General features: G+C 34.1%; 48 protein-coding genes across 71 annotated transcripts; 25 read left to right on the top strand and 23 right to left on the bottom strand.

Moving 5' to 3' along the window:
- Positions 1–15,261: 15,261 nt before the first annotated feature.
- On the bottom strand, positions 15,262–20,846 carry LOC130657338 (NACHT, LRR and PYD domains-containing protein 3-like). Of its 2 annotated transcripts, XM_057460319.1 has the most exons (4): positions 19,682–20,846; positions 17,252–18,636; positions 16,403–17,179; positions 15,262–15,893 (listed from the first exon to the last, which is right to left on the bottom strand). In XM_057460319.1, exons 1-4 carry the CDS (start codon positions 20,667–20,669, stop codon positions 15,687–15,689), a joined length of 3,357 nt encoding a protein of 1,118 aa, XP_057316302.1. In that variant the 5' UTR covers positions 20,670–20,846; the 3' UTR covers positions 15,262–15,686. The 2 variants fall into 2 exon arrangements, with proteins under 2 accessions (XP_057316302.1, XP_057316301.1); XM_057460318.1 differs by having other exon boundaries at positions 16,403–18,636.
- Positions 20,847–21,354: 508 nt separating this feature from the next.
- LOC130656817 (octopamine receptor beta-2R-like) lies at positions 21,355–24,163 on the bottom strand. Its single transcript, XM_057459751.1, has one exon. The coding sequence runs from the start codon at positions 24,079–24,081 to the stop codon at positions 22,987–22,989; it is 1,095 nt and encodes a 364-aa protein (XP_057315734.1). The 5' UTR covers positions 24,082–24,163; the 3' UTR covers positions 21,355–22,986.
- A 1,193-nt stretch (positions 24,164–25,356) lies between these two features.
- Positions 25,357–27,813, bottom strand: LOC130657850 (vomeronasal type-2 receptor 1-like). Its single transcript, XM_057460844.1, has one exon. The coding sequence runs from the start codon at positions 27,811–27,813 to the stop codon at positions 25,357–25,359; it is 2,457 nt and encodes an 818-aa protein (XP_057316827.1).
- A 1,727-nt stretch (positions 27,814–29,540) lies between these two features.
- Positions 29,541–33,901, bottom strand: LOC130656118 (maleylacetoacetate isomerase-like). The gene is made up of 8 exons (XM_057458936.1): positions 33,748–33,901; positions 33,561–33,612; positions 31,930–31,991; positions 31,201–31,410; positions 31,044–31,122; positions 30,709–30,761; positions 30,398–30,447; positions 29,541–29,893 (listed from the first exon to the last, which is right to left on the bottom strand). Exons 1-8 carry the CDS (start codon positions 33,754–33,756, stop codon positions 29,770–29,772), a joined length of 639 nt encoding a protein of 212 aa, XP_057314919.1. The 5' UTR covers positions 33,757–33,901; the 3' UTR covers positions 29,541–29,769.
- A 4,752-nt stretch (positions 33,902–38,653) lies between these two features.
- Positions 38,654–55,644, top strand: LOC130656116 (kinesin-like protein KIF6). The gene is made up of 26 exons (XM_057458935.1): positions 38,654–38,792; positions 38,930–39,039; positions 41,933–42,007; positions 43,371–43,413; positions 43,539–43,643; positions 45,142–45,251; positions 45,518–45,600; positions 46,250–46,296; positions 47,680–47,798; positions 47,960–48,047; positions 48,794–48,873; positions 49,473–49,536; positions 50,296–50,382; positions 50,487–50,590; positions 50,938–51,043; positions 51,120–51,181; positions 51,669–51,778; positions 52,369–52,502; positions 52,961–53,015; positions 53,422–53,521; positions 53,781–53,836; positions 53,967–54,017; positions 54,094–54,181; positions 54,273–54,423; positions 54,662–54,983; positions 55,462–55,644. Exons 1-26 carry the CDS (start codon positions 38,733–38,735, stop codon positions 55,470–55,472), a joined length of 2,421 nt encoding a protein of 806 aa, XP_057314918.1. The 5' UTR covers positions 38,654–38,732; the 3' UTR covers positions 55,473–55,644.
- A 1,259-nt stretch (positions 55,645–56,903) lies between these two features.
- Positions 56,904–59,911, top strand: LOC130657849 (ankyrin repeat, PH and SEC7 domain containing protein secG-like). Its single transcript, XM_057460843.1, has 2 exons — positions 56,904–59,647; positions 59,806–59,911. Exons 1-2 carry the CDS (start codon positions 56,904–56,906, stop codon positions 59,909–59,911), a joined length of 2,850 nt encoding a protein of 949 aa, XP_057316826.1.
- Positions 59,912–62,288: 2,377 nt separating this feature from the next.
- On the top strand, positions 62,289–72,078 carry LOC130656904 (protein asteroid homolog 1-like). The gene is made up of 4 exons (XM_057459846.1): positions 62,289–62,578; positions 68,146–68,570; positions 68,941–70,154; positions 71,335–72,078. The coding sequence occupies exons 2-4, from the start codon at positions 68,158–68,160 to the stop codon at positions 71,568–71,570; spliced, it is 1,863 nt and encodes a 620-aa protein (XP_057315829.1). The 5' UTR covers positions 62,289–62,578; positions 68,146–68,157; the 3' UTR covers positions 71,571–72,078.
- Positions 72,079–73,493: 1,415 nt separating this feature from the next.
- Positions 73,494–74,951, top strand: LOC130656236 (uncharacterized). Its single transcript, XM_057459069.1, has 2 exons — positions 73,494–74,181; positions 74,378–74,951. The coding sequence occupies exons 1-2, from the start codon at positions 73,665–73,667 to the stop codon at positions 74,851–74,853; spliced, it is 993 nt and encodes a 330-aa protein (XP_057315052.1). The 5' UTR covers positions 73,494–73,664; the 3' UTR covers positions 74,854–74,951.
- Positions 74,906–76,171, bottom strand: LOC130657848 (uncharacterized). Its single transcript, XM_057460842.1, has one exon. The coding sequence runs from the start codon at positions 76,169–76,171 to the stop codon at positions 74,906–74,908; it is 1,266 nt and encodes a 421-aa protein (XP_057316825.1).
- Positions 76,172–76,354: 183 nt separating this feature from the next.
- On the top strand, positions 76,355–81,610 carry LOC130656235 (N-acetyl-D-glucosamine kinase-like). Of its 2 annotated transcripts, none has more exons than XM_057459067.1 (4): positions 76,355–76,518; positions 78,577–78,719; positions 79,997–80,326; positions 80,684–81,610. In XM_057459067.1, the coding sequence occupies exons 2-4, from the start codon at positions 78,593–78,595 to the stop codon at positions 81,283–81,285; spliced, it is 1,059 nt and encodes a 352-aa protein (XP_057315050.1). In that variant the 5' UTR covers positions 76,355–76,518; positions 78,577–78,592; the 3' UTR covers positions 81,286–81,610. The 2 variants fall into 2 exon arrangements, with proteins under 2 accessions (XP_057315050.1, XP_057315051.1); XM_057459068.1 differs by having other exon boundaries at positions 76,355–76,556.
- Positions 81,611–84,805: 3,195 nt separating this feature from the next.
- Positions 84,806–93,382, bottom strand: LOC130656234 (uncharacterized). Of its 3 annotated transcripts, none has more exons than XM_057459066.1 (2): positions 93,298–93,382; positions 84,806–87,137 (listed from the first exon to the last, which is right to left on the bottom strand). In XM_057459066.1, exon 2 carries the CDS (start codon positions 87,130–87,132, stop codon positions 84,964–84,966), a length of 2,169 nt encoding a protein of 722 aa, XP_057315049.1. In that variant the 5' UTR covers positions 87,133–87,137; positions 93,298–93,382; the 3' UTR covers positions 84,806–84,963. The 3 variants fall into 3 exon arrangements, with proteins under 3 accessions (XP_057315049.1, XP_057315047.1, XP_057315048.1); XM_057459064.1 differs by lacking the exon at positions 93,298–93,382 and adding an exon at positions 90,333–90,438; XM_057459065.1 differs by lacking the exon at positions 93,298–93,382 and adding an exon at positions 89,229–89,435.
- A 538-nt stretch (positions 93,383–93,920) lies between these two features.
- LOC130656237 (ER membrane protein complex subunit 10-like) lies at positions 93,921–96,484 on the bottom strand. The gene is made up of 2 exons (XM_057459070.1): positions 95,934–96,484; positions 93,921–94,326 (listed from the first exon to the last, which is right to left on the bottom strand). The coding sequence occupies exons 1-2, from the start codon at positions 96,444–96,446 to the stop codon at positions 94,135–94,137; spliced, it is 705 nt and encodes a 234-aa protein (XP_057315053.1). The 5' UTR covers positions 96,447–96,484; the 3' UTR covers positions 93,921–94,134.
- An 18,415-nt stretch (positions 96,485–114,899) lies between these two features.
- LOC130657009 (tubulin alpha-1 chain-like) lies at positions 114,900–118,903 on the bottom strand. 2 transcript variants are annotated; one of them, XM_057459959.1, is made up of 3 exons: positions 118,826–118,903; positions 116,410–116,632; positions 114,900–116,092 (listed from the first exon to the last, which is right to left on the bottom strand). In XM_057459959.1, the coding sequence occupies exons 1-3, from the start codon at positions 118,865–118,867 to the stop codon at positions 114,966–114,968; spliced, it is 1,392 nt and encodes a 463-aa protein (XP_057315942.1). In that variant the 5' UTR covers positions 118,868–118,903; the 3' UTR covers positions 114,900–114,965. The 2 variants fall into 2 exon arrangements, with proteins under 2 accessions (XP_057315942.1, XP_057315943.1); XM_057459960.1 differs by lacking the exon at positions 118,826–118,903 and adding an exon at positions 118,445–118,573.
- A 784-nt stretch (positions 118,904–119,687) lies between these two features.
- LOC130657939 (uncharacterized) lies at positions 119,688–140,631 on the bottom strand. Of its 2 annotated transcripts, XM_057460936.1 has the most exons (9): positions 140,551–140,631; positions 140,263–140,290; positions 135,287–136,224; positions 134,844–135,196; positions 132,687–133,580; positions 130,906–132,087; positions 130,290–130,314; positions 127,393–129,594; positions 119,688–126,130 (listed from the first exon to the last, which is right to left on the bottom strand). In XM_057460936.1, exons 3-9 carry the CDS (start codon positions 136,203–136,205, stop codon positions 120,984–120,986), a joined length of 10,722 nt encoding a protein of 3,573 aa, XP_057316919.1. In that variant the 5' UTR covers positions 136,206–136,224; positions 140,263–140,290; positions 140,551–140,631; the 3' UTR covers positions 119,688–120,983. The 2 variants fall into 2 exon arrangements, with proteins under 2 accessions (XP_057316919.1, XP_057316920.1); XM_057460937.1 differs by lacking the exons at positions 140,263–140,290; positions 140,551–140,631 and having other exon boundaries at positions 134,877–135,196; positions 135,287–136,509.
- Positions 140,632–144,791: 4,160 nt separating this feature from the next.
- LOC130656325 (uncharacterized) lies at positions 144,792–155,313 on the top strand. The gene is made up of 11 exons (XM_057459155.1): positions 144,792–145,300; positions 147,125–147,312; positions 147,432–147,507; positions 147,654–150,171; positions 151,065–151,168; positions 151,686–151,753; positions 152,247–152,393; positions 152,906–152,993; positions 153,525–153,673; positions 153,752–153,893; positions 154,363–155,313. Exons 1-11 carry the CDS (start codon positions 144,942–144,944, stop codon positions 154,523–154,525), a joined length of 4,002 nt encoding a protein of 1,333 aa, XP_057315138.1. The 5' UTR covers positions 144,792–144,941; the 3' UTR covers positions 154,526–155,313.
- An 8,765-nt stretch (positions 155,314–164,078) lies between these two features.
- On the bottom strand, positions 164,079–167,088 carry LOC130656975 (uncharacterized). Its single transcript, XM_057459924.1, has 2 exons — positions 165,890–167,088; positions 164,079–164,982 (listed from the first exon to the last, which is right to left on the bottom strand). The coding sequence occupies exons 1-2, from the start codon at positions 166,944–166,946 to the stop codon at positions 164,696–164,698; spliced, it is 1,344 nt and encodes a 447-aa protein (XP_057315907.1). The 5' UTR covers positions 166,947–167,088; the 3' UTR covers positions 164,079–164,695.
- Positions 167,089–173,156: 6,068 nt separating this feature from the next.
- LOC130657141 (sodium- and chloride-dependent transporter XTRP3-like) lies at positions 173,157–181,018 on the bottom strand. The gene is made up of 9 exons (XM_057460107.1): positions 180,558–181,018; positions 177,909–178,384; positions 177,509–177,619; positions 177,210–177,419; positions 176,744–176,842; positions 176,185–176,383; positions 175,597–175,756; positions 174,959–175,121; positions 173,157–174,535 (listed from the first exon to the last, which is right to left on the bottom strand). Exons 1-9 carry the CDS (start codon positions 180,814–180,816, stop codon positions 174,323–174,325), a joined length of 1,890 nt encoding a protein of 629 aa, XP_057316090.1. The 5' UTR covers positions 180,817–181,018; the 3' UTR covers positions 173,157–174,322.
- A 1,367-nt stretch (positions 181,019–182,385) lies between these two features.
- Positions 182,386–205,015, bottom strand: LOC130656350 (uncharacterized). Of its 3 annotated transcripts, none has more exons than XM_057459185.1 (37): positions 204,762–205,015; positions 204,196–204,669; positions 203,213–203,386; positions 202,486–202,547; positions 202,088–202,194; positions 201,483–201,598; positions 200,971–201,074; positions 200,671–200,790; positions 200,450–200,591; positions 199,939–200,067; positions 199,811–199,861; positions 199,666–199,740; positions 199,309–199,379; positions 199,153–199,234; positions 198,897–199,051; positions 198,456–198,719; positions 197,338–197,454; positions 197,006–197,078; positions 196,416–196,631; positions 195,978–196,198; positions 195,589–195,713; positions 194,936–195,109; positions 194,018–194,165; positions 193,104–193,164; positions 192,450–192,836; positions 191,552–191,695; positions 191,344–191,366; positions 191,113–191,154; positions 190,629–190,682; positions 190,483–190,518; positions 190,261–190,357; positions 189,855–189,944; positions 189,014–189,097; positions 188,525–188,581; positions 188,320–188,391; positions 183,996–184,025; positions 182,386–183,497 (listed from the first exon to the last, which is right to left on the bottom strand). In XM_057459185.1, the coding sequence occupies exons 2-37, from the start codon at positions 204,652–204,654 to the stop codon at positions 183,417–183,419; spliced, it is 4,443 nt and encodes a 1,480-aa protein (XP_057315168.1). In that variant the 5' UTR covers positions 204,655–204,669; positions 204,762–205,015; the 3' UTR covers positions 182,386–183,416. The 3 variants fall into 3 exon arrangements, with proteins under 3 accessions (XP_057315168.1, XP_057315169.1, XP_057315170.1); XM_057459186.1 differs by having other exon boundaries at positions 190,647–190,682; positions 204,762–204,949; XM_057459187.1 differs by lacking the exon at positions 190,483–190,518 and having other exon boundaries at positions 190,647–190,682; positions 204,762–204,950.
- LOC130656355 (28S ribosomal protein S10, mitochondrial-like) lies at positions 182,704–238,216 on the top strand. Its single transcript, XM_057459192.1, has 7 exons — positions 182,704–182,713; positions 234,230–234,373; positions 235,253–235,344; positions 236,227–236,366; positions 236,435–236,540; positions 237,203–237,292; positions 238,003–238,216. The coding sequence occupies exons 2-7, from the start codon at positions 234,247–234,249 to the stop codon at positions 238,060–238,062; spliced, it is 615 nt and encodes a 204-aa protein (XP_057315175.1). The 5' UTR covers positions 182,704–182,713; positions 234,230–234,246; the 3' UTR covers positions 238,063–238,216.
- On the top strand, positions 208,140–212,305 carry LOC130656356 (uncharacterized). Its single transcript, XM_057459193.1, has 2 exons — positions 208,140–210,339; positions 212,166–212,305. The coding sequence occupies exon 1, from the start codon at positions 209,118–209,120 to the stop codon at positions 209,502–209,504; it is 387 nt and encodes a 128-aa protein (XP_057315176.1). The 5' UTR covers positions 208,140–209,117; the 3' UTR covers positions 209,505–210,339; positions 212,166–212,305.
- LOC130657847 (uncharacterized) lies at positions 209,540–213,316 on the top strand. Its single transcript, XM_057460841.1, has 3 exons — positions 209,540–210,231; positions 210,327–212,433; positions 213,155–213,316. The coding sequence occupies exons 1-2, from the start codon at positions 209,540–209,542 to the stop codon at positions 212,395–212,397; spliced, it is 2,763 nt and encodes a 920-aa protein (XP_057316824.1). The 3' UTR covers positions 212,398–212,433; positions 213,155–213,316.
- LOC130656353 (BTB/POZ domain-containing protein 9-like) lies at positions 215,466–233,588 on the top strand. The gene is made up of 8 exons (XM_057459190.1): positions 215,466–216,492; positions 227,990–228,904; positions 229,494–229,833; positions 229,912–230,021; positions 230,383–230,572; positions 231,535–231,642; positions 231,723–231,801; positions 232,025–233,588. The coding sequence occupies exons 2-8, from the start codon at positions 228,004–228,006 to the stop codon at positions 232,112–232,114; spliced, it is 1,818 nt and encodes a 605-aa protein (XP_057315173.1). The 5' UTR covers positions 215,466–216,492; positions 227,990–228,003; the 3' UTR covers positions 232,115–233,588.
- Positions 238,217–238,804: 588 nt separating the features above from the next.
- On the top strand, positions 238,805–239,184 carry LOC130656357 (cytochrome c oxidase assembly factor 6 homolog). Its single transcript, XM_057459194.1, has one exon. It carries the CDS (start codon positions 238,903–238,905, stop codon positions 239,137–239,139), a length of 237 nt encoding a protein of 78 aa, XP_057315177.1. The 5' UTR covers positions 238,805–238,902; the 3' UTR covers positions 239,140–239,184.
- Positions 239,185–239,322: 138 nt separating this feature from the next.
- LOC130656351 (uncharacterized) lies at positions 239,323–258,792 on the top strand. 2 transcript variants are annotated; one of them, XM_057459188.1, is made up of 13 exons: positions 239,323–240,724; positions 242,386–242,418; positions 242,742–242,815; positions 242,910–242,955; positions 243,100–243,126; positions 243,465–243,527; positions 245,776–246,114; positions 247,138–247,194; positions 248,489–248,597; positions 250,534–250,799; positions 251,543–252,047; positions 255,057–255,310; positions 256,541–258,790. In XM_057459188.1, exons 1-13 carry the CDS (start codon positions 240,623–240,625, stop codon positions 256,931–256,933), a joined length of 2,268 nt encoding a protein of 755 aa, XP_057315171.1. In that variant the 5' UTR covers positions 239,323–240,622; the 3' UTR covers positions 256,934–258,790. The 2 variants fall into 2 exon arrangements, with proteins under 2 accessions (XP_057315171.1, XP_057315172.1); XM_057459189.1 differs by lacking the exon at positions 242,742–242,815 and having other exon boundaries at positions 240,619–240,724; positions 256,541–258,792.
- A 5,221-nt stretch (positions 258,793–264,013) lies between these two features.
- LOC130656354 (uncharacterized) lies at positions 264,014–267,848 on the bottom strand. The gene is made up of 3 exons (XM_057459191.1): positions 267,673–267,848; positions 265,551–266,393; positions 264,014–265,079 (listed from the first exon to the last, which is right to left on the bottom strand). The coding sequence occupies exons 1-3, from the start codon at positions 267,755–267,757 to the stop codon at positions 264,319–264,321; spliced, it is 1,689 nt and encodes a 562-aa protein (XP_057315174.1). The 5' UTR covers positions 267,758–267,848; the 3' UTR covers positions 264,014–264,318.
- A 2,361-nt stretch (positions 267,849–270,209) lies between these two features.
- Positions 270,210–277,377, bottom strand: LOC130656346 (mRNA decay activator protein ZFP36L2-B-like). 2 transcript variants are annotated; one of them, XM_057459180.1, is made up of 3 exons: positions 277,269–277,377; positions 273,945–274,006; positions 270,210–273,495 (listed from the first exon to the last, which is right to left on the bottom strand). In XM_057459180.1, exons 1-3 carry the CDS (start codon positions 277,321–277,323, stop codon positions 272,521–272,523), a joined length of 1,092 nt encoding a protein of 363 aa, XP_057315163.1. In that variant the 5' UTR covers positions 277,324–277,377; the 3' UTR covers positions 270,210–272,520. The 2 variants fall into 2 exon arrangements, with proteins under 2 accessions (XP_057315163.1, XP_057315164.1); XM_057459181.1 differs by lacking the exon at positions 277,269–277,377 and adding an exon at positions 275,297–275,386.
- A 132-nt stretch (positions 277,378–277,509) lies between these two features.
- On the bottom strand, positions 277,510–310,795 carry LOC130656348 (DNA repair protein RAD51 homolog 2-like). 2 transcript variants are annotated; one of them, XM_057459183.1, is made up of 10 exons: positions 310,752–310,795; positions 300,311–300,421; positions 300,019–300,117; positions 298,034–298,155; positions 297,492–297,608; positions 297,167–297,316; positions 296,813–296,840; positions 291,687–291,833; positions 289,632–289,722; positions 277,510–277,897 (listed from the first exon to the last, which is right to left on the bottom strand). In XM_057459183.1, exons 1-9 carry the CDS (start codon positions 310,764–310,766, stop codon positions 289,633–289,635), a joined length of 879 nt encoding a protein of 292 aa, XP_057315166.1. In that variant the 5' UTR covers positions 310,767–310,795; the 3' UTR covers positions 277,510–277,897; position 289,632. The 2 variants fall into 2 exon arrangements, with proteins under 2 accessions (XP_057315166.1, XP_057315165.1); XM_057459182.1 differs by lacking the exon at positions 310,752–310,795 and adding an exon at positions 309,005–309,234.
- LOC130656349 (thymidine kinase 2, mitochondrial-like) lies at positions 293,237–294,842 on the bottom strand. The gene has a single exon (XM_057459184.1). It carries the CDS (start codon positions 294,742–294,744, stop codon positions 294,097–294,099), a length of 648 nt encoding a protein of 215 aa, XP_057315167.1. The 5' UTR covers positions 294,745–294,842; the 3' UTR covers positions 293,237–294,096.
- Positions 310,796–313,981: 3,186 nt separating the features above from the next.
- Positions 313,982–320,636, top strand: LOC130656374 (activator of 90 kDa heat shock protein ATPase homolog 1-like). The gene is made up of 12 exons (XM_057459213.1): positions 313,982–314,141; positions 315,254–315,333; positions 316,175–316,226; positions 316,700–316,758; positions 317,051–317,136; positions 317,621–317,741; positions 318,041–318,123; positions 318,211–318,250; positions 318,609–318,706; positions 318,781–318,882; positions 319,911–319,962; positions 320,353–320,636. The coding sequence occupies exons 1-12, from the start codon at positions 314,062–314,064 to the stop codon at positions 320,523–320,525; spliced, it is 1,026 nt and encodes a 341-aa protein (XP_057315196.1). The 5' UTR covers positions 313,982–314,061; the 3' UTR covers positions 320,526–320,636.
- On the bottom strand, positions 318,325–322,568 carry LOC130656373 (zinc phosphodiesterase ELAC protein 1-like). Its single transcript, XM_057459212.1, has 3 exons — positions 322,066–322,568; positions 321,220–321,738; positions 318,325–320,996 (listed from the first exon to the last, which is right to left on the bottom strand). The coding sequence occupies exons 1-3, from the start codon at positions 322,547–322,549 to the stop codon at positions 320,788–320,790; spliced, it is 1,212 nt and encodes a 403-aa protein (XP_057315195.1). The 5' UTR covers positions 322,550–322,568; the 3' UTR covers positions 318,325–320,787.
- A 10,502-nt stretch (positions 322,569–333,070) lies between these two features.
- LOC130657495 (39S ribosomal protein L11, mitochondrial-like) lies at positions 333,071–335,844 on the top strand. The gene is made up of 4 exons (XM_057460489.1): positions 333,071–333,286; positions 333,411–333,506; positions 333,695–333,785; positions 335,475–335,844. The coding sequence occupies exons 1-4, from the start codon at positions 333,194–333,196 to the stop codon at positions 335,681–335,683; spliced, it is 489 nt and encodes a 162-aa protein (XP_057316472.1). The 5' UTR covers positions 333,071–333,193; the 3' UTR covers positions 335,684–335,844.
- A 1,333-nt stretch (positions 335,845–337,177) lies between these two features.
- LOC130657493 (caspase-3-like) lies at positions 337,178–338,523 on the top strand. The gene has a single exon (XM_057460487.1). It carries the CDS (start codon positions 337,259–337,261, stop codon positions 338,267–338,269), a length of 1,011 nt encoding a protein of 336 aa, XP_057316470.1. The 5' UTR covers positions 337,178–337,258; the 3' UTR covers positions 338,270–338,523.
- A 1,418-nt stretch (positions 338,524–339,941) lies between these two features.
- LOC130657490 (RNA-editing ligase 1, mitochondrial-like) lies at positions 339,942–346,804 on the top strand. 6 transcript variants are annotated; one of them, XM_057460481.1, is made up of 6 exons: positions 339,942–340,919; positions 343,978–344,314; positions 344,875–345,012; positions 345,182–345,340; positions 345,732–345,878; positions 346,112–346,804. In XM_057460481.1, the coding sequence occupies exons 2-6, from the start codon at positions 343,984–343,986 to the stop codon at positions 346,384–346,386; spliced, it is 1,050 nt and encodes a 349-aa protein (XP_057316464.1). In that variant the 5' UTR covers positions 339,942–340,919; positions 343,978–343,983; the 3' UTR covers positions 346,387–346,804. The 6 variants fall into 6 exon arrangements, with proteins under 6 accessions (XP_057316464.1, XP_057316463.1, XP_057316462.1 ...); XM_057460480.1 differs by having other exon boundaries at positions 339,944–340,740; XM_057460479.1 differs by lacking the exon at positions 339,942–340,919 and adding an exon at positions 341,134–341,157.
- An 800-nt stretch (positions 346,805–347,604) lies between these two features.
- On the top strand, positions 347,605–351,382 carry LOC130657492 (RNA-editing ligase 1, mitochondrial-like). Of its 2 annotated transcripts, none has more exons than XM_057460485.1 (6): positions 347,605–347,712; positions 348,682–349,034; positions 349,771–349,908; positions 350,031–350,189; positions 350,585–350,731; positions 350,908–351,382. In XM_057460485.1, the coding sequence occupies exons 2-6, from the start codon at positions 348,743–348,745 to the stop codon at positions 351,180–351,182; spliced, it is 1,011 nt and encodes a 336-aa protein (XP_057316468.1). In that variant the 5' UTR covers positions 347,605–347,712; positions 348,682–348,742; the 3' UTR covers positions 351,183–351,382. The 2 variants fall into 2 exon arrangements, with proteins under 2 accessions (XP_057316468.1, XP_057316469.1); XM_057460486.1 differs by having other exon boundaries at positions 347,665–347,687.
- Positions 351,383–351,925: 543 nt separating this feature from the next.
- On the bottom strand, positions 351,926–359,234 carry LOC130657494 (uncharacterized). The gene is made up of 6 exons (XM_057460488.1): positions 358,836–359,234; positions 356,925–357,048; positions 354,988–356,182; positions 354,329–354,381; positions 353,743–353,866; positions 351,926–352,098 (listed from the first exon to the last, which is right to left on the bottom strand). The coding sequence occupies exons 3-6, from the start codon at positions 355,253–355,255 to the stop codon at positions 351,998–352,000; spliced, it is 546 nt and encodes a 181-aa protein (XP_057316471.1). The 5' UTR covers positions 355,256–356,182; positions 356,925–357,048; positions 358,836–359,234; the 3' UTR covers positions 351,926–351,997.
- LOC130657489 (protein phosphatase 1 regulatory subunit 37-like) lies at positions 359,147–371,979 on the top strand. The gene is made up of 11 exons (XM_057460478.1): positions 359,147–359,910; positions 363,344–363,441; positions 363,663–363,708; positions 364,477–364,577; positions 364,820–365,090; positions 365,197–365,342; positions 365,566–365,697; positions 365,787–365,928; positions 366,472–366,638; positions 367,642–368,854; positions 370,472–371,979. Exons 1-11 carry the CDS (start codon positions 359,319–359,321, stop codon positions 370,573–370,575), a joined length of 3,012 nt encoding a protein of 1,003 aa, XP_057316461.1. The 5' UTR covers positions 359,147–359,318; the 3' UTR covers positions 370,576–371,979.
- A 2,386-nt stretch (positions 371,980–374,365) lies between these two features.
- Positions 374,366–379,310, top strand: LOC130657699 (uncharacterized). Its single transcript, XM_057460707.1, has 4 exons — positions 374,366–374,843; positions 375,125–375,330; positions 375,804–376,066; positions 376,156–379,310. Exons 1-4 carry the CDS (start codon positions 374,730–374,732, stop codon positions 379,008–379,010), a joined length of 3,438 nt encoding a protein of 1,145 aa, XP_057316690.1. The 5' UTR covers positions 374,366–374,729; the 3' UTR covers positions 379,011–379,310.
- Positions 379,311–380,183: 873 nt separating this feature from the next.
- Positions 380,184–390,494, bottom strand: LOC130657700 (ribonuclease Oy-like). Of its 2 annotated transcripts, XM_057460709.1 has the most exons (9): positions 390,355–390,494; positions 390,143–390,250; positions 384,595–384,700; positions 384,038–384,172; positions 383,028–383,095; positions 382,417–382,530; positions 381,833–381,878; positions 381,635–381,706; positions 380,184–381,078 (listed from the first exon to the last, which is right to left on the bottom strand). In XM_057460709.1, exons 2-9 carry the CDS (start codon positions 390,232–390,234, stop codon positions 380,947–380,949), a joined length of 765 nt encoding a protein of 254 aa, XP_057316692.1. In that variant the 5' UTR covers positions 390,235–390,250; positions 390,355–390,494; the 3' UTR covers positions 380,184–380,946. The 2 variants fall into 2 exon arrangements, with proteins under 2 accessions (XP_057316692.1, XP_057316691.1); XM_057460708.1 differs by lacking the exon at positions 390,355–390,494 and having other exon boundaries at positions 390,143–390,348.
- On the top strand, positions 382,543–419,727 carry LOC130657698 (son of sevenless homolog 1-like). The gene is made up of 30 exons (XM_057460706.1): positions 382,543–382,561; positions 400,529–400,667; positions 402,093–402,350; positions 402,440–402,523; positions 402,762–402,842; positions 403,616–403,675; positions 403,828–403,926; positions 404,490–404,537; positions 405,098–405,244; positions 405,497–405,631; positions 405,967–406,059; positions 406,141–406,191; positions 406,266–406,342; positions 406,433–406,526; positions 406,644–406,775; positions 407,187–407,289; positions 407,724–407,841; positions 409,248–409,331; positions 409,469–409,520; positions 410,048–410,126; positions 410,648–410,840; positions 411,367–411,526; positions 412,235–412,339; positions 413,604–413,659; positions 414,400–414,589; positions 414,891–414,983; positions 415,436–415,556; positions 416,547–416,637; positions 417,068–417,266; positions 417,745–419,727. Exons 2-30 carry the CDS (start codon positions 400,581–400,583, stop codon positions 418,393–418,395), a joined length of 3,741 nt encoding a protein of 1,246 aa, XP_057316689.1. The 5' UTR covers positions 382,543–382,561; positions 400,529–400,580; the 3' UTR covers positions 418,396–419,727.
- A 1,950-nt stretch (positions 419,728–421,677) lies between these two features.
- LOC130656518 (uncharacterized) lies at positions 421,678–436,003 on the top strand. Of its 5 annotated transcripts, none has more exons than XM_057459389.1 (3): positions 421,678–421,821; positions 433,674–434,193; positions 434,801–436,003. In XM_057459389.1, the coding sequence occupies exons 2-3, from the start codon at positions 433,682–433,684 to the stop codon at positions 435,855–435,857; spliced, it is 1,569 nt and encodes a 522-aa protein (XP_057315372.1). In that variant the 5' UTR covers positions 421,678–421,821; positions 433,674–433,681; the 3' UTR covers positions 435,858–436,003. The 5 variants fall into 5 exon arrangements, with proteins under 5 accessions (XP_057315372.1, XP_057315371.1, XP_057315374.1 ...); XM_057459388.1 differs by lacking the exon at positions 421,678–421,821 and adding an exon at positions 424,552–424,675; XM_057459391.1 differs by lacking the exon at positions 421,678–421,821 and adding an exon at positions 424,684–424,820.
- Positions 436,004–444,369: 8,366 nt separating this feature from the next.
- Positions 444,370–448,180, top strand: LOC130657234 (uncharacterized). The gene is made up of 3 exons (XM_057460208.1): positions 444,370–444,714; positions 445,939–445,975; positions 447,110–448,180. Exons 1-3 carry the CDS (start codon positions 444,415–444,417, stop codon positions 447,547–447,549), a joined length of 777 nt encoding a protein of 258 aa, XP_057316191.1. The 5' UTR covers positions 444,370–444,414; the 3' UTR covers positions 447,550–448,180.
- A 14,273-nt stretch (positions 448,181–462,453) lies between these two features.
- On the top strand, positions 462,454–464,881 carry LOC130657845 (uncharacterized). Its single transcript, XM_057460840.1, has 5 exons — positions 462,454–463,575; positions 463,651–463,957; positions 464,034–464,186; positions 464,268–464,360; positions 464,529–464,881. Exons 1-5 carry the CDS (start codon positions 463,471–463,473, stop codon positions 464,879–464,881), a joined length of 1,011 nt encoding a protein of 336 aa, XP_057316823.1. The 5' UTR covers positions 462,454–463,470.
- A 1,337-nt stretch (positions 464,882–466,218) lies between these two features.
- LOC130657233 (uncharacterized) lies at positions 466,219–468,020 on the bottom strand. The gene is made up of 3 exons (XM_057460207.1): positions 466,956–468,020; positions 466,624–466,828; positions 466,219–466,545 (listed from the first exon to the last, which is right to left on the bottom strand). Exons 1-3 carry the CDS (start codon positions 467,034–467,036, stop codon positions 466,229–466,231), a joined length of 603 nt encoding a protein of 200 aa, XP_057316190.1. The 5' UTR covers positions 467,037–468,020; the 3' UTR covers positions 466,219–466,228.
- A 2,804-nt stretch (positions 468,021–470,824) lies between these two features.
- On the top strand, positions 470,825–472,807 carry LOC130657348 (uncharacterized). The gene is made up of 2 exons (XM_057460327.1): positions 470,825–471,110; positions 471,348–472,807. The coding sequence occupies exons 1-2, from the start codon at positions 471,074–471,076 to the stop codon at positions 471,797–471,799; spliced, it is 489 nt and encodes a 162-aa protein (XP_057316310.1). The 5' UTR covers positions 470,825–471,073; the 3' UTR covers positions 471,800–472,807.
- A 9,922-nt stretch (positions 472,808–482,729) lies between these two features.
- Positions 482,730–487,983, bottom strand: LOC130657578 (uncharacterized). The gene is made up of 3 exons (XM_057460566.1): positions 487,066–487,983; positions 485,354–485,438; positions 482,730–483,434 (listed from the first exon to the last, which is right to left on the bottom strand). Exons 1-3 carry the CDS (start codon positions 487,408–487,410, stop codon positions 482,980–482,982), a joined length of 885 nt encoding a protein of 294 aa, XP_057316549.1. The 5' UTR covers positions 487,411–487,983; the 3' UTR covers positions 482,730–482,979.
- A 2,383-nt stretch (positions 487,984–490,366) lies between these two features.
- LOC130656369 (alpha-soluble NSF attachment protein-like) lies at positions 490,367–499,111 on the bottom strand. The gene is made up of 10 exons (XM_057459206.1): positions 498,956–499,111; positions 497,578–497,657; positions 497,025–497,144; positions 495,528–495,574; positions 494,676–494,753; positions 494,515–494,570; positions 493,829–493,913; positions 492,402–492,575; positions 491,436–491,486; positions 490,367–491,049 (listed from the first exon to the last, which is right to left on the bottom strand). Exons 1-10 carry the CDS (start codon positions 499,042–499,044, stop codon positions 490,948–490,950), a joined length of 882 nt encoding a protein of 293 aa, XP_057315189.1. The 5' UTR covers positions 499,045–499,111; the 3' UTR covers positions 490,367–490,947.
- Positions 499,112–507,778: 8,667 nt separating this feature from the next.
- On the top strand, positions 507,779–517,042 carry LOC130656370 (N-alpha-acetyltransferase 40-like). Its single transcript, XM_057459207.1, has 12 exons — positions 507,779–507,829; positions 510,459–510,500; positions 510,987–511,031; positions 511,675–511,725; positions 512,190–512,242; positions 512,568–512,663; positions 512,894–512,962; positions 513,523–513,612; positions 515,147–515,230; positions 516,180–516,217; positions 516,312–516,348; positions 516,771–517,042. The coding sequence occupies exons 2-12, from the start codon at positions 510,495–510,497 to the stop codon at positions 516,865–516,867; spliced, it is 666 nt and encodes a 221-aa protein (XP_057315190.1). The 5' UTR covers positions 507,779–507,829; positions 510,459–510,494; the 3' UTR covers positions 516,868–517,042.
- A 2,128-nt stretch (positions 517,043–519,170) lies between these two features.
- Positions 519,171–527,032, bottom strand: LOC130657654 (oocyte zinc finger protein XlCOF6-like). Of its 2 annotated transcripts, none has more exons than XM_057460659.1 (9): positions 526,907–527,032; positions 524,919–525,168; positions 524,305–524,463; positions 523,662–523,773; positions 523,308–523,412; positions 522,536–522,616; positions 522,209–522,442; positions 521,501–521,682; positions 519,171–520,989 (listed from the first exon to the last, which is right to left on the bottom strand). In XM_057460659.1, exons 1-9 carry the CDS (start codon positions 526,988–526,990, stop codon positions 520,013–520,015), a joined length of 2,184 nt encoding a protein of 727 aa, XP_057316642.1. In that variant the 5' UTR covers positions 526,991–527,032; the 3' UTR covers positions 519,171–520,012. The 2 variants fall into 2 exon arrangements, with proteins under 2 accessions (XP_057316642.1, XP_057316643.1); XM_057460660.1 differs by having other exon boundaries at positions 523,308–523,394.
- Between the last annotated feature and the right edge of the window lie 458 nt (positions 527,033–527,490).

Below are 527,490 nucleotides of genomic sequence, written 5' to 3'. Positions count from 1 at the left end.
CAACTTGTCACTTTCCGTAACCGAATGCACGAATATAATATATGACACTTAATATTACAGGATCATCTTCCAGGGCAAAAAAATATTGTACATTCATTTAACTAAATAGCACTTTCTTATTGGTCCCGAATACCAAATAGAAATATAAGGTCTTTTCGCACAAATTTCCACCTGTTTGCAAATGTATGGCCTTAAAGACCTGCAAAGGAGGAGGTAATATTTACTTGCTTGAAAAATGATGTCATCAATTTCGAAGATTTTGCTTTAAAAGATTTATTGAGATCTTTTACATTTTACTTGTTTTCAGTTTCATTTTGAAAAAGTTCTTTCCTCCTGAAAACCTGGAATCTTGTAAAAATACTCTTATCATAGAAATTCCTTGGCAAATCCTGAAATTTGGACACAAAGTTAAATATTTTTCTGTGAATTGCTACATTTTTGGAGATTCGGTTATTTAATAAATCGTTTTACAAAACATTTACGCAAAAAAAAAATTTCTAAAAACGTAAAACGAAACTAAACTCTAACGGATCCAGGGTTAGTCAGATAAGTCGCGTGACTAAGTGTAAATTATACGAAAAATGCAAGCGAATGATGTTGACGTTCTGGGAATTACGATACGGGTGTTGCAAACGGAGCGCGTTAAAAAATCAGTTCAGATTCTAATTTTTTTGCGCCAAAAAGCCACTGTTCACATCCCTCTCCATTTCGCCTATGGCGATGTTGACGTCAAAGTTGTGACGTCGCTACCATATACATCGAGAGGGTTGCAAATTATAGCTTACAGATTTTGACTGATTCGTTTTAAATAATCAGTCACTTAGTCAGTCAAAAATCAAATAGCTATGGCCCGCAACCCTTATTATTATTATTATTATTATTATTATTATTATTATTATTATTATTATTATTAGGGTAACCTCTTCAGTTCCTAATAGAACTGTTATCAATGAGGGTCCTGCGAAAAGGGTCCTAGTGCATTTAAAAGTCCCATTTGAGCTACGAAAGGCGTGCGAGCACACCAGCTGCTAAACTAGACAATCGCCTGAGATATAAATCCTATTTTCATGTAAATCGTTATAAGCAGAAAAGATGGAATTACTTTTATAGTCTCTGGCATGACTTGACCGGCGATTAAACCCACGTCCTCTCGCCACCGTGGAGGCGACCGCTCTACCACAAGGCCACCAGCCACCAGATATTATCAAATGCCACTATTTATTTTAGTGCAAAATTTTCACACTTCGGAAGCACCTAATCATTTACGTGCTCCTGAAAGAGTTGAGGTAGTTCCCCTAGAAAAAAATATATCGCAGAGGATTGTCTTTTCGTTAAGACAATTTTCTGAATGCTTGTGGAACACCACGTTTAATATTCAGAACTGTCATATATTGTCTTAGGAGGCCCTTAAGTATCATCTACCTATTGCAAGGAATTAAACATTGACGGAGGGACAAGAAAACTGACTAAAAATGCAAAAATGGCTGCTATGGGCGTTGCCATGCACTTATATTTGCGGTTGGTTGGAAAAAGTGGCAGAATGCGCAATAAAAACCTAAATTTGTCATAAGCACTACTTGCCACGGTATTCTAAGATGAACTTGCTAAATGACAATTCTTGAAATTTAGAAGTTTTTTCTAGGGGAACCGATTAAAAAGACTTGTTTTGCAGGTATTTTTTTTTCTACTTAATTCTCATTTCTGTGATTGAATCACTTTTAATATTCATATACTACTTTATCCAAGTCAATTTACCTTTTTTTTCATTCTTTTCAAAAAATATTGTTAAGTTTTCTGACGTCAATACTAGCAGTTTGACTACGCCTCACACACGCCCCATGCACGCCTCACCCACAATAAGGCGTAAAAACAGTGTGGAAAATCACCAGGACAACGTCAAAGCAATACTTCATCTTGTCAACTCTTTACTAAATTTCTGGCATTGTAGAAGAGTTTTCAGCAGATACTGGGACCGTTCGGGACTTTCTGATTGATTTCTTGTTTTTGTTGCTTTGTTTCATAAGCAGCATAAAAGCGCGAAAAAAGCAACCTGCTTTAAAGTTTGAATATATTTTGCAACTTTTATGGCAACTTTGACCTAAATTTGCCCTTAGAAACTCAGTCTAAAATACAAAATGAAGTTACTTATTAAAAACATATTTGTTTTGAGTACAGTGAGGAGTATGAATCCTTTCCCGGTCTTGTGTTTACACTATCGCGTGTCTCAACAACTGGAAAAGATTGTGAAAGATTCTATGTTTAAATCATTACAACACTTCATTTACTTGAAAAGGTTTATTTTCTTTTTCTTAAATTGTTTATTTTCTCAGTATACATGCAAAAGTAAGTCGATGAAAAAATAACAAAGTTTGAAAGAATCAGCTGTGAAAACAATTTTTGCTTTTGTTTTCTTAAACCAATCAAAATGTTGTTAAAGTCTATTTCGACGAATCAGAAGCGTAGGTGAAAAGATAATAAACCACCCTATAGATGATAAGCAAATAGTACATCAGTAGAGTTGAGAAAATATATACTTCTTAGTACAACTTTCTCTTTGTGCTGCGACTTTAATCTCGGGTAGTTTCCAAAATACAAGTTTTATTTTTTGGTCGGAATAACTAAAGAAAGAGAAGATAGAAGATGAAGTCAATCATTTTTATTCTGTGTTTCGTTGCTATAGCATCTTCAACAAATATTACATCGACGCCGTCTCTTACAACCGGTATAAGAACTTCGTCGTTGTTGTCAACTGCAAGATCGACAACATCAGTGAAACCGACCCCGTCAATGTCGACGTCATCAACTACAGCATCATCGTCGGTATACCCGACAACACAAGCGACCGCAAGAACGACTCCTTCCAATGGTAGTAGCCGTAGTAGCTTCATTTCAAGTGTTTTATTTTTTTCGGTTTTACTTGTTGCCTTGACGAAACTTATTTATGTTTAAAGCGTGATATCTTATCAAAACAAAACAATTGGTGATCAGATCGCGTGAATGGAAGAGTAATGATTCCAGTACAGCAAAGGTTACAAGTTGATGTGCGCTATGATTACAATGACTATATAAAAAAAAATTGAGTAAAATAGTTTTATCACGAATTTTATTTTTCAATTATTTATTTTTTTCCTCTGTTTTCTTTCTTGATTTTTTGTGTGGAAAGGTCTTCCTTATCGAAACTTCAAACTGAGTCAATATTGAATAAGATTTCATAAAAAAATATGTTTACAAAGATCACTATGGGAGATATTACCACATATGATTTGGAATGTTGCCTCGATTATTTTGGCAATCTTTTTACATCTTGGTTAATTGAGACAAACTTTTTTATATCTGTAAAGAACTATTAATAGATTATTTCTCCGAAATTTTAAACACGTGATTTATCAAACCTTTGATTAGGCGACCCTTTGCCCATTAAACTTGTGCACCTTAATTACAAAATAGCGCGTTTATACGAAACTAAAAACGTATTCCAGTTTAACTAAAGTAAGTTGAAGATTGTTCTTTTTTAGCTGACAAATTTTTAAAATCGTAAAGGCTCGATTACCATTCTTTTCTACATTTCCACCTTAAAGCACTAAAAAAATTTAAAGGTTTTTATTAGCGCGTGCTTTAGACAAAATTTCTAATTTTGTGAAAAAATAAAAAATGCAGTCGAATGGAAACTGTCAAGTTATGAAAATCACCTTAAAAGCGTTGTAACACTGTTTTAATCTTTAAAAACTCGATATTGGTGATATTCTTCAGACTATAGTAAACTTTTGCTTATTCAAAACATCAATAAAAGTGAAAAGTCAAATACATGGAACGCAAAACAAAACATGTCTAGAATGAAAGTTTAAGTCTTATTCTTAAGATATTCATAATTTACAACCCCTAAAGCCTTCCTTCTTTTCATTTCTACTTTACAAAAGAAAAAGGAAAAAATTTAAATTTTTTTTAAAAAAGAGGCTAATTAGAAAAAGCTAATTGCGAGAATTTGTAGACTAAGTAATAACACAACTACCATATACAGTGATTACATGAATCAATATTTACTTTTCCTTAAAGAGTAATTCTTGACAAGTCGTGGGATTCTATCCTCTTCTTTTTTGCGTGTAATTTATTCTAATTTATGCTAATTTTTTAGCCACGTAGACAAAGTAACTCTGGACAAGTAAGCATGCACCATAAGCCTCGGTACTGGTTTGAATTAAAAAAAACATCAGAAAAATAAATTTTGTGTTTTGATGGTAGCAAGAACTCTGCTTAAGTCTCGGTTACATAACGACCTTTTTGTTTTCTCCTAAGTTTTACAGTACTCTTGATAGGAAGTTATCGCAACTGTCTTTTTATTATAAGTAACTAGCTTTTCATTGTGTATTTCTTACACAGTAAGAAGTTTGATATTCTTCTGGTTAACAAACTATAAACTTTACATCGTAACATCGAGACTGCTTTGAATTATGGTATTTTTTTCCCTCAGCTTCCTTCTTTTACCCAGAGCATGCGCAATTTTGGCAGTATTAAAGGTTTAGGCGATCGTCAGCCCAAGGGCTTGTCGTGGAGACTTCTTTTTCAATAGCCCAAAACTTTCGAAAATCTTCCGCATAAATACAGATTGAATATATAGACTGCCGACATACAAAAGCTCGGAGCTGTTGTCATATGAACCCTTTAAAGAGGCTACGAAACGATTCAATAAGCTTAATCCCCGCAATTTCTGAAGAATGGTGTGTATTAAACGGACCACTTAAAAAATCAAGGTGCAAGAAATTATCACACTTTAGAGAACCACATAGACGTCCAGACAATGAATAACCAATTTGAAATGATGAATTTGCTACTTTTTTTTTTTAAAAAAAAACTTTTCCTCTAGTATTTTTTTTTTTTTTTTTTTGGCGTTAAAATAAGCTACGGTCTTTAAAATATATTTAATAACAGTAAAATACTTTGACGAGGAACAGAGATAAGACGAGGAGCTGTATTTGTTAAAAAATGCTATGTAACTCGCTTTAAGAAGGTAATTAATACCTCTAAAAGACTTTTAAGTCATTGCTGGTGCTTCGACTGCTTTATGTACAATAAAGTTTTATGTTTCTATGCAAAATTTCGAAGGATATTCAAAAGGTTTGAGGTTTATTTAATTAGAAACTTATATCGAATAAATCATTGATATCCAATATATGTAGAGAAACTTTTCTGTCATTTCAAGTTATATTTGGATGCCCATGATATTTAAGATGATTTAAGTTGTTGTTGTCCTCAGTGATCATTAACTTTTCCACCGCTATTAGCTTGACTTTTGTGTAAGTCACTAAAGTCGAAAACCAACAGTCCTTTCGGATGCTTCAAACTATAGTAAAATAGGCATGGCAAAACCTAAAAAGTTAAAATATCAAAAAGGAATTTCATGGAAAATGATGACTGGCTACCAGCTGTGGTTTTAGAAGAAAGGTTTGTTGCAGTTTGATACGATATATTATTTTACATCTGACATCAACGCTTGACGTTCCAGAAGAAAACAAATTGCTTGACTTATTGCATTGTCTTTTTAAAAAACTGTTTATAACAAGTACACTTCACTGCACTTTCTTACCCTCCTACGCCACGGTCATTCAATGCAACTACGAAAGCAGACATTCAGACTGTGCATGCGTCAAAACCATGTAAAAAAATTCCATGATTTTTCTTCCCAAGCAATGAGAGTAGCGTATGCACAGACTGCAATAATTTGAGAGCTGGTATGTCTAGTAATATAAAATTTGTCAAAGACGTATGTCTTAGGCCGCCCAGTTAAATTTTTAAACTTTCAAAAACACCTTATCTGTTATCTGCGTACGCAGATATCAGTTTAAGAACCACTTTGCCATGACAGAAAGGATATAATGATGTTCTATGTTCTTTATTTGTTATAAAAGAGCTCTTTTTGCTGAATATCTGTCTTGAACCATCCGATAATACACGATCTCGTGTCAAATATCAGTTCTTGACTGACCGCAAGACCAGCTTTTATTGCACCTAACTTGAGTTATGACACCATTTAACACAAAAGCAATATTATATGCTCTGGATTTAGCATAAAATCGCTCGCAGAACTTTTATTCCTTAAGTAAAATAAAAAAAACAGAAAAATAAAGAAAGGCTTTGCAAAAGTTTGAATTAGGAACCCCTCTACTAATAAAAAACACTCAGAACAACTAAATATTCGTTCACAATAGGATAAAATTTCCAAAAAAATAGCAGCTGAAATTTAAAGAAGCTCCTACACTGTTCTTTACCTTATATATGTTGTTCAGAGATTCAACAATACATTCGGCAGGTGCCTTTTTCGCCAGTAACCACAGTGGTCAAGCATTGAGGGTCATGGGTCAACTTAGTTTTCGATTTAAACCTCTCCACCTTAGAAATCACTATCTTTTAATCACGGTGGTCTCAACCTCTTCTCCCAGGCTTCTTTTTCTTTCTGGTAATCTTAGGAGGCGGGATTTTCAGAAAGAGAAAAAAATTCTGATATGATGTTGCGATGGTCTACTAGGGCGGACTCACAAATTGAAAAGTGTAAGCTAGACACCAATCCGATGTTAGGGGAGAGGGGGTTAAATCCCTCGATTTTTAAATCTATATTATAGCTAATATCCGATGTCTGTGAGTAAGTCGATTTAAAAAACAATTGGTTTTGTAATCAAAAACGCCATTATTGTAATTGCACCTATAATCACAGTAGTAGCCCCGTCTAAGTAATTTCATTACTTTATGGTAACTGGCTGGGGGGTTAAAAGATGCGAACAGCTAGCACTATCAAAATTATTTCTGAAAAATAAGCTCCAGGTGGCTTAACCGAATATTATAGTATTTTGTACTATCAAGTCTCGAGATACAGCTGCTCAAACTGAGAAATTTTTACAGTTTAAAAAGAATGAGTAAATTCTTGCGGCTGTGAAAAATCCTGTTAACTTAGTCTGTTTTCACAATATCCGTCCTTCTTTCATTAAAACTTGCAGATGCACGTACATGTGCCCTGATTTTACAGGTTACTGGCAGTAATAATAAAAAACGCTGCATACTGAATGAGTTTCATTCGCGCTCTTATGGCACAAACTTCTGCAAGATGGATTTAAAAAGTATTTTTTAGTTTGTTTATATCAAACTAGCGCTAGAAACATATAAACTTCGAGGAAAGGAAACGCGATAAAGGAGACTACGCACACTGAGATCGGGACGGATTTGGGTAAAAACATCGTGGTAAAGAAATCAGCCAATTTTGTAATTAATAGTTTAAATTTTAAAAATTAGAAACATTACTTTGAACTTCTAAAATCTTCTATTTTGTTGTAAAAAATCTAACTTGGAAAACGAATTCGAGTTTCTTTCTAGTAACTAGATTCGTTAGCTGCCTGACAAGTTTTTCCTGCCGTAAAACGCCTTTGCTACAATTTGAATATCAAGCTACGGTCAAGCTTGTCATGACCATTTACTTTTATGTCGGAAATTTTGTCGATTTGCGAAAATTGACATTAAAGATTTTATTTTACTTGCGAAAATATAAAAAGCCTGACAAGGCCTGGGGACGAGGTTGGCTGATTAACGTAATGTTGTCATTATTTAAAATCGTTAAAGCATTAATTTCTTTTGTTTTGAACTTGAATTATTATACCTGATTGATGAAAAGCATTCAAGAATGACTAGAGGTGAAAACTTTATGAACATCTATGCATTTTTCATTTCTGAAATCGTGTACAGTTAACTTCAGGTAACTCGAACCCTTGGGACAGAAAAATATAGTCCAACTTAACGAATGTTGGAGTTAAACGAAGCCCCGTTAATTCGAATTTATTCAAAAACGAGATAATAGTTCGAGTTAAAGCGATTTTTCAAGAGCTGAAAAAAGGTGCAATTTTGGCGATGCAGAAAGCATGTAAGTTCCTTGTAAATTGAATTTTTCCAGAAATGCAATATTCGTATTTCTATGTCAAAAATTTAAAACCTGACATTTATCTAGAGGTTTTATTTCTTTTCTGTTTTTTTCGCGTAAAACGTTCGAGTTATCCAAAAAAATTCTCAGGGGGACTAGAAAATGGGTCCAATTAACCTACGTTTTTTATAGGAAAGTATTAGGGAAAGTTCAAAGGACCCAAGAAAATGGTTTGAGTTACCCGGTATTCGAGTTACCTGTTGTTTGAGTTATCCCGTGTTCGAGTTACTTGGTGTATTCGAGTTCCTGGTGTTCGAGTTACCCAATGTTCAAGTTACCCGGTGTTCGAGTAACCTGGTGTTCGAGTTACTCGATGTTCGACCTAACTGTAGATTAAATTCGAAAGAGCAACAAACTAAGATCAGCAAGGGAATATACTAAAACAGATATGTCATACCATTCTTGCTCAATATCACATTTATCCACTTTTAGTAAGACATCATTCTACTCAGCTGTGTTTTGTTAAATATTACATAATACACCACTCGAGGTAAGTACTAACCTCGAGTGGATAAATCTTGATGTTCATCAACAACTATTATGCAGATCTGCTTATTATTTTTATTCTAGCCAATGTGGTAGGGACAAAATGTATTGAACAAATTATCTATATTATAATACCCTTATACCATAGTCATAAGAAAAAGAGATCTCCTAATGCGACGATATAGGGTACTAGTATATGTAATCGCACGTTTACGAGTGCAATTAGGAAATAATCCAACGAGTATTTTTTTTGCTTTTAATTTTCCGAGTTCGTTGGGACGAGGATAAATTTAAAAAGCAAAAAAATTACGAGTTTGATTATTTCCAATTGCACGAGTAAACGTTCGATTACGAGCTAATCACACAATGAACTGTTTTTGTAAGAGTAGCACAGGATGTCAATTTCAATGTTTTGATTTTTTTATTACCCGATTTATAATTAGTTCGATTCATTGTAAAGATATCTTTTTTTGACTTATCATAAAACGCGAGAAAATAAATATTTATGGGTATGAATCCAAAAGCAACAGTAATTATTTTATTAAACGACAAGTAAACGCTTTAGAAAATATATTTTTTTCTATATCGAATGTTTTTATTTCTCTTGTTCAGATTTAATGAGCCTTATTGTTTTATGACCTTTTTATTACCTTATAGTTTTATGGGCTTTTTTATTATAGTTCGAATTTATAACATCATATATATTTTTTAAATTATCGGCGCTCCTTAATAGTAGAGTAGTTAAGGTATCAAATTGTTCATTTTGTGAATAAAGTGTCAAACTTTGCATGAACCTTCTTTGGTATGAAGAGAATCAATTTAGAAGTGGTGCCCAAAATTCTGACTCCATGATAACGTCATAGTGACGTCATTTGGTCCCAAAATAACCCATATTTTTTTTTGTCAAATCATGTCAATTTTGATCTCATTCGAAAGAGAATAAAATTTTAAGCATTTTTCATCATTAAGTCATGTGCTCAAAATAAAGTCATCTTGAGATATTGACCAAAATGTTATACAATGTCAGGGGGTAATTTTTTGAAATATTCTAAAATTTATTCTAATTATTCAAACACAAACACATTAAAAACATTTTAAACTCTTTTAAATCATTGATACTTTTAATAGACTGTTATAAAAACAATTAAAAAGAAAAAACTTTTGCTAATTAGGTTGTATTATATTTTGATATTGCAAAATTTTACCCCCTGAAATGTAGTTTTTGCCTAATTTTTACGTGTACCTTTGAGTTTACATGTAGGTAAGCAACAGTTATCTTCAAAAAAATGTTTTACAAATAAAGCAACTATAGAAAAGATATCTAAATACAAAAATATGAATAATATCAGTTGTTTGTACACTGTGCTGAGCACTGACAGAGTTCTGTGTAACATTTACATCTGCCTGTACAGCCTTGTTTGCAGCAACATTTGATTAACTCACGACACACCGTTGATGCCTCTGGTAGTGATGTCCATTTTGGAACGGTACTTTCGTTCGTACATCGCCACTCCCACTGACATGGATCACTAGCATCATGTATTGAAAGCAGACACTGTTGCCATTTACTCGATTGAAGAGCAGATCTTAAATTATGTTGAACCAGTGTTTGTTGTGTCGGCGGAATTTTTGCGATTGGTCGAATGTCTCGACTAAACAGAATTTTCCTTGCTTCGTTAACGCTTGAAGCGTTGCACGTCTTGGAATACAGGTAAACAACGTATTTCTCTATTGCCTCCATTTCAAGGTCGGTGATGTCATCTGTAAAGTCTATCAGTGACAGTCTTGTGAAGACTGGTGTAACGTCTTTATCCAATACATTCCATGTGTCAAAAAAAGCTTTCTTTCCTTTCCCAGACATAGAAGATGTGGTATCGCAGCCACTGAACGCATTCGAAGAACGGAAGGGCATACGCTTTATCTGGACCGAGGCTCCGTGCTACTTTGTGTATTGGAATGAATTTTAAAGACTTTCCGGCTCCAAACTCTATCCACAATTCTTCAACTTGAAGTTTAAAGAAAACAGCGATACCAATTATGACAACATCACTGTCCACTGTCTTGATAATGAAACGGTTGTACTCACCAGATGACAAAGCTTGTTTCAAATGCACAAATATACGTTCATCAGCTTCTTTGAAGTTACAGGGCATTAAAGTGCTTGCATCGATGACTTTGTTTGAAACGACACTTCTCAGACAATTGCTACCACCACCTTGTCTTGAATTTTGCTAACCAAAAGTTTTGATAAAAACGGGAACAATTCACTTTTATTTGAGCTGCAGCGGAGAAACGTCTGCCAGTTAGTCGGTAAGATACCATTTTCGTCGAACCCCAGCTCCACGTTTTTCTCTGGTACAAGACTTTAGACTGTTGTCAAAGTACCTGTCCTAAACCAGATGCAGGCGATTGGTATTACTGAAGAGATGGCGAATATAAGGGATGAGGGTTTGGATGACGTAATCTTTGAACGTTTTCCCCGAACTCGGACAAAGCATGTTGATAATGGCTGCGTGGCCTTGTGGTTATGGAGTTCGCTTCGTAATCACAAGGTCCGTGGTTCGGTCCACAGCGCGGGCATGTTTTGCAAGTGTCTTTACTACAGCTACGGGTCAACCCATACCATGTGCGGGAAATTGGGTAGGTAATGCCGGTGTATACTTAATGTATACATTCCAAACACAAGACCCACATTAATAACAGTGTTTCAAACACTGAAGTGGCTATATCCTGTATAAATATTCGGAATAATAATAATAATAATCGATAATTTTCGCGTCTACGTTGGGAGATTCAGAAATATCTTTGTCGCACTGTAAACAAGTAAGAATTTCTGACTTTTTCTTCGGAAGTTTTAATGAGCCATTTTCTGATAACGACGGTGGGGTTGCTTGGCTCTCGTGAGAGAAAAACGTTTCCAAGTCACCATCCCTCGTTTGGCATGCAATGAAAAGCCTTGAAAATAAATCAACGTTGTTTTTCGTCATCTTTAATTGCTTCTGCGCTTTACTTTTGTTTTGTATAAAGGTGAAATTTATTTTTTGTGATCGTGTCAGATATCGGTACTTTCTGATGAACAACTCGATTTTCCCAGTATGTTTTGAATTGATCTTGACCAGCTTCTTCGATCTTGAATAAGTTTTGGGTGTTGGTTTCATCCATAACAATGTTTGTACCAAGTGATACCAAGTCTTGGCTGTTATCCAGAAACGGGTTACCAAGTTCAGCAAAGGATGTCTCAAGTTTGGAAACATCTCCTCGAAACTTCACTTGTGCAGCGGCTGTTGCATCATGATGTTCTTCAATGGCATTTAAGACGCTGTCGTTTTCTTCTGAATATTCAAACTCCTCAAGCAAGCGAGCAATTTCTACACCCTTAATTTTGCTATTCAACTGCTCATGGTTATGATCCAGACCAATCTTTGAAAACTTTTTGTTTATCTTTTGTACAGCAAAAGTGTGCTTTCATCTTTCCATTAAGATTCATCATACATGTTACCATCATACAACGAGCGTAATTGTGCTGGTTAAGAGCAAACATCCAAGGTGCTATTAACTGGAGTGTTTCCACATATCTGTTGAAATCGGCAGACCTGATCGACTCCACAAACTGGAGGAGAATTGACTCGAGCTTCAAGGTCAAATTCCCATACTTGAACATCGGATATTTTTCGCTCTTTTCAATCCATTCTATTTCTGTTAGCTCTTCACCTGAGTTTTCTTTGTAATGATTGTAAGCGTTTTTCCTCAACAAATACAATGTACAAGCTGTAACTTGATGAAGGTAACGACAAAGCATGATGTTTGAAGATGCAGTCAACATTGCATTTGCTTTTCCTGCGTATTTCAAAGCAGCAGCAAGGTCATCTTTAAACGATATGAAAATCTCTTTGTGATGCGGAACAGCTTGAAGATTTTCGTTCTTCTTAAGTAGTTTTTCTTTCAAACGGGTGGCGTTGACACTTACAAATTCCGCATTTAGACTTTCTAGAACATCACAATAATAACGCCTAACTTCGGAAAGTTTCACGCACGATGCAACGAGTAGGCTTGTTTGAAGTATTTCTTCGATATACTGTACCGATTCTAATAATGCTATCTCCTCTAAATCTTTTTGTTTGTCTTTGTTTGTTTTGCATTTGGAATTTATGAACTTTCTGTACGCGTCAATAAATGTTGTCATGCATTTATGATGATAACACGAATCTCTCGATATCATATCTCCCTCTGATAATTTGATGATTACTTTTTCGTTCTTCATTTCCGTGGCACACTTTCTAATCATGGTGTCCCTTTTTACAGTTGTCACGCGATGCAAAGGGAGCAATCCTTGGGGTGGTTGTAAGCCATCTTCTTGGAAGTACCCCATCTCTTTACAGAAAAAGCAAATTCAGGATTTTAGCTGTGTTTCAGCGGGTAAGGATTTACGAGTTACTTTTCGAGGTGGACTCTTAGTTCTGGATTGTCTTCTTGTCTCAATGACCGCTGAATTGCTCTTTTTAACCTGGAAAAAGTTAAAAGTTCTTCAGAGGGGAAAACTTACTGTAGTGACTTCAACAAAAAAGACACAACATCGCTCTACCCGAGTTATATAATATTGATTATTCTTACTTTGAGTTCGACATTTGCAATGCACAGGTTTTATGCCATTTTCCTTTATGTACCTTAATCTTTGTTAATATTCCTTCACCAGAGTCAAGCGTGTCAAATGATTCAAGTAAGTTCTTTGGAAAGGAAATACCATTGTCTCGAAAAGCGTAGATGTTTTCCACCAGCTTTGCATGCCCGCAGACTTCATTGTTTTTATTATTTAATAGATCGACGAGAGACGAATCTTTTTCATCTTGTTGACATAAAATGCATTTACTCCAATCCATAAATTTTATTTAAAAATATTATCATTAAACTTTTCAGACACAGATTTGTAGAAGGCCGGATAAAACTTTTCAGCATCGCCTTTAAAACTACCAATCACATCTCTAACAAAACTATAGGAAAAGTTAATATCGTCGTTTGTAATAACATAATTGACAAATTCAATTCTGGTCTTCTCACTATAGCACTCATCTTTAGAAAGTTTACTTGCACTTAATTGGGTGTACTTCTTAAAGTATTACGGATGGAGCAGTAGTGAGGCCGTCGTCATTTGACTGGTTCTGTGGCTGACGATGTTTCGCATTTCGGTGTCTTGTGAGTCCCGTTGTGTTTTGCATGTTTTGGAGCAAATATCACAGGGAAAACAGCTTTTAGAAGGGTCGTCAACTATTTCTTCAACAATTTCGGAAAATTCTTCAGCTAAATCACGATTGCATCGAAATCATCTTCACCAAAGCAATCCTCCCCAAGGCAGCCATTATTGATAATTCCGTGCAGTCTTAAACCGGCCACTCCGATTTAAGAAATATATCTGCTTGTGAACAATAGGAACGCATTATGGACGGCCCAGAATTTACCCACTATCTCCTTTTCTTATGATTATGCTTATACGTCTGTCTATCTGTCAGTGAAAATGGTAACCGCTGTAGTGAGACACACTAAATGCGATAAATAAAGGTCGGCCGAACACGTGGATTTATCCACGGGCCTACAGCTAGTATATGGTAAAAGATAAAGATTCAGATCATCTATCTTGCTAGCATTTGCTATTGCATGTATGTTATTCGGGCAAACCTTATTTTTTAACTTTATCTTATATATTTTCTTTCAGATGAATGTAGGTTTACAGAATCTTTCTTTTATAAAAATCTTTCAAAAAACAATACAATTGATTGGAAATTGAGTTGTTTACCACATGTCATCACTTGTGTGGTCAATGGCGGTCTGTTGTTTATTTTTTTCATCCCTATGCACAGATATATTTGGTAGATAAGTCGCAATTCAAATACTCGGTAGGTAAATGAATATCTTCTGATTTAATTTCGTAATATTCCCCAGACTTCTGCGAGTGCAGTGAGAAGAAGCACGTCCTCCAAGTTAGTATAACTAACGAGAATGATGGGAACACGACAACTGCTGCACCCAACCTTGTTCCAAGGGCTTTTTGTCTCTTTTGACACTGGGCGACGAGACGAAAAATATTTGAAATGCCGTCCAAACGTTGAAAAGCAATATACCCTGGGAACGAGGTTGTCCTCCACCCAGAAAGGATGTGCTGGCTTGCGTTGTTACTTTCTTAATTTTCCTTAGCATATTTTAATTCGTGACCGCAAAAAGCTGTAACTCTTCACTTAATAGTGACTTGGTTAGTATGATTGCGCTAAATTTAAATCACTCTAAAAAGCATCCATCCTCTTACAGTTTCACTTGAGCTTTGAAGTGTGACGTCACAAATTAACAAAATATGTTCGATAACGGTGACCACCGTTAATCAATTTTCGTTTTGGGGGACAAAATTTGGACATAAAAAGATTAAAAAATAAATTATTACGAAAAAACTGAAGAAATTTCCGCGAATTTGGTAAATTTATTAATCATCGCGAAGCAAATCTGAAATTGCCCGATTCCCGAATTAGTTAAATAGGATAGGGATGGAAAAATGTTATAGGAAACTGTATGTAAGAAAACATCATCAATTACAATCACACTTTTGACACTGTTGACACTGTTGACACTGTGTTGACACTGTCACATTTTTAGTTTTACTACTAGTATTCGTATCACTCGTTGTCTTTCTTTTCTCACATTCGCGAAAATTAATTCCTGCGAAAATTTTTTGTAAAGATCTGATTCGCGAAATTTTTTCTTGCGTAATGAAGAAAAAAAATCTAAAAAAAATTCGCAAAATTATTTTCCCGCGAAGATTACTTTTCTTGAGGTAAAATACAGATTAATTTTGCGACTATAAAAGTTATTTTCGTTGTTATAAAAAATTATGTTATATTTTTAAATGATACATTTTTTAAAACGAGAATAAAAATAATAAAGAATTTACAAAACAGAGAAAAAAGTTTTCTTGATGTCGGTATACCCGAGATATGAAATCGCATATCCATATACCTATTCTGGAGCACATACATTTTTTTCTTCTCTTTGCTTTAAAAATTAGACATGACAACAATTTTTTTTCATTTTTAGTATTAAATTCGGAATTGAAATTGAATTCAAAAACCACAAAATAACAGCCCTAATGGCTGCAAAAGTTCGAAACATGAATCAAGAATTTTGGGCATAATTCTTCATAAAACAAAATTAAAGTTTGTCGTACATAAGTTCTACATAACCAACAAAACTGTTATGGACATTTCTACAGTAACCAACATCCTCCTCTTGGTCTTTTATCGTTCTCTTCTACTGAATCATTAAACACATCTTCTGTTCTTCTGCGCGACATAGAAGGTGTCAAATCTCTACTAGGGTATTCTGTGTGTGGCGTTGTTGTACCAATACTGCTATGAGCGCGACTGGAATGTCTTGTGGTGCTTCTAGTCTCGGAATTACTGTCGACAACACACTGAAAAGAATATTACTTTGTTTAATCCCCCTGCGATGTTGCAATATTAAATTTTACTTCTGCTAGTGGAAACCACACAAAGGTACTAGTTTATCTTCATATGAAAAGTACTTTTATGGCAACGCAAAAAATTGTATATTTCTTTTAAAATAACCGTATTTTGTCTGTCTCTGCGCGGAACCCCCGCTTAGTTAGAAAGACGTGCTACGGAAACACGAATATCAAATGCGATATATTTATATCCACTTTGTTGTGACGGGTAAATTTAAAGGACGGGCGAACCCGTGGATTTATCCACAGGTAACCGACTAGTCTATATCATAATACCCGTATATGTCTGTCACGCAAAATGGTACAAAATAGCCCACCTTCTCTAAATAAATCTAGGAACTAATTTTTCTGTTTCAAGCCGTGACTCCCGTTCGCTATGGAGACATTTTTAAGAGGGGTTGTTGAATTGATCATTGGCACGCGAAATACACAAAAAACTTGATTCAAGAAACACTTACGTTTTCGCAAGTAATTACATCCGCATTTCTGCGGTAGATGTGTTCTTCTGCTCTAAATATCAATGTGACACATGTTACCTCCATGTTCTGCATGCCATGTTTAATATCTTTGCATGTAACGCTGGGATATAGATTTTCTGTGTCATTGCAGTTTAGTTGAATCGTCACCATATTTATATCTTGTAGCAGCTCAATTAATCGAAGGAGATGGCGAAAATTTGTCCTGTCGGTATCCAGCACCTCAACCGTAATTTGGAACAAATTTCGCAGAGATAAATGATTTGCGCATATTTGATAACATAAAGATTCTAATCCATAACCCAATCTTATGTGAATGATACTTGGTAAGTTAAACCAGTTCCAATCAAAAAGTAAGTTATAATCTGTCAAGAAAATGCTTAAATACTTCAAGTTTAAATTCATTTTGTTGTATTCAGGAAGATGCGGCAAGGCAGACACCGTCAAATCATCGCTTTCAAATTCCTTCATGTTTAAGATGTGCGTCAGCAACTTTTCACTATCCTTCCCTGTGTTTTGTAATACCGCAGATGTATCTGTTATTGACAGCTTCAACTTGCGCAAATGTTTGATGTCACGATCAAGAAAAAACAGTAAGTGAATCATGTGATGTGGTAAAGTCAATTTACATGACAGGTAGTAATCAAGTTTTTCCTTTGCCGAGATCTGGCCTTGATACTCATGATAACTGTTTAAAAACAGTTCACATTCATCATTATAGTTTGCCCAGTTTGATGAATTTGCCGATTGATTGGCTATCTTAAAAAGAAAGTCAATCTCAATCATGCCGAAATTGATGCATAGAAAATTCCTAAATGTACTACAATTTACCCTAAGTGATTGCATCAGAGAAGCAGCCAAATCAACTTTGTTTTTTTTTCTGCGCTCAGCTCCAATTATCCCAAAGATTAACGGAAGGGTAGATTTAAGTCTGAAGTCTTGCTGAACCACGTAAACGTCCAACTTATTAAACACGATAAAAATCGCGGCTAAAAATTCTTGCATACTCAAATGGAAAAATTGATATTTGTTCTCAAGTGGGCCATGAACTTTCATGATCATTCCAGTAGCTTCTAAAGTTTGCAACGATGTGAATGTCTCAATAGCTTCTTCATTAAACACAACTACGTCGTTCTTTAACATGGTAAATGAAATTGAGGCTAAATCTATGATTGCTCTGCATATGTCAACATTCTGCACAAATTTTAATAATGATTTATTAACGATGTTCTCTCCGTTTCCTACTTGACAATGTTTTTTCATAAAAAGAGCTAGTTGCATGGTGTACAATTCTGATGTGGTTTTAGGAGGTTTAAAACTGTCGTCATTTTCGTACAAGGAACATATCACTTTCAAATAAACTGGGATACGTGTCATCAATTGAATGTTGATGCTGCTGTTAATGACTTTCCTAACCAATCTCGCTCGTTTGTAATCCTTGCTGAAGTAGAAGTCGATATAATTGTGAACACTGATTAAGCTAAAACCTAGAATATCCACACATTTGATTGCAAATCTGCTGAAACAGCTGGATATAATCGTGCAAGATTCTGGTCTTCCTGACACAATGATGTCGGATTTGTCCAGTATATTATCAGTTAAATTTAGCATGTGAAACACACATTTAGTGATAGGAAGTGATGAAATTGGTTGTCCACTGGACAATCCATCAAACTGACTAATACCAACAAACTCGTCAATTCCATCAATCACTACAACTATTTCCTTTCCAATTTCTAGAAGTTCTTGAAGGGAAATGTAGTAAAAAATATTTGGATAAAAACATCGAAGTAATTCTTCAAAAGATGATGCTGAGGAAGAATTCATCTCCCTGCATGTAAAGTTAAATACAAATTTTTTATCGTGCCACAAGTTATTCGTAGCCCATAGGTAAGCACAATGCTTTGTCAAAACGCTTTTCCCAATACCCGCGACGCCTCTTAATAACAAAAAACTGTATTTTTTACTAAGTAAATTCTCAATTCCAATTGATTTTTCGTGATTAAGTTGCATGTTGATATGATGTTCTCGATCACTTTTAGAACACATCTTTTGAAACTCCCGACTGTTCGAAATCATTAAATCGACATAAAACATTTTCATTAAATTTTCGTTGCGAAAAGGATGTTCAATACTTTCTCTCGAGTGTTTGGCAATAACATCGTTTTTGATAGACTCAACAGCACGGCTACATCGTTCGTTAAATGTTGCAGGATCTAAATACAAACCAATAAGTAACAAGAAGGATATATGGGTCTCCAACAGCTGCGCTCCTGAAGCTTTTTCAGCACATTGATAATTCACCATCAATGTATAATGGCACCAACAAAACTTGTAACTCGGTTTCTACGAATTTCTAATTCACATGTTAAAAATCCACCCAATAATAAAACGAAGGAGCCTAGTATCAGCAATTTCAGCGACGAAGGCAATAGTAAGAACAGATATCACTAAGTGATTTGATAAAGTCAAAGAGACTCTTGCTGAAAGCATTATGCGACCCTTTTAGGGAAAATTATAAGGGCATTGAAGTGCCTGTTGACTAAATTTGACTTTCAGTAATAGCCAATATCCTGTACCCTGAGAAGAATGGGACCGAAAAATTTGGGATTCAGGTGACTTATAAATAAATATTATAATTCAGAAACTATTATAACCATGCAACCGAGCAAAATAAGTTATTGAAAAAAACGAAGAGGAGGGGGGGGGGGGGGGGGGCGAAATGAGCTGTTGTTTATCAATCAAAAAACAGCAACAACAACAACAAATAAACAGAAAAAACCTTTACGAATGGAAGAAAAATCAGGCTCGAGATTGTTAAAATATAAGTAAGAGGGATTTAAATACAATAAATGGAGACAATTGTGAACATATCCCAATAGTTAAAAACTCCGGTAATCTGTTGGCTAACATGATTCTAATATCATTAGTAAGTTTCGTAACAACTTAGCTCAGGTCCTACATCCCTCTGATCAATTTTTCTTCAATCGGGAACCTTTCCAGTTAATCTGTGACACAATAATAATTAGAGGCAATACAAATCAACGCTTAGCGTGCTTCAAAGACGTTTGTGTGCTAACAAACACAAAATTAAGAGGAAAGGCAGGGTTCATAATACTAGTACTGTTGCTAAACAACCAGCTAAGTATCTTGTGAACCAAAAAGCCCCTCTAAGGCAACCTGATGCCCGATTACAAAAATGAGGTTACTCATCAGAAAAAACGTGTTTACAAAAAGTAAATAATCATAATGTTTACTTACCAAAAGTTGCATTTTTCCTTTCTTCTATGCTTTCTATTCTTTCACACAACATTACCATCTTAGTTTCAAATCTTTCTATCTTCTCCTCTACATTAACGTGAATCTCTTTCATAGCGGTTGTCATTTGCTCAAAATCTTGTTTCAACTCTTCATTTGAGATATCAATATTATTTTCAAGTTCATCAGTTTTCTTTAGCAATTCTGCAAAACCTTCATTTATAGTTATCAGATCAGAGTCAAAGCAGTCTTGTTTAGTAAGACAGTTTTGTACATCTGTTGTTATCAAGTTTATAGAACGGTTTAACACATCGATAGAGTTTGTAACAGCTGCAGAAGACAATTTCTGAGCTTTTATCTCATCAGTGATAGTGTTGACGTGCTTATTCAAACATTCTACACTTGCTGCCATTATGGCAGACTGATATAACTCTGAATCGTTTAAACTTTCATTTTTTAAACTCATTACCTCTGTGATATCATACCCCAAAATTCTTAATATATTGATTGTCTTATCCCAACGTTTAAGAAATTTTCGTCTAGTCAGCTTTCCAGCAAAATGCATCATTTTATTACGCATTCTCCTTAGCCTTACAATGCATGCACCGATAGACCAATCAGATTGGTTTGGTTTTCTTAGCCATCCTGTTGTCGGCGCCGGTACATTTGTGCAGTTTATAATAAGTACACACAATATAGTGATATCAAATTTAACTGAAAATGTTTGCTGAGATGACGGATACACAAGTTCAAATTCATCCTTCTTTAACAACTTCTTTAGCTTGTTTCTGTATGGTTTCAAATCCTGATATAATTGAAAAGGGTCGCGTGATTTTCCTCCGTGTGACGGATCATGAAATATATCTCGTAGTGCTGAAGTGCCTGCATGGCTAATTAAGGTAACAAGACGAATCCACTCGTTGCAATCGTCAAGAATATTGGAAGTTATGGCTTTCTTTCCACCACAGCAACAACAGCTAACACCACACATATCGAAAGTTATGAAAACATTTTAAATCGTTCCATTTTAACATGTATATTACTTTTCGCCGCCTTTAAATTCTCCCCCGTAGTTTTTTTTTGTCTAAATTTTTCACATTAGATACATTTTTATCACTTCTTTTTTTCAACTTGTTTTCAACTGTCTCGGACTTCTCGCTCACATGAAACTAAGCCTTCAAGTATTAATCCAAGAGAAATAAATCATTTCTTTATGAACGTAGGAATCAAATTACATCTCAAATTACAATTTTCACTAATCTCTTTGCTAATACCCGTCGTTTGCATGTTTGTCTACTAGTTTTAGTCTTTTATAACAATACTAGTTGTTAACCCATGAAAAAATTCGCGGGTTCCCCGTCCTTTGTATATCGCATTTAGTGTTTCCCTTACGTTTGTCTGTGTGACGCGCCTTACGCGGACACACAGACAAACGACGGCTATTATTAAAGAGACGAAGCTTTCGTCCGTTATTCTGTATGTGACTTTTGTAAAGACGATTATATTTTTCATAATTTTCTTTAAAAAAGTCTATAAAACATCAACTATAAAATTGTTGTGTAACTTACCAAACTTTGACGTTAAAACAATATTGACGTCAAAGAAAAGAATTAGGAACCCTATTCAGTCCGGGAGAGGGGGGTGCGAATTCTGCCCTCCCTCCCTGACGGTTTTTTAATAACACATTAATGCCATGTTGCATGGCTATGATACTTACTGCGTTTCAATACTTATCTATTAGACACTTGCATGGCAAATTTGAAAGTCCCATACCTTCCAGAGGCTTTGATATTGGCTGTTACTCGAAACTACCCCTAAAAATCTTTATGAAACCCTTATAATGGGGATAATAACTCTTGTTAGGAACTTGAAACCTACAACACAACTTTGTTTCATCAAGAGGAATCATTTTCCATGTTTTGGACACATGATTTAATCTGATGTCACAATTTTTTGGAGTTTACCCGAAAATCGGTAAAAACCAGATTTTCGGGCAATTTTTGAAAACCTTTCATGCGATCTATGTAAAAACCAGAAGATATATTAAATTAATTTTATTTAGCTTTAAGGAACATCACACAGAATGTCACTTTAGAGCTAGCGTAATTGAATTTAGGCAAATGGCGGCATTTTGACGAATTTCAACCTTTTGATGACCTCACAGAAAATGTGCTGACGCTAGCAAAAATTTATTGCCGCTATTTTGTTCCATTTGTGACGTACTATAAGTGTGGCAAGTTTGATTTAATTTGAACAAGCTAATGAAAAGCTATTGAGGGGAGGGGGCAATTTGTCATTATTAAAATTAATGCAGCCATTGCAATGCACTTTCATGTTTAAGGTTTAAGTTTAAACAGACGTCATCTTCTGCATGGGACCACTATGGACCACCGGAGACCAAAATGGGTAAGTTCCCTAAAGCTGGGTCATACCACGTGTTTCGGAACAGACGGGTTGATGACGCCATCAAGAAACCTTTAAACCTCAATATCTCTTCAATCGATTGTCAAAAGTACATGATCCTATACAGCATTTCAAGATCTAGACGATAAAGGCAACGGGTATACGAATGTCTAAAACAAATATTTTTGCACTTTAGCAGGTCCTTGCTCGCGTGAGCAAAATTTTTAAACCCTTATATCTCTTTAAGCGTTCGTCGAAAACATATGATCCTACACATTATTTTGATGAGCGTTTCAAGGCGTTTCAAGCTCTACACAATAGAGGCAATAAGTAAACAAATTTTAAATTCAAGTGGTATTATGGCGTGAAAATGCCACTAGCTGATTTTGCATCAGGTCTGTGTTTTCTATACCTGGCTGGCTGGCGTAAATAATAAGTACAACTTCTATCTCAGATCTCTTTATCTCTTTTATCGAAAAAAGAAAAGAAGCCCTAAGAGCTGAAATGAGCGTGAAACTCTGTGTTAAAATGAGTAGAAACACGCCTGTCGGGGAATTTTTTAAAAAAAAAACAGGCCCCTGTGGTCATGCCTCACTTTATATGAGCCATATCTAATGCATTTGGTGTAAATAACATGATCAACACGAAAAATGTTGGTAGTTTATAAACCGTGTTAGAGACTTTCTGCAAATACTATGCAGATTATTTTAACAGTGGTGTTAATAAAAAAATTTTTACGTTGGTTTAAAGGCCAGCATAAAACAAGTCTTGGTCAATAAAACCTCGTGTTCTACTGAGCGAGTTAAAGCATAGCATATTGGACAGCACTAAGATAAGTAACGATCTAATTAATAATTAAACAGATTCTATGTGATTACTTGTCTAGCAACTTCGTGCCCGGACTTTTACACACTTGTATCTTGTTCATTATTTTGCGTAACACTTGTTTTTTTCCTTTGTCTTGTGCGACTGATAAACGCCGTCACATAAAATGTACTCATGCTTACTTCTTGTTGCGTTCTTCTTGACTTCTTCATAAAATATAGAAGGCTTTTTCGAAATTCCGTGTTTCTCCAACAAAATACAATCGGTGTCAACAAAGCATGAAATAATACAAGCAGTTTTAAAAAGAAACGAAACCAAGTACGGTGCGGTTGTTCAATTTCACACGTGTCACAAAACCATTCTAAAAAGTAGTATATCATTGATGGAGCCCAACATGTTATATATGATCCAACAATGTACGCCACAGTTCGAGTAGCTTTCATTTCGATTGCTATTTTGATGTTATTTAGGACAGAAGCACGTCTTCTCTTTCTTATGTTGCATCGACGAATTTTCACAGTCTGTTTATATGCAATGTAAATCATAAAGCTGTAAGAGACTAAAATGAACACCAGAGGAAACACTTTGGTTAATATGTCCATCGCGAATCCCCACGTCTTTTTAATGACATAACGACATAATTCGTGATCGTGTTCACCGATCGGAAAAAACGGAATCATGTCAAAGAAGATAAAAAATATCCAACACAGAGAAAAAGTTACATTGATACGAAACTTAGTGAAGTATACGTTGTACATAAGTGAGAACTTTAGGTAACCAATCCTTTCTAATGTTATTAATATTAAGCTGATCATTGCAATGTGAATGCAGGTAAAATAGGTGTATCGCCATGCGTCACATATCTTCCACGCAATACTTGTGTCGGAAAACTCGTATTTTTTTAAACCATATATGGGCAACGGAAAGCAACCAATCAAAATATCTGCTACAAGCAACCAAATTAATCCAGTGCTGAACTGTCGATTTCTTCTTCCAGAAGATATATAAACAACTAGAGGTACTGTATTTAATAAAACAACAACAACACCTAGAAGTGGTAAACACACCAGAGCTGCTGTTTGGTGTATTATCGGATTTTTCGGTTCATCCGTTACGTTTAAATGCATGCTTTTAAGGGAAATGTAATCCAAATAACACAAGAAAAAAAAAATCATTTAAGATGTTTGTTCATATATGTTGTAGAAATGACTTGTTATGAAAATCTTGTCATAAAATTCTAAGATAAATTGAATAAAATATAAATTGTAAAGCAAAAAAAAAAAATATATATATATATATATATATAAGCAAAAAAGTATAACGTAAATAAAATTACTCGTGCTGTTGTTTTTTTCGTGTCGCTTTTTACATCACAATAGCAATTGACGCGAAAAATTTTATACAGTGGGTTGTAAAAGAGAGATTGGAACAATAAAACGAGTGAAAAAATAAATTAAATATATAAAGTAATTAGATGTAGATATATAATGTATACAATAAGAAAAAAGACGATATAAAGAAATCAAAAAAATAACCGAATAGTTTTTTAATACAAAAGATCACCGTGCAACTACGCTACGATAACTATAGTTTTGCACTGAAAGTTTTTTTCTACAATTTTTATTTTATACATGTGACGTTTGTTATTGTTTCATATGTATTGGTTATGTTGTTTGATTTTTTTATACATACTTCCCTCCACTGCTGTTTTTTATTATTATTTTTTTAGTTGTTTTTGTTTGTAATTTGTTCTTTGGCTTATATAAATATGATTTTTACCTACAGTAACGGCCTACTACACTACTATTCTAAGGTCACGAATAGCAAAGGGGTATCCCCCCCAAAAAAAAGTAGGAAGGTGGGGGGGGGGGGGGTATTCGGAACCTTTGATTATGGTGCCATCAATAACATCAACGTTTATCAACAATGCAACATTTACCTCGTTGTGCTACCTCCATTAACAATATTTCATGAATCCATGAACACATTTTTTAAACATGATCACACCCTTTTTTACGCTTTCTTTTAGTGGTTCATTATCGCCATCGAAGATGACAACAGTGATCCATCATGTATCATGTGAATACATTGTTGTTTTCTACCATAATTTCCTTTTTCAATTTTCTTGATATTTTTGTTAGTAAGCAATTAAAGGTACCTATAATCTCGGCCTTAAAGTGAGAACCATTGTTTTATAAAAAAGAAAACATGTGAATAAAAATTATTTTGAATAGAAAGAGTAAACATTGTTACTTTTTTAGAACCTTGATGATTTCATATCAACGTGACCATAACAATCACTATTGAATAGAAAAATGCGTTTGAACAGTGGCATAAAGAAAAAGAAAAAGCTTTTACATCATTCTGTTAATATGTTATTACCAGATATATAAATACATATGTAAGTCCATGCATTATATATATAGTTTATATTTATTTTTATTCATTCATTATAGTTTAGTGTTCGTATACCTTTGTGCACGAGAAACTTGCAAATTCACCTCTTCTTTTACACTTGCGTACAAAGCTTTTTGAAGTACGCGCACATCATTTTTTTCAGGTTCAAGAAGTATGATCCAAAGTTTTGGTCCAAATATGCAAGTGAAATTGCAAAGATTTAACAAGAACATCATCGTATGAAAAAGCAACGTTAACGAATCTGCATCGGTTAGACTATTGTAAAGCAACGCAGACATTGTGGATATAACAAAGCTACCAAATGCTGCATACAATATATACTTTGCTTCGTTAAAAAATGTTGGTAGTTTTCTTGCTCTGAAAGCTTGAACCATGCAAAGTAAAGTTATGAATAAAACGTAGATCATTTGCAGCAAAAGAAGATTACCGTTACCGCAGATAGTTTCAGTTGTTAAATTCTCTTGGTTTCGGAATGTTTTGATTCCATTCTGTGATTGCATTAACACTACAGCAACCATACAACAGTAGATGGCTTGTATTGTTGTCACAATAGAATATTGCAAACTTCTTGTTCGAATCGTGTTTTGTGGAGCCGATTTGCGTTGAAAGATCATCACAAGGAATACTGTTTTGGCAAATATTATTCCTTGTATAAAGCAGATAAGAAAGCCATGAAGAAATAAAGCTACCACGCATGTTGTGTTGTAGATTGTCCCTGTTGTTGATAAAGGACCCAAAAAGAGCAGTGCATGAGCCAATAGTTGAGCGAAGGATAATGGTACATTAGAAGCTCGAACGACAGGTGTTTGTCTGTATTTAAGAAAACTGACAAAGGTAAAGATGTTTAAAATAATGCCACTTGAAACTAAACCATACAATATATATGCTGTGTTGCTACGATATGAAGGATATACGCGCTGGTACGGCAAGCATTTAGTCCTATTTTTGTTAGACTCCGTATCAAGTGAACATCTTAAGCAATTTTTGTTACCAACGTCTGGCTTTATGAATCCAGTTTCACACTCCGAACAAATCCAGCAGCAATCCTTGTTGACATAAATTGGATAAAATCCTGCCTCACATTCGTCGTGACAAGAAGAAGATGATACATATGTTTTTTTTCCGACTTTTTCCACTAACACAAGGTTCCATAACTTGATGAAACCTCCTATCCGTTTTAAAGAGATACTATCGCCTTCCCTTTGTATCATATTTATATCACCGAAATCTCCAACTGATGTAAACGTTAGAAAAAAGTTGTGCTCCAATTTCTTTTTTCTGTACAAATGGAATATATAATCTTTATTTTTATTCAAATTATGCAGCATCACTTGGCTTAATTCAAAAATTAAAGCATTTACGGCATAAGACACAGATTGCAGAGCAGTGTAAGTTGCTGCAGTTACCTGCGACTTCATCTCACTTAAATCACTCTTAGTAAAGTTTTCACTAAAATGGATATTTCCCTTCCACCTATTGCTTACTTCATCTCTTGTGAGGTCCCAAAAATACGCCGTAAAATTGCTCTCCGTTGTTTCTCGAAACAGAATATTTTCCACAGTTATGAACAGCATCTGTCCAATTATTAGTGGACTAAATTGTTGCAGGTAAATTAAAGGCAGATTCGCAATTAATGGCCCACCAATCCATGTTCTATTGTGAATATTATGTTTCTTAGCAAGACTGAAAAACATTTCACTGTCACCAGGCGTCAGCCATAATATTGTCGCATCAAGATGCGTGCGGTGTTTTAATCTTAGCATAACGTCGTTAGCAGAAGCTAATTCTGACTGCAAATAAGCTGTAAAGGATACACAAAATGTTGTATTCTTAAAATGTTTCAATGCTGCCAGATGCCCAATCTCGCCATAAGTATTGTCCGACAACAAAAGACCAATATTTTTCCACTTATAAAACTCAATCGTAGCTTGATATACTAAGAAGGTGGTGACATCGTCATTTAACATGCGGAAATAATTTGGATAAACATCAAAATTAACCTGCGGACTGTCTTCTGATATAGAGATCAATTTTTCATCCCCTCCTACGAATGCATTAGCGATTAATGCCGTATAATATCGTGGAATACTGGAAATCACTCCAATAATGTAGGGCTGTGGCGTATTTTGGCAGAGGCAGAACCTGACACCATCAACAGTTAAAGTTTCGTTAGATGGGATGTAATTAATAGTCGTATCGATAATAACTTTTGCAGTTTCTGCTGTACTGTAGCAACTATCGTATATAACATACCCAACTTCAAGTTTAGTAATGTTCTTCGAATGCATTTGTTTGTTGAACTTACTTATTTCATACTCAACTGCTTCAATTAACATTAGTGAATTTATTGTTAACCCTTCCTTTAAACATAGCGGCAGGTAGACAGCTATATTGAAGTCTTTGTATCTCTTGATAGCTACGTTACTTCTTGTAGAGTACATCCAGGTTTGCCATAACATTAAAGCAGAAACAAGTTTCCAAGTTTTCATCGTTCAGCCTCTTGAGAACATGCAAACAATTGTTGAGGCAGATGCTTTTCATAAATATTAAATAATAATTAGATTATAAACGTGCCGGAATCTTATTTATTTCGGTTTAGAAAAAGGATGTTTGTTTTGTTTCAAAGTTTAGGAATAAAATATTCGCAAAATGAAAAAAAGAAATTAATGAAAATCTGTTTGATTCCACAAGTGTCTTTCTTAAGAAAAACAAATAACATATAGTTAGGGGAAGGGGTATAATTTGTTCTAACAAACGCGAAAGAAAGAGGGATATATAACTCTTTACGAAGTTTCTATTAGATGTATGTAGCTTTCTCAGCATTGGCTCACCCTCAGTCTCTACATACGCTTGTAAAAGAAAATAATTTTTCCTCTGTTTTTTTTGTCAAAAGAGCTTTTATTCAAGACGGCTCCTTTTATACAGAGACACTATTTTCAATACATGTTTTTTTTATAAGCATGACATTTATAATCATCAGTAGGCTTAAATTTGAACATTTTTAAGCATATGTTAAGCATTATGTGAAGCCTATGAAGAAAATGTTATAAAGTTGTTTTTTTTTTCTTCCGCAGTTTTTCTTTTTTATTCTTTATATCAGAATTAACCAGTATGTAATTACTGATGTTTAAAATTCAATTGTAATATATTTTTTCAAGTAAGCATATTTTGAGCCTGGTCATGTGTTTTTTATAAGCAGGAATATAAAGTTTTTTTTGGCTAGTAATAACTACAGGTCGACGCGCTTTTTTGGCATTTCCAAAAACGTAGTCGACTAGGTTTAAAAGTTGTATAGGAATGTGATCAATGAGTTTACCTTACGGTATGAATTATTTCCGTGCATTCGCGAAAAAAGTTCTCTATTGCACAAAATTAAGTATAGAATTGTTAAAATATAATTCTACAGTTTGCGCAAGAGAAACGCTACAGAATTTGAATTTTCATTTTTACGATTTGTGGAAAGGTTTAAACTTGCGCCGAAATTAATACACGCGAAGTACGTTCACATTCCTATTGCGTTAAATTAAAAAAAATTATTAAACGTAAAAATTATTACGAAGGAAGCACGCCTATTGTCTGCTTTTCCAAATCTGCAGTTTCTTCTCAGCCATTTCAACAAAAGCTTAAATTTCTCATTAAAGTTCTATACAGATCATTTCCGTGCGACCACGTGTAAATTCAATAACATGGCCCATCGTTTAAAGATCTACAGCGGTAGTTTCTGATGGTTTATCCTATCGTTCAGATATTTTTTTTTCCCCAACCTTTTTATTTTTATTTATAAGGATGTTAAAAACCTGTATAGCGTTCCAGCCAAAAAATGGCCTCGGTGCGCCCAATTGGTCGTTCACGGTAATCCGAGCTTTTTGTCGAACATCTTTCAGACTTTTTTGCCGATCCTTCAAAATTCAAAAAAAAAAGAAGAATTAAACAAAATTTTTAAAAAACCGTTTTTTCCTTAAAAATTAAAATAACAAGAACACTAGAAGCTTAACAATGAACAGTTTAAGCTAGTTAAAAGTCACGTGAAACGAGACAGGAAAGTTATTTTTTGCCATAGAACTCAAAATTTCGATAAGTTCCCATGTCACTAAAATCTGGCAGCTTCAGGGTCGAGTGGAGTAGAAAATTAACACACAACAAACGCATACTAAAATCAAAGGTAAATTTTTAAAATTTATGAAACCCAAGAAAAAATTAAAAACAGACGCAAGTGTCATGTGATTCGTAGCCATTATTTCTACAGAAAAATTGTAAGATACAGTTGTTTATAATAAAAATTCATTTTCTTTCATTTTACAGATTCATAATATTTTTACTACACTTCAATACAGTTTCGTATAGTAATGTCCGATATATCTTTTTCGACAGGTAACTAACTAGTTCTATTGATGACTATACTATCACAATGTGCAACAATAACAAGTTCAATTAAAGCTTCTTCATTACTTTAAATCCTCTGGGCAATCAGGCTGTTGCGAGAAATGAGCAGCTTTGAACGCATCTAGCTTAACTAATTCGTCATGTATTCTAGAAATGGTTGGATATTGATTCATGTCCACTTTGAACCTAAATAAAATACGGAACAAAAATCAAGATGTCATCGAAAAAGGATTAGTTAAATATGGATAAGAAGTAATCGGAAGGAGTCATTCAACCGTAACTTCGTTGTTATGTGAGTGTCCTGTGCATCAAAATTCATAACTTTAAAGTCTAAATTCAGTTTCTCGATCAATTGGGCTGTTAGTTTTTGATGCTTGATCGTGTTACTAGAATTGATCACGATACATTAAACTGAAAAAACAGAAAATGTGAGAAAGTACTAGGACACTAGCCTGCGAATATGAGTAAAACACTAGCCTGAGAGTATGAGCACTAAATTATTGAGACAAGCAAAAAAAATCACAAGTAAGAAGTAGATCAACACTCCAGAACACTGATGATTTCAATTTTTAAATACCTTTTCGCTAATTTAACAAAATTTCGTCTTTTCTGACTAAATAGACACCCAGCAAGTATTTCTTCTTTGTCTAACATCAACAGTTTAAAGTTGAGATATCAAAATTTACTAACCGGTTGGCATTGAAAACCTGTGGTACAAGACATATATCGACCATCGTCAACTGTAAAAAACAACAACGAAGTCTTATTACAAGAACTGATTATTATTATTGTTATTGTTATTGTTATTATTATTATTATGTATCTCTTAACATATTTAAATCAATAACGTTTGTTTGTGGTCAAACACCAACAAAACAACTTCGGTAGAGTTAAAAATATTGTAACACGCACAAAAAGGTGTCAGTGGACGAAATGGATGAATTTTTGGCTTTGTCTAGCGAAAAATTAAATCTATCAGAGGAATTAAGAGAGATACCTACCTCATCACCATAACAATACTTTCCAGCAGTTTCGACTAGACTTTTCTCTAACGCTGAAAGTTAGAAACAAAATTTAAAATTAGAAACACAGCCTAAATTTTAATTCTTTTAATACAAAATTATTTTATTGTATAGCTCAAAGTAGGTCTGCATTTTGTTTTGAAAAAACTGGACGTACACAGAACATTTTGTTAGTCTGTTTCTTGCACTAACAAAACAGTTAGTGCAAGAAACTGAATAACAAAAAGTGCACAAGAAAGCTAAATGGAATCACATGGATTCTCAACAACACTCATAGATATTACAAAAAAATATTAAATTCAATAATTTTTAACCTTGAAAACCAGTATCAATAACCCAATGTCCAAATTCCATCTTTCTTTCGTCACCAACAAATTTTAATACTTTCAGATTCTACAAAAACAGAAGCATGGTGATCAATAACTATTGATTGGATTCTGGGGTACTTGTTTTTTCCAATTTAATATCAACCTGAATTGGTTGAATATCTGCAGCAATCAACAGAGATAACCTTCGCACGTCTGCACGTTTTATCGGGTTGTTTTTTGGCAATAACGGAGGATCAGGATACACTTCATCTAAATACTCAATGATACTTATCGATTGTGACAAGCAATGATCATTGATGACTAATGCAGGAACACCTCCTTGTGGATTCACTTGTTTGTAAGCTTCGCCTTTCTAGATGAGATATGATAATAACAATATAAAGCACTCACAATTGAGCTATCACCAAAGTACTTCATGACTGATGTGAAAATTGTGTTTATTTACTGTTGTAATTATCGCATTTAATGTAAAAATAATTCCTGCTGAATTCTATGGCATCCATCACAAAAAATTGCTAATGGTGTTTTGTTCCGTTGCAAAAAAAGAATAATATGACATTCTGTACACCTTATTATTTTGCATTAACTGTTGCATTTGTTTGCACAAAGACTTGATAAATCTTCATTTAGTAATACTCTGACTTATTTTGATTATGTAAGAATAAATTACCACCTATTGGATGAAATTAATTAATAATTACAATGATTAATAAATACTAGTCGTTAGCCCGTGGAAAGATCCACGGGTTCACCCGTCCTTTTATACTGCATTGCATGCGTCTCACTACTTGCACAGCTAAGTTACCATTTTGCGTGACAAACAGACGTATATGGGTATTATAATATTACATAATAAGCGAAAAATACTTACTTGTTCACCCTTTAATAGGTTCACAGCTTTATATTCATATTCTATTCCCTTCAATGCAAGTGCTAAAGAATGTAAGCAGAATGATGATGCAGGGCCTACGTTATTTGGTTATGGGAAAAAATTGCGAAAATTTATGTTGTAGAATAGATCATTGAAAACTATGCTAAAACACAGAATAAAATAACAATAATGCACACATTTTTCTTGAAATTGGAAGAATGGAAAACAAATCTGAAATGTTTAAAGTGAATTTTATACGGAACTTATTGAGCCAAAAGTAAGGAAAATTAAATTAATTCTGCATTTCTTTCTTTCACACAGTAATTTACAGGTTCAGTGTAGGAAAAATCAAACTTAGCTACTAATCTTCTTGTAAATGATAAAAACATTATTAAGATACATATACAGCATTTGTTATGGAACCAGTGTTCAGCAAGTATCTTTGTTATAAAAAGGGTGTTTAAATGTTTTTTACACTTAAACAGCTATCCATTAAGAGTGTTGTATGATCTCTTACAATAATATGAAAGTTGTGTCGGTCTGTGACCGCCAACGTGGATGTGTTGATTTTCCTGTGATATCACCGAAAAATTTACGTCTCATTTGTTAAATTTTCAGACGTGACATTAATGCATTAAGACTGATGTCAATGCTTTTAATTAAGGTTGGAAAAGCAATTGCATTGCTGTTTTAACTTGGAGTACTTCAGTCATTTTTTACCGCATGGGTAACTAGGGACAACCTGGGACCAAATTTGGTAAGTTTCCCAAAAGTGGGTGTCCAAATCCATTTCGGAAGGACATATTGATGACATCATTAAAATGCCTTTGAACCCCAATATATCTCTTTAACCGTTCATCATTAAGTACATTATCCTATACATTTTCTTGGTCAGCTTTTCGAGATCTATACGATAAAGGCAACGGGTATACAAAGTTCTAAAAAATTTTTTTTGTACTTTCGGTGGTTGGGACTTTGCTCAAATCAGCAAAATTTTTAAACCTTTTATATGTCTTTTTAACTGTACATCAAAAGTACATGATACTAGTACAGATAAACAAAATTTGCCAATTTTTTTAGTTTATGCACTTTATGACCTAAAACAACCTATTTTCTCCATTATTTTTCTGACTACTTGAATTTTTTCAAACGGGTCTTATGGACAAGTTATGTTATAATAGGCAATTTTCCAAGTCACCTGAGATTTGGCATGTTTTGAAACTTCGTATCATTCTAGTACAAAACAAGACTGGAGAGCCTTGGAACATATTGTTTACACATAAAAAGCAAAAACATCTCTAGAACAGCTGCAAATCTCTCAAAAAAGCCTCTACATTCTGGGACTTTTTTGTGTAGGCTTCGCTACTGAAAACATGGGCTTAAAGTCTAATTTGACCCACCACAATAAAAAATTGAAGATGGTTTCCTAACTCAAAAACTCATGTATTTGCACTAATACGTAACTAATTACTTGACAGCTGAATTAAATGCAATAGCATTTCCGGACTTTTCCTTGACTTTTTTTTCCGTTTCACTTTCTCGGGTTGTCCAGGCTTTTAGATGCTGTCCTCCCCTGAGCTAGCTAATTGACCAGAAAGAAAGTAAAAAAAGAAAGAAAGAAAGGGACCTACCAATCCTTACTCTCCAAGAGCAACTGCTGCGAAAGTATGAATACAAAACTGGCTACAAAAATAACAGAAAAAATATATACATAGCTAGCTAAGCTAGCTAGCTGACAGTTCAAAGAGAAAATAGACAAAATTTGACATTTAAATAGCAAAATTTAAACAGCAAAAATAAAGAGATGTAAATAGAAACCTTAGACATCCTTGACTTGTTTTGTTACTTCGATTGCACTTCAATTGTGTGACTCAGTCAGTCAGCCGTGTCCTCCAAAACATCCCCCAGAAAAGAAAAACGACGACACGTGTTTGTGTTTACTAATTATAGCCTGATCAGCATTCTGTGGAAAAACGCCATGTAATTCATGTTTTAACGACGAAAAGTAAACACCAGATTATAGAAGCACTTTTTTAACGCAAAGTACAAGGTCTTTTATAAAATTTATACGAGCAGTTAAAAACTTTCAATGTAGTTTCCCCAATCACAACATTCCGTGTCTGTAAGTAAAAAAATATGAAGTATATGTTTATTATTTTAAAATAGTAAGGTTTCGCATACACAAATGTAGGAACACGGATGTCATTTTCGATCGATTTTGTGTCCTTTATTGAAACATGAAACGGGCTTCTCGTGCATACTCCTAACGACCGAACTATCTATCTGATCGCGAACAACTTCTTCTCTCCGCAAAGAATATTTCCACACCACCCGTCACCAGCGAACACCAGCGCGGGACGAACGTGCCGTGCTCGACGTGCATAAAAAGCGTTAAAAGGGTTAAGGCGATTTTCCACTAGGGGCGGTCTAAAACGCGCTGAGCGTAGGCGGCTATATAACAATAGCTGCTTATAAATCCGCTTCGAATGTTATTTTTTGTTTTCCACTTGTTAAAAGCAATAAAAAGAGCGTGTAAACTTTTAAACGACAAAAAATTGTAAAAACGAACGTTTCAACGTAGAAAATTATTGCTGTTTAAGAAAATAAATCTTCTCAAACTATTGTTGTTGCTGAATGAAAAACAAAACAAAACAAAGAAGTATGCAAAACGGTTTTAGATAAGACGGCTGTATCAAGAAGGAAAACTAAAAGGAGAATTCAATCTTCTCTTTCAAGATATGAAATTGTATGACAGTCAACCTTTTTTTCACTCACTAAACTTGAAACTCTTTTATCTTGGGTTGCTCCCTTAATTACGAAAAGCGAAACAAAGATGAGAGAGCCGATAAGGGCAAATGAAATATCTAGTCACAGGTGATGTTTTTGATGGCTCTCGCAAAAAGTTGTTTATATCACGTGGCCTTGGAGAAGTTTAATTGGATAGCGCTTTGAAAACGCGCGTAAAAGTCGAAGGAGAGTCGACTTTTGAAACCGCGCTGAGCGTACCGCTTTTAGCGCGTTTGGGACTGAAAAACAATAGCCGCCACGCTCAGCGCGTTCTGGAACGCCTGGTGGAAATTCGGCTTTAGGGTTTGAACTGTGTTCAATAATAACGTCTTTGCATACTTCATTTATTTAATTGATTATGGAAGCATTTTGTACTGAAAAAAGAAAAAACACTGATATTTTTTTATTTATGACGCGTGTGAAACAATAATAGCTCTCTTCTGTTTTTTTAGTTGCTAAGTTATTTGGAAGTGTTTCATGGGCTTACATAAAGTATGTGCTGCAGATCCGATTGAAAAACGGGATTAAAGGATCAGAATGTTTGTTTACATAGTCTGACTATATTATGCAGACAGACGACTGACAGTGCTGTGATTGCTCACCGACTTTTTCACTATTTTACTCTCTGTATATATACTCTACACGTGCTCTATTCCATACTCTTTCGTTTTTGAGCTTTAATATTTTTAACGGACCTCATCCATATTAGAGCTCCTGCTAGCTAGCGAGTGTCCAGTAGAAGGCAGGGATGTTAAGGAAAGTTAGATAGATATGTGCATATTTTACATAGCTAGCCTCACAAATATCGAGGGATATACCCTGTCTATCATTTCCAGGAGGGGCCATGGCTTAGATGGAGAGTCCTAGAGTATTTAATGCTCATTTTAAGCTACGCAGACCCAATTAGGGCCCGCGCTCTACTAGAAAACTCCCAGCAACATCCAACGGCCCACGCAGTGTGGCATCTTCCCAATTTCCCTCACATGGCTTGGGTTAACCCGGGGCTATGGTAACATTCACTCGCCCATGTTGAATCGTTGTCAAGAGGAATCGAACCTCGGTCTCCCACACAGAGTACGAGAAGCTATAACCACCAATCTACGGGACATATTGTTCCAGGAAAAAAATGTAAATTTACTCTACCAGTGAGGAAAGCTTTTAAGTAGGTTATTATTGTTAAAAAAGGTGCTTCTTAAGGTGTAGTAATAGGTGTTTCTCTCTGAGCCAAGATTGTGACAGCTCTAAACAGATGGCCTTTGTGTTACGACTATTGGTAATTTGTTCCTTTCCACCTGACTACTTAACTAGTTGCTAGGTAGCTAGCTGGGTACTTTTTGTAAGTCAGTTAAGTTGCAATTTGCTGGTCACTTTACCTGTATCCGGTCGGACATATTTTCAGAAATATATATCAACTTTTGTCTAAGAACCAAAGCAATATCTTGTTAAAAATAAAGAGGAAATGGGTAACTTCTGGCTTAGGACATCTGTGCTGTACCAGAACAAGGAAAAAAAATGCATGTACTGTTTAATATCTTTAATTTTGAAGAGGATTGAGAAAATATTGAAGCTTACCTCTTCACTTTTAAGCTATGATCTGATAATTCTGACCCATAATAGATTATTTTGTAAGAGCTTAATTAACATATCTTACAAGAACCGAAGAAAAAGCAATCTGATTTCAGTGTGTGCAACAAATAAGTCATGTGTTTATTCAGAATTTTATAGTTGTGTTGCAGTATTTTGTGTTTTTCACCTACTCAACTATGTCACATTTTTTATGGGTCTTCCCTTGTCACCTACTTTTAGTAGCGCTATCTTCTTTGTTAGGCGTGTGTTTTAAATTAACAGATAGCAATCTATATGCCTCTTATCGTAATCTCGGCATTTCCTTATTTCTCCCTTTTTCAGTTTTAAATTTAAAAAGCCTAATCACAAGTGTTTTGGCAAATCCACATTTTTCTTGTATATATAACCCTTGGAATCATGTGGACACTCGGCTGGACACTAGAGTGTTTCAATATTGAGTTTATTATAGTAATATAAGAATCTGAAAAACTGTTTTTGCTTCGAAGTATCTGTTTAATGGCTTGTCCAATCTTTTTCAGAAATATTTGAGTAAGTGTGCGATGATTCGCACGTGCAAATTAAGTATCACTTATTATGTAAAATGCACATGTAAAGAAAGTTACGTGTGCGATACTGGCTGTTGCACATTCATTTTGTGGTAGAAAAGTGGGGGACGTTTTGAATTGTGAACCCCAAACAGGATGATCAAGCGTCTACGTATAGCAACTCTCTCAATCTTAACTTCCTTTTCTACATGTCTGAAATAATATGCATGACTACACAGTCATTTTCATAAATTTATCATTTATTTTTCAGGTCATCACAAGCAAATAGGAAACAATATGCTTCGCTTGAGTTTCGTTTTTAAAATTGTTTGAATAAAAATAACAATAACACTTGCGGCATAAAGAAAGAACTTAATTAAATTCGGACCTGCTATGGTTTTTAATTGTTTTGTCAAATGAAGAAATTATCTACAATTAAATCCATGATAAAATGTCTGTTCTGCCTGTAAAGTGCAGTTTTGCAGACTTGCTTGATCAGAGCTCCGTCAGAGTTCACCTCTGCATTAGTCAAGAACCGCATGGCTGGATTTCTTGTGTAAGACCTGGTTACTAATGACGAAGGGGACAGGCAAAAGGGATTTATGTCTAAGTAGTTCTTTTAACTAAGTCAGGAGTCGGTGGATTAGCTAGCATGGTCAGGTTCACTATGAACAGACTTGCTCGTTGATTAAAAGGACCAGAATTATTCAATAATTCTGAGATTTAAAGGTGTCCGACCAAGACAGAAATTTATAGGACGTTTTGTCCGACTAAAGTTCGAAACGAGCTATGGACATGTCTGACCGAACTGGAAAGCCTGCTTGTCAGATCTCCTAATCAACATGCAAACTGCTCCAAGCAGTGTATAACCTGTCTTTAACCTGCTTTTTTTGCTTCTTAGTTTCCAATACCTTCCTTAAAGAGCTTCAAGAACTGGATGCTTGTTGCTCTTAAAACTAAAAGTAATGGTCCAAATATGAAAATTTGTCTACGCATTGTTGCAATTAATTTGAGCACTTGATTAGTTGTTCAAATATTTTTTTGCACATATTACTGTGCATCTGCAGCTTATAGTGCAACGGTATTTATTTTTCACAAAAGAATCAGGGGGCAAAATTTTGTTAATATTTTCTTATTCAGAAAAACTTTTATCTGCATGTATTATATATATATATAAATATTCAACGGGTTGCATAACCCATGATCACTACTATTTCTTGGCCATATTTCAGTTGTGCAAAAAAAGTTCCTAAAAATATCAACTTTGCCAGTAAAATTACTTTTTTTAATGCATATTGGACCAAATGTACCTCTTGTTATAGATGCACCAGGATGCTCTACTATAAACCACACTTCTATCCAACTGTTTCTTGTAAAGTAAATGTTTTTTAAAGAACTGTTTAACTCCGTAGCCAGGTTAAAATTTACACCTGGAAAGTATACAGCTGGAGAGATAACAGAACCATTAGCATGAATAAACTGTAAAGTGGTAATTACGTTTTGTTACTAATATACTTAAGGTCCGGAACTTTTTGTTAATGTTTATGTCAAGACACACTATCATTGATGGCGCTAATTTGAAGAGGAATATCAGACTTGCCACAGGCGTAAATTTGATCGAGTGAATAAATCCTGTATATATTTAGAACAAAACTCTTCAAACTTATCAAACCACGCGTACATGCTTTCTTAATTACACAGCCCTAGTTCCACTTATGACATTTTAATGTCTGATGTTGGTTTATTGCTACCTTCTGATGTCCTCTTTTTTAAAAACCTCTAAAATCCTGTATTGTAATACTTTCCTTAACATATTTTTTCTTGACATCATAAAAAAGTTTACCTTGTGTTTACCGCAACTGTGTTTTTTATATTATTTTGTATTATAAAAAAAGAAAGTAAAACATGGTAAAGCAGACGATTCGGATATTCTGTCGTGTGAAACCTACAAAGCAACATGTTGGAGTATGTGTTATAAATTTTTGTTAACATATTTAAGTATTATTTTTTTACTTCTTTATTCACAAAGAAAGTTTCATGTACTGGTTGGATTTTTTAAATAAAAAACAGTAATTTTAATTATTATTTAAATATTTTTTTAGATTTATGAAGTTGATGATAGTGATGGAAATCAATCTGTTATATCATACAATGTGCCAAAAGAATTATCAGATGGCATTATAAATAACAAGAAGGAAAATTATGAATTTCGGTTTGAACATATATAGCATAATATTTTTTTATTATATAAGCAACCAAGAATGGGACTAGGATTTGGGTGAAATTTGAAAAGGTTATTTTGCTAATAAATAATATCAATAAACTAGTCGTTTAAGCCGTTGAAAAATCCTTCATTTAGGTTTTGTTGACGTCAGCAATGATTAAAAAAAATTCAAGAAAATGTATGAGATCATGTTTTTTTAATGAAAGGTTACAGAGATATTGCGGTTGAAAGGTTTTTTGATGACAAGAAAAAGGTTTTTGAAACTCACCCAACTTCGTCCCAGGTTGTCTCTAGTCACCCACGCAGTCAAGTTATTACAAGTTATTTGGCCTCAAAGTTATTTTTGTCGCTTCATTAATTTAAAATAGGATATTGATGTAAATTGATGTTATTGCTATCATAAAATTTAATTTGTCGATTAACATTTGAGAAGTGTTTCAGCTCTACATCAAAAAAAATTCCCACTTTGTCAGGCACAGACGGGCGCAACTTTCGAATTATAATAATAGATTACCATTAATTGATGGCAAATGTCTACCTAAAACCTTGTACAATTTGAATATTACACTTTTTAGCCACTTTTTAGAAATGTGGTTTTAGAAAAAATTTGTTTTATGGGCCATGCAGAAGTTCATTCATTCTTCATTCTCGGCTTAACGCCCGTTTTTCATGCTAGCATGGGTTGGACGAGGTATATTAATGACCCTCTTCCAATCTGATCCAGACTGTGTTAGATCTAAACTCAACTTCCTCTGTATCAAATCTGTCCTTATAACCTCCTGCCAAGTCTTTCTCGGTCTGCCTCTGGGCTTTGCCCCAGGAACTATCAAGTCTCTACACTTTCCTACCCAATCATCCCCCTCAATCTTCTTATCTGGATAACATCTTTAATTCTACGGATACCTAGCCTGCTTCTTAGCCCATCTGAACTCTTTCTGTCTGACTGGCGTTACACATCCACCTAACCATTCTCATATCATTCCTTTCTAAATGGTCAAGATCTTCCTGCTTCACTGCCCATGTCTCACTACTGTATAACATAACACTTCTTACACAGACCTTATACAACCTACCTTTTAACTCGATTGACAAGACTCTGCTAGTCAACAAAGGAAGTAACTCTTTGAACTTTTTCCAACCAGAACCTATCCTGCAAGTAACACTTTTTCCAACACCCCTTCACTGCCCAACAGTGAAGTAACAGAAGTTCTCAACTATCTCTAACGAGCCACTGTTGTACATCATTGAAGCTGAAAATACTTCATTCTCTATAATCTCACCTTTGCAACGCTTGCATACAAACTAAATGTCAGCTCTTAACCTTCCACCAATACTACTGCACTTCTTATGTACCCAATGCTTGCAAGTCTGACAAAAAATTGAGTTACTACCAACCCCTTTCCTGCAAACTCCACAAGGCCACTTTCCAACTACAAGGTCACACTTGCCTGCAATGCTACTAATCATGACTTTAGACTTTGCTGTGTTCACCCCTAGCCCTTTCTTTTCTAGTCCTTTCTTCCACTTCTCAAACTAAGTACACAACCCTGATGTACACCAACATTTACACTAAATTCATCACTAAGTGAATCGTTAATCCTGACACGACTTCTAGCATTGCTGTACATAGACTGTACCATCGTAACTAGCCACTCATCCACACCTAATTTTCTCATAGCCCACCAAATAACTTTACGTGGCACTCTATCAAAAGCTTTCTCTAAATCTACAAAGGCAAAATAGAGATTCTTTCTCTTTCCTAAGTACTTTTCCTGAAGTTGTCTGAGTAAAAATATTGCATCTGTAGTGCCACACCCTGGAACAAAACCAAATTGCATCTTACCTATATCAATTCTTTCTCTAAGTAACTTATCAATCATTCTTTCAATAACTTTCATTACTTGATCAACCAACTTCAAACCTCTATAGTAACCCTTTCTCATGCATCACCTTTGCCCTTGAAACAATTCACTATTACACTTAACTGCCACTCACTTGGAATAGCACCATCCTTTATAATCTGATTAGCAAGACTTGTAATAAGCTCAACTCCAATATATCCATATGCTTTTACCATCTCTGCAACAATACCTGATACTCATGCAGCCTTGCCAATCTTCAATTCCCTAATAGCCTCCACTACCCATTCTATCTTGATCTGCATAGCTGGCCCTTCTACATCATCATCATCAGAAAAATTATCCTCATCCCAATCAAACTCAGTGTTAATAATCTTGAATACCTCATTGCGTTGGTCTTCCCTTCTTAATACATCTGCAAATCTGTTACTCTCTGCTTCTGATTTTGCCTTTTTACACACAAAGCCATCATTTTAGGTATAACCACCTGTTAATATCCAATACGGTAGCACATAGCTATAAATCAAAAAAGCTTGTAAAGAAAAACTTTTATTCATTATTGCATGACACACTCCCTTCCCTATTTACGTCTCCATGTATATTATGTGTTTTGTTTGTTTGTTTGTTTTGTTTTGCATAAAAAATCATTAACATCAAAACAAAGATAACACTGAGCATGAATATTTTAAAAAAAAATTGACTATGATTTAATTATGACTGATTATGACTAATTATGACTAGATCAGATTGGAAGAGGGTCATTAATATACCCCGTCCAATCCATGCTAGCATGGAAAACGGACGTTAGGCCGAGAATGATGATGAATGATGATGATTATTCTTCTAGAAAGTTCTACCTAAAACCTTTTGCTCTTTTTAATTCTTGGTAACATTTAAGATGAAAAACATGCTTAATGTAGGCTCCAAATTTTTGAATTCTTTAGTCAAAAAAAAGAGAATTACAATTTCTGTTTTTACTAAATACAAAATTTATATTAAATTAGTACTTTTTCCTTCTATAGATTTGATCAAGTGTTTGATCAAGAAACCAAACAAGACGAAATCTTTGCTCATGTGGCACAGCCTGTTATTGATAAGTATAATTCTTCCCTTTCTTGTCTTTTATAAAAAGATGTTTTGATGCTGTATCCACCTGCTTTAATGACGTGTATTCAAAATTTTTAAAGGCCAGTTGTTGTATTTAAGAAGGAAAAATCAAATTTGCTTAATTGAGATGCTCTACTATTTCTTATAAAACGAAGCTTAACAAGTAAAACTTATTTAACCTAAAAGATTTAAAATAACCCTAACTTCGAATGAAGAACAAGTTGATTTCATGTGAAGAAGCTCAGAATGTTACCCAGCCATCTCTTTGTGTTTGAAAGTTTTTATTGGTTTTTGCCATATTGAACTTGAAAGTTTTACTAATTATTGAAAATTATTCTGAGGGACAGTACTGTTTTAATGATAATTATAATTAAAAATTCATTTAAGTATGCTCCAAATATCCTACCGACAAGCTAAAGATATTATACTTGCTTCGGTAAAGCCATTAAATACAACATCCCATTGATCTACATTCATGTTCAGAATATTTCAGCATAAATTCTTAATTTTATAGATCATAGTCACAAACAATGATTTATGCACGGAAAAATGATTTATTGCGTTTTTATTTTATAGACCCATGCCCTTTAAACTTGTCAATGCTCACAATGGACTTAGGACTTCAGAATATTTCAGCATAAATTCTTAATTTTATAGATCATAGTCACAAACAATGATTTATGCACGGAAAAATGATTTATTGCGTTTTTATTTTATAGACCCATGCACTTTAAACTTGTCAATGCTCACAATGGACTTAGGACTTAGAATCTTAGATTATTTAATTAGATCCGTTACCTTAAACTGAGATAATTCTTGCTGACATCAAATAATAAAATAGGTTTAAAACTTGACAGAAAGATGCCAATGTGTGAGTGCTCATGCACAAGTGTTGCATTGCAATTACTGTGTAAATCGTGGAATATAAGCCCTAGACTTATACAAGTTTATAAGCATTTTATAGTGGGTTATACATAACATTCAAGAAACAAAGAGTACTACACAGAATAAAAAAGTTGCAGTCAAACATCAGGTTTTGATAGACATTAAACAAATAACAAGTATCAACATAAACCTATTTATTTACAACAATATTTTCTGATAAGCACTTCATCTCCATCATTTTTTTAACATGTCTGACAGGATTTTAAATTCAACTTGATGTTTTTTATCTTCTGCAATGGGCCTTTACAACAAGAGGCTTATATGTGGGAGATGTTAGCCCTAATAGGTTTATAAAAGAAGGGGGTGCACTTAGGTAAGGTTTAGAGGCATACAGTATACATTATAGGATTTTTCTATAATTTTGATACATATTGTCATACACTTTTAGTTTTTTATGCATTTTTTTAGCGTGTTGTCTGGTTTTAATGGAACTTTGTTTGCATATGGACAGGTCAGATTTTCCATTTCCTTATTTTTATGATGACAAATTGTGTGACATGGTATGTGACAAAACTAATGATGTATCAAAGAACTGATATGTTGACGCAATAATAACATACGGTTTCCCTATTTTAGACCGGCTCTGGTAAAACGTTTACAATAACTGGAGGAGCCGAACGATATATTGATCGTGGAATTATTCCAAGGACTTTATCATATATATTTAATCAAATGTTACAGGTTTCTATTATTTATAAAATGCGTAATACTTTTATACCGGAATTATCTTTTTTTTTTTTTTTGCGAAACATTTTGCATATTTTCCTTGAACTGTGACTTGAATTTCTCCGTTTGGGAAAAATGTGATTCAGGAATTTTTTTTAAAAAATTCAATCTGTTTTATGTTTGTTGATTTACGAAAATTGATTTTTAGGGGGGGGGGGGGGCGTTTAATCGACAGGGGTGTGTAATTGACAAGGGCGTTTATTACAAAAAACTGATAAAATGTGATAACATGTGCACTTTGTTGTTCGCACGATAATAAAATTTGATTGTCTTCTTCATCACTTTATCAAGATTGATGAAATTTATTTCCTCTGCTGTATCTTCTTCGTCAGAATCTGTAATGCTGGCAAATGGTTTGGGAATGTCTTCTTGTAACAAGACAGAAAGTTGCGATTTCAGTAACTCTCTTCCTGCTTTAAAGGGTTCCCTTTTTTTAAAGCAATGGATTCTTCCATCCTCTGACCCGTCAGATTTCACGTTCAAGCCACAACACTAAAAAGAATTAATAATACTCTCCTTTAAAAGGCTAGACCACGCTTCAAGATACCACTCAATAAGCTTTTTTCTTTCCGGCTTTAGTATATTGACGCACTCTATCACTCAACCATTGATCATAGAATTCTGTGACTTTAGCTTTAAAGGGTTTGTTCTAACATACGTCTGGCGCCTGCACATACCTAGTACATCCACTGGGTACTTGATGACTTGATTGACCTTTATTTCATTAAGCTCTTTCTTCACAGAATCTGTCATATAACATTCATACGAGTCCCATGCAAGAAGGCGATGATTAAACGAAAATGACCCAATAACTCTTTTTATTCACGGTGAAGTGAGTTCTTCATTTACCCAAGCATTTCCAGGTGTTCCAACTGCGCAATGACTTTTGAATTTTTCGTCAAGTGCTTTTGATTCTTGTTTAGCTGCACGGGAAACTATTAGGGGTTTGAGCTTCGTCCCATCCGCTTTTGCAGCTAAGCAGACACTCAACATTTCATGTCCTGTGATTTTTAAGGAAACCGATTTCGTTTCTGTAATATCGACTGTTGTGTTAGACACCATATCATTCCATACAGGAGTCTCGTCCATCGCTATGATACTAGATGCTTGGTAGTTAAATTTAGATGAAAATCGGCGAACATATAAAAAATAAGATATGATTTTGTCAGTTAACCATGCTGGATCTTGATGGGTTTTTCTCCGCAATGACAGTTCATTTCTTTGCATAAAGTTTTTCAACCAACCAGTACTCACAATAAATAATGCCTTCTCGTGTTCATCGCATAAAGATTTCGTTTATTCGATTATTTACGGTACTCTCAGTTAACCAGTATTAAAGTGCTTTTAATAATATTAGTTTTGAATTTTCTATCTGACAAATTTAATGATTATCTTTTTTCATCTACAAAAAATGCGCCTCTTATCATGTCTATAACTAATGTTTTATTTCTAGAATGCTGGCTTCGTCTTCGCTGCTCATATATCGTATTTAGAAATATATAACGACAATGGCTATGATTTGTTAGATCCGAAACACGAAGCTGCAAAGCTTGAGGACTTGCCGTAAGTTCAGCCTTGTTTTAGGTTTTACGAAAGAAAAAAATTTTTAATTTGTACCGTCGCTCTGCAAACCTATTCCAACAACAATCTTACAGGTGTAGTGTTAAACAACAGCAAAGTATGAAACTCATATAAATATAAAAAAATCTGATAGGCTAGCTAATGATTTTTATTTTTTAATGTTGTACTTGTACCATCATTGAATCATCATAAGCATGTTGTTACTGACTTAATAATGCAGGTTACTAAATTTTCTATTACCATTTCAGTAAGATATCATTGCTTGAGGATAGTGATGGAAATATCCATTTGAAAAACTTATCGATTCATCAAGCGAATAATGAAGAGGAAGGTTTGTATATTTAATCACATGAAATCACATCACATGAAAATCTTTTGTGATAAGAAACCCGCCTATAAGAAGTCAAGTACCTAAAATTTGAAAAAACTTTTTCTACCACAGTTTAAACATTTTCAGGCACTTTAGTGAGGTATTGTCCTAGCCTTTCTTTCTTCTTCACATTTTTGAAGAAAATGTTGAATTTCATTGTAAATTGTATATAATGAAATTTAACTAAAAAAGACAGTTGGAAACGCAATATCTAATATTTTATAAAATTACTCTGCTTTCCTAAAAAAACCACATAAGAAACTTTGGTACTAAAATCATGAAATAATTAAGAAGCCTGGACAACTAGACCTTTCTTTGGTTACTTATAGACGTGAAAGTTATGTTTCAGAGTCCTAATTCAAATGTAAGGAATGCTTCCACTTTTCTTGTACAAAAGAATTCAGTATATTTTTTTCAGACTCCCATAGCGTGGTTACACAAAACAATTTTTATATCAAACATCAAATATCGACATAATATTTATTGTATATATCACGATGTCACCTCGAATTCCATTTAAAGTTTTTTTTCTTTTTACAATACTATTTGGCATCTTTAATCTTTCACTTTCTTTTATTCAACTACATATTAAACTTTGTTTTTCTTATAGCATTGAATCTGCTTTTTCTGGGTGATACTAACAGAATGATTGCAGAGGTATGAACAGAAGTTATGTTTCACAGAAGTGTACAAACTAAAATAAATGTTTTTTTATTTAAGGACGTTTAAATTTAAGGCTGGATGTGTTTTTTACTCTTTTTCACCTTCGAATGTGTTCGAATTTGCGTTCTTTGATTAAAATACGGAAATATATGGTTTTAGGAATATTTTCAGTATTAAAAGAAATGATGTTGTTAAAGTTATTTTATTATAAAGAAGAAGTTCCAAAGTATTGTGAAATAACTTTCCCATCCTTGTTTTAAGTATAATTCTAACTGATATTATTTTGTTTTATCTTATAATAAAAAAATTCAGGCTAAGAACATTATTATGTTCTTAATTTCGGCAAAATCTCAGTCTCAACGTTCTTATAAACTATTTTCTTATAAAAACTATGTAGAACAACGAGAATTTACACAACATTTAACAACAGCGTTATGAATATTTATTGTGAACTCTTTATAAATACAAAAGGAATTACTTATTGTCTGAGTTAAATTTTTTAAATTTGTAAGGCTTTTCTGAACATTCATGTATATTGCCTCCTACAATTAAATCCCTGTCACTATAAATTTGCACTTTAAGTATCATATTTTTACAATGAAGAATAAGTTACCTATCAGGTTGTGACGAAATAAAAAGAGTGTGTACAAATATATTCTCTTTAAATGTAATAATGACCTCACATACCCTTCACATGAACACTTCATGATAATTAATCATTCTAAACTTGATCTTTGTGTGCGAGTATCGAGATTAGAAAATGTTTGTCCCAATACTATGGACAGCAATATTGCCTCAAAGGTGGTTTACACTATCTACGGTCGACTCTTTTAATAAGCGGACATTTTGGTGCTGTTGATTCTTATCGTCTATTTGGAGAGTCTAATTTCCTGTTTAATTTCACAAGGTAGGGTGTCTAGAAGTCTTATTGTTTAAGAACTACTCAACCCAGGGTCATTTCAGCTTAGTTTATGGAATTACAGATAGGGGACAAGGTATAGACTACAAATCCAATAAATATGAACAGCAGAGACCGTTAAAGTGAATGGGAAAAGAAGTGATGCTGGTGCAACAAATTACATGTAAAATTAGAGTATCCGGTAACCATATAGAGTGTCCGGTAACCATATAGAGTGTCCAGTAATTGCTGTCCGCTATGTAAAGAGATTTTGATAAGGATTTCCCCACTCACTTTTGTTCGTTGTCGATTTTTGGAGTGTCAGTTAATTGTTGATTGTTTTAATACCCATATTTTTGTGTGTTTGACCGTTATGGTAATGAGAGCGTGGTTGGAATGTCTACGTTACTATTTGGAGAACACCTTCCAATTTCTAAGTCGCCTCAAGTTATAGCTAGAACCTTTACTTTATTTTGCAGACACCAATGAATCAAGCATCCACTCGATCACACTGTATCTTCACCATCCATCTCAACATGCGAGAGCCAGACTCTGCTACTGTTAGACGTTCAAAGCTACATCTTGTTGATTTAGCAGGGTAAGTTGGCTGGGCAGAAATGTTGGGTAAGACTGGGTAAATTGGTTGGGCAAGTTACCCTTCCCTTCCTCCCATTTATTGGAATTATTACGGTACCAGGAAAATAGAGAGTAATACAAGATTGAGAATACTTTTAATTGAAGATTTATATTATCTTTTAGATCAGAAAGAGTAGGTAAAACTGGGATTGGAGGATCGCTGTTCAAAGAAGCAACTTACATTAACTTATCATTACATCATCTAGAACGGGTAAACATGTGATTTTACTTACTGTAGAAGCACTATTAGCATGGATAATTCATACCTAGTTATGCCTAAAATCGAACATAGTTAATATAGCGCGTTTAATTTTCGCGCACAAAAAATTACAGTTTTTGCGCTTATTTTTTAAAAATGATAAATACCTTGCTTGGCTCATGAATTTCGCTTCCGTGTGAAATTATTGTTTAAAAGCCATTCGGTGTTCGACAGGAAAGCCTGTTTTAATGTGACGTACAAATATAATTACGTCTTGTTTTGTTTTACAATCTATATTTTGGTAATTCAGCGAAACGAGTTTTTTTAACGTAAAGTTGCAGCAAAAATTGTCTTTAATAATTGACTAAGTAACTTATAATTGCTAACTTACAATGGTTGCATCTAAAATCTACAACGGTTCTAATTTGTGCTGACGTCAGCGCAATAGTATTTGCCAAATTTCTTTGCTTCCACATCGTTATGGTAATACAGGAATGTTGTAATGCTCAGCGGCTTCAAAGTTAACATGCGTTATGCATCTATCAAAATTTTTTAATTTCGAAAGTTCAATTTCCATCTGCGATCATTAGTAATTTAAATGTGACAAGCTAAAGTGTGACTGTCTCTTACTAAAAGAGCGTAGATAATGTACAATTTTTTGACGTTTGACGTTTTGTCCAAAATAATTTTGGATAAGAATTATAGTTGCATTCCTATTATTGCTTTTGTGAAAAATATCTTGTTTGTGCTCTGTTTAGGTGATTATTGCATTATCCGAAAAATCTAGAAGTCATATTCCCTATAGAAATTCCATGATGACTTCTGTACTTCGCGACAGGTAAATAGTGTTACTGAAATATACCACTTCCACCACATCTGTAATTTTCCCGGGACGACGCTTTTATCGAAAAGTAAACAAACATTATTTTTCTTTACACTTTGAGATCGAAGTCGCAAAAAAATAAGTGGACACGAACTTTAGAAAGAATACGATGATGAAACCAAGTCGTAGTGAAAGTATTTGACGTCGATTTTAGAAACCATGTTGCTAATTTTCGTTTAGTGTTGTTTATAATTTTGGACAGTATTTAATAAATTTTCATGTTTTTACCTGTGCTTTTTATTTGAGTGGTGACTAGGGTGGGGCGGTTATTTTTGCAAAAGTTTTTAGTTCTATTTTCACACTACCTTAACTTAATTAATATTCGCGAGGTCCAAAAAAATACACCTGCCATCATTTCGGAACTCCGAAAAACGAAAACTCCCAAGAAAACTAGAAACACTAATTTTTCATAAGTTTTGCACAGTTAAATTCCACAAAAAGACCATTGCTAGTAATTTCGCGAAGATTTATATAAACGAATTAACCTCTCATGGAATTTTTGCGCAGACTTATTTTCCTTGGCGTGATGATGTCTTTTGTTTGTTTTTGTTTAGTCTTGGTGGGAATTGTATGACAACTATGATTGCGACATGCTCTGTGGAAAAGAAAAATATAGACGTAACAACATTTGATTTTTATATCATCTTCTCACGTAATGTCGAACCTAGGTTTTCATTATGTTGAGCATGAAGTTAAATTACCATGATCGTAAAAACTCGATTAACCGCCCTTCTTTCAGTAACCTCCACCCCTTCCACCTGAACCTGAATATATATTTATAAAAGATAAGCCCACACAGAGTTCACCCTGTGTTGACTACACTACTTGACTTAAAAGGAAAAGAATTCTATGGTAAAGGTTTTACATATTCTTATGCCAGAAACAGTCCAAGCTACTGATTAACAATATACCCCCGCCTTTGTTCAAATATTTACGGTGTTGATGTTATTATTACGTGTCTCAAACATACACAACTACCTAAACCGCCCGTCTTTAATAACGAGATGCACCTATTAGTGGAGCAGAGAAGGATTGTATAGGAAAAATTCGCTATTCCCAGTAATTTACAGGTTTTTCTGAAATACAAGATCTTAAGGACACTGGACTTTTTGATTGACTAAATTGTTTCTCAAATACTTTTTTTTTGCTTTCCTAAAGAACAAGTTGCTCATTTCAGCGTATTGTTTTTGTTCTTTGATAACTGAAGTGTTTTATTTATATTTTCGGCGCCCTGATAGGCGCAACTTTCCATTTTCTTTACGCAAAAAAATACGTCACAACAGGACCCGTCTATTTGGTTGTGTGTCGAAAAAATTACGTCATGAATGTTGGGTATTCAAAAAGGTCATTGATCATCAACGTATTACTTTTTATTAGGAGTCCATATCAACTTGCAGGTTCGCACAGAGAGTTGCAATGATAAAGAACGATGCTGTCTTGAACGAAGAACTAGATCCTAAACTCGTAAGTCTTCCAATGTATACATGGTACTCACTTTGTATTCGGTACCTTCTCTTTTTGTCTGTCGCAGCAACCATTTCTAAACGTGTCGGGTTTTTTTTTTTCAGATGATAGCGAAATTGAAACGCGAAATCCAGCTTTTAAAAGATGAGTTGGCTTTGGCAAAAGGGGAACAGTACGAAAGCGAAATTACTGAAGATGAGCAAGAAAGGTTGGTTAATTTTCATTTGGTTTAGTTTTATAAGCGATCACTGCAGTTTAAGAAAACAATACACATGCTACCTAAGAGTGTTTTAGAATGATATGGGATAGTATAGTGGAGGCACTGCGTTTTGTGACTAGTATCGTGCACAAGCAAGATGCAAAAAAATAAAGCAGTAACAATCAACTGTAGCAGATTATCCTTAGATTTTCTCTCCCTCAGTAAGGTCTATTGACGTCACGTGTTACGTGTTTGAATTGAAAAGTATTGAATAGAGCTCAATTTTAGACGATGTAAAAGAGGAGGCATCTGTAGAAAGAACGAGATGTTGTTCCTAAAATTTTATATTTATTTAGGTTGCAAGCTCTTGTAAAAAGTTTTATTGAAGATAGAGATATGGAGGCTATGTTATCAGTGGGTGCCGACATGAGAAGAATTAACTATTGCTTTCAATTACTGAAGGTGAAAATCTAAGACCTAGTAATATGTAAACTAGAGCACGTTTAAGAGTAACTATGCATGTTTTCATGGTTTTTAGAAATATTGTATCGACAATGACAATCACAATGATGAGACTTCCAGATCACCTGAAAATGGAAGGTAAAACCTTTTTAGCGTATCCTAAACTTTTAAACGCGTGTATTAATGAAAGTACTAATTGAAAACATTATTAGCGTGAAATACTTTTTAAAGTGCATTGTTAGCAATCAGCTTTTGAAGCACCGTTGTAACATTTTAAGCGCGTCGTAACGTGTGTCGTAACATAAGCGCGTCGTATCATTTTGAGCGCATCGTAACATTTTACGCTTGTAACTTTTTAGGCGTGTCGTATCATTTTAAGATTGTCGTATCATTCTAAGCCCCTTATGCCATTTTAAGGCATTTCATTTTACGCGTCCTAACATCTTGAGCGTGTCGTAACCTTTTAAATTTATCTATGATTCATCGTAATCTTTTAAGCACACCTGAGACTTTCGAGCGCTCCGTAACATTTTAGATTCACTATAGCCGCATCACGTTCGTGTATTCCTGTACACTTTATGCTTTATAATGTACGATAGCGTGTTTACTTTATATTTTTTATTAGAATAAGCGAACAAACGACTAGATCAGAACCTGTCGATAACACCTACTTAGCAAACAAATCTGAAATGAGGAAGCTAAAAGACTTGATATTACAGAGGGACAATGAAATCAGTATCTTTTTCAACACGTTGTCGCATCTTCCTGATTGATTCATAAAAATTAATACGAAATAAAAAATTTTACATTAACGAAGATTACATTTGTGAAAGGATATTCTTATAAAAATCGCTTTTAGTCTCTATTGCAATATTCGACTTTAAGTTAAAAATGGTAGCTGCGAGTAGCGACGGGCGAATTCCACTGGATCTTCCCACGTGTTCTAGATAATTTTTATCTCCTGAACTGTGTCTCCACAAAAACAAAAAACACTAGCTTCCAACCTCAAATTAAACTAGATTTGCAACATCAAAGTTATAAAAAAAATTAATTCCTTTGTTAATCAACACATAAGTAATAAAAACATATCACATGTTGTGGTTGAGAAACTGGGAAAATCATTTTTTAACATGTCTGCACTTTAAACTTTCAAAATTCTAGCAAGTATTCTTGTTGAATATTTTAACTTATGGAAGCTTTGTACTTTTAGTCTGTTCTGTTTAGCCTTTTCTTACCTTAGCTATAAACTTTTTTATCAGTCTTAGGAAACAAAAGAGTCTGCCACACTGCAAAGGCTAGGTTGTGTTTTCTTAACTTTTTTAACGATATTCTTGTTAACATGTTGAAGAAGGAAAAATTGCGCGCAGATGCTTCCGAAAGAAACACACCAAAAGAGTCTTCCGGTCAGAATGTGACTGCATCGATCGAAAGGAGACATTCTGAAGTTGTTCCAGAAGAGGTCGATTTTTTGTTCATGTATACTTTAACAATCTCTTCCCTGACCAACATAGTGAGACTAGGTAACAAATTTCGAAGCTCGTCTCAACAAGTAATTATCTAGGCTACTTCTATACTAGATTCGCGCAATTTGAACTTAACAATATTTACAGTGGACTTAAGATCGTTATTTAGTAAATCCAACTCTCAAAATGTCCTAATTGCTGACGTCAGCATGACCATTTTTTCGACCTTGGGGACTCTGGCGTGGTTTTCTCGTACAGCGGACGCCTCAGAAAGATAAAATACTGTTTACTTAAGCACGCATCTGAAAAAGTAGCACTTTCGCGAGTTGGTCTTTTTACCAACTTTATAAAATGGCGTAGACAATGCCATTATGTCGATATTATGACAGACAGTGCCATTATGTCGGTGAGGGGTCGTAGCCTGTAGTTGATATCGATTTTTCTCTCCATTTAGGAACAACGCAGTGAAAGAAACATGCTTGCTGATAAGTTGTTACGAAAGAATAAAGGTAGCAGTGACTTTGTTGTTATTGTTATGTACGTTTGTTATTGATGATGATGTTGACAATATATATAAGACAATATCATATAGACTATGCACCGTATTATTAACGTAGCGTTCAATTTGTTATCATTACGAGTAAAAAATAGTGATATCTGAGTCCTAAAAAACAAGTTGAGAAGAAAGGCCCTACCCTTAGTGTCGACGATCCTAAAGACAATTAAAACGCAGCAAGAAACATTTCAACCATTAACGCACTGTAAAAAAATATTAGCTAGATTTCAAGCGGATGAGTCCACCAGTTTTCAGCTCCAAATCGGTATCTTTTTAAAACAAAAAACCTATTTTGTGCGCAATTTCAGACCAAAATATAGTTGAATGAACTTGGTTACATCGGAAGTTGTTTGTCTTAGTATCGATGTCATCAGTTCGACAAGAAGCTTTTGAAATATTCAAAAGAGATTACCATGAAAATCACATCATTGATGAAAACAAGCGAGGTCTGCGTAACAGGTTGGTAATTTTCCTCATTATCCATCTTTTAACAGTATCTCATGTGTCCTTGTACGGGGGTCGATACCTGATCGGTACAAAAATATTCGTTGTACGAAATCGGAAAGAACGGTAAAGGTAAATAAAAAGTCAGTACAAAATATTAACTACTAAGCCAAATTTGGACACTTTTTACCAAGAAGATATGTTGCAGGGACGTCAAAAACGGCTGTTGTTTTCAAAGCTGTGTTTGTTTTTTATTTTGTTTAATTTTTATTAGATATGCAGACGCTAAAAAACTGGGTCAGCAAGTCAATACAGCCAGAGAAGCTATAAGTAAGTTCAAGTTTTCTCGCTGGGTAAATTCTGTCTGTTATGTCATGAGGGACTGCGAGATTATTAAGAAGAATCGCTTTCCTTTTACAGCATGTGTCACTGATTCACCTAATGAGCGATCTCTCTTTAGACGCTATCAAAGCGAAACTGGAAAAACTGAAATTTAGGAAGTCTTTAAAAGGTAAATATCTCATGTTAAAAAACATGCAAGTTTTTTTGTGTGAAGCAGTTTATTGAGAGTATCTCGCTATGTTTAGCTGCCTCTGGAGGTGAATTAGCTGGGGCTAAGAGCAATGATCCGGAAGAACAAGTGTTACGAGAACAATTAGATGCAGAAAAAAGCAAGTAAGACTTATTTCTTTTATTAAGATGATTGATATATGCTTAACTTGATATGGAAGACATCAACTAATCTATTCGTTCGTTTTCTCTTTAGATATAAGGAAGCTTTCAGTCAGTTGAAATTGTTGAAGACAGAGATCGAACACATGCAGCATTTACTGGAAAAGGCGAAAGTGAAAATGCAAAAAGATTTCGAACTTTGGTGGGCTGAAGAGGCAGCGATGTTATCACAGCCCCAAACAGAGGTATGCAGTGCTAATAAGAATGATTGTTAACAAATACGATGATGAAGAACCGCCGCGAAAAAAAAACTACGAAACGTCGCAAACAATGTAGTTTTTTTTTCTTAAGAATGATTGTAATAAGATTTTTTCTATTCGTGACTTTATGTAAAATCCGCTACTTTTTTAAGGGTCAAATAATTCGCGTTATGTGGTTGGCCCCGCTTTAAGCATAATTTTGCTTGGTGTTTATATTTTTCAGGTACATTCAAATAGGAGAACCACTTCTTTAACTTCACAAGAATCAAAAAATGATAATAGACCGATAGAAAGGTTTCCACTAAAAGAATCTGTTGACATCAGAGCAAGTCAGAGCAGCGAATACGCACTGAATACTCCTTCTCAAAGTATTAATGATGGTTTCTCTCATGTATCAAGAAATTCCACGAGATCGTCCTTTCAAAGTTCGTCCGGCATGTCATCCGGCTCAAGACCTGGTTCAAATGTCCGATTAACCGGCGATCAGAAGACGGATGAAGATATTATGGCTTTTATGAAAGCTAGGGAGGAATTGTTAAGAAAAGGTAAAAAAGATGTCAATATCTTAGGATTTGTGCTTCAATTCGTGTTGCATTTTTACAACCTATTGAGGTGCAGATTTTATGATTTTTCATTTTATACCTAAGTTTGAATGCATTTTTTGTCGTAACAAAACATTATTTTTTACAATTAAATTTCAAACACTTCTCAACCTGGAATGTTTATTTTTCGGATTTTCTTTCATGTTGTTTTTTATACCACTTTATTTTCTTCACATTTTAGTCGGAAAAATTTTGCGAAAGCACAAAACTTTTTTTCCACCAAAATTTTTAGCATAAGTGCATTCAAGGTCATTCCAAATTATTTTTTCTGCACCTTGACAATTAATAATAGAGCTAGCCATGTTTCTACAGATTTTGTAATTACTTACGAGATCAAAACATTTTGAAGTTGTTTTTATTCTGCCAGATTTAATTCAATCACAAACTTTTTTTCTTATCTTATTTTGTGACTAAATTTTAGCTCGAAGATGACGAATCAACTGTCTAGTAGGTGAAACATACAGAGTTGCTGAAGTAAAAACGTATAAACAAACAAACCGCTGGTCGGATCAATAATGCTACTTATAACAGATGACGTCAAAATTTGTTATTTTTTATACTTGTAAATTATATTGAATGTTGAATAATTTAGAACTATTTATTATATGTTTTTCGTTATTTCGATATACTAATGGGGCTTGAAATAGTTGAAATAGTTGGTAGAAGGTTAGAAGTAAGGGGCATATGAGAAAATTATGTCCCTTATTAAGTTGTGTCTTGTTCCTTCTCAACTACACCCACAAAAATGTATCAACTTACTATAGTTGTGGAGGAAAATTTCAGTCAAATATTCCATCAGACAATATACAAAATTTAATCGTGTTTTCGAAAACCAAAAGGAGTTATTTCAACCCTACATTGAAAAAATAAACATTCTCTAATAAATTTAAAAACGTCCATTATCACTTCAATTATTCATGTTTTTGACAAAATAATTTTTGTGATGCTAGTTTTATTGTAGTTCCTGGTGATATAAAACCATTGTTAAGCCACAAGCATATTCGCATATTACGTGCAAGAAATAATTCCGTAAAACGAAGAAAAATACATATCAAAATGTGTTTTTTATTATCGTTTATATTCAAATAAAAAATAAAAAAAAATGATAATGAAAAAAAAAATCAGGGTCTCGGGTCTCGGTGTCAGGGTATCGGGTATAACATAGGGTACCGGGTCTTACTTTCCTCATATGCCAAAATAAGGAACAAAATGAGAAGATAAAAACTCTGCAAGGTTTCAAACACAATGAAGAAAAAAAATATGAAATTCACTTTTGACTTGATGAGTTGGTCGGTATAAAATTACGGAAATAAAAAACACCTTTATGATTTTACGGCGATTATAGGGGTCGTTTTTTAAAATGTTTTTTTCTAAATCAACTTCTTTGTACCGTGTTAATTTATATCAGATAAATAACAAAGGGCTTCTCGCAGTGGCCCTTCCATCCCTCCATGAATTTTTATTGGAATCACCTAATCGGGTATTTTAATCAGTATGGCCAGGGTCTTAAGTCTTGATTTTCTATTAGCCGTCATAATAAAAGCGTAAGCAAAAATCAATGATTAATGACCTGTTTTCCCTCGTAGAAAAATTATTAGTGTAAATAATTAAAAATTATTAAATTTATTATTAAATCGTAGCATAGAGGAAGGAGAGCTTCGTTGTGGAATTATGAGATGAAGGTTTTTTTTGTTTCAATAAAACGAAAGTTGCTAAACTTTGTTGGATCTAAATGTACTTTTAATAATTTGATGTTGTCTTTGTTGTAGTTCATTTATTTGTTGTTTGTTTGTTTGTTTTTGTTTGTTTGTTTTTGTTTGTTTGCTTTTATGTTACGTTTTACGTTTCCAGCAATATAAATAAATGGACAAGGAAATAAACGAATGGGACGAAACGTTGTTGGAAATACAAGAAGACATACTGGAACATGTAAAAAGTGGAGCCTCAAAAGAAGTTTTAATACCGCTTGTCAAATCCCTCCCACATGTCAATTATTTTGAAGTAGTAAATAAGCAAGAGGAATGGACACCACTTCATTGGGCCGTAGCAACCAACCAAAAACAATTATGCGAAATTTTAATTCAAAATGGTAACGCAGATGTTAATATAATGGCATCCAATGTCCCTTCAGGCGATATTAAAAATTTTGCGGAATCGCCTTTTATGATAGCCTGCACTCCAATCGTTAGCTTCGATTTGTTTAAGCTATTACTAAATAATGGCGCTGATGTCCAGGCTAGGGGACTAGTTTCAATGTTTTCCAGTCTTTTGCATGTAGTAAGAGAACCAATAGAACTGGATTTAGAAAATATTGTTAATTTAGACACACAATATAAGAAGTTGAAAATTTTGTTAGAAATGAACGTCGATGTCAAAGCTACTTCATCGGACGGCATGACGTGTTTACATTGGTTTTGCCCGATAATAAATGACGAAAACGATCGTGAAATAGCCGCTGAAATGTTTAAACACTTGATTCAAGGTGGGGCTGACGTCAATTGTCGTGACGTTTGGGGAGAAACACCGTTATCACACGCATGCTCCAACGTAAATCCGACAGTTATTCGACTTTTGTTGGAGAATGGCGGTGATATCAACGTTGTCGGTGGAATTGTCGGAGAAACCTTTCTTCATGCACTGAGAACGATGGAAATTAATTTTTGTAAGGACGATTTTAAAGAGTGCTTTCGTCTTCTTATTAACGCAGGCGTTGATATCAATTCACGCACATTCACTGGAGATGCTTACCTGCATAATTTATGCGAAAAAAGTCCTAACCTGTGTGCCGTTAAAATGGCAATCGAAAGTGGAGCTGAGGTTGATGTACGAAATTGTTTCGGGCATACACCGCTTTACAGTTGTCTGGTTTTTCGCGATGAGTATTCGTACTTTGACGAAAAAAACAAAACGTTTTGTCGGAACAATTTAGACGAGGAGAGAGAAAAAGTGATGGAATATTTAATATCACAAGGAGGAGATATAAGCGCAAGAGATATTAATGAAATGACCGCCCTTGTGAGAGCTGCTTCCAAGGGTTTACTTGACAGTGTCACTTTTTTACTCAATCGCGGTGCTAATATAAATTCAACTGACAAGTGCAATCGAACCGCTCTCCATCATTGTGTTTTTCAGCTGAATTGTTTTACTGATATAAAGATGGTAGACACGTTGATAAGTAGGGGCATTGATGTGAACATCAAAGATAACTTTGGTAAAACCGCCGCGTATTATGTAAATTTTCTCAACGAGCACAACCGGAAAAAGTTTGACTTGTTAAGAGATAAATGTGACACTAACCATGACGAATGTATGCAGAAATACAAAGAAAATCTCGCTAAGCAAGACGAACTTAAAAAGTGTTTGACTATTCCAAAAGATGGCGCAGCAGACGCTGCAGTGAAAGTTCGTGAAAACAAACAACTGATTTTTGAGCTGCTTCAAACCCCTGGTGTAGGATCAGTGGCACAGCTAAAAGACAACTTTTCAATAAAAAAACGCGTAGAAACCCTAATGAAACGACTTGAAAAGGAATTATCTCGAAGTGATTCATTTTTCACCTACGAGGCCCTAGTGTCGGGAGGGGTAAGTGAGGGAACGAAGGTCGGACTCCCAGACGAATTTGATTACCTTTTCATTGTTCATGGGTTGTTAGAAGATTTTGTTTGTGACGAAACGGAAACGGAACCTGGTTTTATTCGTCTAAAAAACAATCGAATTATTGACATCGGACAATCACAAGTGATGACTCGTGTACCCACAGCAGAAGACACGAGCAATCAAACCTCTTTGGATGGCATTGCAGATGCAGATGCTTGTTTCCGAACATCTGGGTATTTCGATACAGCTAAATTCATACGCTACTTCCATTCTCAGGTTTTTAAAATAATGCAAAAGCCTTGTTTTTGGGATGATCTTGATTTGTACTGGATGCCCTTGAGTTACAAACTTCAGGGTGACTTTGAGCGTGAAATAAACGTGGGCGCTAATTTGTACGTTGAATTGCAATGCCCGACAGAAGAAATAGGCGAACTAAATATTTCGATTGACGTTGTACCGGTGGTGAGATTCCCCGATACCTTCTGGCCGAAAGACTCAGTTGACAAATCTGTATCGCTTATTCGTTCTAACCAAGATAATTTTTGTGGCGTTTTAATGAAAGCAGCAGGATCCAAAACAAAAGAAGCGACCCAGATTCGATTATCGACCTCTCTAATTGAAAGAAATATTTTGCAGTCTTCTACTCCAAGTTTAAAAGAAGCATTTGTCTTGCTTAAAACTCTAAAGAACATATCTTCTTTGCAGCTTTCTAAAACTTCTAAATTTAAAGTTCGCACGATCTTTAACACGTATGATTTCAAAAACGCGGCAATACATTACGCTGCTCAGTACCACGAAATAAAAAATCGCGACGCAACGCGGACCGAAGTAAAACGAAGTGAAGTCTGCTTGAGAGACACTCAGACAGAAAGCAGTGAAGCTATTGCTAAGCATGTAAGAAATATTACCGCATTTGTTAATCGGGAATCTTTCTTTTTTCCGAATGCACAAATATCGAGACAAAAAGTTACGGTTCGCGACAAATCAGAAGATCAAGAAGTTATTTTGAGGTATATTCAGAACATTTTGTCTTAAAATAGCGTGAGTTTAAGGGGTTTGCAAAAGGAGCTGTTGATCTTTGTTCCTATTTTTCCAATAATTTAGCGTATAGTTTACTGTTTAAGAACCTTTAGAGTTGTTTAGTATAGCATTTCTAACAAATACACAGTCCCCGGTGTTGTCTTGCTTTCTTGTCAAACCAACCTTTCGATTTTGTTACAATGTATTATATTTTGCAGACTGTAACTTATTCTACCGCCAAAAAAGGATACTGAAATTTTTTGGATCCATTTTCAGAAAATGTTATTAAAAGAGTAATTATTCATTAACTGAAAAAAACTTAAAAAAAATAATAATTAAAAGATATTCCGTAAATGATTTTTTTTTGAACTTTCAGGGTGGGCGCTTATACGAACAGGGCGCTTAATTAAGTCCTGGGCGGTTAATAAAAAAAATCACTAGTGCAGTTTACCTTTTCACTGAGAGTTTTTTCTGTTTTGATATAAAGAAACACTAATCTAAGAAGTCTAATTCCTCTTCTTCATCATCTTCACCATCTTCATCTAAAAGCATAAAGTCCGGCGTCGCGAGGGCGATATCATATTATTCAATTTGGTTCCCTCGTAAACGAATTTTCATAGGGTTAACATAAAATGGAAAGTTGGTATTTTAACATTTTCTTACCAGCGCTACAAGGTTGTTTTAGCTTCAAGCAGTGAATTTCTTCATCCTTCACTGCCAAACAGATGGAACCTATTCGACAACGCATTTTCTAGGGGGGGGGAGGGGGGGGGGAGCTTTCAAATTACCAGCTACAGCTTCTCTTGGTAGCACCCTTCTTTCTCCAGCCATTCATACCAAAACTCTACACTTTTCGTGACCAGTCGTTTTCATAGTCACTGTTTTTACTCCTGAGACATCGATAGTTGTTTCTGACACCAAGTCGGACGAAACAGGTGTCTCATCCATAGCAATGGTGTCGGATAATCAATATTTGTATTTCATTTTTAAACAGCGTACTGAAATTATGAAGGATACTAACTTATCAATTAATCGATCTGGATCTTGTTGATGTCTTGCGTCGTAAAGAAAAGCCTGTACGTTGGAGGAATCCACGCAGCCATCCTATTCTAGCTTTTAAATCAATCCTAGGTTCTTGTTCACTGCACCTTTTCAATTCCTCGTAGACTATTGTCGCCTTTTTGATGATCAATTTTCTGGAAACTCGAAGCAATCTGCTCCTATGAAAAGATATAATTTTGCTTCCACCATTTCAAGAGGGAAAACGGAGAACGTCTTTTTCAAAAACGTTTTTCTTCCATGGCATCATACACACAGTGTCGCGAATTATCTCAACTTTCGAAAACTTGTCTCTTGTTATTAAAGTCGTTACCTGATTTAAAAAACTTTAACTTGACTTACAAAGTGATACCGCGAGATTTGTTAAATTTTAAAGACCGCTTTAATCGCCTTTCGTGGTGATGGATAGCTGATCTTTGCAGCAAGAGTTTCAAATTTCTTGAACAGGTTGTTACAAATTTTTCACAGGATTAATTTTCGCGAATGTGAGAAGAGAAAGACAACGAGTGATACAGATACTGGTAGTAAAACCAAAAATGCGACAGTGTCAACAGTGTGATTGTAATTAATGCTCTTTTCTTACATACAGTTTCCTATAACATTTTCCCATCCCATCACAATTCGGGAATCGGTCAATTTCAGATTGTTTCCGCGAGAAATAAACAATAGATTCTTATCACAATAAACAATAGTAACTTATCACATGGTATTTTCTCACCCGGGAAAAGTTTTCTCGCCCATGCCATATGAACAGAAAGTAAAAATTATGCCATGCTGAAATATTTCCCCGCTAACCAAGGAAATATTTCCCACATGAACAGCCCCTAGACAAAAAAAACCAAGGTTTCTAGATAACTTTTAAAGGTCTTTCAAAAACGAGCTTAAATTGTTTCTCGCGGGAGGTAAGGTTAATTATTATGAATCAAAGAGCAAATCAAATCCCGAAATCAAGGTATGTTGTGGGCGGGTTTATACAAGCTTGGAAAAGTTCCTTGATCTCCATGGTGATAATGATTATGTCGGTGATAGGTATGCAGATCAAACTCGTCCCCAGCGCCTCGCCGTTCAGTAAAAAAAGAGACAAAAGGCGCTGGGGACGAGTTTGGTATGCAGATCGTATTTTTCTTTCGATTCAGGTTTTCTTTCTTTTCTTTGTGTTGTTATTCCTGTATTTGCTGCTATTACAGGATCAGTCAGTGTACCAGCCGAAAACAAGTGGTTGTTCTGGTCTTACGACTGATTGTACCGGCCGAACGAGTGGTTGTACCGGCTCTTTTAAATAAGCGCGTTTGATCAAGTGCAAAATTTTAGAACCGCGTTATTTTGTTTTTTCAAAAGTTTTTAATATATCCATCCTCGTCCCCAGGAGTTCTAGTCTTTTTGACACTGCGAGGCCGTTACATCAAGTAAGCGCTAGCAGCTTTGACATTAGGCAACAAACCCTAGGGACGAGAATAAAATATATTCCAAGGGAAAAAAATTGGAAACGGGGACTCAAGTCCTGCTTTTTGAGGCATGGCTTTTTCTCAGAATCAATACCAGACCTAAAAAAGATAAGACCATGTTCACACGCTGTGGATAAATATTAATCCTGGCTTCTCCGGATATTTATTTTCCAGATTACGTATGTGTACATGGATATAGGAAAACTTTTTAACAGTATTTCTAATGGTTGCGTACTACATAAACTTAAGCGTTTGTTTTCCTTCTACTGTTGCCATTTCTGTTTCCACAATGCATACAATGCCGTTTCAGTATCCGTTTCGCATATCCGATAGTCTTGTGGTGTGGGCGTGGCCTAAAGCCTAAACCATTCCTGTCGTAGCAAGAGACATTTGGGGATGAATGGATTCTCGTTTCCAGTAAGTCATGCATCTTCCATATGTGTACTGTTATTATCCCACTAGCTGTAAGTTCTGTAAAAATAACTTTACAGAAAGCATTTTTAAAAACTGGTGATTGCATATTATGGTAGCCAGGTATGGGTAGCTATATCTCCCCCAATGGCTTTACCTAGTAGGAGGATGTCTCACCCACCTGATTAGGGAAGAGTCAAAAATCGATTTTTTCAAAAAAACATCATTTCGACGTTTAGGGGAAGGGGGTTTTGACCATGACATTTATTAAAATATCGATTTTCCTTTTCAAAAAGAAGTAACCAAATATCAATAAAACACTTGTTTCTTGGAACATATACAATAAGCATTATAAAATAGCTAGATATAGCTACATAAATAAACTGCTCACAACACAGCCTACCAGGTTGGCACTATGAAGAAAATAATATGAAGAATATACTTTGAAGCATGATAGACTCTGTGGTACTGTTCTGCCCGGATTGTGAAAACGGCCTGTTTACAACCGGCACAGCCGGATTATGTACGCATGGTCCCATTATGTTTATCTTGCACTGGTTATGTCGTGGTGACCGGATTATGAACGCTGATATAATGGCTGGCCAGGCAGACTGTCATTGGCATTTTCTTCGAATTTTTGTGAATTAAACATTCTTTGGAAAATAGAACACCCCTAAAAACTAGAAATGGTGAAATAAAAAAGTATCGATGTAATTCTTAGTATAAACTAATCTTGTAGTAAATACATTTCAACATAATATACTTTGAATTAACTAAATTTCACGGAACCTAAATTATTCTTTTTGCAGGAATTAAGTTTGGTGAAAAGTAATTAAACTTGTGAATCCCAAAATTTAGTGTTTGCCAAGAAATTTTGTTTCATTTGAGAACAACAACAACTTTGCTACCAGGGCTATTTGCTTGTCAGAAGTGATGACAAATGATATAAAAGTGATGGGCCCCAATTATATTTGTTCTATAAGTCTCGAAAAAATTTTGACTGTTATACATAAGCCGGCCTTCCCCGATTATTTGTGTTCTATAATAAGTGAGAAATAATATAAAAATGTTATACATAAGCCGGCCTGTCCCTATTGTGTTGCCCTGATTATGTATTAACTGGGGCAAGTTGCCTTACTTAATCAGGCCAATGTTCATTATCCAGGCAGAACAGTACTGCCGACTCCATATGATGTAAAAAACAAAGTGTGCCTGGGTTTGAGGTTGGTCAATAATCTTTATAAAAGCAATTCAGTTTTGCGAAGTGGCCAATAGATGCCATGATATGGTATCTCATTCGTTTTGTTTATTTTTACAGATAGTTAGTGCGGCCAGGTTGCATGGAGGCTTTACGCTTCGCACAGCGAAACATATGGACCACAAAAGATGCTGGAAAATGGTATATTTGCATTTGGGAAATATCGAAAATTAGTGTGACATTTCTGCTAGAAAGGGTGGGGGTTGTTGAAGATAGAACGTCATTTTGGCTAATTAAGGAATAACAAAGAGTTGATCAAGTGTGATTGACTCCGTATGTGAATGAGTTTTTGCTACTGTTTAACGGTAAATATATATAAACAAAATAGACCAGTTTCTGTTAAATACAGGCCATTTCTTGAATAAAAACATGCCAGAGCTACAAACAGCACCCGCTAAAAAAGTTACGAGTCCCATGTTGTGTGAAAAATTGCACTCGTAAGCAAAATTTACAAGTGCGATTTGTGAATACTAAGGGACCGTCTCCACGATCGTTTTGAAAATAATCGTTTCAATTCGCATATATAATATTTTATTTGAAACGATCTCTATACAATTTTGAATCAAATTTAAAAAATATCTCTTCCTTGAATTAAAAATCGTTTCCAAATAGTTTTGCATTCGCTTCGCAATCGTAAAATTAATTAAAATTAATTCGCTTCAACACTTTGTTAAATTGTTTAAGTTCAAATCGCATAACATAACATGTTTATCACTCATCTCTGATTTTTAAAAGAAATTAGCTATCAAACTATGTAAATGTCTGCATTCGTCATAAAAATAACAAATCGAGATCGTAGAAAGTGAAAAGTTCGCTGTGGATCGTTTAAAAACAATCAAAACGGGATTGTAAATAGCAAAAAGATCGCGGTAGATCGTTTAAAAATTAGAAAAACGGCATCGTAGAAAGTGAAAATATCAACTTAGATCGTTTAAAAATCATGAAAGCCTTTTTCATCGCTCTATAATATTTTAGAAAAAGAAAAAAATCACGGGTGCGATAAAAAGCACTCGTAAATTTGTTTACAAGTGTGTGGGCGAGTAGAGGGTGGGATCGCACTTGTCTCAAGTTATGGCCTGTTAATATGGCAGAAGTAACTACGAGGAACAATAAACAACATCTCGCACATCCAAAATTTTATGCTATAAATAAAACAAACACTTAACAAAAAAGCATACACAACAAACGTTTATGCTAAACATTAAAATGAAAAAATATTTTTGTATTCTGTTAAACACAGTCTTTGTACATAGAAATATAATATATAGTTCTTGAACCTTATAGGCTGTTGTTTTATTAGCTTTAATATGCCTTCACTTTTATTATCTGCTTATGAACCGTCATTGTACAACACTTAACTATTAATTACATTATCAACACCAGGCTCGTCATCACCTTGTAAATCCCCAATCAGCTCGGCTTCACCTGATACATCATTATTAGATTTGACATCACCTAGTGCCTTCTCATTAGGCATGCCAATTGAGCATGTTGTTATCAGTGTCTTCATTATCTTAAGAGGATTTATTTTTGTAGGGAACAGTGTCACTTCAAGATTCTTCTAAAAGCTGAGATATGGATCGCTGAGCGACAACCATGAATCAACACTAGACAGTATATATTTGTAATTCAAAAGTTGGAGATTGACCAGACCAGAATGGTTTACTATAAGAAACTCTTCTGATCTCTTTCCCATTAAACAGAAGACTGATGCTGATTCCCTTTATTTCATACTGACTGCAGTCTGACAATACCACTGAATAAATTTGTCATAAATCTTTGATACATTTCTGACAAGAACAGTCTGACCAACATTAAAGTTATGTGGTCTTGGATTTCTCTTGACATCATATGTTTCTTCATAGCCTCCTTTATTGTCTTTTCATGTTGGGTAACAGCTGTATTAAGTGAGTGATTTGGAGGTGGAAGTTTGTCTGTAACATCTCAGCAAAACATCAGTTTTGCTGGTGCTTCCTCAGTTATACAATGATGAGTGGTACGGTAATTTTATAAAGATACCTTCCAGTCCTTTTTATCTGTAATAGCTGCTTAAATGCATTTTTTACGTTTCAGTTAACAGCAAATATATATAATAGTCCACGCACACCAGAACATGATAGATACCACAGAGGAGGTCACAGTCAATCATTAACTAGGATTCTTATGGATTGAAGTATAGACATAATTGGTGTCTGTTTGAATTCTGCATCATTCACAACTTGACTTGCATGACATTGTTAGACATATTCAGCCTCTACGTTCATGCCAGGCCACCAAACCTGATGTAAAGATATTAGAATGACAATTCTGATACATTTTATTTCTGTAGCAGGTAGTATTATGCAAGTGTTTGGGCCATAATGTAGAAACGCTTTTAACAACCATCTGCAGCTCTTTGGCCTCACTTGTGGCTTTGACAATTTCAGCTATTGTCTTACTATTTGGCAGTAGTGATCAGTCACGTGCCTGATGTAATCCTCAGACATATGTTGACCTTTCACTTTAGTTACTAGGGGATTCAAGCAGGAGAGATAATCTGCAGAGTTATGTGATCCTGGTTGATAAAATACCTGGAAATCATAAGCCATTAAACAGGTTATCGCTCTGTATGTGAAGGTGCATTACTAGGTAGCATATATAGTTTGACGAAACGTTTATAATCCGTCATACAATAAAACGTTTACCATTTGAAACTGCTGTATACCAAACAAGATAGATTCTCATGTGCATGTTGGCTGTATCGACTACTTCTGTCACGTCTTTGTTGTTGCACATATATGGCACAAGGCCAACAGGTGATGCATCCGTAATGACTTCAGTATCCGCCGTAGCATTTAAATATCCTAAAGTACGAGATGACATCAATGCAAACTTCAATTTGCTGAAAGAATTTTGCTGTGCAGCTGTTCATTTCTAGTTGACATTAATCGTCGAAGGGGTTCAATCAGTCTAGCAAATTGCTCTTTCAGTGCTTGAATGGCCTCTACTTTGCAATTATCAGGACCATCTGCAGATAATTTGTGTCCCATGTATAAAAGTTTAAGTTGCATGAATTTGCATTTCTTTTAATTAGCTGGGAGATTTTTCTTCTGCAATCTCCTGCAAAATACACTTACTAGTCTCTCCAAGTATTTTATCATGTGCCATATCTTTTACACTATGTAGTCCTTTAATGTGTCACTGGTAGACTTCAGCAGCTGCACTAACTCAATAGTAAGTACTGAAAGATTCCACGATGAATGGCAAATGCTGCAGATCTTGACTTTTTTTATAGTTATAATTGATGACAGCCGTGGTTAAGATCCTAGGTAGTAAATTTTGTACACCCATTGAATACTAACAGGATTTCTTCCAGTGTTGGAATCTGAAAAGGATCTTGAATGATGGCACTGTTGGCAACACCCATATAAACAAATGCAAAGACTTTAGTCTTTCTTTGTTATAACAACCAAAAGATTTACCCATGTCCGAGTGACTTTATTCACTCCATCATCTAAAAGGGTATCTAGTTGTTTGTCTACTTCTGCATAAGCACTGGTAGTTGTCAAGCTTATTGTATTCTAGGCTTGACTGACTAAGACAATTGTTGCATTTCTTAATAAGTTTGTTGATAGCTGGATTTTCATCTTGTACTTGGTTGACTACTTCTAGGCTGACCAACAGAAGATTTAAGGCAGTGGCAGACGACCCACCCAAAATCAAAGTAGCCTGATTGGCAACTGGAGTTGAAGTCTGTAGAACAGGATCTGTAAAATTTACATAACTAGGATGTTTGAAGGTTTATGCATATTGTGGGCAAAGAGCCTTTTCTTGTATGATTGCAATGGCATACATTTTATTTGAAGATTTTTCTCACTAATGCATGAGGTGCATTGACTATGACAACATTCATATTTTTCTTTTATGACCAATTGAAATTCCAAAATGAGGCTTGAGGATGCTTATGAAAAGTACTTTTTGGGGCTCAAAATAAGCTAAGGTTATGCTAATGGCAAAAAGATTTTTCGGAATGTGCCTATGAAAAACACATGACTAGGCTCAAAATATGCTTATTTAAAAAAAAATATTACATCTAAATTTTGAGCATCTGTAATTTCAACTTAAATCTGGTTAATTGAGACATAAGAATAAAAACAACTGCTCACAAAACATGCATGCAATTGTTTTGCAATGTAGATATAATTTTAAAGAACCAATAAAGATTTCTTTAAAAAATAAATATTCATAGACAACTTTTCCAGCTCTTTTATATGAAATCAACTTGTTGTTTAAGTAGGAGGTGAAGTTTAAATATGTATTTTTTTTTACTTACCAGAAATAATCAACAATGGGAGTGACCCAGTTGACAACATACGTAGAAGAACATCATAACGTTTTATTCAAACAAAAAGTTGATGTCAAAGGAAAATGTCTGATGTTTGATGGTAATTGTTTGTATCATAAATTATCGAGGAAGGTTCCTGCACGATGTGGAGGAGACTATCACATGCTGTATACAGTATTTCAGAAATATTTTGAAACACTTCGACAGTGGCATGTGGCACCTTATGTTGTTTTAGATGGTGGTAGTAACATCCCCATTAAAAATAATACAATTTGCCAACGGCGTGAAAAAGAAATAAAGGTTATACAAAAGTTGGCACATAAAAGTGACCATAGCTTACCAAAACCTGTATTGACGATGGAAATATTTATTGAAGTTATGCAAGATATGAAAATAAACTTTGTTGTTGCAAAAAAGTAAGTGAAAATCTTCTTTTTCGTTTGTTTCAATCTGAAATTGTATTATAAGTTTTGATTTTCAAATTTTAATAGCGGTGCTTGCCTGTTACTAAATTTCCCCCAATTTTATCTTTTTTCACGTTACATAAATAAGCCCAATATATGTTTACTTGAAATTTCTTTAAGATATCTTGAAAATAATTATTTGCCTAAATATATAAGGGTTACTGAAATTGAAAGCATTAAAGGTTTTTGAAAATATTGTTTTGCTTATTTATTTGTTCCAGGTTCATTTAATTTGTTTTGAAGACCCTGTTACTTTGGATTTAACGCAAGATAGAGAAGAGTATGCATTTTTTCCAAAACATATTTTTGTTTTTCTTTTCAGGGAAGCAGACTTAGCAGTGGCTGCACTTGCCAACAAGATAAATTGTCCAGTTGTGAGTCTTGACAGTGATTTCTTTTTGACAAATGTCATTCAAGGTGTAATCAAATTAGATAGTGTTTTATATGCCTCAAAAGCACTTCTCTACAAAAGATCTTACCTGGCTGATCACTTACAGTTAAGTGAAACTATGCTACCAATGCTAGGTGTAATATTGGGAAACGATTACAGCACAGAACAATTGTTGAGACAAATACAACAGTCATGTGGTGCGTGCGTAAAAAGTATTAATTCTCGTGTAACTTTGATATGCAATTACCTTCGTAAATTTACATGCCCGGATAATGTAGTGGATGATATTTGTAGTCGCAATAAAGAGATTGAAGTGGCATTGCAAGAAGAAATTTCAACCATATTGAGGGAATTTGATGTTGATATTGATCAGGAGGACTGTAATGCCATGTATACGATCTTGTTGACACAGAAAACAAGTCTTAAACAGTTAGACTATGTTGACATTAAAAGTAGAGAGGAATATGTTTACAATATGTGTAGTTTCGGTTTGTTATCTCCGTTTGCTGTAGATATATGTACCAAGAAAACTCATTTTGTCAAAATACAATGTGAGAATTACGAAAGAAAAGCAAGCTGTGAACTATCAACAGAACTGCGGTGTTATATTTATGCTATTCTTTTGGCAACTTCACCTGAAGATCAAATTTGTGTAAAGGAGTTCAGACGAGCTGGTAACTACTATAAACAGTTTGATATTGAGCTTACGTTAACAGAGATGCAGAGAATACCTCTTGACATAATTCTTGGAAAGTACTCGAACAAAGATAAACAAAGATACCTATGTGACTTAGTACAGTTTCCATTTGAATCGTTAATTGGAATTCAAGGTCCATATGTTTTGTTTCTTCTCTCCCTAAAGTATTGGATCCAAGCTACTTTTAGAAATGGTATCAATTTACAAGTGGAACTTATACAAAGTCTACTTATAGCGTTTACATATTATTGTCACTCCTCTTCACCTTTAAAGTTTAAGCAAAGACGATTTGATGTGGATGTTGCCCACCACTTTTGTTCCTGGCAGTCAATTTTTTACTACTTGCGATTCTTGAACGACCTGATAGCACGCCCTTTTCAGTGTCCTCCATCAAAGAGCATATTTAATGGCGGAGACGCCCACTGTGTCTACCAAAGTCTTCGCACTGGTGAGTTTATTTAAAATGTCTGCCAATGAACTATAGTTAAAAAGACTGTAACGTTAAAGTTAAGATATAGCTCTGGTGGTTTTAACAACAAGATCAGTGATTTCGATAAAATAAAAAAAGTCATGCTGAAAATAATAATGACCTCAAAATATTGATTTTTTGTTACTTTATATTTGGTCGTGTCCAAATTAATTTAAAACGTGAAACTGCTTCGTTTTTTAATTTGTTACCATAAAATTGTTTTAGGGCGAAATTGGTTTAAAATTAAATCTGTTTTGTTTTATACAATTTCTGCATTATTAGCTCGACTTGCTGTGCGTACTAAAGTAAAAAATCAACACCCCGTTTTGAAGTCCCTTTAATTGGGCTTACACGGGTGGCCTTGTGTGTAAGTAAGATTATCCGCTAAATAAAAAAAAGATGATGAAAGTGTAAGTTTATATGCGTGCCAGGTTAATTACACAAACGGAAAGTTAAAATTTCAAATAACGTCAATGCTTTTCTAAAAAACGTTAGCAGTTCTCCAAAGTTGGTTGACATTTTATACAGTTACATTCTGTATGGGGACAAATTCACCAAATTGTGTATGAAATCACGTGATATAGTTAATTTCTGCCTACTAGTACATGCTTTTTTTAATAAGCAATTAAAATTCCAAAATGAGGCTTAAGGATGTAATTTTTCAGGCTTGCATTTGAATTTTAAACATCAGTAATTACACTTTAAATCGCACTACACACTGATTAATTCAGACATAAAGAATAAAAAGAAAAACTGCTCACGAAACAAAAAACATAAAAACTTCACAACATTCTCATATGGTTAAGAATGAGCAAATTTAAGCCTCCGGATGCCATGAACATATACATAAATAGTGATATGCACGCCAGACTAAAAACTATTTCGGATTCTTACTGCTAAATGCAATTTTGACAAAAAATACCGCCAAACTAAAATGGTTGCGAAGTTTTCATGTGGGATACAAAAAGAACTTTGATGAACAGTGTTTGGGAATCAAATTCACCTCTAGCTTTTTGATACATCAAAGTGAAGCTTATTCCATTTTAACTGTGCTAGCAAAGCACCTAATTTGCGATAAAACTCCCTATGACAAACTTTTACGAAGGTCTCATTTGTATTTCGCCGAATAACTTATTTTGTAAGTTATAATTTTGTTCAGGTGAAGCTGCTGAAAATCTGTTAACAAGTTCCCAACGTCAGTTATATGACGAGTTTTTTAAAATCGTTACCTCTGGTGTAATGGAATGCATTGTTGTAAAAGAGGCTAGGAAAGGCTCCAAAAAGAAGAGAAGTCAAGTAAAAGTAGTAAAAAAGAAGGAGTGCAAGCAAGAGAATAGATTCGCTGCTTTGATGGTTCCAGACGATGAAGAACCATCCAATGAGATAGATCAGTAAAATAAAATGGATTTGTTTTCTGGTTGCTAGCAAATTGTGAATTTATTAAGTTTTTGGAACTAGGTGTAGCAGCCTTTCTGTTATGATCGTTATGTGAACTGAATAGAAGTTACTTTTTATCTGCTGTTCAGTCCTCAAATCAAATTTTCCTCGTGCAAAAAATTACCCGAGATGCGTCGGTTACAAAACTTTTTCTTATGTTTTTTTTTTTTTGATTTTTTTGTTTGTTTGTGAGGGAGAGAGAGAGAATGATTTAACTGGTGATAAAATGTGATTTGTAAAAAAGAAGTTATTTTATACTTTAGATAGTTTTTTTCTGTTTTTGTTTTCTTTTTTTTCATCTTTCCATTCTTTCTGCTTGTTTGGTTTTTCTTTATCATTGTTTATTTATTTTTACTTTTTTTCCGGTGTTTGTGAGAGCTGTGATTTGTCTCCTTGAATTTTTTTATCAACCTTTTATATTGTTAATAACTTTTAATATTTTTTAAAAATACATACATTTTAATTATTACAGGACACATTAATAGCAGGGTTTTTACAATTAATTGTAACCAGTCGGTGGCCGTGCGTTAGTCCACCGGTTCGCCCGTCCTTTATTTACCGCAATGTCGTGTATCTCGCTACTGCAGTTACCATTTTGCGTGATAGACATATACAGACACAAATATTCCATATTATAATATGGAATATTTTTGAATCACAAATCCTGTGTAAACATTCTTTAAATAAAATAATAAATGAAATTTCTTCTTTGAGATTTAGAGGAAACGTTTTTTCTTTCTTTCATCATTTTCGAGATAAGATACCTTAAAATGCCGTAATCAAGCGCAGCGCTTGTCAGCGGTGATAGCAAGACTTTGATGCGCTTATCCACAGGTGCACTTTTGCAAAGGAATAACTGAATAATCTTTACAATGATGTGTATTGCTTATAAAAGTTTTCATTTAAATGTTTTTCAAATTGTTCTCTTACGTACATCTTAAATGGCTTGTTTATTGCCACATCCATTGATTGTTCTCGACTGGCTGTTTCAGGTGTCACATGATGAGAGTTTTGCAGTTTTTGGGTTAACAAAGGTGATTCCCCAATGCTCGCCTATCCAGTCTTCATAATAGGCTCATCACACAATGCCATTTGCTTAGAATTTTACACTTACTCTTCTGTCCCATTTACGTCTAGTGAGGTATCAGATTGGTGGCGTTTTATTGTTCCCCAATATAAAAGGTGAATAAGTCTGGTCCGTGTTACCGAGATCGGCAAAATGTTATTTATACGGATTGTGTTTACACTAGATTTTGAAAATTTATACTAATTCAACTAATTCGAACTGAAATAAACGCATTTATTTAAAAAAAACTATGGTGATCATTTAAAAAAAGTTGACAAGAATCTACCTGTTCTCATGAAAAACTTAACTTGAACCTCGGATAACTCGAACCTCGACCCATTTTTCTTCCCTTGTTTAACTCGAACATTTGTTGGGTCGCACTATTTTCCTCGTTCCCTTGGAAGCTTTTCTTTGCTCCCCGCGAAGCAGAGCTTTTTAGACTCAATTTAAAGCATGCACCGTATATGCATTTATAGAGGGTTTTTCCATCCTTAATCACGGCTATGACTCTGAAACGCATGGATCAATCTTTTAAAGAACTGCCCTGCAAACCAAGAAGTCGTCCTGATCGGCATGATTTAGTCCCCAGGGCTATAAAAAACCTGAGGTCGCATTGCCGAAATGGGACTACAAATTCGGGGAAAATACCGAAACTTTTGGAACACTCAAAATTGGATTCAACTTGTGACGGTTTTTGTGTAGCCGCTGGTTGGTTTCGTTTTCAATCTCTTAGCTAGTTAAGGCCCGTTTCCACTCAGGAAAATTTTCCTCGGAAAAGAAAAATTTCCGAATTGCACATGCGCAGTATATCAAAACAGAGGTGGTTCTTTTTTGCCGCTGGAAAAGTTGGAACAAAAATAAAAGTTGAAAATTTTCAACTTTTTTTTTCTTTACGGCGGAAAAAATATTTTCAACCAATCAAATCGACTTAAATTGGACAAAAATGGTAGCTGAAATTGCTGGATGTAGAGTAAACAAACAACAAAATGGCAAACAACACTAGTAGTGATGAAACTTCAAGGGAAGACGAAATGATTATAAGAAACAAGTTATTTTTTGAGCATGTGAAGCGACAACAGAGAATTTGTAGCATTGGACAACCAAGAACACCGCAGATACGTGTGCGATATCCTGTTCGTTCTGCTGTGGTGATCCCTTCAGCACCAGCAGCTAGTGCCACAGTTACATCTCCCCTTCCATCACCTGTATCTTGTTTTCAACAACGCTTTTCTGGCATTATAAGTCCTGGCATTGTTTCTGGCATTGCAAGTCCTTCAGTTCCAAGTGCCCAAGAGAATGCTGATGATTCAGAACAGCAGCAAGATCTTGCTGATAAATCTACTTGTGAAGAAGAACGTGAAGAACTCTCTGTGCATGAAAGGTTAGTAAACCTAATGCCAGAGTACTCGTGCATATGGAAAGTGTACTCAACAGAATACAAAGACAAAGACAGAAAAATAAGGTCCTGGGAGGAAATTTCAAAAAGATTGGGAGACATTGATGGTAAGCTAGCTTAGCTACTAGCTACCTTTTTTGCTTATTTTGTACAAAACTAAAAAATATTTTTCAGTTTTAGATGTCTAGCCATACATGTACTTTCAAATTTCCACGAATTAATGATATTTCTTAATTTTTTCGTGGGTTTTATTTTTGCAAATAGTAGCTATATATATATCTTAAGAAATTTATTTTATTTAAGTGGAATATCTGAAAAAGGAATGGGAGAAGTTGCGTGACAACTATCGGAAGTGCCTTCAACGAAGAGAGAAGATGACACGTTCAGGGGCAGGCAACAAAAAGCTGCCCACTTGCAATTTTTTTGCTGAGCTGGATTTCCTGAAAGACGTTTCACTGCTTCGAAAAACTACATCAAATGTACCCATACCTATTGAAAGTCAAACTGTTGACGATGATTTGCAGGAGAACGTTGAGCCATTAAGAAGGAAATCTGCCAAAAGAAAAGCAGATTTACAAATGAGTGTTGATGCTTTGTTAATAAAAGCATTAAGTGATGACAACAATAAGGAAGTTGCTCCTTCAAAAGCTGAAAATGATTCTGAAACTTCGTTTTTACTTAGTTTTGTACATACTTTGAAGGAGTTATCAAACCGAAAACAACAATATGCGAAAATGAAGATAAGTGAACTGTTTTATAACTTGACAGAGGAAGAATAAGTTACATCATATACAATATATATAGACTTATTATGTATATATTACAAAGTTATCACATATCTGCAGTTGTATTTACTATATCCCATTGCCAACTTAATGAACCAGCCGGAGAATTAAAGTATGTGCAAAATTGATCTCGTATCTGTGCTGCTGACCTACTAAAATTATTAGAACCTTGGTTAGCGATAGGTAATAAGCCATTACAATCTGTTGTTTCACTTCGCCATTCTCCAGGTGTTATACCATTTGTCGCCTCTACATCAGGGTAACCTGGGGGGCAATAACTAGCCGATTCGTGTTTCATTAAATAATTATGGAGAGCCACCACAGCTTTTGTTATTTTCACAACAGTCTCTATTTTTCTTATTATTGGTCGACGGAAGATTCGAAATCTTGAAGCGCATATTCCAAAACAATTCTCTATAACCCTCCGTGCTCGAGAAAAGCGGTAGTTACATATTCTTTTTTTGCTATTAAGATTGCTTCTAGCATATGGTTTCATCATAAATCGCTTGAGGGGAAATGCTTCATCGCCCACAAAAACATATGGTAAATTCTCTTGAGTTCCACGAAGTATTCTTGCATTAGGAATGCCCAACGTTTGATCGTTTATTGCCGTTCCAAGGTCACTATTTAAAAACACTCCTCCATCGCTATTCCGTCCTGACTGACCTACATCCACTAGCGTAAATTCGTAAGTGGCATTACATACAGCTAACAGAACTATGCTGTGATGCTTTTTATAATTAAAAAAAGTAGAGCCAGATGATGCAGGTGCTTGCATCATAACGTGTTTACCATCAATTGCACCTACGCAGTTTGGAAAGTTCCATAATTCTTCGAACTTTTGGGATATTTTTTTCCACTCTTCACTCGTTGTAGGACATTTCAAGTAGCCTTCTCTCAATAACATCGTCCAAAGAGCTTCGCACGTTTCTGCAACTATGCGAGTAATTGATGTCGGACTTACGCGATAACTACATGCAATGGATACTTGAGAATCACCAGTCACTAGATAGCGTAATGTTAAACAAAGTCTTTCTGACGGACTAATTGCCTCCCTGCGCAATGAACATTTCGTAATAATCGGAGCAATCAGTGACAACAAATGCTCAAACCGGGTTGGTGACATGCGAAATTGTTTAAAAAAGTACTCATGGTCAAACAATTTCATTTCTTGAATGAGCACATGATATTCACCTTTGAAAGTACGTTCGGAAAATATTTTACGAACCCAACATCCCTTGCTTTGCCTTGCTCTAGATAATCTTCTTCGCAGCAAAATTAGTAAAAGCAAGCGTCTATTTATTGCAGCCATTTTTATTTTCGATTTCGTTTTCTGATTTTCCCGCGTTGTGGAAATGCCGGTAGAAAAAATTCCGTGGAAATTTTACCTGTCCACGGAAAATTTCCCAGAGTGGAAACGGGCCTTTAGTTGCTATTATTACCAGGCGTAAACAGTGTTTTTTTTTCGATTGGGTGTCCCTACTCTCCTGTAGATGATTCGGAGTATCGTAAAGAAATCGTATCGTAGAGAAAGGATGTGTGGATAAAGGGACCAAGAAACAAAACAGCTTCACACAGGCCTTGTTTTTCCGCTAATACAGCTTTTGTGGGTGCGGGTAGTGAAATTGATCCGTGATTGAATCAAAGCTACCTGACCTGGTCAGTCATTATGAATAATCTGTTTATGACAAACACAGGTTATATATTTGAAATAGATTCTCTCTGCACATGTCACATGATGCTTTCTTGTCTAGCTAATACACCTTTACGATAATTCTGGAAAACTACACTCCATTGCAGCTTATTTTGCGATCAGAGGAGGTAAACATCACACTTTCACTTCAAACAAGAGTTTATTAAGGAGAAAACACGTTTTTCGTGATAACTTTTCTTGCCGCGTTTTGTTTTTTATAAAAAGTACACATAAGTTGTATCTTATTATTATTAACGTTTCCTGAAAATCTGAAAGAAATTGATACGACGGAAGTTAAAAAACTGGAGTAAACACGCTTTCGTCTCTAACAAACTCTCATAAAAACACAATTTTTACCTCCTTTTTTCCGATATTGTAAAACGATGGAGAGCCGTAGGAACGCAAGTACATTTGAATTATCATGAAGGTGTATTATGTTTAATTTATATATACTTAAAATTACTATTGTTCACAATTACTTTCACATCACTCCTTTTCTTGGGATTTGCAACTGCAATATTTTCACATTTTTTCGCTTGGTCTGTCTTGTTTTGTAGTGTTGTCTGTGTATAAGTTCTGTGTTTTGTATTGTCCACGGTGGCTTTCATACTTCGAGCTCTGCTAACTTTGGCAGTTTCTGGGGTTTACTAGGGCATAATTTTTAATTAATAATGTTTTTATCTCATAGTAAACTGAAATATATGTTTATTTCATTCTTTCATTCATTTCAAGCAAAACAGGTCTGTATCTTTCAGGGTAGCCATTATGATTTAAGGAAAACACGTTGTTTACATCTTCATAAATAGGGTTAATTGAAAACATGGGTTAGAGATACCAGCAGGACAAGAAATAACATGTGTGTCTCGTGATATAGTTAAATACAAAGAGGCTATATACACTTCACCCCGTGCCTTATATATGCAAATATATGTCAGTCTGTATATATGCAGTCTTCAAAACTACAATGGGGGTACCCCAATTTGGGTAGTGTTTGGGGTAGTAGTTTTATTTTATAGACCAGATAATTATGTGCTCTCCTTTGCCACTGACCAGTTTTGCAGATGAAAACTATCCTATTAGAAATTAGCGTCGGCAATCGGCAATTGCTGGCGCTGTTTTATTTTGCGATGTCAAACTGCCGAGGTTGTTCAGATCCACTTGCTTATAATGAGTCGTCTGACTTTCTAACTAAACAGCCTACTAATGTTAAATAAATAAGTTTTTTAGGTTGATGCTCTCAACTTTAAAGCACTGCCTTCTACAGTTTGCGAACATTAAAAACAATCGATTTAATACGAGAGTAGAAATCATCAAAGAAAAAAATTATTTTGTTCTGTTTATTTTTAGATATCGTTAAAAGTTTCTTTTTCTAACAATTCATCCAATTTATTTTTTTGTGTGAAAATAATTCACAAATTTCGATTAGTTACCAAGATTGAAATAAAAAAAAATTACGCTTGATACTGTTAATATTTAAATAATATTTTCAAAATTGCCGACGCCTCACTCTTTTGCGTTGGCAATTTATTGCTGACAAGTTTTTGGGCTAATTTCGTGGGCTGTAGATTTGGCCTGAATGTGCAATAATTTTGCATGTAAACAACTTAAAAGAAAAGCTTCACAATGCAAGGTTCTAACAGCAAATCTTGGTTATAATGTTCTCTTGTCAATGATTACAATAGCCTTGAAATGAAGTTAGCAATTATTTCGAATGTAAAAAACTTGAAAAGGAGGCTTTTTCCCAGCAAGATTCTTCTGCCAAATTTTCTTCTTATAAAGTTGTCTTTACAATGATCAAGTAACAGTTGTTTCCAGGCTATGGCTGTGTAAGATTGATTGATTGATTAATACACAACATTGTCCATATTGAATCACCACCAAGGGAAATCAAACCCTGCCTTTTAGCACAATGTGTGAGAGTTTAGGCAGCATCCACACTTACATTGCAACAAACATTCAACGAACCTTGTTTGGTAAGTAAAGACATTAACAATACATAAAAAAGTCCAGTTGTGTTGTTTTAGATTTCTGTTAATAAAAATGGCTGCAACAAGCTATTTTGGTGGTTGTGAGGGTGGAGCCAGTCATACAATCTTGGTTATTGTTGATAGTTCGGGAAATATACTGGGTAAAGCAGAAGGGGAAGGAACAAATCAATGGCTTATTGGTATGTGCTTTTGTTATTATTATCCGAAATAGATCCCAATTTCTTTAGCTGCCTTGCAGTTCCCTAAAATCTATACAACAATTTTTGTGCACAAATTTTTGTTTAAGTTCCTTATTGTTTATGTATATATAATATAAATTCTATTTTTCAACATCAAATTCTTATACATTTTTAGCAATTGTAGCATCAAAATCCTTTCTGAATTGATTGTTCACAGCTGTATGCTCCTATGCATTGTTACCTTTGGCGATAGCTAGCAAGCAAGTAGCTTAAAAATATGTTTACACTAATTCTAAATTTTAAATGAATTAGATAAAATAGTAAAAATAAAAATAAAAATAAACTATCAAAATAATTCTAAAGTCAAACTGAAACTGTGTTGTTAAAAATGGAACGGTCACACTCAATTAATAAACTCTTCACCAGAGTGAGTTTAAAATCATTAGACTTTTCCACAAGTACTGAAATTTGTGAGACGATGGTGGAGAGTGATTACTAAACATCACATGTTTGAGAACAGCAGTGGCCTGAGAACCAAGTTTAACACGTTTACCTGCAAGTGCAGAAATACCCAGACGCTTTGACATACTGACTTTAAAATGGCATTTAATTTTTCCACAATGACTGGTGATGCAACTACTATTCTTAAAACAGAAAAAGAGTCAGCAGCATAATAATTTGGGTATTCTGTCCTTAATTGCAAAGCAGCTACTTATAGCAGCTATTTACATGAGATTCAAAAAGTACATTTTAGGTGTCATGTTTTGTTAGCAGAGTCTGCATTATGTTAAAAATTAAAGTAATTTCTTCTAAAGTTATCTTTAGGTATCACGCACTAAGACTTTATTCTTAGTGTATGATGCCTATGTCTAAATTTATTTTCAGAATTTTTTACTCTTGTTTTTGTTATATACTTTATATGTTTTAAAGCATAGAGTTGTTTTTATTTTATAAAAGACGCTCTTGATCATTCACTCTGATGGTATACTCAACATATAGAAGTTACTTTTACTTAATGCTATAAATACACCAAAAACAATTTGCATCAGGTCAATAAGTGAGAAATTATAGTATAAATAAAATAAATACTTTTTGGCGAAATTTTTTCCTAACTAGCTAAACAATGTTCCGAGCGAAATGCAAAAAATCAATTGTTTATAAAGGTGTACTGCTTAATAGAGACAAACAACACCTGTAATGTTAAGGTAGCCTTTTTGAAATAGCCCTTGAAAAGCAATTCATCCCTAGACTTATATAGTGTTTGTTTCACGAATTAGGTTTAGATGAATGTTACAAAAGAATTGAAGAACTGACAAGGAAAGCAAAAATAGCAGCCGGTCTTCAACCAGATGCTCCTCTAAAATCTCTTGGACTATCCCTCAGTGGTGCTGATGACCTCGCTAAACAGAATGAGATTTCTTCTGCTCTGTTGGTGAAGTATCCCAACACAGCAGAGCACTGTCACACATGCAACGATACGCTGTCACCGCTCGTCACAGCATCAAGTGGTGGTGGTGTTGTCTTGATTGCAGGAACAGGCTCTAACTGTCTACTGTCAAATCCATCAGGAATGACTGTAAATTGTGGAGGATGGGGCCATATTTTGGGTAAGTTTACGAATGGTTACTGTTTCATGGAAATAGTTGTTTTTACTGGCGTAATATTTTGTTAAGATTTCATCTTTGGGAGTGTAAAATTAGTTTAACAGTCGTTATTGATCTGTTATATGCACTAAACTATCTACCTTACTGGGAAATTTTGTACAAGCCTTTGTTTGATGTTTCAGTATTCTTCATAGAAGTTTTTGACTTAACGAAAGTGAAAATTTGCAGAAATTAGCAACAACAAAAAAAGCAAACACTTGATTTTGTATTTTTGTATGTGCACGAATAACAAATGTTCCATATTGTCAAAAAATTGTTAAAAGAGTGTTTTACAAATTTTTTGAAAACTGTTTTTACCAGGTGATCAAGGTAGTGCCTACTGGATTGTGTTGGAAGCTTTACGTTGGGTCTATCAAGATGCAGACGGATTTGAACGTTCCCCTCACAAGACATGTTTTCTCAAAAAAGCCATGTTTGAATTTTTCGGCATGAACGATATGTTCGGTATACTGCCGCATCTTTACCCGTCGAACAGTAAAGAACTGGACAAACACTTTATCGCTAAATTTTGCTTGGAGGGTGTTGTTAAAGGTGCCAGGGAGGGTGACAAGCTATCTCTTCACATTTTATCAACGGCGGGAAATAATTTGGGAAAACATGTTAAGGCATTAATTCCAAAAATGGAGAATGAACTGCTTGTAGAAAATGGAGGTCTGAAAATTATATGCGTTGGTTCTGTATGGAAAAGTTGGGAGTATTTGAAAGAGGGATTTCTATCCGGTTTGTCGCCACAAACAGATGAAGAAAAACGTTTAAAAGAGATCTCTTTGTTGAAGTTAAAGAACAATGCCAGGCCTGCAGTGGGTGCAGCCGCTTGGGCGGCGAGAAAAGACCAGCTTGAGATTTCAATTGATTATTCGAAAATGTCCGAAGAATTTTTTCATTGCAAATTTTCGAATTAATGGTCGTATATTGTTTGGTAATTCATGAATTTGATTTCATGAATGTGTCGAATGCTTTGATGTTCACACTTAGTATTTTTTCGTTAATGTTTGGTAATTTTTATAATATATAAAATTGTGTAAATAGATTAGTGCGTCACCATTTTTAAAATGACCATTTACAAATAATGTGTCCGCAAAGCACTAACATGTTTGGAGGTTACCATTTCAAATGTTTACAGTTTTTTATATGCGCCATTGGAATTTGATTCTGCGGAGTATTTTTCTCGCTGTTTCAAGAGAACAATTCTTTCACAATTTTTTAATGGCCATGCAAAAAAAAATTTATAGAAAAAATACCATAAAATGTACATATAGTGAAGAAATCAGTGCGAAATTAATGTTTGCGAACTTCCTTGTCTTTAAAATGTTTTGTTTCGAATTCAAAATTTGCAGAATGGGTTTAAGCAAAACAATAGGTATTTGAGGTAATTAATTTGCAGTTTCGCAATTTACTTTATGATTTAGAGACTTCTTAATTATGCTTTGAAATAGGGTTTTCTATTTTATTTTAAACTGATATGTTTTCTGTTTAAGCGTACACTTTGCTATTCAAGCAATAAAATCATGCAAATAGTTACGGGTCCATTGGCTTTAAAAAAACTCTGCTTTGTTTTTCCCCTTATTTTCTGATGTTTTTATTTGTGTTCGTTTTGATCAATATAAAGGAGGTAAATTTGTCAGGAAGGTTCGAGCAGCCTTAATCATTAGAGCCCTTCACTGAAAAAGCATTGATGATTTTTATTTAGCTTTTGATGACCAACCGTAACAATTGTTTATATGACGCCATAATTTATTGTTTATTATTTTTATTTTTCATTTATTGTCATTAGTAATTTTTTACAATTATGGAATCTCCGTTCTTTTTTATGGATAGATTTTAATATGATGATTTTAAAAACAAATATAAAAATAAATTTATATAAAAAATTTTAAGTTCACTTTGCCAAGGGCAAAAAAAAAATAGAATGGACAATACGAATTTCTTCGTTTTAAATAAAGGAATGAAACAAAGCAATTTCAAGAGCCTCTCTGTTGAAATGGCCTTACACCTTTCTCAAATAGCGCCTCATAATAGCCTCAATCTAAATCACTGGTGAGAACAAGGCTTCGTTGCATTTAGTTTAGTTTAAACAGATATCTATATTATAATACCCATATACGTCTGTCCGTCTGTCACACAAAATGGTAGCTTAGCTGCGCAAGTATAAAAAGGACGAGCGAACCCGTGGATTTTTCCACGGGCTAACGACTAGTAGCATAAATTGAGTCCCTTTGGAAGAATATCCACAAAAGATTTACCAAATTCTGTCGCCCATTTATGACTAAGTGAAATTCTTGGTGACAAGAAATTTAGGCTGTTAAATAACTTAGGCCAATTTATATAGACGGTTCGGAACTCCTCGAAATTTCTCATTTCTGCTCAATTTTAAAAAGACTAAAGTCTTTTCAAAATTGACTCCTTAAATCTCTCCCTTAAGTTGATATTTAACAAAAAAAATAGAAAAATCTCATTCAAAGTCCTGAAGTTCCCTCGAATTTGATTCTATAACAAAAGGGACGACCCTGAAGTATTAAATTTATAGAGGCCCCACAAAATAAATTTTACGTACTAGCTTAAGGAAATTAATTTCCTAAAAATTTGTACTCTAAACATTAAACTGACTTCATTTTTTTGTATTTTGTACATCCACTTGCGCCCCAGGGCTTTTTTTCTGCTCCTCGCCATCCTAGAAAAAATCCTCAGGAACGAAATTGCTATCTGACTTATATATCGCACAAAATGATTATGCATGCAAATGTTATTCCGTATAACCTAGGTATATTCAGGGTAATATCTCTTTAGTACGTACGTGAATACGAGTTCTCAAGTTCTAGGCTACGTTTTCGGATTTTACAATATCTCCTTTAAGACAAAACCTTTGAAAAGCAATCCATAATTATTCTCCTTAGCACTGACGTTCTCATGCTATGTAATTATAGGAGTATTCTCAACCTCCCCAGGACTTGTTAGACTTTTTGGACTGCGTCTAAATATAAAAGATCCAACAAGTCCTAGGGTCGAGGGTATGGACTGTTTGTTTGCAGTACTCTTATATAACACTAGCTTACACTAGGAAACTACAAATTTTTTTAAGCATGAAACCAACTTTTTAAGTTTAATTACGTAAACTTTTTCCGCCTAGAGATAAGATGTCATTTATCGCGAAGCACATTACCGCACGAAGCTTAAAAAAGGCCAAAAATCCGTGCACGTTGGAAAAGTGTTACGTTTACGTCAGTAGTGATTTGCCCATAATAGAACTAAATGTTAGAATTTTTTTGAATTCGTTTCAGGGGCAGGGAAATGGTTCATACAGTTTGCGGAATTTTTCTAAACCTGACGGTTGGGAAAAACTGGGTAGAGATCCTCCAACAATGTCATCAACTCGTTGTTTCCCAAAAGACTGTACGTTGGTTGATCTAAGTTTGAGAAACTAGACTAGTTTTAGTTCGTGTGCCCCCGAGAGAAAATGATCGCTCTCGCATAAGGTATTGCGTCAGTCTATTTAATGACTTGAGTTCTTTTTCTTCAGAAATTGGTTAATTTCGTAATGCGATTGAAACAAAAAAAATTACAACTGTCAGACACAAGTATTGTTATATTTGACAAGTTTTGTAGCAGCCTAAACTGATGAAAATGCGGAATGAAACATTGTAAATGCGCATGTTTCTATTGATTGCAAAAATATAGATTGCTACCAACCTCAAGTCGCTGTTGTTTTGCTCGTGTACCTAAGTGAATTTCGTATTTAATTGACTAAAAACTTATTGGAAATCAGCCAAAATGCGAAGTAATTGTTTAAAAATTGCGGATTTCATATTTGCAAATACTATCCTAAGGGTATTGATACCTTCGTTAACAATCCGACCACACAGAAATGATATACAGGATTTATTTAATACTATTATTCACCAAGAATAGCATTTTCAGGTCCTAATGGAACTGTCATTAATGAGTGTCCTGCGAAGGGGATCCTAGTGCATTTAAAGCTCCCATTTGATCTACGAAAGTCGTGCAAGCATAACAACTGCTCAACTAGACAACCGCCAAAGATATCAATGCTATTCTTATGCTGAGTGCTAACAGAAAGGATCGACTCACACTTTTATAGACTCTGCCATGACCTAGCCTTGGCTTGTACCTACGACTTCCTGCACTGAAGACAAACGCTCTACCATAAAGCCACCAGTCGGTGACGACGTTATCAGCCTTTGAGACAGGTTATTGACTTCGGCTGGAGAGACTAGGCCAATATCCAGTTAGTTACCAAGACGAAGAAAATAGCAATTTTTTCTATGCGTTTTCAAGTTGTTGTTTGTAATTCACATTGGGTGCATTACAATAACTGTGGTAATCTTTTTAGCATTGACGTCAATCTTTTGTATCGATGTGACGTCAAAATAGTTAATTGGTTGTTTACAAAATAAAACCAAAACGTCGTATTTGTGTGACAGACAAAACACACTGGGGTATTGTATTGTATAGAAAAAAAGTAACTTATCATTAACAGACTAGAGTAGTTAACTATAGCTTCCCCAGTATAAATTTTATTGGATAATATTACTAAAAAATCATTTAAAAATTATTTTAAATTCTCACAGCAGAGTTATCTGCGGTCGTGGACAAACTTGCAGTAAACAATTTTTGTGATGATGAACCATCGCACAAAAGGGAAATAAGTTCGATTTCTCTAAGATTTCTCGATTAATACTGACAGTTTTGTCTTCGTTATCCATTTCCGACACGACACGAACCACTCCTTCGTCTGTGTTTAATAAGACGGCATACGTTAAAGAGAGTCGCGTAAACGACGAAGACCTTCTCACAGGCGTTTTAGGTTTGCCGTCATTTTTGCTTGAATTCGAATCTGAATTACCAACAGAAAAAAAACAGGAAAAATGCTCGTCAATATCAGGTATGCCGGTTCGTGTGCCCACTCCGATGGAGAGTGTAATACTTGCACACGCTGAGTTTACTCTTATTTTCCACGCGCAAAGACCTGTCACAACAGTGGCCGCATAAATATATGAAGGCATTTCGTTTGATGATTGCAGTAAAGTAGATTTATCACCCTTTTGAACCACCCACGGAGAATCCTGCCAATCAGCGTCTTCACTGCTTTCGCGTCGTATAAACGACCGCCGTCTTCGATCGTCGATGTTATTGAGAGGAATAAACCCACACAATGGCGCAATAACTTGTTCCTTCTTTTCTTGGGGTGTTTTTAAATCGAATGTCAGATTCATCTTAGGATAGATGGTATATCTTATCGGACTTGTTTCAATTTCAACATCGTTTAATGAAATTTCAATTTTGCAAACACCTGGTTTGTTTGCTACAAAAAATGGCGCGTAATATCGATGAGCAAGAGCGACATGTGATATTTGACTCGTATTGGTAATAATTCCTTTCTTGTTGTTTTTTGCCAATGTATTCAAAACAACGTTAATTTTTTCTCCGTCACAGTCGACGGCGTTAATTTGTAACTTGTCGCGATTATTAAACGTCACCTCCCCCTTAGTATTTCTTGTATGAACTTCGAAGTATACCTCGTCACCAGCCAATGCAAAACTTTTGCATAAACCTTTTGTAAAAGAGAACTGGGGAGAAGATAAATCATTTCCGATTACACCAATGTTGTTAAACATTTCTGACACTTCTTCGTTGAATGTGAAAGTTAAATTTCCTTCTTCTAAAACTTCCGAGAAGACACCTTCATTGTTAGCTATTGGCTCGGAGCTTACTTCTTTTTTTTCATTTATGTCTACCTCTGATGACAATTTCCATGGTTCTAGTATACCATTATGTTGTAATATATCGTCTTGATCGTCAACAGAACTTCGCCTTTTGCTGGACGACGTCCCGTTCTGATAACCGTTTGTTTTGACTTCATTCTCATCAATAGAACTTTGGTGAGAAATAGAACGTCTACTTCTCAGACACCTTTCTCGGGATTTCTTTAACGTTTGTTTCTTCTGGTCGTAAAGCGTTCGAGCCTTTTCTAGAAGTTCTTTCCTTCGATTGTCAAGAGCAGTGGCGAGTTGTAAAAACGTGATATTAATTTGCGATTCTACATCAACAATGTTGCTATCGCATTGCGCAGATAACGCTTCAATCATATTTAAAGCACTCTCCTTCGTCCATTCTTTTTCGCCATTTTTGATGTTACCCTTAACGTCAAAACTCCTACGGGTGAGTGTATCATCAGGTATCTCCGACGCTGGTACTTTACTCGCAGGTCTTGTTAGCGTAGGAGAACCACTGGGAGATACATGTGGAGAAGCGCAAGGCGATGTAAGCGGTGAAGCTAAAGGTGATATCCCTTCATCGCCATGTACGTATGATTGTTTTTTGTTACTGATGTTAGAGTTGCTTCGTGCTCTCCGCATGTGATGTTTTTTATGCTTTCGTACATCCGTATCACTGCTACTTCGAGGGCGTCCACCGATACTTTCAACAGATAAATATATTCCCTCGCTATCGTCCACTACCCGTTGCTGACGTCTTTTTAATATTGGCGACGACGGAGAACGATAATGACGTTGGTGATGATTGCCGTTTTCGCTTCGGCTTCCGTGATTCTTCCGATGTGTTTTCGGCGACGGTATTCTTGCCGGTGAGGGTACGCTTTGCTTCATTTTTTCTAAAAAACTGTCACTTCTTCCTCTCGAGTATATATCTTCAACGTCTTCTTCGTTTTCGATGGTCATTTGTGACGTTAACGAAATTGACGGCACCGAAGACGATGTGTGCAGTGGTTCCATATTCACTAAAAGCAAGTATTTGCATCTTATATTTAGATATATAGATTTTTTATGTTGCATTGTGGTCTCTATCTCTTTAATAATAGCCGTCTACGTGTCCCCGAAAGCCGCGTTCTGTTGCGGAAACACGAAATACGATATATAAAGGACAGGTGATCCCGTAAATTATAATAGCCGTATTCCGTCTGTCTGTCTCTGCGCGGACCCTCTGCTGAGTTAAAAAACGATGTTACGGAAACACGAATATCAATTGCGATATATTTTTATCCACTTTGTCGCGACAAGTAAATATAAAGGACAGGCGAACGCGTGGATTTTTCCACGGGCAACGACTAGTCTAAATTATAATACCCGTATTCCGTCTGTCTGTCTGTCCGCGAAAGACGCGTCCTGTTACGGAACCACGAAATGTTATATATAAAGGACGGGCGACCCCGTGGATTTTTCCACGGATTAACAACTTCTATATTATAATACCCGTATACGTCTGTCCGTCTGTCACGCTATGGGGTTTAAAAAGAACAGGCAAACCCGTCGATTTTTCACGGGCCACGGACTATCTGTATATATAGTCGTCAGCCCGTGGAAAATCCACGGGTTCGCCCGCCCTTTTTATACCACATTGCGTGCTTCTCGCTATTGCGCAGCTAAGCTACCATTTTGCGTGACAGACAGACAAACAGACGTATATGGGCATTATGATATAGATTAATTCAAACTGCATTTTGTCTGTGTGTTCAAAATGGCCGCCAAATGGCTACTTCGTGCTACAGATACACAAGATAATGGTGACCGAAATATGTAGGACAGGCTGACAACTAGGATTAGTGTAAAATAAAAAAAAATGAAAAAAAACTGTCTCCGGTTTCGAAACTTCTTTTTTTGGCTTTGTTATGTGGGTGGTAGTATTCAGTGTGTTATAAACAAACTTGTTTTCTAACCTTTTAGGAATCAACTGAGGGACATTGTGCTGTGAGGATAAGAAATAAATTATTTTATATATTTATTTTTGATTTTATGCTTTTTTCTTTGATTCCATTTAGAATCCAGAATAATACACCTTTCCCAAATAAGTTTCTTCGTACCGCTGCTATTTCTAAACTTTTTCAAACAAAATAAACGTGATTTCTGAAATCCTTACCTGAAATTTAATAGAATATAAAATCTTTAGATTCATACAACAAACAATTAATTTTGTCTTAATTTAACTCTGCTTGAAACCGAGGCTTATTAGTACAAGCAGAAAATTAAGATTTTGACCGTAACAAAATACCACCAAAACAGCATTTTCACACGTCGGATTAAGTTGAAAATTTATACACACACCAATTCAAAGATGTTGAATACGATCTTAAAGTCAAAATTCTAAAATTTTAAAAAACATGTAATTCGGAAATGTGTACTTTATGAGTTTTAGAATTTTAATTTTGCATTTAAAAATTATTCAATCAGTGACATAAATTATAACAAAATGATTTTTATAAAAGAAAAAATTAATGTTTATTTATTGTTACTGACTTTAAATGACAGAAAGATGTGGCATTTCCAACCTTTCCGCCTGTGTTGCGTTACGTCTGGGATAAGTCTTACTTGAGCTTAATACATATAATTTACATTATAATTCACACAGTTCTTACTTTGTTTTTATGTCTGACGAATATTTTTGAGTTATTAAAATGTGGCTACAATTTTGAAATTCAAACCTCGTTAATTGGTGCTTATGTTTTTCGATATTACACAAATCTTTTTCAAAGAAAAACATGCTAAAAGATTTATATTACTTTCAAAAAATTAGACAAAAAAGTTTATTTACGTTTTTTATTTGTTTCACTTTAAAAATAAATTGGAAAAAAATCATGGTGATGAGAAACGAGGAATTGTCCACTCTCCCAAACAATACATCGATTCGTGTGAAAGAACTGATGCTTTTCGTATAGCTACCAAGTAAACGAATTTCCCTTGAACGAAAACACATTAAGACTGACTTGTTTTAGTCTTGTTTATTATGTTCCTGGAATATTGAGTTAACTAAAGCGGATCTTCGAAGGTCACAAGAAAAAAACACAACAACAACACAACAAGACAAAAAAACTCACTTGTTTTTGCACGTGGTTCAGTTAATTGCTCTTCAAAGAAAAAAGACGGACTGCAAGTTAGCGCGATAAATTTATAAGTAGTCCACACAATCTGCTAAAACGTTTCAATAACATCACTCTCCCTCGCAGAGTTTTATTTAGAAGAAAACCTACAGTTCGTCGCAATCAAATAAACAAAGAGATTTAAAAGATTTGTCCAGCTTGAACAACAATTTGTGACAAGATGTTTATGGTTGCTCTTTACATACAAGCTAATACGTCATACCAACTTCGTACTTTGATCTTCAAAATTATTTTATTTACTTTTTATAAAAATTATGTGTGATTATAGGTTAAAATAAAAGGGCATGCACTAATAAACTTAAAACGGTTAACCAAATGACCCCCCTAAAACTGATTTGATTTTTTTAATAATTTTTGAATAACATTGCAAATTTCCGCATGCCTTAAATTTTTTTAGGTATATACGCTACGCTCATAAATGTACTATTTACGCCCATAAATATAACATGTCATTTCAGGCTTTTGCCATTATTATAAAACTTCCGCACTTTGAAGTTATTTAATTTTAGCCCTTAACGCCCATTGGTATCAATTATTTCTGAATATGTGCCTATCTACTGTAATCTTTTATACAGTGTTATCAACGAGGAAGAGCTCATTTTTATCAAAGTAAGATTATTAATGCAATTAAAGCGACCATCAAGCTATTATCTAAAAGTATTAAGCTACCGCAGCTTAGTTGCAAAAACAAAATATAAGTCCCAAGCAAACTCGTTCCCAGGGATTGTGGACTAACTCGTTATGACAAGGCGGCCAACGCTACTATTAAATTATTCAAAAAGGTAAAATCTCCTGGAAACGAGGTTGGAGTTAAAAGGTAAGTGTTAAAACTTAACGAATTTTGATATTTATTTTTTTAATGTGGGTGCGATACTGTACCTCCGCATGACGTCATTTAATAATATCGTCATTATTTTGTAAAAAACAAGAAAAAGTGGGAAAAGCAAAAAGATATTAAATAAATAAACAGTCAACGGAACACATAACAAAAATGACGTAATAAGGATAAACAAAAGAAAATAAACGAAACTGTGAATGTACATTTTATAAACATGAAAAGTCAGATCGATTTGCGTCATTTGTTTTTTCTGCTAATTTTCGCCTCCATATTTGTTTTGTTTTATTAAAAAACACTTGATACAAGACAGCTTTTTACCGCATTTAATTTTTTCTTTCTTAAAACTGTTTTCATACATAATCAGTGTAACCGCCCTCGTCCCCAGGGATTTTTGACTTTTAATATAAGAAATCATATCAAAAAGGCAAAAAACTCTGGGGACGAGGGTAAAGTATAACCGATGCGCCTGTGATCTTATATCGTGAATAAGGAAATTAACAGGCTTTAATTTTACATTAATTGTTAATCATTTTTGTAAATCGCCATTCTCACTAAAAAAAACTAGCTAGAGTACTTAAAAAAAAAATGAAACAAAAACAGTTTTGCTATTGATTTTCTCTTGTTTTCGCGCCGTTCACAAGTGAAAATACATCCACTGGATTGTTACTTTTGTAGCGATGTAATTGGTTAATATTTCGAAATTTTTTTTCAAGAACGCCATGAAAAGCATTCACAGTGGTAACATATGACGCATTCATTCAAACATTTCGCTGATAAAAAATGTAAAAACAAATCACTCTTTATTAATCTTTTATTCACATAATTAGAATAACTCTACAAGGATCTAATCCTTGCTAATTGCTCTCATTAGACGAAGAGATTACATTAAATGTAGAGGCGGCAGAAGGAAAAAACAACCCGTGTCACTTCGGATTCGTCGCAAAAGTCTTCCTTTAAACTCGGAGTTTTGGTCCCAACGATGTGAATTTTTTTCACAGATCAGCACTGTAATTACAACCACCCTGTCCAGATTTGGGCACCGTAGTTTTTTTTTTGTCTTATTGAGGGGAAATGAGGACTGGCAATATTTGCAATCCGTGGAGTTTTCCACGGGTTAACGACTAGTAATTTTATATTTTCCATATTTGATAAAATTTAGGCGACGACTTCGTATTTCTACTTACCGAGACCGACAATATAATTTTCAGCACGACCAACTACGCATAATGACGACACAAGAAATAACTTCAGTACAAGCAATTGTACGTATTGCTCGCCTTGGTAAATATAATTAAACGAGCGCCCCGGGCGCCTATACACTATTATTTATAAAAATATGAAAATTCTAAATGGATTTTAAGATCTGTAAACTATGAAACCAGGCGTTCAGAATAGTGAGAATCCATTGGTTACACAAACAACGAGAGAAAGGAGATAATTTCATTTGGTAGGAACTAGGATTTTATACGTGAAATTTAGCAAATGATGAAAAAAGATTTCAGTTTTCTTAAGGTTACTGTAAAGGAAACAAATTTTTTTTTAGGTTTTTTGCAAAAAATTCATGACATATAGAAAACAAAATTCTCTTTCGAATGACATTTTTATATTTCATGAAAATATTTGGAACATCCCTTTTTTCTGGAAAAAGCCTTTTCAGAGGTGTTATATCCTTCACACCTTTGAGAAAATATGTGCAAAATGAGTTGAGCATATTTTTTGTAAACATTATGCATGATATGAAAGTACCGTATAAATATATGCACAATAATATTTTTTTAGAAATAGTTTACCTTCATAAAAAATCATTAAAAAAATCAAAGTTAAGGAGTATGCATATGAGCTTGTAACCCTGACTTCTGTCTGTTAATAATTCTGAACGCGTGCACGCATATTCAGCATAAAGAAAAAGTTCACACTTCCATCAACTTTCTGCATACTCAGTTTACACATTTTCATAACACCTACGAAAATCTTTAAAAACAAATATCTCGTTAGTAAATTTTCGCATACATGCCTTTACGTTTGTGGTCTCTTTTTCCGAAAGCTTCCTATTGGCTCATTGAAATTTTCAGTAATGGAAAGCTGAATAAATTATGCACAAAAGGTTCCCGGATTTTTTTGTATAAATTACTGATTAGCGAATTATGACAACAGAAAGAAAAAAATATGCATTTTTTTGATAATTATATATAATTAGAAATAATTTCATAACGACGTTGTTAGAAAAAAAAACCGGGAACCTTTTTGAATTTAATTTATGCTGAACATAATGGTGCAAAAACGAGAAGTCTGCGACCACGCGTTCGGAAAAAGAAGCCATTTTAAAACGTACGGTGAAAAAAAAAAATGGTGTGTGTTTAATTCATTATATTTTCTATTTGGAAAATTAACATCTCACGAAAATAACACCATCAAAAATATCTTTCATTAAGCATTCAGAAACAAACAAAAAAATTAAAAAAATATAAAAGTATTGATAAATTATAAGGGTTTTTCTGAGACTACTCATTAAGTGAGTTTTTTCCTTTACAGTAACCTTAATATTATATTTATATCAGTGAAGCTTTAAAATGAAATACATATTGTGTTCATTCATTATCGAATATTTTTTGGAAAGCATAACTAAATTTTGTTGGTTACATACAGTGGTAACAGCTCTTTCGGCTCTGGCGTCTGCGTGGCAGGAAAAACCAAAGTAATTATTAGTCAATTTCTTTACATGAAGGCATTCCTAGGACTTAAGCCTTCAATCTACAGTCGATAATAGTTTAAAACCTCAAACGATGTTTCCGTGAGTAAAGGTAAAGACCTATCTTCACCAAATCCTATATTTTTTCCTGCTACGCAAATGCCAAAGTGAAAGAGCTTACCGATGAAAAGTAAATATATAACGTTACGCTGGAATTTATCTATAGCACTCAAAAGTCGTTTTGGACTTTTAACAGAAAATGGAGAATTTTTTTTTTTTCATTTGGCATTTTCATTTCAATATTATATTAATGTTTAAATATTGTTAGGCTTTGTTTTGACAATTATTCGCTAACCTCACAAACTTTCTCTGCGCTAAAATATTTTTTAAAGGTAAAAAATATGCCTTACAAGATTTTTTTCTGGAGTTTTTGTTTATGTAAAAATTTGGAAGAAAAAAACAACAACAACAAAACTTACGCAAAATCAAGATATGTTTGTAGTGCGCCAAAACCTTCTTTTAAAAAACCTTTCATGTTTACTTGGCATTGATTATACCGAACTGTCACCCTCCCCCGTTGTAGTTCTATTAACGCAGACAATTATTCCTGAACAGATTAAACACCTGAAGCATTAGCCGGCAACACGAAAACTAAAACGGAGAAGTGTAAACTTTCATGTACCGATTACCTGGTATTCATGCTTGGGACGTATTCGAGATGTTAATATTTTTTTAAAGAACACCGCAAAGAAGATTTCATACAGAAGAATCATCCGTTTGAACACCTTGCCACCTGTTTCTTCCTGCTGTAATGTTCAAAATATATCACACTCTGACAGTGAGGTTCTGCCATCTTGAATTTTAAGTGACAAATGCTGTCAGAATAATATTATATGCATTGAAAAGAATTGTCATCAACACGTTCGTCTTCGTCTACTTATAAACTTAATTGCTATACACTAAAACTAGAAATAATAAAAATCACTAAAGTATCCTGTTTACGAAAATGACCCACAAAACTCTTCCCTGTGAAAAACAGCTTAAAGATAGTTTATCCATTCAGTGGTTGGACCGGGCGAATATGAGAGAGTAAAGAAAGGTCTTATAAACAACAAATTTTGTTTCAAAATAGTAATACAAACTATTTTATACAAAAAAAATCCTTGTTGTTCAACGCTGTTTTCAACCATGAGGTACATCTTTTGAAAGGGCAAGTGTCCTGAAAATTTGCCTGATCCTTCTTCCAGCTGCACTTCCAAACTATAACCAAGATAACACTAATTCGGAATAGTAAAAAAATAAGTTCCGTGCTGCATTTATTCTCCACCCTCTTCTGCAGGTGGCTCCGCTTGAGAACCCAACATCAGAACAAGAAACACTGGTACGATATACATCCAATATTTTGCTATGAAAGACCTGTTGTCCTTTCCCTTTCCTGCAGCTTCATCTGACTTTTCCTGCTCGATCCTTTTAACAAATGTTTGGGTATCTGGAACAGCTCCTGCGACCTATTGAAAGATCAAGAAAACGTTATTTTTGTTAATTTCTAAGCTTCTCCTATAATTTCTTATCTGAACATCATGAATACTCAATGGATAGGTAAATAAGATTTCCAAACAAAAGTTACTGTTAAAATTATTGTAATTCCATCTGAAAACATTTAACTGAAGGCATAACGTAAGAAACATGGTATATACATCAGTTACACCCGCAAGTTATAACATGGTATGAGCAATCAACAGAAAAGGTTTCTGCTGGGCTAACATGGAGAAATAGTGTATTTTGAGCAACGTAAAATCCCAGGTTTGTGCGAAAAGATAAACTACTGAAAATTTTCCAATGGAAAAATTTAATTAATCTCATAAATATATAATTTAGAAGTTTCAAGGGGAGCAACAATAGAAGGAGATTTGATCAGGTTCAACGAGAAATAAGTTAGCTTTAAAATTAAAAAAAACTTGAAGACTTTTTAATAATTATTTTTTATGTTACTGAGTAAGTAACAAAATACTTTGTTTGTTTTTTAGTACGATTGCCCCTATGGCTCACTTCTCTTTCAATTTAAAAACACTTCTTTTTTATGTTCCAACCAGTTTTCTTCTGTATTCTCACACTTTTCTTCTGCATTTTGCATTTCTTTTCTGCAGTAAGACTTCTCTGCATGTGGCTCAAACTTTCTTTTCACAACTAAATTTAAAAATCTGGTCCACAATTTTACACCCATGGTCTGTGTATTTTTTTACTTTATTACTTTTTACTTATTGTAACATGTCTCAAAGCATGTGCATGAATAAAATAATATCACGAATCAATTTAGATCAGTAGCAGAGTAATTAATTTGATTTATCAATAGACACAATAAATGGGAAAATAAATGGCTGCCCAGAGTCCTCAAAATCATGGTAGAGTCAACTAAGCAAATCACATGCTTTTTCTTTATTATAATGAATGCACTTTATAAGAATATCAGACTAGGATGTTCGGCTAAAAACAATAATTCTTTTGTTTAGAACAAAATAAAATAAGAATACTGACCAGCCTGATTAGAATTTAGTCTTATATATAAACGGAATACCACAATATATTTTTATCTAAAGTATGTGTAGTGTTCCACCACACAAAATTTTCTCTGTCACCCATTATATTTTGAAAAGGCAAAGGGTACGAGAGTTGTCATTTATTTAAAAACTTGAGTTATCAAAACCCAGTCAATTAATATCGGGACCAGAATTGGGTCTAGGAATTTCTTGAGTTTATTAAAGAGAAGTGCTTCTCACTTTGAAAGAGTGTTTCTAACAGAGGAGGAGAAGATTTTGAAGGAAAGAAGAGAAATATTTTTATTAAGAAGAAAGGTGTTTTTATTAGGAAGACAAGTAAGCCATAGGGGCCATCGTGTATTTTAGGGTACTAAATTTTCAGATTTGAAGATAATACGCATTTCTTTTTTTTTCACATAATTTCAGGCACAAGTTTCTTGATTATTTATATATATATATATATATATATATATATATATATATATATATATATATATATATATATATATATATATATATATATATATATATATATATATATATATATATTAAAAAACAAATATATCAAATTTTCAAACCTGTTGCTGGACAAGCACTGTTGAATTGAACATGGCTCCTTCAAAGCCATCAAAGTCATCAATTTTGCACTCACTTCTGGGCGACACAATATTAAGTCCAATCACATTTCCAGAATAATCGACAGCAACAGTTATTGTTTCTTGCAAACCAGACCCATACAAATAACAAGCCCTAACAAACGTGGAGACATAACTCGTGTCGTTGTTTTCCAATGCACCACCAATTTTCGTTGGACTTCGAATAAAATACAAACCATCTTCCTTGACTAATTTTTCAAGCTTTTCTAAATCTGATCTGCTTAGTTCTATCTTGTCTTTGAATACAGCAGTACCCTTTGAAGATTTAAACACAACTTCCCCTCTTGATGAAAACTGGTCATTAGGTCCAAATGCATGCTGTAGAAGTAAATTCCCATGTGTTGAAAAAGTTATTTCATCATCTGAAAATTTCTTACAATGGGAGAATTGAGAAATGCTGCACACCACTAAGAGTGGCAAAAAATTTATATACATTCTAAAACAAGACAGTATGAGTAATATTCGCAGGTTGTAAGGGGAAAAAAATGACTTGTGATTTGTCACCAAAGAGCTGTTTGTACATAACAAAAATTAGAAATTTAGAAAAACTCAAGAACTCAATAATATGCAACATTTTGGGCAAGTCAGCTAATGGTAGAAAATTATCAACAAAACCTCCTAAACAAGCACAAAAATTCCTCATGTGGTGTCAAAAAGGAAGTCAACTGTGCATGTAAAAAAGATGTGGGTTATGTCATTCATTTTTCTCAAGAGCTTATAGTTTTTATTTTCCAAATTATTGTTACTAAGATCCATGAACAGCTTATGGCTAAAGTAATTTAGTTATGGTATTTTTATTAAATTTTTAATTGATTTTATCACTAAATTAAACTGTCTGCGATCTGTACATCTTACCTACATTTCAGTGTTCATAATTTCTTGAAAACCCTTATAAAAAATTCCATCCCTGATGTCAATCCCTTTCCTTATGGGCAGATTTATATACTTACTTACTACAAAGAAAGTTAGATACCTGTCAACATGCTTCTTTTCAGGGTGTTGTGACAATACTCATACTTTCATATGTTTTTATAAAACAGGTGGGTTAACATTTTAGTATGTGTTAGTAGATTTTAGTATCCACAATTACCAACAGAAATGTGTATAACCAAACAGTGAAATGAATGGAAACTGGATGGTTTCAAGTAAACTTTTTACAAGATTTTTTTTAATTTTTGCTGTAAAATGTTTAACAAACAGGAAAACATAATTCTTAACAAGGAGTAGCATGCAAGAATGGGAGTCAGCTGTTTAAAATGAGTGGGTTGAAACACTGAGCCTGGTTCCCAGAGGACTCACATCTCACAAAACTTTTATTCTGATATTGTTATGCTTGTCATACTGGCTCCGCATTTTTTGCATTGGGACCCAAAACGTTAAGCATAGTAATATTTTTTTTACAAATTGTTGAAGTTTTCTAGATACATGTATAGGTTTAACCTGCAAATCAGGGAAACCGTGATAATGTTATCTAGGCATTTTTCCTTTAACCATTAATCTGTAAATACCACAACCAAGGGATCTCAAACAACTATGGTAGTATACTGGTTTAAACTTGAAGTCATTGTGTTGTAAATGTGGTTAAGTTTTCTTATTCCTAATGTTGTTTATCGGAAATGAGTCGGACTAGTTTAGGGATAATTCAGGCAAGTTCAAAAGTTATCAGCTGAAAAACAGGAATACACGTTATTATGTTATGTATTAGTAAGGCCACCCTCAAAAATATAATTGATTAGCGTCACCCAACCAACTCACTTTGAAAGGTGAAAGTCGAGTCAGGGAGTCGGTTAATTTGTAAATAATAAACCAAACAATCCACAAATAATCTTCGACACGCAACAAAATCCACCATTTACCTTTTCAGCGGTCCTTCGAATTACGGTTGTTTTGTCAGAATGTTATTTCGATAGAGAACTGCGCTGCGCTACTCAGTGCTATATATATTTTCCTGCATTTTTTTCGCATTTATACGGCAAAACAAGTGAAAATCATGGAAACAACGATGACTGACAAAAATCGAACTTAAAACAGAGGCTAAAAATACAGCTGGCATACATTTAAAAGGAATAACAAAATATGGCTGCGAAATATAGTATTCTTGTAATTTTTCAGGAAAAATTTTTATCTGACCGACCAACCGACTTACTTTTTAATTAGAAATGACGCTAACTAAATATTTTCGACAGTGGCCTAATACCACGAAGCAGTGGTTTTGAGTTGAATAAAATAAGAATGTATTGTTTTTACTTAACTGTGAAAAGGTGTATTTCATCCAAGAAGTACCCTGAGCTCGCTCTCTTCTTGTTTATAAATACTAGTAGCTAGCTGGCTAGCTACATTTTTGGCAGTGACTGCCAAAAATAGACATTTGTAGAACCAGGAGTGCAGAAGATTTAACTTCTTAAAGCATAACATAAATAATAAACATGGACGAAAAAAGATATTTTTTAGAAACATTAGAATAAATAAGAACGGTCTTTTCTTTACGCTACTCACTCGCCATTATGGTAAATTTAATTAGAGGGACCAAATGCTACGGACAACCGAACCTATGCACATTTCTGAGTAGAAAAGAAACACTGCACTTCTCCCCCAAGCCTTTATTTTTGCTTTTGAATATACGTGCTGGCGTCAGCCATATACCAGAAGCCCTTAGGAGGAGCTTGGATAGAAGCATCATTCCCACTGCTAAGGTTCGGTTTCAATTGAATTCAGATTTGTCGTGCAACTGTTGTGTAGAGATACATTTTTTGTACAACATCTTTTGTGTCGCTTTGTTGAGCAAAATGTGTGCGACTGTTGCCAACCTCGATCCCAGCAAAAATCCACCGATCATCAACGCATGCGCTGTAAGATCTAGTTCGGCAGAATGAAATCTTCGGATGTTGTTGAAATATGTATATAAGAAAGGAGATAAGCTGGTTCAGGAATGCAATTAGCAAACTATATAGCACTGTGTCTGCACCAGTGGCAGCAACCTGCGACGCCCTTGCTGATCGACTACAGAGTGTGCGGGATATCGTTGCATTTTACTACAACAAGGCAAAGGAACAAATTTCAGGAGATGCAGCGCTTCACGAACGAGATTGAACAGGAGGCAAGGGAGGACTACGCGGAGGATATTCAAGGCCCTAAGGACGATATCCAGATGTTGGAGGATGGAAATAGGATCAACAAGCATCTAAACCAACCTCTAAAGGACGCCATTATCCAAAAAATTAACCACACATGGCCATGCGCGTTAAGGTTGTGTACAGTTGGCTGTCATATTTACAAGGGTGGGGGCGATGTGTCTAATTAGCACAAAACTAAGAACTCCGCTATACTCGTTGTCAAGTATAGCGGAAATCGAAGCGTTCGTAGAAGAATGCGAAATGAAGCGCCTCGATCTGGAGGATCACGACTTCTGGACCGAGGCTTATTTACCACCTGCTAGAACTACCGAGACCCCGGGAGCGTATGAGGGAAAAATTATCTTCGATCACGTACAGATTAAGGTGATAAGCACATGTGAACCCCTCCTGGGATGCGGCCCTCTCCCGGGCCGGCTGCGAAAAAAGAGGTGTATCTACGCCATGGACGCGGAAAAAGAACGAACAGAAAACCTATGTTTCTGGAGATGTTTAGGTGTGATGGAGAGGGCCAACGTAGCACGGGGAACGGTACGTCTAACGAAGACGGCTCTCATATTAGCTCGAAAGTAATACGAAAACCCTAAACTTAAGCGTAAGAACGTCAGGCTTACGAGGCTGGTGGTTCTGGAGGGCGTTGCCAAACAATTCAAAATCAACGTCAGAGTCTTTGAACCCAAGACAAACTCCGATAAAGCACCATGGCTATTCGTCTAAGGTTAAGGGAGTACAAAAAGGGTTTAGACACTATCAATCTTGGTATGCTGGACGGGCACTGTTTTTACATCAAGGATTTAGATGTGCTGACCCAACACTGGCAATGCGAGGTATGCAGTCAAGTCTTTAACGAGGTTTGGAATCTCACACGGCATAAAAGGAACGAATGCGGGGGTGTTAAGACGACGATTATCTGCAAAGGGGGGAAGGTCAAACGTATGCCGAACAGGGTGAGAAGGTCTTTTACGATGAGGAGTATAGTTATGATGCATCAAAATGGATGGAATACATGTCAAAGCAAACCGGAAGACATATCCATCATGCACTCTGTGGACATGGTGGTAAGCGTGTTATCCGTGATGGCAAAAAGGAGTGGAAAGTGGATGGCTATGAGCCTGTCACAAGGATCGTTTAAGAATACAACGGTTACAAATGGCACGGATGTCCCTGCCTGTCCGGGAGAACCGAAGCGGACAAGGCTCATTACGCCGCAACCCTGTCCAAGGAAAGGATGCTACGGGAAAAGGGCTATAACCTCGTCACGGCTTGGGAATGTGAAAAACCACCCAAAATCAGGAGGTACTTTCAGAAGGAGTTCAGGCCATATCCTCACTACCTGGTATTTGATTTCGAAGCTCTCCTATCACCTTTAAATTACCAGCAAACATCCGATCTAGATGCCTTTCGATGCATGTTCTGGTAAGTGTTGGTATTGCCGATAGTTTGAATAGCCACCCGACGTTCATTGAGCACAAAAATCCCAAGATCCTGGTCAAGAAGTTTGTGGAGGAGCTGGAAAAGAGGCATGCCCTCATTGTGAAAGAGGTCGATAGAATGTACCCGAAGCCTGACGACTTTGACATGCTCTCCAAAAAGATCCGGGAGTTGTAGGATGAGTGGGTAAATTAAGTAGCCGTACTAAGGTTTAATTCCGGCAAGTACGACATTAACTTGATCAAACGGTATTTTGTTGATGAGATCGCTCAGGGCGGTAAGATCAAGGTAGCGAAATAGATGTTCCTCACTACCTCGAGATTTAAATTTCTAGATATTAAAAATTTCCTTGCCCCCGGCCTAAGCTATGACGGTTGGTGCAAGTCGTCATGCTTCCATATGAATGGTTGACGAACCACGAGAAGTTGGACCGTGTTGGACCTGTCGCTCACGAGGACTTTTATAGCCGGCTAAGTGGGAAAAACACACTATCCGGCGAAGAGTACGAGACATTTCGCTCCGAGTTTTACGGGCGAGGCTGCGTCACCATGATGGAGTGGTTGCGTGAGTACAACTTAGCCGATGTGGAACCGTTCATTGAAGCCGTGAACAAGACGAGGTTGCAGTATTACGATGATGGAATCGATATATTGAAGGACGCGGTCAGTATTCCGGGCGTGTCAATGCGCTACGTATTGAACATGTCTCTACGGCTGAACCCCAAGCTAGAGCTATACGCTCCAGGAGAACTCTGCAGACATAGGTGTAAGGACTCTTGCTATAGCAAGACTTGTAAGGCCTGCAAGGAGGTACGGAAAACATATGAAAAATGTACGAGGAATGAGGCCTACGACCTTTTGCGGACGGGGATGGTGGGTGGTCCCACGATCGTATTCTGTAGATACCACGAACGAGACGTGACGGGTATCAGATCTCACGTGTACGGCGAACCCCACAAGTGCAAGACCATTCTCGGGTATGATGCAAACATGCTGTACCCAAGTGCCCTTTTGCAGGACTTTCCCTGTGGGAAGGAACAATTGATCAAGGTGGCCGTACCGACATCACCGCATAACTTAGAGCTATTGGCGCTGGGTGTGCAAGATGGACCGCTCTTTGGCTTTGCACAGGTCGATATTGAGGTACCCCAGTATCTGCGTGACAAATTCAGTGAAATGGCTCCCCTGTTTGTGGTGAAAGAAACACCTGATGATCAAATCCCCGAGTACATGCACGAATATTTAAAAACTACGGTCCGCAACCGTTTTCTGGGTACACGTAAGCTTTTCGGTTTGATGAAAGCTGAAAAAATCTTACTGTATACCCCTGTGCTAAAATGGTACCTTAGCCATGGGCTAAAGGTTACTTCCTTTTACCAATTCCTTAAGTACGCCGGAGGTAGGCCATTTGCCTGGCTCCCGGAGGAGATTGCTGATGCACGACGACGGGCTGATATGTATTGCGGGGATACGGCAAAGTTGAAAGGCAACTTGTTCTACGGCAAGATGATTAAAGATTTGACAAGGCATGCAAGTACTACATTTACAAGGGATGAAGAGGAGGTTGATGCAGCCCTGCGGAGCCCGTACCTGGAGGACCTTGAAGAGATTGGGAATGCGTATGAGGTAAGAAGGGGCAAGCACAAATGTACCATTGATAGAGCCTACCAGTGAGGTATCGCGGTATATCAACTGGCGAAGTTGTCCATGCTCGAATTTTACTACGATTTTCTGGACAAGTACGTGAATCATCAGGACTTTCAATATATTTACATGGACACCGACAGTGCGTATTTTGCCATTACTGGGAAGAGTTAAGGGATGTCGTTCGTTCCAAACTGCTTGACGAGTACGACAAAGACGTAAAAAACTGGCTCGTCACCGATAAGTACTCGAGCCGAACGGGAGGGTTATTTAAGGCAGAATTTATTGGGTTTCGGATAATTACCCTGACGGCCAAGTGCTACTTTGTTAAAGGTAAGGGGGTACTAAATTCTCCTGTAAGGTCAAAGAGACAAAATGCTGTGACCTGGGGTAGATACCTGAGTGCGCTGAAGCGTGGTTTAGATATAGCCAAAAAAGTAGGTTTTCGGGTACATGAGCAGAGTATGATCACGTACGAACAAAGAAAAAGGTCCATGCAGAGTACGTACAACGTGAATTACAAGAAAAAGGGGAGAAGACGGCAAAAGCACTGTCTAATCACATGGTTAGCCTACATGCCAATATGATTGGCAATTTTGTGGATAATGACACTATGGAGGAACTGCGAAAGGATATCGAGGAAGACCCTATAATCCGCGACTCCATGACAGATCTAGGTATCCTCGCATACTGTACTATTGGGAGGTGTTTAGCCCCGCTGCTTGTAGCAGGCCATACGGATCAACATATGAGAAAAAAGAAACAGGATGCGGAGAAGTAGGTGGAGGAGGCGGAGACCGTGCTATAAGAAACAAGAGGATAGGGTTATAACAAAACCACCGAAGAATAAGGTCGTGTTGCTGTAGGTAAGAGACTTGCGGAATGGAACCGGTAGAACAAGGCAGACTTAAAGAAGAACGTTGGCAAAGGTATCTCACAGGATAATAACGAACCTGCGATAGGTTCCAGCAAATCGATGGACGGTGTCTACATCTATGGGGTCGGAGCGATAGCCGTGCTTGCTGTAGGAGTAGGCGTCTGGTATATGTTTGGCAGGGGTAAAAACAAACCCAACAACCCCGCACTGGAGCCTCAGCAGGGGAAACAAAGCAAAAATCAACCCCAGATTGACATCTTCAAGAGGCATTGAATTTTTTCAAAAAAAATACACTAATAAAATGACAAGCAACGTAACACCGAAGGAAAAGGAAATTTTGGACATGCTCTATGAGACAGTCTTAGACCTTAGTTTCACCTTTGCCATAACAGGTATAACATTTTTTGACATAACGAAGCCCTCCACCAAGATGGACACTAACGATGTCATTAAGATGGTCGCCTATTTTTCAGCAGGGAGAGCAAGTTGTGAAATGGCGGTGAAAAAAGGATGGCTAACCGCAACCATCGTGCCGAAATCCAAATACAGTGGACAAGTTATGGAAGGAGTCAAGTGCTCAAGACGCAAAACAATAAAATGGATATTCAATGTTGTCGTGTTTGCAAAATTTTATTACCCCCGAACAAGTTTAAAATCAGGGGTAATAGTCGAACGAAAAGTTGCATAGACTGCCTGGCTAAAGCCAGGGAGAGACCGGCTGTAGCAAATAGAGATAACGAAGACGTTGAACACAAGTTGGATCCCATTGCTATCGATCGAGAAATTCGAGGTGTCCAAAAAAAAATGTTGGATGTAAAAGACTCCCGCATACGTCGATATTTACAGGCCCTACTTCGTGTGGGAAACACAACGCGTTTTGGACCTCCTTGAAAATGAGTATAGGGGACACTTCAACAATATCGTGATACTTTGCCCTACCCTACGGTGTAACAGTACCTATTTAGAGAGGGCATCGCTATGGTGCGACGACTACGTGTTTCTGATAGACCCTAGGAATGAGCTGTTTGAATGGATTCGGAAACTGTCGTTGTTGATGGCAGGCGAGGATACGTTGTTTGTGATTGATGACGTCATCGCTGATGAAAGCCTCAAAAACGTTGACAATCCCTGCTACACAGAAAGCATAGTTTATGGCTACTCACGCAGTCGTACACTGGCCTACCTAAAAATTTGAGGAGACAGAAAAAAGCCCTGTTTTTGTGGTACCCACATGAACGCAACGACATGAGGCTAATCGATGAAGAGACGAACATGATCTCCAATTGGGATGATATCAAGGCTGAATTGAAAAAATCATATCACGCATAAGGCTTGAACATCCCCGAACTTGGAAAATCCTTGATTGAAATTCTCTGGCCGGGCATCCGTATATAGAAAGATATCAACGCAAGTTATGTTCAACGCAGGAGCCATTTAGACACTATCAACAACCAAGATCAACCTATGTTTAAACGCGCCGACCTGGGACGATTTCTGGGTATTGAAAAAGTTACAAATATGACAATACCTTTGGCATTCATATCAATCAGGTCAGAAATAGTGTACAAAGGCACAATATTGCCAAAAAGAGGCTATGGTTCAGTGACAACTACCCGGGAACGGAGGAGATTGTTGTCATCAACAATCCCAACGGCATACACGCCTTTAATAACTTCGAGGAGGAGAAGCATGTGAAGCGTTATAGAATCCATATCAGGCTTATCGATCTTACTCGGGATGACCTATATGATCTGGGCGTTCCGTCATTGGAAGATTAGGCAGATGTAATTTTAATACCCCTTACGGTATTAAAATTACCATTTTTGACCCTTTCAGCTGTATGTTACAAGGTAGTGAAATATCAAAAAAGATGGAAGCCTATGTACAAAAAAGCAAGTAAGGGGTTATGATATTCGGGTACCTGTGCTACATAGTTGCATAAAAGCAAGGATCAGTAACTGGTTATTGCTCTACCTGGCTGGAAAATTTCAGGTATCGAAATGGAAAATACTACGAAGGTTTTGAATACCCCACGGATGATGATCTTTTACACAGGGTAGCATCAGGCGAAAAAGCATGGGCAACTTTTGCAAGAAGCGAGATCGATGGTGATTTCGAGGATGATATTGACCGCCTGGGGCTCTATATTGCTTCGGTTAGTAAGAACAAAGTATGGGGCACTCTGTTACGAGGTTATCAAAGATAAGCGTTGAAGTTGTCGGATTTGGCTGATATAGCAACAATATGCAAGTACTCAATTTTCCTATACCGGATAGGCAGTTGGTTGATATTAATTTGGATATAGCCTGATGTCATTAAAGGTATTGTTTATGGATACCCATTCTATACCCTACTTCCCTTGCTGTATATAAGGGATGCGAGTAAAGATTTGGACGTACTCCTGAAAATACTCCTTACCACTCCTTAACATGTTGTGGAGGCACTTCAACGTCTTCAGGTACCTGCATCAACTGGTCCGAGACAAAGCTTCTTTCAGGTCCATCTTTCAGATAGTATAAAAGGCGGCTACTTGCTACTATGGGGTCCAACCTGTAAGTATGTTTGCTCCAAAAGGCGTCAGTTGCACGTATCTTTTGATCAGTGTGTCCTCTCCTGGCTGTAGAAGATAGAGGTAGAGACCTTCCTCAGGTAAGGGTTTCTCTTCGGGATATTCCCCGCTTTTTGCGAGTGGTATCTCATCGAGTTTGATGGCCTTGTTAGGTTTCATGTTTATCATGGAAGTTTTGGTATTGTTAAGACCCTTCACAATGGTATACAGGTGCTTCACCCAGGTGGTACTAGTCTCATCGGACGCTAACTCCTGGGCATCCTGGGGTTTGAAGAGTCTCTCTGCAAGGACCTTGTTGTTACTTTCCACAAAGGCCGTAAACGTATGGTGGTATTTTGTGGTAGCTCGCCTAATTTCAACACCCTTATCCTCCAATAATTTCGTTACCTGGTATTTGAATTCAGAACCATTGTCACATTGGAAGATTTTGGGGTAGTGTAAAGGTCCTGCTTTTTAAATAACTTTGATCATATCCGCGACCTCGCTAACTTTTTTGGTTCTTAGGGGCCTCGCTACCTTATACCTTGAAGCCACGTCAATACATGTCAGGATATATTTATAGGTGTTCCCATATACCCTGTTGTGAGGCATGTACAGTAGATCGAATTGATGCATTTCGTTAGGTCTTGTAATGGTGAAATGTGGATAATCAATACGTTCTGGACCCCTGATGTGTCGTAACCACAAGCCTACTCAGCCAATGATTTACCTTCTTTTTTGAGAGACTGCTCTCTTTTGCGAGTAGTTTGACGGCTCTCCGTCCAACCCACAAATGTTCCGGAGTGTAGTAGACATTGCAAGCTATAAAGCCTAGTAGGGACAATGAGCCAACAACGAACGTTAACTCACTGTTTTGTTGCTGCTTCGAGTGTGTGTAGAAATCTTTCAATTGCGGCACTTTTTTGTCCGAGTTGATGAAGTATTGGTCCAATTCAAGGCTTCTGCCAGCTTTTATTTGCATCCCTTGTTCCTCGTTGAACCAGTCCAATTTAGTCTACATATTACGTATCCACTCCGCCTGGTCCATATTGAGCTTTTTAACGGCCTCGTTGTGCCTTTTACGTTCGACCTCACCGTGCCCCGAGAGCTTGGAAAACAGGAGGTTAGTGCTATCGTTGTCATGTCTCTTTATTTTGAGATGAAACGATTGCCCTTTGATATGTTTTCACTTGCCCACATGGGTTGAGTGTTGGTGTAGTGCAATCTCCTACCAACCTCGGCAAGTGAAGGAGCATCCCCGTTTTCCCGATACTTGAGTGGTTTTTTGTGATCTATATGCCACTCTCCATAATTGTCCCAGGTCATGGCCTCAGAAAACTGGGCTTCAATATGGGCCCGCAGGGTAGTGATATTGCAACCTAGATATTCCTGGAAGCTGAGTTCCTTGTTTTCCTTCAGGGCCTTGTAGGTTTGGCTGCGTACAACACCGGCCATATGTCCGTTGAAGTCGCAAATGGCACAATTTCGCCTTTGTTTTTCATGGTGGCAAAACTTACTACCCTTGCAGTCTTTGCAATAGGCCCTATGCCTACCATGCTTACAGATGCTTCCACCCTTGCAGTCTTTGCATTAGGATCTTATCCTACCATTCTTGCAAATCTGGCTTCCCTTACAGTCTTTACATTGGGATCTTATCCTACCATGCTTGCAAATCTGGCTTCCACCGCCACAGTCTTTGCATTTGGACCTTTCCTTTTATGAAGGCATATCTGACTGCCTTTGCATTCTTTACAAAAGGCTCTCTGCCTTTGATGGGGGGCACTTTGTACGATTACGCTGCTGTTTCTTTTTATCGAGGCATTTTATGCATGTCTTTGTATTTTGACCATTTTTTCAACACCTTAAACTTATCCAAAGATAAAGAAAATTTACATTTCGGGCATCTCTTGGTTCCATCTATATTAACTCGTTTTTGCACCCGAGGACAAACACGAGTTGTGGTCTATACCAACCATGCGCCCGCAACAGCTATTGTCGCCATTTATTTTTTACCCTTCTTACAGTCTTTGCATCGATACCTCCTCCTTTGATGGGGGCATATTTGACTTTTACCACACTCCTTACACCTGGATCTCTCCCTTTGATGGGGGCAAATGCTTCCACCGCCACACTTTTTGCACTTGGATCTCACTCTTTGATGGGGACAAATCTGACTATTGCCACAGTCTTTGCAAAAGGCCCTCTGCCTTAGATGCGGGCATATTTTACTACCACCACACTTCTTACATTGGGATCTCTGCCTTTGATGGGGACAAATCTGACTACCGCCACAGTCCTTACAATAGGACCTATCCCTTTGATGTGGGCATATTTGACTTCCCCCACATTCTTTACACTGGGATCTCTGTCTTTGATGGGGGCATATTTGACTTCCCCCACATTCTTTACGCTTGGATCTTAGCCTTTTATGGAGGCAAATGCTTCCACCGCCACACTCTTTACATACTGATTTTCGCCTTCGATGGGGGCAAATGCTTCCACCGCCGCACTACTTGCAGCGGAATCTTATCCTACCATGGCGGCACTTGTTTTTAATACGCTGCCGTTTGGCTTTATTAAGGCAGCATATGCACTGTTTGGTTCGTTGACCATTTTTCAAAACCTTAAATGCATCCAACACCAACACGTGCTTGCATTTTGAACAGCTCTTGCTTCCTTCCATATTGTTTGTTGTGTTTGCCTCTGGAGCAAACACAAATTGTGCTCATTTAATACTCCACAGAATAAAACCTACCGTCTAGGATATTTAATTGGGCATCCTGTAAGAGGTAGACGTAAGCCATGAAATCTCCGGCTCCGTCTGCTTTTTTGGTGATATGTAGGGTAATCCCATCACTTATACGTTGTAGAGGTTTTCCACTACCATGTAGGGTATGATCGGGAGACGCCCGAAAGTCTACAAACAGGCATATTGTTCGTTAAAAAATTGGCCAATCGTAAAGTTACTATCATGGATACTAAAGAGGTTCACAATTTGTTCAAGATGGTCCTTGGGTAACATGGCATGAGAGTACAATTCATTGGGTTCGCTCTCAACCGACACTAATATCTTCTCAATTCCGGGGATATAAAACGTTTCGTTAACGCCAGCGTAAGCCTTCACTTTTCCAGGGTCTATGAAGAGTAGCAAGACACCCTTAAGCGATTTGGAGGGGGGTCAATTTGGAGGTTATAACTTGTTTCGCCTTTTTTCATAGTAAGCACATTGCTACGGAGTATCCTTTCGTATGGCAGGGCCAATCTTGCATACCTCGACATCATGCCACTCGCGAGACCTTCATGACTGAGCTTGTCAAATTCTAACCTAATGTTGTTTATCCCGTACGCGGCATCGGCTACTTTCGCCGAAGGCCCGGACCCTGTACCTCCATCTTTGATGACGTCAGCCTGCAAAATGTATTACGAATTGCAATCTTTCGTACAGGCCCGCTGCATAAAAGGGTAAATCCCTTGTTAGTTCAAACATCTTACCTAGTGGTATGCAGAAAGTGTTTCCATATGCCGCTACGATGGCCTTCTCTTCATTCGTTCCTACATGACCAGTTGTCTTGACTTGCAGGACCCTGATAGTCCTGTCGTTAGGATTGATGCCCTCCAAAACAAGGTTGTTGTCCCTATCAAATTTTTTTCGGGAAAGATAAGGGGAATCAACTTATTGTAAAGGAAATAGTTAAGGGTAAAAAAACCTTTAAGGGAATAGTACTTACGAATCAAGATAATAGCCTAAAAATCGTGAGTCAGATACAAACGCTCCTGGGTAGTAATCGCCTGCAAGCCCTGGGGTTTGTAGACTATGTTACACCCAATAAGGGCGGTAAATTTAAAGCCCAGAACCTCCTGAAAAGGTATAATAAAATAGAGGAGGAGGCCGAACATATTGAGATGGAATCGTTGGAGGAGATAGATGGATTTGTAGATGCTACGGAGAATCTTATACAAGACACTTCGTTTGTCAGGCCTGATGAAGATGGAATGACCCCACATGAAAGAAGGGAACTTGACCTCGAGCTTCAGACGCTAAGGGGTAACTTAAAAGGCCTGAAAAATAAGATGATCCTATACGACGGCGAGTTTAACGGTAGGGTAAAAGAATTGGAGAAGCAGAAGGTTGGGGCAGATGAAGGACAGAAGGCTAACCTTGAGAAGGAGATAGAAAAGGCGAAGAAAGAGATTAAGGACCTGAATGATAGAAAGAAGGCCATAGGAGAAGCACATGGTATACTCTCCACTGACATATACCCCCAACTGAGACATATCAAAGACACGCTATTAAAAATCGCTGGAGATAACACAACTCTGCTTGAGAAGTGGAGGATACTCTTCAGGGAACAGGGGATAATCATAGCAAGAATCGTTTCTGCTATTGCGCTGTTGATAAGCACTATTGTACTCTCTGTTACAGGAGGGAGAGGTGCAGCAGCAGGTGGTGAAAAAGGCTTTGTGGAGAAGCAGCTGGAAAGGCTTGGAAACTTCCTTAAATACCTGGCAGGTAAGGCAGGTGCTGCCTTACCCGGAATCATTGGTACGGTAGTCTCCTTCTTTCTGAGGGTAGCGTCAACCATCGTGAAATATGCGGCAAAACATCTGTATATGGCCATTGCGGGAGCTGTTGGGCTTGTCGTGCTATACGTGAAATAAAGCCCTTATTTTTTTAGTAACCATATATAGGCCAAGATTATACCTACCCCTATGGTGATTATTGAGGCCTTGGTAACCTCATGTTGGTTTGGTTGTTTAGGTATATGGGGCGTGCCATGTACCTGTATATCGGGGGTATGTATGGGAGGTGTAATAGGTGTTGTATGCCTAGTGGGTGATTTAGCAGATGCCAAATGTCTGATGACATGCTTTGGAGGTGTAGGTGGTATGGTATGTATAGAAGGCGTGGTATGCTGCACAATAGGCTTATTATTCAGGTCAAGCCGTATACCGATCATTGCATTGGCGGCGTCAATTAAAATATTGTTGTTATACCCGACGATTTTGCCTATACGCAGGTTCATATCGGATGGTAGCATGTACACGTGATGCATTACGGCAAAGTTCACCGGGGTCCTATAAAACCTTCTGAAATTCGGTGATGTCGTGGCTTATATTCTCTTGCCTTTGGACCATAGCTTCAAATTTTTGTACCAGGATCTGCCTTGCTGTATAATTATCTGCATTGGAGCCAATTAGGGATGCTTCAGCCCCTGCTTGCGATCCCAGTAACAAGACCACGTAAACCCTGATATTCTCGCTTAGCTTGGTCAGGCCCTCCAATTTTAGACCTTCGCTTGTGGGCATGATGAATTTGGCCCAATCACCGTCAACTTGGGGCCACCATCTACCATCTGTCAAGGACGAAATGACAGCTTTACACTTGTACGAGGCATTGGGATCTGCACCGTACTCGCGGCATACCTGCGCATATCCAGAGCTCGAGTATGGGTTTTTGTACTGTGAGAACCCATCGTCATACGGCATCGGGACCTTCATCCTTGCCAGAATACAAGGCATATGATAGTAAACGTGGAATTTAAAAATGCTGCTGATGAGGGGTACAGAACCCGTCATGTACTTGGCACATATGCCCAGAGCTGTGGTTGCGCAATGGGTGGCGAAATTAACCTGGATATTCCAATAGTCCAACTCCTGCCATTTTCAATTCACATTAACAGGGTCATCAAGGTATGTTGTTGGAACCTTGATGGCGTACTTCGTGAACTCAGGGAATACCACGGAAATATGGAAGTCTGTACTCACGTACAGATCCTGGTGCTTCAAATTTGTAACACCGGGTGGCCATTCTCCCCTGTTACTTTTATACTTTGCCGAGTGATTGTATTGGTATATGTTCATTTTGTTTTAAAACAAAAGGAGATGAAAAAACTCTATATCACCGACATAGATACACCTACCATATTTGAAGACTACCTTGGACAGGACACATGCATTGCCCTGAAATCTATATCTATTAGACCTGAGTGATTGAATTTATACAGCGACAACGACATTACGAACAGGAAAGTGGGACCTGATCAGAGGGTGACTCGCAAATGATTTGTACAAACTCGAGGATATCGCGGCTATTGTCAACAGCCAGGCGGAGGACAAGATCAAGCTTTTCGTACTGAAAAATGGGTACTGCAGACTCCGTGTCACCGAGGGGTACTCGGTGGTGATTCATCGACCATTGCAGGAGCTCCAAGGCCTACCCTATGACCCTAGTAAAAAGTATTATATGAAGGGCGACTATGATGCCATATATAGGACCGATACATATCAGAAATTGAGACTTATTTGTACCCAATTGGATGACGACGACTGCCTATTGGATGGCAAAAAATCCAGGGTTCTGGCCTTGCTTCCCACCAAAGAATTGAACGCCTGGGGAGATATGTTGACCTGGACTTTTGATACCCCTGTATACCTTCCACTAAAAGGCTCCACGGACCGTTTGGAGTTTATGCTAACAGACGTCTATCATCATGAGAAGAATGTCACGTTTTTCAATATAACCACGTGCATTCTGATAGAATAAAAGAATGAGTGATATCAGCAAACTTTATCAGAGTTTGCGAGTGCACCCGCGCAGGGCTCTGATCAGGATGAGGGACAGGTTTAGGAGCCATGGTATAGGAGCCATGGCCTCAGTCATGGGATTACCCTTGGCTTGTGCCATGGGGGAACTCGCGTTTGAGGCTGGCGTAGGGCAAGCTGGTCTTCGGAACGCTTCAAAACGTGTACGTGTTAAATCTAAAAAACATGAGGGTATAAGGCTACTTGCGGAGACAAAACTAAACTCGATTGTAGATCTCATTAGCAAGGCAATGGAAAATGGTATAATCAGCGACCATGAATATAGTCTAATTAGCCGTGAAAAAGAAAGATACATGCTGTTGAAGGAACAAATGCGGCAGAGATTTAACAGAATCGTGAATGCTATAAACGAACAGGAGAGAACCCAGTTGGTTGCCAAGGGTAGGGAGGAAGGAAAGAACGAAATTTTAAAAAAACTTCAATCTGTGCAATATGCAAGCACTATGTAGAGTCTCCACCTGAATATAGGCCTTAATTTGTATTATATTTTATAGGTTTACACCTATAAAATAATATAATTTCATAATCCTCGCTTAGCAGCCATTCTTTTTTAAAGTCCTTGTATCGACATTCTGTGATATGTACCTGCGGGTAGTGGTTTTTACCTTGTACGTATACTGATGAAAAGGCTAGAATTGCGCTGGCTTGGCAGTGCTCATCGTAGGGTATCGGCATACCGTAGAATTTAGTTGTAATTGCATCCTTGTAATACTTAAGCTTAGCATTTACATAACGGTCCTTTCTCACAGGCTTTGTTATCAACTGCTCGGAATCAACTCTTCGACATTTGGCCATATTTGACGATATTTTGCAACAAAATCCGGATACTCCTCGAAATCAAGGCTCATTGCCGGTGCCGCATTTGCGTTATACTTAGTCACCCCCATTCGGGGACCAGATTTTTGATGTTTTCACCCTCAAGGCCACCACGAGATCCTGTGCATGATATCCCACCACATATCGTTTGTCCTTCCTTCCATTGGCAGGCATGGGATCTGCCACCGTCAGGTAGTCCACATTGATATCGTTGATGTCTGTGAAGGTAGTAGCAAATTAGTAGAATAATTTAGGTTTGACAAGATCATTTTCAAATTTCAGCATTATGTTTATTGTTTATTGCATAATTGTATATTATTTATACATGCACAGCCACGTCCGTTATATGTGATATATTTGTGATAGCAGTACCAGCATAGCATTTTACCACCTACCACGAACCTACGTCCGCAGGTACATTTGTCATACCCATCGAGTACCCCTTCACAGTCGTCACAATGCTCTTTTATTTATTAGGATGTCAAGACGAGCCTCCAAATCCTTAATTCTCCGTTCATTGGACCCCCCTTCTCCTCCTGTACACATGCCAGGGTTACAAGTGGTAGGGATAGACCGATGGCGGTAAGGAAGGTCATGAAAATCATACTTTTCAAACTATATTGACAGTTGATACACATTTTATTATAGGTTACACATATTTGAGTACCTCAGGATTCTTTTCAACGGCTTTGTTGCATATGTCCTGCGTCTTGAATTGATAGGGTATATATTCGAGCAAAAGGGGATTCTTTTCAACAACCCCATTTCACATTTTCTGCGTTTTAAACCTATCCGGTATATGTATGATTTGCCAGTGATCTTTTTCAACAATTTTGTTACACATGTCTCGCGTCTTAAGTCGGTCCGGTACATACTTCAGCAGCCATGGCTTCTTTTCAACAGCCCTATTGCACATGTCCTGTGTCTTGAAACTCATCTTTATTATAGTAGTATTCACTTGCAAGCCGACATGTCACTGCGCATGCGTTGACGATCGGTGGATTTTTGCTGATGATCAACGGCATTTTGTGTAATGGAGCGTGACAAAAAGTTGTGACGTCACAAGTAAAAATGTGTATGATCATTTTTATGAGAGTTTGACCGTGTTTTTTTGAAAATGTGGTTATATCCCCTCCCTGCACAAGCTGTATTTAGTGAGATAGCCTGCAGGTTCTCCGATTGAATAACATCAATTTTCATGCAGTGATAGAAAAACTTATTAGTAGAAAATAAAAAATTATTACTTAGCAAAAAAAGTGGCCCCTGGTTCGTCTTCTTTTATGTTGTTTTCATGATTCAACCATGTGCTAACTTTTATGGCATCTCTTATTCATGCTACTTTAGGGACAGAAAATTTGGCGGGCCGATAATTTGGCGAGAAAAAAAACAAGAAATTGGGGGTTAAACTTTCGCGAATGAAGGTTTGGTCCTAAAATTTTTCGATAAAACTTTCGCGGTCGCAAAAAAAAGTGCATATTAGCGTGAAAAAGCCTAGAATCTGAGCTGACCTTTTCAAAGTGTCTGTAAATGTAAGTATGAATGTAAGAAAGAATACGTTGGGTTTCACAGCTAACAGATACAGGAAGAAAAAAAGAAAAAGAAGAAAAAGAAGAAGAAAAAAAGAATAGAGAGATGGATTTATTCTACAGTTTTAACTTATACATTGTGCAGAAATCAAATATTATTCTAAAAATTAAATGGAAAAACTCTACCATTAACTTAATACTTAGGAGTTCGGACGTGGTATCTACTCTTTAAAATGCGCCTACTCGTCCACTCACATAGTACCTAACTATTAGGAGTTCAGGGGGTTGTGAAGTAGCAAAATAGAATGTGCAATTTTTATGTGCACGTGATGTGTTTCTAACAAGAAAAATAGTATTACGGATTTATATTATACAATTTTTAATATTCGTCTTCTTCCTCTCCTTCTTTATCCACACTGTCCGCCCCAACCTCTTCATAATCCTTCTCGAGTGCTGCCATATCTTCTCTAGCTTCACTAAATTCACCTTCTTCCATACCTTCACCAACATACCAATGAACAAAAGCACGTTTTGCATACATCAAATCAAACTTGCGATCAAGTCGTACCCATGCCTCGCCAATAGCTGTTGTGTTGCTCAACATGCACACAGCTCGCGAAACCTTAGCAAGATCTCCACCAGGAACTACGGCAGGGGGCTGGTAATTAATCCCAATTTTAAAACCAGTTGGGCACCAGTCTACAAACTGAATAGTACGCTTTGTTTTAATATTAGCGATAGCAACGTTGACGTCTTTCGGAACGACGTCGCCACGGTACAATAAACAACATGACATGTATTTGCCGTGTCGGGGGTCGCACTTCACAAGTTGGTTTTCTGGCTCGAAGCAGGCATTGGTAATCTCATTGACAGTTATTTGCTCGTGAAAGGCTTTTTCAGACGAAATGATTGGAGTATAAGTTGCCATAGGAAAATGGATTCGAGGATATGGTACTAAGTTGGTTTGGAACTCAGTCAGATCTACATTCAGTGAGCCGTCAAAACGAAGTGATGCGGTTATACTTGAAACAATTTGGCTGATTAGTCGATTCAAATTTGTATAAGAGGGGCGCTGGATATCAAGATTTTTGCGGCAAATATCATATATAGCTTCGTTGTCTACCATAAATGCGCAATCTGTATGTTCCAAAGTGGTGTGAGTGGTTAAAATAGAATTGTATGGTTCAACAACAGCAGTACTCACTTGCGGAGCAGGATAAATTGCGAACTCAAGCTTTGATTTCTTTCCATAATCAACAGATAGCCTTTCCATCAACAATGAAGAAAATCCTGAACCAGTACCCCCGCCAAAAGAATGAAAGATCAAAAAACCTTGCAGACCGGTGCATGCTTCGCTAAGCTTGCGAATGCGATCTAAAACATTGTCAATCATCGCCTTTCCGACTGTGTAATGACCGCGTGCGTAATTATTTGCTGCATCTTCTTTACCAGTGATCAGTTGTTCAGGATGAAACAACGATCGGTATGTACCTTGACGAACTTCATCTAAAGAAAATTAGCAAGTTAGTTAACAAGTTAGTTAACAAAGCTGTGTCTCGCCCCAAGATCTTCTTTCCTGCTTTCTGTGATATTGGTGCGCGCTGGCCGCATACCAGGAAGCGAAAAAAGAAGCCCTGCGAACGAGATAGTGCTAAAAGTTTTTACAATGCTGTTATATAAAAGAAAAGTAAAGAAAATGAACTAGAAACAAATTCTCAGTTCTCGGCCCACTGTTTTTTGTTTAAATTTCTTTTCGGATTTTTTTTTTTTTCGCATAAAAATAAAAATAAAGATATTAAACTAGAAATTATAGCTAAACATACCGATTACAGATGGCTCAAGATCAACAAAGACTGCCCTGGGTACATGTTTGCCACTGTCAGTTTCACTGAAGAAAGTATTAAACGAATCATCTCCACCACCAAGCGTGTTATCAGATGGCATTTGTCCGTCAGGTTGGATACCATGCTCCAAACAATATAACTCCCAGCATGCATTTCCAATTTGTACACCAGCTTGACCGACGTGAACAGAAATACACTCGCGCTAAAGGGAAATATTAAATAAATAAATTATACAAGTATTAAAGCATTAAAAACCTGAAAAAGTTAAAACGTCGAAAATTGAAGGACTGTTAAAATTTGCAAACGACCTATGGTTTATTACGAATTGAAACGACCTTCCAATGAGTTGAAACAACTTAAAAATGAATTTGGAAAAACACACTTTACAAAAAAAAATCTATTTTGCAATACTCAACTGTTGGGACCTAGGATGGTAGCTGCGTGTAGTAGCGTGTAAATTCCTAATTCTAGTTTTACATAAACCACTAAAGGGTTAATATTGATTCCTCATTGATAAAAACATTGCATAATTTTGATAAAATTCAATAGATTTAACTCATCCCGGTCTACAGGGATCTTTAATCAGTGACAAGCCGATAATAAGCCGTTATCAATTTTATCATGAGGCAAAATGCTCTGGGAACTAGGTTATTTACACAAAAAGTTTATATTATTATATTTTATATTTTTATATCTCTATAATAATAGCCGTATTCCGTCTGTCTGTCTGTGTGTCCGCGAAAGCTGTGTCCCGTAACGGAAACACAAAATTTTTTAAATGCGCATCAATACCAAATGTGACGTATTTCTGTCCACTTTGTTGCAACGGGTTAATTTAAAGGACGGGCGACCCCGTGGATTTTTCCACGGGCTAACGACTAGTCTATATTATAATACCCGTATACGTCTGTCTGTATGTCTGTCACGCAAAATGGTAGGTTAGCTGCGCAAGTAGCGAGAAGCACGCAATGCGGTATAAAAAGGACGGGCGAACCCGTGGATTTTTCTACGGGCTAACAACTAGTTATTATAATAACGTGAAACATTATGCACAGATTAATGAAAACAATAATGGGAGTAATTCTTTAGAGCTTGACACCAAGTTTGTTCCGAGAGAAAATGTCTTTGACGGAGAAAAAGCGTGGAGAAAAATCCGGGATGGAGATTAAATTTGAAGCAACTTTTTTTAGAAACTAGTCGTTAGCCCGCGAAAAAATCCACGAAAAAATCGCCCACCACTACTCAAACCCATCATCTGTGGCTCACAATATTATGATATAGACTAGTCGTCAATAAATCCACGTCCGTCCGTCGTCCGTAATTTATATATCGCAATTCGTGTTTCCGTAAAACAATTTTTTTCTTGTGCACAAACACACAGACAAAATACAGCTATTATTAAAGAGATCGGTAGCCGTCTTTATATATCGCATTTCATGTTTTCGTAACATGACTTTTTTCTCACGCACGAACAGACGGACAACAGGTATTCTTATAGAGAAGACATTTTTTTGCAGAAAAAAAATTTCGTATTAACTTGTGTTTGAATGAAGAAATTGCAAAAGCTTGTTTCTTCAAAATAGATTAAAAATCTTACTCGTGAAAATTTTGACTTCCCCTTTATATGGCATTAAGCACCTGACCGTTTATAGAATATTTTTTGAATTTTACGAATTTCGTTCCGGGCCACGAAAGTAAGACAATTCCAAAGTAATTTGGACATCAACAGCCATATTACTCTGAGAATAATAAGGCTTGTTAGCAAGAATGAAATTATGCTTCTGCAAAGCTCTCCCATTTTGATTTCAATTTTCTCAAAAACAGAGAAACTGAACAAGTGAAGAAATATTCAACGTAGTATTCAATAAGGAAATCTTTATTCCTTATACAGGTTCACGCACAAAAATTGCCAAGAATAGACGAAAATTTAATGCGTTATTATGGAATTGTAATTCCTTTTACAAATTTGTCGAAATTTTCAACGGTTTTAGCACAGATTAATAAAAAGACCTACCATTTTTATTTTTCGACTAATAACTAGATGTGACGAGTTAGTTCTAGTCCCAGCAACAAATGATACTGACAAAAACAAAAATTGAGATCAAGCCACAACGACTCCCAATGTTACACCTTGGTTCGCCCCAAGGTCATTATCAAGTTCATTCGCCTTTACAATTCGTTACTAAATTATATGACCATTTACCTCCCAAGGATAATTTTTAAATAGATAAAAAAATAATTATAATTCAGTAACTATAACAACAATTATTTTTTTTCCCAACACGTCTTGTATAAGAATATTGCGCCGTGTTAATGAGACGCGATAAAATTTCCACAGCAACAAAAAATGGTTACCAAAAATTTTAATAACATAATTTTAATTTTAGAACCTCACTTCTGTAGCTGTGCACGTCGAGAACCATAAAGTATTTTCCATGTCTTTTGTGTGTTTGTGGTCACCCTCAAAAGTCTGGTGGCGGAGGGTGTGTTTTTTGGTGTAACCACATGCATTGGCCGTTTTGTTTATGCGTCTTCCATCTTCGCTCCCAGGGTCTTTTATCCCCTGAACCTTTATAAGAGCCAAAAGCGCTTTGAAATTAATCGGAAGCCAAAATTCCCTGGGAACGAGGTTGTGCGCACTTAGCACTTCTATATTTTTTAACCAATCAATGCGCAGCTTTTGTTCAAACTTTATTTCTTCATGCTTGTTTTAACTTAGATTTCCAACCTCGTCCCCAAGGCATTCTGTATATTTTCTGATATCTTCTTTCATGTTCTTAAAAAGTGAGGAATTTATGTTTGCGAATACGAGTCAAATTCGCAAACATTAATCCCAAAATTCTTTTATTCTGTGTTCATTTTTTCACTTCTATTCATGTTTAAACAGACTTATCTGTTCTGAGTAAACAATTTTTATACCAAATCTATATCGATTCTTCTGCAGTTACTTATATAAAAACAGTTTTAAATAACTAATTTATTTCTCCAATTTCGTTTATCAAAAATATACTCTATATCAAAAGTTATATTACATTATGATACTGCGTACTGCCATTTTTTAAAATTCTAACGCTTAACTTAGATCACGTGGCTATTGTTTTATTAAGGAATTCTAGTTGATGACAGCAGCGTGCTCGAACGTTCATCGCTATATATCATCACATATTTTTTTTAATGTTCTGGTCATGCTGTCTCAAATGGTGTGTTTTTTTCTTTCAAATGGTTTAGTTTTAGGGAAAAAGGGGAAAAGTAAGACGAAAAAGCACGAAAAGCAACTTTTTGAAAATATATAAATACAACATACTTCAAGTGTAGAATTCGCCATTTCAAAACAAAAATAAAACAAAAAACAAATTAATTAAAAGTTTTTACAAAGCTTTTATACATTACATATCTCCGCGTAAATTACATCGTACATTAGGGTTGCGCTTCCAAGGCTTCTCAAATCTTTGCTTTTTAATTCTCGTAGAAGTGTAAAAAAAAATAAGTTGTGTAAAGAGAGTCTTTTACCATCCTCTGGGTTTGTTGCCTATGTCAAAGCCGCTAGCGCCTACTTAGCGGAGGCCTGCGGATATATAATCGGTGAGGCGGAAACAGATTTAACATGTCCCTCCCATTCCACCTTGTATAAAAAAAAGTAATTAAATTGTTTTCAACTTCTAGTAGCTACGTCGTGTTGCAATTTCTTTTCGACTTCTAATTTCTGTCTGAGTACAACTTCGTCCCCAGATCCATTAATTACTTTACCGTCATAGTTTTGCAGGAATCAGTGTTCGCTAATGACAAAAAAAAACAGTCATAAAGAATAGGTCATCGGTAATAGACAAACAAAACAAAAGACAGTAGGTTGTCAACGGGTAACAGTTTTGAAAAAAGACGGCAAAAATTTTTAGTCGGTAAAAAAAATTAGTTACTAGACCGAAGTTTGATCACATTTTAACGACTTTATTTTTACTAATAAGGTAGTCTGAAATCACTGCATCAGACGCGTGACTATGTTGTTACAAAATTAGGCACTACGAAGGAGAGTGTTAACGACTTTGACCTATTACTCAGCACGTATTTTTATTGGTTGAAAAAGCACAAACGGTTGTTGTAGACGGAAGAAAAAGAAACAGATTTCATCCTAATAAAATGAGTTTAATCGGCCAACACGGACAATAAGAATTGAATTTTTAATAAAACGACTTGTCACAAAAACCTTCAGAGATCTTTTAAAAATATTTACATGAATACATACATCACTCAATAAAATATCTAAAATTTAAAAAAAAATAAAAAAATAAAAGAAATAGGTAACATAAGAAAGAACAGACACCCGCTTTTCAATGCTTCGTCGAGTATTATATGCAAGTAAAAAAAATTCAAATACTATCGTATCCCAATGGCTTTTACTACACCGACCAATTTTATACGGCCTTAAATAGAGCTATTTTTAAATTTTCATGGTCACACTTTCATAGGCAAACATTCTCTACATGAAGTGAAAATAACCACAAAGAAACAGCCCAACCAAACAAGGTCAGTAAATATAAAACAACGTTACAATGTATTCAATGTCTGTACACTCCTTCAACATGCTTCTTTTTATGTTCTAAAAAAATTTCTGAACGCAGAAATGTTTCACCACAAACGTCGCATTTGTTTATAGACGGTAGCTGAAGTTCTGTTGCCGTTCCCGTAACATCAGAGAACACTTCATCGTCCCCGTACGACGCACGTGCTCCGCTTTGATGTACTTCATCCATGTGTTTTTGGATATGCGAGAGAGAAAAAAATGATTTATCACAAGACGTGCATTGATATGTCCTCTGCACGGAGTGTTTTCGATCGTCTTCGCGCGATGAATGAGCTGAAGACTTGTGGGCTTCGAAATCGCTTGAAACTTCAAAGCGTGCAAAGCAAACAGGACAGATAAACCTCCCGGTATCGTGGGTCTTCTTATGCGCATCAAACTGTTCCTTCGATTCGAAGTAAAAACAACACACAGTGCATTCATGCTCAGTAGCCATTTTGTGACTACGCACGTGCTCTTCGCATGCTTCGACGTGGTCAAACTCCAAGAGGCACAACCCACACTGAAACCTGTCATTCTTATGAAACTCTTCTTCGTGTTTATCAAGGTGAGTTTGGGTGTGAAAATACTTACTACATAGCGAGCAATATAAATCTTCTCTCTTTTTCATATGCACTATACTGTAATGAAAATGCAAGGTGGAAAGCGTTTGGAATTGTTTGTTGCATAAAAAGCACATCAACGTTTCTTCGTCAATAGTTTTTCCGTGAGTATCCCGAAAGTGAGATTCGCACCGTGGGCGGGTTAAAAAACGCAAGTCACACAGCCTGCATTCCACTTTTAACAACTCCGGGTGGCTCTTAGCTATGTGTTTTTCCATGTTTTTCTTACACGCGAAGTTGCATAAGGAACAATAAGTTTTCTTCTTCGATAACGTGACTTTTTTGTCGGCGCCGTGACGAACGTGCATGTGCCATTTTAATTCATGACGTACAAGTTGTTGTTCACACACTGTACAACATAAACAGTTTTTCTCCGCAACATCCTTGCTATTCTGGTGAGATTTTACGTGCTTTTTTAGTACTGCAGCAGAGACAAACAGCATATCACAGTGTTTGCACAGAAACTGCTTCACAACAGTTGTACTATGATCTGAGTCACTACTTTCGCTTTCGTTTTCGTTTTCGTTAGCCAACGCAATGTCGACCTCGCTTTCAGACGACACGTGTTTAAATTCCTCCTCACTTTCGCTGTCTTCTTTCACCGGCTGCTTCTCTATCAAAGATTCTTTTTTGATTAGTCGCTTGTGTTTTAATCCAGTCTTCTTTATTTGCGCCAATTTCGTTACAGGGCCATCCCTTTTCGGCGTCTTCTTTTTAGACTGAAGAACATTTAAAACATTGTCATTGACGGTTCGCTTGCGACCACTCGATCGTCGCACGTCGACAACATTTTCATTTAAATTTTTCGGACTTTTAACTGCCCTGGGTTTCTTCTTTATACCTTTGAGAACTTCGTTGAACTTGCTGCGGCTACGTTTCGGCAAGTCGATTGGTTTTATTACGACAGACGTGGAAGTGTCGTAATCCTGTTCTATACCAAGTGCTCGATTAACAAAACAGTCTCGATGCTCCAGTCCAAATGTATAAAGCAAGGCGTGTTTTCCTTCCAAATGTTTTCTGAGTGCATACTTCTTATAAAACCCTACACCGCAATATACACACACGTATGGGTAAGGAACGCTGAAGTGTTTCTCGGGGTTGATCTCGTGAATTGTCACGTGACTCGCGAGTTCTGTTTGGCATGGAAAAGCTAAACTGCACTGTGAGCAAATATACATGGCATCGGAGTGTAGTTGTGGAATGTTTTGTTTCGTGGTTTGTTCTTCTTCTGACGACGATATAATTTCTTCTTCTTCAGTTTCTTCTTCTATCTCGTCATCAGTATCACTTTGTGACATGCTCTTTATTGCCTCACCTGTTTGAACGCAAACCAACTCATTGTTTTTTGACCCAACTGCTTCATTCTGTATTATTATTTCAGTCTTTTTTTCTTCACAATTTCCATCATTTTCGTCAATTACTGGCTTAATTTCAGGTAAATTTTTGGAAGGCTTGTGCTTCGGCGGTCTTCCTCTTTTTTTAGGTGCAACTTCAACTTTTGTTTCCGGATCATTTTTCGAATATTGTGTTGCCGAACTTTCGGTATCATTATTGGTAATTTCGCCTGGTTGAAATTCGACAATCTCGGTTTCTAACTGCGGCTTCGCCGTGGGTTTATCTTCCATCTGAGAAACGTTGTGGTTCATCTTTCTTACTTCTGTTTCTTTCTTAAAGGCTTTTGGAGGACGACCCGGTCTTATTATTTTACGCTCACGTTTTGGTGATGCATTTGCCGTATTTTTTAAAAGAGATTGGACCGACTTATTTGTTTTTTCTTTTTCAATTTCAAGAGGTTCGTTGGGAACAACGATTTTACATTTCTTATGTGCATCATCTTCTTTTGGCAAGCTATTTAGTTTTCTTTTTCTTGCTTTCTCCTTTTCCAACTTCTGCTTCTCCTTGTTAAAAAGCCACGGGTGTGCTACTTTAAAATGAGCCAAGTACTGTCCGGAAGTGAAGTACCCTCTTCCGCACACCGCGCAAGTGAAGGGATAAGGCATTGCATTCGACGACGGTGCAAGTTCCAAACCAGCAGGCGTAACCTTAGTAGCAAGGGGGTTTACTTCATTCTTGGGATTCTTCTTCAGTTTTGTTTGCAATTGTTTTAAATGTTTTACTTCTTTCGAATGTTTCAACAGCAAGTGCGTTTTCATCGAAGTCTTCCTGATCAGTTGTTTACAAAGAACGCAAGCCACGTCTCGACTCTTCTCATCAAAGATTATGGAACCGTAGCTAAAATGTTGCTGTAAATGAATTTTCAGTTCTCCAAACATGTTAAATCGCCAGTCACACATTTTGCAAAAAGGCGACTCCAATCCACCCATCATGAAGCTGACAAGTTTGTCTCGCTCATCCAGTATTTCTGTCGACGTTTTTTCACTCTTTTTTTCCTCAGTAGCGCATCCTATGACGGCAGTTTTAACTGGTTGTGTCTTTATCACCTTTTTTATACTCCAAGTCTGCTGTTTGATTTTTTTAGCAGGCTTTTTAAGATCTATCTTTTCTTTTTCGGCTTTGGTGGCAGCCAGTTTCTGTGGTATATTGTTAGAATAGGATTTTTCCGACACAACAAAATCAACATTCGGTTCTTTATCGTCAAGGTTTTCCATTTTATAACTACCTCGTATCTTTTTACTTGTAATGATCTCCTTCTTCTTGCTCTCCTTTTTCTTGGTCTTCTTCTTTTGCTCTTCGTCGTTTATTGCTCCCTTGTCGTTTTTCTTACCCTTTCCTTTTTGTTCCTCATTTATCTCACTTCCCTTTTTCTTACTGTCACTCTTCAGGTTCAAAGTGTCGGATTTATCTTCCACAATTTGTACACTAATCTGCTCGGCGGTGCAGATATGGTTTAACACCCTCCTCTGTTGTTGTTCCTCTGCTAGTAAATCAAGCCTGCTCTTCCTTAACTGTGTATTAGCTTTCCTAACCAGCTGATTCTCATTTTGCCACTGAGAAGTCATGTGTAAAACGAGCGCATCTCTGCGAAGAAGATCGTTACAATAGGCACAGTAAATGAATGGAGACCCAATTGATAAATTCTGTTGGTGCTTCGCCATATGCACACTTATTCCTTCCTTTTTTCGCAACAGAACAAAACAATGTGGGCATATTACATCATCTAACATTAGCTTATCACTGTGGTTACTTTTCATATGATCAGGTAAAGCATCCACGTTCACTACCTCTGTACACAACAAGCAACGGACACCATGCTTTGTTAGCGACTGCAGGTGCTTTCGGATGTGGTACTTTTCGTAGTTAGCGGGAACACTTACCAAGCAATGCAAACATATGGCCGGATCTTGAGGCACTTTTGTTGCTACTTCTGGATGGGAAATGTTGTTTTTGACGTTGATTCCGGACAATATTTTTTTGAGGTCGTATTCTTTTGCTATCTTCCAATCAGAACCCCATTCATCTTCTTTGCTCTTCTCACCGCTGTTTTTTAAGGTACAATATTTTGTGACATATGCACCTATCCAGTCAGCCGCTAAAAAGAAACCGACACTGGTGTCTGTTTTGTTGTTTTTCTTGTGTTCAGTCAACTCTTTCGACGTTTCGAAAACTTGACAGCATAGAGAACATTTGTCGAGTTCTTCTTCATCGCTCAAAACTTCATCAGAATCGATTCGAACATTCATCTTCTCATGAACAAAGTGTTTTTTTATGTGCTCGCAAAGTTGTTCAGCGTTGGCGAATTTTCTTTTGCATAGCAGACAGAGCAGAAGTCGTGGCTCTGCGTGAGTCTTCATATGCACGATGAACGTCAGGTCCCCTTCAATGTTCTGTTTGCAAACGTAGCAATAAAACAGTCTGCTGTCGCCAAGGATTTCTTTCGGTATTTTGGACGTAATCACAAATTTCTTTGGTCCCGTTTCCTCTTCGGGGAACAGTGATTGGTGCTCTAAACTCGACAACTTATTCTGTTCAATCTCGATAACCATCTTACCGTTGTTATCACGAGGCACGTTAGCTTCGATCACGTGTAGCTGAGAATGTTCTGTGAACGCATCCAACGAGTGGAAAACCTTATAACACAATTCACAGTAGAAACCGGAATGAGCGAGGTAGGTATGAACTTTCAACTCGGTTGCCGTGCTAAATGATTGATCGCAAACGTAACACGTTTCTACGGCAACGCCGGCATGATGAAAACTGTGCCGCCACAAGGCAATCTCATTCGTATAATGGGCGTTACAGATGGAACACGTTTGCAGGTGTTGGTCGAACTTCGTCTTCTTGATGTATTTCGTTTGCAACTCCTTGACCTTGATGTTGTGAAATATCGCTACGTGAAGAAGACACGTTTCTTGGCAATCAAATAACCGGCAACAAATAGTGCATAAGATAAAAGACTTATCCACCAACACTCCACCGGAGGGTTTATTGACGGCAGGTGCTTTACAGACGTATATTTTGTACGGAGAGTCGGGTTTGCATACAGTCTGATGGTACGCGAGTGTTTCGTTGTAAAAGAAAACCAAATTGCAGGTAGCACATTTCAAGTTTTTCGACGTAGCATCTAAGAAAAAAAAAATTGAAGTGTGTCATATTTTAAGAAAAATTGAGTCCTCAGTGCTTACTCAGCCGCAAAGCTTACAATTTTAATGACAATTTACACTTGTCCTTTTTATCAATAACAGTAAATAAATAAAAAGGTTCTTAAAAAAAGAGTCGACAGTACATTTGAAGACACGTAAGCACACAATTTCGTCGTGGTTCCATAAACTGAAGTTAACAGTAAAAGGGTGAACCGTGGAGTGGGGCATGGGCTTGAAATCACGTTTCAGTATCATTTTCATGATAACAAAAGTTAAAAACTTACTGGCAACTCTTCTAAGAAAACAATTTAAAAAGTAGTTGCATCGTTTAATGCAGGTGTCCTCTGATTAGATGGAAAAATGTTTTACAAGTATCCATTTCGTGTATAAATTTTTTTTTGTTAATTGACACTTAGATTTTTAGAAAGTTTTCATGGGACTTTGACAGGAATTAGACCGGTGTAATGAAACCTATGCATTAATCAAGCGACCGCCTTTTGGAGTGTGCGTTAATCAGAGAGTATGCTGCGAAGAAAAAAAACATGTCCTAGAACTAAAATTATATTTGACTTTTATCCTAGTATAGATATAGATGAATATGACACGCTTGGGATATTCATTGTGATTCGTTTTCTGTCACGTGTTACTATATCTATACCTCTCCGAAAATTGCTTTCATCCTCTCCGTGAGCTATTACAAAACCCGTTTGATTCTACTGGGCTTAACCGGTAGCTAGAAGAAGGTACAATTTGAAAACTATTTTTAACATGTGGGAACCTTTTGTTAAAAAAATTGTCCAGTAGTACAAATTCATTTGCATTGTGGAGTTACAATATTTAGTTGAGAGATATTATCCGCTGATGATGGAAAAAGAAATTCGCGAATTTATGTTTTCCTGTTCCTTAAAATACACGCCTACAAATATTTTTAGAAAGGCAAACACTAATTGTTTTTATATTTGTTGACCTAGAACATGTCAGTATAGGCCACAAATTGCACCCTGACCTGAAGATGGACCGCTTAAGCTGCTCCTAAACCAAAACTCTCAAGCTACCTCCAAACATATAACGTATTGTAAACACAAAAAGCAATACTAGCGATACAGGTTAACATTTTCAGGCAATAGTCAACACCAAAAATTTGTCACCTTGTGTCCCTGTTATTTAAATAAATGGCTGAAGTCAAACTACAGTTGCTTAAAATGAAGTAACTTGAAACTCGTTTATTCAAACATTCACTTACCTCCAATAGGTTGACGCTCTTCTTGAGTGAGATAAACATTTTTCAGGATAGTAGCAAATTTCGCTTGAAACACACAATCCACCCAGCTTTCATCCGCAGGTAACCATGGCAACATGTGAGATTGCGAAAGATGTTTTTTTAATTGCTCTCTGCTGGAGAGCTTCGAGTTGCAACGATAGCATTCGTAAATCACATCCACGTGACCCTCCACGTGACTCTTTACGTGACGGATTTGCTTTTTGCAAATATAGCATGGCTTCGTAATGTTCACCACCTTTTTCTTCGACCGACACTCTTCCAACTGAGCGTGTCGGTTGAACTCCTCCGCAGTGCAGAAACATTTTTCACAAGGTCTGCAGAGGTAAATACTGGGAGGAGGGTGCGCATAGCGTTTGTGAACTCTCAGTTGGTGCAGACAAGGGAAGCTATGTGAACAGACGTCGCAAACGACGGCTTCCATCTTCTTTTTGCCACACTTCGAACATTTACATGTGGATTTAGGCGTTGACTCCTCCTCCATTGCAGGGAGTTCACTCGATGTACTCGCCTTCGGAATTACTTTAAGCGATAGATCTTTAGAGGGAAGCAATTTCTTTGATTCTATCTCCAATGATGCGATCGTTTTTGAACCACCCTCCATCGCACGTTTTATCACATTTTTGACGGAACCCGAACATGACTTTTTATGTTTATGATAAGAGTCAGAATCTTTGAACGCGATTCCACACGGCTTACAAATCGAAAGCTGGACAAATCTCCAATTGTGATAGCTTCTGAAATGAACCATCAAATGTTTGCGATTTCGGCATGGCGTATTACAATCAAAACACAACAACAACTTAACAGCATTAAAAAACGCGTTAGGTGGTGTGCCATCCACGTTCACCTCATAATGACCAAAGCCAGGAACTTCACAGAGAGCATGCTTCCCGTTTAGCGCACGTACATCTTCTAGTGGTAGCGATAGCATCTGTGTAGCACCATCTTCGTTCTGTATTTTTGCTGGTAATATAACACCTTCGTTGAATTCTCGTTTCACTTTTACTTCCTTCTTTAACCTATGCATCTCCATGTGGCCAACTAACGCTGATAAACTACCGAACGCTGCATAGTGGACTCTATTTTGATCGCATACAAAGCATTGGTAAAACGAAACCTTTGGACATTGTTTCAATCTCAAATGCTTTTTCAGCAAGGACTTACTCAAGCTTTTGAAACCGCATTTTAGACAACTATATTTAACAGTTCTTGGATGGAAAATTTTGTTGTGATTGCGAAACGCATGGTTCGATGGAAACAGAGTCTTACAATATGAACAATGGACGACCACCCGCTTCTTATCAGCATGACTTTGGCTTGCACTCCGTGGTTGTGGTCGGAGCAATGACGTCAGGCTGTCCTTAAAGCAAGTCATGACATGAGTTTTGAGGTTTTCTAACGATTGAAAAAATTGTTTACACAGCATGCATTGCCCACTGTCTTTCAAGTCAGGACAGTCCTTTAAATTGATATGTTCGTAAAAACTCTCGCGATCTTTAAAGCCTCGTATACACTGCACACAACTTCGTTTCGATTGCTTGCTTTGTTTAAGCGCGTTCCATCTTTTTCTTCTTATTTTTTTCTTTTTCAAATTTCTTATCGTGCTATCGTATTTAGAAATCAGTGTTACTTTTGGCACACCCAAGCAAAAGTGCGAAGCAGAATCCTCCTCCACGTCAAAACATTCTTTGCATTCTTGGCATTCCATGTAAGAGACCTGGTGAAGAGGTATGTGTTTCTCAACGTTTTGTTTTGATGAAAACAGTTTCTTGCAAACAAAACATTTTTCTGGCTTTGAATCGTTTATGTTATTTAGACATCTTCGAATTTGATGTTTTCTCAAATGCAGCTCCTTTCGAAAGGCCTTGTTACACTGAGCACACTTCCATAACTTCTTCTTTGCCAAACTCGAATCTTCAATCGCAGTATGAACGGTACTTTTATGTGATTGATAACTTTGGATGTCTTCAAAAGATTTGCAACAAAGAGGACATTGCTTCTTGTGTTTAGCGTGTTGCAAAATATGCTTGGTCAGCTTTTTTCTGTTGCATATTCGCATTTTGCATTGGGGACAGATAAGCTTCACATACACGCGGTCGTGTTTTAAAAGTTCCGACGACGTGAATCGTTGACGGCAGTAACGACACTTGTCCTTCTTCTGACCTAAAAATACAATGTGTTTCACATTAACATGTTTACTCGGTGAAATAACATTTTGACTGACAAAAATGCAATAAAATCAGGGGAAAAGTTCAATAATTTGTTCACCAAAAATTGTTGCGAGGGTCAATCTATTTACAGGGTGGCCACAGATTTAAAACTTCGCAATTTTAGAAAAAGGTGGGAAGTGATTTAGGTTAAATTTTAGGAGAAAATACATTTTAAGACATTTTGCTTAAACTTTAGGAGGGAATGAAGTTACTAATAAACAAGCCTCTCCTTTTCTTGTTCTTTTCGAATTGCAGTAATTATGGTAATATAATTCATCAGTCCTATTGCAAGATAAACATATGCTCAATTGTTTTTCATATAAAACCTAAAGTTACCATAAACAATTTTAGGAGATTTTAGGAGGAATCAATATTTTGAGACCAACTTTAAGGTTATTTAGGAAATTTCAGGTAGCGTGGCCGCTCTGAATTAAAATTAAACACTAGCAAATACAATTGTAATTCAATTACGATTGTTGAAAATCTAATAAAACTCAAATAATTTCCCAAGGAACATTTGAAAATTGACCATAAAAGTACCAACAAAAACACTGAGTTGCAGACAGTTCTCTCCATATAAATTCTAGCAATTTAGTTTCTCGTTAAAATAAATCATACAACTAACATCTTATCCATTGTCACACTTACCAGGTACTGTATGTTTTGTCACTTCCTATAAAACAAATATGAAGAATTACAATGATATACACAAACAACCCTATGGATTGAGTACACAGATACATGTACCTGCAATTTCAAAAAAAATAAAAAAACGAAGAATATTTAAGAAAAACTTTTAATTAATTTTCTTCTTGGCACATAAGTACATAATTAGTTACGGTAAAAATAGGGGGGAGGGTGTATTTCTTCCATTCCCATTAAAATAGGATTGACTGCACATCCTCAGTTACTAAGAACAAAAGTTTTACTTTCAGTCTCATAGTTGCTAAGAAGTTGTGAAGCATAAGGTTTAAACTTAGGTGATTTCAGCTCACACTTGTTATATTTCAGCTCTGATGTTATTTATTTACAAAGCAGTTCTTTGACTTTTTATTCTTTTAAAGAACTGTTTTTTAGGTTGCTTGTAAGTTGATCGAGGTTAAGGCCTTGATTGCATATTTCCAAATTTTCAGCGCAGCTTACCAGCTAAGATTTTTACCCAATCTAAGCTGGTTCATATAAAAAATGTGTTGTTATCACCACCTTACAACCTTGTCTTGTGGACCCCCATAGAATTTGAAACACAAACTAAAGAATTATATACCTTCTCCTTTGATAACATTCCAAAAAAATCGAATTCCTTGTATCCAACTTTTCTTTTTTCTTCCTTGTTGTCACCACATAGAATTGGTTTCACATGTACATATTCTGGAAAATGGTGCAGCTTACTCGAATCTAATTTTTCATCTGTTTTAAAAACATTTGATTGATTTATAATTTTGTGTTTGCATTTATCGACATCACCATAATCAATCTCAACAACTGAGTTCAAATTTTCTTTCACATCTTTCTTAGTAACTGAAGCTACGACCTCGTCTTCACATTTATTAGAAACACTAGAATTTGTCTCAATAGTAGAGTCTTCTTTTTGATCAATATCAGCTTGAGGTACAACTTCCTCTGCATTGACATGACTGCAACTTATCTTGGTAACCGGGTCTACACTTTGGTGAACATCATTTTCAACAATTGGAGATACAACTTTCTCTGAATTGATACAGCATTCCATTTCTGTTACTGAGTCCGTATCATGCTCAACATTTTTTTCAGTGGCTTCAGTTATAACTGCTTTTGCACATTTATAGCCATCACTTGAAACTATCTCCTTTAAAGAGTTTAAATTTGAATTTTCTGTACATTTATAACCAACACTAGAATCTATTTCAAAAAAGTCTCTGTTGGCTTGAATTACATTTTTTGCAGCACTTTCAACATTAAAAACCATTTTGGTGACTGGGTCTGTATTTGGTTCAACTTCTGTTTTATCAGACTGGCTTGCAGCTTTACATTTATCAACATCCTTTCGATTTAATTGAATAACTGCGTCAGCATTTTGTTTACTACTGCTTAAGTTTCCTCTTTTTACTTTAGTGGAATGTGGTACACCAAGTGTTTTACAATGTCTAGGTATTTGCAAATGTTTTGGAAATGGTTCGACCAACATGTAATCTTTAACAATAGACGAAATGCTCAACTTTGTGGGATCTTGTAGGACTTCTTCTACAAAAGGTTTTTGCATTGAGAGCTTCTCCTTTGTGGTTCTAACTGTCTGAAAATTGTTGTCTTTTGTAACAGATGCAGGTGTATGGTTATTAAGAGAAAATTTCTTCTGATATTCAATTTTACGAGACAACAGCAAATCTTTATATTTTCCATTTAAGACGTCACTTTCTTTTTCCCAGGTGTGTATGTTCCATGTTACTCTGCAATACGAGATGTTGTCTCTCTAAATATTAAACGGACATTTCACACTTGTATTCTGCATGTAAAGTTAGATGCAACTACTAATCGCAAATGCAGAAGTAATACTGCTAAGGCAGAAAAAAATCTTAGGAGTATTTATCTGTATTTTCCCCCTTGCCTAGAATAACTTTAAGTCAAGAAAAGATTATTGTGTATATATTTTGACATGTAAGCTTAGAAAAAATCAGCAGAAACAGGTTAACTTTTTGTGCCATTTTTTATAGAATTTTATCTACATGGTGACTACATAAAATCTTTTATTTTTCCTGGACAAAATTGTTTGAGATCCTAAGACAACTTCAGGACAAAACTGCTAACCATGCCAAATTTTTGGAGAAAATTTTTTTTTTAATTTTATTTCTGTAATATTTAAAAAGAGTCTTTTCATCATACATAAAATTTATTGATTAAATTTTGTTAGGTAACAGAAATTTAAGAGATTCAAAGAGTGATGACCAAAGATACGTAGAACATAACAAAGCCTAAAAAAATCCATGTAAACACAACAAAATTTCATTGTGGTCAGAAATCTCTTTTTTAGTAAATCCTATTGTGGGGCCATGTAAAGGCTTTCTAACTTACCATGACCGCAAAATCAGTGATATCTATGATTTCTAATTTACCAATGGCAGTGACCGGTTTTTGTTTACTTTCATTTCTTGTCTCCACGCTACTGTGTTGTGACTTTGAGTTAATTTTTTTTGAATTCGGAATGTTCACAAAGTTTCCTAACTTGATCATAGAGGTAGGGAGATTACTGTTTTTGTCAATCTTTAAGCTTACAGATGGCTTTTGTGTTCTTGCATTATCATTCACTTGCTGATTGGTTTGGCCATTTTTATCCGATTTTTTAGTAGTGGGTGGTGTAACAGTGTTGTTTGCGTTCTGGTTAGTATTAGAAGATACTTTGTTGTTGTCAATACTAGCTTTTGCATTATGGGTAATACCAGGAGAAGAATCTTTGATGTTGTCAATACTAGCTTTTGCATTATGGGTAATACTAGGAGAAGAATCTTTGATGTTGTCAATACTAGCTTTCGCAAGATGGTTAATACTAGGAGAAGAATTTTTGATGTTGTCAATACTAGCTTTTTTATTCTGGTTAATATAAGGAGAAGATACTTTGTTGTTGTCAAACGCAGCTTTTGGAATTTGATTTGTAACTATATACAATGGTATTGTACTTCGAACATTTTTTGCATTTAAAGCTTCACATAGTCTCACAAGAGGATGCATCACAGGCCTAGGATTTTTTTGATTTGCAACAAATTTATTGCTATTACTTTTGAAATCAGGGTGCGTGTATTCTTGCTGCAGAGGTGCTTTTACAACGTAGGGTCTGATATGGTTAACTTTTGTTTTTTGTACAGAATTAGTACCCTTAGATGCTCCAAGAGTAACTGTGTTGGAAGCATGTGTGTTGGACACTGAACAAGATGGAGCATTGGAAGCGTCTTTTGAAGTTTCTTGAAGGTTCTAAAACAAAATTATTATTAAACATACACCAAAGTGAGTTTGTAATAACCCCAAACTTTTTCATTACTGAGCCACCTAAACTTTAATTAAGTTTCGTTGGATTACTCTCATATATACTATATATATATATATATATATCACTGACTTCTTTGTTATATTCTTATACACTACACTTGTAAAGTTACGTTATTTATTATTTACAAAGTCAAGGAGTTCATCATTATACGAGAAAGCAAAGGATGAATCTTTCCAATGTTTTGAATTCAGTAAAAGACAAATGATAAATGGATACTTGGCACTACCTATTTGACCCTACCTATAACCACAACACAGATGTGATAATAAACCTCATGTAAACATAGCCCAAAAGAGGGAAAAAGTGTTGTTAAAAGACTAATTAAAATAAAGTAAATAAATTAAAAAACCTTAAGATAGTTCTGGTTATCAATGGTTTGGTTGCAAACAATATTACTTAAGTTTTTCTATCAACTTTTGATACCCAAACATTGTAATTAAAGGGGAACTCCAACGAGAGCAAGTTTTCTCTTTCATATAACTGAGATAAGCATAAAAACCCAAAAACATTTAAACTTTATTTGTTTTTCACATTGAAATTTTTATAAAGTAAAGTAACAGGAACTTTAACGTCCTTTGGGATTCCATTCCAACGGTTGACTATTCCTACCCTCCGACTGATGCACAAACTGGTTCATGGTCAGTAGATGGATATAAATGGGGCACGAGCGCTATATTAAAAGTGTACCACAGTGAACCCTAATGTAAACAATGACATCGCTTTTTAATTTTGGCTAGTAGCTATACATCCACTTGGATATAAAATTGAGAATGTGTGTACTTTTTTTAGTTCTATCTCAAAATTGGCAAATAGCATCACTTGACTAGTGCTCTGCATTTTGGCAGGCCACAAAAAAATTTACTTAGGCAGGGGTGCAGGCTGAATAACCAACATCAAATATGCGGTAGCTGCACTTTTCACAATGTCCGCATTATGGAACAATTCACTCCAAGACCTGGAAAATTCGAAATATTATTAAAATTTATTATTAAAATAACGATTTTTATACATTATGTTTTTTCACTGGAGTTCCCCTTTACCAATTTTTTTAACACCTTTTTTAGAGATGAAAAGTTAATTTATTTAATAACTCTAACTTCTGGAACTAAAACTGCAACAGAGGATAAAAAAACTTCTGAGACCTTAATCAATGTTTTAAAAAAAAGGCATTTTTAATGTAATCACACCTCTGCCAGTACTTCAGTTTTTGGTGTACCTACCACAGATTCTTTAGGTGTTATCATAAAATGTGATGGTGCCACTAAGTTTTTATCTGTCGGAATGGTACAAGAAGACACAACCGGCTTTGGCAATAGCTGAGAACCTTTGACAAAGGTTGTTGTTATTTCCTTATACTTCTCAACCAATGAGAAAATTTGGTTATTTGTTTTCTGTGAAGTGTTAAAGGTGTCTGCATTATCTTCATTTCCAATAGTTCCTTTTTGTTTAGTATTTGCAGGTTGTGTTGCAGGTTGTGTTGCAGGTATCGCTTGTATGGTCTTTTGGTGTGTGTTAGTTTTTTCTGCATGACTGTTTACCACTGAGAATAAAAAAAAAGCATAAAACAAAATTCAAGATAATAAATTTACTTTATAAATACAAACCGAAAAATCGTATTCTGTTAGGATACCTGCTTGTTGGCTTTGCATTTCTTTTAGTAAATCAGGAAGTAATTTCATCATTTCAGCCCTTAAAATAGAGGGGTCTATTCCAGATGTGGATGGATTTGTAGTTGTTGAAGTTAAAGGGGGCGTAGTGATAGACTTTTCAGTACTTCTGAGTATGTCATAAGAGTAACTAGTTGATGCTAAAGTCTTGGTGTTTAGTGTATCATCTGTTTGAAGTGTTGGTTGTGAATTTTGCAGTGATTCAAATTTTGGCTTTAAAATACTTTCCTGCAATGTTTTATTATTGTGCACATGAGACTCGTTGTCATCAGGGTCAGCAATATATAATGTATTCTCATCATCGTCATCATCAATGTCAAAATGTTTTTCCATACTGTCTTTGCAATTGTTCATATCACTAGAAAAACATCTATTTTCCTCAGAAATAGTGTCCTGGTGTATTTTTTTCCTTGAAATTAACTGAATTGTTTTCAGTTCAGGAGCAATTGCTTCACATATCTCTTCTACTGCAATAACACAACTCTTTGTGTGATTTTTATTTGTTTTCTGTGCTGCCTCTGCAATTTCCAAATGCTTTGCTTCTGTCATCGTATATCTACTTACGCTTTGTGATATTTTCTGACTGTCCAGTTTAGATACAAGAACTTCTGTTTTAAGTTTAGGATGGGAAGCCACATCATTCTTAACGTTAGTTTTATTTTCTTGCTCTAATTTTTGTGTCTTTTTATGATTACTTGTGTTATTCTCTTGTAAAACAAAATTTTCATTTCTATCATAATAGCACTTATTGGTTTGAGTTTTATTCTCTACTGTGCAAAGTTTACTTGGAGCTGTGTTGCTATCTAAATTATTTACAACGTTGGTTATGATAGTTTGTAGTGTTGACCAAACAACATTTTGTTCTTCAGTGCTGTCCATCATATTTGTATCTAAAACATGTCTATAATGAAAGTAATAATTTTATAAATATTAAAGATAAAAAAGTTTTCGATTTGGCTGTAGAATTAGCTAAGTTTAAATTTAAAGGCGTAAATAAAACGTCAGCTTTTAGGATTGTGATTATAGTTTATGAAAGACATGACAGTAATATACCTTAAATGGAATAAATCTTTCACAAGAATTCAATTTCACAAATCAATAACTTGAACTTTTTATATAATGCTAGAATTTAATTTCCAAATGAATAGTTTGAGTAAATATGTGCAAATGTCTTATAACTAGGGTTTGGAAAAAAAATATTATGTATGTTTTTATTGTAGCACAGTAGCATTTCATATCAAAACTAAAATCTTCAGTCTTGGTCATGAATGGTGTGCGATCGCACGCGCACGCGTCTGCACACGCCATGTGAAATTCAGGCGTGCTCTTTATCACACGCCTTTTTCTACTTCGTACACACGCCAAGCAGAACTGAGCTTATTTAAAGTAATCCCTTACCCATCCTTTACCCAATACATAATTGTTCTTCCGTGTTAAAATGCATCTCTAAAATGTATTTCTATTAAATACCCACTTTCATTAAAATTGCTGATGTGAGATATACATTTCAAATGTTTGCGTCTGTTTTCTACAATATTTTTTTGTTTTTCAGCTGGCAAAAAATTTCGTTATTAACCTTGTATTGCTCTCTTTAAGACGATGACAAATGGAAAAGAAGTACAAATCCTGTTGACCTACCTTCCCGATGGTGTACTTCTTAAGTTAATAGTTCTGTCCAAACTAGCTCTCTATGTTTAAGATAAACTTATTAGGAAGTAAGTTGTACACATGCTATTTACGAACTGAAGGTCAGGGCATCATAAGTTGAATATCACAGAAGTTGCCTGTGACATGCTTCGAAAATGCTTGTCACAGGCATAGTTCAATGCAAAGCAAAACTGTACAGGAGACTCAATTGTTAGAGTCTTCGCAGAACATCTCTTCTCACATAACTGAGGGCAGGGCTGACTTATTGCCTGCTGTGTCGTGTGGGAGACAGAACTTCTGGACTTCATTTTAATGCGATATACAACTTTTTCGATTATTATTACTAAATTTCACTTTCCCCTTTTAAAAAAATTTTTAAAACTTTATTGAACATGTTTCTTCTTTGGTATCATTACATTACGAGAACATTCCTCCGAAAGCTGTATTAAGGTACAGGACACCTAACCTATCCCATGTTCTGGTTATATTTAACTTGCATGGGTGTGCACTTTTCTCGCAGTATTTTCTGTGACGATGAAGGTCGGACTGACTTGTGGCATGGTTCCAAATAGTCTTCTGTCTTTCGTTCGAGTTTCATTGTAATGCACCAGATCAGCATAAGAGTGTCAGCATGAAGGAAAGGGGCCAACTTTATTGTTCTCTATATCTTACGCTCTTCATAATAACACCATTCATTTAAATTTCAAAACAAAATTACGTCGGCAATTTTTTTACCAACTACTATGCTTCAAAAACTTCGCACTGCCGCTCTCCTGAATATAATAATTGCACGCCAAAAGCATAAGCTAGGCGTGCGATACTGATCTCATGCCTGTATTAGTGTAGGCGTACGTACTACCGCACGCGGGTGCAAATATTCATGACCAAGACTAAATCTTTATCCCAATCATATGTATCCAAAGAATTGCCATCACTTTAATTCATGTAAGGATTCTCAGGACCTGGGTCAAAGAATGATGAATCTCAACAACTGGCATGAAGTCAGTGAAAGAAAAGATTTGAGTTATTAAGATATTATATTAACCAAGGTTGGGCAGAGTAAAACACAATTTACCATTATCCATAAATTTTGTTAAAAACAACATAAAAAAAATAAAACTTGCAAATCAGGAAATTGACAAAAATTCACAAAAACATATATATTCGTGAATGGTGACAGTGACAATTACAGAATTTTGTGAGAAGCCTAAAAAGAGTATTTTGTGAGGAGCCCAAAATGAGTAAAATCACAGAATTTAATTCTCAAAAAAAGAATCATGTTATTATTTCGTTTTTCGACTTTATCCACCAAAATTTACTGGCATCACAGCTACTGTAGTGTCAAATTCTAAGACAAAGATAGATTAATGGGCATACAGGAGGGATATACCCTGTCTACTGTTTTCAGAAGGGTCATGGGTTAGACAGGGAGTCTTGAGGTATGTAATTAACATTGAACGGCCCACAAAGTGTGTCATCTCCCTCACTTAGGGGTCATCTACGAAATTCGTAGCAATTCATATTAGCAAAATTTGTATATGCTATACAAATTTTCTTTTGTCATACAGTAATTAAATTTGTATGAAAGTTTTCTAAAATTGTAAAATTCCTATGAGTTTTAAATTAAAGGAAACCCGAGGTACAAAATGATGTTGGACTTATATTATAGAGCCTCAAAAGTTAGCTAACAAGTCTTTTTAAATTTTTTAAAAAGCTCTTATCGTTCTCAAGATTTTCATATTAAAAGAATTTCAGATTTAATTATGCTGCACAAATTATGATGTCATATTTCAGTAATAGCAAATTTGGACATTTCCTTTTATCAGTAAATTTAGACCTGGCAAGGGGTGTGCATTCAAACTTTATCAATGCATAGATATTATACAGGTTAATTAATTAACAATTTTTTTGCCAAAAGGACACTTGCTTGCTTGTCACAGGCCTCTTATTTTTTTTCAATAACTTAGGATCTGCAACTTGGTTTACAATCAAATTTTGTGGGTAAGCTTGTATAGGCCCTATATGTTTACTCACAAAATTTTATTGCAAACCGACATGCAAATCCCAAGTTTTGAGTTCGTCAGCAAAAAATTAAGAGGCCTGGGACGAGTAAATATGACATCATAATTCATGCAGCATAATTATATCTGAAATTCTTAAATGTGAATATCTTAGAACGAAAAGAGCTTTTTGTAAAAAATTTAAAAAGACTAGTTAGCTAACTTCTAAAGCTCTATAATTAAGTCCAACATTATTTTATATCTCGGGTTCCCTTTAAATCCGTACAAGTTTTTTAAAAAATTGTATGAGTTTTGAATTAAATTTGTATGGGTTTAAAAAAATTCATATGAGTTAAATTCGTATGAGTTTTAAATTAAAACAAAAATTTGCGTGTTTTTTTTAAAAAAATTCATTCGAGATTTTATTAAATTCGTATGAGATTTTTTAAACAAAATTTGTTTGAGTTTTTATAATTAAATGCATATGTTTTTTTTAAAAAAAAAATTGTAGAAGTTTTCTTATTAAATTCGCATGGGAAGAAAAACAAACTTATATAAATACAGCACAGTCCAGATGTAAGCGAACGCGTACACTTAAGTAGTTGTTTATCTTTTGTTCTTATTAATTATCTTGCAAGTCTTGTAAGTTAATAACTTGTGCGTAATAAACAAAAGATTATTGATTTATTTAAGAACAAAATATGGCGATAGAAATGTTTTTCTAAATCGGGTTTTAAAAATTTAAGAATGAAGAACGGCGATAGAAATGCTTCGTTAGATCGCGTTTTAAAAGGTTAAGAACGAAGAACGGCGATAAAAATGCTTTTTTGGATCATGTTTTAAAAGTTTAAGAACCGAAAAGCAGCAACAGATAATTATTTAATTTCACATTATAAGTTTCAATAATTTTGTTTATAAGTGCCAATCCTTTGAAATTCGCAAGAAAAGCATTTAAAGATGGTTGTTTGTAAGTTCTAATCATTTAAAGTGATAAAAATGGCGTTTAGAAATTGTTAATGTTTATTTCAATGCTAGATGCATAGCAAGAAGTTAGATTCCTATGAAGAAATTATATTGAAAATTAAATTCGTTTATAAATTCGTATCGCAATTCGTATGAAAATGCATATGAAAATTGTATAAGATTCATATAGGATTTTTTAAAAGTCGTATAACTAAAAACACTATACGAATTGTATACGATTTTTATACGAATTATAAGCAATTAAAATTGTAGATACTTTCTGCGCGTGTCTTGAGTTAACCTTTGGGGCTATGGTTACATTTACTCACCAACATTAAATCACCACCAGGTTTCGCCCTAGAAATAAATTTGGAGAGTTTAGCTATTACCACTAAGCTACACCACCACCCTTTCTATATTGATATAACAATTTGGTTGATAACATACAGATTAGTCAAGCATTAATTAGATATGATGCTGAAAATAGCTAGCTAGCTAAAATTAACAGGTTAAAAATATTGTCCAAACAAGACGTTGTTATGTGTGGAGCATAACAACAAAATAATAAAAGGAAATCCTCCTGCTGAGCGGCATTATGGAAGACATTAATACCATACCAGGAAAATACAGCGTAGCAAACAGTAAAAGTAAAAAAGTCCCACTTGGCTAGTTAGCCATCTAGCGATAATGCAAACGAAATAACAACAAACATCGCATAGACATAGATCATGCTTTCCTTCCCCCCTTGTTGAGTCTGTTTTCCAAAATGTCTTTACCTTCCAAACAATAATATTGCGAATCAAAACAAAAACGGCAGAACAAGCGAGTAGGATTAAGCACGTGATCACATCTAGCCTGCGTCCCCAGCCTCGCGTCTGGCTTAGCCTGAAATGTGTTTTTCTGGGATCAAATTTTTAACATGGCGGCGCGTAAAGTGCAACATCAACAAAAAATGTGAACTATGGAATTGTAAAATTCTAAAGAACTTGTTGTTGTAGGAGTTAATAGCAGCTAAATATCTTCTATTTTGTTTAGGAAAAATCTTTCTTTTTCATCGTTATCGTTATGAAAATAGCTAGCTGGTAATGTTGGCTCTATAGCTAAACCTCTTAGCTTTTTAAAGAGCACCCATGGCCACACGGCTATTTTCATAATGATAAGAAAGAGAAAAGCAAATAGCTGCTTGCTAACTAAATGCTACCAAACTGTCTGCTGAAATCATACTAAATATGCCTGCTCTGCACATTTTTAATCCTCTGAATCTGACAATTCTTTTTTTACCTGCTTAAAATAGTGTTGTCTTATTTGTTTTCATGGTCTTATCTTGTGGCAATAACGGTTACCAAATTTAACTTGAGTTTCTAAATTAAATTGGTGTCATTAAAATTTGTTAATATATCTTGTGTCTAAAGTTGCATGAAGTTTTTTCCACACTTTTTAATTGATTCAATCCTGCTCCAGAAGCACAAGGACAAAGGCTTTACACCAGTACGGCACTTTTCCCCCGATAGGTGAGTTTCCCCCAATCGGGCGAGACAACACGGAGCCTAACTTTTTATTACCCTGATCAAATGAGTGGCACTTTGGAGAGCTTTGAAGCTTGTAATCACTTAATCGAGTGACTCTCCCCCAATCAATGTTACGGCATATTTCACAAAAGTTTTGGCCTATCTTTCTACATTATAAATGGGCTCGCCTGCTCAGAATTTACAGTACTGTGAAAAGCTTTGTTAACATCATAGTTCGTGTTATTTCATGTTACGCACGAACCACGATAGCCCACGATGTGTTTTTTTTTAACAATCATGGACCTCACGATCATGTTTCGTGGACTACACGAACAAAAATTAAACCTTACACCGTCTATAGCCGCTTTTCGTTTATAAACTTTTAAAATGCAATCTTAAAGAACATTTTTATCGCCGCTTTTCGTTTTTAAACTTTTAAGATGTGATCTAAAAAAACATTTCTATCGCTGCAGACAAATTTAACTTTGTTAGACAAATTACACTTTCGATGTCAACAAACCTTTTCACAGCTGTATTTCATATATGTGAAGCCATTACACCAATAACTTGTTTTTTTTTGTCTTTAGCTAGCTAGCCATAGGGTATGGTTCATTATTTCTTTCACAAATATTTTATTCCATTAGTTTTTTGCTGTGGCTAGTCTAATTAATCTTATATGTTACCTAAGCTAGCTAGTAGCTACAATTTATGTTTCTAGATGGATTAGTAAATTGGCGCGAAATACGCATATGACTTCATATAAACAAGATTAGCCCGCACTTTTGTCCAGCGGCTTGCCTTTTTTTAAAACAATTTTTTTCACAAAAAGTACACACTCGTACACAAAAATTATTTTTTGATATATATATTGTTACTACTACCATAAGAAAACGAATTCAAGTAGTCTCATTGTTTCATATGACTCTGAGGTGGTATAAATACGAACTTTATCACCTAAAAATATGGATACAAATCCCAACCCCTAATCCCTGGACTGGGACGAACGTGGTTTATGACATTGTAAAGTGCAAAAAAGTGCAATTTTATGTAGCAGCTGGTTTGTTCGAGCTACAAATTTTTGTAATCAGTAATAATTTGGTTGTGGAAGGTGCTTGTAGACCTGATCATGGTAGAACAATATATGTTAAAAGAAAGGGATGTTTTCACAATCCACAGAATTAACTTTTACAAAACAACTCAGGAGTAGTTCATCTGTAGGGAGAAACTGTTTCTTGGTAGTCGAAGCTCTCTGTGCTCTGGCAATTTAATTAGCTTGCATGGGTGCGCATTTCCTCATAGTTGAGTTGGATTACGTGGACTGGTTTAGCATTGTGCTGGCCCCTCAGGGTGTCAGGCTTCCTATAGAAAGTAATAAATGGGGCCGCCAGTTCGATCGCAATCCAATAAAATACCGCAGAGCTTGGATTGTTAGCATGTAGCATTGATACTGACTCTGACGACATGTCTGTCAAATAAACCTTGTAGTATACATCCGATGTTAAACATGTTAAACTAGTGACATTGTTATAGGATCCTAAAGTCACTCGCAAGAATGTGATTATAGCTAAAAAATCGTCAAATTTTCTGCGGCTTACCTCCCCCTCCCGTTCTCCTACAGGGCTCTGCACTGTACCTGTTTGGGGGGCTTACAGCGCTCCCCACACCTCCAACTGATTCTCAAACTCTCGCGCTTTGCGCTCGCGGTGTGCCCAAACTAACCTCTGAATACGCCACTGCCTTTTGAGTCGTTTTCACTATCCACACTCCATTTTTTGACTGTATGATATTTTGAAACAAACTTTCTTCTGCCATTTATCAACAAAAATACAAGCACATACAAGTCAATGTTTTTTTATGTCTAAATTTCCAAATTATTTAAATTACGAAAATATGATGTATCAAATCAGAGAGCAATTATAAGGAAGACTCTGTAACCCTTATCATTGACTTAAATTAAATTTATAAAGCTGAAGCCTGTATTTATAACTGGGTTTTACTTATGGCTGCATTTAGCTATTAAATATTGTATCAGTAGCATTCTTGCAATTTTAACAAACATTAAAGTTTTTTACTATATTTAGACTTGTGGCTTTTATAAAAACATAATATGCTATAATATTTTGATTTTATATATGGTGGCTTTTATAAAAACAATATGCTATAATATTTGTCTTTTGAAGATTTTAAAAGAAATATATACAGAATTATTTAAGCTTATACAAAATAACCTAAACAGAATAGCACCTCAGATTTTAAGACATCTGTTTCACCGCACTAAAATCTTAGGAAATGGCCTGAAATTTACTTGTCTTAAAAGTAAGCTTTAACAATGTAGAAATCTCTTTGATCAAATATTGAGTATCAGTAAACCTTCAAAAAAAATTTTTTTTCACTGAATATACTTTAAAGAAAGAAAATTTCATGATGAGAAAAATTGCAGTAATTTAACCTTTTATGAAAATTTCTGTAAAACACACTAAATTCGGTCAAAAAAATTGTGGTGATTTTGCAAAATTTGCAAAAGATTTTTTCTCTTTGGATAAGTGTCTGTGTACCTTTACAATTTTAGAAGTTTTCTATTTTTTGGATGATTTGTTGCTTATACTGTGAGATATTAAGCAAAAAATATTGTTACTAATAAAGAAAGTCTTTCATCTCAATGTTTATCAGCCATCTTAGACTTGTGGCTGAATATTTACTGCAACATCTGTTTTTTAATTATCAATTAAAAGTGAGTTGGACACCATAACAAAATATACAATTAAACATTAAGCAATTCTTCCTTGAATTGTTATTTTTTTAATGCTTAAAATTTGTGTGTGATAAATCTCAAGAGATGATGTAAATAAAAATTAAATTCTTTCTTAGAGAATTACAGTACCTCCTTAACTTAGCATGCATAATAATATGCATGGCACCTGCCTGTCTATTTATTATTTATGCATTAGCTTTGTTATATGACACCGAAATGATATAACATGTGCCCTACAATGCACATGACAGCAGTTTGTTTACATATAACGTAAAATTATCATTTGAACTCAAGAGTTATTGACATGTTTAGGTTTGACTTTTACTGACTTAATGATGTGCTTAATTTGTTTTTTCATTTTTATGTGTACAAAGACAAAAGGGTCAAAGGTTAGCATTTTTAATTTCTGATGTTGTGATGTAAAGAAAGGGTTATGTTTATGTAACAAATTTGATGTGTTTTTTTACAATGATATTTTTCGCCTTTAAGAAGTTTAACACTGCTTCAAAATGAAAGTGTTTATACAGCAGATTTTAATGTATATCTGAATCTTGTGTTGGTGATATTGTTTTCACAAATTATAAAAAAACGGTGGAACATTGTATTTTTATATTTGGTTATTCTCTTTAGGATGTTATTGCATGATAAGAAATCAAATTTTATTATTTCAAATAATTTGACGTCAGAAATAATAAATCCTCCTTGACAACTATGTGTTTATGACAGACATTTAACATCAAAAAGAAGTATGGCTTTGTCACAATCTTTAAACAAGCTTATTTTAAAATTTGGAGAGAATGTGAATAAAACTCAAGAGAAGAAAAGTGAAGATGCAAGACCTGGTAGCCCATTTGTACTGCTTTTGTCGGAAGGAGAAGAAGAGTTCAATTTTAATCCTAACCCAGGTTCTCCAGTTAAGTCACGAAAACATGACAATAATGATGTGTTTGACCATGACTCTATTGGGTCTAGTTTGCGTCTTGACTCAAGTTGTGGAAATACATCTGCTGAAGGAGAGAACATTGGATATGAGTCAAGTGGAATAGTAAGTGATGCAACATGTGAGGGACAAGGAGTTACTTTAAGGGAAGTCAATATTGACAGCAGGTTCGTTCACACCTTTATTGTTTAGCCTTGTAGTTTTATTGATCCTTGTTTTTAAATCAGTTTTTTAATAAATAAGAACTTGTGCAAGCTTGTGTTTGCTGTTGTCACACATTCTTTCTATAAAAAAACATTGTGTTATTTTTAGCAATAATTGTCTGTTGTCTTTTGTTTTATAAATATTTATGATAATGTTGTTTTGGTAACACTCATGACTGACATCAATTGCTTATGTTATTTTTTTATTTTCCTTTTATAGCTGTTCTTAAATTTCCCTGTCTGTGCAACTTTAATAAATTTAATAAATTTGACAAACCAGAATCTTTAAATCCTTAACGGTTAATTTATACCAACGTGTGCTTGTAGTATTAAAATATTTTTTGAAATAGGGAGAAAAAATGTCCAATAAACAGTGAAAGGTTTGATTTCATTACAGAATAAGTAAAGTTTAATTTAAAAAATATTTTTATATAAGTTGAGTTTCAAAAAAAGTTTGACTAAAGTTCACTACAGAAACAATATGAAACAAAATACTGAAGCAACAATGGAAAACCACCCAATTCCAATTTACTTGATCCCAAGATATTCTACAATATAAATAAATGTGTCCACATTATTAAACTAAACTATAGGTTAATGGAAAGAGTTACAAACAAAAATCTCATGTTTAACGATAAGATTAGGAATAAGGTTGCACAATTCGTCAGTGGGTACTTTCTTCCTCAAGACTAATAATGTACTTGTTATATGTTATTCTTTGTATAATAAACCCCTGCCACAAAAAAAACCCTACAACATTAATGAATGGTTATCTTAAGTTTTTTTAGCATGCACACATTTTTCTCTTTTTTTTTTATGCAATGCAGCAAAATTGATGAAAACAGTTGTTGCATAAAATCAAATAAATTTCGTTTATGGAACAATTTTTTTAGTGGTGTATATGCACCATACAGCAAAATTTCTAAAATGCTGCACTGTGATGCATAGGCTGCAGCATTTTTTCTTTGTTAAAACATGTTAAATAACTAAAAGGGCAGAATATAAAAGAAACAAAGAACAAATTGACAAAAGCAGTAAAAGTAGAGGAAAAGACAAGTAAAATTTTTTAACGTATTTTGTTTCACAAATAAAATATCTAATCCTATGCTTGTGAAAAAAAATTACACACTTTTGTGGAGTCAATGTATTAATAAGCAGATTGACGTTTTTTTTTTTTTCGATTTTCCATCCAAAACGCATTATATATGCTATGCTATGTTCTATAGAATATTTATCTAGACATCTGCTCTGACAGGCATGTCAAAGAACCCATAAAGTTCTCCACCTTTACAGAGATTTTAAACATTATTACATGCATATTGATGCATGTGCAGTGTGAAGACAGGATGTTTTAGTAATAAAATCAAGCTACATTTGCTTGAAAAAATAGTACCATGTACCCAGCGCTTCAAAGTACTTTAAAGAGGAAACTATGTGCTGTTTTTCTTACATCATTTTCACAAATAAAAAAAATATAGTGAGACAACCAGTGGGAGCAGATATCACTTATATCAATATACTTAATAAATACTAAGGGCTTATTTCCATTCGACTTCTATTTTCTGCTATTAGCGCGAATTTTTGTAGTGTCTTGCCATTTTGACAATGTGTACACTAACAAAATACTCATGAGTTTTTTACACTGTAGTGGGAACAAGTTTAAATGGAAACAAGCCTATAGTAATCATAAGCCTGAATATTATTAAAATTTTTGTGCTTACTAGAAAAAGGAAACATTTTTTTTCTTTAGTTTTTAAGCCTGAAATTTAAGTTTAAGTTTCTGTTTAGTTTTGAAAATGACGACTTGAGTATGGCAGATGATAATTTAACTGATAATGATGAAGTTGCGATGAAGGAGAATGATGAACTTCGAAGTTCTCGTGCTAATCCAATGACTAAAACACAATTTGACAATTTGTTTGATGATAGTGGTAGACTCATTCGTGAACATGAATTAAGAAGAGCTATTTTTAAAGGTATGCATTTCATTAAGTTTTTTTACCCAAAATAAAAATTGGAATAGAATGTAACAACTTGGTTATAGTGATCAAAGTTTAACAAACGTGGCATAATGCTGCTGTCCATCTTTCTGTAGGTGGTGTTGATGACAGCATACGTAAAGAAGTATGGCAGTTCTTATTCGAACTTTACCCATTCAATACAACATCAAGGTTAGTGGTAGCAAATTGTTTACATTGTAAATGTTTGAAATATTTTTTATATAAGAAAGTGGTGTGAAGGTATTCTTATTTCATAAACGCAAAAATGGAGCTTAAATGAAGTAGGAGGTTTGATTTCTGCAAGGATTTATTTTTAGGGAAAGGGAAGTATTAAAAGTAGAGCAAACATTACGATACGAAGCAATGAAAATACGGTGGAAAAGCTTGCTAAAAACCTTAGTGAATGAATACGAGGGTGTTCGATACTGCCCCAAATGGTATTCGGCGTGCCCAGAAAACGCTAAAGAACATGTTGAACTTTTGACAAAATCTCAAGCCTCTCTGTCTGTTAGTATTGTTGAGGAGAGTTCGTTTGTAATTGACAATGTTAAAGCTGAAGAAGTGAAGTTACGACTAATGTCTCCAAAGGATACCCCAATAGACGAAAATATTAATAATACAAAGGATAATTCAGACATTGAGTTAAAATCGTTCGGATTAGTATGTCAAGAACATGAGGAGGAGGAAATATTAAATCAGGAGCTTGAAGAATTTTGCCCATCAAGTTATGAGGAAAAACTTTCTCAAATTCATTGTTTATCAAGGCCACGTGAAAATAGCGATGTTGTTGTTAAAGTTGAAATGGCAGATATTCATGGCATCCAAGGAAATGATGAAACAGAGGTTGACCAAACTACGGAAAATATTGATGAAGAAAATGCTCCTCCAGTAAACTTTGTCACTGACTGTTCGGACTTTCAAGACGAAAAAACCCTCAATAAAACGAAAGAACGTACTACATCTGTAAAGTTTGAATGCAGTGAGGTGGATGACATTAGGACAGCTTTAGCAGATGCCATGTTGGATGTTCCAAACACATGCAGCCCAAGCAAGGAGGAATCATCAGCAGCAGATGCAGCATGTCCAGGTGAAGACTTTGATATCTTAAATAATGACAGTGTTCCTCGATCTAACTTTAACACTAAAGTTAGTAATCAACAAGACAGTATGATTGATCCCATAACAAATAAACCTAGTTCAATAGAAAGTGTTCAATCCAATACAGAGCCAGTTATATTTCCTAATCCATTCACATTGCCCCCTGAATACATAAACAACCAAGAATCATTATACTCTCAATCAGAAAACTTTCAATCTCTTGATATTGCAAATTTAAAAACCGATCGCTCTCAAAGTGTTGAAGTTGCTGAAGTTGCTGAAAACTCAAATCAATCTATCTTAGTTAAAGTCGATGAATTAAATAAGGATACTCAAACTATTTTCCTATCATCTCCATTTCCTGAAAACAGAAAAGCAGTTGAAAAAGCTGAAAATCTTTCAAATTGCAGCTCCAAAGTAGACACCAACATGCAAGTAAATATTGATGCAAATTCAAATAAAATAAACATAGTTGATGATGATAGTGATAATCAACTTTTGTTACCTGAGCAAAGCTTGGATGAAACTGATAGTAAAAACACATTTGATCCAATCGATAATGAGAATAAACCAGATATTGCTAGTGGGGTAAATACGGCCAGTGCAGACGGCATTAGAAATACAGTAGATGTAGCTTGTAATAAAAATGTATTAGGTGTAACCGCCACTGAAAATCCAGATATGAGTAATGAAAACAATGAATCGGATGCAGTTTCTGCTAAATATACAGACATTCTTAGTGAACAGAATACATCAGATCCTTCCATTAAAATTATGGAAGTTAGTGATGATGAAAATTCATTAGGTATGTCAATCACTGAAAATGCAGTTGTTACTAGTGATAAAAATGTATCAGTTATACCACCTACTAAAAATACAGATTCGGGTAGTGAAAGTACATTAGATGTGACAGGTAATGAGAACAATGTGAGAATTTTAAGTACATGTTCAAATGACATAAACATAAGTCATAGTGATGATGAACTAAACAATGCTGAAGTAGAAGGGTTGCATTTGCAATCTAATAATGATAAATCACTAACACCCAGTAGACCAATAGATATTGGGTTTAAATCCTTGGCTAGTTTACGAGATGACAGTCCAGACTCTTTATGGACGCCAATAAAGAAACTATCAGTGGGCCAAGGACGGATACCTGCCTCAAAATCTCCAACTGGAGAAAGTGTTGAACATCTACCGCCATGGATTGCACAAATGATACAAGCAAGTACGCCCAGTTCTCCAGAGAAGATAAGACGTCGAAGGTCAAGGACAAACAGCACGCCAAGCAGTATATCAACAACAAAAAATTCTAACAGTAAATCTCCTGCAACGAAAGGTGTGATGTACGATGAAGAAATACTTGGTATTGTTGAAAGTGCAAATAAGTATTTAGAGAAGCAAGCAAAAGCACATAGTGGTCGATCAACACCAAAACAAAATAATGTCCAAAAACAAATGACAGACAATGTAAAAAAGGAACTGGAGAAAACTAAATCTAGCCCATCTATTAGGCCAGCTAGTTGTCAGGATATTGATTCGTTTATGAACGTCACCCCGAAGTTTAAATTTGTTTCGCATACGTTTGATTGTAATGATGGTCCTGTGAACGACAAAGAAGATACTGTATATCAGGACTGTCCCTACTGCAGCTTTAATTCGCAGGAACCTCCTCAGATTGTATTAGAGACTTCTTTGGGAGAAGAACAACTTAAGTTTATGGAAATTCAAGCCCATGTAGGTGTCTTGTTCTTGTTTGTTTTTTTGTTTATTTGTTTGTTTGATTTTGTTTTGTTTAATTTTGTTTTGTTTACCTTGTTCCTAGAAACTAACGAATCGTGACAACGATTTTTTCAACTGCTTTAAAATTTTGTGACTTCATTGTTTATAAGTGATACATTAATAGTAGAAACTCGCATAAACTTGGTAATATACCCTTCAAATTCTACACCATTCAAATTCTACACCATTCAAGTTCTCCATCATTCAAATGCTCCATCATTTGAATTCTACACCATTCAAGTTTTCCACCATTCAAATTCTCCTTCATTTGAATTCTCCATCATTCAATTTCTCCATCAATAAAATTCTACACCATTCAAGTTCTCCACCATTCAAGTTCTTTATCATTCAAATTCTACACCATTCAAATTACTTACAACAATTCCACCATAATCACATTAGTTTTCATCGCAACGACGATATTATCATACATGTATATCTCGTGAACTTCCTTATTAAAAAAGTTATTCTTGTAAGGTCTGCGTTAACAAATTGGTTTATGAATTTTCCGTTTTATTGTAGGGTTTTTATAGGCACGTTAAGGTAGGCTTAAGATAAGATTTTTTCAATTATGAAGTAGTGATAAATTTATACTTGTAATATGTTTAGGATAACTTTAAGGTGTCTTGCTATCTAGAATAGTCTCTTGCAGCTTGTACATTTTCCTTCAGTGGAGGCGACTCATATATATTCTGTGTGAGGCGAGTAATATGTATTCTGTGTGAGGCGAGTAATATGTATTGTGTCATCAGAAGCGAGTGATATGTATTCTGTGTGAGCAAAGGCGAGTTATATGTATTCTATGTCAGGAGAGGCGAGTTATATGTATTCTGTTATTGTTATTACAGGTATACGCAGCACGACAAAACTATAGCGAAAAGCTGATTTCAGCAAGCATACGAGTTATTGATAAAGATGTACCGAGAACTGATCGAGAATTGCCACAGTTCAGGTAAGCGGGACGAACTTGCTAAACAAAATGACAAGGGCAGAAACTTTCGCGTTTTTCACTCTTAATCATTTTCGCTAAAGTTTATTTACGCGATGTCGTGGATATTTCTCAAGACGCGAAAGTTTTTTTACCACAAAAAAATCAAAAAATAGGGAAATCTCAAAGTTAGTGATTTATTTTTTCTTTATTATTAACTACAATAAAATTAGGTGTTTTCAATTATTTCGAAAATTTTTCGGATATCCCGATTTTTTGAAACAGTAATGGATGAAAACCTTTCCTTACTATAAATAAGAGAAAAGAAGAAGAAAACAGAGAATTGTTGCCATTAGCGAAATAATTTCCCTTGCAAATGATGTGATTTTTCATATATGATCGCGAAATGTTTTGACCTCGCGAAAGTTTCTGCTCCTAAAGTTAACAAGGCGACGTCGGTACCTTGGGATTGTTTGATTGCTGGAAAAAACTTTACGTAAAGTTTTTGTGAGACTAATTTAATTCTAATTACTTATTTTAGCGGAGATGACAACCCGGGGTTGATAAAACTGCGAGATTCTTTGCTGACATATGCATTTTTCCACCCAGGTAATTTATTTTATTATTTAGCATATTTATTTATTTATTTGAAATTGTTTGCCCTCTTCAGTTACCATTGTTATTGCTTTCAACAAGACTCCTGTGAAGGAGATCTTAGTGCATTTAGAGCTCCCATTTGAGCTACGAAAGTCGTGCAAGCACAGCAGTTAGAGACGCTAAGTAGAAATAATAGATTTACACTTTTATAGTCTCGTACGTGACTCAGCTAGGGTTTGAACCCAAGACCTCCCGCACTGGAAGCGAACGCTCTACCACCTACCTAATATGTAATTCTAAAAGTTAGCCCTATAGATTGAGAATTTTTCTTAAAACTAAATTCGATTTTCTTTTTCATTAAGACAAGTAAATAACCGTCCGTTGCAGAGCTGCTTTGTTTCTCTTGAGTTTGTTGTGCATATCAATGCGCTCCTCTTATGACCCCTACAACCTCTACGGTTACGTGGCAACACTGCCTTGTAAGAGAAAGGCTTTTTGTTTACAGAGGTTGGTTACGCGCAAGGGATGAATGACATCATGAGTCGATTTCTTATCGTCATGGATACAGAAGCTGAAGCATTCTGGATGTTTGTGAATTACATGGAGCATTTCAAAAATGATTTTATGGAGGAAGGCATGCTGCGAAAAGTTGGTAAGCGAATAGCTTCTTGTTTTTGTCGCAGACTAAGGGATACAATTTTAAATAAAATGGATTTATTTTCTTTGTCCTGGTAAATTTTGAAATTTTTAAAACCTTTATGCAGATCAACACATTATTTGTTGTGTGTTTGGTCTGTTTTTAAGAAACTTATTGATAAGAAACTGAGAACTAGACCATGGATAATCTAAAAACCTTTTAAATTAATTTTATTTCCTATTTGAAGTTTATTAAAACTCTTGAAATAATTTAAGCTAGATTTTAGCCTAGTAAAAATTAATTTGAGACGATTTACGATAACCTAAAAAAAAACAAAGAAATAGCCGTGAAAAACCCCTGTTGATTGTAGTTCTCATAAACCCCTAAAATTGTTTATGCGAGTATACAAGGTTTAGAACACGAACTTCTAGCTATTATATAAAGTTATACAAAAAGTTACTCTTACCATCTCGGCGCTTACAAAGTATGCGCAAGACTTAACTTAGTGATATTTTTTTCCTTTTCAGCGTTGGTGGAACAGTTGTTGATGAAAATGGATCGAGAGCTGTATGATTATTTACAAAATACAGACATGGGATTAATGTTTTGTCACAGGTTTGTTACAATTTTGTACAGCATCTGATGTTCGTGTTGACCTGTAAATGATGTGTACATTGACGCCTTAGTGATTTTTGGAATTCTAGAGAAAGAGTTCAAAACGGCTATTTTAGCGCAAAAAAATGGGGAAAATTGTATGTTGTTGAGCAAGGAGGGCTTACCTTCTTCAGTGTTTAAGAGAGATCTAAAAAACCTATTTCAAAGGGTTTTCGTGGCTTAGTTCTCGAAGGAAAACCTAAGGGAAGCTTTAGGAGATTTTTCATTAGCTGATTTGAAAACATTTTCAGTTCCGGTATACTAATTTCGTTTAATGACATTCAGAAAAAACGTTGTTTTTTTTCTTTTTGTTTGTTTTTGTTTGTTTGCAACATTTATTTCGCTGTTTACCCGCTTCTTTAGATTTAGGCTTAAAAAAGAAATTTTGGATCATAGTCCGGGCAAAAAGCTCTGATTTGCTTTTTGTTGTCCGCTGAAAAAACATTTTCTTTTGAAGGCGTTAATAGAGCCTATCTTGTATTTTTATTGTAGGTGGCTGTTGTTAAATTTTAAACGAGAATTTGATTATTCGGAAGCGATCAGATTATTTGAGATCACAAGCAGTCGCCATCTTGAAGTATCTTCCGTTGAAGCGGAGTTGGAACGGTCTAAAGAAAGAGCAAAGGAGTTTGTAAAAGACAGTAAGTTTATTTTCGTCATCTTTGCTTGTGGATAGTTATATGATGTTCTTAATCGGCTGACTTCATCGTTTTATGTAGATGCAGGGTCACACCTTGAAGAAATTTATCTATCACCTGAGTATCCTTTCGATATCTTTGTGTGTGTGGCCATGTTAATGGAATGTCGTCATATGATCATGGACACAGTCGACTTAACTGCTGTTTATCAAATTTTGTCCAAGTAAGTGCACAACGTATTTTCGCCGTGTTTCGCTCTACTAACGTAACTTCGCTGTGTTTCGCTGTACTAACGTAACTTCGCTGTGTTTCGCTGTACTAACGTAACTTCACTGTGTTTCGCTGTCCTTTTTTTGATTTATAACAAATTTTGATGCAGCTGTACATGGCTGGTCTGATAAAGGGTCATATTTTAGTGTTGTTGTTCTTATAGGATTGTGTAAGAAACTAAAAAAGATAATGAATTTATGAAAGTAAAAAACAAACTAACCCGTTTTTTCCCGTTTTTTTATTTTGATAATGAATTTATGAAAGTAAAAAACAAACTAACCCGTTTTTTCCCGTTTTTTTATTTTGATAATGAATTTATGAAAGTAAAAAACAAACTAACCCGTTTTTTCCCGTTTTTTTATTTTGATAATGAATTTATGAAAGTAAAAAACAGACTAACCCGTTTTTTCCCGGCTTTTTAGTTTGCCCACCACGCTGGACTTAACCAACGTGTTAAGAAAGTCTGAAGAGCTGTTTTATCGCTACTGTCGAAAAACTGTGGTTGATTGTTTTCAAGTCATCGACGAATTGGAAGTTGAAGATTATCATCGCAAAAAGAATCCGTTTTCGTTTGCATTTCGTTGACGAGTGTTTTACAAACGTCAGTGAAACTGAGAAGTTGTGTTCATATTTACTAAACTTGAGTTCTTTTGAGTTTTTCTATTGTGTAATATAGTATGTTAAAGCAGGGTAAGTTCTTACCTAGGTTAGAAATAACAGAGACGGTTTGTAAATTGATGTTTGCAATCCAATAAGACTGCATCATACGGAGATCATGTGATCAGACAAAAGTAGTTTAAGTAGTTAAGTTGCTAAGGGCTGAGACTGGGATTTGTGTCAGAAACAAAGCATAGGTTGAAAGCAACTCGGTCTGAAATGAAATAAGGGAATGAGTGTAATATAACTTTTCTTACAAACGAAACGATATATTTTTGGCAACCCGTGGTTAACACAAAACACTTTCGCACTCATTTAAAAAAGGTTTTATATATTTTTTTTTAATTTTGATGCTTTTTTGCTGTAATGTTTATACGATAAATAAATAATTGTGTTATAAAATACACAATCGTACGCAATCATCGAGTAAAGATAGGTTAACGAATCATTTAGGGGTGCGCACGATGTTGCATTTTTCGACAGAAGAAAACTATGCTGGTCAATGTTCTCTTCTAAAAAAATCGTTAATTTGCAAGGGCCTGAACACACTGGTTAAATGTTGGTTTGATATCAACAGCGGTTTGATACTTGAACAACCAGAAGTGTTTATTTGGCGAGTGTGTAAAGAGTTTTATGGTTACTGTGCGAATGTTCGCGAACTTACTTTATATTTTAAATGTTGTTGTAAATTTGAGAAAAGATATTTTATATGTCAATGTTTTTATTTTTTGAAATTCTTTGGTAAATGGGGGCTATTTCTTGCAACGGCGTAGAAATGCGCCAGAGTTTGTTTACGAAAAACTGCGAAAAGGTGGAAAAAAATCGAAGCAAATGTGGCTATTTTTCAAACTTCGAGAAATGCTAACCGACAAAAGCCTTTGAAAAAAAAATATCTAAAAAAATACTTCTGCGTGCTTACGTCAGCAGTATTTTCAGATGAAACTTTACGTCGTCTAAAGATCTGGATATCCTATTACAAAGTGAATTTGTTTTTATTTTAAAATCGAAGTATATTTCAAGGTACTACAAATACTTTTTTATGGGTCTTAGCGTTTCTATAATGAAAATTTTCCTTCGTCTCTCAACAATGTTGGGTGAATTCATTTTTTTTACTTCGATTGAATCTCTCGACGCGATCCCTGAATAATGATCAGGTCAATATGGGGTAAACCCAAGCTCGACCCCAGCGCCTTTTACAGTTGCAGCGAACTATGAGAAAGCGCAGCGCCGTTGAGAAGCAAATAGTCTTGGGGACGAGGTTGGGGTAAACCATGTACTCTTCAAGGTGTCACCCTTTGTTTCTATTGTAGGAATCTGCTACCACTTACTGGGTGCTGACTAAAAGTTTCCTTACAACACTTCTGTCTGTCGCAGTGTCGTGAAACAGACACACGAAACAGCGTGTATTTTAGTGACAGGCGATCCTGTGTGTTTTTTTACGGGTAACAACTAGTTTAAAATATTGATTCACCACTTTGACCCATATAGCTAAAACGTTTTGCTAGGCTAGAAAAATTTATCAATAGAATGGAATGGAGAATACTAAACCAAGTTCGAACCCAGCACCTTTTACCTTAACTATCAGAAAGCGCAGCGCCGTTGAGATGCAAATAGTCCTGGGGACGAGGTTGAATACTAAACAAGACACAACATTTGAAAATCTGTTAAAACGCATTAAAATGGTGTCATTAATCTATATACCACTTTCCCCGTGACGTAGTTGTTTTGATTTCATTTTGAAAACAATGGACATGCGCGCACTTTTGTGTAGGTGAAAAAGCAGGACACACACGGGTAAAATGGCTATTAATGAAGAATAATGATTTATTGTGGTAGCACAACATCCAAGAGGAACTGGAATTAAATTTTAACTATATTTTTCTAATTCTTCTTGAAAATTTTACAAACTTTAAGCGAATATTTCTTTTTTGGATGAATTTCATGGATTACTCTGGTCTGGTGTTTATATTTTCTACCTACAGAAATGCTTTACTTTTTAACTTCTGTAAACATTTCCAAGTCATCTATAGTTTCCAACTCAAAGTTGACTTTCTGATAAAACACAATTCTATATTATTCTTTTAGTTTGGAGTTTCGCATTTTTTTATTTTCTTATAAACTTATCTTAGGTTGGATCACATTTGAAAAAGCTGCGCTCAGCCTTCAAGACAAATAATAAAAAGATTAAAAATGCGAACTCCATAAAGTTGCCGCAAGTTTTAAAGACATAATTTTGGGCTTAATCATACGCCTATTTCTAATTAACTTAATTTGTTAATAAGCGAGACGAGCGTTACTTACACTTCAACTCGCCCATTTATTTCGTTTCTGATTACGTCAAATACAACATCTGACGTCAAATTACCACTTACAAACAACACATTTGAAACACAGGCAACAACATCCAACGCAACATCCAGGCAAATAAACACACAGGAAAAGTGCAATATCATCTGCACCACTCAGTGATATCATCAAGAAGAAATGTAATGGACGTCCTTCAGCCGTCGTCAGATATGACATTCTTACAAAGAAATGAGAGAAAACACAAAAAGGTATATAAGCCCCTACCCTTTCAAATGGTACGACAGATTCTGTTGAAAGATGAAAAGCAAAATCACATCCAAAAGATAAAAAGAAGATGTCAATGGCTAATACACAGACCTTATTTAAAGATAATAAGTGATATAACATCTCAAGGTTAGAAAGAAGTTATCAAAGAGGAGGTTTATTGAAAGAGCACCAAAATCAGCCCCTTCTCGTACAAAAGTCGAACTTGTTCAAAGATAGATAGAGAGATAGAGAGTGAAATAACATCGTGAAGGATAAAAAAAGATACAATGGAAAGAATAGTGAAAGAGCACCCGATGCCGCCCTCTCGGGTGCTAAAACAGATCTTGTTCAAAGACAGAAAATGAAATAACATCTCGAACGACAAAAAGAGATATCAATTGAAAGAATAGTGAAAGAGCACCCGATGCCGCCCTCTCGGGTGCTAAGATAGATCTTGTACAAAGACAGAAAATGAAATAACATCTTGAACGACAAAAAGAGATATCAATTGAAAGAACAGTGGAAGAGCACCCTATGCCGCCCTCTCGGGTGCTAAGACAGATCTTCTTCAAAGACAAAAAATGAATTAACATCTGGAACGATGGAAAGAGATATCAATTGAAAGAATAGTGGAAGAGCACCCTATGCCGCCCTCTCGGGTGCTAAAACAGATCTTGTTCAAAGACAGAAAATGAAATAACATCTGGAACGATGGAAAGAGATATCAATTGAAAGAACAGTGGAAGAGCACCCTATGCCGCCCTCTCTGGTGCTAAAACAGATCTTGTTCAAAGACAGAAAATGAAATAACATCTGGAACGATGGAAAGAGATATCAATTGAAAGAATAGTGGAAGAGCACCCGATGCCGCCCTCTCTGGTGCTAAAACAAATCTTGTTCAAAGACAGAAAATGAAATAACATCTGGAACGATAGAAAGAGATATCAAATGAAAGAATAGTGAAAGAGCACCCGATGCCGCCCTCTCGGGTGCTAAGATAGATCTTGTACAAAGACAGAAAATGAAATAACATCTGGAACGATGGAAAGAGACATCAATTGAAAGAATATTGAAAGAGCACCCGATGCCGCCCTCTCGGGTGCTAAAACAGATCTTGTTCAAAGACAGAAAATGAAATAACATCTCGAACGACAAAAAGAGATATCAATTGAAAGAATAGTGAAAGAGCACCCGATGCCGCCCTCTCGGGTGCTAAGATAGATCTTGTTCAAAAACAGAAAATGAAATAACATCTGGAACGATAGAAAGAGATATCAATTGAAAGAATAGTGAAAGAGAACCCGATGCCGCCCTCTCGGGTGCTAAGATAGATCTTGTTTAAAGACAGAAAATGAAATAACATCTCGAACGACAAAAAGAGATATCAATTGAAAGAATAGTGAAAGAGCACCCGATGCCGCCCTCTCGGGTGCTAAGATAGATCTTGTTCAAAGACAGAAAATGAAATAACATCTCGAACGACAAAAAGAGATATCAATTGAAAGAATAGTGGAAGAGCACCCTATGCCGCCCTCTCGGGTGCTAAGACAGATCTTGTTCAAAGACAGAAAATGAAATAACATCTCGAACGACAAAAAGAGATATCAATTGAAAGAATAGTGAAAGAGAACCCGATGCCGCCGTCTCGGGTGCTACGACAGATCTTGTACAAAGACAAAAAGGGAAATAACATCTCCAAAGATAGAAAAAGACGCAACCGGAAGAATAGTAAAAGAACATCCAAGGCCGCCGTGTCGGGTGCTAAAACAGATCTTGTTCAAGGACAGAAAATGAAATAACATCTGGAACGATAGAAAGAGATATCAATTGAAAGAATAGTGAAAGAGAACTCGATGCCGCCCTCTCGGGTGCTAAAACAGATCTTGTACAAAGACAGAAAATGAAATAACATCTCGAACGACAAAAAGAGATATCAATTGAAAGAATAGTGAAAGAGAACCCGATGCCGCCCTCTCGGGTGCTAAAATAGATCTTGTACAAAGACAGAAAATGAAATAACATCTCGAACGACAAAAAGAGATATCAATTGAAAGAATAGTGAAAGAGCACCCTTGGCCGCCCTCTCGGGTGCTAAGACAGATCTTGTTCAAAGACAAAAAATGAAATAACATCTGGAACGATAGAAAGAGATATCAATTGAAAGAACAGTGGAAGAGCACCCTATGCCGCCCTCTCGGGTGCTAAGATAGATCTTGTACAAAGACAGAAAATGAAATAACATCTGGAACGATGGAAAGAGATATCAATTGAAAGAATAGTGAAAGAGCACCCGATGCCGCCTTCTCGGGTGCTAAGATAGATCTTGTACAAAGACAGAAAATGAAATAACATCTCGAACGAAAAAAAGAGATATCAATTGAAAGAATAGTGGAAGAGCACCCTATGCCGCCCTCTCGGGTGCTAAAACAGATCTTGTTCAAGGACAAAAATTGAATTAACATCTCGAACGATAGAAAGAGATATCAATTGAAAGAATAGTGAAAGAGAACCCGATGCCGCCCTCTCGGGTGCTAAGACAGATCTTATATAAAGACAGAAAGTGAAATAACATCTCCAAAGATAGAAAAAGACGGAACCGGAAGAATAGCAAAAGAGCATCCAAGGCCGCCGTCTCGGGTGCTACGACAGATCTTGTACAAAGACAAAAAGGGAAATAACATCTCCAAAGATAGAAAAAGACGCAACCGGAAGAATAGTAAAAGAACATCCAAGGCCGCCGTCTCGGGTGCTACGACAGATCTTGTACAAAGACAAAAAGGGAAATAACATCTCCAAAGATAGAAAAAGACGCAACCGGAAGAATAGTAAAAGAACATCCAAGGCCGCCGTCTCGGGTGCTAAAACAGATCTTGTTCAAAGACAGAAAATGAAATAACATCTCGAACGACAAAAAGAGATATCAATTGAAAGAATAGTGAAAGAGAACCCGATGCCGCCCTCTCGGGTGCTAAGACAGATCTTGTACAAAGACAAAAAGGGAAATAACATCTCCAAAGATAGAAAAAGACGCAACCGGAAGAATAGCAAAAGAGCATCCAAGGCCGCCGTCTCGGGTGCTACGACAGATCTTGTACAAAGACAAAAAGGGAAATAACATCTCGAAGAATAGAAAAAGAAATCAATTGGAAGGATGGTAAAAGAGAGCCCAAATCAGCCCTCTCTCGCTCAAAAGACGAACTTGTTCAAAGTTAGAAAGTGAAATAGCATCTCAAGGTAAGAAAGAATGTCTAAGGACTAAGTAGTTAAATACTTAGAAGATGGCTAATGTCTGAGCTTCATTTTTTCAGAGACCTACGTGAAAGTGTTTGTAGGAAAGGAGCTGACATTGAACGACTATGAAAAAGATGAAAAACTTTAATCGGTGTTGCAGAAATGATCAATATCTCGCATATATGAGAAGAACAGTTGTGCCACCAGGAAGAAATTGCTACGCATTCTACACGAGAGATCTTGTGGAGTTGAATTCTCCTTTCAATTACAACGATTTCGAAAACTTTAATATCTTGTATAACGTATAATGTCAAATGAAGTGTAACGCCACAGATTCCTCCCCTTAACACCCTTTTGTGAATTAATATTTTTAATATTTCCCAAAGTATTACAGTTAAATTTGTTGACTGTGAAGTTTTGACTGTACGACCAATAGCTTAGTGGTAGAGCAGGACACCTTCAAATGTCTCAACGTAGGTTCGATTCCTACTTGGTTTTACAGTTAAAATTTTGCGTGCCAGCTAGTTATAACGTAATGTTGGGATCACTCATATCCTCCTTGTCATCTTTTATGTTCCTTTGTCAAGTTGCGTGACACTTTATTTGGTGTGCCTATGTTTACGTTTTAAAACAATGAAATAGAAAATTAATTATAAAACACGTATTTTTACTTTTTCTCCCACATAATTCAAAAATTGCTTTTTTTATCAAAGTGACAAGCTATAAAGTACAAAAGCTAAAAAGTACACGTAGTAAAATTAAAAATAAGCTAAAAGGTATCTGAAGTCTTGCACTCACTTGCATTGAGAAATTAATTTCAAACTTTCTAGCAGCACCACATCCTCTCCCGGCTTTACAGATAAATAAATTAACTAATATCTTGATTAGCTAATTTTAAACCTACTTCACAATTTAGAGAAGAAAACAACATCAGCTTCTTGTTCACGCTAAGAAAAAAGTTCTAAATCCAGTGAAGTACCGCAAATGACAGTTTAAGCGCTCGGGGCAGTTATTTAAAAAATTCATTTTAACAAGGGGCGCTTATTTGGCAGGGGTGGTTAATTCAGCAGGGCGCTTATTAATTTTTTTCAAAAAAAGCAAATGTTTTAAATTTCATTCTCATAATTTTTATGAATAAAAAAAGAAATACAAATAAAAAAGAAAAAGATACAATTGTAATAATATATTTTTATGTGTATATGTTGGCCTTGTGCCGATCCGAAAAAGCGCTCCCTGTTTTAGGGGGAGGGGGGGAAGGGGAGCGCTTATTAGAGCAGGGGCGCTTATTTACAATTTTTTTCCGAACCCTGGGGTGCTTATTGAGCACGGGGCGCTTAATCTGTTATTTAAGGTACGCAATTTTAAGTACTTTAGGGGAAGAAACTTTCGCAAACAAAATTTTCACCAAAGAGCCTTATTTATTATTTTTGCAAACACAAACTTTCACAAATCAATAATTTTCAAGATTTTCGTAAGAATCAATTTTCCTAAGAGAAATTTCCTTAAAAATTTTCTAAAGTTAGTATCATATTAACAGGAAAATTGAAGCTGGTCAATCGTGGCCTAGGTAAAACTGGCCTACGATAGACCATCATTGTTATATTTATGACTAGTGGGTTAGTTATACATCCTCGTCCCCAGGCCAATTTTTCGCCTTTTTGATATCCGACTCGGATATCAAAGAAGCGAAAAATTGGCCTAGCAACGAGGTTAACTAGTTATAAATACAGCGTATCAAATTAATACGAGTAATAAGAATATGAAAAAAATGTAATCTAATCCTCATCGTCAAACTTGTCGAAAGCATTTCTCTCCTTATCCAATTGAGAATGTGGAGCCACCCATTCGCATTCCTCTTCTTCTTCCTCATTATTTTTTTCATTTTCATCCGTTGAACCGAACACTTCAAGCTCCTCTATCGATAAACACGCAATAGCACTCATACGCAACACATCCGATTCGGTATCTTTATCAACTTCATTCATCATTGGATCCAATTCATCATATGGGTTTAAAGATTCGATAATCCAATCCGCTTCAAACGGCTTTAGGGTTGTCCAATGGCTGGTAATATTTAGTCATATTATTTGAAACGTTTCCAATTAAAATGCGAGTTACGAAGTTTTTTCTTGATCGTGACGCTGTGATGCATGTAACATCAAACATCAAAACACTATCGGCCTTCACCTTTGCTTTAAGGTAGAATAGAGATCGCTTGCAATGTTATTTTATATATTTGAGTTACTTTGACAAATACCAAGCTGGCGGAAAAGTAGATGGACCTCGTAAGGGAATAGAACAGCCAAAAGATGAGGAAATACTTGGCTGCTTTGTGATAAATATTGACTCACACAATCTATCCATCTATCGAGTAATATGGAATGATGCTAGGTGATACTGGTCAAAAAAGGTCAACGACAGAACGGAGAAATTTTTGAAATAGATTAAAATAGACTTTCCTCCTATCATGTAATATTTTTAAGGAAATCTTCAGTATAAAAGATTTTGAAAAAAGGAAAAAAGATTGCTACATAAGTGTTTAATTTCCACCTTCGAGCTTAATAATTTTTTTTACGCGTACAAAACTTTTGCGAATAAGCCACGTCAGAAGATTTCGCGAACTTAAAACTTTCGCAAATTAGACTAAAATTCGCGAAATTTTCTGTTCGCGAAGTTTCTTCCCCGAAAGTAAATTAAATCCAATGTAATAAAGATTTTCTTAACATTGCCACCGCTATGACAAATCAACATATCACACTTTTCTATACGTGTGATTTAACTACGTTGATGACCTGAAACGAGCCAACTTGAACTCGTTAAAAGTTGTGTATCACGTCCCAGGTTCATTTCAATGAGCTCTGGGAAGAAGAATGAAGTGTATGTGGGGTTTTTTTTTGCAGAAGAAATAAGGCAAGCCGTCTTCGTGTTAAAGATGCACAAAGCCTGGACCAAGTACATAGTTTGAAAATAGTATTCCTCAAAAGTAAGTTTAATTTAAAAACTATTTAACTATAATATTTACAAACAATTGATTACAAAAATATAGAAATGAAAAAATTAGTCCAAAAAATAAAACTGGGACACAAAAAGCATGATGGACATGATGACATTAAAGTTTTGTTCTTTTTATTTTTTTCTTGTTATGTTGTACGGTAGTGAGACATGGGCAGTGAAGCAGGAAGATCTTGACCGTTTAGAAAGGAATGATATGAGAATGGTTAGGTGGATGTGTAACACCAGTCTGAGAGACAGAAAGAGTTCAAATAAGCTAAGAAGCAGGCTAAGTCTCCGTAGAATTAAGGATGTTATCCAGATAAGAAGATTGAACTGGCTGGGGCACTTGGAAAGAATGGAGGAGGATAATTGGGTAAGAAAGTGTAGAGACTTGATAGTTCCTGGGGCAAAGCCCAGAGCCAGACCGAGAAAGACTTGGCAGGAGGTTATAAGGACAAACTTGATACAGAGGAAGTTGAGTTTAGATCTAACACAGTCTAGATCAGATTGGAAGAGGGTCATTATTATACCCCGTCCAACCCATGCTAGCATGGAAAACGGACGTTAAGCCGAGAATGATGATGATGATGATGATTATCTCCAAAACACTGATTTAGCCCAAATTTGGTCCCAAAATATGGACCGTTTTATTTTTGACCAACTTTGGCATATTGGACGTGCTAAACAATAAAAAAGGCTAAAATACATTTAAAATAATATCCCTTAAAGGAGTAATTAACTATTAATTATTTATTTCATTTAAAAAAATATTAACAATAATATCTATAAACGATTACAAAAAAATTAGAAGTAGTAAAAAACTAAATCAATAGTAAATTAGTTTTAAAAACTTTAACACAAAACAGAATAAAAAATACCTTTATTTTAGATTTGGTTGATATGGTTTGTTCCAGCTTTACGACAAACGCTGATAAGGACTGTTTTTTTCGCGAACAGGGCGGTTTTGCAAACCAATGTTTTCCAAAATGCCGGTTCATATAAGTCGATGTAAAACAAAGCGACGTAATAGGGCTGGAGCAGCGTACTAAGGGCTATCAAGGTATACCATACAAATATTTAGCATTTGTTAAATAAAAAATAATTCTTTTAGAAAGCTGTTTTGTACGTTTCTCGTTAGACTATTAGATTAGATGTTAACCTAACTTTTATTTGCTTATTTACAGTTGGCTGGTTGTCCTACGTGTTTAGGATTCAACCCAAATCTCAGTTTTAGCATCTGTTGCTTATAAAAAACACGTCACTCTACGGTCATTAAAAATCGTAATGTCATGGAGATCATCTAAAGTGCTTGCACAAGCCTTACGAAGTTTTGAATGGGTTTTTAAAATGTGAGCATGCAGAATACGTGGCAGCACCACCACACACAACAGCAATGAGCATGATCTCCACGTGAAGAACTTTTACAAAGAACGGGACGTGATCTTTCAGTTTCAAGTAAAACCAACAGGGTAGAATAAACGCCATCATTGTCACTGTAGATCCTCCAATCAACGCTAGAATAGGACCAAAATTTGGGATGGCTTCTGCAATGCCGAGGATGACCAAAACTAGGGTGGTTCGTAGGGTAATTCTTTTCCAACCAAATTCTAAAAAGTTCAATTTATTCAGCATAACATGAATTTTACACTTACACTTTACACACTTCTTAAGCACACCCAAAGAAGATGTTTTTTATAAGAAAATGCTTTATAAGAATGTCAGGCTGGTTTGATAATAATGATTATACAGCCTGTTTTTATAAGAATATACTTTACTAGTCGATAAGGCCCGTGGAGAAATCCACTTAGGCAGAAGGACAATGGAAAAATAGGTTGTTTTAGATTTTTTGCTGACATCACCAGTCCAAATACAAAACATTTTGGCGAAATTTAGTTTATTCGTTGCCTGTACTGTGCAGAGGTTAAAACGCTGATCAAGAAAATGTATATTATTATGTGCTTTTAATGAGCGGTTCATGAGATGTAAGGGTTTAAAATTTTGCTGACGTCAGCAATGACCTGTCGAAACTCTTTTTTAGAAATTTGTATACCTGCTGCCTTCATTGTATAGGTCTTGAAACGCTGATCAAGAAAATGCATCACATATTTTTGACAAACGATTGTAGATATATTAGGGTTTAAAGGTTTTTTCATGACGTTATCAACCCCTCAATTCCGAAACGGATTTGGAAACTCAGGTTTGGGAAACTTACCCAAATTGCTCCTAGGTGGTCCCTAGTTACCCACGCGGTGAAAAATCATTGACGTCACCACCTCCTTTTCAAGCTATTTGGCCTCAAAGTTTTAAGTGCACTGTAATGGTTTCATTTATTTAATATAAGATGTTGATGTTTAAGTAGTATTATTGACGTCGCGCCATAACGTCATAAAATTAAATATTTGAGACATATATACTTTTTTCGGCAACTTCATAGAATATTTCGGCGACTTCAAAAGAAAATGAACACATCCACTATGACCGTATTATTATAGAAGATATATATTTATTACTTACCATGTGGTAATTTCATGTATTCTTCAATTTGTTGGCCAATTGGGTTTATGGTAATGACAAATGTAAATAAGAGGTGAAATGTTATTAACGTTTCTGCAGCAGTAACAAAGGCTTTTCCATCCCCATTAGCTTTTTTCAAGGTTTCTAAAATATTGTCCTCTAAATTTGTTCCAAAAGCCAAAAAAGGTAAAGCAGAGACTGGAAGATACATAATTAAGACACCAATAAACGCTAAAGTTGCAGCAACTGGAAATTGTCTTGGATGACGCATGTCAGTTTGAAATGTTGGAAATAATGTTGCACCACCAAAAGAAAAAGCAATTGTACCGAACGCTAAAAAGAATGATTCCACTGAAACAGGTGTATCTTGTGAAATAGGCTTAGTGCTATATTCTTTCATGTACATTCCAGTTCGCACAATTATGAACAAACATGCTACCATTGTGCATAATCCTGCTCCCACAGCAAATTGCCACATCTCCTTTGGGGTAGCTAACCATGTAAATGGTAACAAAACTGCACCACAGATCAAAATCCAAATACGAAACTCGCTTTTTTGACTTAAAGCACCAAAACTTGTATGAACTAATGAAGCTATCTGTTCAGATGCCAGTAACAAGAAAACTACACATACACCAAACAAAGTCACCAACACACAAAACTCTACAATGTATTTTCCTGCTTTACCACTAGCTGCTAAACCAATCAAAGGGTACGGATCTCTGACATGGCCATGGTAATCTGTGTTACTATTTCTAACTATGGTCCAACATTTCCCCAGTATAATTCCACAATACAAAGATATGAAGCAACAAACAACAAGAAGTCCCACCCCTGTCCAACCTGCCTCACTTATAGCTTTTGGTAAGGCTAAAATACCACTTCCAGCCATTTCTGCAATAATAAACATGGCACATGTTGTTATGGTAAGACCTTTGACAGTTCCTGTGTATGGACTCTCGCCTTCTGCTGCATCGTATAGATCTTCTGTTGATCCACAGCTATTATGTACATCCTCAACTGAACATGGGTGTGCAAGATTTTGAGTTTCGCTCATTCTGTATGTGTTCTTCTTTTAGGCAACGATCACATACGGAATAGTTTATTGCGAAATTGAAAGTCTTCATCAAAATTTGATCTTAAAAAAACAAGACATGTTTGTTTACACTACAAAAAACGATTTCGTGTGATCTGCACGTGCCATCATGTGCAGCGCGGTGAAGAAAGGGGAAATTAAATAGACCCAAGACCCTAGGCATGGACCTTAAGCCCTCTTTACTCTTGTAAGTTTTTAAATTTTCTTCAACGGGATGAGCTATATAGAAACACTTAAACAAAACAGTTTACAGTTGCAAAATAAACTGCTCGGCACGTTTCGATACGTTCTTTGGTTATGTACAAGAGCAACCTCGTCTGCAGATCTTGTTAGGCTTTTTACATCTGAACGGCCGTTTAAATATAAAAAGCCAAACAAGTTCTGGAGACGAGATTGTGACAAGATTGTAACAAGGCCCACATAGAAAACGAAGTAATTAAAAAGGCAAAATGCCCTGGGAACAAGGTTCTATTTCTTGGTGATTATTATTATTATTATTATTATTTTTTTTTTTTTTTGATAAGTAGACGCTTATTAAATCATGTTTTGAAATATTTCTCTCCATCGATGTAAAATTTGTGTCTTTCGTAAAAGAATCTTCTAGTTGAAAAAAACATCGTAACTCAAATCTAGCGACAAAAGTATCTCTATATAAATTAAAGATTTTAAGCTTGCTGAATTCAAAAATCAATGTTACCAAGCTGGTAACTCCGCAGTTTTTAAGAAATTGAGCTTCAAAAATAAAACAATCGTGTGTTTCGTGTTTTATCGTGTTAAGTGCTTTCCAGTCATTCTTTGCAATATATAGTTTAAAAATTTCAATCATGCATATAAATATAATATAAATCTTAGCTCAAAATTGCATAACATTAATAAACTGGGAAAAACTAAGTGAATACTCAATTACCGAGTCGTATCGAGAAATTTTCGATAAATTTTAAATTTAAAGTGTTCTTTATCTTAATTTTTTGTTTTTTTCTTGTAATTAATAATATTATTTTCATGCATGTCTACTAGAAAACACAAACAAGTCAGCAAGTAAATTAATTATAAGTAAAATGAGCTATCGGAAAAAGCGTATCGTGTGCCATCGATATTCTGTTAAGAAAGCATAAAAAATATTCGGCTGTTAGCATCTGAGGCGACTGTGTCCCGGTTTAACAATTACAAAGCCGACATCACAAAAGCTGGCACCAATATCATCATCACAATCTTCTTCGCTTGTTCCTTGCTTATCAACGTTTCCATTCTTACGTTTTTATGCATGTATAATCTTTGTGCACGACTTCCTTTTTAACATTTTTTTTCTGCATCCACTTTTGCATTTTGCATCATTTTTGCCCTTTTACCGACTGGTGACCTTGCCCGGAGTTCGAGTTCACCTCCTGTGCGGAAGGTCTTAGGTTCAAACCACGACCGAGTTATGCTAGATGCTATTCCTCGGTTCTTCTTTCTCTCTGCTACGCTCATAAGACTGATCCAAGGTGTTTCCTATATTGCCGTTATGATGATTTCGTAAATATCGAATTAAAAAATTGGCAAATAATGAAAAGGGCTAAAAGAAGAAGAATTCGGGATTAGTTTTTATTCAAATTATTAGTCATTAAGCAAAACTTTGATTTTTGTCGACTTCTTTTTACCGATAAACAGTCAGCCTGATACTTTGCGCGCGCTTTGTGTGCTTCTGTAGCGCGTCAAACGTCGGTGGTAGCATAGATTATCCTTAAAGCAAGAGTAAACCCCTGAGAGCTTTATAACAAATAATATATGTATATGCAAGAACGGGTATAGGCAAAAGCAAATGGATTGTCAATCTCTCCAACAGACCACTCACGACAGAAGAAACAAACCTTCTATCAAAAAGGAATAAATTTCTGTATGACATCAGCTTCAATTCCAAAGAAGAAAATAGTTGCGAATGTGGAAGAGGCAATTAAAGATCTACCAAAAGAAGAGGCAGACACAGTAAGAGCTAAAGTAAGCCTCACGCTACAGAAAAGCAGAACACCAAAGGACAATTTACAAAAATCTGAAAGACTGTCTTTGAAGAACCTAAAGAAGGAAAAAGATATCATAATCCTATCGGCAGACAAGGGAGAACAACGGTTATCATGAATACACCTGACTACATCGACAAGTGCAACGAACACATCAACAACGGGCCTTACAAACTTCTCAGGAAAGATCCTACAGAAGTCATTAAACGAGAAGCGAGGAATATCTTAATAGAGTTGAAGAGAAAAGAATACATCGACGATAAGCAGTATTATTGACTGAAACGTTGTGATGGACCACCACCGCGATTTTACGGACTACCAAAAATTCATAAGCAGGGAAATCCAAATTGACCACTAGTCTCCTGCACTGGAACACCGTTATACAACCTATCAAAATTTGTTGCTTCTATCCTTAGCAAGTTTACAGCAAGTGACCACAGCAAAAACTTAAAAGAATTTTCGAAATACATCAGAGAAATAAAGATAGCAGACGACGAATGCATGGTATCATTTGATGTCACATCACTCTATACAAATGTTCCCTTAAAAGACACCTTTAACATCATTAAAGACCTTATCGAAAACGATGCTGCATTCGGTGAAAAGACGAAGATTCCAGTACCGGATTTTCTGCGTTTGGTCGAATTTGTTCTAACCAAAACATGGTATCTGTTTAATAAGAATTTCTACACTCAAACAGACGGAGTTGCCATGGGAGGCCCTGCATCATCAGTAGTCGCAGAAATATACATGCAAGCACATGAGACAACAGCATTAGTCACATCAGACAGACGTCCAAAGGTTTGGAAAAGATTTTTTGACAACGTATTTGCCATAATCAAAAGATCTCATCTAGAAGAGTTCCATGAACACATCAACGTCCTACATCGACAAATCAAATTCATTGTTGAGCTTGAGCACGATGGAAGTATTGCTTTTCTGAACAGTTTGGTCAAACGCAAGAATGGTTCCATTTCAGTTTCAGTGTATCGTAAACCAACACACACTGACCAGTACCTTAACTTCGAATCAAACTATCAGAAATCTTGCAAGGAAAGTGTTATATCTTCATTACTAATCGTGCCAACAGCGTAGTCAGTGACAAACAGGAGAGGAAAGAAGAATTTCGGCGTGTAAGAAATGCATTAACCGCCATAAAGTCATCACGCAAGTAGAAAATAAAATGAAGAGAAGATGCAACGGAGACAACAAGGAAACATCAGAGGAATTTATCGCATCAGCATTCCTACCCTTTGTACCAGGTACCAGCGAGATCCTTCGTCGAGTTTCAAGGCAACACAAGATCAAATGCATTCTTAACTCTAAAGTCACCCTAAGAAGCACTTTGTCTAAACCAAAAGACAAAATAAACCTGGAAGAACAAAGCAATGCTGTTGACGAAATCCCGTGTAAAGATTGTGATGCAGTGTATATAGGCGAAACAAAAACGGAGATGTGAAGAAAAACGAAATTGCGGACCACAGCTGGAGCAGAAGTCATCAGTTTAATTGGGATGAGAAGAAAATCATTGACAGATAATCCAGAACAACGGCCAGGAAGATTAAAGAAACCATCAACAGGGTAGAACGTAACAAACACATAAACAGCATCTCGTATCAACTTCCTGAGATTTGGTTACTAGCCCTACAGAAGAAGTAGTTACCTACATCTAGGTCCGAAAATGTTAATTACCTTAATTAACTGCAATTATCAGCTCGTTTCTGATTGGTTAATTTTTATGAGTTATGCAATTATATAAATACATGCTCAACATCATTTTACTTTGCCTGATGATGGGAGAAGGATCTCCCGAAACGTCGCCTACTAAACTATCATGTTCAAGAAATGATAAACTTTCTACAGTAATATAAATACTGAACAGACAAACCGAAATAATATCTTCAATAATCTTTTATTGGAATTGGCCATCGTCATTGAGAAATGTAAATGCTATGAAAAAATTTAAAAAAGCTTTTCTGTGTTTTATCAACAGCGTTTTAGGTCCCATGAGGTGCGCAAATATCAAATCGGGGTGCGCAAATTTAAGACTGACCGGAAATAAGTACTTCTCGTATTTAAATACACTTAAGGTACTAACTACATACATAAAATGTCAAAAGATGCTAATTAACATCGACTAACTAAAAGTAAAAGCAGCAAGATGAAATATTAAAAAAATCCTAGCTGGAAACTACATGTAACCTAGTCCTACAATATATCTCTTACAAATTCAACATTGGCATACAAAAAATCAAACTTCTTAGGAATCTGAAGAAAGCCTACAAGAGAATCACATGACGTATTAGACTGAGGTACATTTGACCACAATTATGAGCCCTTTCAAGCCCATAATTGACAGTCTTCACTGTACAACATTTAAATTGTCTGTGATTGCGAAGGGAATAAGAACTAGTTCTCTTTGAAAATACTTCGCTCATAATAGAAGGACTGGTGTCGTATAATGATTTATACATTTCTTTTACCACCACAATGATACGCATATATTGTACTGATTTATACTTGTTATATATCTCGTTATCTCCATAACGCGCAGTTTTCCTTCCAGTGTATATCTTTATTCAATTATATGTCCAGTGAAATGCGTTTAGATATTTTCTAGTTTCTCGTATCTCTTTATTTAAATAGTTGAGGTAAACAGACCGCTCTACTTCTAACACTAATGATCGTCTAGATGTAGCTTTCGGCATCCATAAATTCTGATGGATTCCATGTTAGAAAACCCCAAAAACTTCATCTATGTCGTTCGTAGTTGTTTTCTGGTTCTCTGTTCACACTCTCGTTACCAGAGCTCTTGAGATAAAGCCAGTTTCTTCAGACGGAATGCTGTGACCAAACACAAATATTAATTCATGAGAAAATGATATTTACACTTACAAATGATAACCTAGGCAAATGTCCAATCTCATACCGTCGTACGCGTAACACGAAAAAAGGGGGAAAATGGGTGGTTTGATATTACAAGGCTGTCATGCTTATCTTCTAAAAGTGTACCTCGGAATAAAAAAGGCATACTCTGTAGCAAAACCCTACCTAATCAAAATCCTACACTATATTAAAAAATAACTCTGGACAGAAAATTGTACATAGTATTACTTCTGAAACTATGGAATTAAATCAATTCAACCTCGTTTCCAGGGCATTTTGCCTTGTTGATGAAGTTAATAGCCTGTAATAGCGGCTCAGGGGCCACAAGATCCTTGAGACGAGGTTGAAACTAATTTGTATGAAATGCAGGCAAAATAGCTTATTTGAGAGAATATTATACTCGCTGTACACAAACATTAAAATGTGATTTGTGTTTGATTAAAACAAGTCACGATACGCGAAAAAAAGGGGGATAAGAGCCAATTATGAAATATCATTTTAGTGATCTATGAGCTATTTTTACTCTTTTTAGTTTTACAAGATAATATTAAAAAAAAATCGGGCAAAAGAAAGTAAGATATGTTTTCTTCACAAATACAGGAATTATGTTCGTTATTTGGATATCATTGAAATACCCATTTTTGGATATCCATTAAACCGACTGTGGTAGTTGCTTCCTGTTCAAAAATCTTCGACATTTTGCATTTCTCTGAACGAGCTAGGCCATAGAACAATTATGCAAGTAATTTTTGTAGTAAGACAATGTTCGACAAAGTAATTTTAGCGATAATACATCACACTTGTTGCTAAAAAAGGCAGCATTGGAAGTGGATAAAAAAGTGAAAAAAGTGACATATTTCGTCAAAATTACAGAGTTGTACAGAGGTAAAACGCTTCATGAAAGTGCGGCAGAGTAACTGTTGGACGAAAAAAGATCAAAATGCAGTGGGCAATAATATTCTGTAGTTTAAAGAGAAAAACTAGAAATTTAGAAGGAAGTTTTAAAGGAAATTTAGAAGGAACATTTTTTTAGCTTGGTTTTCAATCGTAAAAAAGTTCATCCTACCTCTAAAAATTTGTTGCCTGATGTCAAAGCCGCTGGTTTACTTGACAACCTCGATGTCAAAAATGAAGAACCCTTGGGGATCAGGAAAGGTATTAAGACTGTCACATAACACTTTTTCTCTAATTTTTTTTGCCATAAGTAAGTGACAGATCAGACATAAATGATTATTCATAGAATACTGTTGGTGGATGGGATAATTTTCCACATTCTAAGTCAAAAAAGTGATCATTTACGATGTTATTTACATGTCTCAAAAGAACGCACTTTTTACATACATGTTCAAACTTACTATAAAATATATATATTTATATAAAAAATAACTAATCAATTTTATACACATTGATAGGTTGAACATGGTCACGTGACTATGGTCAGGCTTGCAGGAAGTAAAATTGTTTCTATGGGGCTGAGAGGTGGGACAATAATATAAGGGCTAAAACGTTTTCAAGTAATTCAAGCAGGATTATCTGAAAACGATGCAATTTATATTAAATAAAGAAATAGAGTGATATTTTTTACGTTTTTTAGGTCATGGAGGGAAGGCGGGTGAAAGGGGGGGAAGGGTTTGCCTCCTCTGCCACCACAGTTACAGGCCTGAAGGTTGTTCAATAGAATTACTCATACACTAAATGTTCATTGAGTAAATGGTCAACATTGTTAAAATTGCCCAAGTCAAAAAAATTATTCAAACAATAATAATCGTTCCAAAACAAAACAAAACAAAACAAAAATAACAATCCAATCTTGCAACCCTCGCTCCCAGACATGTTCTTCTCTTAAAAGAGATGCGCTTTCTGACAATTCTAGGACTATTCCGCAGCTAGAGGCACTGCGGTGGAACTCGTAAATATATGACCAGTATTTTATTCCAAAAACCGACTAAAACAAAAAATATTTAAATAAGTTTTTATGAGCACATAATATAAAAATTTCTACGTTGATTCGTAAATCCAACCTTGTTCCCAGGGTTTTTTTTTGCTTTTTTGGTACGAAAGAAGACACGTGCTGTTGCAAAAATCACCCCTTGGAACTCGGTTATAGTAAACCAAACTCCATCATGAACGCTTATTTAAAAACATTAAATCTTAGCGCTCTACGAGTAATAAAATTAATAATCAATTTTCCTTTTTTTTCGTCAATATTTTCCAAAGGTAGATCTACACTAAGTCACAAAAAAGCTTAATTAGTGAAAATCCAATCTTACTAGTCAAGTACTATATATACAAAGCTTACATACATAAAATGTTTGGGAGGGCGAGTTATCATAATTGGTAAACTGGTACCCCTATGCGTGTTAGATTTAAAAACATGGCAGGCTAGAAGAGAAGTTTGACACAAATAAAACTTTTGGTCTAACTTTGCTATGGAGACTTGCGTAAGGTACATTTTTAACGTTCATTATCTGTAAGAGGCATAGTTGAAACAGAGGGTGGTATTGGTTTTAGTTCGCCATCTTTTTCCTCTTCATCTGTGCCAGGCACTCTGAACAAATCGAAATGAACTAGCACGGCTGCTAGTGGAATCATGATCACAGAGGCAACCACCAAAATAAAACACAGTGCCACGCCCCAGGATGGATATTCAGAATCAACAACTTTAGCCTGGAAAAGAACAAGCGTTGAGAAGATTATGTATGTGGTTCTTTTCTGCTGGTCTTAAGTCAATTCATATTAATTTAATATCAGTTTTTCTATGTTATCACACAATAAAACTCTACAGATGTACAGCTAACATCCTCAACCTCGTCCCCACGGCCCAAAACTTAAGTTCATCGTATTCTCTTTCCCGATGTCAGAAGATATACGAAGTACTCTAGTGATGAGGCTGTACAGATTTGTGTAATTGATATCAGGAGTATATCGTAGTATAACAGAGAAACAACAGATCCTGTTTAAAATGTCAGGTAATGAGAACAACTAAACTATCATTACACTTTACGATGTTAAAAATGTGTGGAGTAACACAGATACACACGCACTGACAATAAGCGCTATTAAAAAAAACCTCAGATTAAATTAAACTACCTCGCCACTCTTCCAAGGACTGTATGTGATAGATTTTGATGCCAGCCCATATATTGAAGCCACGATTATAACAAATATTAAAAACGGCGAAACTACCATCCACATTATTTTCCAATACCAGTTTGGTTTATGTCCCAACATAAAAAGTATATCTTTTTCAAAGCTGAAAAATATATAACAAACGGTACCAACGATAACAACAACAACAAATAAATAAATAAATAAATAAACAAACAAACAAACAAACAAACAAACAAACAAACAAACAAACAAACAAACAAACAAACAAACAAACAAACAAACAAACAAACAAACAAACAAACAAACAAACAAACAAACAAACAAATAAATAAATAAATAAATAAATAAATAAATAAATAAATAACAACAAGAACTAACAACAGCAGCAACAACAACAATAATAACAACATCGACAAACAAAAACAAAATAACGACAGTTGCAACTAATAAATGTTACATTTTCAGCTTAAAGACGGTAGATTAAGTATGAAAGGACCCACGACCATTCAGTATATATCATTTACTTGGCTATTTATTACATGCGTGATAACTACCGTCGCAAAAACACAACACGACGTTGGTTGGTCATATTAACAGCGCGGCTGCACTGTACTTACTTGCTTATTCCATACACGTAAACAACAATGATAATCTCAAAGAAAGCAATTGATAGCAATCCAATGTTAGCTGCGAACGAGTCGAACATCTGTAACCAGTATTCTCCAGAGCGTTGACAAAATAGCAATCCAAATGAGAATGATATTACGCATAATATAACTAAAAAATAAATTGATATATCAGTCTCCTTATATTTAAACTTTAAATTCATCGTGGTAATTCATTCATGATTTGTCACATTTGAAGAGCCATGAAGGTGAATTTAGAATGAACGTTTTTAACATTTTTTTATACGAGGACTTATTTAAGAGGGAATTGAAAAACATACCGCATGTTAATAAAGTCAAAGACTTTCAAGAATCATTGTCAACAAAGAATACTCCGTTTTCGGCAAAAATTCATACAGGAATGGGTAATTTCTTTTTTCACAGAAAAAGTTGCAAGTAGCTATTATTTAACTATCTCATTTCGCTATCACCATACCCAGTCAAAAACTGGTCATTTTATAAAAAAAATTAAACCGAAAAGAAAGAGTTTTTATTATAAGAAATTACACAGGAAAAAGTAAACTCTGAAAAGTATCTTACACGAAACAATCTCTTTCCTGAATGGCAGGACCTTTAAATCCACCACGGTTGTCCTGACAGCTTCGTAGGTACCCAGCATGCTTCCGATACCAAGAGTAAGCAACATAAGGAAAAACATGACACTCCATAGTTGAGGGACACTCATTGTAGACATTGCTTCAGTAAATGCTATGAAAGTCAAGCCTGGTCCTTGAGCAACCTATTGAGAGTTTGATGGTAAAAAAAATTTAAAGTCTTGATGTAGTCTCCTATAAACGTTGTTGATAGAAAGGTATGTGGAAGTATTTCTTGGTGTTGCGGCAGATTACATTTTTAGATTGAGTCATATAAGAGCTACAAAGCAAGTTGTGATGTTATAATTATAAAAACCTTAGTCCTTTTAACGCAGTAAAGGAGAGAGAAAACAAAAAATGAAAAAAATATTATTTTAGAAGTAACCCCTGCATCTACCCCGCTATCTGTAGTAGATGCTTTGCAATCCTACCGTTTCTCGATAATCCCATACCCCCTACCTACTGTTTGAATGCTGCTCCATGTCTCACAAAAATATTTAACTTACTTGATTCAAAAAGTATGTTTTGTCACATGTCCCATTTACTTGGGCTGGCGCAACAAAGCTTGAAGGTTCTTTTTGACAATGGTTGTAATTGACATTTGCCTAAAGATATCCAAAAAAAGTCATAGTGATGAAGAAAATAAATGACAGATTCTAAAATGTCTTTCTCAGGTGGAATTTCGTTTGACAAAAAAAACATCCACTATAGATGAAGAACAAATTCTAAAATTATTAATCCAATCTATGGAGAAGGTAAGTTCTTTATAACTAAGGTATAACCAAGGTATAACCAAGGTATAACCTAGTTTACTTTCATGCGATATTGCCTTTCTTAAAAAACTCTCTATTGTTTATTTAAACTTTATCAGCAAATATACACTCTTGTTATAAAACATTTCAAGTTAGCACTTACCATGGATGTTTAAAAATATACCTCCATGCACTTACGTACAAAGATGAAAAAATCTACCTTATATCCTAGTATTCCAAAGATCACGATGCCAGCAAATATTGATGTTCCACAGTTGACGCAAGACACAAGAAGCGCATCACGAACAACATTGTTGTTGATGTCATTGTAACTTGACATTGAGATCAAGCCACCAAATGCAAGACCGAGAGAATAAAAGATCTGAGTTGACGCATCAAGCCATGTTTCAGGTTCTGCTAGCTTCTCAAACTAAGAAGATGTAATTCTGATCATGTCTCTGTCAAAAGCATTGACATGAGAAGCCAATAAAAAGCCCATATTTTCCACCTGAAACCTACCTGGGGTGTGAACATATGTACTATTCCATCAGATGCTCCATCCAGCATCATGGCACGAACAAAAAATATGATGAGGACAACATAAGGGAATAACGCCGTAAAGTAAACAACCTGAAATAAAGAAAAATCATACTTTTCTTATTTTTATAATTTTTCGCTCCACGGAAACATTACGTTGGCTAATTGATAAGGTAATTCAGCAGTTCCACAATATATTAGAAAAAAAGGAAACCGCGGGAAAAAAAATGGTATCCTTAATGTTTCAACACTATTCAATGTCGTTTTTTTAATTAGATATTTGTAGGGTTGGGAAATGATTCTGTGTAGCTCTCATGTTTGACTTATCCAGCAAGACTATGCCTTTCGGGTTGCAAATTTTTTAAAAGCAGTTAATATTTACCTTGCCCATCGATTCTGCACCTTTACACGTGATTGCAAATATAATGGTCCATGCTAGTAGCAAACATAAACAGAGTTTCCAGTTCAATCCACCACTTTCTTCGATACTGTCTGATGCGTTTAACGCTACACGATACCAATAATAAGTCGTTGCGGATGACTTAGCGCATTCGGGCACGTAAACAGGGTGCGTTGCATTACATGTGCCACCCACGCACGGACATTCTGCATACGGTATATTTTTTTGAAATGATATAAAGAGATAATAAAAACACCAAGCCACTATCATGTTGTAGTAACATCCAACAAGGAAAGATACAATCACTGATGATAAACCAATGCCAGTTAAACGTGGCGCAAGTTTATTCCAGACATGTAGAGGTCCTTTACGAAAACGTTGGCCAATCGCCAACTCGAGAAAGAACACAGGGATTCCCATGAAAACTAACGAGATGACATAGGGAATGATAAATGCACCTATGGTGAAAAAATATTAAGGTTAAATTTAGATTATTACCATATCTAACTTTTCAAGTCAAAAATTTGTAAGAATTCAAATTTACAATACTGTGCAGTGGCTCAAACCTACATTGATATATGGTTAATCAAAATTCTGTTTTAAAAACATGTTAATCTCGAGATATATTGACGAAAAAGAAGTTGGGTCATGCTGATGTCAGCAAAATTTAAAATGGGTATATCTTACTAAGCTAATAAAATATCGTACATTTTCTTCGAGAGACCTAAACCGATTTAAAATTTCAGTTCGAACTAAAATTCTTTATGTAATAACCTTCAATCTTCGCTTCGCAACCCTTTTTACCTTTAAATTCTCAACCAAACTTGTGCTCTTTAAAAAAAATTCTATTCTTTTATCCTTTGAAGCTAACAATTTTCGTAGAAACGCTCTTGTCATTTTTAATAATATTGCAATAAAAACGCATATCGAGATCTAATTATTATTGTTATTTATTATTATTGAAATTATTTACCTAGGATAGCCTCTTCAGTTCCTATTCAGTACTGCTATCAACGAGGGTCCTGTGAAGGGGCGGATAGTCCAAAAGCTGTACTAAGCAATACAATCGACTCCTACTATTTGTTTAGCTTTCATTTACTTCCTATTATATTTTTTATTAAAAAGAAACCCCAGAAATACAGGCTCCTTTTCCGGAATTTCACGTTTGTTCTGTTATTTCCAAATAGCAAAATTTATCCCGTTACAAGTTTGGATAGATATTCGCCCTGGATTGAAACGGACGTGTGATTTAACGTCTTTTCGGTCTTTTTTATTTTACGTAACCGTAAAATAAAAATGTTACGTATACTATTTTACGTATTTATGTAACCGTCCCCTAAATATTGGGCGTAATAAAAGTGACACTCTAAGTTTAATTTATGAAAGATGTAAGAATAATTTGAATTTGAATTTTTGTTAAAAAAATGCTACAATTCTCAGACAAGTGATTGGTGTGGGCGTTATATGCGATGAGGAATCTTTCGTGCGGACGTGACATGATAACAATAAGCCGGAGAAGGCTGAATTTTTAATTTGCGAGTCAATACAAAATATTTTAATTCTAAAGTTTATATTTAAATACTATTTTAAGATAATTTTCTACCGCTGTTATATTTGCTTGTCCTTTCATATTTATGAAAACAAAATAGCAAAGCAAAAACAAACAACATTTTTGTTTCTATGGCGACAACATAACGCAAAATTTTACAAAATCTTTTTTTTAAACCAGTCGTTAGCTCGTAAAAAATTCACGTAGTTGATGTATTTTTACCATGAATGCTGAAAATTTTTTGTTATTTTCCAATAAAACACGCCTAGTAAAAAATTGACAAGAAAAACAATTTTCGTGCCATGTTAACACAACAAACTGTTTTCTTGCCACTTATCAGCAGTCTATACTGTGGTTTGTAGTGTAGATATATTTGTAAGGTTGCTATGACCCAGTTCCTGTTTTTAGTGTTTAATTTTATATATTGTTTTATTATTTATTTTTTAACACGGAAACAGCTTTTAGAAGTGATGGGAAAGGGACCCATGTTTTATTTAAAGAAATCCAGTTGTGAAAATTTCGCCCTTTTAGCTACAAACTTTGTCTTTGCCAATTGCTAATTTGTAAGCATTAAAAAATACCCCCACCAATCATAAAACATTTTCTCTTCCCTTTTTGTGATAATTTGTGTTAGCATAAGTATCTTTAACTTTTTCTTAAATTTTGGGTTGCCTAGTAGTAACTTTAGTAGCTAGTTTCTTATAACACACAAAAAATGTCTATAGGATTGCCTACTCATGAAAAAAATGGTTCCCAGTCTTTGTTACGAAATGTTTCTTGCAGTTTAAAAGCGACTTATTCTTATCAGCGTAACCTAGACGAATTTCGTCAACAACACTGTCGGAAAATGCGAAATGTGTCAACAAAAAAAGGATAAAAATATTTTCAAAACAAACTTCAGAACACGACGTAACTTTGTACAAAGAAATATAGCATTGACAAAAAAAATCGTTCTCATTACTGCAAAATACAGTTAAAAATTTTCAGTTGGAATGTTAGAACCAAGAAAGCATTGGGAACGAAACGGATATTTCAGGAAAACAAAATTAATTCAAAAACATTTTCCAGTAATAAACTTTTACCTCCGCCATTTTTTTGCGCCAAATATGGAAATCTCCACACGTTACCAAGACCCACTGCAAATCCAATAATAGCGAGGATGAATTCAAACTTGTTCCCCCATCCCTCTCTGCTCTCATCTTCTGTTGGTAAAGGTACAGGCGTTTCTTTTTTCGGAATATCATCGGCAACCGCCAAACCATTAATTTTCACGGTGATAATGCCATTTGAATCTTTATCGTATCGATCAGGTTCGAAACCTTCGTTACGTACAGCGTACATAGTGAGCGAATATTATCGAAAGAGTGCGATGATTTTTTTTTCGACAAAATTGATCGATACTTTAAGGACGTGTTCACAAAAGCATGCACTGTGATTACTTTTTAAAATTTTAGTCCTATTCGTTGTATTTTTTTTTAACCAATTGTGTTTAATAAGAATGTCTGATTTCTGATTGGTTGAAAATTTATGTTTGTTTGCTAACATGAATAACAAAACACATATAAAAGACATGTTGAGTTTGAATCACAGAGGTAACAGAGAATGGAAAAAGAACAAAGCGGCTATATTTTTCTTTAAGAAAAATTATTTCTTTACTAGGATACAAAAGCAAATCATACAGATAAATTGGTATAAAAAAGACCAGTATTTCACGGTTACGAACCAATAAAGCGAATCAAAACTCCCACATAGCAACTTCAGTCATTTAAATAAGTCACCAATAAATAATACCAGATTATCCAATAAAAAATACAGGTTTAAAAAATACCTAGTTTTTACCCCTATCGAAAACAACATGTTCTTGTTTCCAACGTTTAAGAATAACAAAAAACGGAAATAAAGAAAATTCTTTCGGTTTTCAAAGCACTACAGAATTACGTCAAACCATCTTTTTCAAGTGCTTGTTTGCGCGTTATTGTTTACACTGTCGGTTAACTGCAAATAGTGGAGTCAGGCATTCTTGAAAGCTCATATTTCGAACCTTACTAGTAAAATCTTTCTTTTTTTTGACGTGTTGATGAGACTTTTTTACTTTCTCAAATATTGACTTAGAAAAACCCGTGAAATATTTAGTCTCTGCACGCACGATCACTCCAGCAGTAACGAAAAGAAGTTCATTTATTCTCATCAAAAACTTCGTTATTTGTGGTGTTTTATCGTTTTTTTTATCTCCTGTGTGGATTTAGCCAAGCACTTTTTACAAAATACAGTGATCTTTCGGTAATTCATACACCGGTAACTCGCACACCGGTAGCTCGAACACTGGTTCGATAACTCGAACTCCGAATAACTCAAACAACTCGAATTTTTATTGTCTCGAACAATCTTCCGGGATTCTTTGAATTTTATTTAACACATTCTTATCAGAAAACACCGATTAGCTTGAACATTCCTTAACTGGACCCATTTTCCAGCCCTCCTTAGACTAACCTTTTTTCAGGTAAGTCGAACTTTAAAAAAAGGTCGGATTTTATATTCCTTCAGTTTTTATTAACTCTTGACGTAATATAGCTACAGATTTTTCCTATCCGGACAAACTTAATTTGGAAAGAAGGACAAAAATAGAGGGAAAGAACAAACTAAACTTTAAAGCTCCGCGCACTTATTTAATTTTTTATTGTTTTTAATTTCTATTCTCCTAGATGGCATAGAACTCTTATGGCCTTACTCTACCAGATCTCTAAAAAGTGGTGTACGCAGGCGCAAAGGTATGATTATGCAAAAAAACAAATTCATATATTAATTTCTTACTCTAGGAGTGTCTCAAAACCAAAATTTCAAATCATAAATTTTGTCTTGAAAAGGCGTGATATTGTTGACAAATGTCGGAATAATAAATAAACAAATTAATTTGATTGTTTGTTTGTTTACGTTATTTATTATTTACAATGCACAATAAATCTTCCACATATTTACATGCCACAACGCGGGACTCTGTCAAGATGAAAAGTTTTTATTGACAAATTCTTTAGACTTCTACCTCGGTGTAACGATTAACATAATTCATTCTCGATTACCTGAAACAAAACCTCGACTTTTCCTTGTCTCACAAAACTGAGAGTTTTCGGACACTTTTATATTCATACAGAAAAATCACACCTGACATATAACGTTTTAAAAATAAACAAAATTTACATCGATAATAAAAAGCCTCACTAATAAATAATTGCTGAGTTTATTTATATTATATATAATATACATAAAAGAACAGAACACGGTAAATTTCATTTAAAAAAAATACCAAAATAAGCCAAGCCTCAAAACAGAACAACTTAAAATAAGTCGTCCTTTCCAGCGTTAAATCGTGTTTTTGTTTTTAGATATAAGTGATAATTGGATTTTTTGATGCTTAACCACGTGTTAAATAAGGGCCAGTGAAAAACGAGCTTCTAAAGCGAGTTGCTCAAGAAACTGTTTTTTATCTGTATTTGTAAAAATGAATAAACTATCCGATGTGTTGTCGAAAACACATGTCTACTATTTAAAACCCGAAGCTAAAAACACCGAAAATAAATTGACGGTGCACGAAATATATATTAGAATATGTTAACCTAAAAATCTTGCACATATTGTGTAAAAATGTATGTATCATTTTGTAATAAATATTGAAAAACGTATATAAAAAACTCTGCAAAGAAGAGACGACATATGTGACATCCCATTCTGATAATCAGTTTGACTTCTTCATTTGTTCTGCGTTCATAGTTTCTCTGCTTTTCTTTCAAATATAGATAGCTTCCTTCAAAAACTGAAAAGCAAAATGCGTATCTGCTGGGTTCTAATGTTTATGTGTACTACATTGTCATTCACACCGAGTTTTTATGCGCACCATATAAGCACCCACACGTGTCACCCATTCTGATATTGCGTTTTTTCGCCATCTACATGATTAGACATACTGAGCTTTTTGGTGACTTGTGGGAAGCTTCTTTCGGATTTTCTTTTAATGGTTGCACATGCTGCTGTATATAAAACACGTGTATAATAACTTTTAGCTAGTTCAGTGTGACCGCAAAAGGACTTCTCAGGATGTTTTCAAGTAATCATTTAAACCATCCAAGAAGTGTTGAGGATACTATGCATACTTTCAAAAGGTATCTCTTTTCGATTTCCTTTTTATTACTCCAACTCACAACATTAAAAAAGGGAAGTTTAGGGCACCATTAAAGATGCGTTTTACTACAACTTTCAACCATTTAAGATTTAACAATAATTTTGTCGAATTTTTTTCTCCGAATCAACACTTTTTTTTGCGAAAAAAGAGTTTTTTTTCAATGTTCTTTACGTAGGAAATGTCTAAATCGTCCAGAACAAATTCGACGGACAATAATTTTATGCGCTGAAAGCTTAATCAAAAAAATTATAAAAATAAAATTGGAAAAATATACGTAAAAGTCGCAGGAGTAAAGATACAGAAATATAGCTTGTATAATTCAGTGATACGAAGAGTAAAAACTAACCTTTTCTAATGGTGAAGGTTTTATTTGACTCTAAAAACAAAACATATTAAATGGTTGTGAGTGTGTTCATTAAAATATCAATGAACACACTCACGAGATCAATCTAACACAAAAACATATTTTCTGCGCAAAACTCTTCAAAATCACAACATGGCTAATCTCGAACATAAGAACTTAACAACGTCTAAAAAGTATCGTCTTCAGACAGATAAACTATTTTCTTCTGGCACGATAAAAAACCGTAAACACTCATTTCTTTTGCCAAGATTGTCTTGCAGACACAATATTACGTCATCAATTTGAACAACACCAATACGAGGCAAATATTTGCAATGGAATTATTTGGTAGTAAAATTTACTAGTAAACCGTTCATTCATAATTTCGTGGTGGTGTGTTTGGAATTACGACATCTCATGTAAAGCACTTACGCAAAAGATTAGACAAGTTAAGACGAACTGTCAGCTTGCTCTTTAGCAGTTAAACAAGGAAAGCGCATGTGTTCTCATGTCTCTTACAGAATACACACGTACTCTCATGTCTCTTACAGAAAACGCATGTGTTCTCATGTCTCTTACAGAATACACACGTAATCCCATGTCTCTTACAGAAAGCGCATGTGTTCTTATGTCTCCTACAGAATACACACGTACTCTCATGTCTCTTACAGAATACACACGTACTCTCATGTCTCTTACAGAAAACGCATGTGCTCTCATGTCTCTTACAGAATACAAAGGTATTATCAAGTCTTCTACAGAATACAAACATACTGCTATGTCTCCTACAAATATAGACGTACTCTCATCTCTTTTACAGAATACACACGTAATCTCATGTTTCCTACAAAATATAGACGTACTCTCATGTCTCCTACAGAATACACACGTACTCTCATGTCTCTTACAGAATACACACGTAATCTCATGTGTCCTACAGAATACAAATATTAGTTCTCGCAACAGTTAAGTCCCTTAAGGTAGATTAAAATTCTCATCAGAGGCAGCCATTGTGATCTCTAATTATGCACTGTTACTTGAAACAGAGTAACCCGATAAACCCGATAAAGAATTGTCTAGAGCTCCATTTAAAATTTGATGCCACTTCAGCAAACATTACCTCTTGAAAATTTCCTGACAATCTTCTTTTATAACTCTATTTTATTTCATTTTCTATTTCAGATTTCCAGACGGAAGAGTAAAAAAGCAATATTTTTTGTACAAGACTAATTGAGGGTATTGTGTGTCATTCATGAGGACCTACATTTGTACCCCCTGGCGAACGCAAGATAAATTTAAACTTCTTAAGACTTTCGTCATTCTCATGAAATAGAGAAAAATTCAGTTAATTATAACCGCGCATGCGCCCTTGCGGTGAATTAGTTCTTTTCAACTTCAACACATAAAAGATTCTTAGGTCCGTAATTTTTGAGTGAAAATATGAATTTAAAAGAAAACGCGTTGCGAAATGTTTAAGTATTCATGTCATCTTTACAACGCGTCAAATCTGACATGTTTTTATGATTTAATTTGACAATGTGAAGTGTTGACACATATCTCAACAATGTCTTGTGGTTTGTCACAACCTTCCGCACACCTCCGCAACTTTCGATCAACTTTCACGTTGGTGCATTGTAGCTACGTTGCAGTTTCTCTACATTTAAGCTACCTGCTGATTTTTGTATGAAAAGAGGAATTTGAAATAGGGAATACGAATGTCATTTAAGTGACTACTTTTCGTGAAATATTACTCGTGTAGATTATGGTATTTAAAATTATATTTTGCTTTGAAAAAATCGAGTGGGAAGAATATGTCAAACATTCTTACTGATTGTGCAAAAAAACCTACATGGACAAAGTTATTTAACTCTTGTTCAATCTTCATTTTTGCACCAAATTTTTGCCATCTTTTGGTTTCGATTGGGTTAAAAAAGAGAAGTCAGTTTTGTGAAGTAAAGAAAGGTATGTTCAAAAGATAAAAAACGAAAATACACACGAGGCAATTAAATTTCGCGAACAAAAAATGACAATTTATACCGTTTTTAGGCCTTTATGCAAGAGACGTAAAACAGGTGAAGTTGAAATTCACATTCATATTATATACAGTTCTACAATCATGACGGAAACCTTTGGAATTTTCTGTTAAATCTACCTTTTCCCCCTTCCCCCATGTACAAAGTTGAGATAAGCAGCTGGTCTTGTCTCAAAATCAAATTTGTAGCTGAAGAACACGGGGACTAGCATATTATGCCAAAATGTGTAGAATTTCATAAAGTTTTGGCCGTGATTTTAAGTAGATCAAAAGAAAGAAATGTTATTGTAATTAGTTTTCACAGACATAAAAAAAAAATTAAATTCCGCGACAATTTTCCCAATCTGATTGTTGAAGAGTCACTACTCCAAATTATTTCGACTTATTTCTAACATTTTTTGTGCCTTTTTTCAAATTTTCAAACAATAGGTTTTCTTGCAACTCTTTTTCGTTACACTTTCATGGTTATTTCCAGGTAACATTGTATTTAGCCACGTATTTAAAAACATTCGCATGATTTGCACTTGCTTGTAATTATTATATTATGCAATAGTATTGTTTTATTAACTTGCTTTTATAAATTTTAAATTTCATATTGTTGTCTCTGCTTGCATAACGTCTCCAGCATGGTCTGAAGGTGAGTTCAATTCTTGGTTAATCTCAGACTAATGAGTTTCAAAAAAATTTAATGAAATCCAAACCACTCAAAAAAGAAGAAATGTTATCATTATGACGGCAAAAACAGGTTAATGGAGGGTTTAAAGACAAATATAAGAAAAGAGCGAGTAGAGTGGGCGAATGAAGTAGTCGTGTGACGTTTGTGGTTTTTCAGTCTCCAGAAATACACGCGTCTCGAATTTTAAGTAGTTCGTTGAACAACAAGTGATAGTAAGACGAATTTCTATTTCAATCAGTGATTTAGGAAACTGGAAGTTAATAATTAAAGAAATAAAATCGGACATTGACCATGACTCGATTCAATATTTGCAATAATTTGTAAAGAAGTTATTAAAAAAAAAGTGAATGCATCTCACATTTCAGAACATCTCTCACTTCCTGTTAGTTAAGTAATATAATCTCTCATGTCATATGGCGGTCTAAGCAAGGTTATATTTAGGTTATGTAAAAAAAACTATTTAACTTAAATACCTTATTCGTACAAATTTTGGCAAGCATTTAATTTTGCGATGGCAAAAAATAATTTGGCAATTGCCACTTTAACATAAGTTTGACGTGTATTTAATTTAGCAATGGAAAGATTTTCTTCCATTTTTCATCTTGCTTACAAATTTTATCTTAAAAGCTTTAGAGGACAAAAAAGATTAAAGAACGATTTCTAAACAAGAACATGCTTTATATTAAAACAAAAATAAGTGTTGTAAATTTAGCCTAATTTTTTTTGTCACACTTTTTTTCTGTGAAAGAGTTGAATTGTTGAAAACAGGGATATACATCCAACAAGAAACTTAGGGAAGGTTTGCAACTAACAAAATCTAAAATTTCTAGAAATAAATTTTATGCAGCCAAATGGATATATTAATGACAGTTGCCTGGACGGTCTTCTTTCGACTCAGTGCATTGGAACTTATGAACGACAGAAAATGTTCTACTCTAATTAGCCTAAAATTATCCAGAGGTTATTATAATTGTTTTTTAACACGTATTCTTCTGTGTTTAGTTATAAAGCAACAGCAACCTCGATCCTAGCGCCTGTAGCGTTTTTGATGAGGATGAAACGCTACATGCCCTTGGATCGCGGTTGCTGCTGATTGCCTGAATCTGAGGTTTGTCTCGTATTGATCAGAACTGCTGTTGCCGCAACACTTCATCAATTAGGCAAAACTAACCTGTCTCATGACGCCTTAAGGAAAGGCGCTCAAATAGGAGAGTTGAAGAAAATTGTTTCTTCAAAGGAAGGCGTTTACTCTAAAAGGGGAATGCGTGATGTAAAATTATGTTGTGTTTAAAAAATGTTGGCCTATTGTGTCAGTATGGATATCAGAAATTTCAGAATTGTGAAATATACCATGCGACTATATTCTTGTTACGAGTGCCAGAAATCTTTACGAATGACTGTTGTAAAGTGACGACTGTAATTTTGCAAAAATGCAACAATGCGTTTATTGTTAGGTGTCTGTTAAAACCACCATGACAACACCATGACAACAACCAATACCATGACAGTATGCTGTAAGACAACAACCACTACCATGTCAACACTTCGTCAAGACAACGACCAATGCCATGATAACATGTTGTCAAGACAACAGTTAATCTTACAAAAGACCACATTACCTGTTGCATACGTAGTAACTGCTCTTGCAACGACAGCAAAATGTTGTAGTTATCTTGAAGTTTACTGTTTTGCTGCAAAAAGAAAAACAAGTTACACCGTGGTGAAGGTATGTTTTGAAAAAGAGTTCTATAAAGTTAGAATATGCAGTTGGATATGCGACTGTCGTCAATAACAGAGTATTATTTATGTAGGAGAACAACTTACGTTATTCAGATCACTTTTCAGTTCGTGAATTTCATTCTTCAATATTTGCTCTCTTTTCTAAAAACACAAATATAATGCATTATGGCAAAGTTATTCAATGAAGGTCCTGCAACAGGGCTTCAAGTGAATAATAACTTGCATTTGAGCTACAAAAGCTGCGAAACCATGGCAATGGCACAACGAGATAATTCTCTAGATATTATTCTTATCCTCACAATGAACATAAGGAAAGATCGAAGCTACTTTATAATGCATTCATAATTTATCACGCATTATGTTCCCCTTACAATCCCCTTACGGTGTAAAGCCTACTTTTCGCCACCACAAGAGACTTTCGTGTCAAGCACTAAATTTAAATGTTAGCTACTGAATGTTTCGGAACCTCTTTAATATCTCAATGTTTATAAATATCATTTATAAAGTTAAAACATTTCAAACCGCTTTATCAACTGTCACTCGACATTTTGTAGAGGTCGAATTAAAATCTACCTTTGCTTCTTGTTCCTGCTTTTTATTCAACTCTTCACGTTGTTGAAGTTGAAGGTCGTGCATTTTCTTCAACGCTACTTCTCGCTACAAGACAGATAGAGAGAGATGAGAGATCAAACCTCTATTTTTCCCCGAAATTTTAAAACCAAATCTTCTAAAAAGTTGACAAGGTGTCTGGATAAAGGTTTAATTACAGCGTTCTAATTCATTTATAGAAACTTTGATTGGATTTTAAATTTCAACATGACAAAAACATATCAGCGGACAGAATGAAATGTTATTCGAAATGACTGAAAACTATGTGGTCCTAGTGTCACAAAATTGCTCCTTAGAATCAATTCATCCGTGTGGGCGAGGAAGAAATGGGTACGTATGCTGTTTTTATAAAAAAAACAAAAACTTGTAGCATTGTTTTGCAGCTTGCCTTGCTAATGACTGTTACTTCAAAGTTAATGGCATACTATCACGATGGAGAAGTTGATGTGGACGACGGTGTACAATTCGCAACTACAGTAACAAAGTGCGGGCATGCTGTACATTGAAGAGGTATGAGAGAGTGGTAGGCGAGGGGAGGGGTAAAAAAAGACAGGTTTTTGAGGTATAGTTTTCAACTTGTAACTCTTTATTGTACCTTGCATGTAGAGTATGCAAATATGTTAATGACCACATTTCTTGGTAACTATTATAAATACTTATACTCGTCAGGTATTGTGTGCAGAAAACTTTAGATCGCGTACTTAAAAAAAAAGGTAGCGTTAGACGCATTTGTGACAATTTGATAATGCCGATAAGAAGCAGCGTGAAGTGGCCTGAGTAAGAGCTTCGTACGTGACGTCATTACCTCTTCTTTTTCTTCCTGTATTTTTTGTATCTCTTCTCTCAGTTTCTCTTCAGATACTTTCGCCTGCCTTTGAATCTCTTCAATGAGTTTCTAAGAGTTAAAAATCGTTTAAAAAAACCATACCTGGCGAAATTAACCTTGTTCTTGTGATAGAGATTGGAAACTGTTGCGGAATTTTAATTTGATCTCTCGCTTATAACTATCTTTTCCTGTTCAAAGAGCAATATTTTTTAACTTTTCATAATCTGGGTGAAAATTGAAAACGTGTTTTGGTTTTTTTATGCATTTCTATGTTTAAATCTTAAATGATAAGAAAGGAAAGCAAAGCGGCCTAAAGCGGCGTGTATGACGTTAGATGACATAACACGTGTCGTACGCCATACAAACGACGCACGTCGTATGTTACCTTTTCCTCGTCTTCTTTTTTCGACATTGGTTTTACTCTCTTTTTATCTTTTCGATCATCAGCGTCACTCGCTGATGAAACTCTTTCTTGCTGTACTCTGAGAAAAAAATAAATAAATAATAGAACGGAGGTAATAAAAACAAAGGAGGAGGAGAGAGGAGGGTGAAGCGTTACAAAGAAGAGAGGGAGAGCATGTGGGGCAAGGTGGGTTATACAACAAACCTTTTCTCTTTAATATTTCTGTCCTGGGGCCTGTATCTAGTAACAAAAAGCAAATGGAAATTTTACTACATGGGACAAACATCATTAAACGGGACATCAAAACAAAAGCGCAATGATAAAAATGGATAACAAAATTCTTAACTAACAGTGTTTTATGTACGTACGCGTTGTTCGTTCTGATCTGTTGTGTTCTTTTTAATCTATAACAAAACATGAGAATAATTTCAGTTATTTTTTCTAACATGGAAACTGTTTCCAATGGAGTGTACTGCGTCAGAATTCTCGTTTAAACGTAGAGAACAAAAATAAGATTAGTTGTTTTCGGTTGCCTAGCGACGATTCTGAAAGACATTTTCCTGACCTGACTCAAAACACTTGCTAAAAACCGGACCTGTGGTTTCATGGTTAGCTAATTTGAAAGGTAAAAGGTTTAGTTAGGTACCAAAACTGTAGTTTTCCTTAATTTTCTGAAAAATAAGAACTTTAAAATAATAAAATGTCAATAAAAATGGTCTCTTTGACCCATTTTTTCATTGAAATCACTCCATGATTTACAGTCGCTCTGTTATGATTGATTGTATTGAAAACACGTTTTGAGAAGATGTTGTCTAAGAGCTCATAATAACTAACCTTGCTTTACTTTGGACCGGTTTCTCTTTAGGTATTTTTTTCCTGAATAGAAAAAGAAAGATTAAAGTTTTGAACAGAACTAGTCGGTGGCCCGTGTAAAAATCCACGGGTTCGGCCGTTTTTATACCGCATTGCGTGCGTCTCGCTATTGTCGGTACCATTTTGAGGGATAGACAGATAGACGTATAAATTAATGAGAAGAAGTTGTGGTTAACAAGAGAAGAAACTGACCTTTCTGCTTCAGCTGAATTCGGCTAAAAATATGAAGAAATAAACTTTAAGCAACGACCTTAAACAAAGCAGGTTCTTTACCTAACAAATCTTACAACCCTAATTTTCTGTTCCTTTTGAAGTTAATTATAACTTTTAAGTAAGAATCTTCTTGATTGATCTTACTGTTAGCATGCTCTAATGTTTTTACAAAAGCAAACTGACTTACATTTTTCAGGTTAATTTTCTTAACAGTAGTGTATTCAACTTCATCTGAGCTTCTTGCACTCACTTGAGCATTCGGTTTTCTCTTCAAATCCGGTGACACTGAGCTCGTTGGGAGAGGAAACACTTGGGTTACTGACAATGGATCCTGAAAGTAAAAAAAAACAACTTTCTCGGTATAAATAATGAACGTATTTCACCTTCAACACATTATTTTGCTTGTTATAAACATATTTCGAGATTAACTTCTTTAATATCTAATCCAGGGTTTAATGCAAGTTTTTACTCACTATATCAATAATTGACGACATTTCTCAAAATAACTTTCAACTTAACATCCAAAAAGCAGCGCCACCTAAGCAACACTAGATGGTATCACCTATCTTTGCTCCAGTTACGTTACCTTTACCAAGAAATCCTCTCTTATGGCTGGTATTTAGTAGGTCAGACCTTATGCACAAGCCCATTTCATTTAAGCGAATGCAACCGACTATCTCGCGAAAGCTAGCACGATATACACTTGATATGACAAACAAGAAAGTTGAAAGAAAATGCGTGAATAGATCGAGGCTACATTTGTATAAATCAACACGTTGGTTTTTGAATTTCGAAATATCTCCACTGCGTAGAAAAGGGAAATGTTGGTAATTTAAATACTTGTCACAGTTTTTGGACGAATCAAAATACGAAGAAAAAAAAAATTTAATAAAATTATATGCGTTACTAGTGCCACGCATGATAATTTCATTTAGGAAAGTGTCGTTGACTTTTTCTTAGCCCAGATTATAGACAATTTGATATCATTCATTATAACTTCTCCTTGGATCATACAGCAGCTACCTCCAGAACAACTGCATAGTTGAAGTTTCATGCTGCATGCGGAAAAATAAAAACAAACATACCAAATTATTATTTTCGTCGTTGTCAGCAACACGTGGGCTGTCCACTTCAGCAATGGATGACGTGATGGCAACCCCGTCGATTATTTTCGTTTCAGTTGACGCTTCCTCCTGTATTTTAAGCAACGAACCCATCTTTTTCAATTTCGGTACAATATTAAAGTTTGGATCCCTACTTTGAGCATTGACACTGCTGCGACGAGACATAGAATCAAATGATCGACTTCGAACCGGCTGGAACTTCATTTCAACATCAACCTCGTCATTTTCTTCGTCATCACTAGCGTGACCGCTGTCAACATACACAGGTTGTTTCTCAACTTTTATCTTACTGCTTCCATCAGAAACCACGATGCCTTCCTCGAGTTCATTTTTAATCCACGTCGGAATCTAAAAATAGGGAAGAGAAAGATCTCTTTCTCTCTGCGAAGTGAATCTATTTATCCTCAAGACAAACTCAGTACGCAAAATATTTGCCCCGCATCCGACTTTTTTTCTTTTTTTCTTTTTACCTAAGGTTGACCATTTTATTTAGAAATCACATCTGAGGTCTTCTAAAGAAAAGTCTTAAACCTGCAAAATTATTGTTTTCCAGAATTTTATTCTGGTTTGATGAAATTTTCCGAGCTTTTTATGCATTGAAATAAAAAAACATACTTCTCCAGATGTTTCCATTTCTGAATTTTCAGAACTTTCCTCTTTTGCATTACTGTTTGCACTAAAATTTCAAAAAAGACTTTGATAAGAACATAGTTAAAAGAAAGAGAGACAAATTGGTCCGCCATATTGGATTGCAACCAATAAAAATAAAAATAAATAAGTAAATTCAAACATAGAAAAAAAAACCTTCTTCTTAATTTCGTATTTTTTTCTCTCCACAAGGTATAATTTTCTCTTAATAAACTTTGTGAAAACAAACTATAGTTCTTGCAAACAATGGTGGAGAGCTTATATAAACAAGATTTTATAAAACCTTGAGAGCGTAAGTGCATAAAATAAAGAAAGGATTCCATTTTTATTGTTTGTTTACACTGGTTGCCATGACAATCATTTTCTTAGCGTGATAACCGAAAAAAAGGGTTAAAACTTTTTTTAACGTTGTGAAGTTGTTTTTTTCACACAAATATCTAAATTTTTCATGAGACAGTTCTTAATACATTTTTAAAAAAACTTTATATGCTAGCATAAACAAGATTTTTTGACGTTTTCTTTTATTTATTTACTTTTTACGATTTCATTCATGTTGAACATATTCTAAAAAAATGGCTGTATTTTTTCCCTGAAGCAGATTCTTACTGTTTATATAAATCAAGGTCTTAAAAAGTAGGTCATGTATTATTGACAAAAATCGATTGGGCGTTGTATAATTATATGCGTTGTATTTTATATCAAAAGTAGAAGGGTTTAACGTCAATTCTCCAAAAAAGGTGTTTCACGGTACGAAATATTTAAACGATTTAACATCCTAATCCGTAAACTTTACGATTTGTGAGTCACCCCTTCAAAATTGTAAAATATAATCCTGCTTTTAGGAAATACTTCAAAAGTATAGAACTCAAGGAGTAAGAAACCTTGAATAAGAGCTATCGAAACTCTTCTGACGTAGTGACTTCTTTTTCTTAGGCGGTGGAGCTGTCGTTTCCAAGTGGATAACAACGTGATCGTTGAAACATTTGATTTCTTGCAGAACAACAGGGAATTCTTCATTCTCACTGTAACCTGAAGAGAAAGAAACATAAAAACTACTGACTTCTTCCTTATACTAATAACAAAAATATATATTTCTATAAAAATACACACAGTCTGGGAACTCAAACAGGGTTGCTACTCTTTTTATAGAGTCAAATTTCAGGAGAATCTTTTTAGACAAGATGACAGAATTGTTATAAAACTTGGCAAGATTTTCATGTTTTTCAAAAAAATATATATATATAGAGAGAGAGGAGTAAAAAAACGAATTATTGCTGTACCCATGTAGTAATTCTATAATTTTTTTGAAAATAAAAACATGCAACAGGCTGAACTAGAAAACTTAACTAAAACAGAAGAGATTTGAGATGACAGTTGTTTAAGAAAATCTACTTTTACAGAATATTTGAGGGGAAATTTCGATATTAAGGAGAATTGAGGAAACATAGCACCCCAGTAGAAGTAGAATATTATGCAGCCAATCACACACAATCATACACACAGTCGACTTGCAATATCCTGAACTGAAAAATGACTCGGTAAAAAAATTGAGATTCAGATAAAGAAAATTAAAACTTTCGATTTTAAGCCAAACTGGATCCTTAATTTTTATTTATGAGCAAAGATTTTGGTATAAGTGAAAAAAAGAAATTCAAGAATCTGAAAAGCCAGGATACATGTCTACATAAAGCACCTCCTTCAAATAAGTACTACATAATGTGAATAATCTTGATATGTGTAACCACGACTTTTCCATCATTGGAACTAGAGCTATAAAAAATCATGAGAATTATAACTACCCTCTATGCCACCAATAGATTTAAACTTGAATGCCAACTGTGGAGTAACCACGGGGACATTTTCTTTCGACACTAAATTTAATGTTTGCATGTTGGAACCTTTGAACAAATTCTTGAGATACATTCTACGAGTTTCATTTTCTTCCACGTCACCAATCTCGTCAAAAATAGTCCCTAAAAAATAAAATATTTTAATTAAAAAAAATTATAGTGTCCTAGTAATTTGGTCCCATTCCCACCCTTAATAATCGTTTTTTCTATCCCTCCCCCTTTTAGCATCCACCCCTTTGAAAAACATGATGGCACCCCACCCCTTTTCAGGGTCGAAATCACAAATCGCGTCAATCTTATAGTTAAAATTCCTTTCCATAAAATAACTATCAAGATGTATTATCATAAAAAATAGCACCCCTTTTCACCCCCCTGAATATTTTGTCTGTTGGTGCCTCCCTCTCTCATTGGATTTTTTAAAAATCCCCTTCCCCCTTTTAAAAATAAGAGGGTGGGGGGGAAGGATACACTATGAGTCCTATAAATTTTCGGGTTGTCACTGCAGAAAATTCTAGGCACTCATTTTTCTACAATTTTTTTGGCATCCCTACCAACCTTTCTGTATTTGCTTCAGTTGTTTCAAATAAGTAAATAAGTCATACTTGCTCGTGCACGGGATGACTCGCTACCAGCTGACCGTCTTTCAGCTGATCTCCGAGCTGAGTCTACAGTGCTCGTTTTCCTCGATGACACAACAAATGAAGAGTCAGAGTCATTACGTGAAGAGCTAGTAAGTAAGAAAGTCATTGTGATAATATTTTACATCAACATCACCAGCTAAAAGTTTCACTAATACCTAACTTTTTTATTTTTAAAATCTTGTTTAGGTTCGAATTGGTCAAATACCTAAGATGTAAAAACTTTCCAAAACCATAATACCTTTACATTGTTTTAATTTGGTGGTCTTCATGTATTTCGAGGTCTCGCATCAGTAATTATAGAACGCTATTATATACATTGAGAAGAAATAATTTAGAGGCAACCCACTTACCCAGCTTCAACATCGCTGATTGAACTGCTGTCGTCTTCAACAGCCATTGATACTTTTCTATGCTTGCCAGACCTACTAATGTTAAACGAATCACTTGAAGAAACTGTTCTACTTCTCTTTAAGCTTGGTTTTGTACCCCAAAAATAGACCGAATTGACCGTATTCTGGCCAATCGTTTCTTGCACACCAGCAAGTGAGAAGGTGGAGCCGCATGCAATAGTCTAAAAAGAGAAAAAAAAGCTAAAATACCCTCCAAAAAACTCAACATACTGAGTTTTTGTTTTATATAAGTTTTTACTTTCTAGATACACTATATAACCGAATACACCAAATCACTATATAGACCTAGCAAAAGCCATTGTATGCAACCCCAAAACTGTTATCATAAATATCTTATAGTCATACATGTTCTCTCTCTACTAAATTTCTGTTACTTACAGATACACCATCTTCAAAACCTTTCACAACTGAAATTGTTTCTCTTGGTTTTGTGTTGCCACACGCCAACTGACCTTCTGTGTTGCTGCCATTTGTATACAAGCGACCTTGCTCGTTAATCATAGCAATATGCGTTGCACCAAATTGTATATCTGAAATTTGATACTTGCACAAATCTTTAATGAGTGTAGGGACCTTTACATGCTCCACTGTGTTCTATAAAAAAATTATAAAAAAACAGTAGATCCATAGAATTGGAGGCATCATTTTAGGCATCGCTGACATACTGCGTGGCATTGAGCGAAAGAGACAGCAAGATCTAATCTGTAGCTGCTAGAATTGCGAACAGCAAACAAACCAACTACATTGCATGTGACAATACTTTAATGATACATCGTATAGCTAATTGAGATGGTGTGTATATGTAGATGACAATTAAATGAATGTAATGAAATTTAAGAGGCGCGAGATGTTGTACGTACTTAAGTATAATGGATGTAATGAAATTAAAGAGGCGCGAGATTTTGTTTATACTTAAGTATAATGGATGTAATGAAATTGAAGAGGCGCGAAATGTTGTACATACTTACTTTACTAGATCTTGACCTGAACTGAAAAAGAAAACCTTGGCGCGGATTTAAACCAAGCTTATTGCCTTGATTTCTAAAAATAAATTCCAAATATGTTAGAGTGTTGTATAGAATGATTGTTTAAGATTAATTACAAACAATAACATTGGATTTGAGTGGTGATTTTTTGTAAAGCAACTGTATATTAGATTTCAATTTTTGAAAATGCTAACCGATGTTCAAGAAAATAAAATATAAATAACCATATTATGAAAAACATATTTTGAGCCTAAAAAAGTTTGTTGAAAGCATACCCAGATCAAATTTTCATTTTCTGATAAAAAAACATATACCTTCCACATGCAAACATTGAGCCTGTATCAGCGATGAACACAGTACCATCACTTGAACAATGTGCAACTTTAATAAAAACATGCTCTGTGACGAATTTCACTTTAGTTGGAACTGAACTAAACATAAAAACACAAAATAAAATTAAAAGCAGATACGAATTAGGCTAAGATTTTTTGACACAAATATTGATTGAGACATTGAGACATTTTAAACTTAAAAGCACTGGTAGTAAAAAAAAGTCATGAATGTGTGTTTAGCATGAATATTTTTTTAAGAATCAAAGAAAAACACTTTTTGTTGTGTCAGCACTTGAAAATAACAATCTATGCCTATTAAAGATAATGGTCATTTTTTTAGCATTGCCAGATTTTTTGTCCTTTACAAATTTTGCAAATTATCTTAACAAATTATAAACTAAAGAAATCAATTTTTTCTTTGCATTTCATTTGGAAAAAATTATATGTCAAAGGTTCAAACTAAATCATATTGTTCATAAATATAAAGGAGTGCAGATACATGGAAAAAAAAACATCCAAAACAAATTATATCCAAAACAATTCATATTACCTTGCACATAATTCAATTTTACATGGTGCGGCAGGTTATAGGACTTTGTGAATTAAGATTTTAAGCACACAAGAATTCGCGTGCCTCATATTAATGCACTAGAACACGCAAATGAGGCACATAATTTTTTTTTAACTTTCGCAGGTCATTCATGCTTACAACGAATGATTTTAACCTTACTTCATTTTTAAAAATTTCTTACATAACTTAAATTTTGCTTTATTATATAAATGTTATTATTTGCAAAATAAGCAAAAGAAAAGAAGTGCTTTCTAGGCAGAAGCTGTTGACGCCATATATTTGACATTAAATGATGGTATGTCGAAATTGTTATAACAAAATAGTTTTATCATCGGTGCCATGGATTAAATTTATAATTATCAAAATTTTCAATATTCGAGGTTGTGCACGTTATCTTGTGTATGTTACTAATTGCCACATACATATTGCGTGCACGCTCCTCACAAAGCACTCAATTCACGAAGGTCTGGGTTATTCTCGTTTATTTATATAGTTTAACTAATTTTGAGCATTTCATAACAACACATACTAGTTCTCTTCATTCCCATGTCCCAGTCGTCCATCTTCACCACAACCCCATGTGTACACTTCACCCTCAGCTGTAGTAACTGCAAGATGGTATGAACCAGTGGTCAATGACACAATATCGAGGGTAAGTAACTCGTCAACAAGTTTTGGTCGAGTAAGTGTGTTCCAATCTCCATGTCCCAAACATCCATATTCACCCTGACCACATGTTAACACTAGTCCATTATCACTCAAAAATGTAGAGAAGTAATCTCCACAGGACGACCTGAAATAATATCAAAAACATGATATTGGTATGATGTTTAAGAAGAAGAACAAATGTATCTAAACCGAGTCATATGAAAACCTTTATGTAAAAAAAAGACCTGGTAGAAAAGTTTTTTAAAACAGATCGATATAACATGACGAAAAGGAACAAAATAGACCGAGTCATGTGACAAACCTAACAACAGATTTTCCTCTGAGTAAAACCACCTCAGTAGCATTTTCTCTTGGTTCAAGATCACCATGGCCTAGTTGGCCATAACTGTTATCTCCCCAGGTGTATATACCACGTTCAATGCTAACTCCAACAATATGTCCTAAGCCAATTGAAACCTAAAACAAGCAAAATCCAGAATTTTAATGCTTTTTCAACAATTGAGGTGTAGTGTAGTGTAACAAATGGCATCAAACATGAAAAAATATATACAGCTAACCTCTGCAATTTGTATTTTGACTGGTAAATCAAAAATTGGGTACAACTGCATAGCACTAACATCACAATAATAAAGCAAGGATCTACAACAATAAATAGACAAATGATACAGAATATGATGTTTTCGAGAAAATATGTCCACCACAGAAACTAGTACCTTGTTCTGCCATAGTTTACTGGCGGTTGACTGTCTGACTTCTCATCACAGTCATCATAACGTTGCAATAACTACAAAATAAATATGAATATGCGATTAATTTCATGCTGTAAGAGTTAATAAATGTATAATTCTTAAAATATTTGAAATTACTATATTGATGTATACACATATTTTTTGGCTGCTTATCAAAATAAGTAGAGATAATTTTACTTCTTTGTAGAAGAGAAATTCCAGAAAAGCTTTTATTTGGTGCTGGACTGTCTTTAAAAAAACACGGTGTTAATTTTTTTAAACTTTAGTAGACCAAAATTGTCTCCTCAACACAGTTTTGTTGATTACAAATATGACAGTTACCTCGGCAAGTCTGTTAAACAAGATTTCTTCAGTATTAGGTCTTGCTGTTGGATCTTTCTGAAGCAAATCTCGAACCTACAAAAAGTGAAGGAAATTAAAGATTTTCTAAAAAATAGGGAATTTTTTGTAGATAAAGCAGTCTTACCAAAAGGCGAAATTCTGGGGTATAAGTTTCTTTGATAGGTGCAAAAGTACCCTAAACGAACAAACAGCACAGTAATTGTTAACTTCTCGCTACACAGACTGTGACTGTTATTATGACAAATGTAGCACCTTCACAATTTTAGTAATCAGGGCTGGCAAGTTGGTTCCATCGAATGTTCTTGTCAAGTTTGCCATTTCGTATAATATACAGCCTAAAGCCCAAATATCGCTTTTGCTATCATAAGGCTTTCCCTCACACTAAAAGAAAATAACAGTAAAATACATCAAACGTTGTATACACACACATTTAAAAATTAAAACTTTGACAGGATTGCAGTAACAATAATAAAATTTTCCACATTAGTGATCACTTCTTATTAAAAGGTAAAAAATGGCAAAAAGGAATTTTACCCAGGCGTTTACAATTAAAAGCATTATGGAAACCTTTACCAAGAAAAAGTGTCATTGGTTTTTACTGGCTACTTTCAATAAAGCATCTTTGTGCTGACACTAACTTAAATGTGATTCATTTCCCAAACAAAAGCATCTTTGTGCTGACACTAACTTAAATGTGATTCATTTCCCAAACAACCATAATGTGCATAAAGGTATCACACAGGAAAACGTTTCATTTTCTTACCATTTCAGGAGAGATGTAGTATGGTGTGCCAACAACTGTAAAATTACCAGCATTATGAGTTGTCATTATTTTTGCAATGCCAAAATCTCCCAATTTTACTTTCGCTTCTTGCGTTAAAAATATGTTCTGGGTTTTCAAATCCCTAAAAAAATTAGTTTAATGAAAAAGATTAACTAGTTGTCAATATGTCATATTATTAATGTTATGGAGCATCTAAGTACCTGTGTAGTATGTTGTTGTCATGGCAATACTTCAGAGCAGACACCATCTGCGAGAACATGATCAATATCTCTTTTTCTTCCAAGTCACTTTCTTGTTTTGCCAGAAACTCGTGTAGTGTACTAAAAAAAGTGAAGGCATGTTTCCATTTGACTTTTTTCTGCTTTCGTGTAAAAAAAGTCCCCCCCTCAGTCATAATGTCTTCGAAAAACTCCGGATCGAACAGGGTTAAAGTAATCACACAAAAAGTTATTTTTAAAAAAAAACACTTTCTCAAAACAGCAGCAGCTTATACAACATACCCGCCATCAGCATATTCCATTTCAATCCATAGAATGCCGTCTTCATCAAAACTGTCATAATAACTTACAATGTTCGGATGACTCAACATACTTAAAACTTTTACCTAAAAGATTGTACAAAAACATCACATAAGCAGTACACATAAAGCTAAAGGTTTACGTCTATCAAGATAAAATTGGTCAGTGAATTCAAAAAACTTACTTCTGTATCTTCTAATGCACATTTCTTTAGCATATGTGCTAGACTTAAAAGATCTTATTACATAATACAGTATCATGTAGCAAGTCACCAGTAACCCTTTTTTCGTAATAAATTTAGCATGGCATTTAAGCTTTAATAAAAAAGAAAAGGATTGGTTGGGTGTTGTTATGGCCACAGGTTATAATGTTCCAACAATTTGTTTCCATAAATACATGCTTCCTCAAAATGTGACAGTAAAAACTACCCTGACAGATGTTATATGTAAAAAAAAACCTTAATGACAGTACAAATAAGGAGAATGATAAGTAACCTCATTCATTGCAGCTTGACGTTCAGTGGCATTTAAATCAATTATTGTTATCTCTTTCAAAACAACTAAAGAATCGTCGTCCTTTTTTCTGTATAGCACAGCCGTACCATATGCACCTGAAATAAAAAGATACATGGCTCAAGAAATAATAGACAGCAGGTACTTTTATGGCTAGAAGCTTATTGATTAAAAAAAATGGGGTTTGGTAGCATTTATGGCACAAGCTTAAAGAAGGAATGAATTAGAAGAATTATTGTTGCTTGTTCATATTCATATAAATTTATTTTGATACACTCACCAATCTTATAAAAAGCATAGGTTTTAGTTTCAAACATATTTGTTTCTTAAACAGGTTTGTTTGTCAAAAATTAATTTAATAACTTAGAAATCCTCTTTAAACCCCTCTTTGCCTAACACACCCCTCATAAAGTTTTAAACATTTATTAAACACCCACCCTTTTCCGTATTCTAATTAAAGACCACAAGGACCTGCTCTAATTAAAGTCTATTCTAAAATTTTAGAAATTAATTCAATGCTTATATACTCATTAAATTTCAATAAATACTTGACATTTGTAGTTATAAAAGAGAGAAAACAAAATTACCTCTGCCAATAGTTCTAATTTTTTCATAGTTACTGATTGATTGACTACCTGAGCCAGACCAAGTTCTCAGAAGGTTGGCATTAAAATACAATTCTCCAACATTACTTCTAGAAATTCCATTAATGGAGATAAACAATGTCAGTTTATTATCACAAAAATCTACATTTATACATGAAAATGCTACTAAATGCCTGAAAACCAAAAGCATGTTAAAATTACATATTTCATCATGGACTTTGCTTTGATAGCTTTACAAAACTAAATCAATTTATTAAATGAAGTCTACAGACTTAACTCAAACTTCAAAGATAAATCGGTATAGTGGAATCATTAGCTTTTGGGTACAGCAGTGTCAATGTATACCTTTTTATATTTCTATTTTACAAATCAGAACTTACAAGTTTATGTCATTTCTTTTTATGTCAGAACCCAAGATATCTTTACTTGCAATGACAGGAATCTAAAACAGAAGCAAAATTATAATAACTGAAATACCATAAAATAAAACAGAATAATTACACTGTTTTCATATCCTATTTTAGCACCCTCAAATAAATAAATTGACAGAAGGGATAACGTAGTCAACCAACAAACGAAAATTTCATAAAGTCGTTTTCTAAATATGTCCTTACCAAAAATCTTAATTGTTTTTTAATTTGTAAGGGAGACTCAACAACTTAAACAATTGATGTGTCATGAAATAATTTGTTAAGAACTGTCACATAGATTTTTAAAATTCTAGCTGTGTTGGGTGTAAAACTCTTCCCAATAAGAAAACAAACATTTCCTTAGACCTAATGAGGCAGCAACTAGCCCTCTACTAAGGTGGAAGATTTTAAATATTATCAACATAAGTAACAATAAAATCCTCAAAATAACCACTCATCCTAGCGCAAAAAACAATTACACTGTTTGAGAGCTAATTGACAAACACTTTCATGCCTTGCATACCACTTTAAACTTCAACTATATAATTTTATTGTCATGGCAATACATAAGAATATAAATTCAATTGAGACTTTTGTGCCAAATATAGAAGTAGGTTATGAGTATGTTCGCCATCATGACAAAAAAAGTCCTGAAACAAAAGGATATGTATATAACCAACAGAGCGAATTTTACTACCTGAATGTAATCCTGCAATGCTTGTACTACAAACTGCCCATCTCCTGACAAAACAAGTGAGGTGGACAAGAGATCTAAGTGAGCATTAGGATTTGAACGTTCAATCACGGTACTGATGAGATTATTAAAGAAATCTTTTATTGTAGTATCATCAATATTGTGGTATGACAGGATCTAGAATAATAACTGAAAAGTTGGAATACTGAATTTACAATAAAAAACAGGGTTTTAAGTTTGATAAAAGTCTGACTGTTTACTGGATTTGCACAACATTAGCTGTTATAAGACTTGTCAGATGGAATGAAATATAAATAATTCATTATTCCCCCTCAAAATGTATCAGTAATATAAACTTGAAACTTAGCAGTCATTCTAATATACTATGTAAATATACGGTGAAGGAATGCACAGTTTTTGCCATATGACAGGTCTATATAAGGTCATTAAATTTTACTCACTGACCTACCCCGGCTTTTTCAGAATAGATAGACATCATCATATATATATATATATATAAACTGGAAATTTTACGAAGTGTTTTCAGTATACCGCAGTAATGTTTGAAATGACTTAAAATGTTGTCAGCTGAAGTGTTACATGGCAGAATTCCCCTACTTTTCTCTGAATCTAGCTTAGTTTCTTGATCCAATTTTGGAAAAACCAACTTTTCTAGGTTTTTCAGATTGCCACCCTGCTTTTTTTATAATTTACCCACTCATTTTTTTATAATTTACCCACTTATTTACCCATAATTTACTCACTGCTTAATAGGTTTAAAATATGACTGTATAAGGCCTTAATATTGAAGTGCTTCACACTGAATGTCAGATAAACAAACTATGAAAATCCAATCAAACATGGTTGCAGCATTGTATCATTGTGTAAAAATCATATATATATACACATAGCTGTTCAAATTTAAAATGCAGGTAAACCACAGAATGCAAATGAAGAACAAATGTAGCAATAACACAATTAAATACCTGCTCTTTGCAGATAGTTAAACTGCCTGGATTTCCATGACATATAAATGCTAAGCTAACACATTTCTCTCCCTTTAGCAACTCTTTGACATCTGTCAATATAGACTGTAGACTCGCATCAGCTTTGTATTGGAAAATAATCACACCAGGCTTTAAAGCTCTATTTAACAATGAGAACTGGCGAATTTTCCATGAGACAATCACAAGACGAGAATCAACTGTTTTTCCTGTAAAGTGTTCAACTTCGATGTTCTCATTTTCATCTGGTTTGTCTGCAATTTTAATAACCTGAAAAACTTCATCATCTTCTAGCGGTGTAGGTGTGCTGTGATCGATTAGTTTGAGATCATTAGAATTAAAATCTGAATGTGCAGAGGTGTCAGCATTTTGTAAATCAACAGAACTAGTATGTGGCATGTGCTCATTGTCGGATAAGAAGGTGTCACGAGGACTATTCATGTCAACCACACTGGCCTTAAAAAGGGGAAAATATAAATTTAAATCAATGTTTGCATTTACAACAACCTTCACACCATATACAAGAAAGAAAAGTGAAACTTTATTACCTCCCAGCGTCATTCTATGTAGCAATAAATATCAGTCAAGTAACCATGTTGGAAGTCAAAAAAGTTTTTTAATAAAATATCTAAACAACAAATTCAAAGTTAAAGTTATAAAAGAATAATTTTTTTTCCACATACGCATTTTTAATTCCACGGTTGAGTTTTTAGTGGCTAAACCAGAAGAAAGTTTCAGTAAAAAAATTAGTTCTCAAGAAGTTAACCATATGCAGAAATAATTATTTTCCCATGATATTATGAGAAAAAAATTATTGTTATTGCTTGTTATCGTTGTTTCAAAACACCCACAGTGTTCAATATATTAAATTTTCACAAATTTGGTGCATGTGTTCTTAGCACAAAGGAATGTTAAGACCTTTCAAAACAATTAACATACTCAATTCACACATTTCCTTCTCTTTTACAAAAATAAAATGTTTGGAGAAGTTCAATATCCTAATTCTTTATACTTGGAAAACATGCTGTTTGTCCTTTTGTAAATTCAATTTCTATGAAGTTAGATACAGTTTTTGTTTCTTTATGTTCCAATCACAAAAGGTACCTGATTAAGTAAGAAAAGTGCAACATTCAGCACTATTAAAACAATATATAGCATAAATTTATATGGTTTTAGCATATTCTTCATCATACATAACAATTCCAAGATTAATTAAAAAAATAGCAAATTCACTTTTCTGAAAAAAAATCCCTTCTAAGAAAAATAATCCTAAAGTTAACCTCTCAGGAAAATGTGATTTCATGTGAAAGAGCCTGAGATGTTATGAATTTTTCTATTTTTTGAAAATTCAAGCTAGCTAACTGGTTTATAAGATGTAGAACTTGAAAGTTTAGCTAATTATGGGAAATCATCACATCATAAGTTGGATGCTGAGGAACAATTATGAATGCAACAGGATAACAAAGTTTACAGTACAGTCCAGATGTAAGCGTACGCGTACGCTCAACTTGCAAAAATAATTGCTTTCATTCAAAAAAAACAATAGGATAGCAAGTTCCTTTCAAATTGCGCGAAAATAATTGCTTCGTGTTAAAAACAAAAACATAGCAAGAAACATTGTTTATAAACAATACTCTGCGCAAGAAAAAATTTAACGCGAAGGCCATTGAATTTTTATTTTTTTTAACAACAAAACTAATTATAGTAACGCGATTTTAATCTCAATATATTCAAAAAACACAAGCTCCTTTAAAAAACAACAAATCCAATGATCTAAATATTTAAAAAAAAATAGTGCTACTTTTAAAACTTTTAGTAATATTTCTTTATCGTCGAAAAGAAAAAAGTTCTTTTTATAAAAAGCAACGTTTAATAACGCAAACCAAAAAACCCTGCATTCGAGATAAGATTTCGAAAACAAATTAAATTTTAACACCGAGGAAAGAAAAAATCTAAAAATATAACTTTTGACATTCTGGAAAGAACAAAACACTCATTTTGAGAACATTATGTTTAGATTTTAATACAGTAGAAAGAGTCTAAAAATATAACTATCAACGCACATAAAAGGTGAAAACGCTCGTTGTGGAAACATTTTGTTCTGGTGACAATAAAAAGATACAAAGTTAAAAAACAAGTGTTTTTTCTAAAAAATAAATCTTGGAACAAGAGTTAGTACAAATCAATGTTTTAACATTATTTGAATTTTATAACATAATTATTTCAATTTCTTAAAAGATTTAAACAATGCTTCCAACAAACAATGCTTCTCGCTGTCTATTTAGTTTTCGTACAGATCTTTTATTTAATAAAACTGTCAAACAATGGCTCGCTGTGTCACATTAGTTAGAGTCGATAACATTTAAATACTTAAAACACTATCTAACGAAGCTTTCCTATCACCGTTCTTCGTTCTTAAGCTTTCAAAAAAATCATTTCTATCGCCGCTCTTTGTTGTTAACTTTTAAAATGCGATCTAAAAAACCATTTCTATCGGCGTTTTTCGTTTTTAAAATGCAATCTAAAAAACCATTTCTATCGGCGTTTTTCCTTTTTTAAATTTTTAAAACGTGATCTAAAATACCATTTCTATCGCCGTTTTTCGTTTTTAAACTTTTAAAACGCGATCTAAAAAACCATTTCTATCGCCATTTTTTCATTTTTAAATTTTTAAAACGCGATCTTAAAAACTATTTCTATCACCGTTTTTCGTTTTTAAACTTTTAAAATGCGATCTGAAAATGCTTTTCTATCAAAATTAAAGTTTTCATCTTTGTTAAAATATAATTATTTCTATCGCCTAAAAGCTTTATTTAACATGCACAACCAACAATGCCTTCTGGCTAGTTTATTTAGTTTTCATGCAAAACTTTTATTTAATAAAACTAATTAAGTTGATAACATTTGCAATTATGCTATTTGGAATAGTTATGTTAACACTATTTAACAATAGTTACGCGCAGTTATTAATAAGCTACTTTTTCTTCAAGAATCTTTTTTTATTACGCGCAAGTTAATGACTTACAAGACTTGCAAGATAATTAATAAGAACAAAAGACAAACAACTACCGCCTCCGAGAAAAAGGTGTGAAACTTAAGCATACACGTACGCTTACATCTGGACTGTGCTATAGCTAGTACAATATACTTTTGTTAAGTCGTAGATCCCCAGATAAGTAGAATTCCTGCTAAGTAGTACATTTTTTCTCCATCCCTTGGAGCAAAAACTTTGCTTAAGTGGGACATTTAATAAAATGCCTTCATATTTTTCAAAGATGGAGTATATTGCAATAATGCGAAAGAGAATTTTGGTAAACAAATCAAACTGTTCTCAAGTTCTTTTCAGATTTTTCATATAACTCTTGCGTCTCTATTCTTCTGGTTTGATAAGATATAGAACGAGAAAAATTAAACACAATTACTTAACACCATATTTTGATTATGAATTTACGAATCCCTCTAAAGATCTCCACTTAACGAGAGTATATTGTATTCGTGCTGCTAAATCTGTTTAAAATAGCCAGCTAGCAAGCTGAAAAGAAACATTAGCCAACTAGAGTCACGTATAGTACAACTTATCACACACGCCATTTTCTTTTTATTATGCCATAACGATAAAACCAATTATGGTTTAATTATTAATTTATAAGTACAGAAAATGAATATAGAATATAAATATAGAAAACGATGTCCGCAACCAAAAATCCAGGAGAAATCGCAACATTTGTTTTGTTTACATTTTACTCTAAGTGATTTGAATCTCTTGCTAATAGCTGTTCGGCAAATTACGTCAGCTCCGAAACTCCGGCACCGAGTCCTGAAAACAAAACAGACCTGACGCAACGCAAGGCAGCTGATGTGGATGAGATGCATGCAATGTTTGTTTGAGTTTTTCACTAGATATTTTCTCCGTTGTAACGTAGGTTTCGTGATACTTATTTATTCCTCTTTATTTCTAACCATACACAGCAAACTGGCTGCTTTTAAGACACTGCCAATGGCCTGATACTGGAACGGTTAGTTAGGCCGTCATCAAAAATATGTTGTGCTCGCGTCCTCCGACCGACTCACTTTTGGTAATAAAAACCCGAGTCGGTAAGTCGGAAAAAGGGTGGCGAAAAAAGGTCTACAATTGATATCGAGTGGCGCTATACTGTCTTGGCCCTGGGAATGAATTTGCTTGCTCTGATCTGAAAATCTCGGGAAAAAATACGCCTGACTGCCACAAGGGTGCAGATAAGCCGCAAAGTGCGGGCGTTTTCGGGCGAGTTCGGTGTTTTGAAAAAGATTCAAGTATTCGCCTGAAGAAACCCGCATAGGCCCGAAAAAAACAAAAAAAAACAAAAAAAACAAAAAAAAACAGACACTAATATGATTAAAAACACTATAAGAATTAAAATAAACTTACCGTGTGGTAGCGAAGTTCTAAAAAGAATTGTTTTTGATGGTTTTTAGTTTACTTTATAAATAACTTATATATAAACTTTATTAACTCCTTTCTCTTCAAGCGCCTTCTTCCCAATTATCGTCCGTTACAAGGAATTGCATTTCGGGAATGTTCTGGGCGAGTTCGGGAAAGTGCGGGCGGTTTTGGGGGACAACCACCAATTTTATTTCCCAATCTTCTGCGCAAGCAGAGTATGAGAGCGAAGCTCGATAACCCAAAATCCTCAGCAGTTCATTTCCCAAATCTTACTGAAGGTGAAGGACGTGTGCGATTTGTTGGTGTTTGCGATTGGTAAACTTCAGCTATGCTAATCCGTTTTTAATTCTTTTTCTATAGCTAGCTATATTTTATTATTTTTCCATAAGTAGTAGAGAATTATATTTATTCCTTCTCGTATATAATTTTATTTATTTACTTACTGCTATAGATCTAAAATTTATGGTGAGCTGCAATCAAAATGGCAGACACCTCAGCCCCAAAAGAAGGTGGTGAACCCATAGTGTTAGAAACTCCAATGGATTTTTTAACTAAGCTCCTTCCAGCCATGCAACAACAGCAGCTGGAAGCAATCACAGCCCTAGGAGAAAAATTTTCTACTTCCTTGAACAGCCTCCGAGCCGATGTTTTAAACAATGATAATAACTTCCATGTGGACCGCAGTGGAGACAATTCTCCTGGTCTAAGTCATGGTGCAGATAAACAAAATGAAGCAAATGCTTCCATATCTGCAGATCACCCTAGAGGAAGGAAAAGATCCAGGTCTTCATCAGCAGAAACTTGCCTCAGTCATGTAGAATCTAGTTCTTCTACTAGGAGGCCTAGTAAAAAGATGTTGATGCCATAAGTACATCAGCATCCAACCAATTGTATGATGGTTTAATGAATGAAATGCTGGGGCAAGAAGACAACCAGTTAGAGGACCCAGACCAAGATGTCTGGTCTGACCTCATCAAAGAGTATAACGATGAGGACTCCTTTGGCACAGAAGTAGCTCCACCTTTAGCATCTATGGCTAAACTCATGTGGTCGAAGAAACTTACCAATGAAAAATTGAAAGGCAGACTAGAAAAAGTCCAAATTCCCACGAATTTCCGTTTTTTGTCTGTAAAGAGCTGCAATAAACCTATATGGGCCAAGGCAGACAGCAAAAGATCAAATGATCTGGTATTGCAGAAACTGCAAACCACTGTTTCGAAAAGCCAAGTGCATATCTTACAATTGGCAGACCAAATTATTAAGGCACCCAAACAAGGAAACCTTATTGTAATAGAACCATCCATTTTATTAAATTTGGCTAAAGATGCTCTTTGTCTAATCGGTAACGCCAACCAGCAGCTAAATCAGTATCGAAGAGTCGGATTAATCGGTGCAATGCCTCACCTAAAAGGATTGGCAAAGGATGTGTCTGAAGAAGACTTGTTGCTGTTTGGAGATGATTTGGACAAAAGAATCCAATCATTGCAAGATGAGGAGAAAACTAGTAAAGTGCTCTCACGACCATCTACACCATATTCAAAAAATAATTTTAAAAAGTACAAACAGCCATCCTCCAGTTATTCCTCCTCTGCAAAGTATAACCAGTCAAAAAACGAGAAGACCTTCTCAAAAGATCGAAACCACTCCCTGAGAAGGTACACTCAAACCCTGAAGTACAAAGGGTACAAAGGGAGAAAACAATGGTAGGTAAAGACCTTGTTGTTGCTGACCTTGAGTTAGCAGTTAGGCGTTATCAAGCTTGTAATACTCACAAATTTTTGGAAGTTTGGAGGACTATTACTTCAAACCAGTATATACTAGACATAATTGAGCATGGGGTTAAAATTGAATTTATTAGTGTCCCAGTGTCATCTTACCACCCAGTGAAGTTTTCACAAAAAGATTGTATAACTATAAGTAAGGAAATTCAACAACTTTTACAAAAGAAGGCAATCCAGCAGGTACAAGCAACAAATAACTGTTTTCTTTCAGGTATATTTATTGTCCCTAAAAAAGATGGTAGCTCAAGAATGATTATCAACCTTAAACAGTTAAATAGATCTGTCAGATATCGCCATTTTAAAATGGAAACACTGCAAGATGTTTTATGTCTTATCAAACCGGGTGTTTGGATGGGAAGTATTGACTTAAAGGACGCATACCACAGCATCCCTTTTCATATTGACTTCCAAAAGTTCTTAGCTTTTTCTTGGGATGGACAGTTTTACCAATTTCTAGCTTTACCCTTTGGATTTGGTCCAGCTGTTAGGATCTTCACCAAAGTTCTTAAAGCACCCTTTAAAGTACTAAGAGGGGCAGGTCATGTATCTGTTGTATATATAGATGATTCTTATTTGCAAGGTGACACTTATGAATCATGCCAAAGAAACATTATGGCAACTGTCTCACTTTTGAGCAGCTTAGGATTTACTGTACATCCAAACAAGTCAATTCTTGTGCCTACCCAATGTATGGTGTTTTTAGGGTTTGTGTTAAACTCTGCTCAGATGACAATAGCCTTAAGCGAGGAAAGGGTCATAAAATTAAAGTGTCTATGTAAGGACTTGCTGTACATGCATCACCCCACAGTTAGGTTTGTTTCCAGGGTTATTGGAACATTAGTTTCTGCCTTTGATGCCGTGAAGTATGGCAAGTTACATTACAGGTCCTTGGAGACAGATAAGAATCTAGCACTCAAACTAGGCCATGGAAATTTTGATTCAAAGGTTTTTATTTCAGAGTTTTCTATTAAGGATTTACAGTGGTGGCTCACAATGGCTCAGTTTACCAGACCTATACAATTGCCTAAAATTGATCTTATTTTATCCTCTGATGCTAGTCTTCAAGGATGGGGTGGCACTGACGGAAACTCTCAAATAGGGGGGCGTTGGTCTGAAGGAGAATTACCTGAGCATATCAATACTTTAGAGTTGTTGGCTGCATTTTTTACACTCAAAGCCTTCTTGAAAATAAGACATTTTAGACATGTTCAGTTAAGATTGGATAACACCACAGCTGTGGCCTACATAACAAAGATGGGGGGCCTTCACTCCATTGCTTGTAATAAATTGGCTGTTGAAATATGGGAATTTGCTAGAACATGTGATGTTTGGTTATCAGCTTGTCATATACCTGGTGTATTAAATACTATAGCTGATTATAAATCAAGACAATTTCAGGATAACATTGAATGGTCCTTGAATGTAAAACAATTTAACATAATTTCCAACATTTTTTGGAAATTTGATATTGACCTTTTTGCATCCAGACTCAATGCAAAATGTGAGGATTATTTTTCTTTAAGACCTGATCCAGATGCTAAAGCTGTAAATGCCTTCGCTCAGACCTGGTCGAATTTAAACTTTTATGCCTTCCCACCATTTAATTTGATTGGAAAAGTTCTTGCAAAGATAAATATAGATCAAGCCACAGGCATTCTTGTAGTACCTTTCTGGTCTTCGCAGCCTTGGTTTCCTCAAGCAATTAATATGTTATACAGGACACCTGTGTTATTTCCTCCTTCATCTAGATTATTGTTTCTACCGGGAACAAAAAGACAACATCCTCTACACCAAACCTTGTCGCTGCTCATGCTGCCTGTCTCCGGGAATCGTTACAAGGTAAAGAGCTTCCATCAGACACTGTCGATATCATTGCAGCATCATGGAGAGAAGGTACCCAGAAACAATACTCGGGTCCAATCAGACGATGGATACAATATTGCACTGGGAGGTCGATTGATCCCTATCATCCAAATGTGAAAGATGTGTTAATACACCTTACTGAATTATTCAAAGGTGGGTCTGGATATAGTGTTTTATGTACAACTAGAAGTGCTATTGCTTCAGTTGTTTCAATCAGTGGTTACAGTTCTCTTTCAGAGCATCCATTGATAAGCCGTTTTATAAAAGGAGTTTTTAATATAAGACCAAGTACCCCCAAATACTCTTTAATATGGGATACAAATGTTCTTTTGACTTATTTAAAGTCTCTTAGTCCTAACAAAGATTTATCCTTTAAGGATATTAACATCAAGCTGGCTTGTCTCCTTACTATTTTAGCAGGTCAAAGAGTTCACAGTGTCCATAATATATCTGTTCCGTATATAGATTTGACAGACGATGTGATGCTATGTCACTTACCTGGCTTGCTTAAAACAACACGGCCTAAAAAGACTGATAGGACCTTGATGTACAGGGCATTCCCTTCTGACCCAGATTTATGCCCACTCCAATGTACCAAAGCCTACCTGTCAAAAAGAGAACAATTGATATCTAAGGAAATTGCTCCGCTTTTTGTAACTTTTGGAAAACCTCATCATGCTGCCTCTAAGGATACACTATCAAGATGGATAAAATCAGCTATGACCTCAGCCGGTATTGATACCAGTGTTTTTTCCCCAGGCAGCTGTCGTTCAGCCTCTGGGAGTAAAGCAAAAATTACCGGGGTACCTCTAGATGTCATTTTAAAGTATGGCACTTGGAGTAGGGATTCTACCTTTTATCGTTATTATTGTAGAGATGTTATTGGTAGTGTGACAAGTCTTCATGATCTTGGTGCCTCGCTCTTGGACTCAGTTATGGAAGCGACAAGTCATGAATCTTAGTTTGCGTTCTTTTTAACATTTACATACTGATTGTAACATTATATTGTTTAAAGAAGTTTGCTCAGTTATTCAAATTTTCTTTGTCTTATCCCTCTCACCCTTTCTTTTGTTTTCACCACACTCGCTGGCCGCGTTTATGCTTTGAAGTCTCATACTCTGCTTGCGCAGAAGATTGGGAAATAAAATTGAAGGATTAATCGAGTACTTACGTATGATGATTGATCCAGATTTTATTTTCCAAATCTTCTGCGTAAGCATGAGGGTGCCCTGCCCTCCCTGCCCTATGCCTTTTTGGCTTTAGCAGGTACACTCGGCCAGCGAGTCACGTTCTGTCTTCAAAGTAGGATTTTGGGTTATCGAGCTTCGCTCTCACCCTCATGCTTACGCAGAAGATTTGGAAAATAAAATCTGGATCAATCATCATACGTAAGTACTCGATTAATCCTTCAATTTTAATCGAAAAAATGGTGGCCTTAGAGAAGCTACTTTCTCTAGCGTGAGGTGGTGGGTGGCCTTTATACAGTCAGGGAAAACAGCAAATTAGGATATCATCTTATTAGGCTATTCACCAAAGTAGAGAGGAATTCCTAACCTAACTTGGCTATGCTATCCTAATTAAGCTATGAAAATTTTTTAAAAGCAAAAAATCACCATTAACATGTTATCCGCATCTTTATTTCACTCTATTTGTGCAGCCAAATTTCAAAACTTTGATATTTAAAAACATTATTGCATTTGTACAACGGAACTAAAAGATATTGACTATAATCGTTAAAATATTTTGCACATAGTCTAATTAGCTTATGATGGACTAACTAGGAGATTCTTTCCGGCCAAACACCGTCTTTCCGCAACCGCTATTTTGAAAACCACATTTTGTTCGACATCCTTATTACAGTACTGTGAAAAGGTTTGTTAACATCGTGTTCGTGTAACGAGCGTGGTGCACACGAACCACGATAAAATCGTGACCTTTATGTATAACAAACTTTCAAACATTCTATCGTGGCCACCACGCTAAAATTATTATCTCCACAAAGGATTGTGTGTCCCACGAATATTTTTGTGAGCTCCACGATTTTTGTAGCCACTATAATTTAATTTTTTTTCTTTTCAAAAAAGTCTTTCATTAAAGTTACATAGTTTTTTCTTGGTGTATACTTTTTCGTCATGGACACGATTGTATTTTTACGAAATGTATTTGGCTAGAAATGTTAAATTTGTCTGCAGCGATAGAAATGTTTTTTAAGATCGCATTTTAAAAGTTTATAAACTAAAAGCGGCGATAGAAATGTTTTTTAAGATCGCATTTTAAAAGTTTATAAACGAAAAGCGGTGTTAGAAATGTTTTTTACGTCACATTTTGATTCACGAACGATTAAAATCTATTATATAGCTAGCTTTATGACAACGAATTAAAACAACAAGTGTTAATTTATTTTTTTCCCGTCGGTTTTGATTTAATTGATAAACTAATACGGTCTTTGTTGTTTTACAATAGAAGTTATCTATCGTGGACGCCACGGTGTAATTTTTAATTTTTGTTCATGTAGTCTACGAAACATGATCGTGAGGTCCACGATTGTTAAAAAAATACGCATCGCTGGCTGTCGTGGTTCGTGCATAACATGAAATAAACACGAACCACGATGTTAACAAACCTTTTTACAGTACTGTAGGCTATTTAATATCCTTTTTCATCGAAATTTTGATGAGTTAGGCGCAGCATTGGTAAGAATCAAAACAGCAAGTCAAATGGACACGAATATGCATATTTTTTTTGCAAAAGTTAAAAATATGATTTCATATCCTAATTACCTTGTTGTCGTGCCTTGTTGTTGTAGGCTTTCGAAGAAAGTCTTCAGGATTAGCAGTTCTGTGCCAGTCCTCCAATGGATTGAACATCCAGTTTATACCAATGTGTGCATAAGTATAATACAGGCCATTTCTTGAATAAAACTAAGCCAGAGCTACAAAAAGCACCCGCTAAAAAATTATGAGTGCTATGGTACTCGTAAGCAAAATTTACAAGTGCGATGGAAATATTTGCAAGTGTGATTCACACTTAACTATTTTTTATTTACCACAACGTTATATGTTATTTAAGCTGTATAGAAATGATTCTTGAATACATCTTGCAAGAAAAATATGATTAAAAGAAATATAAAAGGAAAATTTTGAGTTGTGCACTCTCATTGTGTATGAATAAAACAATTTTTTCTTTAGTATTTATTTTTGAAGGGCATAAAGATGAATATTCACGTCATACTTTCCTTGTGTAAAAACAATTATATTTGTGGACCACCAGAATGTATTTTAATCTTCAGCCGCGGTAAAAATGTAAAAATACATTTCAATTATTGTACATCTTTTTTTCTGCTATTCAAAAAAATGTTGTGAAATTGCTTTGACTTTCAATTGCTTGCTAATGTCATGAGCTCTCTCTGAAACACAATGCTGGAGATCATTTTTCATTTGTTTTGAATATAATTCTAATCTATTTATATCTTTGCAATCACATTGAGCACCTTGAAATTATTTGCTTCTGGTAATAGAGCAGTATAGCAGGTATTTTTTTTTAGGTTTAATTGACATGTATTTTACAACCTAGTGCCCAGGACTAAATTATTAATTTCTGTTGAAAATATTGATAAATGTTAAAATAAATAGTATAGATGATAATTTTCTTTTTTTATCTTCGCTACCTTCAAGCAACAGGTGGCCACTGAGAATATCAAAAATAAATATAAAATGCATTTAATAAGACACATGCAACTATCTCCTCTCCATTGACACCATTCATTTTATCATGCGCACTGTGATTGCTGAGATATAAATGGATAACAAAATTATATAAACATTAGAAAATATTGTTCCGTACATTGCTGTTACAGACAATCCGTGATATTATTATGCTGTTTATTTTTATACTAAAAAAACCTAATTATACATAAAAAATCAGATTTTACATTAGGTTTAATAGCCCTTTTCATCGTACTATAATATTTTAGAAAAAGAAAAAAAGCACTCGTAAATTTTTTTACCAGTGTGTGGGTGAGTGCGTGTGCTCAAGGAATGGCCTGATAATAGAGTTTGAATCAGCCCGTCTTAACGTGGTGTATTCTACCAGTTGTGGTTCATCTGGTATCTGGAATAGATATTTATCAACGCTGTTTTTAAAAAAGTCCAGTGTGCAACCAGACATATTACGGATGGATTTGGGAAGGAGGTTAAAGAGCTCCATGGATAGGTAAATTGAACTCTGCCACCCTACTGTATGATTTCCAATAGTTGTGATTGGTCAAGTTTCTGATTTTTCGTATATAGGACCATTGCAATGCCTCTATCATCTGTATCTTTCCAACTTTATGTGGACTCCATAGGACTGAACAATACTCTAACAGAGGAAGAACAAGAGATTTCAACATGGTCATAAGGTGATCCTTCGTTCTGGTGTAAAAAGTTCTTAAAATCCAATCCAAGACTGTTATTTACTACTTTCAATATGTGGGAATGAAAGGAGCAGTTGGTGGATAATATGACACCAAGATCTTTCAGTTCCTCTCGCTCTGTGATGATGGATCCAGAGGGGGAAAGATACGATGTGCAATTTTTCAGGGTGTTGTTCAGTTTGTCCTCAAACTTTAGATTATTAAATTTCATGTTTACCCATTCATAAATTTTCTGTAGATTACTTAGCAACTTGCCCATGTCCCTGGGAGAGTCGATGCTCTTGGTAACCCTTGTATCATCAGCAAATGACCGTACAATACTGTCACTGACATTTAAGTCTATATCTCCAGTATGGATGATGAAGGAAGATGATGAAGATAGGTGGTCCAAGTACACTACCTTGGGGTACGCCTGAAATAAAAGCAACAGGATGTGATTCCATTCCATTGACAATGACTGATTGGGTGCGGTTTCTCAGGAAAGCTTCAACAAAGTTAAATAATTTTCCTTTGATTCCAAGTTTTTCACGTTTTTTTAAGGCAATGGTAAAATCCACTTTGTCGAAGGCTTTTGCAAAGTCAAGGTATACAATGTCACAATTTAGTTTTCCATCAACAAAGTGTATCATTATTAAAGTGTATCATTATCAAAGTGGTCTAAGAATTAGCTAAGACATAAACGACCAGAACGAAAACCATGTTGATTTTCGTTTAGTAGCTTGTTTTCTTCAAGGTAGCAGGTGATATGATTTTGGACGACTTTTTCAAAATTTTTGATAATATGAGATGTCAAGGCTACTGGGCGGTAATTGGATGCATCAGATTTCTTTCCCCTTTGAAATGAGGGGTGATTAGTGAGTGCTTTAAAATTTGGGGAATTTCACCACAGTCCATACATTTCTGCCATAACAGATGGAGTGGTACAGATAGCGATGTTTTACACTTCTTCCAAAAAATTGCTGGGAAGCCATCTGGGCCTGGTGCAAAGATGTCGGAGAGTTCATCAATTGCATTGAAGTTTCTTTTTGAGAGAAGTGGAGTTCTGCAATTTCTGATGTGTGTTGGGGTAGGTTGGTTGTTATGTCTTCTACATGTTTTGGCTCACTGAATACTCTTTGATATTGACAGGAAAGGATTTCAGCCATATCTCTGCTCTGATGTGTTAATTTTTTGCAGTGATCCATAAGCGGTCCAATTTTTGTTTTTATTTTAGAAAACTTTTTTGCGTATGAATAAAAGTATTTAGGATTTTTTTTGATAGCTTCTAAAGCTGTTTTTTCTTTTTGTAGATTTCCATTTAAATAAGATTTTTGTATTTTTTTTTTTCAATTTCAAGAAGTTCCTTGACTAGTTTTTCCTTTTTTGCAGGTGAAGAGGTATTGTTCAATATTTTGTGGATTCGTCTTCTCCTTCTTGTGAGATTTTGGCGGTATCTTCAATGTTTGTTTGATCTGACAGTTGTTTTTACAGATTTGCTTGGGACTATTGCTGAAGACATATCGTAACATATAGCATAAAATATAGATAGTTATTTCATTCACATCTTTTTTTCGAAATTCGTTATGCCAATCATATTCGTGAAGATTGTTGTTCAGTTTTTCCCAGTCTATATCTTCTTAATAATTAAATGGAGCTAAACACAGTTTAGCTCATGTTAATTGCAGTTTCCAGTTGGGTTGCTAGCTGGTTGGGTGAACTAAAATACAAAAACACTTTATTGAGCTTCAAAATTGGTGCATGATGTTTTGTTTACCCACATTGGGTATTAACCAAGCCAATGAGCCTAGCCTCTGTTACCAATGGCCAATAAATTAAGAATTTCACATCACATCGGCCTCTGACCTAAGCTGACAACATTGTCTTCAAAAAACAGTGAAAGATTATAATAACCGTTTAACTATAGTTATAGCTATAGCTAGCTCCACGTTTTCCAGAAGCATCTATATTGTCTATCACTGCAACCTATAGTACATCATCAACTCTTTGGCTTCAATAACATAATGGCATCAAATAGCAGTAAGAAAAGCGTTTTGTTTGAAAAACATGCTGCTGCTGTGGAGCCTCATCTGCGAATGTTAAAAAATTGGTTGCAACTTGGCAAGGAATCCCTTGTTCTAATTTCAAACTCATACAACATACATGTGAAGGGTTTAACCATGTCTCAGCTCGCCCAAGCTCTATTTGACAAATTTCGCCGCGAAACAAACCCCTTTTCATCAGTCGATGATGAGACAAGTCCCACGAGTTTCCTCGACCAGTCTCATGCAAGTTTTCATTCTGGGGAAGATGGTCCCAGCAGCCATGTTGGACAAGGGAATAGGAAGCCTGGCGTATGCTTTAGTGGTGTTACTAAATTATGGGACACACAATTCCTGTAACATTGAGATGTATATTTGTGTGGCATTTCCCTGATGCTGTTGTATAGTTATATTTTGACGTTATGGGTGTCATTGTTATGATAATGTACCTGTAAGGAAGTTGTACATATATTTAGGACAGGGTTCTATTTGTGCCCTGGTTGATGTTTGTGAAAACTGTTATCTTCACTCCCATATATGAATTTTTATTTTTTATTTCACTATAAATAATGTTCTTTAGAACATTATGTCATGTGGTAGGACTTAAGAATTTGGGGAAATTTGGGGATGCTGGGCTGCCTTCGTCAGCCTTCGTTTTGTGGTGTGTGCGTACTCATGAGATAAGGGCAATTTTACACGAATAGTTTTAAAAAAGAGAGAAATGAAACAATGATAAGTTGTAAAAAAGAGAGATAAAGGACAATACAAAAGTTGCAAAAAAGAGAAATAAAGGAAACAACAAAAATTGTAATAAAAAAGAGAGAAAGGAAACAAAAGAGAGAGAAAAGAAAACAACGAAGGACTGTTGTAAAAAAGAGAGAGAAAAGAAAGCAACGAAGGACTGTTGTAAAAAAAAAGAGAGAAAAGAAAATAACGAAGGACAGTTGTAATAAATTGTGAGAAGGGAACAACAGTTAGTTGTTGAAAACAAATACGCTTTATGAGATTAGGATAGGTGTCACGGAGAGTGTTATTAAATTGGGTACACGCGCAGGAGAGTTTTGCGTCATTTTGCTTGCCCAGCATCCTCACCCCTTTTTGCCAAATATCGCTTTATACTAACATCACAAAGTCGTTAAATAAAATACATTTGTCTTTCTACTATTGTGTTTTTTCTGGAAACATTAGCAATTAAGTGACATGAAAGATGTTAGGGGGTGTTTACAAGCTTTGTTTTACCTTGAAGAGAGTTCGTACTTCAACAAAGCTATTATGAGATATACTGAGTAGCGTAGGAATAATTTGGTAATCAAAAGACATATCAATGTTGTTCAAGAATACCAGACCAAGAGTGTTACCATCTTTGTGTGTTTCGTGATAATTTGATTCAACATCAAGTCACAACAAAATTCATTGAGATATTTGATCATGATTTTCTCCTCAGTATTGGCCCCTGTTGATTGAGTTCCACTGGGCCAGGCAGTATGACATAGATTGAAAAGAATGCTAGTTGCCAGTCCATTTAAGGTAGCTTTAAAATCAGATGGAGTGGATGGGTGGCCATGGGTTTTGTCATCAGGTTGGCGGTATAAAACAGCAAGGATAAGATTTTCTTCTTTCGAAAATAGACATAACAATTGGATTGCTTCTGAGGAATAGTTAAAAAGCTCCTCACACGAGCCAGCTAGATCATCTCGAACATAGATTGCTACACCACCAGATTGACGGTCTTTCTTTGCCTTTTTTTTTGAGCTGAGTCCATTCTGTAAAGGGTATAACCTTCGATGTACAATTCCGCATTTCTGTGATTATTCAACCAGGTTTCTGTCAGGCCTAAAAATAGTGCATTTTTGATTGGAATTTTATCCCTTAGATATGGGATTTTTGAGGGTCTTGTTTGTGGGCATAAACCTTGCACATTAAAATAGCTGAGCTGAGGATTTTGGTAGGGTCCTTTTACAGTGAAAATTTGAAATTTTTCTTCTATCTTTTGCATCAATTCCGCCTTCAGAAGGCGGATTGCATCTAAAAAATCTGACGATGTTTTGATTGCTTTGTGATTGATTTATTGGTGATTTAGTGTTTTGATTGTGGTTTGTATTTTTAGGATGCTGTATTGTACAGTACAGTCCAGATGTAAGCGTACGCGTATGCTCAACTTGCAAAAATAATTGCTTTCATTAAAAAAACAATAAGATAGCGAGTTCCTTTCAGATTGCTCAAAAATAATTGCTTCATGGTAAAAACAAAAGCATAGCAAGAAACATTGTTTAAAAATAATACTCTGCGCGAGAAAAAATTTAACGCGAAGACCATTGAATTTTTATTTTTTTAACAACGAAACTAATTATAGTAACGCGATTTTAATCTCGATATATTCAAAAAACACAAGGTCCTTTAAAAAACAACAAATCCAATGATCTAAATATTTAAAAAAAACTAATGCTACTTATAAAACTTTTAGTAATATTTCTTTATCGTCGAAACATGCAAAACTTTTAAAAGTTCTTTTTATAAAGCAACGTTTAATAACGAAAACGGAAAAACCCTACGTTTGGGATAATTTCAAAAACAAATTAAATTTTAATACCGAAGAAAGAAAAAATCTAAAAATATAACTTTTGACGTTCTGGAAAGAACAAAACACTCATTGTAAGAACATTTTGTTTAGATTTTAATACCGTAGAAAGAGTCTAAAAATATAACTTTCAACGCACATAAAAGGTGAAAATGCTCGTTGTTGAAACATTTTGTTCTGGTGAGAATAAAGAGAATGGTGAGAATTAAAGTTTCAATTTTTGTTAAAATATAATTATTTCTATAACTTTAAAGCTTTATTTAACCCGCGCAACCAACAATGCTTTCTCTCTAGTTTATTTAGTTTCCACACAAAACTTTTATTTAATAAAACTATTAAACAATAGCTTTTCGTGTCACATTGATAGAGTTGATAACATTTGCAATTATGCTATTGGGAATAGTTATGTTAACACTATTTAACAATAGTTACGCGCAGTTATAAAAAGCTATTTTTTCTTCAAGAATCTTTTGTTTATTACGTGCAAGTTAATGACTTACAAGACTCGCAATTAATAAGAACAAAAGACAAACAACTACCGCCCGAAAAAGGTGTGAAACTTGAGCGTACACGTACGCTTACATCTGGACTGTTCTGTACCTTTCACATGATAAAAGGAACAGGATTCGTTAAAACATTCGTTAAACCTTTCCTCAGAGATTAAATGCACATGTTTGGATAAAAATTATTGACAATTGTGACCAAGAGTACATCCTCTTGGGTTTCTAGTCCCATGTTGCATTAACTTTTTGCAAAGTCTGGGATGGAGGAATTTACATGATGCACCTTTCATTCCATGTTTACAATTTGGGCTATCAGCATGGCTTAATTAGGAGATGATAGCCTAATTAGGTTACATAACCTAATTTGCTGTTTTCAGCCTTTGAATTTCGCTTTGGCACTCGGCAATTGCCGAAGTATTAGCAGTTATAAGGCTTTTGCTTCGGTAATAATATTGCCAAAGCAAAACTCAATCGTCGACTGTTGTCGTTTTCCTTTTTTTATGAATATTCATATTATTACGAAAATAGATTTGTCACCTGTTTTCCACGACAACAAAAAAAAGGTGCTGAAATCTTCCAAAGCAATTGCCAAAGGTTTTTAGTGCTTTTGACCGTTGTCTTTGGCATTTTTTCTGCCAAAGGAATGCCGAAGTGATTTTTAAAAATTGCGAAGTTACTTCGGCAATTATTTGCTGAAGCAAATATATCTAAAATTCGAAGACTGGTTTTCCCTGACTGTTACAGATGACTTGCCAATGTTTACAAAAGTTAAAAAGTTTGCGGGGTTTTTTCACATGCGCAATCATTTCTGTAAATGAAAATATAAACAACAGACCACACTTATCAAAGAAATCCATCCAAAAAAGAAATATTCAATCAAAGTTAGGGAAATTTTTAAGAAGAATATATAGTTAAAATTTACCTATATGCTACCACAATAAATCTTTAATCTTTCTTAATAGCCATTTTACCCTGTGTGAGTCCTGCATTTTTAACTACACATTGTTCTTAAAATGAAATCAAAGGAACTATGTCACGCGGAAAATGGTTTATAAATGTGCTAAATCACCTTGTTGGTAAATGTTTTTGAGGTACCTATTGAATTGTAAAAACTGAAAGATATAGATAAAAAGCATGCTAAAAATTTTATTAAAAAACTGAAGATCAGAACATGTTTACAACTCACCCTAATTTCTCTCCTCCTACAGAGCCACCATTGCAATTTATTCTACGATTTACACAATCATTAATGCACAAGGCGGGAGACCATCCTATAGTCTTTAACTAATATAAAAGAATAGGCATATTAATTGATAAAATAAAAATAGAATTTAATTATTTAGTTGAAATCAATATTTCCCTAGGCAGTGTTTGATGTTGTTTACAAAGACAGGTTCGCATCACTTTTGCCTTACTTTTTGATGGTGCTCCTCTGTCGAACAGTTAATTTTTTTCTTATGGAGAAAGTATTGCCTGTATATATATTTTGTTTTCAGAATTTCACTTTTTATGCCCTAGAATTATATAACTCTATAGTTCTTTAACAATCTTTGAAGTTTCGCATTGAGCACTCTTTTTATAAATGAAAGAGCGTGTGATAAACATTAATTATCATAACTAGTGGCCATAAAGCAAAGAGATATACAGTACTACTTGTACACAAGTTTTACGACCTCATGTAACAATCTCATGTCTACATAAAGAACCCTTTTCATATCATTTGTTTACACACAAACTTAATTGCTTTCTATTGTTATCGTCATGCGCGAGTCATAAAAATAAGATTTGATGAATCCTTTTGTTGTCAATATATTATTTTAAAAAAATGAACAAACAGAACAAGTTAAAGTTAAATCATTATATATATGTATTGATTCACTCTTAAATTTTAAAATGCAATCTAAAAAAGCATTTCTAACGCTGTTCTTCGTTCCTAAACTTATAAAATGCGATCTAAAAAGCGTTTCTATTGCTGCTTTTCATTCTTAAACTTTTAAAATGCGATCTTAAAAAGCTTTTCTAACGCCATTCTTCGTTCTTAAATGTTTAAAATGCAGTCTTAAAAAGCATTTCTATCACCGCTTTTCGTTCTTAAACTTTTAAAATGTTATCCAAATCTATCGCTGTTCTTCGTTTTTAAATTTTTAAAATGCGATCTAACGAATCTTTTCTATCGCTGTTCTTCATTTTTAAATTTTTAAAACGCGATCTGAAAAGCATTTCATTCGCCGCTTTTCGTCCTTAGGTCGAGCATCTGGGCATTAAAACAATGTTTTTATTTAAATTATTTCCATTTCTCGGAGGCCAATTGTAATTTTTGTCGAAACACTAACTTTTATAAGAAAATTGTTTGCGCAACTTTCTAAGAGTTATGTATATTTTATGTGCGAAATATAACATTTAGCTTTGTGTGGAAATAAATAAAATTGCACGCACACTTTTGTAAAACACGAGCATCAGAGAAAACATAACATTTATAAGCGAATGGTTTAACATTACCGTTCGTGAGTAAAAACAATAGATACTAAAATCTTTGTTAAATTATATTTTCTTTTGTTGATCTCTTAACGACTATAGCAAAAGTACAACAATGGGACACACACAGTTCCCATGAGCTACCTAATTAAAAGGGGTGATGATAAGCTGAAAATGCCCTCATATATAAGTTTAAGTGACTTTTCGATTTAGGTAAGCAGTTGTTTTTGACCATCCTGAACTTGCCCCTAAAAAGGTGCCTAAAGAGAAAAAAGTTAAGAAAGTTTATATATATAAGCTATTTATCAAGTACATCGTATCACTAAAAATCAAAACCTTTATTTTAAGAACTTCGCTACCACATAGTAAGTTTATTTCAATTTTTATAATTTTTTGAGTCATCTGTGGTGAATCTTTAAGTGTTTTTATGTTGTATGCGCCTTTTTTACACCCTCGTCTTAATTGGATCTGTGTGGCTTAAAATGAATATTAAAACAGCCATGGCCCCTCCTTGAAATAATAGACAGGTTATATTGCTCAATATTTTTGAGCCTAGTCATATAAAATATGCACATCCATCTAATCCCTCTTGTGACGCTAGTGTAAACTCAACAGTGCAAATTTTTTGAGCTTGACCAATGAGAGTCCCCAAAACCAATCTTAACAGACATTCTAGACAGCAAGTTTCACACATTTTTTGGCATTTGAAGTTGTTTGTGAAAAAAACTTCCACCTAGCCCAGGATGTGTCTTGTGTATCTAATATAGATGTAAGTCTCCAGTGCAGAAAAACCTAAATTTCCTAGTATTGTATTTTATAAGCAGAACATATTTTGCCTAATGCAATCTTCTGTGCAACTTTACTCTTCTTCAAAATAAAAAAATGGAGTTGGAGCTACAATGGAGATGAGCTACAAAACGTGCTTGCAAAAAAAAATTAATTTGAACTTGTTTTAATTTTAATACACAAAATTTAACAATTATTTCTGTATTTAAGAATATAATTAATGGGGAGATTTTCATTCAAGGATCCCAATAAAATTTATATAAAGACATGCACAACAATGTTTTAAGCTTCATGAGAAAGCCTTCAGACAGTTCCCTAACAAAACATATGCTGGTGATGGACAAAAAAAAAGATGGAAAATCATTCTAAATTGATTCCAAATTTGTTCTGTTTTTGTAAAAATCATTCTAAAATTTGAATTTATTGTGTTGTTCGACTTTTGAAATAGAAATTTGTTATATTTGTTAATAGGAATTATAAGTCCCATTAATATTTATTCTTTGTACTCTTGATTAGTTACTTCTATTGTTCTTTATTCACTTGATTACTATCAGAAAATTCTTTGTTTTGAGTCCACATGGCCTAACTTACATGAACTTAAGATGTGACCACGCTGGCTTAGTGCTCATTGATTGATTTTAAATCAGGGCTTGCTCTGGGGAATTATTTTATTTTGATTGGCGGATTTAAGTTTTAGGGATTTGTTCTAAACTTTTGTATGAGAAAAAATTAATTTTGATATTCTCGAAAAAAGCTTAGTTAACTAGGCTATTATACATATACTAGTCGTTAACCCATGGAACAATCCATGGGAATTAGCTGACGTAATTTTTTCGCGCATCTGTTAATTAAATTATTTCGCGCATCTGTTATGAAATTACTCTGTGGTAGTCATGGTCCTCGGAAATTACACGGAATCAGTGTAAACTACACTTTTTTATTTTTTATAGTATAGTTTATCGAAAGTAGTGTTACGCCGCTTTCTCATAAAATTCATATATTTAACAATAATTTGTGCATTTTTACGGCCTAAGTTAGATGTAAAAAAGAGGCTCCTCCCTGCAAATAGCTTTTTAAAAACTAACTTTGACATTTTCTTACGCTTTTTGTTCAGTTTAAAAAACAATAAGTTTCAGCAAAAAAATAAGCATATCCGGGTTTATTGTTGTCATTAAAAATATAAATGGTTGAAGATGAAACAAAATTTACAAAATAAATTTCAAATTCATGTTTAGAACAAACAAAAAATCACTTACAAAATCTTTCTAAAATTTATTGTTCTCCTTCTGTTATTAAAAACTTGTTTCTGTTAATTTCCTTGAAAAGGCGCGAATAATTAAAACTTTTTCAATGAAATAGACAACGTAGAGTAATTGTCCGCAACTTTGACCGTAGTTATTTATAACAAAGAAACTGCATCGAAGGAACAATAAAAGTAATTAACCATGAATTTTGTATAAGAAAATTTTTAAATTAAAGTTTTGTGAAACTACGCAAAAGACAAAATAAAATAAAACTTTAAAATAGCGTAGAAAAAAGATCAAAGAGCTGTGCGCAATTCCGTGCGTGGTTAACACACGTCGCTTTTGGCGCACAAACAGACAGACGACGACTATTATTATAGGGATGTTATATGATAGCTCTGATGGGGAGGTCATGTTTATCACATCTGTCACTTCTCATTTTGGTTCTGATTTACCAATCGCATCACCAGGGTCATTTTTTGCTTGGCAATTAGGTTGCTTAGGGATCGATTGTTTAAAAATCCTGAAAAAGGGATCGTAGAAGCAAAAAGTTCGTTGAAGATTGTATAGATTGAACCTATGAATACGCAATTTTGCTAGTCTTTTCAAAGAAGTCAACCTTGTATATTTTACTTCTTTTATTTCTGGTTTCGTATTGAAATAATTATGCACAATTACGCTGGTACTTTTGAAGTTCATTTTAATTTCGTATAGCAATTTTTCTCGTTTAAACTTTGTATCATTTCATTTTGCATGATAAAAAAACTTCGTTTAAGTTCGTATCTTGTATTAAAAAAAGTTTGTATAAACTTCGTTTATATTTTTTATTTTAAACAAAGCACTTCGTATGACATTCGTTTAACAAAACAAAGTACTTCGTAGCGTTTGTATAATTAAACGAAAAAAACATACAAACATTTTGAGATTATCCCTTTTTTAGCATTTTTCTGTTTCCCATGCTTTTTTTAAAAATTGTGAAGACAGGATAAAAAAGATTGTCGTTATCAATAATGGAAAATTATTGCTATTTATTTTAAGTTTGATTTAACTTTGTATACCTATAATTAAAAAAAAACAGGTATGAAACAACTTGTTTTGACAGGATCTTGGAGTTTGGTCTGTATTAATTTTTTCTTGCTGATTATGTAAAAGTGTTTCATGGAACAAATGAAAACAAAACTGATTGTCTCTCATATGGGAGACATGTCCCTATTGGGACAATTTCCACTATTGTTTGGGATACTTAGCTTAGCCGATCAGAAAAAACAACACTGATTGAGATCATTCCCCAAGTTTTTCCCAGTCCTAGGTTTCTAGAAGCCCAAATACCCCCAAATGCTGTATTATGTTTTTTTAAGATATTATTAGGAAGGGCTTTACATATAAATTGTTTCATGCACCCAGGCAAAAAGCCCCAATGTGAAAAGTTGTTTTACTCATTCCTAGGCCACTAGAGCAACAGCAATTACATTCATAGACCTAAAACGGCTTTAAATTAGGCTGTTATTAGCTTATACTGGTTGGTAAATCTATGTAAACTATAAAGGTTCTTAACCGAAATTTTGAAAATCTCTGCCATTTTTTTTTTTTTTTTTGCCCAATTTTCCTGCTGAGACGTTATCATCCAAAACTTTTTAGGATTAGTGTATAGCAATGTAAGAAGTAATTTTTATAATTTTCTGTTATTTTAGATATGTAAAAAAATATGGATAGCAGAGAATTGCGATTTGCAAATTCTGGTTCATTCAATGGCTCTATTCCAGATCTTGTGCAAGGTAATGGCAGCCTAGCTCTTCCAAATTCACCAAGTACATGTTTGGTAAATGGGGATGTTGATCATGTGCAACTTTTATCGGCACAATTAAGTTCACTGCTTCGGACTGAAGATTTTACAGATGTTACTTTTATTGTGGAAAACGAAAGGTTTTGCTGCCATCGTATAATACTCTCGGCACGGTGTGAGTATTTTAGAGCATTGTTGTACGGTGGGATGAGAGAAGCAAACACTCATGATGAAATTATATTACAGGACACCCCTGTCACATCTTTTCGGATATTATTGGATTATCTATATAGTGGTATGGTGTCCTTAAAAAACCTTAAAGAGGAAGACATGATTGACTTATTAGGCCTTGCACATAAATATGGTTTGTTAGCTTTGCAAAGTGCAATTGGCAGTTTTTTAGAAGCAATTGTAAGTGTTAAGAACGTACCCTTGATTTACGATGTGGCTTGTTTATATCAGCTCTATACACTTCGTGATAAATGTTTAATGTTTATGGACCATAATGCTGTTGATGTGCTTGAAACAGACGGTTTCACGTCATTGACTAAAAGTGCAATCACTACTATTATCACAAGAGATTCATTTTGTGCTCCGGAGGTTAAAATTTTCAAGGCTGTTGCCAAGTGGATCCAAACTAACAAAGAAAAAGAGGGCAATTGTAATGAAATTTTGAAGACTATTCGCCTGCCATTGATCAGTTTGTATGATTTATTTCATGGCGTTCGAGAATCAAATTTGTACCCTTCTGATGTAATACTGGATGCTATTCAAATGAAAACTGAATGCAAAGTGAATGACATGCCATTTCGAGGACATTTAGGTAAGCCCTGAGACATGGTGCAGTCTTGTTAACAAAGAAAAGGCTAGACCTGTGGCAAATTGCACATGCAGGTGTATGTTTTTTAATCTGTAATTAGTCTGTCTATAAAAAATAAAGTTTGCATGTGTGATATTGGTTTTACTTGTGCAGTTAAGACCTAAAAACATCACATCTAATTCTGTTTTAGCTGTGTGATCATCCTATAATGAAATGCTTTATTACAGATGGTGCTTTGTTACTTGCAACATTTGTTTAAAGTTAGTTACCTGAACAAAACATAATAATGTTTTTAAATTTAGTGGCAGCCAAGAAATCGGACTGATAGGGGTGAAAATGTTAGAAAGGCAAAAAATGAAAATTTGATCCTTTCTGTTGGCTGTGTTTTTAATTTACAGTTATGAGTATTTTTCAGACTATAATTTTTTGGTGGTATTATTTTTTAGCAAAAAAAAAAATTAAAAAAAATTTTTATTGAAATGATTTTTTAGGTGCTAGGGAATACTATTGTACATGCTGCTATCCAAAAGTATTTACAGAGAAGGAGAAAACTTTAGTTAACAAGAAATCACGTTTTTCTCTTATTTTATAGAAGAAGAAAGCAACCTAGCACAAGAATGTCATGGCGCTGAAGTTCTGTTTGGTGAATTTAGCGACACTCTTTTTCATGGTGAATACACATGTTATGATCTAGAAAAGGGTTTCACAAGACATTTGATAGGAGAAGAAGAAAAACAAGGTGTTGTGATTGACTTAAGAAGACCAAGTATAATCAACACTATACGTTTATTATTGTGGGATAAAGACCATAGGTCATACTCATACCTCATAGAATGTTCACTAGACAATCAAAACTGGACACAAATTATTGACTATTCTAAATACTTTTGTCGCTCCTGGCAAAGAATACACTTCCCCCCAAAGGTTGTCAGGTTGGTACCAGCACCTAGTTTTCTTACAGGAAAATTTCTGAACGCAGTGTTTAAGGTGTCATTTTGCTTATTTCATAGATACATCAGGGTGCTTGGCACACACAACACTGTCAATCGCTACTTTCATCTGGTTACATTTCAGTGTTTTTACTTATCGAACACGCTATCTTTCCGAAATGAAATTATGGGTATGTTTCATTGTATAATTTTTTAAGTTAAAAATTAGTTAGGTATTGGACCAACAAGCATGGTTTCATTTCTTAAAGGTATTTGCTATTAGCAGTGTTTGATTACTTGTAATAAGTTTTTTCAATAAGCCATTTTTGCTGTGACATTTATTTATTGCATTGCCTACAATACGTTTGTTATCTTTTTTTATTGGGTGAAAGTGTTTCATCATTGTTGACATTCCAAACTGTCAGATAATGCTTGCAGTAACAAAGTGTCAAAAACTATTCATAGAGATGTCTTACAAATTTAATTAGAAATAAAATAGTCTCTGTATAATAACTGGTCTTTAGTTTTTTATCAGTGATGTTTTCCATTTAGTCCCAACAAGTAATGTGGCCTATCTTTTGGAAAATGCACTCCTTATTGAAGGTGTAAGTCGCAATCGACATGCATTAATTGATGGAAACACAAAAAATTATGATTGGGAGTCTGGATATACCTGTCACCAGATTGGAAGTGGGTGCATTACTATACAGCTTGCTCAGCCTTATATAATTGGCTCAATGAGGTATGCAATCATATATAGCACACTATTCTCACACAATATACACAATATTTTTTAACAGAAAAAACCTTTTAAACGCGGAATTTTACAGCGTTGGGAATCCAGAATATTTAGGGACGGAAATTGATTTTCAGAAATTGTCATCATGAACTTAAATTCCGATAGGAAAACAAAATTTGCCATGGTAAAAACATTCCCCTACTAGAACCACTTGTAATATACTTGCCAGATAATTACAAGTCCTATTGATTTACCTTCACATGGTGTACTCCCTTAAGTAAATAACAAACAAGTGTCAACTTTGGTTTCACAAGCCTGCCTGGGAACTAAATTGTAAAATCATGATTTATGAACTGAAGGTCAGAGCACCCTTTATTGTTATGTGTAAAAGGATGATAGTTTTTTTGAAGCAGAACCTCAAGAAACCTCTGGTTGCAAAACTGAGGACAGGTCTTATTCGTTACCTGTTGTGTTGTGTGAGAGAGAGCTATCATCCTGGACCTCTTTTTGATATGATATATAATGGTAAAATTGGTAGCCCATCATTTTTTTTTGTGTTTCTCTTAGTGATAGGTGGTCTAACATACTTAATGTATCTTCTGGGTGATAGATCCTTAGATAAAACTAGTGAGTGGTTTTGATTGAAAAACATACATCCTGGGATACTCACTCTAACAATGGGAAGGGGTGTAAAATTATAGTCACAAAACTTCTGGAACCAAACTTGCTTACAACAAAAAAAACAACTAACTAAACATTAAACGTACAGATTGAATCAAACTTGATCGAAATTCATTTGAAAGAAACCTTTACAATACTTTTACATGATAAAAACAAGAACAAAAATAAGAAAAAAGATACGCCGAATGCTGCCTTTGATTCTTGACGCTGTCTTAAAATTTATGTTTTTTGCAGTTGTTAGAGTTTTTGCTGCTAAAACTTTTTCTAAAAAAATGCTTTTATAGAATGCTGTTATGGGACTGTGATAACAGAGAATACAGTTACTATATTGAAGTGTCAACCGATCAAATACATTGGACAATGGTTGTTGACAAAAGAAAAGAGAGTTGCAGGTTACCACAAGTGTCATTATGTTCAACTTTTTTTTTTCTAGGATATTATTGTGTGTATATATAATAACATTTATATTTAGGTGTTGGCAAAATATGACCTTTGAACCACAACCAGTGTCTTTTATCAAAATAGTTGGCACAAGAAACACTGCTAATGAGGTGCACTTTGTTTTAACCCAAGGACATACATAGATTAGTGTTCCATTCTTGTCTTACTTAAGAATTAATTTTTTTGTTTGCTAATCTAAGCAAATTTCCCAGATTTTGTCCAATTTAAGAAAATCAGTGCGGCAAAATGTTCTTTAAAACTTTGTCACAAAAACCTCTTGAAGGGTTTTAGATTGTGATCCATAGTATAATACAATTTTTTTTAATTTTTTAGGTCTTCCATGTTGTCCATTTTGAATGCCCATCCTCAGTTGTCGAAACTGACACGCTGTCAGATACATCACAATCTTCTGAAAGGTCATAAACGGAGTGAAGAACAACAGATTAAACACCAGTTTGATGCGTGGGATGTTATTAACTGTCGATGGATGCTTTTTTGCTATGTGTTTTTGAAATGTAAATAATTATGAGAATTTTTTTTTGACAATTTTTTTTTGTTTGAAGCCGTTAAAAATATAATAAAAAGAAAATGTTACAAGATATAATTTTTTGTTAAAAATTTTGCTAAGATCTTGCCTATCAAAAACCATGGAAAGATAAATTTCTGACTACCACAATTTAAGTTGTACTATAATGTGATACAAACTTTAAAGTTTATAAACATGAACTAGAGAGAGAATGGTTTTATAAGATCCCATGAGCACTAAATCTTCTATTGACTTTATTAAATAGAGTTCTTAAAGAACATACTACTACATTTGTGTAGATGTTTACTATCAATTACCTAAAAATCTGCATCTAACCCCTATTATAGTCTAAAAATAATTAGTCTCCTGTCTTCACATATTTAATTAATGTGTAACAAAACCTTTGTGTTCCCCAAACCGTTAATATTATGAAAAATTTGTGTAAAAAATGTTTTTTTCATACAAACTGTTTATATAAAAATACGCATCGCCTTGCTGATTTTTATGCTATACATTGTTTTTTATCTTTTTTAATCTTATTTTAGTTTATAATTTTCATTATGTTATAGTTTTATTATTTTTACCCTTTTTTATGTAGTCTTGCTTTGAAAAGGTAACCTCCCTTGTGTGAAATTTTTTATTTTTTCTTTAAATTTCCATATTAGTTATAAAAACTTGAACAACACTCTCGTTCGTTGAATTCACTTAGGATTGAGGGAGCATTTAGGATAGAGGGGTTTACAAAATGATCATAAAAAAACATAACAAGAAAGAGTTTTTCAATATATTTTACTTTCATCCCCCCGTTGTAAATAGTTACTAGATACATAAATCAGGATGTCAGCTCTGTCAGGAAAGTTAGTAATTGTTATAATTTTTAAAGTATTGTCACAATATCAGAAAAAGTCAGGTGTATCAACAATCTATTTGATATGTCAGAAAGATCTCAGGAATTTTTAGGTTTAAATTGTCAATTAGAACTATTTTCATTTGCCAAAATATTTTATCAGGAAATATCATTTAAAAATCAAGAAATATCAGGCATTTTAGTAAAAAAATTCAAGAATATGTCAGGAAGGAAAAAATTAAAGTTAAGTGGACACACAGTTAATATACACAAACTTTTCAAAATAAAAAAAAAATGGGTTTTTTAGTTTTTTTTTAATGGGTGCTTATTTCAGCGTGAGAGTTCTACAAGTTTTTTCAGCATGTGGTTAATGTGAAGATTAAACTTGGTACAAAGTGTGGTTATTCATATTAGTGTACATGTGTGTGGTGATTTAAGTTAGGAGTGCCATAATAAAAATAAAATGTGGTATATCTATACTTAGATAATTGTATATATAAGTTTTTTACAGATTTACAAAAGAACTAGAAGAAAAAAGAAAATTTAGTACTTTATTTTTTGACCGTGTCTGGGGTGGAGCCAATTTTTTATGTAAATGTAATTTTGTTAGTTTGAACTCGAAACGAGGAAACTTTGTATTTAACGATACATTTTCTTGTTCGAAAGCCTTTTTTTTGTCTGAAAGCCTCATGGATATACAAAGAATGTTTTTGGGGGCTTTGAAAGTATGAGGGGAGGGGCATAAAATGCCTATTGTCAATAATTTCTCATACAGTTGAGTTATAAAATTTGGCACAATTTTAATTTGAGACAAAAGTAATAAAGTATCATAATTTTCTCTTCTTGGCATCAGCACTTTTTGTAGGACGTCATTAGCAAATTTAAAGTTGAGGGAAATATAATTACCTATCAAAGTTGCCTTTGAGAACTTTCTCGGCAATATTTATCATTTTATTTTTTTCTGCTAGTGGTTTATAGCTATTCTGGTTTTGCACATAAAAATGCTTAAGTACTAGCAAGTTTGATATATTTTTCAGATTTCAGATTCAATCTGTGAAAATTTCATAACAATTGAGGAATAAATTGAGATACTAAGATTTGAATTACAGACACTTAATGCCAAATAGAATTAATTAAAAGAATTTTTTTGTACTATGAATTGTCTAGTGATGTTATAACAGTATGAACAAAGGGTGTATTCGTTGCATGTGCACATTGAGGAATTATTTCCATGTATCTAAAAGTGTCACAAGGGCAAGCACAAGGATAGTCGGCTCCAGTTTTGACAATCAATCACATAAACAAACTGGTAGGTACCACTTTCTCTAATACTTAGGCAATAACTGTATGTATCCTCTCACAAACAGTTTACAATATGATAATTTAATTAAATTAATTAAAAAAAATTAATTAAAAATTGTCCAAAGCAGGGATCAAAACAAATTTTAGTAAGAGCTAGTTTAAACTCTTCAACTTACTATAATAACTCTCCAGTCTTTCTAATTCAAGTTTTTCACTTTAAAACTATTTTTCTCACTGACTTGATGTTATCTGTGTGCCTGTTTTTCCAACACCTTGGTATTTGTGTCTCTAATTAGAAACGGTGCTCTCTTTTAGTGTATCAATTCTTTAAATGGGTTTGAACTCAAGTACCTATTCTCGAATTTATTCTCCAACAGCTTCCCTGTTCATTTTTTTTAACTGTTTATTTATTATACTTTTGATAGCTTATTACTTTACCTAACCTTATTTAGTGTTAAATTATTAAGAGTTTTTTTCTAAAGAATGTGGTGATGTTATTTGGCACCCATTTCTTTGAGTTAAGTAAAATCGTGCAGAATTTGTTTCTGAAAAAATCTTTTGAATGTTTTTATAAGCTTTAGTGGACTTGTTAGTATTATATTTTTACATTATCTTTTAGTTGTCACATTAGTGTGACATTCAAAGCAATTATACAAAAAAATGTCATTGGCAAAAAATTTAACAGCAGCACTTTTTTTGACCAAGTTGTTACTTAAGAGCTGGGCAACACCTGTGATGAGTTTCATGTTGAATTAACGACAACTTTAAAAATTACAGAAACGGGAGCAAACTAGTCCTCATCCCAGCATTGAGGATTCCCTAAATATTCTGGACATAGTGTTAACATTTCAACAAATTGTTTTGACCTGTTTTTTTTGCTTTTTAGCATGTGGACAATCTATATGTATAACAGATGTTAAAAGATGTTACTCCACAAAAGAAAGAACAACAGAAAAAAAGTATAAACATGGAAAATTGGTACGTTTAGTATACTACCATCATAATAGTATAAACCCTGACATTCTGGTGTTCTCATAACTAATAAATGTTAGTGAGTACCTAACCATGATGATTTTGTACAGCGTTTGCGTAAATCAATAAAACAAAAACATTTACAGAGATTTTCAATCCAGTTAAAAGTTTAAGATTTTGAAGCGCGGGCTTGATAGATGATTGAAGATACCTAAAAGTTTAAGGTTTCATCTTGCTTCATCTTTACTATACAATGATTATGACATTAAGTACCTAACTAAGATCACAAGTTGTAGTTGCTAGTATGGCGTACCAAACTCTTGTTTCTGATATGCATGTTCACAACATCAGAAAAATTACCAATGTTGTTATCGCTAACTGATGTCGAAAAGCTGGTATTTACTTAAAAAAACACAGCCCTCTGATAAGAAAAAAAGATCAAGTGTTATGGTACTTTTTAAAAAAATCAAGCTAAGATAAAAAAGTGTAAAGATGTTTCTATTTAAACATTAAACAAATGAGCTAAAATTAGATAATTTCGTATTCAAAAAATGTCTGTATGTGTAAACTGTTTCTACAAATTTTTGCTTTTAATTAATTTCTTCACTATTAACTGTTGTTTGTTTACAAACACCCCTTTTAATCACAGCCAGGATATGCCACATATGCCACAGTAATTTACCAAGCAGAATATCCTCATTGATGTTTTCATGACAGCAACCATTAAAAATCTTGAGAACCCTAGGTTATGTGGTTCAACTTTATCAAGCATTAAAAACGAAAGATAAGACTGTGGTGAAATTTAGCTACCGGCCATAAAATGAATTTTTACCGGATTTTTTTTTTGATTTTTTTAGTTAAAATTCATGTTATTTCTTTTATTTTCAGGTCGTCGAAGAAGAAGAAGATCCATTATTGTATCCAAAATTTTTAATAACATTATCTGGCACAGATGAGGCTGTTCTGGAAAATTTTTTTCACTTCGTAAAAAAAGCTGCAAAAATGACTGACATTAACCTAACAAAGAGGTAAAGAACATAAATGGTGTATATCAACAGGATTTAGTGAATATGTGTTTAATTTTTTTTCTCTTTAGCTTTCCAATGCCTGCGCACGAGGAAAGCTATCGTGCTAAACGTGTTGGGGACGGTTTGCAAAAGGAAGTTGAGTATAACTTTAAACAGTATCAACGTGTCATTGAGGTAAGTATTCTTGAAACCATTTTTTGTGATAATGATGGCTAACTAAAATGTTTGAATTAAAATAATTTTTTTTAGAGTTTAAAATACTTTATTACGTTTCATGTTTTAATTTTGATCTTTGAGGAAGTTCATTCAAACTTCGATTATAAAGGTGTATTTACTAACAAAAAACAATAAGCTGAAATTACTCCATCCCCGGCCTCTTAAATTCCTGCCGGCAAGCCTGCAACATGTCAGATTTTGCTGGGTAAACATACAGGTCTTTGAATACTTTATTCAAACATGACTGAAAGAATAACACTGGGCTTGCAGCTTTATAATGAGTTTTTAGTTTAAAAGTTTGATCTCAAGACTGTTTCCCTTTTCAGAAACCATTGCATACACCATGCTGTATATGTATAATTTTAATGTGATATTTACTTTGAATATGCTTCAGTAGTAGTTAAAGTCTTAGCCTCAGTCCAATGCTATTTACTTGAATCTTTACTTAAAAAGGTCTTGAAAAGCAAGAACATATAACAATACCAAGAACAAATCTGGCAAACTGATTGCTCTCAAATAAAATATGAAATAGTATTTATAAATATTTCTCAGCCCAGAATCAAAACAATATTTTAATATCAAAGAATTCGGTTTATAGATATTAATTTTTTTGCTTTCAGATTTCTGACTTGACTGGTTACAAAGTAGATTTATTTTTGGACTACGTTCAGAAATCCCTTCCAAGTGCTGTTCAAATTAAAATGGAACTGGTAACTAGATTCTCAAAATATTTTTCATTCTGCTTATAAGAAATTTTTTATGCTCTAACAGCTAGTTGACTTACTTTCGCGGGCAGAAACTTTCACAAGCAGAATGTTTTGCGAGGTAAAAGAAACTTTTACCTATCATGTTTTTTTGCAATTTTTGCTTCTTTTTTTTTTCATTTTTGGGTGAACAAACTTTCTTGATAAAATAAAATTGCAGGAAAAGAAACTCCAACGTTGATGCGTTTTTAGGTTGTTAAAGATAAATTCAAATAAAACAAAACAAGTTAATCATCTCTTTCAATAACTTCTTCTTACTCAGCAACACTTTTACTGTGATTCAGACGTTTGAAAGAGTGGAGTGTTAGATAGTGATGCTTATTGAACAGAGACGAAAAAAGGAATAAAAAAAAATAAGTTAAAAAAATATTTGCGAATCAAGAATTATCTTATTATTTTCTGATGGAATGTTCTAAAACATAACCTTGCGCAATAAGAGTCCAAAATCCTGAGACTCTAGTCACAAAACTTTTTGGTCATAAAATTTTCTGCTCATTAAACTTTCTGATCGCTAAACTTTCTGCTCCCAAAATATCTGCTTGCAAAACTTATGCTCACGGAACTTGCTGCTCATGAAGTCTCCTGCTTGCCAAACTTGTATATAACAGCACAAAAAATGTTTTTTAAAGCTATATTTTATACATCTCATATTTTAGAAACGATGGGAGATGCTCGTCGATCCAAATCACATCACTCTTCGTAATTTGAATAATTGAGTAATTTTGTACTTTACAAATTTTCTGGATGATCGAGACCTCAACAAAACTCCAAAGGAATGCGCAACGTTATGTTTGAAGAAAAGAAACATTATATATAAACTTAACTCATTTTAATTTTTCTGCAAAATGCCATTTTTTAATGACTATCTTACATATCTTGTTTGTTTATGTTTTTACCTTATGTGTTCCTAAGTTTAGATATAAAAACACAACATGGGGCATATAACTACATGTATTCCTAAGTTTAGATATAAAAACACAACATGGTGCATATAACTACATGTGTTCCTAAGTTTAGATATAAAAACACAACATGGGGCATATAACTACTTAACATATTTGTACTTATGCATGTTTATTAACAAACGAATTGTTATCAGCCTAGGAGGAGTATTGATATATATATTTAAATGTTGAAATAAACCTCCAACAAATATTAAAAGTTGTTTGCCACTTCAGGTTTTTCTTTACTAATTCCCTGTCCAAATCATTTCAGTTAAGGGGATTTGAATTTATTTATGCAAAATGTTATAAGTTAATAAATCGCATGCATTACAGTTATGAGATGTAGCAGGGCATAAGATTCTTCACATGTTGCACAACCTGAAAATGAGTTACCTGATAATTTTTATAAGGGACTATTACAAAAGGTTTAAAGGACAAAGAAAGAAAGTTTAGGGTAATAAAAAGTAAGAGTTATTTGGTGTCACTCATACTGCAATGCAGTGTTGATAAAAATTTGCTGAAAGATTTTGTTTTATTTCATATCACAATCCTTCCAAATTTTTAGGTCTAATTTAGAAATATCATTTGGTTTTGGTAATGAAATAATACACTATGGAACGTGCTTTAAACGCAGAAGAACGAAAAACCTGTTGGAATGCACGAGATGTATATTTTAAGTGTTTAGAAAAAAATAATGAAGATAAAGAACAATGCAAAATAGATTTTAAAAAGTTTGAAGAAACTTGCCCAAAGGCTTGGGTGAAATATTTTGGTAGTAAACGAACAAAAGACCTGATAAAGAAAAAACTTGAAACAGAAGGAGCTGTGTATAGTGACAAAAAAAGATAGCGTTGTATTCTGAAATATATTTTTTAATTTCGAATTCATGTTACAGATTTGTGTTTGTTATTTTCATTTTATTTTATTTAAAAGGCTGCCGTAAACGAAATGTAGTTGAAAAAATCAAAATATTTTTCTGAATCAAAGAAAAGCCGATCTTTTTTATGGTAAAACAATTTTTTCACTTCTTTCGTTATATATTTCAAGTAAGTTATTATACTCAAGGAAGGTATTTTTTGTTTTGCACTAGTTGCCCAAGATATATACATCATAAATTCAAAGTTTGAAGCAATGAAACACACTTTGTAAAAAATGAACGTAACTATAAATCGAGGCTGTTATAGAAAAAACACAAAAAACCTTTACACACGTGCATCACGATTCAAAATCATGTGCAATTGAAACTGGGAACAAAGTAGTTTTGTAAATAAGGTCGTTTCAGTGAAATGTGTATGTGTTTTTTTAACTCTTTTTTTATCTTTTCCAATAAAAAAAAATAAAAAAAAATCCAAATGTGTTTTATATCTTCGGAAAGGTTTTTTAATACACTTTTAAATGATATAAGAATAAAAAAAATGTTGGGTTAAATTTTTTGTAAAAAGCAAATTTTAAAAATCCTACTTGTTCCTTTACAGTAGACCTAATGTTATTTAAATCCTTTCTATTGTCACTTTTCTATAATCAGCATCTTATAGAAGGTAAGGTTATAATACAAATAATAATAAAGCCTGTCTGTGTTGTAGTAACGTTGTTTTGTGACTACTTGACTGATTTGTGAGCAAACCAACCGAGATGCATTCACAGCAACTTCAAGGATTTTGTACTGTTTAAAAATAAAATTTATTAGGCATGTTTAGGTTAAGTTTCGTTCATTTATATATTTTTTTTTATTTTCACTTATGAAAAATATACTTGAAATGATGCAGTGACTCAGACAAACTTAGGTCAATTTATGGCGAATATTTTAGGGAATCTTAGGCATTTTTTCTGTTCAAAGTCTGTCTAAACCATGTAAAAAGTTACTTTAAATAATTTGAATAAGATTATAGACACTAGCACTAAATTAATTAATTTTTTAATTTATTTTGATATAAATATTATTTAGAATCACCGAATCCCTTAAGTTTATCATACTTTGGAATAGGACTCAAAAAGTTAATGAAAAGTGTTGGTTTATATGAAAAAAATTGTGGTAAAAATATTAAAAGTCCGTATTATTCGTCAAAAGAGGATTGTTTCCTTTTCCACACGAAAGAAGCTTTTTGTGCATCAAAAGGCTTATAAAGATTTAAATCTTTTGATGTACCTACAGACTTAATGCAGTGAGAAAAAAATTGCAAAAAGTCCTTATCGGCCAAAAAGGGATTGTTTTAGTGAACTGCACTTGCCGCGTTTACAAATGCTTTTTTCATTCTTTCTTTTTTTATGAAGTAACTAATATTTGGGTTCTTACAATGTATCTTTCCACTGTTTTCGATTTAAGTTAAATTATATGTTGAAAGCAGCAAGAGGTTTTATCAGCACGGCAAGATATTTGAGAAGAGACCAAATGATTGATGGACATTGTCACTTGTCAGCTGGTGAATTTGACGAGGTATAGCGCTGTATATTTTATTGTTGCTATATAAATTAAGTAAGTATTTTCTTAGGTGTTTATGCTGTTTTTTAACTGTGGTGTGGAGTATTAATTTCATCTCCAAGCTAGCTAAAACACCAATTTATTAATTGGTCAATTTATTTTCCAAATTTATTTACATTGAACCACTAATTATATATATTAATGGGTTTCAGTTGTTTATTAAGCAAGGATAAGAAAATTACAAATTTCATGAATTTTTTATCTGCACTTTATATACAACTGAAAATATTATTAGTGCATGTAGTGAAGTGAAAGGCAAGCTAAATTATTCATTTTTGTGGATGTAAATTGAAATCTTCTGTTATGTCGAAGTAAAAATTTCGTGACGTGTTTGTTTTGAATTTTTGTTGCAGTCAAAATGTTATTCATACAAAAATTAGAAAAATATTTTTTTTTATTAACCACCTATGAATTCCACAGTCATTGTTTATCTTATTTTCTCACAAAAATACATCCATTAATTATTTTCTTGATTGTCCCTGTTTTCAAAAATCTAATTTATGTTTTTAAGCTATCAGACACCTACTACTATATACTTTAACCTATCAGATGAGGATTACATAAGAAAATTTAACCGTGGTCTTATTATTCAAGACAAATTCTCTGAATTTAACCTGAAGTATGTTTATGTGTGCTAACATTTCATGAATAAAGAAATTCTTTTTTTTTTTAATGACTTTCCCATTTAAATCTGAGAAAGATTAAGTCACCCTTATCAGTTTTCTTACCAAAATTTATGTTTTTTAAGTAAGCAACTTTCGACATCACATGTAAAAAAAAAAAATGAAAAAATCTCCAATGATAAAGAGGATTGAAATATGTTAGGACTCAATCACTTATTTCATAAAGATGCATTGACTTACACAGTTCCAAGAGGCTAGCTCATAGCAACATCATCTAATTGTTGATAATATTTGCCACTAAACATGAAAAATTTATTTCGTAGCAGATCTAAAAAAATCCTTCTTTAGATAAGGCATTAATTTTGTGACGGAAGTGTGGAAAAAGTTTGGCTTCGTGAGTAATGATGGTTTCCTCACGTGGAATATTCGAAATACTTTACCGTACAATAAATCATGTCAGTCAGAGAAAGTCAAGGAGCCATTAACTATTGAGTCATTTTCTTTGAGATGAAAGTTTTTGCACAAAATGTTTTTGCCAAACTTGTTTTTTAATGGTTAAAATAACAGCCATGGTTTATTAATTAAGAAAAAAATAAAACAAGTTTGAAAGTTAAAAAGTATTTATTTGTTAAGTTTTTTGTACACTAAGTACACTTCAGACTTTTTTACTGTTCTGTAAAGACAATCAGACATTCGCGAAAATTTATTATGCAAAATATAATTTCACTGGTATAACATCAATGAGATATTTTGGTGAAAAAAATGTAATAAAAACTTTTTCTCGTTGGGAAATAATTCATCGTAGTGTTTTTTGTGGCAACCATGTTTCTCCTTAAAAGAACACAATTTTCGCAAATTTGCTAGTTTACTTGTGGAAATATTTCCGAAACAGTTTAAACAATTCATCTATTTTTTTTCCGTGGGAGACTATGTTAGTTCATATTATTTGGTCCGTAACTTTTCTAAGAATGTATTTTAACATATTTTATTTAGGATCGAGATGCCTTAATTGAAGCAGCGAAGCAGGTATTGTGAAATTGAAGCCTTGTTCTTGTCATGTCGTCGTTGTCATTCCCCGTCCTCGTCGTTTTTGTCATTCGTTGTCGTTATTTTTTTTGTTATTGTTGTTATTGTTTGTGCTGATGTTGTTATTGTTAATGTTGTTGTCGTTGTTTTCGTTGTCGATGTTATTGTTGTTGAATCTTGTGTTGTTGTTGTCGTTGTTGATGTTGTTGTTGTTGTTGTTATTGTTGTTTTCGTTGTTGATGTCGTTGTTTTTGCCATTGTTTTCATTGTTGTCGTTGTCCTTTTTAGTTGTTGTTTAGTTTTTATTTACATAATCTCTGCAGATAGGAGTTAAAGCTATCATCGCAGTGTGTGAGTTTCCTGCTGATTTCAACAACGTTTTGTTCTTGTCACAAAAGTTAGTGAACTAGTTTTTAATTTTCTGATTTTACCGAACAGTAATAATTTAACAATTCCTGTGTTTTGATTTACAACTTTTATTTTTTTTACAGCTACAAAGATTTCGTCTATCCTTGTATAGGCGTTCATCCAGTGCAGGTGAAACTGTTATTTTTTGTTTTGTAAGGAAGTAGAGAAACAAAATGCGTGTTTAAATTTTGCAAGCAAATATGTCATCAGTACTCAATATAAATTTGGTTTATTTAACATGTCTTTCTGATCAATACTTTTCTGATTTTTCAGCTTGGTAACAGAAGTGTAACGTTAGAGGTATAACTTTTTTTTGCAGATGTTTAACCCTTTTTTAAGATTTAAGAGTATGTATGACTGTGTTCCAGGTTACTAGCTTATGACTGTGTTCCAGGATATCTGCTCATGAATGTGTTGTAGGGTGTCTCCTGATGACTGTGATATCTTCCAGAGGTTATTGACACCCATGAGACTTCTTTTTGATATATTATACGGGTTCGTGTCCATCATCTACTTAAAAAGGGTAGATTTGTGCCTCTTGAAAGAGGGGCTTCTCTTAAAGTAGTAAGATTTTAGGCTAAGTCTAATAATTAGTTGTTCGGCATCTGGTCAGTTATTTCCTGTTTTTTTTATTTTAGGATTTTGAACCTGTGAAACAATTTATCCGAAAGCACCATGACTCTCTAGTTGGAATTGGTGAGGTAGGTCGTTGTGTTGGATACTCAGCAATTTTTTGGAAACATACCCATCACCCATTATTGTCAAATCACTTACCATAATATAACCACATACTCTAATAAATATTTACTGTAGCACCGTTCACAGGGCTTCTAATTGTGCTAAAGTTCATAAAGTTCTCATCTGAATTTTAATTTAAGCAACTTTTAGTTTTACTTCTAATTCTTTAGTATACTTTAAAACTCTGAGGTTAATTTAACCTTTTTACTGAACGCTAACAGGTAACCTGTTGTGCTCACCAAATTTTTTGCAAAGATTTTTCGCGAAGTAAAAATTCTTTAGTGGACAGCTATTCTAAAAGTATTCAGAGTGTCTGTAAAAATGAAATGCAGGCAAGATATTAAATTGTGTTCACTGCCTACGTCCGCTATGGTCAACTGTCAGATACAGTGTGATCTAAACTTGAAACAGAAAGAGGCTTAGAAGCGCCAAACACTGCAAGTAGTAAGGAAATCGAAGCATTTACTAAAACTCAACTTTGATCAAAAGCATATTTCTTCTGTATGAAAAATAAATTAAATATAATAAAATGCTGATCGAGATGTCCTTGTGACGTATGAAGTGCTCTCTTTATGGATGCGTTCCTAGTTTCCGTACAAGCTTCCACTCTCAGCGATGGTCCAAATCTTCTCCTAACATTTTTAAAGGGTTATTTGTAACATAATTGTGTTGCAGAGCATGCGATTTCATCAAATAATAAACTGTTCTCGTAAAAAGCATTATGGGTGTAGTTTAGGGTTCTTATTCCGACACTTTCTTAGCATGTGGTTGTATAAAGGGGGCGCATGGGTATGAGGTGTTTCGTACTTAGGCGTTTCCTTGTGACAATAGCATAAAAACTGAATTTTGAACTATTCAATTTAATAGCTGTTGATAAAAAGATTTATTAAATATAACACCTTGTATATCTTTTTTCAGCTACACTAGAAAATATATATAGTTTTCTACAAGCTCAACGAAATTTTTCAGTTTTCTTCCTAACAAATCATGTATAGGACGCAGTAGTTAAATAAAAAAAAACCCGTTATTACTAAAGTTGATTCTCTTAGCTATCGTGTCGACAGTTTACATGTTTGGCTGTGTTTTCAACTTTAATGTTATCAAGACATAACAGTCAATCACATTGTCAATGATAAAGGGAACAGAGAAACAATTCGAGCGGGCGTTTCAAATGGCAGATGTTGACATTCCGCGGTATTTTATTTTCGTTATTAGAGAAGTTAAAAACTGTTGAATATTCGTTTGCAAAATATTCAATTTAAGTGTCACTGTAAGTTAAAGTTGCAATGGTTTTATCTTTGACAAACTATGCTTAGGACTTAAATCGTATTATGGAAATCGTTCGTTATTTGACGAAATATTTGACAAACAAATTATGTAATATTCGACCATTTATTCGACACCATGCGAATTGTTTAACAATTGTTTAAGACTTTGGCAATTTTTGAGGATTGTTTATAAAAAAAAGTGCGAAGTTAAAAAAAATTTGATGTGTTTTTGATATTTCAATGTAATGGGGAGTATTTTTTTTTTTGGACTAAATCAGTCCTTAGGGCTGATATATCTTGCGAATCCGGTTGAAGATACGGTTCTCGTTATTTTATGTTATTCTTGTTAATTTTTTAATAATTAATTTGTCTATCAATTTTTACAGAATCATAATATTTCTTAAAGTGTTGATTATATTAATATGTAACACGTTTAAAACGCTTTTGATTGTAGAGAAAACTTTAATTCACAACAGACACCACGAAAATCAAGCAAAAAAATATTAAAATAGGATGATTGAACCAGCGCTACTTTAGATTTCTCAATCCTTTTCAATCAACTGATTCAAATTCTGTATCCTTTAAACAAATGCAAATGCAATTCTGAGTGCATTTTAATAACAAGTATTCAAACAAAAAATTTGCTTTAAAACTCCGCTTCCGAAATGTTTTACCCCCTACCAAACTCTCTCTTAAGCTTCTTATTCATGCATTTAAATGAACAGGGAAATATATAGACTGGTAAGGAGATTGCCTTCTGAAAAGTTATTTATTTCAATATATATTGAATAAGCTAAATCAAACCAACTTTGATTCCAATACCTTTATGTTTATTTAAATAAACAAAAGGTGATCTGTTTCCCGAAGACTGGTATCAAAGTGTAAAAAAACGATATTTTTTTCTCACTAGGTAACTAATGTAGTTTTGCTTAATTGTGTTTAGACGAAGACGTTGGGCGGTTTTTTAGTTAAACTTAAAAAATCGTTTGCTCTAGCAATTATGTTTCGCGTTATATTTGTTGCATTATTTTGCGTGCATCGCGTATTTTCGGTCGGTCTCTACAACAGTTTTTTAACTCGCAAAATAGCCAAGACAGACATTCTTCGAGAAATCCAAGTGTTTACATACACGGATTGTTATATGACGTGCGAGCTCGACCCGGAATGTTTTGTTATCGGCGTTAGAGAGCATGAGCATACAGACGAATTAAAGAATTGTGTGTTGATCAAAAAGGATTATTCAACTTCTGCATCAAATAATGAAACGGTGGAGATACTGACAGTAAGTTTCACCTGTTTTTGTTGTTGTTTTGTACTGAATCATTTTCCTCTTTTCTTTTTGATTGTAAGTTTGGTCAGCAGACGTCAGAGTATGAGTTTGCTGCCTGCTGTCGGTTTGTTGCTGACGCTTTGCTGCTGTTGGTTTGTTTCCGTCGGTTGCTGCCGTCGATCTGTGTTTCTTCTTGTTGTATATCGCATCAATAAAATAGTAGACATCAAGGAGTTTACATTGTACGACACACGCTCCTCCTAGTAGACAAGCGTTGTTTGTGATTTTATTAGGTGGACAAAGTCCTGATTGTTTCGAATAATGTAATTGGTTATCAGCAGAAAGTGGCTTAAGAGAGTTGCGCAGTGATTAGTGGAACTTCAAAGACGTTGACGTGATGCTGTTGATGACGATGTTGTCAAACGTGTGTTGTCTTGTGGTCATACCGTTTTAAATTGTTATACACTGGAACGTTGTAGTATAAATGTTCCTACAGGCTCGTAAAATTGCTAATTTCGAAATTTTCGTGAGTGAAAACTGAAAGGCTTATTTTGCGAAAATAATTTTCGCGAACCAAGAACTATTGGTAAATTTCTTGGTATTTATTTTCGCGAATTAGGGCAAAATTCGCGACATTATCTCTGGAAAAATTTTTACCTTAAAGTAAACGATGCGATATACAACAAAAAGAAGCTCAAGCCGATAAGCAGCGAACTCATGTTCAGACGTCTGCTAACCAAACCTGCAACTGAAAAATGGTTTCTTTTCTTTTTTTTTTCTTGTTAGATTTTCAGTTCCATATTTTAATCCTTTGTATTACTTTTTCTTTCTTCTTTTTGCAGCATTTTTTCCGATGCAATTTTTTTTTATCAATTCTCTTTTTATCCCTTTCTGTTTTAATTTGTACTTTTTTTTGCTTTCGTCTTGTTGCTCCTGTTTCTTCTCTTGTAGTTTTTTTCTGCTCTTCTCCTTTGGCCCATTTTTCCGTTTTAGTTTGTAATCAGCTTTTAGGGAGGTAGTCTTTTTTTTATTTAGACATGTGAGGATTGTCTGTCAGAAAGTTTGTCAAGAGTCACAGAATATGTTCCTGCGGTAAGTTATTTTGCTTGTTTGCAGGGAATTTTTAAAGGAGAATTGAGGTCAAAAAACAACCTTAGCTTAAAATGAGCGTTTTATCTTCCTGAATGTACATAAAAACTCTTAGATTTTTATATATAACCATAAATTAGCATTTTTGCAAGGTCACGTGATCAAAAATGTGACGTCACTAGTGCGAGACTTCGAGGTGCGAGGTTTCTAGCCGCAGGTATAAACATTCATTCAGCGATGACGTTCTCAGACGGCGACATAGTTTCATAATATTTGCGAAGATAGCTCTGATAGTTCTGTTGCTAGTAATAAAGATTATTTGTATGGATATTTTGATGAGCCCGAATATAGCAAAGAAGAACTGAAGAAAAGAAAGTTTTCTTCTAGCAGTGACGATAGCGAATATAAAAACGAGTTTAAATCAAGTAGGACAGAAAATCTGCATTGGTGAAATGTATGTTTTTTACGATAATGCCGACATTTATAGAATGTAAATGCTGCTGAGTATGACACTTTACTCAGTGATAAACTTGATTCTGGATGCATAACAAAACATCGCGACTTTGACACATTATGCCTCAATATATCCGTTCTGGAAACTTCTTTCATGAGACACCGTCGATATAATATATACAACTTGGCATTTTACGTCCACAATTGAAATATTATTAGGTCTGAAAGACACATAATAAATATGATAAACAAGTGGCATAGGACAGATATTTATCCTTTCTTAATTTATTCGCTCGAGTTAGTAAGAAAAATCCTAATGCCTTGATTCAGAAGATATATTAAAAATATACAAATAAAAAGTACAAATGTTAAGTGAAAGACAAATCTAAGTAAACGCATTAAGTATAAGAAATCAACAATATTTCAAACATCCTTCTGTCGTGCTACACTCTTTCAATATAAACATTCGACTTTGTGTTTTATGCGTTTCAGCGGCTCTCGTACTTGTGATGTCATTGTCGAATGACATTGCAACCTCATATCTCCCTCAAAAATAAATAAAATTGCATAATGTTTTGGGAACATTTTTGTTTTTATGGTATGAGTGAAATTATAATAAAAAATAAAAAAAAGTCAATTTTGATCTCAATTCTTCTTTAATGTACTAATGTAAGCATACTTTGTAATGCGTTAGGCGTTAGATTTTATTTTGCAAAATGTGTAGTAAATGCGTCCGTACAAAACATAAAAATTTCCTAGGTGGAAAAAAATAGAAAATTATTTAGTGGGGTGACGTGTATTACTCACCAAGTGTACGTTTTGACAAAGGAATAATTCTCTTTAGCCGCCCACTGTCGCTCCTACTACAGGAAGTATTAGTGGTGGTGGTGGAGGTGGTAGTGGTAGTGGTGGAGGTGGTAATGGTAGTGGTGGTGGTAATCTAAATAGCACAGGTATGACGTTTTTTGCATGCTTTAATTGTTTAGTGCTAATTTTTATTTATTCCTTTGTTTGTTTATTTTTTGCCACCACCTTTTGTAAGGATTTAGCGGAAAACTGTGTCAAATTCTGGCAATTTTATGATATACAAATCTTCAAAAATACCTTAAATTGGCTCATTCGCGAAGTATCTCGACGTAACTGATTTGCGAATATTAATATTCGCGAAATATTTCTATTTCATTGGAAATTAATGATTGATGCACGCCTTAGGTGTTTCATGTATATCTAATCTTTGTTTTAAGTTTATCAGTATCATTCTTTGTCTTTTCGAATGTTGTCAATACTAGTCGATGGCCCGTGGAAAAATCCACGGGTTCGACCGTCTTTTTTATACCGCATTACGCACGTCTCGCTATGAGGTATCATTTTGCCTGACAGACGTATACGGGTATTATAATATAGAAGACGGATACGGGTATTGTAATATAGATTTATCCTTTGTTTTTCGAGTGTTAACAATATTTATTCTTTGTTTTTTCGAGTTTTCCAATATTGTTTTTTGATTGGGTGTCCCTACTCTCCAGTGGAGGATTCGAAGTGGGTAAAGGGATGACCCAAGAAACAAGGGCTTCATCAGACGCACAGGCCTTGTTTCTTATACCACTTTTTGCTCGGGTAGTGAAATTGATCCGTGATAGAATCAAAACAACCCGACCTGGCGTAAGCGGTCGGTCATTATGAAGGGTCTGTTAATAACGAAAGGGTTACCTCTATATAATTCTTTCTCGATTTGTTTGTTGGCCATGCTTAACAGATTTGGTTAGTGATTGATAACAAACCACGAACCATTATTAGCGAGGTGAAAAAGGAAAGGGAAAAAATGTGCTGTCTTGTTGCTAAAGAAGACTAAGTCACGTGATTTTATGGGTAAATTAATTGGTAGGTGAAAGGCACCTGTAATGTGTAATTTCACTACCCGAGCAGAAAGCGGTATAAGAAACAAGGCCTGTGCGTCTGATGAAGCCCTTGTTTCTTAGGTCATCCCTGTACCCACACAACATCCTTTCTCTACATACAATACTTCGAATCCACTGGAGATTAGGGACACCCAATCAAAAAACATATTAAAGCTTGGTTCTCACTATGGGCTAACAATGAGTTAACCATAGTGCGCATGACGCGCTAAGACCTTAGCCTATAGTGTGAACGTAAAAGTACCTGCTTAGATCACAGCTGAACTCTTCGTTAGCTCATCGTTAGCCGATTTTTAAAATCCAAATTTTTTGATATTTTTTTTTCGGCTAACAGTGAGATAAGCTCACTTTCAGCAACCTTCAAAGGAAGCCGACATAAATCATGCTCAAATCGATTTATTCGTGTTAAAAATAGTAGTATTTTGTTGTGAAAGGTCATTTTCAAAACTAAAATGGCTGACAAAATTAAAAAAATGACGTTTGAAAAAGAAGGAGAAGAGTTGGTGTTCAGGGTGAAAGATTTTTTCTGCCTTTCTGACCCAAAGCCGTTTTCTTTTTCGTAATTTTGTTAATTCATTTCTTTCCAGGCTACGTCGTCTTCTTCAAAGTAGTAATAATAACAAGACTTTCTTTCTATTTTTATTTTTCGTTCTTTCTCACATTAAACCAAGAGAACCAAGAACCAAGAGAACCAAGCTTTACCAGTGTTCAGCCTTTGTTTTTTCCAAGTATTACTAATATTCAGTCTTTGTTTTTTGAGTGTTACTAATATTAATTCTTTGTTTTCGAGTGTTACCAATGTTTAGCTCTTGTTTTTTAGCGTATTACCAATGTTCAGCCTTTTTTTTTTCCGAGTATTACTACTATTCAGCCTAAATTTCTATGTTTGACGAAGGTCCATTGATGTAACGGGATAAAACAGGGTTGTTGTATATATTTAGTTCAGTACATTCTATCAACTTAAATATTTCAGCCACGGGGTTTTCGATGATCATATCATCCAGGACAACAAGCGTACCCGTGATCATTAAACCTGTCGACAAAACACCAACACATCTTTCGTTTGCGCTTTGGTTGAAGGTAAAAGCCAACGCAATCATTAACTATTCCTATTTTGTTGTGATCTCTTTTCTACCTCCATCCGTCTGTAACGACATCAACTTGACGCAAAACAAAAATTACAAAACCCTTGGATATATGGGACCACGTAGCTCTTCGCACCTGGATGAAAAAGAAACCGTAAGTTGGAATAACCTTTTTTTCAATAATACCCTTATTTGTTTGTGTGCAAGAAAAAAGTCGTGTTCCAAAAACACGAAATGCGATATATAAAGGACGTGCGTCCTGTAGATTTTTTCGCGGGTAACCGACTAGTCCTGTAGATTTTTAATAATAGTCGTATTCTGTTTAAAAAATGTTCACGCGTAGCTTTATCTCGCTTACTTCCTTTACAAAGTAATTTAATTATTTTATGTTAACAGGAAAAAAACATGCACGAAATTTCGCTGTGGGAAATATGTCTGCGAACAATTTTGAGGACCCTTGAACCCGTGAATTTTTTCATTAGCTAAACAACTAGTTTTTAGGAATGTTTTTGGAATATACTCGGTGGATGCTTTATTTGATTTTAGGGTGTTATGAAACTCTGAGTAGCATAAAGCTTATAGAACTCTCCAAAAAAGTCAAATGGCTGTCCAAAATCAAGTTGCTGTGTTACAGAACTCTCCAAAAGTCAAATAGCAATATTACAGAACTCTCCAAAAGTCAAATAGCAATGTTACAAGGCCAGGCTCTCTTACGCAAAAAAAAATTACGTTTTCTCCCATCTTACATATTTTTGGTACTGTTATTTCGTGCATTTGTAACATAAAGTAGCGATGGCAATGAAATTAGAAATTAAAATAGTAATCAGCAATAGTAATCAGTTGTATATTTTTTCGTTCATTTTACGAGGTAAATTTTTAGATCTATTTCCATTTTAGAGTATTGAAGAAGACTTCGGAACGTGGAGACATGTCGCGCTGATGTGGGACGTAGCGAACAAAAAGGTTTATGTTTATGAAAATGCCTTGCTGAAAAAAACAATAGATTCAAATCTTGCCGAGTTCCCTATACCTATGACAAGTATCCAGGTCACTTTAGGCAACGATGTTGATTTAGATTCAGGGAGCTGCGCCGTCAATAATGAGCAGCAAGGTGTACTTGCGGATTACACCGAGTTTTTTCTCTGGACCCGATCAATCTCTGTTGATGAAATTAAAGAGGCATACAATCACAATCCCAATTTGGATGGTGCTTTGTTTACATGGAATGATTTCCACGCCAGTGTTTTGAATGCTGGACTTAAAGGACTATCTCCATTTACTAGTGATTCAACTACTGTGACGACCCCAGTGCCCTGCCCTGTATGCCCTTCTGGTAAACGTTGTCGGGCTGGTGCATGTATATGTGACAAAGTAGGTTTCGTTGGACCAAATTGCACAATTGGTAAGATTTGTAACAATCATATTATTTTCTTCTTGTAATGTATGAGAGAATTCAGACTGGAAACAAAATATTTAGTCTCAGCATTCTTATTAACCAGATTAAATTCCGGGAAGACGCTTTTCCGTGATTTTGACCATTTGACCATTTTGACGAAAAACTCATAGTTTTATAATTTTTGACTCAGCAAAAAACAATTAGTACTTTTAGTTCTTATATTTGCTACTAATCGTCAGCCCGTGCAAAATTTGTCGTAACAGCTAAACAACTAAAGGCTCGATAATCATCAAGCAACCTACAAAAGGCTTATTTAACAAAAATAATAACATTTCAAAAATTTAAAGCCGAAATCCTTTAAGACAATTTATTTCGCTATATATCGCACCAAGATCTCGGTATAAGTTATGCAGAATAGTAAAGGACGGTTTCTTTGTTTTGTGGTGTTATTTATTTTATTTTTTGGGGGGAAATTAAGTACAGGGCACTTTGTACAGGGCAGTTTAATTACATTCGTAAGATTACACACGTAAAAATTGGGTACTTACCTCTGGCGAATGTTTACAAAAAGAGCACAACTTTGACGTTGTTGAACAGGGAGTTTATATATCCTATAGCTACATAGGATTAAGTTAGCTTTTTTTGGTACTAAGTGAAATGAGTCAAATTTAAATGTTATACTTTTTGCTAAATATCCAGAATAACTATAAAATGACAAGACGGAGATTTAGCTGGGTAAAAGTCAAAACTTAAAAAGATAATTACATCACAGTTTCATAAATTCATTGTTCATTGCAACCCCATGTGGACATATATTGTTAGTATGTACAAAATTAATACAATAATAACCGATTACCGCGGGCTGTACCGCACACTCGTTGTGTTACTCGTGGTCACTCGTGGTGCTACTCCTGTGAACTTTTAGACTTACCCTAAAATATAGTTACAACTAATATTAAAGGAATTTTTTTAACTAGCTAGCTAGCTATAACATGGACTTCAACGAGTTATATTGACTGAATACCCAAAAATCAGAAGGAACGAGTTAAAAATGAGAGGAGACGTCGTGTTTTACTTAGTATTTTTATAAAACTGGATATCAGATCATCGTTTTTTATGGACAATGTAGCTAGTAGTTATCTAGCCATGTTGAAGAAGCATCCAGACAAAATGTTGCTGAATCTAGTTATTTTAACTGTTGACATTGTTATTCTTTCTATTCTATGAATATATTTTATCGATAAATGTATTGCAGGAGTTAGATATATAATCATTTCCAATGCTTCTTAAATATTTTTGTTCGTGCTTGTTTACAATTTGAGCTACCATTTTTCTTGACGACGGGCAATACCTCAAAATATCGGCCCGTCGTCAAGAGCGCTGAACCAATCAGAATGCCTAAAAACCCTTATTGCCCGCTTGAAAAATCCAGACGGTTAATAAGGTTGCATACAGATGTGTTGAATCAAAGATAAATTAAATATAGAGGAGTTGTTTATAAGATTACCACAATTAGGAGAAAGAACAGACTTTCAATATTATTAGAAGAAAAATTCCAAATAATTCCAAACACGCAACCATTTTGGTGATATAAACGTAAAACATTTCCAGGCATGAAATCAAATGTTTTATCTAGCTCTTAGAAATTGGGAATGTGCTTCTAAAGCATAGTGCTAAATATCCAATCTAAACTTCATGTTGTATAAATAGTAAAGTTGTGAGAAAGTTATTTTTGTGTTCTGCACTATTTGCTGAACCTGGTGCCATTCATAATTAACTAAACAACTGTATTTGCTTTGGCAAAGTGACAATAGGTTTTAATATTAGCCTGGGGAACGTTAGTTTTTAAAAGAGGTATTGAATCTTAAATGCTGTATAAGCGCTTCATTGGATTTCTTTCACAACAAAATACTAAGCGCTTCATTGGATTTCTTTTACAACAAAATTCTATAATTGCAAGTACTTCACTGTAAATTTTACTTTTTGCTAGATAATTTTTATTTATTTTATAAAAAAAAAATGAAAATCTGCAAACTTTCTTAATGAGAAATAGGACCCTGTTCCGTGAGACAGCATAATTGGCAACATAGGGTATTTTGCATTATCATTTAGAGGGCAGAATGCTAGCCAGCTACAACAGACGTAAATGTATATATATAATAGCTACTCTTACATCCAACCATTATTTAAAAGTATGAAACAAATGTGCTTCTGAAGTGCTGGTATTAGGTGACTTAAAATCTCAAAATAGTATTATCAAGTTGTGACCGAATCACCCATCATTAGACATCAGAAATTTTTATTTTGAATAGATATTTTACAAGGATAGCCATTTTAGGAATTTATGCAAATCTGTTAACAACATGGGTCCTTGAGAAAAAATATATATATAACGGTATTAAAATTGTCTACATATAATGTTCAGTAAAAACTATGGGTAAAGGTGAAGAAGAAACACAGCTAGTGAAAAAGTATTGAGAAGACTCTATACTAAATATACAGTTCATGTCAGATATGAGAGTTTAAATGATATTCAAGCCTTTTTTGAATGTTTCGCAATGGTAGAAAGCCCATCGTAGAACATAAAAATTGACCCCTGTGGCATTCCACTAGTTGTTGGATGTTCATCGGATAGAAAGTTATTATATTGCTAAAATCTAGGAAACAAATAATCTGCTAAACACTCGCGTTTTTTGTTCAACAATACCAAAAACTTGTTAGTTTTGACAATAATTTACCATTGCTAAACATGTCGAAAAATAAAGCTTTAACTATCACTTTTGATTTCATAGAGGCCAGGAAGATTGTAATAGCAAGTTCAGTAGAGCAACAAGGTCCTAAACCAAATTTTGAATATTACGTCAGGCAAATTTTTAGCAACTTTAGGTTGAAGTCAGAATTTTGCTAATAAAAAATGGAGTTGCTTATAAAAAAACAAACCCTTGTAATATTGATTACGTTATAAAGGAATGAATCATTTTGAATGACTTATCGGCAAATTTCTTTTACTTTTAGATGCGGCATTTACAGCGACACTTGCACAGCGTACAACCAAGGTGCCGATTCTAGTGAAAAACACATCAACGATACCAACCAAGCTCTCCTTTTCTTTTTTTATCATGTTGACTTCCAGTGCTGTCTTCAAGTATTCCCTCCCATTGGTGGTCGCCTTTCTTCCTTCCATATTCAGCTGCAACGAAATCTTCTTGGCACAGGGTTACACTTACAAGATCTTGATCGATGAAAGGTCGCTCATAGTGGACAACACGGTACAGAATTTTTCAGATATGTTTATTTTATAAGCGTGGCGTTTAGGAGCATTTTCAGGCGCAGGGGAGTTTTTTAAACCTATCGCTTAGCCTTGGTGAATCGTGTGTTTTATTGAGAGCAAAAATTATACACAATAATATTTCTATACCGTGTAAACCTTCCTATTCTTGTTCTTTTGAAGCCAAAAACATGACAATTTAAACACAAAGGCTGTTTTTCACTTTAAAAAAATTTTCCGCGGAACAGCACGAACAGGAACAGAAGAGCTTCTGAGCATGCGTACTGCAAATGGTTACACAATGTGAGTGGAAAGTTTTCCTTTCCGATCCGTTTCGGGAAAAGTTGAATCAAGTTCAACTATCTTTCTTTTCGTTCATTTAATTTATGATTTATTTTATAAGGATTACGCAGTGTGTAAAAATTCCCAGCAGAAAATTTCCTCTTCTGTTCTTGTCTGTTCCGTTCCGCAGAAAATTTTTTTTAAATGGAAAACAGCTTTAACTTAAGCATACTGTACTCTGATTGATGCATTTCCAGATGTATGTACGACACATCGATTTTTAAATTCCTTGTCAAGGGTTTTTGCTTCTCGTTTCACCCCTAAACACTATAAAAGGTTTAAATTGACCCGTCTAGTTTGCAGCGAAGCAAACACTTACTATGCATTTGTCGTGTGCAGTAGTTTTCAGACAAACTTATTTTGTACCTTGAACATCAACGGTTGTATTTCAAACCATGTCATCCCATGCGTCTCGTCCATTGGCTTAGTGGTAACAAGTTGCGCGAAGCGAGCCTGGAAAATGCGTTAATTCGAAAGGGGTGTTTAATTAAGAGGGGAGTGTATTTACAAAATCAACTTCCATATGGGACGTTTAATCAAAGTGGGTGTTTAATTAGAAGATGGCATTTAATCAATCATTAACGGTAGCTTACTTTCAAATAAATGTCTTTCTAACTTCGTTTTTGCTAATTATGTTTTGTTTATAAACCTTGTTTCTTTCACCGCTAAAACGCCGCCATCTTTTTTAAATTTCTGCCTTGAGATTTGCCTCTTTGTGACCACATCTGCTTAAAATGCTACCTTACATTTTATCTTCAATATTGCGCGTTCGGCCATCAAACGGCCATCAAACTTTGCTTCGCACTATGATTGAATACTAACAGTACTTTAAATTTACGTTTTTAATCGAAGAAGGGAAAGTAACTAACATAGCAGTATAATTTTTTAGAACATACCTCAAGATATTGGAAAATGGAACCATATCACAATCCTGTACGACACTTCTGCAAAAAGTATTAAACTCTACTTGAACGCACAAGAAGTTTACTCTAAGACTGTATCGACTCTACCTGTACCTGGGCCTGAGATGCACAGCATGATGATAGTCCTTGGCAACGATGCTGATCCGAGTGGTAGCGATTGCGTGGTGGACAACAGTAATCAGGGCATTAAAGGAAAATTTACTCATTTCTTCGTCTGGAATAGACATCTGTCTTTAGAAGAAATTAAATCAGCATACTTTCTGGATCCTCCATATGACGGGATGTTTGTGTCGTGGGACGAATTTCGCGCTCCGACAGCCGCTTCCGAAGCTACAGTTGATGTTTTTCCATTTAACTAAATTGATGTCATCAATGTTGCATGTTACATGGATGTCTTGCGGTGATTTTGCTAAAATCTGATCTTCGCACGAATCTTTTTTTTTTTTTTGAAAATAGAAATTTTGTTTGTTTAGACTTCGCAAGCCAAGTCCTGCACTATGAAGGGATTTTTTACGATTTTAAGCAAAATTAGTTAATTGCAATGATTTGTTTTCTGTTAATAAGAAAAATATTTGGGAAAACGTCTCTAAATGGTCTCGATTGTTTTTTAAATGCGAATATGGGAATATATTATAAAAATGTTAAAATTTTTAAATCACAGTTTTATATAACAATTGATTCATCCTTCGGGAAAAAAATCTTCCTGCTTTTTTTCAGCTTTTTGTTTTTGCTTCTAGCTTAAAAATTTCTGTCTGTCTGTCTGTCTGTCTGTCTGTCTGTCTGTCTGTCTGTCTGTCTGTCTGTCTGTCTGTCTAGGTGAAGGTTTTATATGGTTTAATAGTATATAAATGTTCTCAATATTTTGTGAGTTAGTAGTTATAAGTATCTTTAACCTTTTATGTGTGTTTTCTATTAAAAAAACAACGTGTATATGGTTTCCGTATTTTTGCGACATAACTATGGTTACCGTAAATTCGCGAAATAGTTATCTTTTGAGTGGCTGCAATTTTTGAGAGCTTGTAGTGTAAGTGAACTTCCATAAAATTAAAAGAGAGTCTCTGATGTTAACATCGTAGTGTCAGAACAAAAAAACGCTTTAAATCGTTGTTGTGTGTCATTAAATAATGGATTTATTAGTGTCTTTTTTGCGGCATTTCATTGGTTATTTTTAATGACGTGCTCAGCCTACACGAGGCCGTATTACCATCGAAACGTGACGAAAACAAAACGAATGTAAAGACAAATGCATTCTTTGAGCTCTTACACCGCCACAATACAGCAGAAATATCGATTGTTTAAGAAAGTAGAATTTCAGTAAACTTGATATAACATAACAGCAGAATTGAGTATCATTAAATGTAAAACAAAGTTATGTACTTCCATTCCTTTGAATAATGTAAAAGAAATTTCTCGTTTTTTGGCTCTTTTTCTAAATGGGTAAAGAGCATCACATTTTTTTAGTGCTCTGCAAAAATTTTACTTTGCAGGCGTGCAGACCGAGTAACCGACGTCGAAAATGCGCTAGCTGCACTTTCCGCAACGTTCGCATCATGGGACAATCCATTTCATCACCCGGGAAGGTCCGAGATATGGCGGCACCAATATTATTTCTGTTATTTACAAACGTAATTGTATCAATAGTCACACCAGCCAATCAACATAAGCCCACCGTAATCCTCCCCCTCCCTTGTAGTACTGTTTGAGCGAAATTCAAATTTAGTGAAAGTTTAGCTGAGTATCCCGGCTACAGGTGACTGTCATTCTTAATTGTCTGATATGATAGTACTTCAAACTTCTGGATCAGACATTTTTGTCATTTGACTTAATGCAGGAAGATTACTTCTTTTAATAAGGTAAAATAAGGTCAACGTGAAAAAAACACGAAAACGAGGTATGTTTATTTGTAGGGGTAAAACTAGGTAATAGGGCAAACATATCACAGACGGATTCCGAGGCTAAGTGTGATGTCGAACAACTAGTAAGCTAGTTTCATGTGGCAGGTCTACTTAAAATGTTGCTGAATTGAATTCTTTCGATGGGGAGTCCTGCATCACTTTTCTTTGCAGCACACATGGTTATACTTCCTATGCATTCCGCCTTCCCATTATCTTTACCACTACTCCTGACACCATCGTATGACTCCTCCCACCCACATCACTACCCACATCATTTTATCACCTCGCACCACTTAGAGGGGGCTTTTGGTGGTTAATATTTCTTCAACACCTTCTTTAGATCGGTCTCGATTTTACGCCACGATATATCAACTCACTGGAGGATAAAGAATCTCAAAGAGATGTTTTTCGACAACAAGTGAGTCGCTTCTTTAATTAAAGGATGGGGTTATATAGGTGTTTTAAAAATAAACCGTGACGCGTCGAAACCGTCACAAACCATACGCTGTGTCGTATATAATATGTGCCGTCAATGCCAAACATGAAAGCGCCAAAACACAGAAATTATGCCATGTGTGCAATTTTTTTCCTCCAAAAACGAATAATATCTGATTATGAAGCTTTAACAAGGATGAGAAATAGCTTATTATTGAATGAAGCCCAAATGAGAAGAAAATCGCGAAATTTGTATATGGTTCGTGCTTCGAATAAATACTAATTTAAATCGTACAATACTTGTTGGTTTCATATCAAGACATTGCCACCCTGTCACCGCACGCGTGCAACTGAGTTGAAGTTGTACTTCCACAAGGCATCCAGCAAATTAGGAAATATCAAGAAAAGCCTAACGTTCTCCTCTTGGAGAAATATAACTAAAACCTGCGCAGTATTGGTTTTTGATATACATATATTCTTGTTCTGAGTTTTTATCAGTATATATTCTTCTAAGGTTGATTAACCTGCGAAATCCTTGTGTTTCAGGGAAGTAAATGATATGTCTTTCCAACATAGTTCTTTTAGACTATCAGGGAAAATGAAGAAAATTTGAGGTGTGTACCAACTACTCCAGTTCTTAATCACGATTTTTAAAACCTTAGGTTGCTTTGGCGAAAGAATACGACCTGCCTGTGTAAGTAAACGTTTGTCTCGCCTACCTGTGTAAGTAAACGTTTCTTTTGTCTCGCCTACCTGTGTAAGTAAACGTCTCTTTTGTCTCGCATACCTGTGTAAGTAACTGTTTATTTTGTCTCACCTACTTGCGTAAGTGAACGTTACTTTTGTTTCGCCTCTAATTTTCTACAGTAGAAAATACAGTTGAATTCATACAAATATCATTTCGCTGAAAAGACCCTATATAATTTTCGCTCTTTCTATTTAGCTCTTTAAGTTTTCTCTTTATTAGAAGTTTAAAACTCTTAAACTTTTAAATTATTCAATGTTTACCAAATACAGGCGTGCAATTAGCCAAAGGTTGAACCACGAAATTTAAGAAACCAAATAAAAAACTTTCAGTACTAAGATTGTCAAAAAAAATTAAGAAACTGCCAGTACTAGAGCCTTTCACTGGTTTCTTTTAAAGAAATATGTATATTTGTTACTGAGTTCTGGGTGACTAAGAAAGCTATTCCCCTTCTGCGTGTCCCTAGATATAGGGTGTCTCTTAAAACCCTGGAAATAGCTAAATTTGATCTAAAATTTACTAAATCCTGAGTCATGCTGTTATACGGATTGCCTCGTATTTCATTAGGTATACATGCTGAAAACTCAGGTGTTTAAACTTATATCATCTTATCCCGTGTGTATGGTTGTGTTAAAAGCAATTTATCAACAGGAACTTGTTGCAAGATAGGAATTATTGAGAAGAAAATAAGAATGACAAAAAATTTAGCTTCTGGAAATTTTGCTGAATTCATTAAATTCTATGCTAAGCAAAACATTTTTTGTGATGCATCAATTTTATTTTTGTGCAAGTAAAAATCAAAAAAGGTTTTAAAAACTTTAAGTAGTAATTTCCTCATATTTTAATGATTTCAGCGTATAACCTATTCATTGAAGTGCATAATAAAAAACTTTGGCATGGTCAAAATAGTATTGCAATAACTGATCTCTCTTCATATAATAACATCTATATTTCTTGTATTGTCTTGTTTCATAGTAACGTGCATTCGCGATCTGCAGGAAGACCAGTCGTCGATCTGCTTATTGAAGAAGGTAACGATGAACTTTGTTTTAAACGTACTAAATATATTTCCTGCTTTATCAAAATGTATGTGTCAACTACCAACAAATTCACTTCTCCCAAATTATTACAGTGAGGTTATAATAATCAATCTTTTAGGCGCAAGGAAAGTTTTATTGCATGCTTTCGATGGCAAGCCTTCCGTTGCAGCGCGTGGAGTGGAAGCTGGGTTTTACTTTTCTATACCACCATGCATTGCGCGCTCTGAACAGGTGAGATTTCTCGCGCAAGCAATCAATGTGTTTGTCGTAAATGAAGGTAAATTTTACGTTAACACGGTATTGTTTCTGTTTGATACTCGTCCGGGTTTTCTAACTTTCTAGATTTTGTCAAGCGGTCAGGCTAAGCATAAATTATTATGTTTTTAAGGATAGCTTGATACAGTAACAGTTGCAAAAATAAAAATTGACTAATCCATTCTGGGTCTAATGATCTCAATCGTATAACGCGCTAAAAAAGTCAAATCATGAAGCAGGAGAATCGAGGCAGTCACGATGTTAAATATTCTAATTAGCTGTGCCGTACGGAATTTATGTTCGCGAATTTTTTACGGGTTTTTGTTAGCCTCACCAACATTATTAGAAAACTACTCGTTAACCTGGGGAAGAATGCACAGATATTCACCATCGGGCTTATTTCTTGCACCGTTATTTCGTGCCTCTGTAAGTGTCATGAAATTACACTGCTAAAGTCATGATCCCTGAAATCAACTCATAGGCACTGAGATAGCATAAACTGCACATTTTTCTTTTTATTATAGCCTATTTTATCAGAAAATTTGGGCTGACATTTTTCCAAAGTTGAAGAACACGTTAAGAACATACTGAGTTGAAATCAAATTTTTAAGCTTATAAAAATTTACGAAAAAAATCGATGTAGTCTTACGCTGCTTCCTCGTAAAATGCATATAACAATAATTAGCGCATTTTTATCGCCTAATTTGGATAAAAAATGAAGCTTTGCGAATAGCAAGTAAAACGCTAAATTTGACATTTTTTACGCTTTTAAAAATTGTTTAGTGAAGAACATATTAAGAATAATTTTAGCAAAAATAAGCATATCCATCTTCAGCCAAAATTTTGACGTTTTTATAAATAATGTAAATGGTTATTTATCACACAAGATTCTCGAAATAAATTCCAAATTCATATTTAGTCAACATACGAACAATTTCTTTTTATAATTCGATTTGTTAATTTTAGTTGAAGGATGGAAATAAAATAGTGAACCACCAAAAAAATTCACTTACAAAAACTTTATTGTTCTTCCCATCAGAAAGCTTCTTCTTGTTAATTTCTTTGAAAAGGCGCGAATAATTAAAGGCGCGAATAACGAAATGGACAACTAACTTTGACCGTGCATTTATTTATAACAAAGGAACTGCATCGAGCGAATAATAAAAGTTAATTAACCATAAACTTTGTGTAAAAAATTAGCTTTTGTAAAACCACGCAAAAAGACCAAATAAATTGTATATCGCATTTCGTTTTAACGCGACTTTTTTCTCTCGCGCACAAACAAACAGAATAAGGCTATTATTACAGAGACTCGCGAAATTCTTGAAATTTATTTTCGCAAACTTTTAGGACTCTGCGAAAATTAATTCCCTTAGAGTCTTTTCACAGGATCATTTCACAGTCACGATTTTAGCTACATCAATTACTTTAACTGTAGATGATCATGTTATAAGCCATTGTTATGTAACTCTTTTATAATTTTAGAAGCAGCGGTTGGCTAGTAAGATACCTTTGTCGAATCTGCTACTGGAAACTGACGCTCCGGCGCTCGGTCCTGAGAAGCAGGTACAGGGTTTTTTTCTGCAGTTTATATAAGTTATTACCCTTTAACGGAAGTTTTAAGACATCTTGTGCGAATCTACAGATTTTTTATGCATTTTTTAGGCATATGCTAAGCATTATATGAAGCCTAAGGAAATATTGTGAAGTTTTTCTTTTTATTCTTTATGTCTGAATTAACCAATATGTAGTGAGATTTAAAGTGTAATTACTGATGTTCAAAATTCAAATGCAATTTTATTTATATCTTGAGCCAGTTCATGTGTTTTTTCAAAAGCGTTTTCCAATAATTCTTTTTGCCATTAAGCATATTCCGAGCTTGAAAAAGTAGTTTTTATAACCATTCTTAAGCCTCATTTTGGAATTTTAATTGCTTATAAATAAAACATGTATTCTATTACCCAACTTTCTTTCTCTGAGTCAAACATGGTATAACATGGTAGCTACGAGTGGTGGAGGGTGATTTCCCGTAAATTTTACCGACGTGTGAATTGCCGAGGATTCCACTTATGACTAGTATATCTAAAATCCTGTTAACCTGTTTTTTTTACGAAGATAATTTTATGTTTGCACAGGAAAGAAACGTTCCTGCTAATATTATGATATCCTGTAGAGAGATCGCGCGAATAAAACAAATTAGTGAAGAAGAAGTGATGAAAGAAACGTCCAAGAATGCAAGATCTTTGTTTACGAGGTTGAAGTAATGAAATTGTAAAAAAGCTTGGTTAGAAGGTATAATGTTCGCGATGCTCTGCTAAAACGTCGATAAAAAGTAATAGTCGGTAAAAATATTAGTCACCTGCACAAAATTTTGCCACTTTTTGAAAACTAATTTGTGGTAAAATTTGTTGAGTTTGAAAAAAATAAAATTTGTACAAAGTAATTTAACAAATCCCGCTCATTCTAACTAAAAATGTGAACTAAAAATTTTCGACAATCGACATCGACAAGTTAGCCGGCAAAAAAAATGAAGCCAGTAAAAATGGTTGAGCGGTACAAATTGTTAGTCAGTAAAATTGGTCACTTTTTTACAGAAAAGAATCGTGACTTTGCAGAAATCAAACTAAAAAATCCCACCCACTATTGTTGAATTAATTTTCGCGAATATCGCTAGTGTTTTAAAATTCGCGAAAATTGTTTTCTCAGAAAATTGGTCATTTGGATTTACTTTTGTTTAATTTAAGGGAAGAATGTGTTTGTGAAATAAACTTTACTGATCAACTTTAACGCAAAAAACTTTTGCATTTTGCGGGAAAAACCTTGTATAAAATTAGAAGTTTTTGCGGGAGAAAACTTTTGCCGTTCTACCAAATTCTTCCTCTAGTTTCGACGAATTTTGTGTTAAAGAAGCGAAACTATCCGAGAATATTTGTAATTGAAAGACTTTTTCACGACTAAATTTACTTTCTGCGAAAATAAACTTTTGGAATTTTTTTAAAAAACCGAAAAAAGCCTCAAGTTTCTTCAGCAAACACTTTCTTCTCGTAAAGTTGATTGAAGAAAAATAAATAAATTTAATATACACTTTCTTTCAGTCTTATCATTTACATTGACGAGGTTATTTTACAGAACAAATTCGAACACAGAGGTTGCAAGGTAACACGAAAATGAATATCATTAGCACGTGGTTGGGAATTCTTGGTACCAGTCCTCTTGTACCTTTCAGCTGAAAAAACACGCTTCTTTCCTGCATGCTCGTGTAAAAAACTGTTTCTAAGAAATAGATATATTTTAAATAACATCTACAAAGCCAATTGTTTTAATTTTACTCGTGAAAACGTTTATTTAGTATGAAAGTTAACTTTGATGATATTTTAGTGTGAGATACCAACTTTGGGTGAATATGCTTCTGGTAGTGTAGGTACGCCTTTTAACTTTGTGCCGTATGGGTTCGGATTATTTGGGCTCGGGTTTGGATTTATCGTGTCTGGTCGTTTGTCCGGTTTGCTTTTTTTGTTGTGTTCAGGTTCTTCATCATCACTATCTTCAGGTTCGTCTTGTTTTAATTCTTTTACGTGCAGGGTTCCTTCTTGTTCCCGTTCCTTCTTTACCTCCATTTCTTTATGTGGAGCTGCTCGCGGTGAGATCACCAACTGAGCACCGCCAACTGTCTCCCTCTCTGTTTCAGCATCTGGCACTACACTTACAACATTCAAAGAATCCTGTGGTGGGATCGGTTGATCACTTTTTGTTTCTGCAGTTGGATCGTGCTCAAATGTAAGGCAAGGGATTTTTAATGTGTTAAAGTATAAATGACCGACAGCGTCCGCAGTGTACGAGTTAGCGTTTTTAAGACAGTTTCTAAATTTCGCATCACATGCACATGCCATGACGTCATATTCGATATCATTCGAATAACCGAATTTCGCTGTTTTGGCTGGCACTATACGTGGACATTCGTTGTGCTCGGCACAGCATAAATCGGTTGCGTGAAGGGCCGCCGAGTTTTCAAGTCGCGTTTTGAGTTCTCTTTTTGCTAGGTTATCCTCATGCTCTCCCTCCAGTCCGTGGAAGATGTGGATCTCATCTCTGGCGTGAATATTTGTGCTCTTTTTAGAACCGCACACTCGATTGCCTAAACGAGATTGAATCACACATTAGGCGTGACGTGTGTTCCAATTGATAAAAGTGCATGAGGATAATCTAGCCTAAAGATGAAAAAGTGAAAGAATGTTTATTGTTATTTTGTATTTGAAAATTTTGTGCGTGTCAAGTCAAGCAATGCGGTGATGTCAATGTATAGCTGATGTCGTGTTAAGAATTCACGAAATATTTTTGGCGGCAATAGCAATTGCGATATATTTTTTATGATTCATGTGGATATTTCACGGGTTAATGACTATCTTGTAAAGTTAATTTTAGTATGTTGAAGAAAATTTTTGAACGTTTGAACTTTACTGCATTGCATGGAAATCTACATCCTGTACATTTTGCTACTTAGAAAAATGTCCACTTGTTTTTATTTGATCCACTAAATTCTTGCTACCATTATACGTACAATATTTTACAGTCATTAAATAAATTATTTCCGCGGATTAACTCCTACCTATCATAATAGTTCTTCGTTCAGCTTGTCCTTCGATCGTGTACTTCTTCATAGCAACCATCTTTTTCGCCTTCATCACGCTGTGTTTGTGATGTTTAACAAAAGCCTTTGTAACTTTGCCGTTCTTTACCTTGTGTGTTTTCGTTTTCTTGTCGTAATTACCAGCAAATTGTGATGTTCCGTCATCGTAGTTGACGAAACCTTGATTGTAATCGGTAGGATTATCTTCAGTACCCATACCGCCACCAATGCCATTGGAGAATTCTTGACCAAGCCAGGTGGAAGGAAAGCCACCTCCAAATGATTGTCCGCCTCCAAATGGTTGTCCGCCCATCATTTGGGATCCCTCAGGTGAATTATCGTACTGGTATTGATACCCATTCCCTTGTACATTACCATTATTATTCGTATATTCAAAGCCTTTCCCGTTCCCGCCATAATATTGATCGTGGTAGCTGTATTCATTATCCGGATGGCTACCGTCATATTCTTCGTCTGACCATTCTTCGCCCCCGTCTTCACCTTGTTTACCTTCGCCATTATCGTCGCTTTGGTGTTTGCTGTCGTCACCAGATGCTCCATCATTTGCTTCACTGCTGCCGCTGGCTTTTGGTTTTTTGACAGCCGTTGCAGCTGCTTTGACTGGAAGTTTGACAGCTGTCGCGTTTGTTTTTTCTGTCGCGTTCTTTTCAGCAGTTGCTTTCGATAGCGTTGCATTCACTCTGGTTGACAGATTCTTCATGCTCTCAGACACGTTGAGTTTACCATGTTGTAAAGCAAAGTTGTATAACTTCAGAAAACCTTTCAGCTTTTCCTCTTTGACTTCAGGTTCTTTAGTTTTTTCTGGAAAAAATAAGACAGAGCATTGTAAAGCGTAGAAGAAATATACTGTAGGTTCGTGATATTCCACGCAAGTGGTGACAATCCTTAAGCTAGGCGCAAACCTTTCACATGCTCGATAAAGTGTTGATTGTTGGATAAATGTTGGATGAACTTATTCATCGTTTGCGCATGTCATTCAACAAGCTAATCTTTGAATAAATGTCTATTCACTCTTCATATGGCGACTGACATGATGTTACATGCTACGAATATCGCTCTCAGAGCTAATTGATGACGAAAAGCCTAACAAAGGCAAAACACGTGATTGAATTAAGAGGAGGCATAAACTATGTGCATACCAAAACGAAGATGCGATTCAAAGGCTTTGCTTTTGCTTTTGAACTCTACCTGCTCGTTTTCGCTGATTCGATGAAAAGTTTGATCGCGATCAAACTTCATGCAACACGATTTTTTCTCATCTAACACATTTCTACAAAGGGTCACGGTAATATCCAAGCAAAAATCGAGAAAAAACTGTCCAACAGTTAGACCGCCTTTTCGTTAGACCGCCCCACAGTTAGACCGTCCCACAGTTGGACCGTCCCACGGTTAGACCACCATAATTCCTAGGCTGTCATGAATAGTGCATGTTTTAGAAAAAGGACGAGTTGGACTACACAAAGATGTCCAATATGGATCCAAGATTTCTTCTTCTAATCGGAGCCTAAGTGTCGGTAAGCTAATCTTTTGAAAAAAAAGCGTCGTTCCAACAACCGGTGAGATACAAATAGCAAAAAAATCATACTTTTTAATTCATATTCTATCAAAAATTTTAAAATAACAAGTTTTGGATATTTCCAAACCTATTGAGCCACATGTGATGTTGTACTGGTAAAAAGTAATTTCCATAAGGCGACGCAGCAATCACCTCAGAATTTTTTTTATAAGAAAGCTGTTTATAAGAAACCGAATACGTAGAGCTTTAAATTTTTAAGATATTTTTACCCGGCCCTTAACAAGCTCCACATGTAATATTTAATGAATTACCCTTTTCTTTAATATAAAAGTAAAAATAGAGATTTTTTATTAAATCTCGACATTTGTAAAGAGATTGTAATCGAAGATTAAACAGTAATTTTGTTCCAATTAAAAAACATGCATCAGCCGACAGTTCGTCGAACAGAATTGACTGATGTTTCCACCTGTTTTAAGGAAAAATACCATTCTTAGATGAAACTACCTTGCTTTTACTTAGCAAAAAAGAAGACGTTATTATTCATCAAATAAAACATGCCCTTACCTTTTTCTGTTTTGTTCGAAGCACCAGCGTAACATATTTGAATAGTAAGTGAAGCCACAACGATACAACATATTACTCTATACATTCTCGCTAATCTGATATAGTTTTAATTTTTCTTAATTTTTTCTTTCGTGAAAGTTTACTGTATATATTGAGCCATCATTCTGAGCATGCGTCAAGTAAATTTTAGATAGGTAATTATTTTAGTCCTGCAGAGAGAAGACACGGTTGAACGATTTTTTTTCAAGAAAGTGAAAGCACAGTAATGTTTTCAGTAGTGAAGCTGTGCACAAGCGCTACGTTTTTCGCAGTGGGAAGAAAATAGAAGCTACTTGTTGAACGTAAGAACAAACTTTTTGTTTGGTTGTTCTCGCACGATTAAACAAATCAATCTACGATCTAGATTCGACATATATATGCTGATGTCAGCATTAGCTATTTAAAAAAGTAAGCTATAATATGGGCCGTATCCAAAACAATTTGCTGACTTAGCTAAATTTTGACTTTGTTTTCATTCCGCACGTTTAAACAGTTCAGACAATTTACCAAATATACGTGGTCACAAATTTAATTTTACAGTATTACAAAGATGTATATCATTTATCATGAATACCGCGTTTTGATTCTTACTGATGAAATGCGTGTTCAGGTGCCTAGCAACGTCAATAGTAATGTCAAATTAAACCAAACCAGGAGTAATCACATTGCGAACACTACGACTTATTCTAAAAAGTGAACTTGTACGAGTTTCCTGTCTGTAGAAACTCAGGTACAGAGAGGTGTAAAATAGCCTGGAGGAGGCGACTTAAAACCAGTCATACTCGCGCCCGAACGCTGGTCCAGGAAGTTATAGATAACGCTGATTCAGCTTTTATTTTTTTTAAAAAATTTGTTATACGCGGTTTATATTTACGATGACGCCTATATTTTGTATGTAGTTCATCCGCCACATGTATAATATTGTTACGTGTTGGTTACGTGAACACGGTCAGTCGCAGTACGTCCGCTTTCAATTTATATTTGTTGCGTACAAAACTTAATCCATTCTATATTTTCTGACAGAGTTCGTATAATTGAAGCATCAAAAATTCGACCAATATTAAACATTCAAAATGACAACCTCGTTCCCAGCGCATTTTTTTCTTTTTGATTAATAACGAGAGCCAAAAGACTCGGGGAACGAGGTTGTCAAAATGAAAGTTTGGTATGACTCGATTATACTAATTTATTTTGCATTCATGTTTTGTCCATATTGGTCAGATATTTTTTTCGAGATAGATGTTTTGGTTTCAGTGCTTTGAAATTTTGAAGTGCTCTAGTTCTGGTCGGAAGCAGAGAAATTTTTCTTTATTTTTTTTATCATTGCAAGCTCCTGTTATTGACTTGACCACTTCTTAAACTTCGATGATCACTCAAGAAAGAATTTTTTACTGTGCTTCCAAAAGAGACAAAAAAAATTCTTAGAAACCTACAACAGTGCGAGATATATTATCAGGATTCCGCTTTAAACAAATGCCAAAATCATCAACTTTAATATTGATCCTAAACCAATTAACAGATTGAAAGTACTTTAGGCAATGCACAAGCGTCATTATACTTTGGCATTATTGCCAAGAAAAATAAAAACATGAAACAGCGAGGCATGAACATGAATGTGCTTGCTGTACAGATTGTTGATAAAACGATTAACTTTCTGAATCGATTTATATTGTCATGCTTCGTTGTCTAATTTTAAACTCATGAATTTGACCAGAATGATTTACAACACCAGTTGCCTGGCAGCAAGATTATGAAACATATTAACAAATATAATTGACGCAGAGAATTAAACGTACCTTGCAGGGCAGTCATGTTTCGTGTGTATTTTACGTGACTTTGAAACTTCAGTTCGTTTTTAGTTGTTGGGATTTTGTTTCCAAAATATTTAAGAATATAAGGTTAGAAATGAATGAAAAAAACGGAGTCTTAAATTTACTTTCTCTTTCGTCTTGAAAAATAAACAAAAACATTAAAAGATGCTCTATAAATGGACATAACTTGGGATATAATGCAAGATGTCAAAATCAATGACCTTTATCTCTCCCGTTCGTAAAAGTAAGGACATTGCTTTTTCACTAAAATTGCTAACAAATTTGACATTTTGTTACTAATAAAAGCAATAAATTGGATACCTAAGCATCGGAAGTTTTGTCAATCGCGAAATTTACATTACCACATGGACTTTGAACAAAATTTACCTTCACGGCGTCGGATTATTTGCAGCAACAGCACGTGTCAGAGTCGCAGATTTCCCGCACATTGAGCACAATTGAAAGCCTGCCACATTTCAAAAGGTCGTCGGGCTTCTATTTGAAATCATACTCAACTATATCGCCTGAGACAGGTGAAATGTGCTGCAAAATATTAAAACTGGTTGCAATTTCCGGAGGTGTAAATAACAACTTGGGTATTGACCAACCCCTCGGTGACCACGCCTTTGCGCGCATATAATTAGTTGACTAACAAAGGATGAAAACAAGACGAAGTAAAAACAAAAGTTTGTAAATATGAATTGAAAAATATTTGATCAGACATATATAAATTACAACCTGCGTAGATAGAGGACCCTCGACCCTCTTTCTACAAAATACAATAAAATTTCTTTTAATATAAGCTTACTTATAAAAAGACAAGCCAGCTAGAAACCAACATAAATTAACGACATAATTTATTCTTTTGCAATATTATACACGCGGCGGATGAACTACATACAAAAAATGGGCGTCATCGTAAATATAAACCACTAATAAGAAAATTTAACCAAAGATAAAAGCTGAATCAGCATTATCTATAATTTCGACACAGGCAGTAAAATTCCATAAAAAATGCGAACATAAATAAATTTTTAAATACTCTCTCTTCGTAAAACATTTTTGTGACTGCATTGGGAACGTTAGGTTGTGGGTAAGGACAAGGATGTGGATGAATCGAGGGAAAAAATTGACTAAAAGGTTTTAAAGAAATTTCTGTATAGCGCTTTCAAAAAAAAACTTGTTCGTTCCAGGGAAGTTCACCATTACGACTATTCAGACTCTGTGTAGGAGAGTGTTTAGATTGTGGAAAAATAAAACATTTGAAATCTGTAATCAAACACCTTTCAAACAGTCAACACAAAGAAAATCGAAGCCAGAATTTTTTTGTTTACGTCGAGCACACAAAAATGTATGATTCAAGATATTTTTACATCTTTTCTTGTTTACACATCTTGACCATGTGACAAAAAAGCTGAGTAATGAAAAACACTGAAAACTCTCCATCGCAGATCTTCAATTATTACTTTCACTATAGCACAATTTTTTTAATCCTTTTGAATGAAAGAAAGTTGAACTCACAGAAAACGTTAAAAAATCTATTTAGAAATAAATTATATCAAACATTAAAAGAAAAGAAACAGATCCTCTAATAAAATAATATTCTCCCGTATGTTGTAATTGCATGCGAAGAAATTTTTACGTGTCCTTTCACCGTTCACATATTTTTTGTGACGAAGTTTTAAAACCTCTTTTTTTGTTCATAAAAAAAATAACAAAAAAAAAAATAATTATTTTACAGAAGTCAATAAATAACCACATTTAAATAATAAAGTTGCTGACATGAAAAATAAAATTTTTCACAACTTTTTTCATCGTAAAAAAATCCAAAACTACTTATATTAAAACATTTGGCAAAAAATAAACATTTCATCCTTTGGCCCTTCTACTCACATATATTTGTGAGAAGGGACAAAGAGACAGACCCATTTCCTTCACGAATAACGGAACGGCTGGGAAAAATTTTGCGAGAGGAGCGAAGGAGTTAAACGATTTTTTTTGTCAGAAATTTTTATTAAAAAAATCCATTAATTGAAGAGATAAGAAACTTCAAAATAACTCGTTCATAACGTTTAATTGGAGACTTTAGTGACGCACGAAAAATTAAAAAGCCATTTAACTCAAATTATATGAAACCTTTATGAGGGAAATTCTATCAGAGATAAATGCTGTATAATTGCCCATTTGTTTAACGAGCAAATTAAATAGCTTTTCACCAGACTGAATGGTGCCATCTGAAATTGTTCGCGCACAATGCAACACAAAGAAAAAAGATATTGAGAGAAACCACATAATAGAAACGAATTATTGTAAATAAAAAAAACTATTCATTATTGAAGTTTATCCGGCTATAAATAAAATTTCGGTCGAGTTGTTAATAGGTTCAAGAAACTCTACAGAATCAACTGAAATCTTAATGTGTTGAATGTTTTTAGAACTCCCCACACAACAACAGTGAAAAAGTCTGGAAACATACGACGAAAATAATTTAAATAACATTTTTTCTAAAAAAAACATTAACCTCAAAAGAGAAGGAAAAATTATATGTCAACAAGTACTCCAGAAAAATTGCAGTATACCAAAAAAAATTAATATGTTAAAACAAACAAATTAAAATATAAATATAAATAATAGAAGGAAATAGATTTTGAAAAATTCTAAAATTCTTTTTTACGTACTATATATTTATGGAACTAAAATAATTCATATTTCTACTGCTGATGTTCAACAAAAAAAACTTGTGACACAAAACAACTGCAAAGATTAATATTCTAACTCCACACAAATTTCCAGCTGCTTTTTATTATACTTATGAATTTTATAAAATTCAAGTTCCTCGCTCTCGCACTCTTTTCTCGCCGTCCTATCATCATATAATATTAATAGTTATATAACACTATATATAAAAATTTCTGAGAAATATACACATATATAAATTCGCAGTTTCTACATGCCTTCATAGAAAACAGAACTTTTTCTTTTTACCTGACTCAAACTTTCAATGTTGAAATCCAAAAACAGGCAGACGTCGTCGACTTCCGTCACACGAATCTGTCGGCGACGGTGGGTTGGATGATCCAGACTCGGAAGGTGTCAGAATTCGCTCGTCAAACTTTGTTTGTATGGGTTGAAAAGACATTTCACGAATACTGTCACTAATTAGCTGTGTAGGGCAGGGATCGGAATCACCACGAAGGGAGCTTTGCTTCATCATATTGTAATCCATTGAGCTGCTGGGCGACGGGAACGGGTTCTCCTGAATGGTATTCATGGAATCTAAAGCAATGTTTTGTCCGCATATTCCTAGGGGGGTGTTTGGCGCATGAGAAGTTTCATCAAACAAAAAAACTTCACCGCCATATCCAGGCGATATTGGTGGCGTCAGGTTACTGAATGGTGATGGCGCAATATCGGCCGACTCTACACTTGACACGGAGATCGTATGGGGTGAAGTTGTCGAAGGGGGTCTTTTCTCTTCGTCATTATGGATGAAATGACAACGTGGACCATACGGACAAAACCCAATGGTGTGATACGTACGACAAAATTCAGTTTTATATTTAGGATGCCTATTTAAACCTCTGAGCTCGTGAAAGCCATGTGCAAATTGACATTTATCACCGTATTTACAAGTGCCGTTCTCTTCAAAAGGTCGACATAGTTCAGTTTTGTATCGGCTGGAATTTGTAGCAGATCGTTTTCTGTGTTGAGCTTCTAATTCTTCTTGGAAGCTGGCGCTCTGAGCTCTCTCGCGAATGCTTAACGGAGAAGCTGTTCCACCGAGAAATTGATCCTTAGGTGACGGCGGCATCGGATAAAAACTGGAAGAAGTCGGCGATAACGTCGGTTTAGTGAGAGGTGAAGCAGTCAAAGTCGATGAGTTTGTGGAGTGTCGTCTTGGGATCAATAAGTTATTGGGTTTTCTATCAAGAAGTCGTTGACGTAAATCCAACATTGTTGGACGTTGCTTGCTCTGAAAATATTCACAATAAAGAAAGTTTTATTAAACCGAAAGATCTTTTTAAAACTTTTCGTTAAAAAATAATATTTGGCTATATTTATTTAAACAGATAAAAAATCACAAAACATTTTTTTCTATAGAAAGATTTTTTTTAAAAAGTTAGGACCTCGTGTTAATAAATTAATGCTTCATACATATGTACTCAAATCGCTTAATAAAATTTTATCTTTTTATAAATATTTAAAACGTTTTTTTCTTCTTTCCTATCCTACGAAATCATTGTATACAAAGTCGTTCCACGAAAAAAATATAATGGACACTCTCTTGAGAATATAACAAGCCATATGGCTTCCAGCTAGCTAAATATAAAAACTCGAAAAGAAAAAAACAGGTTAAAATATAAACGTAAACATAAAACTTACAGGATAAAGTAAAAAAAAATGTAAACATGAGAAACTTACTTGTTGTATGACGTCGTTTATATCATAGAATGCTGATACTAATGCCGTGGACATTTTTCTCTCTAATAATAATAAATAAATGAATTTGTAATAAATTATATGTATAAAATAATGCTTCGTTTTGAACACGCTTTTTCTTAAAATTTATTCACACATCGACTTGTTTATTGATCAATGTCGGTGACAGACTGACTGTTGAAAAGCAGAATCGTCACTGCTATATAAACCAACTTGATTTGCTCACTCTTTCGTAAAAGAAAACAATATGAACAAACCAAGAGGCGTGTTTGATTACACTATCTGTCAATCAAAATCTATTGTTTATAACCTTAATTACTATTGTCTTTTTTCAACCACTCAAATAACAGAAAACCTATTAGTAGAGCAAGCAATGCGGTGGAGATTCTTGAAAGTTATTAGCGAACTCGTATTTTCATTTAACCTTCAGCATTAGGGTTTTAGGATTAAGGTGTTTAAGACTTTAGAGACCATTGAGGTGGCGAGAATTTGCTGGTATCTGCATTATGTAAAATATTTTTCGTCATTCATACCGATTTATTGTTTATCTGTTACCTCACCTATTTTATAACTATATATATATATATATATATATATATATTTCTTTTTCCCTATAGCTAGTGAAGTAAATAATAAAGGGAAGAGGGTAAAAAGAAAATTTTTTTTTCATAATGATTCGTAAGTTACAAATAATTGTAGGTAAAACACTCAAACGACACGCGTAATATTTGGGACAGTAAACAAGCTGATCTCTTGCCAAGTTTTGAAGTTTACACTTTAAACCTCTTTTCAAGTTTTGTCGTGCCTCTCTTTTTTTAAACAGCGAGTTGCTAAAAATAGTTAATACTTAAAGTTTCGGCTGTTTTCATTCGACATGTGTCGTAACAGCTTATGACTTTTAGCTACCTCGTAAATCCTGAACGGTGCCATAGAGTCTGATGAATACAATGCACCATTGAGAAATATAAATATATAAACTATGTTTAATCATAATAAAAATTAAAATAATACTTTTAGTTTTTTTAAAACAAGCCACCTAACGGTTATAAACTTCGTATGTTTGATAAAATTTTCATATCGTGTTTAAAATGAAATGTTGTCTATAATTATATGTCATCTTTTTGTCAAGTAACATTTAAAAAAATAACGTTTGGCTGGCACAGAAGTTGAACAATTTGCAATAAGACGCGCTCCATCGGCACGTTTATTTACAATGGCTCCAAAATAAACTTGATGGCAAAGAATAGAAAAAGAAAAAGAATGTGAGGATGAAAATATATAAATATATATTTTTTTGAAAATAAAATAAATGATATCTTTTTATACACACATACCTATTGTTAATACCTTGATTATTGCTATACTCATTTTCTTTTGGTATGTTTGAAAGCAAGACACAAATTAAAATACATGGCGCTTCAGTAGGCAAAACATGTTCTATTTGGAGAAAAATAAGAAAAAATAAGCGCCTTTTATGGAAATTGATAAAGATTCGAACGACGTTTTTAGATCATGGTGATCCATTGGGAATAAAAATGGCGTCAGTATTTTTATTTGTAGCGATATATTTAATAAAAGATCATTCATTTATTCAATGGATTTTATTTTTATTTTCGAAGGTTCGAATTTGCGCGATAAAAATAGAACTGCTCGCAAAGAAACTGTTGTCATCAGACGTCAGAATTCTTCACGTGCATCTCATTCATGCGATTAAGAAACAAATTGTATATTAAAAACTCATTAACTAATCATGAGTGATACAATATGTGCAATTATTTTTTTTGACACAAACATTATAATAACCAAAACATTCATTAACTTTTGTAAGCATAAATTTCCGTTTGGGATTGTTGTTGTGTTCCGTTACATTTCGAAATTTTAAAACATTTAATTTTTTTCTCAGCTATTCCAGTGAATAAGCCGGTAATTTAACGCTTAAATCTAATGTCCATTAACCCACCTAAACTGGATTGGTATTTTACAATTCAGTATTTTGATTGGTTTAAAATTAATTTTGTGCTTTAGCAGTAAGCAAAAAATAAAGTTTAAACCGCTTGACCTTATTACCCGCCGAGCAAATTTAAAATATTCTAGCTGATGGATAGCAGTTCAAAAACGCGCATAAAAGTTGAAGAAAAGTCGACTTTTGATTCTGCGCTAATGCCAATTTTTGAAAGTATCCACTTTCAACTCCTTCTCAAACGCCAAGACGTTAAGTTAAAATATTCTCAATTATGTTGTAAAAAGTTTTTTACAAAATTTTAAGAAAATATATATATCCCGCTTAAAATGATAGTGCTAGTTACAGTACCGCCGTTAACGGCTGATTTGAGGGTTAAATTTTTACAGGCTGGAAAAATATTTTTAAAATCGAGGGAGTAAAGATTATGACAAATTACGTCTAAGATTTTAACGCCTATATATTCACAGTAGTTTCTATGAATTATTACCATAGTGCAAAAATAGCTAGAAGTTGGAAAACTACATCCTCCGGTGGTGTTTTGGCCAGGTGACTTTTCCTAGGTCATTTATACAGCTTTAAAAATAATCAATCGAAACAAGAAAGTCAGAACGATCTGATTAGAGTCATGTCAAAATAAAAGTTACTAGAAGAAAAACTTAATCGTCCAGAAACTTGGCGTTGTCATGACGTACGCGATCAACTTTGTTTACATTTCACACTGCTTGACGTCAACATTGTCAAGGAAACGAAGGATAGAAAAAGTTTTGAGCAGGCATACAAATAAATATTAGTTTGTATTACGTCAGTTAAAGCTATGTAAGCGCGGCTCTACATTAATCTGGTGTCAGCAAACCCACGTACCTTATGTCCCGTTGTTTTTTTAACGCGCGCTGCATGCACGTAACGCTTACTGCGTTTTAGAAGTGACGTAATGATCATTTAAGAATGACTAGCAACGTCGTGATACACATCGTAATTACTGACACATGCTGCGTCATAAATTGACGGACGGCGTCATTCAATAAATGACGTTATTATCGTTAACCATAACATAAACATTATTTGATAAATGACGTTTGTCGGTAGGATATTAAAATCAAATTCCAAAACAGGTTTTAATTACACGAAACGATATCATTTGTACGTCCAAGAACGTTAATTAGATTGAGATGTGTAATGAGTTTATAGCATGCTCATCTTATTGGTTCTTTTACTCGCGCTCTTGTCATTAATTCTGTGAACGCGGCCTGAAAATCGACCGCCGATAAGTATTTCTCTACGCCTCTAAATATTAGGAAAGTTGACTGTTAGGAAAATTTGATAATTAAAGGTGAAATGCTTACCATATTGACGAGCTTCGAAGAAAAGTCTTGGTGTTATAGACACGAGTGGAGCCATGTTGAGGTCTGTCGAATGATCGATCCACAACTCAACCAATTTTTCTCTTGCAATTTATAGGAATTGCGGCGGATAAAGGGAATATGTATAAAGCTGTTTACTTTGACTTATTTTTTCTATAGCTGATGTTGTTCCAAGAATATGTAATTGAATCACGCTGTTAAGTTTAATCGCAACAACAATAAGTCCAGACGATTTGAAATTCCCTTTTTTTTCTGATTGAATTTTATACATATATAAACTTGTTAAATAAAACATGAAACATAGCCTAATAAAAATACACTTCCTAGAAAGTTGGAAGTTATACTTCCCTATTACAACTTAATGTTTTTTTAATTTTTACTTTCTTGGAAATATTTTCTCAGTGTTTTGAATATTATAATAAAGTCTTCAATAGTTTCGTAGTCCATCAAAATTTGGGTCTGTATAATTGGGAAAATTACTTCAATTTCGAATGTAGTGTTCTTTTATCGCTTGTCAGTTCGTTGAACTCTCATTGTTATGTTGCCTGAGATGTCACAAAGGAAGTAACAGGGAAGAAATACAACTTGCCAATAAGAAGAACGAATTATCTCTAAAAAAAATTAAAAAATAATTATATTTTATTCTGATATATCCTAAAAATGACAGGTGTAAATAACGCACGAATGCCAAGTATGAAGATGTCTAGACGTATATTTTGAAAGTCAGATTCATATGAACTGTGCCAAAAGTAATTTTCGCAATTTCCTTTTTCCTATAGTGCGCTTGACCACAGCTTGAGGGAGGACATGACCACAACTATCACAAATGGTATTTTGCAATCAGTAGAATGGAGTCAGATTCAAACATTTGGAAATGTAAACAAACTTTCTTAATCTAAAAGTGAAATGCTAATGGAATCGCGATTAGGGATTACATAACCAATAGTGAAATATGTCAATCATATAGACAATTAGTTTGTTCGAAATTTGAACATTAAAGAGGAGATCGATTTATTAATTAGCGAAAAAATCTAACCGCACAAAGAAAGCCGAATAAAGTGAATAAAAAAGCATTTCCCCTCAGCAACCGCTCTTCACTTAATACATCTAATTACTTCCTATACACTCATCTTTTCAATGAGTTTCTTCGTTAGGGACAGGCTAATGAAAGGTCAAACGGCCCCTGGTAAAATGAAGTCACATTAGAGCTAGTTTCGTAAGTAAGAATCATTATTTTTCTTGTAATTAGCCGTCACAGTGTACAGATTCGCTATAACAGTAATACTCGTATTGTTTGTGCGTGAAGATAATTCGTGTTACGGAAATAGGAAATATAGTACGGTAAATACATTTTTCACTGGCTAACAAATGAACTCCAAATGAATACTAGCCGAATTTTGCGGGTTTAAAATAGCTGCGCACAACTTCATTCCAGGTCACTAGAAGCGACTAATTTACTGATGGAGAACCCTGTGGGTTTTTTCCGCGGGTTGACTAGTCTCCATAATAATAGGAGTATTTTGTGTGTTAATATTGGTCGCCGAATCGCTGCCTTAGGTTAAGGCTGAACGAAATGGCGATATCTGAAGACCAGTATATGTACGACGGGCTAACCAATGAATTTCTATGGATTAACAAGTCACTGATATAATGTTCACATTGAGGAGTGTCGGGCGAGGACTCTTAAACATTCTTAACTTCACAACCTAAAGTGGCAAAAATAATGATTTGTCTTAAACTTCAAGATCAGAAACATTCGCAGAATTTAGCTAATTTCGCGAGAGTTTATATGAGTGAGTTTTGGCACGCATTCCGGATATCCGAGAACGAAATTAGTTAATATTTTTTCACTGATTTTAAGTGCTTCAATAATAAAACAATTTTTTCACACCTCACACCTCGAAAGTTTACTGTCGCGAAGTGCAAAACGTTTATGAGAATTGTTCTTTTACTGTAAAAATAGCTAGACACGAAAGTCTTTTTAAAGAAAAAAATTCAAAATATCTTATGAGTGTTTTCAACGCCGCCTTAAACTACATTTTATTTTATCCTGGCAGGAAAGACTGTACGTTGACCAAAAACAAATAAAGAACACCAGTAGTTCGGTGCAAAAAGTGACAAGGTAACGCAAACAGGATCACGGTAATCTCCAGACCCCTGAACCTTACTTTTTTTATTCCGAAGTCACTGTAAGTCATCAATTTTGTCATAAATTAGACATGTGTCAACAACGTAAGTGGGTGGCACGTACTTAGTGGGTGCAATGACACATTTCACACAGTCAATCTTTTAATTTATCCGCAATGAGGTTTGGAAATGTTTCAAAAGCCACAATCACCCGTATTTTCTTTACAGGAAAACAAGTGATGATAATTGTCACAGATTTAGGACAACTCGAGAACGTTTCACAGATTGAATGTTTTCCTACAAAACAACGAGTTCATCCATATCATCACCTAGCCAATCGAGATCTGTTAACAAGTTGCTTCTAAGAAGGTATGAAAACCGATCTAAAAGCTTTAACGTTTTAAGGAAATAATATCAATTGCGTCTTTTAACATTCCTAATCCCATGGGCATCTTAAAAAAGTTTCCCGCCAAAAACACACCATCGGAATCGTGATTGATACAAATCATTTTACGATCAAATGAATAACCGACGATACACAACACGCAAATCATACTACAGACAAATTTTATGAGAAGTGGCATTGATTATTCAGTTGGTATCTAAGGCTACATTTCCCAATTGACAAAACTGTGGAGTGACGCAATGTCAATAATTAACACATAATTACACTGCAGTAATTAACGCAGAAACATATTTCAAAACAATCCCAAACATTGCAAAATTTGCGATTCCTAATAATAGCGGTGATGTCATTCTTCACATAACTTTTCAACAAATGAAAGCACAGGTAACAAAATGAGAACAAACTAGATTGACTTGATAAAGACAAAGGTGATAAATTTTTTCAAAACAAAAAACAACAGCAGCATCATTGCCAATATGGGAGTTCAAACTTTATTTAAAAATCATTGTGTAATAACTTTTGTTTATCAATATATAACATCAAATAAAAGTCTATATTTTGATGGGAAAGTTGGACAGGCTTTAAATGCGTACAAATGTAAAATAATCTCAAATCTTTTAAGATCAGATTACAAAATTACTTAACTGACAGACGTGTGCTGACAGAAATTATTTTTAATAGTGCAATGAAAAAAAGAAAAGAAAAAATTTCAGAAGTATACTTAGAAAACAAAAAAACATTGACACGAATAAAAAAATGCACTTAACCACATCCTTATTTTTAGACTGAGTGAACAATCGTCCTGTACTTAGTCGGTAACACTTCAAATAGTTGTGGCTTGGACATCTTCGTTAATACTTCTTAATGCGGTTGCAGGCGCTTGTCAATAAAAAATATATATTAAATGATGTTCGTGAAATGTATGAAAGGCGAGAATATATTTTGTAAAAATCTAAAATCTGTAAAAGTTTTTCTTAAATTGCCTTGATGTCATTTTTCACCCAATTTACATAAAAACAACAACAAACCTAAATTCATCCAAAAAACATTTTGCTGACAAATCACCATGGATACATGTACTGACCTCAGCACTTTCATTAAGAAGATAAATTGAGCTATCTAGTCCCAGCTATCTTGAAACACAGCAGAAAAATGATGTAGCCCTTTTAAAAAAAGAGTTTCGGGCGTTTTACAAAGAAAACATTATGTTGTGGAGAAACTGAAACAGGAAACTAGAGATGCAAAAAGAATAAGATATTTATTTGATTCACATCGAATTAACATTGTAATGGGAAAAAATATTAAAAGCTTTTTAATAAAAAAAACAGTCGTCTTATTGATACGAAGCTGTATCTACATAACGGCCACATGACAAATTGCATGGAACGGTTTAACTAGAGGACATTGCTTGGGCAAACAATTAGCTAGCCTAGCTGAGCTTTTCATGCTGTTTTAGGACCAAATGTTTGTTAAACTGAACGTGTCAATGCTTGTTGTTGTCGATGTTTTGTTGTTGATTTTGTCACTGTTGTTGTTGTTGTTGTTTATTATTGTTGTTATTGGTCATCACTTTTCTGCTGTGGTTTAAGATAGCTGAAAATAGATAGTTTAATTTTTATTCTTAATGAAAGTGCTGAAGTCAGCACAAGTTATTGTTGATGTCGTCATTGTTTTGTTGTTGTTATTGTTGTTTTTAATAATGTTGTTATTGGTATTGTTTTTTCTTCACAATTTAAAGTGGAAAACAAGTAAAACAACAAAATTTTCAAATTATTTGTGCATAAACTTCCTGAACTTTTATGAGTTGAGGTTAAAAGCTTTCGTCAGCCACTTAAAAAAGCGGTTGTCATTTTTTCAATTGATGTAAAGTAGCTGATTTCTTTTGGCAGATCTTGAGATGGGCACCACCCAACGAAAGTCTATTTATATCGAACAAACAAAAATGAAGAAAGAGCAAAAACTCAATATTTAGAATATTAAACAGTTTAAACAGCTCGTAGGCTTACGATAGGCAAATAAAAATATCGCGCTGTTTAATTAAAAGACATAACTGTTTGCGAAGGGATAAGAATCATTTAAAATCATTTCTTCTGTCTGCACGTGAGCAAGAATCCTAAGGAAGAACTTACCACAATCTGATATCTAAATTCCTTCACGAACACCCATTCCAATGGTCCATTTGTCAAAATCAAGTCGTTGTAAAATTTCGAGGTATAAAAATATTAGGAAGGAAAGGAATTTGTGCTCTCGTTTAAAAGGCTACGAAACAGAGTAATAGTGACTTACACGAAAGTAATTAGTGAATTTCTGATCCAAAGTACTGGTTGTTTAAATTTTGTATGAATTTTGATTTTAAATGGTGCAAAAATGGCCCTTTCATAGGTTTTAAGTCAACAATATTTGAAATATTGGTAATGCTAATGTGGTTATAGCATCAAAGGTCCCACAAAAAAAAAAAGATCTAAATTCTTCTTTCCTAGTTAGAGTTTGTCAAAGAGGGGACTATGGAGTTTAGTGAATAATTTCTTTTAACCTGGCTTGTTGGTTATTTTTTTAGACAAATTAATCGAGACATACATAATCGAGGCAGTATTGTAGCAACCAAGCTAATGTGCGCCCGAGGAGCGGCTAAATTGATTCGCACACCCCCTTTAAAAAGCACCCACCCACGCAGAAACACCCACGCATATCAAAAATTCTCAAAGAATATAAGTTTCGAGTGTTTTTAAATACGCTCATAGTTTCCTTCAAAATAAAATTCTCCATATTATGACGTCTGTGAGTATAGTAAAAAACAAAACAAATACTTTGTTTACACTTCGTAAGATTACTCTCGCGGATTGTTTACAAGAATTCACTCATTTGTTTGCTTTATCAACAACTCCTCAAAAGCAGTTATTTTAAATGTCGAAATACGAATCAACCAAAGGATCGATCAATCAATGAAATACACTTAAAAGATAAAAAGACGAAAATGAGAAAAAAGTTTATTTCTATGATTGACAAAGAATTATCAGTTAAAAAATTAATTAATTTAAAGTTATCAACAAAACTAAAAAATTAAGTGATATTAAAAAAATAAGAAGACAACAGTCTAATTACGTGTTACCAGGCTAACAATCTTATGACGTCATTGAGCAGATTAAGATAAGACCCTTTTATATTTGTCTGCTATCAATTCATTAATTAAAAAGAATTTCTTATAAAGGTTTAACCCTACTGAATTGAGATATCTAACAATACCTCGAACTAGGCGAATTAGTATAATAAAGCTATGGTTACACGACAATGTTTAAGGCCTATCCAAACAATGTAATTATAAGACACTACAAAATTACGAGTGCTGTTAATAGCACTTTTTGATTTGGAATATGTAGACCATGTTAATGGCAGTATTTGGTGGTATAAAATACCTCTGACGTCATTACAAGTGGTTTTCATCAAGTCCAAAATATCGAATGGTATATAATTACTTCACATGATGTCTCCACTAAAGAGTTCATCTTGTTTTAATGATCTAATAAAAATATTCCAACATCCTAATGACTCAATTCGAGCATGCTTTATGTATTGGCAGTTTCCTTGTGTGTGTTATTCACACTTAAAGTTGACGAAAAATAAACAATGATTCTTTCACATGTTGTTGCGATGGTAAAATAAATATTAAATCAACACGAGGAAATGGAAAATCTTGTAATATTTGATGACAACACAACATAACAGTCGTCTCCAAAACATGTTTGTATGCTGAAAACAATAACCTGGAAATTGTTGACGTCAGCACAATTATAGGTGCAACAAGCGAGATGAAAAAAAACATGCTGATTTTCATGTGAATTTTTTACTAATCGACTAACGTGTTTTTTGTTTTATCGGAAACTCAAAAAGCCTTTTAGCTTCAAATAAAGAGTTTCTTATAAAAATTAGTCCCTGAGTTAACAATCTTTCATAAAAAAACGGGGCGTGGTCTTTTGCTTTTTATCTGTGTTTACTACAGAATAATTAGTCTCCAGGAAAACATTAATCGATTATGAAAGAGAATAAAAAAAATTAAATGACCGTTCAGCTGAGATATCTTCGCATTACTGGACAACACTAATTGCATTACCAGATTCAAAAATAGGATTGAACCAATGAGTCAGCAAAAAAGGACACGAAATAAATTGAATAATCAAGGTTAGAAATAACATAACGGACCATTATTCATAACTCCATTCAGACGTTTCAGAAGTGTCAAGCTTCAGACACACAAAGCTTTCAAAAACTGATGACTAACAAAACGAGGTTTATTTAAAAAATTAAGAATTCAAAAAAGAACAGGAAAAGATAGAATAGATTAAACAACAATAATATCCATGTACAAAAATTATTCGACAGACAACAATTGTGTTTGAAAAAACAAAAGTTTAATTACGGATCCTCTTTATTCCACCTTTTTTAATCCGTTATCAAAGGGGTAAAAATCCTCGACATTGAAGTAATTAAGGGGATGCTGTGTTTCAATTAATTAAAACCATATTCGTCAATCTGAAATAAAATCCCCTGAAATGACACCAGATCAGAAGCGTGCGTGTAATGAACACGTTTCAGGAGGAAAACATACTTAGTGGGTTAGGATATACAACCACAAAAACAAATTAGTCATCAGTAATTAGTTTAAGGACATGGATTAATTTCCAGGCTGTTGGAAGCAGACCAAACTTTAACAATTAACTGTCATTTGTAGCCGTGTCAATAAAGATGAATGGTGCAGTGAAAGGACTTTTTTTTTTGAAACGGTGCCAGGAGATAACCATGTTAACGAGGTATTATTAAGAAAAATGACTATTTTTGTAACAGTGGTCTAGCGAAAATTGAAATAAATTAGTTAAAGGGTGGCTCAAAGTATTAACCATAAAATTTATTAATATAAAGTTTTACAATTTATCAAATTACGGTCAAATTCCCTAAATATGTTGTCAGGGTTACCTGCAATTCTCGCGTTTCTGGTTTTAAAAAGGGTTGGTGGTGTCAGACTGCTCTTTGCACGAATAAAAAAGAATTATTCACAGAGGGGAGGGGGGAGGGAGGGAGATAGAGGGATTGTAGGGACCCGTTCCCAAATAGAGTTTTCTTTTTATCTTTCTTACTATGACACTTTAAAGTTAATTAATTTAACGTTCTTACAAGCAAAAATAAAAACAAGGTATAATAAATATTAATACTTCTTAACAAACAAAAAATGCCTTTGTAATTATCCACACTCCACAGCAGAGGCTGAAATGCATACTATTATTGCTCGAGTTATGTTTTTTTGACGATTTAAAACATTGCTTAATTGGATTTTAAAAGAACGAGTGGACTTTAAAAAACGATATATATAATGCATCAGAAGGAGGTATTCTGATAAAATCTTCCAAAAATGATGAATACCTGTCATCCACTTTAACAACGCTTTTGATTAACCTCCCCGACCTCAATTACGAAGGTTAAAAAGAACAACTACCACAGAAAGTAGGTTTAAACGGTCCGGCTGTCATGTCTATAACTACGAAATATGACACTCGTGTTGACAAAAAAAATATTGGTCGTGTTAACGCACATGTTTTGATGTCAAAGAAACAGGACATTAGGGTCATTGAAAATTCTCTCTACTAAATTTCAAAATCTGTTAATCTCACAAAAAACAGGTTGCGTTCAACATTACAATTATACAAGTCACACTCTACTAAATCTGTTATTACACAGGAATATTTTTGCCTAAAACTAGGTAAGCTTTTTGCGTGAAACCATAAGAAATAAAGACATACTTTTACTGCTTTCACTTATTTTGGTATAAACTGGCCTTTAATGACAAAACAGCGTGGTGTAAACTGGCCTTTAATTAGCCAATAACACGATGTAGTTTGGTGGCTGTCGTTTCTTTTCTGGAAGCATCTTTCTCCAAATAGGTTTTTTTTAGGATTTCATACATTAAATTTTTACAAATTCAAAATCTGGCAGCATTGGAATCGTGCCACAACAAAAATTCCTTCTTTCGAATCTTCATGCAAGCTTGTGTTGAATTTCACACTTCTTAATTTCGATGCACAAAACAAATATTTAGTTGACATTTGGAACAAGAAAATTCATTCATTTACTAATCTGAGAACTGTTATTACAATTCCTCCGATGTCACATTCATTCACTTATCGAATAATGTCAAAAAATGACAGACAGCTAAAACGGTTATCTAAAATCTCAGACGAAAATAAATTTTATATAAGTTTTTTTGATGCAAAGAAATAGTCCGTCAAAATAGCATTAGTGAGCTTCGCTTCACAACGTCTTATACAAAAGGACGATTGATCAGTTTCTTGGCACATCGCTTAAAACAAGGATCAAGCTTATTTTAAAAAATTCTTAGCAATGATGTGTCAGTAAACTTATCGTGTGTGTTACAGAAGGGTACTGTAAAGGTCACTTAAAACCGGGTATAGGTTCAAGTTAAAGAGGATGGCAAATCAGCCAATAAACAGAATAGGGTGTGTGCTGGTGAGGGAAACTGTAAAGGTCACCTAAAACCAAAGTTTGCTAAAATAGGAACTCCCAGACAAACGATTAAAAAATCGGTCTCGCGTCTAAGTTGGTTACGATCATAAGCAAATGACAAAGGTAAAATCAAAACACGTTTAATTTACGTATATATTTTTTTTTTTAAATAAATAATTTTCGCGACGTCTAAAAAAAAGCCTTTTGCAAAATATTAATTTTCGCGAACCTAGCATGTTAAGATATGCCGCGAAGATTTTTTTCGCGAATCAATCATGTTGAGGTAATCCGCGAAGATTTTTTTTTTGCGAATCAAGCATGTTGAGATATTCCGCGAATTAATCTATAGCTACCTTCTTTTTAGTCTATACTTTTTCGCAATTTTATTATATATATTATATATTTGCTCATATCACACAGACTGACCATTATTTTTATGAAGCACGAAAAAGACAAATTATTAAAAAAACAATAGAAGAAAAATTAAAGAACACTTTTGTTTTTACATAAACTTGCTTAGTTTATTTTTGAAAATTAATCATTTTTAATAATTTTGCGCATTTATTTCCACCAACTGACTTAAATATTTAAAAAATTAGCGTAATTTTTGACATTTTAATCTTCGCAAATTGATCAACTCGAGGTAGCAATGTACGATATTAAAATACACCATACAGTAACTGACTGAGATCATCTTGATTAAATCCACTTTTGCTGCGGTACCCAGAGATATTGAAAATATTTTTCTTGACTGTATAGAAACATTGTGCAACGAAAGGATGCAGAAAGGTATAAACTTTTTAGCTGCAATAAAATAAAAAACCGGCCACTCTAGCGCGTAAAATTAAAAGACCCAAAAAAACAATATTTCTTTTGACATAAACTCGATTAATATAATTGATAACTTCAGAAAATGTAGCAAACAAAAGAAAGATAAAAAGCATTGCATAATCTCTACTGTTAGTTTCCTTTTCTCAAACTTCCTTCATTTATCTACTTAACCCTGCTTTTTTTGCTAAGCCTTAGCTACTTTTAAAACTCAAAACTCCCCTCCACCCTCTGGGTATAAATTCAAGTGTATATGTTAATTCAGAAAGTTATATCTTGATAGCTTTAAAATGCTAAAGTTGAGAACCGATATCTTGTATAATACCACGAAATGCTGCTATACGCGCACGCAATAAATTTTTGTGTGTAAATTCGTTCATTTGTATTTTGAAATATTGTGTATATATTGAAAGCAATAACTTTCACTTGTTACCAGCGCACCCTCGTAGCTACTTGTCTGATTAGCTACACAAACTTGTTTCTGATGATGCATCAAAATGTTGCATGCGTTGGTGTCACGCGCTTCTTTTTTTTTACGCAAACCTGTTTTAAAAGGTTTTAAAAAATCATGCTTCAAAAAAATCATAAAAACGATACATACCCTTCCACATACCCCTAACTATAATATTAAAGGACCTAACACCATCGCAACGAAAAGAAACAATTAATTCGAATTTTTGAGTTCAAAGTATCTTTGATCGCCGAAATATGATTGGCCACAAAACTTTACTTAGTTATGTTGTAATAACCAAATCAGAGACGTGACAGGACTTATTTTTTCTCCATAATTTCCTGGGAAAAAATGTTCCTAAAAGGTACAATCTCAACACTAGTTGCTAATTGGTTGGTTGCCGATGCAAAGGGATTCCTGCATTTAAAATGATATTTTTTGTTTGTCAGATAGAATAAAGAAGAAAAGCTGCTTTTCTCCACGAAACCATAAAAATATTATTTTCAATGCAGGAACCCCTTTTACCAAGAAAAAAAAAAGGTTTTGTGGCATTGCTAAAATGACATCGTTGCAACACCATGCCACATCTGTTGCACTGTTAATTCTGCATGATGATAGCCTCTGATCTTTTTCTTACATCACTCATCAATTATTAAATTTCTTTACTGGTTAATCTATACAAATGAGTGAAGAAACACCAACATAGAAACTAACTGGTTGTTTTGGCTTTAAATAGGAATTACTTCACTTTTCATACAGAAAAAGATTTTGTTGTTTGTTTATGTTTTTTGCAAGCAAAAAACGTTCATTTTATGCATGGCCAGTTGGATTGGATACACTTTGCAGCGTGACGTAGCTGTTTTCGTTTTGCGTCTGAAACAATGGACATGCGCACGCATGCACACTGGCAAAAAATATAAAGAACAGACCACAACGATCGAAGAGATCAATTTAAATAGGCAACTTACCTTTTAAAGTAATTAAAACCTTATCGTAAATAGAGAAAATGATAGTTAAGAAAAATACCAGCTCCTTTTTAGTCCTTTATAAATTAGAGGAAATAGTCAATTTTCCTGATGCGGTCCTTCTTTTAATGCATGTAAGGATGCACGCGCATACACGTAACTTTGTAAACATACGCAACTCATCTATTTTGCTTGAGCTTCGTGATTGGAATCTAGAATCTAGAATTAATATTTTTTTTGAAAAAAAATATCTTCTTAGGGAAAAAGCTAGGCATAAATCTATTCACTTAAATCCTCATAATGACCTTACGTTAAAAATAACCAAAGGATAGACGTTTTAGAGAAGCTTGAAAAAGTAAAAATCTCAGAAAAGAAAAAGTACTTTAGGCTAACCTCCCGCGAAGAAACAAGTTTGTCCTTATAAAGCTGTCTAGAAATCTTATTATTTTGAAAATTCTTTTTAAGATATGTCTTCGAATTTTCGCTAATAAGGGACGACGACGTCATGAAACAGCTGCAAAACATGTAATGCTGTTATTGAGCATAATTATAGTAACTAAATATCGAATTTATGTAAAATGTATAAAACGCCCAACTGAATGACCAAAAATCATTTTAACCCTAATATGCCTTGTCAAAACTGTTTAATACAACACCTCAAGCAGATTCAGTTTATGATGTCATGCATAATTACTGGAACTTTTAAGTCCAAATTCGTAAGTACCTATAACGATTTTAAAAAAAATATGAAAAAACATGAAAACTTTTTCAAGCTTTTTTATAATAAAAAAACAGTCAACTAGAGTTTTTATTGACATGGTTTAAATTTTAACCTAAGGGAAACCAGCAGTCTGAAAAACTCTTAGTTCTGTACTAAGAGCTACGGGGTTCATGTTATTGGAGTTTGTCATCGTAGGATCTGTGTTTAAGTTTTAAGTATATGTGACATGACCATAGACATTATTTTTATAATCTCGCTTTCCCAAACTCTCAGCAGACGCTGGTACTTACATCCAGCTACTGTTTAAAGACAAGCAAAGAAATACGAAAACACATACCTTATGCTTGGCTAAGAAAAACAATTCCACCTTCATCAATTTTATAGCAGAAGCTTGCAGGTGGTGCAATGGGTGACTTAGCAACAACCATCTACGAAATAAAGAGGATAGATAAGTAGCACAAGCAGCAGTGCACAATACGCAGAGGATCCATATACACAGATAGTTTATCAAAATGTATATTTAAAACTTTTTTTATCAAGGCAAATGTTGTACAAAAGTCACAGCCATGATTTTAAAGGAGATCTGAGGACTAAATTGATATGGAACTTTATGTTGTAGAGCTCAAAGCTGTTTAAAGTTTTTTTTTCAATTTTAAGTATTCTCTTTAAAGGCTTTGACATTTATTTATTTAGCCGTCATGTTTGGTCCTACAGAATTGTGGACAATTTCAATCTTTATCCTACAGAATTGTGGACATTTTAATCGTCATCCTACAGAATTGTGGACTTTTTCAATCGTTATCCTACAGAATTGTGGACTTTTTCAATCGTTATCCTACAGAATTGTGGACATTTTAATCGTCATCCTACAGAATTGTGGACATTTTCAATCGTCATCCTACAGAATTGTGAACATTTTCAATCGTTATCCTATAGAATTGTTGATAATTTCAAGCGTCATCCTACAGAGTTGTCGACATTATAAATCGTCACCTTACAGAATTGTCGACATTTTCAAGCGTCATCCTACAGAATTGCCGACATTTTCAATCGTACAGAACTGTCAAAATTTCAAACGTCATAATTTCTACCTGTAAAGGAATAATAGATCTAAAAATAGAAAGCACCAAAAAGATTTTTGATAATCACTCTGAAAATGTTGGATTTACTGGTTTTATTTGCAGTAAAATTTTTGGGAGTGTAATCATAAACTTACTGGAACTTATCCTTAAATATGAAGCCAACTAAACGACACAAGAGATATTGCATAACAAAATTTGTGGAGTAAAAAAGCTGTCATAACATAAGAACCATTCAAAAACTAATTAAGGCTCGAATAGAGATGATTTAGAACCATGATGCACCAGCAAACGATGTCTTCTCTTAGTTTTTCTGACCTTTCCTGACTTTGTAAAGACGCTGTTTCAGAGCAGATGTTGCAGGAGATCCCACACTCTCTCTTCTGTTTTTATCAGAATCCTATTTTTTAAGTTGTAGGAGCGGAAGGGGGGAGTATGGTAGGGTGATAGCCTTTCAAATCAATCGTTATTAAATTAAAGTGGGTAGCTTTTATGCTCATGTATAAAATAGGAGAAATAGAATTTTTAATTTTCAATACAAATTGTGTTTTTAAACAATGACTTTAATTTATTCTGACGTCTTTGTCTGAAAGTTAGACTGATTTATTGATTTATTGATTGACCTCCTTATGATTTTTTAAAGACATTTATTGAAAATACACACATGTCGTTTTCTATGGCTTACATAGGTCAGATGGATTTTCTGAATTTTTCTTAATACAGGGTGTTAAATAAATTGGGTGGCAAAGGTTTTCAAAACTTAGTGTCGTCCCCTTTTACAATTAGTACATTTTTAGACTAAAATGTTTAGGTAATTCTAAATTAGTGCGCTTTTCTTTTGTTCAATTAAGAGATGTGAATAAGACAATCTTTTAAAACACATTTGAAAAATAAAATTAACAAAATTTTGTTTCATATAAATTTATAAATTCATTATATATCTCTATAAAAATAATAGCCGTATTTTGTCGGTCTGTCCACGAGAAAAGTGACGTGCAAACGGGAACACGAAATATCGTGAAATTTGAAGAAGGGGCAACCCCGTGGATATTTCCACAGGTTAACGTCTAGTTTCTATAATAATAATAATAGCCGTCGTTTGTCTGCACGAATTTCATAGTACGCGCACATGAAATAGCAAATGCTATATTTTTGTTAGCGTTTCTTTGCGACGGAAGAATTCTTGTGGATTTTCCGACAGGCTAAAGACTATGAATAAAAAAATCAATTTGTTGTCTCGTCTACCTCTTTCGCTGGTTTTAGTGAGAAAAACGAGAAGAAATTTTAATAGACTATCAAGACAAACAAATTACCTGTCTAACTCGATCATTCACGAATGTTACCATTAGACGAGAATTGACAGCATGTGCCCATGTATTACCTAAAGCTGCTGTCACACAGGAAACATTGCCAAACTCTGAATCTGAAACTTGTGTGCTGATTTGATTAGTTACCAGGACCTAAAATGAAAAAAAGTAAATTGTAAACAGCTCGGAAAGTGAAGACGACAAAAACATAAAAAGCATAGTTGGGTGAGGAAAAATAGGAGTGTTGATCAATTAGCAGAAAAGTTGAAAAAATTTCTGCAGGTTTTCATGATAGACTGGTCAAAAAACTTGCGACATAAATTTTCATGATTCCATCAACAAATTTTTGCAGCTAAGCAGATTTGAAGGTTAGATTAAAATTGTAAGAAAAAAAAACATTTTTTTTCCAAATCTCAAACATCATCTTTCAGAATTTTAAAATAATTGCGGATAGGTCTTGTTTACATGTCTTACAGACATCCAAGAGGTTGAAAAAAAAAATTCCTTCATCTTTAAAAATCAGTCAAAAATCAAAAAATTAAAAAAATTGCAATAAAAGTTTTCGCAAAAATAAATTCAGCAAAAAACAGTGAAGCAAAAATAATATTTTTATTACACCTTACAACATTTATATGTATGGTCTGGTAAGTTTAAAAACAAATTTAGTTTGATGATAGAAGGAACCTGTTAGCTTCCTTTGAAGCTTATCTAGATTTCCTGGGCTTTTTAAGGGCTGGTGGTTTTCTAAATCCTATTTTTTAGACAGTAGTAAAAAACTATTTTGTGAATGCAATAGCAATAATTCTAGCTACATTGTATTATTCCCGTTTATGTTTGCAGATGTGACACACCCCGTACAAAAGTACAAAAAAAAGTTACTCTTGTTATGTTATTTTTTGAAGATATTATACCTGTTGCTACCACTCATAAACATTTTCAGGTGCACTTGTAAAAAATTATGCTTTTTGTTAGAAACATAAAAAAGTGTCATGACAGCAAGCTATGGGGCCATACAATAAATACGTAATGCCTAAAGGGGAAGGATGATCATTTTTGTTGCGAACTGTTACGAAAATATAGGGGGGGGGGGGGGGGGTGTTGTTTGCCAGTTTTTTTCTTATGTAACAGAGAATTTTTATGTATTACGGATATTTTTAGTTATTTTAGTGTATGATCTACATCTTTAATTTGTTTCTTGGCTCTGGACTTACGCAAAAGTACTAAAAATGTCATCTTGTGTGCTAAAAAAATTGAGCTGTTATATCTTTTCCTCATATTAGAGTACTAGTTTGCCCAATTATCTGTTACATGAATGTGTTTGGTACTATAGAAAATGAATAAATTGTCTCAAAATTCGAAAATTACGTAACAAAGGGGGTGGGGGAGGGTGGTGGCTAGTACTAGATTTGTTACGATGCGTTATAAGGAGTGGTGCGGAAGGGGTGTTAATGCGATTTTAAGTGTTACGTTATAATTGAAGCCCCTATGACACTAATTCTAAAAAAAATCAGCGCACTACTGATAAGCAGATACACAGAATGATCAGAGAAGAAAAATTATTAATGTTCCTAGCATCTAATATCTCCCTAAAGAATTAATAAAACGTGTAAAAAACGTGTAAAAAAACTCTAAAAAATAATTACACAATTAAAACAAGAAATCCTTTTCTATATATATTTATTTTTTATATTATTAATTTAAAGAAATTTTTGAGTGTATGCAGTATGTGTGGCGTGTATGTGTGTTGATCGTGTGTATGTTCGTGTGTATGTTCGTGTGTATGTGTTGTTCGTGTGTTGTTCGTGTGTATGTGTTGTTCGTGTGTTGTTCGTGTGTATGTGTTGTTGGTGTGTTGTTGTTGTGTTGTTGGTGTGTATGTGTTATTGGTGTGTGTATGTGTTGTTGGTGTGTGTATGTGTTGTTGGTGTGTGTGTGTGACGAAAATTTTGATCAATGCTATTTAGATAATAGAAAATGATAGATACAGTGGAACCCCTAATAGCGGCCACTTTGGGGGACCCAGCTTAGTGGCCGTTGCATTAGAGGCGACTGATGTATGGAGGTTTTATATGAATATCCTTTATTTATTAAAACGTCTGGTCGGGAGAGGTGGAAGGGGCTCAAAGAATGATTCTTGATCAAAATAAACACAGATTTGAATGAATGTATCTTACCAGTACAATCTACAATCATGTATGGAGGGTTTTTTATAAGGGTTTGACAATGAATTTGGCAGGGATTTTCTTTTCTAGCCGCTTATCAAGAAGTGACCAATGCATGGACTTGACCGTTAATAGAGGTTCCACTGTACATTCCTGTTAAAAATTATTCCAGTGCGAATGTATTATGTGAATGTTACAAATCTGTACCAGAGTAACTTCAAAGCACATCGATTCACTAATTCTCTAAATTAATTTTAAAAAGATAAATGATCTTTAATGATATCTAAGGGGAAATCCTTTTGATTCGCATCGACAATAAGTACGGGTGCCGGCACTTTATATTTCTTTTCCTCGATCAACCAATCTTCGTGTCGTTCATGAACTGTCCGTAGAAAATCCAGACTAAGATCTCTGTCTTCTTTTCGTCCCCTTTCCTGTACTCTCTCCAAACATTTCTCAGGACGTGTCTGCAAATAAATAAATAAATCAACTCTTGGTTTATCAATACTAGTCATCCACTCAAACCACTCATGGATTACGTTATACTCTACATTAGCAAAATTTCCATCTCGATGCAAGTTCTCAACAAAACAATAGATCGCACTGTATACTGAGCGTTCAATGATCAAGAAATCCTTATTGCTTTCCTTTTGGTGATTTTGCCACATGGTGAGGAGAACATAGTTTTGAAAGGTGTAACTCCACCGTGCAGGGTCCTTACTCATAAGCTCAAAGAGGTTTGTATCACCAATTGCACGCCATTTATTAACAGGCTCCTCCAGACCTTCTACCGATGTATAGTTCTTTAAACGATTAATCAAAGTTGTTTTCCCACTTCCAATGTTACCTTCAATGCAGATAACTTTTCTCCCAGCTCTATTTTGAATTTGATTCAATAACATGACCTTTCCCTTGATCAGACTTAAAAATATAGCTGTTCGTTTTAGCGTGGTTTTTGTTTTTATTAATTTTACTATCTAAACGAGAATATGAATGCAAAAAAAGAATTCTACGAAATCAACGCATAACTTACAATGTATAAATTTAATTGAATATAAATAAAAGAATCGTTTTTATATTTAATAAATTATTACTGACTAGTCGTTACTTCGTGGAAAATCAATGGAAATTAATTTGCTCTGCGAGAGGAGAGGAGGGGAGAGGGGGTGCACAGATAAATCCTATAAAAAGTGTATTGCATTTGCTATTTCGTATGTAAACATTTTCTTTGTCCACTAACACAAAATCTGTTTTGGTTACAGGGTAATAATATACAGCTATTGTAGCAATTATCACACTTATTTTTATACGTATTTATATATACACCCTAACATATTTTAGGTTTTTAGTAATTAAGCCTTGGTATTTTCTGAAAGGAAAATTGAGATTCGAGGAGAAAATTGTTAAAAAATCTAAATTTGGGGAGATTTGAGATTGTTTAAAATTGAGGAGAATTGAGGAGAAACGGTAACCCTGATATACCCTAGTTTTTTACCTAATTAAGCCTTGGTATTATCTAAAAGGAAATTTAAGGAGATTTAAGCAGAAAATTGTCTACAGTTGGAGGAGATTTAAGGAGTTTTGAGGAGACTTTTTAAAATTGAGGAAAATTGAGGAGGAATGGCAACCCTGATATAGTCCAATTTTTTTTGCTAATTAAGCCTTGGTATTTTTTTAAAAAAATTGTATTAACATATACAAACAAAGTTACACAATCCCATCATCCAAAATTTGACCAAGCAGACAAATAACAGCATAAAATTAATAAAAATAACTTTATATACCAACAGAAATGCTGGATCAAAACGCCACAAGACTAACAGAAAGTCAACCTTGCTATCAGTGCAGAATTCGTTGCTCTTGTTATTTCCTCAGAAAAAAAGACAGAATTGAAAGGAATATAATATTTCAATAGCTTAGAAGCTACAAAATACAAATATCTGTTAAGACAAAAACAATGCTGCAGTAGGAGTTACTAACAAAAAATAATGGTTTATCATTTTTTAAAATGTAATTTTGAATGACAAATATCCATGAATGTTAGATTTTAAGAAGAAAAGATATTTTGGGAACGAATTTAAGCCTACTTAGGAGATTTTAGGGTAGTCTGCAGTTTTTTCAGGTATCTAGGATTTTAATCTGGTAAATTTTGCAGATGGGAGTTTTTTCATTAACAGCAACCAAGAAGATTAACAGGACTAGCTGTAATTTTTTTTCACTTTCCAAGATTCTCAAACTATGTTTTTTTTTATTTTTTGGTGTTTTCTAAGCGATTTGCGATAATTTTAGTTATTTTATTCTTCAGGAGATAGTTTAACAAAGAAGAATTCTAAAAATATCAATTCCAAAAAAAATGAACTAATTACAAAATTATCCAAAAAAATGTTAGCTACTTAAGAAATGTATAATTACAAAAAAATGATTGATCAGGTTGGTAACAGCAAGTATTATATTAGGATGTACTCTTCTCGAAGCACAATATGAAAGCTTACTGTACATTAAAAGAAAAAAACAGTCAACAAAAGAGAATCAGAAGAATTTATGGAAATAATTGCAATCTAGCAAAGAAGGGAGTGATACATGTTCAAATACAGAAGACATGGTTTGATTTTTGTTTATCCTACAAACACTCTAAAAACAAGAGCACCTGAAGTTTTTCCCAGAAGAAAAATATCGCTATTGACAAGCAACAGTAATAGGCCACGATGAGCAAAGAATATAAACAATAAATACTTGGCATAAAAAATGCGAACGCTACCATAGAATAACAAGTATTGCAATTAACTCAAGTAACATCAAGGGGGCTTAATCGAATGTAAGGGCTTAATAGTCACAAATTATTGCCAAAAACAATAAGACTTTCTGTGAACAGAAACCTTTTGCAGAATAATTGTCATTTTTATTGAAAAAAATAGAATAAATAAACAAACAAATACATAAACTTGAACACAACACATAAACAAAACTTACGGGTATGTTGAACGTCTCAGCATAATACCTGAAAAGCAGTCATGGTAATTATGAAATATGCAGTTGTATTTACAGAAATTAAAAAAAAAATTGGATTTATTAGATTAAAGCATCATGGACCTATTCAGGAAATTAGAGTGGACATTGATTGGTAACTCCAGTCAAAAAATCTGCAAAGAAAGTTTTTTAGGTTGATATACAAAAATACTGTTTTTGATTTTATATAACTTGTCTTCTTTTCTGTGTATAGAATTAGTGTTCCTGAACGAAAATAGAGCTAGTTAAAAATCCTCCCTTAATTATTTCACAAGCCTAAACTAGATATTCCCAAAATTGAATCAAAAGGTTATTTACTTTAATTTTGCAGCTTGTCGCATCAACATTTCATTCCTATCCGTTAAAACAGCTTGGTGGCCAAATTCCTTGCGTGCTAGTGAGGCTACTGAATCCAATATAATAAGATCTACTTTCTTATTAATGATGACATCTTCCAATATATTTAATCTGTTTGAAAAACAAATACATAAAACAGAAAAAAAAAGCAGTAACAAATAATGAAAATGACAATGATAAAATTCCTGCAAATCTTTACTCTCTTCCTAGCCACATCATATCTTTGCTAAATTTTACTGAATTACATAACCGACTGAAAAATACTAAAAATAGAATCAATAATCACCTTTCAAGAAGAGACTCACAAGTTGATTCCAAATATACAATAACTTTGGACGCTATGTCCAAAGCAATTTGATCATGGTTAACAGGACCCACTTTGATCTTCACTATTTCTAAAAATCTAAAAAGTTTAAAAAACTCTAAAAGAAACAATAAAGATCTGCAGTGCCAATGAAAATAATGCGTACAAAACACCCGGTCTTTAGAACTGGCTCAAAGATAGACAGCAAGTATTATAATATAGACACATTTTTGATTGAAGTCGCTTCCAAAATGTCTTGCTTGACTCTGTCTTCAGGGATTGGTGCAATTTAGGTGCCATGTAGCCCCTTAGTCATCCATGCAGGAAGAGATGTCAGTTATTTTCATCTGTTTCAAAATTACTTAACCTCAAAGATGAGTGGTGAGTGCAATGCAACCACTTCACTAACTTTAATAATATAATGGACATCATAACAATGATTTTCATGAATTAAAAAATTGAAAAACACTGGTGAATTTACTCACACACTGGCTAACCATGTTTCTATATAAGATGTAAATTACCTTTTTGCAGTGAAAGCGTTTTCAGTGTCTATATACACAACATTTGATCCACTTTGCAAAGCAGTAACTGCACTCATCATAATGCAAAATTGTGTCTTCCCACAGCCAGGTGGTCCAGCAATCTAGACGCAAACAAAACTTCAACAATAATGAAAAAGATTTTTGTCGCTTATTATGTTGCGACTTTTATTCACACATTGTTTTCAGAATATTGTGCTATATACTACTTCAATATTGATAAAAAATTCTAAGCGTTTTTTGAATCGAAAGAAAGAAGATTTTATCAAATTCTGCATCGATGCAAGATCATATTATTTTGATAAAGCACTTTCTGGAATTCTTCAAGTAGTTTTTCTTATTTTAAATTTATTTCTTTATTAGCTCTTTTTAGTACTTTTTAGCTGAATCTCTCATATTCTTTATTTTTATATACATTATTAATTTAAGCAGAAGAACCATTGTATCTCATGGAAGCCGAATAAATGATAAATAAATAAATTTATTTTTTATTCAGCATTCTGATTTATTCATTCAACAGACTTTATCATTTAGCATTCAGACTTTTTTAATCAGAATTTAGACATTTGTATTCAGTAATTTTTTAAAAGCAAGTACGATTGAGACTGAGTTTTGAGTAAAAACTCAAGCAACTGCTAAACAAATGACAAATAAGAATATAATAACGTAATGACGTAAATAATCTCACAAATTTGAGCCAGTATGAAATCATTTCTGTCAATGATGAAGTGATTATTCGGGTAATATGTTTTAAGGCGAAATGAAAATTATACCGGCACACAAATTATACCAGCGTGACAGACAGACATGAGATTTCAGATCATGTCATGTAAACCTTTGTACATGAAATAAAAACAATGCACATGTGCATAAAGATATGGCGAAAGTAATGTTAAAACTCCATGTGGACAAGAAAAAGTTCAGTGTGATTTAAGATATTATGCCGTAATGAGGTCATTTCATGCCTTATGCAAGCTTACCTTAGTATTATCACGTAAAAGTTAAACATTTTGCTAGTGAGACTAAAATGAAAAAATGAAGTTGCGTTTTTTTAAAAAAAATGTGTATTTTAACCTGTTATTTTTTGGGCGGAATCCTGCGCCCTAGAAAACAAAATCGTTGACACAAACAGATTAATTTAACAAGCCATACCTCTATAAATAAGAAAAATAAACATAAATGTATGGTAGATCCATAGAACTTTTCACTCATTAGTAAAACTTCCTGTGTCAACTGTTAACTTCCTAAAGCATTTCAAAACATATAGTGCACATATATATAGCTGGCTGGCTACCTGACAAGGTACTTTTTGGAGCTTTACCATGGAATACTGCAAAAGTCTAACATCCTTATAATTTTATGAATATAAACAAGCAAGTTTATTCTAGGCTACATTTCCACAACTACAGCTGTCATTGACAGGTAATGATCACAATTATTTTTAGGATTATTGAAAAAATAATCAGACGATTGAAATTAGCCCATCAGATCACAGCAGCTAAACTAACTCAAGGGAAATTTGATGTAGCCTGAACAAACCATTTACAATTGTTTGGTATTATGAAAGTATTATGCTGCATAATATACTGCATTTCTGTATCACCAGGTAACTTCCTAAAGTGACCAAACATGTAAAATTTACACAGTTAGCAAGCAACCTAAAAAGAGATTTCAAAACTTTGGAGCTAGCATTAATTTATTTCTTAAACTTTGTTTATCATAAATAGATACCATATGTAAAGTTATATAAACTACGTTGATAATGATGCATCCCTGTTTTTGTGTCATGTACATTAACAAAAATTTTATTCTTACTGTTCTGTTTCTTGTTTGTATACTCCAGTTTTAAATTTTTAATTTTCGCTTAAAATCATAAGACGATTTTAATTGTTTTATTAAGGGAGTCCACTGACATCAGCATGTTGAAATCTTTATCATATGATGGCATACTATCTATTAAGACATACCTCAGTTATCGTACCAGCAGGTAAACCTCCATGCAAAACATCATCAAGCTTAGAAAGTGAAGTTGTGAGAAATTTATGTTTCTTCATCAATTGAAAAGCCTAAAAAAAAGTGTGAATGACTATGTTTTTGTTGCTTAAAGAAACTAGAGTTGTTGTGATGAAAAGAATAAAATCACAACAATATGCAATAAGAGAAACATGATTTCTTTTTGTATTGCAATTATTGTTACTAGTAGGAATAATAGAACATAAAAATCCAGCTAACAAAAGGCTTCAGACTAACGCAACTCACAGTTACAGGAATTGGTGATACCACTCTACTGACTACTTTCAATAATTCCAGAGATTGTGTATGGCTATAATTGATGTTCATTAAGTCCACCAAACTCTTGGTCAGGACATCCTAAAATGAAATTTGTTACATAGTCATCTATACAAATAGACATATCTCTCCTTTCAATGAAAATATCAAATTGATGTGCAATTTGTGAAAAGTATCTTGTTTAGTAATTACTAATTTCAAAAATTATTTCTTTAATAATTTCTGTTTTTTATTTAATTTTCAGGCCTGCAAAGGACATTGTTTCATTTCCACTAGCTATATCTATCTATGTTTCTAACAACTTTTGGCTTATATCAGACCCTAGCAAATTGTTGTAAATAATCAAGAATGTGAACTAAACGTGATGGGTGCTATATTGTTCTGTGGACGTGAATCCTACACATTTTTCATGTTAAAGTGCACTTGAGAAGTTTACAATAAGAATTGAGGTATTTTTCAATATTAATTCTGAAAGATAAAGAAAACAATTATTTTTAACTGCAACAACATTTGTTGCGTGCATCTGTAAAATGTTGATTGTTGCCCCATGGCTTTAATCTATTCCTCGAACAAATGATTTGCGTGATTTATAACAATAAAAGTGTTTATTTTTATTTTTACAAAAAACTATCTTCACTTTCCATAGAAATTTGTTTTAAAAAAATATGTTAATTTTGTTAAGACCCTCTCTATTTTGAGTACACTTGAATATAAGTCTCCAATGTAGCATGTTTTTTGTTGCATAATCATATAAGTATTACCAAGAAATTAACTTGATAACAAACACAGAACATCTTTTGGAGGTATACTTGGTGAAAAAAGGGTTCCAAGCCACCGGTATTCTCCAGTACTCAAATCTAAGATTTTTCTAAATTTGGTCTACAACTTTTCTCAAAGAACTTTTACATACTAGAACTAATAATAATAATAATATAGTTAACAACAACACAAATAGTCTCTGCAAAGTATCTAAATCAGGTTTTTTCTGTCTAACTTCCGCAAAACTTCGAATGCATGTACGACTTCGCTATACTCTGAAACGCTAAATTTAACAGAACCTTTCAGTGGAATGACATTAAGAGGTCCAGATATTACGTCGCATAACTGGAAATAGGACTTGTCGGGAGGAAGATGAGCAGGTGTATCTTCCAACACACCTCCAGATCCAACTTTAGGCTTCAGGCATCTCATCAACAGAGTATCAACTGGCCCATTCTCATCCACAAGAAATCCTTGCATAAGCTGTGCGATGTATAATACTTCTTTTCGCTTGCCTTGATAACTCACCCCATACCATTTCCCTACAACATCGCTTTCTTTATTGGGAGTGCTAAGGAATTTCCAGGTTTTCTGCACACTTTCTATAACATTTTCCTCCTGCTTTTCATTCTCACTACTATCAGACTCTGACTGATCTGTCTCATCCTCTTCTTCGGATTCGTTATTATCTGTGTCATCTTCACTCTCAGAACAAATTTAGTGTGTAGTCTTACACGTCTTTTTGTCACAGGTCCAGCCAAAATCATTACAGGTGATCGACCATCAGTTTCTCTACAACTGGCCTTGCTGCAAATTGATTTTAGAATGTCATGGCATGATGAGCATTTCTTTAAACTTGCTGCCATGCATTTCTTCTGATGACAAACACATACTTCTTTGCAACTTTTAAATGCTTTCTTTTCACGTAGAAACTGGAGAACATTGTAATCAAATCTAGACGAATGACCATCACTTATCACAACAACTGGGCGCTGGATGTCCTTTTCTGTAAGATACCGGTCAAAAAATTTGTATGCTGCAAGGAGTGATTATGATCTTGACTACCATGTTCCGTTGTAGAAATCAACAAATTTCTGATGTTCTGAACTACTTCTTTAAGGAACATAGTATGCAAGACAACAATGTAATATGTTTATTTTAGCAATATATTTCGAAGTATTACTTCATCATCAGGCTATAAGTAAAAGTATATAAACAGTAAAACTGCTAAATAAAAAGTATTCACATCACATATCAACATCTACCTACATACACTATACACAAGTTAAAAGGTATTAAATGATTAAAACTCCCATGGGGGATAAGTCATAATTAAACTTTTATTACTAATTCACGTCTTTTAAGTTCGTCCTTTGTGTTTATTTTAGGCTTTATTTCCCGAATGAAAAGTGTCTCCAGTGTCATTAAATGATATTCCGACTTAATCGATTTTGTCATTATTTCTACATGATTGACTGATAGCTCCACATTACATGTCTTGAAATGACGTCCCACGGCAGTATATTTATGCTCTTTGATATGGGTTAGAAGATGTCAGGTAGTCTACCCCACATAACACGATAGACACCGTGAACATGTTATTTTGCACACTAAACCGCTTTGCATAGGCTGCGTTTTAACGAGCGTTCAAATTTCTCCGTCACCTTCCCTCGATATTGAAGAAAAACAAGTTTTCTCTCTGCTTCATCGTTGTTACTTTCATCTACCGTGGCTGGTTTCGGTCGGTATATCTTTTCCAGGGTCTTCTCTATAATTTCTTCGTAAAACGATGGAGGGTACTTTGACTTTGATGAAAATTCTCCCAGGTACTACATGCGTAATGAATCCTATACACCAGACCGGTTACTACGGAACGTTTATACTTTATGGGAGCTAGCGAATGGAAGTTCATTGTTAATCCTGTGTCACTAGCTTTTCTATACCACGTTGATGTTAAATTCTCGCCTTTGTGTATGATTCGCATGTCCAGTAATGGAATACTGCCTTTTTGTTCTCTTTCCACGGTAAACTTTAGGTTGGGATGAAAGTTGTTTATTTCCATAAGTTTGTCATTAATTTGTTCTCTATTGATATCTCTCAGGATATCTATTGATATATCTCAGATCTATGTAACAGGAGTATAGCTTTGAGTCGTTTTTTATACGTGTGTCGAACTTGCTAAGCCAGCCATTAGCTATATTTAGAGCTGGCTGACTTCCCATCGCTAATCCGTCCTTTTGTCTGTAGTAACCATCATGTGTTAGGAGCAACACATCACCACTGCACATGTTTGCTAGTTGAATGAACGTTTCCTTTGATACCGGTGGCTTTTCGTATATATCTGAAAACAACATGTCATCGCAGTAGTTAATCGCTTCCTCTACTGGGACATTGGTATATAAAGACGAAACGTCTAAGCTTATCATTTCTTCGTTACAATATTGTTTTTCCTGTCCAGTAATTACGTCACCATCAAGTCTTTTATCAATAGTTCTTCCATTCCTGATTTTATAGCTGAATATCCTCAACATTTTTTTCCTTGCACCAATTAACAGCTTGTTTCAACTGTTCCTCTCTAGATAATATTCTTTTACAAGATATTTTTGCCTCTGCCACGTTGTTTGGAAAAGAAGTAGTCTTCTTTTTCTACTTTCACTGGACCAAGGTGCTTTCAAACGCATTGTGAATTTTTTTGGTGTATTCATCACTAAATTTCTCAAGTTAACAACAAAAAAACATTCTGACAGTTAAATTTCATGTGCTTTTATATAGCATAAATAATTCTTAAAATAAATGGAACATTAAGTCTCAGAGGATGCTATTTTAAGATGGTTCTATTTAAGGAAGAGGGTTATTAATATACCCCGTCCAACCCATGCTAGCATGGAAAACGGACGTTAAGCCGAGAATGATGATGATGATGATTTTGAGACTTAAGTGTTCTAAATTTCTAAAATAGATGGAACACTGGGTCTCAAGAGATGCTATTTTCAGATGCTACTAATTAAAGAATTCCTGGAGACTTTTACTAAAATAAACTCTCTAAGGATGCTTACTAAATAAAAAAAGCACTTGAGGATGTAAACCTTTCCTAATGTTATGATATAAAAGGATAAAACTTATTTCACACACAAAAAAACACTGAATTATGTCAGTGGGATTTCATTTTGTATTAACTAATCTAATTACTTGCAATATCCAACCTCAAGAAGACTATATTTTGGTACAATATGATAGCAAAACTATCATATAATCACTTAACCTAAACACAGGAATGCTTCAATAAACCTACTTTCTAAAAAATCGTTTAGAATAACTGGTATTTTGCGGTACCTACCACTGGTATTTTGTAGTGCATTTCGGTAACTAAATTTATCCTAACTCAAAAATATTTTTGCAGTAAGAAAATTATTCAATACTGAAACCCTATACCCAATTTTAGATTCATTCCATCTTTTATTCGCCCATTAGATAAGATTTTCTACACTGGTATTTTGCGGTAACTAGGATTTTTTTGTGCAATTTCAAAAAAAAAAAAAAACAATAAAACAGAATGAAAAAATATTGAAGGGTGCCAGGAAAGATTATGTAAAACTACAATAAAAACAAAAAAAATATTAGTTACATATCAAGACCAAATTATGTAGCCAGTGTAAATTTCTGTGATATTCTGCGGTACTTCTACGTAACAAGATTCTTGGAGAGAACTCAGTATAGCGTCTGTATTTTGTCAGTGTGAATCAAGTTTCCTGCATTTATAATACATTCGAAAAGCCTGTGACTATAAATGAGGCAAAAAAAATCAGTTAAATTTTTTTATTAAAAAATCACCCAGGAGGAGTTCAAGTATATTTATAAATGAATAACTTTTTTCTAGTTCTTGAAATCCAATTTATTTCTCAAAGAGGTAAACGCGACATGCAAATTAAAACAAAAGAATTGTTGAGGGTTGGAAATTTTCTTGTTTAGGGTTTGAAACAAACTCTAACAACGAAGTTACACTATTGTTCTGCAAAACATACAGAGAATATTTAAAACTCACTGACGTAAAATGCAACAAAAAGGGAGTAGCTAAAAAGCTATCAAAGACAATGTATCGGCAGTGATCCGACTTTCAGAAAAAGAAACTGAAATAGAAAAGGAACGTTATGGCTGCTCCTCATCGTCATTAAGACCAACAGGAGCGCCCAAACAAACAACATTAATGCCATTTATTTCATTTGTTTAATTCACTCCAGAAAACTCAGTTAACTTAAAAAATGCAGATCGCTCATTTTACTGCAGTAAATGCAAAGTCCTTTTCATTTTATGGAAAATTATCTCAATTTTGTAATAACACCTTGAAAGAAGATAATTCTCTTATTTTTTTGTATGAAGTATTTTGAATAAAGTCTATATTATATTTTCATATTATTCTGATTAAATTCAAAACGGTGTTGAAATAACGCTAATTGACTTATCGTCTTTTTTTAACCCTTGGTGTCTCTTCTTTATCTTATAATTTATTTTTTTATAAGACATTCGGATTTATCAGGTTGAGCTTGGAAAGGGTTTTATGTATCACACTCCTGGGATCGAAATGGTGAATTGCTTGGCGAAAAGCAGTCGATTGAAGACAATAACAGGGCCACTGAATTCTGGTGATATTTGATAATACAGTGTCATGAACGACAGAAGTAGTTCCGCAAAAACAATGGATGAAAAAGAACTGTTTTTATTGAAAAAAGCCCTGTCAGGTATTTAACAGTTTTCATGATTTGATTTTCTTCTGTTCTATTTTTTCAATCGCGATAGCGCGATGGTTTGGTTTCAGCTTGGCTCATCGTCAATTCAACGTTTTTTAAGCTAGTTTAAAACAACTACTTTTATACGAACTACATTTACAAAGTACGAAAAAATGTGCAAATTAATCTCTTATTTTAACCGTAATTAATAATTCATAAAATATAAGTTTCTTTCTACCTAACCTATCACCTACCTAACTAGTTTTGTAACAATACTTTATTTAAAGCGACATGTGCTGCCTAATAGGATCACAATACAAAAGATCTTTTGATGTTATAAATAGAACCAGGTGTGATAACATTGCAGTGTAGTATATTGAGCACTCCACCGTCTTTAAATTCTTGTATTATTATTGAGTTTTTATTTACAATTCTTTTTTCTTCTTTTTTTTCAAGGTGACATTTGCATTGATGTCTCTGGAACAACCTCATGATGCAGATGCGGAAGGACTGAAACAAGCACTAGAAAATTCGATAAGAAAATTGGAACTTTCCGTTGACAGAGCGGAGCACGAAATCGGACTATGTTCTGATGGTGCAGCAGTAAATCTTTCTCTTTTCGAAAAGGTGAAAGGCAATATTGGTGAACACTATATGTTCAAGTGTGGTGTCCGAGCCATTGCTTGGAACTGGGTATCCAAGATGCCTTTAAAGCTTCCGATTTCAACAATACATGTGCAAAAAGATCTTGTTGATATTCATTACCTCTTTAAACGAGCGAAATTGCAATGGCGCCTATTTAAGCGGCAATCTTTTTTATGGCACTACCATATTAGAAATACAAACGCCCATCGGGAACTCGTTGGGTGGAGCATCAGTTTGCCATTTTCAGGCGCGGATTAAACTAGGTCAACCCTGTCACGCAACCTAGTAAAAAAATGCAGAGGATCGAAATCAAATTCTGTCGAATTTACCAGGAATGTGAAGATCGAAATATTCCGCCTTGTTTTCTCATAGCGCAAATTGGATCAACCTATGTCGACCTGACCTGTGTTAGCCAGTCTTGGCTCTAGGTTATCATGTGAGGCTTTTACCGTGGACTAGAATCACACCTATGTGGGCCTGACCTATTTTTAGTCAGAAATTTTGAAGCCAGCCAGTCTTGGCTCTAGGTTATCCTGTGAGGCTTTCACCGTGAATTAGTTGTTTAATTAATTAATTGCAGCAAGTAGTGTAGTGGGTTCGTCTGTAGCTCACAGTTTTGGGGACAGCGGATCGAATCCCGTACACTGCTTGGAAGTATGTTAGTGATGAACAAAGTAGTTCTTCTTCAATATGACATTTTTGTACATGTCCATAACAAACGACCGTTGCAGCTTGGTACTAGCAGAACCAACTGAACATAAAGGAATAATACAAAATGATAAATTTGTAAAAATAATAGGTTTTTGTACCTTGTGCAACAGAGTAGTCTGCTATAACACTCAAAAACGAATAATTCACATACCGCTACACTAGACTGGTATCCTGCCGTGCTTTACTAGTCTCTGTAGTAAAAACAGCGACAAAAAAAGAGCCTATTTTAAAGTTCTATAGAATACACTTGTCGTAACACCCTCCTCTGTTATGAATATTATATGATTTTACCGCTGCAAGACTTTATATAATGTCAACTAAACCAATAAAATAATTTGTAACCAATAAAATAATTTGTACTTAAACTTAGATTTTCCTATAAAACTGTGCAAAAAAACATTAAAAGAACATTAAAATTGTTTGTTTTATTATTTTAAAGTAGAAGAATAACTTCCTGTATAAGTTTCGAAGCAGCCCAATTACAACTTGCTGTACAACTTTCAAAACAGCACAGGAATAATTCTTGCTGTATAACTTTCACAACAACACAAGAAAAATTCTCGCTGCATAACTTTTGAAAACAAGTTTTTGAGCATGCAAGTATTATTATTTTTTCACCTTGAGAACTATTTTATTTTTCATTTGCTACTAAAAAATATAAACTGCGTGTGTTATGCGAGAATACATAAAAAAAATTGTTGTTGTAACACCCTCCTCCCTTGTTATTTTTTGTTAATTTTTTTGTTGTTGTTCCGACCATACATTCTTGCCCGTATAACAACTAATTAAATTGGAGTCACTCAAACCCTTTGGATTCATAAATCCTACATATTTATAGCTAGTTAAAAATCATAATTAGCAATTTTTTTAGTTAAAAATTGTGTGACAGTGCGTTATTGCTTGGTCTATATATTAAATTTAGAAGCAATTTAGACCTTAGCCTATAAGGAATAGGTATTTGAATACTTTTTGAAAAATGTAAACAAATGCAAGTGTGCTGCATATCTGTGCATATCCAGTGAACTTTGCATCTCAGTTCAAAGGACACCGTTTTAAATAGAATTTAAATAAACGATTTGAGACCTGTTGTACCTGTTCTTTTTTTCAATGTTTATAGGAATTAATTTTTTGCGATTTGAGTTGGGGTTGATATATGTTCAAGGCAATAGCGTGGAAAGTTAAAATAATTATCTCATAAAGGAGTTTGCTAGAATTATCTTTAAACAGCCTATTTCACCATATTTTGAGAGATAACTTTAACAATTAAGCCTTAACACATGTGATCTTTGCCACAGATTTTTAGAACAACCAGAGGGGCAAGTCGGTAAGTAATCGTTTATACATAAAAATCATAAAATAAGCTTTATGAGTAATTCCCGTATGGTAAAACCCTCTAAAGAGAAACAATCTCCATATTTAGAAACCAGTTTTATTTCTGTCTATTTTCCATGCCGGCACTGGATAATGAGAAAATTCTTTGCAGGGAGCTAGCTAAATAGCTTTGAGACAGGCTAAATAAACAGGACTATTAGCAAGGGAACCCCTGAATTACACCCAGGTTTTATATAATATTTTTAAGATTATTAGTTGGGCTGCCTATTGATTAAAGATTTTAAATACGGAAATCCAAGGTACATACAGTCGCTTTTGCAGAAAACAGAAAAACCGAAACTTGTTTCTGTATATTAGGAAACTGTTTCTCAACATGGATACTGTTTCCATTTTTACTGCCTATTTTGCCAAGGTTGGCTGAAGCTATATGGTGTATAGTCATCCATAAAGTTATGCAGTAAGTGCAGATATCATAACTGATTGTTTCTCCTACCTTGCACGTTGATATTCCACATCTATTAAGAAAAGCTGACTGCTCAGTGGCAAGCTGCTTAATTCTTGAGAGCTTCTTACTTGCCATAAAAATAACAGGTTAAAAATCATAACTAGATATATGCATCTTCAATCTTTTATTTGGATACCTTATCAAAACGCTCCTGAACTGAGAAAACGAAACTGGTGATCAATCCCATTTCCCGCGAATAATTTCTCTGCTAGATTCAGTCCTTCACCAGATGACGTACGTAATTTTCAGATTTAAGGGGCGCTAACACAACTTCGTCCCCAGGGCTTTTTGCTTTTTTGGACATCGAGGCGACAAGTAAGCGCTAGCGGCCCTGGCAGGCAAAGGCAACAAACCCTAAGGACGAGGATGGCGCTAACACATTCTCGCCCCCAGGGTGTTGCCTATGTCAAGCGGCTAGCGCTTACTTCAAAAAAGACCTAGGACAAGGTTGCCAACACGGACAATATTACCATTAAACAGTATATATATGGCATGGACAAGTAATTATATATGTTGCACAAATATATATGTCCAGGTTTATATACATGGCCTAAGTGCAAAATAAATTTAACAAATATATGCTCAAAAATAAGTATATATGATGGTCATTTTCAAAATATGTCTGCTTGATAGAAATTTTAGCATATTGTCAATTCTGAAATGTATATGCCGTAATAAAAATTTGTATGTTGAATTATAATATATGCCAAACACAAATATATATCGGATCATCTGTCCCGGACTCCTTGATCAAAGCTCTCGCCAAAGACATGTGTTGTTGTTTAAGGTTGCATATCTTTTATCGATCTTCGACAAGTAGACATACAACTCATTCTTCTGCGGTATATAGAATACGGAAATGTTTGGAAAGGCCGTTCTTCTGATTGTTGAATCTCACTACTTCGCCTAGTTGTCCCAGTACTGTGGTATTCAGCTGAATAGTGATTTTTTTTTTTAAATGTGCAAATAATATTCACGTGATTTTGTCTTTGTGTTTGGCCTGAAATCATGGCCTTTCATCATGATCCATGGCCTGGAAGATGTCAACGAGAAAAAAATTATGGTGAAACGGATTAAAAAAAAGCAATAGAGGCGATATAGACCAAAATGAAAAAAAAAACAAGACTGGTCATCAGGCCCAACCAGTGAGATAAAATCAAGGACTTTGTGCTGTTTTATTTTGATTCCTAGAACCTAAAGGAGCCGTTTCGGTCTGGTCTGAAAAAAAACCCATTTCTAACACATAAAAAAGACATTAAATGCTCACGGATTGGTATAACAATTAGAAAGTTTGGAGCCTCTTTATCGCATTTTCGTCTCCAGATCTCTTTGAGATTATTTCGAGGTTTATCCAAAGATCCCAAGAAGTCTACCAAGGGTTTGTACCAAAGTTTTTAAATTGTTTTGGAAAGTGGAAGAATCAGATATTTTCCAACTTCCGATATTCGTCTGTTCTGCTTTCATTTTATATACTCAACTACGCATAAATAGAGCTTTAGCGGATTTTCAACTTTACTGACATCACCATGGGCTCAGTATTAAGAACAATTTAGTAGGATGTCCAAAAACGTCGCCTACTTAACTGTCATGTTCAAGAAATGATAAACCTTCAACAACAACATTTTCATGTCTAAACTTATTAAAAAATGTGTAGACCTTCCGATCACATAGCTATTTTAGCCTGAATTAATTTGCGACAACAAATAACCCCTATGGTAAAGTTAGATAAACTTACCAATTCGTCATACATTTACTGTGTACTCCATCGTCTTCGGTATCTGAAGAGATATGTTTTCTGTGTGCATCAAAATTCTGCTTAGCAAGAACGGTGTTGTATAAAAAGGGCGTCTCTCATGATGAATATATTTTTGATAAACTGTTTGTCCATATATAGAAGTATTTTTACTCGAATGACAATACCAACAATGTCACTATAATTCTTATTCTAAGAAATTGTTACTCATACAGCCACTTTCGTCCCCAGGTCTCTTTAAGATAAACTTTAAACTTTCGAGGTTTATCTTAAACAAGCTCTGGAGACAAGAATGTCATAACCTGATATTGTGTTTGGATTGTCCATTCTCCATAAAACACCAATAGCGCAAATTATCCTTAGGGCTTGTTAGGTTTTTGTATATTAGAGATCAGACCGTCTAAATAAGAAAAACATAACAAGGCTCTGGGGACGAGGTACTTTCTATTTGTTAAAAAATAAATTCTATTTGTTATTATGAAGTGCTTTTCCATAGTAAAAAAGTATTTTTATTCCAACCATAATGCCTGCAAATGTCATAAAACATAAAACTTAGAAGAAGATGGGAACTATAGAAATACTAATACAAAAAAAACCATTTGTCTATTTATCTATACAAAAAAATATTAGTGCAGCGGACTTCCCGTATAAACTGGTTGAAAATAGCTATCAGTTATTAAATACATTATAAACTGTTTTATCTATCTTTTCCGAGAAATATTACCCCCAGCAGCGTATCAGCCTCCGCAAGCTCGGTCTTTACTTTTGACCTCGGGTAATATTGCTCAGTATACGTAGACAAAACACTTTAAATTGTATTATTGTTAACTGATAGCTATTTTCAACCGGTTTATAGGGGAAATAAGCTGCGCTGATTGGCTAAATAGCCTTCACAACGGGCTTTATAAACACGGTAAAACTTTTAACCTCACAGCAACTGAAATGGTTACTATAAATGTAAACAAACAACTTCGCTAGAAAATTGGTAACATTACCATCTACATGCAGTCTCAGAAATCAACTTACAGTAAATCCAAAACCTCGTATCACTTCGCCAGAAAAACAGCAAGAAATGTTGATAATTGTGAATCCCCTGCGTTTTTAATATCAACATTCATCATAACAATGAGCAACAAGCAAAACGGCGTCGAATTTGTGTGATAGGACTTTTCTTCTGACGAAAAATAAATTTTGGTTCAAAAAACGTTTATAAAAATTTTATAAATGGATATTCGAATGTTTTGTTATCTTTTTGTACATGCATTTCCATTCTCTGTTGTTATAGATTTCTAACGAACAAAACGGTCGAGACATTGCAGACATTGCAGTCATATTATATATCACAATGTCAGCGGAGCATACAAGTTACCTTCGAGAAATGGCCCAAAGGCTGTAATTTTTTCAAAAAAATCTGAACAGCATTTCTAGCTTTTTTCCCTTTTCGTCTCCTGATATTTCTTTATATTTAAAGAATTAAAATCTGTGACAATTCAAGACTACCGCCATTATGCAGACGATCACATCATTATTTTATCCCATAAAAACTTTCCAAAAGATTCTCGTCTCTAAAAATTTTCGCAAATCAACCTCGCGAATTTTAAAATAACAAAATAAAAAAAATACTGAAACTAAATGGACTGGAGAAATATGTATCTTCTTTACTAACTTTTTATAGAGGGTTTACGGGCTTGGTTATATGTTAAGCAATATAGCTAACGTAAACGAAAACTCACATATTTCTAGATTCCACATTAGAGCGGCTAAAAATGTAAATTTTTTTACACGGCTAAATAATAATAATAAATTAAAAAAGAAATTTAATACCTTGGGGTGAAAATGCATGACATATATTAATAGAAAAATCTTTATTATATCATATATATTAGAATCATAACATCTCGTTTACTACCTCCCACCAAAAATTTATTCCAGGTTTCATATTATTTCAGCTCATTGGGATGGACTGGTGCCAACAAGGTAGATTGGGAAACATGAAGGATTATACAAGCCCTCAGTTTTACATTCTTTTTAGGTAGCCCATAAACAGAAGGTCGCCACACGGGTTGTTTACTAATTCTTCACAAAGTGACAATTGTCTGACTACAAGTAGTGGTAAACAAAAGCACAAGTTAATTTGTAAGTTTCGAGTCACAAAAAGTGGGCACCTCTAATTAAGGTACAAAAATGATTGGACGAGCAAAACCATGGTCTTGATAAAAATCCGTATGAAAACCATCAGCGGTTTTTCAACATCCTCATCCCTAGGGTTTGTTGTCTGATTTCAAAGCCGCTAGCGCCGTCCTCGATTTCAAAAAGACAAAAAAACCTGGGGATGAGGTTGGTTTTTCAATACGAAAATTAACTTGGCTACCAAAGATTCTTTCGAATTAACGTTATAGGGAAGAAAACCTTGTGAGCATTTTTTTTATTCGACTTGTTACTATCAGCACTTTTCCAATTCACTTTCCATAAATCCATAAAAGACATAATTTACGGTAATCTTCAGTTCACACCCTCCTTCATAACTTTTGACATCTAAAGAGTTATGTCGATTGCAGCATTTTGTCTTCTTTTAAACTAAGCTGAACTCATCACATGTAATTGAAGAAGCGGAAAAATGAAACTCTCCAAATATCGGACAACTCCATACCAGAAAAATTGTGATTGGACTAAAAAGTGTCTACTATAAAAGAGATTTGACTTATTCTATCAAATATTTAAATGTTGAATTTATGGCTGTAATCTTTTTAGTTGTTGAAAACAACAATTTAGCACTACAGCAGGGCAAAGTGCTATAATAAACCAGTGCTTAATTTAAAATTATCCGAAATTCTTTTTCTTTTTCGCTTTTGGGACTAAACTTTTGGGTCTAGTGCGGATCATGTGACATGCAATGGAGTTTTAGTCCTCAGATCTCCCTGAAATGAATATTTATCTCAGAGCTTTGGGCGAGATGCTGTTACATCACAACCTCGTCCCCATCGCCCGTTGCCTCTTTTATATCAGGACGCCGTCCCGATGACAGAAAAGATACAGAGTGTCCTGGGGTCGATAATTATGTCGAATTCTGTCTTAATTTTGGACATAAACATCTGACAGAATATCCCCAACAGCAGGTTACCAACCCCCTTCTTTTCTCACCCCTCGCCCCCCCCCCTCGTATCTGATTCTAAAGTTCCGTCATTTCTCCGACAGAACTTTCTCGATATTTTTAGGTCATTGTTTAAACACTCGTGGAATTCTGGTAACTTTTTTAATTTTTTAAACGTCTTCGTTATATTCTATTCTAAGCATGGCTTTATGGGGAAAGGGAGATCCAAGATGGATTGTTGAGGAAAGACCAGATTCTACAAATGTAAACAACTGGCACTGGTATGTCTAGATAGCTAATTGTTTAAGAAGTACTTTCAGCGGGAGAAAAGTTTCAGTCTGGCATTCCTTCAAGTGATCTTTTGATGTTTTCCTTTCGTAAGCTTTCAAGAATTTTTTTTAAAATAAAAAATGTAATGGCTGCCCTCTTTCCAGATTCCAATATTGGGCCATCCACATCATCAGCATGGTATTGCCTGTGGTGCTACCCTGCTGTGTTTATGAGGAATTGTCCCTGCATTTTGTAGTGGCTTATATTTTTTGTACTAGCTACAGAAATCTTTTTGGAAATTCTGACCAACTAGACAAGTCGAACACTCTACCGACTGAGCTACAGGAAAAATGTTGTTTCATTTTTTCCTGTTTTCCCTTAGAAGTGACAAAACACTACTGTTGTCCTATATAGCTAACTTTAATGGATGAATTAATTTGTTAACATTTTCAGCAGCAAGTTTTTTTTGCCTCTGCTGGCATTTGCATGGCAGGAGAAAAGATTGGGGCGCTAGGTGAAGCAGAGTTATTTTTAGTCTACTTCGTCACACAAAGGAATTGTTAGCACTTAATTAAATTAAAATAAATTAGAATGCCTCAATCTAGCTACACTTAATAATAGTTTAAAACCTAAAACAGTGTTTTCATGAGTAGAAATCTACAGAAAAATACCTCTATTTACCAAATCCTAGCATTTCTGTCCTATCAGAGCAAAAGAACTTACCACTGAAAAGTAAATACAAAAGGTTTGTTGTTGGCAGACTGTTTAAAAAGCTACAGACTTTGTCTACAATTCTCTTAGGGAGACAAAGGTTATAACCGAAAAATGTGTGTGCAAATATTTTCTGATTCAACATTTTTTCTGCTGCCACTCAAACTGTCATAATTTTACTGGAAATTTTACTTGATATGATAATGTAACAATTTCCAAAGATGTGCATTTTAAAAAAAGATTTAAAAAAAGACTTAAATTTGTACTTTTCCAAGAAATTTGTCTCCTGTAAAAATGGCTTCAAATTAAGCCAAGATAAAACACAGACTTATAAAACTGTCATACTTATCAATGAACATCATCCAATCAACCCCTGTCTTTCTTGTACCAACCACTGGATGGTTTTTTTTAGGACTGAGAGAGATGGAACAGCGTGGTCCAAAGAAAAACTAAAAGAATTATTTCTAAATGTTAAAGATGAATGTGACGAAGGTTTGCATTATGTTTGAAATAAAATAATCAACTTTATACATGTATCTACATAATAATAAATTTTGTGAATCACTTACCAACACAGCATAGATAAAAATAACTTTAAGAGTTATCTGGCACATTCTGAAAAATAACCTATATTCGTGACATTTTTTTGCATAAATATTTGATTCTCTTTTTTGTGCTTGAAGATGCACAAAGACCGCATTGCACAAAACTGAAAAAGAAAACTACAATATTTTGAATGTTGGTTTGGATTAATGAATCATCTATGCAAATTAATCATTATAAAAAAGCAAACTTAGATTTTTATTCTGAAAATGTTTATTACATGTGTGCTAAATTAAAGTGTGCAAGAATTAGATGCTGGAAAAAGTGATCTGCAATTTAAGCTTGCATGGACATTTGATGAAAATAGCTGTGTGTATAGGGGTCAGTCTCAATGTTTTCGTACTGGGGTATTTTAAAACATTTGAGATTGGTAGCCTTATGGTAAAGCGTTCGCTTCCAGTGTGGAAGGTCTTGGGTTCAAACCCAGGCTGAGTTATGCCAAAGACTATTAAAATGTGCATCTATCCTTTCTGCTTAGCGCTCAGGATGAGAATAGGAGTAATATCTTAGGCCGTTGTCTAGTTGAGCGTTTGCTGTGCTTGCTTCGCAGGACCCTCGTTGATATCAGTACCAATAGGAACTAAAGAGGCTATCCTGGGTAATAATAATAATAATAATAATAATAATTCGGAAAAAGGCATGATTAAAAATATAATGCAGTAGAAATTGACATAAATTTTTGACTAAAAAAACTGTATAAATCACTGTATATATCTGTTTGTTGTTTTAGGATCATGGGCTGTTAATGAAGTAAAAACATTGGAAGGAGAAGCAACTATAAAGTAAAGCTTTAGTTTCTTGCAATTTGAGTTTATTTTCACAGTTTTGTTTGCAAAAAAGTTGCTAACATTTTCCTTATTATACTTAATAGGTTTTTGAAGTTTTTTAGGGTTGTTTTTTAACTATTTTTTGTACAACCTTCCATGCAATGAAATGTTTTGATTTTGCGTCTAAAGCAATGGATATGTGTCTAATAAAGTCTAATAAATCTATTTGAAAACCCGCAGTATTTGCTTTAAATTAGTAAAATTCTTTTAAAAAAGAGATTATGGGTAAAGAATTAATTTCACTGCTTTTGGGATCTTATGCTTCCAAAAATCTGTCTGACTTTCAATAACAGCAATTTTACCCTGTATGGCCATGCTGTTTTACATGCTGGAATTAGTTATTAAAGTGTGGGATAAAATCTTTTTAAGCTGATGCTAACATACATGTTTTTAAGGTTTAATTTGTAATTTGCTTCAATTTTTTTTAGTAACAGAAAAGGGAAATTGATATTTTTTTATGAATGGATTGTCAAATTAGGTTATAAAGGTAAACAATTTTTCTACTTTTCCTTGAAGTAGGGATCGTATCACCTTGTCTTTTTAAATTTAAAAAAAGAAAAAAAAATCAATATTTTTCGAGAATTAATTTTCGCGAATTCTAGGTTTTTAATAACTTTTGCAGTTATATTTTTTTGTGAAATTGACAAAATCTTTTAGAATTCGCGAAAATTTATATCCCCATTTACATTGTTTAATTCCACCAATTCCGTCACAATTTATTTTGCAATCTTTCCTTAAATTCCTCTCGAGAAATAAATTATTTCCTGGTTTTATCTTAGGTAAACTAGCAGATTCTGAATTAGAACATAGTGGGAACATTCACATACCAAACTTGAGCGATGAGAATACTGCTGATGATGTAGATGTATGTTTTGTTTGGAATCATTGTGAGCATGATTTTCTAAAATAATCTTTAGTGGAGTACCTTAAGGGAATTAATTTTTGCGGGAATTAAGTTTCGCTAATTTCGCGAGTTTCTGGCAATTTTGCGAACGTTAGTTTCCTTGCGAAAATTAATTACTGTAAAATTTATTTTTTATCTTTTTAAAAAAGAATTACAATAGTTTTTTCTTCTGATTTATACATATAATATATACGTGAATTTCAGCAGCATGTCTCCAACATAAACGCACTTGAAAAACGGTATACATCAAGAAACAAAATGTTAACAAATCCTTTTTTTGCGAAAATTAATTTTTTAAAAATTTAAATTTTTTTTTAAAAAATTTCTGGGTAAAGTTAGTTCTCACGATTATTAATTCCATTAAGGTATATATAGTCCTCTAAAGACGAGTTAAACCCCAATCCGTTGTTGCATGTGTTTTGAGGTATGTTTGTTCTGCATTAAGGTTGAAATAACTGCCAAAGGTGACTCAAAAAATGCTGAAAGGTTGAAGCAAATTGTTCGAAGGACTGGAATTAAACTTTGTCGAGAGAAATGTCAAAATTATATAACAGATCTTAAAACTGGTAATTATTCTTGATATGTTACTTAGAAATGTTTGCGAATAACAATGTTAATCTGGAGCGATACATATTGATAAATTTGGATTCCTGAAAAATTAATTTTGCTGAGGAAGAATCTGTAAATTCGAAGCCTCTTACATTCGGCCCTCTGTGTTCTACGAACTAGACCACTGTCTATTACGAACTAGACCACTGTCTATTACGAATTGGCTCTATGCGAGTTCGACATGGATAATAAGTCTTCTGTATTCTCACTATCAACACTATGTATTGTAATCAGTTTCTTGTTTTATATATTACAGAATATTCAGCTGGTATGGTTTTACCAACAAAAAACGAAAACACAAACAAGAACTCAAACACTAACACAAGTAAACAAACAGCGGTAATATGATAAATAAGTTAATGCTACTCGGTATGTACAATTTAAATATTTTTCCAGATAAACTAAAATTATGTTTATTGTGTATAGGTTAGTAAAGATATGAAGGATTTAAAATTTGATGATAATGGTAAGCTTTTGTTTTTTGCTCAAAAATTATAATTTTATAAAATGTTCTCATAATTTGTGGAGAAAGTAGAGGCGTTTTGCTACGTTAATTATTAAAATTTTCGTATGTATTTTACTTACTTCTGATGTTTTTCACCTATAACTTCGGACGATATAAAGTACAGATTTAAGAGTTTTCAATGCGTAATCATCAAGTTATTTACATTACGAGACGGGGATCAGACGCTTACCAAAAGTTAGGAACAACGAGGGTTTTGTCGTAAGTTAAAACCGTTCGAAAATATTGGTACTGAATGCACACAATCATTACAGGGGAAGCGGTTGTTGCGAACTAATTTTTAATTTTTTTGACTTTATAGTTCCAAAAAAGCAGCCTTCCTGCCATTTTTCTTTAAATCTATCGGAAGAATTCAAAACAACAGCGGATGAATTATATGCAACTCTAACTTTGGCTGAGGTAACCTTGATATGTGGAATCTATTTGCATACGATGAATTTAAATACGATAAATTAAAATTAATTTTTTGTTAGAGGTTGTCCGCATTTACCCGTTCCCCATGCACCTCTGACCCTTCGCCTGGTGGAACATTTTCTGTTATGAATGACAACATAAATGGATCATACGTCGAATTAGTAAGTTTTTAAAGATAAATCATTATTTTTACGTCGGCTGTTATAGGCGAAACATGTAACAGCCGTCTTATTAACGTAACGTTGCAAAATTTAACGACACATGCCGCATCAATGGTTAATAAGGTTTCACAAACCAATGCACACGAAGAGAACATTCATAATGTAGAAATAAATAACCCATCTTAACTGTCAGGTCGACGACACAAGGCGAATTTTTTTGGCGATAGTAACAAAATTCATGCTATTTATTATAGTCTAAAAATGTTAACTTGTGTTGTGAATCACAAGAATAATCTTGCAGCCGGTGACAAAATTAAATCGATTTAGTTTTGTAACTTTTATACCTATGCGTTTACCCAAATTATCACGACATTAAGGGGGATTTTCACGAAGCGAATTGAACGGCGAATTCGACGGCGAATTTTATCTGAGCATGCGCAGTTTTGTTAGTTTTGATTTTGCATCGAAATATTCGCTTCGCTGAAAAGTAGAAACAGTTCAAATTATCACGTCGTTACTAGGAACAAAAAAAATGTTACTGCTAAAAAACAACTTACTGAAAAAAATCTTTTCTCACAATTTTCAACAACAATCCTGAATCAACATTTTTGTACCCAGCTCATCAGAATGAATTCTTGTTGTTATAGAAATGTTACCTGTAACACATGTGTGGCTGCGCAGTAATTTTTTAGGAAATAATATATTTGCTTGCGTGAAATCTGTACAACTAGGTTCTGCAAATAATTCGTACCCTTACAATAAATTTTAAAGAATAGAATTCGTTTTATTACCTAATGCAGATTGGGATGGCTTAACATGATTAGCAAAGCCGTGTGACGCCCTACTTATGGAAAATGATTGTTGCCGGAAATTATTTTTTATTTTGCGGAGAAACACTTGCACTATTCTACGAAAGAATTTTTGCGGGAAAAAACGTTTGCGGTTACCCAAATTTGTTCACCGCGCAATTTTTTTTCGCAAACACCTTATGTTTCAAATTTTTTTTCTACATTCACTATTTTTCTCAGATACCTGCTAAAAAGATCGTTCAAAAGTGGCGATTCAAGGAATGGCCGTCTGGTAAGACTTTTAAATGCCTCCCTCGTCCTGTTTTTTGTATAAATTTGAGAGGACAATACAGCTTGTCACAGTTAAAGTTGTTTCTGTATTAAAAAAAGAAAGCAAACAGTGAATTTAATAATGCTTTGACCGTGCTCATTTCTTTAAGAAATAATCGCACGGCATTGTAACTTTTCTTTTCAAATTTTTCCACAAAAAAAATTTATTTTACTTTTACTTCTTAGTTCATAACAGTTCTTTTTTTTTAATTTTTTTTTTTTCAATTCCCGATAAGAGCGCAATAACGAAAGGATTCATTTAAACTATGCTTAACTCGTGTATAATCTCACGAAAAAGAAAAAAAACAGATTTATTGTTTGAAAGATTTAATTTGTTTTGATTTTGTTTTAGACGTTTTTTCTGTGGTTACCATCACCCTCGAACAAAAATCCGACTGTACGATGTTGAGACTTTCGCAAACAGGTGTGCCTGATTACGACACCGTTCGAACCGAGGAAGGCTGGAAACAACATTTCTGGGGACCCATCAAACAAGTGTTTGGTTTTGGAGCACAGCTGTTTTAGTAATTTATATTTAGATGTTTATAGAAAAGATTACTTACAGTGGTGCTAAGTGATTTTTATAAACTGTTGAAATAAAATGAGGTGAATGTAAAAAGATAATTGTTACTGATTTCTGAGTGGTCATTCTTAAATGCTGCAGGATAAAAAATTTCTCAATATAATTTTTTTTTGCCCTAAAGGAGGACGATGCTAGGAATTCAGAACACTCCGGACCAACTCGTAGATTATAAAATTCACCTCACGTTTCAACGCCCTTGAATTTTCAGCTAGGTAAAGGTATCGAAAATACAAAAAAGTCCTCTGCCGCAGTCACATTGTCGCTTTGAAATGTTTCTTTAGCTTGCTCAACTAGTTTAGCCACTGACGTGTTCCCTTCCTTTTCCGGTTCTGACAGTCCCACGTAACGCTGGCTAAAGTGCGTCAGTATTAAATGATGCGCGGAGATTTGACGTGCGTAACATCCAGCCATTCCTAGGAAATAAAGCAGGTAATTTACAAAAGAAAGTGGGAAAAGTTGTTTCTTTCCACTTTTAAGAAAAATCTTCGGTTCTTCGGCTAATTATGCGGAATTATGACATAAGTTGATGCTGAGAAACAATTTGCTGGTGTCATTGATAGTTAACCTATGTTTTCAAACTAAATCGTACAAAATGTCATGCATTGATTAGCATTATTATAACAAATGAAGATCTACCTGCAGTTGAATGTCCACGCTCGACCGATTTTACCTCGTCTGCATTTTCATTAGTAGATTCGTGCACTAAAACATTTGCACCGTGTGCTATAGGTGCCATCTCATCTGAATTACATGTGTCGCCTAATATTACAATTTTTCTGCCCTTTCTTTTTGGTCCAACGCAATCAGCTGGAGTTAAATTAGTGCCGTCCTTTAATGTTATTGTTTCACCAGATTTAATTTTACCATACAAGGGCCCCGGAGGAACACCTCTACTCTTTAAAATTGCGACATCAAGTTTTCCTGGTATATCGTCTTCTTGAATAACATATCCAATACATGGTATAGAGTGTTTCAAAAAACCAGCAGTAACCTCTAATCCGTTAGACTTGCAAACGTTATAAAAGCCTTCTTTGTTTTGGTATATTGAAATACCGGCAGTCTCGTTAGGATGAGATGGCAATTCTACTTTGGAAAGATCTTTTAATTTCTCCCAATATTCAACATCTATACTGACGTTATTTTGCTTATAAAATTCTAAAAAAGAAGAGGTTTTTTTAGAGGAAAATTATATAGACATTACTAATAAAAATTCTCTATTTATGGGAATTTAAAAAACGTGGCAATCAAAATTTAATTAACTAAAATATCTCGCAAGCACAAACATTGGTGGGGCAAAAATTTCGCGATATTATTGGGTTGTACTTTATCAAAATTTACAAAATGTGAAGAAAGTGGGATATTTCCGGAGATTGTCATTTTGGGTTCTCGGTTCAAGCAAATTTTATGCAAATTTCGTGACATTAAAGTTAATGTTTCAAGTCTTACTTAAATTAGTACTAAGCGTTCAGTAAAATAACTTACCATTATATGAAGTTAAAATAATTTCATGAACAGAAAATGTGTAAGGTAGGTGTGAATATGACAAGGCTAATGATGAGCGGATAAAGTTTTTTAGCCCAATGGGTCCATATATATCAACATGTCCTCCATTATTAATCGAATTGTTCATGCCAATTGTGCATAACAAACCCGGTAAACCAAACAAATGATCACCGTGTAAGTGTGTTATGAAAATTTTCTTGATAGTACCTGGTTTTAAAGAACTTTTTTGAAACTGTATTTGGCTTCCCTCACCGCAGTCAAAAACCCAAGAACCTTTCTCGTGTCTTAACACTGTACAGGACGAACATCTTTTCGGAGCAGGGTATGCAGAGCCAGTCCCAAGAAAATGTATTTCCATTTCAAAAATCCAAACGTCAGCGATCTTCGTACTTTCTTCCGTGGACCTTGTTGTTTTGTTGCTTTGATGTATGACACTTTTTCGAGTGAGCTTAATAGATAACATTTCCGGGTTTGATTAGGACACTATATCAACTTTGGCAACAATTATTATGTAATTTTCCACTTCGAATCTGGAACGCCGTGTCGCGTGCACTATGCGTGCACTAACTAGCTGCATTTGTCACAGACATTATTAAACTCAATCAATTTCTTTGCTTCTTCTTCTTCTTCCTAGTTACAACTAACAGGGTCGTAGCATACACCTCAATTTTTTTAAACGGTCTTTCAAGGAAAAGGGGGAAATTTGGTAATAATGCATTATATATGCACACAGCTATTATCTAATACAACTTGCCTGATAGTGCCAACAGGACCCAATATGTTGTATGCAAATATTCTACAATATGCATATGATGGTACAGTTTTAGTGATGCTAAACCCACAAAACCAGGGGATTCTGTGATCCAGATTCCCCAACCACTTAGGCATTAGAACCCCTGAGCCAAGGATTTTGATGTTTCCGCTCTTATTGACATACGTCCATGTTTTTTTGTTAAAAGACATTAAAAAAATATCCTCAAATTTTATTCATATTTTTTAACAAAACTTTGAGAATAACTTCTAGATCTTGTGAGTGAAAGTATTTTTTGCTGGACAAATGCCCTATTAACTGCAACAGCTTAAGTTGTGTTATAGGGGATTTTTCTGTATAAAAAGATGATGTATTAGCCTTTTATTACACCACCGTTTTAAAAGTTTATTTCCAATACAACAAAAAAAGTTTGTCTTACACAATCTAATATTTTAATTTTAAATTTCCCTGTGTGAGTCCTTTTATCATGATTACTTGAACTTTGCGTTGCACCATCCTATTGTGGCTTATTTTCGACAATGTTGCTAGACATTAGCCGCTGAAAATAAAATAAAATTCTATCTGACTGCATATCACAGATGAACCTGCCTTGGACCAATGGAACCCAGAGGTACAGCAAAGATACAATTTTTCCTGTCTAGGTTTTTGACTGTAAAAATAAAAAAAAAAATTTTAGAAAACCAATGTATAGCTAACTTAGCCTAAAGCTATTTTTTAAGCATTTAGTGACTTGTCTAGGGGGACGTCATAAATATATGGTGTCCCCTGACTGAACCATTTTTTAATCCAAATTTATGACATATATAAGTCAAAGTAAAAAATATGCAGAATCACGGAAAATATTTCCCCAATGATCATGTCAATGTGTTTTGTGAGAATTAACTTCATGATAGGTGTTGATTGTTTTGCTCAAGGAGGTCTTGGAATGTCATTATAATAATAAAAAATCACACAATTTAAAACAATATACCTTATATATAGTCAGAAATTTTCACGTAATTTTAATCTCGCGATAAAATTTTTTGGACAATTTCACAATTTTTTTTTGCGATTCGTTGCCTTGAATCGCGAATTTCATAGAGTTACGGAGTGGAGGAAAAACAAAATATGATTCTTAAGTACGTTTTTCTACTCTAATCTGTACCTGGATATTATATCATTTGTAAAAGGAAACTTTTTTTCATAAAAGGTCAATGTTATAATCAATAAGGTAGCGGAAGAACCTTTATTTTTGATCAAGCGAGGATAGTGCAACCTTTCAAACTTGCCTCCGCGTTTGCCTTATGGTTTTGACGTTCAGGAAAATGTCGAAACGAAATCCCATACTGTCTTTTATCGGTATCTGGTTAGAAATGTCACCAAGGATAAAAGAATATCTATGAAGAGGTTTCATAGGTGTAAGAGTTAGACGGGAAAGTTTAAAGAGGAAATTTAATAAAAAAGGAGATCAATGATTTATAACACAAAATGTCATTTAGGTTAACAGGCAAACCGTCTTCTAAAATTGTGTTTAAAAGTGCATTTTTTCTTAATTTTTCTGGGTTTTATCAAACTGGGTATCACCGGAATTATTTTGTTGCGAAAATTTTACGTCTGCTTCTAAAAAATGAAGAAAAAAAGAAAATATTTCACGGGTTTTTATTTTCGCGATTTCATCAATTAAATTTTTTTATTGGCATTATAATTTCGCGAAAATGCCCAAAAATCGCGAAAATTAGTTGTCGCGAAAATTTCTGACTATAAGGTATGCACTCAAAGGATTGCTCATCGATGCTGTGCTCGGAGCAAGTTAAGTAAGTAAGTTATATTTGCCATCATTATAAAATCGTTAAAAATATTTACAGAGAAAAAGAAATTGAAAACAAATAAATAAAATAATAAACTATATATAATATTAAAATGTATCATAAAAAATATAAAAAAAATTAAATGCAATTTTCCTGAGTGTTGATATGTTTGATGGCTGGATAACACAAAACAAGCCAAGGCGAGATTTCCATTGTGGTCCATTTTTACCCTTATAGAAAAAAAGATAAGCAAAACGAAAACGAAAGGATTATCAAAAGATCATATGAATTTAATTCACAAAATCATCTGAGTCCCTTCTCGTTATAACATCAAAATAGTGCTTTTTTAGGTTGTGTTTAAAACTGTTTGTAGTACTAGATCTTTTAAGACCCTCAGGAAGAGTATTCCATAAGGAGGGTCCAAGGTAGGAAAGACACTGTTGACCTTGGGATGTTTTTACACAAGATTGTTCAAGCCTCTGGAATGATGAACGAGTCGAAGCTCTTCTATGACTTGATGGAATAAATACATCAGACATGTACAGAGGACATTTTTTCTGAAAAAATTTATATGCATGATTGTTTACGCATACTTTAAACCTTTCGCCAACTGGTAGCCAATTTATTTCCTTAAAATCCGTAGCACCTACATGTGATCTGCTACTTTTTTGTAAACAGAAGCGAACACATTTGTTTTGAGCAACCTGGAGCTTCTTTTTCAAAACTTTTGTCAGGTTTGGATACCACACAGTACTGGCATAGTCGAAATGTGGTTGAATTAAAGAGTTACAAAGAAGTCGTCGCAGATCCTTGTTAAAAAATGAGCTTTGACGATAAAGAAATTTAATTTTGCCATTAATTTTGTTAATCACATGTAAGGCCATTGACTCACCAGACAGTGATTGGTCAAAGATGCAACCAAGATATTCAACTTTCGTATGCTGCTTGATTTCTACTCCATTGTAGGAAATATTAAGTTTTTCTGCTTTCTTAATTTTTCCCCTGGAGGCAAAAAGAATAGACTTAGTTTTATCTTCACCAAAGTGTATGCTGAGTTTGTTGTCCACAAACCAATCACATAAATTACTGAAGTCTGTATTAAGAGCATTTTCCATCTCAGTTATGTCTTTGTGTTGAAATAAGAGACATGAATCATCTGCGTAGAGAAAAAGATCACATTGTACTAAAGCTTGTGGCATATCGTTTACATAAAGTAAGAACAGAAGTGGACCCAAGATAGAACCTTGGGGAACACCACATTCCAGTTTCCCTGGATTAGATGATAAGTTATCTATTGCCACACAAAATGTTCTGTTTGCAAGGTAAGACCTGAACCAAAGAATTACTTCATTTGAAAATCCAAGAGTTCCTAATTTTTCCAAAAGTATGGAGTGGTTGATGGTATCGAAAGCTTTTTGTAGGTCAATGAGGATCATACCAGACAGCAAGCCTGCATCAAAACCTTTTGAAATTTTGTCATGTATATATGATAGACAAAAATCTGTTGAATGACAGCTTCTAAAGCCAGACTGAAATTTAAATAATATATTGTTTTCGTCTAAGAAAGCTTGTGTTTGGTTATGGACCACTCTTTCAATAATTTTAGAAAAAAGAGGAAGCAAAGATATAGGGCGGTAATTCTTTGGATCAGTTCTTGATCCCTTCTTATATAGTGGCTTAAGTTTAGCTATCTTACATTCACTAGGGAAAGATGACAGTGAGATAGAAAGATTACATAATTGAGTTATTGGTCTGCAGAGAACATCAGCACCATCCTTCAAGAAAATTCCAGATATAGTATCAAGTCCTGGTGCTTTTGTTGTACTAGTATCATTCAGCAAATTCAGCACATCTTCTTCTAAGACTTGCTGAAAATTGAATATCTTGTTTCCAATGTTTAGCGATTTGTAATATGAGATGACAGCATTTATCCCAAATCTATTTGAGGGCTTAGGAAGATTTTGAAGCAGCCCATCTGCTAGACCAGAGAAAAAGTTCTTAAATATCTCTAGTTTTGATTTTGTATCAAAATGTAAGGCATCCTCATCCTTTAGACAGTAGTTCGGAACTGACTTCTTTGAGTTGTCAAGTCCCATAGACTTTAGAGTCTTCCATAGTTCCTTAGGCTTGCCTGTGTTTTCTGTTATTTTGTTTTTATAGTATTCTTTTTTCTTTTTATTGATCAAATTTTGCACATTACTTTTTGCTTCATTCCAGAGGTCAGAATCAATTTGTAATTTTGACTTCTTAAACTTTTTAAAAAGTTTATCTCTAGTAGCAATCTTGTCTGCAATCTCACCATCAAACCATTCCTGAGAGTTGCATTTAATTCTGGCCTCTTTAGTAGGTGCTATAGTATCTATTACTGACATTAGTTTTGTCAAAAAGTCAGAGTAGGCCAGATCAATGTCCGTGAACTCATTATAATTTGGAAAGTTTGTATCCCTTAGGAGACCCTGATACTGTTCCTTTGTGTAGTTTTTAAAAGATCGAAATTTGATATGTTTGTGGGTATTAAACTTGACTTTTTTGACTTTTCTGGTGCAGAAAATCATTTGGTGATCTGATAGTCCAACATTTAAAACTCCACTTTGAGAAACTTTACCAACACAATTTGTTAAAAAGTGGTCAATAACTGTTGCAGTAGCACAAGTTACCCTTGTAGGCTCAACAATCAATTGTTTAAGGCCATAAAGCGAACAAAATTCTACATATTGCTTTTGCAATCCAGAGACATGATCACTCTTAAGTGCTGTCTTATTCATTTTAAAAATACTTCTACCATTACAAAGAGTATTGATATTAAAGTCTCCCAAGAGATAGAATTCTTTCTCATCAAAATCTAATGTAGTAAATTCATCTGAAATATTATTGACAAAATTATTTTGATCTGGTGGTCTGTAAAACACTCCAACAGTGAAAGGCTTTGTTTTAGGAAATAAAACATCAAACATGACACATTCCAAATTTTCTGAAAGTCGCTTATGAGCATTGTAACAAATATCATTTCTAATAAAGCAAGCAACACCTCCTCCATGCCTGTTTCTGTCACATCTAAGGAGGTTATAGCCTTCAATAGATACCTCAGAATCTGTTACAGTATTATCTAGTTTAGATTCTGTTATACCAATAATAGCTATTTTAGTTGAGAATGCTATTGCCCTAAGTTCATCAATTTTAGGTAAAAGCGAATTAATGTTGACATGAGCCACATGAAACCCTCGCTTCTTGAACACGTTCCAGTCCTCATTCACAGTTGTCATATCCACAGGAGGGCCAGGGTTTAGACTTATGTCACCAGAAAGAAGAATCAATGAACAAAGATAGTTTGTCTGGTTTTTCCTGCTTAAAACAAGAAAAGACAACATATAGTACTTGATGTTAGTTTCTAAGTTCTTATTAGTAATTTCGTTACAAAGAGCTACAGATTCAGGCACGAAGAAAGATGATTTGTTACAACGCTCAAGTTTGGAGTATTTACAAACTTCATTGTGATAACTATGTACAACAAGTGTAACTATGGCAATTTGAAAGAAACAACCAGCTGATGCAAGCAATAAGTTTCTCTTTCTACAGCTCATTACTTTAAGAAAGTTAACTATGATGAAGACGAAAAATATAAAAATATTTTCAGGAATGTAGATGTTTGCATAGTTATTGGCCAGTTCTTTCTGCAGGTTAATACTGTTTTTTTCTCCTTTCAAACCGTCAAAGGTTTGATTATAAATATAAAAAGGTGAGAATAATAATTTATGAACAGGTAAAATTGTCTTACTATTTAATATAGTGCTATTTACAAATTCAGGCTTAATATTTTCAAAAATTGAAATTGAACAGTTAATAAAAAACAAACAGAAAATTATGTTAAAAAATAAATGAAAATTAAAAATTTTGGTTTGCCTTTTCCTTTTACCTTGTGTTAATTTATCACGAAACAAGTTGTTAAGTTCCGTATTACTTGTCGTTGTTGGTACCTTTTTACGAGTAGGTTCACTAGTTTTTCGTTTCACAGTTTTTAGTTTTACTGTTTTTTCGCGTTTCTTTTTCAGCCTTTTTTCGTATCTAATAGGAATTTCAGTTTGTGCACTTACTGGAGGTTGATGAACATAATCACATTCATGAAATATAAATGGTATTTTGGTTGTATTGTTCATCTTTTTACAGTTATGTTCACTAGTGCAAACATTTATCCTACTAGCGTTTATCTTGATGGCCGAAGTAATAGATAAGGCCAACTTTTCATTACCTTTCTTGACTAGATGTAAGCAATCCCCATAGTACAGAGACATATTTAGAGTATTGTCTCTACATACCCAATCCGTTTCTGGCATTAAAAACTCAAGGTTTTTCTTTGTACAAATTTTACTCAAAGAACAGTTGACATCATCTATTTTTCTCCATAAGTTGGAAATATGGAAATCACGAGGTAGAATTCCACACACAATAATCCTCAAGTTTGCTTTTTTCTTACGAAGCGCGATACCTATAGATGTTACACCATTCGCAATGTCTTTAGGTACACTGTTATGTAGGTTGTTGGTACCACAAAGAATGACTACAGTCTTACAGGATGATGGAAGGTTGGTATTTAAAGCTCGCCATAATACATTTTCTACCTTGTCCCCACCAATACCAAGGTTGGTGGTATTGAGTGGTGTGAAGTAGTTGTCCCATACAGCATTGTACCTTGACAAATTAGACACAAGGGAGTCACCAATTAAAATTACTTCGGGTTTACGACTCTTCAAAATTTCATTCAGCTTTACGTGAGTTTTATACCAGGTTGGTCTATTTTCTCGTCGAGCTGGTATTTCACATTTAGATTTGAAAGCAGACATAGTTTAAGGACAAAGCTCACCAATTCAACTCTAACCAAAACTTCACAGCAAATGTTAATAAGCTGGTAGGGCTGATTACCGGTTACAGCCTTTCCGGTTATAATTTCTCACTTTCACAGCAAGTGTTAAACTGGTAGGGCTGGTTTACCGGATTGGTACAGCCTTCACCGTGCTGTCTTATATACCTTTTGACTCTCTTTGTTAGTTATACTTTTCCCTTAAACTTACACTCAGGGACCTAGAAATAGTGCGAGTTTTTTTATCTGAGCGTTACGCGAAAGAAGTCAAACTTTGAATGCATGTTTTATTTGTGTGAATGTTAGAATAAAATTGTGCCAGTACAGCATGGTTAAAACATATTGTGAATAAATGTTGAAACCTAAATTTCCCCACGTTTTTATTATGGATTTTGTTTGTTTTGAACGTTTTCCTCCATGTCTGCTTGGTTTGTTTACATTTTTACCTCCATTTCTGCGCGCGCGCATCGGGCATTACGTAATCAATTAGTGTAAATATCGGGACTGTGATTCCATGTATTCAAATAGTTGGTTAACTACATGAAAACTACAAGAATGAGAGTGATGCAAAGGAATTTATGTTTTTTTATCTCGTATAAAAGCCCAAAATAAATCAAAATTTGTGAGAATTAATGAATAGCCTATTTTAATATATTTTGAGAAAATAAACTTTCACTTTACTTTTTTTCCAGAGACTACATGGTACAGGGCCGCGAAAAGTAGAAAAAATCCAAACTATATGTCAATCAGGGGTGTCTGGTGGACCCTCCTTGATTTTGAATTCACAATCTGAGTTCACGTCGCTGATAGGCTGAAATTTTAATTGTAGACGTGAACAAAAAAATATAAATAAGTTGTCGGTAAGGCACGGTTGACAAGATAATGGCCACACTTTCCCTGATAAATAGGCCAATAATGTCTTATATTTTTTATGTCAGACCTCTCGACCACGTTCTAAGCTCAATATTGCAAATATGGACGAAAGCCAGAAGATCGAAGGAGCTGTGGAAAAAATATTACCTCAAAAACTGAAGATCAGAATTAAACAGTTATCTGCATTTCAAACAAATGGCTTCAGACAGACTCATTCTTCTGAATTGTTATACCTACGCCTTTCAACCTGTCTTGAATATTTTTTTTCTGTTTCACGCTTTTTGAATACATTGAAGATCGTGAATGATGGAATTTTCTTTCCATTCGCATCTACCGGATAAATCTTACCGCACAAGCGACAAGCATTTTAGTTCACTTGGAATAAACACATGAACATATGGCCACAGGTAATTACATAGAAATAAGAAGCAAAAGCTTTTTGATCAACCTAGACCCCAACGTTTGTTAACTTTATTTGTTTAAGTTGTCCAGATTTAAGTAATAAGTTGTTCAACCAGTGACATCTAATTTACTTATAAATAGACGGCAGCTGTTGGGGATGGTTTCCAAGATCATCAGCTGTTGGGGGTGGTTTGTTTGTGCTTTTTAATAAATAATTCTGCTTATTGTCATTTATTTCATTCTTATCTCATGTTCCGTATGTCATAATTCCATTTTGTTGTTTACAAAAATGTTCATAAACACCCTACCTCCTGTAAATGGCTCTCGCTGATTGATCAGGACGTAGTGTACAACTGAAATAAGAAAAAGTACTGATGATAAACATCAGGTCATTTCCACAAGCTTTCCTTTTTTTCGTTCTTTGTGACCTCACATACTCACACGAAAAAACAACAAGAGTTTCTTCAAAGAAATACACCTATAGCATGTCCACAGCGGTAAAACAAATTGCTCAACAAACAGTGCGGACAAAGTAGCGCATTTAAAAATATGTTTTGAAAAGGAAAGATACAGAGGAGATTTCTCAAAAAAAGAGAGAAAAAGTCAACACAAGCACATTCCTTGAGGTAAATCTAATCGCATCATGTTGCGGTGTATTCATATGCTTGCTCTCGAAGCTTTGGTTCGTTAAACATGTGAATAACATTGCATTTGGTATAAAATTTCATTTCAAGCGCTGTAAGGCGTTTTTAGGGTAAGAGCGTCCTCATTTTCTGATCACTGCTTCTATTACATCTACATTTTTAAAGTGACATTTAAATTCGCATAATTATGAGTAATCTGAAATTATGTGGGAAAATTTCGAAAAATTTAAAGTTCGTGTTTTTTAACTGTCAAAAATTGAAAGCAGGGTCCACCTGACTCTTTTTTCTTCCCTCACTTAAAAACTGCAGAAAAAAAATTAGAAGAAAAAAAGTCAGGTAGGCCGGGCTAGGGAGCACAGACCCTAATACAAATAAAAATGAGTATTAAATATTTTAGGACTCCCTCTCTAAGCCATGGCCTCTCCTGGAAATAATAGACAGGGTAATCCATCAATATTTGTGAGGCTAGCCATGTAAAATATGCACATCTATCATCTCTTTCTTCTCTTGGTCATTTCATGTATAAAGACCCAGTTTATTTATTTATTTAGACAAGCACTACTATATGCAGACATGAGTTTAATTGGAAATATAATTTATCAATTGAATGCATTGGAGCTATCCATCATCACATTTGTTGCTTACCTTTCGTTTTACAGCATGTATGACAAGAAGGAGAAAAAACTGATACCAAATAATTTAGTGAGGATTTTAATGTGTAGTGATGGCTACGATAAGTCACTTGTTGAAATGAACAAAGCAATCTCATTATCTGGTTTATCGATATTTGCGATGGCATTTTTCCCAATTTTCAGAAAAGAAATGCGTCTCTTATTATGGAGTGCATCATTTCAACTGTCAGTTCATGCTATTTACTCTATTTATAAATACTATGGCACTAAAAATATACCGCATTTGACATCATTCTTAAATGTGAATGACCAAGTCTGGAAAAAGTTGTCAGTAGTTTTTGGTGTGTTAGGACAAGTACTGCTGATGGCAGGAATATCTCATTATATCTCTTTCCGGAATCTTTCCGTGTTTGGAATTTCCTTCACTATGTTTCATTTCTATACAATGGAGATTGATCATAAAATGATCCTAAGAGTTCGACCATTTGCATATGTTATCTTCCCACTAGCAATTTTGGGAGTATTTTATGGTGTTGTAAATTTCTAAAAAAAATTCTTATGTATAATTTATATATTTATTATATAATGATATTTTTTAGTTCTTCAAGAGGTTGATTTTTATATTTTTATATATGTATATTATAATACCCGTATACGTCTGTCTGTCTGTCACGCAAAATGGTAGATTAGCTGCACAATAGCGAGAAGCACGCAATGCAGTATAAAAAGGACGGGCAAACCCGTGGATTTTCCATGGGCTAACGACTAGTAATATATATAATGCTCCTGAAAACAAGTAAAATAAGTTTCATGCAAGTTTCTGGGAATTTTTTTTTAAATTAAAATTAGCACGTTTTAATGTTTCACAAAGAGGAAATTTCAACGTTCTTCAAGGGCTTTTTTCTAGAGGAAGAAAAATAAACACTGCTAAAGTTGAATAAGTGTTGGGTGAATTAGAATGAATTATTGTATGACTTATTATTTGCAAATTTCTAATTATCAATAATTTCCCAGTTTTTGTAAAATTGACAAGATCCGCAAAAATTAGTTTCTGCCCATTCTGCCTATTCTCACAAATATTTATTCCCTCCTGCCTTTTGTAGTATAACACAAACAATGGTTAGGTGACAAATGATGCAAGCATGGCTGCAAAGAAGTTATCTGGTGTTTTAAAGATGTATATTGCAGCTGGAAAAGCTGCTCCATCACCTCCACTTGGTCCAGCTTTAGGACAAGTATAGCTTTATTCAATCTGTTGTACATTTAAGAAACTATGTATTATTTTTATGTTAATGTGTGTTGTGTTTATGTAACAGCAACAACACACAAGAGTACTCATAAATTTGTATTCTTTTTTAGCGTGGCATTAATATCATGCAGTTTTGTAAAGACTTTAATGAAAAAACAAAAGATTTCAAATCGGGCATTCCTGTACCAACGAAAATAGTTTTCAAGGTAGCAATATTCAGTCGAGGCAACTAATCCAACCAGTATTGTAACAATTTTCTTAATTTTGAGTTGCTTTTTGACTGCCAATTTTAATCTCGTTTAAGAGAGTAAACAATGGTATTACTGCTTACTGTTTTCAGAACTAGCAGTTATTAATAATTACGACTCACAATATTACATTTGCTATATTTTAGGATCGTAATTTCACATTTTCTATTAATCATCCCCCAGCTTCTTATTTCTTGAAAGCAGCTGCAGGAATAGAAAAAGGATCTGCCAACCCAGGTACTTTGTTTTTATTGCTGTTAATATCAATCATCATACTGCGATATGAACCATTGTTTTCTGTTCTTCTACTAATGTTTAACAAGACGTATGATATACGTAAACAACCTCGCGAATAAAGTTTACAAAAAGCTATCAATCAGATTGTGATTTCTGTTACGAAGTTAGAAACGACATATTATGCTATTCAGATAGGCTATAATAGTTGTTACGCACTATGCAGTTATTTTTTCAAAATTGATTTGTGATATCTTTTTGAACGGAAAACTCCTCGAATTTGAAGCCCAGAAGAGGAATGCAGAAAGTTGATGGTTGTCTTCGTTTCTCTCTTACGTAATGTTGTGGAAATTTTGCAGACTACTTTCCAGGCATTTGGGAGACCTTAAGTCTGCTTACATTCACCTTTGTAAACTTTGATGGAGACACTTTTACTTTACCAGTTAGTTAAAAAATGATTTTGAACACTTATCTTATATAACAGCAAAAAAAAAAAGTAAAAATAATTACCAAGATGAGATTCGAACACACACGACTACTCCCGTTTCGGTGCTCATAGAGGCAAAAATTTCCATTCTTGTGGGACACATTTGCGTTTTAATACAAGCTCACGAGCTTGTAATAAGAAAAGAAAAAATAAGAATTGACTCGTATTACGAGAACTGCTGACATGAATAAGCTTAGGGTGGGTTTCCATTACAGTGCATAATTGTTGTGAAACTGTTGTAGTAATAACAAAATCTCTACAACATTTGTTGTGGGATCTCTTTGCCACTGTGATGTTACAACATGTGTTTTTGCTGACGAGGCAACAGCGATTGTTGTGCGACTGTTGTACAACAATTTCTATGCTAATGGAAACAGACCTTTAAATTAAAACTGATCAGGATGTCTGTAAGCTTGAAAACCATAAAATATAAATATCTTTTGTGTGCAGTTATGAAATACTCTTCAATGTCAAATTTTTGGTGTTTTTTAAATCACCTTACTGTGTACATAGGTGAATATTTATCATAGCTCATCCTTATTTCATTCTCAACAGAGAATGCTTCACCCCGATCAGACCTCTGATCATGACGGGCGAGTATAATGCGTGTAAGTCATATTGTAGAAGAACTACTTTGTTCATCACTGGGTTCGTCTGTGGCTCCCAGTTCTGGGGACCGCGGATCGAATCCCGCTCACTGCCAGGCAATATGTTAGTAGTTCTTCTACAATATACCTTACTGTGTGTTTTTTTATAAGCATGACATAAGCGTCCGTAGGCTTAGATTTTAGATGTTCTGAATGTTTTTGTTTCGTGAGCAGTTTTTTCTTTTTATTCTTTTTGTCTGAATTAACCAGTATGTAGTGAGATTTAAAGTGTAATTACTGATGTTCAAAATTCAAATGCAACATTTTTTTTCGAATAAGCATATTTTGAGCCTGATCATGTGTTTTCAAAAGCATATTCCAATAAGTCCTTTTACAATTAAGCATAACCTGAGCATATATTGAGTATATATTGAGCATATATTGAGCTGGAAAATGTACAAAAAAACATGTATTGGTCTTGGGTGTGTGTGCTTTGGGATCTGATGTATCGATAAAATTAAATTAAAAAATCTTGATAAAAATTCGAAGATTATTAAAAAAAATAGGCAGGCACCTTCTTGATATATAGACCTTGAGTTATTTTTATTTATCTTTTAGGAAGGGATATTATTGGTACCGTCACTTTAAAGCAAATTTATGAAATAGCTTTGATAAAGAGTGAAGATCGTGGATTTAAAAACACTCCGTTAGAAGGTGTATGTAAGTGCCTCATTCATTCATGTCACAGCATGGGTATCAACGTTGTAAACGACAGGAATAATCAAGGCGAAGAAAACAGTACACAGTCAGTGGCTGCGTCCCAATAACTTCGAGTAAAGCATACCAATATTGCGCACACATTCCCAAGAGGGGTGAAGAAATATGCGTAACAGTTTTTCCTATCTGGTTTAGGGCAAATTCATTAACAAAATTCGATACTGTGTTTTGTATTTTTAGTATTCTGATACGAAATAAATTTTCAATACAATGTTTTCCAGTTACTTTTTGTATGGAAGAATTTGGTCTGAATGCTAGACAAGACACAAAATTTTTAACAAACCTGTCAAAGTTTATTAACTCTTAAAGGTTATCTTTTGTAAATATTTTAATCCATTCTTCTCGAAATAGATTTTACGAACTTCTTACGACTCATATCAAAAAAAGGGGAAAATTGGCGATAGTGTTATTTTTGATACTTTGAAACTAAAGTGAGAATTTCATTTTTTGCAAGTAAATAGCATATGTCAGCTATTTTTATTAAAATCGAAAGAAAGATGAAATTCCCAGATTTTAGGGAAATAACATTAGTCGCAAAAACGTGTGAATTTGTCTATCAAGAGGTAAGTGTAATCCTGAAGTTTGAAATTGCTATTCAATAATTATAAAACCATTTTCTTTTTCTTTCTTTTTGTCAGCATTATCTGTTTTTCCTGTTTTTAAAGGCTCCAAATTATAGGTACTTGCTATTAAATAAAATAAATTTTCACCAAGAGTGCGCGCGCAAGAAGGAAATTTCGCGAACGATTAGAAAAATTAAACCTAATATTGCCAATGTAGGTTTTAATTGTCAAATGGAAGGAATGAGCGACATTTATTTTTGTAGGAATTTATACCCTTAGGTATGCAGGCAGCTATCCTTTGAGCAACCGGTTTAGTTAATATGTAAGTAACTTTCAATAATTCTATTTAAAAAAAGAATCTCTTTACGTTTGGGAAGTCGACATACAACCTCGATTCAGGGCATTTTCCCTCTTGACGAATTTAAGGTTCCTTTGTGATAACGATAATGTTCTAAGAGATCCTGGGGAAGGAGGATGATCAACATGATTTATAAGATACATTTTGAGGTGTAAAATATCCTGGGTATCTACTTCAAAGCAAAAACAGGCATTTAAAGGTGTTACTCATCCTCGTCCCTAGGTCTTATATCTAAAACCAGAAAGGCAGGGAACGAGGTTGTTTTATCCGATATTGATGTCCAGTACAAGACAAGACTTTCTTGTTAAATTCAGTTGTGATAAGCACCTGAAGTAACTTTTAATTTTAGAAAAAACAAATTCCAAACAAACTTAGTAACCATTCGCATACTTGGAGGTCTTTTTAAACAAAGAATAATGAAAGATCACAAGACATTTCTATGTACATTTTAAATGTCGATTTTTCTTTGAAGTTGTTTTTTCTCATTGACAATTTGCGGTGATAACTAAGAAAAGCTTTGTTGCTAATATAAACAACGAATTTCCATGAAGCTAAAATCTCGCTAGGGGAACTCCCTCTATAAAAAGATTTTTCCAGCAAAACACAGGGGAATTTTTTGAAAACATCTTTAGTATAAATATGGGCGAAAATAATGAAGTGGATGACGATAAAGTTTTAAACACAAGCAAAGAAACACATAAAAAATGAAGAAAACAGCTGATGCATTATGCACGAAAAACATGTCTGACAACGAAAAAAATGACACAAGTGACGATACCTGCGACATATGTGACGTGTCACCAGCTAAAGACACAGGAGATGTGTTTGACTCGCCTGCTATTAAAGAACCTGAACATGATGTGTACGACTCGCCAGCGAAAATATTCAAGAAAATAAAAACCAATCATACTACATATTATCCAGATCCCGTTGAAAAAATTCATCACTATCCAGAGCAAGATTCGGAGTTTGTTTATAACATGAGTAAAATTAAAGGTAATGTTGTTATATTCAACATGACAACTTTTCAGCGCTCAACTGGTCTTGATCCGCGAGAGGGGAGTGACAAAGATGCCGAGGAAATTATAGACGTTTTCATAAAACTTGGCTTTATCGTCGACCGATATGATAACATCAGCAAATTGGAAATGATGGAAGTTGTTGAGTCAGCCGCCAGCAATGCAAAAAAATTTAGTTGCTTTGTTTGTTTTATTCTTTCGCATGGAGAAGATGGTATTGTGTTCGCTCGTGATGGAAGGGTACAAATAAAGAAACTTACAGGTGTTTTTGAGGGGTCTCATTGGAATGGAAAACCAAAATTGTTTTTTATTCAGGCTTGTCAAGGAGATGAATACATGGACGGTGTTGATTGTGTTGATGCTCCGGGTAGGCAAAGCAAAACGATTACCTTGCCTAGCCAGTCTGATTTTCTGTATGCCTACTCGACAGTGTCGGGGTTTTACTCGTGGCGAAACACATCGAACGGTTCATGGTTTATTCAAACGCTGTGTCAAATATTGCGACAACACGCGCATGAATTGGACTTGTTACGAATGTTAACGCGCTTGAATTACTACATATCCGGGCGCAAATCCAACACGCGTGAATCAGAAACAAACAATAAAAGACAAATTGCTAGTATAGTGAGCCAACTGAGGAAGGACTTATACTTTTTCCCGCCAAATGGACCAATTGATATAAAAAATGCTGTTTAAGAAGTAAATGTAAATATACATTTTTTTTGACATTATTTTTTAAAGTTGAACAGTCGCTATACTTCTGATAACTGTAAACATTCGACAAGATCGTGCAGCGAGTTTGTTTCTAAAACGTTGTTTCAAGCAATCATGCTGTGGCTGAATTTGACGATAATGTTTTATTAAGAATATTTTATTAATTTATTGAATATGACTTTATATATAAATATGTATGAAACAGATATGTTTATAATACAAACGTTTTTGTGCCATTTTACCTTTTCCTACCAAGAATCAAGGCCATACCATTAGTAACACGCGAGAAATTAAAACGTACTGAAAAATTGGGAAAATGACCATTTTCACATGTGTGACGTCACTTCTAATCCCTATGACGTCATCAAATTACTTTTTTCACCCAGATTGAGTTTGTACTAAGATATTCTCCAATTGAGCCAAGTGTCATCACTTAAGCACAAGCGCTTCAGAATTTATGGCCCGCGGGTACTTTGTGCCCCCCCCCCCAGGGTTACAAGAGCCAAAAAAGCTCAGGTATAATAGGGTTTAGAAGCAACCTTATTAGAAGGTTGTGTCGACTTGAGGTCAAAAGGGCGTTCAATACACTTTATGGTTCAAAACTTTACCGAAAAAGTAACAAAATTTGCTAGGAGAAGAAAATTTGCACAAATATAAATTTTGATAACAAACTATATCCTTCATAGAAATGCTGCATTTGGGATAGAACAGACTACTTAGAAGAAAAAATCCTACGTATCGTGAACCTCAAACATTATGAAGCAAAGATTTATTTATTTATCGCGTGAAAATTAATATGAGATATGGTAAATTTGTCTGACAACTGACCACACATCGTGGTAAAAAAGATACTTAATTAAAAAGTGAGCACTACCCACGAATTTTTTCCTATTTAGAATCGGTTTACGGAAAGCTCGGTTCGTTACCTTTCTTACCTGGGGCTCTGTTTTTAAAACCTATTGATTCTGTGAAAAATTCTGCCTTCAAAGACATTTTTTAGGATAGAAGAAAAATCATTAAAATTTCTACCTTGCCATTTTTCTTATTTTGTTTTCATAAAGAAGTGTGTCAGCATGGAAATAAAGTCATATCAAATCAACATGCGGTAGATTTTAAAAGGACAACATGAATAAGTTTGCAACTTATCGCATCACGGATGATTTGAATGAAAACAAAAGAGTTCAATCTCCTTCTTTATTTTTACCTCCATGATGGTAGGCAAAAATATCAGGGCACTTTATGTCGTCTTAGGTAAAAGGCCCTTTTTGTAGATGAAAATAAAAATTTCCCCGACATTGTGTTTGTGAAAGATTATTTCTAGCAACTTATTTTAAATGGTTTTTATACAATCAAACCTATCTATAGTGGACACGATTTATAGCAAACACATGCTTTACACCAATCCAACACAACGGCCGCCCTCGAGATTGGAAGTTTAGACACTAATTATACATTTTCTCAGAACTGCGCGAACGTTATCCTATGTAAAGCAGTTCGTAGAAGTCTAGAGCGGCAGCGAAATTAATGGATCTGAGTTTAATCATATTAGACGATTTTATGCATTAAAATTGCAGAAATTGACGCAATTTGACATTCATGATTTTTTCAACATTGTTATGAGCTATTAAAAGAAACTTGCGTTCTGTGAAATGTTTTTAACGTATGAAATCTCGTGATTATAGATGACGTTTCTCAGAATGATAATATTTTCTTGACGTGATATTTAAAGCGTCTATGTAGCCGAGATCTGGTTATAGCGGACACTTTTTCAAGGAACTTGCGATTGTCTGCTATGACGACTTTGACTCAACCTTGATCCCAGGGCCGGTAGCGATTTTTGATATGAGGTACGCGTTTTGATATGAGGACCAGGACCTTGAATCGAGGTTAAACTTTAGCTGTGGTGGAATCTGATAAAATCGAATCATACATTCTTCAAAATTAGTTGACAACTCTTTTCCAGGAAAGCCTCGACGTTGACGTGGATTATAAATGTGCTTAAGCCAGTAAATAACACACATGTCAGCTACATACATTGGGAAAATTTTCATGATACTGCCATGACGTAATAGAGCAATATTTTACTGTTCCGGTAGAGATTTCAAGCGAGTTGATTTGTTCGATGGTTTTATAGAATGGCTTTTTCCGTGTATTTAATACTAATTCAAGAAAAATACCATGATAAACCATTGTTGGTCAAACATATAACAAGAGAGTTTGTGTGTTTGTTTGTTTGTTTGTTTATAGATTCTATCGTAACGAACTCGCTCTCCTCCTTTGATGTTTTGTACTTCAAATTATTCAAAATGTCGTTACCAATCATTTAATGAATTTCATTAAGCTTCGGGCCGTTTGTTTTGGTTTTACGCGTCGGTTTAGAGTCCTAGTATAAACTTTCATGTTTTTACATTACACAAGATAAATCATATTTGCAAGATTCTTTTGAACTGTAGGTAGGTGTAGAAAATACTGAATATTTCACTTTGCATTTATTTATTTATTATTTTTCAGAGTGTTATTCAACTTCTCCATTTGTTCAAGAAATAATACTCCTAAACCATGTCCCAAACACATCACATCTGAGGAGTTGGAAAAATAGTCTAAAAATTCGTGTGTATATAGTTGACGGAAAGTATGTTCATATATTCATAAAAAATGTTCTCACAGTCATCAACTTTCTTTATGTATTTTTTTTTCTGTGTTTATTCTGGTAAACTCTACAAACAAGTTTGAGGCCAAGGAGAGGTTCTCATATAAGCTGTGTGTACTGATAGCCAACCTAGCTCCTAGAGCTTTTTTATCGTCTAGATTTTCAGAAGTCGTGATAAGGCAAAAAGCCTTGGCTACTACTTTCTGGAAGGATGATAGAGGTAGAAAGAAATTAGGTGGAATATTTTTATGTTGATTTTTTGTTTGGGTTTGTTTAAACCTCGTTCTGATGAGAAAAAAGAAGTTTGTTTATATTTACAATTTTTATATTTCTCTCCTTGTTTACGAAAATATACAACCACGTCCCCGAACTTCTTAGGGTTCTTTTTAGCATTGGGATTGAAACTGAAGAAGACGTTGATGTATTGTGGATGTAAAAAATATAATAACTTTCGTTATTAATAACTCTCGTTCAATAATAACCTCTTTCAACTGAAAGTGGGACAACATTTGAAAATGGGTTTAAACAGTTGAATCAGCCCACGGCGAGTTAAGTTTTAAAAAAAAACAAAGCGAACTGGAAGCTGGCATTACATTATTTTACACATAGTTTCATTTTGAACAGTTATGAATCCTGATATGAATATACTTGAAAGGCGAAAACACATATACAGAAACGATACTCTGGCCAGCACTCTACAGCAGACAGTCTGCAAAGTTTTTACTCTTGTGCACGCGTAAGATAGACGAGTTTTGCTAATGGTTTTTTCTAGCGCGCATACATAACAGAATAATACACGTCAAGGCCAATGAAGATGCCGAAATTCGTGGAAAATGGTTGCGCAGCAACAATTAGACATTTCGAGAGAGTGAATTTAATCCAACTTCGTCCCCAGTGGCTTTTTCCTTTTTCGACATCGAGGTCAAGTAAGCGCTAGCGGCTTAGACATAGGCACAAAAACCGGGGACGAGGAAGTCCTAAATCCTAAACATCGAAAAATAAGTTGTCGACAAGTGTTCAGTTTATAAAAATTGGGTGTTTAGAACTGTTGAAAATATAACCTTTAGAACATTTACATCCTCTGTGAATAGCGAAAGAAAAAGACAACCTCGTTTTCGGATCCTTCTGAAATCACAAGCTAAAGGGACGGGGGAACGAAGGGTGAGAGAAAAGGAAGAATGAAATGTAAAAACAAATTAAAGTAAAAAAATATCATCAAAATTCTAATATAAGATATTTTTCTTTTATATATAATTTTTTTTTTAGTTATAATTCTTTATCTCAGTTATAATTTAAGTACCCAGTGAACTTGCAAAGACAGAAAAAAATTATTCGACATAGAATATGTTCCAACCATTTCCCAGCGCATTTTGCCTTGTTGATGAAGTTGATAGCGGCGTAATAACGGCCCCAGGGGCCACAAGACCCTGATGACAAGGTTGAAAATGTTTGACTTAAAGGAATAAGTTTTTTTCCTTATATCTCTTCTCTAATTCAAACATTTAAACAAACAGAACAAGGTACACCAATATCTATTCGAGATAATACGATATACGAGGAATTTCCTGTACAAAATTTTAATTAAAGTGAAAACCCTAGTCAAACTAATACAATACGTATGATATACGTAAACAAACTCGCGAATAAAGTTTACAAAAAGCTGTCTATCAAATTGTGATTTCTGTTACGAAGTTAGACACGACATATTTTGTTATTCGGATAGGCAATAATATTTGTTACGCATTATGCAAAAATTGATTTGTGAGATCTTCTTGAACGAAAAATTCCTCGAACGTGAAGCCCAGAAGAGGAATTCAGAAAGTTAATGGCCGATAAGACTTTGTTTCTCTCTTACGTAATGTTGTAGAAGTTTTTGCAGACTACTTTCCAGGCATTTGGGAGACCTTAATTCTGCCTACATTCACTTTTGTAAACTTTGGTGGAGACACTTTTACTTTACCGGTTAGTTAAAAAATAATTACCAAGATGAGATTCGAACACATGACTACTCCCGTTTCGGTGCTCAGAGAGGCAAAAATTTCCATTCTTGTGGGACACATTTGCGTTTTAATACAAGCTCACGAGCTTGTAAAAAGCTAAAAAATAGAATTTTTGAGGAATTTTTAAAAGAAAACAAATATTTTTGAGTACGAGGTTGCTAATCACATTTGCTAAATTTCATGCTCAACAAAAGCAAGGAGTTTTTGCACGGTTTTCAGCTTCTGGAAATTTTGACAAGTTTACAATGTTTCTTTCCGCTTGACTTCAGATAAATTACAACAATGATTTTAAATATATTTGAGATTTTAAAAGACGAATTTACTCCATGATTCATGTGAATATTAAGTAGACGCGATAATCAAGTGAAAAATTTATCGAGAGGTTGCACTCTTCACGTGGTACGTAACGTTAAAAAACCTTCATTTTCTCACTTTCCTATAAAATTGCTTGATAACGCCATCCTCGTTTCCAGGAGTTTCTATTTAAATCCCTGGGAATGAAGGTGTATATCGAATGATTTAGGGGGGGGGGGTCATTTTCTTATTATTATTATTTACCCAGAATAGCCTCTTTAGTTCCTAATAGAACGGTTATCAATGAGAGTCCAGCGAAGGGGGTCCTAGAGCATTTAAAACTTCCATTTAACCAACGGAAAGCGTGCAAGCACAACAGCCGCTCAACTAGACAACCACCTAAGATATCGATCCTATTCTTATGCTGAACGTTAATCAAAAAGGATCGATTCACAATTTTATAGTCTCTGGCATGACTCGGTCGGGGTTTGAACCCAAGACCTTCCGCACTGGAGGCGAACGCTCTATCACAAGACCATCAGTAGGTAAGTTTGGAAATGACAAGGCCAATATGCGAATCTAGTTCCCCAATCATCAATCGCTGTTTTTGTTGTTGTCTTCATTTCTCAAATTTCAGCAAGAAAGTGGGAGAGGAGGGCACGCTCCTTTGACCCCTTTTCGGTTTCGCCGACCCTGGAGAAAAAAAATTGAGCTTCTAAAAAAGGGTGTTTAATCTTGAATTTTAGAGCACGATGCCAGATGAAGAATTGGAGTTCACAGAATATGAGAAAATGAACAAAGATATTACGAAATTTGAAGATACATCACATTTTTCTAAAGTTTCATGGATGGTGACAGAGAAAATTCACGGCGCTAACTTCAGTTTTCATACAGACGGAAAAACAGTTCGCACAGCCAGAAGAAGAGGCTTGCTAGACAATGGTGTTAATTTTTTCAACTGTTTGACTGCTGACTTTATGAAGAAACAGCCAGAAAAAATGAATGACGCATTTAGGGCTGTTTGCAGTTTGCATCCAGAAAAAGAAATTGTACAAGTGTCTGTGTATGGAGAGCTATTCGGAGGTAAGTGTTATAGCTTACTTAATGAGCTGTTTTATTGATGACTAGTCGTTAACCCATTGAAAAATCGACATGGATAATCCTGCAGCGTATTTACAGAAGTGCACAAAAGAAATGAATTCTTTCATTTAATGCCTTCTCAAATGCGTATGGTCATGTTTGTGGTTGTTCCCTCGTAAAACACTCATCTTTGGGTGCACACATGCCTCTAACCCTCACGCTTTCAAAAGTTGGAGGCCGGCTGCTAGTGATGCAAAAATACCCTCTAAAGTTTAATGCAGGAAAATATAAATGGTCGAAGACGTTCAGTTGAGTGAAGTCACACCGCTTTCGTAGGAACCTCAGTTATAATAATACCCTTGGAAACTTAAGAGACAATCCCGGAGAAAATGTTAGATACACTACCCTCTCACTTATCTTCGTTCAATTTTCGCAATGGAGTCTGGTCATGATTTGATTTTTGCATTTTACGACAATTTAGCAAAAAAAAGCTTTCTCTCTTATTTGTAAAGTATAACAAAGTTTAACTGTGGTAATTTTGAAATGTTTACTTTTCCCTATAGGTAAATACATCGTAAACGGTAAAGCTCTTCATAAAAAAAATATAGGTCCGATACAACATCAGGTCCAATACAGTCCAAATATTGAATGGAATGCTTTTGATATCTCCTACAGAACTAAACAAGATTTGGATCAACAGGGTATGGCTGTAACTTTCCAATTTTTGCTGGAAGGATTCAATGGGAATGCAAAAGTGTCACTCCTATTAAATGAGCTGAGTTTTTTTGCTATTCCATTAGCCTCGACGAATATAAATATATATAAAATTTGGCAAAACACATTATCTTGTTCACTCCCTTTTTTTTACAGCATACGTTGACGCTGATGCAGCATTAAAGATTTTTGATGACCTTGGCATCCTATACATCAAGCCGCTTTTTATTGGACCAATGAATGAGGCGCTAAATTATAAACTTGGTTTCGACTCTACTATACCTTCGATATTAGGATTGCCTCCCTTAGAAAAAGGTGGGTTCCTATTTGGTCTGAATTTTACCTAAAATTAGCCAAAAACAAGTCCAGTTCTTGCAGTGTACTCTCTCTAACGCAATACTTGCAAGGAGTCCCTCTTGATTTTGATTTGATGTAAATAAAGAAAGGATATAGGGGATAAAGCAGCAAGACAACAAGATATCTGTTTGAGAAAATAGAAATAGCGAGTGTTTGAGATAAAGGAAGTAAAGTGCAGTGTCAATATATTCGTGCTGAAATTTTCTTATAATACCTACCTCATTAAAACGATGAGGGGACAAAAATTCGGTGCAACTTTTTAGTCGGTAAAAACATAAACACGATCCAATATCTGGAAGTTATAGAGAGACATGGGAACGATATTGGATTATATGCACTGATTTTTTAGGAACAAATAAAGCAGAAGGGATTGTTGTCAAGCCGGTGAAAAACTTAGTTGGTACAGTGGAAGGAGAAAAACAGCGAGTAATCGTAAAAGTGAAATTAGAAGAGTTTATTGAGATGTGCAGAATACCACAACCTAAAGAGAATAAAGGTAGGTCAGCAAACTCGTTCCCAGGAGTATTTGAACTCCGAGGAACACTAGTCAACTTCGTTCCTAGGAGGTTCTTGACAAGTAAGCGCTAGCGGCTTTGACATCAGGCGCCCTCGTTCCCAGGAAAGAACGTCTATTCTTAAATTAAAAAAGGCAAAAACCCCTGGAAACGAGGGTGCGGCGTATGTAAACACCCCATTGCTACATAACAAGCTATTATATTTTTTTTTTAGTGAAAGAACGATCATTACAAGCAAAGATATTTGACTACGCAAACAAGATGCGCTTGATCAGTGCAATATCTAAGATTGGTGCTCCTAAAACTCCTGAAATTGAAGAAGAAATACGCGAAGAATTTATGAACGATGTTTTTGTAGATGTTAAAGAAAACGAAGCACTGCAAACACAATGGGAAAGTGCGGATGAAGAGACAAAAGTTAAAATAAGAGATATAATGAAAAGAAAAGTAGACGGTTTAATAAAACAATACAAGCAAAATGATAGCTGATAAATCCTTAACTTCATAAATATAAAAAAAACAAATATTTATTTGTCTAAATTTTAATGACGCGTTGTTCTCAGGTCATTTTGTATCTTTTTACATATCATCGTGATGCTGAGAGCCTGGGAACGAATTTAGTTATCTATCGAGTGATACGTATTTTTTAGGCCACTGGTTATTATTTTCAAAGGTATTAAAAACGAGCGGGACGAGACCTTTAAATGTACCGAATTGATCATGTACCTTTAAAACTTACCAGTATACAGATGCGGTATAATCAGTGCCATAGAAATGAGGCCGTTTAAATTTAAAGACCAGAATATGTAAGACGGGCAATTCCTTCGAATTTTCAGCGACTACAATTTGTATATTATCGTATTTTGATGTTATTTATTTAGTCGAGGTAATAAATAAGTAAATAACATTTGAAATTTTTTTGTTTAGTTAGCTCTCTAACGCAATTGAAACATGGTGGAACAACAATTGACATTAGTCGAAACAAACTGAATGTCTGCGTACTTGGCAGACTAGATATTCAATTCGATTCAATTTACTTTATTTGCTATAAAAAAAGTGGGTATAAAATAACAAAATAACAAGTTACAGTTATAATTCGATGGCTGGAGACCAACACAAATAGCGAGGCTAATAACACCGTGAATTCCATCAAAATGGCACAAGTAAAAAGCGCAGTGTACATTGAAGGCTATCACAAAACGAAAAAAATATGATAGAGGTATAAAATATATGATAGAGATATGGAAAATATGATAGAGATATAAAAAATATGATAGAAAAGTAAAAAAGATTTGGAAATATATATGGAAAAAATATTTTATCTGCTGTGGGTCAAACAACACTAGCGGGAATATCAAAATATAAAAAAACCTCATCAACTTATTATTTTGCATGGGCGTTTTCTTCTACGAAGTTTAGCATCATGATTCATAGTCATGAAGAGCATATAAATGATTGACTAGCAAATAAATTATTTTCCTATTGGCTTAATGTGATGCAATAAAATTATGCCAACGTTGCAATATTTTCATAACGTATATTCTTACTCCTATTGTATTTCGCTCTCCACCGTTGGTAATTCAAGAAAGCTTGAATAAATTATTATTCATTTGATTATTACGGCCCGCTTATTATGCGGGTCGCTTGTTATGATTTCACTTTCTAAAGTTTATGCTGATAAGATAAAATAAAGCGTTATAGGCTCGTAGTAAAACATTTCTCGCTGTTTTGCAGCGTATATGAACGTCTCACTGTATATTGCAGCGTAAAACCAAAGAAAAAACTCTGAAGTAAGAAGTTAAATAAGAACGTTTTGTATGAGAGATTATGTTAAATATTTTATCTAACTTTTTCGTATTCTTAAATATGCTTTTTAGTACATAAAGTTATATATCGACAATTTTCCTGAAAGAGAACGGTGTCGAGGTTTTATCTTGTGTTAGTAAATTCAAACATTTAAAAAATAATGTTGGCATGTTATACGAAACCAACTTCGATCCCAGGACTTGTTGCGTTTATTGATGCGATGTGATGAAGCATCCACGCATTTTTATCTTCATTCAAAAAACCCTACAGGTTCAGTGGTCGATCATCATTCCATATCATTCCAGCTTATCTGGATTCGTGGTTGGATTTGTTGTTACAGGGGTAAATTATCATCTCGCAAACTCTGCAAAAACAGAAGATTTTATCAGTCCAAAATATAGCACTAGTTAAGAACATCCTAGGCTGTATAGTTTTTTGTCTAAGAGTTTATAATATATGCTTTCTTATTGCGGTAGATTTCGCTTAATGTTTCGTCAGTTTTATTTAACTTATATTTTGTAAGTCATGTAAGATGGGAAAAGAAGAAAAATCTAGTTCAAATACTTATATTAAACCTCCTTGCTTAAACAAACGAGTCGCTTATAAAAAACCCGTATATTTAAAACATTTGTAGGCCTTGAAAATGAAAAAAAAGTTACATCTAAAGGCAACTTCTTTGCGAGGTTATGCTGCCAGAAATCAAAACAGACAAAAAGCCCTGGGAATGAATTTGGTCTTTCTTGAAGTTCGGTTTTCCGATAGCAAAGAGCTGTGTAACAAAAAAAAACTGTAGCAAAACTGTAAAAATATATTTCTTTCTTTTTAAAACAAGACTACCAATTAAAAAAGGCACTAAAAAATATAAATAGAGAAACAAGTTTTCATTTGAAGTAATTTTTATAACGCAAAGTTATAGGAAATATTTTCTTGATCCAAACGAATACGCAGCTTTTTGTATATCCAATAATTACCTTACAGGTGACAAAGAAAATATACAAAAATGGCAGATCAATAATTGCATTTTACAGAATATGAGAAAATGAACAATAATTTCTCGAAGTTCGAAGATACAACGAAGTTCTCTAAAGTTTTGTGGATGGTGACGGAGAAAATTCATGGCGCTAACTTCAGTTTTCATACAGACGGAAAAACAGTTCGCACAGCCAGAAGACGGGCATTACTGGATAGAGGCGAGAACTTTTTTAACTACCTGAGTGGTGACTTTATGAAGACACAACCAGAAAAAATGAATGACGTATTTAGAGTGGTTTGCAGTTTGTATCCAGAGAAACAAATTATACAAGTGTCTGTGTATGGAGAGCTGTTCGGAGGTAAATTTAAACACCTATTTTTCAACCTCGTTTCCAATCTTCACGGCATCTTCCCTTCATGATGGACAGCAGCTCTTTAACTGTTTTCACCTTTTTTTTTATTTTTTTATAAACTTTAGTTTTGTTGTGCATTCTATTGCCTTAATTTTATTTTATACGAGAATGCATAATTTTTGAAAGTTTGCTTAGATGTTTGCTTCATCTCTATAATAATAGCCGTCGTCTGTCTGTCTCTGCGCAGACCCCCCGCTGAGTTAGAAAATGATGTTACGGAAACACGAATGTCAAATGCGATATATTTTTATTCACTTTGTTGCGACGGGTAAATATAAAGGACGGGCGAACCCGTGGATTTTTTCACGGGCAACAACTAGCCTCTATAATAATAGCCGTCGTCTGTCTGTCTCTGCGCGGACCCCCCGCTGAGTTAGAAAATGATGTTGCAGAAACACGAACATCAAATGCGATATATTTTCATCCACTTTGTTGCGGCGGGTAAATATAATAAACGGGCAAACCCGTGGATTTTTCCACGGGCAACGACGAATATATTATAATACCCGTTTACGTCCGTCCGTCTGTCTGTCACGCAAAATGGTAGCTTAGCTGCGCAGGTAGCAAGCTGCAATAAAATGCACAAACAACAAACGTAAAATCACATATGGTGAAAAAACAAAACAAAAACAATTATGACAGGGATTTCTAGTTCAAATAACACTCAAAAGACTTTGTTTAGGCAAATACATTGTGAACGGTAAAGCTCTACATAACGCAGCTATGACGCCAATACAACCTCAAATTCAATACAGTCCGAACATTGAATGGAACGCATACGATATCTCCTACAGAACTAAACAAGAGCCAGATCAACAGGGTAAGTTTCTCCCTTTTTTTTACATCAAGCGATACACAAGCGGTGTTTTCTGTATTTCGCGGGACGATAGAATCAGAATTTCAAATTTTATTCTCTACTATTATTTCTTTTTCTTATAATAGCATATGTTGATGGCGATGAAGCATTAAAGATTTTTGATGATCTTGGCATCCTATACATCAAACCTCTTTTCATTGGACCAATGAATGAGGCGCTGAATTATGGGCTTGGTTTTGATTCTACTATACCTGCAATATTGAAGTTGCCTCCTTTAGAAAAAGGTGGTTTAGAAATCTGTTCTAACAAAACTGCGTGATCATTAGACATCTTTGCTTTCACGGCGCTGCTACATGTAACCGCTATTAAAGGTTGTCAAGGTTATATAAAGGCATCCTTAGCCATAGCCTCACTCTTAGACAAATGATTACCTTGTATGGCTAAACTTTTCACCGGTAAAAATCCTATTTCCTGGCATCCTCGTCCCCGGGGTTTGTTGCCTGATGTCAAAGCCGTTAGATGTGAAAGAGGCAAGGAGCCCTGGGGACGAAGTTAATTCCCTTGCTATGTATAGCAATTCTGTGATCTTATATGTGAGATTACTTTTCAAAGAATTCAATTCATTTGAAAATAAAAATCAAAAGAAGTTTATTACGCATGTTATTTTCTGTTTTGTTAGGAACCAACAAGGCTGAGGGGGTTGTCGTGAAGCCGATAAAAAATCTAGTTGCTACGGTGAGGGGAGAAGAACAAAGGGTTATCGTGAAAATCAAATTAGCAGAGTTTATCGAGTTGTGTAACACACCTCAACCTAAAGGAAAGGAAGGTATGCTTCTTAAGTTAGAAACACTGGAAACAAAGTTGTACGAAAAACACCACGAGTTTCTTAGCGCGTCAACAGGATAGCTCCTACTTTTTTTGCCTTTCTGACATTTGAAGAGAAATAAAAACTAAACATAAAATAAATAATAAATACAAGATATTTTTCTGCTTTTATTTTAGTGAAAGAACGATCATTACAAGCGAAGATATTTGACTACGCAAACGAGATGCGCTTGATCAGTGCAATATCTAAGATTGGTGCTCCTAAAAATCCTGAAATTGAAGAAGAGGTACGCGAAGAATTTATGAACGATGTTTTTGTAGATGTTAAAGAAAACGAAGCATTGCAAACACAATGGGAAAGTGCGGATGAAGAGACAAAAGTTAAAATAAAAAACGCAATGAAGAATAAAGTGAATGGGCTCATCACAAAATACAAGAAAAATAATAGGTGATAAAAGTTTCACTAGCACACAAAATAGGATATTTTTAATAACTGCTCATTAGCCCATAGAAAAATCAACAGATATTCGCCCGTCGTACTAATAGCTACCATTTCGCCTCGCAGATAAAAAGACAGACGACAGATTTCCAGCGAATCACAACTTTTATATGTAAATTTCAATGCATTTTATTATTTATAACCTTATTTCAAGCATTTTCTTTTCGCTCGCTATATTTAGGATAATAATTCGCGGGAGCTAAGACGAGGGGTAGTTTTTAATTGTAGAACACGATTGTAAAACATCAGTATTTTTGCTATTCAGCCTACAATGTTTACAAAGGAAATATCATAAGATTTCCTGACCTTTCCCAACTCGTAGCATACAACACTTCCCGATTTAACTGAAATATCCACAAATAAATTACAGGGTAAAAATAGGATAGATGGCATTATACGTTAGAAAGATAACACAAGATCACATGACACATTCACGCTTAACATCATTGTTTTTTTTCTGAATAAATTTCCCAGAAAATAGAATCTTTTCCTGCGAATTTATTATCACAAAGTTCCTTGACCTGTGCTGCTCTCCCTCCACCCTCACCTCCACCCACCCCAACCTCAGCTTCCTTCGACTTTGTATGATCACTTTCAAATTCAAATGAATTGGAAAGCTCTCAAACGTTATTGGTTGTCCTTAGTGTTAATTTGACTGAATGTTATGGAATAGTTATTTTGGTAAAAACAACATAATTTAATTCATAATATAATTGAAAAAACTGGAAATATTTATATACAAAAGAAAGAAAGAAGAAAAACAGACTGTCAACCGTTGCTCATCATTTTACGACACATTTCTTTTTCACTTGCAAGTTGTTTCTTCTTTGCTGCGTCTATTAACGGGAAGAATCTGTCAGCGCAACTTTCTAAATAAATAAATAAATGTATGAGACTACGTTTACATGTAGGCGGGATGAAATTTCATCCCGGGATGAAACTTTTTTTGTTTACATCTCTATTTCATCCCGGGGCGAGTTTTGAATAATTTCATCCCGGGATGAAATTATTCAAAACCATTGCGCATAAAATTCAGAAATGAACTCGCCCCGGGATGAGATTTCATCCCGCCTAAAACATGTAAACAGTATAAAAACTTTGGCGAGAGACAGGGATGACCTCATCCAGGGACGAGTTTCATCCCGGGATGAGATTTCCCATGTAAACACCCCCCAAATGAAAAGGACGGTGAGTTACAAACGCACTGTCAAATCTTCCCTCCTGAATATGAAATCTACAATACTCAAAATGATTATCATATTCCTCATAGTATTCTGGATACTGAATAAATGTGAATTTAAGGAAAGAAAATAAATAAAAGTAGCTATACAACGAGCCGTATCTCGTAGTGGTGTCTGTATATAAGCTTATTTATAAACTTACTATCATTTCATACAATAGGTTAAAGGAAAGAAGAAAAAGTAATTTGAGCATGTTTATTTATTCCTCCCGCCTCTCAAGAAAAAAAGTGATCCCACTTCTCAACCACCAGAGTTATATTTGTCACAAGCAGAGAAATTCCCAAAAATCTGTACCCCAGCAGACTGTTGCTCCACTAATACAGCATTCGACAGGACTAAATATTCGAGTCAAATTTACGACTATTCTGTAAACATTTCTTGTTCTAAACAACAGACCCATTGTTTTTAACCTGAAAGCTCGCCCTGAAGTTCTTATAAAACATATTACAGTATATTCTCGTTAAGTGTAACTTATAGTACGCTTTTTCTCCATACCTTAAACTTCCTTACCCTATTCAAGCAAAAAAACTTCGCTTAAAGTGAGACCCGGGATAAGTAGGACGCACGCTAAGTAGTACATTTTTTCTCCGTCCCTTGGACCAATTAAGTGGGACATTCGCTAAGTGGGACATTCGCTTAAGTGGGACATTCAATGGAACGACTTCATATTTTTCCAAGACTGAAGACATTGCAATGATTAGAAAAAAAAATTGTAAACAAAACAAACTTTTCGCGAGTTCTTTTCGAGAGTGCAGTCATGATGAGAAAAATTAAACACAATTACTTATAACCATATTTTGATTATGAAATTACGATCCCTCTAAGAATTCTCTAAGTCTCTTAAAAAATCTCTCGATAAATGGGACATATTGAGCTATTTGATGAAAATCCTACTTATGAGGAAATTCGGTAATAAGTAGGACGCCCGCTAAGTAGTACATTTTTTCCCCGTCCCTTGAGTGTCCCACTTAACGAGAGTAGCTACACTGTATAATAAAGGAAAAAGCATATAAAAAGTTGAAATTATTACAGAGAAACACAATATAATGGGGATAATGGTATGCTATCTATATTACAATTTATGTCAGATGCGCTCTTGTTTATCGTCCGTGTTTATTAAAAAATTTACCATTTTTTTCTGAAGACTAGGTAAGCCTATAAACAGAAAACTTAAATGAATTTAAAAATTTATATCTGCACGCCGAAATCTCACACACACACACACTAATCACACACAATAAATATTTTCATCTTAAAATAATAGTTGCGTACCTGAACTATCAATTTGTTTTATCGCAAGAAAATCATCTTCTGCTTTTTCGATATTCTTGGTTGCATAGTAAGCCTGACCACGTCTGAAAAAGGCTTTCACATTCTTCGACTCCTTGGTGAGAACCTGCATGAAAATGTTCTTACATTACCTGGGAATTAATTTTCACGAATTCGAGAAATTTTACGGTTTATTAATACGATTCACGAAAATTTCCTCTCACGAAATATACAAAAGTAAGTTATTCGAGAAAAACATAATTCTCATAAAAAAATGAAAAAAATCTGAAAAATAATTCACGAAATTCTCTTCCCGCAAAAATTACCTTCCGCGAAAATTACCTCTCTCGATTAGCTTTCTCTATCTTTCTCACATAATTCACCCAAAAGAATACGTTTATGTTTGCATACCGTATTTCCTCTAAAGAACGCCGCGGCGTTCTTTACAAAATGCAATTTTTAGGTGCGGCGTTCTTTAGAGGGCGGCGTTTATTACAAATTTTCATATAGAAGTGCGGCGTTCTTTGGAGGGCAGCGTTCTTTAGAGGGCGGCGTTCTTTAGAGGAAATACGGTAATTGAGCTACCTACCTCCGTTGCATAGGTTATCACTTTTTCGTAATTTTTCTTTTTCAACATGACAGCTACAAAAAAAAAATCTTTTCTATAGCCCACTTTTGACTAACTTCAAAACCTCCTGAAATTACAGTCAATATAATTTAAGATGAATATTTTGACCCTTCTTTTTTAAAATAATTTCTTTTAATAAATTTAGTAGGAGTGAGGGCGGCAGACTAAACCACTTTTCTACTCCAATTTTTCGACGTCTTACGGGACCGACAAAATATTTTGAAAAACCGGGGGCTAGAAGAATCGAAGTTTTGAGATAAAAGGGTCGAATTAACTAAAAAAACCCCACTAAATATAGTCTTTGTAGCCTTGTTTTAACAACGGGTATTAAAGAAAGTTGGACTCGTACTTTGCTCCTTATTTGATAGAGATGTAAGTATAGTAGACAAGTTTTTGTAAATGTTGATAATTCTTAAAAAAAACCACATGAAACTAGAAAAAATTCAGAAAAATTAAAAAAACCCTGGGGTCAATCAACATTTTTCTTAAGGTAACATAGACCAAAAATTGCGGTTTAACTGTAGACCGAATCAGAGGAATGACTTAGTATTCATTTCAATGTATTCAACAAACAAACAAACAAACAAACAAACAAACAAACAAACAAACTTCTCACCTACCTGACAAATTATTATAACAGGAACACCTTAGTTTGAAAATATCATCTAAAAGTTCTTCTGATATCTCTTCTGGTTCAGTTCCACTCAACTTATCTAACGGTGAAGGTTTTTCGACATCTTTTAAGTAGAGGAGAGAAATATGATATTTTTTTATTGCTTTCTGCAAATTTCCATCTTTGTAGAAACTATTGCCAGCATTCTTTGCTTTTTCAGCTTCAATCAACTTTTCATTCAAGCTTAGAGATTTCCTAACAGCAGTCATTTCCATGAGCTGATATTTATTTTTGTAGTTCACTAGTCTAGTCGATACTTAAATTTAGTCATTTCAGTATTGGACAAAGAATAATATGAATTCAAAATCTGATGTTAAAATATTTAAAAATAACAAAGTCACCTTTTACTGCATCAACAGAGATCGTTAAATTGCAAGATAGAGGACACTGTCACTCATAATTGAAAATAACATGAAATGACAATTATCCACTGTTTTTCTTAGATATAAACATGTTTCTATTTAATTTCATAGTATCAATTCTCAGTAGATCCTAAGTCCCCCTGCCCCCCCCAAAAATTAACGAAATTTATAACACTACTTATATTTTATTCGACAACACAGATTTTTATTAAATTGAATATAGTTAAAATATGACAAATCCTAACAGTTCAAAGAAAGTAAAAACATTCTCTTCAACTGGACACAACAGACATAAACAAACACAGATTTTGATTGTTGGTTAGTTAGTTAGGTGACATGCTTTACGCAATACAATGGAAATAGAAGAAAGGTACTAGTAAAATGCAGTCGTCTATAAGTCTATATATAAAGGGTTCACATAACATATTGTGATTACAAAGAAAACTTATATTGTACAATACACACATGACTTCCAATTATAGAAATGAACTATCAAATGTTATTAAAAAAACATAAATAAATATATATAAAATCTAATTAATTCACGAACATGAAATATCATCCTCAATGTATATATCAGTTCAAGGTCCATGAGTTTCACAATAATTTACATGCCACAGAATGCTGGAATGTTGCAACTATTGAAAAACTTATATGCAGCAGCAAATCAAATCCATATTTATGACAGTCCAAGCAACTCCATTCCTCGTCGTATGGAAGGGGGCATGAAAAAGTATGAGGATACCAAACTCATAAGCAAAACTCCAAGTAAAATTATATCTAATATTCTATTGTTAAGGACTTTAACAATAGCCACAGCAGATCACACTAACATACCTTAATGATATTAGTATTAGTTTTGAAAACATTTTTCGAGGACAGAAAATGTTATGAAATATTTTAAAATTTTCTCAAAAAAATATTATGCTTATAAAATATTATCTTTTAAAAGGAAATTTCATTATAAGATTTTAAAAGTGCGAGTTCAACTACTCTCTTGAATGAGTTCACTTTCATGATTTTTTTACCTTTTCTTTGCACATTTAAATTTTTCGTAAATGTTATCTTCAGAACTTTATGTATATACACTTTAAAGAGAGAAACCTTTGCGAATTTCAAGAAAATTTATCTATCAAACTTGTTTTCCCCTTTTTATCATCAACAACAAGACATGTCTTTATGGCTTTATATGCAAGAAGACAAAAAAGAATGTGTTGATTGGTTATTAATGATTATGGGGTAAACACAAAAAGATGTCTATCCTCTGCAAGACATTCATTTTAAACATACACTTTTTCAGCCATTTGAAAAGTTATAATCACAAATCACGAAGGTTAATCTTGTGAAAACTTTCTAATTTCAGATATTGCGAAAAAAAATTTTAGCAAAAATTTTCAAGTACTTGGAATTTCTCCAATTAAAGTAATAATTTCCCTAATTTAGTGATTTCGACCAAAATCCACAAAAATTAATACCATATATACATGTGACGTACTTGGCAAGAACAGGGGAGAAAGGATACTAAACAGGCTTTTTTCCCATGGCTCAAACATATATATTCCAGTGTTTAGTTCATACTGGTAATATTTCAAACCAAGCCAACTCCTTTTATTGCACTCTTTCTCTCCCATGTTGAGTATATATACCTGAAAAAATCAATGCAAAAATTAAAACTGTATTTCTTTCGCATGTAAACAGATATGTTGATATCCAAGGGCATTTTAGCAAATAAGTAAAAACCACTTTTACAGTCACAATTAGCATAGGTATGATGCAATGGTTCAGTGATATAGCGATGTTTTAACTGCATTAATCAGGTGCAGCATGTAAAAGTCGGCAAAGAAAATTATTGCTATATTTTAAATAAAATGCCTAAAGTTTTCACAATTCTGAAATCTGCTGAGACTTATAAGGTGAATTCCCACTCAAAAACAAATTGGAATGGATCATACTGTAACAGACAATTGTGATTTCTTAGAGTAGCAAAACATTGTAAATGTTTGAATGTTCATATAATTATTTAAAATTAATAATAACTTGTCTGTAAGTCTGTGAAAAAAATCCACTTAAGTAGAAGAACAATGGAAAAGATCAAGGATGGTGTGGAAATTTGATGACGTCAGAAGTGCATATCCAAAAGTTTTTTTGAGGGGAATTCTAGCCTGTTCTGTGTCGTGTGGCCTTGTGGTTATGGAGTTCGCTTCGTAATCACAAGGTCCGTGGTTCGGTCCACAGCGCGGGCATGTTTAGCAAGTGTCTTTACCACAGCTACGGGTCAACCCATGCCATGTGAGGGAAATTGGGTAGGTAATGCCGGTGTATACTTAATGTATACATTCCGAACACAGGACCCACATTGATAACAGTGTTTCCAACACTGAAGTGGCTATATCCTGTATAAATATTCGGAATAATAATAATAATAATAATAATAATAATAATAATAATAATATTAATAATAATAATAATAATAATAATAATAATAATAATAATAATAATAATAATAATTGTTCCTGACACAGTTTAGAAAAATTGTAGCTGTGCTGCGACAATATGTAAACAAATGAATGAAAAGTGTTATTGATGAAAATCTGAATGAAGTTGTGGGGAAATCACTCCCTACTGTATGAATACAACATATCAGCATCATTTCATTCAAAAATGACAAAGCTATTTTCAAGTTTTATGAGTCCACGATAACAATTACATAAAAATTACGACTTTCCAGTTTTTCCTGTTCCCCAGTCACTTGATTCCCTAGTTTTGTCATCGTCTCTCCTCGTTTCCAGTCTGTTTCACTCAGTTTCCAAGATATTTGACCCTGTTTCTTCATAGTTTCCCCTGTTTTCAAAGCGTTTCACCTTAGAGTACCTACAATTAGTTAGCGCAAGAATCGTGTTTCACTGATTTATATAAAAACGAAAAAATGGCAAATTATTATAGCAACTAAACACAATGTACATTTGTTAAGTTAAAAAGTATTATATATAGTACTGTAGCAGTTATCAGAAGAACAAAAGATTTGGTAAAATATGATCAATGATTTTTTTTCTTATTTTGCGCAAGTTTTATCAATGAATGAACAATCATAACAATCATTTCCATAAGGTTTCTGAGAATTTATTTTATTCATGGTGATCCTTGGGAAAGCAGGTTTTTGTAAGAATGTTTTTGTTTTGAGGAACAAAGACAGTATGCAATGGACAACACGCTTAAAATATTTTTTTTACACTGTTCTAGGTTGTTCCAGCATGTTCCAGGTTGTTGTCAGGCTGTTCTCTATAGTGTAGTAGAGTGTGGTGTTACCCTTTTTATCTACGAAAGGTTCTTGCCAGAATTGACAATAACAGTCGGTTTACTTTATTTACATTTCATAAAAAAGTGGTAAATAAATATACAAACGAAAGTGCCATATTAGTGTAACCAGCATTACCTCAAGTGACAAAACAAGGTGTTTTATTGCTGGTTCTTCAGTTCTAGGAAACCGGAGATCTGGCTCAGATATTTCTGGTCAGAAAATTAATTAAACTCCATCGGCGATGTTGTAAAACCAAGTCGTTTAAAAAAACTTATAAGAACTTCTATTTTTGAGGAACACAATACCCTAGAAAAATAGACAATTTTCTCAGTCTTCATAAGCATTTAGGTGAGTTTTTGTGTAAATTTACAGACAATTTTGCATTAATTTGGAAATTTAATATACCCGGGGAAGAGCATAATATACATATATACATAGTGCCAGTCTCTTTATCATGAGAACAAGAAAAAACAAAATGCTGGACGAAGAAGTGATTTGTATGAACGCAATAAATCACAACATAAAAATGATTCATCAAATTAGAAAAATAAACAGCAAAAATGTAAACAAAAGTGTTACTACTCATTAAGGGACAATTAGGGGTGCGTAACCGTTTCTATGGAGAGTTACGATACTGTGCTTGAGGAGGGACGGGAAGAGCTGACGCTTGATAGACCACCGCCTGCCGTTGTTGATTTGGGAGCACCTGCAATTAATTCCCTATTAACTGAAGATAATGATATAATTCATACCGAAGTTGACAAGAAATTAGTAAAAAATTGTGATATTGGTGTTAATGAAAATCAATTAATTAATCATAAAGTTACAGAACTTGAAGAACCAGTGTTTTTTGACCCTTTATTAAGCAGTGAGAAAAACGGTACTGAAGAAGTTGAAGCATCAAAAGAATTGGCAATAGATACACATGTCAATGAATTAGATATGGGTAATAAAAATCCAGAGCAGATTATTTCAACATCTGTTAATTTAGTTTCAAGTAGTGGCATTCAAAAAGAAAAAAACACTCAGGAAATGAAAAAGCAGGTTTTCAGAAGGAATAGGTATGCACATGGATTAAAACAACCATTAATATCATGCTTGAAGTTTGCAGAAAAAAACACACAGAAAAAGGACAAAAAGTCTGTACATTTTCCTAATGGTCCAGATTGCATTACAGAATTTATAGCTCCTGTAGATCCTTGGAGGGATGGTAAGAACTTTAAAATTCCATTGTGGTGCACCTAAATATTTTACCAAACTTGTATAAGCTTGTTGTGTGCTCATTCGATCAGCAAGCTAAGTGGACAATAGACAGATAAAATAGACATGATAATTATGGTTTCCTTTCCCTAGTTGATTGCATAAATTTTTGATGGAATTATATTAAATAATGAAGTTATTCATAAAGGTGGACAGACCTGGACAAATACCCCAGGGACCAGGGATTGCAGTACCATTCTGGGGTAAATTTGCGATAATTGAAGAACCAAGTCAAATAACTGCTGCATATGGTAGGGGTGCATACTTTAAATGTTTTGGGGCTAGTATAAAGGGTACTGAACTTGCATGTTTTTTAAAATGGCAAAAAATGGATGTAATTAGCATTGAATTTATTCTGAACTCTACAAATTTAAAATAATTACTAAATCAAGCTATTTTTTTATATTAAACTAAAATAAAATGCTGACCAAATATTTTCATTAAAAAATAGTCGTTTTTCATTGATTCGTCAGCTAAGATTTTTTATTGTGACCTTCTGTTAGGTCATTATCTATCATTTTATTTGCTCGTTTTTAGCATTCTTTCCCCTATGAGCTCAGCTTGTTTTCATCTCAACTCTAATTTTAAAAATGTGATTTGTCATTCAGCCACTTGTCAATCATCACAACAGTGGCAACCAAATCTCTGACTTTCTTGTGCTCAATTTGATAACTAGTAATCAAGGTTGTTAAGTTATATAAAATGGAAATGAAATAGACTTTTGCCAATAACGTTTCTACACAGCTTTAGGACTGCTAAAAGCTATATATAGTTAATTGCTTTGGGTTCCAGAATAATAACACAAATTGATAGAAACAATGTATTTCTATTGGAATGAGTAGATACAACACGTTCAGTATGCATAGACTATTTATGAAGATTTTTGGGGAATGGGTAGGTATGAAGGTGCCTCCTTCGTGCTTCGTCATATGTACAAATATATAATGCATATCCTGAGCGTCAGGATATGCACAAATATATAATGTATATCCTGAGCGTCAGGATATGCATTATAGGCGTCTTCATGCCCTGAGCGTCAGGTGCATGAGACAGATGAGATGCACTGAGCGTCAGATGCATCGACATGTCCTGAGCGTCAGACACATGCTAATTATGGTGTTTTCTTCCATACCCTGAGCGTCAGGTCTAGAGAGATGCCCTGAGCGTCAGGGGCTTCAACATGCCCTGAGCGTCAGGGGCTTCAACATGCCCTGAGCGTCAGGGGCTTTAACATGCTAATTACTGGTGTTTTTATTCATACCCTGAGCGTCAGGTGTATGAGAGATGCCCTGAGTGTCAGGGGCTTCATCATGCCCTGAGCGTCAGGCGCATGTTTCTTATTCACATGATGACTACACTAGAGATGCCCTGAGCGTCAGGCGCATCGACATGTCCTGAGCGTCAGGCACATGCTAATTACTGGTGTTTTTATTCTACAATGACTTGTATCAACACATTACTTGCCTAAACGGCTGACGAAGGAGGCCCAACACACCCACCAATTAAATTAGAGGCTACCTACAGACTCGTTGCTTCTACCTCTGGACTAAAACCCTGACATAACATGAGCCAAAAGAAATGCCAGGGAAACCTTGAGGCAGAAGCAATTTGTCTGGTTGTGTTGTGCTGCGTGCCCCCATAACAGTTGTGATGCAGTTGTCTTTAGTTGCATTGGAGACGTCCATGATATTTCCATTTCGATTCGATTCCATTGCACCACGGTGATAAATTGAATTGGTATCTCACATCCACCATTCGTAGGCGTGTTGATGACATAAAATAAAGAAAAATAGGTGAAATAATTGATATATAAAAAGGGTGGGAGGGTGGGTAACTGTAAGGTACATCTGAAGAACTTGTGCAGTGTGGGTGTTGGGTTCTTATATGCAACCATTAATAATCAAGACCCGGGTAAGTTCCAGTTCCTTTACAAGCAAGTGAGACTAATATCCCTGGCAACATTTAAGATCAGGTCCATAGGTAGAAACCTCCCCACTGTGCCAGGCTCTACATGACATTCTCAATGACTAAGGTAAACCTAATGTATACCAACCACAATGCTAAAGAACTGTACTTCTGTCACCACAGTTAACATGAGCAAAACTTGCAGTTTAGCTCCATTTAAAGCATTTTTTTAATTATGTGTTTTTACCCTGGCATGATCTGCCTGGGTAAAATCGGAATTAAAATAGAATCTCTGGAATGCCTGGTATTTGTCTGGGGTCTGTCCACCTTGTAATTATTTTAAGACAACAAACTGTGATGTAATGTTGTGATAATGAATTTCCTAAATTTCCTTTGTTTCAAATTGGCTCTGAATTAAACTTGTTATTATATATGCAAAATAATTGTGTTATTCATTTTTTGACACAGAGCTTTTAATGAGCAAAAAACAATAGTTTTTCACATAAAATTCAGCTTCAGACTTTTAAGGGAAGGAGGGTAAAAAACTGCCTTAGTCTCAATATTTTTGTCCATGATTGCAGACCCCTAAATTTTTTTGGAGGGAAACAAAAATAAATGTTTCTTTTTTAATTTGTTAGAAACTTGATATTGAAGAAAAAATATGTAATTTTTTTTTTATATATATATAATAAAATCAATTGTTTACAAAACAACCATACAGTACACAAGTTTGATGACAATTCATAACGATGTCGACATAAAGAATTTTGTTGACACATGAACTTAAATCACCTTCTATTGCAATCATCATGTGCAAGCCATAGCAATAAATTATAATGAAACCTTCTTGTTCTCAGACATAATATGCAAGCTATAATTTATTTAAAAGTGCTAATAATCACGGAAGCTATTTAAATTTATACTTTTAATGAATGGGCATGCATGCACACGCAAAAACAGCTAATGCAAAAAACTTCCATTTCACATCAACTGTTTTCAATAGTTGTTACCATGATTAAAAAAAAAAGTTCAGATTCATTTAAACTAGTAGTTTCGATTTCTCTTATTATAGGCGGGGGTGAGGCATAAATGACTTCTGGCAAAAAGCTGGAAAGGGGGACATTACATTCCACAATTATATACTAGTTTAACTGCAGGGATGAAAAAATTGTAACCATTGTCATCGCAATCTACGTTTTCTGTAGAATTTTTTCTATGGTTGTGTGACTTGTTTTGTCACACAGTGTGTCCACTTTCAGCTACATAGATATTGAAATTTATTTATTATTATTATTTGAAATATATTTTTTTTATTATTATTATGAGAATTATTGATGGCAATATGACGCTAGCCCTAACTGTACAGAGGAAAACGTACAAAGGTATTGTAAAAATGCTTCAGAAGCATTTTAATTGAAATGTTTCAGCATTTATATAATTTGTTTTATATGTCCTCGTATATATATTTTTTGTTTCAGTTCGAACACCTTCAAAGGGGGAAGTAATTTCATTCTACAGAAATGCTTGTCAAAAGTTACGGTGTAAACCAATAGAAAAAGTTATTAAGCAAATCCAGGTAAGATAGAAGTTGTGCAATTTGTGTAAAAAGCATGCTATTAAAACTTTGTTTTTAAGAGATATACATAGAGTATGCATTAAAATATGTTTGTATTACTGTGTGGGAATTAAACAGTGTTTTCCTAAATATAGAATTTTTAATGAAGTATAACATATCCAAATATAGTTATCTTTTGCAAATAAAAAGTGGTTGTATTTTCTTAAATGCTTGATTTTCAGGATATACCAGACTTATCATGTCGATCTGGGACGTTAGTTTTAAGAGGTAACATGCTCATTATCTTTTTTTTATTGTTAATTTTTTTATATTTCTTTGATATGTATTATTTAATTGAAGCTTCTGCAGTGTTGGCAATAAGTAATGTAACAGGCATGACTTTTTTGGTTCCCCCTTACGTATTCCACGGTGAGAGCATAATTGAAATTTTTTTTTATAAAATATCACATATTGAAGCCATGCTAAGGGACTGTTTCAACATGTAATTTGTATAACTAATTAGTGGCCCGTGGATAAATTCACGAGTTTGCCTGTCCTTTATTTACCCACTCTCGCTACTGCGTTTACCATTTTGCGTCACAGACAGACATGTGCGGGTTTTATAATATAGACTAGTCGTTGCCTGTGGAAAAATCCACGGGTTCGCCCGTCCTTTATATTTACCTGTTGCAACAAAGTGGATAAAAATATATTGCATTTGATATTCGTGTTTCTGTAACATCATTTTCTAACTCAGAGGGGGTCCGCGCAGAGACAGACAGACGACGGCTACTATTAAAGAGATTTGTAACAAATGATTTTAGTGTGTGTAAAAGTGTCACATATGTATATATGTAATTGCTGATGTTCCCAGGAAAAACACAGCATTAGAAAAACAAATGTATTTCAATTATAACAACGTTGTGATGTTAATTTATGAAAACCACTACTACATTTTTTAAAAAGATGTAAAAAACTTTAATCTGTGTTTGATTTTCATTCTGTGAATAAAGTTATAAACTCATAAATAAATCTATAAAATTTCAAAATTTCTAGGAACAAGACTAGATCTGAAGTCATGTGAAGCCCTTGAATCGATTTTTAGAAGAATTCAATTTGAAAATTTGGACTTAGAAAATTGCAGTTTGGAAGAAGATGTAAGCTTTTAAGTTGGATTTTAACTCCAAGAATTTTTCTGTATGAATGAAACTATAACAGCATCACACTTTGATTGTTTACTCTGTTTCAATTTCAGTTTTACTTTAAAGTGATAGGAAAAACTTAAACCTATCAGGTTCTCCAGAATGTTTGTAATAAACAAATCTTGTAAAATATTTCACTGCTGGATATTCTCTCTTTATTTATTCATTTTACACATTAGACTTAAAACATTTTTTAGGGAGCTACATCCATCCTCGAAATGGTTGAATTTTATCAATCAACATGTAAAATAAATATTGCCTGCAATCCAAAAATTGGCATGCGGGGCTGGCAGGCATTATGCCGAATGTTACGTAAAACACATATTTTGACATATCTTGATGCCAGAAGGACTTTACTTACCGATATGACCATGCCGACTTTTGGCAGGTGTTTAAAGGCTGACCCGCGCCTCAAGATATTACATTTAGAAGGAGTATTTTTATCTGGACGGCCTTTGCTTATTCTAAGTAAGTGAAAATCTACTTCCATGTGCTTTGAAATGCCCAAAACTCTCTTGATACTAGATTCATCAAAGTAATTGTATAATTAAACAAATATTTAACCCATTTTTAGCAACTGCAATGAAGTACAACAAAGTATTAGAAGAACTTTATCTTGGAGACAACGACCTCTCATCAACTGATGGTCCTCCCATTGGTGCAATGTTAACTTACAATACAACTCTGCAATTATTAGATTTACGAAACAACCAAATGAAGGTATAAGTTATCCAAGTTTACTGCATATGAGATGAACCTGTAAACATTGACCCTAAAAAATCAAATTTCATAAATTCATTTTTGCTGCTTTTCTATACCCTAGTCCACAACGTTGAAACACCTCAGATTCTGAATTGTTCCTTAAAGTTAAAAATATAGTAAAAAACCCCGGAGTGAATATGAAATTATGTCTTCTATTCAATTTTGTCTTGCTTAACTTCAGGATATTGGGTTAGCTCATATAGGGAATGGATTGTCTGATCAAGCAGAACAGTCTTCTGGCGGTCTTTGTTCTTTAATCATGTGGAACAATGGACTAACGCACGAAGGGATGGGTTACTTGTGCGAGGGTCTGGTGAGTGGAAATAAACCTCTTCCTTTTTCTGCGACTTTTCAGACCTGATTCATCCGAACAAATTGTGATACTTCTTGGTTTGCTTTTAGGTACACACGTCTTCTTTGAAAGCTCTCAACCTTGGTCAAAATCGCATTGGGGATTTAGGATTACAGAAACTTAAAAGTGGTTTGATAAAAAACAAATCACTACGCAAATTAGGATTTCTTAATACTAAACTTGGTAGTGAAGGTAAGTTAGACAAAAAAATATATTCTATCAAACATTCCGGGTTGCTATAGATGTTTTTCATTACACAGTTTGTTTTCAAGCAACTTGATCGGTAATATTAACTTGTCATCTTTATTTTTGAATGTATACTTCTTTTCCATATATATGTACCAGTACTTGTTTTTCTGACGCTACTTTCTAACTTATTAACACTTTTTGTTAACATTTTTTCAAAGAGCAATGAAGCTTGGAATTGCTGCAAAATATAGCCAAAAGCAAGGCAGAATAATTTTCCTGAAAAAGCACAACCATGGGGAAATCTTTTTAAAGCAGACATTTTCGCAGAATGTAATTTTGCAAAAAATTTACCGTGAAATAAATAATATAAGAATATAATAAAAGTTTCAAGCAAGATGTGAAAAAAGTGAGAACACTTTAAGCTTAAGCTAAATTCTTTTTTCTTATTAAAAAAATGCACTGCACGAAAATTATATTTGTTATGCTATGAGCAGGATTGAGCAATTTTGAGGAGTGTTCATAGTATGTTTATTTTTTGCACCATAGGTGCTGTTGCATTAGCCGAAGTGCTTGCCGATAGTCTTTCAATAACAAGAATAGATATTCGTGAAAACAACATACAAACTGCTGGTCTGATGGCGTTTTCAATGGCTTTAAAAGTAAACCATTCACTGCTGAGGTTGGATTTAGATAAAGACATCAAGAAGGAACCGGTAATAATTTTGTGTCTGTCATCAAAAAACGAAATAAGCTTCTTAGTTAGTTCTTAGTTTTCTTTCAATAATTTCGTAACGAAAATGGAAGAAATCAGAAATAGATATGATATTGATGGTTTAATTTACTTTATTTGAGTATGTTAGACCAACCTTGTGTTATTTTCCACCAGTTATAAGAGAAATCAAGACTTGAGTCAGATATTAAAGATAATCTATGATAAGTTAAAGTTTTTTGTTGTGGAATAAATTTCTCAGCCTTTTGGAAAACTGAAACGATAGATGTGTATAATTGAAAGTGGAAGTAAAATAAAAGTGATAGTAATAAGTAATAAAAAAAGATTTCTAACTTTCATTTTTGAGCTGAACTTTATAATCCGTGCACGACACAATTATGACGCGCCTATTTAACCACCTCTACTATTATATGTTTACTACATATTCATCTAAAAGCGTGGCAATTCCTAAAAAAGTAGCCATTTTGAACTATCAACCAGAAACATTGTTCGCCCTGGTTTCACATTACACCTTAAAACACATATCAGGCTTCTTGGAAGATCTTTCACTTCTTAGGGATTTCTCACATATTGTGACAAAGTCTGTTTGTGTTAGTAACATGAATTTAGTAAAACCGCTTTGCAGGATGAACCGCTATTAATAAAGTCTAATTATTTACCTGCACTGCACTTAACATAAATGTCAGACAATCTTTTTTCTTTCATTCTACGAACAAACGAATTTCTTAGGTTCTTGTTTGAGCTACATTTCAGTACTTTAGCTAAAAACTAAAAACATAGGTTTTAACTGAGTGTTTTGTGTAAATTTGACCGTTAGACGTCTATGTGTACCCTGAATGACACGTCACGTGATGTGTTTGCCCTGAATGACACGTCACGTGATACGCATCCTGCTAGAATCCTGCAAGAGTGAAGTTGAAATGTAGATCCTGTCTGTTTTGCTGGAAGATAAAAATTTGTAAAGTAATTTATAATTTTTGTTGTAGGGCATGGAAGCTGTTATGCAGACAGTCCTGGTCGATATTTACAATTTTTGTCACCGAAACAAAAAGCTCGTTCATCAAAGCCTTTCAGCCTCCCTATCGTCCATAAGCAGCGATTGCACGACTGTTTCCTCATCCAGTGAAATTAGCGATGCTATTTCGGGCGATGACGTTTTTCATCCAGAGACTTCGAAACAAGACATTACTCCGTTTAGCCCTGGCGAACGTACTTCCGTGGATGGTGAGGAACCAGGAAAGGAGCAATTTCAGTTTGAAAAGGAGCTACCAATAAAGACGATGGAAGAGACAACAACCAGTAGCGACAACACAACAACGGAATCGTTGGGCAAGTCCGTCGCATCTGTTTTCGAAGCCAAGCGTGGAAGATCACAATCCGATCCTGGCAGAAAAAATCCGGATCCGGTTGTAGGGAAGCGCACCTCAAGATTTTCTGTGACTAAAATTCTCGATACATTGACTTCCGGTGTAGCTAATAAAATTGCAACCAATGTCGCAAGTATCGATCATAAATTAAAAAAACAGATTTCAAAAGAAAAGAATGACGTAGTTGCTAAGCCGGCTGAACTAGTAGCAATAGTGGAACAAGTAGAAACCAGTGCTCCGATAGTAAAACATGTAGAAACCAGTGCTACCATAGTGGAACAAGTAGAAACCAAAGCTGTTGCGATTAAACCGGCTGACGACAATAAAACGAATAGCGAAATTAATGAAACGCCTGAAACTACTGAACATTCCGATAACGAAGAATTTAGTTTTATAGAAAAATTTGACGAAGCAAATCACGAGACAATGTCCTCAACTGATGCGAAACCTTCGACTAATATGGAATCGAATTTCGACAACGACGCGACTGATGACGTAGCAAAACATGTAGAAGGCGTGACGGACTCAAATGTAATTGACAGTGACTCTTCTTCTCCTGTTGTCTCTTCAAATAGTTTTCCCTCTTCTGTAACTGCGGAAGACTCGTCACATTCCCATGCTGACGAACTATCCAGTGAAGTTGTTTGCAATACATCTGCTGAAATACTAGAGAACAATGTTGATATAAAATGTACCAGCGCTACTAGTGAGTCGAGTGATAAAACATTATCTAAAGCAGAACCCTCCTACTCCTACACAGAGAGGAATGACGAAGGGTCAGTGAATACGCGCGAGGATATGGATGAATTGTATTCAGAAGACAATTCAACAGGTAATATTTTTACTTCAATTACGAGAACAACAATACAGGGTCTCCACCCTGTCTGTAATGTGGGGAAAGTAAGGAATAGACCCTTCCCGAATTTCCTAATTATGCCAAACTCAATTGAAGAGGTCGATACTAAAAATGATTCTTATCCCAGGCCTTTTCAGGAAAAATTTAATACATGTGTGCCAAAAAGCACGCCTCAAGTATTTTAGGTGTGTTTTTGAGTGTGCTGCACTGGTTAACTTCTTATAAAATTTGTCATTTTGCAGGTGCTATCAATAGCACGCCTAAGCCATTTTGCATGTGTGTGGAGGTGTGCGCGTGCTATTGCACGCCTCTCCTGAAAAGGCCTGTTATCCCTAAGTTCCTTAGCAAAAGGTAAAACAAATTACCTAATTTTGTAAATATTTTTATTTGTTAAGTGTTTCAATTCCGAGCTGAAAGTTGCGGTCAAACCCTTCATATAGCCGAGCTTTCCAAGAATAGCCTCGTTTTTAAATCTTAATAAAATTCAACCAGAATATTATATTGCTTTAAAAACGTCAGTTTTGTCATGATAATTTGATATTCTATCTGGATTTCGTTAATTAAAGAGCACAGAAACATTATAAAATTTTGAATGACCTCATAATTATTATAATTTATAAAATTCGGGAAAGGTGTATTGTCAGGAATTTCCAAGATATTGTCCAACTATCAGTGAATATCAGCATTTTCTTCGGTATGCCACACATATGTGAACATTTTTAGGTTTGAGTGGTAATTAGAACTATTTTTATTTTGCCAATATTTGCAAGGACTGAATTTTAAATCTGTTGTTAAAGAATTTGTATTAATATTGCTATAGTCTGTTCTATTATTATGCTCAAATTAACATTTTAAGGAGGTAACCCATTCCAATAGAAAATTTTTGCTGACCAAGAATAGCTGGTAAACTGAGATAAATATAGAAATTTTAGTTAATAAATGTCAGGAGAATGTCAGAATGTCGATACTGTGTGGACAACCTGACAATAGCTCTTTCAAAAAGGCTACTTATGTTGTTAAAAGTAGCCTAGCGAAGTGTCTAATTCAAATCGTCTTTAAACATTTTTTTAATCAGCTTCTTAAAGTTCAGTACACTACCAGTAGTGAATGAAGGACCATACATAAAAGCCGATGTAAATAAAATATAAACAATGTTTTCTCTTCTGTAAAGCTTTCCTATAACACATAGAGTTTGTGTAAGTACTCCATGTGTGATGAGACTAGTGTGTTGGTAGATATTAATGTAAAACCTTATCGGTAAAATAAAAGTAGACTAAAAATATTTCATTTTTACAAACGTTTAGCTACTCTTTACCGACAAATTTTTACTTACATCAAAAAATCGAAAAAATTTTCTTTTTATACAATATTTTAATATCTAAATTTCTTTTCCTTTTGAAGCATTCTGTGAACTGAAAAGAAAAAAAAAAAGTCAACGAAAAAACTTATTTGGCAAAAATTTGCAATCACTTTTTAGCGACCTTTTTTACCGGTACACGTCGATTCTGTTCCGTTTAATTATTTTACAGGATTAAGGACGTTTCGCAGCTCTATATGACATCTTGTGTAGTTATACTCGAGTGTAAATTTTAGGTGAAACGACTACTAGCTTTTCCGAACTTTCAAGTGTTTCCACTGAAGATTACTGTGCACCGATATTGATGAATCAACCAATTGCTGTCAACCTGCCTTCATGACGCGATGTGAAGAAACTAGGCTACATGTGTTGTTCAGGATCAAACGGAGTCGTTTCTTTGATATTTTCTTGTTAAAATGATTTTATATATTTATTATATGCGCCAATAAATTTCAACAAAGGTCCGACGATACCCGTTTTTAATATCATGCTTTAGTGAGTAATCTAGTACACGCGCGAGGAACTAAAATTCAAAACATTTGCTTCAAGAATGCATTGGATTATTTTATATTGAAATAGTAAATGGTGAACGGCTTGGTAGGGATAAATAAAAAGTCAAAAAGTTACAAATTCTTCAGAGCTTGATCTAGATTTTTGCTATTTTGCGAGCGACATCAAAATTTCACGTTCTGATTTGACAATAAATAAGCATCCTCCTTGCTCCGTTGTCACATTTACTACGTAAGACATGAATCGATGATCGGTGGCCGCACTTACTTTGAAGTTTCTTTAAATTTACAAAGATTATTGATTTGCTGTCGTTATCTATAAATATATCATTAATGTATGCATGTTTTTATGTTCCTTTAATAATTATCCACTCATAAATTATACTGTTTGAAAATTTAAACTGTTCTTTCATTTTGTATGAAGTTTGTTCAGTCTAGAATGTTGTATAACGTTTTTGTTATCACATGACCGCACTGATTTTATGTGTTTCCTCGCCCGTCCGGCTGTAATGTATGTGCACCAATCATGCGCTTGATGCGCGACTCCATTACTCTGCATTCCTAAAAAACAATTTTCTTATCAGTCACTTGTCGCATGAAATTTTTCAATCTTATTTTGGTAATTTATTCCTTCTCAAGCTACAACTGAATTTGCACTGAAGTACGAAACTGATTGAACTGTTGTGAGTCCTCGGATCTGCTTTGTTGACAAAATTTTCCCGCTTAGATCTGATTCAAACTAAAAGTTGAAATTATTTTTCAAACAATAATTAGCTGAATAACAAATAAAATTTTATTCTTGTAAAAAATTTTATTCTTATTCCGTTCAGCTCCATTTTGTTGCTGAGTTAAAAAAAAAGCTTAACGACAATTTGAACTCTTAATATCTTCACCTGCATTAACTTCGTTTCCATTCCCATGGCGTTTCTTACATTTGCTGAATGGGCATGGGGACGAGTTAAATAATGCGTAAAACCGTGCTCGTCATTTTTTTCCTTATTATTGTAAGAAATATATATTTTGTATTCCAACTCGAACCCAAATCTCCTTGTTTTTTTTTGTTTACGAAAACAAAAGGGCGTGGGTTCGAGGTGTTTGTACTCTGAACTAGTATAGTGTAATATTCGTGTTTGTTTGAATTGTAAATAAATACTCGCCGACGAGTTTGGACGTCAAATTATTTTTTAACGGCGTAGTTATTGTTGGTAGTTCTGATTAATGGAAAATAATGGAGAGAAATAAATAAATCAATCAATAAAAAAGCGTACTTTTAAATAGTACTGCGTTATCATTGCGCGAATTTTCGCGCATTCGCACAAAACAGTTCGCATTTACGGTAAATTAACGCGTAAAAAGTTATTTCTTTACATAAAAGCAAGAACTTTATTTGGCAAAAACAATTTTCGATTTTTGCGCGAGAATTAACGCGCGTGAAATAGAGTTTTTTTAATTCGTGAAAAAAATTAGCACGATTAATGTAATATATGTAATGAGCTAGATTTTAGAAAACAAAAAAACAGGCTTTGTGCCTAAAGTGAATGCTCCTATTCTAGAACGTAAACTTTTCTGACGTCAACGATATGCTTCGATATAGCTAGCTACATAGGTGTTGTCTACCTCAAGAATATGCCAATATGAAACATTTGTTTTTATATCTCATGCTTGTTTGCTTCTCAATAGTGCTATGCTTTTCTAGTAGATTTTCGGTGTTACTTAAGCACGCTCCTTGCTATAAGATTCGTACTGCGCGCGTTCTTGATAAGTAAATTTCTGAGAATTTTTTTTGGTTGAGACTCAATGTTGCTCAAGTTTCTACATATCAACCGTGCAAGTTTGTTCATTTTTTAAAAGATTTAAGCCTCAATTTCCCTATAATACGTTTATAAAAACAAACAAAGAACATAAACCTTGATAACTCTTAGGAATTCTTAGGAAATTTAGTACGTTTTCGTGTCTAAAAAGCACATTCAAAATATGCCATATTCAAAAGCCGTCCTTCGCAAAGAAAAAGATTTCTGTAAAATATAGACATTGAAAATAAAGCTTTCAACTTCGTTCTCACAGCATTTTACCTATTTGATAATTTGACTCTTCCATGATAAAAAAAACACGGGCCAGAAGCCCTGCGGACGAGGATGAAAACCTTTATTAAACACGTTTAATAGTAATTTATGACGCTCTTACTGATTCAACCCTTGTGAATCTTTCAAAACATGACGGAGCTAGTGGTGCTTCTATATAGAAGGGTACGAAGCAGTCATGAAAAGCATATACAACTTCAAACCCAGGATCTGTAACGATATTGTGCTATGAGGATGAACCTGGTGCCTTCAAAAACGCGGCAGACCCCTTGGTTGGAAGTTAAATGGAACAGTGTATCAGATGTAATTTTGACAAAAAACACTTTTTGCATTTCGACTATATGACAATTTTGACTAGGTTGTTTTATTTCTTTCTTTTTTATAAGGTATCCAGTCTCTTGAACCTGATACAAGGCGTTGAGCATTAGGTTAACCATGGTTAACGAATAGATCGAAGTCTCTCGTTTGAGCGTAACAAATCCTGATCGCGCTCTATATCCCAAAATTCTATCCCGAGTTGTGAATGAGTGCTGCGTAAACAAAATAAAGTGTTCGTTTTTCTTTTTGAAGCCACGAAGAAAAAAATGAAGCATTTCATATGGTTGCAACATGATACCTAGGATGGTTCTCCGCGTCGACCATTAAGTGCGTTAAATTAGGCTTCTAATGGTGTGGGTACGAAGTAGGCTGTCAACATATGCAATGAAGGTAAGTTTCTAGAATCTACAGATTACAAAATGCTTTTTTATTGAAAGACAGTCATAGTCAGTATTTAAGCCAACATGGAATGTGAATCTTTTAGTTTTAAAATCGTGCATGTTACCCTTTACTGTTTATTCATTCTTGGTTCATGCAATAATCTCTTTATAAAGAGAAGGTTATAAGAACGAAATACGCGATATGATGGAAGTGTGGACTCCATAATACCGAATTGACAAAGGTTGCAAAAACTATCAATCATTCAAGAGCAGCTTTCCTGTAATAAACGAAACAAGAAGCCCTGGGGGCTCTAAGAATTTCCGCTCGCTACAAAAATATTTGATGACAACCTGCTAATTCGTTGTGTTATCGTGTCAAACATTCGAAGAGGCTTGGTACATGAAGCTCTGAAGATAAAGCACACAAGTGACATTATATCTTACAACAAACGCAAACAAAACGAAACGTGTCATAATAAACTCACATTTTAAAAGAAATTGCTAACAAAATACCTATCATTCATGGTTGAATGTCTTGCGATTGAGACGTTTATGGTCTTAAACGGCATTTAGTTGACAAAAAATCAAAAATTTGATGTGACCAACATTTTCAGCATACTTTTTTTATTAACTGTGCCAATTTTTGTCGAAAATAAAGTAGTTTTAATTTTTGGACAAATTTTGGCCTGAAATGACATTTAGGTGACAAAAAATCAAACTTTTGTATCATCATCATTTCTAGCATACTTTATTTGTTAACTGTGCCAAATTTTGTTGAAAATAATGTAGCTTTTATTTTTGGACCAATTTTGGCCTAAAATGACATTTAGGTAACAAGAAATCAAAATTTTGATGTCACCATCATGATGTTCAGCATGCTTTTTTTGTTAAGTGTGCCAAATTTTGTCCAATTTTGGCCTGCAACATCATTTAGATGATTTCCCAGTACTTAGGAAGCTTGGGTACGAAGTTTTAATCTGTGACGTTCAATTGACCATTTGGGACAGGGTTAGTTAGTCAGTTATACCAATACTATCCTCCTCTCAGAGGAACGTGAAATCCCAGGGTCGATTTTTTCTCAAAAAATGCTCCGAAAGAAAAAAACGACGGTTTTAAAGAATTTCCTACGCCTTCGGGCGCGGAAATTCAACAAAACAGCTGTCAGGTGAACTAAACAAAAAACTAACAATTGAGTAAACATATACAATGAAAAAATTCTTGGTTGGAAAACTCACTAGAAGAATTGAACAGGACGTTCGCAACATGTATATTATAAGTTGGATTCTATCTTCGGTTTTACTTGTGACATCCTTCAAAGAGGTAAGTGAAAATGTCATTCTCAGGCTTTTTTTTATTTTTTGGATGCCTTTACGTTTAAAAAAATGGGAAGGAAACACTGGTGACGAGGTTGGACGAGTCAAAGAGTATAATATCTACGCGTGGTGTGGTCACACTCACACAAAGCACTATTTGAAGGTGTAGAGTATTACGCAAGTATGATACGGGAAGCTTGACAACCTGTAAAACTCAAAAAACGTAAGTTTTGATGTTATGAAAGACTCAAAGAATTAAACATTTAGCTACTTTTCATGACTTTTTAGGTTAAAAATAAAAATCAAGTTGGATCACGTGATATATTTCTTGCTTCAAAAAACGCTTTGTCATTTCTTGATTCTTCTTCGGCTGCAAGATCGCTACGTCACGAATGCTGCGAAGAAACTTCATGTGCTGTAACTGAGTTACAAGAACATGCCGCAAAAAGAGGTTGGGGATGGGTAGATACCACTTTGTGCGAGGTTTCCATAAGGTACGCAAAAACTTTTTTTTTTTGTTTACACTTCTTTTCTACAATTATAGCAACAATTTATTTATTTTTAATACTGTACTACTGTCTATTTAATCTGATTGTTCGAGTGTTTTGATTGTTTTTGAATTTTACGCAAAAACTCCGTTCACACAGTCCCATTTCCCGTTACAAATGTGGAATTCAGATAGCAATATTTATTCGAGGACAATATTAGTCGATTTTCCCAGCCTCAAAATCTTGTTTTTTCAGCTACACTTTAAATGCTTTGATACTATAAAAAATTGTCTGGTTGTTTTACCAGGAATCTAAAGTGCTCCATTTAATCAATTTTTAATATTTGAATCTTCCAAACCATTTGCCCCAGACATTAAAAATCGATTGTGTTCACAGTATTGACTTTTAAAGGATCAACTATCGTCATCACTTACGTGTTTCAACTTGTCAATAAAACGAGACAAATCTTATTTTTTTAGGGAACAGCGATCATGTACATGTGAGTTTATGAATGGTCCTACAGAATGTGCTTCTGTGTTGATAGGAACTAAGCACTGTAAAACTCCATGCAAACCTGGCAAGTTCTGGTGCGCACCAAGGAGAAAATGTATTTATGAAAGATTCAGATGTGATGGTGATAATGATTGTGGATGGTGGGAGGACGAAAGAGGATGCAAGATCACGGATAAGAACACTGCACAGATAATCATTAAAACCACTTCTTTATTGGGATGCAGAACATGTGAGGATCCCTTTTTATTTTTTATTCTTTATGAATAAAATAAATCTTAGATTATGGAACAAAGATTACGAGAGAAATTTGCTTTTTAGTTGGACAGAGGAGAGCTTGTGGAAACGTGTACGTTCTTGGCAGGCCAGTTTGTGATCAGAACTGGAACGACAACAATGCAAAGGTAGTATGTCGAACGCTTGGATATTCAGAAGCCACAAAAGCAACGGCCTGGAGGTCAGGCAAGTGGGGAACAACAATGCTTAAGTTTCTGATGACCAACGTCAAATGTAATGGGACAGAAAAGCATCTTGGAGAATGTCAACATGTTATTCCAAACTTTTGCTTTTCAACAAATGTTGCAGGAGTCACATGTTTGGATCCTCAGACAACAGAATTACGACAAGGAATTCTAAACTATCAGGGAAATGTTTATATCAGCGAGTCTCCCGTTTGCAATGACGGTTGGAATGCATTAAACTCAAACGTTGTCTGCAAGCAACTCTTCGGGGAAGGCTTCCAATCGATGCAATCCACGCTGTCAAACCCGCATTCCACAGTACAAAGATTTATTATGACTAATGTTCGATGCAGGGGTAATGAAAGTGACATAACTGACTGCAAACATACGTTGCTAGGAAGCTGTCCATCTAAAAGTATCGCGCAAGTCCGTTGTCAAGGCTGTAGTTCACAAGAATTGTTAGAAGTGTTTAAAAATTTAAAGTTTTCTGGAACAAGTGATGATATTAGAGAAGCTTTAAACAATACGATGAAAGCATTTCAATCTTCGTGCGGTCACTGGAATTGCACTGGTACGGATAAACCAAAAGACTATTGTGCGCTTCATTCTTTCTTAACAGAGGCCATGTCATATATGGGTAATGAAAACAACAAATACACAATCGCTAATTTGCAGACCAGAATAAATTATCGTGGTCTCTTGCAACATAATTTCTTTGCTAAAAAGTTTGCCGATGTCCATAACGATATAACGAAATTAGGAGATAGGTTCGGAAAGACGCAAAAAGAGTTAGCAGAATATTTTCAAAATTTAGCAGTGTTTGATAAAGAAAAGGCAAAAGTCGATTTGAAGTCGGCTCATGTCACTTTGAACATGGCAATCTACAACATCCAAAAAATTCAAAAGCAGGTTCAAGATGATCTGGCATTCATTATAAATTCAGTCTTCAAACAGATAAAAATTGATCAATCTTCACTTGTATCGCATTTTACTTTGCAAGTTGTACTACAAGTGAATCCGCTAACATGGCTTTTTAGAGATCCTTCTTCTATAGGAAGTGCCATTGTTGAAATCCAAAAGCATGTTGTAACTAATAAACACCTTAAACTTGCGTTGGGAAGGGCGTTGCCACGAATGGAAAGCGTGGCAACAGTGGTTGTTGCGAATACAAACAAAAATAAAGATGTCTACAGGAAAATTGAAAGCACATTCAATTCAACAAAAGATTTTAAACTCCAAAAAGAAGACAGCCATAAGTTCTTAGAAGCATATTCTACATTTGCACCAGTTGTAAGTGATGCTCAGTTGGCGGACTATGCTTCTGCAATGAAACATCTCGTGGATATGTCGTGTGATTTACTTCTCAATCCACAATCTGTTCTGGGATTCAATCAGGCGTTGAAAGAAGCTACAGAAGGTAGATGTCCAAGAATTAAATCTAAACTAGAACAAGTGAAAATAATGTACGTTAAGCTTGCTGAAGTCCAACAACAGATTCTCAATACCTTTGCAACAATTGCAAGGGCCAGTATTGCTGAGGGTGGTGCAGAAAGCTTAGTGCATGTATTGAATACAAACCTACAAAATCAGTTGGAGAGAAACATAACGCAATGGCGATCTCTATTGTTGCTTAGATTTCATAAAGTCATGCTCATTCAAAATTTGTGTGATTACATTTTTTATATGAATCATGGGAAAGAAGATCAAGTATGCAAGAAAATGAGAGCAAATCCGGATAATGATCCAGCGCTTCTCATTCATTACAACCAAGACAAGGACATGTGTGATTGCAACACGTGCCATACAAGATCTGCATTTGTCTCCATACCTACCAAAGTATCAGAGAGTAGCAACATCAATCCTATACAAGGGGCAGTTAATTTGGTAACCCTTTTAAACGAAACTGATAAGAACGGTGGAAGTTCCACATTTCAAATTCCTGGAAGTCAATGGTTGGTAGAACACGGTTGGATTATACCGAGTGAGAAAGAACAAGGTCCTTTCTTCTTGAAGAGCTTAGATGTATTTCTTCCACCATCATACAGTGTTCACAAATATCGCGTGCATACAACGTTATCTCTACTGGAAAACAAATTAAATAATCGTTTGTTTAAATTCCAAGATGGTCTGCAGATTACATCAACATACAACGAAAACCAAGGTGGACATTGCAGCCAACGTATAGACCACCCTTACAACATTCCATACTGTAAAAAGTATCTCAAACCGATCTGTCTAAACAATCAGGGATCTCTAAAGGGTCCTCTTTATCCTCTTTTGACGGCGAATTGGAAAATCGTGCTCGACTCCCCAGTGAAGAAGATAATTCCTCGTTCGACAACTATGTTTTATTTAAAAGCAAAAGTCGAGTTCTGTTGGAAAAGTAAAAATGTGGCATACATACAGACCATGAAGCAACCTCAGACGAATACGAGTTGTTGTCATCAAAAAGACAAGTACTTTGATCAAAAGATAGATATGTTAGCTAGTGGAAAGGATCCTTGCAAAGCATGTCCAACTGGTTCTACTTCACGATTACATGGATACTACTGCGAAACATGTTTACCAGGTTACCAATTAGACGAGAAATGGTATGGCTGCACTCCTTGCATGAAGGGTACATACAAGAAGAACATTGGGATAAACAAATGCATCAAATGTCCTGTAGGGACGACAACGACTCATTTGGGACATTCTAAATGTAAAACCACATAAAAAAGTATCAAAAGTCTTTAATTTAAGAAGGAGGATCCCTCCTAGATTATAGTATTATAACTGGGAATTCAGATAAATCCGATAAAACCTTTTTAAAAATGTACACGAGATATATACACAAAATATATACTCAAATATATATAACATATACTCAAAATTTGCGTGTGCGACATGATTTGAGTGGTATACTTTTGGGCAATTTAAAATGCTGTACAGGGATTGAAAATTATAATTTTGTACAGTCGACGCTCGATATCTTCCTTGAACTTTCTTCCGGTCCCTTCGGCCATTCCTCTTGTACGCAAAACTACGTTTTATAATATTTATTGGTTCATTTTGCTCATTTTATCACTTTATCGACCCTTACACTTATTTTTCGAACAAAAATTTCGATTTAAAAAAACTTCGATCGATACGTAAAAGAGACTTTTGAATGTGCACAATTTGGGAATTATGAAACCCTTCTTATTTCAAAAATGGCCACCGAGTGGAAGCTCGAGGTAAAACATTGGCTGAGAAATGCATATGCTGTCCTTTTTCTGTTCCTCGTTTTCGGCTAAACAATTTAATTAAGAACGTAAACTGTCGTAAACAGGTACGGGTATCTCGAACTTTAAAGACGTTCGACGCTAGATATCTCGACTATCCGCTATCTCAACCATTTTCGCCGGTTCCCTGAAAGTTCGAGATACCGAGTGTCAAATGTATATTCACATATTACTTTATTAACTTCAAATACTTTGAGGTGAAAATACTAACACTAGGTAGTGTACTCGTGGAGAACGCCCCTCAGTGTGACATTTTTAATCATACAGTCATGTCTTGCTCCCTTCCACTTCTCTGCCAAATTCAATTATTTAATCCAAAGTTTTGAATTACTTCGAAATATCTTCACGGATAAAGGCCGAAAGTAGTCGACATCTGTATTTGAAAAATGCAGGTTTAGGGATAGCTCATCAAGACAAGCAGGTCAGCCATGATCTGCAATCCGGGTACTTTGTTCCGTTGTTGACGAAATACAAATTGTGATATTACTTTTGGATTAATCCTCGTACTTTGAAAATCCAAAAAGTTGTATGATAAAGGTAAACAGAGCATTTGCAGCAATCACAAACTTCCAATACATTAAGTTGAGCTTCTCTTAGTAGGGTCAACTACAACAAAAACACTGAGTAACACAAAACATTTCTTGTATATAAAAGTAAAAAATAAATTGCTAAGATTATAAACCAATTAGTTGTTTATAAAAATTACAATAACTCAGAAAAAAGTCGAGTAAATTCCATCTTCACTGCATAACGAAAGTTATTATAGAGACGCTAAAGTAATGGCTCTGTGGCTGGTATGAAACAGACACATCATTATATCAATAAACATTGGAATAACACGTAAGTCCTTTTTTGGTACATTTAAATTTCTAAATACAACATATTTGCCCAAGCACCTTTTAAAAAGTCCTGCAAAAAATTGCCAATGAAAAGGTAAAACTCTGATTAAACGTTAAATTTCTATCAACTTTTTTTAAAACAAGGCTTTCGAAACTTAGATGTTTTTTTTTAAGAACCCCCAACAAGAAAACCCATTTGGTTAACACTCAACCCTGCAGCTTAACAACTTTGCTGGCGACTTATGTTGACGCAACTACCATAACCTACCTATGTCAATTTTTCAATAAGTAATATAACACAAAGACAATTCTCGAAAAATTCCTTTTAGCGTATCTATGTAACGAAACACGAAAATTTACTTATTTTCGCTCGTTGCGTTATTTTCGCAGTTTTAGCCGAGAGTTCCACGTAAAAAAAACACGAGTTAGTCAATTTTTTGTTTCAACAAAAAACTGGGTTTGCGTTTTAATACACACTGTCCTACAGGGCTGAGTGCAATAAACGTTTATTAAAAGCCTTCCATCATACATAAAATCATGTTTAAAAAATCACATATGTAGTGGATGATAATACACATCCTCATCATCATAGCATGCATGTTCACAATCAGTACAATTCTTCAGTTGAAGATCTTTCGTCAAGCAAACATATAATCCACTGAGTAACTGTGTCTGTGATTCCTACAAATAAATTCGACTAGTATTATATACCTTATTCCTACAAATTTTGGCGAGCATTTAATTTGGCGATTGACCAAATTGATTTTTTTGGCGAGCATTTAATTTGGCGATGGCCGTTTTGAATTTGACTCTTTTATTTTTTATATAGCTTAGAAATTTTATCTTAAAAGCTTTAAGGAATAGAAAAGACAAAAAAAAGAGTTGAATTTTTATGCATTAAATTTGGCAAAAGATGAAAAATGTTAAACTTAGCGAGCATTTAATTTGGCTATAGACGAAAAAAATTTGGGGAGCACTTAATTTGGCGATTTTAGACCAAAATTGCAAAAATCGCCATATTTAATGCTTGCCAAAATTTGTACGAATAAGGAAGGTACTGAGCAGTTTTTTAGCATACTAAGACTAGTCTACTTTACTTTTTGTTATTACATAACTGGCTTTACAGATCGATCTTTTGGTTTACTTCCACTTTCATTTATATGTGTATGGACAGCTTCAAAATTACACTAGAACTTTAATAACAAAATTTACAGTAAATAAAAAAATACTAACATACCTTAATGTACCCACATTCAACACACGTTTTCACACCATAAGCACTATCAATCACATTCACAATGTCAGAAAGCTAAAAGCAGTATAAGAATTAATAATAGTTTTACCTAAGTATCATTGCACACCAATGCACACCATTTCTTTGGTAATATATTTAAAAAGAAATAAACAAAAGCAACAAGGTAAAAATAAAAAATACCTTATAAGGGTCAGTGCTAGGAGTTATACCATTCTTCTCAAGAACACTAAAGGTTGTAACAGCATATTTTCAACAAAGGTGAGAAAAATGTACCAAGCCTTAACCCAACATTTCAGGTCTTGTGCAGGATTTTTAAAATGATTAGAGTACGAGTAAATAAAAACGAGTGGTGTCACAAGTACACGTTTCTTTTCCTCCAAATCTTAAGAAAATCACAAGCCACGTTACGTAAGATCCAAATTTTGGAGACCTTGATATTTACATTGACAGACACTAAATCACCATAATTTCAAAACACAACACAATCAAGTTTTATTTCAGTCAAATACACATCATAACAAGATTTATCCTAGAGATAACAAAAGACTTCATAAATACAAAAGATGTTTCAAAACAAAGAAAATATAGGAAGAAAAATTAAAAAAAAATTTAATAAAATTTAAGCCTAAATTCAGCTATTTTACTAAGAAAATTGAGCCCCAGGTCAAAAAACGGTTTTTTTTATATATAAAAAATATGTATGTGAATTCGTTCTAGCTTAAAAACATGCATCCTTATCATGTCAAATTTTGAAAGATACATACGTCATAGGTGTATATAAAGATCGAAGAGTCAATGTTTGTTGGAAATATGAGTGTTCATCTTCAAAACCAGCTACACTAGCTGCACATGTACCATGCTTCTCATACTCGTGTCGCCTAGAAAAAAAGTTGAATGAATCACAGAAAGGTAGGATACGTTCTTTTTATCAGCAGACAGCTCTTCTATTTCAAAGCAATTTTTTTTTTGGATTATATTACCAAGTTGAAACACCTGTGTTTTAAAATATATGTTTGTAAAATTTTGTATAAGCGAAATTTATATGTAAAATTTTGTAAAGCGAAATTTAACAGCTTATTCGTAGATATTCCACAGAAAGAGAGAGTTTGGTGGGCAATGCAAAATTGTGATTTTTACTATTTTCAGAAATTTGAATAGAGAATTAGGAAGATACTTGTAGGTAAAAAACAAATTATATTCCCATTAGCATTTGCTTTTCAAAAACGTTCCTTTCTCTAGGTTTTCCAAGTTCTACCTTGTGACACATTTGAGCATATCAAAGCCTGAGTTCATCATTTAATAAGATAAGGCATTTAACTGATATTTATAAAAAAAATTTTATATTTTTTTTCAATTAACATAAAATTATAATTACCAAAAAGAATCATCTTCAGTATCAGCATACACGTTAGGCCAATATTTCTCCAAATTTGGCAGAAGGTCCTAAAAACAATTTACAATTTATATTATGTATATTCCACTTCATATATGTGTACTGTATATATTCTTTCTATTTAACTCCCACTCTTTATTTCACACCCCTCCCCAATAAACGCCCACCCTCATCATCATTCATCATTCTCGGCTTAACTTTCGTTTTCCATGGTAGCATGGGTTGGACAGGGTATATTAATGACCCTCTTCCAATCTGATATAGACTGTGTTAGATCTAAACTCAACTTCCTCTGTATCAAGTCTGTCCTTCTAACCTCCTGCCCAGTTTTTCTCGGTCTGACTCTGGACTTTGCCCCAGGAACTATCAAGTCCCTACACTTCCTTACCCTAAAACATCAAAAACCATATTAAATGCCTTTTCCCTATTAAGCGCACCTCTCTAATTATTTGGATGAAGTGTGTAAATGTTTAGTATATTCATATATATATTTCTAGTGATAAGTAGACAGTTAAAAAAATTTCAAATCAAGAAAAGCAAGGAAACGTTCTGTAGTTTCATATATTTTTTTGTTTTTGCTTGTACAGTTCTTCATCTAATACCACCGCAGTTCTTTTGCAATATGTGTAACAATCATACTTTGCGGGTACAACAAGTTCGATCAAATGACTCTGTTGAAAGACCAGAGCCTCGATGAGGATCCATTTGCAACAGACTCCGATATTAAAGAAGCAAATATTGAATTCAACATAATAGATCAAAACAGACGGGGAAGAGGATGATTTTGTAGAAATCTAAGATTTTTTAAATGATTTTCTTAAGAAGATTTCCTATTACTTGAAACTTTCAATTGTTTTTAATAAATGCCCACTCTCTAATTAACGCACACCCTAAAATCTGGAAAATTAATTAAACGCCAAGGGCGTCAAATAGAGAGGAAACAGTACTACATCTTAAAAAGATAATGCAAAAAAAAAAAAAAAAAATGAAACCTGTATTTTATTGACATCAAAATGCCACAAATGACAACAGAATGGATAATCTTTGCTTTCGCCAGATGGCCATAAACCATGAATGGTCCAACCTTTCACCACTGGGGGAATAACACACTCGTGCTGGCCAGTAACCTTAAATGCGATCAATTTTAAGTCAGTCTTCCAGATAAAATTAGGTTTATACCTTGAAACTTGATACATATTCACAGTGCCTAAATACATACATATTCACCATGCCTAAATATAGCACTGCAACATGGTATGTAAGTGTTAAAAGTACTACACTTTTTAATTTTTGTACTCAATGTTGGCAGTATCTGGTCATTTATTTCTAATAATGCAAATGGAGTTCTAGCTCAAACAAAAGGAGATATTACTGATTGAACGACAATGTTTTCCTTTTTTCACATTTAAATTTCCACGACTTCTTTTCACGATTAATTTTACATGTTTAGTTATTTTATTAACTTAGCAATTTCAAATTTCGAATTACCAAAAAACAAATATGTCCCAGTTTCTGTCCTAATCAATTAATAGGGTATTATTTCACTTACATTAGCTATTTCACACTGAGCTTGTGGCCATTGCATCACCAGCATAAAATAATCCCAGGGTTCCTGGTGTGTATGGGTGCATGTTGGTCTGTCATTTTCCCAATCACTATACATAAAAATACATTTTCAGATCTTATAAGAATCATTGTGGCAGCCTTATTAAACAGATCTTCTAAACACCCCCAGATAAGCATGTTTTTCATTTAGCAAAAAACAAATGGATTTTAATGCAAGATTTCTGCATCATTTTTTGTTGTGAAGGGTCTCCTTAAGAGACAAGAGAGGAGTTGAACGTCCTCCACCATACCTTAGTTTAAAGGGGCGATTGTGGAAGTCCCATGAAATGCCACATAGTGATGGTGTCAGTTTAAAAAACACCCAGTCCGGTCTGTGAACAGTTGGCGCTAGGAAGGGCATCCAGCTGTAAAACACTGCCAAAACTCTTTATTAATGGCCGTAAGAATAGTTGATCAGACAAACTGCGTAAACGGGGCTGGAACTCTAAGGAGTGAAGGTGTCACGCACGGTAGGACATATGTCAGATGTGAGCATCGTCAGACCGTTACCTAGCTATCACATCACAAGGTAGATAACACTAGGTTGAGGATGGCTAGTGTAAATGTTGGTACTCTGAGAGGTAGAGCAGGTGAAGTAGTTGAAATGTTAGAACGTAGATCTGTTGATATGTGTTGTGTTCAGGAAGTTAGGTGGAGAGGAGCTTCAGTGAGATTTATGGAAGGTAGGAGGGCAAGGTATAAGCTTTTTTGGATTGGTAATAGTGATGGATATGGAGGAGTTGGCATATTCGTTGCAGAGAAGTGGGTAGAAAAAGTAATAGATGTCATGCGTGTTAATAGTCGTATTATAGTGATAAAGTTTTTAATAGGTAATAGGATTGTCACTTTTCTGTCAGTTTATGCTCCACAGTGTGGACACAGTGAGGAAGATAAAGATAAGTTTTATGATGAGTTAATAGCAGTCACATCAAAGTTTGGAGACACTGAACTTGTCATGGTGGGCGGCGACTTTAATGGTCATGTTGGGAAGTCATCTGAAGGTTATAGAGGTGTGCATGGAGGCTATGGATTTGGGAGCAGAAATAAGGAAGGGGAGAGATTGCTTGAGTTTGGAATGGCAACGGACATGGTGGTTTGCAACACATCATTCAGTAAAAGACAGAGTAGGCTGATAACATATGAGTCAGGTGGTTGTAAGACACAGATAGATTACTTCCTGGTTAGAAAGTCAGACAAGAAAGTGGTGAAGGACGTGAAAGTTATATCGGGGGAAGAGTGTGTTTCCCAGCATAGGTTGCTGGTTTGTGATATTATCTTGAAGAGTGTTAAAGAAGCCAAGGGAAAGTACAGGCCCCGTCGAAAAGTCTGGAAGCTGAAGGAAGAGATTGTAGCAAGACAATTTAGTGCAAAAGTTCAGCAGTTAGCCTACAATAGTCAATGTGATAGTGACAATGTTGAAAGTACTTGGACTACTTTGAAGAATTGTCTTCTAGAAGCTTCTGATGATACCTGTCGGTGGACGAAAGGACCAGCTAGACATAGACAGACCTGGTGGTGGAATAATGAGGTTGACCAGTGTATAAAGGAAAAGAGGAAACTTTGGAAAGAGTGGAAGTCAGGTGGTAGTAAAAATATTTACTTAGAAGCTAAGCGTCGCGCTCGTACAGCAGTGTATAAGGCAAAATCAGAAGCAGAGAGAAACAGATTTGCAGATGTGTTAAGAAGGGAAGACCAGCACAATGAGGTATTCAAGATAGCAAAGCAAATGAAGAAGACTAATCGAAATATTGTAGGTGAGAAGTGTATACGTAATGATGAAGGTGTTTTGGCTAGCACAGAGGAGGAGAAAAGGGTAGCTTGGAAGAATCATTATCAGAGGTTGCTTAACACTGAGTTTGATTGGGACGAGGATAATTTGTCTGATGATGATGTCGTAGAAGGGCCAGCTATCCAGATCAAGACAGAATGGGTAGTGGAGGCTATTAGAAAATTGAAGATTGGCAAGGCTGCAGGAGTATCAGGTATTGTTGCAGAGATGGTAAAAGCATCTGGATATATCGGAGTTGAGCTTATTACAAGTCTTGCTAACCAGATTATAAAGGATGGTGCTATTCCGAGTGAGTGGCAGTCGAGTGTAATAGTGAATTGTTTCAAGGGAAAGGGTGATGCATTAGAAAGGGGTAACTATAGAGGTTTGAAGTTGGTTGATCAAGTAATGAAAGTTATTGAAAGAGTGATTGATAAGTTACTTAGAGAAAGAATTGATATAGATAAGATGCAATTTGGTTTTGTTCCAGGGCGTGGCACTACAGATGCAATATTTTTACTCAGACAGCTTCAGGAAAAGTATTTAGGAAAGAGAAAGAATCTCTATTTTGCCTTTGTAGATTTAGAGAAAGCTTTTGATAGAGTGCCACGTAAAGTTATTTGGTGGGCTATGAGAAAATTAGGTGTGGATGAGTGGCTAGTTACGATGGTACAGTCTATGTACAGCAATGCTAGAAGTCGTGTCAGGATTAACGATTCACTTAGTGATGAATTTAGTGTAAATGTTGGTGTACATCAGGGTTCTGTACTTAGTCCTTTGTTGTTTATTCTAGTCTTAGAAGCGCTGTCGATGGAGTTCAGAACAGGTTGTCCATGGGAGTTATTGTATGCAGATGATTTGGTTCTCGTAGCAGAGTCGATGGAAGAATTAGTTGAAAAGTTTGAGAAGTGGAAGAAAGGACTAGAAGAGAAAGGGCTGAAGGTAAACACAGCAAAGTCTAAAGTCATGATAAGTAGCATTGCAGCCAAGTGTGACCTTGTAGTTGGAAAGTGGCCTTGTGGAGTTTGCAGGAAAGGGGTTGGTAGTAACTCAATTTTTTGTCAGACTTGCAAGCATTGGGTACATAAGAAGTGCAGTAGTATTAGTGGAAGGTTAAGAGCTGACATACAGTTTGTATGCAAGCGTTGCAAAGGTGAGATTATAGAGAATGAAGTATTTCCAGCTTTAATGATGTACAACAGTGGCTCGTTAGAGATAGTTAAGAACTTCTGTTACTTAGGTGATATGTTGGGCAGTGAAGGGGTGTTGGAAGAAGTGTTACTTGCAGGATAGGTTCTGCTTGGAAAAAGTTTAGAGAGTTACTTCCTTTATTGACTAGCAGAGTCCTGTCAATTAAGGTAAAAGGTAGGTTGTATGAGGCCTGTGTAAGAAGTGTTATGTTGTACGGTAGTGAGACATGGGCAGTGAAGCAGGAAGATCTTGACCGTTTAGAAAGGAATGATATGAGAATGGTTAGGTGGATGTGTAATGCCAGTCTGAGAGACAGAAAGAGTTCAGATGAGCTAAGAAGCAGGCTAAGTCTCCGTAGAATTAAAGATGTTATCCAGATAAGAAGATTGAATTGGCTGGGGCACTTGGAAAGAATGGAGGAGGATAATTGGGTAAGAAAGTGTAGAGACTTGATAGTTCCTGGGGCAAAGCCCAGAGGCAGACCGAGAAAGACTTGGCAGGAGGTTATAAGGACAGACTTGATAGAGAGGAAGTTGAGTTTAGATCTAACACAGTCTAGATCAGATTGGAAGAGGGTCATTAATATACCCCGTCCAACCCATGCTATCATGGAAAACGGACGTTAAGCCAAGAATGATGATGATGATGATGATGAAGAATGTTAGGGTTCATAACAATTCTCAAAACAAATTTCCTGACATTAACTTACTTTTGTTATTTGGCAATTTTTTAACTGACATATAGGCAACTAAAACTACTAGGGATCAAAATAGAGTCCTGTTTTGAAATCAATGGGTTGATGACGTCGTCAACAACCTTCAAACCCAATCATCTAAACATTTAAAATATACATATTGCTATACATTATTTGGATTTGTGTTTCTAGTCATTAGCATGGATCTTACAACTAATATGAATCCAGATACTTAACAGAAAGTCTGGTATTATGCCTTAACCGTTAGAATATATCTGCCTTTCCTGATTTTTGAAGTTGTCATTACAATGAGGTGAAAATCAAGAAAAGGACACAATCATTGGAATGAAGTAGAAATGTGCAACCTTAACTTTTAGGTTAAAAGTTTATATGGAAAGATATCTGCCAATCTCAAGGCTTTATTGCAAAGGAGTAAATGGTCTTTCAAATATTTCACAAAAACGTTTTTTTACAGAAGAACTAACGAAAAAACCCAAATGTTTTTTTATAATTAAAACATTCTTACATATCACAAAAACAACATAATTTTTTTTAGTTGTGTCTAAATTTTGTCCCAAAAAATGGATAATTAAATTAATGGTCACCGCCGTTATCAAACAAAAGCCAACTTGATTTGTACATATTTTGTTGATTTGTGACGTCACACGGCATACATAACAATGGACAAAGATTCTATGTCTTCTCAGAGTGATTTTAATTTATTGTAAGGTTTGAGCAATGAAGAAGACAAGCTAAATTTAAGTAGAAAAACATCCTTGTAAAAAAATAACTTCCAAGAATTTGCACAAACAGGTAAAGAAATAAAAGCTTTGAGACTGTTTTTGTTTTGCTTTCACAAAATCCCTTCAAGTACATTTCATTGTGCATAATCATTTAAACTTTAATTTTTAAACTAGTGAATTAAAGCACCTGCCATCCTTCAAAATGTTTTAATACAAAAAATAACACAAGAAAAATTTCATAATAAATTTAAATACACATAATACTTATATGTTTCAAGTGATAAACTTTTGCTAAAACTATATTTATGATAGTGAAACATATTTTATTCTGTGAAATATATTTATTTCAACACATGAATAAACTAATAAAATAATGAGGGATTAATTTCTACTTAGCTGACCATTTACACAAAATAATTCAATTGGTAGAGAAGAGATGAGCCAAGACATACTGCCCCACAAGAACAACACAATTAACTGGCTGTATGAGTTGTGAAGTGATGTTTTGATTTTGCATTGAGAAAGTAGACATAGGCTTTTTAATGATATCATCAACTTGTCTGTTGTAATGGATGAGTTGACTAAGTTGTGGGGAACTTATATAATCTGGTCCCAAGTAGGCCCTAGTTACCCATTTAGAAGACAACCTCTGTTCTTTCCATCTGTTTTTAAGATATTAGACCTCAAACATGAAAGTGCAATAGCTTTACTAATATTTTTTAATAAATGGATGTCAGCCCAAATGCATTGGATGTTGTGTCGTAATGTCTAGGCAGTTAACAAATAAGACATCAAAGGAAAATTAACACGTCTACTTAATCTGTTACAAAATTCAGACACACACAGTTCTTGTATTATTATAAGAGATACCTACTGCTATAAACATTCTGTTGAAGTGTGAACACACTTTGTAAAAATTTAAGTTGTATTTTCAAACACTGAACTTTTTGACAATTGACAAGGTAATTTACCAAAGATAATCCAATAATATAAATCTCATGAAACATAAGGCGCTGAGTTAAATCTTTTTTGGAAATTTAGGACAACTTCTAATACTCACACAGCACAATCGTATATATATATATATATAGTTTACCTGAGATATCTCATGAAACCATGGGCTGATATAACAGTTACAAAAATTAACAGTGCCTTGATAAATTTATTCTGGAGGTAGAAGTAAGCCATCTCTTTTTTGTCCTTGCTGTGAAGAATAGAATAAAATATACAATATATAAGTATAACGAAACAACTTTTTAAACTGTCTCACTTTCACTTTTCAAATTAAGCTACAGAGCAAACAACAACCTCTGTTCTTCAGAACCGCAACAGCACTCAAAAGCGTCATGTGTTTTGCACGGTCGTATCACGTGGTGACCTGGCTTTTATTACCGTTTCTATATTAATAAGTGTTATCAACTTTGAATATATCCCTCTCTCAACACAACAAGAACACAACAAGGCGTATGATATGCGTAAACAACCTCGCGAATAAAGTTTACAAAAAGCTATCAATCAGATTGTGATTTCTGTTACGAAGTTAGAAACGACATATTATACTATTCAGATACCTTATCGGTAAAAAAAAAAGTCGGCAAAAAGTGACCAAATTTTGGCTAGGTGACTAAATTTTTTACCGACCAATTTTTAGGCTATAATAGTTGTTACGCACTATGCAGTTATTTTTTCAAAATTGATTTGTGATATCTTTTTGAACGGAAAACTCCTCGAATTTGAAGCCCAGAAGAGGAATGCAGAAAGTTGATGGTTGTCTTCGTTTCTCTCTTACGTAATGTTGTGGAAATTTTGCAGACTACTTTCCAGGCATTTGGGAGACCTTAAGTCTGCTTACATTCACCTTTGTAAACTTTGATGGAGACACTTTTACTTTACCAGTTAGTTAAAAAATGATTTTGAACACTTATCTTATATAACAGTAAAAAAAAAAAAAAGTAAAAATAATTACCAAAATGAGATTCGAACACACGACTACTCCCGTTTCGGTGCTCAGAGAGACAAAATTTCCATTCTTGTGGGACACATTTGCGTTTTAATACAAGCTCACGAGCTTGTAATGAAGGTATTAGTTGACTATCCCATAAACTTGAATTTCACAGAACCGTAGCTGACATGCCATCTTGTTTTTAAAAGGGGTAATTTTTGAGATTTTCCTTTTTAGCTGCATTATAGTTTTTAGCTATAATCACAAACTATACATGTAATATCCACAATATGAATCGTAAAGGTAAAATATAAGGAAATTGGATGAAATGTTATTTAGAATGTGCTAATAAAAACCAGGTCGTTAAATATCGCTTATTATTTGGGAGTAGATTTTTGCTTGGCTTTTCAATTTTGCATCATTTTATCTATTTGTTAGTAACCAAGGACTTTTTTTGTAATTTTGCGGTTGTGTTATCGTGCGTCCTGTGTTATACGCCAACAATTCGAATCAAAGCAAAGTATTAAGAAGGGTACACAACACAGGTAAAACGCAAACTGAAACAACAATACTAGACTCATTTCGCTTTAATTTTTGTCTAGAATAATAATGCTAATTTTTTTTGGTGCTTAAAAGAAAAGTACACTCAGCCTCTTTTTTACATGGCCTGAGAACTTTTTTTTCGATCAGAAACAACCATTGATGCACAATAGTTAGACCTCTTCACATTTTGATGTATTTTAAAGCTCTAGTATCATTAGCAATGTTTTTGTATTCACGTTGTGTTGGCACCATTTGTGGGCTTTATGCCACATTGAAAAGATTATTCCATCGCTATTAATTCGTCTTTCTCAAAATTTCTACACCAATATACTGTTGTTTTTATTGAAATTAGTCAACAGGGTCAATTTTTTATTAAAAAAAATAACTGGTTTTGATATGGAAATAATATTGTTAGAAAAGGAGTTCATCCACGCTTTTTGAATCTTTATCCAAAAATACGATACGAAATTGCTTGCTTTTACTACTGCAAGGTCTGATCAGGCCTATTTCTGACAGCTTTCCTGATTGAAATATCGATCGAAATATGTTAAAACAAGACTGAAGATTCCGAAATTTTTCCTTCCGGTAATTGTTTAGGTCATTTCTTTGATTTATACAGTTTTTTAGATTCAAGACTTTAAAAGGTGATAATCGTTTCACACATTAACATGACTATTTCTTCTAAAGTTTGTGATCCAACGTGGATTGTTCCGTAAAGTTATGGTTCTGGAAAGTGCGACTTATCAAACTTTAAACGCCATCCACTGAACTTACGCATGTGCAAAGACAGCGTTTTTTCAGCCCACTGGATGTGAAGTATTGACGTTTTCCATTATATTAAAAAATGGCAAAAAAACCTGTTGTGTCGACAATTTATTTGAGATTGTAGTTTACTGAATCGGTGCGGCGGAAATGTTTCGTATTTTTTGATGCAAGAATTTGCCGAGGAAAAAAAAAACTGGTAGCTTATTGCGTGAAATTTAATCGTCACAGTAACAAATCCTGAGAAGGGGTCCTAACTTTCTTTTGTGCGGCGTGCTTAAGTTAATTTAATTTTCTTTCAACACTAAACATGAAGTTTGGCATGACTTAAAAAAAAGAATTTATGGAACCAGTTTTTAAGCAGAAAATTTGCTTATTAACAAAACAAAATATATTTTTAGCAGAATTTTTTGGTAATCTTTAAAATTTTACGACTTTCTGATAAACAACCGCTAAGCAACTTTTCTTTTAATTTAAAGATATCTTAATAGACTCCACAAGTACTACGTCAAAAGCACAGTTGCTGAGATCCTTTCATCGCAAATGGTCAAAACAATTAAACAAAATTAAAACAATTTCTATATTACCTTGTGGTAAAATAAAAACATAACATGCTAAAGTCAAATTTTCTGGTTTTTATAAGAAAGTACAGGGTGTAGCCGTTTTTATGGCGTTAACTGCCGTTCCAATGGTGGCGCTGTTACACCAAAAGTGGACAACTTCTGCTCAATATCGGGTAATTTAACGTATACCCCAAGTAGGTCAAAGATTGCCAAAGTAAGGCAAAAATTTTACAATAAATGAAATCTCAGAACATTTAAATTGAACTTGTAGTACAGGAAAGTAGGGCAAATTAAAACTTTTCGGTTAGTATCTAAGGATGCGCAAGGCGCCAATGGGTATAGAATAAGCTGTCCCTGTTTGGTTAAAAAACACTTCAAGTTTATGAATAAGCCTGTATAAATCACTCTCGTCCCCAGAGCTCTTCAACATAAACTACTTCCGAGTTTATCTCTAAGAGCTTTTACTTCCTACGACGGCGAAAAATACTTTTTACTGCAATCTTTTATATCGGAAATGCAAAAATCCCTGGGGATAAGGTGCTCCCAAGTTGCAGCAGAAAATCATTTTACTGCCTTGCCGTACTCATTGAAGCACTTAGTAATTTAGATGACTTTAGGGTGTCTTTTATCACGAGGGAGACTCAACGAATGACCATCGCAAAGTGTTTCAACCGCCTTTTTAGGTTAAATCAATTTTGATTTGCTTTTCTTTCTAAAATGCATGCTGCTAGCGTCGTATGTTCTTCAAGGTAAGACAAATTGACCAACTAATTACAAGTGAGAAAAATAAAGAAAAAACTGTGGCTAAAAAAAATAAATTTTCTTATCTTTGCAAAAAAGAGGAGGGACATTGTCTCCTGGCCCTCTCGGTTTCACCGGCCCTGCACTTTTTGCCAATGGCCGAAGGAGAAATCGACCATTTTCGTTTAATGGAAACCTGCCTTTAGATGAACCAAGTAAGGCGAATGCACCCACAGTCCGGCGACGAAAGCAAAGACATATTTGGCCGACTTTGTGTGGAAATGGAACAGTGCGTGTGTGTGTGGGAAGATGCTTTATCCAAAATGCCATTCCGTGGTTTTAAATTTAAATTATTATTAGAATTACGTCATTCAAATATGACGTATTGTTGCGTAATACCGAAATGCATTGGGTGCGCATTTAGCAGGAGTTCGCGGAAAAAGCCTGGAGGCACACGCACGTGTTTTTGAGATTTTGTATACCGTTAAAGTTTTCAACTAAAATAAAACCTTTCGAACTGTAATCATCGTTTAATAATGGAAATAAATAAAACGAATAATGAAAATCTAGATGGTAAGTTGTCAAAGTTTTTTTTTTATTATTCTTGGATATTATAAAGAAAAAATAAAAGCTAAAAATAAATCAAAATCGAAAATTTTTTTCCACTGGATACTTTGTAGATTGTAAAGAGAAACAGAAATATATATTCGAATCCATGGAAGATGTCGATGCAGCAGTTAGAAATCTCGAGATAAAATCATTATCCCATTTCTCTGTTTATCAAAAAGATAAATCATTCGGAGTTGCTGGTGAGTTTTAAGTTATAATAAAAAAGATTGATCTTTTGACCAAGAGAAACAAAAAGCAGTAGTCTTCTTTAAAAAAGAAAATCTTTGTGTGTGTTACCAACTTAATTTTTTAGATATTAATTTAAAAAATCACAAGATTCTCTTCGAAGATATCAAAAACAAGGAGTCACCCCAACAAATCCTTTGGTCCGGAACTCCTTTTGTGGTTGTTGGAAAAAAGTCGCTAGATTGCACGCACGGCGTAGATCATGGCATATCAAAAAAGAAGAAAAGACAGGATGAAAAAGTCAAAGGAAAAGTATGTTTTACCTTTGCTTTAAAATCTCAATAGGAAAAAGAAAGGAAAAATAATAACCTTTTTCTTATCTATAGGATTCTCAAACACATCGCAAGGTATACAGTAAGGCTCGGTTTATGGTTCAAAATTCGAAAAAACTTGGTTGTCCAGCAAAAATCATAATTCGTGACATCGCCTTTTTCCCAGACTTCAAAGTAAGCGCATTTATTTTTCCATTACTCGTTTTGCCGTTTTAGTCTGACCATCTTCTGCTCATTCATCTAATTTTTATTACAGGCTAGTGGAAACACAGAAAATAAAAAACGAACTGTCACTCAAAAGTTGAAAACGCAATGGAATACTAACAAAGCAGCTGTGAAAATGAGAAGATGTTTGTATGTTAGATTTCCTGAAGATGATCACAGAAACCATGTAGTCGGGGATGTAAGCACAATGATTTGTGTCTATGGTTACGTTCTTATATCAGATAGTTCAATTTAAAACTTATTGTTTTAGAACGCAGGAATTTCACAACAAGTAGACGAAAAGATTATTGAGAAAATTCACCAGCTTGTCGGGGAAGGTGTTCGTGAAGTTCGAGAAATGCAACGCCATATCAGTATATTTGTTCGTAATGATATGTTTAGAGGTACTTTGATTATAAACAGTACATCCCTAACTTTTTAGTGAAAGTTTAGCAAACAGCCACGTCTTAAGATAGTGACCCGTGATTTCCGTGTCATGGACTCACACACGCAAGGGAATTAATGTATAAGATACATCCATGCTCAATCAGTTTGTTGATGAAGTACTAACCTATTTGATTTAATTTTTAGGAAAAGTTATTCCGCCGTTAACAAGCAGAAGGTTTCATCCCAAGAAAAAAGACATTAGGAACCATATGTATGTGGCTGCAACTAAATTGCGCTTTTCAAAACTAGATCAAGAAAATTTAGCCTTTAAAGTTGAAGCATGGAAAACGCAATATCCCAAAGATTTGATATTTTACAGAGGGTACGGTGAAGTTGTAGACAAAAACGATAGTAAGCATGATATTCTCCTTCACGACGAAGAAAATGTGGAAGAAGTAAATGTAAGTGCGCTAAGCCGTTGAATACGAAGGAAAAATAGAACAGATCAACTCATTCCACTATTCAAATGTATCTTGTCATAGGTAAAGCGATTGGCGACACGGCAACAGCTCCTGTTTGTCCATCAAAATCCATTTCAAAGACGCTTATTGAATCGTTATGGCAACGAAATATGTCTGTTGGATGCTACATACAAGACCACTAAGTACGCTATACCGCTCTTCTTCTTGGCTATCAAGACAAATGTGGACTATCAAGTTGTTGGATCGTTTGCACTGCAAGATGAAACAACTGAAGCAATTTTGGAGGCCATCTCTATCCTTAGTAAATGGAACGATTTCTGGAGACCTAAGCTATTCATGGTCGACAATTGCGAAGAAGAAATCAACGCCATCGAAAAAAATTTTCCTGGTATGTTCTTAATAAACTATATATGAAACCTTGCTTTGTTACGACAAAATTTCATGTTACATTTTCATTTACTTTTCATTTTAATATTTCTTTTAGATTGCAAGGTAATATTGTGCGACTTCCATCGAGAGCAAGCGTGGGACAGATGGTTGAGCACTGCTTCGAATGGAATGCGAATTTATAAAAGCCTGGTACTGTCTTTCCTCCGAAGTATTGCTAATTCAGAAACAGAAGAAAAATTTCATCAAGCTGTACAATCCTTTAAAGAAAGTGATGTTTGGAATCAAGAACAAAGCAAGAAATTAAGACATTGGTGTTTAAAAACCTGGCTTCCTTGCTTCAAGGTATGATAATATAGTGAACTGTGGAATATAAAACCAACTTTGAGACTTTTTACTTCCACCTCCACTTTACTTCCAAGAGCTTGTCATTCATAGTGTATGATAATGATGCACTAGACCACCTTCATGAAACCTTGACTCAGGCTTTAAATGATCTATCATTTCATGCTCCCAAGGAAGACAATTTGGTTGTTGAAAGACCAAAAGTTATAGGATCAACATATTTAAGTAAAAAATTCCAACCTCTCCCAACACCAAAACCAAAAAAATCGGCGTTTTCGGGAAGAGTCGGTTTGGCTGCTGAAAAAAAAAAGTTTTCATCCATAATCAACATTGTCTCTAAAAAAGAAGAAAATCATGCGACGTCTGTGGTTGAAGAGTTCCCTGAATACGATCCATCTGTCATTTATGATGTACCAATGGAGCAGGAGCAGTTTAATGACACTGGTGCTCAACTACCACAGGACGAAGACACTCCTGAAGATGACGAAGTGATGATAACACATGTGTCTGAGTGTGACACTACTTGGCCGAAAAGAAGGAAGTTACTTTTCTCTAAAGAAGAAAGAAGCGCCATTGTTAACAAACAAATGTTAACTGACGAGTCAATAAACATCGCACAGAGTCTTTTGGTGTCGCAATTCCCAACCATAGGAGGATTTCAAGACACGGTTGTTGGGAAGGCGCAAAGTTTTGACATCGTGAAATACGAAGAAAATTACATCCAGTTGCTTCATGCTGGTTCTTTGCACTGGATATGCGTGGCAAATGTCAACAACAACAAAATTGACAACAGCTATTGCCAAATTTTTGATAGCTTGACAAGTGGAAACGTTTCCGTAGATGTTGCAAATCAAATTGCCGCCTTTTCTTACTGCCAATCAGAAGAACTTGTTATCGATGTTATGCCTGTTCAGCAACAGAAAAATGGAGTTGACTGCGGCCTGTTTTCGATTGCTTTTGCTACATCATTAGCATTCAGGGAAAACCCATGCGATAAGATATATGACAATGATTCTCTTCGTCCACACCTTCTGTCATGTCTAGATGCTGGTCAAATGACTCCCTTTCCAAGTAAGCTACGCGCAAGAAAGAGAACTCTAAGGCCGAAAAAAACAAATATGGTAGAAATATATTGCGATTGCCGTATGCCATACAATACGGACGATGAAATGGTGGAATGTTCAAAGTGCATGGAGTGGTTTCACGATAAATGTGCAAATATTGCGAATGTCCAAGCTTTGTCACGAAGGAAATGGTTTTGTAAAAAATGTAAATAAATTTCTTCCAAAAAAACACATCATCATTCAACATTTCTTTCCTGTTTTACCCAAATATCTACTTCCGCAATAAAATCTGGGTAAATCGGGGATCTGGGTAATAAGTGCGACTAAAGGAAGCCATATTTAATGCCGAAGTATTTTTAATAAGAGTTAATTTTAAACCACGGAATGGCATTTTGGATAAAGCATCTTCCGTGTGTGTGCGGTGTTGGTTGTGAGCTAAAAATGTTGTTTACCAGACATTTTTAGATTTTTAGTTGCTTACCTGTTAAATTAGTTTGGACTGTTTTTTTATGAATAATTATTTCAGGCGTTTAAAAAAGTACCAATGTTAGGTTAGCTAGCTAGGTAGCTAAGGCAAGCCAAGAGAGCAAATAACTCAGCTAGCTAGCTAAGCTTTCAAGCTTTTACAACAGTTGACAGTGTCAGTGACTCTTTCTTTGACAATGGGTTACGTCTCTGCTCTGCTAATGACAAATTGGTAAAGCAGCTCTCTGCTATAAAAAAAAGAAATAAAGATAAAAACTAACTTCATTGTGGAGAATTATAAAAATAAAAATGCCGACAGAGATATAGCTAGCTAGCTAGCTAGCTATATATGCTATGTAGATGGATTCCAGCGTGACCTTATTTGTTTACTTTTCAGCGGTAAGCTCCTTTACTCTGGCAATTGCGAGGCAGGTAAAAAAGATGCTAGGATTTAATGAAGAGAGGTCTTTTGCTGTGGATTTCTTTCAACGGGAACATTGTTGAGGTTATTAACTATTATTGATTCTTTTTTAAGGTTTACATTTTTTGCGATGAGCCCTTCTGGCTGTAACAAATGCGTGGCAGGCAGAAAGGTCTTTTTCAGGTCGTTTCTTTTTACAGAAACATTTTTCAGGCTTTAAACTATTATCAAGTGTAAATGGATAACTTTTGATTGACATAATAATGTACATAAAGTCGTAATGATGCCTTTGTGCAAAGAAACAGACTAAAAAGGACGTCACTTCACCTAGCGCCTGCTTCTTTTTGCCTACCACTCAATTGTTAGAGGCCGAAAGTCCTTACCACGGAAAATGTAAACATTCACAATGGTCTTTAGGTTGATGCCTTCTGATTTATTTGAATTTATCAAAAATCCCAAGAATGTCTTTGTGTTAAGAAAGTGGCTGATAATTACTTCACTTTTTTATAGTATATTTCCCTTTAACCTAATTGCTGATTTATTTCAAATACTCTTTGAACAACTCTCTATCTTGAACAGTAAATTATATGGGGTTTGGCATCCAAACTAATTGCCATAATGTTTATTAGACGTCTAGAACACTGCATTTAATATGTGGCAATTTTATCAAGAAAGTTATTTTTTCAATTAAAAAACCAAAACAATGGTTATTACATTTACACAATTTTAAATGCATGGCAAAATCGCCTATATATATATATATATATATATATATATATATATATATATATATATATATATATATATATATATATATATATATATATATATATATATATATATATATATATATATATATATATATATATATATATATATATATATATATATATATATATATATATATATATATATATATATATATATATATATATATATATATATATATATATATATATATATATATATATATATATATATATATATATATATATATATATATATATATATATATATATATATATATATATATATATATCTTTGGAATTTTACTTCAAAATTATTTATCTCTATATATAGCCCTCTAAATACCTTTAAGCTTGTGCACACTTCTTTGTTTGAAGTCTTGGCAAAAAGTATACAATAATAGTAAACATTTTTTAGCAAAATTATTGGCCATAAGGTGAATGGATATTTTTTTTTATCTTGTTTTGCCCCTGTATAGATTTCAAAAAGGATTTTAGCAAAGTTTGCCTTGGTGCTCACAAGAGGCAAGGCTGTCTGCTTACCTATTGCAGAAAACAATTATTTTTGCGACGGCCTGCTTTTTAGCCAGGAAGGAGTGATCAAGGAGATTGTTAAATACAGTACTGGAATCAGGAAACCTAACATCATGAGCATGTCATGCTTGAGGCGCGCAATCCATAATGCTATATATTGTGATTTTTGCGATAGGAAAAAAGTGTGATAGCATTGTGATTAACATATTAAGATCTCAATAAAAAAGATCTTGTTTTCATTGTTTTTTAACAATGTACGTCAATGTTTTTGTTTCTATGATCCCATTTTGATGGTGTTTAAACGATCTATACAGCGATGTTTATTTTTTACGATCCCGTTTTGACTGTTCTCAAATGATTTACAGCTATGTTATCACTTTCTATGATCCCGTTTTGATGCTTTTTAAGCGATCTATGGTGATTTTTTCGCTTTCTTCAATATCGTTTAAATGATTTTTAAACTATGTGATTTTTTCGCTTGCTATGATCCCAATTTTACAATTTCTACAACCTCCGTTTTGGTGACTTTTAAACAAACTACGAAAACATTTTCGCTTTGTACAATACGGTTTCCATGAGTTTTTAACAAACTATGGCGATGTATTTGCTATCTAGGATCTTGTTTTTTGATGATTTTTAAACGATCTGCAGTGATGTTTTCGGTATCTGGGATTTAGTATAACAAACTTTCTTTTGTCATCTTGAATCATTTTCATCTGAAAATTATTCCCATTTTTTTAACAAGCATAATTACTTAATCAAAATTTAGGGTGTTATTCAAAAAGCTGAAAAAATGTTTTTGGAGAAGCCTTCTGGTTTTGATGTGCAATGTAAATATTGCTGAAATGGCTGAAACTGTTACTCAGAATACCAAATGGAAGGGATTGTTGGTACCTGCTTTGAAAAAGGTTGGTTGTTATAGCAACTTAACTTGTTACATTGTAATGTTTGCTCTTGATATTGTATTTTTTATGATTGACTGTTTCAATTTTTTGATTATCATAGTGTAATGCATATAATGTAAACTTTCTTAACAAGACTTTTCTTTATAATGCATTTATCAAGCTAAAGTGTGTATCATTGGTATGAAAGATAAAGAGCTGTATGTATCAGAGGATAACAAGTGAACCCTTGCAGTTTTAATACTTGTCCCGAGTAGAACCTAAATATTTTAAAATTACAATGCACCAAATTTTTAGTGGTTTCTCAAATTTGAAAATTTAAATTTGCTTTTGTAACCTGTAATCTTTGCCTGGAAATCTGCAGACAACACAGGATCCAACAATCGTAATTACTGACAATTCCAATAATCGACATCTATGAAACTTTATATACATTTTTTCTAGGGACTTAGAAACATTAAAAATTAAATTTAACAATGAAGCCCTCTGAAACTGTGAAAACAAATAATTTTGTTTTGATATTTACTGCATGTTTTTATTTGTTTGTTCGTTTTTTTGTCTTGATCTTTTTCTCTTTTATCAGAGCACAATATTTTTTAAATTATAAGAAACACATATTTATTCCTAACATTAGAGAGGCATGTTTCAAATCAATGTTAGTTTCATGCACAAAAAGAAGCAAAAATCTATAATACTAAAGTGAGCTTTGTTGAAAAAACATTAACATACTAGTCGTTTGAGCCCGTGAAAAAACCTACCTTGGTAGAGGAAGCCTTCATAAAAATTTTGCTGATGTCAGCAAGGGCCCGTCAAAAATCCAGATAGAAATGTTTTTTAGATGCATTTTAAAAGTTTAAAAACAAAAATCGGCGATAGAAATGTTTTTTAAGATTGCATTTTAAAAGTTTATAAACGAAAAGCAGTGATAGAAATGTTTTTTAAGATCGCATTTTAAAAGTTTATAAACAAAAAGCGGTGATAAAAATGCTTTTTTACATCGCATTTTGATTCACGATTAGAATCTTACAGTTACCCAGGCACAGTCATTGTATTGTTATAAAAGATTAACTGAGCGATGAATTTAGCATAATGTTGGTGCACATCAGGCTTCCTGCACTTGTCCTTTGTTGTTTGTTTCATGTAAAAGTATGCAGATGATTTTTAGTTCTCATAACAGAGTTAAAATGGTCAGATTTTCAAAAGCATAAAATATTCAGAACATATAGCTAAAATTCTCTATTCTTGTATCTGTATGTTGACAACCTATAATACCACTGCAAGTCTACATTCCATAGACATTTCAAGTTCTTTGAACAATAACAATTTAAGTCACATTAAAATGGTGCTTGGATTGTCGACTTAGAAAATAAAAATGCAATGTTAAGTTAATTTTAGCCTGAAATAAGTAATGTATGGGTTGCTTGTTTCTAGGTTCAAAAGCAGGTGCAACCAACCCTCGTCATTGATGTGGAAGCTTTGGTGTATTTAGAAGAGCTAATCATACAACTGCTTTATCAAATGTGTAATTGCCAGCCCTACTCAGTATCTGATGTGAAACAAAAAATAGAAACCTCATTTCCTCCGCAAATAAAAGATTGGGCAATAGGGTCTGCAGAAGCTGCAATTGAGAAGGGGAAGAAAAAAACTCTTACGTTATCAGTTGACAAACTGCAACCATTGATTCAAAAGGTCAGCTAGTTGTTATTATGTTCTTTTAGCGTATTTTTGTGATCAAAATTGTGCAAAGTGAGTTTACTAACCATTATTTTCATTTATAGGAGGTGTTAGGTTATAAGATAGATTCTCAGGTGGCAATGTATATCATAGCTGTTCTTGAATATATATCTGCTGACATATTGAAGGTAACTTGACTTTTAAAAAATATTTCTGTCGTCACTTGGTAAGAGTTTATATGGATTACCACAAGATTTAAACATATATACATTTTGATCAAGTCTTTTTTACATAAAGCACGTATTTTATAGACATCCTTTGTTTATTTGTTCGTGTGTTAACTTTTTGTTGTGCTTAAATGCTACCCTACACAATGCTGTAAGTTTTTTGTCTTTTTTTGTTTTCTACAAATACACTTCTTTACAGCTTGCTGGCAATTATGTAAAGAATATTAGACATAACACAATAACAACTCAAGACGTAAAAGTAGCAATGTATGCGGACAAGGTAATTTTGTAATTCTGTGTTTAATGACATGAAAATTAAGAACTTACTAGCCGAATTCCCGTAGAAGAATCCACTGAGTCTCTCATCGAATGCATGTAAGGGATACCAAACAAAAACATACAACACAGTAATTTGAATATTTAAAACTCACAATCTAACCTTGACCCGGGCTCTTTGTCTCTTTTTTGTAATGGGACGGCAAAAAGCTTGAACATAATATATACCTCCTTATAAATACAGGAAATAAGAATCATTAAATCTGTAAATGAAAAAATTTGTATGAAGAATTCAGTGGGAAATTTTTGACACCCCAAAACACCTCTGAAGGTGTGCGAAAATATGTAAGAGTGCCCTTTGTTTAAAGAAAATCAAAAAAAATTAAGTAAAGAGTTAGCCATGAAGTTGAAAAACACTGGTATTTTAGTGTATGATTTTTATACATAGCTATACAATTTAAGTGCACTAAACTATTGCTGTTACCCTAAGCTCTAGTGAAATTTTAAGAATGTATAACAACAAATTCCAATTGCATTTATGTCATCCTGAAGATTTTTAGCTGCTAAATCTTCTTTGATTATTTATTTACATAATAAGATTAAGTATCATATAGTTTCAACTATTTGTCTATATATCAAAAGCTTGTGCAAACAGTTTAGTCATCAAAAGATTTATCGTTTAAATTATTTAAAGAAAACACATAAAAGTTACATTGCTTTAAAATTTTTTACACTTACGACTTCACTATGAAGTACTGTTTCTATAAAATGTTTAAGGTATTGATGTCAATGTTCCATAGTGAAGATATGGAGTCGTTAATTGAACCTGTGCCATTGGTAAGTCATTCGTCATTTTAATAAAGTTGACGTTTATGCAAAACAGACTTAAAATAGTGCAAGATTTCTTATTAGTTCTGTTCTATAATTGGAGGAACCAATGTTCTGTCATTTTCTGGTTTAAATAAAACTGTTTTGTGGTTTTTTTGTAGCCTTTTGCCAAACGAGGATCCTTGCTGTACATAGACATATTAAAAGATTTCATGATGGCAGAAGAGCAATATTTAAGAGAATTAAACTTAATTATAAAGGTAGATCACGATTTTGTTCATAGAACAAAATAACTATGTTTTGTAACGTGAAAAAAATCACCAATGTGAAATTGAATAATCAAGTTATGGCAAAATTCATCTTGGATGACTGAATGCTGCCACTGAATTTAGGCTAGAATTTTTTTTACTCACAGTAATCTCTCTTATAGCTGGCCATTGCCATACTAAAAATTATAGACAAAGCGGATGGTATGGTGTTAGACTAACATTGCTATAGAAATCAACAACACTAAGTTACTCAAAATGTAGTCAAACTTGAAAATTATTTTGATCCAGTCCTGATTGATGACATGAAATATGTTTGTTCATAGACTCTGCTAGAAAGTAAATCTTAATTGACTTAAAAAAAGATGTTATCAATTTTGTTTTAACTAATCACTTAAACTAAGACCAAAAAAAAATTCTGCAAGCATTAATTTTACCTTTGCTGAGCCTTATACACTGTACAAAGCAAAGCATTATTAATATGATTGCGGCTGTTGTGTTTCCTTGTAGTTATTGCTAAACATTTACGATTTGTTATTCACAAATCTATATTTCAGGTTTTTCGACAACCAATGGTAGAAGCTAGGCATGTTTTTTCTGAAGAGGTAAATTGGTTGCTGTTAAATGTAATATTAGTCTGATGTATATTTTACATTGTTAAGTCTTGAATGGAGAAGTCCAAGATTGATTATTAAGATTGTTTAGTAAAATGACTTCCATACATTTTATATCTCGTTAAGGAAAAAACTTTTTCTATAATAAAAACATTTTTACATATCCCAAAAATAACATGGCAAAAATTTTTTCATTTATTATGCCCAAACTTTACCGGTTACTGCAATTATCAAACAACTTAGTATTCCCACGCTTTGTTCATTCAGAATGCGTTTGTTTACATCCCACAGACTTATGGCACACACGATAGTGTTTTACCAAACGGAAAGTCCTAATTGATACTGTCATGGCAACGACTGTAGGACTACTTTGACCTTAAATATCTCCAGAACCATAGGTCACAAATATAACAAAAATTAGCACAGTTTATATCCACATTATAATGAACATTTTAAGCACAACTTGTTATCAATGGTTAGTTCCCCTTTAAAATAGATTGTGGTATCATTTAAAATAAAGTACAATAAAATCCAACATCATTTTTTTATAGGATTTAGATAAACTTTTCAGTAATATTATGGATATACATGAAGTTACTGTGCAGTTTTACGGAATGCTTGAAACCACATTTGAGATGGCTGATGATAATTCAGGTCGTGAACCACTTATAGGAGATGTCCTAGAAGAAATGGCTGAGGTTTCGTTTGTTTAATTCATTTCTGTGCATACTTAATTTTCATGTGAATGAACTAAAAATATAATATTTAATCATTATATCATGTTTATTGCGTGTAATTTTTCTGGTATTAATTTTAATGCGAACGTTTTTACATGAAGTATGTAATTTAGCAACACTAGCCTTGATTTTTTTTATTCAGAAGTACATACTCTGTGGGTAGCTTGCAGCCAAATTTTTGGGTTTAACGAATGTGATTGATTTATTTCGTAGGCTGCTGAATTTGAATGTTATGACACATATGCATATGAACAAGTTTCTGGTGCAAGTCAGGAACAAGTAGTGCTTGGGACATATGGAAAAATAAAAGATATGTTAGAAGATTATGACGTTAAAGAATACTTTCAGGTATAGGCTTTATTGGTTTTTTTTGAAAAAAGACATAATAGAGATTATTGTCACTGTACAGATGGTCTAAACTACTTCTCTTCACCATCACATTCTGTATAGACTGAATTGGTTTGATTGTATAGTAATAGCTGATTTCTCAATTGACTTAGACTGTGTTTGTTTTTGCGACAATTTAACTCAGTTATACACTTAGCCAGTTACCTTTTTCCAATCAAAAAAGAATACAAACAAATTTCTTTTACTAATCGATTCTAAATCTCTTGAATGGTTTTTCTAGGTATAAAAATTCAATTATTTTTATGGTTGTTAAAATTTTTATTTTTTATTTTTAGAAAAGGGGGCTATACGATGCTGTTAAATATATTTTACCAAAGCTGTTATATGGACCTATCTATCATTGTTCTGACTGTTTTGAATATATAAGAGTAAAAAAATTACTATTCTTTTCCAGTTTTTTTTACCTGTAGATGTTAAGTTTAAAAATTTTATCCTGTTCTTTATTATAGCTTTTGATGTGTACTTCACCAGACGGTGCTGATCGTGAAAAGCTAGATGAGGTAACTAAATTAACAGAGCTATTTTTTAATGATTTTATTATTGTTTTTTAACTTAATCTGTTTTTATGTTTCAGTCCCTCAGTGCTTTAAGGGGGTTACAAGTTTCGATTGAAAAAATGTGCTCAATGCCGCCTTTGAAAAGATCTACTGAGTATGTGTTTGTTTTTTTATTTCTTATTCCTTGTTTCCTGAAAAATTTAATGGTTAAGGTGTGATAATGATAAATAATCCATTTTGATAGGGATATGATTTTTTATCAACGGCGAATGGGCACTGCTGTTCCAAGTTCATCAACCAAAATGGTGAGCATCCAAGAAAACATAGAGGGCTGGGAGGTGAGTTGCCAACTGTTATTCTTATAACATTCGTTTGGCTAAACACTACCTTATAAATTTTTTGTTTATCAAAGCATTTCCTATTCTAGTGAAAATTTTCGAAATTAACCTTTGTAGGGAAAAGATTTAAGCCAAATTGCTTCACTTTTCTTAAAAGAAGGTACACTGGTACGACCTGCTCAAGATGGGAAGAAGGCTACAGAGAGAAAAGTTTTTTTATTTGATAATTTGATGGTTTGTACAAAACAGGTAATTGCTTGCTAAACACTATTTGTACTTTATTTGTACTTATATTCCCCAAAATATAATATATTCCTATTTTTAATTAATAATCTTTTATTTTTCAAAAATGTCTTTGTTGTTGGTCAGACTATTTCCACTTTCAAGTACAAACAAAATTATCATTCTGCAAATTTTTTAATTTTGCAAAATAAAATAAACCTAAAAAATAATTTATTACATAGCATAAATCTCCTAAAAATATTTTTACACTTCTTTTAGGTATTTTCATTTTCGATTTATCTCAATTTTTAAGTATGTGTTAAACAGTCGACAATTTCTCAGATTTGAAATCAATATAAACGTTGATACTTCGCCTTGAGAAAACCTCAGTAGCTAATAACTTTCCACCAATGACTAGACTACAAACTACTTTTTTAGAATGTTCGCCATCACCTGACTGGTTTTAGTCAAGCTGAATATCGACTAAAAGAAAAGATATTGCTACGTAAAGTTGAGATAATTGATCATGAGGATACAGAAGGTGATTATTTCGTATCTGATATGGTAAAGGTTGGGGGGGGGTCACTATTCCTGATAACTCCCTAAAACTCTTGGAAAGGAAATATATTAAAAAAAAAAAAAAAAAAAATGAGTCTCTTTTTGTTTCGATCAGTTTTCTTATTCATCAGTTTATGGATACTGCTTACTTTTTCCATTTTCATTCAAATTTTGGCTTTTGTTGAACTAGATTACTGAAAGCAGATCAAGGCGGGCTTCCTATTAAGTAAATTTGGTTGAATAAGTCAAGATTAATCGATGCAAAAACAGATCAATGTTGATTGATGCAATCGATTTCTGTTGAACTTTTTAGACGACTCTGGAAGTACTCCTGGACTTTACATTTTGGAGTCGCCGTTCTGATGTTGTTTCTTTGTGTTAATTACTGTCATTTATGTTCTTTGTGTTGATTTTCAGAATTGAAACATTGTTTTGAAATATCAGATCCAAGCAGTTCCAACACCCTGTTTTGTTGTAAGGATGATGTTACGAAATATGAGTGGATGTCTTTTCTGATGACACTGCAACATAGAAGGTAAACAAGCACTAATATATTTGTATTTATTTAGCAATCTTTAATCAGAAGACTCAATGAAAATTAGAACCTAAAATACACAACCGGAGAAGTTAAAAAAAAAAAAAAACGAAAAAAGTCAAACGAGTAGGCTGAAAAAAAAATTTTGCTTTTTACCTAAACTTTAATTGCTAATAAACATAAAATAACTATCATGAATAGAAAGATAGAAGATATGTGACTTTGTTTATACTTTTATGTTAAATATCTAAAAAAGTTGACCCTCTTGTCCAACTTGTGAAATTATGACATATTTAGAAATATGTTATGCATACTCGATCGGCTCTTTCCTTAACCATGATTGGATAAGTTTATTATATGTATGCATGTAAAAATAATATTTTTAATAAGTTTTCATTTAACACATTGGTCGAAATTACATAATGCTTCTGTGTTTTGATGGTTAAACAAACACAGGTGCATCTACATTGAAGAGAGTTAAAGAGAATATTAAAAAACGCTTTGCAAAATGGAGTTTCTAAGAGAATGGTTCCACTAAAGCTTATCCTGCAAAAATATTGAAATAATCGGCAAAAAAATTAATTTGTTAAAGAGAGTTGCACAGAAAAATTAAAAAAAATTTTGCAAAATGGAGTTTCTAAGAGAATGGTTAATAAAAGTGAAGTCAAGAAATCAAAATTCTGTATTAGAAGTAATATGCTCAATGTAAGGATATTGTCAACTTTTTTTTATCTTGATATTTTATATGATATCTACGCGTAATTCGCGTAATTTTGTCAAAATAGGGTGTTGATTTGAAGGGAATCCAAGGGACAAGATTGTGTAGGAATTATCCTTTATTCCAAAATAACTGAAATTTAAAGGAATATACCTTTACAGGTTAAAAACTTTGACAATAGAAATAGTTTGCCTTACTAGTTTGCCTTATCTACCATCTAATTTGTAAAATTTTACACTAGGAAAAATGTTATCATCTGGGGTAAGCGGAACAAACTTGTTGGCCCTCCCATACTCATTCGTAAAATTTTACATTAAGAAAAAATTGAAGTCAACACGTTTTATTATAAACAGCATTTTGGTTTCAGCCCATTTTTTGTGTTGTGTTAAATTTTGCTGTTCAAAGGTTACATTCACATAATGCAGCCTAGAAGACAGAACTCTCTTTCGAAGGGAATTGACTGGACCAAAACTTGATGCAATATTTAAGAATGGTTATATTATGTCAAATAGTATCATATAAAAAGATTTCTCGATGGTACATTTTAAACTGACAAATATTCTACACTGCAGCATAACGTTTAGCGTAAGACTACAAGAACTTAACCTGTTGTTGCTTATAAAGAAACATGCATGTGAAATTTTCTTCTTTAACTTGTGTAGCAGCCTAAAGTTTATGTTTTTTTTAGTACTTTGGATCGAATGTTAGATGTTATATTACAAGAAGAAGAGCAAAGTATACAGCTACACACTCCTGATCCCTCTCTGTACAAGTAAGCTTAGCATTCGTTTACATAATATAGTGCTGTATGGGGGTGTGGGGTACTTGGAGGTGTTTGATGGGAGTAGAAATCACTTGATTCTATCTTTTCTATAGTATAGTATATAGTTAAAGTATGTTTTTTTAAAGATTTGCCGAGGAGGATTCGGATGAAAATATAAAATTTGAAGATTCTGGAGAGGTAAAAAAGCATTTTTTGATTGATAAAAATAATAAAGTAGGGAAATATGCTAGGTAACGATGACACTACGAATCGTTAGTATGCTGTAAATCAATGGAGTTATGTTTTGTAATTCCACCGTGGGTAGAGGGTATTAATCACCACATTTTTAATAGATTATTTCCGTTGCCCTAGAACGGTTTTTCTCATTTTATGAAAAGTCCCTCTCCCAGCCTTTATCAATGTTAAATTAGGAAATTTATGCTCAAAGAAAAAGAAACGGTTTTAGTGAGAAAGTCTAATGTTGTGAGAACAAAATTTAAATGACACTCTCGCCCTCCTCGATTGTTTATTCTCTATTTGTAAAATAAATGTTGCATCCCTTACTCCATTTTTGCTCAATTCCATTCGCAGACGTAACTTGTTTATATATGTAAATTTAGGAAACGGGTAATATTCACTACGCATCAGCATAAATAAATTTCGTAATGTGAGTCTTGTGATTACTTTCTTGTTTCACTAAATAATCTTTGAAGTTATTTTTTTAGGATGACACTGGTATTCCTGTTTTAAAAGGTGGCACATTGTACAAACTAGTTGAGAGGCTGACATATCACAAATATGCTGGTAGGTATGCAGTTTGAGTAACTCTAGGTATTAACTCAAACATTAAATCTAAAACAACAGTAGCTGCAGCAGTAATTGTAGCTCTTTGTAGCCATTGTGTTTGATCTTCTGTTTTATATGATTGCACAAACCTACCAAAAAATTTAAAACTGGTATTATTAGAATGGTCTTACCTTCTCTTACATTTTAAAAAATATGCATAGAGGGTAGCCACACCCCTATTTTAATACAAGTAACCCCAACCCACTATATCCTATTCATGATCCATCTCGCCTAGTTAAAGGTAAGAAACAGCTAGGATGTGGGTAAAAGCGGGTAAAATTTTTCAGTAATGACATTATGTTTTTAAAGAAAGATAAGAAACTTCAAACTCTATTGCATACCATGTCACTTGTTACTTTCACTACACTTTTACTACACTGCGGAGAAGAACAAGACGATGTCGTTATGTAGTGTTTATGTACTCCTACATTGGTCTTGAGAATGCAGGATAACATGTTTCCAATCTACTTTTCTTTTAGATCCAACATTCATTCGTGTGTTTTTAACAACATATCGCTCGTTCAGTAATCCTGTTGAACTTCTCGATTTGTTGATAGAACGTTATGATATTCCCGAACCAACTACGCTAGCCAATGGAAGTGACAAACCTGTCGTTACAAGAGAGGAGTTGAAGCGATTTCGTAAGGAATATTCACATCCAATACAGCTTAGGTACTTATGTTAATTGCAAGATTTTAAGGAAAAAGTTCCTGACGAGAGTTTTTAACAATTCCCAAAAGTTTTTGCGCCACAAGTAAGATCGTAAACCAGAATGTTTCGATCAGCTATGATTTCTGGCATGTTCGCTATAATAATACGAAGTTCTTATTGAAATTAGATGAAAAGCAATTGCGTATAGTGGTTCTGTAAGGATCGTGTGACAATTGTGTAAACATAGTTCTTAGTAAAAATGAATGGAAATTTCGTAGAACCACGAAAGCTTTTTCCTCAAAAAGTTCTAATTTCATAGAACCGTGAAAGTTTTTTTCTTAAAAAATTCTAATTTCGCAGATCTGCGAGAACTTTTTCTCGAATATTACAAAAATTTTGCTAAAGCGCAAAAGTTTCTTTCTCCAAAACTTCTTTCCTCTAAAACTTCCTTCCATTAAAGTATTCTTTCTGATTGTTACTTTACCTAGAGTAGAGGTACATCATGGAACTGCGTTTCCATTTTTTATAATTGAACCTTTGTTTATAGGGTACTGAATGTGTTACGTCATTGGGTGGACCAACATTTTTATGATTTCCAAAGAGAAGAGACTCTATTGAGTACATTACAAAAGTTTTTGTCCCGAGTAGTACGCAGTAAAACAGCGCGAAAATGGGTCGAAACCATCGAGAAGATTGTGAACAGAAGAGTAAGTGAACTCCAATTTAAATTTAATCAAATTGCTCGAATTTCGTGTCTCTATTACTATTTTTCTTTCCTTATATGCACCCTTTTTTAAAGCTTACCTCTTGCGAAAAAACAAGTTCGAATTATATGAAAAAGTTGGAAAAGTTGTCAATAAATATTTTTATTTCTTTGAAAAATCTTTATCAGTTCTCAAAGTTTTTTTTGACTTAGAAGTTTGGATAATTATGCTAATCGATGCATGGACATCATGTATTGGGAAAATTAGGTGTTGTTTTGAGGGTATATCAAGGTATGTGGTGATGCAAATATGTTTTCGCGCATCCAGTTCGATATTTTGAACATATTTACATGATTATTAATTCTTAGTTACCCTGATTATCATTTATGCCAGCAATTGTTTTTAAGCATTTAATCGATGATGTCATAATTCTGCATAATTAGCTAAGCTTTCAAGATTTTTGTCTCGGCAAACAGTAAATATTTTTATAGTAAAGATTTATAGAGAACTTTTTCAAGCTCTTTCATATAAAATTAACTTGTTTTCAAGTAGGACGTAAGCTTAAACTGGTAAATTATCTTTGTTTTTGCTTAATTTGAAGGTTATTTTATATATCTATATTATATTATATTTATATATCTATATTATATTATTTTTTATATCTGCTTGTACAGTAAACTTCCATATTTCATGCAACGCCATTTTCTTTAGTTGGAAACAGCATCAGTGGGACCGGAAGTCTACACATTCAGCACTCCCGCACCTGCTTTCGAATGGCATCTTACAAATAATATCGAAAAATTCTCTTTACTCACTGTAAGCCCTTTTGTATTAATGATTTTATTAACCGTTTAGTCGATCTATGCGAGAAATTATTAACTGATAGCTATTTCCCATTGGTTTATACGGGAAATCCGCTGCGCAGATTGGCTAAAAAGCCTTTACTTCGGGCGTTATACAACCAAAGTGATTGCTAAGAATGTAAACAAACAACTACGCCAGACAATTGGTAACATAGCTAGATACATATTCAAAAATCAACTTACATTAAATCCAAAACCTCGCATCACGCCGCTAGAAAAACCGCAAATCTTGATAATTTTAAATATCAAAATTCATCCCAACAATACGCAACAAACGAAATGGCGTCGAATTTCTGTGGTAGACTTTTCTTCTGACGAAGAATAAACTTTGGTTTAAAAAACGTTCTATATATGGATATTCGAATGTTTTCTTTTCTTTTTGTGCATGTATTGGAGAAATTGATACAATGGAATTCAAATCGAACGTTTTCTTTCTGTATCAAATCCTGGTTTTTTACAACCTTGTTATAAGTTTCACAAATTTTTAGAAAATAATCCTGGTTTCTAAAAACCCAAACAAAATAGCTATCAGTTGATAAATACAATATAAACTATTTTATTTATATCTTCGGAGAAATATTACTCACGATCAGCGTATCGGCCTTTGCAGGCTCGGTCTATACTTTTGTCCTCAGGTTATATTCCTTACTATAGATAGACAAACCAAACACAATGATTAATATCTGACTGATACAGAAAATCGGTTAGTATGAAAAAATCCAATGAATTGATTGGTTTACGGCTCATTAAAACAGGGCTTTGTATGGCCTACTCACCGGTTAGAAATACTTTAATAAGAGAAACATTCGCGAGAGAAACTTCCGCGAATTCACGATTTTTCGCCATTTTCGCTAAAGTTTATCTCGCGAAAATGTGCGGGTTTCTTCATTCGCGAAAGTTAACCTCGCGAGAGTTCCGAATTTCTTTATTCGCGAAAGTTTATCCAGTAAGCTATTTTATCATTTTTTACCAAAAACACACCAAATACTTAGAAATTCTATTTCAAGAATGAAAATTTATAACATTTTCAATTATGCTAACATATTTTGAGGTTCTTTCTAACTGAAAAATCCTTGTTCGCGAAAGTTTCTCTCGCGAAAGTTTCTCCAATTAAAGTAGATTTCCATAAAAACTAAAATAAAAGTAGCTTACCTAAAATTCTATTTTCGTTTTTTTGATGTGACTAAATCTATTTTATTCTTCCTTTGTTTGTTAAGCTTCATCCGTTGGAGATTGGTCGTCAATTAACCATCATGCAATCCGAAATATTCAGGTACTATAGCATAGAGAGTACTAACCACGTGTCAATAGATAAATGAATGGTTGCCGTATATTGGGACACAATTAAAATGTCAATGTCCTCAAGGCGTTAAACACTCGAATAAATATCTCTTTTGACATAAATTGAATTATTCTAATATTACCACATTATAGAACTCAAAATTCGTAATGGAACAAAAATATTAACTTTCCGATCTAAATGAAGTTCAAGGTGTTTAAAAGAAAACTGAGACCCTCTTTATGAGGTCAGGTGGGGTTAAGACGTATGGTGTGATATGCATTATTTTGGTAAAGATAAATTTATACTTCACATAAATAATTTCGTAAAAATAAATTTTTACTCCACATAAATAATTTCATAAAGATAAATTTATACTCCACATAAATAATGTTTAAAATGAAGAAAAAGTTGGTACCCAGGGCTTCTTTTCCGTTCTTTGCACGCAAGCCATACATGTCAAAAAGCACAAAGCTTTGAAGATTAAGAAGAGGGGAAAGAACGGAATCTAAAAAAAAGTTTCCTCCAATTTTTTAGAGAGTGATACACATTGAACCGCAAAACTCAGATTATTAAAGAAATTTATTAAAAAAAATTGACAAAAACGTGCCAAAGTTTTACCCTAACGTTCTCTTTTCTTGAATTATCATAATTGAAAGTCCCGATTTGGTTTAATAAGATCTTTAATGAGGCTTTTACACGCCTGTTTTTATAGTATTTTGTCTCTGTTACAGATCTATCAAACCATCTGAATTAGTTGGAACCGTGTGGGTGAAGAAGGACAAAGAAAAGCTCTCTCCCAATGCGTTAAAAATGATTCATCTCTCTACTTTGTTAACCTTTTGGTACGAACTCAGCATATGCGAAACGCACAACTTTGAAGAACGAGTTGCAGTTTATACTAGAATTATTGATATATTAATGGTAAGAACGCCTGCACTAAGATATTCTCGGCATGTAATAATACTTTTGTTTTTCTTATTTGTTTGTTTACGCTTGCTTGAAATTAATTCCTCCTATTTATTAACGTTACAATCAAAAACGTCAATTAACACAGATTTTAGGCACGCCCTTTGTTGCCAAATTAACACTATTAAGACCGAAGTGCACTATATAGGTTTCAAGGGTAGTAAGAAACCGTTGATATCAAACGCATATTTTTGTTGACACTAATCAACTGAATTTTTGACCCCTTTACGTGGGCGCTACACTCTCTTTTTTTTAGGTGTTTATCGAATTGAATAATTTTAATGGTATGATGGAAATACTTGGCGCACTCAATTCGGCTCCAGTGCATAGACTTCGCTTCACAACAGGAGTAAGTGATTAGTGAAATTTAAAAAAACAAGTTAACATTGCATGTATATGACAGCGCTTCATTTTCTCAAGTAATAACTTTATGTTGCGTAGTAGCGCCTAAACCAGTCTTGTGGAGATGGTGTAGTGGTTGCGTATTCGACTTGCAATCATATTGTTTTATGTCCAAGTCTCTTCTTTAGCGAACTTTGAATGTAGTGTTGTCAGTTCATTTGATGCCATCTACTGACCTCAAAACGTAATAGGCAAGCAAGTCAGCATGCTATACGTATCTCTGGCCCCTAATTCGAACATCTCATATTTTGAACAAATTTCTTTGTCACTTGCTTTATGAAATTCTTAAGACATTCGTTTTTTCGAAAATAGTTTTCGACAGATTGTAAGTACCACTTTAGGTCGTTTCCTTGTTGTTGTAAACTTATGTGTGTAATTCAACTGTTTTTTTGTGTCAAGGAACTTTCACCGAAGAGAATGCAAGCACTGCAATACGTGAAAGAATTAACAGATGACGGACACAACGTGAAGTACACGGAGAAACTACGTTCTATAAACCCTCCTTGCGTACCGTTCTTAGGTAAGCATTTATTTTTTAAGGTCTTTACTAGAACGATGTCCAATATAAAGTAATTGTCTCCACATCTTTTTTAACAGCTATTTTGTTTTTATCGTAATCCCACTTCTATTTTCTTTGCTCGTTTTTTTTTTTCGTACTGAAATTTTCAAATTTTCTGAAAAAGCGTATGAAGAAGAGAAACACGTGAACAAGGGAAAGCATTCAGCCTGCAGCGCTCAGTAACGTGTAATCCCTTTTCCGCAAATGCAAATTAGCTTATTGATAATTGCTAAAGTAAAAAAAAGCTGGTGGTAGACAGGTAGAGTAACAAAAGGTTTAATCATATTCGTACTTTTCCTACGTAAAACATTAATTTTGTTCACAATGTATGTTCCTGACTGCTATCGAGATAAAAAATTATGTGATTATTTACATATAAACTGTTATTTTTACGTTGATTGAAGTGGACCACTGCATGAAGGTGTTTATACCAGTATTAACGTGAAGCAACCAGGACTAATGTTGTTGGCTGTTAATAGGAGGCGACTGTTGCACCAAGATAGCTAAATAAGCCTTTAGCTGTATTAGTTTTTGTTTAGTGAAAATTTTCGTGATTTTTTCAATTATAAGCAAACATTAGATACAAGAGATACAAAAATCTTTTAACCTAAAAATTGGGACCCTTAGCAATATTTACTAAACAACCTAAAATTAGGACCAAAAATATTAATTCTTCGCAAACCCTTTATGTCATTAAATATGCTTTTTTTTCATTCAGCGTATTAACTTTTCAGTATCACGTTTTGAAAATACACCAACCAGTCTGTATGTTAGTAAAGGTTTAATTTGATTGTTCATTTCCTTTTAGCATCAAAATCTTCTGCAAAATAGAACGGTTTTTATGCGTTTTTAGTGTTTTAGACCCCAAGACCTTAAATTCTCCTGAAATAGCCTAAGTTATAAAAAGTGTGAATCTGTAGCCACCCTGAAAGTAATACGACTTTTATTTAGGTGTGTACTTATCCAATATTTTAAAAGCGGAAGAAGGTAATCCTGACTTTTTACCAAATTGTCCAGATGGCATCATCAACTTCAGTAAAAGGTACGCTTTCCTTTGGAGATTCTACTGTAAACATCGTGGCCTAACCTCTCCCAAACAATGGACTTTGTTTATTTCGAAGATTCTCTGTCTTATACATCTCCTTTTCTCAAATAAAAAACTTCGTCCCTTACATGTGTTTATCTCCCTTATCTGTTTTATCTCCTTAACAAATAATTTAATTCTGTTTTTATCTCCCTTTTTCTATATCAAGCATTTTTCTGCTACTTTAGGAAAATAAATTTTCACGAGAACTACTTTTTACGGATTTAGCAAGTCCTAACATTTCGCGAGAATTAAATTTAGTGAATTCACGTATATTTTGTATTTTGTCCTAGGTATATCCGTATAGGTATATACACTTAAAATTTACAAAAAACCATGTTGATAAGACAAAATGCAAAAAATATACGATTTTATGGTGTTTTTTTAGGCGTATGGTAGCTGATATCACCGGAGAAATACAAAAATATCAAAACATGCCATACAACCTTCAGATTCAACCACAAATTAAAAAGTATATTGAGGAATTAGACCCCTATGCTGGTCGAACAGATCAAGAACTTAAAGATCACTTGTACGAGTCATCGCTTATGATTGAACCAAGACAAGCAAAACAACCAACGAAATTTGTAAACTTTTATTTCTTTTTCATTTTTTATAACTCACACCTTGTTTGATCTTTGTTCAACAGTAAATGACCGCATAAGCGCCATTATTCCGAAAGCTTCAAATCTAATTAGAGTTCAGAGCTCTTATTTGGTTCCACAAGGTTTTTTTAATGTTATCCAAAACACTTATATTGCGATACATTATTTTTTTCCTTCACTGCTTTTATTTTATATAGGATAAAGGGGGGCATGCAATCGTAACACAGCATTACTTATTTTTTTATTTTTATATCAACAAAATTACAACACGTAAACAACGTTCAGTCAAAATATGGTCTCATAATTTAGTTTCGATTTTTATTGTTATAATCGCAAACCGCAATAGTTCACACCCGCGAGAAACACTTAAATCCGCGAAAGTTAATTCCTAAAATTTTGCGGGGATTTTTACACTGCGAAACTTTCTTCCCTTAAAGTAATTTTTTTTCTTCTCAAATAGGTAAGAAAATCAGACATACATCTTAAATCACCCGGCATAAAAGCTGGATCCAGAACGCAATCTATGGGTCGCAAACCATCCTCCAGTTCGCAAATGACGGATGTCGAACCGACACCAATTTTGGAAAGACGTCGTCCTCCGTCTCCTACTCCTTCTACAGTGTCATCATTTTCCACTTTTACAATAAACGAAGATGAACCCGACGGTGGAGAGAAGGAGGAAGATGAAGTTATTGAGGAGCCTCCACCGTTGCTATTACCACGCGCTCCCAAAAGCGAAGGAAGGCTGCCAGAACTACCAGCAAAACCTGTTAGTTATAAAAAACAATTTTCGTTACCTGCTCGACCAGAGGCCATTTCTCGTTCTTTTTCTCTGGAGGATGCACCAGTGGAACCACCAAGCTTACCTCCCAGGACTCCTGCTGCTCTACGAACTAATCAGGAAACAGCGTTTGCATTGCCAGTTAATACACCTCCTGTTCCGTATAGGGAAGGAGATCGACAAAGGGCACAATCCGATATTGGACCGCCCTCGTTACCATCTAGACGATCGAAACCCAAATTGCTACACAGAAGTAGCGAACCTAGTATAGATGTTGTCCCGGAGGTAACTGCGCCCCCTGAGATACCACCCAGAAAGGTACAAAAATAAAGATCTCAAGGTTTATTTAACTTGCATCGCTTTTACTGAAAAAAAACTCAATTTAGACTTGTTTGTCTCTACTAATTTCAAAAGCCGTATTATTATTTCCTCAACTTTAAAAATAGATGAAATTTTGGCTTACAAAGAAAACGATCATATTTTTTTAGATTTGCTAGAATTTTTTATATTTTTATTCTATTTTTTTGGAATTTTTTATATTTATAGAAAAATAAGAAATATTATATTGAACAAGCTCCTGGAACAATTTTGTAAACTTTTTCATGATGTTGATGTTAAAAGGGTTACAAAATTGCTTTTATACTTTGATGACTTGAAGTAAAACTAATAAATGTAACAATCCTTTTTTTTTTAAGCACCTTTGCTTGCTCGGGCTAATGGCGATGAAAAGTTGACGAGTATTGAGGACAAAAACAACTATCATATTGACAAGTAAAAATAGTTGAAAATAATGGAAAGATGCCTTATATTTACCTTACTCTAGCCTTCTTTAAAGAAGTGCTTTTAACTTTTTTTTACTTAACCAGCTAGCTAAATTCTTTTAAAGTTTGCTTCGGATTGCATACAAAGCAAGTCAAGATAGAAACAGTGACTTCAAATCTTTTTCGTGGTACTCATAACCTTTGTAAAATTATTAAACGTAGCATTTTGCAAGAAATCCTGCTTCTCGTGTTGCCTTTGCTTCTTCATCAAAACAAAGTTTTTAATTCTTGTATATTATTGCAGACCGTAGTTATTTTCCCGCCAAAAAAGCAACAAAGTGGTTTGATTTTAGAATACAACAATATAAAGAAAGGGAAAATTCTTCTTGCGAAAATACTAATTGACGTCTACGTGGTTGTGAAGTGTGTATAATTTCATGCATCTTGACATTTTGGGTGGTCCGTTTGTTGCACGTGATTTTTTGAAATGTGAAAGGTTTGAGGGTAGTATTGGAGTGCTTAATTGTATTGTTTCGTAGCCCCTTTAAATCAACATTTGTAGTAAGTCTTTGCACGTTTTTAGTTTGTCCCGTAGCCACTGGAGACCACAATTAATATCTTTGTGTGTTTGTGTAGAAGCGAAAATGAGATATAACCTTAAGCACCGAGTAGGAGAACGACATAGGATACCAGAGTTTTATACAACCTCGTTTCCAAGCTCAAGTTTAAATATAACGCCCTGTCAATGAGAATCTATGCAAAACAAAAAAAAAATGGCTTCAAATCTGTTGGTTTTTTTTGTGAATTGAGATTTTTGAGATTTTTTTGTAAATAGCTGCAAGCTAGTAGACAATGTTGTAATTTGTATATACGATTGAAATTTATAACATCAGTCGCGATATGCTTTGTTTTTTAATAAAAATTCGTGAATTTTTTTGCCAGCGAATTTGCTTTATTTTGTCATATGCGAAGTAAAGTTTTCACGAAATGCACTTTTAAAGAGTGATTTTAAATTTCACCCATTTGCTGATACCAGCAGTGCGAAAGTATTTTTACGCCAGTGTGAAATGCTAATAGTCTTTTTAACCAAAGTGCACTCATTCTGGCGTAAACTTTCTCTTCGCCTTGATCCTGTACTGACGTGTATTAGATTAGTATAAGGCCTAGTTGAGTTCACTTCTGGAAATAAAATTTCACAGCGGTGCCTGTTTTCCTTATATATATAGATTAGCTTTTTAATATTTATTTTGAAAACAAGAAGACCAGGGGCGTTAGCCTGCTAGTATAATACAACAAGCGAGGATATCTTTTACTGATGTCTTAGCACGAGGACCCCAGTGCTCCTTTTTCGCTTTCTTTCATATGGCTAACACGGCTTTATCAAATATAACTATAAATAAAGATAAATCTAATACGTCATAAAAATTGCTAACGTTTTCACTGCTACAATATATTCTAAACAATTATATACACAGAAAAGCAGATAGAATTTACAGTGTGCATGCGAGTTTGTTTATTGGAGAGGCACAATTGTTTTAAACGGTTTAGAGACGGGAATAATAAAAAAGTGGGAATAATACTGTAATAGTTTGATGAAATAAACCCAGTCAAATACTTTATTAGGTCCAGAAAATATGTGTAATATGTGTAATCTTTTAGAGGTGCAGTGCCAGCGTGTCGCCGGAATATTTAACCTTAAATTGTCGATGTACCGCCGACGCGAACAAATACGTGTAAACCAACCCTAAAATCAGGTCTCCATTTCACGCTTTTATCGCAGCGCAAAATGCACTGATGCATGTTAGGCACGTGAGACAGTGTATGTAACCAGATAACGTTTGACCGTGACATTGCGTTATGTACAGGTAATAGTCAACACTCCTTCGGATTTCTGTTTAAGCTTGGCAGATCCACTGTTAGCATAATCATTAAAGTTTGTGAAGTACTATAGAATAAATTACGGATTATGTCAAAAACATTCAACTTCAGTTAATGACTGGAAAAAAAATTGTGCTAAATTCAATGAAATGGGGAATATACCTTATTGCTCAGAAGCTATAGATAGGAAGCATGTGGGGATTCGAAAACCAGCATTCTTCGTTTCCCTTTGGTTTTTTAGTATGGCAGTTGTTATGCTTTGTATTGTTTCAGTTGCGTTGGAGAATATGGTAGCATCAACGACATGGAGTCCTGAAAAATTCAAGAAGGTCGAATAATCGAAGCGAATAAAGTGAATATACATGACTCTAAGTATTCCGAGAGTAATGAGCTAGAATTACCTCACTTTCTTTATGGAGGTGAGATTTTCCCTTCCCTTTCAAGTTGGTTAATGAGACCTTATTCTGGAAATGCTTTACCGACTAAAGCTTTTCAGTTATCGCTTATCGCGTGCAACCTCGTTCCTAGCGAGACCGCTGTTAGAAAAGATACAAGATGCCCTGGGGACGACGTTGCATAGCGTTCTTCTCGAGTTATAGAAAACATTTTTGGTATTTTATTCAATCATCAGTGTTTTTAAAAACAAATAGATGCTTAGTCAGAAAAAGTAGGATAAATAATTTTAGCAAAAATTAAGCATAACTATTTTACGTAACGTAAGAGAATGAATGGACATTCTCTCTAATGTGAATATAGCTTTAATGTTATTTATCCATGACTTTTGTATAAGAAATTTTTAATTAAAAAAAGGCTTTTGTGAAGACACGTAAAAGAAAAATTAATGAAATATCGCGCGATATTTTAGTCGCACTAAAATAGTTATAATGCGGCTATTAATAAAAGAAATAATAAAGAGCCTACGTGTAACCATAGTCTTAAATGAAATAGACAATGTTTATTACTCGGCTTTGCCTGTTCTCAGTTTGCGGCCAGTTAAATAATATAAACAATAGTTTTATAATTGCAAGTAATTAAAATAACATAATAAAGTTTTCGAAGCCAGAATAATTTGGCAAAAGTAATATATTCTTTTAACATTAGTAACGTTCAAATGCAGGTAAGTAAATAAATATTTTGTTTCACTTGCTTCGATTCTCTTTGGCACGGGTGATCAAATATTGTCTATATGGAATATATATTTCCACATACGAAAAGAAACATCTTTAAAATCTAAGAATTGTTAATTCAGATTCTCTTGGATTTTATTCACCCTCGTTTCTAGGGTTTTTGCCATTGCTATATATGATAAGATGTGTAAATGTAAAAATGAGTGGCATTTCTGAAGTAAAGAAGTTTTAAAACCTTGTTTGCAGGATTTGTTAGTTTTGATGGCCGACTATGATATCAGGCAGCACTAAATACAAATAAGAATCTATACTTTGCTGCTATGTGTTTAACATAGGGCCGTCGTCAGTGTGCTTAAATAACGTCGTCGTCTGTGTGTTTAAATAGCGTCGTCGTTTGTGTGCTTAAATAGCGTCGTCGTATGTGTGCTTAAATAGCAGGCAAAATAGAAAATATCGGGCATTGCATTAAAAGTTCCTACTTTACAGATTCCTACTTTACAAATACGGTTGTGTTGTCACCCTCGACCCCAGGCTTTTTTATCTTTTAAGATCAAAAGTCAAAAAAAACTAGGGACGAGGGTGGTTGTGTTGTGTGTTTCAAGTACTAAATCCTAACAAAAGTGTTTAAGTATTTTTGAATAATGACCAATATCTAGGATTTTGAGATCTATATGGGAACTAAATATGGCATGCAGATGTCTCATATAAAAATCTAAGAACACAGAAGTTTTTTAGCTTTGCAGCATGGCAAAAAGAATTATTAAAAAACCCATCATTGAGGTGCCCTCCCCTCTCCTCTCCTCTCCCCCCTCTCCTCTCCCTCCTCTCCTCTTCCCCCCTCTCCTCTCCCCCTCTCCTTCCGAATAGGGTTAAAGGTAGTAAACATAGAGAATAGCAGTCTCAGTCTTAATCCTACCGGAATTCCGATATTACCCCGACCGTAGTTTATTTTAATGCAAAAATGTCAAAGTGTTTTTTAAGGAAATACAATAGAAGTGAGAAAATCTTACACTGAATGACTCAGCATAAAGAAGTTTTTGTTTGAATCATTACAAAATTTTCTTTGGAAATGTTATCACGACGTTGTTATTAACAGCATTACATAGCTTTTGAACAAGATTTTGTGTTGTGTTCCCTCATTAAATACCTATTAAAAAATAATTATGAAAATAAAACCTATGGTGTCATAGAACTTGCTTGCGTTTACAATATTAAAGCTATATAGCCATCATAACCTCGTCTCTAACAAGTCCTGGGGCGAGGTTGGAATAGTTAGACTAGGCAAAAACATTCTGTGTACGAAGTTGTGGATAAGACGAACTGTTTGCTGCATGATCTACAATTTGTTTTAAGTATAATGGAGTCCTCTGCCGTATAGTCATTTATAGCAGCAACAATATCATTTATTGCAACATTTGAGTTGAGTTGCAACGTTTGAGAGCGCATTTCAACAAAAAATTTAAGGACCAAAAGTTAACAATACAATTTCTTACCGTAAATTATCTTAAAATTATGAAAAATTGGGGCAATAAAAGATCTGAAATACAAAAATGTGGGTCAATTATAAAATACTTATTGCAAAAATAAAATATAGAACAGTATGATGATAAGTCTGTAGTTTATCGAGAGGTGCAGAAAGTGATGGATGGGTAGATAGAATGTTATGTGTGGTGGGATCGCGAGATAAAAACTACATATGTTTTATGTTCGTGTTACTTATTCACGATCTTTAAATAACTAACTCTCATACAACACGCGTATCGATACGTATATACTAAAGGCAAGTGAGGCAAGTCTTGTTTTGCTATACAACAAGAACGTAGTAGTTGTATCTGATCATGCGCAGTTTTGTTTATTTTGATTTTACTTCGCTGAAAAGTAGAAACAGTTCCTACTTTTTCGCGGCTAAAGGTTTCGCTGCTAGTTTTTGACCAATCAGAACGTGGTTAACTAATGTAAACAATGACTTTGGCGCCTAATTTATTTTGTCGTGAAAATTAAAAAGCGAATTCGCCATCGAATTCGACGTCGAATTCGCCGTTCAATTCGCTTCGTGAAAATCCCCCTTTAGACTTTTATGTGAAAAGGCGTCCCTAACGTGCTTTTAAACCTAACATCCCTACCTTTTGGTTAGCCTGATTATCACACACCATTCTTTAGAATGTGCGAAGACTAAAAGTAATATCAACAAAGGGGAACGTCAATCTTTTCTCCAGTACTTGGTTAGGCTGTCCAAATATAAAAAGCCCAACAAGTCCTAGGAACGAGGTTTTGGGAACACTAACTTGAACTGCTTTGTAGCCTCTTAAAGGGGGGTTTTCACAAAGCGAACTGGACAGCAAATTTGCGTGTGAAATGTACTTGAGCATGCACAGTTTTATTTGTTTTAATTTTGCTTCAAAAAAATTCGCTTCGCCGTTAAGCAGAAACAGTTTTTATTTTTTAGCAACGAAATAATTCGCTGAAAACTTTCAACCAACCAAAACGCAATATATTCAGTGTTCATTCTTAGAACAAACTGTTACTGGAGAAACTGTCTTGTTTTTAATACCTAGAAGAGTGCTTACATTCAGTATTATAAATTCGCCACAAGTTTTTCGTTTCACGTGAAAATCAAAAAAATATTTCGCAGCTAATCCGAATTCTCTATTCACAATTCTTCGTGAAAATCCGATTTTAATATTTAATAAGATTCTGTGGCGTGCATTTTGAAAACAACAATATACCGAAAAAAAGTTCATTTTTTAAATACGCAATACACCAGCATTACTACTAATTACTTCTACTGGCATGTGAAAGAGCAGACAAGTTTTTTAATGTTGAAGAATACTATTACGTTATTAGGTAATATTTAGCAGTTTAAGTTAACTTGTGTGTTCATTTAATAAATTTTATAATCGAATGCCTTGTTTTAAAAATGGCTAAAAGAAAATGTATTTGAAGAAGGACTGCTTCAAAAAAATAAACTACACGCCATTCATATAACAAGGTTTGTTTATATATATTTTTATGCTTTTCCAGTTTTGATGATGCAGAGAAAGAAGCAACTAACTTAACTTAGCAATAGCTAGGAGTAAAAGCGTATTTATTGCTTAGCTAATTCTCCACTTTATGTTATGATAACCGTCGTAGGTATAACTATAGAGATATATTAAAAATAACTATACTGCCACATTTAGCTAGATTTTTTCTTTATCCATAGTATTTATAGCCATAGAGTAGAAAAACCGTAGAGTAACAACAAAAACGAGGTCTATTTTATTTCCTATTGTTTTTATACATAATCGAAACGATCTGCAACCCTCTATCCAGACCCTGGAGTCCAACAACAGATAACTTCAGGAACCCTGAAGCTGAATTTTCCGCCCATATATCTTTTTCCTCGGAGCAGATCGGATCGGAGCAAAACGAAAATTAAATTCTCAACAAACCTGCTTAGTGGATTTATTCAAGATTCTGTTTTCTCCGCAAAGCATCGGGAAAAGTTGATTTCAATTGTATTTTTAATTGAAACGGAACAGCAGCTACGTAAAAAACAAAAAATGTGCGAGTCACGTTTCCATCAATTTTCCGTTCTGAGGCAATAATATGTAAATGTAAATTCGCCTTAACCAGTAATCTTTAATTCGTTAAGTGTTGTATGCTCCCCGCTGCGTTCTGTTTTTGAAGAAAATGTTTAAACGAAATCCTTTGTGGTTTTTTTGTTTTTTATAGGTTCATTAAAATAATGTAAATTCTAGAATTCATCAAAGAGCATTAAACAAGCTTTCTTCTTTGCTGTTACTCATTCTACTGCTTTGAACAAACGTGGTATTTTTTTTAAAAAATTATTGCATGAATGCGCTCAATATTATAATTTAGTAGCGGACAAATATGTTGTAGCATATACGTCCAAATATTTTGCACATGTTGTAGTGTGTATGTTCACGAATAGTCGTTATCCTGTGATAAAAGGTAGCTACTGGAATTGAGATGTCGCTACTCACCATTACGGTTTCGGTATATAACATAGTCCAGTCGTTAGCCTGCAAGAAGGTTCAAGGGTCCACCCATCGTTCATATTCCGGTCCTTAGATTGTCGCATCTCGTGCATTTCTAGCACAAAGTAGAGGTTGGTTACCATTGTTAACAAAACAAGGGTCACAATATACCCAACAATATTTGTTTTCTGAATTATTCTAAATAAAATAACTGAAGAATTGCTGTCTATTTGGACTTTTTGATAAATACACAATAACTTCTCTTTCGCTTAGCTTTTAATAAACACACAATAAATTTTTTCATGGCAGCTGTGTTAAACAAAAAAAAAAACAGGTGATAAAAAAACAATCCATCCATGAGAGATTGTTGAATAACGATAAAAGACGACCTTTAAGAGGTTACAAGTAAATGCTAACGTATTTTAGGAAATTTACAGTGAGATTTTTAGACTTAAGGGAGATCATTAGCTAGGTATTGTTTCTTGATTAAATCGCATGGCCTGCGAAGTTGTTGGCTTTTTAAAGGTTTGTTTACAATTTCATCATTGTCGGTGATTCACGCGTTTATTTATAAGAGAACTTAACTTGAAGTTGTTTTATTGTTAGAATATATTTAGAACAAACCCAGCCAGCTAATCAGAGTTTTAGTACATATAGATCTAAATTTATAACATAAGAAAACAAAGTATGTAAAAAACAAACTAATTCCCGTTCTTTGGTGATGAAAGAGATGAAGAACAGTAACACAACAAAATGTTTATCAAATCCAAGTAAAAATGTTTTAATGTTTCTGTAAGAAAGTTCATCAAAACATATTCTCTTAACTCTTAAAATCCATTTTCGAAAACACTCATAGCTCATAGCACTATAAACCCTCTCTTTCGTCAGAACATCTGCCATTTTTTTGTTGTTGTTGATCCATTGAACAATCTCAACTGTGTCATTTTGGACCATCTCTCTAATGCTTGCCACTTTCGTAATCTTTTCCCATCTACATGTCTTGCAGAGTTTAGCAACGGTTGCTAAACTCTGCAAACTCTGCAAACAGTTTTTTGTCAAGAAGTTCCATGTCAGGTAAAAAGATTGAGTTGTCAAGACCCTCAGCGAATGCAAGGCTCTCTGCTGCAGTTGTGCCCTTAACATCATGTTTGATCTTCTTTGAGGTGTACATTGTTTAAACAATCTTGTATTTCTTCAACAGATGAAAAATCACGTGTCCACCTGCACTTGACACTCTCTCAGGCAATTTTACAAATCAAGCGTCAGTGTACACAACAATTGTGATGGACTTAAACGAAGAAAAGACAAGTATTCGTTGCTGATGTTTCAGTTTCTTGATCAATCTGTTTGCATTTACTAAGTGTATAAATTTTAGTTTGTTTGCCTCCAAAAACAATCCCTTGACTGTGATTCAATATGATTAAGTGAATGTTACCATTGCCCCGTGTTATATCAAGCCATGTGAGGGAAATTGGGGAGATGGCACCTTGTGTGGGCCGTTGGATGTTGCAGGAAGTTGTCTAGTAGAGCGCGGACCCTAATTGGGTCTGCGTAGCTCAAAATGAGCATTAAATTCTCTAGGACTCTCCATCTAATAATAGACAGGGTATATCCCTCGATATTTGTGGGATGCATCATTTCGAGAACAGCAATGGTAGTATTAGGCTTTATACTCCTTTGACTTTCTTCGAGCCTACGGGGCTATATGAAATCATCCACATTAATCAGGCACCGTCCTTGTCTTTTGTAAAATAAGTCAAAGTTGTGGACAAGGAAAACTTCTCGTTCTATTTGCTTTCCTTGCGGAAATGCAGATTGTGTATCAAAGGTTGTGCATTACCATCGAAATGTTGATACTAGTACCAGTCTCAGGGTACTTCGATAAGCAGTTAGTGAAGCAGATAATGACGATTAACTGGGATAGTAATATTCAATTCTACATCAGCTAGGTCTGCCATTTCTTATTCTAAATTAGCCAAGTTAATGCAAGTTAGTGCATTGTCTGATATTTTAACTATATCTATATCTATATATATTTTAGGTTTTTATTTTTATTTAAAGGACACAGATTCACAGCAGTTCTTAACTGATTTGTACATTCTTATAAAATAGTCATAAAAATAATAATCTTAATAATAATTTTGCCTTAAAAGGGCTACGAAACAATTCAAGTAAGATCTCCGACATAGACGTTGCTTTTCGTCCTCTCACAATTTAAATAAAGGTGTGTAATAAATAGACCGTTATAATACAATTACTTTTGTTATGATGAACTTGCTACATTTTTGTTATTTTCTAAAAAAGGATTATTTCCTTATTTTGTTTGGTGGTAAAATGAGCTACGGTCTGTAAAATATATTAAATATCCGTAAATCGAAAGTTTTTTTTATGACAAAGAAACAAGAAGAGCTATATTTGATGAATGTTTTGTTACTAGCTTAAAGAATATAATTAACACCTCTAAAAAGATGTATAAGTCAAAGTTGTTGTTTAGAATGGTTTTTGTGTAATAATCTTGCATGTTTCTATGCAAAATAAAAAGAATACAGCTAGGTAGCTAGTTCAAAAAAGTGTAAAATTTATTTCATCAAAAGGCTTGATGTAAAAGCATGGTAAATGTATATCGAGTAATTATGGATACCGTACACGTAGAGAACTTTCCTGTTATTTTCAGTTATATTTAGATGTCTAAGGTGATATTGAAGGTGATTTTAGATTTTAGACTTTGTTTTTATCCTTAGTGCTCAAACTATTAAGTGCCATTAGCTTGACTTTCGTGTAATTCACAAAAGTCAAAAACCAACAACTGTTTTGTAGCCCCTTTAATCTAAGATTTGTACTTCCCGTTTGCATTACCTGCTCGTTTTTTTCTGTTTTCACCTTAATGGACAAATTATCCAGGTGTGTAATAGACATTTATTTAACACATCTAAAAATTCCCAAAAGGAAATAGTGACCTGATGATGTGTAGTCCAGATCTGCCAAGAATAGAAGCTTTATCATTTCGGAGATCAAGCTTGATATTTGCTTTTTTCATAGCCTCTTTAATTAACAAAAGAGGAATTTTACTGTCAATGACAGATTCTAATCCTAATTGATTCACCTATCATAACACATGGAATTTCAACACATTCAAAAGAAGCTTTAGTGTTACCACCTCCAAACTTAAATAACTTCCTGCTGGGGGTGCGGTTCACCTGTTTTAGTTGATCCTCAGAGAGAGATATAAGGTAACAAGCAAACCAATTTGTCCAAAAACTGTACCTTACAGCCAGGGTCCAACAGTAGCATTTTAAGTCTCGTATGATAAAAGGCACATATTATCCGGTTTAGAACGAGTAAAAAGAAGCCAACGTTTCTTCAAAAGAACTGAATATAGGTTTCTAGTGTTCGTTTAGTGAGGGCAATCTTACGGGAGATGCATAACAGATTCACAACGTCTACATTTTATCGACCTGTCCTTCATACCTGAAGGAATTTGTTGAGACCAGTTTTGTTTTAACTAAACACGCCCTTATGTGGTCCTGATTATGTACTGCACTGTTAATAAGAACTGTATCCAACAGGTTGAAAATTCTGTCGGGAACGATCTAAATTTACTTTTTTACTTTCTCGTTTTATTGAGAGTCAATTAACAAATTACTGTCTTTCCTTCTGGGATGGCTTGATCTCCATTAAACTTGCAGGTGAAAATTTCATCTGGTTGAATAATGTTTCCTTTTCTAGAGCAATCCACACCTGTTTAATCCAACTTCCAAATTGATTTCGTAGGAAAAGTTGCGGTGCTTAAAAAAGGTTGAAAGCTAATACTGAAACAAGCAATGTCAATTCTCTGTCTTTGGTTCTGTTATATAGTCTTTTAATTTCAAGAATACAATCTTCCATCTTTTGGTTATTTTTACGTTGTTAACGCTCAAATTACAAGTATCATTTATACGTTTGACTTAGTTCATCTAAGTTTACGGAATTTAAAAAAAAACGTAATCCTATTTATGTCTCTTTAGGTTTTCTAATTTGACTTTATTAAACATCTTGTCACTCATGACACTTATGACACTTATGACACTCATGACACTTGGGACTTCCTCTGGATTAGCCAGAGCAAGTGTAACACGCTCTTGTCAAGATCTGTGACAATACTCCACGCTTTAATGTGTTGTGCTGTTAAACACTGGTGTATTCTTGTATGCGCTCATTCTTGTAACCACCCTGTGCTACCAATGATCTATCGATAGAATATATTTAAAACCGGACAGCTCATAACCTTAAAAATTTCTCTAAATTTACATTGTCGTATTTGATGTTTAAGGATATTTTTTCTTAATGATTATGCTTTTTTTTCCGGATAACCATAAATTTACATATTTATTTTTTCACTAAAACGTCCGAAACTTCCTTCGACGACGATGGAGAATGAAGACAAAAACTTTGCACACGTACTCATCAATGCCTGTTGCAAATTGCTTTGCCATCGAAACCGTCTCATTAAATTCGGACCAAATGATTTCTATTAGCGATAATTTTAAAAGTAGAAAAACTTGAAAAATAGCTGTGTAAGAGATACACTACTTTACATACCATTGGTTGTATTGGTCCTTATTTTAAAATTTGCTTAGTACTAAGATAAGTTTAGCAGGTATATGGGAACAATGCTAAAAAATGTGGAAATGGAAGGATAATAAGCTAACGAAAGGTAATCACAATAAGAATTTGTCTGGAAATAAAGCTCAGCTATCTATATTTTGCTTCATAAAATTTTCTTTTCTCAAACTTTCCCAACATTGTTCTTAAAACACTATATGTGTCCAGCTCTGCATTCTCTTCACCTAAAATACGGACATTTTTCATCTTTCTTATGACGTCGACCCGAATCACTGAATAGAGACGCAGTATTCGCAGATGTTTATAACGATATACTCTTTTATTTATCTTTCATAAAAAAGAAGACATCCAATTTGTGATATTTGAATTGGAACAGTTCTCATAATAGTTATAGTTTATTATATGCGTTGATAAGATTCGCCATGAAAATTGATGGGTTAAAAAAGTAAAAACAAACAAGTTAAAATAAAGCAAAAGCTTCCTTGGTACAAAACCATCGTCAGTGCATATAAAATGTTACTATGTTACAATTATTCAGTGAGTATATACAAAATAAAAAGCATAAGGGTCCTAAGAGATCAAACAAAAAAAAGAGAAAAATAATTAACTGATCACGTCACGTCATTTCTAAATAAAAGAAGCTTTTTTGAATCAAGTTGGTCATTTAATACGGGTCTTTTCAATGCAATGGCGCTTCTAAATTTTTCCGTATTTTAGTGTTTGGGGGTGCTGATAGAATAACCCTCCAGACAAATTGATGACCTGTATTGGTTTACTAAGTGTTTTGCTGGTTGTGAATCCTTTCTAATGTCGTTATGCTCATTATACCGTGTTATAACATTTCTTTTTGTCTCTCCAATATAAGTTGCTGTACAAGAGCACACTCCTTCGTATATTTTACATGACGGATAGGGATTTCGTTCTTTCAAAGTGAATAGGTGTTTAACTTTCTTAATTTTCCACGAAATAGCTACGTCAAATTTACCGTTTGTAAATACGTGAAACTTTGTTAAAAACCTCCTGGAAATTAATTCGTTTTCTTCACAGTACGGAAGTTCTTTTAGGGGAAACATTTTCGGAACTTCAAAAAAATCAGGCGGTATAATGAATTCGTCATCAGATATAACCAAGCGATCTTTGAATTAATTGAGCACGCTGTTGACGAATCTAACTGGATACAGTGCGTTCTCGAACTTCTTTCTTATTATTGATTTTTCTTGCTCCAAATCTGAAGAAATTCTGTATGCGCGACTAAGATCACCAATAATGGTATTTCTTTTATAACGTTTCGGGATCTTTGATGTCCATGGAACTGGATACTTCAATAGTTTTCTATAGACTGCAGTGAAAAACTTGTCACCGTTATTGACAAGCTTAGTGTCTAGAGAACGTGTAGGATTTATTTCGATCGTAAAGTTAATACGTGGGTGATAATTGTTGATCTGTTCGAATATTGCATCTGGTTAGTATTTGTATCTTCTACAGATGACATCGTCTACGAATTTGCAGTAAAACTTCAGATTTTGTGGTACAACTAATTTCGTCAAATATATTAGCAAAAATGACGGATAAGGGACCTCCTATCCCGCTAAAGCGCAGGGCAAACGAACGCAACATTTGATGCAACATCACCCAACAAATGTTGGACGATGTTGGACGATGTTGCGATCAAATGTTGCATATCGTTTGCTCACAACAGAAAAAACATGCAACATTGTTCATTTCCCGACCTAACTGCGCCCTCAGACTAGTAATCTTTGCTTTAATAGCACTAACAGAAGCACTGATTTGCTCTGCTATTTCTTATAACATCTCTCTTGTCTCGATTTTTATAATCTTCAATAAACACATTCCATAAACACGGTCTTTCTTCGTATAATTCGATCAATATCCCCGTTTCTTCATCTGTCCAAATTTTCTCTTTTTTATTTATTTTTAAAATCTGACGTTCCTGCTGCCATGTCTTTTTTTTAAAACAAAGAGTGCTCTCATAATCCTTTTCCATGTTCTTGACGTATGATTTCTCAGAAGTTTTTAAAAACAAGTGGTGTGAAAATTTAAACAAAGAAAATTTTGGATGGAGTAGCGCAACATTTTTGATTGAGTTCAAAAATGTTGGGTGAGCTCGCAACATCATTCAACATCATCCAACATCATGCAACATGTTGCGTGTGAGTGGGCAAACGATCACAACATTGTTGCAACAACAAATGTTGGATGATGTTGGATCAAATGTTGCGTTCATTTGCCCCGCGCCTAAAATACGGAAAAATTTGCGCCACTAATTGCAATGAAAAAACCCGTATTAAATAACCAACTTGACTAAAAAAACTTCTACTTTTTTAACCTGTCATTTTTTCATGCATTTTTGATATTTTATGTCTTATTTGTCCGGGAAGAGGAGTTGGTCATAGAAGCGAGGATTTCAGACTCATGTTAATCACATAGTTAAAATGTTTTATTTTCCATTTGTTATTGTTTCTAATGTAAATATAATACAATCGTTTTTACACACTGCAGTGCTAAAACGACGCGAAAAGCCAAACTATTCTCATGTTACTTCGTCTGTGATACAAAATTTTAAATATTTTTCCACAATTTCCTTAACAAAGCAATAGTGATTTTGTGGCTATTGTGGTTATTATTACTCTTGGGATTAATTAAAAATGACAAAATTTTATAACTACTTAAATTTCTAATACGTTGCTTTGTTATAAATAAGTATTCGTGCAAATTCACGTGCAATAAACATTTTTACTATTGTTGTCTGTTTTGTTTATAATCTTCCCGCCTTCTAAATATGTAATTTACCGAATCTTTTCATAACAAAACAAACACATTAAAACGCACGTAATATTTGCTGAGTGCATAAACAAAATATCTTTTGAAAGAACTGTACGTTGTAATAACGATCTACTTGGCCTCAAGATTAAAGCGAAGAAATATAATTTAACGTTAACAACCAATTCGAGAGAGAACTCACCATTTTAATTAACGTGAAAGCAGACTTGCGAGAAAGTTCCTTAACTTTTCTAACATAGGTTTTTACAGAACAATCAACAGTAGAGTGAAACTCAGCTAAAGTTGTTATTGTTTTTCAAATCAGGATTAGCCGTGTTTATTTTTTCCGAGTGACGAATGCGTATTTTCAATGTTTCGTTACTAATAAACTAATTTTCGCGAAAGTAAATCCTATCGAAAAATTACACTTTTTTTACGCTTTATTACTCAATAATGTTATTCTTTTTACATTTTTTAAGAATTCAGTATGACTGAAGGAAGGCGCTATATCATCGCAGTAGCTGCAGTTTTTGTAATCGCCATCGGCGCGTATTACTTCTACCAGCAAGACAATGTTTATACTGAAGTAAAACCGGTCCAGTGTATAGACACAACCAGCCCGTTTTTAAAAGAACTTTCAAGTAAAATGTCGCAGCTGTCTGCTCAAGGAGGAAATGGTGCGGACAATGTGAAAAACCAGTTGGAGGAAATATTAGGTCAAATTAATGGAAAATTAATAGAATTAAAATCGAGTCAAAAAGAAGAGCATTCTAGAGAAGAACCTCAGGAAGAACATCTAACAAAAAGAGAATTAGAAGGTTTAGAGCTTAATAGATTTGATATTCAAAAGTTACCACAACCTGATTCGTCAGATATGAACGACAAGTGGATTGTGGTGACAAGTATCTTTGCTCCAACAGAAGACATTAAAAAGTTGGCGAAGATTCCAGGCTGGAAGTTGGTTGTGGTTGGGGATAAAAAAACACCCAAAAATTGGAGGTAAGTTAATTGTCGTTCTGTATAAGAAGATGAATTGAAAAACAAACTTCTAAATCATGTTTTTGTCCTTATCTTGTTCGATTAATTAAAGCTTACCTCTCACTTAAGAACAAGTTGATTTTATGTGAAAGAACTTGGAGAGTTGTCTAAGAATCCTTTTATTTTTTTAAAAAACATTTATTGGTTCTCAGGATTTCGGCTTTAAAAGTTTCACTAATTATGCGAAATTATGACATCATCCTTCTGATGCTGGAAAACAATTGCTGTTATCAATAACAATTGTAATGGTTAAATATTAAAATTTATTTCAGTATGCTCCAAATATCAACCTAAATGGGTTAAAACATCTAAAATTAAACACTTTACTTAGATTCGGGAGATGATGTCATGCATAACTTTTAAGTTGAAAACCTTAAGAGCCAGTATAGATTTTTGCGAAAAATAAAGAAATTCCTAGACAACTTTTAAGCCCTTTCTTATGAAATCAACTTGTTCTTAAGTGGGAGGTTAGCTTTACAGGAGTGACAACCAAATGATCTATTATAAAAAAAATCATAATTTGAAAAAAAACTATGGACTGAAAAAAAATATTTCTTTTTACCTTCAGATTAGATGGAGTGGTGTTCTTGAGCGTTAAAGATCAGTGGAAACTTGGCTTTGAAACTGTAAAGTATCTAAAATATGGAGTATACCAACGTAAGAACATAGGATTCTTGTATGCTATCCAACATGGTGCAAAGTACATCTACGACACCGATGACGACAATCATCCATATGGCGGCGAAGTTACATTCGACGACATGACTGTCGATAAGGAATACTTGATGTACGACGGGAATCAACACTTTTACAACGGTTTTGCACATTTTGGACAAAGCACGCTATGGCCACGTGGATATCCTCTTAATATGATCGACAAAAAACCCGTGCGTACTTACAAAAAGTGCAAGAGTGTTCGACCTCTTGTTCAGCAAGGAGTGGTAGATGGTGATCCGGACCTTGACGCCATACAACGCCTAACTCGAAAAGATAACGAGGCAAAGTTTGTCGTTTACTTTGATAAAGACGCACCACCTGTCGTACTACCGCCAAACTCATTTGTACCGTATAATTCACAAAACACCTTCCATCATTACGACGCATTTTTTGCATTACTGCTTCCGCAAACTGTCACATTTCGTGTCAATGATATATGGAGAAGCTTCATCACGCAACGATTGCTATGGGATATTGGTGGCCATTTGGCGTATTTCCCGCCTAATGCATACCAAGACCGCACGCCTCATGATTTTTTAAAGGACTTTTATGAAGAAGACGATTTGTACAAAAACACAAACCCTCTGACAAAACTTTTGTTAAATTGGAGAGGCAAAACGAAGGCGGACATGTTCGACCGCCATTATGACATTTTAAAGGAAATGTACAAAGCAGATATAATCGGAGCACGTGATGTTCGATTGGGCAGAGCTTGGGTTCGAGATTTATTGAGGATTGGGTACAAGCCACCAGCTTTGAAAGAATCAACTGCAGTGTGTGCGGAAAAGCAAACAACGTTCATACCAAAAGAAATGCCGTCGTTGTTTTTAAGAATAGGACAGAAAACTGTCAACGTTGTAAAGGAAGCTAAAAAATTACCTCTCACGAAAGAAAGAGAAAGAGATTAGCTTGACACTTAATATTCTACACTTCACTTTTTTGAAAATATTCCGCAAGCATTCTAAGTGCAGATAGGATTGTAGTTTTTAGGATTTTTTACCCGATTTTTAAATTTTTCCATAAGTGACAACATTGACGTTTTCTTTTGATTGAACTTTAGCTTTATTTTCTTTTTCTTATCACGTGGGACTGTATTTTGGTTTTCTTGTTTTCTAAAATGAACAAAGTAGCAAAAATTAAATACTACGATCCAGAGGCTTCTCCCGCCTTAGGACGATCTGAACAAACTATTGGGCAAACAGGCTTGCGAAAATTTAGGAAAACTTAACCTACTCTGAATTTTTTATACTTATGAATTATACTGTTTTGTGTAAGTTTTTCTTCATTTTTATTTTATCTATTTAAGACCGTGAAGAAGTTTTGGGATGACGTCACACATGTTGCCATTGGTTACTTGCCAATGACTAAATGGCATCATCTAATTTCTTTATTCCATTTGTCCCCTATTAAGTTAAAACATTTTAATTCAGTCGCACGGGGTAATTCAAAGTACGAGTGTTTGGTTTAGGTAGCGAAACTTCATTGCTTACCGTTTCTCACTTGATGAGTGGCCAAACGCACGATATTAAAAATAAAATGTAAAGTAGCTTTTTCATTTAAGCGGATGCGATCACGGATAAGCGGATGCGATCATGAAGAGGCAGATTATAAAGACACAAATATTCCAAAATGGCGGTATGTTAGCGGTGGGCCAACTATGGTGTATAAAAAATTGTTTATCAAAAAAAAGAAGAAAAAAACGAAGTTTCTAATCTCATCTCAGAAACAAATGTCAATTTTTTATAAAAGAGTCGCGTTGACGTTTCAGGGGTCAACACCCAGCCTTTTATTAGCACCCGTAGAAAAAAGGGTACTCATTTAAAAACTTTCCACAGACTTCAAAACAGCATGTGAAAAAACATACGGAAACTGAGTTGACGTTTAAAAGGTGTGGTGACGTTTGCGGCCCCGAGCTATACGAGTGGGTTCAACTTTGTCAAACATTTAACCTTAACATTCCGGGTTGTCACAATGATTCTTCTTAACAATCATTAAAAAAGTTAGTCTACTTTTGGAAACTTCTCTTCAAGTGTTCTCCAATGGTAATTGATATTGTGCATTTTGATATATATATATGCTTGACGCAGGTGGAGGCTATTGTGTGAAATATGTCAAAAAAGTCCGGTGCTAGCTACGCTATCTTTATTTAAGACTTTTCGGACCAGTTTCTTAGTCATCTAACTTGTAAACTGAGAAATTAAAGTCCAGGCTAGTAAACACTAGCCTAGACTTTAATTTTTTAATTTCGCATGTTTTCTGGAGATTTTCTTTCGGGTCGCAAAACTGTTGTGTTTATTAGATATAGCTATACAGTATATGTTTAAATTCGAATCAGTTTCTTCCACCTAACATTTGTAAACATTGGAAACAGGACTGTTTCGCAGGAAAATATCTCTCACAACTAAAGAGCTTTCGTATGGTAATGTCCATTTTTTTTTGAACACTTACATGTACCCTGGGGGAAAAACAAACATACCAAATATCGTTCGATAGCTAAACTAAAAACCTCGTTAAAAAGCCTTGTAAATCAACTATTTTTTAAGAAATTTTCAGCGTCAAATAAAAAAGTCCAGATCAACCAAAAGAATAGGTTTCCTATAGAAAAAGAAAAACATCTGATAAAATTACAGTCCAAGATGAAAACTCTTTTATTCAAGCTTGTAGTCGTTTCTTTTATCACCTACAATAACTGCGAAATAATATTCATATTGTCCATTACATTTTTTAAAAGCAATTCCAAAATGAGACTTTCTTTTTCAGGTTCAAAATATACTTGGTTTATGCTTAATTGTAAAAAGACTTATTGGAATATGCTTATTTGAAAAAAAATATTGCATTTGAATTTTGAACATCAGTAATTACACTTTAAATCTCATTACACACTGGTCAATTCAGACAAAAAGAATAAAGAGAAAAAACTGCTCGCGAAACAAAAAACATAAAAATATCACAACATCTTCTTAGGCTTTATATAATGCTTAGCATATGCTTAAAAATGACCAAATTCAAGACTACGGATGACATATAACTGTCATGTTTTCTTTTTTAAAAAAAAACATGTAAGAACAAAACTAGGCTACAGCCTGAAGTTGTGTTCTTACTATTTAAAACAAAATACGAACAAATCTAGCGGAAAAATGTTGGCATCACTTGGCATTCAACTCTGGGTTTCCCAGGCCAAGATCCTGACACTTACAAAGTATATATGTAATATGAATTATTATACTCATTCTGACAGATTAGTATAAAACCACCCTATAACAAGTTTTTGGTTAAAAGTTTTTCTTGGAAGTTATTAGTTATTACGTTTAATATTTAATGAACAAATGGATGACAGTTTAGCTTGTAATGGATGACACATATGAACAAGCCCAGTGTTATTCATCTAAGCTACTTTCGACAGCTAGAAGTGTCACTTACGGCCCAGTATATTTGTATCACAGCATTTTTGTATCACGTGACCGGTCTGTGGCGGGTCATTGTTAGCAGTCACATGATAACGGCTCAGCGGCCAAGAAGCCGTATGGACGAGGATGCGCTTCGATTTTTGTGCCGTCAACAATAATTCAAGAATTAGTAGATCCGGCCTGGCGTGATCTACTAAACAAGGAAATACCTGTAAATCTTCAGGACTTTCAGTTGAAAGGTTTTCTAATTAAGTTAGAGGAAGTAAACTTGCGAAAACTCCCAAACATTCGCCTTGCATTTAACTTTTATCCAGGTTCTACACGTGATAAATATCAAAGAGACACACAAGAATGTTTTTTTTATGGCAATCTAAAATTAATATAATAGTTTACTAAGCTTATATCTTATTAAAATCACAACTGACACAAGAATCATTCAAAAATGATCAAAATCAGTCCATCTGTCCGTTTATTATCATGTTATTTTCAGTGACTGTGTTCGCGGAATCGTGCAGCAGGGAAATCAGAGAAGGGAGCTAACCAAGGGACTATAACATGCTTGATGCTGCGCCTAAACGTCGTCCCGCTTTTTAGTGATTTGCTTGCCACGATCCTTTGAAACTTGCATGTCCCGTTTCGCTTACTTCTTCGGCCCGTAGATATTTCACCATCTCAAATTTTCCAGGATATTTTAAGTTGGCGTTCTGACAACGAGTATTAATTCTCCGCTATCTTGTAATAATCTGAATGTGTGCAAAACATCCTACGGAGTCTGAATTTTGAATTAATTCTCTTTAATTATAAATAAATGAATTATTGGTATTACCGTATCCTTAGACATATATGAAATATTAAATTGTGATAACGGATCTTGGCTAAAAAGTCAGGTGGCCATTATTAGATTATGATAACGGATCTTGGCTAAATACTCAGGTGGTCACTATTAAAGTATGAATACGGATCTCAACTACATATTCAGGTAGTCAGTATTAAAATATGATTACGGATCTTGGTTACATGCTCAGGTGGTCAATAATAAAATATGATTACGGATCTGGGCTACACACTCAGGTTGCATACTTAGGTGGTCAGTGTTAAGATATGATTACGGATCTCGGTGGAGGTGAGGGGATAGTAGAGACTTTAAACTTACCCTGATGTAGAGTTTACTTAAAAACGGTGACCACTCTCAATTATGCGGTTAAGACCTTGTTTTTGTTAAACGATTTAGCGGAACGTCGCCTGCTTTAAAATTCAGGTCACACAAAAATGCTTCAAAAAAAAAAAAAAAAAAAGGAAGCAAGAAGAAAAACTTTCAACTGGATTTATTTTATGTATTGCTATAATGGCATATATACTTTGACTTTTATGTTGTTTTCATTTATCCACGTGTCACCGACAAGTATTAGATAAGCCTGATAAGGTTGATTTTCTTAACCAAAAGATTACAAATAGAACATATCTCGCATTGCCCACCTTGGATATAAACTCGCGACATTTTCGTAAGCGAAATAGAAGTCCAATAAAGCAGCTTGTGATGACGGTACTAGTTCTAAAAATTTATTTATTAAAGCCATGCAAACAGTGCCATAACCTGTTGCAACGAGTTTCAAAAACATGCAGTAGACAACAGACCTTTCCCGAATTTCCTAATTATGTCAAACTCAATTAAAGAGGTCGATACTTAGAAAAAGGTAGAACAAATTACCTAATATTGTAAATATTTCTGTTCGTTAAGTGCCTCAATTGCGAACTGAAAGTTACAGTCAAACCCTTCATATAGCCGAGCTTTCCAAGAATAGCCTCGTTTTCAAATCTTAATAAAATTCAACCAGAATATTATATTGCTTTAAAAACGCCAGTTTTGTCATGATAATTTGATATTCTATCTGAATTTCGTTATTTAAGGAGCATAGAACCATTATAAAATTTTGGATGATTTATGATATTTATGATATAATTTATGAAATTCGGGAAAGGTGTATTGAAACAAAAACAAACAATTTACAGAGTTGAATATGTTTCCATTAACACTTTATCAAAATTTTGAAACAGCTTTAACTTTTTGACACATCGAAATAATAAACCGCGAATTAAGGCATCATTTTCTTTGACGTATAAAAATATTACATATCACTCTATCCCATTGTGCGTGGTAATTCAAAAGAAAAAAAAAGGTTTTTATGTAAGAAGATTTTTAAATACACTCAAATCAAATGCATTCGAGAGATGATCTTTGGAGCTACAACCCTTCACAAAATATGTTGAGACAACTCCAAAAGTAAATTAAAATTAGGGTTCCCTATCCCCTACAGCCTGTATTAATGTTGCCCTACTGGAGACTCGCTCAATATAGGCAGCTACCACCCGCAACTTTGAATTAGGAGGAGGAGGACAAAAAAAATTTGCAGAAATTCATTTTATCGTATAATTTTGGTGGGGCATTGTAGATTTCTAAGCTACAAATGTATCGTTTTGTCCTAAACAAATAATTTGCTAATATTTTGTCACTAGCTTTCAACAAATAAATAAGTATATAACACAGATTTATGTTGTTGCATGTTTACCATGTGCTAATTAATGTTGACACATTCAAATTCGGGTTGAGCAATTCCTTATATATTTCTTACTGATCTTTTTTCACCAACTGGCATTGACTCTAATAATTATTAATTATAAGATTTTCATAAAAGCTTAGGGTATTTTTTGAGTAAGAGCTAATATTTAAGGTTCTGGTAAGAGCGGGACTAAAAAAATGGCAAGCAGGTGTTTAATAGATAAAAAACGCAGTGTGTGTCATATCAAACTCATATTTTATTTATTCTTTTATTTTATTTTAAGAATTTACGAAACATTATTTGTTACTCGTTCCAATTTAGAGGACCCCCACCTTATTCCAATCCCTCGCTTATTATATTGTACAAAATTATCCAACCCCATGTTTATTAAGACCCTCCTCCACCCTGTTTATTATGTATGTGCATAGTACATCGTGGAAAAATAGTTCATGTGGCTAATATCATCTGTGGGGTGAGACGTATATAGCTCCTAAAATTGCGCCTGAACAGGGTTAAATTATCCGGTTAGGTTTAATTGTTTTTTCAAGTGACACAATAAGGAAAATATAAGTTTTTAAAACTCACATAATACGATTTTTTGTGGTTTTGAGATATGATATTTAGTATGTAGATATGTGTTCCGTATGTGTATTCGGTTAGTTGTGTTTTTAAAATAAAGTATATTGAGTTCACACGTGTTGTTAGTTCGTACGTATTAAACTCTCATGTTTTTTACAATTTTTAGAATTGAGATAGTAATTTGCCTTTATGACGCAGATTGAAAACGTGATTAACGTAAAAATACATCACAAGCTGCTCTATTAGACTTCTATTTCGTATTTAGCATCTCAGAAGAAGTGTTTACATAAACAAAAATGTATGGTTACGTTTAAGTTTTATTCTTTTTTAAAATACCCAATAAAATTTATGGAAGGAGCAAAATCCGCTTTACATGGATCATTGAATTTCCGCGCCCGAAGGCGTAGGAAATTCTTTAAAACCGTCGTTTTTTTCTTTCGGAGCATTTTTTGAGAAAAAATCGACCATGGGATTTCACTTTGCTCAGTCACAGATGTAAACTTCGTACCCAAGCTCCTTAACTACTGGGAAGTCTCGTATTGACGTTTCAGGCCAAAATTGGTATTTGTTTTTGACAAAATTTGGCACAGTTAACAAAAAGAGTATGCTGAACATAATGGTGACATAATAATTTTGATTTTTGTCACCTAAATGTCATTTTAGGCCAAAATTGGTCCAAAAATTAAAACTACTTCATTTTCAACAAAAATTGGCAAAGGTAACAAAAAAAGTATGCTGAACATAATGGTGACATCAAAATTTTGATTTTTGTCACCTAAATGCTATTTTAGGCCAAAATTGGTCCAAAAATTAAAACCACTCCATTTTCGGCTAAATCTGGCACAGTTAACAAATAAAGTATGCTGAAAATGATGATGGTACAAAAGTTTGATTTTTTGTCACCTAAATGTCATTTCAGGCCAAAATTTATCCAAAAATTAAAACTGCTTTATTTTCGACAAAAATTGACACAGTTAATAAAAAAGTATGCTGAAAATGATGGTCACATCAAAATTTTGATTTTTTGTCAACTAATGCCGTTTAAGACCATAAACGTTTCAATCGCAAGACTTTCAACCATGAATGATAGGCTGTATTTTTTGTTAGCAATTTCTTTTAAAATGTGAGTTTAATGACACGTTTCGATTTGTTTGCGTTTGTTGTAAGATATAATGTCAGTGGTGTGCTTTATCTTCAGAGGTTCATGCACCGAACCCCTTCGAATGTTTGGCACAATAACACAACGAATTAGCAGGTTTTCATCAAATATTTTGGTAGCGCGCGGAAATTCTTAGACCCCCCAGGGCTTCTTGTAATATGCTTAAAATACTCCGGGTTAAGAACCTTTATACAGAATTCTAAACATAGTTAATATATGGGTTTCATATGTTATCAAGTATTATACACTATGACGACCATTGAGCTATATTTTTTAAAAAACGTTAATAAATTTTTTATTATTATGCAGTTGAAACACTAAACAAACGTCACTCGTTATTTAACTTATTCAACACGATTTTTTTTATCGCGATTTAAAAACAAGAATAGAAAGGAGAAACATTAGCATGCAATGTAGACTTACATCAGCAACTTATTCATGAGAGTTGGCCTAAATAAAAAATATGAACCACAATACAAACTTTTAGAAAGCGAGAGACACGATATCTTAAAATAAGGGCGTGAATTATTCCACATTTAATGGTATCAACAGAAAATGTATTGCGGTTTAAGCATCTCCCAAATGACCATAACCATAGGGTTTAATATCTATTTTTATTAGTGCTTTGTGTAGGATTTTAGGGCCCATGCTACTGGAAGTTTAGGGCGGGTGAAGGGGGTGGGGGAGGGTGGTCGTAGCATGGGCCATGGAATAACCCTTTCTAACGATTAATTTTAAGTGTTGTTCGTGTAGAAAAACACCATGTGAGTTTTACGCTTTCTTACATTTGAAACATTGTCAATGTCAAGCCATCTGACTGCTACTGTTATAAAATGGGTTACAAAAAACAAACCTTTTTTGAGAAAAGGATGTGAAGAAAATAAAACTAAATTCGAATTAAAGTTTTGTGATGAGATTAACGATCACAAAACGTTCAAGTTAGTATTCCAGACTGGAGGATAGCTTAAGGTTGTTTGTAAGGGGTTTAACTATGTTTGCATGGATTCATTGGGTTTCGTGTTTAGCATGAAAGGAAGTTTTAAGGTTATCTTCCCTAAATTATATTTGCGTTAATTATGCCAAAGATAAGTATCATTAGATAATAATAGCTATGCTCAGTAATAATTTGTTAAAAGTATAACAATAAAATTAAGTATAAAACATATTGAACTTTAAACTTTAAAAATATCAAAATTTTGTACAACCATCTTTGACAAAGTTTATAATCCATCTTTAATTTCAGCAACAAGAAAGAAAATTTAGATTATAAAAGCGAGATAATTTATAGTACCTCATTTGGAACAAAGTTTCTTAACGAAGACCGTTGCGTTAGTAAACCTCCCTCTCCTCCTCCTCCCACGCCCCCTCCCCCTCCCCACCTTCAACACACACATAAAAATACATCCTTTCATGAAGTATGATTAGAAGCAAAACTGTTAAAACACCCTCAAGAAATGTAACACGTATGTCTAAGGTATCTTTTTTGTCATTAGAACAATCGTGGTACAAATGTGATAACGCCCTTCTTACAACATTGAGGCAAAATTATCGTGATAAAATTTACGTTTTGCTATTTTTGCTGTTTTCAAAAAAGCCACAAAAGGGATTCTTATACGCAAATCGAGTTTCTAAAGTTTAAAAATTTATGTTGTTTTTTCAGACCTCCACATAGTAACATCTTTGACTATTTCATTTAAAAAAAACGCAGAGGCAGATACACAAGTATTTAACTACCTCTCGCTGCTTCACTTGGAAAAAAAAGATGAAGCTGGGATTGTTCGAAATTGCAGTTGCTGCCTTTCAAATACTTTTTGTAAGGTGTGGTTATTATACTCAGGATGATGAACTACCTGATGGAGGTGTAACAAAGTATTTGAAAAGAGAAACTAAAATAAGCTGTGTGTTAAAATGCGAAAGAGATGAGGATTGTGACAACATCATGTTCAAGTTGCAAAATAAAGAGATGATGAATGGAGAGTGTTGGTTTGTAAAAAAGAATCCAACTGATACAGCTGAAGACATACAGGAATTGAAAAAGGACAAGGCAATTGAAGGCTATAAGGTGATTTTAACGTGTTTTTTATTTTTTTTTTTCTTTTTCTATTATACTAATCTTTTTTCGCGTATTTTATCATGTGTTTACCACTTTTTACCACTTTTTACCAATTTATTGTTTTGATAAAAAATGTTTTAAACATTTTTTTAGTACATGCGCAAAAGGTGTGGCGTTGGAAATTTATTTGATGAATAATTAATGATTCAAAATATTTTCAGTATAAAAATAAAGCATAGTAAGTTTAAAAATAATAAAGTAAAAGATGAATTAAGTCGTACAATAAAAATGAAATGATAGAAAAATAAATGTTAACAGGACAGCATGGTAATGATGAATCTTGTTTTCAACATCTGATTAAACCTTGCCATATTACTTAAATTTTGGCAGTAATTTTGCAGTATGAAAAATACTGAACCTTAAAACTTGATTGCGAATGCTTAATTATATTTCTACTATTTAAAAAGTCTTTAATAATTATGCAGAGCATGGGTGTCTTAGTAAAATTTAAAATTCCTGACTCACATTCGAGACAAGATCAAAGAGAATGTTACGAAAAAATACATTTTCCGTTTTTTATCCCACCAAAATAATACTTTAACTACATTTTCTCTTGCAACTTGCAGGAAACTTAGCATGGAAATTATATTTACGAAAAATTTTTGAATAATTTACTTAAAGGGTATACCGTATCCTTAACGAAAAGGTTGATTGCTTGTTTAGGAACTAATTTTTCCACTTCTAAACGTGATAGATAAAATTTTCAATAAGTCAAGACCATACCTTAACCAGAAGATTTACACGCAAATAAAATTTTGTTCATATGGCTTTGAGCCTTTTTTAGCTGTCCGAAGAGCTGCATTATTTACTCAGTAATTTATGTATACAATGACTTCTTACTATTTCCTGAACGTATGGTGTTTAACACGTATAAAAATGATTGTAACTTACTATCTACATTGCTAAGTCAGCAGAAATTATCTGTGATCTAGATGTATAACTTCACAAGAACTTCGCACTGAGACTGTTTTCGGTAGAATTAGTTAATTATTAACGACGTTGTAATTTAAAGATGGATTGTTGAAACTGATTAGATGAAAGATAATAGTATTATAGCACTAAAATTGTATTACAGTGAAAAAATAACTTAATTATGTAACTAATTATGTGAAAAAAATTTTCCGAATTTTGAAAGTGTTATTGTCACCTTAAAATCTTAACGTTGATATTTAGACACTACCCACAAAAGCTCTTACAGATACGACAAAAGGTAAAATATGTGTTATGTTCTTCAAGTCTGTGTAAATTACTCAGCTAGGATGCATATTAAAATTTCTTTTCCTTTTGTGCGGACAGTTGCATAGCAATTTTCCTCAGAATTTAGAAATAAACATCACAAAGGCAACATATTTTCCTTCTGACTTTTTACATCATGTCTCTGTCTTTCAAATAATGCACATATAACCTAAATGGAAAATATTGTTTATGGAGAAAGGGATCGCGCGAATTAAAATTGTGAGAAAAACCCTACCAGTAATTGCGCAAACTGCGGATTAAATAATTGCAAATTAGAACTTGAAAATATTGTTTTTCTTGATTCCTTTGCCTGAAGTGAATTTTAAACTAGATGTAAAGAAAAAATTGCGAAGGAACTAGAAAAAAGTAAAATGTAAAAACAAAATCTTATGAATCTTCGTCTCTGTTTACAAAGTTCAGAATTTGTCCAGAATTGGTAAATACAAGGCAATTTCTCAAATATTAATCACGCATTCATTTGCCGCCATATTTTTTTTCTTATTTGTTTATTCTGTTAAGACAGTGTAAAGAGCATCCACATTTTTTACTATTCTTGAAGCAGAAATTATCTAAATTACAATACCTGCATACGTCTGCGTGTCTGTTTAAAATTGTTCCGCAAGTAGCGGAACACACCAAATGCGGTATATAAAGGGTGGGCGAAGCCGGAACGCCGAATATCATTGTAGAATACAACAAAATGTTTTCTAAGAGCAGAATTTTAAATATTTAGCCAGACTGTTTAAACTTACTACAAAGAGTTATAAGTTTGACGAAGTACAATATTTCCATTTATTTGTTCCTTTCTCAATTTGTTTGATTTTTGTTTGAATTTTAAAGGTTCATATGCTTGAAATATATAAAAATGCATGATGGCATACTATAGCAGCATTTAGCTAATCTAGTTTGTAGCTTCGAGATTATTTTTTAATTTCAAAATTAAAAAAATTACAGTTAAATTTTAAAAAAAGAACATAAGAATGGGAAAATTTAAAATATACATAAAGAAAAAGAACACAAACACAAATTAAATAGAGTAATATAAAATGACAGTTGAGGATCAACATAAAAAAGGACGATTCATTAGTAGTATGAATAAATTTCTTAGGTGATTGGTTTTTAATGAAACGCAATGTCTGCTTTGGAGCACGTGCAAACGAGTTTGGAAAATTTACAATACAAAATGATGCAGTAATGACTGCCATAAAATTGGTGCATGTTGGTGGACCTGGTTTAATGTGCGAAGTAAACACACCGCCAACAAAGTGGGGATGTGATTACGTGCACCCTTATGTTGTGGAAAATGTTGCGGCTGTCATAACAGATGATCAAAACAACCTACTCTACCCATCTATGGATGATTATGCCGATAGTGGATTCTTTACTGTACCAGGATACAACGCCAACTCTCCCTACCTCATCTTCAATGCAACAAATCACACTGTTTACAAAGGACAGGAGCTTAGATTGCATTATGGTGAAGCTTGGAATGAAGGATACCTCTCTAGTAACAGTGGTAAATCATGTGCAGATATTTATGCGAAATAATTTTTTTGTGAATGATGCAATTTCCTTCAGTCTGAATTAAATAGAGGAATAACGTTCTTGTTTGATGGAAACTATTATTTAAATGCAATGATTTTTTTCTTAAACTTTAAATGAAGGAAAACTGTGTTATTTAAAGACCGTTCACGATAAGCCTTTTATTATAAATTTCTATGTAGATACGCAAGAGATTGAAAGAAGTGAGTTAGTAGAAAAATATCATTTTAAAAACCTAGTATTTTAGTTACAATCTTATTATTACAAAACTATTACTAATAAAAATTAGTAACAACAGCTGCCAATGTCTCAGAATTATTTAACCGAACTTTTACCGATGCTCATCCGAGTCTGAATGTCTCATGTTAATTTCGACGTTATATTAAACCGTGCAGTAAAAGAAGCAGGGAAGTTTTCTTCGGTCTCAGTAGTAGTTATTTGTTATTTTATATTTTATATTTGTGTTTTTTTTTTAATTATTTGGTAGCACATATTTCTACTTGATATAAAATGTATAATAGTTGCACGAGGTTAAAAAATATATTCCTAAAAATTCAGCAGTTTCTTTTTACGTGACGTTAGAAATACTTTATTTAACTTTCAAACTCATTTGCGGAGTATTCGAACCAAAGGCACTTTTAACTGTTACCTTTAAGTGAAAATTATAAACTTTAATTTTAAAAACAGTAAAATTTTAGGAGTCGTTGTAATTATTTTGTTCTTATCGTTTAGCCATTTCCAGCACTACTAGAATTGTTGCTCTGGCTAGAGACTCTTGTTTTAAGAACGTTTTATAACCTGATCTGTTCTGATCACGTTTTTAACGCTAAAAAAACAACTTCGGATGTTTTAAGTAACAAGCGCTTTAAATTAGACGGCCGCCTTATAATGCGAACAATATGTAAAGTACAGTCAGGACATTCTCGACGTTGTTCACATGTTCAACATTACATCTGAATTAGCACACACTTTACAAATACGTAAATTTTTTCGTTAGAATTTACGAAATAGCTAGCATAGACTTTCTAATGAATAGAAATTTATCTTCATAAATTATACGTAGAGGTTGATCTCCGTTTATAAAATAGTCTCCAGACATGGACAAAAAAGGTTCACAAAATTATCCGGAATTTTTTCATGGATTGGACGAAATTCTGAAACTTTAAGGCTTTCAACTTTTTTAGAATATTTCCTAAAAAATAATTTTTACGCAAAAAAGAAACGCGCTAAAAAAAATACAAGTTTCTAAGAAACTTGCGTAATGTAAACAAGATCTTAACCCCTTAGATCCATTCTATTCATCAGTAGTGAATTTAGCGCACTATATTGCTATTTAAACACGGTATATGCTGTTGCTGGGAAGACTTTCGCCATAGCTTGATAGGGAAGGTTGTAGAGATCATAGCATAGATGTAAGAACTAAATGTTGCTAAGCAAGTTGTTTAATTATTGGCCAAACTTTAGCCTTTTATTATTAGCAACTGGGATCCTTACGAAAAGAGAAACTTGACTTGTAAGATATAAAATGTAGCCAACTAATGATTTAATTAGCTAGCTAGCTATTTTCAGTATATCGCAACAAAACTAACTTTATCCGATTACACGTTAACTCATTCCTTTAATAAATAATGCTTCTAAAGAAATTCCATCACTATGAAATCTCGTTATAGGGTGAACAAATTATAACTTGATTTGAAATAAAACTTTCTAAAGTCAAGCGTTAAAAACATAAGAAACCAAGATCCATCGTCCTTATCATGTGCAAGTGAAGAATGAGAAAATGATCAAGTTCCATTTAACGTCGCAGGGATTGTAATAGCCAGACACGATAATTAGTTATTCATAGTAACCAAATTAGTAGCTACGAAAAGCAATCTGTACCAAGGTCTTGTTTGCCGTCACGTAAGCGCTGGCGGCTTTGACATCAGGTAACAAACTGTAATGGGCTAAATCTGTTAAGAAAATAGTTTAAACTCTTCTGCTACATTGTGTCTTTTGCATTGTGTCAACTTTAAAGATAATATTCAATTATATATTGCGATGAAGATCTCAGCATACGGATGTCAGCACGGTGGATCACTCAACTAAAAAATGCTCATAGTCACGTGATTTAATAAGGAGAGTTAAAAAATTAAAAATGGAGGCTTGTACACAAACGACGAAGCAAATCGAAGATGATAAATTCAACACATAACTTTATTTTTGTTTTATTTTTTTTATTTATTATTTTTTTCTCTTTATTTTTTTCGTCGTTGAAGAATTTACAGTTTTCCGTACAAATAAAATACAAATTTATATTACATCGTAAAATCTAAAGATAGGATTGCATATGCTAAAAATATTAGCTAAAGAGGTAAAAGATGGCACGAGCGAGAAGAAGGATATAATGGCCTTATCACCAAGCCCCCAAACTATATAAAAGGTTAGCATTGGAAATGATGAGGAGTTGTGTTATATGTGTCGCAGGTTGTAACTGTAGTGTGTTCTAAAATAAATATAGATTGTCAGTAGTCAATAGTTTATGTTTTAGTTTATGTTAGAATTCGTTATGTGATGTAATAGTTTTCATGTCGTTATCAAGAAATGTTTTCCACAATTTAGGTCCTCTGCTAGTCATAGAGAACTTGTGATTGTATAATTAATCCTACGTTGAAAAAAACTGTTAATTGAAAATCTGGATGGATATTTATGTTTAATCTTTTGAAACATATTATTAAATACTCTTGGTAACATATTGTTTTCAAGCTTAAACATAAAAATAAGAGTTTGATAAATGTTTAGTTGGTATAAATTCAGTACACTGAGCTTTTTTAATAACTCCCTGGAGTGATTGTACTTGTCAATATTTATAATAATTATGATTGCATGTTTTTGTTTATTTTGTAATTTTTTCAATATTGTAGCGTTGGAACTGCACCACGCAATATTTGCATAATTTAGATAGCAGTGAATGAAAAAAGAATATATGTTTTTTAAACACTTCTGATCTAGAACAAATTTTTAGTTGGCCAAAAAAATCAAAATCGCATTATGGATTTAGTGTAACTTTGCATATGGAATTTCTGTTAAAGGAAATTTAAGAAATAAATTGCGAGCTTCAAAGTTACAAAATAACTCTATACACTTGTTGGCATGTTTTAATTTACTTTAGGAAGTCACCTGTTGATACAGAAAGTCGTGAAGTCTATAAATCTAGTTTACTTATGAGTAAATAAAAAGTTAACTTGTGCCTACCATTGTTTTAAAAGAAATTTTGAAGCGGTTGTTGTTGTGGCAACATGCAGTGTCTTGTAAAGAATTGCTCGCAGCTAACGGACGAAGTTTTTCTTGCTAAATTTTATTTTTCTTAAATATGAACTTCATGACTTGCCCTATGCGTCAACACTCCAAATATTTCACGACGTTGGAAATAAGGCAGTGTGGTTGTTTTTATACATATCATAAGTTTCTTTTGTGTTGCGTAAAAATATGAAATTTGAGTCATCTCGACAAAAAAGCTTAGTGCCAATGTGTTGACCCTAGATACAGCATTGTCGACCCTAGACACAGCAAAGATATGCTTGCCTTTGAAAACAGTGACTTGGCATTGTTTATACAAGTATCATAATAATTGTATTTTCTTTGTACATAACGAGGGAATTTGAGATTTTTTGCATGCTAAAACTATATTGTATCAGTTTGCCTGTAACAGCGCAAATAAACATTTCGGGAGAACGAAAAAGAACATTTTCATAGGCAAACAAATTGCTCAGAACTCAAATGGCTAAAAATAAGGCAATCATCCCAGCTCCCTGTTTGCGGACGTTCCTGTAAAATCAGGCGCAATAAATATCTGAGCAAAAAGTATGAAGGAGAATAGAATAGGCAAGACCTTTAAAAGTTTACTAAAAAGTTTTTATTATTCCACGGGGTTGCTAAGATTTATGCATTAAATAATCATTCTTCAGGATAGTAAATCGTCATATAACAAAACGAAAGCAAAAGAACGAATTCCATTATGATATATATTAACTTAAGATGAATTAATAAGATGAAGTAATAAAACATGAAATGATGAAAATAATTTGCAATACATCTACCTGATCTAACTTCGAATTTAATAGGTATTTACCGTATTTTCTCTACACTGCGGGGTTTATAACAAAATGTGACGCAATAAAAAAACTCAGAACGAATGATGTGCAAATGCGGAGTTTTTAATAGCAAAAATACGGTATGCCGATTAAAAATTTTTAAAATATAAAAGCTCACTATTTCATGCAACTTCTAAGCAACTAATGTCTTATGGCAGTCTAAAAGTCTAAGATACACAGTATTTTAGTGCTTGATATGAAAAGCAGATTTACAGTACATATCATGAAACACAAATGCGAAACTCTCTCAATAAAAATTTATCATGAAATTTTGTTACAACAAAAATGCATACTCCTAGGAAATTAATTACTGCAGAATAAAATATGGAGAAATTAATAATTAAGGAAAATCGAGTTTGGTCCAAAAGTTACTTTTACGGACGTTGTAATTGTTCGCGTAGTTTATTTCTGCGTGTTTTGAGGCAAATCTGCTATAATTAATACCCCAATGTAATAGTTTTTGCTTTATTAAAATGCCTTTCAAATTATCTTTACTTGCTTTAAACATGCTTTATATAAAGCAGAAATAAAAAGTGCTTCGCGGCACTCTTTATTTTTGCTTTAGCTGCTATAAGTACATGAAACGATAGAATAAAAATTATGCACAAATATTTGATATTTGAGCGAGGATTTTGAAGAAAGTGAGTGAGTGTTATGAAAGTCAAAGTTCATTCGTATGTGATATTATGGAGCTTCACACAGAGAATACAAATAATGTCTTTCGTATTATATGCTCATCATAAGCTAACTCTAGATACAAAAATACAGGTTTATATGCAAACACGTGACGCACAGTATAAAACACAGACTCGTGAACCACAGTTCTATACATACAACATAACATGTCAGAAAAACAACAACGTGAACATGAGTAAAAATCAAAATATATACGTGGGATACCAAGCGTACCTAGATTATCATAGAACTCCATTTGGAATTGGTGAACCTGGACCTACATTTACAAAATGATTGTTTTACAATCAGATGTACAGTCAAGCAGGATTTTTAAATGCTCAATATATGCAAAACTCTGCATCATCGTCGTCAATCGCATCCAGTGATAACGATTCCAATAAGACTACAACTGGTAACACGAAGAGAGAAGGTTGGACAGTAATACAAACAATAACGTTAGTCAATATGTGGAAAGAAACTTTAAATAATTTGGAGAGCAAAACATAACTCAGTTTTGGCAAAAATCAAGGATCGAATAAATCATTTGAAATATTTTGTGCAAGACACAGCAAGTAATTATTCCTTAAAATAGTTTCAGTTTCGTTATCCAACCACTTTAATAAACATCTCCAACGAACTTTTAGTCCAAATGCTTGTTAGACACATACGCAGAACATAAATCAGAAACAGACAGAAGTGTCTCTTTTTCCTTAAAACATACTTTTGACGGAAAAACGTTTGGAGTGTTTTTAGCATCAGAATTTTCTTCATCATTTTCTTCATCTGCTTCACTCACATGTAAATGAACATTTGTTATGTATGATTTTAAGTTTCATTTTAAATTTTGTTTACACCCCTCCATTTGATGTTACCGGCAACTAGCTTTAGTCAAAGCATGCTTTATTAAGACTTCGAATTATATCCGAGATCTTATTAAAACGGGCGGTCTTTTTCTTCTTCTCTTCCTTCTTCTTCTTCTTCGACCGACTTTTCAACCTATTGCCGTAACGTCATGACTTTTAAAGTCCGACCTGGCCCCGCGTCCTAGCTACGACGGTTTTGTACGTATCTCAATGTTCGTAAAATTGAAAAAGAATAAAGACTATGTTACAAATTTGATCACAAACATTGTTATTCTTTTATTATTTGATGAGCTATGCTAAATATTCCTTCAAACAAATCAAGGTAATTTCCTTAACGAGGTGAGATATACTCAACTTAACCTAGCTCCAGAGGTCATTCGTTGTTTTCGAGTCACCGTTTTCAAGTGCACCATATTGATTATACTCCAGCTTAATCACCACGCTGCGAAGCGAAGTTATCTTTTTAAAGCTAAGCAAAATATTTCGTTGGGTTAGTATTGAAACTACATTACCGAAACTTGATAAAGAAAGAATTGTTGAAACACTTTAGTAAGCTTACATTGCTTTACACCAGCTACATTATTAGTTAGCTAGCTATAACCTCTCGTTTATATTGTCACAACTTAATATGAACACTCCCAAGGTGTCTCGTGCAGAGAGTAACCCATGCGTTGTTTTCCTCTGTTCAAGGAAATTTTCATCAAGGCAATGAAAAATTTGGCGAAAGTGCTGGTACTTAATGTGTAGCAAATGCTAAGCATGCTATCATTTGGTTAACTATTCACAAAGATTCACTCTGGACTGATTGGGATTTAGACCATATTTGGATAAGGGTGATTATTTATAAAAGCCACTTCTTACAACTGGTGCTATTTTTTTGATCAACTCCCAAACTCAATTTCTATAGAGGGCACTCAATTGTCTGTAACATTTTTAGAAAATTTACAAGGTGAACTAACTTGGTTCCAAAATAATCTTTTGGACTTTGCGGAATGTAGTGGAATGTTGTTTATGATAGGTGGTTTCACAACATCGATTTTATATAACAAGTCCTGCTTTTTTATATTTGACTCCCTTAGTCGGGGAAATGATGGCTCATTTACTGCAGATGGCTATTCTGTGTTGTGAAAGTTTAAAAATATTACTGATGTGGAAAGCTACATCAGGGACTCTTATTTGACGAAGCATAATAAGTCATCTCTCCAATATGAGTTACAATTTGTTAAGGTTCATGTAAGTGAAAAAATATTAACTCAGATTTCTGCTTCTGTTAAAAGAAAAAAGAGAAGAGAAAAATACCAAAATTCAAAGGAGCAAGTTACACAAAGGTTAAGAGATCAATATGCTACTAACGAAAATATTAAATCTAGAAAACGCAAACAGAGTAAGGAATACTATGCCGTGGAACAGGAGCAAATAAAACTAAAAAGAATAAAGCATTATGCAGTTAAACATGAGCAAATAAAATTAAAAAAGAAAGAGCTCTATGAAGAAATTAAAATGAAATAGTTATAATGACCAAAAAAAAGCACTACATTCTAAACTCTGAAAATATTAAATTAAATCAAAAAGAGTATTACGAGAGTGAGGATGACAATGTATTGTCAAAAAAGAAAGGAAATTATGCAATAAATAGTGAGAAGTTCGAAGAAAGATCCCTTAAATCATTTGATCATGAAAAAGTGACGTTCAGGAAAGGCTTCATTTTAAGAATATGATTAAGGAAGGAGTATATTATATTTGTGTGGTATGCAATAGGTGCTTGTACAAACGATTTGTTTTGAAGTTTGATGAATCAAAGTATAATATCACAGATCTAAAAGGTTTCAAATTTTTCCTAGTTTCAAGCTATAATGATAACTGTTATGTCTGTCAAACTTGTCATAAAAAATTAAAAGCTAAGAATCCCCAAATACCATGTCAGGCTGTTTCAAGCAAGTTAGAGACTTTTGACTTCCCCCTGTGTATCCACTATTAAGAAAACTTGAACGATTTTTGATTGCACAAAGGTTATTGTTTGAAAAAGTTGCAATAATGCCAAAAGGACAATCCCCAAAACTAAATGGGGCAATATGCAATGTACAAGTAGAAAATACGGATATATGTAATGTTCTTCCAAGATCGGCTGACTGCAGTGGGTTAGTGTTAATAAAATTGAAACGTAAACTAATGTATAATAGCCATGTATACTTTGAACCTGCATGACCACAATATGTTTTAGAATATTTGAAAATTAATAACCCATTTTATCAAAATACTGTAATTGAAAATAAACAACTGGAAGTAATTGTTAATAAATGGTCAGAACATATTATAGATTCTAATAAGTAGGAAGAAGAAAACCCATTAATTTGTTCAGAATAGCTGCAAATGAAACTGTGATGACCTCAAAAATTCCCCATACAATAGATAACGACACACTAATTGTTGCTCCTGGTGAGGAAAAAAAACCTTTATCCGTCATAAGTGATGAGAATTATGAAGAACTGACCCACCCTCATTTATTTCCAACTGGTACATTTGGGTACAATGTTGAACGCTGTATAAAGCTAAGCCCAATTGAATATTTCAACCAGCGTTTAATTAGTTATTCACAAAATTTTGCATCGGATGCAGACTACATATTTTATGCCCATCATATTATTCAACAAATCAATTTGAAAAGTAGAATAAATATTACAATAAAAGATTTTTTTTGTAACAACTTAACAGCTTTTAATTTTATGAATACCATCAAAGGTACTCCAGCATACTGGAAGAAATTTTTGCACAAGGTATTAGCCATGGTAAAACAATTTGGAACGCCAACATTTTCTTAACATTGTCCTGTGCTGACCTGTGTTGGAATGAACTAGTTTCAATAGTATTAAAACTGAATGGCTTTAATGTTACTGAAAATTATTTGGTGGAAATGCTGTAGAATTTTAAACATGAACCCCATGTTGCTAGCACGCAGTTTTCAATACAGAGTAGAGGTATTTTTTAAAGAAATAGTTCTAAATGGCCTCTTTGGAGAAGTTAAGTATCACGTGATTCGCGTTGAATTTCAGGTTAGAGGTAGTCCCCATTGTGCACCAGTGTTGACAAGAGAGAATGAAGAAGAGTATATAAGACTTGTTGATAACATTATAAGAACAGACCTTCCAGACCCTGAGACAGAGACAGAGTTTAGTGTTGTAAAAATGTTCGAGACTCATTCCCATTCTAAAAATTGTCGAAAGCATTATGGACATTTTTTCTCAGATCGACCTCTCAGTGATAAAATTCCTTCTGCACACAAGGAAGGTATATTATCAAAGAGAGAAGAAATATTGAGCAGTGTCAAAGAATATATAAATTGCAACCTTTTTCCTAAGAAAAGGAATACCATTGATCCTCAAAGTGAGAATTTTGAATCTCCGGAAAGCATACCTAGTATAGTGAAAAGCTTAGATATTTCAAAGAGTGAATACTATAACGCCCTCTCTATATCATCAGACTCTGATTCTCAAGTTCATTTAAAGCGCTCTCCTAATTCATGTTTTGTGAATAACTATTTTTCAGAAGGAATTCTTAAGTGGCAAGCAAACATTGACTTGCAGCCGGTTTTTAATGACTATGAAGGAATAAAATACACGTGTAAGTATTTTTCCAAATCAGAAAATGAATCTTCGCGTGCAATGAAGCAAGCATTGTCAGAGGCACGGGAAAATAGCGACAACAAAAATGAACAAATGATTAAAATTGCAATGCATTTTCAAATCATAGGGAATGTTCTATTCAAGAAGCAGTGAAATCATTTAATGCTGAATTGTGGCTTTGAAAAAAATTTCCTAAAGTAATCTTTGCAAATAGTCATTTACCAGCATACAAGTTTAGAATGTGCAGAAGTAAGACAGACCTTGAAGAGCTACCTGATGATAGTGTTGTATATTCAAAACAAACATGCTTGATCGTTATTTAATCAGACCTGATACTACTTTCAAAAGTGGTAAATATGCTGCTTTGTATAAAATGTGCTATTCAGAATTTTTAGCACATCATTACTTAGAAAGCACAAAATCTGGAATAGGTGACAACAACAACCAGCCTATCATTTTGAATGATGAGTCCATGGAAATGAATCACATTCATTCTACGTATCCATCACCGATAGCTTTCATGAATTCTAAAGAAAAACTTAAGTGTCGTAAGGTTCGTGCTTTTACTCGATCATATACACCCAACCAACATACTCAGCCAGAAAGTTATGCTCACAGCTTGTTGTTTCTATACTATCCTTTTCGTTTTGAATCTGATTTACTTGATGGTAGTTACATGGAGACGCTTAACCATCCAGGAGTTTTAAATATTGTCAATGCGAACAAACAACAGTTAGAACCATATAGTGAAATCGTTGACGAAGCTTTTGCAACATTTAGAGCTGACATGGACACCACTCAAGATCCATTTGCACAACAGGAATAAGAAGAAGTTGATTTCTTAGCATCAAGGGAGCAAGTTGACACAGAAAATGAAACTGAACCAACTTGTTCCAACTTATTGTCTCTACCTAGAAACTGTTTTGTTGTGACATCAGACCAGGAGATTAATAGAGATATCAGATCTCTTAATGCTAAACAACGTGAAGTATTTAAAACAGTGTTCACTTGGGCAAGAAAATGTATAAAAAATCGTAACTCCATTTCACCTACTTATGTTAAACCACGAAGGTGGATGTGGAAAGTCAGAATTGATCAAAACTATTTACAAATCTCTCAAAAAATTTTTAATGCACAAAGGTGAAAATGCAGAAAAGTAAAGAGTGTCTCTTGTAGCTTCAACAGATGTAGCTGCTGTAAACATTGGCGGTACAACAGTACATTCATGTTTTGGAATTCATGGGAATAATTATGTCCCCCTTAGTGATAAAATGCGAACTCGTTTACGAAACAAGTTAGCAGAGGTGTGTATTTTCATATGTTTTAAATACTCTTCTTGTCAATATTCAAATTAGCTGAACTTACAAAGGTTATGCGACAGAAAGGCGATGATGTTTTTATTGAACTGTTAAACAATATAAGAACTGCAAATCTCTCACTAGAGGATGAAAACCTTTTGAAATCAAGGTTTATCAGTAAGAATGATCACAACTATCCTGCTGATGCCCTTCATTTATTTGCTGAGAATGTGCTTGTTCTGAAACATAATGAAGATATGCCACAACTTGTATATGGTACTTTGTGTAAAATTAATGCTATTGATGAAATACCAAATGATGTACCATCTCATATTATTGATGAAGGTTTGAATAGGAAACAAACTCATACTGGTGGTTTTGCGAGACAATCGGCTCTTAACATTAGTGCCAGGGTCATGCTAACTATAAATCTAGATATTGATGATTGATTAATCAAGGGGTGTATAGGGACTGTTTTTCACATACTGTATCATGATAATTATGTTCAAAAAATATATGTGAAATTTTACAATGCTCAAACTGGTGTTGTCAGAATATCAAAATAACACTATGCAAGGTTGCACCAAGTTTTACCAATTGAAAGGACTGATACTGATATTCATGTGGTAAAAAGAAACTTCTCATCACCGGTTATCAAAAGAACTTAGTTTCCACTGATGCTTTCTTGGGCTTGTACTGTCCATAAAGTTCAAGGTTTAAGTTTACCCAAGGCTGTTATTAGTTTTGATTTATTCAGACAAACTCAATTCAATCCAGGCAAAATGTATGTTGCTATGAGTCATTTCACATCTTTAGCTGGATTATATTTAACAGGTGAAATTAGGCAAAAGGCAATCAAGGCAGATAAACATGCATCTGATGAACATGAAAGGTTGAGATTGAAAAGTATATTACCACCATTAGTATTTTGGCCTTTAGAGAAAAGCTCCTTGGTGATAACTTTGTTGGGTGTCAGATCTTTATCAAGACATGCTACTGACATTCAGCACGATGAGTAATTGAAGGAATCTGACATATTATGTCTAACTGAAACCCAACTGTTACCTGACCATGACATGACAGAAATATCAGGTCAACTTCCTATGTTTGATGTTTCTCCTAATTCTGATGGAGACAAATTTAAAAGTATTGCAGTGTGTTACAGACATTCTTTTCCTTTTATTTACCAGAATGATACTCCTGGTTTCTCTTTAGTACAAGATAGGAAAAGTTCGTTTTCAGAGGAACTTATTTCTGTAGGAATTTGGTACTGGTCAAATTCTTCATCTTCATCATCTTTTTGTGATGACCTATGTGAGCGTTTGAATGCACAGGATTTTCATATTTTGTTAGGACATTTTAATGTTGATTATTTCAATCCAGGCTCACATTGACTTGAAGAACTGTTAAGTAACTAAACTATGGTTGTGCAAGAACTCATAATGACGGTTCTCTTCTTAATCATGTTTATATTAATAATAATGTATTTGACCATGCAGAAATTGAAACTGTAGTAAAATGTGTTTATTTTTAATGATGATAATAATGATGATAAAATAATGATAATAATGCTGTGAAGATCAGGCGGACCTGTAAATAATTATAACAAAAAGAAGCAGATTATGAAATGAACATGTGTATCTATAAGCAAGGAATGAAATTAGCAATTAGCGAAGAAAATGGAACAATTTAAAAGTAATTGCAATATATATGTATGTACATAGCCACAATGATAGCAGTGGGAAGGGAGGGGGTTCGTTTTTTGTTTGCATGTGCATGTTTTCATAGGAACTTTCAGACTTGCGTGTTGTTTACAGTAATAAAAATAAAAGTAATAAGTTTATTAATTGTTTACAAAAGAGCAAAAGAGAGTTTGAATTTCTTATGCAAAACATGTACTTGTTGAATACGTCAATATTTTGAATTATTTATTATTTTGTGTTATTATATGTATCTTTTTTTAATTTTTGTATATATTTATATAATATATAGAAGGAAATATTTTTTCATTAATATGATTTCATAATTTCTTTGAAAAAAGTTATTGGATATACAAATACATCTTGCATTTCATGAGCTTCCATTTATTGTGTAGTTCTAAAACTTTTAACTCTAAGAGGCAGTACTGTTGCGACTTTTTCCTTTCCTTCTAAATTAATTTAATTCACTTTTTGTTTGTTATTAAGTTTTCACAGGGTTGTTCAAATTGAATCAAACTTGGCACACTTATAGTACGTCATAAAAGTAACAAAATGGTGGCAATAAATTTTTTCTTCCGTCAGCGCATTTTTTGTGACGTCATCAGAAGCTTGAGATTTGTTAAAAATGCCACTCTCTGCTTAAAATTTAATTACTTTTGTTCTAGAGCAAATTTTAACATTCTGTTTGAAGTTTCTGAAAGTTAAATAAAAGTTATTTAACATATCTTTCGGTGTTTACATGGATCGCATAACAAATTGCCAAAAATTGCCCAAAAATCTGTTTTTTCCCGATTTTCGAGTAAAACCCGATAAAATCTAAAAATCGGATTAGTCACGTGTCCAAGTTATGCAAAATGATTCTTCTCGATGACACAAAGTTGTGTTGCAAGTTTCAAATTCTAAGGATAATCCTAACAGGAGTTATTATATTTTCCCCATTATAGAGTTTTTATAGAGATTTTTATGGGTAGTTTCGAGTAATGGCTAAGCCTCTCAAAGGTATGGGACCTAACAATTTGGCATGTGTCTAATAGATAAATATTGAAACTCAGTAAGTATCATAGCGATATAACAAAGCAATAAGCAGTTATTAAAAGAACCGTCAGGGGGGGGGGATCTCCCTCGGACCGAATAGGGTTAAGAGCAGTCGTTTTGGATTATGGATTGAAAGTAGAGTTAAATTGCAGGTTATACCATGTAACAGAATGAAGAATCAACTGAGAAATTGATTTTGTGATATGGTATTTCCTTCAAACCCTATGCTGCTGTGTGGCCCAAGTGCAATAATGAATGAACCGTGTACAGACACTATTGGATATATAAACTATTAGGTCTGGATATAAAATTTTCTCCCCACGACAACAAGTATTCTCTGTGAAATCGAAGCGTTATATCAAAGGAAACCTGGACCAGCTATTGTGGAGAATATTCGTTGTTTTTTCAACTCACCTGAATTTTTATGTGAGAATAATTTTTACTTCACTTTTCATTTAACGTGCACACATATTTTCAAAACTACCCATCTTAAAGTTGAATCTTGTACTTTCGCATTTAATTTGTGCACCTGTTTATGTAATTGATGCGGCAAGGTTTTCGACTAAGATTGATGTGCGTTGTTTTCTGAGACACACGTCTTATGCATTTTATGAATTTATTGAACATTTTATGTTTATTTTTTGCGGTTTTTTGTATTTTAGTATACAGTGTAATGTTGTAAAACTTGTCTGTGTAGATGCGCCTAGGTGGTGAAAAAACCTTCTGTTGAAAACAGTGAGGAACTGCACGCTTAACTAAATATGGTGATTAATATAATGGCTAAAAGGAATATGCATATCACAAGATGTGATAAACAATAAAATGATTTCATGTTTACAGTTTCATTTCCATAATACAATATCAAATTAGTACCATTCACTGAACAATTTTCTTCGAATTTTAGTGCACATGTGCACTTTTGGGGAGATCACATTTTGGAAGAACTACGCTAACTTTGCGATCACAAAAAGCACCATGACATAATTATTTATTCATCTTGCAAAATTTAACATGATCGCAAACAAGCTGAATTCTTCCATATTTGAATACCATCGTATTATAAAAACACTTCCAGTGCTTTCTCCTTACTCAAGACCGATAACACAGTGGTATAGCGTGGAGCCTATTAAAATGTATTACGAATGGTTGTTTCACAGTCATTTGCCACACAAAAAACTGGTATAATCTACATCAGTTTACTTCCGCCTAACTGGATAGTATTGACTTTCAACTTGCTACCTATTTCACCAGCCTTGAAGAACAGAACGCACATTTATTGTACGCCAATGTTGATACATACAACTGCATAAACTAAACCGCCACAATGACATTTTTACGAAAACTCTATTTTCTAATTGTTAATAAAACAACTGTAGTCAATACTTCCTTTTTTATTGTTTGCGGATTGTCACATGGTTAGATATTACGACCACCTGCTCATGTAGTGTATTGACCTGTTCTCTTTGCTCACGAGCACCTTCGCGCGTATTAGTTTTTGCGCAAGTTCCAAACCTATTTATTTGAAATGACAGGACAACATTGTAAAAGTTCTGTACAAGAAAAAGCTACTGGCGAACTCGAAAGGTATGGGGAACAAAAGAATCCAAAATCTTTTAGCCTGCAAGGGCTTTTCATTTATTTTTATCATACCAAGATCCCTTACCCAGTGATTTTAGCGCATTTTTTTCTCCAATTCAAATTTTTGGTGTTTATTTTTCCTTTTCTTTCTTGAAGTTTTGAATTGACTTCTACAATAATCTGACTATTTCAGAGACATTTTCACGATGACGAAAGAGAAACTTATAATATGAAAAAAATGACGGCATGCAATTATATACTTCAACATTTTTCCAGCGCTTTTTGTGTCGCTTATATCTGAAACCTTGTGCATAACTTTTGCGTCAACTGAAAGTTTCTTTATTCTCATTGCTGAAGGTCAATCTCAACTTAAGCATTGAGAATGTTTAGTAAACGTGAGTCATAACTCATTTCGTGCACATAAATATTTGATTGACAGAAAACAAATACAGATGAAGTGGACACTGAATCCTCAAATATTCAGGAAACATCACAATGCGTGTACCCTTAGGGCCATTTGATTTTCAATTAAATTGAAAATCAAAAATCAAAATTTGTGAATAATTTTGATTTTCAATTCGATTTGAAAATCAAAATTCAAAATTCAGTTTAAAATTTCAAAATTCAAAATTCAAAAATCAAAAATCAAAAATCAAAATTCAAAATTCAAAATTCAAAATTCAAAATTCAAAATTCAAAATTCAAAAATCAAAATTCAAAATTTCAAAACTTAAAATGACAGGTGGTACAATTGACAGGTGGTTCAATTCTTGCATACCACTATTTTGTAACAATATTTATGATGCAATAAGATTTAGGTTTCCCGCATTTTTTAGCCGACCCCCTGAACTGCGGCATAATTAGGGGGTCGTATAAACTGTTTTTCGTGTGGGTTCAAAAGGGCCTAGCCCTTGCATTAACCCCCTTTTTGGTGTGTCCTGGTACATGCCTATATAATCCCTCCAGTGAGGGGGGATAAGTCAGTTGCAGGATTAATTTGCACACGATAGAAAGCGATATAAAATATGGATTCTTCATTTATTTTTTACAATGGCCGTGACGGGGATCGCACAGAAAGAACACTGCGGAGAAGCCAAGTATCAGTCCAAAGACTGGCAATGATTTACAAGGTATGCGTTATTCACACCATTGTAGACTAGCAGAGTTTCAAAGAACTATGATAATTTCATTCTTGTTTATTATAGCTTGACGTTACATCGGTGTACATAACAGAGGAGTTCGGTTCCTCAGAATTTCCGAATCCGGATGGGACGTTTGATTGCCTTCGGGAGTCGCCTTCTGGCACGTATTACCAAGTGGAGGGAGAACCACATCAAGGCATGACTCAGGTTAGAAACCTACCGACATCAACGGTCAATGACATCGGCGCGTTTCGAAGGCCAACAATGTTGCATACATCTTCGTCCACGATGTCGCGTAAACGTGTAGGTGCGGCTGCGGAGAACTATGTTTTAAAAGTTGTTCTGGCGGATATAGAGAACAAAAAAATCGGTAAGTTGATATTGTTCTATACTAAACGTTCTAATTTTACACATTCATAAATTATAAATACTCTTCTTTTTTACAGTTAATCAGAAACGAATTTCGTTTATAACAATAACGGAAGCAGAAGCAAACGTCGACGCAATCACGGAGATGGCAAAAACACGATTCGAAGATCGAACGTTGGTGTTAGTGCAAGGAGGTGGTTTACGATACGAGGACTCCGCAGCCACAAGAGGTGTGTATATATATATTTGAATATGGACTGAAAATTGTTTTTCCTCTTCACAGTTTTAAAGAGAACACTTTCTTCTTACAGGAATAAGCTTCTGGAAAGCCGCGGCTTGGAAGGTTTATGCAGTAAAAGCCAATGATCTCGAAACATTTGATTATTTTACGCCACGAAGAACAAGCACACATAATTTTAATGTCGCCAACTTTTCTAAATGTAAAAAAATAAAAATCTTACTAAACAGTTAAATAAAATTAATGTTTTAATCATTTTTCAAAGAGGTAACTTTTTCTCCACGTTAAAAATACATCCATCCCTTCCAAAATATTTAAATTTAATTTATTTTAGAAGAAATAAAGGAAAAACTTGCTGACCTCACCAGCCTCGTCCAATCTGGCGTTATTTTAACTTGTGTGGACCAAGATACACGAGAGGCAGCACAACGAGCATTATCATCTGTAAAGATCTGTGAGAAGGCAAAACAAAGCTTCGAGTGCTTGATATGTCGTGGGTTGAGCCGGAGTCCGGTGAAAATGGGTTCCTGCTGCAGAAGAATAATTGGTTGTGGCGAATGTGTAGATCGCTGGTTTTTAGAAAATCAAAATTGCCCACATTGCAGGTCCAACGAACTCGACGCAATTTTTGAAACTAATAATTTTGATGGAGTGCTTGCAGAAATACGTTCTGTCTTTCCGAATTAAATTTTATAAAACACCATCGTTCTTTTGAAAATCTTTCTGAATACTTTTTCAAAACTAACATTGATAGCGTTACTGACTTTGCGCACCCTTCTTCATAGAGCCTCAAAAATTACCTTTTTCTACATTATTGATTTGACGATGATCGATCACTCAAACTATCTTTACATAGTTTTAAGGCGGTTCGATGTCAAAAAATTATTTCTTATTTATTTTAGCTTTTAGTTTATTTTATGTACTATATACTTAAAACGGAGAGAGGAAGGCAAAAATCTTCTTACCACTGTTTTTTATGACCCGGTTTTTATCTGTCACAGTGTAAATATTTTTAATTTTGTAAAAACTTGTATTTTTTATGTTTCAAAATATATTTTATTCTTCACAATATGTTTTACTTATGTTTTTAAGTGGCGGCAATACTTAGGTACATTACACATTCTCTGAAAAAAGATCCTTTTTTTCAGTCTTTTGCATTTTGCATGAACTTTAAAGTCTGGAAGCGAATATATTTGCCATAAAAAAGATGCTTTACGCATGAGAACGAAATAAAGAAAATTTCAGGCTAACCAATGTTAAAAAACACTCCAGGCTGACGACGGTTTTTTTGCAATCGTTTTCATATTTACGTCCAAAACATCGTTAAGGAGCATTTTGATTTCAAGTTAATAGAAACCAGGTCTTTCGCAAGTGTTTTTCAGCGAAGATTAAAAACACTCTTGACCTTTAGCGAAGATTAAAAACACTCTTGATCTTGCGAGTTCGCGCAACAGAATCCGGGGGTACATAAGCAAGATCTTTCTGTGCGCCCAACCAACAACAGGGTAACAAACGTCAAAGGAGATAAAAATTAATTCAAATGCTTTTTACAAAAAAATTCTTATGTTTCGTTTGAATATTTTTTTGGAAAGTTAATCCCTACTAGGAAGACTAAAACTTTTTCTCCCACTCAAATTTTTTCCTGATAACAATGCAGAATGGCGCCGTAGATTAGTGGTTATAGCTCTCGTACTCTGTGCGGGAGACCGGGGTTCGATTCCTCTTGACGGCGATTCAACATGGGCGAGTGAATGTTACCATAGCCCCGGGTTAACCCAAGCCATGTGAGGGAAATTGGGAAGATGGCACACTGTGTGGGCCGTTGGATGTTGCCGGGAGTTGTCTAGTAGAGCGCGGGCTCTAATTGGGTCTGCGTAGCTCAAAATGAGCATTAAATACTCTAGGACTCTCCATCTACGCCATGGCCCCTCCTGGAAATAATAGACAGGGTATATCCCTCGATATTTGTGAGGCTAGCCATGTAAAATATGCACATCTATCTATCTAAGTGAGCGCGAAAGCAACAAGACAATTTTACAAAAGAGCGTTGTATCTTTCAGTGATATCAATAAAACAATGTACGGCATGTCGAAACGATCTATCATTTTCGTTCACAACATCGTTATAAATTTGTTCAATATTACAGATTTCATTAAACTCTCTGTTTCGATTAGCTAAAAACTGTGGATGGTCTTTTAAAGGATCGTCACCGAATTGGTTAGGCTCAGAAATCCGTCCTTGATATGTTTGGTTGTATATTTGCATAGCTGTTGCGGTGTCTGGGACATTACTCTGCTGCACTGGAGGATATCGAGTTGTCATCTCTTTAATATTCAATGGAACTCCTCTACCTGAAACAAAATTTAAAGGTGCAAAGAAGCTGAATAGTTGTTGTTAACAGGATGCCAGGACTTGTATAATCTACCTACCAGGTATTGGGTGACAGTTCCAGGCTCTTACCAATGTTTGCAGCCCAAAGTTTGCAACTTTGCAGGTGACAAAAGAAACGCAGAACTTATGAATATTGTTATCCATGTCTATAATCAATGAATTGTCCATGTCGACTAGTATTGATTTGATTGGATAATTAACTCGACCATTAACTTCAACCCAAAATCTTTCAATTGGTAGATTCTAGAAAATATATGAAACTTATGAAAAGTTAACCTGTGCAGAAGATGATAGTCGTATTTTTCGTATTTTTTTGTGATGAAAGAACGAAATGTTTTTAAAATATATTGGAAATAATAAAGTAATTTACCCTTTTCGATTCTGTTTGTTGATAAGGTAAACTTAATTGGTCACCACGAATATTTGCCAGATACTCCTGCATCCCCAGCATGAGAAAAAATTCTCTCCCGTGGTCCACCCGAACTTAGTCAAACATGCAATATGTGGTCAATACCTTTCTAAATAAAAACAAATAATTGGAATTTGCTGCGCATTTTTACGTGCGTAGCTATATCTAAATTAGAATCAAGCGAAATTGATTGCGCATGTTCTAACCTGTATATATGCGAATATATCACGGGGTTGCTTTTGACTAGCATTGTAACAGCAGCAACAACAAAGCGACTGTGACCGTCCAATGCTACGACATGCGTTGTACCGTACATTACTAATTTTTCGTTTTGGTCTATATGAAGTTTGTGACCAAAATAGTCAGCCCTGTAAGGGATAGGATTAACAGACCTTGCGGTATCTGTTTGACGTCTTGCGTGATATGCTGGCGAAACAGTTGACAGGGCCTTTCCAATTCTTTTTTGACTGACATTGAAACCGTGTTTTTGCTTAATGTAACCAGTCATCATTTTGCGACCGTATGTAGGACCAACCTAAATAAGCAATAACTTGTACAGTTTCACATCATGCACTCATACGCTAAGCACAGGTGAATTTGCTTACCTCTTTAACAGCTGAAGCCACGATGTTCTCTATTTTTTGTTGGTTTATACGTAGGCGGATGTCATGTTTCGAACAGCAACGTTTAACCGAACGTTCAGAAAATCCACGAACACCAGGATTTGTCGCTTTCAAAAACTCGCTAATTTCCTTGAAGTTTTTATGTTGTTTAGCCACATTTACAATGTAATCTCGGTCAATGTTATCCATTATTTTGGCGCGTTAAGACATCTGAGGGCTAAGCGCGCGTAAAAACCTTGAGTAAACGATTGCATCAATCAGAACAGAAATCAATTGTTCGCCCTTAAGATTCAGTTTGATTGGCCACCCGAGGAAAGATGTTGAAAGTCCGGGACAGTTGCGCAAACCTGACAGGGGGTCAAGTATAAATTGTTCTGTGACCTCTTTCCAAAGGTCCTGCATCATAGCCGGGTGTTTGTGTTCATGATATTTCACAATATGACAAAGGTTACAGGTGGCCAGCTTCTTTTTGTGAAGATGAAAAAAATTGTTTGACCCAGCAAAAATTGAAATTGCGAAATTATAATTTGAATTCTGTTTTTTTGATCTTTTGCACGTAATTTAAATTTTGAATTTTGAATTTTGAAATTTTAAACTGAATTTTGAATTTTGATTTTCAAATCGAATTGAAAATCAAAATTATTCACAAATTTTGATTTTTGATTTTCAATTTAATTGAAAATCAAATGGCCCTAAGGGTACACGCATTGAAGTAACTCCCCTCCAGCATTTTTGTTTTTATTAAAAAATACTTCATTGTGTTACTTTTATTCAGCTCTACAATTTCCTACATATTTTTTTTAAGAAAAATATTCCTTCAAAAGTTATGAAAGATTTTGTTCTAAAACACTACGAAAAGCAACAAATTTACCTCTTTTCATAAATCATTTGGTGATAACTCGATAATTATTTTTTATAATTTTTTTTATAATTATTTTTAATTTTCGGAATCAAAAGAGCAAGACCGTGTGACCATACATGTAACGGATTTAAAAGACATAGTTTTGCCAGATTTAGACAAAATGGAGGGGAGTTATCAACTCTGCAGTGTATTATTGATCGAATTTATTGTTTTGATAAAAAAAGTTTTAAAAATTTGTGGCGTTGGAAATTTATTTGATGAATAATTAATGATTCAAAATATTCTCAGTATAAAAACAAAGCATAGCAAGTTTAAAAATAATAAAGTAAAAGATGAATTAAGTCGTACAATAAAAATGAAATGATAGAAAAATAAATGTTAACAGGACAGCATGGTAATGATGAATCTTGTTTTCAACATCTGATTAAACCTTCCCATATTACTTAAATTTTGGCAGTAATTTTGCAGTATGAAAAATACTGAACCTTAAAACTTGATTGCGAATGCTTTTAATTATATTTCTAGTATTTAAGAAGTCATTAATATTTATGCAGAGCATGGATGTCTTAGTAAAATTTAAAATTCCTGACTCACATTCGAGACAAGATCAAAGAGAATGTTACGAAAAAATACATTTTCCGTTTTTTATCCCACCAAAATAATACTCTAACTACATTTTCTTTTGCAACTTGTAGGAAACTTAGCATGGAAATTATATTTACGAAAAATTTTTGAATAATTTACTTAAAGGGTCTACCGTATCCTTAACGAAAAGGTTGACTGCTTGTTTAGGAACTAATTTTTCCACTTCTAAACGTGATAGATAAAATTTTCAATAAGTCAAGACCATAGGTCAGCAGAAATTATCTGTGATCTAGATGTATAACTTTACAAGAACTTTGCACTGAAACTGTATTCCGTAGAATAAATTAATTATTAACGACGTTGTAATTTAAAGGGGGATTGCTGAAACTGATTAGACGAAAGATAAAAGTATTATAGCACTAAAATTGTATTACAGTGAAAAAATAACTTAATTATCTAACTAATTATGTGAAAAAAATTTTCCGAATTTTGAAAGTGTTATTGTCACCTTAAAATCTTAACGTTGATATTTAGACACTACCCACGAAAGCTCTTACAGATACGACCAAAGGAATGTGCAAAGGTAAAATATGAGTTATGTTCTTCAAGTCTGTGTAAATTACTCAGCTAGGATGCATATTAATTAAAATTTCTTTTCCTTTTGTACGGACAGTTGCATAGCAATTCTCGTCAGAATTAAAAAATAAACATCGCAAAGGCAGTATATTTTCCTTCTGATTTTTACATCATGTCTTTGTCCTTCAAATTTCTCAAACTGCGGAATAAATGATCGCGAATTATAAACCGAAATATTATTGTCCTTGTATTTCTTGCCTGAAGTGAATTTTAAACTGCGTGTAAAGAAAGAATTGCGAAGGAACTAGAAATAAATAAAATTAAAAAACAAAATCTTGTGAATCTTCGTCTCTGTTTAAAAACTCCACAAATTTTCCAGAATTGGCAAATACAAGGCAATTTCTCAATTATTAATCCTGCATTGTTTTTGGGGCGATATTTTCTTTCTCATTTGTTTATTTCGTTAAGACAGTGTAAAGAGCATCTACTTTTTTTACTATTCTTGAAGCAGAAATTATCTAAATTACAATACCCGCATACGTCTTTGTGTCTGTTTAAGATTGTTCCGCAAGTAGCGGAACACACCAAATGCGGTATATAAAGGGTGGGCGAAGCCGGAACGCCGACTATCATTGTAGAATACAACAAAATGTTTTCTAAGAGCAGAATTTTAAATATTTAGCCAGATTGTTTAAACTTATTGCAAAGAGTTGTAAGTTAGACGAAGAAAAATATATGTATTTATTTGTTCCATTCTCAATTTCGACTTCTAATAGCCTTGGTCTGCTTGTGTGAGACTTCAAAGGTTCATACGCTTGAAATATATAAAAATGCATAATAATATGCTATAGCTGCTTTAAGATTATCTAGTTTGTAGCTTCTAGATTATTTTTTAAATTCGAAATTAAAACTTACAGTGAAATTTAAAATAAAAAAGAAAGATAAGAATGGAAAAATTTAAAACATACTCAAAAAACATGAACACAAACACAAATTAAATGGAGTAGAATAAAATGACATTACTACATGTGCACTTTAATAGATAATCAAAAAACTTAAAGGCAATTAAAATTGCGCTGTATTGATTCACCATAAATAATATATTACCTAACAACTTATGTCAACATGCTAACTCTATGTTTCTACAATAAACCTAATGTTGAAATTAAAAAACTTACATAAGTCTATCTATGCTTGCAGCTACCACGCGTATTCATGCAAAATAGAATTTGAACAAATATCCTCCCTCTTTATACATACTCGTTCTTTATTCAATCATCTAATCCATTTTTAATTAGTCTTTAAGATATTAATAAGAAACACTACACTAAACTTTTGTATAGCAAAACCTCTTCCATGAGAAACTATCAATAACTATCAATACCTTTAAGGTAGAAGGTTTGTTTTACGTTAATGATCACTTAGAAAAATTGATGTTTGATGAACTCAGAACTTTCTCAAATTCTGGAGGTTTGTATTTCTCTTTTTTAATTGTACTTTACCATGCACATACCCTAGCAGGAATACAAAGTTACTGTGACTTAGTTGTTGGATAGGTTGTTGTACTTTGTGAGATTTTGTCAAAATGCAACAGCTCATTTCCATTATGATTATTTGATAATACGTTTACCTTAATAACTATCAACAGTGTCCACTTCAATATAAAAATAAAGAATGAATTATTAGTAGTGTGAAAATATTTCTTAGGGGAATGGATTTTATTGAAATGTAATGTCTGCTTTGGAGCACGTGCAAACGAGTATGGAACATTTAAAATACAACACGACGCAGTAATGACTGACATAAAATTGGTGCATGTTGGTGGACCTGGTTTAAGGTGCGCAGAAAATACACCACCAACAAAGTGGGGATGTGATCACTCACCTCCTTTTAATGAAGGAAATGTTGCAAGTGTACTTACAGATGATCAAAACAACCTACTTTACCCATCTATGAAGTATCATAAAAAGCTCGGATTCTTTACTGTACCAGGGTACAACGCCAACTCTCCCTACCTCATCTTTAATGCAACAAGTCACACTGTTTACAAAGGACAAGAGCTGAGATTACATTATGGTGAAACACGGTTTGGTGGATACCTCTCTAATAACAGTGGTGAATCATGTGCAGATGTTTATGCGAAATTGTGTGACGAATAATTTTTTTGTGTAGTCTGTACTAAATAGAAAAATAACGTTCTTGCTTGGTGGAGAACTATTGGTTTTACGTTTGTTTAGATACTTATTGGTTGTAGATTCACACAAAATTTAAAGAAGTTAGTTAGAAGAGAAATCCCTTTTAAATCCATGTATATTAGTTACAATATTACGGCTGGCAATGTTTAATGAGACATTCGGAATTATCCAGTCCAACTTTAACGACGCTCAGTCGAGTCTCAATGTCTTAAACCGCTTAGTAAAAGAAGCGGGAAAGTTTTCTTCAGTCCCAGCAGCAGTTATTTTGTTGTTTTATGTTTGTGATTTTTTTATTTATTTAGTAGTACATATTTCTACTTGATATAAAATGTATAATAGTTGCACGAGGTTATAAAATATATTTAGCAGTTTTTTAGTGACTCTAGAAATTCTTTTTTTTAACTTTTAAATTCATTTGTGGAGTATTTAACTGTTACTTTTAACTGTTTCCATTTAACACTCTGAAAATTATAAACAGTGTTAAATTTTAAAAACAGTAAAATTTTAAAAGTCGTATTTTTTGGTTCTTTACGTTTACCCATTTCCAGCACTATTTTTCTTATAGAATTGTTCCTCTGGCTGGAGACTCTTGTTTTTACAACTCTTTGCAGCTTGATATGTTCTTATCATGCTCTACTGCTAAGGAGTAACTTCAAAGTTTATCTAAAGTAACGCTTTAAATTTGTCATTATTCACTGGTCAATGTCCACAGAAAAATAAGACGGTCGCCCTATAATGCGAACATTATGTAAAGTACAGTCAGGACACTTTGGACGTTGTTCACATGGCCGACACTTCTGCAAATTTAAACTATTGCAGTCCACTGCCTACAGAAGACTAACCAGGTACCATTATTTATTTTCTGAGATAGATGAAAAAGGCTATTCAAACAAACGTTATGTCCAAAGTTTAGATTCAGAGGCTTATTATTATACGGCAAATTTCAGTCTCGTGTACTCTTAGTTTGGTAAAACATGTGTGCCGTGTTGTTATGAAACAAGCGTGCATGCGTTTATCAATCTTCTATACTTAATTTCACGTGGACACTGCCGTTTGCAACGGGACTGAAATTTTGACCCGATTAGTATTATATATTCACCAGAAATGTTTCCGGGTTACTATGGTCAGAAACTTTCGCAGGCAGAAAGTATTGCGAGGTCATAAAAACGCAAAATTTTGGCATCAATTTTAATTTCAGACGGATTTTGATTAAAAAACCTTCGCGAAAATCAACAATCGCTTGATATGCCAAGGAAAATATTTTCCGAATGGTAACATTTTTCTTTGTTTTTCTTTTATTATTATAGTCGATTAGGCCCGTGGAAACATCCACTTAGGCAGAAAAACAATTGAAATTAGTAATTAAAAATCTGTATCTAAAACTGTTTTGGATTGTCATCTTAATTAGCATAGAGTTATCAATAAATCCACATTCACACGTACGTAAATCTTTACTTTTGAGGGCTCACGGAATAAGCTGGTTTTAATTCATTCGTTCACGTTGCGTATAATGTTTTCGTACATGTGACATGTTTAACGGAAAGTAGGTAAACCCTTACGGAGTGCTTACGTAGATTTTTTAAGGAACAGAAACTTATGTTCTTAAATTGTACGTAAAGACTGATCTCCATTTGATTTAATAGTTCCCGGATGGACATGTCCGTAAAGAGAAAGTTTACAGCATCATTCGGAATTTTTTTATGGATTGGACGGAATTCCAAAAGTTAAAAGCTTTTAACTTTTTCAGAATTTCCTCAAAAAATAATATTTCCCAGCCAAAAAAAAGGCGAGAAATATAAGTTTTTTAGCTGGTTGCATAATGTAAACCAGATCTTGACCCTTCAGATCCATTTTATTTGTGAATTTACTTGACTTGTAAAGTATAAGTGCTGACAAAATAATAAACTAGTTAGCTAGCTAGTCTCTGTATATCCCAACAAAATTAACTTTATCTAATTACCCGTTAGCCCATTTTTTGATAAATAATGCTTCTTAAACGATTCCGTTACCATAAAATCTACTTTCAGGGTGAAAAAATAATAACTTGTTTTGAAATAAAACTTTCTGAAGTCAAGAGTTGAAAAACATAAACAACCAAGGTCCTTCTTTCTGATCATGTCCAAGTGAAAAATGAGAACTCGATCAAGTGGCTTTTACTTGTCGCAAAAATTGTAACAGCGAGACAAGCTAATTCATTATTTATAGTAACCCATATGCTGGTTATGATATGACGTAGTAGCAGAAAATTAAAACATTCCATAAAAACGAGGTTGGTCTAGATATTTATGGCAACTTTTATATTGAATAGCTAGCTAGCCTAGCTATAGCCATCAAACATCTTGTTTCTTACTCCTTTATAAAATTTACATCTTTTACTTTAATATCTAATACATTTATCTAGTTTACTGAAACCTCATATAACGCATGTTATTATTATCTCCCCAAAAACCCAGATTTTCATCCTGGGCAGATATTTTCAGTACAGGAGCTCTCAATAGATCACACTTACCCAGTTTGGTAAAACATGTGTGCCGTGTTGTTATGAAACAAGCGTGCATGCGTTTATCAATCTTCTATACTTAATTTCACGTGGACACTGCCGTTTGCAACGGGACTGAAATTTTGACCCGATTAGTATTATATATTCACCAGAAATGTTTCCGGGTTACTATGGTCAGAAACTTTCGCAGGCAGAAAGTATTGCGAGGTCATAAAAACGCAAAATTTTGGCATCAATTTTAATTTCAGACGGATTTTGATTAAAAAACCTTCGCGAAAATCAACAATCGCTTGATATGCCAAGGAAAATATTTTCCGAATGGTAACATTTTTCTTTGTTTTTCTTTTATTATTATAGTCGATTAGGCCCGTGGAAACATCCACTTAGGCAGAAAAACAATTGAAATTAGTAATTAAAAATCTGTATCTAAAACTGTTTTGGATTGTCATCTTAATTAGCATAGAGTTATCAATAAATCCACATTCACACGTACGTAAATCTTTACTTTTGAGGGCTCACGGAATAAGCTGGTTTTAATTCATTCGTTCACGTTGCGTATAATGTTTTCGTACATGTGACATGTTTAACGGAAAGTAGGTAAACCCTTACGGAGTGCTTACGTAGATTTTTTAAGGAACAGAAACTTATGTTCTTAAATTGTACGTAAAGACTGATCTCCATTTGATTTAATAGTTCCCGGATGGACATGTCCGTAAAGAGAAAGTTTACAGCATCATTCGGAATTTTTTTATGGATTGGACGGAATTCCAAAAGTTAAAAGCTTTTAACTTTTTCAGAATTTCCTCAAAAAATAATATTTCCCAGCCAAAAAAAAGGCGAGAAATATAAGTTTTTTAGCTGGTTGCATAATGTAAACCAGATCTTGACCCTTCAGATCCATTTTATTTGTGAATTTACTTGACTTGTAAAGTATAAGTGCTGACAAAATAATAAACTAGTTAGCTAGCTAGTCTCTGTATATCCCAACAAAATTAACTTTATCTAATTACCCGTTAGCCCATTTTTTGATAAATAATGCTTCTTAAACGATTCCGTTACCATAAAATCTACTTTCAGGGTGAAAAAATAATAACTTGTTTTGAAATAAAACTTTCTGAAGTCAAGAGTTGAAAAACATAAACAACCAAGGTCCTTCTTTCTGATCATGTCCAAGTGAAAAATGAGAACTCGATCAAGTGGCTTTTACTTGTCGCAAAAATTGTAACAGCGAGACAAGCTAATTCATTATTTATAGTAACCCATATGCTGGTTATGATATGACGTAGTAGCAGAAAATTAAAACATTCCATAAAAACGAGGTTGGTCTAGATATTTATGGCAACTTTTATATTGAATAGCTAGCTAGCCTAGCTATAGCCATCAAACATCTTGTTTCTTACTCCTTTATAAAATTTACATCTTTTACTTTAATATCTAATACATTTATCTAGTTTACTGAAACCTCATATAACGCATGTTATTATTATCTCCCAAAAACCCAGATTTTCATCCTGGGCAGATATTTTCAGTACAGGAGCTCTCAATAGATCACACTTACCCATAAGGAACAATATTTTCTTGACGGAAATCGACATGTATGTACCTGTTATATCACTTTAACCCTATTCGGTCCGGGGGGGGGCGGATTCCGCCCCCCCTGACGGTTTTTTTTTAATAACTCCTGATTACTTTGTTATATGGCTATGATATTTACTGAGTTTCAACATTTATCTATTAGACACCTGCATGCTAATTTTTTAGGTCCCATATCTTTCGGAGGCTTTGATATTGGCCATTACTCAAAACTACCCCTAAAAATCTCTATGAAATCCTTATAATGGGAAAAATATAATAACTCCTGTTAGGATTTTCCTTAGAACTTGAAACTTGCAACACAACTTTGTTTCATCAAGAAGAATCATTTTGAATAATTTTAACACGTGACTAATCCGAATTCCCGATTTTGTCGGATTTTACCCGAAAATCGGAAAAAAACGGATTTTCGGGCAATTTTTGGCAATTTTTTATCCGATCCATGTAAAAACCGGAAGATATGTTAAATAACTTTTATTTAGCTTTCAGAAACTTCAAACAGAATGTAAAAATTCGCTCTAGAACAAAAGTAATTATATTTTAAGCAGATAGTGGCATTTTTAACAATTTTCAAGCTTCTGATGACGTCACAGAAAACGTGCTGTTGCAAGCAAATTTTTTTTGGCGCCATTTTGTTCCTTTTATGACGTACTATAAGTGTGCCAAGTTTGATTCAATTTGAACAACCCTATGAAAAGTTATTGAGGGGGGGCGGAATCCGCCCCCCCCCGCCGGTCAAAGTATGTTCGAAAAACCCCGGACCGAATAGGGTTAAGCTTGGTCTGCCCCTGGGACTGTAAGGGCAAGCATAGTCATAAGAAAAAAAGACCATTGACAATTGTTTTATGTTTTTGTCGCGTTTTCAAAACTCAGGTCACCCTATTTATCACATCATGAATATCGGTAACAATAGTACGGCACAAAGACGCCAGATCTTTTTTTCTTATGACTATGGAACAAATGGCCAACCTAGGTCCCCCCCCCCCAAATGGCCCTCATATTCTCCATGGAGAACAAGATAGAGGATATGAGACAAAACAATTAAATTTATTACCAACAAAAAAGGAGGGAACTTACTGAAATTTGCAGGGATTTCACCAAGTCAGCTACACTTCAAATATTCCCTTGTTACTTCTGCATAATTATAAGTTATTTTTCTAGCGGCTAAAACTCGTTTGCTTTGTATTTTGATCCTTTAAAATCAGTTTTTAAACATTTCTTGTGGCATATGCAGAAAATAAGTTAAGTCAGATAAATATGAGGGTTATTTTTGGAAAATTGTGGCAAAATAAAATAAAAAAAAGTTTGGGACTTTTATTAGGCGTTCCGCTGGGCTTTCGCATGTGGGTTGATCCAGTGTCTCGACAAAAATTTTCAACGGAGCATATCGGAAAATAAACATTATCTTGTATGTACTGTAGATGGTATTTTTACTGAAAAGTTTTAGCTTATTTTATCTTGTTGTTTTTATTTATTCTCTACGCAATAAAGTTAGTTAAACATAAAATTCATCAAAGATATTTTGCGGACAGGTTGGTATTTCCTTTAGTTTTAAAAACATTAACTTATCCTAATAAAAAAATCAAGCTAAAGTACAGATATTTCCTTTTTTTTAAAAAATTTATGTCTCATGAATTCGTTTTCGAACTTGACATAATCCCGATAACTCGGAGCTTCCAATACCCAAAAATAAATACTTGGCTTTTCTTGAAGCGTCACAAATATTGCAACAACACTAACCTTTAAACATGAACAAGAAGCCCTGGGGGCTCTAAGAATTTCCGCTCGCTACCAAAACATTTGATGACAACCTGCTAATTCGTTGTGTTATCGTGCCAAACATTCGACGAGTTTTGGTGCATGAATCTCTGAAGATAAAGCACACAAGTGACATATCTTACAACAAACGCAAACAAAACGAAACGTGTCATAATAAACTTACATTTTGAAAAAAATTGCTAACAAAAAATACAGCCTATCATTCATCATGGTTGATCTTGCGATTGAAACGTTTATGAACAAAATTTTGATGTGACCATCATGTTCAGCATACTTTTTTTATTAACTGTGCCAATCTTTGTTGAAAATAAAGTAGTTTTAACTTTTGGACAAAATTTGGCCTAAAATGACATTTAGGTGACAAAAAATCAAACTTTTGTATCACCATCATTTTCAGCATACTTTATTTGTTAACTGTGCCAAATTTGACCGAAAATAAAGTAGTTTTAATTTTTCGACAAATTTTGGCCTGAAATGACATTTAGGTGACAAAAAATCAAACTTTTGTATCACCATCATTTTCAGCATACTTTATTTGTTAACTTTGCCAATTTTTGTGAAAATGAAGTAGTTTTAATTCTTGGACCAATTTTGGCCTATAACGTCATTTAGATGACTTCCCAGTACCTAGGGAGTTTGGGTACGAAGTTTAAATCTGACGTTGCAATTGACCATTTGGGAAAGGGTTAGTTAGTCAGTCATACCAATACTATCCTCCTCTCAGAGGAACGTGAAATCCCAGGGTCGATTTTTTCTCAAAAAATACTCCGAAAGAAAAAAATGACGGTTTTAAAGAATTTCCTAGAAATTCAATAATGAATCAGATTTGTTAACACAAATTTGTTGCTTAATGTCATCAAGTAATATTTCATTTTTTAACATCGAATGAACTGTGTAAATTCCATTTTTTTGTCAGTTTGATGAAACGCGATGATACATAGATTTATGCTGTTCGGTGTAGCAATACCACAGCTTTAAACATTTTCGACCTTCCACCGTAATTTTCAAAAGTTCTGCAACTTTCTCTCAAGGCATTGGAGCGTTTTTTACCAGGTTCGTTACAAAAGTGTACCAAAAGCTTCATTCAGTTACCTTGGTGCTTTATAACATACAATCAGCCCACTGTGCCGCTTTGATCTCACCTAAAACACTGTCTGCACGTAAAATGTTTGCAAAACATTAGTAAACCAATAGTCCATTTTTCTTGAAAGATCTTGAAGTGAATTTTTTTGCCATAGCGACCGTGAATTATTCTAATGATAATTATTTCTACACCTTCAACCGCAGCAAAAATACGACAAGAGATAGAGACATTGCACAAATTAGAACAACGCCTGTCACAAGGGTAAAATACCAGTGAGATTCAGATAGACGACTGCAGAGCGTGAAATAAGTCAGGCAAGGTAATCTTAACTCAATAACAGGAATCCTCTTACTATTCAAACCAGATAAGTCATCATACGTCCTGATTAAGCTTATTACACAACCTCTTTATATGACGCCATCATAATTAATTCATCGAGCTTTCCCTTCAAGGTATCTAAGTGGTCTTGATTATAGAAGAAATCCTCTACTTGGTCAAGAAAGCTATTTGTATTTACTTTGCACTTTGCAATAAGATGGCTTAGTACACATAGTTTAAGCTACTCAGCCCGCTGTAGCTAGCATGGCCCGAGCTTTCGTAAATCGTGTCTTGCGCACTATGGGCCCAATTTACTGACCGCGGGAAGTGTTATAAAACGCGTTTAAGGTCTTACTCTGATCATAAAAAAATATAGTGACTTAAAAATGGCCCCGTCACTTATGACGTTATTTGTATATATAGTTGTAATAGATATATGTCTAAACCGCAGAAAAACCGCGGGAATTAGAAATTTTGGAATATGACAGCTTTTTATGATAAGAGTGAAACGCAAGACGCGCTTTTATTATACTTCCCGCGGTCAGTTAATACAGCCTATATTACGCAACACTCGATTTATAGAAGCGCGGAAAAATCACGTTTTGGCAATTTCGCAGTACATGAAACGCCGGAAACAACATTTTTCTGCTTCTTCCAACTTTTTTAAAATAGCAAACCTAAACACATCACCAACTAAGGCCGCAATGACGATGTCATTAATTACCACACGAACCTTTTGGGTTCGATCATTAAGTCAAATTGCTAAAAAACAATAAAAATAGCGTGGCACACTACCACCTATTTTGAAAACTTTTATGTTTTCTCATATTTTGGATTAAAGATGATACAAAAATCACCGACTAATCGCGTGTTATAGATAGACTCGAGGTTCTTGATTGCTTGTATCGGCAACAATAACCCCCGATTTGCCATATAAACACTAGTTTTAAGCGACTTGTTCAAAAACAACAACAAAAATTCTTGGGAATTATTGGAATTATGGGACTTTCCATAAATAAGAACAAAATGAAGTTGAATTCTGAAGTTGCGTTTTTACCATTTACTAAGAGCCAATTAATTAAACTTCTTGATGACATGTTCAGTTTTTTGTGTGTACCAAATACCATAGATTCAGTTTTTCCTTTACTGACATTCATAATAAATTTAATTCCAGCAAAATCATTTTGGACACTGGAAAGATCTTCATTCAGCATTTGATCAAGGGCAGCAATATAAAACTGTATCATCAGCGAACTGAACAATGTGTGAATTCGGGACGTGATCTTCAAAATTGTTGAAATATAATAAGAACAGTATAGGCTCCAATATTGACCCCTGGGGTACTCCACAGATTATATGACTTAATTCCGATTTAACACCATCGATCTTGCAAAATTGTTTTCTATTAAATAAATAGTCCTTAAACCAACCTAGAGCGATGCCTTTAATGCCTTAACAAGATCTCAATTTCTCCAACAAGATTGCGTGACTAAGAGTATCGAAAGCCTTTAACAAATCGACAAATAAAGCACCCACGAGGTTACCTTTGTCGATAGACTTCCGAATGCTGTCAGTAAGAAGTATGGTCGCATGGTCGGTGGATCTGTGTTTTCTGTAATTATATTAGTTTTTTGAGAAAAGTTATTCTTTTTCAAGAAAATCGATTAGTTGATGATGGACAGCACGCTTTAAATTCTTTGAAGAGACTGAAAGTAGGGATATCGGTCTGTAATTCGATTTTAGAGATGTATCACCTTTCTTGTAAAGCCGCACGATTTTCGCCAACTTTCAGTCACTGGGAATCGAATTGGTTCTGAGTGATAAATTAATGATGAATGACAGGGGTGCAGAGATTTCAGAAGCAGCATCTTTTAACAAATTCGGAGGTATACGATCAGCACTGGTTGCTTTGTTTCGTTTCAACGTAGCAAGTCGTTTTTCAACAAACAATTTGCTAACTTACCCGAAGGTAAAAACATTTGGCGTCCTTTGATTGTTTTTCTTGGGTTTTTCCATCGTAAGTGTTGTATAGGGAAAGCAAGATCTTGAGCTTTAGCGCGCATGATGAAAAGTATTGACAATACGAGTTTGCTATATTATAAAGACTCTTTATCAATGGACAATGATTGAGTGTTTTTAGAGTTTTTGCTGGTAAGAATGATGGTCTCGATAGTTTGACAAAATTTTAGCGTTTTTTTTATATATTCGATTAAAATATCTTTTTGATACCGATTTTTGGCTATTCGAATTTTGTTGTTACCGTGATTTTTTCAAGTTTTATACTCAGCGAAATCAGTTTCGGATTTACCTTTACAAGCTTTACGCAATGCTTCATCTTGCTTGTTCATGAGTTCCTTGAATTTAGTTGATACCCATTAACACGCTTTACCTTAAATTTTTTTATGGATAATGGGAGCACGCTTGTCCAAAATATTCACAAATACTTCCTTAAAATACTTCCAAGCATTATATACAGATGACATTTCATAGATAATTGACTAGTGATGTGTTTTCAAATCATTTTTGAATTCATCGGGATTATAGCGACTATAATTACGAAATGTGATTTGACGCAGTGGAAATTTCTGATGTTTTATCTTTCTCACGCAACCCACGCATTCATGATCATTAAGGCTCGGAGATAAAACATCAACATGTGCGATTGTCGATTCATTGTTTGTGAAAAATGTCAATTGAATTGCTTTCTATTGTACTGCTTTCATTTGAAACTCTTGTGGGCTTATTAACAATTTGTTTGAATGATTGAACACTGAAATTTTGCTTTAAGCATTGATGGTTGTCTCTTTTAAGATTTTTAATGTCTCCCAGCAGGATTGTTTCCATTGATTGGTCATTAACGACTTTCAACATTTCAGCGAGATCGCAAGCAAAATTTGGATTTGAGTGAACAGATGAATCAGGGGGTCGATATATTGAACATATGATTAAATTTCTCCCTTTCAACACTAACTCAATGTAAATACATTTTATATTAGGTTTTTCCAAATCAAGTATTTTTTTTTGATGTATGTCTGAAATATATATCGCAACACCTCCACCACTTCCATTTTTTCTTGGTTTTGAGACGAAACTTTACCCCCGGACTTAGAAAGGATTATCCGAGAATGCAGAAGTTGTGCGTGTTTTAGCGAGTGTCAATATGTAGATATGTTTCGACAATAAAATCTCAATATTTGCAGTATTATTGAATAATCCCCGTTCTGATGTAAAATGTTCAATCCCTTAACACCACAAGATGAATAAAGGTTACCAAAAAACGGCGCTGGACATGGCTCAATATCTCCACAGAGTAGCAGCAAGCTACAGTTGAAAACATTTGACACATAAAAAAAACTGCTGAATTCTTAGGGACATATTTTATAACCTTGTGCAATTATTATACATTTTATATCTACTACAAATATGTACTACCAAATAAATAAAAATAATCACAAACATAATACAGCAAAATAACTACCTCTGAGACCAAAGAAAAATTTTCCGCTTCTTTGACTGCGCGGTTAAATGGGACATCGAAATTAACATAAGACATTGAGATTCGGCTAAGCGTCGTTAAAGTTCGGCTGGATAATTCCGCATGTGTTATGAAACATTGGCAGCTGTTGTTACTAATTTTTATTGATAATATTTTTATAATAATAAGATTGTAACTAAAATACTTGGTTTTAAAAGTTTTAACTAACTTCTTTCAATCTCGTGTGTATCTACATAGAAATTTAATAATGTAATGTTTATCGTGTAAAGTCTTAAAATAACACAGTTTTCCTTCATTTTAAGGTTTAAGAAAAAAATTTATCGCATTTCTTGATTTAATTCAAACTGAAGAGGATTGCATCATTCACAAAAAAATTATTCGTCACACAATTTCGCATAAATATCTGCACATGATTCACCACTGTTATTAAAGGGGTATCCATCAGACGCCCAAGCTTCACCATAATGCAATCTAAGCTCCTGTCCTTTGTAAACAGTGTGACTTGTTGCATCAAAGATGAGATAGGGTGAGTTGGCGTTGTAGCCTGGTACAGTAAAGAATCCACGACCGGCATAATCATCCATAGATGGATAAAGTAGGTTGTTTTGATCATCTGTAATGACAGCCGCAACATTTCCATCAATATAATCGCTATTGTGCTCACAACCCCACTTTGTTAGTGGCATGTTTTCTTCGCACGTTAGACCAGGTCCACCAACATGTACCAATTTTATGTCTGTCAATACTGTGTCATGTTGTACTTTAAATGTTCCAAACTTGTTTGCACGTGCTCCAAAGCAGACATTGCGTTTCAATAAAATCCAATCACCTAAAAATATTTTCATACTAATAATGATTCATTCTTTATTTTTATTTTTTTAAATGACTATAACATATTGATCCTCAACTGTCATTCTATTTTATATTATTTAATTTGTGTTCGTCTTCTTCTTCTTTATGTATATTTTAACTTGTTCCATTTTTAAGAGAATAAGAGACTGCTTAGAGAATTAAAAAAATAATCTTGAAGCTAAAAATTGAATTCGCCAAATACTGCTATAATATAATACCCTCATGCATTTCTATATATTTCACGCGCATAGGCCTTCTAAAGTTTCAAACAAGCAGACTAAGGCTCTCAGCAGTTGAAAAAGAGAGAGGAACAAAAAATTGGTTGTATTTCGTCCGACCTCTTTGTAGTACGTATATACAGTCCGAATAAATAGTTATAATCCATTCTATAAAATGTTTTAGAATTTAAAAATGTAAAACCTTCTAAGGGGCTGTTTATATGGCGAGATCTCGCCATGTTTCCAAAAAACCTTATAAAAAAATGCTTGTGTTTATATGAGAAGCGACCCAGCCTGCTTTGCCGATATCTCGGTTGTTTTTACCGAGATATCGGCAAAACAGGCTGGGTCGAGGCGGGATAGAATTTTCCATATGAACACATCAGCCCGGATGACCGTGCTGAGTCTTTTATTTTGTGCATGATCAAATTATTTTATTTGTAGAAAGCATTTTTTTTTCTGTACTGAAATGCTAAATATAAACTTTTATTAGCATTTCCGTACAGAATATTATTAGCTTAACATTATCATCAAGTTTTATCGTTTGAAGTGATCGTTGCTTTGGTAAAATAAGCATTATTTGTTAGCATAATTGATTACATCTTTTTGACCAATCCCTGTAATTTAAATTAACTTTAGAATGCGATTTGAAGTATATATAAACAAACTTTCGTGACTTTTTTCAGCCTGCTAAACCAGGCCAGCTCGCCTCATATGAACGTAAATAAAATATCAGCTCGCCTAACATTAACAGTCCCTAACACAATATTAATGATTTCTTATGACTGTAATAAAAAATATTGCTTGAGATTAAAGTATAAATCCAGTATGCAAGGTCTCAACCACCAAGGTGATAGTTATCGGTATGGACTGAATGAAATGTGGGAGACATAATTGGTAGATATATTTTTCTCTATTGTTTTAAGCAGAATTTTCACATCTCATTCACAAATTAAATTCCCGCAACGGTTTAAAAATAATTTCTTGCGAACTTTCGCGAACTTTCAAACGGCAGCCCGAAAAGTGTGTTTGATAATTTTTTACGTCTTCCCAATTGATTATCTTAGGACAAAATAACACTATCCCATAGGAAAATCCTCTAACTTTCAGAACATATTTATCTTTTATTTCGCTTTTTAGGAAATATAGACATTATTCTCTACTCGGGTAATAGGTGTTTCGTGTATCCTTATCTTAAATATTTCCAAGCAGCAAATATCGACAAAAATATATGCCAGACGATGGACATCAGCATTTGATATTGCGGTCGGTTATCATTTGAGGCATGATTTTTAATTGTCCTGTAAGAGAGTAGGGTTGAATTAAGAAAATTAAAAGTAAAGCACCAAATTGATGAGTTAGTAAAATCAAAACCACTGGAGAAGCGCGATGGCTTGTGACAAACATACCGATTAATGAAACCTCTAAAATAAAGATCTTAAAAGAAACGATTCCAGTGTATAAATGTATAAATGTTCCGGTGTATAAATGTATGAGGCCAAAAAATTATCTTTGAAATGTAACCAGATAAGCGACAGCGTTATAAAACCGATAAGGGAGTAGTACATTGTCCATAAAGCATTTAATTGTCAAATAGTGTTAATTTTCGTTAGGAGGACACTTGACTTAATCAACTTGGCGTGTATTTCCAGTCTAATAGTTTTTTCGTAGTTCTTACCCTCACATTTGAAGCCTGTCTCATCACATGTATCCACACATTTCCCACATTTGCATGGTTTTCTTTCTTCACAAACTGGGCCGACCTAAATAAAAAAAATAAACTGGCATACCTCAGACATTTCTTTACATTACTTAGTTACTGATTAGATAAACTTAAATCAAACAGAATCTTTAAAGACATGTTTAAATCTCTTTTTAATAAAAACGTCTTTTAAAGGATTTATTTTAAAAACTTCATAAGTCGTCTAAAATAGGTTAATGCCATTTTAAATATGTAAATATGTCTTATTGAAACCTTGTTTTATAGACATCTACAGTGCGTTTTTCGCTCACCTAATTTTTAAACGTTTAAGACGGTTTATTCTTGTTCCTTCACCAACATAAACATTTAGGAAGTACAGATTTTTCTCTTTCACACATTTGTTAGAATGTTAGTTTGGTTCCGTATGTGATCATTTTATTTTTGGTCTACCTTATAACATATGTATTGTTTATACCATGCAAAGCTATAAATTTTTCGAATAAGCTTTTCTAATGCTGCGAAATCTAAGCTTTCCTCTTTATTACCATAATTCATCCACCATCCAACAACCGTCCATGACAGGTATATTATATAGCAGAGCAACGTGCATAAATTTTTTTCTAATAATTATAAATTACTAGCAGTCATATGAGCAACGTATGCGAAGACCTTTTCGCCTCTATTAATCGTAAAAACAAAATGCTCTGGGAACGAGGTTTGTTTTTGAAATGGGAGGTTCACGCACTAAAAATTCAATTGAACCGCTTACAGTTATAAAACTTTAACAAGTGAATACTTACGTGCTTTTTATTTTTATTATCATTAAAGTTTAATCAAGGACTGACGTAAGAATTTCTCGTAAGTGTTTATACAGAATGGGTCTGCCTACTTTTAGGTTCAGTAAACATAAAAATTTTTATTTTTATCTCTCCTTAAATGAAATAAATATATTCTCATTGAAGTTTCTATGGAATTTTACACGTCGTTTAACGACCATCCTGACGTATGCAAGTTGTTTCTTTCAAAAACAACTTATAAGAAAATTGAGGCTGAGAATTGCTAAAACATAATAAAAATAATAATAATAAAAACTATGTCAAGTTTAAAGTTTTTAATGATTTTCACAAAAAGCAAAACAAACATGGAAAAATATTTTTCAAGTCAGGATTTTTTACAAGAGTTGAAATTTTGCTAAACGTGTATAAACCTAGATTCCAGATCGCAAATCTATGAACAGTTGTAGCCTGATCAATTGGTTGCACATGCATACAACCTCGTTCCCAGGGCAATTTTTCGCTTTTTTGATATCCAAGACGGCGCGAAGAAACTTCTTCTCGCCGTCCGAGATCGTCAAAAAGGGAAAAATGGGCCTGGGGACGAGGTTGACATGCATACAATTTAATATATTGGATATATTTATACATATTTATTGGATTTATTGTATTTATTTGGTACTTGAGATTGCACCCAATAGAGTTAATGTTGGGGGATGTAGGTGATAACCGACAAATACTAAAAGTTTTAAATATCATTTTGCCTTTGAAAGGAACAAGTAAATATCAGGTATATATAAAATTAAAACAATTTTTTGCAGAGCTCCGTGGTGTCCATGGACAATATTATTATCAAACACATTATTTCATCCACATGAACAAATAAGGCCTTAAAAAACATTCTAAACTACTCACGTTCGTTGCATTCTCATTGGTTTCATAGTGTGTCCATCCATTTTCCTTTTGTAAGTTACTTCCAGTGTCAGTTCTAGTGGAATGGTGTATTCGGCATTGTGAGTGATGAAACATGTAGCTGAATGATTTGCATTTTGGATATTGCATGCATATGATCAAGCATCTATTCAGCTCGACGTTTCTAACCAAAGAATATGTCGTATTTATCAGTAGAAAATTGTTGAATACAACATCAAAGACAGCATAAAACTTGTTGCATTCAGACAATCGTAGTATCTCTCCTTTGCTAATACATACAATACATATCAACAGTGTTAAAAATAAGAGCGCCATTTTTGATGCCATTGCACTTCGTAGGTTCGTACTCAATATGAAGAATATCTTTTCACAATGAAAACTATATTTAATACAGAGACTATTTTCGAAAAAGAGTAATCAAAAATTAAAATTTTTGGCTGACCGCAATTAACTGTTCATGTTTCTTATTACTTGTTGCGTCAGGCCCGATGTTAGTAAGCAGTTTCGATACAAGAATTTCTTCTGTAAAAGTCGTTTTTCGCATACACATACAGTTTTGTTTACATATGTTACTCTGGTAACGTATATCAACTAACGTAAATCATTTTGCAATATGGCAGCAGCGTTATTAAGCATCATCTTGTAGCTCTTCACCGTCGTTAAAAATGCAAAATGTTGAAAAAAATTAAATGAAAAAAAAAAAAAAAATTAGCCTGGATTAGAATTACGAATTGGGATAGACGAATCTCTGATGCGTTTTTTTTATCAAATCTCATTCCTGAAAATACTTCGGATGTTTTAAATTGATTTCTCTTGTGAGAGTTGCTATTTTGTTTTGTTCCTAGGGTCTGGGACCGAGCAACAATACTGACGCACCTGTACTCACAAACAAAAAAGTGTAGGCGTATTGTCAAAGGGTATAAACGGAATGCTATTTTGCTATCATATTTATTATTTCTTCAATGCGTCATTCCTAGTTTTAAATGCTGTTACTCCTCATACCATGGATATTTAGCAACACCAACGATAAGATAACAAGGTTATATTGCAATCTACCAAACTGAATGACACTCAAACAATTCAGGGGATAGCGTTATTGACCTCACGTTCAGAATACTGACGTACAAGCAAAAAAAATGTGAAAGCGAGCTCTTTGACAGCATGTCGAGTACATGTTGTAACAAAATGTCAAAAAATATTTTTCGGGTTGACTCTAAGAATCACTTTATGAATTATTTACGACTCAAAATATCGATTTCTTGAAAAATCACGAAGCTTAAACAAAAAAGTGCGATTCGAGACAGAATGATGGCTTCAGCGTAATTTATTTTTAATAATTTTTTGAAAAATTCTCCCACCCCCAAAATAATAGTTTGCGTATCGTATTAAAGTCTAAACTCATCCTCATGTCTTTTCAGGAAAACGTAACAAGCCCTCCTGGGTACGAGGTTGATTAAAACTATAACAATCTGGAAAAACAAATGAAATAGTTGTAAAAACTTAGTCAAAATGTTTTATCAAGAAACATATACAACTTGTATAATTTCCATATTCATCTCATGGTTTAGAGGGAAATTATGCTCTTTCTGTTTTTAAAAATTCGCCATTGTGATTTTAACCAATATCTAACAAATCATAAACAAAGAGTCCAAGTTATTGAAAAAGTTGTTAAATGTACACCCTACCCTAGCTAATGGTAAGCCCATCCCCTCCCACCCCCGCGCTTAAATTCATTCTATGTCGTACATATTTTGAGCTTTTCAATTTCGTGCATTTGTAGCACAAAGTAGTGAATCTCTTTAAATCAGTCATTGCTTCGTGCATTGCGCAGAAACACTTGCATGAGCAGGAAAAAAAAGGCTAAAATTATTTGAATAATGAATTATCTTTTTTTCATTCACAGAATTTAATATTGCATGTTGCAAATGCTTTAAAAAATACGTACTAGACCAAACTTTAATTTTTAATGTTTTAAACCATTCATTTATTTTAGTTCAGAACTAGTATTATCTCTTTCAATAATAATAGTCGTCTCTGTCTCTGCGCAGTTTTCTGTCGTGTTTACGGCCCTTATTAAATAGCAAATAGCAAATGCTATATACCAGGGACGGGCCAACCCATGTATTTATCCACAGGCTATCCACCAGTGTCTATACCAACCATATTCGGTCTGAGAGGCAAATTGCCACCCCTGCCGTTTTTTATTAAAAACTCTTATTAAGTTTATGAAATTGTCTATTGAAATTTCACTCCATGCCTCACAGAGATTTCAATGTTGGCTATCACTCAAAACTACACCTTAAATTTCTATAAAATATTAATAATTGGGAAGATATAATTTTCGTAAGATTATCCGCAGTCGAATTTTTAGGCAATATTTGGCACCTTTTTATATAAATTATGTAAAAAATGAACGTTAAAGTTTTTTTTTCGGCTATTGGAAACCTGAAACAGAATGCTTGCTAGCCTGAATCCCTCAATCTCGATGCCAGGGATTTTTTTCTCTTTTGGATATAAGGGACAGCGAGACTCGGGATTACAATAGTTTGTATGCTGTTTTAATTTCATGCCACCCGATTGTTTACAGCTATGACGGTGTAGGTTTTAGCCTGTTTTATTTATTTCAGCTTGTTGCAAGAGTTATTTCCTAAACAAATACATTACACTGAAAGTTCTGTATCGGTGTGACAGCTTGACTGGCGGATTTACAACTTGTTGTAAACCTGTACTAAGCGGTCCGCATAAATATGCGGCATGGTTTACCTGTAGTAACTTGATAACCAGACACAATACCTTGGATTTAAAAATCTGGAAATTCAGAAGTTCACTAGAAGACAATGAAAAAAGATGGTAACAATCAGTATTCATTTGTTTTTTTTTTACGATATTTATAAAACAAAAATATATAATCTTAGAATTGTCTCCAACGAAAAATCATTAAATTAACAACAAATAAACCTTCTTTTTTGCGTTAGCTTGTTTTCTTGAATGCGGAATTTTTTTAATCGATTTTTACTTTTTGAATAAAAAATGAATACAATTTTAAATTATTTTCAACATGGAAAACATTTCTATACTAGACTTTTTGAGATTAATAATTTTCGCGAATCAGAGAAAAAGAGAGCAAAATTTCGCGAGTTTGCGAAAATTACTTCTCTTAGGTAGCCTATTACGGGGCCCAAAATCAGATTTTACACCGCAAAATAAAATCAACACTGAAATTAGTTTTATTTCGCCCGAAATCATATAAACATTTATAAAGACTAGATAAGAGCAACAAACCCCATGTAAAGGCTATCTTAATCACTTGGGAATCAGTATATCTTCGTTGTACCTACAGAAATTACGGCAAGGCGAAAACAAAATTTCTATCTGAACTTTAACAGCTATTCGCGAAAATTAAACAACCGCAAAATATTTCCTTTTAACTGTAACACGCGAAAATTTATTCCCTCAAGACATTTAATTTTAGGCTTGTTGCCTTTCACTCGCAGGAAATTTGTTTCTCTTGCAAAAAAAATATATGTTTTGCGGAAATACACTTTCGCGAATTTGGTTATACAAGTTGCCAATGTTACAATGAAATAAAAAATTACACTTCCTTGCTAGAAGACCTCATAATTAAAATAGCAGTAAAAGATACCCAAGAGAAATTGTAGCCAAAATATTTAACACCGAAAAAGCGATGTTCAGGAAGAAGTCAATAATATTGTTTCGTGATTAAAAAGGAAAATTTTGGGATTCTTAAATACATTCTTTCTGGATATGGTACGGAAAGTTAGGAGGTACAAATCAGTTGAGGCAATAAAGAACTTGAAGCGCCTTGACACAGGCTCGTCAGCATATTATTTCCATCTATTATCGTTAGCGTAAATCCATATCCCCATCACTCAGTGTATTCTTTATCCTAAGTAATATAGTCGTGTACCATTGATCGAGACGAGAGATAGCATCGTATTCACGTACCTATAAAAGAACACGTTGGCTGAATGACAAGACGAGTGTGTTCTAATGTACGGTTTTAATTAATTAAAGAAAAATTAATGCAATATTTTAATTGTTTGAAATAAGGATTTAATGCGGTGCTTTCATTGGTTAAAAAAGTGTTTAATACAGTACTTTAATTGGTTAAATAAGGATTTAATGCAATATTTTAATTAGTTAAAATAAGGACTTAATGAAGTGCTTCAATTGGTTGAAGGGTTTTATGCAGTTCTTAAATTGAGTGAATGCAGCGTTTCAATTGGTTAAAGGACGGCTTTATGCAGAATAGCTAGCGAAGAAGATGTGAGAAGATTATCTAGTAACATGCAAGAAGTGGTAAAGTATCAAACAACAACAAAAACACTTACAGCTTCTGTGAAGTTATCAGCGCTTTCTTCTTTGTGTGCTTCCATTAATTTCTATTAATAAGAAAGAAACGAAAATTCAGAATACCCCAAGATTGTAAGAAATCACACAAAATTAAATACGTTTCGCAACGTTTGTGTTACAGAATAAAATTCTGAAGTCCTTTTCACGATTCACGCAATAAAAATTATCAAAATTTCTTTTTTCAAAACTGCACAAAAATATGCGTATTTCAGGCTAGGATCCCTATATTTTTTATGGGAGCATCTAAATTTCAAATGGGGCCGGTTTCTTTGAACTTCTTATTTGTGCTGTCCCGAAATTAAGAGAAAAAATGGTCAAGTTTCAAGTATTTTTTAGGATTGAAAATGTACAAGAATACTAATAAAAAGAAACAAGAACCAGTTCAATAATAATTGTTCCAGAATAACTTTAAACTCGGAATATTTGATTTGTAATAAATGAAAGAGTTGGTGTAAATTAGTCTGTGAACTATATAAAACCAATTAAATAAAAGAAATGAAGAATTCAGGCTTGACTTGACCTCGGGCGTTCATATAAACTAGGCTCTTAAAAAAACGTGTAGTACATATTTTTTTATCAGCCCTGGAAAATTTGAAAACATTACTGGTTTACTTAACAAAACGGCTAACTTGTAAATGGAAGAAAATTGCTCACTTTTCATAGAACAAAGCTGTAGGGATAAGACTTTTAAATCACGCAAATATGGCTTTGTTATTATACGTAGCATATGCTTATAGTAAGCATGTAGTAAATGAGGAAAAGCAAGATCAGTGCTTAATAATATCAATAACTAGAAACGCTTTAATTGATTAGCTCAGAGAATAGACTTCGTTTTTTTATTACCCAAGTTTTCAAAGTCACGATGTAAAAGTACATTTAAATATCTATAAGCAGTTTTCCCGGTCTTAGTCAATCCACCCTAGCCTCTAATCAAAAATGCTCACCTGGAGTAGTTTCATTTCTCTCGAATCTTCAAAAGCTGGAAACATGTGGCAGTATTTCTCAATAGCACTTTCCGCGGTAGCCATGTCTACACACATCTGACATAACGATGATTTAAAGAGGTATTCTCGTGCGCTATATTTTAACAGTGAACTCTCCAAAGAAACTGCAGCTACCTAAACGAATCATTATTATTATTATTATTCCCGATATGTGTATAGGATAAAGCCACTTCAGTGTTGAAGACACTGTTATTAATCGGGTCCTGTGTTCGGAATGTATACATTAGGTATACACCGGCTAGCCTACCCAATTTCCCTCACATGGCATGGGTTGACCCGTAGCTGTGGTAAAGACACTTGCTACACTTGCCCGTGCTGTGGACGGAACCACGGACCTTGTGATTACGAAGCGAACGCCATAACGACAAGGCCACGCGCCATCAAGAGTTTTGACATTAATAAAGCAGAAAAAAGTCCAGCAACAATGAGGACTTTCTTTCAGATATTTAAGAATATGTAGCTCGTCCAAAAAAGAACTATGTAGAAGGATTATACAGGTCGTTCAACTACCTCAACGAAATTAAATTAGTTGGCAAGTCCTAATATTTCTTTTCCTTACAACAAACATCTTTAAATGCAATAGTGCTCATATGCACCACGTTTAATTAAAAAAATATTTCTAGAAAATCAGATATTTTTATCTGTATCGTGAATATTATTTTCCCGCAAATATGACGTCATTTTTGATGTCAATGACGTCATTATAATTCTTTTTAATTAATATTAAATCATTTTTTGGTACACAATTCACCAAGATTGAAGGTGGTAGCATCAGTAACACGTGAGAAATTAAAGTATATTTGAAAATAGGGAAAATGGCCAATTTAGATAAGTCTGACGTCATTTCTGATCCCTTTGACATCATCAAAATAATTTTCTACTTGGAATGAGTTTCTTGGAAAGGTATTCCAAAACTTTACCATTCCAGATTTATGTGGGAGACATAAAAAAACTGCTGAAGTTGAAATTTCCAATATATCTAGCTCTAGATAATATCAGTAAATAAAAAAATTAGTGTCAATCATTTTCAAACAGGCAAAAAAATCCAAATTTTACGGGAATTAATTTTTCGCAAATTTCGCGAATAGCGAGTTCTCCAATAATTGTCCCAGGAACTAATTTTCGCGAAATTGACAAAAACTTGCAAAATTCGCGAAAATTAATTCCGTTAGGGTAACACCAGGTTAGTAATTTTCTTGACAATCAAACTGCTGTCGTCGATAGCTTCTAACAGGCAGGAAGACACTAAGCCATGGGAAAATTTTTGGCGCATGCGTGTTGCATGCGATACGTGTTCATACAACAACCTTGCCTTTTTGAACTTAACACAGTCATCCCACAGTGAAAATACGAAATGAAATACTCACCTCTTCATAAATACTAATAGCTTTTATATAATTTTCCTGTTGTGCTGAATACATGGCTACTTTTAGTAAACACTTGTTTGCAGAGCTAGAAAAAAATAAAGTGGGTAAGAGAAATCTTTAATAACACGAGGTTCGACTGATTCGCTGCCTATTGCCAGAAACACAGGCTACATTTTAATAGCCAAATCAGAACCTTTAAAAAGGATTGTCAAATACGACTCGCCTTTACCCTGGGCTTTAATCCAAAAAATAAAGACTAACAACTTTCCTGTGATTTCAGGTCCCTATTCTAAACCTTAATGTATTGAGTTCGTTCGGTTCTTTTTAAAGGGAAGCAAGGCGCTCGGCATTTGCCAGGAAAAAAATTTCCATGGCAATCCCAGGTTTCCCTATGACAATTTTTGTAAAATTCTTATTTAAACATTTTGATTTTTGTATATTATTTCTGCCTAGTTTTTTGGTCAAACAGATACAAGGACAGAAATTCTATCTGTGCTCAACGAATACAGGACTTCAGACGTAGAGATATTAGGGAGTCTTGGGTAGAACCACCAAAACAACAAAAATATTAGTCAAGGTACACATATTAAAACAAAAAGAAGAACAAAAATCGTCATAATTGAAAAATCTTATGACAATTTCAGGTTTTGGAAAATAAAACAAACTTTACAAAAAAGGGAGTTTACCTGCTAGATTCTTCACCTTTGTAATAATCTGCAGCTTGGGTGAAATGAATAATAGCCTAAGAAAAAATTATATATTAGGAGTGTTAATTTTATAAAAATGACACAAGAAACTAAATTAAGTTGCTTTACTTTTCGGTTAATTTCAGCGAGGTATCTCTCACCTTTTCAACGTCCATAACGTTGGACTCGTATATTTCAGCTATAGTAACATGATGCTTGGCTGCTATTGAGAACCTCCCCTATAAAAAAAATGTTTGAATGAATTTATAGTCACTAGTCTGTGGCCCATTAAAATATCCAGAGGTTCGCTCATTCTTTTTATAACCAATTGTGTGCGTCTCGCTCTTTGCAGTACCATTTTGCATGACAGAAAGGCGTATACGGGTATTATAGACATTCTATTTACTATTATTTGTTATCAAGCAGATAAAAGGGCACTTGATCCATTGAGTCTTAATTTGGAGTCTAGGTCAGTAAAGGTAGTGGGGATTTTGGAGGTTTTTTTAGAAAAAACAAAAATAAGTTTTTTTATTACTTTAAGGGAAAAAGTGTTTGCAGAAAAAAAAAAACTTCTGTGGGTTAGTTTTACAGCAAAATCTTTGCATTTTACAGGGAAAAAAATGTTGCAATGCTACAAAATGTTTGATATATTTCCATATGTATTTATCTATTTTCCATATCCAGATCCATATTTCCATATATATATTTCTATATTTCCAACTAGTTTTTGCACATTTGTTTTATAGCAAACACATTTTAGAGACCAATTTTAATTTGCACATTTGCAGGGAAAAAAATTTGTGGTTCGCGATTGACCTTACTTTTTTGTGGGATTAAAGTTTTTAGAATTTTCTGAAAACTGCAAAAGTTTCTTCCGCAAACACTTTTCTTAAAGTACTGTATAGTTCAGGTACACGCCATCAAGATGTAGCAGAGACAAAGTTTGTGATCTTGTTGTTAAACAAGCAAACGATTTATTTTAAATGCAGAAAGTTGAAACCTGCAAGACTTACCATCTCTGTGAATATCTCGATAGCTAGTTCTAAACAGTTTATTGCCTCTAAAGAAACGAAAATGTGATGATACAAACAAATTACTCACAAATATACTCTGAAATGTAATATTAATAAGTGTATAGTATTTATGCACACATTATTATATACCTATGCTATATACAAATAATTAACTGCTCCAAACATCATCATCATCATAATCATCATTCTCGGCTTAACGTCCGTTTTCCATGCAAGCATGGGCTCGACAGGGTATAATAATGACCCTCTTCCAATCTGATCTAGACTGTGTTAGATCTAAACTCGACTTCCTCTGTATCAAGTCTGTCCTTATAACCTCCTGCCAAGTCTTTCTCGGTCTACCTCTGGGCTTTGCCCCAGGAACTACCCAATTATCCTCCTCCTCCTCCAACAAAAAAAATTGTCTGTCTTTTATGATAAAAAGTAACCATCCATACATTTTTCTGTAGAAATTATTTTTTGTTAATTTAAAAAATGTACTGAACTTTGGCTACAGTAGTTACTGCTAAAAGAAATTGTTCAATACTACAGAAGGCAGTCTAAATATAGACTGAAATAGACTGAGTATAAAAATAAATTTAGAAAAACTAAAGACCGCTTTATTTAATAGCAAAATCAATGTTTAATAGTTCTTAAATTATTAAGCTACTTTGTCACATTTTATTCTCAATTACACCTCCCCCCCCTCTCCTCTTGCTGCCTTTCCTGGATTGTGATGGTGGGGATGTCTGTTTTCAACATGGTAATTACACTTCTATAGTGAAGCAAATCAAAACCATTAGATTAAACTTACATTCCTTTTTACATAAGAATAAAAAATAAACATGGTTTTCTATGTTTCTTTGAGTTTGTCAAACAAAGGCTCATTAAAAGCAAACAGATTAAAAGCAACCTACAACTTTGAGTATGAAAAGGCACACAAATGGTTCTTGAACCACCATGAAAGCAGGGTTTCCACCGAAAATGTGGTATCAAATTTCCTGACTTTCCCTGACTTTTAGAGGTCAAATTTCCTGACTTTCCCTGATTTCCCTCTCTCGGTGGAAGCCCTGAAAAGATTTGGGGCAACATTGCAAAAAAAGTTAAACTTATGAAAATATTGTCTCCAATTAACTATATTCGCAATATTGCTATTTTATAAACTAGAAATCTAGACATAATATTGGTGGAAATTACAGTAATTACTTAGTAAGCTGCTAATATTATGTCATTAACAAGGGAGTATAGGTTGAAGTAAACATGCATGCAAAAATGTGCTAATGCTGCACTTTTCACAATGTCCACATGGAAAATCAACTCTGCATCCTGAAAAAGTCTGAAAAATAAATGAAGACTTGCTGATGTAACTAAATAACCTGAACTTCCAAGTCCAACTCACAGACAAAGAAACATTACAATAAATATGGTACATAAAAGCCTATATTAAGGACTAAAATTATATTTATTTTTTATATGTTACATATTTCTAGCACGTACCCTGGAAATCTGCTTTTCGGTAACAATTAGCTGCCTCAACGTATTGCGAAGCTGCGTCGTGTTTAACTTGCAAATGATTTAACTGTACCTTTGCAGCTTCACCAAATGCATTTCCTGCAGCTACAATATAACATACACATATTAATCAAATCTTTGACATATGTTAAAACTTAATAAATTAAACAAAGTCAACCAAATATGTATAAACTTATTTCCAGCTGACAATTTAATTTAATAAAGAATAAATGCAAGTCCGAAAATTGAATTTATTAAGTCAAAGTATCTTAATCAGGTAATATAAGACAAATGAATTTATTTTAAAATATGTATATTTCGTGTTACATCCAACACATCTTGATGCTGCTGATTCACAATACAGGAAGTAGCAATGAAACATCAGGTCTACAGGTAGCAGGTATAATAGATTGGGGTTAGACTCTCAGAAGAAACAAACACCCAACTTTCTTAGCCCTTTTTTGCTTTAAGCATGGTTTATGTAATTCCATTAATAAAATAAATTCACCGCCATAAGAGTTAGCAAAATATATCATACCACTCCACTTTTTCGCCATTTTATATGAGTTACCAGCACGTATATAAAGATCACAAGCCTCCTCCAGCTTAGAATGTGCTCTGAAACATAAATACGAACATGCTATATCATTTTTTATTTAGACATTACGTTCACTATCTATTAGTAGATAGCTCAGTCAGACAAAATACAAATTAATTTGAAAAGAAAAGAAGTCATTTTCACAATGTGCACACTGTCCAATAAGTGCCCTGACTAATTATCACTTATATAGGTTAGACGATATGCATGCTTATTTACGTTTCTAGCCTTACTCTAACTCTTATAATAATACAGAGACGCTGTCTGTAACAGGTGAAGTTGATGTGTTCATATTCCTCAAATGTTAAATTTTCTGATGTTATGGCGCGACATCAATAACACTACTTTAACGTCAAAATCTTATATTAAATTAATGAAATTAAATCATTACAGTGCACTTAAAACTTTAAGGCCAAATAACTCAGCAACGAGGTGGTGACGTCAGTCATTTTTCACAGCGTGGGTAAATAAGGACCACATGGGGCTAAATTGGGTAAGTTTCCCAAACCTTGGTCCCCAAATCCGTTTCGAAATGCAACCGTTCTGCAAAGATACACGATCCTGTGCACTTTCTTGATCAGCATTTCAAGATCAATACGATGAAAGCAAGGGATAATTTTGCCAATTTATTTTTGTATCTGTACTGCTAACAAGCAATCTTTTCTCATAAAATTATGAGTTTTGCAGCATCTAGTCTATTCACTTTCCAGTGGATTTTGTTTTCAGGAGTTCCCACTGCCCACTCTGCCATTTATTCATTCAAGTTTTACTAGTAGTATATAAACCATCAGAAAAACTCAATTTTTCATTTATTTAAACAAAATATGTAAAACATATATATATAAATTGTTATGAACTCAATTTTTCTTGTGTACAATAATGCCCACATACAAAAGATAAGTACTTGCATCATCAAATATTCTGCAACATATCAGCTAAGATTGCCCAATGAAAAACCTTGTTTACATTCTTTAAAAAAAGACAATATTCTGCAAAACTTGTTACAAGTTTACTCTTTAAAACAAAAACAACTATATGGCTCTTATATAGTTTGACCATGATGACTTTAGTGCTATAGCTTAGAGAGTTAAAAAGTTTCTCTGCCATGCCTCATATAGGTCTTCCAACAGTACATTAAATGATCAACTCAATCTTAAACATTATAAATTCATAGTTTTGGAAATTCTGAAATAACTTCATCTGAGTTTTTGTCTTAAGCATTTTACCAAACGGGTTAATCAATGTCTCCATAAAATAACAGCTACAAGAGAAATGTCTCAAGAGGAAATTATAAAAGAGTATACTTAGTATGACTTACCCAAACATCTTACCAAAAAAGGATTTGGATGATTCCAATCTTTTCTGTGCTTCAGCCATCATGGCATTGGCTCTCTCTTCGTCAGCCATTTTATTTTATTAATAAAATCCTTTAAGAAAAAAAAAAGAACACTAGAAATGTTATAAGGGATAGAAGAATCTATTTGCAAAACAAATTCTATGTGAATTAAATACGTTTTCCATTTATTGCACTGTTCACATTAACTAAAGCATCCATATGATGACCAGAAAAAGGAAACTCAATATAAAAAGACTGCAGTCTTTCACCCAACATACTAAAACAAAACTGTTATATACTTTATTGTTATTTATTGTATAGGTATCTTTATAATAATACGCCAGTTCCGTGTGTCTGTCTTTTGCAAAGTCGATTATATTTTTCATAATTTTTTTCAATAAAGTCTATAAAACATCACCTATATAATTGTTCTGTAATTTACCAAACTTTAACGTTAAACTAATATTAACGTGAAAGAAAAGTATAATAAATTAATGAAGCCATTACAGTGCACCTAAAACTTTGAGGCCAAATAACTTGGAAACAAAGTGGTGACGCAATGATTTATAACCGTGTGGGTAACTAAGGACCACTTACGACCAATTTGGGCAGGTTTCCCAAACCTGGGTCCCCAAATCCGTTTTGGAATGGACATGTTAATGCTGTCGCAATCGTTTGTCAAAGGTACATAATCCTAAACATTTTCTTGATTAGCGTTTCAAGATCTATACGATGAAGGCAACAGGTATACAAATTTCCGAAAAAATTTTTTTAAGGTTTTTACTGACCATTGCTGATGTCGGCAAAATTTTTAAACCATTATATCTCATTAACCATTCATCAAAAGCACATGATCATATACATTTTCTTGATCAGCAGTTTAAGCTCTGCACAATAAATGCAACTTGAAAACAAGGTTTCAATTTTTATTTTGGTGGATGGGTTGCTGATGTCAACAAATTCAAATGTCGCTTCGTTTTCACTTCTATCCTGCCTCTCAATGGATTCTTCCACAGGCTTTACCGACTAGTAATATATATAAAACCTTTTTCTGATACAGTACTTTCCAATTTTGTCGACAATTGCTAATTTGGATTCTAAAATGTTACCTACAGCAGAAGGTAATAACTGTAGTGCTGACAAATAAATCAGAATAATAGGCATTGTGATTAGAGGAGGTCTGATACAGGGCTTTAAAATAGGTACGCACTCATGAGCATGCACCTTGTATGCATCTAAACTATGTTTAAAATGCACACACATTAATGCTGTCAATTCCGTGCACTAAATCTTACAAGTTTAATGGTTAAATCAGAGATCTCCTTATTAATGATCCTGGACCTTCCTCGGTCTCTTATCGTTAATAAACTAGATATAAATTCTCATTGAAGTGTCTGTATTTAGCATTTTCAAAGGCAACTGCTAACATCAACATTGATTAATCATGTTTTAGGTTTAGCCAAGGGGAAGGTGTCAAGCTCACCATTCTGTTACAGTCCATAACATTTAGAAACATGTCTGTTTAATGTTTTTACATGCAAGAGACAACAAACCAAAAAGAGGAAAAAGTCCCTTTTTGGTATATGCCTTTTTTATTTCCTTTCAAAACTCTTAAATGGAAAAAAACTGCCAGAAAATTATTCCTTGGTAGACGGATCCTGAAAATCCTGCTGAATTAATGTTATTATTTTTTCTACAAAGTGCTTCCCATAAAGTCATCAAGGTAATAAAGATCAGCATCTTTATTACCTTGATGACTTTATGGGAAGCAATAGCAGCAAGTAGTGATGAATCCAGTCTAGCAAATCTGCAAAGTTGCTAAAAGTGAACATTGATGACCTACTACAAAAATGATGCACAACATCAAAATATCTCCCCTTCCATTTAACCTCTAATAGATTCCAATCATCTTGGTGGACTAAGCAAAACCGTGTTTAAAGGGAATCCAATGTATAAAATGTTGTTGGACTTATATAATATAAAGAGTTTAAAAAGTTAGTCTTTTTAAATTTTTTAAAAAGCTTTTTTTATTTTTTAGATATTTACATTTAAAAAATTTTAAATTTAATTATGCTACAAAACTATGATGTCATTATTTAAGTAATAACAATTTTTGACATTTTTTTCATCAGTAATTTTAGACCTGTTAAGTGATGTGCATGTAAACTTTATAAATGCATAGATATTATAAAGGTCAATTGAATAACATAATAGCACTCATTTGCTCGTCCCAGGCCTCCTAATTTTTTGCTGATGACTCCATAACTTGGGATCTGCATGTTGGTTTGAAATCAAATCTTGTTAGTACACATACAGGGCCTATACAAGCTACAAGTTTAACATTATTTTATACCTCAGGATCCCTTTAATGTCAAGTTCGGCTAAAACACAATTTAATCCGAGTGCATACCATGTCAATGGCATCATCAAACGATGAGTGGATGACGGAATAGTCCGCCATTATTAAGTAAATAAATTTTAGGTGTTGTGTTTAATGGGGAGCAATGGGTAGGGCGGTGATTTGCACAAATAGCTGCCACCTATTCAAAGTGCTTTGCGATTGTATATATTCATATGCTTTATAGTTTTTGGATAACATATACCTTTGAAAACGCCGTTTGCAACCTCTACGCACTGTCGAAAGGTAGTGCGCAGTGCAATGTTTAGTCCTTTGACATTTCGTAGATAATATATACCTCTGAAAATAGCCTTCACAACTTTGGAGCAACAGCAAAAGGTAATGCGCTGCACAATGTTTCACAACCTAACCCTAACCCTAACGTTGCAAAGCGCTGTAAAAAGTATCAAAAAATGCATTTAGTTTTTAGCGGTTACGCTGTGCAATAGTTTTGCCACTGCGTTGAAGTCGCGAAGCGCTGTAAACTATTAAAAAAATATAAATCTTCAGCGCAACAATGAAATAACTAATAAAAAATTATATTTAGCGCAACAATCGCCTGCGCGATGGTTTCGCCGCTGTGGCAAACTCACGTTAAAAATACAAGTTATAATGCGCAACGATGCACAGCGGCGAAACACTTGTGTAAATCGCCAGCCCTATGGAAGCAATGCAGGAAGAGGGTAGTCAAAAGGTCATAATGATGACAGGCCTATCAATAAGGGAAGAGCAATTGCTTTTGCTCACGCAAAGGCTCACCCAATTCTGAGAAATAAGAAACTAGTGGAGCCATTAATTGCTCCCCCAATTCCAAAAACAGTTTTTCTGGCTGAAGAATATTAATTCATCTCACATGGAAATCAATGTTATCTTTCTTATTATATAAAGTAAAAAAGGAAAAAAAATAAATAAAAATAGATAAAATAAAATAGATAAAGGACTTTGTGAAAATATGCGTTTATAAACTTATTCTATTTATTCAGATTGCTCGCCAAGTTTATTATGGTAACCTTGGGGGAGCGATTTATTGCTTGGGTGTTATTTTCCTATTGATAGGCCTGTGATGAATTGTGTTATTCATCGTCCACTTTGTCTCAAAAGAGTATTTGTTATCTGCTGTTCCTGACACAACTCTTCTTGTCACCCTACCTAGTTTGAAGTCATAGGTAAAACAAGAAAAGATACTGTAACGTAACAATAATTGGTGTGTGACTTATTAAAGATACTGTAATGTTCCAGACACACACATATATATTCATTTTCTCAAAACTTCTGCTTTTTTTAAAAAATGATTGGTGTTTTGGCATCTGTTGCACCGCAGATTAGTGGTTATAGCTTTCATACTCTGTGCGGGAGACAGGGGTTCGATCCCTCTTGACGGCGATTCAACATGGGCGAGTGAATGTTACCATAGCCCCGGGTTTACCCAAGCCATGTGAGGGAATTCGGGGAGATGGTACACTGTTTGGGCTGTTGGATGTTGCCATGTGTTGTCTAGTAGAGCATGGGCCCTAACAATTGGGTTTGCATAGCTCAAAATGAGCATTAAATACTCTAGGACTCTCCATCTAAGCCATATGGTCCCTCCTGGAAATAATAAACAGGGTATATCCCTTTATATTTGTGAGGCTAGCCACGTAAAATATGCACATCTCCCTATCCATCTAGATTCCATAAACACAGAATAGTGTGAAATCCACTCGTGAAAGTAATCAGCAAGAAAAAAATAATTTGTTATTATAGCTAGCTAAAAAGGGATGGTGTGATCAAAAATCCACACATGACAAACGTTTTTTTCACTGGTTCTTTAAACTAGTCTTCACGTCCTTTCCTGAATTTTAGTCACACACTAAACAGCCTGGTTTTTAAAAGTAAAGGATAGTACAGTGTAAAAATGGTGGGTAATGAGCAGCTGCAGCTAGCTTTAGTTTTAATGCTAGCTAGCAGCTAGCTAAATAAATTTATTTGGCTAGCTAGCTAGCTATAGCTAGCTTATATCTAGTTTTTTGCTACTGACGGGGTATATTCTCCTTGCAGATTAATTGGCGCCAAGAGGAGTAATCTTCAAAGCAAATCTTCTGATATTGCAAGGACCAAGTTTGTTGTAAAAAAGAAAAGAGGATTTTCAGCTCGATTTGGTACCTCACTGCTTTGTTACCATCTTGATGACGTCATATCTACATAGTCATCAAAACTTTTAAATGCGGCGATAGAGATGGATAGAGATCATAGTTGATAGACAAAACTATTAACTATGGATAGATAGATGTGAATATTTTACATTAGTCTCACAAATTTCGGGATATACCCTGTCTATTATTTCCAGCAGGGAGGGCATGGCCTAATTGAGTATAAATGATCATTTTGAGCTACGCAAACCAAATTAGGATCCGCGCTCTACCAGACATCTCCATCCAACCCCCAATTTTCCTCACATGGTTTGGGTTAACCCGGGCCTATGGGTAACATTCATTTTCCCACATTGATTGAATTGATTTATTGAATTTATTATTTATTATTATTGCTATTTATTGAATCATTATTTTCCCACCACTCACTATGGTTATAAAGAATTACAGGCAATTTTACTATCAATGCACTTGATAGTTAATAACGTTATGTCTCAACAATGAGTTTTACAATTCTCCTTTCGTACACGTTCTCGCTACATGTTCTCCATGGTAGTGTGTATTTCAACTAATTTATTGCAAGTTAAATTAATAACCTTCTTCTAGTAATAACATATCATGTTACCATAGTCATAGTGGTACCTTAAAAGCATCTTCATAAAGCAAATCTGATCTAGCTAAATATATTTAGCACGTTCATTTTCGATTAAAACTCAAATTGAGTGAGAGTTAGCCTAGGTACCCCCCCCCCCTTCCCCCAATATCGTTCCCAGAGCCTCTTTTTGCGTTGTCTAGCGCATCAAGCCACGAATCAGAAAGCCAACCGCGATCCCAGGGCCTGTAGCGATTTTTTTAAAATAGAAGGATATGAGCTTTTTTGTTCGCCCGTGTGCATTTTAAAACTTTAATTTAGCTAAAGTGTGCACGGGCGAACGAAAAAGCTGTGAGTTTTTTGCGCTATAGCGGAAAATGCAGAGAAATGGAAAAAAGTCTTATTCGACATGAGCAAAACTGTGTGTGCTTTCTCAAAATTTCAAGGCTAAATAAGTTTTAAGGACAACCGCAGTAGCCGTAAAGAAGTTCTTTTATACATACCTCCATGCTGACATCTTAAACAATTCCGATAAAACTGTTAGGCATAGTTAAGTAGACTATGAAGCTTAATGCGCCAGAGTGTGAAACGTAACTTGCTTTAATATAAACCTTTACGACGAAAGCCGGCCATGGAAATAAACAGTTTTCGTTGTTTAGTTACGTATGCGAAGAAGGTTACAAGAACTTTTTGCAGCTTCTGCTGCATTTAAGAATTTCGCTGCAAGCGGGACAAAATTCGGAATTGCACACGACCAAAAAAGAAGAAGCGATTAGGTTCTTGAATCGATCTAAATAATTTTTGCTCGAGAATTTTCTTATATTCTTAAATTGCGCTATTCACAAAATTGAAAAAACATTATGCGATCATTTATTTTTGCAAATCGATCGTTGCAAATATTTGGCGGTAATTTATTTTCGTGATTACGCCATTCTCATCCCCAGAGTTTTTGGACATAAAAACCTCGAAGTTTATCTCAAAGAGCTCTGGGGTCGATTTCGATATGTTTGGTTTGCTCAATTTCCGTGGCTAGCATATTCTAATCACATGGATGCTGCGTTTTGTCTGTCTTGCATATTATTGCATCAAAAGATAAATTCGAAATCCGCATTAGCTACTAATCTTATTATAAAAGGGCAGAACTACTGGAATGACAGTGTTTAATAAAAAGCATGACAAAAGTGCCCTTTATAAGGACACCTCTTTTATTTTAACTTCTTCAAGTACTAACCAGTCAGGTACACCAAAAAAATAGTGAACTGGTATCTACTATGTATTCCAAAAAGGTAGAAACCAACAGAAGTGTTTTTGCGGCCATTATTGATATTGTTATTCTTTGTGGCCGCCTATGCATTTCCTTGAGAGGACACAGAGACAACTTAAAAGATGTTCCTAAAGTTGGTGGCTATGCTCCTTATTCTGTTGGCAATTTTCTTGAACTTTTAAATTATAGAGTAAGAGGGGGTGATATAGATTTAGGTAATCATTTAAAAGCCTGTTCAAAAAATGCAACTTATTATTTCATGTTGTGGTGATTATATAACAGACAAAATAATATCTGCAGTTAAACAACCTAAATTTTGAAGCTTGCAACACATCTACCAAGAAACAAATAGTACTTCGTTTTGTAGACCAACATTGTAACTGAGAGGACTTCATAAGGCTTATTCATTGTAGTGAAGGACTCTCAGGTTTGTCTCTTTCCAAGGTATTCTCTTGACATACAGAATTGTCGAGGTCAATGTTATGATAGTGCTGGAAATGTAGCTGGTAAAATTAATGGTTGTCAGGTTCACATTTTAAAGCAAAACAGATTAGCTTTATACACACGATGTTCTTCTCATCGCCTAAAGTTAGTTATCTGTAATTCATGCTCTGTGCATTATGTCCGGAACATGATGGATCAAATCAAACAGATAACAAACTTTTTCACATTTTCTGAAAGTAGGTTAAAACTTTTACGCAAGAATGTTGCTGACTTTTCTAATAACCCAAAGTATGCCCATATTATTGATGTTTGTAACACTATGTGGGTGGAACGTATTATTGGCATGAGTGATTTCAATGATTTGTTTGAAGGCATTTAGCTACTTTTGATGAGATGGCCCTTGACCCTAATAGGGAAATTAATGTTGATACTGTACCCAGTCATTCATAGAAATGCATTGGAAAGATTTGACTTTGTTATTGCCATGGTCATTACTAGACAGGTATTTGACATGACAATGGAAGTAACAAAACTATTACAGAGTAAGACCAATGACATGTTTAAAACTGTAATGTTAATTAAAAGATAGGTTTGCTTGCATTGGAGACAATATTGACACCTATCATGAAAAATATTTTTACTTGCAGAGGAATTAGCTAATAAAGTAAACAAAACGGTTAGTGTTTCTTAAACTGCAAAAAGACAAGTACACAGGCCGAATTATATTTATTCTGATGTTTTAGATTACTCCTAACACTCTCCTTCATGCAGGTGAAGTCTTTAGAAATATAGAGGCGGCCCTTAGAATTTTAGCCACCATTCCTATGACGTTATGCGAATGTGAGAGATCCTTTTCTGCCAAGAGGACACTAAAAAACTATTGCAGATCATCAACAATGACAGAAGAAAATTTTAATGCTCTGGCTCTACTCCATGTTCATTTGGGTGTTCAAATAAACTCAGTGCCGTAACCGCCGCGGGGGGGAAGACCCCCTCAAAATTTTCCTACTAACCAAAAAAAAAGAAAGAAAGAGAGAGAGAGAGAGAGAGAAAAAAAGAGAAAAAGTTAGAAAGAAAGAGAAAAAAGAGAGAGAGATTTAGTGCTAATTAAGTAAATACCGCTTTTTCAATTTTTCTGTCATTTTGACCGGTACATATGAATGTCTGATTTGATTGATTCACTCATTCGTGGTTTGGGTATGAAACTCTGATCCATACCATGTTTTATTCCTTCATTCATCTTAGATTCAATTTGTTCGTGGTTATATTTCATTATATTTTTGAAATTTTTATTATATATATGAAGAAAGAAGATTTTGATTTAGTTATTTTTTTAATAAACTCCTCCTGCAAAAAACGTTATTTTGGTGCTGAATATGAAGAAAGAAGAATAAAGATTTTGATTATAGCATTAATAACTTTCAATCTATAAAAAACATTTTGATGGTGTTGTGCTGTCTTTTGCTGGTTTAATTACAACCTTGCTGATAAAGATTTTAATGTATTTTATGTTCTCATTTATTTCCCTTTGTCGATCAATTGTTCGGAATACAGAGTCGGTTTTTATGGCGTTTTAGTGGTTATAGGGCGTAAAAAGGCGTTGACTGGACGTTGCACCTGCGGGTCCATGGTTCGATCTAAGGTTAATTTTTTTCTGGCTACGCCCCTGAATACGCTTTTTAGTTTTACGAATATGAAATTTTTAAAAATTAAAAATGATGTAATAGGTGTTGTTGATTGTTCCCAGGATTTTTCTCACTTTCGGATATGCGTGGTGGTGCGAAGAAAATAGTTTCTAGCTGGTAAGCTAAAATGTCAGAAAGCGATAGAGAGAGTGCAAATTTAAAAACGAAGAAGTTGTTCCCCTAAAGTTTTGTTTCCACATTGGTCGAAGGGACTTGCGTCCTTTGATCATACGTCCGCGAATCGAGTTGGCGGGAAAGCCCACCAAAAGCTTCGCTGCAGTGATGTTGCGGCCACAGTTTTTTTCTTCCTATGTATATACATACACTTTAGACTGCTTTTAAAGGTGCCTACTTCCCTTTTTCTTTAATCTTTTTATTTGGCTATATATATTTTCTGGCGTATAAGTTTTGTTTATTTGTAAACAACATTTAAAGATAAAAAGATAATACTCTGCTAGCTATCTATAGCTAGCTACATATATTTTTTATAAGTATATAACAAAAAGAAAAATCAAGATAAGAATCAAGAATAACACCAAGTCGTGTATACCGTCCTAAATTATGTGATTATCTACACAAGCGTTTCTGCGCGATCTGGCAACTTTGCTCACCACATAACTTAATTTTGATGTTTGACTTCACATACCCACCTGTTCACCACATTTTGCAGAGTGTCGCTTTTATATTCAAAACCTTTAAGTTATGTGGTGGTGAAGCGGAGTTTCTACTCTATTGTATTGGTATTTGTATATATTGCCAGTATTTTTATTAGTATTTGTAATGACGCTGGAATGAGCAAAAAAGAAAGCTGAAACATTCTAGATTCGTGATTTACATCTTAATTCAATGATTTGTTTTTTCAAATGTAAGATCCACTGCAATTATATATTTATAATTCTATTTTGTTGTAAAAATGGTTGCAATACATTGTGACTTGTCTCAGATATAGCTAGTAGCTGCCTTAAACAACATCGTGTATGTACCTTTTTCTGTTGCTCAAAAAACAAATACGGCATTAAGAAAGTAAACTTGGTGAACTGAATTACCAATAAGGATCTGTGGAGGAGAGTACACGTGGTAAACAGATCTTTACTAAAAATATTCTCCAACCTGTCTAGTTTTATAAAAAAAAAAAATTGTTATATATTATATGATGAAAGATTGCAAAGATAAGTAAATGTCATATATGTTTTAATACATTCCAGATGTAAGGCTCAGGATATCATGACATAGCCAATCTAGTGTGGCCTGTGAAAACAGAAAGTTACTTTGCTATGAAAAGTAAAAACCAGGAAATAGATGTTCATGTAATATGGACAGTATATATATACACTAGCTATAGGGTAGCTGATGCAGAATGATTTTGCAATATGTATGCTCATATGACTGAGAAAACTAGTTTCCACATACTATTGCGTTATTTTGTTATGAAAAATGTTATGGAACATGGAGAAAGCCCCAGGCCTTCATGCACTAAGTCTTCACTTGGCAATTCAATAGCCTCCAATATTATTTTTTTGAACAAAAAATTCCTTTTTCAGTCAGGAAAAACTGCTTAACTGCTAAATATAATAATGGTACTGATATTAAGGTGTGAACATTTCTCCTTTTTTGCTGATTTTGCAATTTGCATTTCATAATGCTAAGAAAAAAAGGAGTAAATGTTAAAGTCATTTGTTGTATGCTGTATGCTAAACAGGCCTATCAATAAAAAAAATAACACCCGAGCTCTCTCAAGGTTAATTTAAACTGGGCGAGCAACCTGAATAAATAGAATGAGTTTATAAACGCTTATTTTGTCACAGTCTTTTTTATGTATTTTATTTACTTTTTTTATATGTTTTAGTTCTTTTTTACTGTAAATAATAAGAAAGAAAACATTGATTTCCATGTGAGATGAGTTGATATTGCCCAGGCAGAAAACCATTTTTTGGAATTAAGGGAGCAATTAATGGCTCAGCCAGTTTCTCATTTCTTAGAATTGGGCAAGCCTTTGGGTGAGCAAGAGCAATTGCTCTCCCCTTATTGATAGGCCTGCTTAAATTATGTGCACCATTTCGGTTCACGACAACAAGTTACGTGCACAAAAATTGCCATCAACTTGTACAGTGTGCACAAAACCTTATAAGTGCATAAAATTTAAATTGACAACTTCTTAATAATTGTGCACAAGATCTACACCTGGGTGGGTGTCCAAACTTTTATCCCTAAAAAGCATCAGTTTCGCCAACAGTCACTGCCAGTATCTAACAACAGCCAAATTGATCTTCATATATATATTGTGTTGCCTTGTGGTGTCACAGGTTAAATGATCTTTCAATCCTTCTGAAATTTATTTAAGAAAATAATATAAATTTACAGTGTGTCCACCTTATTAAAATTTTAAAATAATATAGGCAATTTGTCAGGAAAATTTAAACTTTTTATAAAATGTCCAGATTTTTAAACCTTTCACTAATTCCCTGTCATGCATTATGCTTTTCATTGTCAGATTTTATCTTCAACTTGTATTTGTTTCATCCTTTCTTTCTTTTTTTCTTTGTCTGTTGATTTTTTTCTTCTTCCTTAAACAGTCTTCTAGATCATCAGCTGTAACGGGGAAGAAACTTGGAAAATGTCAGGAGTTTTAGCTATAAAACATGTCAAGAAAATGTCAGGCATGTCAGAAAAATCAACAAGGTCAACGTGGACACTCTTATTTAAAACCTTTAAGATATTTTTTATTGTTTTCACATTTAGGGTTTAGACTGGCCTGAAAAAACATAAAACATCAAAAAGGGAATCATTTTTATAAAAAAATATTGAGTTTAGACAGTCTGAAGAATCTGATATAAATAACCTGTTCCTTTTTTGAGTTGTGTTTTACTTCAATAAGTTTTAAACATACATGCTTTTTTTCAAAAAAAATCCTAAAATAACTTAACTAAAATGCTATATATACTGCATTATACTAATTTGTGTTTATTATTTTAGAAAATGTGAAATTACCATAGACAAAAAGTAGCAGCTATGGGGGTATGTGCTACATTTATAAGCATCTTTATGCAAAAAAGTGAATTTAAGTGATATTCTTTTAGACCATTGCACATCATATGTGTAATATTCATTGTGTATGATTTTTAATTCACATATATAGGTAATATAAACAGATGCTATTTTGTGCTTTTGTTAAGCAACTAATATAAATGTATATAAATTTGCTCTTTTACTTTTAATGTTAAGATTACTTTTTATTTTTTGTTCGTACAGTTTTATGACTAATTGGTTTTTTGCCACGCGCTACTTAACAAACAACTAGTCATAAAATGGCTATTAGTAAAAATTGTGACTTCTGCCAAAGTTCACATGCAACAACAGTATGTTGTCATTATTGTAAGTTTTGTAGACTAGCATATCAGTTTTTTGGGTTTTTTTGGATGCGGAAATAAAAATCTTGGTGTCATTGTTTTGCTTTGCTTAAATTAATATTTAATATTATGCTTAGAATAATATTTTATTTAGAAAAAGTCTGCCAAAGGCAAAGAAAAGAAATTAAAACGAAAAGAGGTTTGATATATATTTTTTAAATTACAATTAATATTTTATAGTTCAACTTGATGGGTATTTGGCTTGAGGCAGTGGTAAGATGCTTAGGAAATTAGAAAAAATTATATCTGCACTTATTATATAAAATTGTTGTTATAAGTTGATTAGTGTCAGCAAAATCCAAGTTCAGCAAAAGAAAAAGAATAAAGCTTTGTATAGTTATTATATATATACATCTTTATTATTTCAAGACTTATGCAAGCCAAGTTGTCATATAAAGGCAGGACAAATAGTGCAACCTGGCTTATGTTTAGTTACCAATCTATGCACAAAACAATGTATCAAATTTAAGAAATTTAGTAAAGTCAGCGAAGGTATTGTGAACTCAAACATTGGAGGTAACATTTAAGCTTTTTAAGATCGCATTTTCAATGTTATAGCAAACTATTCCTGTGTTTTTTTGAAGTTTTACTAAATGTAGATTTTATTTGAAATTTGGTGATTGGAAATTAAAAGTTGTGCGCATTCTGTTGCACACTGTCTCTTGTGTTCTGGGTTCACAAAGTTGAACATCCTGTAGAAGTTCAATGTTCAATGTTTTTATACTCTTATAAAACCCGCGAAATGTCCATATAGGGATCGTAATCTTACGTTTTTGTTACAGGAGATTTTAAAGTTAAATGAGGCAACATTAGCAGTAAAGAATGCAAACCAGGTAAGTAATGGTCAATAATGCAACCTATACGTACCATGTAAACATTAGGCCACCTATAATTTGTCCATCTTTATTTTTTTAAAGATACATGTAGGATGCTTTGGATAAAAACAGTTTTTTTAATGCATGAAGTAAACAAATCTTTCATGAAAGATGCACATTTTATATGATATATACATAGCACACTTTTTTTTGCAGTAAGGAAATTTTTATATACTAATTGTAAGACGCACCTCCATTATGCTTTTTCTAATCTGCCTCAGATATGGTAGTAAATATCATTGTTAGTTTAAAAATGAGATAGCTGCAATTTTATTGCTTATTGATGTTAATTTTTATGGCATGTTGTTGACTATATTACAGTGTTATTATTGGTGAAATCCTAAACATGGTGCTTGACAATAAACAAACTTTCAAATATAGATGGTCCTACCTTCACCAACTTTTTTTTAATTTCTTGTCAGGTTGGAAATCCACTGGAATTGCTCCCTGCATTCACAAAATATGAAAGAAATGGGTAAAAAAATATATATATTCAACACCTATTGTAATAAAAAACTGCTTTCAGTAAACACCTTTTCTATAGTATTTATTCATTTGCCTCATTGTTCAACCTAATAAAAGTCTCCAAAACTGCTGGGAAAAAAATTTTGTCGGGATGAAGAACCCTTACTGATTCAATGCTTGACATTTTTTTTTGCATTTAAATTGAACTTCTTTTTTACGAAGCAGGCAACAATGTGGCTAATTTTTTTACCTTTGTGTGCTTATACCTTTTGGATGCATTCTTAACTGACCAATGTTTGATTGCTTGTTGTTGCAAAGTGATTTTTCACTTTCAGGCTGACGGTGAAACTGCATTGCAAAAATATTAGTGAAATGTCAGAAGATGAGGTTAACATTGCTTTCCAACTTGTTGAAAGTAACATGAAAGGATTGTAAGTGTCACAACTGTTGTGTTATCATAGTTGTTTTATCTAAATACAAAGGCATGAAGTAATGTATACTATTTACAATACACTGGACCTTCTTATATAACAAACTGAGCTTAAAGAACGTTGCAGGTTTAATAATAGCATCTGAAATACAAAGAAAAGTTTTTTTTGGAGGAATCGCCTTGGACCCTGCAATATAATTAATATTTCAAGTAATGTCATTTGTTTTTAAGATATGAAAGAAGTAGTTGGGGTTGGAATGAAAAAGGAAAGAGAGAGGAAATGGCAGAGGAAAACGCCAGGTAGATTTATTTGTGCTGTCTAAGATATATTTCTTAAGTTTTTTATTATGAGACTATTTTAAAAACCAAGTATGTTTAATGCCATGTAGTATTATTTGTAATAAATTTTGTAAAGTGGTTCTTACATTGCATGAATTAGGAGATATGGGAATTATTTTCTCAAAAACCAAACCGAAATTTTGGTTGTTAAAACAAAATACTTTTTAATATTTATTGTATTCATATGTAAAAAGATTTTACCCTCTTAACAAAACTTAAGGTTTGCATGATTAAGAATTGGATAAGCAGGGAATTCATTTTCTCATGTGAGCAGTAGTTTTCCCAGTATAAGCAAGTTAAATTTATGCTCTTTTGGCATAAATTTTAAAAATAAACACGGAACATCACATGGTATTTATTTACCCTAGGAAATGTTTTTTGTGCTATAAAACAGAACGTAAAAATGATATCATGCTAAACGTTCCGCTAACAAAGGTAATGTTTTGCATATGAATAGTCCTTTAGAATTTGGTTGATAAGATGCCTGCTTCATACATTATTTAACAAAAATTTTTCGTTAGGTATTTGTTTGCTCTCGATGGTGAAGATAACGTGATTGCGGTAGCACATTTCAGATTTGATGTTGATGATGAAGTCGAAGTCTTATACTGGTATATATCATTATTATCTTATTTGATGCAGCGATTTTCTTGCCGGGAAGTCTAGCAGATATATTTATTTCTATTTAGGTATTTAAGTATTTAGGTATACTATGGCTATGCTATGAAAATTATAATAAACTATGTATCTGGAGTGTATGCCATAAATTAATTATCAATATCCAACACAAATATAACAATAACACAATTGTAACAAACACAATTCATCTTTAACGTAATTGTCATGTACAACGCAAGTCAAAGCTCCTCCACAGCTTTGTTATCTGTGATAGTCAATAGTGCGATTAGACATGCTACTCTTATACTATAATACTTGCTATGCTATGTTAATGTTATACTTCATAGACAGAGAACATTAAAAGCTAAACACTAACTGCAGGTGAAATAGTAAACAAGAAGCTTGACGGCTTGAAAACTTATGCTGGCTTGTAAACTAGGCCAGGAAAACCATAACTGGAAGGAAAGTTTAATATAACAAATCAAGCTACTTGGAGACCTTCTTTCGTCAACACTTAATTTGGACTTGGGAATGAAGTTGCTAAAGCTTTTTTTTCACCCATCACTGAAATTAAGTCACTTAATGGAAATAGCTAACAACATTTTGCAACTAACCCTTCTAGTTAGCTTGTACATATTGCATTGTGGGATGACTTCTATCCACAACTTGTAAACAACACTTATTGCTGCGGTAGTGGCGCAGCCATTAAATAAATTACCAACCACATGCCAGAATTTCTTTGCCTGTCTAGTTAGAAAATTCCTTTTGAATAGGGTTATTAAGTAAGTACAGTCTCGTTGCTAATAGGACAAGTTCTAAAAGATCGATGGGTTTGGTGATTTGGAATTGTGATCAACCGTTGCAAAAAGCTCTGGAGACGAGAATGGGATAAAATGTCATAAAAACTCGTCATCTAATCGGTAGAGCGCTCAACACACATCCCAAAGGTTGTGGGATTGATTACCTCTGTTTTAGAGATTTGTGTACCTTGGACGGGAGCTTTAAACATTTTAGAACTGCTTTTGTTGTCCTTCCTAGAAGCTGGGTATATCTTTTAGAATAACTACAGAAAGAATAAATAACTATTACACAGCATGCCATATAAAACTGGCGTTAATTATATCCAAATGCAGAACTTCTGCAGAAAAAGGTTGCTCAGCCATAATTTAACACGGAACAGTGACACGCTGTTTGACCACATATCAAATTGCTGTGAAAGCAGCCTTATGGAAATTTATGCAACTATGCTGTGTTAAAAGAAGTGACGATTGTAAATAAAAAATATTTTTATTTTCATGCAATTCTGGTTAATAAAACGCCCTGTTTTTCAAGAAAATTGATCCAGGTGGCTAACGTTATGTGGTGCTACACGAAACATTGACGAAAAGAGCCACGTACAACAGAGCAGTCTTCGTGGTTTAGTACGCGAGATTTCAGATATGTTTAAATGAATAATTATATAATTAGTAGCCAAATCGAGTTTCAAGTATACTGTAATGTATTGGCAAAAACTTTTCTCTGTTCTAGTTATGAAATTCAGTTAACGGATGCAACACGTGGCAAAGGACTTGGTAAATTCATGATGCAAATTTTAGAGTTAATGGCATTAAAGTAAGTTCTACTAACTTGTCAATTTTTGTATACGTGTAAATGTTTAAGGTCTTCTCAGATACAATTTCAAATATTGTAGATACAAGAAGATATGTATTGTTTATTTCTAGTTGTGCAAACATGTAGTTCAAGGACTGTTAATGTTAAATGATTAGGGGGTCGGTTTTTTGTACGTATGTGTCAAATCAAAAAAAACAGACTAATTCTTAAATTAACAATTAACGAAAATTCGCTTGTTTTTGCAAAATCTTTGGAAAAAAGCTTTTTATACCGTATTGTATTTCCTCTTTTTGGCTTCCCTTCTAATAACCACCCTCCTGAGTTCAAAATTTAATTTTATAAGCGCATCTCCCTAACCGGTTAGTACGGCACAAACAATGTCAACTTACAATTTAACGCGGGAGTATCTCGGAAATCTTTTGCTAATACTCATTGAACTTTAAGCTTGCTCATTAAATCAAAATAAGCATCAGAAAAATGTGAGAAAAAAGGCAAGGACATCCAACCTAAGTTTTTAGCATACACCCTGCCTACTTCTTTTTCGTGCGATTTGTACTATTTCTTCCTCGTTTTTTACACGTGAATGTGCGTTCCGAGTGAGTAGCTGCCTTTTATTTCGTACATGTTTTTTTTATATATACCAGTGCCAAAATTCTAACTAGGCTGGTTATTATTCTTATTTCTCTCTTTTTTTAAACAATGGACCTATTCTGTTTAACCTGAAGTCCAAGCCTGGTATTATTATAAAAGAAAAAGCGACTTTTATTATCAGATTTTTGTTTAAAAAAATGTAGCGCTTAATCAGAAATTTACGGTATGTAACTTCAGAGTGGCATCTTTTTTACAAGCGAAATGCTGATGTATTTTTAATATGTTTTATTCTTGCACGTGAACGAGAGTTGCCGGTGTGTGTATTTAAATCTGTATTTAACATTCTTTCTTTTTTAAGAACAAAGATGAAAAAAGTTGTTCTAACTGTCTTTAAAGGTATTATTTTACATTAACTGTCTTTAAAAGTAATATTTTTAACATCGATATGCTCTCTTTAAAGTATAATATTTGTTTACTTTATTTTATTTAGAGAACAAGAGGGGGATTAACTTCTTCGAGAAATTAAAGTAATATTTTTTTTCTGGTTGTAGTCATAGATTTGCTACACTTTGTTTCCATAAGTCCGTGGTAAATGATGCCTAAAGTGTCGATTTTGTTTAGTCAGTTGTAAATTAAGTCCAAAGTGTCGACTTTGTTGTGGTTATGCTTCGCCGTCATACGTTTTATATCAAAAAAATCCTTTTTGAGTTTAACTTGTATGTTTCTCAACCTTTTCTGAAATCTGAACCCTGTTTTTTTTTACCTTTAAATGCTTTTTAGCACGATCCCCGCAATGTATTAATGTATTATTTTTCATTTTCTAAATATTTTATGAGTTAGCTAGCAGTCAAAAGTGCTTATAATCTCAATCTTAAATAAAGAAACATCGTGTTTTTTAAAAAAAAGACGTTTGAACAGTCTTGTAATAGTTTTTCAATTTATTTACAAGGTACACAATAGACGAGACATCTCCACAATATGATGATCCTCTTCATCCAGAAAATTACGATTATGAAATCTACAGTAAGCAACTACAAACAAAGTAGTCAACTCGTTTCTACGCATTGATCGTTGACATCACAAGCGACCCACCCAAATGATAAAAACGACAAGATAGTTGACCCTGGTGTATAGTTCACGGACTTTAGGAACTTCGAGTGAAAAAAACCCGTTTTGTATTTCTATGTGAAGAGTACCCCAAGTAAATGTTATCCAAATTAATTCTGTCTTTTGTTTTGCAAGACATTTCAGCTGAACCATTTTTTATGTTCTGTCCATTCTTAGACCAACACTCGAAAAAACAAGGACATATGGATACAATATATTTGACGTCAAATATGTTTAAATGAAAATGCAAATGAGATATCCTAGTTTCCATTGGGAATGGGTATTGGAACATGTTAGCAATTAAAAAGAGTAGTATATATATATACTACAAATGCTCGGTCTTTTCATCTATTAAGTAAGTAAAAAGTGTTCATGGAATGGAATGGATGAGACACGAGGGTGGTAAACAAGCCATTGGGTTTAAGAATAAAGTGGAATAAAGCAGAGGGAAACAAGGAAACAAAATAACCATTTTTAATAACTACTATTTGACAGGATCAGGTGTCAACAACCACAACTGAATTAAAAATAAACCATAACGAATTTTACAAATTTACTTTCATTTATTTTCAAATTTTCGAAAGCAAAAACTTTCTGCGAAAAGTTTGCGAAACTCGTAAAAGTTTGTGCCCCAAACGTTTGTGTTATTAAAACAGTGCAACTTTCAATATTCCTCTCCTTTGACAGAATTCTTTCGCCATAACTTTTACTTGAACACAGATATGCCCTTTTTTATCTCACAAATAAGTAAATATGTCTCTTTATCACGCGAATACCATAACACTTTTACTCACATTTTAAAGCAACTGCGAAATAAAGAAAGTCGACCAATCTAATAAAAGAATTCTTACGACTGACAACAACAGTAAATTAACGTCAATTTATTCCCCGATGTATTTGACGTCAGATTCTTCTATAGCATCAACTAATCATATTTCTTCTATTTAAGACGTCAGTGGTCCCAGTCCTATTTTTAACTAAGTTGCTATGGAAATTACTAACTTGGATTAGATATTAAAGTTGTGCTGAAGCAACCTTGTCTCTAGTGCCTCTTTCCTTCCCTAAGATGTGAAGAAATAAGTCTGATGACACAAAGTTAAAACTTCCAAACATGAAATATAATGATGAACATGCTGTTTGTTTGGCATGGCAGTTGAGTTTATACGGCAGAACTTGTTTTAATAAACTTTTTATACACAAAGCCATTCATGCCAACTTCGTCCCAAGGCCTTTTTACCCCTATGATATTGTGCCGCAACAGCTCCGTGTTCGTGCAAAGTTATCAAAAAATTAAGTCTACTTTAGCACTGGAAAAACATGCTACATATTGTCAAGCAAATATTGTTCTAGAAAAAATTGGTCTTGAAAATAAAACTGAGTTTTTAAGTGACGTCGGTATCTTGTTATTTTTTGACAGAAAAGTCCTCAAAACAGAAAAAAAAAAAAGATTTTTGACAGTTTTCAAGCCGCCGTAAAAAATTGCAGGCACCCGTTAAAAAACGCAAAATAATTTTCAGTCCTAATTCGGAAACAAGTGACCCAAAACTAAAATAACTTTCCAGAACTAGAAGGGTTGCTTATTTAAAAACAAATAAAAAATTAATTTTAAATTCTGCAAATAAAGGATTTAAAAATTGTAGAAATGCTTTTTACAAAAGTTTACGTTTTTATGAAGAACATACTAGCTTGGGTTATAGTACAAAATCTTAAAAAATTAAAAAAGTAAATTGAAAAATTAATTGAGCACTTCGTAAAACTATTTAGTAGGCCACATAAATTTTTTTGAATATTGCTTTTATCATCTACAATCAGTGACAAAATAAAGTGGCGAACAACTCATGCTTCTCATTTTTTACCTCTCATTCCATTACCAATGTTTCGGATAGTTCTGCGGGAAAATTGTTGTGTATAACAAGTTTATTTTTGTACATGCCATGATATATGTCTTCTGTATGCGCACTTGTCTTTTGGCTAGTTTAGTTCTACCTCCTATGTTCTACACTTCTGCTTGTATGTAGTAGTTTTACAGATGCATATATGCGCGCGCATCCTGATAGGCAAGAAAAGAAGGGCCGCATAGACCAAATTGGCTATTTAGGTTAATTTTTAGATTTTTAGAAGTCTAGTGTCAGTTTTTTTTAAAAATTATACGCTCAGTCGCGACGGTTCGTTGCCTAATTTTTTTGCCTGTGCGTATGCATGTGCATGTCTATTGTTCTCGATACAAAATCAAAACATTACATCACGCAGCAACTTATTTATACGTTGCGAAGAAAGCAAGTTCTTAAAAATCAATAAATTTGAGAAAATACAATTTTCTTGCATAATCATGAAAGTTTCCAGGGGGAAGCTAGGACAAACCTTGTCAAAAACGAACGCTTAAAAGATTGATAATCGGGGAAGGGTTCTCGATATCTGTTAATTACTTTAAAATTACTGTTCAATTTTTAACAACTATAAGGTTTTAAAACATTGATATGGAACGAGGAATTAAAAAAAGAATCTACGTCAATTGTCAACACTACCGTAAACGCCCGATTAAACACCCACTCTCGAATAAGCGCTCTTTTGAATAAGCGCCTGGCTTTTTTTTATTTTTTTTTATTAGCGCCCATCAAACGGATTATTATGCTAAAGGAAACGCTTATCCGATTATTTTAAAAATTAGAAAAACAGTTCCCGCCATAAAATTATCTACAGCATAAAAATTTCTTGTCAAAATGTTTATCTTTTTATCTTTTAGTTTAAGCAGTTATTTCATTAGCGACAAAAAATTAATCATAAACAGTAAACTCCAAGGTAAGACATGTTATTTATTACTTATATATATTTTATGTACTCATATAAAACAACCGTTATAATTTCCTTAAAAAACATTTTTATAAAACATAAAAATAAAATTTTTTAAGGGCCCCTGACGACTTACCACTCGAATAAGCGCCCAACCTAAAAGTAAAATTTTTAACTTAGCGCCCGGTGCGCTTTATCGAGCATTTACGGTACGACAGTAAAAGCACTAAAACGTAATATAAACACAATCAATTTTTCCGATATCTTCTTATCAAAAAATTATTCTTATTTCCATCAGTTTATCTGCGTGTAAGAGAAATCATGAACTATGCGCGAATCAACTTCATCGTTGAGTGTAAACTGGTTACACTCTGTGTCAATATCTTTTATCTCTCCACCTGAGACGTTTTTAATTACTGTTACAAGGGAATTGGTAGCACATTCTAATCGACTTAATCGTGGAGGAGATTGAAAGTCTTGAAATAAACTCAGATCAGGCAACACGACAGAATCTTCGTTCCCTTCAAGACAGCTTTCACTTTCTTCGTAAGTCTGCGAATTGTTGGGGAGCGACAAACCCTGCGTAGGAGCTTCGACGCTGTTATTCACAATGACGTGTGTTTTCGAATGTTTCTTACTTGACACAACGGGCGTTGATAATATACTTTGAAAGAGTTCGTTAAAATTCAACGAGGACAAATTCCTCCACTGTTCTGAAGTAAACATGTTTGGGTCGAAGCCGTCAAAAGCGACGACCTCCTCTTCAGTAGCTTCAAACGAATCCGAACGCTGCGCTTGTGCAGGGGATGGCCCTTTATTGAAGTAGTTGTGATCGCTGTCGTTGTCGTTACAGACGAGAATGTCGGTATACGCAGCACCTTCGTTAATGTTCGTAACGTAGTCGTTGTCGTCAAACTCGTGCAACGAACTTAAAATTTCTTCGTTCGTTTGTTGGCAACTCTCGGGAAAACTAGTTTCAATGACTTGGCTAAATTCTGAGATAGAATCAAAACTGACGTCTTCTCTCGCTTCTTCAGCGTGAAGAGGCATTTTAAGGTCGCTTAGTTTAAACTTAGTAAATACAGGAGATATGTCCGCAGCAGAATCATCGTCTGTTGACAACTTTGGTAGGTTTGGTAACTTAAAGGAGAGCATATCACAATTCTCGTTGCTATGCGGCTTTTTATTGACTAAAGGGTACGTAGCAGGGTTTGCTCCCTCCATCCTACGGCTGCCAGTGTGCCATCTGCGAATGTGAGTGTTTAAATTACCTGAAGCGAACATATAAAAATGAATCATTGGATATCTCTATATTAATAATAGCCGTCGTCTGTGTGTTCAACACAATAGTCGCTTCGCTACTTTGTGTTGAACAAGCTTAATTAGTACTTTATTTCATACTATTGTATACATCCACATTAAATGATAAGAAATAAAAAAATAATAAAAAAAATTCCCCCGAACATGTATGACGGACGACAATCTTAGGACCCGAACATGTTTGACAAACGAACCCGAAATAGGCTAAGGACTTCTATATTACAATACCTGACTTTCCGTCTGTGAACCAAAGATGGTAGCTACGAGTAGCGACAGGCGAATCCCCGGAAATTTTTCACGGGCTAATCATTGTTATAAATCTTAAAATAGACAACCGGAGTCACATTACAACTGCGGTTTGCAAAACAAAACATTTGCTGTTCAAAATTTTCTTCTAGGTGTGTATCCAACAAGGCTAACCTCGAGAATGACAAATCATATTATGAGAAACAATAGACCCACCTTTCTGTGAAAAACATCTTTGGCAGTGTGAGCAGGTGAAAGGTTTATCCCCTGTATGTATCCTCTCATGTTTTCGTAAATCCACAGGTGATACGAATCCTCGATAGCAAGTTTCACACGAGTAGCGAAGTGCTCGGATCACTTTCTTGGTATTAGTACGTTTAATACCTTTGTGAATAGACCTTGAAAAAAAGATGAGTATGAGTGAATACTACAACACGCACCAGAGGTTGCGAAAATTCTATGTAATTTGAACAAATTAATCGCAATAAAAAAAAGGTTGTTAAAATCGATAGGGTGTGACGAATGTACCGGGAGTGTTTTTATTTAGGTTATCATAAAACTTTTACACGAATACTAAATATCGAATTTAAGGACACCACTGAATCATAAACAAATCTTGTTGATAGGAATACGTTCATCTATCTTTTTGAAAATGAACCAGAAAGCTGGATGTTGCACTGACAATTTCGTTTGTGCGAAAAATTTCATTGTCCGAAAATTAGCACAGAAATTTCGCAGGAGGTCTGCGTATAAAAGAATCACATCTATATATCACTCTCGAAAAAAAATATCGCTTCCATGGCCTGAAAATTTATGCTTACAACATTGAAAATTTTAACCGAGATTACATTCTGCAAGAAGTGAATTAGTTCATAAATGCGCCACAGCAACTAACAAAAAAACACACAATAATAATGCACTAACTCTATATGCTTCCTTAAATTTCCTTCCTGGCCAAATGATTTTCCGCAGTGTGGACACTGACATGGTCTTTCACCAGTGTGTGTTCTTATATGCACTTCTAACGCTTTCTTTCCACTGAACTTTAAATCACAATGCGGACATTCGTCAGATCGTTTCACAACATGCACAAACTTTGAGAGATCTTTAACACCAGCCTTCTCTAGCTCTTTTCTGAATACTGGGCATCGAATCGTTCTATAAAGATAAACTAGAGAGTTTTAAGGCTATTGGTAAAATTGGGATAAAAAAGTATTTTTTAACCGTGAAAACTTAAAAAACAACACATACCTAAGATGTTTCCTAGCAGCGAAATATTGACCAAATGTTTTTCCACATTTTAAACATGTATTCCCAGACTTCCAATGCAGTCTAAAAACACACAAAAAAAAAAACTATTATAACATCAAAGAAATTCGTAGGGACACGAAAAAACTTTTTCTACTGAAGAGTAAACAAAGGCATATGCATACAAGGGATGTTTATTCTACAGAAAAAATTCTGTATGAAATCATTTTCAGGAAGCAATCCTGCAGAGAATGCTTGTAAGGAATTTCCAACTTAACCCAAACTTGAAAAATTGCAAAAATCACTAAAAACTAATAAAAATGATGGCAAACTTTGAAAGATTTTATAGCTTTCTATTGACCTAACTTAAAAGCCTCGATTTATATGCACATGGTCCTCTTCTGCGATTTACTTTCAGATATGAGTTTTTTTGTGTGTATGCAATAATTCAAAGTACACTATAATTTTGATTTAAAGGGCAGTCTGTTGATCCGAAAGGACAAGCAAATTTTTACTGCGTTTATGTCATTATTTTTATTTTACATAATTGACTTCCCCCCCCCCAGGATAACTTTATGATCGTATAATACGATCGTACGATATTATTGTATATATAAACATATTGTAATTATTATATGACTTATTTAGTTGAAAATGGCCGTCAAACGGCCGAAACATCGTAAAGTGTTGTGCTAATTACTTTTTTTAAAACTCCACACATACCATAATTCTTTAAAGTGCACTATTCAGCAATAACAAAACTTGTACAACTCACTCAAAGATATGATGTACTAATGCATCAACACCAACAAACGAATTGTCACAATCACTACAGGAAATATCACTTGATTGGTCATGCTGGCTAGAAAAACAAAACAGGCTACAACTTTTTACATTAAATACATATTATACGCCTCTAGCTGCAATTCATTTTATTCAGTGCAATACACCTGATCAACAATTTCGGAGATTTTTATTTTTATATTACTGTATTAGATGTGCCAATATTTAAGTATTAAAATGGAGAAAATAAACTTGCAAGAGTGATGCAATACAACTGCACTTTCTGTACTGTAAGTTTATTTTTTTGCTGACGTATTACATAAAAAATGCAAAGCATTTTTCTTACTTAAGGTGTATATTCAATGATCCTTCGTCTGCAAATACTTCTTGGCATTTTCCACAAATAAACGGTAGTTTGCAAGCGTTGTGAACATCTGCCATGTGTCGTGATAATATACCTGAAAAAAAGGTGTATTGCAGAGATTGCATTAATAATCTTGAGCATTTTAACTTAACTTTAAATATAATCTTAAAATGTAAATACATTGTGAAAAAGGGAAAAAAGTTGGAAAGAAATATTTTATCTCACTTTATTAAAGGTATTTTCATTGAATAAATTAAACAACACTTTCATACTTTTCTAAAAAAAAAGAAGGAAAATATTTGAAGAGATTCTAATAAGGGTGATGCCACTAGTGAAGAACAAATTATTGCTGTGAAAATGTACCATTTTTATGGATTTTGAAAAAAAAGCATGCAACAGATTGTAAAATTAAGATTGAGGAGATGTATAAAAAGAAAGTTCTTAAAATACCCACTTTTAGTGGAGATTTAAGAGTTTTAAGGAATTTTTTTTAAAATTGAGAAGAATTACGGAGTTTCGAAGAGCCGTTGCAATCCTGTAACTAATTGAAAAGTTATCATTTCCTGAAAACTTAAACTTTTATTTTACTTGAGAGAATAAATACGAATAAAATATTCATGCATACTAAAATTTTCAAATTCCTCGCTACATAATTCACATCTGCAAGTCCCTTTTGTTGTTACTGTTAGTTGAATTCCATCTTTGCAATTTTGTGGTGTTGCCTTTTGGTTTAGTTGCATAAGTTGATCCTTATGACTGGTTTTCATATGATGCAGAAGATGAGCTAAAGTTAAATAAAAAAATGTGTGGAAGGAAATATCACAAATAGATTTTTAAAAAAGTCTTACCTATAACATTATAAGATGTGTGGTACTTTATTTTCATTTTTAAATCTTTCAGAAAACATAAAATTTAAATAGATTTTTATTTTAATCTTTTTATTTAAATTCAATCCTTATCCATTTAATAAACATTTGTTTTCTATCTGATAAAAGCTATGTTAAAAACAATGTGTTGATATTGAAAATAATATTTTTAATGATGTATTTGTACCAAAAATCTCGTTTGTTTGGAAAGACACTGGATTAAAGTTTTATAACAATACCATGTTTATAAGATATAGCATTTACAGTTGCATATGTCACATTATTTATACAAGGGTCTGATAGTAAAATGGTCAATAAATATTACCTTTTGAGATTATGAAAACATCACAAATAACTTTATATATAAACTGACCTGGAGTTTTAAACATTACCAGGCAGAAATGACATTTCTGATGTTTGGTAGCCACATGTTGTATCATTTTTATGCATGTTGAAAAATGCTGCTCGCATAGGGAACATCCGATTTTCCAAAGATTTCGTCGTTTTTCTTCGTGTTTATGCAATGCTTCTACATGTCTTCGTAAGTGAATCTGTTGCCTAAATGACCCTTCGCAATATTTACAAGCGAATGGTCTAGCATCTGTGTGAGTCCGTAAATGCACCTAAATACACATAATTCAACATAGACATCCCTTAATGTAAATGATAAAAACACTAAAAAAGTGCACATCCTTTCTTTCTATTTTATATTTCTATTTACAGAGTAAAGTCTCTTCATCCCTTTCATTACATTTTAGATCCATCTCCTTGGATGCATGCCAATTTTATACTTGCCATAGTCCACTTTTATATTTGCTGTGCCATGACAAATTAAACACGGAATGGTAAAAAAGGAGAGCACAATAAACAAAATGACAAACTAAAAACTGTCAAACATTAGGTTTTTTAACAAAGTAGACCAATTTTTAAACCTCTATAAGTCCAACATTATTTTATACCTCAGGTTCCCTTTAATAAAGAAAGGTTTTTATGCATTAAAACTAAAATTAACCTGTTAACATGACTAAAAAAATAGTACTATAAGCCCTTAACACATTTTTGTCCTCCGTATGAACCCAGCTTTACAGCTACAACTGTTATTATAGACGTATTGGCTAATCCAAAAAACAGAAAACACAATCACAAAGAATTGCGAAGGTGGGGGTTAATGGTTGATTATAAGCTTATATACAAAGATTCTTCAATACATACAAGTGTTTTTAAATTATACAGAAAACACTCTCAACAGGAATACATCTATGGCTTGCCCCTGTGTCATCTACACGGAAGATTACAGGAAAGAGAATGCATAAGTTATTTCTATAAAAATAGCATACAAATTATATTGGCAATGCATAGCTTCAACAATTTATTAATGTACTGACATTATAATGGTTATCAAGCCTATCAGTAAGGGGCAAGCAATCGCTCTCGCACATGCAAAGAATTGCCTAAATTCTGAGGAATGAGTTAATAGCTGACCCATTAATTGCTTCCCCAGCTCCACAAGTTTTGCTAGTCGAGTGCTAGCAAAACTTGTGGAGCTGAATACAAATTTCTGAACTTGGTACTCTAAATTTGTTTTTCTAATAATTCATTTGCCCATTTATCGATAAACATAAAACATATATTTATATTCTTAAAATTAAAAACTTTTTATATGGAATAATGCCTACATTTATTTGCCTGTTTTGCTTGTAAGTGCAATTATCGGCTTAGTGCAATGATTTAATGGATTAGCTAGGATGTATGCACATGTTGACTTTGCATAGGCTTTCATTTGTTGATGTCTTTACAGTTGGATATGTGATCGTCCAGTTTGTTAGAAAAGTATGATTGCCAGGATTTTGAAAGTGACAATCTTTATTGTAATTTTCTTAATTGTAAATTTTCAAAACATTATTTTAAGCGTTGCGGTGGTCATTTTTTGGAAAAAAACAAATAAGTAAAAGATAAAAAATCTTTGAAATAATAATGGAATATAACTAAGCATTGTCTTTATTATATAACACATATTGTTCCACTAGTTTAATGACTCCACTTATACAACTTTCTCATATATGGGTTGAGATCCCGACCGTGAACATGGCTGGAACTTGTTCTCGATGCCACAACAGCAACCTCTGGGGTGTGTAAAGGTCAATAAAATTTTGTTACTTTAATTTTTCAATTTTTTTTTATTTAGTATCACTCGCACAAACAATGACGATTGTAGCTGCACAATTTACACTTTTTTTAAATGATAGGCCTGGGTTATTTTGCTAAAGAGCAAACAAAATGAAAAAAACATTCTAGTGTTACACACAGACTTAACTTTATATGATTGAAGATTGTGTTAAGACTGACAATTGATATACATACCTTTAAAGAACCAGATGAAGAGAAAGATTTATTACATTCCTTGCATATATGAGGACCATCAATTCTTTTTGAGTTTTTATCCATAGTCTAAAGAATAAAAATGGCTTTACAGTACTAAAAGTTGTATAATATTACATCTATATAATAATACGCCAGTTCTGTCTGTGACTTTTGCAAAGTGGATAAAATTTCTTTGAAAACGTCTATAAAACATCGCCTATAAATTTGTTCTGTAAATTAGCAAACTTTGATGTTAGAGCAATATTGACGTCAAAGGAAAGTATATTGAGATTAGTGAAGCCATTGCATTGCACTTATAAATTTAAGGCTAAATAACTTGGAAACAGGTGGAAATAACTGACGTCATCTCCTGTGTGGGTAACTATAGGCACTACCTGGGACCAATTTGGGTAACTTTTTCAAACCTGGGTCACCGAATCCGTTTCCGAATGGACGGGTTAAAGACGTCATCAAAAAACCTTTAAACCTTGATATCTCTGCAACCGTTTGTCAAAAGTACATAATCCTATACATTTTTTTCATCAGCGTTTCAAGATCTATACGATGAAGGCAACAGGTATACA

The sequence above is a fragment of the Hydractinia symbiolongicarpus genome, chromosome 9 (assembly GCF_029227915.1).
Source record: "Hydractinia symbiolongicarpus strain clone_291-10 chromosome 9, HSymV2.1, whole genome shotgun sequence".
Taxonomy (NCBI): domain Eukaryota; kingdom Metazoa; phylum Cnidaria; class Hydrozoa; order Anthoathecata; family Hydractiniidae; genus Hydractinia; species Hydractinia symbiolongicarpus.
This window is presented reverse-complemented; position numbering and strand designations above follow the sequence as displayed.

What these genes read in the sequence shown, in the direction of transcription:
- LOC130657338 (XM_057460318.1), bottom strand. Translation starts at nt 20,669, where the DNA reads ATGTGTGGTGTTAGCTGTTGTTGCTGTGGTGGAAAGAAAGCCATAACT. An exon ending in AAGGAAAAATGCAACTTTTG is followed by an intron (nt 18,637 to 19,681) that starts GTAAGTAAACAT and finishes GTTTGTATTTAG; the next exon opens with ATCCTGCAACATTTAACGAA. An exon ending in ATGTAATTACTTGCGAAAAC is followed by an intron (nt 15,894 to 16,402) that starts GTAAGTGTTTCT and finishes TATTCTTTTCAG; the next exon opens with TGTGTTGTCGACAGTAATTC.
- LOC130656817 (XM_057459751.1), bottom strand. Translation starts at nt 24,081, where the DNA reads ATGATTTTTTTTTTCTTGTGTTATTTGGATTACATTTCCCTTAAAAGC.
- LOC130657850 (XM_057460844.1), bottom strand. Translation starts at nt 27,813, where the DNA reads ATGAAAACTTGGAAACTTGTTTCTGCTTTAATGTTATGGCAAACCTGG.
- LOC130656118 (XM_057458936.1), bottom strand. An exon ending in CAGATATTCAACCAATTCAG is followed by an intron (nt 31,123 to 31,200) that starts GTTGATATTAAA and finishes CTGTTTTTGTAG; the next exon opens with AATCTGAAAGTATTAAAATT. An exon ending in AGTATTGTTATGGTGATGAG is followed by an intron (nt 30,448 to 30,708) that starts GTAGGTATCTCT and finishes TGTTTTTTACAG; the next exon opens with TTGACGATGGTCGATATATG.
- LOC130656116 (XM_057458935.1), top strand. Translation starts at nt 38,733, where the DNA reads ATGGTAAAGCAGACGATTCGGATATTCTGTCGTGTGAAACCTACAAAG. An exon ending in GCACAGCCTGTTATTGATAA is followed by an intron (nt 42,008 to 43,370) that starts GTATAATTCTTC and finishes GCATTTTTTTAG; the next exon opens with CGTGTTGTCTGGTTTTAATG. An exon ending in ACTTCTGTACTTCGCGACAG is followed by an intron (nt 48,874 to 49,472) that starts GTAAATAGTGTT and finishes GTTTTTGTTTAG; the next exon opens with TCTTGGTGGGAATTGTATGA.
- LOC130657849 (XM_057460843.1), top strand. Translation starts at nt 56,904, where the DNA reads ATGGACAAGGAAATAAACGAATGGGACGAAACGTTGTTGGAAATACAA. An exon ending in GATCAAGAAGTTATTTTGAG is followed by an intron (nt 59,648 to 59,805) that starts GTATATTCAGAA and finishes ACAAATACACAG; the next exon opens with TCCCCGGTGTTGTCTTGCTT.
- LOC130656904 (XM_057459846.1), top strand. Translation starts at nt 68,158, where the DNA reads ATGGGAGTGACCCAGTTGACAACATACGTAGAAGAACATCATAACGTT. An exon ending in AACTTTGTTGTTGCAAAAAA is followed by an intron (nt 68,571 to 68,940) that starts GTAAGTGAAAAT and finishes TTTTCTTTTCAG; the next exon opens with GGAAGCAGACTTAGCAGTGG. An exon ending in CTACCAAAGTCTTCGCACTG is followed by an intron (nt 70,155 to 71,334) that starts GTGAGTTTATTT and finishes AATTTTGTTCAG; the next exon opens with GTGAAGCTGCTGAAAATCTG.
- LOC130656236 (XM_057459069.1), top strand. Translation starts at nt 73,665, where the DNA reads ATGGCAAACAACACTAGTAGTGATGAAACTTCAAGGGAAGACGAAATG. An exon ending in AAGATTGGGAGACATTGATG is followed by an intron (nt 74,182 to 74,377) that starts GTAAGCTAGCTT and finishes ATTTTATTTAAG; the next exon opens with TGGAATATCTGAAAAAGGAA.
- LOC130657848 (XM_057460842.1), bottom strand. Translation starts at nt 76,171, where the DNA reads ATGGCTGCAATAAATAGACGCTTGCTTTTACTAATTTTGCTGCGAAGA.
- LOC130656235 (XM_057459067.1), top strand. Translation starts at nt 78,593, where the DNA reads ATGGCTGCAACAAGCTATTTTGGTGGTTGTGAGGGTGGAGCCAGTCAT. An exon ending in AACAAATCAATGGCTTATTG is followed by an intron (nt 78,720 to 79,996) that starts GTATGTGCTTTT and finishes TTCACGAATTAG; the next exon opens with GTTTAGATGAATGTTACAAA. An exon ending in AGGATGGGGCCATATTTTGG is followed by an intron (nt 80,327 to 80,683) that starts GTAAGTTTACGA and finishes TGTTTTTACCAG; the next exon opens with GTGATCAAGGTAGTGCCTAC.
- LOC130656237 (XM_057459070.1), bottom strand. Translation starts at nt 96,446, where the DNA reads ATGTATATAAATTTTTTGCCACTCTTAGTGGTGTGCAGCATTTCTCAA. An exon ending in CAGTGCTTGTCCAGCAACAG is followed by an intron (nt 94,327 to 95,933) that starts GTTTGAAAATTT and finishes ATCTTTCAATAG; the next exon opens with GTCGCAGGAGCTGTTCCAGA.
- LOC130657009 (XM_057459959.1), bottom strand. Translation starts at nt 118,867, where the DNA reads ATGGAAAATACTTTATGGTTCTCGACGTGCACAGCTACAGAA. An exon ending in CGACGTGCACAGCTACAGAA is followed by an intron (nt 116,633 to 118,825) that starts GTGAGGTTCTAA and finishes ATTTCCCTTTAG; the next exon opens with CGCGAGTGTATTTCTGTTCA. An exon ending in TCTTGAGCCATCTGTAATCG is followed by an intron (nt 116,093 to 116,409) that starts GTATGTTTAGCT and finishes AATTTTCTTTAG; the next exon opens with ATGAAGTTCGTCAAGGTACA.
- LOC130657939 (XM_057460936.1), bottom strand. Translation starts at nt 136,205, where the DNA reads ATGATGGACAGCACTGAAGAACAAAATGTTGTTTGGTCAACACTACAA. An exon ending in AAACTGAAGTACTGGCAGAG is followed by an intron (nt 133,581 to 134,843) that starts GTGTGATTACAT and finishes ATTTTGTTTTAG; the next exon opens with AACCTTCAAGAAACTTCAAA. An exon ending in AGAGCGTCAACCTATTGGAG is followed by an intron (nt 126,131 to 127,392) that starts GTAAGTGAATGT and finishes TTTTTTTCTTAG; the next exon opens with ATGCTACGTCGAAAAACTTG.
- LOC130656325 (XM_057459155.1), top strand. Translation starts at nt 144,942, where the DNA reads ATGGCTTTGTCACAATCTTTAAACAAGCTTATTTTAAAATTTGGAGAG. An exon ending in AGGCATGCTGCGAAAAGTTG is followed by an intron (nt 152,394 to 152,905) that starts GTAAGCGAATAG and finishes TTTCCTTTTCAG; the next exon opens with CGTTGGTGGAACAGTTGTTG. An exon ending in GTTTATCAAATTTTGTCCAA is followed by an intron (nt 153,894 to 154,362) that starts GTAAGTGCACAA and finishes CCGGCTTTTTAG; the next exon opens with TTTGCCCACCACGCTGGACT.
- LOC130656975 (XM_057459924.1), bottom strand. Translation starts at nt 166,946, where the DNA reads ATGAGCGAAACTCAAAATCTTGCACACCCATGTTCAGTTGAGGATGTA. An exon ending in ATACATGAAATTACCACATG is followed by an intron (nt 164,983 to 165,889) that starts GTAAGTAATAAA and finishes TGAACTTTTTAG; the next exon opens with AATTTGGTTGGAAAAGAATT.
- LOC130657141 (XM_057460107.1), bottom strand. Translation starts at nt 180,816, where the DNA reads ATGTACGCTGTACGTAACGAAGGTTTCGAACCTGATCGATACGATAAA. An exon ending in GGCGCAAAAAAATGGCGGAG is followed by an intron (nt 178,385 to 180,557) that starts GTAAAAGTTTAT and finishes TTTTCACCATAG; the next exon opens with GTGCATTTATCATTCCCTAT. An exon ending in AAACATACTTTTTGAATCAA is followed by an intron (nt 176,384 to 176,743) that starts GTAAGTTAAATA and finishes AACTCTCAATAG; the next exon opens with GTTGCTCAAGGACCAGGCTT.
- LOC130656350 (XM_057459185.1), bottom strand. Translation starts at nt 204,654, where the DNA reads ATGAATAGTCCTCGTGACACCTTCTTATCCGACAATGAGCACATGCCA. An exon ending in TAACTATCTGCAAAGAGCAG is followed by an intron (nt 203,387 to 204,195) that starts GTATTTAATTGT and finishes TTATTATTCTAG; the next exon opens with ATCCTGTCATACCACAATAT. An exon ending in ATCTATTGGTGGCATAGAGG is followed by an intron (nt 194,166 to 194,935) that starts GTAGTTATAATT and finishes CTTTCTCTTCAG; the next exon opens with GTTACAGTGAGAATGAAGAA.
- LOC130656356 (XM_057459193.1), top strand. Translation starts at nt 209,118, where the DNA reads ATGGCAGACACCTCAGCCCCAAAAGAAGGTGGTGAACCCATAGTGTTA.
- LOC130657847 (XM_057460841.1), top strand. Translation starts at nt 209,540, where the DNA reads ATGAATGAAATGCTGGGGCAAGAAGACAACCAGTTAGAGGACCCAGAC. An exon ending in AGTTATTCCTCCTCTGCAAA is followed by an intron (nt 210,232 to 210,326) that starts GTATAACCAGTC and finishes AAGGGTACAAAG; the next exon opens with GGAGAAAACAATGGTAGGTA.
- LOC130656353 (XM_057459190.1), top strand. Translation starts at nt 228,004, where the DNA reads ATGGATAGCAGAGAATTGCGATTTGCAAATTCTGGTTCATTCAATGGC. An exon ending in TTCCCCCCAAAGGTTGTCAG is followed by an intron (nt 229,834 to 229,911) that starts GTTGGTACCAGC and finishes CTTATTTCATAG; the next exon opens with ATACATCAGGGTGCTTGGCA. An exon ending in AAAAGAAAAGAGAGTTGCAG is followed by an intron (nt 231,643 to 231,722) that starts GTTACCACAAGT and finishes ATTTATATTTAG; the next exon opens with GTGTTGGCAAAATATGACCT.
- LOC130656355 (XM_057459192.1), top strand. Translation starts at nt 234,247, where the DNA reads ATGAACAAAGGGTGTATTCGTTGCATGTGCACATTGAGGAATTATTTC. An exon ending in AGTATAAACATGGAAAATTG is followed by an intron (nt 235,345 to 236,226) that starts GTACGTTTAGTA and finishes TTTTATTTTCAG; the next exon opens with GTCGTCGAAGAAGAAGAAGA. An exon ending in AGTATCAACGTGTCATTGAG is followed by an intron (nt 236,541 to 237,202) that starts GTAAGTATTCTT and finishes TTTTGCTTTCAG; the next exon opens with ATTTCTGACTTGACTGGTTA.
- LOC130656357 (XM_057459194.1), top strand. Translation starts at nt 238,903, where the DNA reads ATGGAACGTGCTTTAAACGCAGAAGAACGAAAAACCTGTTGGAATGCA.
- LOC130656351 (XM_057459188.1), top strand. Translation starts at nt 240,623, where the DNA reads ATGTTGAAAGCAGCAAGAGGTTTTATCAGCACGGCAAGATATTTGAGA. An exon ending in TCACAGAATATGTTCCTGCG is followed by an intron (nt 247,195 to 248,488) that starts GTAAGTTATTTT and finishes AATTCTCTTTAG; the next exon opens with CCGCCCACTGTCGCTCCTAC. An exon ending in CGCTCATAGTGGACAACACG is followed by an intron (nt 255,311 to 256,540) that starts GTACAGAATTTT and finishes ATAATTTTTTAG; the next exon opens with AACATACCTCAAGATATTGG.
- LOC130656354 (XM_057459191.1), bottom strand. Translation starts at nt 267,757, where the DNA reads ATGTATAGAGTAATATGTTGTATCGTTGTGGCTTCACTTACTATTCAA. An exon ending in TTCGAACAAAACAGAAAAAG is followed by an intron (nt 266,394 to 267,672) that starts GTAAGGGCATGT and finishes TATTTTTTCCAG; the next exon opens with AAAAAACTAAAGAACCTGAA. An exon ending in ACGAAGAACTATTATGATAG is followed by an intron (nt 265,080 to 265,550) that starts GTAGGAGTTAAT and finishes AATCTCGTTTAG; the next exon opens with GCAATCGAGTGTGCGGTTCT.
- LOC130656346 (XM_057459180.1), bottom strand. Translation starts at nt 277,323, where the DNA reads ATGGCTCCACTCGTGTCTATAACACCAAGACTTTTCTTCGAAGCTCGT. An exon ending in CTTCGAAGCTCGTCAATATG is followed by an intron (nt 274,007 to 277,268) that starts GTAAGCATTTCA and finishes TATTATTATTAG; the next exon opens with AGAGAAAAATGTCCACGGCA. An exon ending in TAAACGACGTCATACAACAA is followed by an intron (nt 273,496 to 273,944) that starts GTAAGTTTCTCA and finishes GAATATTTTCAG; the next exon opens with AGCAAGCAACGTCCAACAAT.
- LOC130656349 (XM_057459184.1), bottom strand. Translation starts at nt 294,744, where the DNA reads ATGTTATTGAATCAAATTCAAAATAGAGCTGGGAGAAAAGTTATCTGC.
- LOC130656348 (XM_057459182.1), bottom strand. Translation starts at nt 309,091, where the DNA reads ATGGCAAGTAAGAAGCTCTCAAGAATTAAGCAGCTTGCCACTGAGCAG. An exon ending in GTGGAATATCAACGTGCAAG is followed by an intron (nt 300,422 to 309,004) that starts GTAGGAGAAACA and finishes ATTTCATTTTAG; the next exon opens with GATGTCCTGACCAAGAGTTT. An exon ending in TATCACCAATTCCTGTAACT is followed by an intron (nt 300,118 to 300,310) that starts GTGAGTTGCGTT and finishes ACTTTTTTTTAG; the next exon opens with GCTTTTCAATTGATGAAGAA.
- LOC130656374 (XM_057459213.1), top strand. Translation starts at nt 314,062, where the DNA reads ATGGCTTTATGGGGAAAGGGAGATCCAAGATGGATTGTTGAGGAAAGA. An exon ending in TGTCAAATTAGGTTATAAAG is followed by an intron (nt 316,759 to 317,050) that starts GTAAACAATTTT and finishes GTTTTATCTTAG; the next exon opens with GTAAACTAGCAGATTCTGAA. An exon ending in ATTCAAGGAATGGCCGTCTG is followed by an intron (nt 319,963 to 320,352) that starts GTAAGACTTTTA and finishes ATTTTGTTTTAG; the next exon opens with ACGTTTTTTCTGTGGTTACC.
- LOC130656373 (XM_057459212.1), bottom strand. Translation starts at nt 322,549, where the DNA reads ATGTTATCTATTAAGCTCACTCGAAAAAGTGTCATACATCAAAGCAAC. An exon ending in TATTTTAACTTCATATAATG is followed by an intron (nt 321,739 to 322,065) that starts GTAAGTTATTTT and finishes CTTCTTTTTTAG; the next exon opens with AATTTTATAAGCAAAATAAC. An exon ending in GCGTGGACATTCAACTGCAG is followed by an intron (nt 320,997 to 321,219) that starts GTAGATCTTCAT and finishes TTTATTTCCTAG; the next exon opens with GAATGGCTGGATGTTACGCA.
- LOC130657495 (XM_057460489.1), top strand. Translation starts at nt 333,194, where the DNA reads ATGGCTGCAAAGAAGTTATCTGGTGTTTTAAAGATGTATATTGCAGCT. An exon ending in TTGGTCCAGCTTTAGGACAA is followed by an intron (nt 333,287 to 333,410) that starts GTATAGCTTTAT and finishes ATTCTTTTTTAG; the next exon opens with CGTGGCATTAATATCATGCA. An exon ending in AAAAGGATCTGCCAACCCAG is followed by an intron (nt 333,786 to 335,474) that starts GTACTTTGTTTT and finishes TTTATCTTTTAG; the next exon opens with GAAGGGATATTATTGGTACC.
- LOC130657493 (XM_057460487.1), top strand. Translation starts at nt 337,259, where the DNA reads ATGAAGAAAACAGCTGATGCATTATGCACGAAAAACATGTCTGACAAC.
- LOC130657490 (XM_057460479.1), top strand. An exon ending in ACAAGATTTGGATCAACAGG is followed by an intron (nt 345,013 to 345,181) that starts GTATGGCTGTAA and finishes TTTTTTTTACAG; the next exon opens with CATACGTTGACGCTGATGCA. An exon ending in ATTGCCTCCCTTAGAAAAAG is followed by an intron (nt 345,341 to 345,731) that starts GTGGGTTCCTAT and finishes CTGATTTTTTAG; the next exon opens with GAACAAATAAAGCAGAAGGG.
- LOC130657492 (XM_057460485.1), top strand. Translation starts at nt 348,743, where the DNA reads ATGAACAATAATTTCTCGAAGTTCGAAGATACAACGAAGTTCTCTAAA. An exon ending in GTATGGAGAGCTGTTCGGAG is followed by an intron (nt 349,035 to 349,770) that starts GTAAATTTAAAC and finishes GACTTTGTTTAG; the next exon opens with GCAAATACATTGTGAACGGT. An exon ending in TCAACCTAAAGGAAAGGAAG is followed by an intron (nt 350,732 to 350,907) that starts GTATGCTTCTTA and finishes CTTTTATTTTAG; the next exon opens with TGAAAGAACGATCATTACAA.
- LOC130657494 (XM_057460488.1), bottom strand. Translation starts at nt 355,255, where the DNA reads ATGGAAATGACTGCTGTTAGGAAATCTCTAAGCTTGAATGAAAAGTTG. An exon ending in CTGTTATAATAATTTGTCAG is followed by an intron (nt 354,382 to 354,987) that starts GTAGGTGAGAAG and finishes TTTTTTTTGTAG; the next exon opens with CTGTCATGTTGAAAAAGAAA. An exon ending in TGATAACCTATGCAACGGAG is followed by an intron (nt 353,867 to 354,328) that starts GTAGGTAGCTCA and finishes ATTTTCATGCAG; the next exon opens with GTTCTCACCAAGGAGTCGAA.
- LOC130657489 (XM_057460478.1), top strand. Translation starts at nt 359,319, where the DNA reads ATGGAGAGTTACGATACTGTGCTTGAGGAGGGACGGGAAGAGCTGACG. An exon ending in AAGTTATTAAGCAAATCCAG is followed by an intron (nt 363,442 to 363,662) that starts GTAAGATAGAAG and finishes CTTGATTTTCAG; the next exon opens with GATATACCAGACTTATCATG. An exon ending in ATTGCAGTTTGGAAGAAGAT is followed by an intron (nt 364,578 to 364,819) that starts GTAAGCTTTTAA and finishes AACATTTTTTAG; the next exon opens with GGAGCTACATCCATCCTCGA.
- LOC130657699 (XM_057460707.1), top strand. Translation starts at nt 374,730, where the DNA reads ATGAAAAAATTCTTGGTTGGAAAACTCACTAGAAGAATTGAACAGGAC. An exon ending in TTGTGACATCCTTCAAAGAG is followed by an intron (nt 374,844 to 375,124) that starts GTAAGTGAAAAT and finishes ATGACTTTTTAG; the next exon opens with GTTAAAAATAAAAATCAAGT. An exon ending in TTGTGCGAGGTTTCCATAAG is followed by an intron (nt 375,331 to 375,803) that starts GTACGCAAAAAC and finishes TTATTTTTTTAG; the next exon opens with GGAACAGCGATCATGTACAT.
- LOC130657700 (XM_057460709.1), bottom strand. Translation starts at nt 390,234, where the DNA reads ATGGCTTACTTCTACCTCCAGAATAAATTTATCAAGGCACTGTTAATT. An exon ending in TTGATGTCAATAAAATACAG is followed by an intron (nt 383,096 to 384,037) that starts GTTTCATTTTTT and finishes AATTGTTTTTAG; the next exon opens with GACCTTCTGCCAAATTTGGA. An exon ending in TCTTTATATACACCTATGAC is followed by an intron (nt 381,879 to 382,416) that starts GTATGTATCTTT and finishes TACAACCTTTAG; the next exon opens with TGTTCTTGAGAAGAATGGTA.
- LOC130657698 (XM_057460706.1), top strand. Translation starts at nt 400,581, where the DNA reads ATGTGCAATGTAAATATTGCTGAAATGGCTGAAACTGTTACTCAGAAT. An exon ending in TATCTGCTGACATATTGAAG is followed by an intron (nt 402,524 to 402,761) that starts GTAACTTGACTT and finishes ACTTCTTTACAG; the next exon opens with CTTGCTGGCAATTATGTAAA. An exon ending in ATCGTGAAAAGCTAGATGAG is followed by an intron (nt 406,192 to 406,265) that starts GTAACTAAATTA and finishes TTTATGTTTCAG; the next exon opens with TCCCTCAGTGCTTTAAGGGG.
- LOC130656518 (XM_057459388.1), top strand. Translation starts at nt 424,648, where the DNA reads ATGTTGAAGAATACTATTACGTTATTAG. An exon ending in GAATACTATTACGTTATTAG is followed by an intron (nt 424,676 to 433,673) that starts GTAATATTTAGC and finishes ACATTTTTTAAG; the next exon opens with AATTCAGTATGACTGAAGGA. An exon ending in AAAACACCCAAAAATTGGAG is followed by an intron (nt 434,194 to 434,800) that starts GTAAGTTAATTG and finishes TTTTACCTTCAG; the next exon opens with ATTAGATGGAGTGGTGTTCT.
- LOC130657234 (XM_057460208.1), top strand. Translation starts at nt 444,415, where the DNA reads ATGAAGCTGGGATTGTTCGAAATTGCAGTTGCTGCCTTTCAAATACTT. An exon ending in AGGCAATTGAAGGCTATAAG is followed by an intron (nt 444,715 to 445,938) that starts GTGATTTTAACG and finishes GTTGATATTTAG; the next exon opens with ACACTACCCACAAAAGCTCT. An exon ending in TCTTACAGATACGACAAAAG is followed by an intron (nt 445,976 to 447,109) that starts GTAAAATATGTG and finishes TAAATTTCTTAG; the next exon opens with GTGATTGGTTTTTAATGAAA.
- LOC130657845 (XM_057460840.1), top strand. Translation starts at nt 463,471, where the DNA reads ATGGATTCTTCATTTATTTTTTACAATGGCCGTGACGGGGATCGCACA. An exon ending in GACTGGCAATGATTTACAAG is followed by an intron (nt 463,576 to 463,650) that starts GTATGCGTTATT and finishes TGTTTATTATAG; the next exon opens with CTTGACGTTACATCGGTGTA. An exon ending in TATAGAGAACAAAAAAATCG is followed by an intron (nt 463,958 to 464,033) that starts GTAAGTTGATAT and finishes TCTTTTTTACAG; the next exon opens with TTAATCAGAAACGAATTTCG.
- LOC130657233 (XM_057460207.1), bottom strand. Translation starts at nt 467,036, where the DNA reads ATGCTGGGGATGCAGGAGTATCTGGCAAATATTCGTGGTGACCAATTA. An exon ending in AACAAACAGAATCGAAAAGG is followed by an intron (nt 466,829 to 466,955) that starts GTAAATTACTTT and finishes TATATTTTCTAG; the next exon opens with AATCTACCAATTGAAAGATT. An exon ending in GAACTGTCACCCAATACCTG is followed by an intron (nt 466,546 to 466,623) that starts GTAGGTAGATTA and finishes ATTTTGTTTCAG; the next exon opens with GTAGAGGAGTTCCATTGAAT.
- LOC130657348 (XM_057460327.1), top strand. Translation starts at nt 471,074, where the DNA reads ATGTTTGATGAACTCAGAACTTTCTCAAATTCTGGAG. An exon ending in AACTTTCTCAAATTCTGGAG is followed by an intron (nt 471,111 to 471,347) that starts GTTTGTATTTCT and finishes AATATTTCTTAG; the next exon opens with GGGAATGGATTTTATTGAAA.
- LOC130657578 (XM_057460566.1), bottom strand. Translation starts at nt 487,410, where the DNA reads ATGGCATCAAAAATGGCGCTCTTATTTTTAACACTGTTGATATGTATT. An exon ending in CCAATGAGAATGCAACGAAC is followed by an intron (nt 485,439 to 487,065) that starts GTGAGTAGTTTA and finishes TTTTTTATTTAG; the next exon opens with GTCGGCCCAGTTTGTGAAGA. An exon ending in GACAGGCTTCAAATGTGAGG is followed by an intron (nt 483,435 to 485,353) that starts GTAAGAACTACG and finishes AAATATTTTTAG; the next exon opens with GTGATTGGATTTTATTGAAA.
- LOC130656369 (XM_057459206.1), bottom strand. Translation starts at nt 499,044, where the DNA reads ATGGCTGACGAAGAGAGAGCCAATGCCATGATGGCTGAAGCACAGAAA. An exon ending in AAAGGTGAAGAATCTAGCAG is followed by an intron (nt 493,914 to 494,514) that starts GTAAACTCCCTT and finishes ATTTTTTTCTAG; the next exon opens with CTCTGCAAACAAGTGTTTAC. An exon ending in GAGAAATGAAACTACTCCAG is followed by an intron (nt 491,487 to 492,401) that starts GTGAGCATTTTT and finishes TCTTATTAATAG; the next exon opens with AAATTAATGGAAGCACACAA.
- LOC130656370 (XM_057459207.1), top strand. An exon ending in GAAAGTAACATGAAAGGATT is followed by an intron (nt 512,664 to 512,893) that starts GTAAGTGTCACA and finishes TTTGTTTTTAAG; the next exon opens with ATATGAAAGAAGTAGTTGGG. An exon ending in TGTTCTAACTGTCTTTAAAG is followed by an intron (nt 516,218 to 516,311) that starts GTATTATTTTAC and finishes TATTTTATTTAG; the next exon opens with AGAACAAGAGGGGGATTAAC.
- LOC130657654 (XM_057460659.1), bottom strand. Translation starts at nt 526,990, where the DNA reads ATGGATAAAAACTCAAAAAGAATTGATGGTCCTCATATATGCAAGGAA. An exon ending in CGAGGAATTTGAAAATTTTA is followed by an intron (nt 523,774 to 524,304) that starts GTATGCATGAAT and finishes CCTTTTTTTCAG; the next exon opens with GTATATTATCACGACACATG. An exon ending in AAGATGTTTTTCACAGAAAG is followed by an intron (nt 520,990 to 521,500) that starts GTGGGTCTATTG and finishes TGTTCGCTTCAG; the next exon opens with GTAATTTAAACACTCACATT.